The following is a 500447-nucleotide window of genomic DNA, read 5'->3' as shown; positions in this document are numbered from 1 at the left end:
AATGGGGTACTGATATATGCCACAACATGGATGAACCTTGAAAATGTTATGCTAAGTGAAAGGAGCTAGTCACAAAAGACTACATATTGTATGACTCCATTTATATGAAATATTTAGAACAGGTAAATCTACAAAGGCAGAAAGATTAGCAGTTGCCAAGGGCTGCTGGGCTGGGGGAAATGAGGAATTACTGCTAATGGGCATGGGGTTTCTTTTTGGGGTGATGAAAATATCCTAAAATTAGATTGTAATCAACATTGCCCATCTTTGTGAATGGTATACTTTAAATGAGCTAGCTAGATGGTATATGAATTATATCTCAATAAAAGTGGTGAAAAAAAGCTTTTGCTTATTTCTATCAGTCTCATTTCTAATGACAAAAATCTGAATTGATGGTAAGCATGTAGCTCATGCCTGAGCCTCAAAGATACAGTATTCATGCCATTCACAAGCTCCCTTGTCATTACATCCTTCCCCTTGCAGACTTGGCAGAACCAGCAATGCAGGGAGTACCAGTAGTGTCAATTCTGTCTCATCACTTCACCTACAGGACCAGTTGGGGAAGAGGGCCATCTTTCTAGGCCAGAAATATGGTAGAGTTATTGTGGACTTCAGCTCTTTAGGCAAATAAATCAGGTTTTAGATTCCGACTCCACCAACTTATTATATCACCTATATAAGTTACCTGACTCCTCTGGAGCTTCACCTCTAAAAAAGAGGCTAATAAAAATACCACCTCAAAGTTTTATAAAGATTAAATGAGATAATCCACATGAAGCACCTAAAATAATGCCTGCCATATAGTAAGTGTTCAATAAATGTTAGCTACTAGATTTATCATTTTTATTGAGGTGAGATTGAAGCAAAACAATATAAGGAAAAATAAAGCACCATTGGCTTTTTTTTTTTTTTGGTCTTTTTGCTATTTCTTGGGCCGCTCCCATGGCATATGGAGGTTCCCAGGCTAGGGGTCTAATCGAAGCTGTAGCTGCCGGCCTACGCCAGAGCCACAGCAACGCGGAATCCGAGCCGCATCTGCAACCTACACCACAGCTCACGGCAACGCCGGATCGTTAACCCACTGAGCAAGGGCAGGGATCCAACCCTCAACCTCATGGTTCCTAGTCGGATTCGTTAACCGCTGCGCCACGACGGGAACTCCATCATTGGCTCTATTAATGTGACCTTGGAAAGTCATTTCATTCATGGAGCCTTAGTAATAATGAGGATAATAATCCTTCTCCAGGGAGGGAGTTAAAGCCTGGACACTGAAACTCAAACCACCTGGTTTTGAATACTGTCTCCCCCACTTAGAAGTTGTATGACATTGAACATATTTAACTTCTTTGTGTCTCGGTGTCCTCTTCTGTCCATTGGAGGTAACAAAAATACTTACACCTCCTTAGGTTGGTATGAGGAATTAGTGAGTTAACGCATGTAAAGTGCTTAAAACAGTGCCTAGCATAGAGTGAGTACTGGATGAATGCTAACGGTTCTTATAAGCTAAAGTAGGAAATGAATGAGATCCTTGGTAAAGCTAGGCATGTAGTAAGTCCTCAATAAAAAATGTTTCCCTTCCTCACCCATCCTGATCTGTGCACCAGGTCACGATTTCACTGGACTTGTAGAGAAAATGTTTCAGACTAAGAAACTCCATATGGTGAGTAGAATTTTCTGGCAGGCTCAATACTACCATCTGATGGGAACAATGTCATCTATTAAGTGCCTGCAAGATGACCACCTATATTCCCAAGAACACACCCTATTCAGAGCAGTAGGGAAAGAACTGTTCTGCCTGTGGACTACTTGGGCTCCAGTTTGAGGATGGCTTAGGGAAATCCTCTACTTCTCAAACTTCCTTTTTAGATTTGCAGTCAACTTAAATGTCATTGAGTTCCCTACCCTAGGTTAGGCAATTTTACATGTCTTCCACTATTCTTTCTATCTAAATATACAATTTTTAAACAAAAGTTCTCATTTAATCTTTATAACATCTCTGGGACTTTCAAACACTTTATTAAATATAAATTTAGAATCTCATGGCAGCATTTTGTTGTTTACAAATTAAACCAAAGTGGTATAAAGGTGTAATGTCATTCATTCATTCATTCATTCATTAAACTAATATGTCAAGGTGTTTTTTTTGCTCAGGGGACTCTGAAGTGAACAAAATAGTCAGCGTCTACCTTCATGAGGTTTCCATCCTAATGAAAGAGACAATTTCATACTTTATATATAGAAACACACATAATCATTTTTTACCCTAGTAGAGCAAGGCAAAACAGATTTTTTCCTTGATTCCACAGCTATTAGAAATAGGCTAGATTCATGGCTCTCTTTACTACTGTAATAACTAAAATATTTTACATTAATTTTTAGCAGAGATGTTCTTATTTTTTCCCTGCATGGAATCTGTAATGGGATTTTTTAATGCCTAGAAAAAAGATGGCAAACCCATCACTGAAGAAGTTGGATTTAAAGATGGTTTAGACAAAAAGGCTGAATTCCACTGTTAATAAAGAAAACTAACTTATATCACATGGAAATAGTGCCCATCTTATGCACAGTTCAAACACAGCCACAGGCTAAAGGGCTCTAGCAAAAGCTTCTCTCCTACTGGGCAGTATAAATCTTAAAAGCCTATGCTCTATTTGTAAACTGTTTCTTAAATATGTCCCTTCAGCCTGGATTTGTGCACTGCTGCTAACTGAGTAAAATGACATGGTTTGAATTCCCATTTTCCTCTCAGGTACTGATTTTCCATCTAAAAAGGGTAATTAATGGAACTCACTTCCTCAAGTGCTGAGTTGATCATATTTTTTGCAGAGGAAATAATTTGGGAAAAGGCCATGAGTAAAAAATCTTTCCAACTTGAAAATGCATTAGGTTAAATGTGAATGAGTCAAAGTGCTGGGGAAAATATAAATAATCTGTACCCTGATTTGTCCACATTTTTTAGTTTGAGAAAGGTAAAATAGCAGAACAAACCCATTAGTAGGTACAACAAATGATAACTTCTAATTGAGAGAAATCCATTATTTGGGCTAAGAAATCCATTATTTGGGCTAAGAAATCCATTATTTGGGCTAAGCTTAAATAGCTACTGTCTCATAAATGACTATATATGTAAACACCTTTTACAAGTAGGAAAACTTCATTTTTCTTTAAGAAAATTAGTTAACAGTAAGAGTGAGGAGAGGCTGTTAGAATCATTAGACTGTGCATAAATTGTATAATGCAATGCACTTAGGACAAATTTTGGTCACTTTCACACAAACTGGTAGCTATTAAGTATGCCTGTTGTAAGAACCAGACAAATCCAGTTTTGCCAAAGCATAACCTAAACCATGTCTGTTACTGAAACAATCTGAAAATGAGGAAAACCACGTGTCTTCTAGACCTTGCTATAATGGTACTCAGACACTTTAGACCTAGAACCATCTCTGCCCTCTCTCTGAGATCCAGTGTTCCCATGTCAGGTCTGTGAAGGGGATAGTTTTGTGGCTAAATAAAGAAGAAGGGAGTTCCTGTTGTGGCTCAGGGGGTTAGAAACCTGCCTAGTATCCATGAAGATGTGAGTTCAATACCTGGCCCCACTCAGTGGGTTAAGGGTCTGGTGTTGCCATGAACTGTGGGGTACATTGCAGACGCAGCTCAGATCCTATGTTGCTGTGGCAGCTGCAACTCCAATTCTACCCCTAGCCTGGAAAGTTCCACTTGCTGCATGTACAGCCCTAAAAAGCAAAAAAAAAAAAAAAAAAAAAGAAGAAGTAATACCCTGCCTGGCTCCAGGCTCTCATTATAGGGTGCACATAACACTACTCTCTGTACCTGACCCCCAAGTGGCATACTAGGCCAGGTCCTTCTAATTGGCCTCACCGCCCACTGCCCATAGGATAAATCCCTGACTACTTGCATACAAGGAGCTTTGTGATCGATCTCCTTTGTATCTATCTCTTCTCCAGCTAGGACTTCTAACACATCCTCACACTCATCATTAGTTCTAGACAATTCTCCAAACATGTCATGCAGTCTCATTCCTCCATGCTTTCAGAGAGGCAGGTTCCTCTGCCTGAAAATCCCTCCCCTGACCTCCTGCATTTAACCAATTCCAGATTGACCTTTAGTGTCAACTCAGATTACACCTCTTTTGGAAATTTTATTATATTAATAAATAAGAGTGTATGGTATTTGGGTAAGATAATTATTTATGCTTTCTGTCTCTCCCTTTAGGCTATGGGCTTCTTGAGGGGAAAAAAAGTAATTTATACCATTAGGACTTATCACAATGGCCCTAGCTCATTGTAAACACTTCAGAAATACAGAGTAGTAATATTTTATGAAGGATGGATTCATGAAACCTTTATTGTGAGCTTCATATTTTGGAGATATTTTATGTTGGCTTCCCCTTCCCAACATAGTGATTAAATATAGGAGTATCTTAAAACCAAGCCTTTCTTGTCTTCTCACTGTATTATCTCTAGACCCTCTTCTGTATTCACTGCCTTTCTCTTCCATCAGAAAATTCATCCATACCATGGTTACAGTTCACCTCACATATAAACCTGCCTCCCAAATGTGTATCTCTAGTTCAGATCCTCTCTTAGTTCCAAAACTTTATGTATTTTTGATGACTCAATGACATTTTAACCCCATGTCTGAAATTGAACATGTGATTTTTCCCTCTCAAAACTTGTTGCCTCCAGTGTTCTTTATATTTCAGTGACTAATACCCCTATCCAACCAACTAGGAATGCCAAACATCTTAGAGTGATCCTGGATAGCCTCCTTTCTCTCACTCTTCCTACATAAAAATCCCTCACCACGTCCTATCAATTCTATTTCCTAAATATGTGTCAAATCTATTCACTTCTATTACCATAACTATTACCTTCTAAACTACAGCATTAGCCTGATAGGTGTTCTCCCCATATTTTCTCTTGCCCTCTATAGTCTATTCTTCAGGCTGTATACAGAGTGATATTGCCAAAATCAAAATATGATTATGTCACCCCTTCTCCTGCTTAAGTCATTTTAATGGATTCCAAATCCAGTTCCATTGCCAATGAGGTTCTCTGCATGCTCCAATGTCTAAGGTTGCATCACTTCAGCTTCAGCCTCATTATCTGGTTAAGTCTGCTTTAGCAGTTCATCTATGCCTTTGGCTTTTTCCCTCAGGTTATTGAGATATAATTGTCATAAAATACTGTGTAAGTTTAAGGTATACAAGGTGATTATTTGATATACATATGAATTGTGAAATATTTACCACAATAAGGTTAGTTAGTACATACTTCACCTCATATAATTACTATTTTGTTGTTGCTGTTGTCATTGTTATGGTGAAAACATACCCTCATAGCAACTTTCAAGTATATGATGCAGTGTTATTAACTATAGTCATTGTGCTGTGCTTAAGATCTCCAGAACTTATTCATATTACAACTGAAAGTTTATACCCTTTGACCAACATCTCCTCATTTCCCCAATTCCTCATCCCCTGGAAACTAACATTCTACTCTGTATTTCTGTTAGTTTGATGTTTTTAGATTCTATATATGTGAGATCATATAGTATTTGTCTTTCTCTGATTGACTTTTGCACATAGCATAATGCTCTCAATAAGTTAAAAGATATATGTAGAACATTCCATCCAAAAGCAGCAGAATACACATTCTTTTCAGGTACACGTGAAACATTCTCCAGGGTAGGTCACATGCTAGGCCACAAGCCTCAGTAAATTTAAGAAAAATGAAATCATATCAAGCATCTTTTCCAACCACAATGCTATGAGATTAGAAATCAACTACAAGAAAAAAAAACCTGTAAAAACACAAACACATGGAGACTAAACAATATGTTAGTGAAAAACCAATAGATCACCAAAAAATCAAAGAGGAAAACAAAATGTACCTAAAGACAAATGACAATGAAAACACAATGATCCAAAACCTATGGGACATAGAAAAAGCACTTCCAAGAGGGAAGTTTATAGCAATACAAGCCTACCTCTGGAAATAAGAAAAATCTTAAATAACAGAAACTTATACCTAAAGCAACTAGAGGAAGAAGAACAAACCAAACCCAACGTCAGTAGAAGGAAATAAATCATAAAAATTCGAGCAGAAATAAATGAAATGAAGATGAAGAAAATGATAGAAAAGATTACTAAAACTAAAAGCTGGTACTTTGAAAAGATAAAATTGATAAGCCCTTAACCAGACACATTAACAAAAAGGGAAAAGGCTCAAATCAACAAAATTAGAAATGAAAAAGGAGAAGTTACAACTAATGCCACAGAAACACAAAGGATCATAAGAGACTATTACAAGCAACTATATGCAAATAAAATGGACAACCTAGAAGAAATGGACAACTTCTCAGAAAGGTATAATCTTCCAAGAGTGAAACAGGAATAAATAGAAAATACTAATGGACCAATCACAAACACTGAAATTAAAACTGTGATTTAAAAACTTCCAACAAACAAAAGTCCATGACCAGATGGCTTCACAGGCAAATTCCATCAAACATTTAAAGAAGAGTTAACACCTATCTTCTGAAACTCTTTGAAAACATTGCAATTTTTCACCCTTGAGTGTAATGTTAGCTGTGAGTTTGTTATATATGGATTTTATTGTTTTAATGTCCCTCGTATACACAATTTGTTGAAAGTTTTTATTATAAAAGGATGTTTAAATTTTTCAAATGCTTGTTCTGCATCTGTTGCGATAATCACATGATTTTGTCTTTTATTCTATTAATGTGGTGTCATATTTATTAATTTGTGTATGTTGAGCCATCCTTGTATCCCAGGGATAAATATCACCTGATCATGATGTATGATCCCTTCAAAATACTATTGAATTCATTTTGCTAGTATTTTTTTTTTTGAGAATTTTTGCATCTATATTCATTAGAGATACTGGTCTGTAGTTTGCTTTTCTTGTAGTATCTTTATCTGGCTTGGGTATCAGGGAATGCTGGCCTTGTGAAATGAGTTTGAGAGTGTTACCACCACTTAATTATTTGAAGTTTGAGCAGAGTTGGCATTGATTCTTTTTTTAAATGTTTAGTAGATTTCACCCACTGAAGCCATCTGGTGCTGGGCTTTCTTTTATTGGATTACTAATTCAATCTTCTTCCTTGTTATTAGTCTGTTCATATTTTCTATTTCTTTGGTACATTGTCTGTTTCTAGGAATTTTTCCATTTCTTCTTCATTGTTCAATTTGTTGGCATATAATTATTCATAGTAGTCTCATTATATTTTGTAATATCATTTATAATTTTTGTCTTCTTTTTTTCTTAGTAAGTATAGCTAAAGTTTGTCAGCTTTGTTTATCTTTTCAAAAAAAAACCCAACTCAATTTTATTGATCTTTTCTACTGTTTTTCTATTTTTGATTTATTTTTTCTGTAATATTTGTTTTCTCCATAATTCTGACAAATTTGTGCTGAGTTTTTTTTCCTAGTTCCATGAGGTTGTTTATTTGAGAACTTTCTTTTTTCTTAATGTAGGCTTTATAACTATCAACCTCCCTTTTAGTACTGCTCTTGCTTCATCCTATAAGTTTTGTTATGCTATGTTTAAATTTTCATTTAAAAGTTATTTGATTTCCCTTTTGATTGCATCTTTGACTCATTGATTGTTCAGGAGTATGTTAATTTCCACATATTTGTGAATCTTCCAGTTCTCCTTCTTTTATTGATTTCTAGTTTCATGTCATTGTGGTCAGAAAAAGATAGTTGATATGTTTTCAATCTTTTTAAATTTGCTAAGACTTCTTTTGTGACATAACATATAATGTGTCATGGAGAATGTTCCATGTGCACTTGAGAAGAATTTGTATTATGCTGGTGTTGGATGGAATGTTTTTTACATGTCTGTTAGGTTCATTTGGTCTAAAGTATAGTTCAAGGGAGTGCCCTGGTGGCCTAGCAGCTAAGGATTTGACATTGTCACTGCTGTGACTTGGGTTCGATCCCTAGGCTGGGAACTTCCACATGCCACCAGTAAAGCCAAAATAAATAAATAAAATACAGTTCAAGTCCAATGTTTCCAGATCGATTTGCTATCTGGGTGACCTATCCATTGTTGAAACTAGGGTATTGAAGTCCCTACTGTTATCATGTTGTCTATTACTCCCTTCAGGTCTGTTAGTGTTTGCTTAATATGTTTAGATGTGCTGATAGTGGGTGCATATATATTTACAATTGTTGTCCTCCTGATGAAACAAGCCCTTTATCATAGCCTTCTTTGTCTCTTGTTAACAATTTTTGACTTTAAGTCCGTTATGTCTAAAGAATGAAATTTTGCCCATTGGAGCAACATGGATAGACCTGGAGGACATTATGCTAAGTGAAATAAATAATACAAAGAAAGCAAACACTGTATGATATCACTTATATGTATAACCTAAAGATAAATATAGAGAACAAACAAGTGGTTACCAGTGAGGAGAGGAAAGAGGGAGGGGCAATATAAGGGTAGAGGAAAAAAGGGGTTATTATGGGATTATATGAAATCCTGTGTGAGAAACTTTTGAAAATTGTAAAGCACTATAGAATTTAAAGAATGTTTCATTCAATAAAAATTAAAGTCTGTTTTGTCTGATAGAAGAATGGTACTCCATTCTTTTTTGGTTTTCATTTCTGTGGAATATCTTTTTCATCCCTTTACTTTGAGGCTATGTGTATTCTTGAAGCTAAAGTGAGTCTCTTAGAGGCAACATATACCTGGGTCTTGGTTTTATTCCATCATTAAGTCATTTTTATCTTTTGATTGGATAATTTAACCTATTTATATTCAAAGTAATTAATATATAAGGACTTACTATTGACATCTTATTGTTTTGTGGTTGTTTCAAAGTTCCTTTGTTCCTTTTTTCTTCCTTACTGTCTTCCTTTGCGAATCAATGATTTTCCATAGTAGCATACTTTGATTCCCTTCTCTTTATCTTGTGTTCATCTGTTATAGGTTTTTATTTTGTGGTTACCCTGAGGCTTACTTGAAACATTTTATTGATATAAGTCTATTCAAGCTAGTAGCAGCTTAACATTGATTGCACACAAAAACTCTGCCCTTTTATTCTCATTTTGTTTTTGATGTCACAATTTACATATTTTATATTGTGTAGCCATTAACAAATCATTGTAGCTATTTTTAATGCTTTTGTCCTTTAACTTTTATACTAGAGCCATGTGGTCAACACACCAAATTACAGTATTAGTATTCTAAATCTGACTCTCTACTTAATATTATCAGTTTGTTGTATGTTTTCTTATGTTTTCATATTAGTAATTAGCATCTTTTCATTTCAGCTTGAAGAACTCCTTTTAGCATTTACTGTAAGGCAAGTCTTGTGATAAACTCCCTCACTTTTGTTTTTTTTTTTTTTGTGGAGGCTTTATCTCATCTTCATTTCTGAAGGACATTGTTAGGTAAAGTCATCTTGGTTGGGAGTTTTTTCCTTTCAGCGCTTTGAATATGTATATCTCACTCTCTCTTCATCTGTAAGGTTTTTCCTTAGAAATCCACTGATAGCCTTATGGTATCCCCTTTATGAGAGATTTTTTTCTCTTGCTACTTTTAAACTCTCTCCTCCATTTGATTTTAGACAGTTTTATTATAATGTTTCTTTTTTTTTTTCTTTTTAGGGCCTCACCCATGGCATATGTAAGTTCCCAGGCTAGGAGTCAAATCGGGGCTGTAGCTGCCAGCCTATGCCACAGCCACAGCAATGTGGGCTCCAAGCTGCATCTGCGACCTACACTACAGCTCACTGTGATGCCAGATCTCTGACCCACTGAGCAAGGCCAGGGATTGAACCCACATCATGGATACTAGTCAGATTTGTTTCCAATGTGCCACAATGGGAAGTCATACGATGTTTCTTAGAGAAGATTGTTTTGGATTGAAATTATGGGGAGGCCTCCTACCTTCATGAACTTGGGTGTCCAAATCTCTTCCCAGGTTTGGGAAGTTCTCGGCCATTATTTAAACTTTATCATCTTCTCCTTCTGGGACTCCAATGATGCATAGACTCTTTCTTTTATTGGTGTCCTGTGAGTCCTATAGGCTTTTTTTTTTTTTTATTCTTTTTGCTTCTGTGACTCAATGATTCCAAATGATCTGATTTTTTCCTTTTCTGTTTGGTCCAATCTGATGATGAAAGCTCTCTATTGAATTCCTCAGTTCAGTCATTGCATCTTCAGCTCCACAATTTCTGTTTGGTTCTTCTTTATGTTTCCTATCTCTTTGTTGGACTTTATATTTTGCTTTTGTATTATATCTTGATTTTGTTAAATTGTTCATCTGTGTTCTTTTGTAGTTCTCTCAGCATCTTTAGAAAAATTATTTTGAATTCTTTGGCAATTCACATAACTCCATTTATTTGAGGTCAGTTACTGGAAGTTTACTATGTTCCTTTGGTGGTGTCATATTTCCCTGCTTGTTTTGATCCCTCTAATATTGCATAGGTTTCTCCACATTTGAAGAAGCAGTCATCTCTTCCAAACTTTATGGACTGATGTGGTAAGGAAAGGCCTTCACTTGCAAGTGGGGCATGCTGGAGCATGATGTGACCTTGGATCTAGTCGTGCAGGGCACAAGTGCAGAGGCATGTGGTAGCTCCAGGTCTGCGGGGGGTCTTGATGTCTTGTCAATTCAAGCTGCTGGGGCCCACAGCATCAATAAATGTGTGGTAAGCACTGTGGAGGATTTGCAGGCTACAGGGGCTGTTGTGTTCATCAGGTGCACCTCCAGGTCTAGCAGCCAGGGACCAGGGCAGGTAGTGGTGGTAATTAGAGTGGCATGCATATGCTTGGCAATAGGGGTTAGCTGCAGGTGCCTGTATAGTGTGTGTTGGGGAGGTGCGACTTGAAGACACACACACACAGTGATGGGGGCCAGGGCAGCAGTAAAGGTCTGGGCCAACTGTGGGTTTACTAGCACTATGGAGACCCTAGATATTGGCATGCACTCCTGTGGCTGTACAATATCCCCATGAGTACTCACACAGCAGTAGAGGCCAGGGAAGAAAGATAGGTGGAGTTATGGAGCTAAGAAGCTGGAAGGGCTAACTGTAGGTGGAACCAGTGGTTCAAGCTAAATGCAGGAGACAGGACCAGAGCCAGATCCACAGTAGTTTCAGAGGCCTTGTTTGTTGGCATGTACTCTAGTGGCTGCAGGATCTCCACATGGATGTGTGCACAACAGTGGATGTGGGTGATGTGGGTCAGGCCAGGGGTGTGAAGGTATATAGCTGGGAGAAAGGGGAGGCTAGCTGCAAGTGAGCCCATTGGTATTGGCCATTGACTAGATATAAGGCCAAATCTAAGCCCACAAGCAGCCATGAGAGCCTTGACTATAGAGTCTTGCCATGGGCACAGACATAGCAGTAGAGGTCAGTGATGAGAGGCAGGAGGGTGGTGGTCAATAGCACAGCTAGATGGACTGGCTGCAAGCACTCAGGATCAGCCACAGGGATATAGGCTAGTATCTTGCATTTACATGTCTGCAGAGGCCTGGGATGGCTGCCAATGCAGGTATCAGGCTTCACCAGCAGCAGAGGATAGAGGGAGCATGGAGGGTCTTGGGTAGCTGGCATTTGTCAATGAAAATGCCTTTGGGGCAAAAACTGGTGAAATCTGTAGGAAAGCCACACAGGCTCTGCTGGTCATTGGTTTCTTTAGTGGCAAATTTGCTGGGGTCCTCTGCAGAGCAGGCCACTGGGAACCACAGATTCTCCTGATACATAGCTAATGCTGGTAGCCTTGCTTTCTTCCTTGTTTATTGCCACTTCTATATGTCTCAGCTTTGCTGGTGTCTGGGTGAGATAAAACTGAAATGGGTCCTCCTGTGGTGCCCTGAAAGCCTGGGGAAGCTGGTCACACCCCATTCTCCCTTTCCTGGAAATGGAACTCTTTCAGCTGGGGAGTTACTTCTTGGCACTGAGTAATGTCAGCTTAGGGATGGGATGATGCAGACAAAATGAAGCTGTTCTTCCTTCTCTTTTTGTGTTGTTATTCTTAAGTTTTTTGTTCCACTGTGTGGCTGAAGTTTCTTAAGTGGACACCGGTGGTCTCTAAGAGCTGCTTCTGTTTGTGGATAGCTGTGTAATTATTGATCTTTGTGGAAGGACAGAGGCTTGGCCTCCTACTTCACCATTTTGATGACATAACTCCTTAGCTTTGACTTTGATTTTTTTTTGTCTTTTTAGGACCACACCCATGGCATATGGAGGTTCCCAGGCTAGGGGCCGAATCGGAGCTGTAGCTATTGGCCTACGCCACAGCCACAGCAATGCAGGATCCGAACTATGTCTGTGACCTACACCACAGCTCACAGCAATACTGGATCCTTAACCCAATGAGCAAGGCCAGGGATCAAACCCACATCCTCATGGATATTAGTTGGGTTTGTTATCCACTGAGCCATGACAGGAACTCCTGGCTTTGATATTTAAAAACTGAATATATTGATATTTAAATTTGATATTTGATATTTAAACACAGAGCCAATATATTTTTCAGCTTTGAACTAATTACCTTTTTTTTTTTGCAGCGACAAACAATTCCTAAATTTCAGTGGCTTACAACAATAAACATTACCTGTGATTCTTACATGAGGGCTAATGGTTAGTTACACCTTTGCTGTTTGGCTGGGTTCAGGTGGCTTCATGAATTTTCTCATTCAATGATCCAAGCTAAAGGAACTTCCACTCCCTTTGGCACACTCATCTTTTGTTGGAAGGCTAAAGCTTGAGGGAGACAGAGCCAAACCATAAAAGGGTATTTAAACCTTCCCTCATGTAGAGTATACCATGTCCAGTATATTAATCATCTATTATTGCTGTATAATAAATTACAAAAGACTTAGTGGCTTACAACTCATTTATTATCTCACATTCCCCATGAGTCAGGAGTCTGGACATTGCTTAATTGAGTTCACTGCTTAAAAATTTCACCGGCTAATTGCTGGCTGTCAGCTAAAGGCTACCCTCATCTCCTAAATGCTTCCCTCAGCTCCTAGAGGCTTCCCACAGTTCCTAGAGGCCTCTCCACAGTTCCCTGCAATGTGAAAACAGAGACGATGACTTCGTGAAGCCAGCAAGAAAAGTCTCTAAGGCGAATCTTCTAGCAAGACCAGATCTTACATCATGTAATATAATCATGGAAGCATCATTTCATCACCTTTGCCATATTCTATCAATTAGAGACATGTTACATGTCCCATCCACACTCAAGGGGAATGGATTACACAAGGTCAGGAACAGCATGAGGTGAGGATCATGGAGACCATTCTAGAGTCTGTACACCATATCTACTTATATTCTATTGATTAGAGTGAGGCACATGACTGGCTAATCCCAAAGACAATGGGGCAGTAAGGTGTACTCTGCCTACAGAGTAGGAAAGGAATAAATAATTTTGAACATATAATACAATCTACCAAAAACTTAATTTCTGGCATTCTTAAGCTTGTGTGTAATCAATAATCATATGATCACCTGTCGTATTCATTAGCATAAAAATGATAGTAATATGAATAAGGGAAGTCAGTAGGACTTATTGTTAATATCTTAATACTCACTGTTAAACATAGAAAAACATTCTAGATGGAACTCAAAGAGACTATATTGTCATATATTCTATATGTTTTACTTGTATCAGTCAGTTGAAAAATAAATGTATATCTATTTATGGCAAAAGCAAAATACAACAAAAATTAGTGCTGATTGTGACAACTGTTGGTTTTACCTCTATAAAACTTAAAACTTTCATATCACTAAATGGAGAGATATACTGTTAATATATACAAATTTTGAGAGAGTGCATTCACCAGATAGCCTTAGGAACGCTATTATATCAATTTCAAACTAAAAAGTCTTTAAAATTTTTAAGTAACAGAGATCCAAATATAATTCTAAAATGTAGACTTGTTTGAGGTATTAGCATTCATAACAATAAGCAAAATATCCTTTAAGAACATACTTAATTTTTAGTTATTGATTTAATTATTCTTTCAAGAAAAAAATCTCTTATTTGGGAATTGTTTACATCTTATAAGGATGGCTTAAAACCAGTATGTCAACTTTCCCACCTAAAATTTTTCAAGGAAGGAAAATCCAAAAACAAAATTAAAGAAATCTTTCCAAAGGAAATGACAATGAAACTAAAACCTGAAAGAGTTAGCCAGGCAAAAGTAGAGTGAATACAGTGGAGGAAGATTCCCAATACAAGGAAGTGGAATATAAAGGAATTAGAAGGCTAAGTACATGTGAGAAGGGCTGAAGTCCTATGGGGAAGGTGTATTAGTTTACTAGGCTACCACAAGTTAATTACCTAAAACAACATACATTTATTATTTCACAGTTTCTATGAGTCAAGAAAGCAGGCAAAGTTTAGCTTGGTTCTCTGCAACTCTGCAAGGCTGCAATCAAAGGCTTAGCCAAGTCTGGGCCCTAATCTAGAGGCTCGACTAGGGAAGGGGCCACTTCCAAGCTTACTCCAGCTGTTGGCAGAATTCTCTTTCTTGTGGCTTTAGGAATCATGGTAGGTTGTCTCTTCCAAGTCAACAATGGAGAAAGGGAGGGAGGGAGAGAGAGAGACTCTATAACAAGTTAGCTGGTGATATGGCCAGGATGGCAGGGTAGGAAGACCCTGAGCTCAGCTTCTTCCAAGGACACACAAAAATACAACTATTTACATAGTAACTATATATGATAATTAACTGAAGACTAGCAGAGAATATTTTCCACAACTAAAAATATAAAGAAGGAATCACAATGAGAAGGGTAGGAAGGAAAGATACACAGTATAATCAAGACCCACACTCTCAGGTAGGCAACCCACAAATGGGAGGATAATTATAACTGCAAAGGTTCTACACAAGGAGTGAAGGGTCTGAGGCCTACATCAGTTTCCCAGCCTAGGGGTTCTTAGCACTGGGAAGACAAGCCCCTAAAACTTCTGGCTTTGGATGCCAGTTGGACTTGCATATGGGAGAGCTGGAGAACTATAGGAAACAGAGACTCTTTCATGTGAAAGGCACATAAAAACTCTCACATGCTACAAGTTCCAGCACAGGGGAAATAATTTGAAAAGAACAGAGGCCAGATGCACTTGCTGGTCTCAGAGAGCCTTGTGGAGAAACAGATGGCAACTGGGATGCCCTGTGGGAACACAGGTGCTGGCACCACCCACTTTGGGGAACTCATTCTACCATGAAGACACTGGTAGTAGAAGTACCATTTTGGATTCCTCTCTCTAACCTATGAACACCACCAGGGACTTACCCACTCACTATCAGGTTGGCACCAAACTTGGGACACCCAGGCCCCACAGCCAATAACATTGGGTTCCCTGCCCTGCCCACCAGAAATTGAGCACCAGCACCAGGACCCACTGGGCCACAGAGCCAGCCATGCTGGGACCAAGCTTTGCCCACCAGTGGATTGGGAGACCCCATGTAAGACAGGACCTAGTAGCCAACCAGGCTAGGTGTCAGTCCCATCTACCAATCTACCCACAGTAGTCAGGTCTGCCACAAGAGAGCTTCCCACCCAGCCCACATAGGGGAAAATCCCTAGAGCACATAGTTCCAGTCACCAGAGGGGAGTGCACAGCTGGGCCCATAGGATGTCTCCAATATGAGTCCATTTCTCCAAGATCAGGAAATGTGACCAACCTACCCAATACCTAGAAATAAACACAGAGAATTAAGAAAAATGAGGAGACAATGGAATATGTTCCGAATGAAGGAACAGGACAAAACCTTAAAAATAAACAAAAGGAAATAATCTATCTAATAAAGGGTTCAAGGCTATGATCATAAAGAGGCTTAATGAACTTGGCAGAAGGATTAGTGAATACAATGAGAAATTTAACAAAGATTTAGAAAATATACGGAAAAACCAGGAGTTCCTGCCATGGTTCAGTGGGTTAAAAATCTGACTGCAGTGGCTCAAGTTGCTGAGGAGACACAGGATTGATTCCCAGCCTGGTGCAGTGGGTTAAAGGATACAGCACTGCTGCAGCTGTGGCTCAGATTCAATCCATGGCCCAGGAACTTCCATATGGTTCAGATGCGGCCATAAAAAATAGAGCTGAAAAATACAACCTCTGAAATTAAAAATACACTAGAAGGAATCAGCAGTAGATTTTATGATACAGATGAATGTATCAGTGAGCTGGAAGAAAGAGCAGTGGAAATCACCCAAGCTGAACAGAAAATACAATTTTTTAAAATAAGGATAGTTTAAGAGACCTCTGGGACAACATCAAGCATACTAACTTTCACATTATAGGGGTCTCAGAAGAAAATAGAGAGAAAGAGACAGAAAACATAGGTCTTAATTAAATAATACATTAGACCAGATGGACTTAATAGATATATGGAGAACATTCCATCCAAAATCAGCAGAATACACACTCTTTTCAAGGACACATGAAACATTTTCTAGGATAGATCACATGCTAGGCCATAAAACAAGTCTCAATAAATTTAAAGAGAATGACATTTCCATCATCTTTTCTTCATAAATCAACTACAAGAAAAAAACTGCAAAAACTCAAACATGGGGAGGCTAAACAATATGCTACTAAACAATGTGTGACTGAAGAAATAAAATAGCAAATAATATCTTGAATCAGCTGAAAATAGAAACACATTGATCTCCAAATCTATGGGATGATAGAAAAGCAGTTCTAAGCCTACCTTAGGAAACAGGAGAAATCTCAAATAAAACAATCCAACTTTACACCTAAAGGAACTAGAAAAGAAGTACCAAAAAAAGTTAGAAGAAGGAAAGAAATAACAAATATAAGACCAAAAATAAATAAAATAGAAACCAAAAAAATAGAAAAGATCAATACAACTAAGAGGTAGCTCTTTCAAAAGAATCAAAATTGATAAATCTTTAGTCAGACTTATCAAGAAAAAAGAGAAAGAAGAGGTCAAAATAAATAAAATTAGAAATGAAAGAGGAGAAATTACAATTGACACCACAGAAATACAAGAGATCATAAGATATTCCCACTAAAAATTATATACTGATAAAATGGACAACCTAGAAGAAATGGACAAATGCCTCAAAATGTACAATTTCTCAAGACTGAATTGGGAAGATATGGAGAATATGAACAGATTGGTTATCAGTAATGAAACTGAATCAATAATAATAATAAACAACTCCCAAAAAACAAAAGACCAAGAGCAGATAGCTTCACAGGAGGATTCTACCAAACCTTTAAAGAACTAACACCTATCCTTATATAACTATTTAAAAACATTAAAGAGGAAGGAACACTTTCGAACTTATTCTATGAGGATAATATTACCTTGACACCAACATCCATTTATGATAAAAACTCTCCACAAAGTGGGTATAGAAGGAGCATACCTCAACATAATAAACCTATAGCTAAATCATACTCAATAGTGAAAATCTGAAAGCATTTCTTCTAAGATTGGGAACAAGAAAAAGATATCCACACTCACCAATTTTTTTAACATAGTATTGGAAATCCTCACCATAGCAATCAAACAAGAAAAATAAATAAAAAGAATGCCAAATTGGAAAGGAATAAGTAATAGTCTCACTGTTTGCAGATGACATGATGCTATATATAGAAAAACCCCAAACATTCCACCAAAAAGAATTAGACTAATAAATGAATTCAGTAAAGTTGTAGGACACAAATTAACATACAGAAATCTGTTGTTTTTCTAGACTAACAACAAACTAACAGAAAGTAAAATTAAGAAAACAATACCATTTATGATTGCATCAAAAGAAGAAAATACCTAGGAATAAATTTAATCAATGAGGCAAAAGACCTGTATTCAGACAAATATAAGACATTGACAAAAGAAATTGAAGATGACATAAATGAGAAGATATATTGTGCTCATGGAGTAGAAAAATTAATATTATTAAAACGATCATACTACCCCAGGCAATCTACAGATTCAATACAAACCCTATCAAAATAACAATGGGATTTTTTACAGAACTAGAAAAAATAATTCTAAAATTTGTATGGAAACACAAAAGGCCCTAAATAGCCAAAATAATCTTGACAAAGAACAAAGCTGCATGAGGTTGCAGGTCCTATCCCTGCCCTTGCTCAGTGAGCTAACAATCCGGCATTGCCGTGAGCTGTGGTGTAGGTCGCAGATGTGGCTTGGATCCCACATTGCTGTGGCTCTGGCGTAGGCCGGTGGCTATAGCTCTGATTAGACCCCTAGCCTGGGAACCTTAGGCAAAAAAAAAGAACAAAGCTGGAGGCATAATACCCCCCTGATTTCAAACTATACTGTAAAGCTACAGTAATAAAAACAATATGGTACTGGCACAAAACCAGACACATAGATCAATGGAACAGAATAGAGAGCCCAGAAATAAACTCACACTTATAAGGTCAATTTATGGCAAAAGAAGCAGGAATATACAATGGGGAAAACACAGCTTCTTCAATAAATGGTGTTTGGAAAACTGGACAGCTACATGCAAAAGAATCAAACTGGTCTTCTTTCTCACATCATATATAAAAGTGAACTAAATGAATTAAAGACTTAAATGTAAGACCTGAAACCATAAAACTCCTGGAAGAACATAAGCAGTATGCACTTTGACATTGGTTTTGGTAATTTTTTTTAATTTATCTCCTCAGACAAGGAAAACAAAAGCAAAAATAAACTAAAAAGACTTTTGCAAAGTGAGGGACACTATCCACAAAATGAAAAGGCAGCCTACTGAATAGAAGGTATTTGCAAATGATGTATCTGATGAGAGATTAATATCCAAAATATACAAAGAACTCATATCATTCAAAATCAAAAACAACAGAAACAAAAATTAAAATTTTGCAGAGGACTTAAATGGACCTTTTACCAAAGAGGACATATAAATGGCCAAAAACATGGAAAATGCACAATATCACTAACCATCATGGAAATTCAAATCAAAACTACAATGCAATATCACCTCACTTTTGTCAGAATGGCTATTATCAAAGAGACAACAAATAACAAGTGTTGGCAAAGATGTGGAAAAAATGGTACCCTTATGCACTGTTGGTGGGAATGTAAATTGGTGCAGCCACTACAGAAAATAGTATGGATAGTTAAAAATAGATCTTTCATACAATCCAGCAATTCCACTTCTTGGTATTTTCCCAAAGGGGGGAAAAACTTATTTGTAAAGATATATACACATATATTTCAATGTTCATTATTTGCAATAGCCAAGATATGGAGGCAAACTAAGTGCCCATCAATACATTAAATGGAATATTACCTAACCATAACGAAGAATGAAATCTTGCCATTTGCCATAACATGGATGTATCTAGCAGGTATTTTACCAAGTGAAATAAATCAGATAAAGATGAATACTGTATGATTTCACTTACATGAGAAATATAAAAAATAAAACAAACAAAACCAACATAACAAAGCAGAAACAGACTCAGAGATAGAGAAAACAAACTGGTGGCTGCCAGAGGGAAATGGCGGGATGACTGAAACAAGTGAGATTAATAAGTATAAATTTCCAGTTATAAAATAAATGTCATGGGAATGTAATGTACAGTGTAGGGAATATAGTCAATAATATTGTATTAGCTTTGCATGCTGACAGCTGATAACTAAACATATCGTGGTGATAATTTTGTAATGTATAAAAATATCAAAACACTATGTTGTATACCTGAAACTAATATAATAAGTCAATTATATTTCAATTCAAAAAATAAAACAAGTTGCCTAGCAAGATAGAGTCATATGTAATATAATGTATTCACAGGAATGACATCCTATCATTTTCTTTTGGTTAAAAGCAAGCCACTGGTCCTGCCCACATTCACTGGGAGGGGATTACACAGAAGTGTGAATTCCAAGTGATGGGAAAGGGCTACCTCAAAACCCGTCCATCACAGAGAAGTATGGTGGTGCCAGGTAGGTTCATCTAATTCACAGTTTGGGCAAATGCAGCTTGGCCAAGTATCAAGAACAATATTCAGCCAAAGCTAAGGCCAACACCCAAATCCTCATTATATGTTGAAACTTTTGTATATAAGAGTAAATTTGAAATTACATAAAAATATTAATCATAAATTTATTATTTAAATGTTAGTAGTCGATTTTTTAAAGTTTGTTCATAATCTGGGAAGAAAATTTCTAAGCACTGTCACACTGCCTACGATACTGTTGACCTTTCCTTCATAACATTTTTACAGCCACAACTTTACATTTATTTGTATGACTAGTTGATTAGTATTTGAACATTATGCTAAACTAATCTCCAGGAGAACAGGAGCTTGTGCCCAGTTTTGCTTATAGAAGTACTTTTGATGGAATAAGGTTTTTGGCTCCCCCACATCCTCTTTGCTCCTACCTATCCCTACCCTTTATGGGAAGGGAGACTGTTAGCATCATATAAGTGCATTAAATTTATTCCATCATATTCGATCAATAAATAGCAATAGAGGGGTTTATGTACAAGAAAGTTCACTTTAAATTTTTTAACAACTATGAAAATTTGGAAGCAAACTAAATGTCCAACAGTAGGGGAATTATTAGTTATAACATGGTACATCTAATCTATGCAGAAAGAATGGATACTATTATTTTTTTAATTAGGTGGTTACCCTTTCCAGAGATACAGAATACAAACGAGACTGCTGCCCAAGCAATACAACCTGCATTTCCTAATAATAATGTAGCAAAAAAAAAATAATGTACTTTGGAGTCAAGTAGCTCTAGGTTCAAACTCTTATTCTACCAATCTTGGAGGGCCAAATGGAGGTCTGCCAATCTTGAATGAGGTTTGTCTAAAGCAGTGGTTTCCAACAGTAGCATCTGAAGCGGCAACAGTAGCATCAGCTGGGAATACTTTAGCAATGAAAGTTTTCTCGTCTCAACTCAGACCTACTGAATCAGAATCTATTGGGGTGGGGCCAAGCACTCTGTTTTAACAAGCCCTCCAGGTAATTCTGATGGATGCTCAAATGTGAGACCCCAAATTCAATTCCCATTTGTTTTAGCATCCCATCTTGGTTATACTGGTCTCCAGCCACAAGGTGGCAACCTATGTCTAAAGTCCTATGGGTTGACCAATGGTTACAGTATGAGTATATCTGGCCTAGTCACCTATCTGTTCAAGAGAGAGTAGGTAGTAATGTGTGTGATACAGGGATGTGAAGAAGTGCGAGATGAGAGAAGAAGCAAAGAGATGGAATGAAGAATAGGTCTGAAGGGGGCTTTATCTTTGCTTTTAACATAGCAAGTGAAAAGGATGAGGAAGTATCAGTAGTGGTACTAGGGATGCTGGTATCAGGTTGTTTTTCCTCCTAACAATTCAGCCAATTCTGGGTACAAAACAATGTGCACAAATGTTGGAGCATTTGTGGGCAACCAATTTCATCTATGCTTTTCATCTTTTAACACACACACATGACTCAAAGGCAAGCATCTCCCCTACACCATCATCTACCCTCTTCCTACCTTTGTACTGTAATCATAAATTCCTTATTCACTCCTTTTCCCATTATTGATTTTCTTCTTTTAGTATCTTTCCAGGAGTTCTCGTCGTAGCTCAGTGGTAATGAACCCAACTAGTATCCATGAGAATGCAGGTTCAGTCCCTAGCCTCACTTAAGGATCTGGCATTGCTGTGAGCTGCGGGTGTAGGTCGCAGACAAGGCTCAGATCCCGCATTGCTGTTGCTGTGGTGTAGGCCACCAGATACAGCTTTGACTCAACCCCTAACTTGGGAAATTTCATATGCTGCAGGCACAGCCCTACAAAGACAATAAATAAATAAATAAATAAATAAATAAATAAATAAATAAATAATCTTTCCATAGTTCTCTTTAGAACTCCATGGCACAGTAAAGTAAGCTCAGCCCACAAAAATGTACTTTATCACCTTTCTTTATTGATCCCTTCTTAACTGAGACTTGGTACTCCCTCGAAGGTTACCTTTCTATACAGCCTTCTCTGGCGAAATCTGTTAAGTTTCTTACTCCCCATAAATTACATGGCTTGCTAAAGAGGATAGAGAATGAGAAATCCCAGTAACACAAGTCTCAAAGGAGGATCCAATTTCTCATCTCTGGCAATGGAATCCATGCAGACATGTCACCTAACACCTTAGATTCTAAGTTCTGTTGAATATCTCAATTCCATTTCATTTCAGCCACTGCACCCATGACCACACAGTGGATCTCTTCAACACCACACAGTAGATCTTTTCAAGATCTCCAGTGTAGGAAATCTGCACTGGAAGTCTTTTTTGACTCATTTATCTTTTTCTTCTTTCCCACTTTCTATAGATACATGGAATTTTCTTTTCTTCATTTAAAAGTTATACATCTTATTTTTGTTCTTATTGGGGTTTCCCTTAACATTCATGTTTATTTACCCCTGTTAATTTGTCAATATCTATATTTTACTCTTAAAAATACAAGTATTTGAAAAAGCTCTTATGTCATTTGGAGCCCGCCACACTTTCCTGTCGTTCTGATAATTTTAAAACTTTAGTTTTGGGGGATATTTTTTTTCTTCTTCCTGCTCAGTATTTTAATTTTATTGTAATATAGTTGACTTACAAAGTCGTATTAATTTCAGGTGTACAGCAAACTAAATCAGGTTAGTTTTCCCATATAGGTTACCACACAGTATTGAGTAAATTTTCCTGCGCTATACTGTAGGTCCCTGTTACCCATCTATTCTATATATAATAAGCAGTATGTATATATCAATCCCAACCTTAATTTATCCCTCCCCCCACATTTCCCCTTTGGTAAATATATATTTGGTTTTGAAATCTCTGAGTCTGTTTCTGTTTTTTAAGTTCTATTTTATCATTTCTATTAGATTCCACATATTATTAATCTCATATGATATTTGTCTTTCTCTGTCTTACTTCACTGGGTATGATCATTTCTAGGTCCATCCATGCTGCTGCAAATGGCATTATTTCATGCTTTTTTATGGCTGAGAAACATTCCATTGTATATATGCACCACATTTTCTTTATCCAAGCCACTGTTGATGGACATTTAGGTTGCCTTCATGTCTTGGCTACAGTAAATAGTGCTGCAACGAACATTGGGGTGCATGTATATTTTCAAACTAAGGTTTACTCCAGATAGATGCCCAGGAGTGGGATTGCTAGCTCATATGATAGTTCTATATTTAGTTTTTAAAGGAAACTTCATACTGTTCTCCATAATGGGTGCACCAGCTTACATTCCCACCAACAGTGTAGGAGGGGTCCCTTTTCTCCACACCCTCTCCAGAATTTTTTGTTTGTAGATTTTTTGATGATGGCCATTCTGACTGGTGTGAGGTGATACCTCATTGTAGTTTTGATTTGCATTTCTGTAATAATTAGTGATGTTGAGCATTTTTTCATGTTTTTTGGCCGCCTGTATGCCTTCTTTGGAGAAATGTCTGTTTAGATCTTCTGACCATTTTTGAGTTGCTTGTTTTTTTATATAAAGCTGTATGAGATGTTTATATATTTTGGAGATTAATCCCTTGTCAGTCGCTTCATTTACAAAGATTTTTTTCCCATTCTGTGGGCTATCCTTTTGTTTTGTTAATGATTTCCTTTGCTGTGCAAAAGATTTTAAGTCTAATTAGGTCCCATTTGTTTATTTTTGGTTTTATTTTCATTACTCTAGGAGGTGGATCAAAAAAAGTATTGCTGCAATTTATGTCAAAGAGTCTTCTGCTTATCTTTTCCTCTAGAAGTTTTATAGTATCTGGTCTAAAATTTAAGTCCTTAATCCATTTTGGTTTTATTTTTGTGTGTGGTGTTACAGAGTGTTCTAATTTCATCCTTTTACGTGTAGCTGTCCAGTTTTTCCAGCACCACTTATTGAAGAGACTGTCTTTTCTCTATTGTATATTCTTGCTTCTTTTGTCATAGATTAATTGACCATATGTGTGTGGGTTTATTTCTGTCTTCCCAGTATTTTTAATTTTTCACATCAGCAATAAACTATACCATGATATTCAATCACCCTTACTTTCCATATCCCTTGCAACATCTCTTTTTTTCTCTTCTTTTGAAGACTTCCTCCAAACTTGCCTTCAACAAGGATCTTTGTGTGGTGAAACTTCTGAGATACTGTATGCCCCCAGATACTTTTTATTGCTGTATTACACATAAATGAAAAATAACTGGATATAAAATTATAGATTAAAAGTCTTTTTAAACATGATATGTCCAATTCCTTAAAAATATTATTCAATTGTCTTCTTGTACTTAAATAAGTCTGTTATCAGTTTAATTATTTCTTTCGTAGAGAATTTTATTTTTTTCTGGAAGCTTTGAGAAGGCTTTGCTATTTTTAAATTCCATTATAATGTGTGTATTTGTACATGTGTACATATGCATACATATATGTATACATATACATATAAAGAATTTACTTTACCTCTCCTCATCTGTGTCAGCCACAATGTGTTTGAGGAGTGGGGAAGAGAGAGCCACAGAACCTGTTCATCACTTCCATTTGCTGCCAGCATTCCCATTTGCTGCTATTATCAAGGAGTCATCTTGGTACTCTTTGAAATAAGGAGCACTGTTGGGAAGTCATTGTCCCAGGCTGTTATTTACTAGCTTTGGAGACTTTAAAGGGATGGAAGAGTGAATGGCCAATGACGTAGTCCCCACCTTTCAACCTCCCACTCAGCCAAGCGGGGCTTTTTTGCTGAGTAATACACTCTGATATATTTACAAATGCTGTTAACTGTGATTTGGGATGTTTCTGCTGATTTCTGTAGTGAAGGGGTAGATATGTAGGGATCATGGCAATTAGAGGAAATACAGGAGTGAAACATCAAGAGCTTTTTTCTTTCCTTTTATAGAGGTACCCGAGGCATATGCAAGTTCCCAGCCAGAGGTAAAATTGGAACTGCAACTGAGGCCCACAGCCACACTGAATCCCTAACCTACTGAGCCAGGCCAGGAATTGAACCCACATATCCACAGAGACAACACTGGGTCCTTTCCCTGGTGAGCCACAATGGGAGCTCCAAAAGTTGTCATTAAACTTATCCTCTTACTGCTGCCTTCAAACTAACCTCTATTCCTGACTATTAAAAACAAAAACAAAAACAAAAACACACTAAAAACACAGCTATGCAGCTTGAAGTCACCACAACAAATGGCTTCTTTTCTTAGCTGGGCCCTCGCTACCAATCAGCTATCTCTTTATTTGTCAGCTTCTTCTCCCATTTGTTCAGTGCCTATTCAAATCTGTACCACACTCATCAAGCCCTTCCAATCCCTCTTTTTTTTCAGCAATGGGCTGAGGAACCACATTTTACACAATTCCAGAAGTACTCTTTCATATGTGAATAGCAATTTTAGAACACAGTGAAAATTATACCTCTGGTTGTATTAGACTTTAGCACTGCAACGACCTTGAATTCTATGTTAAAGGAAAATGAAGAGAATGAAATGACAAGAATCCAGTAATGAAGCAGAAATCAAGATATTCTGAGATTAAGAAAAACAGAAAATTTTTCATTGGTAGGCCTAAACTGTGCCTAAAGGAAGTTCTTGAAACAAAAGAAAAATTAAAAAAAAAAAAGGAAAATTGGAACATCATTAAAGGAAGAAAGAACAATAGAAGAAAAATGTATGGGTAAATGTAAGAAACTTTCCTTCTCTTGATTTTTCTAAATTATGTTTGATGATTGAAATAAAAATATAATATTGTCTGATGTGATTCTCAATGTATATAGAGGAAATAGTTCATAAAATTATATTATTAATGCAAGAAAGTGCAGAAATTTAAAAGGAAATACCTCTTTGGAACTAATAAAATGTCTACACAACCTGTGGAGTTTGATAAGTTATGTATGAGTTATGTAATGTCCACAGCAACGACTAAGAAATTCTATATAAAGACATGCACTCAAAAACACTAGCTTATTCAAAATGGAATTCTAAAAAATCTTGAAGTAGCCAACAGGAAAGCAGGAAAAAAACAGAAATGAAAAACAAAGGAACACATGCACACACAAAATGAAGGACTTAAGCCCTAATAGATCAATAGTAAAATTAAATGTAAATTGTCTAGGGACTTTGATCCAGACCAGATGGCATAGACTCATTTCTCCCTGCTAAGTACAGCTATAACATGACGCAGGAGACAACCACAGGGGGACTCTCAGTGGTACAGAGAGGAAAGTAGACTGTCTAGAGACCCCAGTACTGGAGGAAAAATACAGCAGATGGGTATCTTACAATCCCTCATCCAGGAACATAAGGTGACCCAGGGCATTTCCTGACCCTAACATATTGGTCAGTGTCTCAGGTAGGTTCATACCTTCTCCAGAATAAATGAGAGTTATGCTGACAACTCCAGTCAGGCCCAGTGGCACTTGATAATAATAAAAGGTGGCCAGGGAAAATACTCTTTATTTCTGTGGGTCAGAGAGTTTTTTTCTCTCACATAGAGATGCCCAGTGGCACCAGCAGGGTGATCCCCCCACAACAAGTGGCCCCACCTGAAAAGCATTCTTTGTATTCTGTAGCTGAAGACTCCCTTTGCCCACCTAGAGATATGATAGGCTTGGAAGGATTGGGAGGGCAGAAATCTCACCACCACAAGGGGCCAAATTCAGGCATTACAAGCAGTATTTTCCTTATATAAAATATTCTGAAAAAAGCAAATTATTAGAGAAGAAGGTAGTTTTGCCTGGGATTTGGGGTGGGAACAGAATTTGACAAATGGATTCAAGAACTTGGGGGTGGGGAGTGGTTGTAAATACTCTAAAACTGGATTTGGTGATGGCTGAATAATCATAAATTCATTAAAAGTTATTAAAATGCACATTTACAATGGGTGAATTTTATGGCATGTAAATTATATCTCAGTAAAACTTTTAAAAAATTCACACAGTTAACTAAAACTAGAAAGAACTTCTTCAACTTAGTAACATGCATTCACAGCTAAAATCGTACTTAATATAAAAGATTGAATATTTTACCTTAAGACCACAAAAAAGAGACAAGGACCCTTATTTTCATCACTCCTATTTGATATCATATTTGAAGTCTTAACTGGTACAATAATACAAGAATAAAAAGGCATACAGAATATAAAGGAAGATATAAAACTATCTCTATTCACAGATAACATGATTGTCTATGTAGAAAATTTCATGGAATTTACAAAAAAAATGTTCTAGAACTAATAAGTGAGTTTAACAAGGTCTCTAAATAGTCAATGTACAAAAATTAATTGCATTTCTATATATTAGCAATGAACAATCAGAAGTAAAGAGTTTTAGGAGTTCCCATCGTGGCGCAGTGGTTAACGAATCCGACTAGGAACCATGAGGTTGCGGGTTCGGTCCCTGCCCTTGCTCAGTGGGTTAACCATCCGGCGTTGCCGTGAGCTGTGGTGTAGGTTGCAGACGCGGCTCGGATCCCGCGTTGCTGTGGCTCTGGCGTAGGCCGGTGGCTGCAGCTCCGATTCAACCCCTAGCCTGGGAACTTCCATATGCCGCGGGAGCGACCCAAGAAATAGCAACAACAAAAACAACAACGACAAAAAAAAAAAAAATAAGAGTTTTGTTTTTAAAAAAAAAAACCGTGTAGTTTACAACTCCACCAGAAAAATGAAATATTTATTTTAAAAAAAATAACAAAATATGTTCAGGATATGTACACTGAAAACTACAGAACATTTAAGAAATATAACAAACAGAGGCTAAATAAGTGGATATATGAATCATATTCATGGATGGGGAAACTCAATTGTGTTAAGAGATTAATTCTTGATCTATAGATTCAATGGAAACCCGAATAAAATCCCAACAGGATTTTTTCTATAAAAGGCAAGGAAACAATAGTAGCCAAAACAGCTTTGAAAATGAACAAAGTTGAAGGACTTTCAATGTCTCATTTCAAGGCAGTATGGTCTTTGGAGGAATAAGTCCATCCAAGATTAAGTCTACCTATATTGCCATAAAATCAAGGTAATTATTAAACTGGCAGAGAAATAGACACACAGATAAATGAAACAAAATAGAGACCCGGAAATAGTCCAACATAAATAGAGTCAACTGATGTTTTACAAAGATGTGAAGGCAATTTAATGAGAAAAAGTCTTTTTAACAAATGGGGCTGGAACATTTGGATATCCACATATTAAAAAATGTGCCTTGACCTGTACCTCACACCTTATATAAATATGAACTCAAATGAACCAGAAGCCTAGAATTTAAATGCAAAATTATAACTCTTAAAAGAAAAAAAAGAATTTTTGTGACCTTTGATTAGACCAAAGGTTCTTAGATGTCTTATATATCACACCGAAAGCACATACTTTTAAAGAAAAAATTGGTAAGTTGGAACTTACCAAAATTAAAAACTTCTGCTCTATAAAGAACACTGTTAAGGGAATGAAAAGCCACATAAAATATTTGCAAAACTGATATCTGATAAAAGACTTGTATCCGTAATATAACAAGAACTCTTAAAACTCATCAAGAAGAAAACAACCCAAACAATGGACAAAAGAGTAAATACCTCGCAGAATACATACAGATGGCTAATGAGCATATGAAAAGATGCTCAGAATGATATGTTATTGAGTAATTACAAATTAAAAAACATTGAGATATCACTACATGCTAATTAGAACAAAATCCGTGACAATATCAGTTGCTAGTGAGGTTGAGGAACAACAGGCCCTCTCATTCATTGCTAATATTCATTGGGAATATTAAAATGATATAGCCATTTTGGATGACAGTTTGGCAGTTTCTTACAATGCTAAACTTAGTCTTATCTTATAGTCTGGAAATCCTTTTCCTAAATTTTTAGTCAACTGATTTGAAAATTTATGTCCACACAAAATCCTGCATGCAAATGTTTATAGCAGTTGTATTCATAGCTTCAAATATTGTTAGCAACCAAGATGTCTTTCAACATAAACGGATAAACAAACTGCAGTACATCCACACTGTAGAACACTACGCAACAATTAAAAGGATTGAGGTATTAATTCACATAATGACATGGATGAATCTTAAAATCCTATGGCTATGTGAAAAAAAACAGAAAGCTACATACTGTATTATTCCATTTATATGACATTCTGGAAAAGTGAAAACTATAGAGACTGAAAACAGATGGGTGGTTGCTAAGGGTTTAGGGAGGAGCAAAGGTTGACTAGGCGAATCGCAAGGGCTGTTTATTAGGGTCGTGAACCTATTCTCTATAACATTGTAATGGTGGATACACTGCCCATTTGACAAAATCTATACATTACACCATAAAGAGTAAATCTTACTGTATTCAAATATAAAAAGTCAACTAGGAAGTTGCAACTCTCAGATGGAATGTAGACTGTAACATAATAATTCAACTGTGTTACAAAAGTATGACACAGCCATACTGAGCGGGTGGGAAACAGATGTGCTGACCCAAGAAACTTTGAAAATTACTAGAAGCTGTAAGACTAATTATAAAAGTAATTGTACATAAGCACTTTGCCACAGTTTTTTTTTAAACAGGAGTGCAGGTCAACAATTCCAAAACCACATGTATACCTGAATTTTAACAAATAAAGAGATAGTTGACAGTGGGAGCCAGGTTTCTCACTCTTGGAGTAGGAAGTTACAGAGAAGCAAGAGAGAAAGACAAGAATGAACCAGTTAGTTCTGTGTAATGTCACAGACAACAGTATAAACTCATGTTTAGCTTAACATAGATACTTATATAGAAATCATTATAGATATACATATATTCTACTACATATGTTCTACAGACGTATATTCCCTAGCTCTACCCACTGAAAGGGCCTAGAAACAATGATACCTTGGTAGCAACAAGTACACCTAGAACCGAGATCTTGGATTTTAATATCATTCTTCAATAAAATAAACCATGGGAGTTCCCATCGTGGCACAGTGGTTAACGAATCCGACTAGGAACCATGAGGTTGCGGGTTCGGTCCCTGCCCTTGCTCAGTAGGTTAACCATCTGGTGTTGCCGTGAGCTGTGGTGTAGGTTGCAGACGCGGCTCGGATCCCGCGTTGCTGTGGCTCTGGCGTAGGCTGATGGCTACAGCTCCGATTCGACCCCTAGCCTGGGAACCTCCATATGCCGTGGGAGCAGCCCAAAGAAATAGCAAAAAGACAAAATAAATAAATAAATAAAATAAAATAAACCAAGGATCCATGCAGAAATGAATGATTCCAGGACTGAGTCATCTTGGAGCACCAGAAAGTAAGAAAGTGCTCAAAAAAGCCAGAATCATGGAGATATATCAAAGGGACTTGGGCACAGCCTCCAGTGGCCAAAGCTGGAACAATCTGAACAACAAAGTGAAATAGCTGTGGATTATAAGCCAAAGTAAAATACAAATATCCATAAATCCATACTGATATAAAAGACTGAATAAACAAATGGGAGGAAGACAAGTCTTTCATGCATAATAATTCAAAATAATTTCTGTAGATACTCTGCCCTTAAGGAAGAGGTATATAACACCTCTCTCTAAGTATGGACTGTGTGTAGTGATGTCCTTTCAAAGAATACAATACAAAAACCAGAAAATAATATCAACTTTACGTGGAGAAACCTGATAAACACTATGTTGAAGTGTTAATACCAGATAATCAAGGTTAATATCAAATGTAATATGTCATGTTGACAGTATGTACCCTTGATATGATGTTATGAGAATGACACTTTACCTCTGCAGTCTTCCTCCAAAAATAAATAACTCTGATATAACCATTAGAAAAACATCAGATGAATCTCAATTAAGGGATATTCTATAAAATATCTGACCAGTACTCCTCAAAACTTTCAAGATTATAAAATAATATAGGCATAAAAGGGACTATTGATGCATAAAAGGAACCAGATTTAAAAGGCTACATACTACATATTATATATATAAAATCCTACGGTATATATGGAATAATAATGTTCTGAAAAAGGTACAACTATTAGAATGGAGAATATATCTGTTAATGACGTTAAGGGTTGGGGAGGCAGTTTTGATTACAAGGAAGAGGTTCCAGGATATTTTTGGGGGGTGATGGAATTGTTCTCTATGTTCATTGTGATGGTGGTTAGACAACACTATGTGTTTGACAAAACCCAGAGAACTGTATACCAAAACTTTAACCATACCTACATTAAAAATAAAACCTAAAAATCAATTACAGTTGGCTCTCTAAATCCACGGTTCCCCATCCACAGATTCAGCCAACCATAGATTACGTATTATGTTTTATTTTTGTTTGTTTTTATTGAAGTATAGTGATTTACAATATTATATTAGTTCAGTACTTTTGCAGACTATATTATAGGTTATTATAAGATAATGTCGATTATTCCCTGTGCTATACAGTACATCCTTGTTACTTACCTATTTTATACATAGTGTTTTGTATCTATTATACCCCTAATTTGAGTTTTTTTGGCATATATATTCATTTGCATTATTTTTAGATTGTGCATATAAGTGAAATACAGTATTTATCTTTCTCTGTCTTATTTCACTGAACATAATATTACCTAGGTATATTCATAGTGCTACAAATGGTAGAATTTCATTCTTTTCTATAGCTGAGTAATATTCATCTCAAGCCATTCATCTGTTGATGGGCACTTGGGTCACTTCCATGTCTTGGCTATTTTTAGCAGCACTGCTATAGACTTTGGGATGGGTGTATCTTTTTGGATTAGTGTTTTCGTTTTTTCTGGATACATACCCAGGAGTGGAATTGTTGGATCACATGGGAGTTTTATTTTTAGTTTTTTGAGGAACCTCCATACTGTTTTCCAAAGTGGCAGCACCAATTTACATTCCTAACAACAGTGTACAAGGGTCCCCTTTTCTCCACATCCTCTCCAACATGGTTATTTGTGGTCTTTTTGATAATAGCCATTCTTACAAGTGTGAGATAATACCTCATTGTTTTAATTTGCATTTCCCTGATGATTAGAGATGTTGAACATCTTTTCATGTTCCTGTTGGCCATCTGCATGTCTTCTTTGGTAAAATGTCTGTTTACATCGTCTGCCAATTTTTTTGATTGCTTTTTTTTGATATTGAGTTTTATGTGCTGTTTGTACATTTTGGATATTAACCCCTTGTTGATCACATCACTTGCAAATATTTTCTTCCATTTCTGTAGCTTGCCTTTTCATTTTGTCAATGATTTCAAATAACAATTAAAAAATAAATAAATAAAAAATTTCAGGCAAAAGCTTTTAAGTTAATTAGGTTCCATTTGTTTATTTTTGCTTTTATTTCTTTTGCCTTAGGAAACTGATCCAAAAAATATATATTTCTGTGATTTATGTCAGTGCCTATGTTACGGTTTTAATTCTTACATTTAGTTCTTTAAACAATTTTAACTTTGTTTTTGTATATGGTGTGAGAGACTGTTCTAATCTCATTGTTTTACATGTGGCTGTCCAGTGTTCCCAATACCACTTTTTAAAGAGACTGTCTTTTTTCCATTGTATATTTCTGTCTTTTTTGTCTTAGATTATTTGACCATAGCTGTGTGGGTTTATTTCTGGGCTCTCTATTTTGTTCCATTGATCTATGTGTCTGTTTTTGTATCATTAATGTGCTGTTTTGATTACTATAACTTTGTAGTATAATCTGAACTCTGGGAGGGTTATACCTACAGCTTTGTTATTTTGCCTCAAGGTGGCTTTGACAATTCAGGGTCTTTTGTGGTTCCATATTATATTTAGGATTATTTATTCTAGTTATGTGAAAAATGTCATGGATATTTTGATAGGGATTGATTAAATCTGCATACTGTTCTGGGTAGTATGTTCATTTTAACAATATTAATTCTTCCAATCCAAAAGCATGGGGTATCTTTCCATTTCTTTGGATCATCTTCAATTTCCTTCAGCAATGTTTTATAGTTTTCTGAGTGTAGGTCTTTAACTCCCTTGGTTAAGTTTATTCCTAGGTATTTTATTCTTTTTGATGAAATTCTATTTTTTTTCTTTTTACAGCCACATCTGTGGCATACAGAAGTTCTCAGGATAGGGGTCAAATTGGAGCTGAATCTGCAGGTCTATGCCACAGGTCTATGCCACAGCTCCAGCAACACTAGATCCAAACTACATATGCAACCTACACCACAGCTTGCAGCAATGCCAGATCCTTAACCCACTGAGCAAGGCCAGGAATTGAACTCATTGATGAAATTTTAAATGGAATTTGTTTTTTTACTTTTTCTTTGTGATATTTCATTATTAGCATATAGAAACACAACAGATTTCTTTACATACTTTGATGAAGGTTTTTATCATGAATGGATGTTATATTTTGTCAAATGCTTTTTCTATGTATATTGAGATAATCATGTGATTTTTATCCTTTTGTTAATGTAGTTTATTGCATTAATTGATTTGGGAATGTTGAATCCTCCTTGTGACTCTAGAATGAACCCAACTTGATCATGGTGTACAATCCTTTTTATATATTGTTGGATTCAGTTTTCCAGCATTTTGTTGAGGATTTTTGCATCTATATTCTACCTGTAATTTTCTTTTTGTAATTTTTTTTCTGGCTCTGATGTAATGATGACCTAATAGAATGGACTTGGGAATATTCCCTTCTCTTTAATTTTTTGGAATAGTTTGATAAGGATAGGTATTATTTCTTCTTTATATATTTGGTAGAATTCCCCTGTGAAGCCTGGATTTTGTTTGCTGGGAGTTTTTTAAATTACAAATTCAACTTAATTCTAGAGATTAGTCTGCTCAAATTGTCTGTTGCTTCTTGATTCAGTCTTGTCAGGCTGTATGTTTCCAAAAATTTGTCCATTTCTTATAGATTGTCCAACTTGTTGGCATATAACTCTTCATTGTATTCTCTTGTGATATTTTGTATCTCTGCAGTATTAGTTTTTAATTCTCCTTTTTCATTTCTTATTTTGTTCATTCAGGTTCTCTTTTTTCTTTTTGATGAGCCTGGCTAAATGTTTATTAATTTTGTTTATCTTTTCAAAAATCAGCTATTTGTTTTATCTTTTTCATTGTTTTTTAATCTGTTGTTTATTTTCTCTCTGATCTTTATTATTTCCCTCCTGTTAACTTTGGGCCTTGTTATTCTTTTTCTAATTCTTTTATGTGGTAAGTTGTTTATTTTAGATTTTTCCTGTTTCTTGAGGAAGCTTACTGCTATAAATTTCCCTCTTAGAACTGCTTTTGCCACATCATAGATTTTGGAAAGTTGTTTTTCCACTTTCATTTGTCTCAAGGTATTGTCTGCTTTCCTCTTTGATTTTTTTTCCTTTTTTCTTTTTTGGCTGCACTTGTGGCTTCTGGAAGTTCCCAGGCCAGAGAACAAACCTGAACCACAGCAGTGTCTTGAGCCACTGAAGTGACAACATCTGGATCCTTATCCCACTGCACAACAAGAGAACTCCTCCTCTTTGATTTCTCCATTGACCCATTGTTCTTAAGTAACACATTGTTTAGTCTCTCTGTGTTTATTCTTTTCCAATTTTCTTTCTGTTGTTGATTTCTAGTTTCACAATGTTGGGTTGGAAAATATGCTCAATATAATTTCTATCCTCTTAAATTTGTTGAGGCTTGTTTTGTGGCCTAGTGTGTGATCTATCCCATAGACCATTCCAAGTGCACTTGGAAAAAACGTGTATTCTGCTGTTTGGGGATGCAATGTCCTGAAGATGTCTATTAAGTCCAACCTACACCATTTAACACCACTGTTGCCTTATTGGCCTTAATTCTGGATAATCTGTCCATTCATGTAAGTGGGGTATTAAATTCCCTTACTATTATTGTATTATTGTCAAATTCTCCCTTTATATCAGTTAGTATTTGCTTTATATAATTAGGTGCTCCTGTATTTTTGTGCATACATGTTAATAACATCCTCTTCTTATATTTATCCCTTTGTTATTATATAATACCTTAATTTGTCTTTTGTTAAAGCCTTTGTTTTAAAGTCCATTGTGTTTGATACAAGCATTTCTACCATGTTTTCTTGTTGTTTCTGTTTGCAGGAAATATCTTTTCCATCCCTTCACTTTCAGTCTGGATGTGTCTTTAGCTCTGAAGTAAATCTCTTGTAAGCAGCATATTGAAAGATCTTATTTTTTAATCCAATCAGCCACCATAGTTGGAAAATTTGGTCCAGGAGTTCCTGTAGTGGTGCAGTGGAAACAAATCCAGCTAGGAACCATGAGGTTGTGTGTTCGATCCCTGGCCTTGCTCAGTGGGTTAGGGATCCAGCATTGCTGTGAGCCATGGTGTAGGTCACAGATGCAGCTTGGATCTGGCATTGCTGTGGCTCTGGCATAGGCTGGCAGAAGCAGCTCTGATTAGACCCCTAGCCTGGGAACCTCCAAACGCTGCAGGTGTGGTCCTAAAAAGACAAAAGAAAAAAAAAAGGAAAGAAAATTTGGTCCATTGACATTTAAAATCATTATTGATATGTATGTACTTATTGCCATTTAATTATTTGTTTTCCAGGTTTTTTAAGGTATTTTCTGTTCATTCCTTCTTTTCCTTCTTTTTGTTCCTTCCATTGTGGTTTGATGATTTTCTTTAGTAGTATGCTTGCATTTCTTTCTTTTAGATTTTTTTGAATCAGTTATAGTTTTTGGTTTGTGGTCACTGTCAGCATTCAAATATGTTGACCCCTAATTATTTTGCTTGATTTAAACTGTTAATCATTTAAATTCAAGCACATTCTAATACATTTTTACTCCCCTTCCCCACAATTTGTGCTTTTTATGTCATATTTTACATCTTCATGCTTATCCATTTACTGTTTATTGCAGTTATAGTTGTTTTTACAATTTTTGTTTTTTAATCTATGTACTGCCTTATTTAGCTAACCTTCGATCTTTACTATATATTGCTTTTCTAATTGGGATTTCCCCTTTTCCATAGAATCTTCTTTTTTATTTAGAAAAGACTATTCAACATTTCTTTTAGGGTAGGTTTAGTATGACTGAATTCTTTTAGTTTTTGCTTATCTGAGAATTTCTTTATTTCTCCTTCTACTCTGATAATCTTGCTGAGTAGAGTATCCTAGGTTGCAGGGTTTTTTTTTTTTTCCTTTCAGCACTTTGAATATATCATGCCATTCCTTTCTAGCCTGCCAAGTGTCTGCAGAAAAATCAGCAAATAGCCTTATGGAGATTCCTTTGGATGACTTTTTGTTTTTCTCTTATTGCCTTTAGAATCCTCTCTTTATCTTTTATCTTGCCATTTTAATTCTGATATGTCTTGATGTGGGTCTGTTTGGATCATCTTGTTTGGGACCCTATGTTCTTACTCTACCTGGATATTTATTTCCTTCTTTAGGTGTGATAAGTTTTCAGCCACAATTTCTTCAAATATATTTTTTTATATCCTTCTCTCTCTGTTCTCCTTCTGGAGCCCCTATAATGTGAATGTTGGTATGTTTACTGTTATCCCAGAGATCTTCTATGTTACTTTCATTTGTTTTCCTGTCTGCTATTCTGATTGGGTGATTTCCATTATTCTATCTTCCAGATCACTCATGCATTCTTCTGTCAGTCTGCTATTCATTTTTTCCGAAGGTGTTTTTTTCTTTTGGCTGCACTTGTGGCATGTTTTGGCCAGGGATCAAACCCATATCAGAGCTATAACTAGAGCCACAGCATGTGACAATGCTGGGTCCTTAATCTGCTGTACCACAAGAAAACTCCTCTAGAGTGTTTTTTGATTGGGTCTTTTTATATTTTCTGGTTCCTTGTTAAAATGATCTGTGTTCAGATAAATTCTCTTCTCAATTAGCATTTTTTAAAAAAATGTTTTGAATTCTTTATCTGGTAAATTGTTTATTTCTGTTTTATTTTTTTTTTCAGGGGTTTTCTTTCTCCTTTAATTAAAAGTAGCTCCTCTGCCTTTTCATTTTATTTAACATTCTCTGTTCCTATGAATTTAGGTGAAACATTTATCTATTGTGTTCTAAAGAGGTGTCCTCATCTGAGAGGGTCCCTACGCAGAATGCATATGCCCAATGCCTTTCATGGGAGGGCTGGATTTGATGTGGATGCCAGTCACGTCTTTCCTCAGGGTCTTCTGGCAGCTATCACCTTGGTAGGGAGTGGGACCTATGATGAAGGACCTAGAGCCTGCAAAGAGTGTGAGGCAGGACTTCCTCTTTGCTTAGTGGCCATCTCAACCTTTTCAGGGGTGGAGGTGGGGTCTGCTCCCAAGCTGGTGAAGCAGAATCACTGAGGGCTTGGCTAAAGCTGGCTCTGTTCTTTTTAAATGTGTACTTTCCCTTCTCCTTGCACTGGGACCTTTACCACAAAGGAGGGGAGTGCTGAAGAAAGTGGGGTCATATGTTTACAGAGGTTTGATGCTGAGCCTCTCTCTGTAGGTGTCTACAGCTATGCTCAGATGTAGCCTACAGTTGCATCTTTTTCATAGTTGTGGCCAATCTGGTTTTGCTCTGTGGCATGGAGTGAGCTTGGCTTGAGTTGGGGTGCACTGAGATGCTTGTGGGAAATCCAGTCAGCACAAAGCCATCAGAAGTCTGGCTGGTTCTGAGGTACCACTTGAATAAACACCAATAGTGACTGCCACCCCACCTGGGCTAAACCTTGGGCCCTCCAGGTCACCTCTGATTACCTATGTAGAGTCTTTCCCCAGGTTCTGGCCACCCTAGTTCCAGTGCCAAGCTGTGGTGTGGAGTGAGTGGGTCAGAGCGTTTACTCAGCTCAAGCTGGGGTGTGTAGCAAGATGGCAGCTACTAGAGTAGAACTCTCTCTGCCCTGTTTGAGGGTAAGCAAGCACCTGCACACTTTTCACAAGTGGAGTCTAGGTTTCTCCAGCCTTGCTATCTATTCCAGCAATTCTCCAAGCAGCCAAGAGGGATTATCTCCCATGTGAAGGACTCCAGGACTGGGACACCCAGTCTGTGACTTGACCTGCTCATTCCCCAAGGCGAGTATCAGCCTGTGTGATATCTCTTTCCCTCTGAGCCCCTTTTCAGGGGCACAGGTCCCAACCCAATGATTTCCTTCCTATCCTACTCAATAACTTGTGAATTCTTCTTACCTCCTTGGTTGTACAGGAGTCTTTCTGCTACTTTCCAGTTGGTTTTCTGCAAGAATTATTCCATATGTAAGATGTATTTTTGAAGTGTTAGTGGGAGAAGGTAAGCCATACATCCTCTTACTCTGCCATCTTGATCTCCTTCCAGATTGTGTACTGTTTAAAATCCATGATTAATTGAATCCACAGATGTGGAATCCGTGGATGTGGAGAGCTGACTGTGGAACTTGAGCATCTGTGGATTTTAATGTCCACATGGATCCTGGACACAGTCAGATCATAGATACTAAAAGAGTATTGTACATTTCTACATCATTGGCATATATTCAACTGCCTACTGGACACCTCCATCTCTGTGTCCAAATATGCACTCATACCCTCCCTATCTCAACCTTTCTAATATTCTATTTGATATTCTATCTTTAGTTGATGGTAACATCCAGTTACCCAACCCAGAAGCATGAAAACCATCCTTTATTTCTCCTTGTCACTCTTTCTCTACTTCAATCCTGCCAAGACCTACTACCTTAACTTTCTACTTTTTCCTTGAATTATCTTTTCCTTTCCATTACTGCCGTCCTAGTTCAGATACTCATCTTTTGTCTGGAGTATTGCAATAGTCCTCTTTAAAAGGTTGTCCTGCTTCTAGTCCTACCCCTTTCAAACCCATCTTTCATGATGCTATCAAGCAAGGTTGCCACATTGCATAACTCCTGGTAATATCATTCACAGTATGTAATGTAGTAGCATTAAGATTTTTCTTAAATGCAAATATGGTTATATTAATATTCTACCTAAACTCTGTAATGGCACCAAATCAACTACTGGATAAATTCCAAAATCCTTAGCATTCCACTCAAGCATTCCGTGATATAGGTCCCAACAATGTTCTCATGTCATCTCATGTTCTATCAATAAAGATCTATACTTAGAATTCCAGGTTCACACCATGCTGGAATGTCCTCTCCCCAGTCTTCTATTCCTTAATTCTTTTTCATATGGGTAATTTCTATTTCTGCTTCAGAACTCAGTTCAAATAATCTCATTCAAGAAGCTTAGTCTGAAACTTGACCCTCAACCCCAGGCTGGTCTAGGAATTCCTCTCTCTATCACAGCACTTATAACACTCTATGATCATTGCTTCTTTATTATGTCAGTCTCCTCCTGAGTATAAATTCCTTGAAAGCTGATATTCAGTGTCCCCAGTACCTGCCAAAGTGCCAATCCAGGCTGAATTGACCCAAGCAAAAGACAAATTCTATTCTAACCTCAGGATAGGAAATTTTTTTCAGAAATCCTCTTATGACTGTTCATACTGGCATAGTATGCAAGTAGAGAGGAGGAAGAAAATGATACATATATCCAGGTCTTCTATGAAGTTGGTTTGCAGTATTTTAGTCATATTGATTGTTAAAAAAACACTTAATTTTTTTTTTACTAGCCAGTGAATAGCCATTTAATAGTGAAGCTCTCCAACAGCTTCTACCGCTGTTCTGGACCCTCCCCTAAAAACTCAGCCAGACTGCTTCACCATCTGGCCCTGTAGGAACTTCTAGAACCCTGCTCTAGCACTAATGTATTTTCTGATTGATTACTGCCCATGCTAAGCCAGTTGTTAAATATTTTGAAGATTACATCTAAATGTACTCTTCCCCAATTGTGCAGCACTTCCTCCAACAACATTTTCAGCTTATTTTTTATAATTCAAGGTCATACAGCTGACCAAAAAAAAACATACATGTAAAGATGTCCAACATCACTAATCATTAGAGAAATGCAAATCAAAACCGCTATGAGGTACCACCTTTCGCCAGCCAGAATGGCCGTCATCAAAAAGTCTACAAACAATAAATGCTGTAGAGGGTATGGAGAAAAAGAAACCCTATTACACTGTTGGTGGGAATGTACATTGGTGCAACCACTGTGGAAAACAGTATGGAGAATCCCTAGAAAACTAAAAATAGAATTACCATTTGATCCAGAAATCTCACTCCTGGACATCTATCCAGAGAAAACCATGACTCAGAAAGATACATGTAGTCCAATGTTCATTGCAGCACTATATACAATAGCCAAGGCATGGAAACAACCTAAATGTCCATTGACAGAGGAATGGATAAAGAAGATGTGGTACATATACACAATGGAATATTACTTATCCATTAAAAGAAAAGAAATAATGGCATTTGCAGCAACATGGATGGACCTAGAAATTATCATGCTAAGTGAAGTTAGACAGTGAGACACTAACATCATATGCTATCACTTACATGTGGAAACTGAAAAAAGGACAGAATGAACTTCTTTGCAGAACAGACACTGATTCACAGATTTTGAAATATGTATGATTTCCAAATGAGACAGGTTAAGGGGTGGGGAGATGGGCTGGGGGTTTGAGATGGAAATGCTATAAAATTGGTTTGTGAAGATCATTGTACAACTATAAATGTAGTAAAATTCATTGAGTTAAAAAATAACAATGCAAGGTCCTGGGGACCCTGGTTGCTGGGCTTAGAAAGAGTAAACTACAATCAAAATGGCTGCCAAGGGGGAGGAGGAGGGAATGGATGGATTGGGAGCTTGGAGTTAATAGATGCAGACTATTTCCTTTGGAATGGATTAGCAATGAGATCCTGCTGTGTAGCACGGGGGACTTTGTCTAGTCACTTATGATGGAGTGTGATAATGTGAAAAAAAAAAAAGAATGTATACATGTATGTGTAACTGGGTCACCATGCTGTATAGTAGAAAAAAAATGTATTGGGGAAATAACAATTGATTACAATAAAATAATAAAATATGAAAAAAACAGATATTTAACATTATTAAGACTGATGTTTTTCAAGCATTCTCTGGCATTGCATCACTCCCATATGGAAGTTCCCAGGCCAGGGGTCAAATCAGAGCTACAGCTGCCGGCCTACACCACAGCCACAGCAACACAGGATCCAACCTATACCATAGCTCACAGCCAAAATGCTGGATCCTCAACCCCACTGAGCAAGGCCAGGGATCAAACCAGCATAATCAGGGATACTGGTCGGGTTCATTACCACCGAGCCCCCTTTTTTTTTCAAATACATTTTTTTACTTACATGGCAGGGTGGTATACTACTAATGTCTAAATACCTTGTCACTCTTTACAGTGGACTGGATTAATAAACAAAACATGGAACCAGGAGGTTCGGAGCAGATCCAAGGTTGTAGCATATTTAACAAGTTCCCAGATGATTCTAATACACCTTGAACTTTCATCTAAACTCATCATGGAGAGACAGATAAGGAGCACACTGGCCTGAAAGAGGAACAATGAGATCTCTGTTGCCAGAGCCTGATTATCAAGGCCCTCCTGGACTGCCAAAACCCCAAGATTCTGATATAATTGAAGGGAGGTGTAAGGATCACATAAAGAAATAGATATTGGACTTCTGGCCAACACTGCTAAGTGGGAAATCATATAGGATGTATCAATTTTTCTAACTTAACCTTCAAAGATTTTTATCGTACTTTCAAAAATGGATATATATATATTATATTGTACTTTTATATATATTATTGATATTTCACTTTAAAAATGAATATATATTATACTGTACTTTAAATATATATATATTACATATATTATATATATGGCAGTTAATTTCTCATAAACCTAGTACATGAATTAAAAAACAATATTAGCTGCTAAATATAATACTAACTCTAAAGCTACACTAAGTTCTGCAACAAATCATCAGATTTGTGTACCATAAAGTTGCCCCCAAATGAAACTTTCAAAATTGTACTTATATTAAAAAGCTTCTGTATTCAAAGTTTACCCCAACACTAGCAGTAATATAAAATGAAGCAAAACCACAGGTACAATAACATTCTATTTTCTGTATTTCACAGATCACAGAAGCAAATTTATTTAAGCATTTAAAACATGTTATCTTATTTTTCATAAAGAGTTTTAATTTGAGGTAATTATAGATTCACATGGAGTTGTAAGAAATAGTCCAGAGAAATCTTATGAACTTTTCATTCACTTTCCCCCAATGATAACTATAGTACAATGCCACAACCATGATATTGACATTGATATGATTCACTGATCTCTTCAAATTTTTTACTTATACTCATTTAAGTGTGTATTTAGTTCTAACAGTTTATCACTTGTGTAGGTTTGTGTATCCAGCACCATAGTCAAGATACAGAACAATTCCATCACAAGAATCTCCTGTTTTGCCCTTTGATAACCATACCCACTTCCCTCCCACAGCCCTTTTCAGAATCAAAATTCTTAAGTCTTGACAACCACTCAACTGTTCCCAATTTCTATGATTTTTGTCATTTCAAAACTTTTACTTAAATGGAATCATACTGTACATAACTTTTTGGGATTGGCTTTTTTATTAGCATAATTACCCAGAGATATTTTTTTCTACTAATATATTTTTCAGTTTGCATTTTGTTCTTTTTTATAACTTCTATTTCCTTGCTGAGATTTTCTATTTTTTCATTTGTTTCTAGCCTGTTCATAATCGCTCATTGAAGCATCTTTATAATGGCTTCTTTAAAATCTTTGTCAGATAATTCCAACGTATGATTCATCTCCGTGTTGGCGTCATTCGATTGTCTTTTCCTTTTAAAGTTATTTTCCTGGTCTCAGTATGACAGGTGATTTTTTTAATGCATCCTAGTTATTTTGGCTATTGTGTTAGGAAACTCTAGTCCTATATAAATCCTCCATTTTAGCAGGCAGTCTCTTTGTTTAGGTTTAGCACGTAGGTCTGGATCTAATTTTGTTTGCTGTGGTTCCAATAACAATTTAATCTTCAGAGCCTTCACTGTGCTTTGATTGGCTTGGATTACATGGTATCACTTGGGCACCCACTGGTCTGTGCTGGTTCTGCCTGTGGAGGCAGAAGGAGTTTCCCCAGGCTAAGTTGTGTGGCACCTCAAAGTGGGGGAAAGCAGTCTCCATGAAGGACACTTTCTACTTGTAGTGGCTGGATCCCTCCACCCAGATCAGCTTGGCCAGGCTGTGAGGGGAGAAGATTCTCAGGTCTATGTACACAAAGAGGCATCCAAGCTGGGTCACTTGTTCTGGAGGGATCCCACTTGCTGGAAACTACCCGGCCATCCAGTACCTCTCAGCAGGGAAGGGAGTCTCAAGGACCACGGAACAAAGGGGTTATTTTCAAGGATTTATAGTTGTATCTAGTGGGGAGGAGCAGAAAGTAATGTCTCCACCATCTTCTCTGGACCAGATCTCTGAATTCTTTTTCATGCTAGTTAAGATGTCTTAGTATTAAACTAATCTCTTCGTTCTTCTAAATTGTATACAGCATTAAAAATTGGAGTTCCCGTGGTGGCTCAGTGGTTAATGAATCTGACTAGGAACCATGAGGTTGTGGGTTCAATCCCTGGCCTTGCTCAGTGGGTTAATGATCCGGCGTTGCCATGAGCTGTGGTGTAGGTCACAGACGCAGCTCGGATCCTGCGTTGCTGTGGCTCTGGCGTAGGCCAGCAGCTACAGCTCCGATTAGACCCCTAGCCTGGGAACATCTATATGCGGCGGAAGCGGCCCTAGAAAAGGCAAAAAGACAAGAAAATAATATTCTTTTTGCTATACATTTATAAAACTTGACATCATCTCTCACTTGTATAGCCAACTGGGTTATTCACCAATAAATTAACAGACAGACGCTGGTGTTTTACTCAATGTTATCACTTAAAAAAAGAAAAAAATTTCTTGAAGTGTAACATAAATACAGAAAAGTGAACAAATGTTTAAACACCAGCAAATTGCCATCAAATCAACACATCAATATATTATTTTTGATTTAAAAAAATCTGGCTATTTCACAAAAATATGAACATGCTTAACACTACTGAACTATACACTTAAATGGTTAAAGTGGTACATTTTATATGCTTTTTACCAAATTAAAAAAGAAAAAGAATATGGGGAGACAAAACAGCTAAATTCTGAAAAATACCAACAATGTCTCCAGACTCACAAGCCTAGCAGAGTTCACTGGAGCAAATTCCTAGTATATAGACCCTTTGTCTTTAGCAACTATTCCTCTTACATATTTGGGAAAACAGTTCTTGATGGTTTTTCATCTATGAAAGAAAATAAAGAAATGTGGTATCTGGTGCACCTTAAGTGTTGTAGGGAAAGCAAAGCTTAGCTGCTCTAGCTAAAGTCAGGGTGGTGTAGCAGCCCTGCCCTTTTCACTTGACTTTTCACTGCACAGTCATCCTGTCATCAGGACAGTTGTGCACATTAAGTGAAATAAAATAGGTGAAAGGTCTTCTAAATGGCAGGTGTTCTTTAAAGGTTTGTTGAATATGGAGACAAATGAGAGGGTGATATGGATTCATATTATAAACTCATGTTTCCACGTCTTGGCTATTATGAATAGTGCTGCAGTGAACATGCAGGTGCATGTGTCTTTTTTAAGGAAAGTTTTGTCTGGATATATGCCCAAGAGTGGGATTGCTGGGTTATATGGTAGTTCTATGTATAGTTTTCTAAGGTACCTCCATACTGTTCTCCATAGTGGTTGCACCAGCTTACATTCCCACCAACAGCGCAGGAAGTGAGAAAAAAGAATGTATACATGTGTGTGTAATTGGGTCAACAGCTGTACAGTAGAAAAAAAATGTATTGGGGAAATAACAATTTACTACAATTAAAAAATAAAAAAATTAAAAAGAAAAAAATTTTTAAAATAAAAATTAAAAAAATAAAAATTAAAAAAAAAATGCATGCTGTTGACATCACTAAAGAGGAAAACCAGGGAAAAACATTTAAGGAGTAGGACTTTGCATGCAAAGCATCATGAAAATTGATTTATCAATGATATCCCATTAAACTCTCCACAATTAATGCTAGTATACTATTCATTTTCCCATTTAACACATGAAAAAACTGAAGTTCAGAAAGATCAGGGCAACTTTCTCATGGACACAGTAAAAAGAGAAAAAAACAAAACAAAACAGCAGAACCAGGAGTTGAATATCTACTCTCTAGCCTGGATACAAAGCCAAGCCTGTCTAAAGAGTTGCTGTACAACAGAAATTGAAGCAACATTGTAAATTGACTATAATGAAAAAAAAATTTTTCCTGGAGTGCAATAATCCAGTCTCAGAAGATCTTCACAGCCTTCTCTCTCCACCTCTCCACTTAGTATTTTCCACTCTAGTAACTGAATAATCCCTCCCTCATCCTTTCACCCCTTAACCAACCATTACACATTTACATGCTGCTGTTTCTCACTTCTAGGCTTTGTTCCTAATGCCCTCAACTTGGCATCTTCTCCCTGTCCTATTCACATAGCTAAGGCACCTCTTTTGGAAATCTTCCCAAATTTCATTGTCCCTGTCTCCTTAACCGGCCCACTCTCACATACACCCCCTCTGCTCTTTGCATATTTATATTGAATTGCCCTTATATATTTACTCTTATGTGAGCTCTTTGAAGGAAAGAACCATTTCTTATTCACCTGCATTATGTTTAACAGGATTCCTGGCACATACTTGTTATCCAATAAGTATTTGTTGAATGAATAAACGATTGAGTGAACTGATGTATGACTCTAAACAGTGTTTTCTCCTCTTCAGCTATTCATCTATCTTGTTCTGAATTTTGGAACCATATTCTTGTGCCAACCACCCCATGGTTATTAATTACATAATATTTGCCTTTAATATTACTTTTCAACATTCTAAATCAACTTAGCCTTGTTATAAGCACTATTTGTGAAATCATGTGCTGTATATATATAGATATACACATATATACATATAAATCCAATACAAATTTCAATTACATTAAGATGACTATTGAAATTTTAAAAATGCTTATCCATTTACCTCCTAAGTCACCTTGTGACCCTCCAGTGGTATACATGCCATGCTAAGGAAATAATCACCTAATGTCACTGCTGCTATTGCATGCAGCCTGGATCTGATGGGCAGAGGAAGCTAGGGAAGTAAATGGGAGCTGGATAACCTTTGTGCTAACATCACTGGGGCAGATGACTGAGTCAATACTGAGACTATCTTGACTGAGGCAGAATTCCCTAAACAGTAGCAGTTGTCTATGTTCTGCTTGACCAGTCTCTGGAATATGGCATCCCAGACTTGACCCTGGGATTCCTATATGGTGCAAGGGGTTCAGCCCAAGCTATACTTGACCCCATCATGATGCACCTGTTCTATTGAGTTCTGGCCCCAAGTTCTGAGTTCAAGCCTTCCCCAGGTGGTACACAGCGTGTAGTACTAAACATCAGACAGTATAGCCTAGTGTTCATTCTTAACCGGATGACCCGAAGCAAATTTTCTGAACTTAATTTTTCTCACCTGTAAAATATATATGTTATATCTATACCTCGTGCAGTAGCTCTCAATCCTTACTGTACATTATAATTATCTGGAGTGATTTTTTAAAAATATTTTTGACAGAAATTTTTTCCAATTTTAATTTTTTTATTGTTATTTCCCCAATGCAAATTTTTTTCTACTGTACAGCATGGTGACCCAGTTACACGTACATGTATACATTCTTTTTTCTCCCATTATCATGCTCCATCATAAGTGACTAGACACAGTTCTCAGAGCAACACAGCAGGATCTCATTGCTAATCCATTCCAAAAGCAATAGTTTGCATCTATTAACCCCAAGCTCCCAATCCATAACACATGGCGCAAATGAACCTTTCCACAGAAAAGAAAATTACGGACTTGGAGAAATTTTTATTTAATTGGTACACTGGGGCTTGGGCCCTGATAATGGTTTTCAAGTTTTCCAATGTGCAGCTAAGACTGAGAATGACTGAGTACATTAGAGAATTAAATGAAAGCATTTATAAAGCACCTGGCACACAATAAATACACAAGAAATGTAAGATATTATTGATGTTATCATAACCACTAATAGGCTTATTCATTGGTTATCCCTTCTAGTTTCCAATCTGGTAGTCTATCCACAACCTTCCTTATTCTGGCAAGCCAGTACATCTCCTGCCCTAAAGACCAGGCCAGCTGTACGAACCATGTTTTCTGAAGATGGCTTTGAATGTCATCCTTTGCTCTCCTAGCAGAACTTCTGTGACTAGGACAACATGTATTCCGCACACCCTGGATGAAGTCACCCATGACCAGGTTTGTGGGTGATTGTGAAAAAGCCCCCATGCCCTGTTTCTCTGTGGAATCTGAGCTAGAGCGGGTGGCCATAGCAATCACATGTTGCCTCTCTCCCCCTCCCTCTTATCCAGGGACATCAGGTTACAAGAGAACAAGCTGTTCTATCTTAGTAATGGGGTGGGGGAAGAGGATGAGGCCAGCTGTACACCTATGAGTCGCATATGAGCTGCATGTGAAACAGGTGAGTTTTTTTTTTTTTTTTGTTACGGAGGGCATTTTTCTTTTTTTTTCCCATACCATCAGCGACTGAAGCTGGTTTCAAGCCTAAGGAAGGCTGCTCATGTGGCTACTTGCTAACAATCACCTTAAAAACAATAGTTAATGTTTATTGAATGCCATGCTCTGTGTTAAAGTACTTATGTAAGGACGATCTTATTTAATCTTCACAGCAACCCTCAGAGACAGGGTCTGTTTTTATCATCTTCATCTTTCAAATAAGAAAACTAAGAGGCCCAGAGAGGTCAAGTAACTTGTCACAAGGTGGCAGGTGAAGTATCCCAAGAGATCTGGTTCTAGAAACTGCTTTTACCTAGATTTCCGAACTTAAGTCCTGCAGATGGAAAAGACCTGAGATCTCCCAATCCAGCCCCCTTATGTTATCAATGGAGGGAACTGAAAAACAGCTAGGGAAAGGAACATTTTCCTGAACCATGGGCATATTTTAAGAATATTCATTTAACAAATATTTTTGAGCACATAATGCCAGGCCCTGTGCTGGATGCTAGAGATATATAGTTTAAACAAGGCAAAAATCCTTGCTCTAATAAAGCTTACATTGCAGAGAAGAGACAGTAAATTAGAAGCTGACACACAAAAAATTAAATAAAAAAAGGGAGTTCCCGTCATGGCGCAGTGGTTAACGAATCTGACTAGGAACCATGAGGTTGCGGGTTTGATCCCTGCCCTTGCTCAGTGGGTTAAGGATCCAGTGTTGCCGTGAGCTGTGGTGTGGGTCGCAGACGTGGCTCAGATCCCTTATTGCTGTGGCTCTGGCGTAGGCTGGCAGCTGCAGCTCCGATTCGACCCCTAGCCTGGGAACCTCCATATGCCGCGGGAGCGGCCCAAGAAATGGCAGAAAGACCAAAAAATAAAATAAAATAAAATAAAATTGGGGAGGGCTATAAAAAAAAAAAAAAAGGAGTTCCCATCGTAGCTCGGCGGTTAATACATCTGACTAGGAACCATGAGGTTGCGGGTTCAATCCCTGGCCTCACTCATGGGTTAAGGATCTGGCATTGCCGTGAGCTGTAGTGTGGGTCACAGATACGGCTCGGATCCTGCATTGCTGTGGCTGTGGTGTAGGCCGGCAGCTATAATTCCGATTAGACCCCTAGCCTGGGAACCTCCATATGCCAGGGGTGCGGCCCTAAAAGGACAAAAAAAAAAAAAAAAAGACAAAAAAAATAAAAGCTGATAAATACTATATGAAAAATAAAACAGAAATGAGGCAAAAGGAGTATAGGGGTGGCTGCAACTTTAAATAGAGCCATCATGGAAGATCTCCCTGAAAAGTTGCATTATTTTAATTAAGATCTGAAGGAGGTAGGGGAGTGAATTGATTGAGTATTTGAGGGAAGGTTTTTCCAGGTGGAGAAAACAGCTAGTGCAAAGCCCCTGTAGCAGGGGTGTGCTTGGAGCAGAGTGAGCATGAGGCAAAGGAGTGGGACCTGATATTATAGAGCTGAAGAGGGGACAAATAGCACAGGGATTTATAGGCCATTAGAAAGCCTTTGATTTTTACTTTAAATAATATAATACGTCATTGGAAGATTTGGAACAGAGGAGTGGCATGATGCGACTTGAGAAATGAAAGTATCATTCTGGCTGCTATAAAGAAAACAAGGGGGCAAGTACAGAGGCTACAGTGAGTAAATGGTGGCTTAGAACAAAGTGGTAGTGGTGAAAAGGGTGAAAACATAGTCCATTTCTGAAAAAATATGAAGGTAGACCCAGCTGTAAGGGAAGAGTAGTTGTGAAGTATGAGAGAAATAGGTCAAGAATGTCTGATTCAGACTCCATCACCCTCTCTGTAGGGCCTAAGAATTCCCTTGGCCAAGCAACTGCTGTTAATTCTCATCCTTTCTTCCCATCTCAGTTTTTTTTTTTAATTTTATGATTTTTATTTTTTCCATTATAGTTGATTTACAGTGTTCTGTCAATTTCTACTGTACAGCATGGTGACCCAGTTACACATACATGTATACATTCTTATTTTTTTGGCCATACCTGTGACATATGGAGGTTCCCAGGCCAGGGGTCTAATTGGAGCTGTAGCTGCCAGCCTACACCAGAACCACAGCAACGCAGGATCCAAGTCGTGCTGTGACCTACACCACAGCTCACGGCAATGCCGGATCCTTAACCCACTGAATGAGGCCAGGGATCGAACCTGCTACCTCATGGTTCCTAGTTGGATTTGTTAACCACTGAGCCACAATGGGAATGCCCATGTATACATTCTTTTTTTCTCACACTATCATGCTCCATCATAAGTGACTAGACATAGTTCCCAGTGCTACGCAGCAGGATCTCATTGCTAATTCAGCAAAGTAGCAGGATATAAGATTAACATTCAGAAATCAGTCACATTTCTGTATACTAACAATGAAATATTAGAAAAGGAATACAAAAATACAATACTTTTTAAAATTGCACCCCCAAAAATCAAATACCTGGGAATACACCTGTCCATCTCAGTTTTAATCCAACTTCTAGGATACCCTGGAGAGTCTGCTGCCCTCTTGGGGGATCATGGGAAGGAGGTGAATCCAGCAGAATCATTCAGCCACTGTAGTGGAGGTGTGGCAACTTGGCCTGAGGAGCCCCATCCCAACTGGAATGACCTGCCCCCAGACCACAACAGGAAAACAGAATATTCTGAAAGTTGAGACTATTTGTGTTCATTTGCCTATTGGATGAGGCAGCCATTGTGGCCTAAACAGGAAATAGTGTGATTCCCCTGATCCCTCCTGCTGTTGGTCAGCAGAGCCCTCCTTGACAGCCTGCAGACAGAACCACAGAGGGAGGAGTCACTCCACTCCAGTTAGAGGTCATCTTTAAAAAGTGCCTCAGATCCTGTAGCAGATGTTTGGGACCCAAAAGAGGGATAACTCTTCCTTGGTTTTCTATTCTGGGTGACAGCTGTATATTAAGATATTCGCAGACATATGAGAAGTAAAAGGTTTTGCTCCTTCTCCTCTCCTTGATTTTTGAATCCTGACTACCAGGACTTACAGTTTCAAGGTTCTTGACAATAGCAGCTAATCCTAGTCATGCTTTCAATTATGTACCTCTAACAACAGCATTTCCAGGAAGAGATCAGGCAAGTTAAAAGTTTCCTTAGCAGATGCAAAAAATAAAAGGACACTTCATTAGAGAGGAAAGAGGGTGTACTAGGAAGTACAGAGAAGTCAGGGTCCCAGCAGGTCCCTGGACCATGTGTTTCCACAATTACTTATTCGCTGCTGACTTCCCAGAAGTGGACTAGGGTAGAAGAAGTGGGCAGGGCAATGCAGACATCTCCAGAGTCTAGCAGTGACATATGGATCAATAAAGAGTAGAAATTGAGGAGTTCCCATCATGGCTCAGTGGTTAAGGATCTGGCATTTCTGTGAGCTGTGGTGTAGATTGCAGACGCAGCTTGGATCCTGCATTGGTGTGGCTGTGGTGTAGGCCAGCAGCTACAGCTCCAATTTGACCCCTAGCCTGGGAACCTCCATATGCTGTGGGTGAAGCCCCCAAAAAACAAAACAAAACAAAAAGAGTAGAAATTGAGCTATAGCCTCCTTCCTTTCTAGCTGTCCCCACCCCAATGGTAATACCCCGGAAGGACTCTCAGAATGGTGGATACACATGTGGGGCAATTTCCCTAACCCAAGCCAGTCTTTGGTCATATTTGGCAACTGGAAGGCACCAGCAACCCAAGGCTGTAGGGTTTTCAGCCACAAACTACCAGGAGAAGAAATGATTTTTTTAAGTGAATGTTTTCTCCAGAAATTCCGCATAGATGGGGCTTTGAGGAATCACTGACTAAAAAACTTTTAAAATGATTATTCTGAAAGCTCTGCTGTGTACTGTACAAGTCATAAAGTAATAGTCATATCCTCCATTAATGGTGACCTACTCTGTGCTGGACACATTACAAACTTTTATTCATTTAATCCTCACAGCATCCTAACAAAATTGGCATTGACATACCCATTTGAAAGGTGAGGACATGGAGGCCATCGCAGCCATCAATGACTTTGTCCTATGGCACATAACTAATCAATGGTATATTCAGGATTCAAAGCTAGGTCTGCCATGCTTGTTCTACAATTGTTGTGAATGTCTCTAAAATACAAAACCCTTTGAGGTTGGCCCCCTTCTTACCTGTCAAACTCTCCTGTCTCATGGCTGCCCCATTTGGGCTTCTATCAGCACATACCCTCAAGAAAACACATTGCACTCTCTAGGAGGTAGGTAGGGTATTAGTGAAGACTGTAGACTCTAGATCCAGACTGTCTGGGTTCACAATGCCATTTTTGCCACCTCCCTGTGCTGTGGCCTCTGTTTCCCTATCTGTAAAGTTGGAACAATAATAGTCGCTACCTTATAGGGTTGTTTTGAGGATTAAATGAGATAGTGCACATAAAGCTCTTAGAATGGCATTTGGCATAGAGTAAGAATTCTTTAAGTGTTAAGTAGTATTATTCATGGCTCTGGGCCTTTCCTATTTCTGTTACATTTTATTTGAAGAACAATCTCCTGCCCTTAGCTAAGATTCAAAGCCCAGCTCAAATCCCCATCCTCCAAGATTTCTCTGACCATCACAACTTTTCAGTTCTTCATGTATGGATATATTACCCACTCTGTGCTCACAGTCCCTAGCCTATGCTTTGAAGCTAGAAGGTACCGAGTAAGTCCTTGTGGAGATGCATAAATGTGTGAATAAAGGAGTCCTGTTGCTAGCTGTTTTTCATACATGAAGACTCTTCCCATCTGCCCTCCTGCCCAATTAGGCAATGCAGGGATTCCTGTTCTTTTACAGCTTAGATTAACAAAACTTGGATTTCGGGGTGGGATTTTTTTTCCCCCAGGCAATTTGCTCATTTCTTCCTTTCTGACTGGTCTCCAGGAGACAGATTAACCTAATTTGCTAACACTTTGCCTTCCTGAGTAGGTGCCTTATAGTGAAAAAAGTGTTAAGTTTCCTTTTTTTTTTTTTACTGGTTTGAGAATTTGAGGCGATTCAGATTTGAGGTTTTAAAGTTTCTCTTCCTAGTCCAATTCATGTCACTCTACCTGGGTGATCACATCCATTCACATAATTTTAATTACCACCTCTATGCTAATGGCTCCCATGCAGTGTTGTGCTTGTAAATATTTAACTATTGGCTCTCTGAGGGAAAAAAAAGCTTGATTTGTATGTAGTGTTTGCTAATTTCCCTTGTGTAAATACTTCCACCATGGTAGATTTCAAGTTACCAACAGATCATCACTGGACACAGAGTTAGGAAGATATATAAAATAGCATGGCATCATATAACACTTCCACTATACAAATCCAATAATGCAAATAACCTTGGGAGCACAGAAAATAATAAATAAGGAGTGATGGGTTTTGAGTATTTATCTTCATCTTTAATAAATTATTTAATTATAAGTTTATATAATTTATTTTTAATAAATTATGTTTAACAACCAGCTCACTAAATCCCTGAAAATCTAGCAGTCTTTCATGAGTCATTACAGGCAGGCTCCAGCACACCACTGCCCCCATATGACCATCTCCCAAACATATGCCTGCATCCCAGATCACTCTCCTAAATTCTGGATCTATGTACACAATCGACAATTCAACTCTGCTTTGATGTTCAACAGGCACTTTTAACTCATTTTGACAATTATATTCTCCATCGAGTCCCACTGTCCAAAGTCTACTTCATACTTTGTGTTCCCTCTCTTAGTAACTGGAGCCACTAGTCACCAATCACCCAAGCCAGAAACCTAGAAATCGTCTTTGGCTTCTAAGCTACCCAATAGCCCTGAGCCTTGTCAGTCCTAACTTCTTTTATTGCCTCAGTTTAGGCTTCTTCATCTCATGCCTAGACTAGGACCACAGTCTCCCAACTGGTCTCCCTGAATGTGTACCCTATCTCCCTGCTAATCTATTCTGCAAACAATGCCTAGAATGAAATTCAAAGCTCACCATGTCATTATCAAGCTTAAAACTCCTAAGTGGAGACTGACTTCTAGCACAACAATGTGAGGACCTTCACCAACCATTCCCCAGTGAAACTGGTGAAAACTACCTTAAAAACATTAATTTAAATATCTGGAAATGGTCCTAATGGCAAACAACAAATGAAGAGACATCTATTCAAGAAAAGTTGCACAAATTCAGTAAAAAAAAAAAAAAGTGAGAATCCGTGGTATTTTAAACCAAGAACACACCCTCCATCCCCCTCCCAGCTCAGCAAAGAGGGGTAACTGCACTGCAGACTTCTGCAGCTAATAACACAGAGTTCTGTCTCCCTCAGCTCCCAATCAGAGGGATTATTTCCCACAAGGAGCAAAACTTCAGCATTTCTCATCCTTCCCTCAGCTACTTGTTGCTAAGGGCTAAATTCTGGGTAACCCTGGTCAAGAGGTGGTGTCTCACGTCTTCCACCCAGTCTTCACTCATGGCATGGAGGCTCTGCCTTGATGAGGTATGTGAAGAATGCTGGGGCCTTGATCATCCTTTCCTTGCCTCATGAGGTGGTAATTACATGGCAGGAGATGAAAGCTGAGAGGACAGGTTACTAACTGCCCCCCACACACACACCACCAAGAGATCAGCTCCTAGAGTGGGATTGTTACTCAGAGAAGCTTGACATTTCCTGATACTTACCTCCAGAGCAATTGCTCACAGGTTTTGCCTGGGGGGGGAGAGGGGAGAAGCAAACGATAAAACAAATAGATCTTAATCTCTTACCAAACAAACTGAACTAATTGCAATGGAGCTTGAAGATGTACAAGCCTAAGGAAGCTCTCAAGAACAGTGGAGGTTGCAGTGAAAAGTGGCTGGGAGGACTGGGAGGTGGGTCAAAGATTTAATACAGTCTAGGCTATGGGCAGGCGAGTTTGCAGGAGAGAACTGAGGTATAAGCCAGCTCCAAGAAGCCCTCTTAGGGTCAGAACAAGTATCAAACATTGAACTCAGAAACTATTGCTTCTGAGAAAATGGAAATTCTGGAGTTTAATAACTGGACTTCCTGCTTCCAGTTCCTCATCAGGAGCTGAGAAGTTGCCACTCCACTGTAACAAGCAAAAAGTTTAACAGACTGAAACATCAACAAACAGACCAAAACATCAACAAATCTTCTTGGATCCAAAAGAGAAATGAAGACACAAGGAAAACTACTAGATTTTTAAGATTAGAAAGACAGACAGGCAAATAAAGATTATCACAGATTACTGCAGCAGTGACTTACCAGCAGAAAGCACCAGGGAAACCAGTGCCAGGGTAGGAAGTTCTGAACTGTAATTGATGAATTGCTGGAGTCCGAGTGCAGAAAACTCTGAAAGTTAAAAACTTCATGGGAACTCAGTTGTGGTAGGGTCCCTCAATATCATAGGATTTACCTCCAGAAGCTCAACCAGTTTCCTGTAGTATCAGAGAAAATTCCCTCAGGCTTCCAGCAGCGGGAAGAGAAAAGGAACCATTTTGAAATACACCAGAGCACTGTTCCTAACAAGGCCTGCCCTCAGCAGAAACTAATAAACCAGAGCCTAACCTGCAGGAGTATTATCAGAATGTTTCAGGGGAAGCAAAATATATAAATCTAGCTATCTCTAGCTATCATCTCCCACCTAAGGATGGAAAAAAATACTGAGAAACACTCATGAAGTTCAATCCAGAGGTATAGGCACATTAAAAGACTTGAACCTAATCATCAAACTATAGAATGCTCCCCGCCCCCAACTTCACCACCACATTAGTAAAGGCTGTGACTAATCACAGAATTATAGAATGCTTCCCCTCCCCCCCCTCACTTCAACACCACATTACTAAAGGCCTATTTACAACAGTTGAGTCAATTTCCGCTGTGGAGCATAATGACCCAGTCATACATATATACATACATTCTTTTTCTCATTATCTTCCATCCTGGTCTATCCCAAGAGACTGGATATAGTTCCCTGTAATAGTTTGCATCTACCAACCCCAAACTCCCTATCCATCCCACTTATTCTCCCCTCCCCCTTGGCAACCACGAGCCTGTTCTCTATGTCCGTGAGTCTATAGAACTACTATACAATCCAGCAGTCCCACTCCTAGGCATATATCCAGAAAAAAACTTTCATTCAAAAAGATACATGGAGTTCCTGTTGTGGCACAGTGGAAACGAATCCTACTAGTATCCATGAGGATGTGATTTCGATCCTTAGAATTGCTTAGTGAGTTGGGGATCTGGCATTGCCATGAGCTGTGGTGTAGGTTGTGGACACAGCTCAGATCCTGCATTGCCATGGAGGTGGATCTGTTGCTCCAATTTTACCCATAGCCTGGGAACTTCTGTATGCCGCAGGTGTGGCCCTAATAAAAAAGAAAAAATGAAAAAAAAGATACATGCACCCCCTGTGTTCACTGCAGCACTATTCACAATAGCCAAGATATGGAAATAACCAAATGTCCATCAAAAGATGAATGGATTAAGAAGATGTGGTACATATATACAATGGAATACTATTCAGCCATAAAAAAGAACAAAATAATGCCATTTACAGCAACATGGATACAACTAGAGGTTATCATACTAAGTGAAGGCAGAAAGGGAAAGATAAATAGCATATGATATCACTTATAAATGGAATCTAAAATATTGCACAAATGATCCTATCTATAAAACATTATATTAAATTATTTCAATCCATGAGCACAGTATATCTTTTCATTTGTGTCATTTTCAACTTCTTCCATCAATGTCTTATAGGTTTCTGAATACAAGTCCTCTTTGGATAGATTTTATTATTTTTGAGACAATTGCAAATGAGATTTTTTTTTAATTTCTCTTTCTGATAATTTATTGTTAGTCTAGAGAAACACCAGGTTTCTGTATATTAAATTTTATCCTACAATATTACTGAATTCATTTGTTAGTTCTAAGAATGTTTTGATGGCATCTTTAGAATTTTCTATGTGTAGTACCATGTTATTTGTAAACAGTGAGCTTTACTTCATTAATACTTGGATTCGTTTTTCTAATTTCTCTTATTACTCAATGAATTTATTACATTTATAGTTGTACAATGATCATCACAACCCAGTTTTACAGCATTTCCATCACAAAACCCAGTGCACCCCTCAACTCCCCAAACTGTCTCCTTTGGAAACCATAAGTATTTCAAAGTCTGTGAGTCAGTATCTGTTCTGTAAAGAAGTTCATTCTGTCCTTTTTTCAAATTCCACATGTCAGTGAAAGCATTTGATGTTGGTGTCTCATTGTATGACTGACTTCACTTAGCATGATCATTTCTAGGTCCATCCATGTTGCTAAAAATGCTGGTATTTCGTTCCTTTTAATGGCTGAGTAATATTCCATTGTGTATATGTACCACATCTTCTTGATCCACTCCTCTGTCGATGGACATTTAAGTTGTTTCCATGTCTTGGCTATTGCAAATAGTGCTGCAATGAGCAATGGAGTACATCTGTCTTTGCGAGTCATGGTTTTCCTGGATAGATGCCCAGGAGTGGGATTCCTGGATCAAATGGTAATTCCATTTTTAGTTTTCTGAGGAATCTCCATACGGTTTTCCACAGTGGTTGTACCAATTTACAATCCCACCAACAGTGTACTGGGGTTCCTTTTTCTCCACACCCTCTCCAGCACTTATTGTTTGTAGACTTTTTGATGATGGCCATTCTGGCTGGTGTGAGGTGGTACCTCAGAGTGGTTTTGATTTGCATTTCTCTAATAATGAGTGATGTTGAACATCTTTTCATGATTTTTTTTGGCCAGCCATATGTCTTCTTTGGAGAACTGTCTGTTTAGATTTTCTGCCCATTTTTTGATGGGGTTGTTTGTTTTTTCAGTATTGAGCTGCAGAAGGTATTTATAAATTTTGGAGATTAATCCCTTGTCAGTTGATTCATTTTCAAGGATGTTCTCCCATTCTGTGGGTTGTCTTTTCATTTTGTTTAGGGTTTCCCTTGCTGTGCAGAAACTTTTAAGTTTACTTAGGTCCCATTTGTTTATTTTTGTTTTTACTGTCATTACTCTAAGAGGTGGATCTGAGAAGATGTTGCTGTAATTTATGTCAGAGAGTGTTTGGTCTATGTTTTCCTCTAAGAGTTTTATAGTGTCTGGTCTTATATCTAGGTCTTTAATCCATTTGGAGTTTATTTTTGTGGATGGTGTTAGGGAGTGTTCTAATTTCATTCTTTTCCATGTGGCTGTCCAGTTTTCACAGCACCACTTATTGAACAAACTGTCTTTTCTCCATTGTATATTCTTGCCTCCTTTGTCATAGACTAGTTGGCTGTAGGTGCATGGCTTTAATTCTGGGCTTTCTATCCTGTTCCACTGATCTATATGTTTGTCTTTGTGCCAGTACCATACAGTTTTGATGATTTTTGCTTTGTAGTATAGTTTGAAGTCAGGGAGCCTGATTTCTTCAGCTCCATTTTTCTTTTTCAGGATATCTTTGGCTATTCTGGGTCTTTTGTGCTTCCAAACAAACTTTAAAATATTTCATTCGAGTTCTGTGAAACATGTCCTTGGTAATTTGACAGGGATTGCATTGAATCTGTAGATTGCCTTGGGTAGTATCATCATTTTGATAATACTGACTCTTCCATTCCAAGAGCATGGTATGTCTTTCCATCTATTTGTGTCCTCTTTGATTTCTTTCATCAGTGTCTTATAGTTTTCAGGGTACAGACCTTTTATCTCTTTAGGAAGGTTTCCTCCTAGGTATTTTATTCTTTTGGATGCAATGGTAAATGGGATTGCTTCCCTAATTTCTCTTTCTGATCTTTTGTTGTTAGTATATAGAAATGCCATTGATTTATATGTATTAATTTTATCTCCTGTGACTCTGCCAAATTCATGGATAAGCCCTAACAGTTTTCTGGTAGAGTCTTTAGGATTCTCTAGGTATAATTCATGTCATCTGCAAATAGCAATAGTTTGACTTCTTCCTTTTCTAATTTTGATTCCTTTTATCTCTTTTACTTCTCTGATGGCTGTGGCTAGGACTTCCAACATGATGTTGAATAGTAGTGGCAAGAGCAGACATCCTTGTCTTGTTCCTGATCTCAGTGGGAATTCCTTCAGTTTTTCACCATTGAGCATGATGTTAGCTGTGGGTTTGTCCTATATGGCCTTTATTGTGTTAAGGTAGTTTCCCTCTATGCACACTTTCTGAAGGATTTTTATCAGAAATGGCTGTTGGATTTTGTCAAAGGCTTTTTTGGCATCTATTGAGAGGATCATATGGTTTTTATTCTTCAGTTTGTTACTGTGGTATACCACACTGATTGATTTGTGGATATTGAAGAACCCTTGCATCCCTGGGATAAATCCCACTTGATCATGATGTACAATCCTTTTAATGGATTGTTGGATGCGGTTTGCTAGTATTTTGTTGAGGATTTTCGCATCTATATTCATCAGTGAAATTGGCCTGTAATTTTCTTTTTTTGTGGTATCTTTGTCTTGTTTTGGTATCAGGGTGATGGTGGCCTCATAAAATGAGTTTCAGAGTATCCCTTTGTCTGCAATTTTTTGAAATAGTTTCAGAAGGATAAGTATTAGCTCTTCTCTAAATGTTTGATAGAATTTGCCTGTGAAGCCATATGGTCCTAGAAGTTTTTTAATCACAGTTTCAACTTTAGTACTTGTGATTGGCCCATTCATCTTTTCTATTTCATCTTGGTTTAGTTTTGGAAGATTGTACCTTTCTAAGAATTTGTCCATTTCTTCTAGGTTCTACATTTTATTGGTGTATAGTTGTATATAATAGTCTCCTATGATCCTTTGTATTTCTGTGATGTCCACTGTTACTTCTCCTTTTTCATTTCTAATTTTATTGATTTGAGTCCTCTCTTTTTTTCTTGATAAGTCTGGCTAAGCGTTTATCAATTTTTTTGATCTTTTCAAAGAACCAGCTTTTCATTTCATTGATCTTTTCTCTGCTTTTCTTCATTTCTATTTCATTGATTTCTGCTCTGGTATTTATGATTTCTTTCCTTCTACTAAATTTAGGTCTTGTCTGTTCTTCTCTCTCTAGCTGCTTTAGCTGTAATGTTAGCTTGTTTATTTGAGCTTTTTCTTGTTTCCTGAGGTGGGCTTGTATTGCTATGAACTTTCCTCTTAGAATGGCTTTTGCTGCATCCCATAGGTTTTGGAGTGTCCTATCTTTGTTGTCATTTGTTTCTAGGTATTTTTTAATTTCCTCTTGATTTCTTCAGTGATCCATTGGTTGTTTAGTATCCATGTGTCTGTGGTTTTTGCAGGTTTTTTTGTTGTTGTTGATTTCCAGCCATATAGCATTGTGGCCGGAAAAGATGCTTTATATGATTTCAGTTTTCTTAAAGTTACCAAGGTTTGATTTGTAGCCCAGGGTATGATCTTAAAGAATGTTCCATGTGTATTCTCTACTTTTGGATGGAATGTCCTATAAATATCTATTAAGTCCATCTGGTCTAATGCTTCATTCAGGGCCTGTGTTTTCTTACTGATTTTCTGTCTGGATGATCTGTCCATTGCTGGAAGTGGGGTGTGAATGTCCCCCACTAATATTGTGTTATTGTCGATTTGTCCTTTTAAGATTGTTAGCAGTTGCCTTATATATTGTGGTAAACCTATGTTGGGTGCAAAGATATTTAAAATTGTTATATCTTCTTTTTGGATTGATGCTTTGATCATTATGTAGTGACCTTCCTTGTCCCTTAAAATGTTCTTCATTTTAAAGTCTATTTTGTCTGTTATGAGTATTGCTACTCCAACTTTCTTTTGATCCCCGTTTGCATGGAATATTTTCTCCCATCCTTTCACTTTTAATTTGTATGTGTCCCTAAGTGAAGTGGGTCTCTTAAAGACAGCATATATATGGATTTTGTTTTTGTATCCATTCAGCCAGTCTATGTCTTTTGGTTGGGGTGTTTAGTCCATTAACATTGAAGGTAATTATTGATATGTATGTTCTTTTTTTTTTTTTTGTCTTTTGTTGTTGTTGTTGTTGTTGCTATTTCTTGGGCTGCTCCCGCGGCATATGGAGGTTCCCAGGCTAGGGGTTGAATCGGAGCTATAGCCACCGGCCTATGCCAGAGCCACAGCAACACAGGATCCAAGCCATGTTTGCAACCTACACCACAGCTCACAGCAACGCGGGATTGTTAACCCACTGAGCAAGGGCAGGGACCGAACCCGCAACCTCATGGTTCCTAGTCGGATTCGTTAACCACTGCGCCACGACAGGAACTCCAATATGTATGTTCTTATTGCCATTTTATTAATTGCTTTGGATTTGTTTTTGTCACTTTTTTTTCTTCCCTTCTTCTCTTGTGTTTTGATGACTATATTTAGTGTTGTATTTGAGTTGATTTTTCTTATTTGTTTGTGTATCAATTATAGATTTTTGGTTTACAGTTATTCTGAAGTTTCGATATAAGAGTCTATATATATATATGAGGTTGTCTTCAGTTGTTGGTCTCTTAATTGCAACTGCATCTCCAGTGTCCTTCATTTGTACCCACCTCTTCTCATGATTTATGATTATGGTGGCATAATTGTGCATGGATAATTTCATATCTTTACTGTATAAATACCTTTACTGATGAGCCTTGTCATTTGTGGAATTTTTGTTTCTGGTTGTGGCCTTTTCTTTTCTGCCTAGAGAATTTTCTTTAGTATTTGTCGTAAAGGTGGTTTAGTGTTGCTGAATTCTCTTAGCTTAGCTTTTGCTTTTTGATTTCTCCTTCAACTCTGAATGAGAACCTTGCTGGGTAAAGCAATATTGGTTGGAGGTTTTTTCCTTTCATCATGTTAAGTATATCATGCCACTCCCTTCTGGCCTGCAGAGTTTCTGTTGAAAAATCTGCTGATAACCTTATCAGGGTTCCCTTGTATGTTTTTTGTTTCTTTTCCCTAGCTGCTTTCAATATTTTCTCTTTGTCTTTAATTTTGGTCAGTTTGATTAATATGTGTCTCGGTGTATTCCTCCTTGGGGTTATTTTATATGTTACTCATTGCGCTTCCTGGATTTGAGTGAATGGTTCCTTTCAGATATTATCTCTTGGAATATTTTTTCTGTCCCTTTCTCTCTCTCTTCTCCTTCTGGCACCCCTATAATACGGATGTTGGTGCGTTTAACGTTGTCCCAGAATTCTCTGAGACTCTCTTCGTTTGTTTTCAATCTTTTTTCTCTTTTCTGTTCCACATCTGTGATTTCCACTCATCTGTCCTCCACCTCACTTATTCGTTCTTCTGCCTCCTGTATTCTGCTGTTAGCTGCTTCTAGTGAATTTTTTATTTCAGTTATTGTATTTTGCATCTCTTCTTCTTTAAGTTTTATATCTTGTATCTCTTTGCTTGGTGTTTCCTGTAAGTTATCCATCTTTGCCTCCAGTTTATTTCCAATGTCTTGCATCATCTTCAGCATCAACAGGCTAAAGTCTTTTTTCTGGAGGCTGAGAATCTCCTGATCACTTAGCTGATTTTCTGGGGTTTTTTCTTTCTCCCTCATCTGAGTTATAGTCCTCTGTCTTTTCCTGAGAGCTTTGCTTCCAATGTCCTTCCCCCACAACAATTCACCTCTGTTTTCCCAGGAGGTCCTCCAAGAACTGCAGTCAGGTTTGACCCAGATTCCTATGGAGACTTTGCTTTGCCCCAGGACCCAGTGCACGTGAAAGTCTGTGTGCAGCTTTTAAGAATGGGGTCTCTGTTTCCCCCAGTCCTGTGGAGCTCCTGTGCACAAGCCCTACTGGCCTTCAATGCCAGATGCTCTGGGGTCACTTTCTCCCAGTGCCAGATCCCCACATGTGGGAGTTTGATGTGGGGCTCAGAACGCTCACTCCTGTAGGTGAGTCTCTGTGAACCAGTTGCTTTCCAGTCTGTGGGGCTTCCCACCCGGGAGGTGTGGGGTTGCTTATATCGTGTAATCACCCCTCCTACCTCTTGATGTGGCCTCCTCTTTGTCTTCTGGAGTAGGATATCTTTTTGAAAGCTTCTGGTCCATTTGGTTGAAGATAGCTCAGCTTTTTGTTGTAAATTTTGTTGTTTTTAGGAGAGAAGTTGAGCTCCAGTCCTTCTATTCTGCCATCTTAATCCCATCTCAGTTAAGATGTACATGGTAATCCCTAGAGAAACTGGTAAGGGTTTAACTAAGAATATAAAGTTAAAAAAAATCCCTAATATTATTAAATGTTTCACTAAGGATATTCATTTTGTGAAAAAAAGGCATTAAAGCCAGAACAGAGGAACAGAAAAAAACATGAGACATTTATAAAATAGAAAGTACAATGATAGTCACAAATCCAACCTCTCAGTAATAATATTCAATGTTAATGGATTTAAAAATTCCATCAAGAAAGAGAGATTATCAAAGTGGATAAAAATACAAGCCCAGGAGTTCCCATTGTGGCGCAGTGGTTGACGAATCCGACTAGGAACCATGAGGTTGCAGGTTCGGTCCCTGCCCTTGCTCAGTGGGTTAACGATCTGGCGTTGCCGTGAGCTGTGGTGTAGGTTGCAGACGTGGCTCGGATCCTGCATTGCTGTGGCTCTGGCGTAGGCCGGTGGCTACAGCTCCGATTCGACCCCTAGCCTGGGAACCTCCATATGCCGTGGGAGCAGCCCAAAGAAATAGCAAAAAGACAAAAAAAAATACAAGCCCATTAAAAGAATGACATATAATCATAGTATTATAAAATATTTTCCTTCCACTCACACCTAACCACATCAACAGTGCTCCTTTATGATAACAGTGGATTAAAGCTGAAAAAACAGTGGACTCTATCTAGGAAGGAGCCTCTAGGTAAAGTCAAATACAACAGGGGAGACAAAAATGAAGACACAGCAGGAAACTGAAGCTTTCTACCAAAAACATTAAACACAGCTTTACTCCTAGCCAAATAAACATAAAATCTCACACTAAAGGCATAATTACATCAGTTCCTATTACCTGATACATCATGCCCAGTTTTCAACAACAACAGTAAAAAAGAAAAGGAGTGTAAAAGGCAAAACATAACAAAACTAAAACAATATGAGGAGAAAAAGCAAGCCTTAGAACAAGATTCAGATATGGTAGAATTTGTGTCAATAGAAACTTCCAAAACTGAAATACAAAGAGAAAAATGAATGTAAAAGACACAGCAGTATATCTAAGAACTAGGAACAGGTAGATAATGTGTAACAGGAATACCAGAAGGAAAAGAAAGGAGAAGAAATTTTTAGATCACTAATGACTGAGAATTTTCCAAAGTTAATGACAGACACCAAACCACAGATCCCAGAACCTCAGAGAACACTGTGCTGGATAAATATGCTGGATAATATGCTGCATCTAGGCATATCATATTCAAACTTCAGAAAATCAAAGAGAAAGAGATAATTTTGAACGAAACCAGAGGGGGAGAAAACACTTCGCCTGTAGAGGAGCAAGTAGAAGAATCACATCAATTTTCTCTTCAGAAACCATACAAGCACAAAGAAAGTAGAGTTAAATATTTAAAGTTTTGAAGGAAAACTCCCACCCACCTAGAGTTCTGCAATCTTCAAAAGTGAAGGAGAAATAAAAGTTGATTCTTTGGACCAACTGAATGTGTAGCAATTTGTCACTAATAAAGCTTCCTTGCAAGAGATGTTAAAAAGAAGTTTTTAAGACAGAAAGAAAATGAACTCAGATTTAGATAAAAGAGGACTGTTAGAAAATGAATAAAGATAAAATATTTACTTTTTCTCATTCCTAGTTGATTTAACAGATAACATCTTGTTCAAAATAATAATAGTAACAATGTATTTGGTGTTGTGGCTTATGGATATGTGAAATGACAGCAACATTACGAGGAATGAGAAAGAGGAATTGGAATACTTTTTTTAAAAGTATCTATACTTCTAGTGAATCAATATTATTTTATTTTATAATATTTTGAACTGGGAGTAGATTAATTATAAATGCATATTGCAAACTCAAGGGAAACTACTAAAAATTTAAAAAGAAGTATAATTGATATGCCACGAAAATAAGGAAAATGGAATCATACAAAATGCTCATTTAAAATCAGAGAAGGCAAAAAAACAGTAGATAAAATAAGAAATAATGAACAAGTTCAATAAATGCCAAAGGGTTAGAGACATGGTAAAGGTGAATCTAACTATACCAACAATCACTTTAAATGTACATAATATAACTATATCAATTAAAAGACAGGCACTGTCAGGGGAGATAAAAAATAATACCCAACTATATGTTGTCTAAAAGTAATATAAATATAAAGAAATGAATATGTTAAAAGTAATATAAATATCAAGAAATAAATATATTAAAAATAAAGGAATGGAGAAAGATATACCAATATTCTAATCAAAAGAAAGCTAGATTAGCTATTTAATTTCAGACAAAATAGACTTCAGAGCAAGGAAATTTATCAAGGACGAAGAAGGGCATTACATAATGATAAAGGAGTCAATTCTCTAAGAGGATATAACAATTCTGAAAATGTATGCACATACAGACAGAGTATCAAAATATGTGAGTCAAAAAGTGATAGGCCCACAAGGAGAAATAGGTAAATTCATTATTATAGTTTGAGACTTCAACACCCTTCTATCAGTAATTGACAGATCCAGCTGGCAGAAAATCAGTAAGGATATAGCTGAACTCAACAGCAATATCAATCAACTAGACCTAATTGATATTTATAGAATATTTCATCCAACGACAGAAGAATACACATTATTCTCAAACTTACATGGACCAGCACCAAGATAGACCACATTCTGGGCCATAAACTACATCTTACAAATTTAAAAGAATATAAATCATACAAAGTGTGCTTTCAGACTAAAACAGAATCAAACTAGAAGTCAGATTTAGATAGATAAAAAATCCCAAATATTTAGAGATTAAATAACACACTTCTAAATAATAAACGAGTCAAAGAAGAAATTCCATAAGAAATCTTAAAATATTCTGAACTAAGTTAACATGAAAATACAGCTTATCAAAATGTGTGCAATGCAGCAAAACCAGTATTTAGAGGGAAAGTTATAGCATCAAATGAATATTTTAGAAAAGAAGATAACCAATACTCTTAGCTTCCACTTTAGGAAACTGGAGAAAGAAAAGCAATATAAACCTAAGGCAAACAGAAAAAAAAGAAATAGTAAAAATAGATTAGGACCTTATTGTTTATTTTATATACAGTAATGTTTCTGTTAGTGCTGGCTGCTGTTTAAAGGTTCGATTATAGGAGTCAAGTATAGAAGTAGGGAGAACAACTGGGAAGCTTCTAAAATAGCCTAGTCTAAAAATGTTGGTAAGTTGCACTAGGGCAGTAGCAGTGGAGGGCTAAGTAAAATTTGCTTGGATTTGAGATATATTTTGGAGGTGGAACCAATAGAACAGGATGATGGATTGGACGGAGTTGTGAGGGGAAAAAAAGTGAATTTCCTTTTATTACCATCCTTGGAACTGCATTACAGAGATTGAGTGACTTCATTATTTTATTCAGCATTTATCCATTAGGCAAACTTTCATTATCAAGCTCTGTCCAGGGTATTGAAGGCCCAGAAATTACCAATATAGAGATCATTCAGATAAAGTTCTTGTTTTCAAGGATCTCACAGTTAAGTAAGAGACAGACACACAAAGGGAGATTTATAGTCTAGTGTGAAAAGGTTTCTATGATGGACTTAATTCCTTAGGGCTGTGTGGAAGCACTGAGTGGGGGCACTTATTCCATACCTGACTCATTTGGGGCCTCTCAAAGAGGACTTCCTGTTTACTTAGCAGGTGAAGACAATAGCATCAGCTGTACAGTATTTTTTATTTAATAAACTTTAATATAGACATACATATATCATTCAATATCAGCTACAACCCTTACATATTAGGCAATGCAAAACATCCAAATGGAATAAGACAGGATTCCTTTATTCAGGAAGTTTGAAACCTAGTAGAGATAATGGTATAGCTATATGAATAACTGTAATGCAGGGCAGAAAATGAAAAACACTGTAAAAGAAATAAGTGGAAATCCCAGTTTCCTTACTTCTTATTTCTTTGACTTTGGATCAGTCACTTAACCTCATAGAATCATAGTTTATTCAACTTTAAAATGGGGATAACACTGCTTACCATGCAGGATCTTTGAAATGATTGAATGTGATGATGCCTATCATAGTGCCTGCACTGCCATAATGCTGAGATTGGCACTCAGCAAATTCCATGGAGATTATTGACATAATTAGGTTAATATTACCATATTTGTTACTCTTTCATGTTTGTTGCACTTGTTCTCTCTTTCTCTCTTTTTTTAGTTGAGGTGTTTTTTCATTTTATTGACCACGGGATAGAGTTAAGAATCCCTGACCCAATACCTAAGGCCTTTGATCTTCTGACCCTAGTACTAATTTTTAGAAAGTTGTCATTTAAAACAAAGTCACAGAGTTCCCATTGTGGCTTAGTGGAAAAGAATCTGACTAGTATCCATGAGGATGCAGGTTCGATCCCTGGCCTTGCTCAGTGGGTTAAGGATCTGGCATTGCTGTGAGTTGTGGTGTAGGTCACAGACATGGCTCGTATCTGGCATTGCTATGGCTGTGGTGTAGGCTGTGGTATAGGCCATCAGCTACAGCTCTGATTCGACCCCTAGCCTGGGAACCTCCATATGCCATGGGGCAGCCCTAAAAAAGCAATCGATCGATCAATCAATTAATCAATAAAACAAAGTAGCATATTTAACCAGCCTTTTTACTATGAATTTATTTTTCGACACCCATGCCATCTTTTCATGCTCTCTTTACAGACCCTCTTTCACTGCAACATATACAATATACCACGTCTCATTTTTCCATTTATTTAAACAATAACTAATCTTGAAAGTATTGCCTAGCATATATTAATGTGTATTTATAGGTCTTAATAATAGCAGCTACCATGTAATAAGAGTTTCTTACATGCCGGATATTATACTTAATACTTGCATGTATTATATAATCCTTAGCCTATGCTCCTAAACGCTAATTCTATTCTTGCATTTCAAAAATAGTCTCTGAGTGCTTAAAAGGTTATGGTTAAATAAGTCAAGGCATCCTAAAGTCAAAGCGGGAATGATAGAAAAAAGAAGCGTCAGGATAAGTGTTAGCACATAAAAATTATCAATACATATTTGTTGAATGAATGAATGAGGCTCTGTCAAGTGTTATCTCCTTCATGAGGATTTCTAAGATTGCTCCAGGTCACAGGGCTCTATTCCTTGTGAAACTTTTCATAGAATTATGTCTGAGCTCACTTGTTCAGTAGCTAGCTATTTCTTCTTGGGAAAGCCCTTGTCTCATTTCTATGATTTTCATTTAGTTTTAATATATTTGTTTCTCCCTTTCCCCTTTTACTTGAAATCAGAGAATGTATCATATAAACAGCAAGTATTCATATTTGTTGAAATTCTTTTTGTTCATTGGGATTGATATTATTATACATGAAATGAAGTTTCTGTTTGTTTCTACATTGCCTCCCGGGAAACCAGCTGGATGTATTGTCACTACATTTTAGAAGTATGTGTTTCAAATTTATTCTAAGTGTGATATATTGAGAGTAGGGTAGTGACATAATCTGATTTACATTTCAAAATTTTTCCTCAAGGAGTTCTGATTTCAGGTAGGATGGAGTAAATATATACCAGGCTTTCCAATTGAGTATAACTATAAAACCTTGAAAGAATTCATATGAAGTTATTTGAGAATTATGAAAAGTAAATATCAGCAGAAGGAGAATGCAGAAATCAAAATCCCACTGAACTAGTTGCAAATTTACCACTTTCTCCTCTGGAATCTTCTAGCCTAAAATCAATGCAACTCAAAACCTGAAAGTTGAGCACTGCAGTACAGACAGAGAAAGATACAGGAAAAAACACTCTACTTCTGGATGAATGAAAGAAAATGGGACATGTTAGAACCCAGAGAGAAGAAGAAATTCCCTGGATCTTTTTTCCTCCATTTTCTCATGCTCCAGTCCACAAGTGGCTCCTCAGTGGCAGAGAAGGTAGCAGTGAATGTAAATGTCAACAGGAAACTGTAGGCATCGAATCTGTGAGAACAAGGAACTTTCTGCTCTGTTCAGTGGAGCTGTGGTGCTAAGAAAGCCAGGCCTAACTCTGTTGATTATTCTCCATGCTCTTAATCCTCCAGTTGGTTGGACTGTGGGTGCAGCACAATCACAGAAGTGGGCAGTTTGGGTATGGAAGACAGAAAAGGGGAGGCCCAGGGAACCAGAAAGCACTAGGGAGATAGCAGAGAAGGAGCATGTGAAAATGATCCCATAAAAAGATTTTTGAATTCCTGGGCTCAATCCTGACTTGTTCATGCGTGAGTTTGATCATTATTAGCATAACACAAATTTTGAAAACTGAGATAATGAACAGACCACAGTTCAGGTTCTACACTGACCATTGGGTGGTACACACACAGGACAGATCCAAATAACACTGAAAAGACTATGAAAACTAAACTGACAGTGGAACCACGGCTTACAGAAAGTGTGTTGGAAATTGTGGCTTGACCTAAACAATATCAAGTGTCCGCTTAAACAAAATATCAATCTTTTTTCATTGGATGTAAACACTATCCAGAGTTCCACAAGAGAGATTTCAAAATATTCATATTGTAATCCAAAATTGCTAACATAAGAAGAACCATTAAAATCTCATCTCACATGGGAAAAGAAGCAAGCAAGATGGCACAGATATTGGGGTTATGCGACAAAGCATATGTTGTAACAATGCTTGAACAGAGGACTTCTGGTTTCAGTTCCAACATGTAAAGAGCTTAGAAATGGTCACTCTCATCCTCACAATAAGAAAAGAGTTGAACAAAATTAAAATCAATGATTTTCTTAGAGCTATCTGAGAGTTGAGATGACAGAATTAACTGCTATCCCAAAAGCTGGAGAGATAGAGACAGACAGAGGATCACAGCTTACCAGGAGCAGAAATTGCTGGAGCAACGAAATGGGAAGAACACTTAAAAGATAACATCAATGAATTACTAGAGGATCAGTGTGGACTATCTTGAGAGTTATAAACTCCTGAGGGATATCCAAAACAAACAAAGAATTCTTAAAACACACCAATAAGAAGACAAACAACTTGATTAAAGTATGGGGCAAAGAGCTTAGCAGATACCTCTCAAAAGAAGATAAACAGATGGCAAACAAATATGTAAAAATGTACTTCACATCATATGTCATCAGGGAAACGCAAATTAAAACACCAATGAGAAAGCACTATACACCTATTATAATGGCCACATCGAGAACACTGACAACACCAAATGCTGGAGATGTGGAGCAACAGGAATTCTCATTCATTGCTGGTGGGAATGCAAAATAGTATAGCCAATTTAGAAGATAACTTGGTGGTTTCTTACAAAACTGAATGTACTCTTACTGTATGATCATCAATCTTCCTCAGTATTCATCCAAAGGAGTTGAAAATTTATATCCCCACCAAAACTTGCATCTCAATATTTATAGCAGCTTTATTTATAACTTCCAAAGCTTGGAAGCAACCAAGATATCTTTCAGTAGTTTAATGAAAAAATGAACTGTGTATACCCAAACAATGGAATATTATTCAAGGTGGATATTATTATCCCCAATTTACAGATGAGAAACTGAGGATTGGTAAAATGACATGTCCAAGGATGTACACAATTTACTGGAAAAAGTGGTATTCTAAATCAGGCCTATCAGATGCCAGAAGCCTATTCTCGTTCTATTGTACCTAGCTCAGAAAAGGAGTGATAAATCAGATACAGTTAAAGACTTGCTGACCCCAGAATTTTACTATTTTCTAAATACTTTTATTAAATTATAGTGTGCATACAGAAAAGCACATGGGTAATAAGGTAATAAATAGTCACATACTGAAACTACCCATGTAACCAAAACTCATGTCAAGAAGCAGAACATTATCTCCCCCCCGAATCACCAGCTCCAGAAGGCCTCCTATGCCCCTTCCAGCCACTATACTGATCAAGGAAAACCACTATCCTACTTTGATCACCATATATTAGTTGTGCCCATTACTGAACTTTATATAAGCGGAATTTTATAACATACTATTTTTTGTCTTGTAGCTTTTGATCAACATTTTTTTTTTTTGCCATCCAACTATTTGTTGCTTGTTGGTATGGGTCATTCATTTTCATAAGCAGTACAGTATTACATAGCATGGCTATAGAACAGTATATGTATCCATACTACTATTGATAGGTTGTATGGAGTTTGGAGCTATTACAAATTCACCATTCTTGCACATGTCATTTGGCAAATGTGATTACATTTCTGTTTGGTAATCTTCATTGGGTAGTTAGAACTGGTGACAAGACAGAGAGGGATGGAGATAGAGAGAGCGGCTGGGAGACTGTCACAAAAGATCAAGCATCAAGATCAGCTACTCTAGGTAAAGAAAAGTATGATAATGGCGGGACTAGAGAGAAAGAAATAGAAAAGAAATAAAAATGCTTAGCTATAGAGATCAATTGGTGTTAGGGAATAAAAGTGACAGAAAACTCAATGATGACAAAGTTTTTTTAAACCACTTAAAGAGAAAATAAAGTTGGGTGGGAATGTTCATTGGCAGAGGGAGTTTACGTATTTTTTCAGTTTTATTGAGATATAGTTGACTTATAGCACTGTATAACTTTAAGATATACAGTGTAATAATTTGATTTACATATGTAGTAGTCCCCCTTATCTGCAGATTTGCTTTCTGTAGTTTCAGTTGCCTATGGTCAACCATGGCCAGAAAATATTAAATGGAAAATTTCAGAAATAAATAATTCACAAGTTTTAAATTGCACACCTTTTTTTGAGTAGTGTGATGAATTTTTAAAATTCAAGTACTGTTGACTTATAATGTTATATTAGTTTCAGGTATACAGCATAATGATTCAGCATTTTTTGTTGTTGTTGTTGCTATTTCTTGGGCCGCTCCCGCAGCATATGGAGGTCCCAGGCTAGGGGTTGAATCGGAGCTGTAGCCACCAGCCTACGCCAGAGCCACAGCAACGTGGGATCCGAGCCACGTCTGCAACCTACACCACAGCTCACGGCAACGCCAGATCCTTAACCCACTGAGCAAGGGCAGGGACCGAACCTGCAACCTCATGGTTCCTAGTCAGATTCGTTAACCACTGCGCCACGACGGGAACTCCTGATTCAGCATTTTTATAGGTTATATGCTATTAAAAGTTATTACAAGATAATGGCTATAATTTCCTGTGCTTTACAAATACCCTTGTTGCCTGTCTATTTTATACATAGTAGTTTGTACCTCTTAATCCTATATCCCTATCTTGCCACTTCTCCCTTCCCTCTCCCTGTTGGGACCCATTACTTTGTCTTCTATATCTCTGAATCTGTTTTTGTTTCACTGTATACATTTATTTGTTTTATTTTTTAGATTCCGCATATAAATGAAAACGTACAGTATTTGTTTTTCTCTGTCTGACTTATTTCACTAAGCATAAGAGAAGGTCCCGCTTCATTGCTCCCGCCTCACTAGGTCCCGCCGCATTGCTGCAAATGGCAGAATTTCATATTTTATGGCCGAGTAATATTCCATTGTGTGTATCTCAAATCATCTTTATCTGTTTTTCTTTATCCACGTGCCATCCACCTTCCTCCTGCCTGAGTCATGAATCATTATTTTGTCCAGTGTATTCTACCTGTTGGTCACTTAGTAGTCATCTTTGTTATCAGATTCCCTGTTGAGGTAATCAGAGTGCTTGCATTCAGGTGAGCCTAATTAACTTTACAATGGCCCCAAAGCGCAAGAATAGGGATGCTGTGCAATTTGAAACTGGCAAAAAGAAACCGTAAAGTGCTTTCTTTAAGTGAAAAGGTTAAAGTTCTTGGCTTAATAAGGAAAGAAAAAAATCATATACTAAGGTTACTAAGATCTACCACAAGAACAAATCTATCCATTAAATTGTGATGATAACTTTTAGGATTTACACTTTTAGCAAATTTCATATATGCCAGACAACAGCATTATACATTGTACATCATGTGGTACATTATATCCCTAGTACCTATTTCTCTTATAGCTAGAAGTTTGTACCTTTTAACTATCTTCCACCAATTCCCCCACCCTGCCCCCTGCCTATGGCAGCAACAAGTTTGATCTCTTTTTCTATAAGGTTATTTTTTATTTTGGTCCCACATAAAAGTAAGATCATACAGTATTTGTCTTCTCTGTGTGACTTAGCACAATGCCCTCAAAGTCCATCCATGTTGTCACAAATGGTAGGATGTCCCCCTTTCTGTGGATAAATGACTCATTGTGTGTGTGTGTGTGTGTGTGTGTGTGTGTGTGTGTATAACAACATCTTTATCCATTCATGTGTCAATGGACACTTAGGGTGTTTCCATATCTTGGCTATTGTAAATAATGCAGCTATGAACATTAGAATGCATGTATCTCTTAGATACAGTGTTTTCATTTTCTTTGGCTATATACCCAGAAGTAGAATTACCAGATCATGTGGTGTTCTATTTTAAAATTTTTAAGAAACCTCAGTATTCTTTTCCAAAGTACCTGTAACATTACAATCGTACCAACAGTGCATGGGGGCTTCCTTTTTCCACATCCTTACCATATTTCATAACTCTGGTCTTTTTGAAGCTAGCTATTCTATCAGGCATGAAATGGTATCTCATCATAGTTTTGATTTGTGCTTCCCAGTGATTAGTGATGCTGAGCAGCTTTTCATGTACTTGTTGGTCATTCATATGCCTTCTTTGGAAAAATGTCTTTTCAGGTCTTTTGCCCATTTTTAATTTGATTATTAGTTTTTACTGCTATTGAATTGTATGAGTTCTTTATGTATTTTGAATATTAACTCCTTACCAAATATATGGTTTACAAATAATTTTTTCCTATTTTATAGGTTATCTTTTCATTTTCTTCATCATTTCTTTTGCTGTGCAAAAATGCTAATTAGTTAGTGTTAGTGTATGTTTCTGCATCCATTTATTTTTAATCTTCATGTACCATTATATTTCAAATGGGTCTCTTGTAGACTACATACAGTTGGGTTGTGTTCTTTAATCCCCTCTGGTAATCTCTGTCCTTTAACTGGTGAATTTACATCACTGATATTCAAAGTGATTATTGAGAGGTGTGACCAAAATGTTGGAGTAAGAAGACCCTGAGCTTACCTTCTCCCAATGGGCACACCAAAATTACAACTATTTACAGAGCAACTATCTGTGAGAACAAACCGAAGACTAGTAGAAAAGATCTTCTGCAATTAAAGATATAAAGAAGGAACCACAACAAGATGGAAAGGAAGGTTAGAGGCGCAGTATAGTCAAGACCTACACACCTGGGCAGGAGACCTACAAAAAGGAAGGATAATCACAATTGCAGAAGTTCTACCCAAGGTGCAAGGGATCCAAGCCCCACATCAAGCTACCCAGACTGGGCATCCTGCACCAGGAAGACAAGCCCCCAGAATGTTTGGCCAATATCACTGAAGAATATAGGTGAAAAAATCCTCAACAAAATATTAGCAATACAAATTCAATAGTACATTAGAAAGACCATACAACATGATCCAGTGGGATTTATGCCAATGATGCAATCATGGTTCAATATCTGCAACACAACATTTACTGATAGCTGAAAATTTTTATTATCAGCTCAATAGATGAAAAAGCTTTTGACAATATTCAAAATCCATATATAATAACTTTCAACAAAGTGGTTATAGAGGGAAAACACCTCAGCATAATTAAAGCCACATATGACAAACTCATAGCCAACAACATACTCAATGATGAAAAACTGGAGGCATTTCCTCTAGGATCAGAAACAAGACACTGTTGTCTATTCTAGCCACTTTTTTTCAACATACTATTAGAAGTCCTACTGATAGCAATCAGACAGGAAAAAGAAATAAAAATAATCCAAGTAAGGAGATGGGATTAAGATGGCAGAATAGAAGGACTGGAGCTCAACTTCTCTCCTAAAAACAACAAAATTTACAACAAAAAGCTGAGCTATCTTCAACCAAATGGACCAGAAGCTTTCAAAAAGATATCCTACTCCAGAAGACAAAGAGGAGGCCACATCAAGAGGTAGGAGGGGTGATTACACGATATAAGCAACCCCACACCTCCCGGGTGGGAAGCCCCACAGACTGGAAAGCAACTGGTTCACAGAGACTCACCTACAGGAGTGAGCGTTCTGAGCCCCACATCAAACTCCCACATGTGGGGATCTGGCACTGGGAGAAAGTGACCCCAGAGCATCTGGCATTGAAGGCCAGTAGGGCTTGTGCACAGGAGCTCCACAGGACTGGGGGAAACAGAGACCCCATTCTTAAAAGCTGCACACAGACTTTCACGTGCACTGGGTCCTGGGGCAAAGCAAAGTCTCCATAGGAATCTGGGTCAAACCTGACTGCAGTTCTTGGAGGACCTCCTGGGAAAACAGAGGTGAATTGTTGTGGGGGAAGGACATTGGAAGCAAAGCTCTCAGGAAAAGACAGAGGACTATAACTCAGATGAGGGAGAAAGAAAAAACCCCAGAAAATCAGCTAAGTGATCAGGAGATTCTCAGCCTCCAGAAAAAAGACTTTAGCCTGTTGATGCTGAAGATGATGCAAGACATTGGAAATAAACTGGAGGCAAAGATGGATAACTTACAGGAAACACCAAGCAAAGAGATACAAGATATAAAACTTAAAGAAGAAGAGATGCAAAATACAATAACTGAAATAAAAAATTCACTAGAAGCAGCTAACAGCAGAATACAGGAGGCAGAAGAACGAATAAGTGAGGTGGAGGACAGATGAGTGGAAATCACAGATGTGGAACAGAAAAGAGAAAAAAGATTGAAAACAAACGAAGAGAGTCTCAGAGAATTCTGGGACAACGTTAAACGCACCAACATCCGTATTATAGGGGTGCCAGAAGGAGAAGAGAGAGAGAAAGGGACAGAAAAAATATTCCAAGAGATAATAGCCGAAAACTTCCCTAACATGGGAAAGGAACCATTCACTCAAATCCAGGAAGCACAACAAGTACCATATAAAATAAACCATGTACATCTTAACTTATAAGAATCTACTTCAGAATTATAGTAACTTAATTCCAGTATGATATAGAAACTATTCCTATAAAGCTCTATCTTCCCCTGTTTTGTGCTATTATTGTTTTATATATTACATCTATATGTGATTTTATAAACCAGTATTGGGGAGTTCTCATTATGGCTCAGTGGTTAATGAACCTGACTAGTATCCATGAGTATGCGGGTTTGATTCCTGGCCCTGCTCAGTGAGTTAAGAATCCAGTGTTGCCATGAGCTGTAATGTAGGTTGCAGAAGTGGCTTGGATCCTGCATTGCTGTGGCTGTGGTGCAGGCCAGCAGCTGCTGTTCGATTGGGCCCCTAGCCTGGAAATTTCCATATGCTGTCAGTGTAGCCCTAAAAAAAATAAAAATACTAGATTGTTAGATTCCACATATAAGTGATATCATATGGTATTTGTATTTCTCTGTCCAACTTACTTCACTTAGTATGACAATTTCTGGGTCCATCCATGTTGCTGCAAATGGCATTTTTTCATTCTTTTTATGGCTGAATAATATTCCATTGTATATAAATACCATATATCTTATATGTGGAATCTAACAAAAATGATACAAAAGAACATATTTAAAAAAAGCAGAAACAAGCCCACAGATTTCAAAACCAATCTTATGGTTACTATGGGTGAAACAATTGGGGAGGGAAGAATTGGGAGGGTGGGAATAACACATACATACTACTTTAGAATATAAATGATTAACAAGAATCTGCTTGTTAGATTTTTATAGCACAGAAAAATATACTCAATAAATTGCAATAACCTATATGGGAAAAGAAAATAGATATATTTATATGTATCACTGACTCACTTTGCTGTATACCTGAAACTAATACATTGTAAATTAACAATACTCCAATAAAATTAAATTTAAAAAAACAATACTAGATTGTTTTAATTATTGTATTATATAAATTTATATACTTGAAAGAAGCTGAGAAAAGAGAGAACAGCAAGTATATTTTATACAGTTTACTATAGTAGCCTTCTTAATAACCATGTTTGGTTCTCTTTGTTTCTTCCTGTGTATTCAAGTTACCATCTGGTATCATTTTCTTACTCTAAATCAGCTTTTCTCCTACCTGATCCTTTGTTCTTTTATTATCATGTGTATCATATTCTATATGCCATAGGCCCCAAATATGATATATTATTGCTTTTTTTTTTGGTCTTTTGTTGTTGTTATTGTTGTTGTTGTTGTTGTTGCTATTTCTTGGGCCGCTCCCGCGGCATATGGAGGTTCCCAGGCTAGGGGTTGAATCGGAGCTGTAGCCACCGGCCTACGCCAGAGCCACAGCAACGTGGGATCCGAGCCGCGTCTGCAACCTACACCACAGCTCACGGCAACGCCGGATGGTTAACCCACTGAGCAAGGGCAGGGACCGAACCTGCAACCTCATGGTTCCTAGTCGGATTCGTTAACCACTGCGCCACGACGGGAACTCCTATTATTGCTTTTTTATATCAACTAACCAACACATAAGCTTTATTGGATAATACCTGTGTACTAGGTAGTGATGGGATTAAAAAATTCCATCACCTTATGTCTTATGTCTTACAACCAAAAAGCAGCATATCCACAAGAGGGATTTCAGGGAAGATTCTAAGCCTGTGTGTGCATAAATATTAGATGGCAATGGGGATTAATGAGGACCAGTATCCATAAGGAACAAAAGACTTACTGTCTACTTCACTACAAAAGACTGTTCAATAAGAAAGAGCTTTGTGGTGAGCAAAGTACAAATTTAAGCAAAGTAAATAATCTCAAGAATCCTACAGGAGTATGGGCTCAGCAGTTTCTTGTTCCTGAGGTTATTTGGCTTCCCTCTCCATGCAGTTCTTTCACAACTCATAAAAAAACTTCAACCTGTCATGGATGCCATAGAGTTTACTACGCTCTTCTCTAGGGTAAAGATGGAGAATATCTGCTTATTTTCATCATCATTAGTGCCAATTGTGTTTACAGAGGACTCAAACGTCCCTATTTGGGAGGGACCCCTTTGATGGGATTGTGACTTGCTGTCCTCAGGTGTCTTCAGCACATGTGGGGCTGACTTACAGTGAGGAGCATATATCTCAAGAACACTCCAGCACACTTTATTAACTGTAGGAGGATCAGGAAGAGTTGTTAGCATCAGGCTTTATTGCTGCAAGGCAATTCTTCTTCTGAATTTGCTTTAGGTAACATCATTTCCTCAGGTAGAACAGACATATTGGAACAGTCTATCACCTTGGTCTGGCAGTCTTGATTCCTGCTGAAAAGGAGCTTAGGATGGAAAGGAGAGTCTTTGACATTCAATAATCTAATAGTGGAAGAAAATCGCTAGAGTACTACCTGGAAATCTCATGGGCTTGTGACAATTTCATATGTTCAGTGTCCCACAGCTCCCTTGAATGAAGGCTGTATGTTTCTCATGTCGCTGAGAGGGCTTTAGGACATTTTAGACTTGTTCCCTGTAATTTATATAGTCCTTGATTTGCCACTAGATTTGTGTATAATCTTGCCAGAACTCTGGGTTTGGGGTGGTTGCAAGCTGTTTAAGACTTTGCATACCTGCTGGAAATTTTACTTTTTAAATCAGCTGTACTGCTATAATTTCTTTAATTACCTTTATCAGTGCTCATTTTTCTTGTGGATTTTAATCTGGTGTCACTTGCTTTTAACCCGAAGAACTGTCTTTAGTATTTCTTTTTTTTTTTTTTTTTGTCTTTTTGCTATTTCTTTGGGCCGCTCCTGCGGCATATGGAGGTTCCCAGGCTAGGGGTCTAATCAGAGCTGTAGCTGCTAGCCTACACCACAGCCACAGCAACGCGGGATCCGAGCCGCGTCTGCAACCTACACCACAGCTCACGGCAATGCCGGATCGTTAACCCACTGAGCAAGGGCAGGGACCGAACCCGCAACCTCATGGTTCCTAGTCGGATTTGTTAACCACTGCACCACGACGGGAACTCCATGTCTTTAGTATTTCTTGCAAATGCTAACAAATTCTCTCAGGTTTTGTTGATTTTGCTTTTTGAAAGTTAGTTTTAGAGTATAGTTGACCTTTGAACGATGCAGGAGTTAGGGGCAGCAACCTTCTGTGCAGTAGAAAATCTGCTTATAACTTAAAGTCAGCCTTCTGTATATGCAATTCTTCTGAATCTGCAGATACGGAGGAACTTCGGATACAGAGGAACCACATATTCAGATCCTTGGATTCAACCAGCCACAGATTGTGTAGTACTGCTGTATCTGCTACTGAAAAAAAGTGCATATCAATGCATCATGCAGTTCAAACTTGTTCTGTTGAAGGGTCAACTGTATAAGATTCTTGCTTAACAGGTTTGTTTTTGCCTCTTTAAAAATATCATGTCACTGTTTCCTGGCCTTCATTGTTTCTGATGAGAAGCCATTTGTTCATCTTATTTTGTCACCCTTGCACATAATGAGTGATTTTTCTCACACTAATTTCAGAATTTTCTTTGTCTTTCAACATTTTTTTTTGTCTTTTTGCTATTTCTTGGGCCGCTTCTGCGGCATATGGAGGTTCCCAGGCTAGAGGTCGAATTGGAGCTGTAGCCACCAGCCTACGCCAGAGCCACAGCAACGTGGGATCCGAGCCGCGTCTGCAACCTACACCACAGCTCACGGCAACGCCGGATCCTTAACCCACTGAGCAAGGGCAGGGACCAAACCTGCAACCTCATGGTTCCTAGTCGGATTCGTTAACCACTGCGCCACGATGGGAACTCCGTCTTTCAACATTTTGATTTTCATATGTCTGTATGTCACTTTCTTTGAAATTATTCTTCTTGGATTTCATTGATCTTCTTGCATATGTAGATTAATATTTTCCATCAATTTGGGAAAATTTCAGCCAATATTTCTAAAAATACTTTCCTGCTCATTTCTCTCTCCCCTCTCCTTCTGGTATTCCCTTTATGCATATTTGATATACTTAATGAGGTCTGATATTTATCTGAATCTTTGTTCAATTGCTTTCCACTCTTTTTCTTCTCTGATCAGATTGCTTTTTGGTTTTTTTTTTTTTTTTTGCTTTTTAGGGCCGCAACTGTGGTATATAGAGGTTCTCAGGCTAGGTGTCGAATCAGAGCTACAGCTGTTGGCCTACACCAGCCACAGCAATGCCAGATGTGAGCCGCATCTGCGACCTACACCATAGCTCATGGTAATGCCAGATCCTTAACCCACTGAGAAAGGCCAGAGGTTGAACCCGCAACCTCATGGTTCCTAGCCAGATTCATTTCTGCTGCACCATGACAGGAACTCCTCAGATCGCCTAATATTTTTAACCTATCTCCAAGTTCACTGATTTTTTTTTTTTTTTGCCAGCTCAGATCATTGTTGAGCCCTTTTAATGTTTGTTTGTTTGTTTTCATTTGGGTTATTGTGATGAGTTATTGTCATCACACCTTATTTTGACTATTTAAGCAAGTTTTCCATTAGCTGTTTGAACATATTTATAATAACTGCTTTGGAGTCTTTGCCTACTAAGTCAATGTTTGGGCACCCTCAAAGACAGTTTCTAATATATGCTTTTTCCTGTATATGAATCATAATTTCCTGTTTCCTGCTCAATTTTTTGTTAAAGTAGACATTTTAGATAATATACTGCAACAACTGTGGATACAGATTCCCTCTCCTCATCTAGATTTTTATTGCTTGACAGTTTATCTGTTTGTTTGTTTTGTGATTTGGCTGCACAATTTCAGTGAAGTCTATTTTGCCTTTGATGCAGAGCTTCTGTTGCTCCTAAGAGAGTACAGCCTTAGGCATGCACACAGTTTTCCTGTCCACCACGCATGACCATGGTTTTAGTCTGTCTCTCTTTGTCTCTTTCCCTAATATTCTTGTTAAGCTGCTGCCTGGTCTACTTCCATTAGTATTATACCCAGCTGTTTGCCTCTATTAATTGCTAGTTAATTGCTCTATTGTTTTCAACAATGCTCTGCAGCATAAATTGCTCCACAGTCTAATCTAACTGTAGTTGGCTTCCTTGGCAGGGAAACAGTGTTGACAGTCTTTTAGGCTTGCTCGAACTTGACTCCTGGAAGAAATTCTGCAGTATAGATCAGGAGCTAGGGGTGTGGAGGGGGTAAGGAATAGGAAACCCATTATTCACTAAATGTCCTACCTAAGCCCTCCCTCTGGAGCAGGTGATTATGTATGTGTGTGCATGTACATGAGCATGCAGGAGGCACTGGTGTTACCCTCAGTTGCTGACAGGATATAGTATGGGTCTTTTGCAGTTCAGAGCTGGGGAGATTTGCAGTGTTCACCGGCCACTGATTCTACCTGGAATAGTTCTTCCACCCTGGAAACTTTGGCATGATGGGGGCTACCACTAGACTGCTAAGTGCATTGGAACAGCTCTCTCACAACACAAAGCTCTGCAGGAAAGAGGGACGATTTCTTCATCAAGTGCCCTGCCTGGATTCTCCCTAAATAGTGGGAGTCGGGGGTGGGGAACAGGTGCCTCCTGGCTACGCCACCCATGCTGTATAGATCTCCCACATAACTGTAGAAAATGGGATCTGATGATGTTTACCAACTTCTAAAATCATGTAAAATAGCTTTTACACCCCAGGAGTCTGGGGAGATGAGAAGCACCACTTGGCAGCAGAGCTTGCTGAAATAGTTCTTCTGCATGGCAGAGCTGTCAGGAATGGCTGCAGTCTCTAGCTCAAATGCCATGGCCTCCCACTGTTCTTATCGAGTTTCTATATATTTTTAAAATAAATGTTTCTCAACTTTTTGTAAGCCCTTTGGTCAATCTCCAGAGACTTTGATAATTTTGACCAGCTTAAAAAATATTTTTCTGGGGGAAAGATTTCCTTTAGATCCTTACATACTCATTCTGGGAGCTGGAAAATCCCCTTTTTTCCTTTTATACACACTCTTGAGAATAAATTGTTTACACTTGGTCTATCCACTTCCCTTTTTCAGTCCCTCTTCAACCTGTTGAAGTCTAGCTCCCACCCCTACTATTCCCATGTGATAAGTTTCCTAATGATCTCCTATCTGTCAACTCAATGGACACTTTTCAGTTCTAATTTCACCCCAAACTCTTAACAAAATGATTTTGTGGATCAATCTTCTTTTGAAGCTCTCTCCTCTCTTGGTTTATGTGATGTCCTTCTGGCCTAAGTCTTCTACTTTTCAAACTATGCTTTGATATTCTGTCATTTAGATTCTTCTTTGTCTACCTTCCCCTGAAATAATAGGTTTTCCCAGACTTACCTCCATGTTATTCTTCCTCTATAAACTCTCCCTAGGTAATCAAATCCTCCCTCTTGTTTTCAAGTAATACTGATATGGAAGTGCCTCCCAAATCTACATCTATATTACTTTACTTGGAACTCAATAGTGGTATATCCAGAAGTCTGCTGAAAATCCTCACACAGCTGTTTCTTGGGCTCTTCAAATGCAACATCTACAAAACAGGCCTTATCACCTACCTCCTCTCAAACCTGTTCCTTCTTCTGCATTTTCAGTTTCAATAAATTGCACCAATATCCGCCTAGCCCTTCAGGACAGAATCCAGTAAATCATCCTCAATTGCTTTCCCTTATTCCTTATCAATCTAATTAAGTCACCAAGTCACATTCATTTTATCCCCCAAACATCTCTCAAATTTATTTGTCTCTAGTCTTATTGCCCCTGCCTTAATTCAGCGATCATCACATCCAGCCTTGACCTAATGGTCTCCATGTTCTAGTCTAGCCCCAACACTGCCCCATCCTTCACACAACAGCCAAAATGATGTATCTATACCACACAAACAATACTGTCATTATCTTTGTAAAAACTCTATAACAGATCCTCATCACCAACAGGATAATGTTCAAATTTCTTATATTTTATAAGGCCCTTCGTGACCTGGCCCCTGACCACTTATCTGGTTGCGTCTCTTGCTAATTTCTTCCATCCTCCATCACTTCCCATCATGTATCCAAAGCTACCAAATACCCTTTTAACAAACATCTTTTCTGCTTTAGATTAGGTCCCTGTTTGCTTACAATAACAATTCTAACTGACTCATGATCACTTTGTGTTACTCAGCAAGTAAACCAAGGCTTTTTATTTCTTCCTCATCTTTTCAGAAGCTCTTAAAAGTTAGAGTACACCACTTACATATCTTGACCGCCTGACAATATTTACAAATTCTTCAAGATTCATTTTCCAATAACAACTCCTCCATAAGGCCATCTTTGACACTTCTATACTAAATTAGTTCCTCCTTCACTATACCTGTGAAGTTTTTCATTTCTGTATCCATGAGCCCTTGCACAGTGCCTAGTATATAACAGGTGTTCTCTAAATGTTTACTAGGTATATGAGTGATAGCTACCACTTTCTGATTTTTCATGGTGTGCCGGGTGCTATACCATCGCCTTTTTACATATGTTAGTGCAACTCTGTCAATAACACTACACAATTTGTATTATTCATCTTTCTCTTTTATACATAAGGAAACTGAGGCACAGAGAAGAAAAGCCCCTTGCCTAAGGTCATTTGGCTGGTCAGTGGCAATGTGTCTGAACTGGAGCTCAGTTCTTTAAAACTCTGAAGCCTATAGTTTATAAACTTCTGAAATGAACCTCAGGTTAGGGGTATAGTGAATCACATAAACAAAGGTACAGAATTGAGAAGACAGAATACATATATGGGAAAGAGTAAAGAGTTCAGCTGGTTTGTAGATTTGCAGAAATTGGCACAGTAGGAAAAGATCTGAATGTGGATGGTCTGAAATGCCAAACAGAGAAGCATGGACTTTATTTAGCAGACATATATGAAAGTGACATGATGAATGTGTCCTTTTGAGAATATTAATCAAGTGCCACTGTGCGAGATAGATTTGAAGCCAAGAGACTGAAGGATGGGAAATAAGTCAAGGCCCTTGATGCTGCTCAGCAAGCTTCTTCCCCAGCACTTCCCATTCTCCTTCCCTTTAGCAGGTTATAAGCTCTTTAACATTTTTATTCGGTCCCTTGACCACCCCCTTGCTTGTGCTTTCAGCAACTGACCTTAACTGAGAGAAATTTAAAGGACTCAGGAAGGATTTCCTTCCATTCTTGACTCTCTATTGCCAAATTTATCTCTAGCTTGTCCTTATCCTATTCTTCTTAGTAATAATAGGTACCACTTTGAGTACTTACTGTCTCAGGTAATCCTTACAACTACACTGTGAGGAAGGTTGAAAGAAATGTTTATCCTCAATTCATAACCGAGAAAATTGAGGTCTGGAATGGTTCAGTGCTTGTCAAGTTCACCCAGATAGCAAATGATAGATTTGGGATTTGAACCTAGAGCTATTTGATCCCAAGATCACCTTATAATTACTACAGCCTGAATAGTGATCCACACCACTCTCATCTTGGGCTCCATTTTATCCATCTCCTTCCACCCTTGGGGTCCTTTTCTAGCAACTATCCCCTCCTTCTCTGGTAAAGTCAATGTCTCTATTTCTTTGGAATTTTTCTCTCAGTGAGTATATACCCTAAAGTCTTACGTCCTCGAAAACAACATCAAGCCAACAGAAGGGTCAGTTTTACCCATAAACACCATCCTAATTCATACTCTTTATTTTATATGCCTGTAGATATTTGTCTACCCTGTCTCTACTTCCTCACCTCCCAGACTGGAATCTGGTTTCGTTTTATATCCCTGCATGATATCACTTTTGCTAAAGCCACTAAATTGACAAATCTTAGTTCGGTCTTTATATTACCTAGTCTCTCTGTTCCATTCTTTTCTTCCTTGTCCCTCTTTCCACTGTGTCCTCTATTCTCAGCTTCTGTACTACTACTCTACTTCAGATCCTTCAGAACCCCAACACTGCTTGTCTGGATAAATCTCCTTTCTCCACTCTTACCATCTCTAACCCATTCTCCACACTGGCTGTAAGAGTGAACTTTCTAAAACAGAAATCTAACCACGTTATTGCCTTGCTTAAAATCCTTTGATTCAAATACAAAACTACATAGTTTGTTGTACATGGCTCTTATAAGGAATTACAGCCCTTTGACTTTCAGCTTCATCTCCTTCCTCTCCTTTCTACATACTCTGTGTTCCTGGCATATTTAAAGTCTTGTTTTTTCATGCCCTCATGACTTTACATGTGCTTTTCTCCCTCTTTTTCACATGCTTCTTTTCCATGGTCACTAGTTGAATTTCTCTTCCTCAAGACTCAGTTCAAATGTGGTTTATTTTTTTATATATCACAATTTTATATTTTACATTCTAATTTTATCAACAGTACCTCGTTAAAGCTCTTGATGTGGCTTCCTCTTTTTCTTCTGGAGTAGGGTATCTTTTTTAAGGTTTCCGGTCCATTTTGGTGAAGAGTACTCAGTCTTTAGTTGTGAATTTTGTTGTTTTTAGGAGAGAAGTTGCGCTCCAGTCCTTCTATTCTGCCATCTTAATCCCATCCCCCAAATGTAGTTTATTTTGTTCTATCTGACTGCCCTTCCCTCAACCTCTCCACTCCTGCCTTTTCCAAACATCCCAATCTCCTAGACACAGTTTGTTACTGCTTCCTCTATTGCAAAACACTATCTCTAAGAGCACTAACAGGTTCCAGTAACAATCATTATATGCCCCAGTGAGATTGTTAATTCCTCAAAGACGGAAACTGAATCATAAACACTGTTGTATCTTCAGTGTCTGGCACATAGTAGATCCTAAATGAATATTTGTTGAACTTGAATGAATGAATGAATGAATGAGGTTGTCAGCTTGTATATATATATATATAAAACAGAGACTGAACCCATGATAGCAGCCATAGGAATATAGAAAAGAAGAGAGAATAGGCCTTGACTGGGTATGGAAAAGGGAAGATGAACAAAGCAGCACAGATAATTGGAGCTATTGGTATCAATGGCAGAGAATGGAAAACTAGTAGGATTAAAGCAAAAATCCTGAAATAGGACTGGTTATATTGACTGTAAACATGACACATCCAGGTAGCAATTTGGAGCCATTGGAAATAGAGGAACAAACCTTGGCAATATAATTGATGTTTCCAATATATACTTGGAAATGGCCTTCTCTTATAGAAAACAAATGTCACAACAGGATTTAGTTTGATTGAAATCTCCCTGTATCACTTTTCTTATTGCCCACAGATTTGAGGAAGATAGTTATTAAGAACTTTCTATTTATAAACCAGGACCACGTTAATGTGATTGCATGTGTGTGAGTGAATGAGTGATGAGGACAGACGTCCAAGTTCCCTTTTAGTCACCCATTCATTCAACAAATACAGAACATAAGCACCTAGACTCTGTGCTAGGTGTTTATCTGCACAAGACAAAGTCCCTGCCTTCATGTGATACATGGGATTGTGAACAAAACACCACAAAACAAATAATTGCAAGGATATATATAAAAGAAATATAAATTGGAAATTATAAAAACCACGATGACATAAAAGTAGAAAATAACTGAGGAAATTCCTCAAGAATTCTTTGAGAATGTGATATTTACACTGAGATCTTAATTTTCATCAAACTCTTAAATGGTCAGCTATACAGAAATAGGGCAAAAAAACCCCGTAAATTAGGAATCATTCCATGTTGGGTAGCTCATCTTCTCCAGCTAATCCTCTCAACACCACCACCATCATCCCCATTCCCACAAATCTGCCCATTTTTCGGCTGCAGAGAAGCATAGATTTCTGGGGATTAAAGAATAGGAAGTGCTCTGTGGTAGCTAGTCTCCAAAGATGACCCCAAATGAACCATACTTTCCAGTGTTCAAGCCCTTGTACAGTCCCCTCCACATTGATTCAGGGCTGGCACTGTGACTCATTTTCACTAATCGTGGCAGAAATTATGCTTTATAACTTCTGACGTTGGGTCTTAAGGGGTCTGAAGTTTCTATTTTCACCACTTAGTACTCTTCTTCTTGAACCCAGATGTCTTGCTCTGCAGAAGCCCAAGCAGTCTTGTGAAGAGGCCTGAGTGAAGGAAAACCCACCCCTCAGCCAGCAGTCTGAATTCCCAGCCAACCATTAGCACCGTTAGCACCAACCAACTGGCATTGTGAATGAAACCATTTTGGATCTTCTAGCCATCCCAGGGTCTCAACAGATAGCCCATGAAACTGCCAAGCCAAGGCAACACACAGAATAATGAAATTTAGTAAGCCATTGTTGTTTTAAGCTACTAAGTTTTGCAACAGGAACTGAACTAAGTCCCAACATCCATGATCACCAAAAGTAAGGTGATGTGTTAAGCCAAAGCTGCATAAATTATCATCTTTGTGATTTTTGGGTTTTGTTTATTTTGCATTTTCCCACCCTTTTTCTTTTATAAAGATCAGTAATTACCTTTGTAATTAGAAAAAAATAGACATTTTAAGACTTTTAAAGTAAAAGCATTCTAATGAGTTCCTGTTGTGGCTCAGTGGTAATGAGCCCAACTAGTATCTATGAGGACATGAGTTCAATCCCTGGCCTCTCTCAGTGGGTTAAGGATCTGGCATTGCTGTGAGCTGTGGCTTAGGCTGCAGATACAGCTCTGATCTGGTGTTCCTGTGGTTGTGGTGTAGGCCATCAGCTGTAGCTCCCATTGGACACCTAGCCTGGGAACTTCCATATGCTGTAGGTGTAGCCCTAAAAAGACAAAAAAAAAAAAAGGAGTTTCTGTCATGGTGCAATGGAAACGAATCCAACTGGGAACCATGAGGTTGCAGGTTCCATCCCTGGCCTCGCTCTGTGGGTTGGGGATCTGGCGTTGCCATGAGCTGTGATGTAGGTCGGATCTGGTGGCTTGGATCTGGCATTGATGTGGCTGTGGTGTAGCTGGCAGCTATAGCTCCAATTAGACCCCTAGCTTGGGAACCTCCATATGCCATGGGTGTGGCCCTAAAAAAAAAAAAAAAAAAAAAAAAAAAAGAACATTCTGGAGTGATTTGGGTATAACCTTGGTCAGAGGCTTAAGTGGTCAACTTGATAGATTCCTGCCCATGGAATCCCTTTGCTGACTCTCTGTTGACTGCACAAGTGAGAACTGCATGTTTTTTACTTAGTCAGTGCAGTACTGGTAAAGTATCTTCCTGACGCTTTTGAGTCCAGTCCACTGTTAGAGGCGGAATAAAAGGCACTCCCAATTATTTGGAGATTTGGAATAGAATGGAGTAAAGCAAAGAAATAAAATCAATCAATCATATAAAGGAGTCCCCATCGTGACTCAGTGGTAAGGAAACTGACTAGGATCCATGAAGATGCAGGTTCAATATCTGGCCTCACTCAGCAGGTTAAGATCTAGCATTGCCCTGAGCTGTGGTGTAGGTCACAGACATGGCTTGGATCTGGTGCTGCTGTAGCTGTGGTGTAGGCCAGCGGCTGCAGCTCCAATTTGACCCCTAGCCTGGGAATCTCCATATGCCTTGGGTGAAACCCTACAAAAAAAATTGCAAAAAAAAAAATCGATCATATATAAAAAACACATCCTATAGCTAAAAGAGGCTGGAAAGTTTGGGGTTTGGGGCAGAGAGTGGCTAGACATTTCTGGAAAGAGTTGAAACCCTGCTATTGGGAGAAAAGTCTGGGACAGACTTTTAAGTATCTTAATAGGACTTTTGTCTCTCTCAATCCTCACTTTCCTTTGGCTGAATTTTTTTGTTTGGCAAAAGATATCCAGATAACACAGGTAAACTTCAACTTTTCAAATAACCAGATCAAAATGATGGTTGCCCAACTGATATTCTCTATCAGGCAAGAACCCTTTCTTCCCTTGGCAAGACGACATCCCATTTGGCACCCAGAAGCTTTATGGCAGCAAAACAATATAGAGGAATTGGACACAAAAATGCATTTTCATGTCACTTGCCACAAAAGCAATGAGTTGAAAATTGCTTTTTCAGCCTAAAAAAGACATTTTTAAAAAGCTTTCTTCAGATTTACCCTTTTGGCAAAAGGGAGGTAAGTTTTAAATCTTTCCTCCTTTGTTGTTCCATTCAATTAGCAGGTGACAATCCATTTCCATCCAATCTGTTGATTAAATGTGCATCAACTTATTCAGATTCAGTCAACCAGCAACTTTGGTGACAGTCTTTTCGTCAGTGTGTATAAATGTAACATAAACAGATATTCACAGCTTGATTATAAATATTTCTGCTTCAACAACACACAAATGCTATTTATTGCTTACCTCCAAATTAGAAATAAACTAAATCAAAGCTGAGTTCAACATTCAAAATAAGACTGAGGTTGTTATGAAAGAGCAGAATAAGAGAAGAAATGCTTTAATAATTTCAAGTCAAATCATCAGCCCCAAATTTGTGGTTTTGGAAAAAGCTTTGCTAAATCCTACTTGTTGAAAGAAACAGCCAAAGAAATGCACAAAGGGATGTAATAAGTTCCCATCTCATGTCTTGATAGTGTGGGTGTTGGACTGTGCATGAATTGATGGTGCAAGAAAATGGACTCGACAGCCAAAAGTGCTGTATTTCTTATTCAATCAACTATGATTTGAAAATAGGCTCCTTTTTATCTTATACTAGAATTACAAAATGAAATTAATATGCAAATGTGTTCTGGTTCAGGAAAATACTGTTTGTGAAAACAAAGGTCTGAAGAAGTAAGAAAGTTTGCCTCAGTGACATCTAGAAAGGTTGGTAAGGAGGAGACTGAAAAATGAAAGCTGTTGGAGAAAATGTGGGTTTTAAAATTAATGATGAAAACTTTAAAACATGACCAGTTACTTCAGGGGAGTGGGTATATAGGAAAGGGGCTTTGTTCTAAATGATTCTGTAGACAGCATCTGAGGAACCTACAATATTTAGAATTGCACAGAAGGGGCTTCATTTATTGAGTCATCAGAAAAGCTGTAAGGAAAAGATCTGGTTTTCAATGAAAAGTGGTATTCATATTCATTGATTTATTCAAAACATATTTATTGGGTTACTACTCCATGCTATGTCTTGTTCAAAGTTCTGGGGATATAGCAATGAAAAAAAAATAAGGTCTCTGCCATCACAGAACCTAAGTTTTAGCAACTAAATTGAAAATGGTGGTAAACAAAATTTTTAAATGGTTTTAAGAGCGTGATCCATTTGTGAGTGATGTCTGTAATTTCACTTGTACAAGTTGTGTCTGACTCCTGAACTGATTTAAATTCCCTTATGGGCATCTATACATCAACATCGGCGAGCCACTCCCACCCCCGAGATTCTTCCCTTTCTGCTTTAGCTTCTGACTTCCCATCCCTCAACTGCCTGAAGCTGACTCTTAAGGGGATCAAGGTGCATTAAGAAAGAATGTTAACATGAGGATGCTGGTTCAATCCCTGACCCCTCTCAGTATGTTAAGGATCTGGTGTTGCCCTGAGTTGGTGTATAGGTCGCAGTCCCAGCTCGGATCTGGGGTTGCTGTGGCTGTGGTGAGGCCAGCAGCTGTAGCTCCAATTCGACCCCCATCCTGGAATCGTCCATATGCCACACCTGCAGGCCTAAAAAAGAAGAAAATGAAAGGATGTTAAATCCACGCTATGGAATAAACCCTTCAGCTTGTTCTAGCCTGAAAGAAGGTCCTAGATGTCCCAGTCTGTTTAAGATCATACTAGATGAGAGAAGTTAGTGAGTGTGAGGGCAGGCCGGAAGGTGGTGGATGGATCTGAATTCTGACTCTAGTTGGTTAATTATTTCTAAGAGGCACCTTGCTGTGGCACCGTAAAACCAAGAGTACATGATACTTACTGCCCAAGAGTAGTCAGAAAGAGATAAACACAGAGAAGGACAATGAGCAAATAGAAATAATCTCAGAAGACAAATAATTGTACTTTCTAAGTTAAAGAAATTTTATAACCTCTTGAATAAAAAACTGTATGCGTTTGCTGCCTTTGTGAGCCAAGAAAAAATTCAAACTGAAAAATAAAGCAACCCTAATCATAGGCGATACACATAAGTGTAGTGTTAAAACACACCTGCACCAGGATAACTTTTGAATAAGTTTTGAAGTGAAATTAAACATAATAAATAGCTAGCATCATCAGGCTCTAATGCCCTTGAAAGTTTCCAGAAGTCCTCTTGAGAATTTTCACAAAACTCTCAATCTACCTCTTCATCCTTCTCTAATTAAACCTGATTTTCCTTAAGCACTAGCATTCCAAATACATAAAATAATTTCATATTCAATTTTACTGTTTTCTCATTTGCTCATTTAAAGAGTATCACTTTCAAAAAAAGAGAGTATCACCTTCTTTTCTTTTGCATCACAAATGTTTCCATATTTCAACTACATTATAAACTAAATTAGTTTGATGGGCTAGCCTTGGAACCTAACAATCATCTATAAAAGATTTTTTTTCTTTTTTTTACACAGACATACTTATTACTATGTAATTCAAGCAATATTTTGGGCTATTCTTTCTGATAATGGGTTTTGAATTTCAGTACTTTTAGTCGTTCCCCTTCAGCTTTATTTAGGTACAATTGACAAAATTATAAGATATTTAAAGTGTAGATTTTATATACATTTACACTCTAAAGGGATTCCTTTCATCACTTCACATATTGACCTTTTTTATGAGAACATTTAAGTTTTACTCTCTTAGCAAGTTTCAGTTATACAATAGTGCTGTCAACTATAGTCACCATGTTATACATTAGATCTTCAGACCTTATTTACCTTATAACTAACACTTATACCCTTTTACCAACCTCTCTCTATTTTCCCCACCCCTGCCTCCCAACTCTGAGGACCAGCATTCTACTTTCTGATTCTATGAATTCAACTTTTTTTCTTTGATTCCACATATAAGTGATACCATGTGGTATTTGTCTTTCTCTGTCTGACTTATTTCACTTAGCATAATCCCCTCAAGGTCCACCCATGTTGTCACAAATGGCAGGGTTTCTTTCTTTCTCATGCCTGAATAAAATTCCATTGTATGTATATATACATTTTCCTTATCCATTCATCCTTTGATATTTAAGTTGTTGTCATACCTTGGCTATTGTGAATAATGCTGCTATGAACATGCGAGTACAGATTTATCTTCAAGGTAACGTTTATAAAAGATCTTCTACAGGAAAATGAATTCTGTATTTCAGACAACTGACATACAAATGAACTTTGCATTTCAGACTATTTGTAAATGAGCTATGGCGTGTTTCTGATTGATGAATGTCAGGTGAGTGTTGCAGACAATAGATGCTATCAGAATTCAGATGGAAAGAGCCCTTTGTATTAAAGATTCTGGGAAGGGTTTTACAGATAAGACAAGATAGCGTCCTATGCAGGTGAAACAGTAGGAGCTGGGGCATTAAAGCAAGAATTTTCCAGGGTGTATTTAAGGGTCATTGTTGGAGTGAATGGCTTTGATGGGGCTAGATTGTAGACATGTGTGAGAGTCTATTACAGCAAGTAATAGAAGTAGTATACAGAATTTATATGACCTCCTCTTTTAGTACTCTTTAACCAAATCGAACACAAGGCAATACACAGTTCTGCATATGTATGATTACCTTCCTCTCCAAATTATGGTCTATCCTTTTCCTGTTCTCCTGAACTTAATGAATAATATCACCCCCTACCCATCTGCACCAAGTAAAAACCTGGGAAATTTTCCTTCATACATCCTACCTCTTCATTTCTACATACAATCCATTGGCAAATCCTGGAAGCTCAATCCCACAAACATATTCTGAATTCACCCACTTCTCTCCTGCCATTCAAGCCTCCACTGCTGCCTCCAATAGTCCAAGCCACCAACATCTCTCAGCTGACTACCTCAATATCATTCCACATCCATACTTGCTGTCTTCAACCAATCCATTCCACACTGCAGTCAGAGTGCTCTACAGAAAGCCAATCTGATTGTGATCTATGTGTTTTAAACTACTGAGTGGTTTCCCACCGCTTTTAGAAAAAGCATTCTTAACGTGGCCTTTCATGGTTTGTCCCTTACCATATCTCCAACCACACATCAAAAAATACACACCCTACTCTCTACACTCAGTCACACTAGGCTTCTTTCAGTCCTTCCTCCTTCCCCTGTCTCTATTGCCATGGGGAATTTGTACACAATGTTTACCTCAGCCTAAACTGTTCTTCCCTTTCTTCACTCTTCGCATACTCAGCTCCTACTCAGTCTTCAGTTCTCTACTACGGCAATTCCCCTAAGAAGCCTTACTTGATGTGCCAGTCTCAGTTAGGCCCTCATAATTATTCTCTCACAGCACGTGGAAGTTTTCCTTCCCAGCACTTTTCAAAGTGGGACCTTTATATTTGCCTGAGTGATTATTTAATTGATGTCTGTCTCCCTCATTAGACCATGAGCTCCCAAGGGGGAAGGGATTGGATTTGTTTTGCTTTTCATTGTATCACTGACGTTTAGCACAGTGAGGAACATACAGTGGGTGCTCGATCGGAATTTGAATTCAATTTCCTTGATCCTTTGGATGGCAGCCACACTAGCCTCCTTTTCTATTCCACTAACCTGTTCTTTGAACACTCCCATGCAAAAGATATGGTACTTGCTGTTCTCAGGCCTGTAAAATTCTTTCCGTAACTCACACTCTCACATTATCCAGGTCAATACTCAAATGACTCTTCTTCGAGCAAATACCCCTGGTGTGAACGCTTGCATAAAGTGCTTCTGCAGGTGATGGTGAGGATTATTAACACAACCACAATGGAATAAGCTTCATGAAAGCAGAGATTTTGCCCTGCTTTTTTCACTGCTCTGACCCCAACTCCTGAAAGAGCATCTGAAATACAGTTGGTCCTCAACAAATATTTCTTGAAAAAAATGAGTTATTTCAGGCATCAAGCACAACTGTCTATATTATGCGATAAGACAATTTGAAAGACCATTGAAAATGAAGATCATTGAAAAATTTGTGGGAAGCCATATGAAACAATTTGAATGAGGAGGAAATGTTGGATGATTGACCAGTTCTTGGAGATTCTCTTGAACTTAGCCTCAAATAATGAGGAACACATCTTAAGCCCTCTCAGATAGTCAAGTTTGGATATGAAGAATTTCTCAGCTTTTATTCTCATCCCTTCCAGAATTACCTAAGATTGACCTACAAGTTGTTCTCAAAGGGGTTAGTCTGATTTTTCCTAACTAGTATACCATGTAAACTCCTTGAGGCAAGTGACTATATTTCCCTCTTGTCTACAGGAGAGGCTCAGTGGTTGTCAAAACACATGAACGAGCCCCATTTAGGGAGATGCTTCTGAAGCATCCTCTTTGCTTCTGCTTGTGACAAGTGCTCTCTTGCCCTTTTTTCTCCCCTTTTCCTAGAAATACTGGAGGTCATGGGGAAAGAGAAATGGAGCTGTAATTATTACTAGAGAAATAATCTCTGAGCGTTCTCAGTTGAAGAACATTATTTTTTTCGTATATGGTCAAATTAGTATCTTAGAGAAATTGAATACAAATACATTTCTCAATATAATTAAAAGAATATAGCTTCTTCTCAATGGATCCAAAGCATAATGGACTTCATAACTAAAATCATTTGCTAGAAACAAATGATGGAACCAACATGCAACTCTATAGCAAGTTTCATAATTGATATCATTGAGAGAGGGGACTGTAGGATTCATCTAATCAATGTCAAGGGGCCCTGAAATGGGTTCACACATCAGAGAGAAAATACAAAGTGGACTAAATGAAGATTTTTAGCTTTCCTGAGGTTACTTGTTAACAAGCTAGGATATTCTTTGTTTATTTTCTCTTCCATGAGTTATGTGTCCTTTCAAGTTTCTTAAACAGAATATAACAGAATAATAACTATGGAATGCAAATAGCCAGACTTTGAGGTTCTTGGGTGGATATGACCTCAAACTACCCCCAACTATTCTTCCTAATTATTTCAACAAGAGTAAAAGCAGTAGATGTCTTTTCCTTTATTTGTTTAAATATAAGACATCAACTGAGCATTGCCAGGCTATCTTTGTAGAACTGACACGCAGTTACACTAAGGAAAGAAAAAGGTATGAAAAAAAAAAGCGCTGGTCAGGGGCATGTCTTGGCACTGTGAATTGATTCTTGTAGTTTCCAATCTCTTGTAGAGATGACCCCTTCCCACCTGCTAGTCACCTATAATCCTGTTCTGCCACATGAGGCACATATTGAAATGCCCCATATGTATGGACAAGGGAATGTCAGATGTGTAATCAGGAAAGGAAAATGGACTCAAACCAGAAAAATCATATAGAACAAGAAACCAACTTCATCATCTTTCATAATTGTTTTTGTTTTGTTTTGTTTTTTCAAAGGTGTCACCAAAGCTCAACTCCTCTGTTATTAAATATCCAGCCTTATGGCTCAGTTAGCAATATCTGCAACCAGTCTGCTTCAATTCAAATCTGAGTTCCGCCACATGAACCTTGGGCAAATGAATTTACTGTGTCTCTGTTTCCTCCTCTGTAAAATGGGGAGACTAAGAGTACCTACCTGCAAGGTTTCTGTGACAAGAAAGTATGTTTAAGAAGGACTTAATACAGTGCTTAGTTCACAGGACTCTGATGTTCAATAAAGGGTAGCTATAATTATTATTTAACTGAGGAGTAGGGTAATTAATCAGTTGTATTAGCCAAGACAGACGATGCCTGGCCTTAACATCAGACAGTCATGATTTGTAAGCTTCTTTCTTTAAATACACTGGCATTTTGCTTGCTTTCACCTTAGCTCTCAAAAAATATTTCAAAAGTCCTGAGTTCAACTTGTGTCTCTACCACTTACTATCTGTGTGATATTCATGAAGTTACTTAATCTATCTGTCCTCATTACAAAAAGAGTATAATAAGAACACCTTCATGATAAGGTCATTGTAAAGATTAAATGGATCATTTCAAATAAAATACTTAAAACAATGCCTTCTAGAAAGATTGAGGTGGGCAGGGGAAAGATTGAAGAAAGCCAGGGAAAGTGAATTTTAAAGATAAGTTTAAGTAACTTGTCTAAAATCTTCAGCTAGAAGTGATGAATCCAGGATTTGAGCATAGTCTGAATATACTTTTTCCTAGAGTTTTTTCCCCTTCCCTTATTGGCCAATTCTCTCTTGTATAAACTGCCTTCTTCAGAGCAATATATCCACTGATCCTCAAATGTACCTTTTCCCAACACACTTTTTCACACACAATATCCCTTGCTTGAAATGTCTTTTCCCCTTTTTAACACTTTTTTGTAGTTATTTATCTATTTTACTTTTAATTTAATTTTATTGGAGTATAGGTGACTTATAATGTGTTAATTTCAAGTGTAGAGCAAAGCGAATTACCCATACATATACATATACATCTATTTTTCTTCAGGCTCCTTCCTAGTATAGGCCATCACAGAGAATTGAATAGATTCCCTCAAGCTGTATTTTAAGTCCTTGATACCAAGTGATTTTGTTTATAGTAGTATGTATAATGCCAAACTCAACCTCCCAACCCACATCTCCCCCCAGCGTTTTCCCATTGGTAACCATAAATTTGTTTTCAAAATCTTTGAGTCTGGAGTTCCCATCATGGCTCAGGGGTTAATGAACCCGACTAGGATCCATGAGGATGCAGGTTCAATCCCTGGCCTCACTCAGTGGGTTAAGGATCTGGCATTACCATGAGATGTGGTGTAGGTCGCAGATGTGGCTCAGATCCCTAGTTGCTGTGACTGTGGCGTAGGCTGACAGCTACAGCTCTGATTTAACCCCTAGCCTGGTAACCTCCATATCCTGCGGGTGCGCCACCCCCCCAAAAAAAAAGACAAAATCTTTGAGTCTGTTTCTGTCTTAATACCTCTCCTAATAAGGGTCTAAATGAAATTGTACCTTGCAAAATGGAGCCGCAATGACTTGGTCTCCAGCCCACACTGTTCTCTTTACCTCTCTACTCTGGAATTCTCAGTGTCTTGATCAAACTGCTGACATTATTACCAGTGACCAACACTTAGTGCCTAGTGTGTGCCCAGGTATCAAGCTAAGCAGTTAAATGCATGATCTCATTTAATCCTCCCAGGAAACCCAGAGCTAAGTACTTGGATTAGCAGCCTCATTTTATAAATGAGGAAATTGAGGCTCAGCGAGGCTGAAGTTATTTGTTAATGAGTAATAAGTGGAGGAGACAGTGTTCCCATCCAGGCTATGTGATCTCTAAGACCACATGGTTCCCCACAACATTCCACTAGCTGGTATCCTTAGGCTTCTCTTCACATGTTTCTCTCAGCTCCCTAGCTTGATCCTGAGCTAAATGAGGGGAACAACCATGTCTTACTTATCTTTATAGTTCCATTGTGCCTAGTGGCATAGTGCTTGGCAAGGAAGAGGTATCATAAATATCTATTTAATAAGAATAAGCTTCCAACTTAATCCACAATTTCACCTTGAAAATCAAACAGAAACAAACATGAATCATGTTTATGGATGAAATTAGGCAAGGGAGTGTGGCTTGATCATCAATTCCATTAGTCATTAGTGGCAGAGTGATGTTCGCATATTCTGGAACCTGAGATAAGCTTATTTTTGTCTTTCTGTCTTTCTTTCAACACTCACTCATTCAACAAACTTTAATAGAGGTGAAAGCATGCATAGGGTGCTGTGGGAGCAGAGAGAAAAGAACTAACCTGGGGTAGGGGGTGGGATGGGGTGGGCAAGGGGAGGGTGTTGGGAAAGGTTTCTCAGAGATGGTGGCATAGCCCATTCAGCAGCCACTGCAGTGCCATTTCAATAAGTGGATGCATAATAAATGGCAGTAATAATACCATTACCTAAATAAATAATGGAAATGGAATAGAGTTGGCAGAGATCACTTGATTTTAGAATTCTTAGTGAAGGCAAGTTAGGGAAAGGATCTTGAGGCTTAAGGGCATGGGATTTGCCAGGGCTTAAAGCATTTGTTCTTTGTAAGAAATAAAAGATGGGGAGAATAAAAAAAGAATCCCCAGGTACTGAGTGCCTCTTAGGTGCCATCTATTTGATATATATTATTTCATTTAGTCCCCAAAAGAAACATAAGAGATGAGTTTTGCTTCCCATTTTATAGTAATAGCATGAAGACAGGAAAGTGAAGTGATTTATAAATGGTGAAGATGGGTTTAACTTCAGTTTTACTGCTTTTTCATGAACACTAGCAGCAAACTCTCATATAGATCTTATTAATTACAAATCATGTTTCTCAGGGTGTTACATTCATTAAGTTATTTAATCCTCTCAACACCCCTCAATCAGGTAGGTACTATTACCATGTTATTTTACAGATAATAAAATTGTAACACAAGGAAATTAAGCAATTTGTTTCATATAGCAAAAAATGATGGAGCCAGAATTCAAACACAACTCATTTGTCTTTTTTTTTTGTCTTTTTGCATTTTTTCTAGGGCCGCTCCTGCGGGAGGTTCCCGGGCTAGGGGTCTAATCGGAGCTGTAGCCACCGGCCTACGCCAGAGCCACAGCAACTCGGGATCCAAGCCGAGTTTTCAACCTACACCACAGCTCACGGCAATGCTGGATCCTTAACCCACTGAGCGAGGCCAGGGATGGAACCCCAAACCTCATGGTTCCTAGTCAGATTCATTAACCACTGTGCCACGATGGGAACTCCAATTCATCTGTCTCTTAAACCATATATTGTTTCCACAACATTAGGTCTGGTTAACTAGAAGGGGGCATTTGCCTTCCCATTCTACCAGGCCATTAGCACAAATGCTTCCTGTAAAAGTGAGTGACTGGAGTAGGTATGGTAGAGAATAGAAAAGGAGATCTGGAGTCAGCAGGGCAAATCAGCGTATTTTTTTTAGGGCCACTCGAGCAGCATATGGAAATTCCCAGGCTAGGGGTCAAATCTGAGCTACAGCTGCTGGCCTATGCCACAGCTGCAGCAATGCCAGATCTGAGCCGTGTCTGCGACCTACACCACAGCTCATGGCAATATCGGACCCTTAACCCACTGAGTGAGGCCAGGGATTGAACCCTCATCCTCGTGGATACTAGTCGGATTGGTTTCTGCTGCACCACAATGGGAACTTCCAGCACTTATTACAACCTCTTTTCTTTCTCTACTTTAACCTAAGGTCAGATAAGTGGTGGATGGATGGCAGCTGAAAGGCACAGACGTCAGAAATCTCCTCCTCATCCTTGTTGCTGAATCTAACAAGGGCATAGTCTATCTTTTTTAGAGATACTCCATGACTGACCCCCCTCAACCTCTCCCTAGAGAAATGCAAAATGATTGGTTCTGGAGCCTTAAATTTCTCCTCAGTTTGCCCTACTTTCTGACAAAGAGAAATGTCATGAGAGAGTTAACTCATGATGGGAGTATACCCTTTAAGGGAATTTGAAGGAAAGCGTGACATTTTCTAGTTCTGAACTGCAGGGACCCAAGGTAAGGAGTGAAAAAAATCCTAGACCAAAGCAAGCCCCATGAGAACTCACTGCTGTCCTTCCCACAAGAAGCCTGTTAATTTGTCCTGATATGAGTTGTCAAAATTAATGTCTCCCCTTACACCCTCACTATCCAACTTTTCACTTCTGTTGCCTTGTTTTTTGACAAAGTAGCTGACTATATGTCATCAACATTTGTCATGTCACTTTGGTGAATGAGTTTCAGTAATGTTTGTTAGTTGGCTTTGATAGCCAAGTAGAGCAGACAGGACGCTGGTCCAGACTGCCTCCTAAAGGCACTTCCATCTGATACACCAATCCCTCGCTGCATGCCACTCAGTGACATTCAACTCAGGTTCTCCCACACATTCAGAATTAAGTTCATCATGCTGGTGCCGACTAAGCTGACTGGGACACCCTTGCTTACAGAAAGGCATATGCTAATTGAAGTGGGCACTCCCCAATCCTATCATGAATAAGAAAGGAAGCATATAGTTGATGCCTACCCCCTCCATGTTTCCAGTCTGCAAGGCAGTACAGAGAGTGGTTTGTAACAAGCCAGAGAATTATCATTCTAAATGTTTTCTGCAGCTCGTCTTTATTACACCTTTAATTAAATCAATGATGTGGCACCCACCCCCACTAGAGGTGATGAATGGAGGTTAGCTTGGAGGATTTCTGAGGAAATAAAGAGCTTCTCCAACATGTAGGCAGAGAAAAGCGTTGTGTGAAAGCAAGCCTGTAGCAACTGTTGCAGGAAAGGAAAGAGGGAGAGTAATTGAGAGGGGAAGGGAGATAAGAGATGTAGGGAAGGGTGAGAGTGAGTGGAATACTGGATAGCCAAGACCAGAGGGAAGGTGAAAGATGCAACAGCTGATGATCAAGCCCCATAGGACAGAGCCAAGACACCTGAAAGGGTTTTTTTTCCCCTCTGGGAAATAACCAGATCAGTGAGCATATTAAGAACTTCATTGAGCAGAACTGTGGCTACAGCTGCTGGAGCTATGGATCAGGGAAGGCAAAAGACAAGCTCGTTGATGTGAGAATGACTTGAGGGGGTCGGGGGTGGCGGAGGATGGAGAATACAAGAAAAATGCAACAATCCGTAAAAGAATAGGAAAAAAAAAACATTAAAGGTGGGATTCAGATGCTGACATTCTCTCTGCTGTTCAGTGTCAGAATCTCGCGGGGGAAGAAAGAATTGCACAATCCTCAAGGTGAAAGAAAGACACGTGCAGAATCACTGAGGGGGAGAGAAAACATCAGTAAACCATTCAAATGATGATTTGTTGTCAGGATTAGATACCCAGTGATATAAGTAAATATTCACACAGAGACTGTGTGGTGGGAGAATTAATAATTCATACATTGGGATACTTCCCAGGGATCTATTTGCTACGATTCAAATCTGAGGCGTGACAGAATTTGATGTAAGTTGGAAGCCCCAGGGACAGCTGCCTATTGTGGGATTAGAAATAAAGCTACAAAGGAGAGAATCGGATAAATTTTAGAACTAAGAAATCAGCTAATTGAATCCTCCCCTTGACAGATAAAGACACTGTGGTTCAGAAAGGAAAAGCATTTACCTAGTGAATTACTGTGGGATTTGGGCTTTTAGGCCAGGGTCCAGTGCTCATCCCCATACAATTGGTCACTGGTGCCATCTGTATGGGTCAAGGACTGAGGAGAATTGCGACAAAGAGACACTAGAGCCAAATGTGATCTCCCACCCTCACTCTCATCTCTAGGACTCAGGAAGTGGATAGACCTTAAAATGAGTGTAAACAGAAGAGAAAAATGCCTGTGAGAAAGGTTGGGCCATCATTGCAAGGGAGAAATGGGCTTTTCATCTCATTATCTCAATTAATTAAATGGAAACAGCATCAAATGACATGCAGTCAAAATGACACTTTAACATCATTGATAAATCAAGAAGTATTTTTTGAGGTGCTTCTACGTATTCCATACTGTGTAAGGCTGTGATAGATGTACATGAGGCATGATACTTAATTTGCTCTCACAAAGGAAATCTCCATGTGGGTGGATTAAAGAGCTCCAGCAAGTGAATATGGATACCAGAGGTCTGGGTTGATGTGGTTGGTTTCCAGATCAGTCCTCATTTAAAATAATCCATTCCAGGAGTTCCCATCGTGGCTCAGCAGTAACAAACCCAACTAGCATCCGTGAGGATGCAGGTTCCATCCCTGGCCTCACTTAGTGGGTTAAGGATCCAGTGTTGCCCTGAGCTGTGGTGTAGATCACAGACACAGCTCAGATCTGGCATTGCTGTGGCTGTGGTATAGGCCGGCAGCTGTAGCTCTGATTTGACCCCTAGCTTGGGAACTTCCATTGCCGCGGGTGTGGCCCTAAAAAGTAAAAATAAAATAAAATAAAATAATCCATTCCATAATCCCCTTTGTATATTCATAGTTACAAAACAACATCTTAAATGACTTGGTTTAGAAATTTTGGTCACTCAGTCATTCAACATATATTTATTGGGTGTCCACTAAGTGGCAAGCACTGAACAAGGTACTGGGGATATGATGATGAGCAAGACAAAGTCTCCGGTTTCATGTTGCTCATAATCTAATGAGAGACACACACAAGTAAAACACACAATTACAGTCATGGGTTAAGTGTTATCAGGAGTGGAGTTCCTGTTGTGGCTCAGTGGTTAACAAATCCGACTAGGAACCATGAGGTTGCAGGTTCGGTCCCTGCCCTTGCTCAGTGGGTTAACGATCCGGCATTGCCGTGAGCTGTGGTGTAAGTTGCAGACACGGCTCGGATCCCACGTTGCTGTGGCTCTGGCGCCGGCCAGCGGCTACAGCTCCAATTGGACCCTTAGCCTGGGAACCTCCATATGCTGCGGGAGTGGCCCAAGAAATGGCAAAAAAAAAAAAAAAAGGTTATCAGGAGTGAAACATTGCTACAGGAACATGAAGGGAGGACACACTTTTACGCTTCCTGGAGGCTGAAAAGACTTCTGAGAGGCGGTGATGCCTAAGGTAAAGACTGAAGAACAAGCAGGAGTTAACAAGGAGAGTGATGAATGGAACAGAAGGATATACCTAGCAAAGGAAATAGCATGTGCAAAGTCCCCAAGGCCAGAAAGCAAAATATGGAAATTATTTGAGATCAACTAAGTGTCAAATGTTGGATTTCAAACATTAAGTATATCACAAGGTCAGAAAGGAGGGAAACGAAAGGTTTTTTGCAGGGGAGGGGACAGTGAGTAGAAACGAAGTCTGGGAGAAATTCCAAAATACTGGATATTGGCAAATATAATTTTGACTTTAAAAAAATATATAGAGGAGTTCCCACTGTGACACAGTAGGCTAAGAATCTGACTACAATGGCTCAGCTCACTGCAGAGGTACAGGTTCAGTCCCCAGCCCAGCACAGTGGGTTAAGGATCTGGCGTTGCTGTAGCTGTGGCATGTAGGTCACAGCTGCAACTCAGACCCAATCCCTAACTTGGGAACTTCCATATCCCATGGGTATGGCTACTTTAAAAAAAAAATGAGAAAGAAGGATTCTGGAAACTATTGACCAGTGTGTTTGATGTTAACCCAGGTCCATATTTCTAAATGTAGTTCATGCACTAGTTTAAAAACATTTTTTTTTTGGCCACACCTGCAGCATGTGGAAGTTACTGGGCCAGGGATCAAACCCATGCCACAGCTGCAGCCTGTGCCACAGCTGCAGCAAGGCTGAATTTTTAACCTGCTGCAACACAAGGGAGCTCCCCAAAAAAACATATTGGGAGTTCCCGTCGTGACTCAGCAGAAAAGAATCTGACTAGAATCCTTGAGGACACAGGTTCAATCCCTGGCCTGGCCAAGTGGGTTAAGGATTCAGCGTTGTGGTGAGCTGTGGTGTAGGTTGCAGACATGGCTCGGATCTGGCGTTGCTGTGGCTGTGGTTAAGGCCAGAGGCTGCAGCTCCAATTGGACCCCTAGCCTGAGAACCTCCCTATGCCACGGGTGCGGCCCTAAAAAGACAAAAAAATATATTAAAAACAAAAACAAAGCAGAGCTCAGCGAGTGTTAACCATGGCAGACTAACTTCATTTTCCCTATTTATGGGACTATTAACTCAGGGAAATGTTACAGGCAGGGCATATCTGTGTGCCAGACAGTCTCTCCTGATATTTTTTTTCCAACAATTGGATAAATAAGGCTGGATGATAGTAGAATTTGATGATTCCCAACAGGGTAAATGAGCATCCGCAACATGCAAATGACAGGATATCAGATATGATGGGAAACAGAATAAGGAGGCATAAAGATCTTTCTTTTCAATCAGGCCAAAAGTACTCTGTAACTAGAATGCCCATATAATTTATCATCCATACTGGAACATTTTGAGAGTGACAGGGGTAATTTTAAACAATTATTTCAGTGAAATATGCATAAACCAGGACTGTCCCCAGGCAGACCAGGGTATACACTCCCTGATCTGTAATAATTTATCAAATGAATGAATGAATGAATAAATCTGTGAATGAGTCTCATCTAAGAACATCACTACTCCTTAAGTACTTTTGAAGTATGCCAGTCAGGAGACAATATCAAGTATCCTTCTACTTCTCCACTGCTATTTCCAAGGAATTACTCCTCATGGAAAAAAATCCTCTTTTTTTTTTTTTTTTTGGTCTTTTTGTCTTTTTAGGGCCGCACCCATGGCATAGGGAGGTTCCCAGGCTAGGGGTCCAATCGGACCTGTAGCCACCAGCCTATGCCACAGCAATGCCAGGTCTGAGCCACATCTGCGACCTACACCACAGCTCACAGCAATGCTGGATCCCCAACCCACTGAGCGAGGCCAGTGATTGAACCCACAACCTCATGGTTCCTAGTCAGATTCATTTCCGCTGTGCCATGATGCGAACTCCAAATCCTCCTTTTTTGAGGTTTATATATTCAGCAAGTGGTCGGTGCCATGTAAAATTCTCCTGGTCACCGTCCACATTTACTGAAGACTTTGGAACCTACCCCTAGTCTCTTCCTCTCTCATACAAGGCTCACTGTCATCCTCAGGGGACTTCAAAGGTAATTAACCCATTCAACTGTGTGGTCTCACAGTTCTTTTTTCTCTTTAATTCTGGCAACATTCTCCCTTTTGCTTCCAGTGTAACGATGTCCTAGACCTTGTTGGCCCTTGGAACCACTCCATTTCTGAACTCTGAACTTGAATATCCTATTATCTGACCACGGCTTCCTATCCTTCCAACTCTCTTACTTCCTTACCTATAGGACATCGATTCCTCAGTCTCATTGAGACTTTAGTTTACTCTCTCTAACCAACATAGAACCCATGAGCAATAACTTCACCCCTTTACTGTCCTCTTTCTGCTACTCCCATCTTGTCCCTTCACTACACCCTAATAACCAAATGCTTACAGGGTCATCTGCCCTATCTTCACCTCTCCTAGGCTAAGTATGACTAGAGAAAAATCACACACGCCTGTAGATTGCTACCACTATGAAATGTTGATCTCCAACCTTTGCTTGATCTTCAAATGACCAGAAAATCTTCCTATGTGACCCTAATCAGATTCCTCTTACAATACCCTTACTGCCTATTTGAAACTTTCACCAAGCCCTTCAAGTTCTTTATCCACCATATCTCTGAATATATTCAGTAGATGATCTTGCCTCCTATGTCACTAAGAAAGCAGAGGTCATCAGGCCAGAAACTCTCCCAATTTTATTCCTCTACCTAGACACTTATCTTTACCTGCAACTACCCTAACTTCTTCCTCATGCCTCAGAGGAAAACAGGTGTCTCCTTTTAACCAGGGTTTATTTCTCCATCTATGCTCTTGTTCTGTTCCCTCAAGAACATTGCACCATTATCTATTCTCTTTTCTCTACCTTCAACATCTCCCTTTCTACTGAAATGGCCCTTTTCGATGTCTCCAATGACTACTTAGCCATGTTTTTCAAAATTTGTTTATTTTTAGGTAATTACAGACTCACAGAAAATTGCAAAGATAGTACAGAATGGTCCCATCTTCACCCAGTTTCCCCCCATTGATAGGGACGGAGTAGGATAGTTACACAGTTAGTTGTAGAAGTCCCAGTAGGGGACCATAGATAGAGAGGGAAATCTGGGAAGCTTTAGGAGATCAGGGTAAGTTAATAATCACTCAAGAAAGCCATCAGAATGAAGCAGGCTTGCTTCATGAGATATGCCTCAGGTCATTAAGTGAAAGATAAAATGAGGCCTGCATTCAAGTTCGGCAAGATAGTGATCATTAGGACCAAGGACAGGAATTTAAGGGAAAGATGACATTCCAAAGTAGGAGACCCTCATTGTATGGAAACCTGAGCTGATTCAACATATTTTAGCATATGTTACCACCCTTCTGCTGATTTGAATAAGCACCATGAAAGTCCTGGTTTGACCTCATTAGGGTCAAATACTCTCTTACCAGATATGAAGGAGGAGCTAATGATGTAAACCTGAGGTCTACTCAAAGAAAGAGGAAGAGGTGGTCTTTCTCCTCTCCCCACTTCCCTTGGATTATAAAAATGTAGCCCACCTAATCCTCAGGGCACTGTTTCTTTGCCTGCCCATTTGTATCTCTCACAAGCGTCCTATCTTAATAAATCTATTTGCTGCCTATCACTTTCTCTCTCACTGAATTCCTTCTGCGCTGAGATACAAGGAACCTGAACTTCAGGAAGTCCAGACACAAGGTGAGTGATTCTAATTTTAAAAACGGTGGGTTCAAGTCCCAGTCTGACTTCTGGCTGGGTTTGAGTCTTGGCATGTGTGTTCAAGTCCCAATCTGGGTTCTGGCTAGGTTCAAGTCATAAATGTTGTCAGTTTCACAATGATTACATCTTAATTGTACATTTTATGTAATATCAAAATAGGAAATTGACATTGGTACAGTGTATGTGGATAGCTTGCCATTTTATCGTATTGTGGATTCCTGCAATAACCACTGCCATCAAGACATAGGACTATACCATCACCATCTTGGTACTCATTTACAGTCCAGTCACCCCCTTACCCTTGTTATCCTTAATTCCTATTAACCACTGAGCTGTTTTCCATCTCTATAACTTTGTGATTTTAAGAATGTCGTAAAAATGGAATTATGCAGTGCGTGACTTTTTGATATTGGCTTTTTTCACTCGTCGTAATTCCTTCAGGTCCATCCAAGTTATTACATGTACCAATTGTTCATTCATTTTCATTGCTGAAAGTATTCCATGATATAAATATACCATAGTTTGCCCATTCACCTGTGTAAGACCTTGTGGTTGTTTCCAGTTCAGGCCTATTAAAAACAAAGATTTTCTAAAATAGTCTAGAACCTGTTCACTTCCATATAAATTTTATAACACATTTGGCTTCTGTCTACAAACAAGCTTGCTGGGATTTTGATAGAGACTGCGTTAAAATTATGCAATACTTCAGGAGGAAAAGTCATCCTTACTCTATTGAATCTTCCAATCCATGAACACAGTATATATTTCCATTTATTTAAATGTTTTCATTACCTTGTTCATCATCATTTTGTAATTTCAACACACAAATCTTATACATGTTTTGTTAGATTTACACCTAAGTGTTTAATTTTCATTTTTTGAGTGATATTGTAAATGGTGTTATGTTTTAGATGTGGTTTCTACAGGTTCATTGCTAGTGTATAGAAATAAAATTGACTTTTGTACTTGATCTAATATCCTGTGACTTTGCTGAACTTACTCATTAGTTTCAGGAGTTTTATTATAGCTTCCTTGGGATTTGCTACATAAACAATCATGTCCTATGCAAATAGAAACCGTTTGATTTCTTCCTTTCCTATCTGTATGCCTTTTATTTCCTTACTGGACTGGTTAGAACTTCCAGTACTGAGTTGGATAGCAATGGTAAGAACACAAATCCTTGCCTTGTTTTAGATCTTAGAAGAGGGTTCAGTATTTAACTGCGAGTATGATGTTACTTGTGAGTTTTTTGTATATGATTTTTATCAACCTTAGGATGTCTCCTTCTTAGTTTGCTCAAAGTTTTTATTATGGACATGTGATGAATTTTGTCAACTGTATTTCTGCATCAATTGATGTGATCATGTGATTTTTGTTCTTTAGCCTCAATGCGGTGGATGACATTGATTTTCAAATACTGAAGCAGCCTTGAGTCCCTGAAATAAACACTTGTCTTTATGTTAGTTTGTTTCTATTGCAGCCATAAAACAAGTATGATTTCACTTCTTTTAAATATGGTGAGGTTTGCTTTATTACCCAGGGCATGGGCTCTCTTGATATATGTTCTTTGAACACTTGGAGAGAATGTGTATGCTAATGTTTTTGAGTAAAGTGCTTTAAAAACATCAATTAGATCCTGTTGGCTGATGATGTCCAGTTCTTCTATATCCTTGCTAATGTTCTGACAAGTTGTTCTATTGATCACTAAGAGAGAAGTGTTGAAGTTTCCAACTATAATGCTGGATCTGTCTATTTCTCTGAAAGTTCTATCAATTTTTGCTTCACGTATTATGTAGCTCATTGGTTTGTTTATATAAATTTAGGATTCTTATATCTTCTTGGTGAATTGACTCATCATTATGTAATATTTCTCTTTATTCTTGGTGATTTTCTTTGTTCTGAAGTCTATTTTATATAAAATTAATTTAGCCACTCCTACTTTCTTTTTTTTTCTCCTCTGTTGCATTTACTTAACAATCTGGGTTGTTTTTTTTGGGGGGGGGGTTGTTTATTTATTTATTTATTATTTTCCAAATACATTATTTTTTTCTACTGTACAGCATGGTGACCCCGTTACACATACGTGTATACATTTATCTTCTTGCATTATACTGCTCCATCATAAGTGACTAGACATAGTTCCCAGTGCTACACAGCAGGATCTCATTGCTAATCCATTCCAAAGGCAATAGTCTGCATCTATTAACCCCAAGCTCCCAACCCATCCCACTCCCTCCCCCTGATTAATGTTTGCATGGTATAACTTTTTCATACTTTTACTTTCATCCTATGTACATCATTATATTCGAAGTGAGTTTCTCATAGATAGCATTTCATTAGATCATGCTTTTTTTTTCAGTTTACTCTGTCAATCTCTGTCTTTCAATTAATGTAGATTAGTTGCCTTTAATGTAATTATTGATGTTCAGTCTTAAAAGCCTACAATTTTATTTTTAACAATTTTTTTCTGTTATTTGATTTTTCAGTTCTCTATTTTTTCCTTACCTTTCTGTAGGTTACTTGAAAATTTTAAGTTTAGTTTTAAATTTATCTCTTTGTATAGCATTTTAGTGATTAATCTTAGTTCTCCACTATACATGCATCATCACATTCTACTGGTGTCAATTTTTTTCTTGTTACCATTAAGTTAAGAGATCTTTCTTTCATGTTCCTTTACTCTCTTCCATTTATAACATAATTGTCTTAAATATTTCCTCCATATACACTGAGAACAACATCACTGTTATCATTTTTTTTCAACCATTAAACATAATTTATAAACTGATGAGAAGGAAAGTATATTAGTTTATCAGGTTGCCATAACAAAGTACCACAAACTGGGTGGTTTAAACAATGGAAATTTATTTTCTCACAGTTCCAGAGGCTGGACACCCAGAATCAAGGCATTTTTCAGGTTTGGTTTCTTCTGAAACCTCTCTGCTTGGCTTACAGATGACCATCATCTTGCCGTGTACTCACTTCCTTCATGTGTATGCCCTAATCTTCTCTTCTTATAAGGACACCAGTTATATTGGATCCATATGGTCCATATGGCCTTATTTTACCTTAATCATCTCTTTAAAGGCTCCATCTCCAATACAGTCACATTCTCAGCTCCTGAGGGTTACAACATCAACATAGGAATTTATGGGGGAGACACAATTCAGTCCATAAAGAAAGCTTGTTGTATTTACCTATATTTTGGCTTTTTTTTTTCTTTTTAGGGCCTGAGGTACAGGTTGAATCAGAGCTACAGCTGCACCACCACAACAACCTACAGTAACATAGCTACAGCTACGTTGCACCTACACCACAACCACAGCAATGTAGTATCCACGTCTGCAACCTACACCACAGCTCACCACACAGCTCAGGGCAGTGCCGGATCCTTAACCCACTGAGCAAGGTCAGGGATCAAACCCAAATCCTCATGGATCCTAGTCTGGTTTGTTACCACTGAGCCATGATGGGAACTCCCTATTTTGGCTCTTTTGGCTATTCTTTTCTGATGTTCCAAGAGCTCTTATTTTATAATTTCCTTTCTGTTTTGAGAACTTTCTTTGCCTTTCTTTTAAGGTAAATAGGTCTGCTATTCACAAATTCCCTTAGTTTCTTTCCTCTGAGAGTATCTTTATTTGTCCATCATATCTAAAGGATATTTTACTAAGAATTCTGATTCAGAAGTTATTTTCCTTTGGTGCTTAAAAAAATCTTGTGCTATTTCCTCCCAACCTCCATTTTTTTTATGAGAAATTCACTATCATTCTATTTTTTCTATAGGAAACATCATTTTTGTATGGCTGCTTTCAGGATTGTTTTGTTGTTGTTGTTGTTGTTGTTGTTGTTGCCATTTCTTGGGCCGCTCCCGCGGCATATGGAGGTTCCCAGGCTAGGGGTTGAATTGGAGCTGTAGCCACTGGCCTACGCCAGAGCCACAGCAACGCGGGATCCGAGCCACGTCTGCAACCTACACCACAGCTCACAGCAACGCCGGATGGTTAACCCACTGAGCAAGGGCAGGGACCGAACCTGCAATCTCATGGTTCCTAGTCGGATTCGTTAACCACTGCGCCACGACGGGAACTCCAGGATTGTTTTTATTTGTCTTTAGTTGTCAGAAGTTTGACTGTGATGTGTCTTGGCATTGATTTCCTGGCATGGATGATTTAAGTTCACTTAGCATCTTGAATCTATGTGTTTGTTCTATGTGTTTGTATATTTTGCCAAATTAGGGGAAATTTTTTTTCTCCAAATACTTTCTCAGCCCTACCTTTTTTTTTGTCTTCTTTTGGAACTCCAACAACATGGAAGTTCATGAGGCTTTCTTTTTTTTTTCAGCTATTATTCACATTGAGTATCTTTTATTGCTCTATTTTCAACTGCACAGTCTTTTCTCTGCCTTTTCCATTCTGATATTGAGTCATCCACTATTTTTGAATTTGGATATTGTATTTTTCAAGTTCTAAAATCTCCATTTGCTTCTCTTTATATCTTCCATTTCTTTGCTGAGAATTTCTATTTCTTTGCTGAAACTTTCTCTTTTTTATTTGTTTTAAGCTTGTTTGTAGTTGCTCATTGAAGCACTGTTATGATAGCTTTTTAAAAAATTTAGACTCGCGGTTGCCAAGGGGGAGGGATGGATTGCAAACTTGAGGTTAGTAGATGCAAACTATTGCCTTTGGAATGGATAAGCAATGAGATCCTGCTGTGTAGCACTGGGAACTGTATCTAGTCACTTATGGTGGAGCATGATAATGTGAGAAAAAAGAATGTATACATGTATGTGTAACGGGGTCACCATGCTGTACAGTAGAAAATTGACAGAACACTGTAAATCAGCTATAATGAAAAAAATCATTATATAGTAAAAAAAAATTCGATAACTCTAACATCTCTGTCATCTCGTTGTTGGTGTCTGTTGATAGTCTTCTGTCATTCAAGGGGAGATCATTTTGGTTCTTGGTATGATAAGTCATTATTTTTATTGAAACCTGGATATTCAGGATATTTTGTTATGGGACTTGGGATCTTATTTAAAAGCTTCATTTTATAGGCCTTCTCTGATAACCATTATGGTGTGGAAATGGTGGGTGTTGCCTCATTACTCCCATGTTGCAATTAAAGTCCAAGTTCTCCATAGGCCTCCACTGATATTCAGGGAGAGCTTTGTTGAAAGTCTCAACTCTCCACAACGCTCTCTTTGACATCATTCCCCTGTGCCTACTACTGTTGCTGGTTTCTTGAGCACTCAATCTTGGATATATGAAACACAATGTAAATCCAAAAGACTCACTTCTGTGTCATTCCTTAGGGTACAAGCTCTCTAGCTGGTCTGCCTTCTTTTCTCTGTCTTATAGGCTTATTTTTATTCTACAGAAAATTACCAGGCTTTGACCTCCCTGTGGGCTTCAATTCTGTCAACCTCATCTTCCTTCTTGAAAGTCGCTTTATTTTTTCTCTTGATGGCCACACCCATGTCATATAGAAGTCTCAGGCAAGGAATGAGTCTGAACCACAGCTGCAACCACAGCTGTGGCAATGCCAGATCCTTAACTCACTGCACTGGGGTGGGGATCAAACCCGCACTGCCACAGAGACAATGCTGGATCATTAACACACTGTGCCACAGTGGGAACTCCAAAATTCTCTTTATTTCAATTGTCATCCTAATCTCTGCTTTTCTTCCTAATCATCTTGCAGCTCAGTCTTAGTCAACATTATGGGCTTCTTTTCCCCACTCAGATTCTAATTTTTCACTCTATACCTTATTAAGATTGACTTTTATATCTAACTATCAGTCTGTTTTTTGGTCAAACTCCCCATCCATATACCTAATTGCCTACAGGACATAAACACTTGAATATCTCACAAGTACTGGAAACTTAATATGTCAAAAATTAAGCATATCATTTTTCACCCAAAACTTGATTTTTTTTTTTTTGCCTGTATTCTTGGAGAAGTGGTTAAGCATATAGTGGTGTAAGCATATACACACTGTAATGCAGATTCCCAAGTTCAATTTATTGCTAGCTATGTAGTTATGGGCAAGTAATTTAATTTTTCAGCACACTAATTTCATTATCTGTAAAGTGGGGTAGCAATTATCTCATAGGTTGAAGGATTAATCATTATGACTTAAAATTCTTCAGTCTTTCTCACTCCTTCAGGATCCAATTCAAATCCATTACCATAGCAAACAAGGATCAGTTCTGTGTTTTGACACCCTCCATGTCACTCCCTCCCCAGTCATTGCTAATACAGTCTATACTCTGCTCTACTAAATTTGCAGTTTTCAAATAGTACCATGTTCTTCCTATCCCTACTGCCTGAAAGGTTTTGTCCTACCCTTTCAAAATAACTCTTCTCATCTTTTAAGAAACTGCTCAAATGCTCAATCTCAAACTTCCAAAGAGCTTTTCTTGATTTGGTTAACACTTAACATAATCCTTACCAGGGCCAGGACGTTTTCTAAAAACTCCGTATGGGGAGTTCCATGGTGGCTCAGTGGGTTAAGGATCCAGCGTGGTCACTTCCGTGGCTCAAGTTGCTGCTGTGGTGCAGGTTCGATCCCTGACCTGGGAACTTCCACAGGGGGGAGTTCTCTAGCAAATTTGGTCTCAAGCAGAGTCAAAAAAAAAAAGCTCCACATCTATTAGCTCATTTTATTCCTACAATTCCATGAATGGGTGATATAATTATCCCCATTTTATTGATAAAGAGAATGAGGCACAGAGGGATCACACAACTAGTAAAAGGCTACATGAATGTCACTCTAGGCTTATCCTTCCCAAACCCAAGCTTAGACTGGGTACCCCTTTAATGTGCCTCTATGTAACACTAAACGCACTTTAGTGTTTACAGCATTTACCTATCAGTCTTTTTATTGTCCATTCCTCCCACAATACATGGACGTTACGTGGCTGTTTTTTTTTTTTTTTTTTTTAATCTCAGCCTCAGCACAGGACCTGGCCCACTGAATGAATGAGATGATGAGTTGGATGAAACAAAATTAAAGTTAACAGAAATGAATGTAAGAAACTGCCCTGAGTAGCATTGAGAACTATGTCTAGATACTCATATTGCAACAGAACAAAGGGTGGGGGGAAAAATGTATACATGTAAGGATAACTTCATCCCCTTGCTGTACAGTGGGAAAAAAATAAATAAATAATATAAAATTAAAAAAAAAAGAAACTGCCCTTGAGTCCCAAGAGCCAGTTATACAATTTAGGATGGGCAGTGTGTCTTCATGTCAGCCTTTGTAAGAACCATACAGATGTGCAGTTTGACAGTGACCCACCATTCCAGCCAACATTAGCATGTAGCAGTCAAAAAATCTAAAGAAATAAATAGCAACCCTCATTAGCTCAACCCCTCACAGCTGGAATCACTAAACCTCAGCCCTGTCCTCATCATGAGCCTTCCTGAGTTAGCCAAGGCACATAGTACATTTCAAGTATAAGATGGCATCAAGTGGAAGCTACATCCAAATTTCAAAAACAACAAAAGGAAAAAATGGCCTGAGGGCCATTGTAAGATGCCACTGACTTTAAGACCCATTCTATCCAACCTAAATGTCCATCAACGGATGAATGGATAAAGAAGATGTGCTACATATATGCAATGGAATATCACTCAGCCATAAAAAAGAAGGAAATAATGCCATTTGCAGCAACATGGATGGACCCGGAGATTATTATATTAAGTGAAGTAAGTCACACAGAGAAATACTATATGATATCACTTATATGTGGAATCTAAAAAAGGATACAAATGAATTTATTTACAATAGACTTCATGGACTCAAAAACTGAGACTTCAAAAACAAATTTATGGTTGCCAAAGGGGAAATGTTGGGGAGGGATAATTTAGGAGTTTGGGATTAACATATACACATTACTGTATATAAAATAGAGAATCAACAAGGATATACTGTATAGCACAGGGAACTATACTCAATTTTCTATATTAACCTATATGGGAAAAGTATCTGAAAAAGAATGGCTGTATGTATATGTATAACTGAATCAGTTTTGCTGTACACCTGAAACTAAAACAACATTATAAAGCAACTACACTCCAATAATTTTTTTAAATACCCATTCTGTCTTCAAAGGAAAGAAAAGCATGCACTTTATGATTAAAACATGAATATTTGCAGTCTTAGTTCCACCATTTTGTGGGACCTATGATAGCCTCATTAGCAATCCATTTGCAATGCTGAGGCTAAACACAATACTTGTGTACAACCTCTGAGTTACAGCACTTCCTTAAAACTTACTCATTCTCCTTTCCCACTTCCTCCCACTTTTAGATATTAGTCCAGGTAGTATAACAAGGTGTCTGTCCATCTCCATATCTTAAGACTCTAGTCCTCTGGTCCTAAGGCCCTATTCCAAACCCTAGGCTATGTCGATGAAACTAAACCCATATCTCTGATCCTCCCTGTCCCCAAATGCAATCTACACTTAATATGATAATTTTCAGAAGCCACTGATTTTGAGGACCCCTGCACACTTTGGGCTTCAGACTAAAAATTAGCTTTTTGTAGTGGCCTGAAGATTGCCCCATCCTTTGAGCACAATGCATTAGACCCACTGGTGGCCCCTCAAAGGCTGGCTTCTGCAGCCCAGTTAGTGCCCGCAGTACCGCTCTGCTCAGTTATGAAAAGCAGCCTCACAGCTGCGACAAGAGCAGCTCCAAAAAACACTTCATCATGGCTTGAAGCCTGCCGCAGTGTTTAAAGCATATTCACTGTTTGATTATCAGCCTGTGGATCATTTATTTTGTGAATTATCTGTGGTCATTTAGAGCCCTTGTTTGCCCCTCCTCTCAATTGCAGAGGCTGCATCCAGGCGCCTTGACTCCCAACCACCAGGCTCCCCCCTCCCTTTGCCAACAATTCATGTGTGCTCAGGAAATGCAAACTCATTCTAATATTGGCCCAAGAAAAACAGAATTAGGAACAGAGGTGGCTATAAAAGAAATTCTTAAAGCCATCTCTAAGCCAAAAGGAGAAGATTCAGAGCTTATCAGTACTAATGATAACCTCGAGTAGTGCATATAATTAAGAGTGAGCTTGATTCTCTGAAGGCACACTGAGGTACATGCAAACATGTAATCAGATGAAATTCATGCAGCGAAAATAGGCACCGCATATATTGTAGCTGTCCAGACGTAGATCACATTTGATATTTGGCTGAGAATAGACTAGAAATCAGAGAACTAGATAAAACCCCAGAGAAAAAGAATGGAATGGTCTGAAAGCTCATTGCTACTGAAAAATAAAAGATTTATTGGTGCTAAAGAGATGGGGGTGGGGAGATGAAGAACTAGCAGATAGGGTGGAGGAAAGGAGGAGAAGAAGAAAAAGGGATGGGAGAGAGACTTGTAGACACCCTAGGGATGTTTGATGGTAACAATGATGAAGACGGAGAAGAAAATCAGCAAGTGCTGACTTTCTGTCTGCTGCAGACTGTGGTAATAAAGGGGATTCCGGGGTAGTACACAGTCTGGGGTGACTGCAGCCAGCAAGGGGCGGCTCAGGACTGTCTACAGGAATGAACTATAGGTATTTGCATCCATTTTTCAACAGGCTCAAAATTAAAAGGACAAGCAAGAGATGAGGGGTGGGGATTGGTAAAAAAAGAAGTGCTGAGGAAAAGGCAAATCAGAAAATGGAGCCCTAAGGAGGCTGGGACCAGAACAAAGAGAAGCATGAGAGGAAGATTCAAGCTTAAAAGTACCTGAGGTCCAGCTATTTTAAGAGGTGCCTAATGTGGAGAGCCAAATGAGACACAACCTTCATCATCATTTTGCCCTCAATGCCTGGTTCAGTGCTGGCACATTATGAGTGTTCATAGGGTTTTGTATGATTCGGAATCAGTATGTGTGGGCATGTGCACACACATACACATGCACACTCCTGTAGCAAGTCAAGTGTGAGCTGAAAAATAAAACCGCCTTCAGAGACGTGACAAACCTAGCAGAGTTTATTCCTGTCTCTGTGTCCACCAATGCTTGGTCCTGCAGATCACATTAAGCCTCAATGATGCCCTCCTTCTCAGGACCGCAGCTGCCCTGTTGATGATACCCATCTTGCTCCGGGAGTGATTATAATGGATTGTTGCCTTTTCTGTGCAATCATTGAGCAGAGAGAGCCATCATCCACAGCACTTCCCAGAACAAAGCTAAACACACCGTAGGTGCTCAAAAGTATACATAGAGAGGAGTTTCCATTGTGACTCAGCAGTAACGAATCCAACTAGTATCCATGAGGACAGAGGTTCAATACCTGGCCCTGTTCAGTGGGTTAAGGATCCAGCATTGCCATGAGCTGCAAAGAAGTCCACAGATGTGGCTCAGATCCCACGTTGCTGTGGCTGTGGCGTAGGCCAGCAGCCATAGCTCTGATTTGAGCCCTAGCCTAGGAACTGCCATATGCCACAGGTGCAGCCTTAAAAAGACTATATGTGTATATATATGTATACATAGAGAAAGTGAGTGAATTAAATTAGTGGAAAAGTCTAGTATTCTTCAGATAAATAGCAGATTGTTCTTATTCTCCAAGAAATTGCCTTAACATACAAAGGAACAGCAACTTCCCAGCAATGGTGGCTGAAGGCTGCTTATTGTTTCGGAGAACATGACGGATAGGGCCTCTTGCTCACTCCCTCTACCTTCTCCTCCCACAGCATCTTGACCCCAAAGGTCATATTGAGAATCAAAATACTCTTCTTAGTCAACATATCTTCCTGGAAGAACCCTTTGATATACTCCTATTGCATGAAGACATCTCTGCTGCATATGAATTATGACTTCACATTTTAGGACCAATTTTAAGGCATTCTTATTTTTTTTTTTAAAAAAGTAAGTAAATCTATGCATATTATGTTAAAGAGTATCTACACTATTTTCAGGTATGAATCTCATCTTGTACATGATCAAAAGGGTCCTTAGAAATGCCTCAACAAAAATAGGAATAGAAGATAATAATGACATCTAACATTTGTGTGCACAATCTAGTTTGCAAAGGTTCCTCATATCAATTGTTACATGTAATCCTCAGAGCAATTGTGTGAGATACAGTTTACCATTTTACAGATTAAAAAAAATGAAGTTTGGAGAATTGAAGTCACTTGCTCGTAAGTGGTAGATGCAGGATCTGAACCTGCATATATTGTAAGAATCAACCTAGAAACTTTTGCTGCCCGATGCCACTTATAACAAAAGCAGCTTGTCATGCCCTTCTGATAGTTATGATTTAGAGCTCCTTCCTCTAGGAACTGTTCTACCCTTCCATAAGAAATCTGAGCCACAGCCTGGCTTATCCCCCTCAGCCACTAACCTTCTTTTAGAAGGCTCAGTCCTTCTCTCATAAGCAGGCAAGTGGTCTATGAAAGGTCTGGCTGGATGAACACGAACAAGTCACTTAACCACTGACCCTCATTTCATGTCCATAGGGAAGTTAAGAGGACAAAATGTGACAGTGCATGCCAATCTTCCAGCGCAGTACCAATAGCAATGGCAACAATCATTGTGAGACTACGCGATCAGCCATGTTTCATTTAAGAAAATATGACACTGGGGTGCATTGAACATTATGTTCACTGCAGCACTATTTACAATAACCAAGACATGGAAGCAGCCTAAATATCCATCGACAGAGGCATGGATAAAGAAGATGTGGTATATATATCAGCATAGTAAACAATGAAATGATGCCATTTGCAGCAACATAAATGGACCTAGAGATTATCATATTAAGTGAGGTAAATCATACAAAGAAAAATATCATATGGTGTCACTTATATGTGGAATCTAAAACAGTGATACAAATGAGCTTATTTACAAAACAGAAACAGACTCACAGACCTCAAAAGCAAAGTTATAGTAACCAAAGGGGAAAGGTTGGGGGAAGGATAAATTAGGATTTGGGGCTTAACATATACACACTACTCTATATAAAATAGATAAATAATAAGGACCTACTGTTATAGCACAAGGAACTATTCTCAATATTTTGTAATAAACTATAAGGGAAAAGAATTTGAAAAGGAATGTGTGTACATATATATATATATATATATATATATATATACACTGTATACCCGAAACTAATGCATTATAAATCAACTATACCTTCATAAAAAATAAAAGAAACTATACATAGAAACGCATGCTTACACATATGCACACACTCATGTACACACACACATGCACCCATATTCCATATCCGTATTTCCAAAACTTTACTGGGTGAGGGTTATCCAGTTGTTTACTTTAGAATAACATTAAGTTGTATATTTATGTTTTATGCATTTTTCTGTATGTGTGCTATATTTCTCACACACAAAAAAGTTTTTTAAAAGTTCTATTGTTTCAAAATATCACCATCACCTGGGAAATTAAAAAATACAAGTTTAGGGCTCTATCCCAGATCTGCTGAATCAGAAACTCTAGGGTAAAATGTAGGTGAAATCTTTGTTATAAAACTTCTCTAGGCCATTCTCACATGCTAGACTTCAAATAGTGCTGCACTAAATACATTTTCCAAAATTTACTAAATATTTCAGTCATTATCAATTATTTAAAATAACTCCATATTGGAAATTTTGGTTCAATAAATTGTATTATATTTTTATTTTTTCTAAGTGTTATAGGATATTTTCTAGACAATTATATTGAAGAGTGAAAATAATTTCCAATTGTTTTCAAGAAAATTTGTTCCAATTCTGCTATCAAAAATATGTTATTTTTTACATTATACATTGATAGTGTTGGTCCTTTTTTGCAATTTCAATTTTTTAAAATTCCATTTGGAATGTATGCATTTATATGAAAATAAAAATGCTTCATGGGATAAATGGGGAGTTTGGAGTTGGTAGATGCAAAATATTGCATTTAGAACGGATAAGCAATAAAGCCCTACTGTATGGAATAGGGAACTACATATAATCTCTTGGGAATAGAGCATGATGGAAGATAGTATGAGAAAAAGAATCTCTCTATATATATATGTGACTGGGTCACTATACTATACAGCAGAAATTAACGCAACACTGTAAATCAATTATACTCTAATGAAAATAATTTTTTTAAAAAAGCACCAAGTTTTAGGCAAAAAAAATTACTGTTTATCATATTTCTACTATTTCCAGTATTTGGGATGACTATAAGTGTATTCTTTTCTTGTTTTAAGAATTCTAACCAAATAAATATATGATTTCTTATTTTAAAAATACATGAGTTCCCATTGTGGCTCAGCCGTAATGAACCCAACTAGTATCCATGAGGATGCAGGTTCAACCCCTGGCCTCACTCAGTGGGTTAAGTATCCATCATTGCCATGAGCTGTGGTGTAGGTTGCAGATGCAGCTTGGATCCTGCATTGCTGGGGCTGTGGTGAAGGCCAGAAGCTGCAGCTCAGATTTGACCCCTAGCCTGGGAACCTCCATATGCTGCAGGTGTGGCCCTAAAAAGCAAAAAATAAAATAAAATAACAAATAAATTGATTGTTTAAATACTTTTAAAAAAATTCTATTGTTTCCAATTGACAAACTGAAGTATGGACTTGTGGAGATTGCATGAAGTATTAAAATGTAATAAATGATTATAACATAGTACTTCCGAAATATGTAAAAGTAACTGGCTGTCTTTATTACCTCTGGAACATGTCACGAATGCTAAGACCTCCATTAACTCTGAAAATCCCATGAAAAGGCCTACTTTGCCCCCTACTAAATGGGGGAAATCACCTCTAGCATATCAACAAGAATTAGCTTGGATACAAATCTCTGAAAAAAAAATGTGTGTGTGTGTGTGTTGCTGTCCTCTAGGATCCTCTTGACATTATCTGAAGCCAAATGAATAATTCCATACAGTGCTGCCATGAAAAAAGCGAACACCCAAGAATGGTCGTCTCACCCCTCTTTCCCAGCCTATCCAGGACTAGTTGGGAATGTAAGTATGGTGGTGGCCTACTGAACTATTTGTTATTGGATAGTTCTTTGTCTTAACCAAAGACAACTCATTAAGAGCAGCTAGTGGGAAAGAACTTGATGGCTAAGGAGCCACTGTACCTAATCTCCTGCTGCAGATACAAGCTATGGCTAACATAATGAAATATCAGGAAATGATTATCTTCAGTTATCATATCCTCTCTCTCTCTCTCTTCCCCTCCCTGAACATACCTCCAAGCCTTATCTCATGCTGCTTCCTCTGCCTAGAACACTGCACTGTATTCCCACCCCAGCTCTTACTTGCCTAACCTGTACTCATCTTCTGTCTTGGCTTATATGACAGCTCCACAAAGCCTATCCACTAAACTTTTTTTTTTTAGGCCCGCACCTGCAGCATATGGAAGTTTCCTGCTAGGGGTTGAATTGGAGCTACAGCTGCTGGCCTACACCACAGCCACAGCAACACCAGATCCAAGCCATGTCTGTGACCTACACCACAGCCACAGCAACCCCAGATCCAAGCCATGTCTGTGACCTACACCACAGCTCACGGCAATGCCAGATCTTCAACCCACTGAGTGAGGCCAGGGATCAAACCTGAGACCTCATGGATACTAGTGGGGTTCATTTCCGCTGAGCCATGATGGCAATTCCCTATCTACTAGACTTAATGTCATTCCTCTATAGTCCCATAGCACCCTATACTATCCCTCTCAGAGTCCCAGTCACATTAGATTGTAATGGCTTGTTTATGGTCTCATTCGCCATGGTACTCCAAGCATCTATCACAATTTGTGGCATATGGTAGGCACTCAATGAAGGCTGTTGAATGAATAGATGAAAGAAATTCATTTCTCTGAAGCCTTCCCCACCTCTTCCAGTCAGACCGAATTGCTCTTTCCATGTTTCACAGCACTTTTCTTTTTACAGATCTCTGCTCTAGACTGTCTCATGTTATAACTAGCTGTGTACTAGATGTCTTCCCACACAATGTTTCATGCTTCCAGGGGGCAAGAAATTAACCTTATTTATCCTTGTATTTTCCCTAGGACCTACCCTCTTCCTTATTTGTACAAGGTAGACCTCAATAAATGTTTGTTGAATTGAATTGAATTTCTCTGCCCTCTAGCCCCACTGTCACACAGTTAATGATTAATAATGACTGGTTCATGATCTATAAACAAAAACTTAACCGTACTAGAGACATTGCTATTTAAAAGAACTGGTTAGCAAATGTTTTAGGATAGCTAAAAAAGAAAAGAAGAATGTTGTGTAATGTGAATGATTATCTCTTAGTTTATCCGGTTTGTAAATCCAAGATTTCATAAATAGGGTTTTCTTCCTGCAGGCAGAAATATACTACTGTGATTACTTTAAATTTTGCAATTTTACTATTTTACTGTTTTTGCTTCTTAGAAAAATATAGGTGTGAGAGTGGCAATAATTAATACATATATATTAATACATATATATGTATATAATAATTATACATATATATTAATACATATATATAAATTAATTTTAGAGACCTAAATGAGAAGACACGGAGATGTCATAGCACAAACACACACACACGAACACACACACACACACACGAAAAGGGCTATAAAAAAGAAAGATCTTTTTGGTCTAAGCTTTAACCTGAGAGCATCCCAGTTAACTGAGATGAGAGGCAGCATAAAGAGCATAGCCACTTTTGCAAGCCACTAATTTAAACTCAAGGCGTGCATATTCAGTCTTTTTAATTTGTTGCTTATATTGCATACTTATGTGGTCACAACTTTGAAAAATTAAATGGAATATTGCCATCTTTAATCCACTGGTCTCCCAGTACAAACTCTTTCCCTTGCACAGTCTTTTTCCACACAGCTTGCCAGAGTGTTCTCATTAAAACATAAATCATACCATGTATGTATATTGCTCAATACTTTCTAATGGCGTCACATAACATGAAAACAAGAATCCAAACTCCCTATCTGAGCCTAGCAGACCTTGGAAGACTCAGCCTCTAGATACCTTTCTTAACTATTTTCCACCTTGCTCCGATTTTTGTTCAATTCCTTAAACAAGCCAAGCTAGTCCCAGCTTAGAGAGTCTTCAAATACTATTCCCTTGTCTGGAATGCTCTTCCCTTAGATTTTCCCAGGGCCAGTTCCTTTTCATCTTCCTGGTTTCCAGTCAAATATCGTTCCCCATCCACTCTATTTAGAGAAACCCCCCACCCTGTCCCAACATTGGTCACTATCTAAGTTGTTACCTTCATAGCACTTATCACCATCTAATATCATTATCTTATTTATCTACTTGCTCACTATGTGTCTTCTTCTTTAAGAAAGTAAGTTCTATTAAAGCAGAGACCTTGTACACTGCTGTATTCTCTGCAGCTAAAATAGTGCCTTGTACAGAGTAAGTGCTTAATAAATATTCATGAAATAAATTATCGTGAAAATCAGTTGGGATTCTTTTCAGTACTGAGTTAGTTCAGTCTCTTGCCAAGGGCTGAGAAATTCAATCTTATTCGATTTAATTTAGTTTAGCAAGCTTTTATTTGTTTTATTCACCTCTGCTTCTCCAGAACCTAGGAACAGGGCCTGACACATTGTAGATGCTCAACTAACAATGGTTAAGTAAAGGAATGAACTGTGCACCTATTGTGTGCAGCGCTGAGATAGGGGCAGCCACTAGGGAAGGGGGCCATAATAATGAGGAATGCAGCCCTGGAGCTATTTGTTGACTGCCAATAGGCCAAAGGCAGAGGCTGGCCCTGGTTTCCATGGCAACCTTTCAATAGAAAGCATAGGAAGGAATTTATCTTATACCTTTTCCCCAGGCCAAATAGGAGCTATAAGGAAGATGAAAAAAAGGAGAGGCTTTTTTTTTTTTTTCCCCCGAGACTCCACATCACCTTTTCTTTGCGCTAACAGGGTGTGGATCTTCAAACTGGTTGCAGGGTAAGTTTGGGGAGGGACCTCTCCATCAATCTTGTTCCCACCGGAGCTCACTGATGGAGGAGTACAGCACAGCACTAGTTTCCTAGTAAGGTGATCCCTAGAGGCCTACCTGAATCACTGCGGAGGAGGAGTTTCCATGGAGAGGGCTGCTTCCCTTAGCTCCATTAGGCCTAGGTGAAAGGTGGGGATGGCAAGGGGGAAGGGGCCTAGCCTAGATTAAAGCTGCAACTTGGAAAGCAGGAGAAGGGCTCTTTGCCACCTCTGGGGCTCTTCCTACAGCTTCATCTCTCTCCTGCTGCCCTAGCTACACTATTGGTGATATCTTTTGGGAAAGCACCATGTATACTATAGATTCTACAGAAAGGTTCCAGTTCAGCAGGACTGAGCTGGACTACCTCTGAAGCATGGTCCCAAGATCTATTATTTCTATTTCTCCAAACCCTCCAAAGTAGGTAGAATAATACTAGCCCCATTTTACAAATGAGAAAACTGATACTCAAATTACATAGATGTTTAAAAGCTCAGACTCTGAAGCCAGACTACCTGAGCTCCATCACTTAACCCTTCAAAGCCTCAGCTTCCTCATCTCTAAAGTCAGAGTAAAAATAATATATAACTCCATAAAGGTTTCACACTCACACACACACACACACACACACACACACACACACACACATATCCCTTGATTGTGCTCAGCACATTATCTAGTATAAAGTACACATTATTCAATAAATATTAGCTGTTGTCATTAGCCAAGTTTACCTAAGTAGTGTAGAGACCAGATTTAAACCCAGGTCTGTCAGGCTCCAAAGCCCAAATTCCTTTCTTTATACCAAGGGTCTCCAACCTTAGCATGCATGAGAATGACTTGTGTGTGTAAAGCCCAAATTACTGGGCTTCACCCCCTAGAGTTTTAGGTCTGGGTGGAGCCTGAGAATATACATTTCTAACAAGCTCCCTGCAGCTGCTGCTGCTACTGCTGCTGCTGCTGCTACTGGTCTGGGGACCATGCTAGGGACCACTGCACAAAACCTCTGAACCAGAGCTTTGCTCTCAAAGAACATCTAAAAGCAGCTCAAGAGATTTTAGAAGATAATATGTGAATGCTTCCAGAGCAACTTCATTTTAAATAGGGGATTATGGAAGCTGAGAGACTGTAGGCTCTGTCTCCAGAGAAGTACAAAGTAGGGTTGCTTTTTTAGAGCCAGGAACTTGCCCCTCCAATCACAGAGAGCTGTAAGCCAGCTCTTCATCCAGAGACTATGCAGCTACTGTGTGCAACACAAGAAGGCCCTAGGGGAGAATCTCCTCTTGACTCCTCACCAGAGCCACAATGGCAAACAGCCAACCCTGGAAGGGAGGTGTTTGGGGCTTTTCTAGCTGGTCCAAACCACATTGTTGGCACTGGTTCAGACCCAAGCTCACACCTTGGGGATTTGGGAGCTAATGGGAGATATGGAGCCTGTAGGTCTCTTTGAACAGTGAATTCAGTTGGCTGGGATGGACTTTTCATTTCAGTGGAACAGCTCTAAAACCCTGCCTCACCAACAGTTCACTTCAAAAAGGATAGAAATTGGATACATGGACCTTCTCCATTGTCCCACTAACTAAAGTCCATGCTTAGGAATTCTGCACCCTGGAACATCCATGCTGACCTTCCTAAATGTCAATATCTAGTCCAGCTACCATTGGAAGAATGCATCACATAGGGTTTATGCAAAGTCTCTCTCCCCACTACTTCTTAAGGCCCTCTGTCCTATGCTTAATGCCCATAGCAGAGCAGCTATTCACTTTCACTGTAGACTCTCAGTTATTGAGTTCCCCTCATACAAGCACCATCATAGTCATCAAGAAACCAAATTCTAATCTTCTGATAGACAACATTTCCCCAAAATTTCCCATAAACATTGGTTCAAAGTGGAGTTCTTTGGCATAGGCTCCTCAAAGTGCAAATATCCCTGACAAAATAACATTTCAAAAGATAATGTCTCCTTTTTTATTAAAGTATCGTTGATTTACAATGTTTTGCCAGTTTCTGCTGGGCAGCAAAGAGACCCAGGCACACATACATACACATTTTTTTCTCATGTCATCCTCCATCATGTTCTATCCCAAGAGACTGGACACCGTTCCCTGTGCTATACAGTAAAACTTCATTTCCCATCCATCCACAGTAGGTCTTTTTTATTTTTATTTTTATTTTTTGTCTTTTTGCCATTTCTCAGGCCGCTGCTCTGCATATGGAGGTTCCCAGGCCAGAGGTCCAATCAGAGCTGTAGCCACCGGCCTATACCATAGCCACAGCAACACAGGATCCAAGCCACATCTGCGACCCACACCACAGCTCACGGCAACGCCAGATCCTTAACACATTGAGCAAGGCCAGGGATCGAACCCACAACCTCATGGTTCCTAGTTGGATTCATTAACCACTGAGCCACAATGGGAACTCCCACAGTAGGTCTTAATACCTGAATGTCAATCGATGATTCTTGGAATCCTTTTCAAGTGTCATCAAGTTAGGAAAAGATGGGGCATAATCCTCAACCTTCTGGAGAGCTGGACCTATGACACATCTCCATATTCCTACTCCCAGGAAGGCCCTGATTTTATTCTTCCCTGTTCCTTGTCATATTTTGTTATTTCTCTGGGAAAGGAAATAGAGCATTTGCATGCATTAGCTACTAAGTCTTTCAGAACATATCTGTACATTGAAAAAATAGAAATTTTACATTATAGTCCCAGGACCCCAATTTTGAATTTTGTGAACAATAGGAGCTTGCTTGCTTTCCAGAGAAAGAAAGCCCTCTTTCTCTCCCTCTCTCTCTCTCTCTCTCACACATGCATGTGCACACACACCCCTCCTCATGTAATGTTACAGCTAAAAATCCTTTAACAATAATCTATTGCCAATGTTTCTCAATTGGAGGTATATATTTGAATCAGCTAGGTCACTTTTTAAAACCTAGCCCCCCCCACAAAAAAAAAGGAGTTCCTGTTGTGGCCCAGTGGAAATGAATCTGACTAGTATCCACAAGGACACAGGTTCAATCCCTGGCCTCGTTTAGTGGGTTAAGGAGCCGGCGTTGCCATGAGCTGTGGTATAGGTTGCAGACACAGCTTGGATCCCAAGTTGCTGTGGCTGTGGTGTAGGCCAGCGGCTACAGCTCTGATTCGACCCCTAGCTTGGGAATCTCCATATGCTATGGGTGCGGCCCTAAAAAGACAAAAACTAAAAATAAAATAAAACCTAGGCTCTACTCCATATCTACTGAGGCTCCAACAAGGGGACAACCAGATTTCGTAAAAACATACCTCCTGTTGCTTTGAATGCACAGGCTTTGCTGATCTAGCTCAGGCTCTTCATTTTAAAATGTAGAACCTGAAATCCATGATGGGAAAGCAGTTGTCCAAGGTTACACAATTAGTTAGTGGCAGAACTGACACCTTAGTCCAATCTTGAATTGCCTTGACTCACAACTTTGTCCAGAGCTGTTCTTTCTTTTGGTGGCTTACAAACTTAAGTGTGCACAGCAACAGTATGAAAGAACATGAAAAGAAGGGATAAACGAAAAACAAGGAGAAGGAAAAAGAAAGCATAGTGGATTTAAAATGATTCAAGGACTTAGATGGGGACAAGGACCTGTGAAGCCTGAAATTTCCAATACTTATTAACTAGACTGAATTTGCACAGAAATTATTTGAGAGTCACACTGCAAACACTAGTGGGAATTGAATGATCCCTGAGCCCAGTCGCTGTCATCTTTCTATTGCTATTAGTCAGCTTGGCTTGGTCTTCCAGTTCCCAGTATAATCTCTTTAAATTGTCCTTACCCCCAGGCTGTGCTATGTGACACTTCCACCCCACACCGAATCCTAACCAATCTCCTGTCTCTTTGTTGGTCAGACAGGCTCTCATCTATCCTTTCTGTGTTAAAACCACTTATGGATGGGCAGAAACAATGTCCCCATGGACCTGCTCAGAGGAGTTAGTTTTCTTTTCAGATTTATTTGGGGGGAAGGGGGAGCTAGAAACCTGCAAAGCTCTTTCTACTAACACATCAGTGACATTCAATGCAAGAGGAGGGTTTAGCTGTCACAATTGTCTGTCTGAAAAGGAACCTGAAAGAAATCATACTATTATAAATTTAAGATTAAGAAAAAGTGGCTGGGGGCTGGTAGTATCGATTACTCAACCACCTTAATCTTCTGCCAATACACAAGTAACCTCTATTGTGTGCATTTGTGATTTCTGCCTTTCTGAGCCTCGATAGAAGAGGTCATAAAATTATGCTGAAACTATTTTATACATAGCATTTGGCTCCCCCATTACATTCCCCATAGTGTCTGTCACATACCTTCTCTGCTCAGTCAAGCCCTGCTGTACTAAATCTTGTCTCCCACCTTACTGAAAACAGTCAATCTTAGTGCTGTAGAATTCTCTTCTCCTTACATTTCTACCCACCATTCTGCTCCCTTCTTTGTATCACCTACCTTCTCTGCAATGACTGCCTATATCCATCTACTTGCCCTCTCCTTAACCTCTAGCACTCTGGCTTCTAGGCCCACCGCACTCCCACACTCTTCTATTTTCATCAATAAATCCTTGAAATGAAATAATGCTTGTAGAGCCTATAGCAAAGTTCATGACATAGAATACATGTTTGATAAGTGTAGGTTTTCTCAAACATGAGTGAGTATATGTACACACCCATGCATGGGCACGTGAACACACACACACACACACACACACACACACACACACACACAGAGTCAACTCCAATGTCTTTCCCTCTCTCATTCTTTGTGGCATTTGACACTGTTGACCACCTTCCTTCCATGCCTGAAAGTTTCTTTTACTTGACTCCAGGGACACTATCTTATTACTTCTTTCTCTTTTCCTCCTATCCCTTCAAAATACAGTCACAGCCCAAGGTTCACCACAGAAATCCCCTCTTTCTCTAGATTATCTCTTCCATAGAGCACTGCTACTCAAACCATAGTCCATGTGCCAGTGCCAGTCCTCAAACTATTAGTTACTAGTTCACAATGAGATAAGAAGCATGTCTAGAATGTAAATCACTCACATCACTAAGCACATAGATTAGTTCAGCCAAGAGTTTTTGGTAACAAAGCTTTCTCCTTGAAGGAAGCATTGATTTATATTCTGCCACAACTGTCTCCTCTTATCATGCTCTGGTGCTTTGAGGAGCTTTACCTTTGAGGTCCTTTACATTGTTATGGTTTCAGTACTCACCTCTATGCAACATCTCTAATTCCAGCTTCTTCCCAGAGCTCCAAACCTGCATATCTAGCTGAATGTTAGACCCCAACCACCAACAGCAACCTGGATATTACATTAGCTCTTTAAACTCAACAAGTCAAAATCTAAATTCATAGCTGAAACCCTTTTTTGAAAGAAATAAACAAAATTACATATCTCCAAATATAATTTCAATATAAATTTTAATCATATGCATAATACATGAATTCACTTTCCTTATAATTTTTAAGTTACAACTAAAGCATATTTTGCATGCCATCAATAGTCAAGGTCCACTCTTCTCCTCTTCAGAAATAACCATTGTTGACAGTTTGGGTTTTGATAGACTTCTAGATCTTTTTCTATACATTTGTAGATATATTTACAGAATATGTACTTATGTAAAACATTGGACCTTTGGGTTTTTTAAAATCTCAGTGTTATATTTTAATGTATCATTCTCAAATTATTCTCTTTAATCAACAAAATGTTCTGTAGATCTTTCCATTTAAGTCTACCTAGATATATCTCATTCTCTTATTTAAGTGCTGAATAGTATTCCATAGAAAAGACATCCATAGCTTATTTGGATAAATGGCCCTTGCCCTTGTGTAAGAGACACTGCTATGTGTTCCGTGACCCACTCTACTTTCCTCCTGGGCACATATATAGTTACAGGTGGGCAATATGACCAGTTCTGGTCAATGGGATGTGGATGGAAGTGATATGTTCTACTTCTAGTCCTTGCTGCTAAAATAGACAAGTTCCTCTGCTCTCTCTCTCTCTCTCCCTTCTATAGTGACCATGGAAGCATTGTGCAGAAGATGGTGGTATTATAAGATGTGAGAAACTGGATCTCGGAGAGACTGTGAGGAGTATATGATCCCTCACTGACTTCATTGGACCACATGACTGAACAATATATCTTTATGGTGTCAATTCACTGAGATTCAAGGGTTGTTTATTATAATATATATCATTTATTATCCTGAAAAATACAGACCTTTAGGTTGTTTTTAAGTTTTTTCTGCTTCAAACAATGCCACAATGAACAACTTTTGCACATGTGCAGTTGTTTTCCTATGATAAATTCCTTTCTTACAATTTATCCTTTGCTTTGGCTCAAACCTCATAGTCATTATTAACTATTCTTATTTTTTGCCCTCATCCCTATCCAATCAGTTACAAAGTTTTCATAATTTTTACTTGGCAATGTCTCTTGCACTTCTCCTTTTCCCATCCCCTCTAATATCAACCCAGGCCCTCAACCTCCTATCTGATCTCACCGCCTCAGTCGTTTACCTGCTATAATCAATCCTCACAACCATAGCTGGTCAAAGTTTCATAAACTTCCACTTTGATCAAGAAATGACCATTAGCTCCTCATTCCATGTAAGATAAAATATAAACTCCTTGCCCTGACCCTTAAGGTCACAATCTAGCCCCTTTCCAACTCTAACATCAGTTACTTCCTCAAAGAAATTCCATTTCAATCAGAAATACTTTTTCTTAAATCTGAATTTGCTGCCTATATTTACAATAGTTCTTTTGTTTAGTCCCCTTCTCTGCTTATCTGAGTCCTCTATTTTTTAGGACCAAGATTGTAGCTTCTCTCTTCTGAGAAACCATTTTTTTTTTCATTTTGTCTCTTTCTTTCTTTCTTTCTTCCTTTCTTCCTTCCTTCCTTCCTTCCTTCCTTCCTTCCTTCCTTCCTTCCTTCCTTCCTTCCTTTCTTTCTTTCTTTCTTTCTTTCTTTCTTTCTTTCTTTCTTTCTTTCTTTCTTTCTTTCTTTTCCTCTTTCCTTTCTTCCTTTCTCTCTCTTTCTCTCTCACTCTCTCTCTCTTTCTTTTTGTCTTTTTAGTGCCACATCCATGTCATATGGAGGTTCCCAGGCTAGGGGTCGAATCAAAGCTGCAGCTGCTGGCCTACACCATAGCCACAGCAATGCCAGATCTGAGCCATGTCTGTGACCTACACCACAGCTCATGGCAACACCAGATCCTTAACCCAACCAGTGAGGCTAGGGATCGAACCCGCATCCTCATGGATACTAGTTGGGTTCGTTTCCACTGAACACAGTGGGAACTTGGGAACTGGGTAGAAGTCACTAAATGAGTTCCAGATGAAAGGAATGGATTAAGCAGTCTGGGGCAGGGAAAAACTAAGGCAGAGAAATTGAAGCAGCTATATGACTAGGTTCTTGTATTGAGAAAACAGGCTGGATGGAAAGTAAGGGCCAAGAATTTAGGGGGTGAAAAGGTTACCACTCCTAGCTAGGTAGCCAAAAATCTATAATGGCCTTAGCATTTTCTTCTTTGTTCCATTCGTAATTCAACCAAAAGCTTTAATTACATTTGATGAGTGTAAAAGCAGAGTTGATGCAACCAAATTAAAGAACTGAAGGTCATGTGCTTTAAAGTGAAATCAAACATGATAAAAAAAAAACCTGTGCAGCATCTCTAAAGTCTTTGAAAGTGCCAAAAGTCCTATTCAGAGTCTCTACTGAAGCCTTCATCTTATTTTACCCCACTAGTAATTAAACCACCTTTTCTTCAAGTACCAGCATTAAAACCCACGCCTTATTCAAATTTATAGTTCATTTTATTTAATTATTATTATGACATTATTTCTCATACTAATTGTTATGAAAAATAAACAGCATTTTAGCTATATCACAAGGCAAATTTAATTTATGGATATACTTATAAAAGTACCCATCATTAGTGCAGTTCCCATGGTGGCTCAGTGGTGGCAAAACTGACTAGCATCCATGAGGATGTAGGTTTGATCCCTTGCCTTGCTCAGTGAATTAAGGATATGGCTTTGCCATGAGCTGTGATGTGGGTTGCAGACACAGCTTGGATCTAGCATTGCTGTGGTGTGGCGTAGGCCAGCAACTACAACTCCAATTTGATCCCTAGCCTGGGAACTTCCATATGCTGTAGGTGTGGCCCTAAAAAGACAAAGAAATAAAAAATAAATAAAAGTGCCCAGCATTAGCAAGTTCCTGATATAAAATACACTCCAAGTTCCAAGCAACTGCCTTACAACCTAGCTTTAAAAGCACCACCTAGTCTTTGCTTTTCTATATTTCTGTTTCTTGCCTCATCAAATTGTCCATTTGTACCTCAAAGTTAGGGAACCTACCATTTTCATCTCTAATTCCTTCACCATGTTTCCCCAACACTGGGCCAAGCAGACAGCCTACATTAAAGAAAAGGACAGGGTTCAGATAAAAATTCAGTTAAATGGCAAAAGAAATTTGCTTTCTCTGTAACTGTTCCTTTCATGTTCTCTCTTACTTCACCACCACATTTCTTTTTTTTTTTTTTTTTTTTTTTTTTTTTTTGCTGTTTCTTGGGCCGCTCCTGTGGCATATGGAGGTTCCCAGGCTAGGGGTCTAATCGGAGCTGTAGCCACCGGCCTACGCCACACCCACAGCAACACTAGATCCGAGCCACGTCTGCAACCTACACCACAGCTCACGGCAACGCCGGATCGTTAACCCACTGAGCAAGGGCAGGGACCGAACCTGCAACCTCATGGTTCCTAGTCGGATTCGTTAACCACTGCGCCACGATGGGAACTCTTTTTTTTTTTTTTTTTTTTTTGCTATCACCACATTTCTTAAAGGAGGAGTCTATCAGGATAAGTCACCCAATCTCTCTGATTTAGTTTCCATACCTATATCCTGGAGATGCAGTAATTTACTTAATTGATATAAAATGTTGAGTACAATATCTGGCTATTTAATAGAAGTGGTCCATCATTATTATCTCCCTTCTTGGCTATCAGTGATTTACTATTACTGACAGTACAAGTTAGACCACCCCCCACCCCCACCCCCAGTGTGCTAGAGAAAAGGATTAAGTGCCATTGTCTAAGATGGTGCCTCCATGGATTTCAGAGTTTAGTCTTCATAACTGCCTTGCGGATCTCTGAGGGATTCAAAAGTGCTCCCTAACCTTGAGTTGCAGAGAAGACTTTATGCCCAGGAAAGGCACACAGAAAGGAGTATTCTCAGCATGCACAAATTCAGTTGCTTCCAGGAATAATTCATACCCTACAAGACATGCCCTCTAGGCTGGGGCTGGGGCTGTTTTAAGGCAGATAGGAGATTTTCCAAAACCAAAGGATACAGTAGGTCTGTGGGCCTTACTTTCTAGATGGGAGCTCCTAAGCTGTAATTGATTGCTTACACTATCAGATACAAAAGACACCCTCATATATGTATCTTTATTTATATGTATATTAGATAAACCATAGCACAATATACAAAAAGAAACACTAAATATTAGATACAGATAAAAATCATCTGTTGCTAATCATTGTACCTCAGTGTACAACAAACCCTCAGGGCAAGGTTTGTTGTTATCGGAATGTTTATAAATTCATATTTCAAAATAAAAGCAAAAGGATAAACTCTGCCTCCACTTCCTTCCCTCTCATTTGTGTCTCAGCCCACTTGGCCTGAGCTGTTTCTGTCGAAGTTCCTCTGAATATGCAAACTTTAAGGTTGCCTATAACCTAAGCACTGAATCAAGTGGGCCTGGCTCCTATCATCATCTTTCTTGACCTCTATGTAGTATTTGACACTGGGGACCAGACCTTTCATCTCTCCAGGTTTTTCTTCTATCTCTCTGATTATTCATTCTCTTCCTTCAACAACTTCCCTTCCTGTGCCTATTCCTTAAAGGTTGCTATTTCTAGAGGTCCTATTCTCAATGCCCTTTTCATATGTCTGAAACTTTCCCAGGGAAATCATATCCACTACAACTACCACATTTACATACATCTTTATCTCCAACCTACTCATCTCTCCTCTACTCTAGACCCATATGTTCAAGTATCTACTGGATCTCTTCAACTGATCTCTATTAATGGCGTTGCCATCTATCAAGCCACCTAGATTGGAAATCTAGCAGTCACACCAAACTTCTTCTCCTCTCTGGTAACCACATTCAATTGGCCACAAAATACTATTGTAATCATCTTTAGAATTGTCTTTTAATCATATTCCCTCCCCTGTTTCCACTGTCACTGACTTTGCTCAAACCCTTATCACCTCTCACTTGGATTTTTGGGACAGCCTCCTAATCAGTCTCTCATTTCCTTCCAAAAGGTCCTCCATATAGTTGTTGGAGTGAACTTTTTTTTTTTTTCCTAAACAATTGAAATTTATTTTCTCACAGTTCTGGAGACTAGAAGTTCAAGACCAAGGTGTCAGCATACTGGTTGTTGGAGCAAACTTTGTCCATTGTCAATAATGTTATGTCAAGCTTCTGCCCTAAAACATTCAATGCCAAATCCAAGTTCTTTAGGGAGGTCCTTCATAATCAGTCTAATTTCCCTTTCTAGCAAGATCACCTGATATTTCTTCAGTCAAACTGAACATCTTGCATATTCTTGAACACTCTATGCCCCTTTACATTTTTGTGCCTTTGCAAATACTGTTGCTTATGCCTGGAATGACTTTTCGTCTTTCCTCCTTCTTTGAAACATAACTCAAATGTCACCTCCTTTGTGAACACTTCCCTGGTTCCCTTTGAGCAAAGATAGACTATTCCTCTTCTGAGTTAGCATTTTGTCCAGGCATCTAATCATCACAATTATCCCTCTATATTTCAGTGATTTGTGCATGGCTTTATTTATTTATTTATTTATTTATTTATTTATTTATTTATTGCTTTTTAGGGCCGCACCCATGTCATATGGAAGTTCCAGCTAGGTGTCAAATCAGAGCTACAGCTGCTGGCCCATACCTCAGCCACAGCAATGCGGGATCTGAGCCACATCTGCAACCTACTCCACAATTCACAGCCATGCTGGATCCTTAATCCACTGAGCAAGGCCAGAGATCAAACCTGTGTCCGTCGGGTTTGTTTCTGCTGCGCCACAATGGAACTCCCCGTTCATTGCTTTATCTTAAAGAGAGATCTGTCTGTAGAGCTGTAGGTGCATCAAAGGCAGAAAATTGTATCTTATGTGCCTTTACACCTTCAGTATCTGTTACACTCTCTGGCACATAGTAGATGCTCAATAGATGTTTGGTAAAAGGGTAAATATGGTTGGCTGCATAGAAAGGCACTAAACCAAAAAAAGGACCATAATAAAGCAACCCTCCAGATTTGCATGCATGCATTGAGACCCATGAATTAGTTGGAACACAAGCATCTGGGTTCAGAGTCAATGGCTATACAATCTCTATTCTAAAGGTGCCTGGGGCAATAATGGAAAATTTTATAACAGCAAAAATAACCAAGCAGAACTACAACAACCAGAAAACTAAGTTACTTAGTTACTTATGGCACTGTTGATATTCCTTTCTATTCTTTAGTACATTCTTTCTCAGCCCTGAAGAAGAAAAATACTAACCCTTAAGGCTAGTGGTGGAGGTGGAAGTGGAGGGGGGGAGTGAGGATTAGCTGACTTCTTCAGTCTCATTCACACGTTTTGGTTTCCATGGAGGAGAGAGAGCACACGTGTGATGTCGTCAAGACTACAAAATCTTTCCTCGTCATTCTTGTCTCCAAAGAAGTCAAATCTCTTTTAAGAACTCTATCCTCTGACTTACACTCACCCACCTTCACTAGTCACACAAAAAAGAACCTTTATCAAGGGAGGAAAGTCTATGATATTTCAGTATGTACTCAGTCAATCTAGTCGCCTCTTTTATCATCGTCATACCAGAAGTATGTCTTGATGAAGCTTAATATAGCACAGAAGAAAGAGATTTACAGAGAAGGAGTAAAAACCCACCCGGAACTCAGCAGAAAGAAAATGGTTAAAGGCAAATAGTGAGTCATCCCTACAAGCACTGCCGTAGCTAATGGTACCTAGAAAAAAAAATGGTCTTCCGTGCAAATTTCACCTATTTTTGCTGAATGACTTTGTTGTCAGTGTTCTATGTTCTCACTGTATTGATTAATACTAGGGGGAAGGTTCAGTGAGGATCCTGGCTGAGTTCGATCCTCTGCCATGGACTGAATGTGTCTCAGCAAAATTCATAGGCTGAAGCCCTAACCCCTAATGTGATGGTATTTGGAAATGAGGGTCTCTGGGAGGTAATCGGGTTTAGAAGAGGTCATGAGGGTGGAGAAATTAATGCCCTTCAAAGAAGAGACGCCAGAGAGCTTGCTCTCTTCTTCTCATCACCATATGAGAACACAGTAAGAAAGTAGCTATCCACAAGCCAGGAAGAGAACTCTCACCAGAGTCCAACCATCTTATCCAGACTTTTAGCCTACAGAACTGCGAGAAATAAATTTCTATTGATTAAGCCACCCAGTCTATGGCATTTTGCTATGGCAAGTCAAGCTAAGACATCCTCCTAGGCTTCCCTCAAGGGTTACAACCCCACGTAGTTGGTGATGAGTTAATTTAGTGCATACTGTCTGCTCCCAGTTTCCCCAGTTCTATTCCTCAGAAAGCTCAGGGAAAGTTTCAGGTTGCATTAAAATCATTTCTCACTGATCCCCTTGTTTGTCTTCCTCTAGGCTATGTTCATGTGAACAATTTAAGACATTTCCATTCTTATGCATTTTATTCCCAAAATTTTAACTGAAGTTTGCAGATTGAACAAAGTTATTCTCATCTCCACTTCAAGCCACTAATCTATGAAGAAGAAATTATGGAGTAGAATAAGGTTGCAGTTAGAATAATGCATAAGAGAGGATTTTAAAAGGAAAGAAAGGTTCGGCCCCAGAAAAGACAAAAAAAAATAAGTAAATAAATAAATAAAGGGGCAGATCCTTTCAAAAAAAAAAGGAAAGAACAGGAGGAAGTGGTTAATGGGAGGGGTAGGCAATATGGATAAAGAGCAGATGTCTCCTACTCCAGGTTTGGAGTGTATAGCAAATGAGTAGGAATGATGTAGGCTAGTGCAATGCTCTTCTAACACTTCCAGAGACCCTGACACAATTTGTAATGAAAATTATTCTCTCCAGAACTGAATTGATTTAGAAAGTATCCACCTGAAGGATTCAATGGTAATGAACTGTAGTTGGTATCTACCTCACAGGGCTGTTGGGGAAATTAAACAAAATAATATATGGAAAGGGCTTAGCATGACTTATAGTAATCGCTCCATAAATGGGAGCTGTTTTTGTAGTTGTTTTTGCTGCTGGTGGTATTGTTTAAATTAAGGTTTTCCTTATCATGGTAACTGTGTTCCTGGCAATGTTAGGTTTGCTCTGAGTCAGTTTTATGATGACATCAATTGTGGTAGTGAGGGAAGACAAGTGAGTTGATAGCAGTCCTGGAAAATAACCTGACAGTGAACAGTGAATCAAGAAATAGATGAAACGCACCATCCATCCTGCTACACGAGCTTCAGAGTCATGAGTGACCTCTCTCTTTCCCACTCTTTCTCTCTCTCTCTCTATTTATTTTTCTCTCTCAACCTCTATTTATTTTTCCTCTTAAATATGTCTTGATTGCCTACCTAATTATTATCCTAACTTCTCTTATTCCTCTCTCACAGATTATTTTTCACAAAAAGATCAGTGCAATCTTAACATGTAAATTATGACATCCCATTGACCATAAAAAATTGAACACGTGCATTTACTTCCACTCCTTTGGAAAATGCACTAAAATGACAGTAATTTAGGGAGACATGATAAAAACAATACAATTTTTAAAGCTAGAAAGTAGAAGTACAGTAAAACTGACTTAGCAGACCTGAGGAAATTGAATCCAAAACTTGCAGTGGGGAAAGTTGATAAGCTAACACAATTGAAAACAAAGAACCTCCAAAGGCTCAGCAAGTGGTGGTACCAGTACTTCTGTAAGTGAGGGTGAAAGTGAGGCTGAAAAGGAGACTATTGCTTGAAATTTATACTAAGCAGTTAGAACCCAAGATCCATCTCTACAATTTTCAACGGTTGGGTGATTGTCTCTGCCCTTCTCCCCACAAGAAGATGTGAAGTTTATTCTCGGGAGAGAGTGAAATGGGGCAGCAGGGACGTCTTTGGACTGAGAAAACATTGAACAAACACAGTTGAGGCAGAGGTACTTTATGGAAAAGAGAAAAATTAAGATGTTTACATATTGATTTTCCAGCATGGCCAGCTCCCATCCTGAAACTAGGGGCACACCATCACTCACCTCATTAGCATAAATTCAGGCACAGTCTCTAAGGTCTACCATGAATAACAAAGACACTCCTATCACTCAAGAAATTCCAAGGGTTTGGAAGCTCCACCCCCTAGATAGTTTCAGGCTGGGAGCTAGCCATGCTGGAAAGACCAACCAAGTGATTAGAGAGATAGGGCTTTGAGGCAGCTTATATAAGTCCAACTTGATATCGGGGATGGAGGGAGGAGCTAGAGATTGAGTTCAATAATTCAATCAAAAGTGTCTACATAATGAAACCACAATAAAACCTCCAGACACCAAAGTTCAGGTGAGCTTCCTAGTTGGAAATACAGTGATGTGCCAGGAAAGTGATACATTCTGATCCCATGGGGTTGGGGGCAGGTGTTAGAGTACGGAAGCCCCACTTTGGGGTTCCCTCCCAGACCTCATCCTATGGATCCCCTCATTTGACTAGTCCTGATCTGCATCCTTTATAATAAAAATAGAATTGTAAGCATAGCACCTTCTTGAATTCTATGAGTGGTTCTAGAGAATTACCAAATCTGAGGGAGTTCTGGGAAACCCTATGTTTGTAGTCAGTTTGACAGAAATGTGAGTCACCTGGGTACCCCTGCATTTGTGGCTGGCATATGAAAGGAGGGCAATCTTGTTGAGAACTGTATATCTAACCAGTGAATTCTGTGCTAACTCCAGGAACTTAGTGTCAGAATTGCATTGTAGTATTGTAGAAAAGTTGGAAGATAAAACTGAGGAAATATCCTAGAGGTAGAGCAAATTGACAAAGAGAAGCAGAATAGAAAATAAAATATAAGCAAATTACAGGATGAGTCCTGACAGTCCAACATAAGAATGATATGACTTCCAGGAAAAAAAAGTCAGAAAAACTGGAAAGAAAAACATGAAATAAATAATTCAAGAAAATTTATCAGAACATGGATGGATCTAGAGATTTTCATAATAATCGAAGTAAGTCAGAAAGACAAATATCATATGATATCACTAATATGTGTAATCTAATAAAAATTATACAAAGGAACTTATTTATAAAACAGAAACTAACTCAAAGATTTGGAAACCAAACTTACGATTACCAAAGGGGAAACACTGAGGGGGAGGATAAATTAGGAGTTTAGGTTTAACATATACACACTGCTATATATGAAATAGATAAATAATAAGGAACTACTCTATAGCACAGGGAACTCTACTCAATACTTTGCAATAACCTACATGGGAAAAGGATCTGAAAAAGAATGGATATATGTATAACTGCTTCACTTTGCTGTACACCTGAAACTAACACAACATTGTAAGTCAACTATATTCCAATACAATTTTTTAATTTAAAAAAATAAAGAAAATTTATCAGATTTAAAAGACAGTTTTAAGATTTAAAGGGCCCACAAAATGCCCAGCATAGGAGTTCCCATAGTGGTGCAGCAGAAATGAATCCTACTAGGAACCATGAGGTTTGATCCTGGCCTCGCTCAGTGGATTAAGGATCTGGCATTGCCACGAGCTGTGGTGTAGGTCGCAGATCCTGCGCTGCTGTGGCTGTGATGTAGGCTGGCAGCTCCAACTTCAAATCAGTCCTTAGCCTGTGAACTTCCATATGCCACAGGCAGTCCTAAAAAGCAAAAAAAAAAAAAAAAACAAATTAAAAATAAAAACATTTTTAAAAAAATGCCCAGCATAATGGAAGAAAATAGACAGGCACTAGGGTGTATCAGTGTGACGTTGCACAACAAAGGCAAAACAAAGAATTTAACAACTTCCACAGAAGAAAAAATTAAAGTAACTTACAATAGATCAGACATAAGAATGACTTCAGGTTTTTCAAAAGTTAGGAACTAGAAGACAATGCAGCAATGTCTTTAAAGCTATTAGAGATATCACAGGACAAGTGCAGTGCCACAGATCTAGAGAAAAATTAGGTCGTGTTGGAGAAATTCAAAAGGACGTCTTCCAGAAGATGAAATTGACAGAAAAGCCAATGTTCTCAATGCTTTCAATCTTCACATATTAGGAGATTTAGTCAATTAGAGAACAGGTTATAGATGAAGTAATGTTAAGTATAGGGAAAATTAAGAAATTGAATAAACAAGACAATTACCAGCTCCATTAAAAACAAACAGATGTGCAAGAAAGGAAAGGTAATCATAGCATGCTACATAACTCTGCTGTGAATATGATTTCCATAGTAATGATAATGTAAACACTGAATATGGATATAATCAAACTGAGACATAACCATACCAGGAGAGTGGTGAAATGGGAAATTCATGTTTGTGTGTGCACGAGGGCTGTTGGTGATGATGAGCTAAACTGTCCTTTTCCAAAGAATGCTTTAATCTGGAAATTATGTATTAGCTTTGTACGTTATTTGGCTAAAGGAGTTCAAAGTAGTTGCCTCTAAGGAGTAGATAATTGGGGGAGGGCACACTGACAGCTGTGCCAAATAACTTTGTTTCTTTCAAATACATATAAAAGTTGTAGAAAATAAAAACTACTTTTAAAAGAAAATTCAAATCAGATCATGTCACCAAATTGCTTAAAACTCCTAGCGGTTTACCATTGCAATTGGAATAAAATCCTAATTCTTTCCCATGACACACATGGCTCATCATGATCTGAGTCATGCCTATCTTGCTTCAACTCATACCACTTCCCTGCCCCCCAATACCTTCACTCCAGCCTCTCTGGTCTGCTTTCTTTTCCTCAAACACAACAAGCTTGACCCCATCTCAAAGCCTTTGTGCTTGTTGTTCCCTCTGCCTAGTCCACACAGATCTTTGCTTGGCTGGATCCTATTTTCATTCAGGACTCACCTGAAAGTTGCATCTTTAGAGATGCCTTCCACAATCAGACAAACCCCAATTGAGGGATAGTCTAAAAGTCCACTGACCTGGAGTCTTCAAAAATATCAGTGTTGGAATGCCTGCTGTGGCTGAGTGGGTCAAGAATCTGACTGCAGCAGCTCAGGTCGCTGCAGAGGTACAGATTTGATCCCAGCTTTGCACAGTGAGTTAAAAGATCTGGTGTTGCCACTGCTGCTGTGTAGGTCGCAGCTACAGCTCGGATTCAATCCCTGGCCTAGGAACTTTCATATGCCATGAGTGCAGCCATTAAAAAAAAATCAGTGTCATGAAAGACAAATAAAAACAGGGATTAAATAGTCTATATTAAAGAAGACTAAAGAGACAACAACTACATGCAATTTATGACTTTGCTCTCTATTTTTAAAAGCTATACAGAGCATTATTGGGACGATTGGAAAAATTTTAATATATTTTGTATATTAGATAATATTGTCATTAAAATTTACTGAATGTGGTAATTATATTGTGTATTACAAGGGTTTCTTATTTTATTTAAAAATTTTTATTAAAGCATAGTTGATTTACAATGTTATGCCAACTTCTGCTGTACAGCAAACTGACCCAGTCATATATAATACACACACATACACATTCTTTTCCTCGTGCTGTCTTCCATCATGTTCTAACCCAAGAGACTGGATATAATTCCTTGTACTATACAGTAGGACTTCATTGCTTATCATCCTAAATGTAATAGTTTGCATGTACTAACCCCAAATTCCCAGCCCAGCCCAATCCCTCTCCCTTCCCCTTGGCAACCACAAGTCTGTTCTCTGTTTCTATTTTGTATATAGGTTCATTTGTGCCATATTTTAGATTCCACATATAAGTGATATCACATGGTATTTGAATCTCTCTTTCTGACTTCCTTCACTTAGTATGAGAATCTCTAGTTTTATCCATGTTGCTCCAAATGGCATTATTTCATTTTTATGGCTGAGTAGTATTCCATTATATATATGTACCACATCTTAATCCATTCATCTGTCGATGAACATTTAGATTGTCTCCATGTCTTAGATACTGTGAATAATGCTGCAATGAACTTGAGGGTGCATGTATCTTTTTTGAATCTTTTTGAATTATAGTTTTGTCTGGATATAGGCCCAGGAGTAGGATTGCTGGATTGTATGGTAGTTCTATGTTTAGTTTTCTAAGGAACCCTCCATACTGTTTTCCATAGTGGTTGTACCAACTTACATTCCCACCAACAGTATAAGAAGGTTCCCTTTCTCCACACACTCTCTGGCATTTGTTATTTGCAGATTTATTAATGATGGCCATTCTGACTGGTGTGAGGCGGTACCTCGTTGTAGTTTTGATTTGCATCTCTACTAATTAGTGATGAGCATCTTTTCATGTGCCTATGGGTGGAATGTGATAATGTCTGCAACTAACTTTTGTATGATTCAAAGCAGGGGTGGGGGTAGTTTATAGATATCAAGTAAATGTGGAAAAAATGTTAACAACTATATAATGAAAAATGTATGGTTTCGTGGTTTTATTCTTGCAACTTTTCTGTAGAATTGATAACTTTCCAATTCAAAAGTTGGTGGAAAAAATCTTGAATTTTATTTAGTATGTTTGTTGATAGTCATATTGGTGATGTAATCCCAAACTATTTTGCATACATTATAGGATTAAACAAATGAGTAAAAATATTGACCAAAGTAACCCTCTAGAAACTTTCTACCACATCTTGTTTTGTTTTCTTCAAGGCATTTATCATTTCTAAAACATTCATTTTATGTTTTTGCTTGTCTGTTTAATGTCTCTACTTCCCCAGCCTCTACCCCATAAATGCTATTTGAGCAGAGATGATATCTGTCTTATTTACTTGTGAATCCCCAGCATTCAAGTAAGTGCCTACCTAACACATAGTAGATGTTCAATAATTACTTGTAGAATGAATGAATGAAGCAATCCCAAAAAACCTGGTTAGGAACAATTGTCAGGCAGCTGAAATTTTGGTCTAGGGCCAAATTAAGACTCTAAGACCCAGCTGGGAAAGGGCCTTGTTATTGCAGGGAGAAAAAGGAGAGGTAACTCAGCCTCATTCTGGCATTTGGAATGTGGTTAAAGGGAATAAAACCTACCAGAAATGCCAATGACCCGAAATGTTACAACTAGAGGATAGGGACTTAAAACTAAAAGGTGACAGGGGGTTTCTGGAAATGTCTTTTTTAATGCTTTAATCTCCATCCAAGACAACCAAGTTAAGTGACACCTTGTCCTTGCAAGTCACTTCAATTGTATAAAGACACTTCCCTGAAATTCCCTCTTCCCACAGAGCCAGTGAATTGTGCATTATGAGCTAACTCTCAGTAATGGAAGAGAAAAAGAGGCACCTAAGAACATGGTAGGTAATTCTTTGGAAGAAAGGAAAGCTCCCTTACTCACCAGCTCTTTTCATCACAGCAATTCTACCTATCCATCTCTCTTTTTCTTAATTTCCTTTCCCTATCTGTTTCTCCCTCCTCCACCACCCCTCATCACCAGGTTGGTGTTTGTGGAGGGTGGTAGGGTACTAAAGTAATTTTGTGCAAGAACAATCCTTACTGAAAGAATCTTTTTTTGGGGTTGGGTTCCCAATGTGGCTCAGCAGGTTATGAACTCAACTAGTACCCACGAGGATGCAGGTTCGATCCCTGACCTCATGCAGTGTGTTAAGGATCTGGCTTTGCAGAGAGCTGGGGTGTAGGTCACAGATGCAGCTCGGATCTGGCATTGCTATGACTGTGATGTAGACTAGCAGCTGCAGCTCTGATTCGACCCTTAGCCTGGGAACATCTATATGCCACAGGTACAGCCCTAAAAAAAAAAAAAAAAGGAAATTTTTTCACTTTTGGATAAAGACACACACACATTCAAATATTGAGAATGAGTAATGCAGTTTTCTGCCTGCCTCTATTATTGCCATTTCTAAGACACAATCTTTTCCACGCTTTCTAAACACTATCACTTTAGGAATACTATGAGCTCAACACTCTCCCCTACCCCCACCCTACACCCCTCACACACCTGTGCACTGTCACACCAAATTCTACCACTACTTTTTTTATGGCATTAGAGCAATCTGTTTTCTCTCATTACTTCAAGCTCAGTCTAGGTCCTTGAAAGTTCTTTACTGGATGGTTGTTTGTCATCAGCTCTCCCCCATATCTAAGCCATAGTAAGTCAAAAATTTTGCAAAGATCCATTTTTTCTTATTCTCCTTCAAATTGTCCTCAATCTCTTAATCTGCTTCAGGTCCACTCCTGCCTGCCTAAGAATACTTTTCTCTCATCTTCTCCATTCTGCCGGTCATATATTATCAATTAGAATTTCAAATTATGAATTTCATTAGCATGTTGAATCCATGGAAGGCAAATAACCCAAAGGTATAGGCAGGTGGTTAAGCAGGTTGGACCAGCAGCCTTGGTAATGCAGATGTGAAACCAGAGGTTGCAACAAAAATCAAGAATCATGATTTCACAAATGACCCTGAAATAACTGGACACCAGCTCAAGGGGAACAAAGTAGATTTGTAAATGCTTCCAGAACACAGTACACAGTGAAGGATCATTTTTCTCCCTAGTTTTACCATTTTACCTGTCACCACCCCATATTCAAACAATCTTCTTTGGCTCCCAGTTACCTTCAAAAGCAAATCTTCAAACCCTTCAGTCTAACATTCAATACCTTTTACATCTTCCCTTCTTCCTACCACTTATTCTGCTCTAACCTCATCTCTCACCAATCCTTGCTATGGTCCTCCTACCTCAACCAGCCTGGAGTATTCTCACCACCAGGTTTACAATTCTTGCTCCTCTCCTTTCCACTTCCTTCTTGCTAATCCATATTAACTGCATCATTAAGACTCACGTCAAGCCTGTGCCCTTCCAAGAAGCTTTCCCTGATTCACTCACAGTGTCACTGATAGTTTGTGCTAGAACAGAATTTAAAGCTAGCTGATCAAGTTCAACTTTACTTCCCCACCCCCATTTTTCAGATGAGAAAACCTGAAGCCCAAAGATATTAAATGATATGTATAAGCTCATGCCGTGAGTTTAGTGAAAGGAACTTAACCTGAAGCCAGAGTTCCTGACTGCCTTTGCAATTTCCTTTCTACACTGACACTTTGTTCTCACTGTCACACCCCCCACAAACAAGTACGAAGTTTGGCGTCATGATCATAAACTGACACCTGTGTTCAGATTGGTTTTCACCTCTATTTGCCTTAACTACCAAGTTCTAAAATTTGTCGAGGAAAGGAATAATGTCTAATATTTCTGCCCCATCTTCTCCTTCCCAATGGCACCTAAAAGGGCTATATATACCTCAGACTGGCAGTAAATGTGTTTTAACTGTGGAGTGCTTCACTTTAAGAAAATATAAGAACGGAACCAATAAAATAAGTATACTCTGGGTGGACTATTATATTACATACATATTCAAAAAGTTCCTCTAAACAGGGACATCCTAGGGGGTGAGCTTTGTTACAGATCATTAACTACCACCCAGAGAAAGAGTGAGTGCTGAGAAACCTCAGGGTAAGAATGGCAGAATGACTGCTCCTCTTACAGGCTTGAGAAATAGAAGGGCATTAAGGCAGGCTTCCCACTTTGCAATGGAGCAGATTTACGCAGCAATCCCCAACTCAGCGCTAAGCTCTGGGAGTTGAGTGACACAAGTTCTAAACTTCTGTTCCACCACTAATTATCTTTGTGACCTAAGACCTATCACTTAATCTCAATGGACTTGTGTTTTCTCATCTGTAAAAGGTTAGGGAATGGGGGTGTGGGACAGAAGTCCAGACTTGCTCTGCTTCACACATTTGTTGTGAGGCTCAAGTGAGATAATACATGTGAACATACTTTAAAAAGCAAAGGCATTATATGAATAGAAGGTATTAACTTTTTAACTCCCAATCCTGTATCAATTAAATCCTAGGAGACAAGAGCAAGGGAAGGCTACAGGTTAGCATATTAAGCCCATCAAAATTAATTGTCTGAATCCTCTACCTTGCCCAGTAAATGTTGTTCTTCACCCCATCTCTTTATTTTATTTGGTAGAGTATTATAAAGGTTGCTATTTTGGCTTTGCACATTGCCAAGGTGGCAGAAGTGGGGGAGGCTGCCAGCTGCTAAGACTCAGGAGAGGCACCTATTTCCTCCCTAAATTGCTCTAAAAGGGAGGGTTTAGGAAAATTGAAGCTATTGGTCGAGGGAAAAAGAGCTTGCACTCTAGCTCTGCAGTGTCACACTCTCATTCAATAATGAAAATAAAATGAGAAGAAAAGAAAGATAAGAGCTTTAATTTTGCCACATTTCTTGGGTTTTCTCTCCTTTGCCTCTCCAGAACTCCTAACATGCCTGAAATCAAAGGATCTCTGTCCTGACTTGGATGGACTTTATTTTAGGTGGATTAGGATAAATACTGGGGGTGGGGGTGAGGTAGCCCATTATATACTCAAAGATATGAGCTCACTGTACTGATCTGTCCTTCATCCAGCCCTATTGAGTAACATATAACATGCCCCAAAGTTCCAGGTTAGGGACCATATCTGCTCTGGGATGTCCAGAACCACGTCCACCCACACCTCTGTGGAGATGGTCATCATTCTTATTCTTATGTAGCTCTTGGTCCTTATGTCAGTATCGTTCAATTAGAAAAGAGCCTCTTAGGAGATCATCAATCATCTGAAATATCAAACACTGTTTAAAAGCAATGCAGAAACAAAAAAGACACCCTAACCAGTAACCTACAATGAATCATCCATTTAGCAAACATTTCCTGAATCCTTACTATGACCTGAGCCCTGGCTTACGTTTTGAGGAAAATACAACAAGCATTTAAGTAAAGCTATTAAGAGACCAGTAGACTGTGGGGGAGAGGAAGGTGCAGGTAAGATACAGCAAAAGTGTCTTCCAAGTCAGACACCCATCAACCATCCTCTCCCTTCTCCCTCCCTCGCCCCACCCCCATGGTCCCACGTAAAGCACTGTATTCAACGCTGGGCTGAGGAGAGACTAAAAGGCAAAACAAAACCTTTTTGTAACTTAGGGCAATAAGGCAGCTTGTGATGTGCTGAGAATTTTTTAATTAATTTAATCATAATACAGGCCAGTCATGTCTCTTTAGTAACCCACCCTAATGGAGCAAAAGCCATGCAAAAACAACTATTTTAACATTCACTGTCAAACTGACCTTGCAGTAAGAGTTTACATCATACATTTTGGATTCCCTGTGATTAAGTATAGAATTATAGACATGAGTATCAATGAACATATATAAAGCAATAGCTCCAAGTTGTCCCCTGGTGGTGTCCTGCTTGATGACACCCTGGTTTATGCCAAACTCCATCCCATGACTTTCTAAACCAAGAGGCCATTCTACTCAGTGATGCTACCATTTTCAGGCCTCCTAACCAAGATGCCAGGGTTTAGTGAAAATAAGCTTTAAATGTGAGGTTATGGTCCCCTCTAAGGACTGAGATTTCCCCAAAATCTGAAAGCCTGAGATGTGAGCTCCAAGCATAGGCTTACTGGCTGGTCAGATCTGGCATCTGTATGTGACAGTCCTAACCCCTTAGGGTTAAAAGAAGCTTGGCTGCTTGCATGTGGGATAAAAAAGAGGAGAAAAACCCCAAGGAGGATGAAGAGGATGGGCCCCCTGTGTGGGTTTACTGGAAGGAGGCCTGCCGTCAGTGAGGGGCTCACCTCCCTCCCCCGACCCCCCCACCCGCCCGTGTTCCCCAGCCCCAGAGGTTAAGGATGGTCTCTGAAAAAGCTTAGTAGCTGCCAAGCAATGTAACCCTTCTCCAGAAGAGTGGGCTTAGGCTGTGACGCTGCAGTGAGGATCTGGGAAATGTAGATCTCATCAGAAATTCTGGTCTTTGGAGGGGGCTAGGTTACACTGTCTTCTGCCCTGTTATTTACTGTTGGGACGTGGCGTAGGGAAGAGAAAAATGCCGCAGGTTCTAGAAAATTCTAGATGGGTCAGTGTCAGTTGGCAAAAGAAGAAGGATTGGTGGAGGATATGGTCTGGGAAGAGAGGGTGAAAGGAGGGGCTGCAGAAGGAGGGCTGCCACCCACAACTGCAGCATTATGTGTGTCGGAGATAAATTCACTTGTCAAATTTCAAATTAGGTTTATAGGTGCTCCTCCCCCATCCCCCCCCACCACACACACACACACACACACACACACACACACACACACAGCAGTGGCTTAACGGGTGGTCTTCTCAATTGCAAAATTGCAATTTTGCAGTACATTGGCGTCTAAAGTCTAGGTCTGACTGAGGTGATGGTCTGTACGTGACTAACAATCAAGAGAGATTTAAAGTCTCCCAATGTGGTGGGAAGGGTGCTGCGACAGAGACCGGCAGTTCTCTTCGCACAAGAGTCTTTAATCCCTAATGTCAGGGTGCTTCCGAGGTATCATGAGGTGAAAAAGGTATGGGTGTTGCAGTGAATTTCCCCCTAGCCCAAGATACACACACACACATTAACAAGTTCGCTAAAAAGTCCTCCTGATGCTTGGGAAGTCCAGCTAAAAGCAAAAGGCAGTCTCCCATGGCAAAGGCGAGGCAGATAGACGCCAGGATCGCTGCGGAGACACCGGCAGCCTCCGCTCCGGAGCGCGCAGCCCAGCCGCCGCTACCCGGGCACTCTTGCCTCGCTCTCGGGGCTACATCTGCAGGCTGCGGAAAGCCAGGGCTCTCGCCCACCCTCGTCACACACCTTTCCCGAAGCACACCCCCAAACCCTGAACCCAACGGCAAACATCTCGGATCTGGCCAAGCTCAGAAATGCAAAAACTGAGAGGGGGAACAAATTTTACTTCAATCTAAAGGATTGAGCGCGCGCGCGCACACACACACACACATTTTACTTCAACCCAAAGGATCGAACACACACAGAGGCATACAGAGATACACACACACCCCAACCCCTTGCCGCTTAATTTCTTTTCCCGGGTTAGAAAAAAGGATTACTTGCCCACAGAGGCTTGGAGATGGGGGGCAAGAGGTTGGTCCGAGGCTAGGTTCACCTGCTGCTGAGGTGAGAGAGAGCAGGCACAGGATGGAAGCTGTTCTGAGCAGCAGCTCACAGCTGAGTGGTTAGGAGGGGGTTGCAAAGACCCTCAAGTTCGCCTCTAGCTTTTTTTTTTTTTTTTTTGTATTCGCGTCACTAAAGGGTTAAACGCGGCCAGGCTCCAACCGCCCCCCCACGCCTCCCCACGCCTCCCCACTCCCCCTCCCCTTTTTGTCTCCCCCCCCCCTTCCCCCCCCCCCCCGCACGTCGCTAGGAGGTCATCAAGCGCTCTGTCCAGTCCGCGTTCGCAAGCCCCTCTGCTTCCCGCCCATCGGACCCGTGGCTGCTTACGAAGAGGTGTGCGCTCACCGAGGGGCGTGTTCCAGCACTGGGAGACGCCGAACGCCCCCGGGTTAGACCTCAGAGCGAAGCCAGCCATGGAACGGGGCGGGGGAAAGTTTGGCACCCTGCAAGGGGTTGTCGAACTGGGGTGGGCGGGGCGCCCGAGGGTACTTTAGCCCTCCGAATTTAGGGGCGCCGGCTGCCGGGACCTGAGGCGGTGTGCGGCCATGGACCGCGGAGCTGCGGCGGCCCAGGGCACTGCCCCGCCTCAGGATGGAGAGCAGCCCGCAGAGTCTCCGGAGCCGCCACCGCCGTGGCCGCCGCCGCAGCCGCCGCCGCCACCGCCGGCGCGGGTTCCTCCGCTGCTCCACGCGCCTTTGCCAGAACCCGCACCGCAGTTCTGTCCAGAGCCTGCTCCAGAACCCGGTCCGGAGGCGACCCCAGAACCAGCTACAGAACTAGACACAGAACCGATCCCAGAACCAGAGACAGAACCGGCCCTAGAGCCAACCCCAGAACCAGCCCCAGAACTAGATGTAGAATCGTTCTCAGAACCAGCCACGGAACCGGCCCCCGAGCCGGCCCCAGAACCAGCCCCAGAACCGGTCCCCGAGCCGGCCCCAGAACCAGCCCCAGATCCGGCCCCAGAGCCGATCCCAGTACCAGCCGTAGAACCGGCCCCCGGGCCGGCCCCAGAACCAGCCACAGAACCAGCCACAGAGTTCTGCCCTGAGCCGGCTCAAGTGTCCCGTCCGGAGCCGAGCCCAGCACCACGTCTATTGCAGTGCCCAGTGGTCGCTCCAGAGAGGGGTCTAAAGACCTCTCCATCGCCCCGAACGCCAGTGCTGCTGTCCAGTATAAAGGTAAGGAAAAAAAACACCCCCGCGGGGCAGGATGGAAAGAAGCCAGTCGAGGCCAGAGGTCTACCCAGCTCTCGGGACTCTGGGCACCCTTCGCATCCCATTTGGCTACCACCGGCTAGCAAAGATGCGGAAAGATGCGGGAATGGGGGAGCCCGGGGGAATGGGAAGCGGTTCGGAGGCGGGAAGCAACATGTGGAAGTGAGATTGGGCTGTTTGGGGCTACAAACAGAGGCGATGGCACTGGTTGGGAGCCCGAGCAGTTTTCCCCCAGAGAAGTGACAGTGCGGTGAGCGCCTGTATCTTGAAAAAGAAGAGGAAGATGGACCAGGGAGCGCAAGAGACCTAGCGAGGTGTTTGGGGCTGGCCCAGGGTACACAGGGATGGGGTTGCGTGAGGGCGGTGGGACACACCTCTTAGCCGCGGTCACTGCCGCAGAGGCCCAAGCTGCGGAGCCGCAACAGTCTGCTTGGCCCCCTCCTTGCCACTGGCGAGGGGGTCTTCAGCTAGGATGCAACTAACTGGCAGCGCTCCGGGGGGTGGGGGGTGGCCAGCGCCTCTGCGGGCTGCTGGGCGCTGGTACTCCGGGTGGAGATGAGGGGTTGGGCGACGCCCACGCGCACTGCAGGGGAAGGGCAGGGTTCGCAGGGGAGGAGGGGGAGAGCATGCGTGTGTCGAAGCCACCATTCCATCTGTCTGCAGGATTTCCTGGCAGGTAGGTGCAAACACAGTGGTACAGTGATGGGCCGCGTCACAAGCGGGTGACTGGCATCCCGCACCAGTGCCAGTTGGATTGGTACAGGAGTCCCGGTTTAGAGACACGAAAATAGGACTTGGTATTTGAGAGCGTGTGAATGGGAACCCCCATCTCTTCCAGTCTTCAGAGATGCCTTCTTAAACGTTGCGCTTAACCAGGAGACCAGCGGAGGATCCTCGGACAGCCGCTCAGGGCGCAGGGGGAGGGGGACTAGGAGAGAAGAAGGTTTTCGTGTTTGCCTTGGACCCTTGAAACCCTGTCTGCCCTTCAGAAGGAATTTGTCTTTCTTGTCTTCTCTGTGCTCCCCCTACTCTTCGTTTTTCCTAAACTTCGTTCCACAAGATTGTGAAAATCGTTATGATGCACGCATACACCTTCATTTAGCTTGCCCCCAAAGAAAAACAAAACACAGAAACAAAGAAATAAAACACCACACCAACAATGCTCATTGATCCTGCTGCCTAGCAGGCATAGGGATAAGGCTCTGGATTCCTTCTGCTCTGGAGTGCACACTTGTAGAATGTAGGGGAAGGGGGCAGAGGTTAGCGTCTCAAAATGGAAATGGAAGCGCTGGTTGCTTCCTGACTTACAAGGCTTGAATTTGCAAAATAACTGCAATGATAAATGACCAAAAAAGAAGAAAGCTAAAGGGTAAAGTTTCACAGGGGGGAAAAAAAAAAGTGCAGAGGCTTCAAAAGAAATAAAATAGGACTCTAGGAGACTAAGACAATTTTTTTTTTAATCCAACAACCCCAGCTCTCACCAGGGGTTGGATCTCCCCCCCTCTCCTGCAGCAGCCCTTCCTGCAGTAACCTCCAGAAGGGATAGGGTGGGGGCAGCTAGACCTGGGAAATCACCCTAATCAGGTGCTTGCTCCTGGCTCTGCAAGTTTGCGTCAAGCTGGTGAGAGGGAGACCAGCAGGGATCACCTGACTTATGGCCTTCTTAAGTGAGATTCTGAGACCTTGACTGAGAACAGACCCCTGGGGGCTTGAGAGGGAGACCAACAGGGATCACCTGACTTTTGGCCTTCTTAAGTGAGATTCTGAGAACTCGATTGAGAACTGACCCCCGGGGGCTTAATTACCAGTATGGTCAGCGAATATATGGCCTCTTTGGCCTCCGGATGACTGACTGAAGGCCAGGAGTTCTAGGGATGAGCCCTGTGACAGTGGGAAAGCATCTCTTACCACCTGGACAACAAAATGTCTGTTACCCAACAACTAAGGAGGGTTAGCTTCTTCTACATAGTATCCATTCAGGCGTGCTGGCCAACTGATCCCCACGCACTTGGCAGCCTTGCCAGGGGGACCACCTCCCCCTGGTTTGATTTTGCCAAATAGAGCTGGTCATTTGTTCACTTAGCATCTTCTTAAGAACCCTGACAATCTGTGAAGACGGCCATGTAAATGAACCCGTCAATGGCTTTAGAGGATTTTTGAAGGATGCAAAGATCTGGGGAAATGCTAAAACTGCTGGGAGCACAACCCTTCTCCACACCCTAGGTGTTGCTATGCAATCGCTCTCTGGTGCAGATGAGACCATCTGATCTTCAGTGATAGGACCAATTTCTGCTGCATTCTCCTCAGGCAAATAGCGCCCATAACCAGCTGACTTGCAACCTAACAGGTTGCCATCTTAGCTAGGGTTGCATTGTTCTCAGACACTGCCTCCTTGAGGCAAGCTTGGGGAATCTCTCTCTCTCTCTCTCTCTCTCTCTCTCTCTCTCTCTCTCTCTCTCTCTCTCTCTCTCTCTCTCTCTCACACACACACACACACACACACACACACACATTCATGTACACACAATCTGAGAGATCAAAACGAGATATAGCTCTCATGGTACAAGGAAATCCTACGTGGTAAATACAGCACAGTCAGTACCAGTAGCATGAAACTAGCCTAAGTCAAAGGAGAAAATGAGCAAAACCGAGGGTTTGAATGTGACTGCAGATTTCCCCCAGATAACTTTGCCAACCCGTACTGCAGTATATCTTCCAGTGTGTGGTCTGCTCTCTTTGGGGGTTTCAGAACCGGCTGGTTGCAAATCTGTGACAAGCATGAGGGTAGGAGCTGAGATAAGGGGCTCCTGTTTTCTTTCTGAATAGCTACCAGGATAACAGTTTATGATCCAAACCTGTCTATTTCTTTCCTTTCTGAAATGGTTTAATTTCCAGGAAATGAGCCGTGGTCTCCCACCTGGTGGCAGCAAGTGTAAGTAAAGACGTGTGAATTGGTTCTTTAACAATAGTATGACTCTCTTGGGGGGAGCGGGGCTTCCACGTGGACCCTATTTGCTTCTCTCCCCTCAGCCGTGGTTGAAGAAAGACAGTTTATATTTTTAGTCATTGGGTTCTGTCCAGCTCTGAAGTTATAATCACACCATACAGGTGATGGATGAAAATCTGAAAAGAAATACACATTTGTGGCTTTTATTTCTGAGGTGGGGAGGGGTCTGTGTATCCTTCCGTCCTAATGACTACACAGCAATTACCCTTATACTCCGAACCATAACAGAACAGTTTCCTGATATTGTTTGCCCACGTTTTCCTGCTAAGTAGCGAGCATTTGCTTATTTGACATCTGGTAATGCTTGCCGGAATGTTGTATTAACTCACCTACGCCTGAGCTTCTCAAAGGTAGATACTGTCTCTCCCCCCCCAGTGCCTAACATGATTCAGCCCTCCCTACGTTTGCTCAATAAACACTTGCTGAGGCTTGAAACCTATCAAGTCCATTTTCTGCAATGACGTAGAGACTGCTGCTGTGAATGAATAAAAGCGCATTCTCACTCGTTTCAGAGTGAGAAGTAAATGCTTATTTAAATAGCCTGGAATATATAGCCCTTAAGGAAATGCAGTCAATCTTTCCATTTTCAGAATGGATGTCGGAACCATAATTAAGAAGCAAATTACTAACAATTAAAAAAAAAAAAGATTTGGAAATTGTCCTTATCCCCTGAAGTCCCGGCAGCAGCCGCCTAATGGTGATGTTGTTGGTTTCAGGGGTAATAAATTTTTTTCCTAAGTGAATGGAATTTCTGCAGTGATTATAAACAGCTTCAGGATTGTAGAGTCAAATGTTTAACCTGTTGAAGGTCAGGATGGAATTACTTTCTTTCCTCTAAGATTCTTTCCCCCCTCCTTGCCAGCTTTTGGTGGTACTCTCTGATTTATTTGGTATATTCTGAGAGCTCCTGAATATTTGCTGCAGGATGTTCTAAAAAAGATAATGAGATTTTTGGCCAGTGGTCTTTCTTTTCTGAGAATACAGTTCTTATATGTTTACTAAAATCTCCAACTGGGACTTCTGCAGATCGACAGCCCCCAAAGCAAGGCTGAGCCATCAGTCATCCAGTGTGCTTCCAAGGAAGGGGATAAATCCACAGAGGCCAGGGAAGCATTCAGGGTGTTATAATAAGGATTATATAATTCCTACTGCCAGTATGGCACTTTACAGTTTGCAGAATGCTTTCCTCTGCCTTATTAACTCTTCTATTCCCCTGAAAAAGGCAGAAGGGTAGGAGAGAACAAAAATAGAACTTGACACCTAATAGGATATACCTATTAATTTATCTATCTCAGCTTTTTAAAAATAGCCAAGATGTGGCTTTCTGTGACACATTGGATCCTCATTTGTCTAAGAACAATCTTTAAGCTGACATGCCATTAGCCTTGATTTTTTTTTTCCAAAGCAGTGAGTGTTGTTCCCTATCTGATGCTCCCAGAGGGGCCATCATAGAACAGGAGCCTGAGAAGGAAGAAGAGGTGCAAGACCCTGAACCTATTACTCCCAAAGAAGCCCTTTTTTTGGAAGGAAAATAAATAGAAATTCTGCTAGGGCTTCGGTTCCCAACCTTTCCAAAGCCCACTGACTGCTAACTGTAATTCTCTCAGTGGAAAAGAAATAACTTAAAGCATTTCAAAAAGAAAGCAACTATTCCTAAAGGGAGATGCCCCCACCCTCACCAAAGCAAATAAACCTTATTCTCAAAATAGAAAAACAAATTCACAAATTTTTTTTAAAAGGAAAGGGAGAGTGACCCCAGATAATGAAACTTATCCTTCCCCTGAAAATTATTTTAAGAAAAAAAAATTCTAGAGGGAGGTGCTCCTTACCCTGGCCAAAGCCCATGGAACTTATATCCCCAAGAGAATTTGTTCAATGAAAAGAATGGGAAGTCATCTCAAGGTAAACAGGATTTTTAACCTTAACATTTTCTTGAAATTTGTAAACTTTATTTGCCAATGCCCAATCTCTCACAAAAATTACGGGAACAAAAATAAATCTTCCAAATGTCCACCAATCTCACCAAAGGTCCCTACAGTTACTTCTTCCAACTATATGAAATGTCCAAAATAGGCAAATTCTTAGAGACAGAAAGTAGATTAGTGGTTGCCAGGAGCAGGAAGGAGCTGGGAGGGCAAGTGTGGGGGATAGCTAAAGGGTACAGGGTTTCTTTGGGGGATGATAAGAATGTTCTGAAATTAGATAGTGGTAATGTTTGCACAACCTTGTGAATACACTAAAACCCACTGACTTGCTTGCTTTAAAATGGTGAATTTTATGGTATGTGAATTATATCTCAATTTAAAAAATAAAAGAAAGAGATCACTCCTCCAACTATATGATAACAAACCTGCTACTTTCCCACAAATAAACAAAGGAAGGAACAGATGAATAAATAAGGGGGAAAAAAAGACATTTTAAGAGAGAGGATCCGCTTAAGGGCCTCCAACATCACCAAGAAAAATAACTTTTATTCACCCCCCCCCATTTTTTTTCTTTTGGGAAAAATAAACAAAAAAGGAAATCTTTTCAAGGGCATATACTTTCAAAATCATCAAAGTCAATGAAACTTACTAATCCCTCCACTCCAGATACACTCAAACATTTTTATTTAACAGAAAGAAGCATTAAAGCGTAGGATCCCTGATCTTACCAAATCTCCTGAATTTTCAATTCTCAGAAAATGAAAAAAAAAAAAGGAAACAAAAAAAGTACCCCCTCCCCCACAAAGGGAGATGCCCCATCCTCACCAAAGCACATAAATGTTATTTCATAATACAATTTCTTTAAGATTTAAAAGAAAATTAAGAATGGTAAGGTGTGTATATTGGTGGAGGAGATAATATTAATTAAATGAAAACCCGATCTTCTAAAAAGAGAATCACTCCAACTTCTCAAAGACACAAGAACTTTTCTGTCAAAATACAACAAAAACAAACGCAAAACAATTTTTAAGAAGAAAGAAATAAAAGGAAATCCTTCTAATCTTAATTCATCCAAACCAATTCATCCAAACCCAAAAGCTGTATTTAATATAGTAAATTTTAAATTTGGAAGGGGAAGGTAGAAGAGAAACAGAAATAAACCCAAGAAAGTCCTCTGACAGAAGGATGTCTCCAATCTCTATAAAGCCCCCTTTTCTCAAAATAAGTAAATACATTTAGAATTAGAGAGGGGAAAGAAGGAAGAAAACGAGTAAGATATCTTTAAAAGGAAACCTCCTTTTTAAGGATTGAAGATGCCTCCAAACTCACCAAAGTCCCTGAACACTTTTTCTCCAAACCAAAAAAGGGGGAGCGGTGTGGGCGAAGGGGAGGGAAAGGAAGGGAGGAACAGAAGGGGGTAGAGGGCAAGGGAGGGAGGGGGGAAACAGGAGGAAGAAGAAAATACATTAAGGGATAATTTTTAAAAGAAAGAAATTCTCCTCAGGGAAGGTGAAACCAATGCCTTACTGAAAATAATGGATATTACTCCTAATAATCAACCCAGTCCACCCCCACAAAAAGGAGGGGGAAAAAAGAACCACAGAATCTCTTTCTAAAGTTTCTTCAAAGGGAGATGCACCCAGTCTCCCTCAAAGTCAGGTACCTTATCTATCTTCCAGTCTTCAAGTGTTTATTTATTTTTTTGATAAAAGGAAAGAACAAGAAATTCTTTCAAAGAGAGATGTTCCCAACCTTATTTCTTCTAACAAATTTATATTAAAGAAAAGGAAAGAAAGAAAAATCCTCCGGAGAAGGGCTCCCCAACCTCATTAAAGCCAGTGGCCCTTATAGCTCCTCGCCACAAAACCTAATTCTTAAAAAATTAAAATCCTCCAGACCTGAAGAGAGATGCTACCCCTAACTCTACAGAAAGCAAGGAGCCCTTTCCCCAGAGATTTTTTTGTGACGAAAAATCCTTCACTCGTAAGACTCTTCAACGTCACTAAAATCAATAGGCTTTATTTTTCGCCACACACAAAAGGGGAAGAAAAAGAATTTTAAGAGGAAAAGAGAAACCCTCCTAAGGCAAATTGGCCATAATCTCACCAACACTGTTGAACTTTATTCCTTTAAAGAGATTTTTTTTTAACTTTTATTGTAGGTGATTTACAACGTTGTGCTAATTTCTGCTGTACCTCAAAGTGACTCAGTTATACACACATCCCTTCCCATATAGGTTATCACAGACTATTGAGTAGATTTCCCTGTGCTATAAGAATTAAAAGTAAGAGGAAAAAAAAGGCCTGTCTTTTAAGAAAAAGTACCCTCTCCACCCACCCCATTCTAAAGACTAGAAAGTATTATACAAAGAAAAGGTAATATCAGTCTAGAGCAGGACCAGTGAACCTTAAATTTAGCACCTGAGGCTAAAGGGTAGTCAATGTTTAATCCCAGGCTGGCTTCCCTCTGCCCCCAGCCCGTTTCTGGTTACCTTTCCCACCAGTCATTCAGGCTGTGCACTCAGGAAAGGCAAACCCTTGTCCATGGAAAACAGAATTAGGAAGACCAACTTTCTGAGGAAAAAAAATCATATACCTCTTTTCCAAACCAAACAGAAATGATTTGGAGATTAGCTGCATCATCCTTCCTCTCTAATATTATAGAAACTCAAGAGTTGATGAACTTTAAAGCAATGACACTTGCTATTAACTTGCAAATTAGACCCACACCCCTACCTAGCATAGAAGGACCTTAGTCAACTCAATAATGCGTTTCTTACAGTGGTTGTCTTAAATCTCTCTTCTCATAGAGTGGCAAAGGGCTCCACTCTCCTAAAGACATAAAGTCTGCAAGTCAGATTTATAAGCAAGCAGAGGCTAAGACTCAATGTTTTCCAGATTTTTAAATTCACTTACTTATTTAAAAAGTAAGTTGACTGCCTGCGCTATGTCCTATATGCTTTGCACTGAAGATTCCACGGTGGGCAAAAATCACATAGATGAGCCTTCCTTTAAATAACACTGGGCAATGAGGGACCCAATTACCAAAACACACGTACAGGGGGGTGATTATTTGTTTTATCAGATGTGTTTTACTGAGGCATTCGCTCAGTCAATTCTCTCAGCATCCCTTTTCCTAAAGAAAAGTGTAATATAATAAAATAAAGGAATATATGCAAATTTCAGAGAATGTGGAAAATCAAGAAAGCATCCTAAAAGTAAATAAAAATTATATAGTATCCCACCATTCATGAGTTAATTACTGTTAATATTTTGATTTTTTGCATTTATTTTCTCTGACTATATGCTTATAGTCTACAATAGTAAGACTTTAGGAAATGTGCATTTGTGTCTCAGGCTTCCCCCTGCCCCAGTCACCACCTCCACTTAATTACTAGATGGTGTGCGTTGTTCCGCATTAGATTTAGGAAACACATGAATTTTATTTATTTTAAAAATTTATTGAAGTATAGTTGATTGACAATGTTATGTTAATTTCTGCTCTACAGCAAATTGACTCAGTTATATATATACAACTGAGGATATTGAATATAGTTCCCTGTGCTATATGGTAGGATCTTGTTTATCCACCCTTTATATATAAGTTTGCATCTACTAATCCCAAACTCCCAATCCTTCCCTCCTCCCACACCCAGCTGGTAACTGCAAGTCTTTTCTCTATAAGTCTGTTTCTGTTCTGTAGGTATGTTCATTTGTGTTGTATTTTATATTCCACATATAAGTAATATACAAAATTTGTTTTTCTCTTTCTTACTTTGCTTAGTATGATAATCTCTGGGTCCATCTCTGTTACTACAAATGGCGTTATTTCATTCTTTTTTATGGCTGAGTAATACTCCATTATATATATAGCATCTTCTACTCTCTCTGTATAGTATCTTCTTTGTCCATTCATCTGTCAATGGACACCTAGGTTGTTTTCATTTCTTGGCTATTGTAAATAGTGCTGCTAGGAAACATTAATTTTAGCTTAAAGTTCATCTAGTCAAACACCTATATGATGCACTTGAAATATAACTGTTCAGGAATGTACTGGCAGTGTAAAGCAATGACAGCATATATTTTATGTAGATGCAATTGTTATAGCTACACAAATGTCCCATATATAAATAGTAGTTTCAGCTCACATTTACAAATTGCATGTTCTTGGTCACCTAGATTTCAATTGTCCAGCTAGCCTTCGTGACTTGGGTTTGGAGAAGGAGACCCAGAACAAAATCCACTTTCTTCCCACTGTTAAATTCCCCAAAGGAAAATCTAAATTTCTGAGACTCTATTGGGTAACTTTTAGCCATATATAAAAAAATGGACTCATGGCTTTGTCCCTTTAACACCAAATTACAGAATCAGGCTCTTCTGGGTGCCTCTTACCCAGAAGGGAAATACCTATGTGTGAGGACATTATCAACAATTATTAGGAGATAGACTATTCAATTCATCCAGCTTTCATTAACCAAATGTGGTAGAAAATTGAGAGAGTTAATAAACTGTATACAATCCAACCGAGGTTGAATTGGTAATTTAAAAGGTGAGCGTAATTCAGTATTAAGATCAGAATCTTCAGCCTTGTCTCTAGCATTTGGAGATTTTCCTCTTCCGAAGCATTACAGGCATTTGCTGTTTAAAGAGCCTGTAAAAGAGATATTGGCCCCAGAGGACAGGGATTCCCATTGCCTTGTTTCCCTCATAGCAGCACAGAGCAAGGCATGTGATACTGTGGGATTCTAAGAGATAGGCCTGATACTCCCACCCAGAGCTTTGCAGAGTTCTTCTGAAGCAAGAGGCAATGGACTTGGGGACTGAGCCCGGCACCCCTGCCTCCAGGAATAGGAGAGGGCCAGAAGCACTGCTTGCAGGGCTCAACTAAGAACATTCAGAATTCTGGATGTTCATTCATTTGCTTTCTCCTGCAGCTAATGTCTCTGTTCTCTTCTGGGATTTTGCAGTTTGAGGCAGGAAATGAAAGATACCTGCTGAGTAAAATTTGTTAATCTCCTTGGCTGCAGGTAGAGACACTTGAAACCGGGAAAATTTTCATTAACCCGAGGCTTTGTCAGTTGAGTCTTCATTCTCCTGAAGTGGCTTCAGCATCATAGCACCATCCTCCAAACCCCAAATCCAACAATGGGCTCTGCATCCCATTTTAGAATTACCTTGATTGTTAACTTTCCCTTAATAAGTGTCATTTCGACCTATTATCTACCTTTAATGTATTATTTCATGGTTTACTTACATCGCTGTACCTCTCCCTGGCAGTTTGAAAGGAAAATGCGATACAGCTTTGTTGAAATAGCTAAGCATAAACAGCAGAGAGGAAAGTAAAGGAGGCTACAAAACAAGATTATTGATTTCAGAAAATTAACAAGTTGGTGCCCTTCTCACTAACCTCAATTAATGCTTACTGTGACAATTTCCCCCCTGCCAGGCTTGAGTAGAACATAACTTTTCTCTTACCCACAATTTGGATATTGTTGTCCCTTTCTCACTCACCTTAATCAGCTCGACGCTTAAGACTAATTAAAATGATAATTTTGACGTTGCCAGGGTGTCCTTTGCTTTAATTTACTCAACTTAGTGACAAGATCTCCAGGACATTTTTGTTTGTTTTTGGCTTCACTTTGGTTTCACATGGAATCAAAGCACCCGTTCAGTGGCTCTCTTCATGGTTTTCCTGTTACATTGCTTCTCAGTAGTGAATCTTCTGTCTGGTTCTTGAAAAAGCCGTTTTTTGCCTTCCCACCATCAGAACTAAACTTTTAAAAGTTTTTGAAAAAAAAAAAAAAGAAAAAGTGTTTTCTTCTAATGGTGAAAAACAAAGGTAGACATCCCCAGTCAGCTTAAAAGCTTCCTTTTCTTTACTTTTTTTTTGTATCCAGTATAATATGGCATCCTTGTGACCCACACATAAATATATCTGCCAATTAGTTCATTAAGTGTTACATAATTAGGTCATTGGTGTTTTAGATACTTTATAATATGATATATATTTGGAAGTCTTTTAGAGTGTTTTAGTGATATTTGAGGAAATTGGTTGGGGGTCTTTGAAGATGGAATGGGAAGGTCTGATCACGTTTCCAATTGAGACGAATGGGATAAAGTTTCCCACTATCCAAAATTCACTATCCAGCCAGCTTTCAGGGATGGATTAGATTCAGATATAAGGGATTAACTGATAGCAAATTCACTTTGATATAAGAAATTTAGGGGAAAGAGGTCAGTAGGAACAATATATCTTTCCTCAAACCTAGAGAAAAGTGGAATTAAATTAAGCAATGACAGTGGAAATATAAGGTAGAAGTGTGGTTATGCTTGAATTGAGCAGGGAAGGCCAGGGCCTATAGACAGGAGAGAGTGAGGCCTTATTTTATGGAGTTAGAGAAAAGGCCAGTTAGATAAAACCCTAGCATACAGATTGAAATCTCGTGGAAAATGAAGCAGGTAGGGAACAGTCCTATTGAAACTTTGAAGGCAACATACAAAATTGTATATATACCATCCTAACTGACAAGTATTACCATTGGAGGGCTTGTTGATTCGTAAAAATAATGGCTGAAGCATAGGGTTGGCTGATGGGGCATATAATTAAACACTAACTTTCCATTTCCTTGTATGCCAAATTCCAAATTAAACTACTAAAGCTAAAAATGGAAGAAAATAACTACATTATTTAGTGTGCCTTTTGTACTGTTTTAGGCCTCCTTTGACCACATTCCACTTTTGTAAGAGTCTGATCTGCTTTCTCTTTGATATGTTTCCAATTTCATATCATAGTTTTCTACAGCAAAGGTAAGAAACCATGATGGGAACCCAGTGAAACCTTTTATCTTCAGTATTATAGACCCATAGACTATCCTGAAAGGGAACTTTAGCGATCAGCCGGTCCAGTGTTTTAAAAACCTTTTTAGCAGTAGAATCTTTTTCTGTTTTTCTCAATGAAATTAAATGCAAGCCTAATATTTAAGGAGAAGTATGTCACTAGTCCTCCCCTCTGCTAATTTCGGTTTGTAACTGACATACCTTCCCAATTCTTTGTTTTATGTTAATAGGAAAGTGAGTTTGCACTTCCTATTTACTACTGGCTTCTCAGCAAGGATGCTGGTGATGTAGCAACACCGAAGCAAGTCAGAGTTTAAAATTGGGCATTAATTATTCCAAAAAGTAGGTAAGACTTTCCTGGAAACACGGTCATTCTAGAGAGTTCCTCCTTCCTCACCCACGCCAGGAATGTATTACAACTATCTTATAAAGTGGATTGTCATAAAGTACACTTATCTTTCCTTGTAGGAACATTTTTATTGTTGGGGATTGTGTTCCTTACCAAGGATACCACGCCAAGTAAGTTTTAGATGTAACTAAAAATATGTAGTAAAGGCCAATATATAGTTGTAAGCTTCTCTAATAATTTAAAACAGCAAAATTGTTCCAAGACCTATAAAATGGGCATAAATATACTATAGGCATTAATTTTGTTAGGGGCCCCAGTGTACTATAAAGTGTACAGGCAGCACATAAAAGAGCCAATTCTACATAAATTTAATCTATTGTTATTATTTATTTAGAATTCTCACTCTGCCTGCATCCAAAAAGGATATAAACTATCCTACAAAATTAATTACATATAAAATAGGACAATTAAGCACACATAAAAAACAGGACAAAACCAACTCAAAGCAGTGGCGAGTGAGACTTTAAACTAATATATGCTAGTTATAATAAACCCTAATTACACATTTAATTACCAGCTTTTGTTTGCTGCCTTTGGTGGTTGAAGAACTTTGGGGAACAATTTGAATGACTCAGGCCTCTTAAAGTTGGTATCCGAGGAAGTTTGAGCTAATGCCTCATTTTTATGCAATACATCTTCCCTGTAGCAAGCTGCAGCAACCACAAAATGAAGAACTAAAGGTTGCCAGGATTGTGGTATAGGTGTTAATTAGCTGTCCTAGAAGGCTGCAGGCTTGGATTATTTTGGTGTGCCTGAATGTTTCTAATATTCTAATGCCTGTATGTGTCTGTGAGGCATAGAAGTATGGAACTTTCCCAAATAAAATCCTATTTCAAATAAAACTTAGTTCTGAAATAAGTCCAAAGGGTACCTTGTAGCCAGCAGTTTAATAGTTTGGACTCCTTCTTAGATTGGGAGTTACCTCACATTGGTTCTAGTCATGATTCCACTTTACATAGCTGTGTGATATGGAGTGAATTGCTTAATCTTTCTGTGGCTTAGCTTTTGTATCTCTTTTGGGGGGCCACGCCCATGGCATGTGGAAGTTCCCGGGCCAGGGATCAAACCCATGCCACAGCAGTGACAAGGACAGATCCTTAAGCAGCTGAGCCATCAGGGAACTCCTTAGCTTTTATGTCTCTTAATCAAAGCCAATAATGTGCATCCGACCCAGCTCAGCTCAGCAGTCTCCTCCAGCAAATGTTCACTGGTATCCCACCTGGGCTAGTTACCCTTCCTCTGGGCTCCTGTGCCAGTCTAGTCACATTTCTGCTTCTCGTTGGTTTCCATATACTGAGATGATCAGCCTGAGTATCCCTTAGGGCGTAACGTGCTATCTACCCCTCAATACATGGCGGCTGAACTACTTTGAAAAATATCATGAAGGGCGAATAAGACACAACTTAGAATAGATTTACAAGGAGATCCTGCTGAGTAGCATTGAGAACTATGTCTAGATACTCATGTTGCAACAGAACAAAGAGTGGGGAAAAAAATATAATTGTAATGTATATATGTAAGGATAACTTGATCCCCTTGCTGTACAGTGGGAAAATAAAAAAAAAAATAAGTAGTTAAAGCAGGCTGTTGTAGTTGATAGAAGGATTCATATATGAAATAAATATAGATTCACTTGGGAAAAAAAGAAATTAGATTTAAAACACATATTTCAGGGGTTCCCATCATGGCACAGTGGAAATGAATCCGACCAGGAACCATGAGGCTGCAGGTTCGATCCCTGGCCTCGCCCAATGGGTTAAGGATCTGGCGTTGCTGTGAGCTGTGGTGTAGGTCGCAGACATGGCTCGGATCTGGTGTTGCTGTGGCTGCATCGCAGGCAGGCAGCTGCAGCTCCAATTCGACCCCTAGCCTGAAAACTTCCATATGCCTCAGATGTGGCCCTAAAAAAGAAAGAAAAAAGAAAACATATTTCAAAAATAAGAAATATGCAAAAGCTATCTTATTTTAGTGTCATGTGTATATGCACCATGATATTTGCTATCATCATTTTCTATTTTTAGGTATGCAGATAAGTTTTAATATATTCACCCCTCAAAAACTGGACTTAGCTTCATTACCAGTAGATGATCATAGGCAGAGCTGCCTCATATCCTCCCAGAGGAATGTAGTTTTTTTCTAATTCACACAGAGGGACACTACACATTAGTAAGAGCTGGGTATTGATCGCGTGGACTCGAATTACTAGTCTTTGGTGATATACGTAGTTAATCTTGATCAAAATGAGAACAACAAGTTATCTAGTCAGTTCTTTTAAAAACATGCAAATTTATTAAAATACTCAACTATAGCATCACTAAAGAACATTATACCTCATTATAATATATAGAGAGCAGGGTTAAACACATAACTAAGTACCACTTGATGCTTTTCACTAATCTTAACTGTTAATCAGAATTTAATCTATTTCTGGTATTCTTTTCACTGTAATTGAAAGGCTCCTGACTCATTATCTTGGTGTCAAATTTCTCCTGTATCTGGCACCTGACTTTGGAGCTAGGTGTCAATATGACTATTCTGAGGTTTTCCCTTTCTAATGAGGAATAATAAGCAACAACTAAGCATTGATATCCTCTTGGAAGTCCAAGTTTTATCCAAAATAGCTTTCTACTAGTTATAGGAAAAGCCTTAACTTGTTTCACCAATGCCTCTGATCAGTTCAGCACCCTGAGCTTGCAAATGGTCTGTTTGGAAAAGAGAATATGAACACTTAGACAGCAGGAAACTCTAATGCCCATCTTATTTCCAAGCAGAAGGAACTTTTTATATTAAATGAGATCGAAAACTTCTACCCTTTCTAGAATAGCTACTTGGCAGGATCACCACATAAAGTTGTGCAGGTTGTACACTATATGAGACTTCCTGGTGTAAGGGGACACCTTTCAAAAAGTAGACATCATAGATATAGACAGATAGATAGACAGACAGACAGATATTCCAACAACTTTCCTGCAGATGGCAGTCAAGTGCCTCATGCTAACAAAATCAGTTGACCCTCCTGAACAACTCTGGTGTTTTTTGTTTTGTGGGTTTTTTTTTTTTTTGTCTTTTTGCCTTTTCTAGGGCCGCTTCCTGCAGCATATGGAGGTTCCCAGGCCGGGGGGCCAATCAGAGCTGTAGCTGCCAGCCTACACCACAGCCACAGCAACACAGGATCCGAGCCGCGTCTGCAACCTACACCACAGCTCATGGCAACACTGGATCCTTAACCCACTGAGCAAGGCCAGGGACCGAACCCACCACCTCATGGTTCCTAGTCGGATTCGTTAACCACTGTTCCATGACAGGAACTCCTGAACAACTCTGGTGTTAAGGGCACCAACTTTCCACACAGTCGAAAATCTACATATAATTTATAGTCACCTCTCCATGTCTGGGCTTCCTCTTTATATGTGCTTCCTCCATAGCCAAGATTCGGCATGCATGGATTCAACTAACCACAAATCATGTGATACTGTAGTATTTACTATTGAAAAAAATCCACATGTAAGCAAACGTGCACAAACTCATGTTGTTCAAGGGTCAAGTGTAATATGACAATTTTCTGATAAATGGAAGTAAAATATCTTTAGCAAATAGTGCCTTTTCCTGATATGCCCAAAGGTGTCTTATGGGCTGATCCTGATACTAATTCCTTATATTTAAATACAAAGGCTTTTGAAATTTGTCAAATATTGTTGTAATATATCACTTAGATGTGGAATCTAAACTATGATACAAATGAAGCTATTTATAAAACAGAAACAGACTCACAGACACAGAGAAAAGACTTGTGGTTGCCAAGGGTCAGGGGGGAGGGAGTGGGATGCACTGGGAGTTTGGGGTTGGTAGGGACACAAACAATTACATTTAGAATGCATAAGCAATAAGGCCCTACTGTACAGCACAGGGAACTATATCCAATCTCTTGGGATAGAACATGATGGACGATAATATAAAAAAAAAGAATAGGGAGTTCCCATTGTGTCTCAGCGGTAACTAACCCAACTAGTATCCACGAGGATGTGGGTTTGATCCCCGGCCTCACTTAGTGGGGTAAGGATCTGGTGTGGCCGTGAGCTATAGTTCAGGTCACAGACACAGCTCAGATCTGGCTTTGCTGTGGCTGTGGTGTAGGCCTGCAGCTGCAGCTCCAATTTGACCCCAAGCCTGGGAACTTCCATATGCCACAGGTATGACCCTAAAAAGCAAAAAAAAAAAAAAAAAAAAGGAAGAAGAATGTGGTGTGTATATATATATATATATATATATATATATATGACTGGGTCACTTTGCTGGGTCACTTTGCTGTACAGCAGAAATTGACTTAACACTGTAAATCAAATATACCCTAATAACAAAATTAATTTAATTTAAAATAAATAAATAAATACAGTGGCTCCCTTAGCAAGTCCCTAGAAGCCTGTAAACCATATGCTCAGAACTGATTTCTAAAAGTTCCTAGTTCCTATTTTTTTTCATATCACATTTAACCTAAGTATCATTTTATGGGCCCAGCACGCTTCCACTCCACCACTCTGCTAGCCGTGAGCATCATTTTAAAACAGAAAACTGTGACAGGGGTTTGAACCAGGAATTCATAGGGGCCACAATCATGGGCAGGCAACATCCATGGGTACACATTACTCCATCCACTCCTAGGAATATACCCAAGCATATATACTTCAATAGCTGAATAGCATTGTAGGTAGGCACACACACATACTGATAGAGACTTAGCTGGACATTGAAGCATATAAAGGAGGAGACTCTTGCCCAGCTCTCCTATTTAACCTATTTTCAGCCTGTTCACTCTGCAAGGCAATAAATTCTCTAAAGTTTACATGCTCTTAGATGAGTTCAATTCAACAAACCTTTCTTAAGGCATACTAGTGACCAAGAGCTGTGCTAGGTAGTTACTGGAAGCCACTCACTCTTGGAAGGTTATTTGAGGATGGTGAGATCTGAACTGTGCCTGAAGATTAAGTAGAACTTTGATAGGCAAACATGGGACAAGACAGAAGGCAGAAGGAATATCTTAAGCATAGATGAGGAAGAAGTAGAAAGGGCGATGCTGTGAGAGTCCCACAAAACCTGGATAGGTTTGCAACATTTAGTGCATCAGGAAGAAAGGTGGGAAAAGTTAGTTGGGAGCTAAATTGCTGAGGGCCTTGAATGCTAGGTGAGGAAACACGTGTTCTATTCCATAAGCAGTGGAGAATCATAGAAGGTTTTTGATTGAAAGGAACATGACTAGGTTTAGGTTTAAGAAAACTGTCAATATGATGAGTTAGACAGGAAGACTTTAGAGAAAGGGGCATGAGTCTAGGCAAGAGATATTGAGGACCTGAGGCAATCAGTATGAGAAGTAGTGGACAGAAGAGATGCTGATGGGATTTGGTTTATAACTGATTGTATGTGGATGGTGGGGAAAGAGAAGAATGGAATGTGACCCTGAACTTTCTAGCCTGGAGTTGTTAAAATGATAACACAGGAGCAAGATCAGGCTCAGGTAATAGCCAGAGGAAGATCATGAGTACAGTTTTGGAAATTTTGGTTTGAGGGTGTTGGTGAGGCCTAAGCTTAAGACAGTGATAAAGAAAGGTGATAACTTAAAGAGTTAAAGGACCAAAGTATGTATGTTTTTGTTTAGGCAGGGTGGAAAAAGTTTGTTGTCCTCCCCACATACTAGTCTAATTGAAAGCAATGAACAAAATCAATAGAATCGGATAATGGAAGAGAGATGTACATGGACAAATAATGTTCGAGAAAATAGGCAGAGAAAAAATATTGATTTCAAAGTTGAGGTATTGAACAAGAAGGGAGAAAGAATAGAATGTGTAATTTTTCTAAGGGACATTTTCTTTGAAAGTGTTGAGCCCGAGTAATTTTTTCAACAACTTTTCTGTCCTCTCCTTTAGATGTTTTCTCATCGTTGCGAAAAACATCCTCTGAATGGTCTTGAAAAGAGAAGAGATATTGTTAATGTGTGTTGCCCTGGGATAGAATGCAAGTAGCTTTTCTCTTATTACCCAAATCTCTATTTTTAAGCCTAGGAATATACTGTGTTTGGGAAAACTAGTAAGTGAGGCTAATAGTTATCTAGTTATTGATAGGAGGAGAATGAGAACATTTCTCTTGTGTTAAAGAATATATTGTTCTCTATATCAAATATTCTATTTTAAAGCTCTTTACACATAGCAGGCACTTAAGAACTGTTGAATTTATAAGAAATAACAGAACAGTCATATAACATATAATATATTGATATTATATTAATTGCATATTAATAATATATATTAATGATATAAATATATTGTATATATTATATATATTACATAATATATATTATAGAAAGGTAGTTTTACATATATGTATATAAATATAAAATATATAAAGATATCTCCAAAGGCAGCAAGCTAAGATATGCTTAGGGTAGTGTAATATTTGCTCTGAAAATGTTGAGTTTTCTTAAAGAAAACTATTCTTACTAGGTAAATTGTGTCTTTTACATATGAACTAAATAATAAACCCCTTAAATGAGTAGGAGACGGTGGAGGAAACAAAGGGAAGGCCTGACAGTATAATCAGGGAATATGTGGACAAATGTTTGAAAGCGTAAACTGAAGGCCTGGTAGAACCCCAGCCCTTGGCTCGTTGGTGTGGAAAGAACAAGAGTGGATGCAGAGGAGTTCCCATCATGATTCAGTGGTAATGAACCTGATAGGGACTAGAATCCATGAGGACTCGATTCAATCCCTGGCCTCGCTCAGCAGGTTCAGGATCTGGCATTGCCAAGAGCTGTAGTGTAGACCAGCAGCTGCAGCTCTCATTCGACCCCTAGCCTGGGAACTTCCATACGCCGCAGGTGTGGCCCTAAAAAGTCAAAAAAAAAAAAGTAGATTGCAGTGAAGTCTGCAAAGTCTGCCATCTCACTTGGAAAACAAAACATGTACACCAGAGATAGGTACGTAACAATACCAGAAAAAATATATGATTAGGCTATAGCATGTGTAGGTCAGAGAGTAATGCTACAGAATTATGAAAGAGGAGCAATAAGGAATAGAATAGTTAGGGAGGGTTTCCCTATGGAGGTGAGATCAATTGAACTCAGATCTGGGAGCAACATACACAAAGACTTGAGGCAGCAAGGACTCTATTCAACTGCTATCAGAGTTTGGAGAGAAGGAAGGAGTTGGACTTTATTCCGTACAGTAGGATATTATTTAAGGTTCTTGAGTAGGAGAGTAACATAACGAAAGTAATTATTATGAGATATATATTGTGACAGTGAGAGAGATAGATTGGAGGAGGACAAGATGGGAGGCAGGGAGATTACTTAAGCTGTTGCAAAAATCCAGGTGAGGCATAATGGTGGCCTGCTTATTGAAAGCAATAATGATCATTCATTCATTCATTCATTCATGCATCTAAAATCATTTCTTGAACACCTGCTCTGTGTCAGGCACTGTGCCCATAACTGTAAATTACCTGAAGGAAATTATAGCCAAGTAAAGAAAACAAGAGCAAGTAGACCAATAACTACAACCCCAAGTAGAAAATGGTAACGGCTGCGAGAGGAACTCTGAGTTCAAAGGAGATACTGATTGGCGCCTAGCAGGATGGGGTAGACTTGGGCTCAGAGATGAGTAAAAGGGCATTCCGGAATTTTTCTTATTTTAGTGGAGATTCTGGGAGGAGTGATAAGAAGGGAATTCTAGGCGAACAAAACAGTATGAGCAAAGAAACCAAAGTGAGAAAACACTAGGTATCTTTTGGAGACCAGAGGATGTGAAGTTTGGGGGGTATAGACAGAAATGAAATAGAAAATCGTGGTAAGATGAGTGAATGGGGTCAGATGGGTGAGGAGAAAAGGAAATGGTCAGGGAATATAGCATAAGTCATTAATAATTTCTCACTTTTTTTCTGCTTTGCAACTCACCCTCTGCTCAGACTCTGTCTGGAATCTTTCCTGGTGCCCTCTGAGGGTCTAGGAGGCTTTTGTTTCATTCCTGGCCTGCCCACTTCTATGCATCTTTCTCTGACATGAGAGCTTCAGGTCATGACGGACAGTGCCCTTGTCTAAGAAGGAAACTGATTCCCCCACATATCTCATACAGGTCCAGTTTCAGCACCAAGCATCATCTATATTTAATCGTCGGTGTCCAAGAACATTTTTAAGCCTCACTTTTGCTGCCTGTATGTACCTGTTTGGCATACCTTTGGAATGCCTTGTCATGCATGTAAGGAACACTGTTCCTAATTAGTTTCTCAGTATGCTTATAATATTGAAGTTTCAAACTGAGCCTTCAGAGCCCCTTCTCAATCAGGTATGTTACAGCCATAAAATGTAGTGGTCCCTCTAGACTACTGCTTGATGTGTGTATCATACTCTACAGCCTTCTAAAATGCTCCTGTATGTCCCGTTTCCTGTGTCCTTGAATTCTTAGCCCAATGCTGTACGTGGTATTGGTTTCATCCCATTGTGCAGATGAGAAAAATCAGGCTAAAGGACAGTCAGAGTCAAGATTCAAGCCCAAGGCTCCTGACTCCAAAACCGATCCCCAATCCATGTCAGTCTAGTTTAGTACGAGATTTTCAAAGCAGCCTTCTTGAGTCCAGAAATGACGTACGTTCCTCTAAATAAAGTAGAATAACCTGCCTTTATTTCAGGACTAATTACCTTCTTTAAAATTAACCAAATCCATAGGCTTAGGATGAGACATAGTTTTAAGGTGGTTGTAATGCTTGTTTTCTTTAAAAAAAAAAAAAGGTTTTTTTTTGGATGCTTATAATTATGATTCATTGTCTAAGTAGTTTGGGACTTGAGATCAGAATTCTCAAAAGGGTCTACAATTATTAAGAGATCAAAAACACACCTGTCTAGAGGCTTGGGCCCAGAATTAAGATTTAAGAGACTGATTCTATTCCTAGCTGTGCCTTTGTGATTTGAGGTAAATCCTTTAACCTCTCACTTTTTATTTATCCATTGATAAATAAGCATACTTCCTACCATGTAATATCTGGAAAGCACTTTAAAATTCTAGGCTCAAAGGTATTTTAAAGCCTTACAAATTCTGTAAAGCACTTTGCACAGCTTCAAAAATGACTGTGACATCAATACACAGTGGAATTAGTTCATTAAAAACAAGTAAAGTATGGAGATAGGGTTAAAGCAAGGATTTCTGCCTGCCTACTACTGTTTTTTAATAGGCACAGCTCAGGTCTGTGTTCCCCTTTCATCTCTGCCACAATGTGGTGTTGCCACAGCAAGTTGGCTCATCTTGCATGCCACCTCCTGCGGGGTTGTATGTCACTACAATTGATATCCCTGGATGGAGATTTTTCTAAGGTAGAGGAAGGCTCATTCTCTATTCCCTTTCTCCCCTTCGAAGGCTGGATTGTGTGGAAGGGAAAATGTTTTAGACTCTCTGGAATAATATTTCTCTGTCCTGTCCTATGCCTTCACGTCCCTGGGTATAAAATGGAGTTATTAAGATCGGCTTCTACCTGCAGAGGCAATATGTGAGGCTAACCATGGGAGCTGCAGTGTACCATAGTGGGCTTCACAGTCAGACACATTTGGGTTGAAATTGCAGCTCAATCATTTCCTAGCTCTGTGACCTTGAGCAAAGACCCTCACTCATCTCTCTTAGTCTCCTTTTCCTCATTTATCATATGAGATGAATAATTCCTACTTTGTGTGGTTACTCCAAGGATCAATGGCATATCAGTTGTCTAGTCCAGTGCCTGGTACCTGGTTGGTTCTTTAAAAAATGGTAGCTGCTATGATATGAAAGACACTGGTTTCATGTCAAGAAAGTACTATACTTGCTCACTGTCTCTGCCCCCCTTCCCTTTAAAAAAGGGTAAGTGCTCCACAGAGAATAAGGGAAATGTGGGAACAATAAGGATGGCTATCATTGCTTCTTAACAATGCATCTTAACATCAGAGTCATGGATCCCCTTTTCTTACTGCTGTTTTCTTATGGTTAAAGGGACATGTCAAGAGAGAGGCTTGCAATTCAATGCAACAAGTATTTTTGAACACTTAGTAATTGCATCTCTGACTCCTTTCATAATAGGTTCTCTCTTCTTGCCATAATTTATTGGTAGGGAGCAGGTACTTCATTCATATTAATTAATTGTAGAATTCTAAGTTTTTAGTTAATAATTATTTCAATCCTTCCTGACATCTGAGCTACCAATATTTCTCATGACTTTTTTCCCAGAAAAGCAGCAATTTTAATATGAAAGCAATTTTATGTGAGAGTGAAGGAACCCCTGAAGAGCTACAGGAGAAAAATTATGCAGCTGCACACCCTATCTCTGCAGGCTGGCTGCAGAGAGAGCGATTAGATAGAGATAGATAGATGGTATAGATAGATATAAATATAGATAGCTATATTAGATAGATGACTAGATATAGCTATAGCTAGATTAGAAAAAGATGGATAAGTGTTCCTATTGTGGCTCAGCAGACACGAATCTAATATCCATGAGGACACTGGTTCAATCCCTGGCCTCGCTCAGTGGGTGAAGGATCCAGCGTTGCCGTGAGCTGTGGTGTAGGTGGCAGATGCAGCTCAGATCTGTCATTGCTGTGGTGTTGGCCAATGGCTACAGCTCTGATTTGACCCCTAGCCTGGGAACCTCCAAATGCCACAGGTGTGGCTTTAAAAAAAAGAGAAAGAGATGGATAGATATAAATAGCTAGATTAGATATAGATAGATTATATATAAACATAGCTGGATTAGATAGATAAAATAGAGATGGATTAGATAGGTATATAGAGATAGCTAGATTAGAAAGAGGTGATAGGTAGATAGATATTAGATAGGTAGATAGAGACCAAGATAACTAAATTAGATATGGATTAGATTAGATAGATAGATAGTTATATTAGAGATAGATAGATAGATAGATAGATAGATAGATAGATAGATAGATAGATAGATAGATGATAGGTAGATCGATCCCCAGGGTTCATAGCGTTGACACCAATTTAATTTGTTCTGGCCTCCAGCAAGAATGTCAGTAACACTTGTTTGATTGTCCTTCAAACATCAAAGATGATGAAGAACTTCCTCATCAAAGATGATGAACTTTCATGACCAAGGAATGAAAATTTACAAAGTCTAGTGTTAACTTTATTCCAACTGTGGAAGAAGTTACTACAGAAACCTAAGTCCTAAAAGAGGCTTTTTTTTCTCTTGGAGACTCTTGTCTTTTTAGGGCCACACCTGCAGCATATGGAGCTTCCCAGACTAGGGGTTGAATCAGAGCTACAGCTGCCAGCCTATGCCACAGCCACAGCAATGCAGGATCTGAACTGCCTCTGTGACCTACACCACAGCTCAAGACAATGCCGGGTCCTTAACCCACTGAGCAAGGCCAGGGATCGAACCTGTGTCCTCATGGATGCTAGTCAGATTTGTTTCCATTGAAGCACAATGGGAACTCCTAGGGATATTTTTAAGGGAGTTAAGAGAGGTACTCATTCAATGTCTAAATGACATTTCCCATTTAGATAGAGGACTAGATAAATGCCATTAGATTTCAAAGCTCTCTTTATCATTTTTCACCTAGAAAAAGAAGAAAATTATTTTGTGTTGCCATTACCCCAGCCCTTTTGATAAGAGTTGTTCTGGAGCTGCACCAAAGAATACTAACAACTACATTTTCCTTGTATTGCTTTGTAATTTGAGGTTGTACCATAGCAAACATGGCATACATAATCTCTGATGCATGGATTTATATCTATGAAAAGAAGTGGAAGGAACAAATATATTTATGCACTGATATTACAACATTTTCTATTGAGAGACCTGAGCTCTACTATCAAGTTTGGCTGCTTTGACAAGGTCTCCAAGATCCTAAGGCCCTTCAAAGTGAATGATATGAATAACCAACTCTCCATCTCGAGGTGAAATAAGAAAGATTTAAGTATTTAATCCATGGTGCCAAGTAGCCTTGAGATTTTAAGGAGGAGGCTCATGGCAGAGCACATCTCTTATCTTCTGGGAAATTCTTAGACTCAGAAGTTTGAAAAAATTTTTGAATTCCAAGGATAGTCATTTAGATACTGCTGTGGTTAAATAGTTGTGTTTACTAAGCACACACCTCAGAAGATGGGCAAATGATTATAAATGACGGTACAGATGCAGCACTGCACTTCTGGGAAGCATGAAGCAAACCCGGCTTCTGTGTCATCCTGCAACAGGATCAAGTTCTATCCATAGATGACACTCAGTGGAAAGCTACTACTTAAGTCCCACCAATGGAACAAGGAGGGCAGTATCAAAAAGTTAGAGCAGCAACATCTGACTTCCCATTACACCTCAACTCCCCTGAGTTGGCACTCTGTGGATTATGAATGGAAGCTGGAAATTCAACAACCAGTGTGTGATGAGGTGAGTTAATTAGAAGTCTAGAGGACAAAGAGAAGCTTCCAAGACACACTGAAACATAGCATAACTTGACCTTGGACTCCTAGCAAATGAGAGTATATCTACAAGCCATTCTAGTCAAGAATTCTCAGAATATCCTTTTACATATTGGTATTTTCCATTACAAATCTGAATCCTAGTTGCAAACATATGAAAAACACCTGGCATGAGTAGTGGATATGGCTGGCCTCAAGGATAGGGTTTGTGTGTAGAATGCGGAGGATATTGCCCCCACACTAATTATTTACAGCCATGCATATACATGATTAGTCATTATTCTCACCTGTGTGCCACTTCCCAGCAGGAAAAACAACTGTATATGCCTTGTTTTTCAAACCCACATCTCAGAAGGCTGATTATATAAATTTTCTATGATTTAGGGGAGGCAGTGAGCGGGAGAAAAAGAAAAAAACACCGCACAAACCTAGTCATTCTTTCTAGGCTAAAGTCGATCCTAGAAACTGACTCTTGGTTGCCAGGGGATATTTTATGGAAAAAGTTAAAGTAGTGTAGCTGGGAGTTCTGTGGTGAAATGGTAGCACCGGGATAGTTGTAAGCCAGCTCAGCTGGTATGGCCAAAGTGCTTTATTGGTGTTTTTCTCTTTAGAGAGCCTGGTAACTGAGGTATATGCATGGCCCACTGAATTCTTTGCTCAGAGGCAGCTTAGAATATCTGTTCTCTGGCATGTGGCTTCTTTCTAATTCTTGGGTGAGGGGAGGAAAAGCAAATAATTCAAGTAGTAGTTAGCCTTCTCTTTCCTCAGTGTCTTCTAGTCCTACTGGTGTTGAACTTCATCTTAGCTGTTTTAATCAAGGCTTCCACCACAACAGACACTTACTTCATGGGATTGCTATTGGTGGGGCATTTGGGTAGGTTGTCACCTTTGGGCAGGTCTTTCCCAGCTTCTGCTTGAGGAGGGGAAACATGGAAGAGTTAGGGCATAGAGGAGGCTCAAGCGGGTAATAGCTCAGATGCTGTTATTTCCCCCTTCTGACCACTCCCTGGGCTGCCATCCTAAGGAGCATGTGGTTCCTGGGTTTTAATGTCCCCATGTGGTCTAGCATGTTACTCATGCTCCAGAGCATGGACTTCCTGCCCAGCAGCAGCAGTGCAGTGGTGACCTCAACAAAGAAGGAAGTTGATATTCTTTATGAGAAACAAAGCTAGTGCAGGCAGGCTGCTGATGCTGTGGGCTGACAACAGTGACCTCTGCCTTACCCTGCCCCTGCTCCAGGAAGACGGGCCCAAAAATCATTTTAGGTAAAGGTACTGATCAGTTCATTCTAATATCCTGGTAACTGTTAGGGTGGACACAGAGGCATCTCCCTATCCCTCCCATTTTCACAGGTCCCTGCCATCCAATGGGGCAGTGAAGACCATTATTTGTAACAAATCCTGCAGGGGGAGTTGCATGTCAAGGGGCAGGATGAAGCCCTTGGCTTTTGTGGAATACAGTTTGGTTTACTGTTGGGGCATCTTCCACAGTGACTCATAGTAGGCGCCTGATCTTCTGAGTCACCACTATTAAGGGAGCATGATCATCCAGTGCTCATTATGAGCCCTTGATAGCTATACAGACTTTACAGACCCTAAGAAGTACAGGAGAATCTATTTTGAAGTTCACCACCTCCTACTGTACCTCCTCTATGCATTATTGAGTCCATTTGTGGCTTGCTGTATACTTATGCGCATTCATATGGATTTGCCCCTGCTGATGTATGTGTGCTTCTCTTCCTACCAGTGTGAGTTAGTGTTTTGTGTAGGAGTCTAGCATTGTATTTTTAAGGCAAATCCTGTGAGGGGCATTCTCAGGAGACTTAATGGAGCAATTTGTTTAGAAAGAACTTCCCACCTCCAGATGTCCCTAAGCAGACCAGGCTGATTACTAAAAGGACCAATTCCAATCAGAACTCTGAGGAGTTCCCAGAAGCTCAAACAGCCCAATATCAGATCAGCCATTTGTTATCTAGGGAAAGATATTGGGACTAGATCCTACAAAATGGAGGTACTGGGGATAGGATGGAAAGAGAGAAAGGAGGTTTGGTAAAATGTTAAAAAGGACAACACCAAAAAAGATATAGCCCTGTCAGATGCCTAATGTCTCTTTCAATATTTGGAAATCCCACACAAATAGCTCTTGCATTTGAGTTATCCAGGTGGCTGGAGATCTATTTATTTTGCATTTAACCAAGGGTCAAAAGATCTTTGCTGATGTTTTTGCTTAAGGGTTCCAAATTTTCTACTTTGTTTACCTGGGAGTAGACCTGAACCTGACAGCACGTATGACTTGAACCTAGCCAGAACCCAGATTGGGAATTGAACCCATGTGCCAGGACTCGAACCCAGCCTAAACATAGACTGGGACTTGCACCCACAGTTTCATTCGCTTGGTACCTGGACTTACTGAGATTCAGGTTCTTTGTGCCTCAGCACAGAAGGAATTCAGTGAGAGACAAAGTGATAGAAAAGAAATAGATTTATTAAGATGCTTGTGAGAGATGCAAGCGGGCAGGCAAGGAGGTTCTGCCTCAAGGATTAGGTGAGCTATACTTTTATCACCCAGGGGGAGTGGGGGTGGGAAAAGACCGCCTCTTTCTCTTTCTTTGAGTATCCCGTAAGAGAGTATTTGACCCTATAAGGTCAAACTAAGACTGTCATAGTGCTTATTCAAATCAGCAGAAGGGTGGTCCCTAAATTCTTCCTGCCCTTGGTCTGAACCTGAAAGCAGACCTCACCCCACCCCCCACCCAATGACCTGAGGCATATTTGCGCCTCCACTAGTTAAGCAAGCCTGCCTTGTTTTGATGGCTTTCTTGAGCAATTATTAACTTACAGTGATCTCCCAAAGTTCCCCTGGTTTCCCTCTGTACCTATGGTCCCTTACTGGGGCTTCTACAACTACTTGTGTAACTATCCTACTCCATCCCTATCAGACGGAGGTAGAGGTGGTTTATTCAGTACTTGTTATTTTTAGATCACATTTAAGTCACTCTTGTGGAAGAAAACAGCATTTATGTCCTGAAGGATTTCCAAAAAGAATATAGAAAAGCTGGGTTACTGCCCCCTCATTCTTGACTCTGAAAGAATTTCCCACTGGTAGTCTAAGTCACTTGGACTCTCTGTTTGCCCTGATCTCAAAGGGTTATTGCGCAAATAACTGGAAGTGGTCAAATAGTGGTACAAACTAAAGCAAGATATCAGAAATCTAGCCCTACCTTACACCAAGTTGAGTTTCAGCAGCTGATAATGACTAGTCATTGCTTGGTGATATAAACTCATGGAACCCGACTGTCCTTATATGTAACCAGTGTCCTGCTCTGAGTTCCAGTTTACTAAATTTTGATTCATGTTGGCGTCTTACTGTCTAGAATTTGTTGTACAGTAGCCCTCAGCTCTCAATTTCTGTAAAAGTATATACTGCTTCTCCTAGAAGCTAAAGAATTTTATTTTTTTAATAAGGAACCATTTATTCATCTGTTCAGCAACTAGCATGTTCATCTGAGGTTCTATAGGAAGCAGAGGAAAAAGATGAATATGGGAAACTTATTGGGACCTGCCCTTGGGATCAACATTTGTGAGGAAGTAAAGGGTAGGATTGGGCAGACAAAGGAATTGAACAAGACACTTTTGCAACGAAGTCCTCTGGAGAGCCTGTGGGATACTCAGGAGCTAAAATATTCCTAGAGGCCAGGGGGCCAGACTTTCAAACCCTCAAGTTGACCAGTTACCTTATTGCCCCAGGTAGGGGAGGAGGGAATGCATGATCATGGGTGAGACATTCTCTTCAGCTGAGGGCAATTTCAGGAGAGGGTCTTAGCTCAGCCCACACAGCCAGCAGCTGGGGAAATGAGCACCTCTGTTGAGGAGAGGATTCGAGGTGGTGAACCACAGCATCCTCTGCAGTTCACCCTTCTACCGGTCAGATATACCTGCTTCAGAGAAGTCACCCTGCAGATAGCTTCAGACTCTGGTTGGTCTCTTCTTGAAAGAAGGTTAGTGGATAAACCATAGACTCTGCCTTCACAGGGGGTTTCTAGGCCACAGCTGCTATCCTTTTTTTCTCCTCCCCACTCTAGAGTTCCCTCACTACCAACTGCACTTCTGCTGGTCTAGATGACTTCAACTAGGTCTAATCTCCAAGAGGGTCTGAGCCCTGAGCCCTACAACTGGTAGCTCCATTTGTTGATTTCCTGTCAAAACTGGGCAATAAGTACCAAGCGATGCCCCCACGGATTACCTGGTTACAGACATATTTTTCCCTGGCCTATCTCCTGATGACTAAAGTCAAGTACCTCTGCCACATAACTTTTCTTTACCTGCTGATCTCTTGGCAAGGTGACCCCAAGATAACTTTAAGCTATGAAGTTTAATGGGTATCTTCCTTTGTCACTCATGGATGTATCCTTCTTTTGAGAGGAAGAACCCCTAAATCCCCAGGGCCTGGAGGGATGAGAAGCTCATTTCCCAAGTGGGTTCCTGGAAATGATGGAAGCTTTTCAATTCTATCCTTGGTTCCTAGAAGGGCAATCTACCCATTTTAGTTATCTAATGCTACATAACAAAGCTCCAATGACAAATATCATCTCAGTTCCTGTGGGTCAGGAATATAGGTGTAGTTTAGCTAGGTACCTCTGACTCAAGATCTTTTATGAGTGCTGTCAAGCTGTTGACAGAGGCAAACAGCCTCACTTTAAGGCTCAAATGGGGAAAATCCTCTTCCAAGCTCACTCTCTCAGTTGTTGGTATGCCTCAGTCTCTCAGCACCTGGGCCTCTCCACAGAGCTGCCCCACATTATGGCAGCTGGCTTCAGAGCAATCAATCCAAGAGACAGTGAGGAAAGCACAAAACACAAGTCAAAGTCGGATTTTTTTTTTTTTTTTTTTTTGCTTTTTAGGGCCACACCCTCGGCATATGGAAGTTCCCAGGCTAGAGGCCGAATCAGAGCAGTGGCTGCTGGCCTACACCACAGCCACAGCCACAGCAGTGTGGGATCTGAGCCACATCTGCGACCTACACCACAGCTCTTGGCAACGCTGGATCCCCTACTCACCAAGCGAGGCCAGGGATGGAACCCTCATCCTTATGGATACTAGTCAGATTCATTTCCGCTGAGCCACCACGGGAACTCCCAGAAGTCACAGTCTTTTTATAACTTAATCTTGGAAATGACATCCCGTAATCTATTCCTTAGAAGCCAGTCAAGGCCGCACTCGAGGGGGAAAATCACACAAAGGTATGAACGACACGAGGCAGGGATCATTGAGGATCACCTTGGAGGCTGCCTGCTGTGCCATCTTTGCAGGTTTTAATCTCCAAGCCAGTGCCTCAATTGTATCTTCAAAAGGCCATTCCATTGCACTGTCAGGCTAGCAGCTTCTAGATGGTACAGTATGTAATAGGACCAGTGGCCTCTATGGTGATGTGCCCACTGTCACATCTCCTTTGACATAAAATGGGTTCCTTTGCCCAAAGAGAGGTAGGAACCCTTGAGGGGAGAACAAACACTGTAAACTCTCTGATGGTGCCACCTTAAGTCCATCAGTGATAGGGTTCTGTTTGCCAGGTAATGTACTGCCAAAATCTTTTTAGAGTCTTCTTCCTCAAACCACTGCTGGAACCTGGTGTGTTAGGTTGAGTTCCCTGAGAAGCACACTGAAATGAAGATTCATGTGCAGGAAGTTCACCGGGGGAGTGCCCTCTGCTTTGGTATGTATGGGAGAGAGAAGTTAAATTGCAGTGTAGTTACCACAAAGGCCTCAGTTGATTCTGTGGGAAGTTCTGGAGGTAGGATGGGTCTAGGCATTCATACCCCTGCACTGTATGAAGAATTTTAGATCTTAGATTTTTTGCCTAAGTCTGACCACATAATTTTCAAGGTAGAAATTTCACAGATTTATACCACATTGTCTATATTCTAGTCACGCTTCTCTATTTTTTCTAAATGGAAGACAGTGTGATTCAAAGAGGAATTCTAATTTTATGAGCTATTTATCACCTACTCATATTAAGCTTGGTAAATAAGCTCTCACTAGGTAACATATTTTGTAGCATTATATTCAGCTCCAGGAGCCTCATAGTAGTACATATGCATTAGAAATTATGAACAAGGAGTTCCGACTGTGGCGGAGTGGGTTAAGAATCCAACTGCAGCAGCTTGGGTCCCTGTGGAGGCATGGTTTGCTCCCCAACCAGGTGCAATGGGTTAAAGGATCCAGCGTTGCCACAGCTAAGGCTCAGGTTCAATCCCTGGCCTGGGAATTTTCATATGCCTGTGGGTATAGCCATTTTAAAAAAAAAGGAATTATGAACAAGTAATAAGTTCCAATTCTCCTGGTCAGGCCAGTCAGCATGTATACACAAACACACACACACAAGAAAGCTTCCAAAGGCATGAAAGACAGAAGAAAGTCATGAGGAATATTTTTCCAAAAGTGTTATATAATAGACACATGATATGATACCAAAAGCATGATCCATGAAAGTGAAAACCGATAAACTGAACACCATCAAAATGTAAAACTTTTGCTCTGTGAAAGACCTTGTTAAGAGGATGAAAAGGCACGTTATAGAATGAGAAAATATTTTCAAGTCATTTATCTAATGGAGGACTTTTTACGATGTATAAATAACTCTAAAAAGTCAACATTTTAAAACCAAAAAATCCAGTTAGAAAGTGGACAAAAGACACACACAGACACTTCATCCAACAGAATATACAGATGGCAAATAAGTATATGAAAAGATGTTCACTATCATTAGCCATTAGGGAAATGCAAATTAAGGCCATAGTAAGATATCACTACACACCCATAAAGTAAAATAGTAGTGACACCACCAAGTGCAAGAGAGGATGCAGAGAAACTGGATCATTCACATACATTGCTGGTAGGAATGTAAAATGGTACAGGAACTCTGAAAAATAGTTTGGCAGTTTCTTTTTAAACTAAAAATAGATTTACCACATGGCCCAGGGATTGCACACTTGGGCATATATTCCAGAGAAATGAAAACTTATTTTCACACAAAAATGTGTACACATATGTTCATAGCAGCTTTATTCAGAATAGCCAAGTATTGGGAACAACCTAGATGTCTTTCAGTGGATGAATGAAACAAATTGTGGTACATGCATACCACAGAATACTACTCAGTAATACAACTTTGATGAAGCTCAAGGGAACTAACCTGCATAAAAAAAGCCAGTCTTAAGAGCATATATACTGAATGATTCCATGTATGAATAACAAATTATACAGATGGAGAACAGATTTGTGGACACCATGGGTTAAAGACAGGAAGGAGCAGAGGTAGTAGGAAGTAAATGTGGCTATATAGGCATAACATGAGGGGGTATTGTGGTGATAGTACATACAGTTCTACATCTTGATCGGCATGATGTTTACTCAAAGCTACACGTGTGATAAAATTGCATAGAGGTACACACGCACACATACATACACATACAAAATGGGTTCTGGTATAACAGGTAAAACCCCAATAAGTTCTATGGATTGTACCAATGTTAGTCTCCTGCTTTTGATATTGTACTATGGTTATCCAAGATGTTAATATTGGGGAAGGATGGGTAAAGGGTATACAGGACCATCCTGTACATTTCTTTGCACCTTCCTGTGAATCTGTATTTATTTCAATTTTTTTTTTTTTTTTTTTTTTTTTAGGGCTGCACCTGCAGCACATGGAGGTCCTCAGGCTAGGGGTTTAATTGGAGCTACATCTGCCGGCCACAGCAATGCGGGATCCAAGCCACATCTTTGACCTACTCCACAGCTCACGGCAACGCCACATCCTTAACCCACTGAGTGAGGTCAGGGCTTGAACCCCCAACCTCATGGTTTCTAGTCGGATTGGTTTCCACTTCACCACGATGGGAACTCCTATTTCAACATTTTTTAACATGTAAAAAAAACAAGAGTAACATTTTAGTGCTGTATAAGGCACAATTAACTCCTGTGTGTTAACATAATTTTGTCTTTTTGTGCCAAAATAGAGCATAATATATTTTTAAAAGCACAGCTTCTAATGTAAAAATATGTTAATTCTCGGGTGTAGGGATGTGGTGGTGGAAATGGGAGATACCCAACACAGCCAAACCCAGAATTTGACAGCCCATTGTTAAACTGTAATTGACAAATTTGAAAGGATTGTTTGTTTCGGATTTTGCAGTAATCAGTCCTCTGTTGTGGTATAGCTAATTAAAATACATTTATATTTGGCTTTTAGAAAAGGTTTTATACTTTTGCTTAAATAGGCTTACATAAGCCTGAGTGACTTCATATTCCACTCAGAAAATAGATGGCAATAGATTGTATCTTAGGTTCATGCAGAGTACAGAATACCTTCTTGAGACTTGAAAAATGTGTATTTTCTTATTTCTTAGCTCTTAGTTGCTCTTGGCTGTTTACGATGTGGAGAAATGGCCTAGTGACAATTACTTTGAGGAAACTAATTAAACATTTTGATTCAAGAAGCCTCTTTGGGGGCTGTAGGTTACATTAGAATTCAGAACTCAAGAAGAGAATAAAGAGTGTTATCAGTAAAGTTTCTCAAGATGGTTTGTTAAATTGTCAGTGAGACCCCGAAAGCATTTGGGCCCAGGAGAATGCTATCATTTTTACTTATATTTATCAGTTTACTAAAAGGTTTATACCCAAACTAATATATATCTACACACATATTCTGAATAAAGCATGCAAGTGGTGATAATACAAAATGAACATGGTCTATAACACAATTTTGCATTCTTAGAAATAGATGGTATTGAGAAGATATGACATTTTACTCCACTTTAAACTTGGAGAAGGAAAAGCACTAAGTGTACCTATTGATGCAATGAATTATGAAGATGATAACTTACTTCCTCATTGCCTTTGTGAGATGTAAGGATAAATTGGGCAGAGCGTATAAAATATTTTAAGCTTCCTGTAAAATGTATGCTTGAAACATTTTTCCATACAGCAAAAGCTTTTACACACTTAATTCTGCCTTCCTAAAATCCCTCCACTGACACCTTTTCCTGTAATTACCATCTTCTCTCTTTGATTCTCCTATCCACTCCAGAACTAACCTTCTTTCATCCACATATCCATATACCCATCCTAGCTTCAAGCCATCAATCAATATGTCCTCTTGCCTTTGAATATGCTAGTGGGAGGACATTTATATGTGGGACTAAACCAGGAAACTGAGATAGACCATAGGGCATCCCAAGGCCTCTCTAAGTCCTTCAATGAGGGGAAGATGATATGTGTGTTCTTTATACATCAGGGAGAAATATTGTCTCCTTTCACACTTACTCAATGTTTATTAGATTTTTAGTTCACATTTGCCTTGTTATTTTCCATTTCATAAGTTGCTACTCCTGGCTAAAAAATGTTCAGTGAATCATGAGCCTGGAAAAGAGTCTTTGCATGTATTCAAGTGAGAAAGACCTAGAGAAATCAAAATGCCCATCAGTTGGGAACACCAAAGTGGAAGCTCTGCCCGTCAGGAAGGCCACAGGGAGAGCTCATCTCTCTGTGATAACCGGAGAGAGTTCATTGGCATGGGGAATCTCCACATACTCTACACTCACTTCTGTGTGTGAAAATGCTCTTGGTTTTCCACTGGTCTCATGTTAGTAGAGCAAATCTTCAACTCTTCCTGCAGAATTGAGAGCTAAGAAGAATGAGCATCTCCTTTCTCTACATCAAGGGTAAAAGGGAGAAGAACAAACTTTTAAGAAAAGTAGGAATAGCTATTTGGAGGGGATAGCTTGAATATATAGTAATCACATAGCCATGGGCAAGGAGATGGATTTGTTGACCATGAAGTCCACTCTAACCATCTTAAGCTTTTGAAAGGAACACAGATAAAATGCAGAGATACATTTGCCAGTTTGCATTGTATAGCTGTACATTTAGACTTCCCATGGAAGCCCAAGACACATGAAATGGCAAAGTAGAATAAGAAGGGGTTGGAATTTTTGCTTTAGGGTAAGTACATGGTACATGGCAAAAGCTGTTTTGTGGATAGTTGCAGACTTCTGGGTTCTACCCAGTAAAGTTGTAAAAGATCTAGTCAGTTGGTATGATAAAATCCTGATTTTAGTTATTTATGTGGGGAAAATGGCCTTGTGCTATTTACCTTTATTTCATTTAACTAGTTTTAAGTTTGCAAGATTAGGCCTCTAAAAGCCAATGATTTCCTCCTAGACAATTGGCCTAGAACTAGGAATACTATCGGTAGAATAAAATGCCACCAGGTAAGAGGTGGTACTTTAGATATAGCAGATTATAGCAGCTCTTGGAACTGTTTTTCCCATAGTGTGGCTAATGGAATATAACAAAAGAGGATGTTTTCAGCTCAGCTAAGCTTTTTGTCCTTCAAAAATTGCCTCGCTGTTTTAACGTGTAAACGTTAGAGAGGATTAGATTTGAAATGTCTGTGCTAAGTTTAAAGAGATACAAACTCCCAGGTTCACTAATCCTAACTGTTCTAATCACCACTTGTTCTTACACTAGTTTCTCTTCTAGCCTTGAACAGAACATTTCTTTTACCTTAAATATTCACACCTACAATCAGAAGCTCTTCTGATGTTCTAGGTTTTTTTTTTTTTTCGGGGGGGGGGTAAGTCCCAAGCATTATGAGTATCTTTATGGGGACAGCAAGCACAGATTCTTCTCTAGACTTAAATTTGTTTTTTCTATTTATAGTCTTTGTTTCCTTTCTCAGCAATCCCTGTTCTGTTGCTCATGGGAAGGAGAGAGTCTGTGCTTGCATGGACTAATCCACAAAAATCAAGATCACATTAACTGCTGGTATTACAAGACCCACTGATCTTAAATTATTAGTATGTAAATTGTGCTCCAAATTTGGGGACAAATACTGATTTCAAATTAATCCTCCAAAAGCCCATTGCAGCCACATGTACACTTAAACTTGATAAGTCTTATGGTCCAATTTAGGGGTCAAAAAACATTGCTACCATATCCACAGAAGGAAAGAAGAAATATGTATTGAATTTCTACTTGGTACTAAGCACTTTCGTATATTCCCTTGATCTTTATTAGGAGTGAGTATCAGAGTTCCCATTGTGGCTCAGCAGATTAAGAACCTGACTAGTGTCCATGAGGATGCAGGTCCACTCCCTGGCCTCACTCAGTGGGTTAAGGATCTGGCATTACCATGGGCTATGGTGTAGGTTGCTGATATGTTTCCAATTCTGCATTGCTGTGGCTGTGGTGTAGGCCGGCAGCTGCAGCTCCCATTTGACCCCTAGTCTGGGAACCTCCATATGCCACAGGTATGGCCCTAAAAAGCAAAAGAAAGAAGAGTTGAGTATCATTATATGTGTTTTTGCAGATAAAAATGCTGAGTTACTTTCCCAAGGAAACACATCTCAGTTTTGGAACCGAGTTTTATTTATTTATTTATTTATTTATTTGGTGAAGGAAAGTGCAGCCTTTATTTCAGGGTGCCAAGCAAGGAGTGCAGGACAGCTGGTGCTGAAGAACCCCGAACTCCCAAATGGGTTTCTTTATTATTATTATTATCCAATGAATTTATCACATTTATAGTTGTACAATGATCATCACAATCCAATTTTATAGGATTTCCATCCCACACCCCCAGCGCATCCCCCCACCCCCAAACTGTCTCCTTTGGAAACCATAAGTTTTTCAAAGTCTGTGAGTATCTGTTCTGCAAAGAAGTTCTTCACTCTATCCTTTTTTCAGATTCCACATGTCAGTGAAAGCATTTGATGTTGATGTCTCATTGTATGACTGACTTCACTTAGCATGATAATTTCTAGGTCCATCCATGTTGCTAAAAATACCAGTATTTTGTTCCTTTTAATGGCTGAGAAATATTCCATTGTGTGTATGTACCACATTGGAGCTGAGTTTTAAATCTAGGTTTATCTGATTCCAAAATCTACACTCCTTTTGCTGTACCAGATTGGCTTTTGCCTAAACATATGTGCTTGGAAATATAAGGAATTTCATGTGTTCCCTACAACAGCAAGTGGCTTTTATGAACCAACTGATAGGATACGGATCTCTGAACATTTGAGAACATGCTTTTTCATTGTCCTCCCTAGGTATATTTTACCCCACCCAACTTCATTTTATAAACACTTATCAAGTACCCACTATGGCTAAGTTGTGGCACTCTGGGCATTGTCCCTGTCAGACATAACTCAGCTGTGACCCATATTTGTGATTTACCAAGAGAACTTTATACTGAAGTTTGCCTTCCTGACCTGCTCAGTTTTGAAATAATTTCCATTCCTTGGCCCAGAGCCTATTCTTTTCTGCCATCTTTAATTTTGTGGGAGGCCTACTGTATGGCAATAGACCTAAGCAACTTTAATAGTTTTGTTCTGTTACGTCTTGGTCTTCCCTTGATGAATCACATGCCAAATTTTAGCACCTTTATCTGCAGTTTTTAGCAAGGAAATGGCAGCTTGGGGAAGTGGCATGACTTGCTTATGTAGCAGTTTAGTGCAGGAGCCCAAACTCATAATCCATTAAGCCCAATGTCTTTCTCTGGTGCCATATTGCTGCCCATACTACACCCATGTACAAATGTTTCTGTGAAAACTCACAAGTTGGATCATTTAGATTTCCTGTGGTTTTGCAAATATCCACCCTCTCTCTCACCCCAAACCAACACTCACTTTCCATGACAGATGGAGACTAGGTGTGTGGTATAATGAATAGAAATATGTGTAGGCCTTAGAATCAGAGAGATTTGAGTTCAAAATCACTCCTCTTTGTCATTGTGTGTGATCTTGGAAAAGTTAGTGGACCATTCTGAACTTCCAAGCCTTATCTGTAATATGCAGCTAATAATTATTACCTTGCATTATTATTGTGGGTATTAGCACTCAGGGAAACAACTTGCTTAGCAGGATGACTAACCATAGTGGACATTTCAGAAAAGGTGTGAATAGTAGACTTATGCCTGTGAGTACTTTTTAACCACGTTATGAGGAGCAAAAGGGGTTAGCTGTGTCTCCATATTTTTCTGGGGATCAATTTTGGTGTATGTATATTGCTATTAGTGAGTCTGCCACCTCCTCTGCTCCTTCCTTTTTTTTTTTTAATGGCCACACCCACAGCATATGGAAGTTCACAGGCCAGGGATTGAATCTGAGCTGCAGCTGCAACCTATACGGCAACTATGGCAATGCCAGATTCTTTTTTTCTTTTTCTTTAAAGATATTTTAATTAAACATTTCAAGTATAACAGATACCCATGGACATTGCACCCAGATTTATGAAATCATATTATATGATACTTGCTTCAGCTAGATTTTTTTTAAAGAAATAAAATAGGAGGTCCCACTGTGGCACAGTGTGTTAATGATCTGGCTTGTCTGTGGCATTGCTGGTTTGATCTCCGGCTCAGCACGGTGGGTTAAGGACCCGGCATTGCTGCAGCTGTGCCATAAGTCAGATTCAATCCCTGGGGAACTTCCATATGCTGTGGGAAAGGCCGAAAAAGGGGGGGGGAAAAAGAAAGGAAATGTAGATAGCTAAGGACTCTCTACTTCTCTCTGTTCCCTTCTCTCCATCCCTCCCGAGAGGTAATTCTTTAACCCACTGCACTGAGCTGGGGTTGAACACAGTCTCTCCACAGAGGGAACACCCTCCTTCTCTTTCATAGGTAATCCTAGATTTTAGGCCCTGTTTCCAATTAAAGGACAGTCCCCCCCTCCCCCCACAGAGGACAATTTTGCCTACTGATTATTTTGTGTGATTCAGGTCTAGCTGTCCCCCAAATCTCAGTTGGTAACCCTCTTCCCATTTTAGTCAGCACTTCCTTCTCCCCAGCAACTTAGAACAGAGAGTTGTACATATTGATTAGAGCACAACCTCAGAGCCCCAGGATGGTTGAGGGATGGTTCCAGGACCAGTGAGAATCCTATTCATCACTGGTGGGGAAATGAGCATCTTCTGTCATCTACAAGTCTGTGGGTGTTTACCACCACCCCTCCGTGCTCAGCCTAATCTTATTCCTTTTATACTCAACCTCTCTGGACTTATAATACCACCAATCTCTTTCTTCTCCTCTCTTTCTCTCTCCCTTAGTGCCTTTATACCTTTCTGGTGTCCCTTTCTGGATAAGCTTTCCAGAGTTGAGCAACACAGGGTTCCCATTGTGGCTCAGTGGTAACCAACCCAATCAGCATCCATGAGGATATGGGTTCAATCCCTGATCCTGCTCAGTGGGTTAAGGACCTGGTGTTGCCATGAGCTGTGGTGTAGGTTGTAGACACAGCTCGAATGTGGCATGGCTGTGGCTGTGGCATAGGCTGGCAGCTGTGGCTCCAGTTCGACCCCTAGCCTGGGAACTTCCATATGTTGTGAGTGCAGCCCTGAGTTGAGCAGCACAAAATATAGAAAGTAAAATTCAGCCTTGCTCTAAGTCCTGGCCAGTGGGTGTTAGAATTTGATTACTGTAGTTAGTAGCCATTTAGGAGTTGAGCAATCTTAAACTCTTAAACATAGCCTGGTGGAGAGTGGGGTGTAGTTTTACCAGGCGTTTGCCTGCAGGGAGAAGTTGGAAAAGGAGGCAGATCTGGGTGGTGTTTCAATGGGGAAATAAATGAAGGTCCAAAGCTATGAAAAGAGTAGCAGTAGGTCTTGTGGTAAAGCATCTGAACAAGCTGTGGGAAGTAGCCCCTGGGAAGGGAGGGGAACAGTAACAGCAGTGTTCTCAGTCTTTCCTGGTAAGATCCTACTGCTTTTTGTGCAGTAGTTGCACAGCGAAGTTAATTTTTCATTATGGCAATTTCTCATTATGGCTACTAGGAAGTATCCAGATCAGAGAAGAATTTCCCTTTGGATCCAGCATGATGTTACCTTCATTAACCACAAGGATGCCTGCCAGTGGCACACTTGACTGTGACCATACTTCTTTACCAGCAGTGATGGCAGAGAATTATATTGCTGGATGGCAGAAAAGGGAAAGTGGGCTTTGAAAATGCAGAGTATTAATTAAAATATCAAACCACACAGGAAACATAAAGTGCAGAGATACAATGAAAAGAACCTGGTGCCAGAGGTCATGAAGCCAGAGAAGGTTTACCACGTAGTGACCATAGACCTCTTCTTTGAGCCGTAGTGTTCTTCTTCTTCTTCTTCTTTTTTTTTTTTTTGTCTTTTTAGGGCTGCACCCATGGCATATGTAGGTTCCCAGGCTAGGGTCTCCAATCGGAGCTACAGCTGCTGGCCACAGCCACATCCACAGCCACGTGGATCTGAGCTGTGTGTGTGACCTACACCACAACTCACGGAAATGCCAGATCCCTAACCCACTGAGCAAGGCCAGGGATTGAACCCGAATCCTCATGGATACTAGTTGGGTTCGTTAACTGCTGAGCTATGATGAGATGGGATGGGGGGCGGAAGCTTGTCCCTTTTACCAACTGGCATAGCTTTTTTTATTTGGAAAAAAAAAAGTCCATAGTATTATGGACTACTTCGCTGACTCCTCACAGTTTCTTTTCCAGAGTTAAGTGAGAATCCTCAAGATCTTTATCTAGCTGATAATGTGCTGTATAAATCAAACAATTGCTATTATCTTAATTACTCTGGCATTTAATATTAAAAACAAAACTGAATCAAATAGCCGTGATTCATACCAACAATCTCCCTTCACCATCCTCCCTCCTTCTATCAGTTGACAAAAGATAGGATATATTGATTTAAACCTACTTTTTTTCTTTCGGTGAAGGAATAACTGGTCTTCTATGTCCTGTAAAACTCCAAGAGAGATCTTAGCTCTGCCATTTATTAACTCTTAGGGAAGATACCTAATCTCCCTAAGCCTCAGTTTCTCAATCTATAAAATGAGGCTTGTTATGACACCTAATTCTTAGCATTGTTATTGAGCTTAAATGAGATCATGAGATACCCCATGTAACATGATTTAACAGTGCTTCCCACATAGTAAAGACTCACCAACTCTTAGTAATTCATACTATTACTCCCCCTCCTGCTCTTGCTTCTACTCCTTTTCCTCCTCCTCCAGGAAACTTGTCCCTTTTACCAACTGGCATAGCTTTTCAACTTTGTTACTTGGCCAGTAATTTCTCTGTAACCAAGACCCACAACAGTCGCTTCCTTGACTTATACTGCAACCAGAGTTCTTTCCTCCATTTTCCCTCCATGTTTGGTGGGGTATCAAACCACCATACCTCCTGCTTCCACGTGAGGCAATTTTACGCAGCCAGGGACAGTCCTCTGCTCAGAAGCAGCAAGCCTAGCTACAGCTTTAAGGGTTGGGTGGAATCTCTCATGGGTCTGTCTCTCACCTTACCCCCAAGCCAATTCCACCCCTGAGCTGCTCTTACCCAAGATTTTGCTCCTGCTCTCCCCTAACACTGATAGGGCTAAGTGGGCAAGCACACATGTGCATGAAGGTGCCCTCCATCCCCTCAACATACAACCACCAGTGAGTGAGTGAATTTCATTTTCCCTAGACTACTATTTCTGCAAGAAGCAAACAGAACCAACTGATTCTAGCATCTGCTTCTGACAACCTTATGATTCTTGTCAATGCCACTTCACAAAGCTGAGGAAAAAAATAAAATGAAAACTCACACATCCCCTCTGTATGATTTAACCACTCCATCCCCAGAGGATCTGTTAGTGAATGTATCTGGAGGTCCTGTGCACGTCTTCAGATGGCTGTCTGCATGGGGCCAGTTTGGCAATCAGGCAATCTCCCCAACTCTTCAAGTACAAGTGGTTAGTTGATATGGGCTCACTGCTCCCATGTTATTAGAGGCATTTGAAACCATAATTGGAAAGAGGTGTTTTTAAAGGCCAATGCACAAGAAGCAACAATTGAATCTTCATCGCTTTGCTCTTTGAGTGAGTTGTAGCCAGATGAGCTACATATTTGCCTATTTGCAAGGTTCCTTTGGCTTTAGGTTGCAAGCACTTAAAAATATCCCTAAAGGCTGAAATCCCCGGGCTTTGGAGCTCTGAGACATGGTCCAGCATACTGTTACAAAGGATCAAAATATGCAAAATATGGGACTATGACATTTCAGGCACTTCTCAAAAAAAAAAAAAACATTTTTCTTTCCTTTCACATTTGTGAAATCATTTGCAGTACATGGTCTCCTTCAGGTAAACTAGTGGGAAATCTTCAGGCACTACTGGCAGGTCTTTTCCTGCTAGGTGAAGAAATGAGTGTACTGAAATAATCCCTAAATTGGATCTGACACCCAGGCCAGATCATGATGACCATTATCCTAGAGATGCTCAGGATTTGGGGGGGACAGGCAGTAGAATCAAACAGACCTGGTTTTAAACCCCGGCTCTGCCAGTCACTGTGACTTGGAACTACTCCTTTAACCCCTCTAATCCTCAATTTCTCCACCCCCTTCACAGGACTCTTTATGTGGGTAGAACATGAGATAAGGCATGGAAATAAGGGCAAATAGCAGACATTTGTCAGCCAGAAACAACTTTCTTCCTCTGGACAGGGATGATTGAAGAGAAACTTAGAAGATGCTGCCCTCACTCCTTCTATTGAGGACATCACCAGAGTCAGAAGAGAAGCCACTTGGTCTCATAGAAGGTGGTTAGGATAAAGAAGGCATGTGGCTTGGTGATGGGACCCAAGAGCTAGAAGCAGTGGGGGGAGTGTCCCCGAGAGAGGAAACATCCACAGCATGCTAAAGGAACCCATCTGTCTCTAGCTGCTGCTGATCAGATGAAAAGGTGGGGAAGAAAGCATTTGGAAGCAGGAGTGCCGTGTCATTCTTTGTAAGTCTGTGGTACTAGGTAAGATAATTGGTGTCCTGGCCTCTGTTGAGTTTGGTTAAGTTGAAGACCAAGAGTCCAAAATTCCCTGGTATCTTTCCTTTGGGGACTTTGTGTGACCACAGAACTTCTGTTTCTAGGTAGCAGCAAGTGCTGCTGTAGCAATAGGGGTCTTTCAATAGGCTTCTGCTTATACCACTCCTTTCACTGGATTTCCTGCTAACAAGCTTCTTGTTCTCCCAAGCCTCAAAAACAGTCCTCCTTCTGGAGTTCCCAGATGGCTCGGCAGGTTAAGGATCTGGCGTTGTCACTCTAGTGGCTCTGGTTACTGGTTTGAGCCCTGGCAGGTGAGGCAAAAGAAAACAAAATCCTCCTTCCCCTAGTTGACACCCTTTGTCCTCCCCGTATTTGCAGAGCAAAACCAACCTTTTGCAGGAAGCCTTCCCATAAGCCACTCGTCTAAACTTCCAAAGCTCTGACCCCGTCTGTCCTCTTGGAGCCAGGCCATGTTCCTGCTGGTCTCCTCCCACACCTTTCCATACTCTTCCACTGAAGCCCCCCAAAACTCTGCACATGTTCCTGGAGGTGCTGCCAATATAGAGCAAACTCAATGGCTATAGTTATAGGGCACCTCCACTCACATTCAGGAGGTCAGCAAGGATTCCCTACACTACTGAAATCGAGTGGCCAGAAGCCCAGTCCCAGTTTGGACACTAATTTGCTGTTTGACTTGGGTAAGTATAGCCCCTCTTGGGGCCTTATTTTCATTATCTTTAACAGGAGTGGGGAGGGAGATTACTCATTGCTAAGGTCAGGTTAGGTCTGAAAGTTGAAAGGTAGTTTTGTGGCAAGAGCGCAAACCAAAGCTCGGATCCCCAACCCTGAGCCAAGTTACAAGTGGTCTCTCCTAACAGTTACATGGCTTTTTCAAGCAAAACCAGCATTTGAACCTGTGTGTAGATCTGGAAGGACTCAGCCAAGCTCTTTCCCCCTTTGTGGCTGCTGCTATTCCCAGGGCAGTTACCAAGAGCCAGGTTACTGCTCTCTGCACTTTGTCAGCCTTGGTCTAAATTGCTCACCTCCTCCCCAGTCCACAATCAATTAATGGTCCTTACCATTCCTAGGAAATTCCAATAATAGAGAAAGAAAAATGAGGGATTTGAGAAGACAAAGGTTTTTAGGCTTTGTGGTCCCAGTGGACTAGTTTTAAAGTCACCAACCCTTGATATTTTTCTTATCAATGTACTCATACCAAAGCAAAATGACATGTGTATACATACAGAGAGTCATTGCAGTATTGTCTGTAATAGAATAAGATTTTAAACCACTGTCTATCAATAGGGAACTGCTTAAATAAATCATATTACATCCATACCATGGAATGCTATGCAATTGTAAAAAGAAACGAGGCAGCTCAGTATGTACCAATATTGAAAGGGCTCCATGATATATTAAGTGTAGAAAGCAAGAAACAAAATATTGTTAGAATGTTACAATTTATGTGAAGAAGAAAGCATATATGTGTGTATTTATTTGTGCATGTGTATAAAATACCTTTTGAATGGTATGGAAGAACTCGGTTAGTTTTTCCCTTTTCAGAGAAAAATGCATCATTTTCAACTGCCTTTTATTTCACTAATAGAGAGCAGGGACGTGGCTGAGCCTCAACAGTTCCTGCTTAGCACAGGAAGCAGTGAGAGAGATTTACAGCTATGGTCCTTGCAGATTTGAGCAGTAGGAAGATCTGGCTCCTGAGCACTATGGTGACCAATGAGTCTCAGTTTGCCTATGACTCTCATGGACGTCGCACTAAAAGTCCTGGGAAAACTGGGCCAATTAGTCACTCTGTTTCTCATTCTTCTGCTTCGGCCCTTATCCAGCCGGGCTTGCTAGTACTAGGGAGGGAGCTCACAGTAGATGGATGGGTGTAGCACCTGCCTCCACAATCCACAAGGGGCTCACACTCAGAGTGGCTGGCAGGCCACATGCTCAGCAAGGTATTCTCATCTGACAGGACAAGGAAATCGAGGCTCAGAGAGGTTAAGCGATTTGCCCAAGGTCACACAGCTAGTAAGTGCTGGAGCCAGCCTGTCTGACTCCTGCTATGTCAATAGGCCCCTGGGGAATGTAAAGCTTTCAGTGTGAAGGAGCGGGCCTGGCCTTTCTTAAAGCCTAAAGCGCCCCCGGAGTTGCATTTTAACCAAATCAAACATTGTTGCTCTGAATCGACTTTGGCAGGCCAGTGTTAGGAAATGGCTTTCTTCCCATTACCCCCTCCCCCAAAGCAAAGAGGATAAATGTTCCAGGTTTTGGACTGAAGGAGTCGTAGACGCAGAGCTGGCTTCCCCAGCCGTGCTCCTAGTGGAAGTCCAGTTTTCACTGCAGGAGTGATAAACGTGCTCATCCCAACTTGATCCAGCCTCCCTCCTGAGAGCAGCATGAGAAAGTCAAACAGAAGAGCAGCCAGCTAATACCAGGTAGTGGTGTGTGTCATGATGCTCGCCTACTTTTTGATTGGGTGGGGGTGGAATTCAGTTTGGCCGTGTAATCACGGCTCCTTTTGCTAAGACAGGGTGAAAGAATCCTCCAAAGCCTCATCCATCAGAAACCTGCTGAGCCACAGAAAAACAGACACAGCAGATAGTAGAAGCTTCAGGGATTTGGGAGGCGCACAGGAAAAGGTCATAGAAGCGGCTATACTTGCCCTTTCCCAAATAAGCAGCAGGCAGGTGTTAATTATATGTAGGCAATTGGGCTGTTTTTACAGACCCTACTGAGATATTTTATAAATATGGAGCAAGGGAAATGCTTACCATCACTGTTGGCAATTAATTTGTACCGGCTGAGTTGTAAAGCATTGAGGGAAAGAGATCATCAGTGCCAGAGTGCGGGAGTTTCTGGGAATAATGAATTTGGGGATCGGCTCATTAAAGAGAACTCAAAAGGGAACTGAAGCAGAGATTTCCAAAGTCTAGCTGTCTAGGCAAGGGCTACCACACTTTAGGCAAAGACATTTTGTGGGAACGCTATACTCAGCACCCTAGTTACCTATGCCTCAATAAATCCTGTGCTCTTGGATTTGAATGAAACCACCTGATGTCTGTGGTGATTGAACTCAGCACCACCACGCTCACTCCCACTGCAAAACATTCAGCCTTGAGAGTTTAAAAGTAGAGGTGTCAGGGGAGTTCCCTGGTAGTCTAGTGGTTAGGACTCGGCACTTTCACTGCTGTGGCTCAGGTTCAGTCACTGGTCTGGGAACTGAGATTCCGTGTCAAGCCACTGCATGCTGCAGCCAAAAAAAAAAAAAAGAAAAAAAGTGTAGAGACATCAGTGCTATTTGGATTTTAATGTCAAGTAGAACCTTCGGGAAAGACTAGGAGGCCTGCCTGCAACATATTATGGTTTAAGGGGCATTGGGTGGGTCACATGGCATTTCAGTGTGTACAAGGGTCCAATAACTCTTCCTAACTTCTTCCTACCTGCAGCATTACACATATTGCCACAGGAATGTGGTAGCTTGGACTGAGGATTATAGTTGTGCCCCATTTTATGAAATCACTGTGTGCCTATAAATGTGGCCACAAAAAAAAAAAAAAAAAAAAAAAAAAATCCCGGAATTCCCATCATGGCTCAGCAGAAACGAATCTGACTAGCATCCATGAGGATGCGGGTTTGATCCCTGGCCTCACTCAGTGGGTTAAGGACCCAGCGTTGCCGTAAGCTGTGGTGTAGGTCACAGACGTGGCTCAGATCTGGTATGGCTGTGGCATAGGCCAGCAGCTATAGGTCTGATTTGACCCCTAGGCTGGGAACTTCTATATGCCACGGTGCAGCCCTAAAAAGACAAAAAATAAAAATAAATTGTAAAAAAAATTCCCATATAGAATCCCGTTCTTCATTGCCTTCCATAATAACGTTGGAGATGCAGTCTTCTGACAAATATTGGAGCCCCAAGATGCTGCAAAATCTTAAAAATATTGACCATCGATGGTCTTACTTGAGAAGGAAAATTCCAAACATCTTGATAAAGTCTTAAAAATAAAGATACATGGGCAAGCTACTTGGAACCGAAGTTCAGAGTGTCTTTCATAGGACAGAATTGAGTTAGATGCCTTTCACTACGTACTTCAGAAAATTCAATAACAAAAATCACTTTATCCATTGTAAAGTGCTATATATATGTGAATCTTCCTACCCTTCTAGTTATTCTTAGACAGTCACTTTAAAAAAAAAAAAAAAAAAACTCCCCATCTGGAAATTGGAAGTTACGCTCCACATGGTTGTGGCAAGGGGTCAATGAAATGATGTTACCTGCAAGAAACCAGAAACTGCAAAGCACAGTGAAAATCCTCTTGAAGGATAGGCAAGGGCTCTTGTACCAATGCCTCGCTTTGCAGAATGTATTTCTTGACCTGTTTGTTTCCTCCAATTTTTGTCTCATGTCCTTGTTAAGTTTAGTGGCTCTATGTAGGTAAAGGTTCGTTTGCATCCACATACTTAATATTGACTTGAAGTAACCCATTGATTGATTTTTTTTTTTTTTAGCTTCTGCTTGTTCAAACTGGCTTCCAGGGGCTGCTTACTGGTTTTTTGGGGGTTTGGTTTTTGTTTTTTAGTTAAACCATGGTTTATTTAGAAACATCTCCCAAAGGGGGACAGAGTTTAAAGTGATAGAAACCATAGGAACTTTACCTTCTCCAAACCAGGTTTGGAGATTTGTAGATGTTCGGAGTTGCCAATACAGAACCTATGTTCAAAACTTAAGAAACTCTTGCATGGTCTTCTAAATTTTCTTCCTACTATACGTAAGTCATATAAACGTTTATCTGTTCCCAACTTGGAAATATATATCTCATATGTACAGGATCCTCACACATAAACTCCAAACTCATATACTGTAACCGCCTCTGATACCAGGAATACCAACCACTCATTCACTTTGTCCTCTAGAGAAAGTGACAGTAGTTATAGTTCAGAAATTGCAAACCTGTTGACTGTGGCTGATTTTGCCCTTATACATGTTTCATTTGGCCCTCACAAGTTTTTTGTTTGTTTTAATTAGTAGCTAATATTTCCATATTATAAAACTTCACACAAACTTTCTCCTAGATTGCCAGCTTGTCTTGAAGAATGGGATGAACTAGTAACACCAGTCACATTCAATCATAATCACCTAGAACCTAGCAGCATCTGGGCTTGGGCTCGCTAGTTCCCCTGCTAGGTTACTGACTCTTCTGTTACCATCTAGTCTTTTATGAGCATTGAGTAGATAGCCATACACTTAAAGCTAGTGCATTCAGACTGACCAGTTTAATATCATGGGGCAGAGAGGAGATAATTGTGATTTGGCTAGTGTACCCAATGACAAGATGTGTGAGTAGATAGTCACTATCTTTGTGGAACCTCTCATTTGAACTAGAAGGTAAACATTTGGGGCAATGAACATGAAGCTCCCAAGACTCTTTCAAATGGTTCTCTCATCTCAGATAATTTCATGTTTTTTCCTCCCCCTTTCTTCCCACCATCCATATCTTTGAGACAGGGAGTGTCCCTGCAAAGGGCCTAGCAAAAGATGGAGGAGCCCAGAAGATACAAATGAAGCAGCCCATCCAATGATAGATGGATGCACCATGAGGTCTTTCTTTTCTTTTTTGGCTGTGATTAATGTTGTGTTCATGGAATGAGAACTGAAGGTTTTGATGATTTGCTGTGTCCTCAGATTAATGGATTAACTAATTAATTAATTAGGTTTTGATGATTTGCTGTGTCCTTAGATGGATAACAGGATATCATTAATTATCAGGGCACAAGTAAGGAAAGGAAAGAGAACATTTCTTAAGTACCAGGAAGGGGAATTAAATAGTGACCATTACTAAGGGTTGATGAAAGGAAGTAGCTGGGGAGAAGAAGCTGAATTCTACTTATTTTAGTGTGTCAAATTACCAGGGTATGGGAATTTCTTGGAGGAACCAGAAGGCCCATGGTTCTGGGAATCTTCTGGAGAAGCAAATTCCTCTCCTTGTTTCATCATTGCAAGCCCATCATCCCACCTCTGAAAGGAACAAGAGGAGAAGAGAGCTGGGTATGACAGCAGGGGTAATAAAAAGCAGTCGAAGTTAAGGTTTTAAACTGAAAAATGGAGGGAAGGGGAAAGTATCCAGCCAAAAACTGTAAATGAGCTATTACAAGGGACATGATATATGATAAAAACAACAGAAGCACTGAGTAATTGACAAAGAATAACTTGGGAAAGGGGCAGAAGTAATGGGTGTGGCTTCAATTATAGAAAGTTGGAGCAATTAACATTTTCAACTTAAGTCTTTAGCAGAAAGGGATAAATATGACTGCCTAGGTATCGTGAATACTTATTGTGGAAGAATATATGGCATAAAGGTGAGACGGTTAGGATGAAGACAAAATTGAGAGACCATCTGAGTAGAGAAAGGAAAGGATGATGTAATCACAGTGCTTACACAAGAGTTGTTTTCTCATAGATGGCTCAATTTCAGCAATTTGTGTGATTTCTCACTCTCCATGCCAACTTCCCCCCCTTCCCACAAGATCTTATTGATCTCTCTTGCTTGATTCCTTGGCACCATTCTTTTGTAAACATCTCAAAGGTGGTACAATAACCTTGAAACTCCCATAAGTTATCAAGACGATTCAGGTAAATTTTGATTGCTGCAAACTGACTTTTCCATTGACATACAGAGGTTCTGTCCATTAGTACTAACTTATTGGTTAGAGAATTGAACAGATAGTGTAATAGATATGTGTATATTTGAGAGAATGAGGGTAGCAAAGGAATATTTAGATGGGGTCCCAATCTTAAATAGCCTGCTGGAGTCAAGTGCCCCATCTGAAGGAAGCATCTACTACTCTGTACCAGCAGATTGTTGCCATGTGAGAAGACAGGCCCACTGTTACCAGATGTTCTGAATTTTTTTTCTTTTTTTTTTGGTGGAGCAGTGGGCCACACCCATAGCATATGGAAGTTCTCAGGCTTGGGGTCAAATCAGAGCTACAGCTGTAGGCCTACACCACAGCCACAGCAACGCAGGATCTGAGTCACGCCTGCAACCTACACCACAGCTCACAGCAATGTGGGATCCTTAACCCAGTGAGCGAGGCCAGGGATTGAACCTGCATCCTCAAGGATACTATTTGGGTTTGTTACCACTGAGCCACGATGGGAACTCCCTGATGTTTAAAACACAAACAAACAGGAAACTTGGATTTTTATTTGAAATATTCTCCCTTTTAAATATTATCAAGTGATTAAAACCCTTGAAATACACTAGGCAGGCCAAACAAAACACCTCTACAACCACCAAATGGTGATTTTGTAACTTAGATGATAGATAAATTCATAGTAAAGCTTTGATTTGATGACTTAAACTAAGTCTGTCTCTTCATCCATTCAGCATGTGTTTGGTTCCAGCTTGGTGGGTGTGAGGACTTCTCCCAGATGGTATAGTCTTGCATGTTGATTTGTAGCCTATAAATGTAACTGAGGATGTCCTCAATGGTAACAATGGTAAGTAGACTCTATGCTTGGTTAGAGACAGTCTGTTTGACTAGCCACTGAAAAATCAGTTTGGTCAGACTGTGAAAGAGGTAAAGAAAGTGATCAGAAGGCAATTCCTTTTTGGTGCCCTTTTTGCTTTCACTAAATCATGAATCCCTTAAAGGCTATGGTAAAGACTTTGGATTTGGTTCTTAAAGTGTTAGAAAGCTATTGCAGGCTTGTGAGCAGGGAAGGGATGTGATCCAATTTAATATTCTAAAAAGAACAGGCTAGGAGTTGCTGTCATGGCGCAGTGGAAATGAATCTTACTAGTATCCATGAGGACGCAGGTTCGATCCCTAGCCTTGCTCAGTGGGTTAAGGATCTGGTGTTGCTGTGAGCTGTGGTGTAGGTCACAGACATGGCTCCAATCTGGTGTTACTGTGGCTGTGGAGCAGGTTGGCAGCTACAGCTCCAATTCGACCCCTAGCCTGGTAACTTCCATATGCTGTGGGTACAGCCCTTAAATAAATGAATGAATGAATGAATGAATGAATAAATAAACAAACAAACAAAAAGAACATGCTAAAATAGCAAATAGAAAGGGCTTGTTGAAGACCCACAACCTGGAGATATCCAGAAAATCTGTCTTTACTGAACTCAGCCTCTTCCCCTACCATTTGTTCTTTTCTAGGAATATATTCTTGTCCTTCCCTCCTCCTCACTTCCCACCACCAATGGAGATGTTCTGCATGGTTCTTGGGCCATGTACCCTAAGAAACTTAGTGTCTACATCATCCTGACTGTGTTATCCTAGGCTAACCCATGCCTTTTCCGATTGAACTAACTTCCTTGTGTTCTTGCCTGACCCTCAGGCCTTTTCTCAGATATGTGACAGAGATAGAGCTTTCCAGATATTTGATCTTCTCAACTGAATGGACAAATGGTATGGTCTTGCAAACTGACCTAATTACTCAACGCTCTGCTTCTATCTTTCAGAAAATATTGAAGGAAGGACCTCTGCTGAAGAACTGTAACTCCTTCAAGAGATGGAAGCTTAGATATTTTCTGGTTCGAGGACAAAGGCTCTGCTTTGCACATCATCCTGCGGTAAGAGAATATACATAAGATTATATGTATATAGCTTATATATATCATATATATCATATATATATTGGGATTCAATTGGGTTAATGGATTAAGGGGTGGATACTAGGAAATGTTTTGTGGGGAGATGGGCCAACAAGTAACATGTTGGCAAGCATTAAGTTGGATAACCCTTATCTGCTCCACTAGGCCACTATCCGGACCATATCCCATTATCTTCTCCAGCATAAACCTCTAATTTTGGATAATCCTGAACTTTCTAGGCCTTCCTATAAATCCACATAAAAATGTTGGGAAGAGTTGTGTTTTGGTTTAGTTTGTTTGATTTTTGTCTGTCACATGATATATCAATAAAAACCACGATGTTGATAAATCCCAGCACTCAAGCCAAAGAAATAATGGGATCATGACTGCTGAAAATGCCTGTTAGTGTGCCTGTGTATGTGTGTTTACCTTTAGTGTCTCTTTGTCTCATTAACCAGATGGTTCCTTTTCCCTCTCCCTCTTATACCTTTCCAGTTTGCACGTTTTGAAACTATTGATCTGTCTCAAGTTGCCTTGGCAGAAAGCAGTTGCAGAAACCTTTGCCACAGTTTTTGCGTAAGTAAGATTAGGAGTGACTGAATAGGCAGGGGCGGGAGCTATCTGGGAAGAGGGGTTGCCATACCCATGTGTAGCCTCTTTGGGGTTCAGATTTCCCAAGTCTCATTTGATCCCAAAATGTGTATGGAAATCCATTTGAAGTAGCATTGCAAATGGGTGCTAATGATCATTCATGGGAATATTTTCTACAGGCTAAAAAAGTGATGGCCTTGTTCCCTGTTAGTAGCCTGATACAGATCTGAGCTGATTTTGAGGTGTCGCAGAGTGACTATTACAAAAATCAGTTCTCCTAGTGAAGATAATTTAAAAGAGTATCATCGGGAGGGTTTCAAGAGACTGCTAATATGTTGTAGAATATATTAGGATAATCGAGCTACATGACATTCCCTCCTTTGATGAAGTAGATAAGAATCTAAATCCAAAGTGAAAGCTACCCTATGCTAAGATTACTGATGAGTGTACCTCAAAGAGGGCAGAGAATTTCCTAGGGAAGTATTCAAGGGCTTGTCACTGCTGAAATGTCATAAGGCTTTGGTCATTCAAGTAAATCCAAGTGTTTCAAGTAAATCTAAGAGCAAGTGTTTTGGAACCAAAGAATCTGGATTTGAATTCTGCCTTAGCATTTTACCTGCTAGGTAGCCCTGGGCAAGTCTTTAACTTCCTTTGCCATGGAAAAATGTCCTGACTATGAAGTGGGAAAAATAGTAAGTCCATTGGCCCAGGAATTCTCTTACCCACCTCCTCCTAGAAATGTCTTTTCCCAGGCGCAGGGGTGGGTTATAAAGACTAGGGTTCCTCTTCAGGGAGGTGGTGGGTGGTACTTAGCAGACAACTGAGCTGTGGACCCAATATTGATTCCATGGCTGGTCCATAATCCTTTGAAAGGAGAGCAGTTGTATATAAGAGGAAGACCCTACTCTCTTCCTCTCACACATCATACCACCCAGGATAAAGCTGAGGGTTCTGTTGACCCAGGCCCAAAAAAGCTGAGTCTTTGGGTGATGAGCACACAAGCTAATGTTTTAGGTCTCCATCCTACAAAGAAATTCCAAGGGCCAGGTTGCCCCTTAGATTAAAACACAGAGGCACTGTTCATCAACAAGAATAATTTTGGACCAAAGGAGTGGCTGTTGTCACAATTGCCCCTGTTCCTATTGTCATTTAGCACAGAATCATGAACAAGAAGAAAGAACTTATTGGTTGGTGTGGAGAGCGCAAGCCCCAAGATTTGGGGATGGGAATGGGGCTGGTAGTGAAAGCAAGTAGGGTCAGTGAAATAAGCAATGACTGCTTCTGTAGCTATCCATGCTCCCTCCTGCCCTTTGGGAAAAGATGAAGTTCTGACCGTGGTCTCCCTCTGCTAGACCATCAGCATTGCTTTCTCATTGTTCCTGCAAGGTTCTTGCACCAAGCAGGATTAAGAGAGCGTTCTCTTCAGATTGTTTCTGACCATAAGAAAGAAAAAAAAAAAACCTGGACGTTTTGTTTCCTCACTCCATTCTCACTGTCCTCTAAATCAGAAAGAGGGACACCCTAATGAAAACTATGCCCTTTACCATTTTCAAGTAGTAGGGCAGCAGTAAGCAAGTAGGATTTTCAGATAACCTCATCTGAGTAGCAGATGGGTACATGATGTAGTGTCTAAGAGCAAGTGTTTTGGAACCAAAGAATCTGGATTTGAATTCTGCCTTAGCATTTTACCTGTTAGGTGGCCCTGGGCAAGTCTTTAACTTCCTTTGCCATGGAAAAATATCCTAACTATGAAGTGAGAAAAATAATAATGCCCATATCATGGAGCTGTAGTGAAGATTGAAATAAATAACATAGGTACAGTACAATAGATCAACGCTTGGCACATAGTAAGTGCTATTAAAGTGTTTATCATTATCATTATTTGGGGTGGTTATCTAAGGGACTGTGAGTGGCTCTGGGAATTTCTGTCTTATATTCAAGAAGTGGTTTGGGTTGTGCTTGGTAGACCTGTCTAGTTTCTTGGAGAGTTCAAAGGATCTGTTTGGGGCAAAGTTTTGGAGTGGGAACCGGCTAACGATGTGACTTTTTGTGTAGGTGATCACACCACAGCGAAAAGTTACGCTAGCTGCACCCAACCGAAAAGACATGGAAGAATGGATTAACGTAATAAAAACTGTGCAACAGGGAGAAATTCGTAAGGTAAGGGAAATAGCACAGAACTCACACAACTCTCATGGGTAAACAACTGATTGCATTAGTTAAGCTGCCTTTCAAACAGGGAAATAATAAAATGGAAGTAGATACCATCTGGTGAGGAACAATGGATGCATATCATTAGGAAGCCTGTTTATAAATAGGAGTAATTCACTCACTTGGACTCAAACCTTGGTGAGTATGTGGCTTGGATACCTCTGTACACATCCACTTGATATGCAGATGTCACTGTATGCTCAATGGATGAGGCACCCAAAGTGAACAGCTAACTTAGATGTTCCTATGTTATCATAGCTGCAGTCAGCAGTCTTGACTTGGGTGATTACAGTAACAGCAGCTAAGAAAATTGAGGCTCACAAAGGAGAAAGAACTACATCAAAATGAAATAACTACTTAGTAGCAAAGCCAAGATTTGGACCTAAGCTGTGTGACTCCTGAGCTTATGTCCTTAACCATCATGCCATTCTGCCTCTCTGTTTACTGTCCACAACAAAGGAAATGTTGAGGGAAGAACAAAGAGCAGGGCTCTCCAAAGCTTGGCAGGGTTCCTTTCCTCCTTAGCAATACCAAACCCCTGGTCACTGCTCCTTGCAACAAGTGGTGCCACCATTCAAACTCTTGGCTATTCCCTCACCTCAATCTTCTACAGACATACCACACTTAGAAGTTATATAAATTTCAAGAGGGGAGGGATTTTGTCATTTATTTATTTAGAGCAGTGTCTGGCACATAGTAGAAGCTCACTAAATATTTGTTGAATGGACAAATGAATCTGAAGGTAATCTTGGAGCCAGAGTTTAGAAAGGGAATGATACATGGTTCATCCTAAAGCAAAGTTCTGCTGTGAAGGTCTTGGAGATAAAGGGGAAGATGAATCAACTCCTAAATAGAACCTGATGTCTTTAGAGAACAGACTTGTGGTTGCCAAGGGGGAGGGGGGAAGGAGTGGGATGGACTGGGAGTTTGGGGTTAGTAGATGCAAACTATTACATTTAGATCGGATGGGCAATAGGGTCCTGCTGTATAGCACAGACAACTATATCCAGTCTCTTGGGTTAGAACGTTATGGGAAATTATACGAGAAAAAGTATATATATATACATATATGTAAAAGTGACTCGGTCACTTTGCCATACAGCAGAAATTGGCACAACATTGCAAATCAACTATACTTTAATTTAAAAAAAAAGAATCTGATTTCTTAAATAACTAGCAAAGGGTAGAGGATTGTTATAGGCATTTAGGGTGGAGCAGTGTAAAATAATGAGTAATAATGGGTTTTAGAAGTAAAGACAATGCCATGGAGAAAAACCATCTGTCCTCACTCCCCTAGAACTTCTCAGCCTTTTGACCACTTACTCTCATAACTATACATTCTGCTATGCATGGCTATAAGTACATGACAAGTTGACTGAACTGGGGACTAGGTACCTTTCCACATATCATTAAGACCTCTCCCAAGCCCACATTGTAAATGCTCAATTGAGACAGTCTCTGCTTAGAATCTAATGGTGGTGTTTACATGAAGTAGCACTCGGCGTTTCACTCCTTCGTTATTTTCTTCTTCTTTTTTCTAATGGAGAAGCATATCCCATCCCTCCTACTCACCCCAATTAGGTCACTATGGCTCAGCATTAGAAGTTGCCACAAAAAATTGTTAGTTCCATGCTCCCCTCCTATCTTCACCTCTGTGAACCAATCCCTTTCCTTCCTTTGGCTTATCACTATCCAAACTGGAGGCATTTTCAATTTCAATTTGGCATAAAAGGCCACATAGAATATTTTGAATTTTAATTATTAGTCCAGGAATGCAAGAACTCCTAAAGACGCTATCAGAGTATTTTTGCGCCATTCCTGACTCAACTGAATTGAACGCCTTCATGTTGACTACCCAGCACAAACTAAAAAGGGAAAAAAAATCTACCTATTAACTCTCTTGAGAGAGTTGTGCATTTCAGATTATAATTACAATCTCTGTGGAGCTGCTCCAAGGACCCCAAATCTATTAAGGAGCAGTTTTAGCCAATAGTAAAATATCTTACCACCCACATCTTAGCAATTTTTCTTGCTTGAGGCTTAAAGAGTCAAAAATGCCTTCTCTTATATGCACCTTATCTCTAATTGTCACCTGAGCTGGGGTAAAAGAAGATTAATCATGGACTTATCTGTCTATTAAAGTCACTAATAAGTAATGGGGTAACCTATTGAAAACCAGTCAGTACATATTAAGGAGTGAGCCCCTACTGGGCCCCCAGTTTTGTTCCATAGAGAGTTGAAAAGAAAGTATAGCCTTGGCTCCTGGCCTCGATGAGCTTTCTAGGTAGTTGGGGGAATAAAATATATACAAATGAAATAGTTAAATGACAGTATTTAAGACAAGTTTTCAGAGATGTTACAAGGCAGTGCATGATTGATTGCCAGATAAATGAAACAGACAGTAGGAAACTTCAGGGGAGGAAGATATAAGTATGGGCTAGAGTCCCCTGGGTAGAGTTAATAGAGAAGAGATATGAGACTGACCTTGGAAGATGAATAGGATTTTATTGGTGGCAGGGGATTAGGGGAAGGAGGAAGTCCGGAGCAGGGTAATTTGTATAAGCAAAGGCTGAGTAACAGAAAACAGAACCTTTCTGGAATAGAGTGAAAGGGGGAGGACTCCATTTGACAAGAAGAGTTTGGGAAAGTTGAAGCATGTCTGAAGAGGTGGGTTGGGCCTAATTGTGGAGGATTATCAATGCCAGGATAAAGAGTGGAGAAGAATTTCATTGATCTGTATATGTCGATATATTTACCTTTACCCATGAGATTTATGCTTTCATATAATTTCATGTTGCTGTTTAGCATGTTTTTCTTTCAATTTGAAGAACTCCCTTAAGGGTTTCTTGTAAGGCAAGTCTAGTGGTGACAAACTCCCTTAGTTTTTGTTTGCCTTGGAAAGACTTTATCTGTCTTTCATTTTAAAGGATAACTTTGCCAGGTATAGTATTCTCAGATGTAATGTTTTTCCTTTCAGTACTTGGATCACATCATCTCACTCTTTCCTGGCCTGTAAGGTTTCTGTTGAGAAAACTGCTTATAGTCTCCTGGGGGTTCACTTATATATGATGAGCTGATTTTCTTCTTTGTTGTTTTTATAATTAAAAAATTTTTTTTTGGTCTTTTTTTTGCCTTTTCGAGGGCTGCTCCCACGGCATATGGAGGTTCCCAGGCTAGGGGTCTAATCAGAGCTGTAGCCGCCAGCCTACGCCAGAGCCACAGCAACTTGGGATCCGAGCCACATCTGCGACCTACACCACGGCTCACGGCAATGCTGGATCCTTAACCCACTGAGCAAGGCCAGAGATCAAACCTGCAACCTCATGGTTCCCAGTCAGATTCGTTAACCACTGCACCACAATGGGAACTCCAATTTTTTTTAAAAGTGTAGTTGATTTACAATGTTGTACCAATTTCTGCTGTATAGCAAAGTGACCCAGTCATTTATTTATACACACACACACACATACACACACACACACACACACACACACATTCCCTTTCTTATATTATCTCCCATCATATTCTAACCCAAGAGACTGGATATAGTTCTCTGTGCTATACAGCAGGACCCCATTGCCCATCCATTCTAAATGTAATAGTTTGTATCTACTAACTGCAAACTCCCAGTCCATCCCACTCCCTTCCCCCTCCCCCCTTGGCAATCATAAGTCTGTTCTCCATGTCTATGGTTCTGTTTCTCTTTTGTAAATAAGCTCATTTGTGCCATATTTTAGATTCTGCATATAAGTGATATATTTGTCTTTCTCTTTCTGACTTCCTTTACTTAGGATGAGAATCTCTATTTGCATCCATGTTGCTGCAAATGGCATTATTTAGTTCTTTTTCTGGCTTAGTAGTATTCCGTTGTACATAAGTACCACATCTTAATCCATTCATCTGTTGATGGATATTTAGGTTGTCTCCATGTCTTGGATATTGTGAATAGTGCTGCTATGAACATATGGGGGCATGTATCTTTTTGAATGATTTTCTCTTGATGCTTTCAAAATTCTCTCTTTGGCCTTGACTTTTAACAATCTGATTATAGTGTGTCTCCATATAATCTTCTTTGGGTTGATATTGTTTCAAGATTTTTTTTTCCCACTGTACAGCTACAGCATAGGGATCAAGTTACTCTTACATGTACACATTTTTCCCCACCCTTTGTTCTGTTGCAATATGAGTATCTAGACATAGTTCTCAATGCTACTCAGCAGGATCTCCTTGTAAATCTATTCTAAGTTGTATCTGATAACCCCAAGCTCCCGATCCCTCCCACTGTTTTGAGATTTTTGAGCTCCATGAATCTGTATGACCATTTCCCTCTCAAGATTTGGGAAGTTTTTAACCATTATTTCTTTAAATAGCTTTCTGCCCCCTTTTTTCTCTCTCTCTCCTCCCTCTGGGTCTCCTATAATGTGTATATAGGTTTGCTTTCCTTCACACTTTTTTGTTTTTTTTCTTCTCTGACTAGACAATTTCAAGTGACCTGTTTACAGTTTCTTTCTTCAGCTTGATCAAGTCTGCTGTTGAAATTCCCTTTTGTATTTTTCATTTCATTTATTGTCTTCAGCTCCAGATTTCTCTTTTGTTCTTCTTTATGAATTCTGTCTTTTTATTGAAACTTGTCATTTTATTCATGTATTTTTTTCCTGTTTTCATTGAGTTGTCCACCTGTGTTCTCTTGCAGCTTACTGAGCTTCCTTAAAACAATTATTTTGAATTCATTTCCAGGAAATTCATAAATCTCTATTTCTTTGAGGCCAGTTACTAGAAAATTACTATAATCTTTGGTGGTGTCATGTTTCCTTGATTTTTTTGTGTGTGTTTGTGATAGCCTTGTGTTGATGTCTGCATATTTGAGGGAGCAGTAATCTCTTCAAGCCTTTATAAACTGTCTTTAGGGGTAAAGATTTTTAGCTATAGGTAGGTGTAAGAGCACCAGCTCCCAAGCATGCAGCACCTTCAGAGACATAGTCTTTGTAGAGCTCTATCAGCTGAGGTCAGCATTGGCATAGGCTGCAGGGGACCTCAGTGACCAGAGCTGTGGATTTCCACAGTGAAGGTAAGGGCTATTGAGTTCCTTGGCAGTGAAGATTGCTTGGTCCTACTGTTCTCCTTTTCCTCCACAAGAGGAAGTCATTGCTAAGAGGATCCTTTTCAGCTGGGTCCAGCACACAGACACACATGTAGTAGCAATGGTGCCAGGATCAGGGGTACAGATGCATTTGTGGTGGCAATGGTGTTGGTACCTGGGGTGTGGGCACCTGCAGAATGGCCATGATACCAGAGTTGGAGCTCAGGGGCATCTAGAACAACTTTGGTACCTGGAACTGGTGGGCAGGTCTATTTATCATGATGGTAGCCTTAGTGCATGAGGCCTGAGTATGTGCTGAGAAGCCATGGAGTGGGGATGCAGGGTATGTACATAGTTGCAGGAGAGGGGGGTTGTGGCTCTGGCGGGGGGTGTGCAGGATTCAGTGATGCTAGCTTTGGGGAATGGAGGCATGAGGCAGCACTTCCCTGCTATTGTGCACTAGTGATAACTTCTTTGGGATTGAGGTGGAGAGACAGTGCTGTAGTAGCTCTTTCTTGGGGTGGGCACAGCAGCATGGGCTCCAGGTAGCTCCATCAGCTGGATTCAACATCAATAAAGAATTCAAGGAACCTCTATGGTGAAAGCTGCTTGTGTCCACAGCCTTGATGAGGAGTGCTAGAGTCCTTATGCTCCCCCTTTCCCTTTTGGGGGTCAGGCCAAGGGGATTCTTCTTGGCCCCAAGTTCTTCCAGATTGGGGCATGGGGCATTAAAGTTAAACTGCTTACTGTACTTTTCTATGTGACTATCATGTCTCTGTGCTCCATAGAGTTTCTGCAGCTTCTTTGTTGTATTCTGGAACTATCTCAGAGCTATTCTAGTTGGAATGTATTTGTTTATTTGTTCTTTTTGTGAGGGAGGGGAAAAGCATTGGGAACTTCTAGTCTGCTATCTTGCTGATATCACTATGAAAAATTGATTTTCTATACAACATTTTCAGAAACAATTGTTTAAATAATTTGCTTTAATTACTTCCAGTGATAGGGAGCTTTCTACCTCAAGAGACAGCTGATGACATTCTTAAGGCTCGTATTGAATGTTAGAAAGTTCTTCTAGTATGCCAAAGACTTGGGGGGAGCTTTCTATAATTTAGAGCTTTAGGACCTTTGAATGTACTCTTTTGCAATAAATTTAGTTCTCCACCATTGAAAGCATTTAAATAAGGGCTACTTGACTTGATCTAATGATGCTTTAGAATCTAGAATCTGGAGTCTAGATGAATTTTAAGGTTGATTCCCATTCTCTCTCTCTCTCTCTTTTGTCTTTTTAGAGATGCACCTGCAGCATATGGAGGGTCCCAGGCTAGGGGTCTAATCAGAGCTTTAGCTGCCAGCCTACACCAGAGCCACAGCAACACCAGATCCAAGCCACGTCTGCAACCTACACCACAGCTCACAGCAACACCAGATCCTTACCCCACTGAGCAAGACCAGGGATCGAACCCACAACTTCCTGGTTCCTAGTTGGATTCATTTCCACTGTACCACAACAGGAACTCCTGGTTCCTGTTCTCATAGTCATTGGTACCATTAAAATTCATTAGAAAGAGCCAACCTTATAATCTAGTCTTCTAAGCAGCTCCTTATTTCCAATTTTCTCCTTTTTGTTCTTACTTTAAGACTCCCAGGCTCAAACCTTTCATCTGCCTAAAGTGTTCCATTAATGATAATAGTGCATGAATTACTTTTATCTCTAATATAAAAGTTAGTAGATAGAACTTCATTAATGGATACTATATATATATATATATATATATATATATATATATATATATATATATGTATATATATATATATATATATGTATATAGTATAAACTCTGACCACAAGAACATAAAGTATAAGTGGTGGTGGGAGGAGTAGAAGTATTTTTATATGCTATAGAATTTAAGTTGTTGAGAACTTAAAATAGAAGGTTATAACTACAAGATATTTTATGCAGGCCTCGAGAAAACCACACACATGCATACACACACACACCAAAACATCTATAATAGGTACATGAATGATATAGGAAAGAAAACCAAAGCAGATCACTACAAAAAAAAATCACATAACAAAAAAAGACAGCAACAGAGGAAGAGAGGATCAAAATAATGGCAAGACATACAGAAAGCATTGATCAAAATGGCAATACTAAACCCTCACTTATCAATAATTACCTTAAATGTAAATGATTAAACTCATCAATCAAAATGCATAGAGTGGCTGTATTGCTAAAAACAGATCAGAAATACTCTTTCTACAAAACACTCACTTTAGAATTAAAGACATCATAGTCTGAAAGTGAAGGGATAGAAAAAGATATTGGATGCAAAAGGTAACCAAAAAAAAAAAAAACGGGAGTGACTATGCTTACATCAGAAAAACATTGAGGATTTTTGCATCTATGTTCATTAAGGATACTAGTCTGTAGCTTTCTTTCTTTTAGTTATCTTTGCCTGGTTTTGGTAGCAGAGTGATACTGGCTTCATAAAATGAGTTTGGAAGTGTTCCCTTGACTTCTATTTTTTGGAAGAGTTTAAAAAGGGACTAGTATTATTTCTTCATTGAATATTTGGTAGAATTCACTCATAAAACCATCAGATCCTGGGCTTTTCTAGGTCTAAAACTTCCTCCAGAGACAGGAGACATTATACAGTGATAATAGGGTCAATTCAACAGGAAAATATAACAATTATAAATATATATGCACCCAACATCAGAGTACCTAACTATATGAAACAAACAATGGCAGATTTGAAGGCAGAAATTGACAGCAATAGGGGTTTCAGTACCCCACTTAAAATAATGGATAGAGCATGCAGGCAGAAAATCAATACAGAAACAATTGACTTGAAGAACAATATTGACCTGACATATACAGAAATTTCCATCCAACAGCAGAAGACATATTCTTCTCAAAGGCACATAGAACATCCTCCAGGAAAGATAACATGTTAGGTCACAAAACAAGTTATAATAAATTTAAGAAAATGGAAATCATTCCAAATATCTCTTCTGACAGAATGAAATATAAATCAATAACAGCAAGAAAATAAAAATATTCACAAATATGTGGAAACTAAATAGTACACTCTGAACAACCATTAGGTCAAAGAGGAAATACAAAGGGAATTTTAAAAGTATCTTAAGGAGTTCCCATTGTGGCTCAACAATAACGAACCCAACTAGTATTCATGAGGGCTCAGGTTCAATCCCTGGCCTCACTCAGTGGGTTGAGGATCCGGTGTTGCTATGAGCCCTGGCATAGGTCACAGACTCGGCTCTCAGATCCAACATTGCTGTGGCTGTGGTGTAGGCTGGCAGCTACAGCTCTGGTTCAACCCCTAGTCTGGGGACATCCATATGCCACGGGCATGGCCCTAAGAAGCATCTTGAAAAAAACAAGAATGAAAACACAACCTAACAAAACATAGAAATGCAGCAAAAGCAGTTATAACAGATGCGGCTTGGATCTCATGTTGCTGTGGCTGTGGTGTGGTCCAGCAGCTGCAGCTCTGATTCAGCTCCTAGCCTGAAAACCTTCATATGCCACAGGTATGGCCCTTAAAAACAAAAAAGATATTAAACAACTTAACTTACTTAACTTTACACATCAAGAAACTGAAAAAACAACAAAATAAGCCCAAAAGTTAGCAGAAAAAGGAAATGATGAAGATCAGAGCAGAACCAAATAAAATAGGGGAAAAATTTTAAAAGTCAACACAACTAAAGATAATTATATAAAATATGAACAAGATTGACAAACTCTTAGAAAAGATTCAAATAAAATCAGAAGTGAAAGAGAAGACATTGTACAATATGCCTCAGAAACAAAGAGGGTCATAAGGGAATTATTATAAATAAACTAAATAACCTAGAAACAGATAAATCCCTAGAAACATACATACATACTACTAAAACTCAGAAAAAAATAGAAAACCACAATAGACCAATAACAACTAGGGAGGTTGAATCAGCAATGAAAAAATCTTCCAACAAAGAAGAGCCCAGGATCTTATGGTTTTAGAGTGAATTCTACCAAATATTCAATGAAGAAATAATACTAGTCCCTTTTTAAACTCTTCCAAAAAATAGAAGTCAAGGGAACACTTCCAAACTCATTTTATGAAGCCAGTATCACTCTGCTACCAAAACCAGGCAAAGATAACTAAAAGAAAGAAAGCTACAGACTAGTATCCTAATGAACATAGATGCAAAAATCCTTAATGAAATACTAGCAAACTGAATTCAATAGTATATTAAAAGGATTATACACCATAACCAAGAGGGATTTATCCCAGAGGAAGCAACAATGTTTCAATATACATAAATCAAACAATATCTTAACAAAATGAAAGAAATAAAAACACATGATAATCTCAATAGATGCAAAAAAAGCATTTGACAAAGTTCAATCCCCATTCATTATCGAGCCTTTCAACAAAATAGGTATAGAAGGACCTTACCTCAACATAATAAAGGCCATATATGAAAATCTCATAGATAACATTATAATCAATGGGGGAAAACTGAAAACTTGCCCTCTAAGATTTAGTACAAGGCAAGAATGTCTACTCTCACCACTCTTTTCAAATCTCTATTTTATTGATTTCCTCTCTGATCTTTATGATTTCCTTCCGTCTGCTGACTTTAGGTTTTGTTTTTCTAATTCCTCGAGGTGGTGTGTTAAGCTGTTGATTTGAGATTTTTCTCCTTTTTTTGAGGAAGGCCTGTATCTCTATGAATTTCCCTCTAAACACTGCTTTTGCAGGATCCCAGAGATTTTGAATGGTTGTGTTTTCATTATCATTTGTCTCAAGATTTTTTTTTTTTTGTCTTTTTAGGGCCACACCCGCAGCATATGGAGGTTTCCCGGCTAGGGGTCAAATCGGAGCTGTAGCCACTGGCCTACAGCACAGCCACAGCAACGCAGGATCCAAACCTCATCTGCAACCTACACCACAGCTCATAGCAATCCCAGATCCTTAACGCACTGAGTGAAACCAGGGATTGAACCTGAGTCCTCATGGATGCTAGTCAGACTTGTTTCCACTGAGCCATGACGGGAACACCAAGGTATTTTTTTAATTTCCCTTCTGATTTCCTCATTGACCCACTGGTTTTTAGTAGCATGTTGTTTAGTCTCCATGTAGTCAGTTTTTTCTCATTTCCTTTCCTGTGGTTGATTTCTAGTTTCATGCCATTGTGGTCAGAGAAGATACTTGAAATAATTTCTATACTCTTAAATTTGTTGAGGTTAGTTTTGTTCCCCAATATGTGGTCAATCATTGAGAATGTTCCATGTGTACTTGAAAAGAATGTATATTCTGATCTCTTGGATGTAATGTCCTGAAAATGTCAATGAAGTCTAACTTTTCTATTGTGTCATTTAGGATTTCTGTTGCCTTATTGATTTCCTGTCTAGAGGATCTGTCCATTGATGTAACTGGGGTGTTAAAGTTTCCTACTATTATTGTATTCCCACTAATTTCTCCTTTTATGTCTCTTAGTATTTGCTGTATGTATCTGGGTGCTCCTATATTCAGGGCTTATATATTGACGGTTGTAATATCCTCTTCTTGAATGGATCTTTTTATCATTAAATACTGTCCTTCTTTGTCTTTCTTTTTGGCCTTTGTTTTAAAGTCTATTTTGTCTGATTTCAGGATTGCAGCTCCTGCTTTCCTGTCTTTTCCATTCACATGAAATATCTTTTTTCATCCCCTCACTTTCAATCTATATGTGTCCTTTGCCCTAAGGTGAGTCTCTTGTAGACAGCAGATTGTAGGTTTTTGCTTTTTTATGCAGTCTGCCACTCTATGTCTTTTGATTGGAGCATTTAGTCCATTGACATTTAAGGTAATTATTGATAGATATGTATTTATTGCCATTTTTTCTGGTTGTAATGTTTTGGTTTTTTATGTATAATTATTTTTATTTTTTCCATTATAGCTGGTTTACAGTGTTCTGTCAATTTTATTGCCATTTTAAACCTTGTTTTCCAGTTGATTCTATGTTTCTCCTTTGTTCCTTTCTTTTTTTGGTTGGATGATTCATTTTATGCTGTTGTCCTCTTCTTTTTAGTTTTTGTGAATGGTAATATTTGGTTTTGATTTGTGGTTGCCCTATTTTTCAAGTATGTTAACCCTTTCCTGTATCTGCTTGTTTTAGCCTTATAGGAATATAGGCTCAAACACATTCTTAAAGAGTCTAGATTTTCTTACTTTCCTTCCCCACATTTTATGATTTTGAAGTGCCTTTTTTAACATCTTCGTGTTTGTCCTTTTGCTGTTTCTTGTGTTTATTGTAACTTTTACAATAGTTTTTTTTTTCCTTTTAGATCTGTATACTGGCTTATTTAAGTGATTGCTTTCGAATCATAATTTCCTCCATCCTATTTCTTCTTACTTATTTTTTATTTAGAGGAGCCCTTTCAGCATTTCTTTTAGAATGAGCTTAGTATTGATGTAATCTTTTAGTTTTTGTTTGTTGAAGAAAATCTTTATTTCTCCTTCTAATTTAAATGATATTCTTGCTAGGTAGAGTATTCCAGTCTGCACATTTTTCCCTTTTAGAACTTTGAATATATCTTGCTACTCTCTTCTGGCTTGTAGTGTTTCTGATAGCCTTGTGGGGGGTCCCTTATAATTAAGTCTGTGTTTCTCTTGCTGCCTTTAGAATCCTCTCTTTATCTTTAACTTTTGTCATTTTTATTATAATATGTCTTGGTGTGGGCCTGTTTGGGTTCAACTTGTTGAGGGCTCTCTGTGCTTCCTGTATCTTGATATCTATTTCCTTTAGATTTGGAAGGTGGTGCAGGCTGCCCTTAGTTGCATGGCCCTAGGAAGTAACAGTGATCATGAAGGTGTAGGTGGTGCCCAGAGCGTTTGGCAGCAGGGTGGGTGCATTCCCAGGGGAGTGAGAGCAACAAAAGGTGGTGTTTGGTTGCAGCACCCTCTTCTTTGCAGACCTCTGAGGTGCCTGGGGCTGCCAGTTCACCACTTGTTTTCAACACAGTACTAGAAACCCTAACTAGAGCATTTGGGCAAGAAAAAGAACTTAAAGTCCCCCAAATTAGAAATTAAGTATGGAAAATAATCTGAAAAAAATATATATATAACCGAGTCACTTTGCTATATACCTGAAATTAACACAATATCATAAGTCAACTATATATCAGTTTTAAAAAAGAAAAAATATAACGAGTGCTGGCAAGAATGTAGAGAAATGAGAAAGTTTGTGCACTTCTGGTGGTAGTATAAATTGGCACAGCCATTATAGAAATTAGTATTGAGGTTTCTCAAAATATTAAAAATGTAACTGCCTTATGTTCCAGCATCTTGCTTCTGAGTATATATAGAAAGGAAATGATATCAGGATATCAAAGTAATATCTTCACTCCCATGTTTGTTTCAGCACTATTCACAATAGACAAGATATGGAAACAACCTAAGGGTCCCTCAGTGGATTAATGAATAAAGAAAATGTAATATATATATATATGAATATTAGTCAGCCTTAAAAAAGTAGGAAGTCTTGCCAGTTGCAACAATGTGAATGGACCTCAAGGACATTTTACTGAATTAAATAAGCCAGACATGGAAAGACAATACTGAATGTTCTCATTTATATGTGGAATCTAAAATAGTTGAACTCATAGTAGCAGAGAATAGAATGCTGGTTACCAAGTGCTGAGGAAATGGGGAAATGAGGAGATATTAGTTAAGAGATACAAAGTTTCAGTTATGCAGGAGGAATATGTTCTGGAGATCTAATGTACAATAATGTGACCATAAGTAACAATCATTTTGTATTGTTTTGTTAACTTTATTGGAGTATAGTTGACTTACATTGTTGTGTCAGTTTCAAGTGTATAGCAAATTGAATTAGCTATACATAGATGTATATCCATTCCTTTTCAGATTATTTTCCCATATAGGTCACCACAGAGTATGGGTAGATTTCCCTGTGCTATACAGTAGGTTCTTGTTACTCATCCATTCCATATACAGTAGTATGGATATGTCAATTATCCCATTTTATCCCTCCCCCCAACATTTCCCATTTTGGTAAATGCAAGTTTGGTTTGGAAATCTTTGAATCTGTTTTGTGAATAAGTTACTTGGTATAATTTTTATCAGATTCCACATATATGTGATCTCATATATGTCTTTGACTTATTTCACTTAGTATGGTAATTTCTATGTCTATGCATGTTGCTGCAAATGGCATTATTTCATTATTTTTATGGCCGAGCAGTATTCCATTGTATGCATGCATCACATCTTCTTTATCCATTCTTCTGTTGATGAACACTTAGGTTGCTTTCATGTCTTGGCTATTGTAAATAGTGCTGCAATGAACTTTGGGGTGCATGTATCTTTTCGAATTATGGTTTTTTCCAGATAGATGCCCAGGAGTGGGATTGCTGGATCATCTGATAGTTCTATATATAGCTTTTTAAGGAACCTTCATATTGTTATCCATAATGATTGCACCAGCTTACATTCCCACCAACAATGTAGGAGGGTTCCCTTTTCTCACACTCTCTCCAACATTTATTGTTTGTAGATTTTTTGATGATGGTCATTCTGACCTGTGTGAGGTGATACCTCAATGTAGTTTTGATTTGCATTTCTGTAATAATTAGTGATGTTGAGCATCTTTTCATGTGTTTTTTGTCCATCTGACTGTCTGGAGAAATATCTATTCAGATCTTCTGACCATTTTTTAAACAATCATTTATTTTATACTAGAATTTGCTAGGAGGGAAGATCTTAAGTATGCTTAACACACACACATACACACAAAGAAGGAAAAAAGTGGTAACTCTCTGAGGTGATAGATATGTGAATTAGTTTGAATGTGGTGATTATTTTACAATATATATGTATATCAAATCATTAAATTAAATACATACCATTTTTAATTCTCAAATATACCTCAATTTATTAAATTTACTTTTAAAAAAGGCAAGTTAGTTTTCTGCTGGGTAGGCTATGTGAATTTCAGCATTCCTTTTAAGTTGAAAAGCTTATAATTCCAAGATTTCATTAAGTAGGTGAGAAAATTGAACCTCAGAGGAGTTCAGTTGCCTTACCTGCAATCGCATAATTTATTGTGGCAGAATTGGGATCTTAGATCACCTAACTCCTAATCCATGCTTTTGGAAGGAAATCTTAAATTCTGCCTAATTTATTATCTTTTTTCCCCTCCTCTATTCTCTACCCCTTGTTTTTATGGAGTAGTTTGATAGGCAACTAAGTAGTACTAAGCCAGACAACTAGGCTATATAGATCAACCAATAGATTCAAGTTGGCTAAAAGACTCTCTAGCTCATGCATAGCATCTCCACGGCTAGTGCTTTGCTCAAGAAGAACAGAGCTTACATTTATTGTCCAAGCATAATTATGTACTAATAGTTCCCCTTTCACTGTTCATAGTGTCCTGATTTGGATAATGTGGTCACCCTACCAATAGCCAACCTGGGAGGCCCTAACATTATGTAGTAACCAAAACCATGATATAAAAAGAAGTTGAGTTCAAGCTATAGCTCAAACCATTAATTTTGTTTTATCTGAACACAGCTTTTCATCACATAAACCATCCCAAACAAGATTCTTTTTAAAATTTTTTTTATTTCTCAAATGAATTTATCACATCTGTAGTTGTATAATGATCATAACAATCTGATTTCACAGTATTTCCATCTCACAGCCCAAGCACATCCCCCCACCCCCCAAACTGTCTCCTCTGGAGACCATAAGTTTTCCAAACAAGATTCTTTTAAGGAAATGTATCTTTAGAAGATTTTGTGCTTTATGGGATGTTTCATCTGAGGCTTTTACACACTTCGCAAATTCTTAATATTAAATCCTCACATTTGGATAGTACTTTAGAGTTTACAAAACACCTGAACTGACAGAATCTCCTTTAATGAATAGATAAAGAATTAATGCACCTGTCTGTGTTCTGGATTATGCTGAAAGGGATCCAGGATGTGAAGAAAACAGCCTTAGCTGCCCTAGAATAGTTAAAGAATCCTATTGGAGCAATGGTCTCTGCATGAATGTATTAACCTAAGTGTTGTAGAGAACATAAAAAAAATCAAACACAGACCCCAACAGCCATCACTGAAAGCCTTAGGTCAGACTGCCTTCCTTAGCTTTCAGAGATCAATGTTTGTATATACCACAGTTCTTCATCTGTCTTCAAAGTTGATTTTTAATCTGTGTCAACTACTAGAAAGGACTGTAAAGACATACTGTGTTAGTTTCTCAGGACTACCATAGCAAACCTACAAACTGGGTGAATTAAGAAGCTTATTCCCTCACAGTTCTGAGGTCTAGAAGTTCAAAATCAATGTATCAGCAGGACCACGAAGGCTGTAGAAGAAAATCCTTTGCCTCTACTTGGCTTCTGGTGATTTCAGGCACTCGTTGGCATTCCTTGTTTTATAGACACACCATTCCAATCTCTGCCTCTATCATCACATGATGTTCTTTCTTGTGTCTGTGTCCAAATTTCCCTTTTCTTATAAGGACACCAGTCACTGGATTAGTTAGGGCCTACTCTAATCCATTATAACCACATCTTAAATTGATTACATCTATAAAGATCCTATTTTCACACAACAGTACATTCACAGGTACCAAATACTTGAACATATTTTGACAGGGAAACAATTCAGCAGGCAACACATACTCATCCAGGGTTGTATGCATCAAAGTTTCCTTATACAATAGGATGCACATCTCCACTGCTGAACCAAAACAATGTCCATTTTATATATTTTTACATTCTGTAGGTAATTGGACCATGAAATTCAATATTCTACCCAGGCAGAGTTCTTCATTTCTTCCATTTGTCCCATAGAATCTTGAACATTGTGGAAGAGCTCACTTGTCACTCTATACTAGAATCATCTTTTAGGAAGTTGTCTCCTACAGTAGACTATGAGCTCCTTGATGGCAAGAACTATGGATCATTCATCTCTGTATCTAGTGCCTTTGTAAATGACACAGAGTAGCTCTTAGCAATTATTAGAAGAGAGAAGGAGGTTGGAAGGAAGGTACTTGTAGAGTTATAATCTAGTAGCTTGAGAAGTAAAAAAAGTGCTGTTTGCTCAGTGTGCCAAAGCCAAGACTATGTCACTTCTTTGGAATCTCCAGTCTACTCTGATCTTGGAACTTTTCCAAGGTTTCAGTATGCAAAAAAATAATGCAATCACAAAGTGATCTCATCCCAGGTGAGCCTTTAGCTCATCAAAATAGCTTTTCTTCCAGAAGCTTTCTGGTCAATCCAACAGGAGCTTAGCACATAAATGGCATGCCATAGTGGGAAGGAAGGACTAGAGAGTACCATGTACAGGCTATGTTTTATATGACTAATTCCTATAAACTGATCAAGGTTGAATACTAAATTTGCCACATCTCTCAATAGTATTTTCTCACTCTCTCCTTTCTAATGGACCATGATCATCTAGTGTCAGGGAGAATATACATTTCATTTTAAATTCTTATGCCTTTACACACCCAACCAATTATAATATCAAGAATAAAAGGCTGAATTTGTACACCCATGTCTATATTCTAGAGAAAGGCAAAGAAGGAAGAGATCAGACATTCACAGGAATTATAGAAAAGGTGCAAGTGTCCTGTGGAATGCACAACCAGAACAAATTTGGGAGGTTTTGGTGCCCACCCTTCCCCTTCTCCTCTTAAGCCCCAAACTAGTTGCTGGTATATGTTGTGCCTGCCCTACAATCATTAGAGTTAGGCTGTGATAAACCAATGCAGCAATTACAGGCAGAGTAATAGTAAATGTCAAATTCAATATCATGAAAGAGAACCCCAAACAGAATGCCATTCCATGAGGGCAGCGACCTTGTCTTGTTCTTCACTATACCCCCAGTGCCTTGAAAAGTTCCAGTCACATAGTAGTTATTCAGTAAATATTTAATAAACTTTGAATGAATTAAATGAACTAACCAGGAAACTGCTGTAGGCATAGCATGATATTCTGAAAAGAATGATTGGGCCAGAAGCCTCTGAAATGCAACTGTTGTCCTAGCAATGCAATGCTCTTCTCACCTGGCAGCAGTAAGCCTAAGAAGGGTAATGTGTATCTCCAGGAGATATCTAAAGACTGACAAGCATTCCTTATCCCAGAATCAGAGCCCTGCCTCCTCCATTTTTGCCTGGCCAGAGGACTTGGATATCACTGAACTTCCTACTCATCACCTCCTTTTGCTGACTTCTCAAAGAGAGCCAAGGCCAAGACTGACAGAACTAATTTTTCTTAAGCTAAACCAATGCAGTGGTTTAGCCAAGTAGTATAAAGATCCTCAATCCTGCCTTCAGTTTCTATTCTGGGATTTACCATCCCCATTATTTTTTCCCTTTCTAAAACCACTGGAGAAAAAAAAAAAAAACAAAGGTGGGAGATTTGTTAGGCATTGGCTCCAAATTTGATTCTTCTTCACATGTTCTGACACCTTATATAGCTGGCCATTTCAGCTTTAGCAGCAGATTTTCTGGCCTTCCCTAATCCACCTCTGTGCTTAACTTTCTATTCTTTCTTCTTTTTGATTTATTTTAGATACCTGCAGCAGAAAACAATCCTTTTCTTGTTGGAATGCACTACTGGTACTCCAGCCACAGTTCCAGAACCCAGCACTGCAATGTTTGTCGGGGAAGCATTCCTGCCTTATCTCGAAATGTTATCATCTGTGAAGGTACCTCTCTGATTTCTTTAGGAAGTGAAGCTCAGTGGGTGAAGATAGGGAAGAAGGAGCTTACGTAGCTTTAGTATCACTGACTCAAACTAGGTCACCAACTCTAGTGTAAAGTTAACCCTGGCACTTCACAGACTGAGGAAAGGAAATGAGCAGAGACTGGTGTGAGGGGGAATTCTCATGAATCAAAAGGGAGGGTTGGGCCTAGGAGAATGAGACAATAATTAAGTCACAGAGTTGGGAAAATGAAAATCACCTCATTCTTATGATCAATTTCCATTTAGGTTGGATAGTAGAAAATTTAACCAGGAAGAATTTTAAAAAGCTGAATTATACGGAAACAAGCCTTTAGAATTAGAATCAGAAGTGGTTAAAAGCTGGCAGGGGAAGGAAAGATTAGAGAATACTAACTTTAAGAGCAGCTTAGGGAAGGAAGTAGAATCTTCACTGTCACCAGATTCACATCCATCTTTTTTTCCCCTCTTTTCACAGTGTGCAAAGTCAAGTCTCACAGACTATGTGCTTTAAGAGCAGGCAAAGATTGCAAATGGAATACTTTATCCATTACTGATGACCTCCTCATGCCCGCAGATGAAGTAGTGAGTACCAGCCACGCTTTCTCATAATCACACTTTTCCATCTCCCCTTTAGCCAGGACATACAGGGGAGGGAAGACTTCTTCCTGTTTCCAGACATCCCAAGAAGGTTTCTTGATCCAGGCTCACGATCCAACAAATCTAGAGGAATGGAAGCCCTCCCCTACTCCCATCTGTCATTGGTCACTAACATTGGAGTAGGGAGGGCAGAATGGTAGAAAGCTTCCTTGGGGTTACCTAGTGTCCTCCATGGGGTGGTATGGTTATTTCAGCTGGCCTTTCCTCTCTTCAAATCTCTAACTTCTACCTCTTGTCTCTTTTTACCCTTCAGAAAACTATGCCTCATCAGTGGGTAGAAGGAAACATATCTTCCAGTTCTCAATGCGCAGTATGTCATGAGAACTGTGGCAGTTACCAGAGACTTCAAGATTTCCGGTGTCTCTGGTGTAATTCTACGGTAAGACTCTTCTCATCTCCTTGATATTTAGAGAAGTAGATTTCTTAGAGAAGGGGTGGGTTGGAGCTTAATTGTGCCTACACACAGATAGACGTCTCAGAGACCCTTACCCCCAAATAGATTATACAGATTGCATAGTATAGAGCTCAGTATCCTGCCTTTCCAGAATTGGCTATGGAGTCTTTGAGAGAAAGATTTAATAAGATTTAATACTCCCTCTTATCTTTGATAGGCTTAAACAGTGAGGTCTACTAGCAAATGGGAAGAGCTGAAATTTCTTGTGACAATATGGGAAATTTAAAAATTAGTTCTGAGTCTACATTTAAGAAATCTTCTCCTTTCCTAATTCACAATTTCCTGGGATATTGTAATTATTGTTAATTAATAGTGATTAATAATATTATCATGTTATTATTGCCACTATATATTGAGTGGTTTATATACATGATCTCATTTAATCTTTACAACAACCCTAAACCGGGCCTCATTGTCCCCATTTACAGAAGAGGAAAGTGAAATTTAGAAAAGTTAAGTGATTTGCTCAAGGTAATGCTGCCAATAAACAAAAGAGTCTTGATTCATACATAATTCTAAAAAACTGTGCTCTTAATTACAATATTACCATCCCTTTAAACCAGTGGTTCTCAACTGGAAGTATTTTTCTCCCCCCAGGAGAGACATTTGACAATGTCTGGAGTTTTTTTTAATCCAATGGTATTCTGATGGAATTTTTATTTATTGAGATGTAGTTGATTTATCATATGTATATTTCAGGTGTACAACACAGTGATTAACAATTTTTAAAGATTATACTATATTTATATATATTATAAAATATTGTCTATATTTTCTGTGCTGTATAATATATCCTTGTGGCTTATTTATTTTATACATTACAGTTTGTATCTCTTAACCCCTTCCCCCTATGTTATCCATGATCCTTTCCTTCTTCCTGCTGGTAAACACTAGTTTGTTCTATATCTGTTTCTTTTTTGTTTCTAGTTTCTTTTATTTTTTAGATTCTACATATAAGTGATAGCATACAGTATTTGTGTTTTTCTATATGACCTATTGAACTAATCAAAATACCCTCCAGGTCCATCCATGTTGTTTCAGATGCCATTTTTTCATTTTTTCTTATGGCTGAGTAGTAGTCCATTGTGTAGTAGCAGTAGTAGTATTCCTACTACTTCTATAGGTTGCTTCTATAGCTTCACTATTGCTTGCTTCTATATCTTTACTAAGGGTTAGGGTTAGTGTTAGGCTTAGGGTTATAGATATAGAAGCTTGCTTCTATATCTTCACTATCACAAAGAATGCTACTATGAATATTGGGGTGCATTTATCTTTTTGAATTAGCATTTTTGTTTTCTTCTGATACATACTCAGGAGTAGAATTGCTGGATCATTTGGTAGCTCTATTTTTAGTCTTTTTAAGAACTTCCATACTGTTTTTCATAGTGACTGCACCAAGTTACATTCTCACCAGCAACGTAAGAGGTTCCCTTTTCTCCACATCCTTACCAACATTTATTGTTTGTGGTCTTTTATGATAATGATTCTGACAGGTATGACGTGATATGGTTGTGATTTTGATATACATTTCCATGATAGTTAGTGATATTGAGCATCTTTCCATGTGCCTATTGGCTATCTGTATGTCTTCTGTGGAAAAAATTCTATTTAGGTCTTTTGCCCATTTTTATTTTATTTTTTTTTTGGTCTTTTTTTTTGTTGTTGTTGTTGTTGTTGTTGCTATTTCTTGGGCCGCTCCTGCGGCACATGGAGGTTCCCAGGCTAGGGGTTGAATCGGAGCTGTAGCCACCGGCCTACCCCAGAGCCACAGCAACGCGGGATCCGAGCCGCGTCTGCAACCTACACCACAGCTCACGGCAACACTGGATCGTTAACCCACTGAGCAAGGGCAGGGACCGAACCCACAACCTCATGGTTCCTAGTCGGATTCGTTAACCACTGCGCCACGACGGGAACTCCTTGCCCATTTTTAAATTGGATTGTTTGTGGATTTTTTTGATACTGAGTTATATGAGCTGTTTATGTATTTTGAATATTAGCACTTTATCTTTTATACTATTTGCAAATATTTTCTCCCATTTCTTAGGTTGTCTTTTTATTTTGTTGACAGTTTCCTTTGTTGTGCAAAAGCATTTTAGTTTAACTGGTTCCTATTTGTTCATCTTTGCTTTTATTTCTTTTCCTGAGGAGGTAGATCCAAAAATATTGCTACAACAAATGGCAAAGAGTGTTCTGCATATATTTTCTTCTAGGAGTTTTATGGTTTTAGGTCTTAAATTTAGGTCTTTAAACCATTTTGCATTTATTTTTATATGGTGTGAAAAAATGTTCTAATTTAATTCTTCTACATGTAGCTGTCCAACTATCCCAGCACCATTTATTGAAGAGACTGTCTTTTCTCCATTGTATATTCTTGCCTCTTTTTATAGATTAATTGACCATACGTGTGTGGATTTATTTCTGGGCTCTTCTATTCCATTGATCTAGGTGTCTATTTTAGTGCCAATACCATATTGTTTTGATTACAGCTGCTTTGTAGTAAGATCTAAAGATAGAGAGTGTGATACCTCCAGCTCCGTTCTTCTTTCTCAAGTTTGTTTTGGCTAATCAAGTTCTTTTGCATTTCCATACAAATTTTAGAATTATTTATTCTAGTCCTGGAAAAATGCCATTAGTGTTTTGATAGAGATCACATTGAATCTATAGATTGACTAGGGTAGTATGCTCATTTTAACAATATTAAGCCTTCCAGTCCATGAAAAAGGTACATCTTTCCATCTGTTTGTGCTGCCTTTCATCAGTATCATTTTCTGAGTATAATTCATTTACTTCATTAAGTAGGTTTACTCCTAGATATTTGATTCTTTTTGATGTGGTTATAAATGGGATTGTTTCCTTAATTTTTTTCCCAATAGTTCATTGTTAGTGGATAGAAATGCAGCAGATTTATGTATATTAACTTTGTGTCCTATAACTTTACCAAATTCATTGATGAGCTCTAGTAGTTTTTTGGTGGCATCTTAAGTTTTCTATGTATTTGCAAACAGTGACATAGTACTATAAATCTTCCTTTCCAATTTAGAGTTCTTCTATTTCTTTTTCTTGTCTAATTGCTGTGGCCAGGATTTCCAATACTATATTGAATAAAATTGGGGAGAGTGAGCTTTATTGTCTGTATTGTCTGTTCATAGAGAAAATGCTTTCAGCTTTTCACCACTGTTAAGTATGATGTTAGCTGTGGGATTGTTATATAGGTCTTCATTATGTTGAGATATATTCCCTCTATACACACTTTCTGGAGAGTTTTTATCACAAATAGATGTAGAATTTTGTCAAAAGCTTTTTCTGCATCTATTGGGATGATCATATTGTTTTTTATTCTTCAATTTGTTACTGTGATATACCACATTTATTGATTTGTGGACATTGAAAAATCCTTGCATCCTTGAGATAAATATCACTTGATCATGGTATATGATCCTTTTAATGTATTGTTGGATTCAATTTGCTAGTATTTTCTTGAGGTTTTTTTGTGTCTATGTTCATTAATGATATTGGCCTACAATTTTTTTTTTTGTCTTTTTGCTATTTCTTGGGCTGCTCCCACGGCATGTGGAGGTTCCCAGGCTAGGGGTCAAATTGGAGCTGTAGCCTCCAGCCTATGCCAGAGCCACAGCAATGCGGGATCCGAGCCGCGTCTGTGACCTACACCACAGCTCACGGCAATGCTGGATTGTCAACCCACTGAGCAAGGGCAGGGACCGAACCCGCAACCTCATGGTTCCTAGTTGGATTCGTTAACCACTGCACCATGACAGGAACTCCCACAATTTTCTTTTTTTGTGATATCTTGGTCTGGTTGTAGTATCAGGGTGAATCTGGCCTTATAGGATGAATTCAGAAGTGTTTCTTACTCTACAGTTTTTTGGAAGAGTTCGAGATAAGTGTTAACTCTTTTTTAAATGTTTGGCAGAATTCACCTGTGAAGCCATCTGGTCCTAGACTTTTGTTTGTTGGGAGTTTTTAAATCACAGATTCAGTGTTAGTAGTTGTAATTTATCTGTTCATATTTTCCAGTTGTTCCTTGTTCAGTATTGGGAGATGGGACAAACTCCTACATTTCTAGGAGTTTGTCCATTTCTTCTATGTTGTCCATTTTACTGGCATATAAATTGGCAAAATCTGTTATGATCCCTTGCATTTTGTGGTATCAGTTGTAATTTCTCCTTTTTCATTTTTGATTTTGTATGTTTTTGTCTTGTCTCTTTTTTTCCTGATAAGTCTGGCTAAGGGTTATCAATTTTTGTTTATCTTTTGAAAGAACTAACCCTTAGTTTCATCAATTGTTTCTATTGCATTTTAGTCTCTATTTCCTTTATTTTGGCTGATCTTTATGAATTTTGTTCTACTAACTTTAGGGCTGTTTATTCTTTTCTTACTTCCTTTACTTGTAAGGTTAGGTTCTTTATTTGAGATTTTTCTTTCTTTTTTGCTTTTTAGGGCCACACTCATGGCATATGGAGGACCCCAGGCTAGGGGTCAAATCAGAGCCGCAGCCACCAGCCACAGCAATACCCGATCTGAACCGCATCTGTGACCTACACTACATCTCATGGCAATGCTGGATCCTTAACCCACTGAGCAAGGCCAAGGATGGAACCTGCATTCTCATGGATATTAGTCAGATTCATTTCCCCTGAGCCATGATGGGAACTCCAGGATTTTTCTTGTTTCAAGAGGTAATTTGTATCATTATAAACTTCCTTTTTAGAACTGCTTTTGCTGTGTCCCTTAGATTTTGGATTGTTGTGTTTTCATTTTCATTTGTCTCCAGGTATTTTTTGATTTCCTCTTTTATATTTTTTTCATTGATTGACTGTTTAGTAGCATATTGTTTAGCTGCCACCTGTTTCTGTTTTTCCAGTTTTTTTTGGTGAATTAACATTTTATTTTTTTTTTTATTTTCCCACTGTACAGCAAGGGGATCAAGTTATCCTTACATGTATACATTACATTTTTCCCCCACCCTTTGTTCTGTTGCAACATGAGTATCTAGACAAAGTTCTCAATGCTACTCAGCAGGATCTCCTTGTAAATCTATTCTAAATTGTGTCTGATAAGCCCAAGCTCCCGATCCCTCCCACTCCCTCCCCCTCCCATCAGGCAGCCACAAGTCTTTTCTCCAAGTCCATGATTTTCTTTTCTGAGGAGCTGTTCATTTGTGCTGGATATTAGATTCCAGTTATAAGTGATATCATATGGTATTTGTCTTTGTCTTTCTGGCTCATTTCACTCAGTATGAGATTCTCCAGTTCCATCCATGTTGCTGCAAATGGCACTGTGTCATTCTTTTTTATGGCTGAGTAGTATCCCATTGTGTATATATACCACCTCTTCCGAATCTCTGTGGATGGACATTTGGGTTGTTTCCATGTCCTGGCTATTGTGAATAGTGCTGCAATGAACATGCGGGTGCATGCGTCTCTTTTAAGTAGAGTTTTGTCCGGATAGATGCCCAAGAGTGGGATTGCGGGGTCATATGGAAGTTCTATGGATAGATTTCTAAGGTATCTCCAAACTGTTCTCCATAGTGGCTGTACCAGTTGACATTCCCACCAACAGTGCAGGAGGGTTCCCTTTTCTCCACCCTGCCCCCAGGATCTGTTATTTGTGGATTTATTAATGATGGCCATTCTGACTGGTGTGAGGTGATATCTCATGGTAGTTTTGATTTGCATTTCTCTTATAATAATCAACGATGCTGAGTATTTTTTCATGTGTTTGCTGGCCATCTGTATCTCTTCTTTGGAGAAATGTCTCTTCAGGTCTTTTGCCCATTTTTCCATGGGTTGATTGGCTTTTTTGCTGTTGGGTTGTACAAGTTGTTTATATATTCTAGAGATTAAGCCCTTGTCGGTTGCATCATTTGAAACGATTTTCTCCCATTCTGAAAGTTGTCTTTTTGTTTTCTTTTGGGTTTCCTTTGCTGTGCAAAAGCTTTTCAGTTTGATGAGGTCCCATGGGTTTATTTTTGCTCTAATTTCTATTGCTTTGGGAGACTGACCTGAGAACATATTCATGATGTTGATGTCAGAGAGTGTTTTGCCTATGTTTGCTTCTAGGAGTTTGATGGTGTCCTGTCATATATTTAAGTCTTTCAGCCATTTTGAGTTTATTTTTGTGCATGGTGTGAGGGTGTGTTCTAGTTTCATTGCTTTGCATGCGGCTGTCCAGGTTTCCCAGCAATGCTTGCTGAATAGACTTTCTTTTTCCCATTTGATGTTCTTGCCTCCCTTGTCAAAGATTAATTGACCATAGGTGTCAGGGTTTATTTCTGGGTTCTCTATTCGGTTCCATTGGTCTGTCTGTTTTGATACCAGTACCACACTGTTTTGATGACTGTGGCTTTGTAGTATTTCTTGAAGTCTGGGAGAGTTATGCCTCCTGCTTGGTTTTTGTTTCTCAGGATTGGTTTGGCGATTCTGGGTCTTTTGTGGTTCCATATAAATTTTTGGATGGTTTGTTCTAGTTCTGTGAAAAATGTCCTGGGTAATTTGATAGGGATTGCATTGAATCTGTAGATTGCTTTGGGTAGTATGGCCATTTTTACAATGCCCCAATCAAAATACACAGAGTGGCTGATTGGATAAAAAGGCAAAAACCTTCAATATGCTGCCTACAAGAAACTCACCTTAGGACAAAAGATACATATAGATTGAAAGTGAAAAGGTGGGGAAAAATATTTCACGCCAATAGACATGACAGAAAAGCAGGAGTCACAACACTCATATCAGACAAAATAGACTTTAAAACAAAAGACATAAAGGTTTTTTTTTTGGTAGTTGATTTCTAGTTTCATAGCTTTGTGGTCAGAAAAGACTCCTGATATGATTTTAATTTTCTTACATTTACTGAAGCATGCTTTGTGGCCTAGCATGTGATCTATCCTGGAGAATATTCCATGCACATTCTAAAATATGTGTATCCTGCTGCTTTTGGATGGAATATCATACACACACACACACATGTTTATGTATTCATATGCATGTGTGTATATATAATGTATTCCATTTTGTCTAACATGTCACTTAAGGTTAGTGTTTACTCTTTATTGATGTACGTGGGGTATTAAAGTCCCCTCCTATTTATTGTGTCATTGTCAATTTCTCCCTTTATGCCTTTTAATATTTGCTTTAAGCACTTATGTGCTCCTGTGTTAGGTGCATATAAATACATATTTGTAATCATTATAAATGATTGGATTGATCCCATTATCATTATATAATTTCCTTCTTTCTCTCTTGTAATAGTTTTTGCTTCAAAGTCTTTTTGTCTGACATAACTATTCCTACCCTGCTTTCTTTTTGTTTCCATTTACATGGAGTAACTTTTCCTATACCCTAAATTTCAAGTATGTGTGTGTCTTTAGATTGGAAGTGAGTCTCTTATAGGCAATATATATGTGGGTATCTTTTTTGTATCCATTCAGCCATTCAATATCTATTGATTGGAGCATTGAGTCCTTTTACACTGAAAGTAAATATTGATGGATATATACTTATTTTCCCATTTTCTTAATTGTTTCTGGTTGTTTTTATGGTACTTTTGTGTTCTTCCCTTGCTCTCCTCCCTTGTGGTTTGATGACTATCTTAAGTGTCATGTTTGGATTCCTTTCTCTTTTTTGTATATGTATCTATTATAGATTTTTTTGTTTGTGGTTTCCATGAGGTTTAAATATAGCAAACAATATGTATAATTGATTGTTTTAAGTTACTGATCTATTAATTTCAAATGCATTTTAACAACTCTGCATTTGTACTCTCCTCCCCTCACAATTACTGTTTTTGACATCATATTTTACATCTAATTATTTTGTGTAATCCTCAACTGTTTATTGTGGATATAGATGGTTTAATTTCTTTCATCTTTTAACCTCCCTACTAATTTTGTGCATGGTTGATTTTATACCTTTACTATATATTTACCTTCATCAATGAGCTTTTTCTTTTTGTAATTTTCATGTTTCTAGCTGTGGACTTTTATTTTTAACTTACATAAGTCCCTTAAACATTTCTTGTAAGACATGTTTGGTGGTGCTGAATTCTTTTAGCTTTTGCTTGTCTGTATAGATTTTGATCTCTTCATCAATTTTAAACAAGTGCTTTGTCTTGGTTGTACGTTTTTCACTTTAATAGCTTTAAGTATATCACTTCCTTCTGGCCTGTGAAGTTTCTGCTCAAAAATTAGCTGACAGCCTTATGGGATTTCCCTTCTGTGTAATTTTTTGCTTTTATTCTCTCTCTCTTTCTTTCTTTCTTGTCTTTTTAGGGCTGCACTTGCAGCATATGGATGTTCCCAGACTAGGTGTCAAATCAGAGGTGTAGCTGCTGGCCTATGCCACAGCCACAGCAATGCCAGATCTGAGTCATGTCTGTGAACTACACCACAGCTCACAGCAATGCCAGATCCTTAACCCACTGAGTGAGGCCAGGAATCAAACCTGCATCCTCATGGATGCTAGTCAGATTCATTCCCACTGATCCATGATGGGAACTCCACTTTTCCCTTGCTACTTTTAATAGTCTCTCTTTATCTCCATTTTTTCCATTTTAATTACAATGTGTCTTGGTGCATTCCTCTTTGGTTTAATCTTGTATGGGACTCTGCATTTCCTGGATTTGGATGTCTGCTTACTTTCCCATGTTAGGGAAGTTTTCAGCTATTATGTCTTCAATTATGTTCTCAGCCCCTCTCTCTCTTGTCCTTCTGGAACCCCTATAAGGTGAATATTCATACTCTTGATGTCCCAAAGGTCTCTTAAACTGTCCTCACTTTTTTTTTTCTTTTTTGTTCAACGTCAGTGATTTCCACTACTCTGTCTTCCAGCTCACTGGTCCATTCCTCTGTATCATTTAGTCTATAGTTGATTCCTTCTAGTGTATTTTTTATTTCAGTTATTGTATTCTTCATCTCTCTTTGTAGTTCTTTGTGTTTTCCAGCTCTTTGTCAAAAACTTCTAACTTCTCACTCTATGCATCCATTCTTTTCCTGAGTTCTTTGATCACCTTCATGATCACTATCCTAAACTCTTTCTTGGGTAGATTGCCCATCTCCACTTCACTTAGTTCTTCTGCTGGGGTTTTATCTTGTTCCTTTATTTGGAACATGTCCCTCTGTCACTTCATTTTGCCTAAGTTTCTGTTTGTATTTTTATGTATCTGGTAAGTTGTTTATGTTTCCCAACCTTGGAGAAGTGACCTTTTGTAAGAGACATTCTATGTGTTCCAACAGTGTGCTTCCCTCTTGTCACCAGAGCTCTAGAGTTTCCCCCTATGTGGGATGCATGGATCCTTCTGTTATGGTCGGATGACTACTATGGGTGGTCCGGTAGGCATGGCTGGCCCTGGTCTGGTTGGTTTTCAGGTCTTGCAATGTACTGATGCTGCAAGCTGTGGGTTGGTGAGCCCAAGTCACTAGGCAGCTGGCTGCAGAACACCAGGGAACCCTGGGGCAAGTGCTGGCTCACTGGTGGTCAGTGTTGGGTTCCAAGAGATCCTGAAGCTTGTGCCTTCCCACTGGTGATTGATGCCAGGTCTTCTGGCTAGTGGAATCAAACTAGTGGGAAAAGCCAAGTCCTGAAAACTGGCTACAGGGCCTATGATGTCCTGAGGCTTGTGTTGGCCTGCTGGTGGCTGAGCCATGGCCTCTCTAGTCCCAGGGATTGTGATACCCTACTGTTGGGTGAGCTGAATCTGCAGGCTGTGGCTGTTGTCCTCCCATTGGTGAGTGATGCTATTCCTGAGACTGGAACAGGCTCACTGGTGGGTGGGGCCAGGCATTCAGGAGCAGGTGCTTGCAAACTAGTGGGTGGAGCAGGGTCTTGGGTCTCTTGCTATAGGGCTTTGAGGGTCCCAGGTCCATTACCTTCATGCTTGAATGTGGGAAGAGGTACTGGACACTCTGGTGGATAGGGCTATGTCAAGTAGTGGCTGTGGGCTCAACAGATCTTAAGGCAACATGTTTGCTGGTGTATAGGGCTCCAGTACTTATGGGTGGGGGTGGGGCTGCATCCTAAGGCTAGAAAGATGGAGGGATGATTCCAAAATGGTGCTTGCTAGCTCATGTCCACATGGTAGAGTAAGCTCCCCAAAATGGCTGCCACCATTGTCTATATCTCCAGAATGAGCTCCAGTTGCCTCCTGCCTCTCCATGAGACTCTCTAAAATCAGCAGTTAGGTCTGACCCAGGCTCCTTTCAAATTACTATTTCTGCCTCAGGTCCTGGAACATGTGAGATTTTGTGTGTGCGTTTTAAGAGTGGAGCCTCTATTTCCCACAGCCCTCAGGCACTATCAAAAGTAAGCCCTGCTGACCTTCAAAGACAAACATTCTGGGGACTTGTATTCCCAGAAGAGGGCCCCCAGGCTGGGGAGCCTCATGTGGGGCTCAGACCCCTTTCTTCTATGGAAGGAACTCTGCAATTGTAATTTCTGTTTGTTGGTTGGCTACTCAGGGGTGTCGGATTTGACTTCCCTCCTACCCATCTCGTTGTTGTTCCTTCTTTATATCTTTAGTTGTAGATCTTTTCTGGTAAATTCTGGTCCTTTTTCATGGATGGTTGTTCTGTAAATAGTTGTAATTTTGGTGTTCCAGTGAGAGGAAGTGAGCTCAGGGTCTTTTTACTTCACCATCTTGGCTGATATCCTTGCTTGGAGACATTTTTTTATTGTCTCAGGGGAAAGAGTGTGCTACAGACTCTAGTGAGTAGAGGCCTGGGATTCTACTAAACTTTGTACAACACATAGGACAGCTCAAAGAACTAGTTAGCCCAAAAATATCAATGGTGAAAATGTTGAGAAACCCTGATCTAGACTTTCTAGTGTTTTAGATACTTCCTTAAAACTGATCATTCTAGACAATATGAAACTAAAGCATGAGCTCGTTCTTAGAAGATTCTGGTTCTCTCTTCCTAGCTTCAGCCAGTCAGCATCATCTTTGTGCTGTCCTTCTACTTTGCTCCAGTTCACCATTACCTCCTGGAAAGGGTCTTGTACCCCGTCAGGTGCCCTGATTTTTGCACCAGCCCCCAGGGTACACCTCTAGAGACCAACTGGATCTGATGGCCAGAAGGGCTTATGCTCACAGGTCCCTAAGAATTGTAACAAATGAAGAAAGGGTTCCTATAGCTATCACCCGCAGGGCACAGCAAGAGGCAACAGTCCAAGGAGCCCAATCTTTCTGAAAAAGAGGCCAATTAGCTTATCTTCCTCATTGCAGCCTGAGGAATAGGCTTTTAATTAAGCATACATCTAAGAGCCAACTCTAATCCTTTCCAGAGATCTCAGAAGGCAGGTACTATTTTATGTTCTTCTGTCATGATCCAGCATGCCAGTATCTCCTGGAGGAGAACTATTACCCACATCTTATGCTCTGCTCTTTTGTGGCTGCTTTCTAGGGGATGTCCCTTGATCTCATGGCTCTTGTGTCTAGCAGAGCTTGCATTTTTGGGTCCTATGGGAATATAACAGAGAGTTCTTGACCAACAACCACCCACCCCAAGGGCACAGCACAGACAGTAGATTGAAACACAATCCCAGTCTTTCTGTGAAAGAGGCCTATTTGTTTGTCCTGGAGCTTTGGCCTTAAGGGCATGCCTCTGATTTCACACACATCTAAGGGCCTACTGAGATGCTTTCAGAGGATGGTGTATGACAGCATTGTGCTCTCCCTCTGATGTACAACAGGTCATGCATATCTACTGGAAAGGAGTCTGAACACTCATCTGACACCCCAGTTTTTGCAACTGTCACACAGAGGACACTTCTAGGTCATCCAATTCTGGTGGCCAGTAGAACTTACACATTCAGCCTCACAGATTTTATATATACTTGCATACTCTAAAAGGTTTAGCTACCAATTAACCTGAATCTAGCTACTGATTGAGATCCTCCCCTTTGGGACACTGATGTTGGGACACCTTCAACTACTGGGAGCCACTAAAATAAAATAGGCTGCATGGACAATCACAAAAGCTTGAAAAACAACCAAGAGCTAGGGGAGGGTTGAATGGTAAGATTCATCCCTTTTAAGGCCACTCCCTCAAGAGATAGCTGTTTTATCTAATGCTAAAAACCAACACATAAAGTCAAGGAAAATGAAGAAATAGGAATATGTTCCAAATGAAAGAAAAAGATAATAACCTCAGAAAAAGTCCTAATGAAACAGAGACAAGTTATTTACCTGATAGAGTTCAAAATAGCAGCTGTGAAGATGCTCACCATGCCAAAGAGAAGAATGTATTAACAGAGTGAGAATTTGAACAGAGGTAGAAATTATAAGAAAGTACCAAACAGGAGTTCCCATCGTGGCGCAGTGGTTAACGAATCTGACTAGGAACCATGAGGTTGTGGGTTCGGTCCCTGCCCTTGCTCAGTGAGTTAACGATCCAGCGTTGCCCTGAGCTGTGGTGTAGGTTGCAGACGTGGCTTGGATCCAGCGTTGCTGTGGCTCTGGCATAGGCCTGTGGCTACAGCTCCGATTCGACCCCTAGCCTGGGAACCTCCATATGCCGCAGGAGCAGCCCAAGAAATAGCAAAAAGACAAAAAAAAAGTCATAGAGCTGAAGACTACAATAACTGAAGTGAAAAATACACTAGAGTGTTTCAGCAGCAGAACAGATGAAACAATAGAAAAGATAAGAGAACTCAGGGCAATGGAACTCATCCAATCAGAAGCAAAAAGAAAAAAGACTGATAAAAGGTGAAGATAACTTAAGGTATTTATGAGACAACATCAAATAGACTAACATTCATATTATAGGGGTCACAGGAGAACAGAAAGATAACGTGGCAGAAAATTTATTTGAAGAAATGATAGCTGAAAACTTTCCTAACTGGAGGAAGGAAGCACACACCTAGATCCATTGGCCCAGAGAGTTCCAGATAAGCGGATCCCGGAGACCCACATCAAGATACACTGTAATTAGTGAATGGATTAAGAAGATGTGGTATATATACACAATGAAATACTACTCAGCCATAAAAAAGTACAAAATAATGCCATTTGCAGCAACATGGATAAAACCGGAGACTCTCACACTACATGAAGTAAGTCAGAAAGAGAAGGACAGGAGTTCCCATCGTGGCGCAGTGGTTAACGAATCCGACTAGGAACCATGAGGTTGTGGGTTCGGTCCCTGCCCTTGCTCAGTGGGTTAACGATCCGGCGTTGCTGTGAGCTGTGGTGTAGGTCACAGACGCGGCTCGGATCCCGTGTTGCTGTGGCTCTGGCGTAGGCCGGTGGCTACAGCTCCGATTGGACCCCTAGCCTGGGAACCTCCATATGCCATGGGAGCAGCCCAAGAAATAGCAAAAAAAAGACAAAAAAAAAGGACAAATACCATATGATATCCCTTATATCTGGAATCTAATATATGGCACAAATGAACCTTTCCCCAGAAAAGAAAATCATGGACTTGGAAAACAGATTTGTCATTGCCAAAGGGGAGGGAGAGGGAGTGGGATGGACTGGGAATTTGGGGTTAATAGATGCAAAATATTGCCTTTGGAATGGATAAGCAATGAGATCCTGCTGTATAGCACTGGAAACTATATCTAGTCACTAATGATGGACCATGATAATGTGAGAAAAAAAATGTATATATGTATGCGTGACTGGGTCACCTCGCTATACAGTAGAAAATTGACAGAACACGGTAAACCAGCTATGATGGAAAAAATGAAAATCATTTTTAAAAAGATACACTGTAATTAAAATGTCAAAAGTTAAAGACAAGGAGAGAATTATAAATGTAACAAGAGAGAAGCAATTTGTTATGTACAAGGGAACATCCATAAGACTATCAGCAGATATTTCAGTACAGAGTTTACAGGCCAGGATGGAATAGCACAATATATTCAAAGTGCTGAAAGAAATAAAATTCCAACCAAGTATGCTCTACCAGACAAGCTATACTTTAGAATTGAAAAAAGATAATTTTCTAGACAAGCAAAAGTTAGAGTTCATCACCACTATACTGGCGTTACAAGAAATATTAAAGGGACTTATTTAAGCTGAAATGAAAGGGCACCAACATGAAAATAAAGTATAAAACTCATTGGTTAAGGTAAATATATAGCAAAATTCAGAATAATCTAATGTTATAAAGGTAGTACATTAATCACATAAGACTAGTATGCGGTTGAAAGAAAAAAGTAATAAAAATAGCATTAACAACACTGACTTGTTAAGTGATACACAAAATAAAAAGGTAAATTGTAGAATCAAAAACAAAAAGTTGTAGGGGGAGAGTAAAAATGTGTAGCTTTTAGAAATCATTTAAATTTAAGTAATTTTCAACATAAAATAGACTTATAAATACGTTCTTAAGCATAAATTTCATGGTAACTATAAAGCAAAAATCTATTGTAGATACATAAAAGATAAAGGAATCTAAGCACACCACTACAGAAAGTTATCAAATTACGAAGGAATAGAGTAAGGGAAGAAGAGTGGAAATACAAAAACAGCCAGCAAATAATTAACAGATTGGAAATAACCACATGCCTATCAATAATTACTTTAAGTGTAAGTGGTCTAAACTCTCCAATCAAGAGACAAAGTGGCTGAATGGATAGAATAACAAGTCTGATCTATATACTCCCTACAAGAGACTCGCCTTAGATATAAGGAAACAGATACTGAACATGAAAGGATGAAAGGATCTATTTTGCACAAATTTAAAAGAAAGCAGGGGCATTTGTACTTAGACAAAGACTTTAGAACAATGATTATAATATGAGACAAAAATGGTCATCATAGAATAATAGGACAATTTCATAAAAGGATGTAATATTTGTAAGTATTCATGTACTCAACATAGCAGCACCTAAATTATAAAATAAATTATAAAGTAAACATTAACAGACCTAAAGGAAGAAATAGCAATATATTAAGAGTAGGGGACTTTCAGAGTTCTCATCGTGGCGCAGCAGTTAACAAATCCGACTAGGAACCATGAGGTTGTGGACTCGATCCCTGGCCTTGCTCAGTGGGTTAAGGATCTGGCATTGCCGTGAGCTATGGTGTGGGTTGCAGACGCAGCTCAGATCCCGTGTTGCTGTGGCTCTGGCGTAGGCCAGCGGCTATAGCTCCGATTAGACCCCTAGCCTTGGAACCTCCATATGCCGCAGGAGCTGCTCAAGAAAAAGGCAAAAAGACAAAAAAAAAAGAGTAGGGGACTTTAATATCCCATTTTCATTAATGGATCAATCATCTAGAAAGAAAGTCAATAAGGAAACATTGGCTTTAAATGACATGTTATAGCAAATGAACTTAACAGATATATACAAAACATTTCATCCAAAAGCAGTGGAATTCATATTCTCATGTACACATGGAACATTCTCCAAGGCCACAAATAAGTCCTGATGAATTTTAAAAAACTGAAATTACATCATCCTTTCTGATCACAATAGCATGAAACTACAAATCAATTAAAGGAAGAAAACCGGAAAATTCACAAATATATGGAGATTAAACAGCATGCTACTGAATGACCAATGGGTCAAAAATCAAAAAGATAAAAACACTATAGCTCAAGACAAATGAAAATGGAAAAACAACATACTAAAACATATGGCATGCAACAGAATCAGTTTTAAGAGGGAACTTCATCATGATAAATGCCTACATCAATAAAGAAGAAATTTTTCAAACAAACAACCTAATTTTACACCTCAAGGAACTAGGAAAAAGAAAATATGGAGCTCAAAGTTAGTAGAAGGGAGGACATAACAAATATCAGAATTGAAATAAATACAATAGGAGTTCCCATCGTGGCTCAGCAGTTAACAAACCTGGCTAGTACCCATGAAGATGCAGGTTCAATCCCTGGCCTTGCTCAGTGGGTTAAGGATACAGCATTGCCATGAGTTGTGCTATAGGTCCCAGACACAGCTGAGATCCTGTGTTGCTGTGGCGAAGGCTGGAAACTGCAGCTCAGATTCAACCCCTAGCTTGGGAACTTCCATATGCCATGGATTTGGCCCTCAAAAGACAAAATCAATTAATTAATGCAATAGAGACTAAAGAGAAAACAGAAAAGATCAGTGAAACTAAAATAAACAAAACTGACAAATATTAGCTAGACATACCATGGAAATAAGAAAGGATTCAAATAAATAAAAACAGAATGGCAAGAGGTGACTTTGCCACCAATATCAAAGAAATAAAAGATCATAAAAGAATACTGGGAACTACTCAACTAACTATGAACTACTCAACTAACTAGAAACCTAAAAGGTAGACAAATTCTAAAAACATACAACCTACCAAGACTGAATCATGAAGAAACAGAAAATCTTCACAGACTGATTACAAGCAGGACTAGATCAGTAACAAAAAATTTCCCCAACAAACAGAAGTCCAGGAACAGGTGGCTTGGCTGTTGAATTCTACCAAACATTCAAAGAAGAACATATACCAATGTTTCCCAGAAACTCTTCCAAAAAATTAAAGAGGAAGGAGCACTTCTAAACCCATTTTACCAGGTCAGATTTACCCAAACACCAAAACTAGACAAGGATGCTACAAGAAAAGAAAATTACAGACCAATGCCCCAGATGAATAAGGATCCAAACATACTTAACAAAATATTAACAAACTGAATTCAACAATACATGGAAAGGATCATATACCATGTTCAATTAAGATTTTTTTCCAAGGATGTAAGGATGGTTCAACACCCGCACATAAAACAATGTGATGCAATACATTAGTACAATGAAAGATAAAAATCATATGATTGTCTCAATAGATGTAGAAAAAGCATTTGACAACATTAATTTATGATAAAAACTCTCAACAAAGTGAGTACAGAGGAAACGTACCTCAGTATAATAAAGGCAATGTATGACAAGCCCACAACTATTATCACACTTGATGGTGAAAAGCTGAAAACTTTCCCTCTCAGATCAGGAACAAGACAAGCATGCCCATTCTCACCACTTTTATTCAGCATAGTATTGGAAGTCCTAGCCACAATTAGGCAAGAAAAAGAAACAAAATGCACCAAAATCCGAAAATGATTTTTGCAGGTGACATGATATATTTTTTTCTTCCTGGTTTATTGAGATATAATCGACATACAGCACAGTATAAGATTAAGGTGTACATTGTAATGATTAGACTTACATACATCATGAAATGATTATCAAAATCAATTTAGGGAGCATCCATCATCTCACATAGATACAAAATTAAATAAAAAACATTTTCCTCATAATGAGATAATTTTTTATTTTTTTAATTTATTTTTTATTGTTATTTCCCCCAACACACTTTTTTTTGCCCCACTGTACAGCATGGGGACCCAGTTACACATACATGTATACACAATTTTTTCTCCCATTGTTGTGCTGCGTTGTAAGTATCTAGACATAGTTCTCAGTGCTACACAGCAAGATCTCATTGTAAATCCATCCCACAACAATAGTTTGCATCTGTTGACCCCAAGCTCCCAATCCTTCCCACTCCCTCCTCCTCCCCCCAGGCAGCCACAAGTCTATTCTCCAAGTCTGTGATTTTCTTTTCTGTGGAAAGGTTCATTTGTGCTGTGTATTAGATACCAGATATGAATGATATCAAATGGTATTTCTTTGTCTCTTTCTGTCTTATTTCACTCAGTATGAGAGTCTCTAGTCCCATCCATGTTGCTGCAGATGGCAATATTTCATTCTTTTTTAAAGCTGAGTAATATTCCCTTGTATGTATACCACATCTTCCTAATCCAACTGTCTGTTGATGGACATTTGGATTGTTTCCAGCTCTTGGCTATTGTGAATAGAGCTGCAATGGACATGCGGGTGCATGTGTCTTTTTTAAGGAAAGTTTTGTCTGGATATATGCCCAAGAGTGGGATTGCTGGATCATATGATAGTTCTATGTATAGATTTCTAAGGTACCTCCATACTTTTCTCCATAGTGGCTGTACCAGCTTACATTCCCACCAACTGTGCAGGAGGGTTCTCTTTTTTCCACAACCCCTCCAGCACTTGTTATTTGTGGACTTATTAATGATGGCCATTCTAACTGGTGTGAGGTGGTATCTCATGGTAGTTTTCATTTGCATTTCTCTAATAATCAGGGATTTTGAGCATTTTTTCATGTGCTTGTTGGCCATCTGTATAAAGGAATACAGAAATACAATACCCTTTAAAATTGCACCACAAAAAAATCAAATACCTGGGAATATACCTGACCAAGGAGGTAAAGGACTTATATGCCAAGAACTATAAAACATTAATCAAGGAAATTAAAGATGATTCAAAGAAATGGAAAGATATTTCATGTTCCTGAGTTGGAAAAATTAATATGGTAAAAATGGCCATACTACCCAAAGCAATATTCAGATTCAATGCAATCCCTATCAAATTACCCAGGACATTTTTCACAGAACTAGAACAAACCATCCAAAAATTTATATGGAACCACAAAAGACCCAGAATCGCCAAACCAATCCTGAGAAACAAAAACCAAGCAGGAGGCATAACTCTCCCAGACTTCAAGAAATACTACAAAGCCACAGTCATCAAAACAGTGTGGTACTGGTATCAAAACAGACAGACCAATGGAACCGAATAGAGAACCCAGAAATAAACCCTGACACCTATGGTCAATTAATCTTTGACAAGGGAGGCAAGAACATCAAATGGGAAAAAGAAAGTCTATTCAGCAAGCATTGCTGGGAAACCTGGACAGCTGCATGCAAATCAATGAAACTAGAACACACCCTCACACCATGTACCAAAATAAACTCAAAATGGCTGAAAGACTTAAATATATGACAGGACACCATCAAACTCCTGGAAGAGAACATAGGCAAAACATTCTCTGACATCAACCTTACAAATGTTTTCTCAGGTCAGTCTCCCAAAGCAACAGAAATAAAAGCAAAAATAAACCCATGGGACCTCATCAAACTGAAAAGCTTTTGCACAGCAAAGGAAACCCAAAAGAAAACAAAAAGACAACTTTCAGAATGGGAGACAATAGTGTCAAATGATGCAACTGACAAGGGCTTAATCTCTAGAACATACAAGCAATTTATACAACTGAACAGCAAAAAAGCCAACAACCCAATGGAAAAATGGGCAAAGGACCTGATTTCTCCAAGGAAGATAATGAGATAATTTAGATTTACCCTCTTAAGAATTTTCATATATAACATAGAGCAGTGTTAATTATATTTATTATGTGTATATTACATCCCTAGTACTTTTTATATTATAATGAGAAGTTTGTACCTTTTGACTTCCTTTATCCAATTCCCCCTCATCCACTCTCTACCTCTGGTAACTACAGTTCTGAATACTTTTCTATGAGTTTGTGGATTGTTTGTTTTTGAAGTATAATGACCTATAACACTGTTATTTCCTCTTACCTAACATAGTGATTCAATACTTATATTTCAAAATGATCACCACAATAAGTATAGTTACAATATGTCACTATGCAAAGATATGACATAGTTTTTTACTATATTCCCTACACTATACATTTCATACCCATGACTCATTTATTTTGCAACTTGAAGTTTGTTAATCTCCCTCACCTGTTTCTTTCCGCCACCCACCACCCCTATCTGGCATCCTGTCTGTTCCCTGTATCTATAATTCTATTTTTTTTTGTTAGGTTTGTTCATTTGTTTTCTTTTTTAGATTCTCCATATAATTGCAATCATATAGTATTGTCTTTCACTGTTTGGCTTACTTCATTTAGCATAATCATCTCCAGATCCATCCATGATATCACAAATGACAAGATTTCATTCTTTTCAATGGCTGAGTAATAATCCCCTGTGTATCTATATCACATATTCTATATCGACTCATCTATGGATGGGCAACTTAGGTGGCTTTCACATCTTGGATATTGAAAATAATGCTGCAATGAACATTGTGGTGCATATGGCTTTTCTTTTTTTAAATGATTTTTATTTTTTCCTTTATGGTTGGTTTACAGTCAATTTTCTACTGTACAGCAAAGTGACCCAGTCGCACGTACATACATACATTCATTTTCTCAGATTAACCTCAATCATATTCCATCATAAGTGACTAGATATAGTTCCCAGTGCTATACAGCAGGATCTCATTACTTATCCATTCCAAAGGCAATAGTTCTGATTAGTGCTTTTGTTTTCATCAGATAAATACCCAGGAGTGGTATTGCTTGATCATATTGGAGTTCTATTTTTACTATTTTTAGGCATCTCCATACTGTTTTCCATAGTAGCTGCACCAATGTACATTCCTACCTACAGTGCCCTTTTCTCAACGTCCTCATAAACACCTGTTATATATTGTATTTTTTTAAAAGCCATGACAGTTTTGAGGCAATGTCTCATTATGGTTTTTATTTGAATTTCCGTGATGATTAGTGATGCTGAGCATCTCTTCATGTTCCTGTTGTTCATCTGTATGTCTTCTTTGAAAAAAAGTCCATTTGAATCCTCTGCCCACTTTTTAATCACTTTTTTTATGATGTTGAGTTGTATGAGTTATTTGTATAGTTTGAGTATTAAACCCTTATTGGATATATTGTTTGCAAGTATTCTCTACCATTCAGCAGGTGGTAATTTTGTTTTGTTGATAGTAGCCCTCATAGTGCAGAAGCTTTTTAGTTTAATTAAGTCCCATTTGTTTACTGTTGCTTTTGATTTCCTTGCCTGAGCAGACATATGCAAAAAAAATTTTGCTAAGACCAACATCAAAGAACTTACAGCCTATGTTTACTTCTAGAAGTTTTGAGGTTTCAGGTCCTACATCCAAGGCTTTAATCCATTTTTAATTTATTTTTGAGCATGGTATAATAGAGTAGTCTAATTTGCTTCTTTTACATGTAGCTGCCAAGGCTACCCAACACTGCTTATTGAAGAGGCTGTCTTTTCTTCATTGTATATTCTTGCCTACTTTGTCATAGATCAAACGCCAAAAAAAATGTGCATTCATTTCATATATTTTCGATTCCATTGATCTATGGGTTTTTGTAACAGTACCAATCTGTTTTGATTACTGTAGCTTTGTAGTATGATTTGAAATCATGGAAGGTGATACCTCTAGCTTTGTTCTTCTTTTTCAAGATTTTTGTGGCTATTTCAGGTCTTTCGTGTTTCCACACAGATTTTAGAATTATTTGTTCTATTTTTGTGTTAAATGGCATTGATATTTTGATAAAGGTTGCATAGAATCTATAGATTGCCTTGGGTTATGTGGTCATTTTAACATTATTAATTTTTCCGGTCTGTGAACATGGTATATCTTTCTGTTTGTGTCATCTTCAATTTCTTTCATCACTGTCTTATAGTTTTCCAAGTAAAGGTCTTTACTCATTAGATTTATTCTTAGGTATTTTATTCTTTTGTGCTATTATAAATAGGATTGTTTTCTTAGTGTCTCTTTCTCATAGTTTGCTGCAATTATATAGAAATGCAACAGATTTCTGTATCTTAATTTTGTATCCTGCAACTTTGCTAAGTTCATTGATGAGTTCTAGTAGTGTTTTCAAGGCATCTTTAGGGCTTTCTATGTATAGTATCATGTCATACTATACATAGAAACAGTGACAGTTTTACATCTTCCTTTCCAATTTGGATTCCTTTTCTTTCTTTTTCTTTGATTGCTGTGGCTAGGACTTCCAATATCATGTTGAATAAAAGAGGCGAGAGTGGAATTCCTTGTCTTGTTCTTGATCTCAGAGAAAGTGCTGTCAGATTTTCACATTGAATATGATGCTAGCAGCTGTGGACTTGTAATATATGTCCTTTATTGTGCTAAGGTATGTTCCCTCTATGCCCACTTTCTGAAGAGTTTTTATCATAAATTGCTGTTAAATTTTGTCAAAAGCTTTTAAAACAGCTATCAAGATGATTATATAATTTTTATTGTTCAGTTTGTTAATATGATGTATCACATTGATTGATTTGCAGATATTGAATCATCCTTACATCCCTGGGATAAACCCCACTTGATGTTGATGTATGATCCTTTTAACAATGCATTGTTGAATTTGGCTTGCTAATATTTTGTTGAGGATTTTTTAAATTTTAACATCTTTATTGAAATATAACTCACATGCCACACAATTGACCCATTTAAAGTGTACATTCAGTTTTTTTTAATATATCACAGTGTTGTGCAATCATCACCACAATCAAATTTAGAGCATTTTCATCACTGCCAAAAGAAACCATGTACCCGTTGGCAGTTAGTTCCCAAGACCCCTCCTTGTAAGCTCTGACTAGTCTACATTTTGTCTCAAGATCTGCATGTTTTGGACATTTCATATAAATGAAATCATACAATAGTGGCCTTTCGTGACTGCTGCTTTCATTTAACTTAATGATTTCAATGTCTATCCATGTTATAAGAATGAATGTAGTACTTTATTCCATTTTATGGATAATAATATTCCATTCTAAAGGTTTTGATTTCTTCACATCCTCATCTGCACATTTTTTAGTCTTTTTCTTTATTTTTTAATTGAAGTATAGTTGATTTACAACATTGTATTAGTTTCAGGTGTATATCATAATGATTCTATTTTTGGTAGATTATATTCCATTATATGTTTTTATAAGATATCATATATAATTCATTGTGCTATAAAGTAAATTATTACCTCTATTATGTATAGTACTTTTTATGTGTTAATCCTATATTCCTAATTTGTCCCTCCCCTAATTCCTCACCCCTTTGAAAACCATAAGTTTGTTTTCTATATCTGTGAATCAGTTTCTGTTTTAAATATAGATATATTTGTATTATTTTTTAGATTCCACATAAGAGTGATATCATATGGTATTTGTTTTTCTCTGATTTATTTCACTAAGCATAATATTCTCTAGGTTCATCCACACTGCTGCAAATTGAAATATTTTATTTTTTACGGATGAGTAATATTTCATTGTGTATATATATCACATCTTCTTAAGCCAGTCATTTGTTGATGGGCACTTGGTTTTCTTCTATATCTTTGCTATTGTAAATAGTGTTGCTATTAACATTGGGGTGCATGTATCTTTGCAAATTAGATTTTTTGTTTTTTCCAGATATATACCCAAGAATATAAATGCTGGATCATATGGTACTTCTAGTTTTAGGGTTTTTAAAACAGAACTTCCATATTGTTTTCCATAGTGACTATACCAGCTTACATTCCCATCAATAGCTTGGGAAGTTCTCTACATCCTCTCCATGTCTAATATTTGTAGACCATTTGATGATAGCCATTCTTACTGGTGTGAAGAGATACCTCATTATAGTTTTAATTTGTATTTCCCTAATAATTAGTGATATTGAGCATCTTTTCATGTGCCTGCTAGCCATCCGTATTTCTTCTTTGGAAAAATATCTTTCTATATCTTCCTCCCATCTTTGATTGTGTTGTTTGTTTTTTTTTAATATTCAGTTGTATAAGCTGTTTGTATGTGTTGGATATTAACCCCTTCTCAGTCACATCATTTGCAAATATTTTCACCCATGCCATAGGTTGTCTTTTCATTTTTCTGATGATTTCCTTTGCTGTGCAAAAGTTTTTAAGTTTGATTAGGTCCTGTTTATTTTTTCTATTATTTCTTTTGCCTTGGGAGAATGATCTAAGAAAATATGTTATGATTTATGTCAAAGAATATTTTCTCTATGTTCTCTTCTAAGAGTTTTATGGTGTCATGTCTTACATTTAGGTCTTTAAACCTTTTGAGTGTATTTTTTCTATGATTTGAGGGAATGTTCTAATTTCATTATTTTCCATGTAGCTTTCCAGTTTGCTCAGCATCACTTAAGAGACACTCTTTTCTCCATTTTATATTCTTGACTCCTTTATCATAGATTAATTGACTATGTGTGGGGGGGATTATTAATGGGCTCTCTATTCTGTTCCATTGATCTATAGTGTTTTTGTATCACTACCACACATTATTATTATTATTATATAGCCTTGTAGTACAGTCTGAAGGCTGAAAGGGTTATACCTCCAGCTTTGGTCTTTTTTCTCAGAGTTGCTTTGGTAATTCTGAATCTTTTGTGTTTCCATATAAATTTTAGGATTATTTGTTCTAGTTCCATAAAATATCATGGATATTTTGATACAGATTGCATTAAATCTGTAGATTGCTTTGGCTAGTAAGGCCATTTTTGCAGTAATGGTTCTTCAATTCCAAGAGCAAGTGATAGCTTTCCACTTCTTTGACTCATCCTCAATTTCCTTTATCATAATTTTATAGTTTTCAGACTATGTTTAACCTCCCTGGTAAACTCTATTCCTAAGTATTTTTATGTGACTTTAAATGAGTTTTTTTTTTACTTTCTCTTTCTGCTTTTTCATTATGAATGTACAGATATGCAACAGATTTCTATGTATTAATTCCGTATACTGGCACCTTGTGAAATCATTTATTCTAATTGTTTTTGTACAGATACTTTAATGTTCTCTGTATAGTGTATCTTGTCATCTACAAATAATGACATTGACATTCCAGTTTGGATAACTTTCATTTCTTTTTCTTGTCTCATTGCTGTGTCCAGGACTTCTAATACTATGTTAAATAGAAGCTGTGAGAATGGGTATCCCCATCTTATTCCTGCATTTAACAGGAAGGTTTTCATATTTTCTCTGTTGCATATTATGTTGGTTGTAGGGTTGTTGTAAATGGCATTTATTATGTTGATATGTTCCCTCTATAACCACCTAGATGAGATTTTTTATGTTGAATTTATCAAATATTTTTATACATCTATTGAGACAGTCATATGGTTTTTGTCTTTCTTTTTGTTGATATGATAATAACATTGATTGATTTGTGTATGTTGAACCACCCTTGTGACCCTGGAATGAATCCAACTTTATCATGACATATGATCCTTTTATATATTGTTAGATTTTGTTTGCTAATATTTTGTTGAGGGTTTTTGCATCAAATATATTGGTCTGTCATTTTCTTTTTGTAATGTTTATGATGGGTTTTGTTATCAGGGTAACAGTGGCCTCATAGAATGAATTTGGGAGTGTTCCTCCTCTCTTCAATTTTTAAAGAATAGTTTGAAAAAAGTATAGGTTTATCTCTTCTCTAAATGTTTGGTAGAATTCACCCATGAATCTCTGTGGTCCTGGACTTTTATTTGTTGAAAGTTGTTTCATTAATTACTTTCATTACTCATAATTTGTCTGTTCATATTTTCTATTTCTTCCTCGTTCAGCCTTTGTAGATTGTACATTTCTAGGAATTCGTATATCTCTTCTACATTGTCTATGTTATTATCATATAGCTGTTCATAGGGATCTCTTATGATCCTCTGTATTTCTGTGGTATAATTCATAAATTCTTTTTCATTTCTGATTTTACCTATTTGGGTCCTCTCTTTTTTTCATTTTTTAAATTTTATTTTTATTAGAGTACAGTTGATTTATAATGCATCAATTTCTATTGTACAGCATAGTGACCCAGTCATACATATATATACATTCTTTTTCTCATAACTATTTAAAAGAACTATTTAAAAGAATAATAAGAAATGAGGAGAGTTTAAGAAACCTCTGAAACAACATCAAGCATAATAACATTAAAATTATTGGTATCTCAGAAGAAAGGGAGAGAGAGAAAGGGGCAGAGAACATATTTGAAGATATAATAGCTGAAACTTCTAGTTTGGGAAAGGAAACAAACATCTAATCTAGTATTCAGAAGAGAGCGCCAAGAGAAATTAACAAAAAGAAGATCACAACAATATACATTGTAATCAAAATGGAAAAGTTAAGCAGCAAGGGAGAAGCAACAACTTATGTACAAGAGAACTCCCATAAGGCTATCAACTGACTTTTTAGCAGAAACTCTGCAGGCCAGAAGGGAGTGGCACAATATGTTTAAAGTGATGAAAGTGGGAAACCTAAAACCAAGAATATTCTACCTGCCAAGATTTTATTCAGATTTTATGGAATGACCAAAAGGGCTGCAAATAAGCAAAAGTTAAAAGAGTTCAGCCTCACCAAAACATCTTTATGAGAAATGTTGAAAGAACTTCTATAAGCAGAAAAGAAATGGCCACAACTAGAGATACAAAAATCATAAAAGGAAAAATCTCATTGGTAAAGGCAATATATAGTAAAGATAGTAAATCAATGCATATAAAGGTAATAGGAAGGTTAAAAGACAAAAGTGGGAAAGTCATCTATATGCACAATAAGCATTTAAGGGATACACAAAACAAAAGATGTAAAATATGATGTCAAAAACAGTAAAGTTGAAGGAAAATTCAGCATTGCTAAAATGCATTTGAGCCTGAGAGATCAGAAACTTAAAATAATCATATATATACTGCTAGATCTAAACCTCATGATGCGCTAAAAATCTATAAGAGATATACACACAAAAAAGAGAAAAGAATCCAAATATAACACCAAAGATAGTCTTCAAATTACAAGGGATGGGAGCAAAAGAAGAAAAAAGGAACAAAAAGAACTACAAAAACAACCCTAAAACAATTAACAAAATATCAATAAGCACATACCAATCAATAATCACCTTAAATATAAATGGACTAAATGCTCCAAATAGAATACATAGAGTGGTTGAAGGGATACAAATACAAGGCCCATATATGTGCTGCCCACAAGAAACTAACTTTAGATCTAAAGACATACACAGACTGAAAGTAAGATAATAGAAAAGGATATTCAAGGCAAATGAAATTGAAAGAAAGGCAGGGTAGCAATACTTATATCAATTGACAAAATGGTTTACAACAGTCTGTGACAAGAGACAAAGAAGGACATCACATAATGATATAGGGATCAATCCAAGAAGAAGATATAACAATTGTAAATATATATATATACACCCAATAGGAGCAATAAATACATAAAGCAAATATTAATAGACATAAGGGGAGAAATTTACAGTAACACAATAATAGGAGGGGAATTTAACAACCCACTTACATCAATGGACAGATCATCCATATAGAAAATCAATAAAGAAACACCGTCCTTAACACATCAGATGAAACGGACTTAATATATATAGAAAATTCCATCTAAGAGCAGGAGAATATAAATTATTTTCAGGCATACATGGAAAATTCTCCAGAACAGATCGCATCCTAGGCCACAAAAGAAGTCTTGGTAAATTTTAAAAAACTGGAATCATATCAAATATCTTTACCAACCACAATGCTATGAGACTAGAAATCAACTAAAAGAAAAACCTGCATATTATATAGACATGTGGAAGCTAAACATCATGCCACTAAACAGCCAGTGGATCAAAGAAGAAATCAACAGTGTAGGAGAGTTCCTTCTATAGGATTCCTACAACGTTGAGGAAATAAAAATACCTGGAGACAAATGAAGATGAAAAAACAAAAAAACAATGATCCAGTATTTATGTTAAACTCTTTTTTTTTGTTTGTTTTTAGGGCTGCACTTGTTTTTTTGTTTGTTTTTAGGGCTGCACTTGTGGCATATGGAGGTTTCCAGGCCAAGGGTCTAATTGGAGCTACAGCTGCCAGCCTACATCACAGCCATAGCAACACCAGATCTGAGCCATGTCTGCAACCTACACCACAGCTCACGGCAACGCCAGATCTTTAACCCACAGAGCGAGGCCAGGGATTGAACTCGCACCCTCATGGTTTGTTTCCACTGCACCACGACGGGAACTCCAGGTCCAGTATTTTTGAAGATAAAAACACAGTGATCCAAAATCTATGGTATGCAGCAAAGAGGGAAGTTTATAGCAGTACAAGGCTACCCCAGGAAACAGGAAAAACTTCGTATAAACAATCTAACATCACAATTAAAGTAACTAAAAAGAGAAAAAAAACACACCCCAAAATTTGAAGAAGGAAATGATAAATATCAGGGAAGAAATAAATGAAATAGAGACAAAATGGAAAAGATCAATGAATCTAAGAGCTGTTTCTTTGGAAAGATGAAACTGATAAGCCTTGGAGTTCCTGGCTCAGTGGTTAACAAACCTAACCAGCATCCATGAGGACATGGGTTTTATTCCTGGCCTTACTCAGTGGGTTAAGGATCTGGCGTTGCCATGGGCTATGGTGTAGGTCACAGATATGGCTCAGATCCCATGTTGCTGTGGCTCTGGCATAGGCTGGTGGCTACAGCTGTGATTTGATTCCTAGCCTGGGAACCTCCATATGCCACTGGTGCAGCCCTAAAAGACAAAAACAAACAAACAAACAAACCAACAACAGAAGGCCTTGAACTAGGACATTTAAAAAAAAATTGATAAGCCTTTAGCCAGAATCATCAAGAAAAAAAGAGCATTTTTTTGCAAAGATTTTCTCCTATTCTGTGGTTTGTATTTTCATTTTTTAATGGTTTCCTTTGCTGTGCAAAAGCTTTTGAGTTCAATTAGATACAACTGGTTTATTTTTGTTTTTATTTATATTATTCTAGGAGGAGGAGCAAGTTAGATGTTGCTGTGATTTATGTCAAAGAGCATTCTGCCTAGGTTTTCCTCTAGGAGTTTTATAGTTTCTGGCCCTACATTCAAGCATTCAATCCGTTTTGAGTTTATTTTTGTGTATGGTGTTAGAGAATGTTCTAATTTCATTCTTTTATATTTAAGTATCCAGTTTTCCCAGCACCACTTATTGAAGAGACTATCTTTTCTCCACTGTATGTTCTTGCCTCTTTTGTCATAGGTTACTTTTCTATAGGTGCTTGGGTTTATTTGTGGGCTTTCTATCCTGTTCCATTGATCTATGTGTTTGTTTTTGTGCCAGTACCATACTGTTGCCATGACTTTAGCTTTGTAGTATAGTCTGAAGTCAGGGAGCATGATTCCTTTAGTTCCGTTTCACTTTTCCAATATTGCTTTGGCTATTTGTGGTCTTTTGTGATTCCATACAAATTTTAAATGATTTTGTTCTAGTTCTGTGAATAATGTCATTGGTAATTTGATAGGGCTTACATCAAATCTGTAGATTGTCTTGGGTAGTATAGTCATTTTGATAATTTTGATTCTTCCAATCTAAGAGTATGGTATATATTTCCATCTTTGATTTCTTTCATCAGTGTCTTATTGTTTTCAGAGTACAAGTTTTTTGTCTCTTTAGATAGGTTGATTCCTAGGTATTTTATTCTTTTTGATGTGATGGTAAGTGGGATGGTTCCCCTAACTTCTCTTTCTGATCTTTCATTGTTACTATATAGAAATGCAATTGATTTCTGGGCCTAATCTTCAAAATATACAAACAACTCATACAACTCAACAGCAAGAGAACAACTCAATCGAAAAAATGGGCAGAAGACCAAAATAGACATTTCTCCAAAGAAGACATACAGATGGCCAGTAAGCACATGAAAAAAATGCTCATCATCACTAATTATTAGAGAAATTCAAATAAAAGCTATAATTAGGACCACTTTACACTGGTCAGAATGGCCATGATTAATAAGTCTACAAATAACAAATGCTAGAGAGGGTTTGGAGAAAAGGGAACCTTCCTACACTGTTGGTGGGAATGTAAATTGGCACAACCACTATGGAAAACAATATGGAGGTACTTCAGAAAAGTAAATATAGAACTACCATATGATCTAGCAATTCCACTCCTGGGCACAGAGCTGGACAAAATTATTACTAAAAAAGGAACATGTACTTCTATGTTCATTGCAGCACTATTCACTATAGCAAAGACATGAAAACAACCCAAATGTCCATGTACAGATGAATGGATTAATAAGATGTGGCACATATATACAAGGGAATATTACTCAGCCTTAAAAAAGAACAAAATAGGATAATAAGAATAGTTATGAGAAATCTCTTATCTTAAATTTTATTTTTATTAGAGTACAGTTGATTTATAATGCATCAATTTCTATTGTACAGCATAGTGACCCAGTCATACATATATATACATTCTTTTTCTCATAACTATTTTTAGCAGGTTTTATCCCAAGAGACTGTATATAGTTCTCTGTGCTGTACAGTAGAACCTCATTGCTTATCCATTCTAAATGTAATAGTTTGCATCTGCCAACCCCAAACTCCCAATCCATCCTACTCTACACCCCTCCCCCTTGACAACCACAAGTCTGTTCTCTATGTCCATGAGTCTGTTTCTGTTTTGAGGATAGGTTCATTTGTGCCATATTTGAAGACTCCACATATAAGTGTTACCATATGATATTTGTCTTTCCCTTTCTGAATTCCATCACTTAGTATGAGAATCTCCAGTTGCATCAATGTTGTTGCAAATGGCATTATTTTGTTCTTTTTTTTTTTTGTCTTTTTGCCATTTCTTGGGCCGCTTCCATGGCATACGGAGGTTCCCAGGCTAGGGGTCTAATCAGAGCCGTAGCCACCGGCCTATGCCAGAGCCACAGCAATGCGGGATCTGAGCCGCGTCTGCGACCTACACCCCAGCTCATGGCAACGCCGGATCCTTAACCCACTGAGCAAGGGAAGGGACTGAACCCACAACCTCATGATTCCTAGTCAGATTCGTTAACCACTGCACCACGACGGGAACTCCTATTTTGTTCTTTTTTAAGGCTGAGTAATATTCCCTTGTATATATGTGCCACATCTTATTAATCCATTCATCTGTACATGGACATTTGGGTTGTTTTCATGTCTTTGCTATAGTGAATAGTGCTGCAATGAACATAGAAGTACATGTTCCTTTTTTAGTAATAATTTTGTCCAGCTCTGTGCCCAGGAGTGGAATTGCTAGATCATATGGTAGTTCTATATTTACTTTTCTGAAGTACCTCCATATTGTTTTCCATAGTGGTTGTGCCAATTTACATTCCCACCAACAGTGTAGGAAGGTTCCCTTTTCTCCAAACCCTCTCTAGCATTTGTTATTTGTAGACTTATTAATCATGGCCATTCTGACCAGTGTAAAGTGGTCCTAATTATAGCTTTTATTTGAATTTCTCTAATAATTAGTGATGATGAGCATTTTTTTCATGTGCTTACTGGCCATCTGTATGTCTTCTTTGGAGAAATGTCTATTTTGGTCTTCTGCCCATTTTTTCGATTGAGTTGTTCTCTTGCTGTTGAGTTGTATGAGTTGTTTGTATATTTTGAAGATTAGGCCCAGAAATCAATTGCATTTCTATATAGTAACAATGAAAGATCAGAAAGAGAAGTTAGGGGAACCATCCCACTTACCATCACATCAAAAAGAATAAAATACCTAGGAATCAACCTATCTAAAGAGACAAAAAACTTGTACTCTGAAAACAATAAGACACTGATGAAAGAAATCAAAGATGGAAATATATACCATACTCTTAGATTGGAAGAATCAAAATTATCAAAATGACTATACTACCCAAGACAATCTACAGATTTGATGTAAGCCCTATCAAATTACCAATGACATTATTCACAGAACTAGAACAAAATCATTTAAAATTTGTATGGAATCACAAAAGACCACAAATAGCCAAAGCAATATTGGAAAAGTGAAACGGAACTAAAGGAATCATGCTCCCTGACTTCAGACTATACTACAAAGCTAAAGTCATGGCAACAGTATGGTACTGGCACAAAAACAAACACATAGATCAATGGAACAGGATAGAAAGCCCACAAATAAACCCAAGCACCTATAGAAAAGTAACCTATGACAAAAGAGGCAAGAACATACAGTGGAGAAAAGATAGTCTCTTCAATAAGTGGTGCTGGGAAAACTGGATACTTAAATATAAAAGAATGAAATTAGAACATTCTCTAACACCATACACAAAAATAAACTCAAAACGGATTGAATGCTTGAATGTAGGGCCAGAAACTATAAAACTCCTAGAGGAAAACCTAGGCAGAATGCTCTTTGACATAAATCACAGCAACATCTAACTTGCTCCTCCTCCTAGAATAATATAAATAAAAACAAAAATAAACCAGTTGTATCTAATTGAACTCAAAAGCTTTTGCACAGCAAAGGAAACCATTAAAAAATGAAAATACAAACCACAGAATAGGAGAAAATCTTTGCAAAAAAATGCTCTTTTTTTCTTGATGATTCTGGCTAAAGGCTTATCAATTTTTTTTTAAATGTCCTAGTTCAAGGCCTTCTGTTGTTGGTTTGTTTGTTTGTTTGTTTTTGTCTTTTAGGGCTGCACCAGTGGCATATGGAGGTTCCCAGGCTAGGAATCAAATCACAGCTGTAGCCACCAGCCTATGCCAGAGCCACAGCAACATGGGATCTGAGCCATATCTGTGACCTACACCATAGCCCATGGCAACGCCAGATCCTTAACCCACTGAGTAAGGCCAGGAATAAAACCCATGTCCTCATGGATGCTGGTTAGGTTTGTTAACCACTGAGCCAGGAACTCCAAGGCTTATCAGTTTCATCTTTCCAAAGAAACAGCTCTTAGATTCATTGATCTTTTCCATTTTGTCTCTATTTCATTTATTTCTTCCCTGATATTTATCATTTCCTTCTTCAAATTTTGGGGTGTGTTTTTTTTCTCTTTTTAGTTACTTTAATTGTGATGTTAGATTGTTTATACGAAGTTTTTCCTGTTTCCTGGGGTAGCCTTGTACTGCTATAAACTTCCCTCTTTGCTGCATACCATAGATTTTGGATCACTGTGTTTTTATCTTCAAAAATACTGGACCTGGAGTTCCCGTCGTGGTGCAGTGGAAACAAACCATGAGGGTGCGAGTTCAATCCCTGGCCTCGCTCTGTGGGTTAAAGATCTGGCGTTGCCGTGAGCTGTGGTGTAGGTTGCAGACATGGCTCAGATCTGGTGTTGCTATGGCTGTGATGTAGGCTGGCAGCTGTAGCTCCAATTAGACCCTTGGCCTGGAAACCTCCATATGCCACAAGTGCAGCCCTAAAAACAAACAAAAAAACAAGTGCAGCCCTAAAAACAAACAAAAAAAAAGAGTTTAACATAAATACTGGATCATTGTTTTTTTGTTTTTTCATCTTCATTTGTCTCCAGGTATTTTTATTTCCTCAACGTTGTAGGAATCCTATAGAAGGAACTCTCCTACACTGTTGATTTCTTCTTTGATCCACTGGCTGTTTAGTGGCATGATGTTTAGCTTCCACATGTCTATATAATATGCAGGTTTTTCTTTTAGTTGATTTCTAGTCTCATAGCATTGTGGTTGGTAAAGATATTTGATATGATTCCAGTTTTTTAAAATTTACCAAGACTTCTTTTGTGGCCTAGGATGCGATCTGTTCTGGAGAATTTTCCATGTATGCCTGAAAATAATTTATATTCTCCTGCTCTTAGATGGAATTTTCTATATATATTAAGTCCGTTTCATCTGATGTGTTAAGGACGGTGTTTCTTTATTGATTTTCTATATGGATGATCTGTCCATTGATGTAAGTGGGTTGTTAAATTCCCCTCCTATTATTGTGTTACTGTAAATTTCTCCCCTTATGTCTATTAATATTTGCTTTATGTATTTATTGCTCCTATTGGGTGTATATATATATATTTACAATTGTTATATCTTCTTCTTGGATTGATCCCTATATCATTATGTGATGTCCTTCTTTGTCTCTTGTCACAGACTGTTGTAAACCATTTTGTCAATTGATATAAGTATTGCTACCCTGCCTTTCTTTCAATTTCATTTGCCTTGAATATCCTTTTCTATTATCTTACTTTCAGTCTGTGTATGTCTTTAGATCTAAAGTTAGTTTCTTGTGGGCAGCACATATATGGGCCTTGTATTTGTATCCCTTCAACCACTCTATGTATTCTATTTGGAGCATTTAGTCCATTTATATTTAAGGTGATTATTGATTGGTATGTGCTTATTGATATTTTGTTAATTGTTTTAGGGTTGTTTTTGTAGTTCTTTTTGTTCCTTTTTTCTTCTTTTGCTCCCATCCCTTGTAATTTGAAGACTATCTTTGGTGTTATATTTGGATTCTTTTCTCTTTTTTGTGTGTATATCTCTTATAGATTTTTAGCGCATCATGAGGTTTAGATCTAGCAGTATATATATGATTATTTTAAGTTTCTGATCTCTCAGGCTCAAATGCATTTTAGCAATGCTGAATTTTCCTTCAACTTTACTGTTTTTGACATCATATTTTACATCTTTTGTTTTGTGTATCCCTTAAATGCTTATTGTGCATATAGATGACTTTCCCACTTTTGTCTTTTAACCTTCCTATTACCTTTATATGCATTGATTTACTATCTTTACTATATATTGCCTTTACCAATGAGATTTTTCCTTTTATGATTTTTGTATCTCTAGTTGTGGCCATTTCTTTTCTGCTTATAGAAGTTCTTTCAACATTTCTCATAAAGATGTTTTGGTGAGGCTGAACTCTTTTAACTTTTGCTTATTTGCAGCCCTTTTGGTCATTCCATAAAATCTGAATAAAATCTTGGCAGGTAGAATATTCTTGGTTTTAGGTTTCCCACTTTCATCACTTTAAACATATTGTGCCACTCCCTTCTGGCCTGCAGAGTTTCTGCTAAAAAGTCAGTTGATAGCCTTATGGGAGTTCTCTTGTACATAAGTTGTTGCTTCTCCCTTGCTGCTTAACTTTTCCATTTTGATTACAATGTATATTGTTGTGATCTTCTTTTTGTTAATTTCTCTTGGCGCTCTCTTCTGAATACTAGATTAGATGTTTGTTTCCTTTCCCAAACTAGAAGTTTCAGCTATTATATCTTCAAATATGTTCTCTGCCCCTTTCTCTCTCTCCCTTTCTTCTGAGATACCAATAATTTTAATGTTATTATGCTTGATGTTGTTTCAGAGGTTTCTTAAACTCTCCTCATTTCTTATTATTCTTTTTTCTTTATTCTGTTCAGCTTCAGTAATTTCCACTACTCAGACTCCAGCTTACTGATCTATTCCTCTATATCACTTAATCTACTACTGGTTCCTTCTAGTGTGTTATCATTTTTTTGTCTTTTGAGGGCCACACCCATGGAGTATGGAAGTTCCCATGCTAGGGGTCGAATTGGAGCTGAAGCCACCTGCCTATGCCACAGCAATGTCAGATCTGAGCCACGTCTGCAACCTACACCACAGCTCATAGCAATGGAGGATCCTTAACCCACTGAGCAAGACCAGGGATCAAACCTGTGTCCTCATGGTTACTAGTCAGTTTCATTTCTGCTGAGCCATGAAGGGAACTCCCCTTCTAGTGTATTTCTTAATTTCAGTTATTGTAGTCTTCTTCATCTCTGCTTGATTCTTCTCTATATTGTGTAACTCTTTGTTGAATACTTCTAACTTCTCACTCTGTTCATCTAATCTTTTCCTGAGTTCTTTGAGCATCTTTATAATCATTACCTTGAACTCTTTATTGGGTAGATTGCTTACCTCCACTTAGATCTTCTTCCTGGATTTTATCTTATCCTTCATTTGGAACATGTTCCTCTTTCACCTCATTTTGCTGAAGTTACTATTTTTATTTCTATGTATTTATAACTTGGTTATATTTCCTGACCTTAGAGAAGTGGTCTTTTATAGGAGACATCCCATGTGTTCCAGCAGTGCACTCTGCTATGGTCACCAGAGCCATATGTTCTAGGGATGTCCCCTTTGTGAGCTGCATGGGTCCTTCTGTTGTGGTGGGATGACTACTGTGGGTAATCTGGCAAGCTTGTTGGGCCCCAGTCTGGTTGGTTGCCAGGCCCCACTTTGTGTGGAGGCTGCCACCTACAGGTGGGTGGGGCCAGGTCATGAAGCAGCTGGCTATCAATCCATGGGGGAATGGGGTGTTGGGGCTGGTGCTATCTCACTAGTTGGAAGAGCTTGGTTCTTTGGACGTTGGTTGAGGGGTCAATGGTCCATGGTCCAGTGTTGGCTTGCTAGTGGGAAGGGCTCCTTCCAGACACAGCTAGTTGCAAATTTGCAGCATTCCAAAGCTGATATCAGTGAGCTGATGAGTGGGCCTGGATCCCAGAGTGACTGTCTGAAGGGTCTAGGGTGTCTTAGACCTGGTGTTGGTATGCTGGTGGGCAGGGCTGAGACCCAAGGGATTCTGGGGCTAGTGTCAGTTCATTGTTGGATAGATTCATGTCCTGTGTCCCAAGGTCTCTGGCTGCAGGATATTGGGGGTCCCAGAGTTGGTGTGTTGACCTGATGTTGGGCAGGGCCAGGGCAGGGTGTCCTGGGGCTGGTGTGTACCCACTGATGGGTAGGTCAGTTCTGAGGTCTCAGGATGCAAGACCCTGGTGTTCCTGGAGTTGGTACTGATCCACTTGCGGGTGGAACTGGGTCCCTGGCTGGCTGTGGGGGCTCCCAGGGGGCCCTGTGTACAGGTACAGTGCAGTAGTGTATGGGGCTGGGTCCTTGGCCCTTTGATGAAATGCCTAGGTCACAGAGTGGCTGTGGGCTCAGGGAATCTTAATGAGGCCCTTCTGCTTTTGGGTGGGGTTGTGTCCATGCCTAGCTAGCTACTTCTTCTGAGGTGCCTCAGTACTGGTGCCAAGAGGCTGGCAGTTGGGGCTGGGTCCCTGTGCTAATAAGCTGGAGGGAAAATTCTAGAATGGCCCTTACCAACACCAATGTCCATGTGGTAGAATGAGCTCTCAAAACTGGGTGCTGCTAGTGTCTCTGTCCCCAGCATGAGCTTCAGTTGCCCCTTTCTGGCTGCTCTCTAAGATGAGGAGGTGGGTTTGACCCAGTATGCTTCCAAATTACTGCTCTGACTTGGTTCCCAGAGCATGTATGATTTTGTGTTCCACCCGTTAATAGTGGAGTCTCTTTTCCCCACATTCCTCTGGCCCTCCCGAATGTAACCCCTGCTGGACATCAAAGCCAGACTTTCTTGGGGCTTGTCTTCCTGGTACAGTATCCCTGGGCTTGGGAGCCCACTGAGGGGCTTGGACCTCTCAGTCCTTGGGAAGAACCTCTGCTGTTGTAATTAGCCTCCCATTTGTGGGTCACCCACACAGGAATATGGGTCTTGACTATACTGTGTCTCCACTCCCCTATCCATCTTGTTGTGGTTCCTTCATTATATCTTTAATTGTAAAACTTTCATGCTAGTCTTACAGTCTTTCTCATCAATAATTGCTCCATAAACAGTTGTAATTTTTGGTGTGCCTGTTCAAAGAGTTGAGCTCAGGGTCTTGATCACTCTGCCATCTTGATCACTTCTGACTGTTGATGACATATTATATATAAAAAACCATACATACTCCAACAAAAAAGTGTTAGCATTAATTTAAAAAATCATTAAAGTTGTTGTATTCAAAATCAACATACAAAAAAATCTGTATTTCTCTACACCAATAGTAAACTATCAGAACATCAAATTTAGAAAACAGTTCCATTTACAATCACATCAAAAAGGATAAAATACCTAGGAATAAATATAACCAAAGAAGTGGAAACCGGTACTATAGACATTGATGAAAGAAATTAAGTGGAAAAATATTTCATTCTCATGAATTGGAGAATATTGCGAAAATGGACCTTATACACAAAGTAATCTATAGATTTAATGTAATCCCTATCAAAATTCCAAGGACAATTTTTTACCAAAATAAAACAAACATTCCTAAAAATTTTATGGTACTATTAAAGTTCACAAGTACCCAAAGCAGGAGTTCCTGTGGTGGCTCAGTGGAAACAAACCTGATTAATATCCATGAGGATGTGTGTTTGATGCCCAGCCTCATTCAGCGGGTTAAGGATCCAGCAGTTGCCATGAGCTGTGGTGTAGGTCACAGATTCGGCTCAGATCCTGCATTGCTGTGGAGGTGGTGTAGGCTGACACCTGTAGCTCCTATTTGATCCCTAGCTGGGAACTTCCATATACTGCATGTGTGGCCCTAAAAAGAAAAAAAAATAGCCAAAGGAATCTTGAGAAAGAAGAACTAAACTTGAGGCATCATGGGCCCCAATTTCAAACTATATGTCAAGGCCGTATTAATCAATACAGTATGGTATTTGTATAAAAACAGATATATAGATCACTTGAAGAGAATGGAGAGCCCAGAAATAAACCCATGCATATATGGCCAAGTTATTGAATATAAAGGAGCCAAGAATATACATTGGGGAAAGGACACTTTCTTAAATGGTTCTGGGAATACCAGATGGCCACATGTAAAAGAATGAAACTGTACTGCTATTGTATGACATAAACATAAATTAATTCAAGGAGTTCCTATCATGGCTAAGTGGAAATAAATCTGGATAGCATCCATGAGGACACAGGTTTGATCCCTGGCTTTGCTCAGTGGGTTAAGGATCTGGCATTGCCACGAGCCGTGGTATAGATCACAGATGTGGCTTGGATCTGGCATTGCTGTGGCTGTGGCATGGGCTGGTAGCTACAGCTCCAATTCAACCCCTAGCCTGGGAACCTCCATATGCCATGGGTGCCACCCCAAAAAGACAAAAAAAATAATTAATTGAATATACATTAAAGAATTGAATATAAGACCTGAAACCATAAAACTGCTAGAAGAAAACATGGACAGTAAACTCCTTGACATTAATGTTAGTGATGATTTTTTAAAATTTGACACCAAAACAAAGGGAACAGGAGCAAAAATAAATAAGTAGGACTGTAATGAATGAAGAGGTTCTGCAGAGTAAAGAACCATCAAGAAAATGAAAAAGGCAACCTACTGTTTGGTAGAAGATATTTGCAAATCATATATCTGATAAGAGGTTAATATTTAAAATATATTAAAAATCCATCCAACTTGTAGTTCCTGTTGTGACTCAGTGGTAGCAAACCTGACTAGTATCCATAAGGATGCAGGTTTGATCCCTGGCCTCACTCAGTGGGTTAAGGATCCAGTGTTGCTGTGGTGTATACTGCAGATGCATCTTGGATCCTGTGTTGCTGTGGCTCTGGTGTAGGCCAACGACTACAGCTCTGATTCAACCCCTAGCCTGGGAGCTTCCATAGGCCCCAAGTGTGGCCCATAAAGACCCCCCAAAAAAGAGGAAATCCATACAACTCCATAGCAAAAAAACAAATGATCCAATTAACATGGGCAGAGGATTTGAATAGATATTTTTCCAATGAAGACATACAGATGGCTAACGGGTACATGAAGACATGCTTCACAGCACTAATCATCAGAGACATGCAAACCAAAGCCAGAATGAGCTATCACCTGATACCTGTTAGAATGATTATTATCTAAAAAAGAAGTTACAATTTTTAACAAGGATATGAAGAAAAGGGAACCCTTGTGAACTGTTGGTAATAACATAAATTCGTATAACACTATGGAAAAAAGTATGAAGTTTCTTCAAAAAATTGAAAACAGGAGTTCCCACTGTGGTTCAGTGGTAACAAATCCAACCAGTATCCATGAAGATGAGGGTTTTATCCCTTGCCTCACTCAGTGCGTTAAGGATCTGGTGTTGCCATGAGCTCTGCCGCAGGTCACAGATATAGCTCTGATCCTGTGTTGCTGTGGCCATGGCATAGGCTGGTAGCTGCAGTTACAATTCAACCCCTAGCCTGGGAGCCTCATTATGCTACAGGTATGGCCCTAAAAAAAGACAAAAAAAACCCCACAGAACTACCATATAATCCAGCAGTCCCATTTCTGGGTATGTATCTGCAGAAAACAAAAACACTAACTCAAAAAGATATATGTACTTCCATGTTTGCTGCAGAAATATTTCTAATAGGCAAGATAGGCAAACAGCATAAATTTCCACTGATGGATGAATCTATGAAGAAGATATGGTCTATATAAAAAATGTAATATTATTCAGCCATAAAAAAATAAAATCTTGCCATTTTTGGCAACATGGAGAACTTTGAGGATAGTAGGCTAAGTGAAGTAAGTCAGAAGAGGCAAATTACTATATTATCTCACTTATATGTGGAATCTAAAAAGAGAAAACCAAAATCAAGCTCCTAAATAGAGATTAACAGTTTGGTGGTTGTAACACATGGGAGCAGGGTAGACAAAATGGGTGAAGAGAGTCAGAAGGTACAGACTTCCAGCTGTAAAATAAACAAGTTCTGGGAATGTAATGTAGAGCATAATGACTGTAATTAATAATGCTGTATTGCGTATTTGAAAGTTGCCAAGTGAGTAGTTTTTGTATTCCTTTGGTACATAAAAAAATTCACTTTAATAATTCACATACAGTACTATATTAGTTTCATGTGTGCAACATAGGTACTAAATATTTTTATAAATTATGAAATGATTATTATAATAAGAGCAGTTACCACAATCACCATAAAAAGCTGTTATAGTATTATTGACTGACTATATATTCCCTATGTGTGTTACATTCCTGTAATTTATTTTACAGCTAGAAGTTTATACCTCTTAATCCCCTTCATCTATTTCACTCATCCCCCCAACGCTTTCTGCTCTGGCAACCACCAGTTTGTACATATGAGTCCGTTTCTCTTTTATGTTTGTGATTTTTTGGTTTTTCAGATTCCACATATAAGTGAAATAATACAGTATTTTTTTTTTCTCTGCCTTATTTTCACTTTGTGTAATACCCTCCAGGTCCATCTATGTTGCCACAAATGACAATATTTCATTCTTTTTTATGGCTGAGTATTACTGCATTGTTTATATACACTGAATCTTCTTTATCCATTAATCTATGGATGGATGCTTGAGTGCTTCCATATCTTTGCTATTATATTGCATTGAACATAGGAAAACATGTATCTTTTTGAATTAGTGTTTTCCTTTTCTTTGGACAAATACCCAGTAATGGAAATGCCAAATTATATGGTAGTTCTATTTTTAGTTTTTTGAAGAACTTCCGTACTGTTTTCCATGTTGGCTACACCAATTTACATTCCTACCAGTAAGTGCACAAGGGTTCCCTTCTCTCCACATCCTCACAGCACTTATTACTTCTTGTCTTTTTGACAACAGTCATCTTCCAGATGTGTGGTGATATCCCATTGTGGTTTTGATTTGCATTTCACTGATGATTAGTGATGTTGAACACTTTTCCAAGTGCCTATGGGCCATCTGTATGTCTTCATTGGAAAATGTCTATTCAGGTCCTCTGCCCAAATTTAACCGGGTTTTTAAAAAAATACCGAGTTGTATGAGTTCTTTATATATTTTCATATCAACTGTTTATTGGATATTTCATTTGCAGATATCTTCACCCATTCAGTAGGTTGTCTTTTTGTTTAGTTGGTGTTTTCCTTGTGCAAAAGCCTTTTTGTTATGTAGTCCACTTGCTTATTTTTGCTTTTTTTGCACTTGCCTGAGGAAATATATACAAAAAATATATCAAAGAGCTTACTGTTTATGTTTCCTTTTATTTTTGTCTATGTGTTTCTTCCTTTTTGGTTACCCCTGCAGCATGTGGAAGTTCCCAGGCCAGGGATCAAACCAGCACCACAGCAGCGACTGGCAGTGAAAATTCCATATCCTTAACCTGCTGAGCCACAAGGGAACTCCCTGTGTGTGTTTTATTTTTTTATTTGAAATATAGTTGATTTACAATGTCATGTTAGTTTCATATATATAGAACAGTGAATTTTATATATATATATATCTGATTTTAGATACTTTTCCACTATAGGTGATTACAAAATATTTTTTATTGTTATTTCCCCAATACAATTTTTTTCTACTGTACATCATGATGACCCAGTTACACATACAGGTATATATTCTTTTTTCTCACATTATTATGCTCCATCATAAGTGACTAGACATTGTTCTCAGTGCTGCACAGCAGGATCTCATTGCTAATCCATTCCAAAAGCAATAGTTTGCATCTATTAACCCCAAGCTCCCAATCCATCCTACTCCTTCCCCCTCCCCTCCCCCTAGAAAACCACAAGTCTATTCTCCAAGTCCATGTGATTACAAAATATTGAGTAGAGTTCCCTGTGCTATACAGTAGGTCCTCATTGGTTATCTATTTTATATATAATAGTGTGTATGTTAATCTAAAACTTCTAATTCATTGCTCACACTCCCTTTTCCTCTTTGGTAACCATGAGTTTGTCTTCTATGCCTGGGAAAATTTTCTGTTTTGGAAATAAGTTCATTTGTATTTTCTTTAGATTCCACATATAAGTGCTATCATATGATATTTGTATTTCTCTGTCTGTCTTACTTCACTTAGTATGGTAATCTCCAGGTCCATCTATTTTGCTGCAAATGGCATTATTTCATATTTTGTGTGTGTATGTATGTGAATATGATTGTATACCACATCTTCTTTATCCATTACTCTGCTGATGAACATTTAAGTTACTTCCATGTCTTGGCTGTTATAAATAGTGCCACAGTAAACATTGAGGTGCATATATCTTTTTGAATTATGGTTTTCTCTGGATATATGCCCAGAAGTGGGATTGAATGATCATACAGTAGCTATATTTTTAGTTTTTTGACAACCTCCATACTGTTCTTCATAGTGACTGTGCCAATTTACATTCCCACTAACAGTGTAGAGGGTTCCATTTTTCTCCAAACCCTCTCCAGCATTTATTATTTGTAGACTTTCCAATGATGGCCATTCTGACTGGTGAAGTTTTCATTTGCATTTCTCTAATAATTAGTGATATTTAGTATCTTTTCATGTGGCTCTTGGTCGTCTGTTTGCCTTCTTTAGAGAAATATATAGATCTTCTGCCCATTTTTTAATTGGATTGTTATTTTCTTGATATTGATTTGCATGAGCTATTTGTATATTTTGGAAATTAATCCTTTGTCAGTTTCAGGGTGATTCCAGTACCTCTATTTTTCTTTCTCAAGATTCAGGGTCTTTTGTGTTCTTACTAAAATTTAAAAATGCTTTTGCTCTAGTTCTGTGAAAAATTCCATTGGTAATTTTTAAAAATTTTTATTATGATTGATTTACAATGTTCTGTCAATTTCTGCTGTACAGCAAAGTGACCCAGTCATACATATATGTACATTCTTTTTCTCACATTATCCTCCATCATGTTTCATCACAAGTGCTTAGGTATATAGAACTCTGTGCTATATAGCAGCATCCCATTGCCCATCCACTCCAAATGCAACAGTTTTCATCTACTAACCCCAGACTCCCAATTCATCCCACTCCCTCCCCCTACCATATGGCAAACAGAAGTCTGTCCTACATGTCCATGATCTTTTCTGTTTTGAAAATAGATTGTTCTGCCATATTTTAGAGTCCTCATATAAGTGATATCATATGGTATCTGTCTTTCTCTTTCTGATTTACTTCACTGAGTATGAGAGTCTGGTTTCATCCATGTTGCTGCAAATGGCATTAATTTGTCCTTTTTATATCTAAGTAGTATTACATTCTATATATGTACTACATCTTTCTAATCCATTTGTCTGTTGATGGACATTTAGGTTGTTTCCATGTCTTGGCTATTGTGAATAGTACAGCAGTGAACATGCAGGTGCATGTATCTTTTTCAATAAAAGTTTGTCTGTATATAGGCCCAAGAGTGGGATTGCTGGGTTGTACAGTAGTTCTATATTTAGTTTTCTGATGTATTTCCATACTGTTTTCCATAGTGGTTGTACCAATTTACATTCCCACCAAGAGTGAAGGAAGGTTCCCTTTTCTCCACATCCTCTCTAGCATTTGTTGTTTGTTGACCTGTTAATGATGGCCACTCTGACTGGTGTGAGGTAGTACCTAATTGTTGTTTTGATTTGCATTTCTCTGATAATTAGTGATGTTGAGCATTTTTGTTCATGTGCTTTCTGGCCATCTGTATGTCTTCTTTGGAGAAATATCTATTTAGGTCTTCTGCCCATTTTTAACTTGAGTTGTTTGTGGGGTTTTGTTTGTTTTTGTCTTTTTAGGGCTGCACCTGAAGCATATGGAGGTTTCCAGGTTGGGGTCAGATCGTAATCAGAGCTGTAGCCACTGGTCTATGCCACAGCCACAGCAGTGCCAGGTCCGAGCCACATCTGCAACCTACACCTCAACACACGGCAACACCAGATCTTTAACCCACTGAGTGAGCCCAAGGATCAAACCTGTGTCCTCATGGATATTAGTCAGATTCATTTCCACTGAGCCACAATGGAAACTCCATTTGTGTTTTTGTTGTTATTGTTAGTTGTATGAGTTGTTTGTATATTTTGGAGATTAAACCTTTGTCAGTTGAGTCACTTGCAAAAATTTTCTCCCATTCTCTAGGTTGTCTTTTCATTTTTTAAATGATTTTCTTTGCTGTGTATAAGCTTTTGAGTTGAATTTGGTCCCACTGGTTTATTTGCATCTTTATTGTCTTTATTCTAAGAAGTGGGTCAAACAAGATGTTGTGTGATTTATTGCCAAAGAGCATTCTGCCTAGGTTTTCCTCTAGGAGTTTTATAGCATCTGGCCTTACATTTAGGTCTTTAATCCATTTTGAGTTTATTTTTGTATATGGTGTTAGAGAATGTTCTAATTTCATTATTTTACATGTAACTATCCAGTTTTCCCAGCACCACTTATTGAAAAGACTATCTTTTCTCCACTGTATATTCTTGCCTCCTTTGTCATAGGTTAGTTTTCCATAGGTGCTTGGGTTTATTTCTGAGCTTTCTATCCTGTTCCATTATCTATATTTCTGTTTTTGTATTAGTACCATACTGTTTTATGACTGTAGCTTTGTAGTAGTCTGAAGTCAGGGAGCCTGATTCTTCCAGTTCATTTTTTCTTTTCAACATTGCTTTGGCTATTTGAGGTCTTTTGTATTTCCATACAAATTTTAAAATATTTTGTTCCAGTTCCATAAAGAATGTTATTGGTAATTTGATAGGAATTGCATTGAATCAGTAGATTGCCTTGGGTAGTATTGTCGTTTTGACTATATTGATTCTTCCAATCCAGAATCATGGTATATTTTTCCATCTATTTGTGCTGTTTGATTTCTTTCATAAGTGTCCTATAGTTTTCAGACTACAAATCTTGTCTCTTTAGATAGGTTGATTCCTAGGTATTTTTCTCTTTTTGATACAGTGGTAAATGGGGTGGTTTCCCTAATTTCTCTTTCTATTCTTTCATTGTTAGTATATAGAAATGCAATTTGATAGGGATTGCATTGAATCTGTAGATTGCCTTGGGTATTATAGTCATTTTAACAATATTGATTCTTCCAATCCAAGAACACAGTGTATTTTTGCATCTGTTTTTTGTCATCTTTGATTTCATTCATCAGCATCTTACAATTTTCAGAGTACAGGTGTTTTGCCTCCTTAGGTTTATTCCTAGGTATTTTATTATTTTTAATGTGATGGTAAATAGGATTGTTTCCTTAACTTCTCTTTCTCATCTTTTGTTGTTAGTGTACAGAAATGCAGCAGATTTCTGTGTATTAATTTCGTATCCTGAGAGTTTACCAAATTCATTGATAAACTCTAGTGGTGTTCTTCTAACATCTGTAGGATTTTCTATGTATAGTGTCATGTCATCTGCAAACAGTCACAGTTTTACTTCTTCTCTAATATAGATCCCTTTTATTTCTTTCTCTTCTCTGATTGTTATGGCTAGGACTTGCAAAACTTTGGTAAGTAAAAGTGGGGAGCAGAGCTCCCTGAGGCTCAGCAGAATAAGTATCTGGCATTGTCACTACTGTAGCTTGGTTCACCACTGTGGCACAGGTTTGATCCCTGGCCCCAGAATTTCCACATGCCACAAGAGTGATAAGTTAATTAATTAATTAATTTTAAAAAGTGGATAGAGTGGACATCCTTATCTTGTTCCTGACCTTAGAGGAAATGCTTTCAGCTTTTCACCATTTATATGATGTTAGCTATGGGTCTGTCATATATGGTCTTCATTATGTTGTAATAGGTTATCTCTATGCTCACTTTCTGGAGTTGTTTTTTTTTATCATAAATGGATGTTGAATTTTATCCAAAGCTTTTTCTGCATCTGTTAAGATGATCATATGATTTTTATTCTTCAATTTGTTACTGTGATATATACCACACTGATTGATTTGTAGATTTGAAAAATCCTTGCATTCATCCCTGGGATAAGTCCCACTTTATCATGTCATATGATCCTTTTAATATATTATTGGAGTCAGTTTGCTAGTATTTTATGGAAAATTTTTGCCTCTAGTTTCATCAGTGATATAGCCTTAAATTTTCTCTCTGTTTTTTTTTTTTTTTGAGGCATCTTTATTTTTGCTGTCACAGTCATAGTAACCTCATAGAATAGGTTGGATTTGTTCTTTCCTGTGCAATTTTTTTTGAATAGTTTCAGAAGAATAGGTGTTATCTCTTCTTTAAATGTTGGATACAATTGGCCTTTGAAAACCTCTGGTCCTGGACTTTTCTTTGTTCGTTTTTTAGTCACAGATTCTACTTTGGTAGCTGTAACGGGCCTATTCATATTTCTTCCCAATTCAGTCTTGGGAGATTGTGCCTTTGTAAGAATTTGTCTATTTCTTCTAGGTTGTCCATTTTATTGGCATGCAATTGCTTATAGTAGTCTCGTGTGTTCCTTTGTATTTCTGTGGTGTTGGTTATAACTTCTCCCTTTTCATTTCTAATGTTATTGATTTGGGCCCTCTCCCTTTTTTTTTCTTGATGAGTCTGACTAAAGGTTTATCAATTTTGTTTATCTTTGCAAAGAACCAGCTTTTAGTTTTATTGATCTTTTCTATTGTTTTCTTCATCTCCATTTCATTTATTTCTACTCTGATCTTTATGATTTCTTTCCTTCTATGAATTTTGGGTTTTGTTTGTTCTTCTTTCTCTAGTTGCTTTAGGCATAAGGTTAGGTCGTTTGAGTTTTTGTTTCCTGAGGTAAGCTTGTATTGCTATAAATGTCCCTTTCAGAACTGATTTTGCTGCATCCTATAGGTTTTGGATCATTGTGGTTTTTGTTGTCATTTGTCTCTAGATTTTTTATTTCCTCTTTGATTTCTTCAGTAGCATATTGTTTAGCCTCCACGTATTTGTGTCTTTTGCAGTTTTTTCTTGTAATTGATTTCTATTTTCACAGTGTTGTGGTTGGAAAAGATGGTTGATATAATTTCAGTTTTCTTAAATTTACTGAGGCTTTCTTTGTGGCCCAGCATGTGATCTATCCTTGAGAATGTTCCATGTGTACTTGAAAAGAATGTGTATTCTGCTGATTTCATATGGAATGCTCTATAAATATCAATTAAGTCCATTTGCGCTAATGTGTTATTTAAGGCCTGTGTTTCCTTGTCAATTTTATGTCTGGATGACATTGATGTCCATTGGTGTAAGTGGGGTGTTAAAGTCCCTCCCCATTACTGTGTTACTGCTAATTTCTCCTTTTATGCTTGTTTGCATTTGCCTTATATATTGTGATGCTCCTATGTTAGGTGCATATATATTTATAATTTTTATATCTTCTTGGATTGATCTCTTGATCAAGTAGTGTTATTCTTTGCCTCTTGTAACATTATTAATTTTAAAGTCTGTTTTGTCTGATATGAGTATTGCTACTCCAGCTTTCTTTTAATTTCCATTTGCAGGAAATACTTTTTTCCACCCCTCACTTTCAGTCTCCATGTGTCTCTAGATCTGAAATGGGTCTCTTGTAGACAGCAAATATATGGATGTTTTTCTTGTATCCATTTGGCCAATCTATGCCTTTATTATAGGATTTAATTTGTTTACATTTAAGGTAATTATCAATATGTATGTTCTTATTGCCATTTTGTCATTTGCTTTGGAATAGTTTTTATAGGTCTTTTTCTTCCTTTCCTCTTTTGTTTTCTTCTTTTGTGATTTGATGACTGTCTTTAGTGTTGGGTTTGGATTCCTTTTTCTTTTTTTGTGTGTGAATATATTATATATTTTTGGTTCACAGTTTCCATGAGGTTTTGAGGATTCCCTTGTTTGTTATTTGTTGCTTTCACCTTGTTGCTTTTAATATTTTCTCTTTGTCTTTAACTTTCATCAGTTTGATTACTGTGTGTCTTGGCTTATTCCTCCTTGGGTTATCCTATTGGGACACTCTGCACTTCCTAGACTTGGGTAACTGTTTTCTTTCCCATATTAGGGAACTTTACATACAACTATTATCTCTTCAAATATTTTCTCAGGCCCTTTCTCTCCCTCTTCTCCTTCTGGGACCCCTATAATGAGAATGGTGTTGTATTCGTTGTTATCCTAGAGGTCTCAAACTGTCATCTTTCCATTATTTTTTATTTATTCTGTTCTGCAGCAATGATTTTCATTACTCTTCCAGCTCACCGGACTCATTCTTCTCCCTCATTTATCCTGCTACTTATCCCTTCTAGTGTATTTTTCATTTGTAATTGTATTCTTCAACTCTGGTTGTTCTTTATATTTCTTAACTCTTTGCTTAAAAACTTGTAACTTCTCATTCTGTGCATCTGTATCTTTCCCAAATTCTTGGATCATCTTTTTGATTGTTACTCTGAATTCATTCTCTGGTAGTTTGCCCATCCCAAATTCACTTAGTTGTTCTTCTGGGGTTTTATCTTGTTCCTTCATCTGAAATATATTCCTTTCCCATCTCAATTTTTTTTTAAATTTCCATTTGTATTTTTTTTGATCTTTTTTTTTGCCATTTCTTGGGCCACTCTCACGACATATGGATGTTCCCATGCTAGGGGTCCAATCGGAGCTGTAGCCACCGGCCTACACCAGAGCCACAGCAACATGGGATCCAAGCCGTGTCTGTGACCTACACCACAGCTCATGGCAATGCCAGATCCTTAACCCACTGAGCAAGGCCAGGGATCAAACCCGCAGCCTCATGGTTCCTAATCGGATTCGCTAACCACTGTGCCACGATGGGAACTCCCTCCATTTGTATTTTTATATATGTGGTAGCTTAGTTACATTTCTTGACCTCCTAGAAGTGCCCTTCTATAGGGGATATCCTATGTGTACCAGAAGTGGTCTACCTTCTCATCACCCATGGGCCAGGCAGCATCTTGTCCCAGGGTAGGTTCTGACCTACGTTTGCAGACTCATTTCTGCAGGCTGCAGGATAGTAGTTTTCATGCTTCTGGTGTCTTCCCCCTGGTTGGTGAGGATTGTCTAAAGGTTGTGTAGGCTTCCTGATGGGAGGGGCCAGTGCCTGCCTACTGGTGGGTAGAGCTGAGTCTTGACCCCCTGGTGGGCATGGCTATGTCAAGAGGCATGTCTAGAGGTGGCTATGAGCTCAAGAATTCTTTAGATATCCTGTCTGCTGACAGGTGGGGCTGTTCCTGCCCTGTTGGTGGTTTGGCCTGAGGCCTCCCAGCACTGGAGCCTACAAGCTGTTGGGCTGGGCCAGGTCTCAGAACCTAGGATCCAAGATGTCTGTCTCCAGCCAGAGTTCACATAGGTCCCAACTATGTTTGCCACCAGCTTTTATGAGCACAGAGACAGGCATGGCCACCCCCACCTCCCCAGGAGACCTTCAAAGACCAGTATGTAGCTCTGGATCAGGCTCATATGGAGTCACTGCTTTTGCCCTGGGACCTAGTATGTTCAAGACCTTGTGTGCACCCTCCAAGAGTGGAGTCTGTTTACCCCAGTCCTATGGAGATTCTGTAATCCAGTCCTGCTGTCCTTCAAATACAAAAGCTCTGGGGGCCCCTCTTCTTGATGCTGGACCCCTAGGCTGGGGAGCCTGGCTTGGACTCAAAGCTCTCATTCCTATTGGAGAACTTCTGTGATATAATTATTCTCTTGTTTGTGGGCCACCTACCTGGGTTGTATGGGATTGATTATATAGTGAGTACACCACTCCTACTGTCTTGTGGTTTCTTCTATATGTCTTTGGATGCAGAATATCTTTTTTTTTGGTAGATTCTAATCTTTTTTATTAATAGTCATTCAGAAGTTAATTGTGATTTCAGTATTCTTGTGAGAGGAGGTAAGGTCAAGGTCCTTCTACTCTGCCATCTTTTCTGCAATTTCTTTATCTTCACTTTAGTCTGAAGTGAACAGCAATATGCAAAGAACATTGAAGTAAATAAGGAGCATATAGACCCATATTCAGCTTCTCAGCACAGCTAAAGCCCTCCCCATATAATCCTAGGCATGTGCCCTTCTTATGTTTTTTGCTAGTTTTATGGTTTCAGGCCTTATATTTAAATTTCTAACCCATTTTTAGTTTATTTTTATACAAGTATATGGAAGGGGCCCAGTTTCATTCTTTTGTGTATAGCTGTCAAGTTTTATTGAAGGGGCTATCTTTCCCATTGTATATTCTTGTCTCCTTTATCATTCATTAATTGAATATATGATTGTGGATTTAGTTCTGGACTTCCTGTTCTGATCCATTGATCTATAAGCCTTGTTTTTGTGCCAGTATCACACTGTTTTGAATTCTGTAAGTTTGTGGTATAGTTTCAAGTATGGGAGTATGACACCTCTAGTTTTGTTCTTCTGTCTCTAGATTGCTTTTGCTATTAGGACTCTTTTGTGTTTTCATCAAAAATTATATTTATTTTTTCCTAGTTCTGTGAATAACACCATTGGTATATTGATAGAAATTGCATTGAACCTGTTGATTGCTTTGTGTAATATGGACATTTTAGCCATGTTGAATCTTCCAGTCCATGAGCATGGCATATTCCATTTTTTTAGTGTGTTGTCTTCAATTTCTTTAATAAGTTTCTTATCATTTTGAGGCTACAGGTCTTTTACCTCCTTATTTAAATTAATGTCCAGGTATTTTATTGTTTTGACACAAATATAAATGGGATTGTTTTCTTCATTTCTCTTTCTGATAATTCATCATTAGTGTACAAAAATGTAACAGGTTTCTGTGTATTCTGTATCTGCAAATTTCTGAAATCATTAATTAGCTCAAATAGATTTTTGGTGGAGTCTTTGGTGTTTTATATATATAGCACTATGTCATCAGAAAATTGTGATTGCTTTACTTCTTCCTTTCTGATCTTTATGCTTCTTATTTCTCTTTCATGCCTCATTGCTGTGGCTAGGACTTTCAATACCATGTTGAATAAAAGTGGCGTAAGAGGGCATCCTTGTCTCATTCCTAATATTTAAAAAAAAAAGCTTTCAGGTTTTCACCATTGAGTATGATGTTAGCTGTGATTTTGTCATATGTGGCTTTTTGTTATGTTGAGGTATATTCTCTCTAAACATACTTTGTTAAGTTTTTCTCCTTTTTCTCATAAAATGCTTGAATTTTGTAAAATGCTTTTTCTGCATCTGTTGAGATGATCATGTGATTTTTATCCTTCCTTTTGTTAATTTTGTACATGACCTTGGTTGGTTTCTGGATGTTAAAACATCTTTGCATCTCTAAAATGAATCTTACTTGTATGTGGTATATGATTCTTTTAATGTGTTGTTGAATTTGGTTGGCTAATATTTTGTTGAGCATTTTTTCATCTATATTTATCAAAGTTATTGGCCTGTAATTTTTTTTTATTAGTATTTTTGTCTGGTTTTGGTATAAGGGTAATGATGGCCTTGGTAGAATGACTTTGGAAGTATTTCTTTGTCCTCATTTTTGGAATAATTGGAAAATGATAGGTGTTAACTCTTCTTTAAATATTTGGTCGAATTCACTGGTGAATCCACCCGGACCTTGACTTTTGTTTGGGGGGCTTTTTGATTACTGATTCAATTTTCATTACTAGTAATCAGTCTACTCAGATTTTCTATTTCTTCATGATTCAGTATTGGAAGATTACATGATCTATAAAATTATTCATTTCTTAGTCATTTAATTTGTTGGCATATAATTTTTATAGTATTTTCTTATGATCCTTTGTATTTCTATTATATCAGTTGTAAATTTTGCTCTTTCATTTCTGATTCTATTTATTTTTCTTGATGAAATCGGCTAAACTATTATTGATTTTGTTCATCCTTTCAAAGAACCAACTGTTACTTTCATTGAAATTTTGTAATTTTTAGTCTTTATTTCATTTATTTCCTGTGTGATCTATTACTTTATCCTTCTACTAACTTTGGGCTTTGCTTATTCTTCTTTTTATAGTTCCTTTAAATGTACATTTGGATTCTTTAATTGAGATTTTTGTTCCTTGAGGTAGGCCTGTATCAGTATGAATTTTCCTCTTAAGTCCGCTTTTGCTGTGTCCCATAGAATTTGAACAGTTGTGTTTCCATTTTCATTTGTCTCAAGGTATATTTCAGTTTCTTCATTCACTCATTGGTTGTTTCACAGCATGTTGTTTAGTCTCCACGTGTTAATATTTTTTCCCCAGTTTTCTTCTTGTAGTTAATTTCTAGTTTCATAGTGTTGTTGTCATAAAAAAATACTTAATATGATTTCAGTCTTCTTATATTTAATGAGACTTCTTTTGTGGCTTAACGTGTGATGTATCTGGAGAATGTTCCATGTGCCCTTGGAAAGAATATATATTCTACTGAATTTTGATAGAATGTTCTATATATACCTATTAAAGTAATCTTTTCTAATGTGTTTTTAAGGCCAGTGTTTCCTCATTGATTTTTTTTTGGGGGGGGGGGTCTGGATGACCTATTCATTAATTTAAGAGGGATATAAAGTTCCCTACAAATATTTTATTTCTGCCTATTCAATTATTTTTGTTAATATTTACTTTATATATTTAGTTACTCCTCTGTTCAGTGCATAAATGTTTACAAGTGTTATGTCCTATTATTGACTCTTTTATCATGATTTAATGTCCTTCCTTTTTTTTAACAATCTTTGTTTTAAAGTCTATCTGTCTGATATAAGGTATTGCTACCACAGCTTTCTTTTAATTTCCATTTGTATCAAATACTCTTTTTTATCCTCTCACTTTCAGTCTGCATGTGTCTTTAGATCTGAAGTGAGTTTCTTGTAGGCAGCATATATAGGGACCATGTTTTTGTACCCACTCATCCACTCTATGTCTTCTTATTGGAGCATTAGACCATTTAAATTTAAAGTGATTATTGATAGGTATTTGCCTATTGCTATCTTGTTAATTTTTTCTGGTTGTTTTTGTAGTTCTTCTCTGTTCTTCTCTTGGTTTCTTTCCTTGTGTTTTGATGTATTCCTTTAGCATTATGTTTGGGTCCTTTAAGAAAGTAAATCTTAAAAGTTCTCGTCATGAGAAAAAAAAATGTAACTGTATAGCGATGAATGTTAACTAGATTTTTTTGTGGCAGTCATACATAATATATACAAATACCAAATCATTATGTTGTACACCTGAAACTAATATAATGTGTATCTCAAGTATATCACAATAAGAAGACAATGCTGGCTGTCCTCTGGATCTCTTTTAAATGCTTTCATATAATTAGGCCAGGTTCATGTCCTCTAGGAACTCTGTAATTTTCCAGGAATTGGTGCTTGAAGATATCATAAATCTGGGAAGTATGGCATTAATGCAGAAGGCAGCAGAGTCTCAGCTTTTTCACTTCCCAGTTGTTTGACCTTGAGCAATATCCTTTACATCTCCAAACTTTGGTTTCCTCATTTCGAAAATGAACTTAATGATGTCTTCCCTACCACACACAGTTGTTGTAAGGATTGAAGTATAATAATATATTATCAGGATTAACACTCTTATACTGCAAGTAAACTTCCCATTCTGTAGGCCACTAAAATCATTCCCTAGGATTGGCATCTACTCAGTGCCTGTGATGAGTATATTCTGAAAACCACCTTTGAAAGGAACAGAGTTCAGAGGGTACATTTCAGGGATGGTGCAGACTTGAGATGGAGAGAGGCTGAGTCAGGGGTATGTGTATGGCACCCAGGGAGTTTTGAATACTGAGTACTTAAATTTTAGAATTGGAAAAAATACTGATCTATGTTATCCGCTTCCTGTCCCACTCATGTTTTTTCTTTCTTCTCGTGTCGTTCCAGGTGCATGATGACTGCAGGAGACGGTTTTCCAAGGAATGCTGGTTCGGAAGTCATCGATCATCAGTCATTCCTCCCACTGCCCTCAGCGACCCCAAAGGTGATGGTGAGTAGCTAAACTTTAACCTCAAAAATACATTAGGGAGGGAGGGAATGTGCAAAGCCTGGGGAAAAGGACTGCAATTAAATTAATATGGTCAACCAGTTAAACATTTATGGGAGTACAAATGTGCATATGTTTAGAGAGAGCTCATGTTTTTCTTTGGACCTTTGGAATGGTGGATATTGATGTTTATGGTGTATATGTATGTGGGCATGTTCTCTGTAGCCTCTGTCACAATTGTTTCCAAATGATCAGGATTGATTTCAGCTTTTTCATGATTTTTGGACACTAGCTAATCCATGAAATAATTCTCATTGCTTGCTGCCTACTTCTTTGCCAAGGAAAAGCCAGAATTATCTGGGAACAAAGAAAGGAACATAAAGAAGAGTATACAGTTTTCTTAGTCAGAGAATAGAATGAGACGAGGATTCCTATAGCCATTACAACTGTTTTAGAACTAGACATAGAACATGTGTACATGTGTGCACATACATGTACATCCACTCTAAGCCAATCTAAGCTTTCACAGTTCATTTCCCAACACCAACACAGATACAGACAGACATTGGTGCATGGAATGTACCACTCACAGTTTTCTGCAGGCAAGCATACTCATATGTCCCCATAATGACATGCACAGACATATCCCTCACTCAGAGATGCATGCATATATTATTCTCAGATCTACTCAAATATTTATCCATGTAGAGTCACCTACCACATAGTTGACTAAGGAGGTGATGAGAGAGATGACTTGGTAAATAAGAGATACCTGGTTGGCCAGGAGAAATAAGGGACTGTGGGAAGATAGAGTTGACAGTAGAGGAAAAGTAGCAAACTAGTCAGCCAAGCATACTCAGGCAGCTAATAAAAGTCAACAAATCTTGAATCTGAGACTTTGCTCATCCCACAGTGACCTAGGGAAGATGTCTTTGGGCAAACTGAAGGATGACCTCAGCATCTCACAAATCACCCCAAATACCTGTTGAGGAGCTGTAACTTCTTTGCAATTGGCCCAACAAGTTCTGTGCTTCCTGTCCTTATGAAAGTGGGGGTTTTAAATTTATTTTTCCCATCCTATGTAATTTCTTATTCTTGTTATAGATGGCCAACTAATAGCATTACTACTTTCTTTTGCTTTCCACCACTGACATATTATAGATTAGAAGCACCTGTGTTAAGCAATTCTTTTGAGTAGTGTCTCTTACAGTGCCCCACAAGTTAGCTTTTAGCCTTTCATCCTAGTCATCACTAGCCTTTCATCCTAGTCATCAGCAATCTTGATCCAACCGAACCTTACTCTTTAGAGCCCTTCTTTCTATCATGATTTACTTGGCCTGTCATGTCTTAGGAATGTCTTTTAAAACCTCCATATCTTCTTGACACTTTCTAGCTTTTTGGTATAGGAAAATATGCTCTTTAATGGATAGATTCCCTTTGGGGAAGTCCCATCAATCTCAGAGATGATGTCATTAAAGATGATCTGGTCCAACCCCTCTGGCCAAGCTAGGAAATCCCTTCTTTAGCATCCACGGTGGAAGCATCCATCTGATGACTTTCTGAGGAATCAGATTCCATTGTGGAGTAGCACTCATCCATTCATTTATTATATGTTCAGTCAAAAAACTAATTTCTGAGAATGTCTTCTAATTACCCTTTTTCTTACCCAGTCTGTTTGGTAAGTTTCTTTTCTCATCCTATAGGATGAAAACAAAGTCAAACATTATCTCTGGTTTGGAAATTTCTGTAGTTACCTGTCCCCAATTCTTCAGACAAATAAATTATTTCCTTTGCTATAAACTCAGAACACATATCTCAGAGGACTTAACACACTATATTATAGTTCATCACATGTATGTCTCCCACTCCAGACTGAGCTCTCTGTATCTCCAGCACTTAACTCAAACCTGGATACATGGTATATGCAAGTCAAGATTGTTATGTGAATTCATTAAAACATTTACTGAATGCTGCCTATATTTAAGTCTCAGTGATGAGCAATGTAGAAAATAAGATATGACTAAGACAGCAACCCTGATTCATATGGAAGAAAAACAGTATAATGAAGTATTTGTCAAATCTGAGAATGCATCGTATTCATTTAGAAGAATGTTAAAACACAGGATTCTAGGCCCTACCCCTCCTCCTGAGTTTTTGAGTCAGTAGATCTGGGTAGAGTACAAGAATTTGCATTTCTAACAAGTCCCCAGATGATACTGATGCTATTAGTCCTATGAGCATTATTTACTAACTCTGTGACCTTGGGCAAGTTACTTAATTCTCTGTGCCTCATGTATCATTTGTTTTCTGCCAACAGAGAGTAAAAGTTGTACTTTGGTGCATTGTGATGGTTAAATGAGTTAACATTTGTAAAAGAAGATTTTAAAATACAACCTTATGCTAATTCAACATCCTTCTGTGGTATGAACCCAACAATTTGAGAGGGACTGCTGGCTCCTTGGTTTTGGGCACTGTGATTATATTAATATAGCTCAAAGAAGAATGAGCTTCTTTTTTGAAAGGCTCTTTTGGGCTTTTGACTCATCTGGAGCTTAAAGTCAAGTAAATCCCCTAAGCCCTTTTCACACTTGATGCTGCCAAAGCAAGTTCCTACTGTCCTGTTCTGCTGCAATTTATGTCTTTGAGCCTAAAGGCCAAGATTCACATTTATCCCTTTTTCAGTTTGTTGACTTTGACCCAGCTGCTTGTTAAGGTCATTTTTCAATCTTGATTCTGTCATTCAGTGGCTTTTCCTCCAGCTTCAAAGTTGACAAGCTGGCCTTCTCTGTTTTTGTTTGAATTGCTTAGCAATTTAAGCAACAATTTGAATAGTACAGGACATTCCCTTACAATTAACATCAGCCCATTCAAAAGCAATGCTATGGGCAGAATCACTTACCTGGTTAGGAATCTGCCTAACATTGCTATATTCCAGCAAGGATGATCCCTTTAGTAAGGAAGGGAAACACAAGCAGAATCAGGTTCTAAGACAAAGGAGAGGTAAAACTGTCCAGGCCATGACTTGAGGCCTATGCTGCTGGTTGGTAGGGGAACAAGCACATAAAAAGATACCATCTTTTGACTAATTTCTTCATGTATTTGAAGACCTAACCCCTAATGTTTCAATTCCATACTGAACAGTTTTGAACTGCTTCCTCTAACATCTTATTTTATCTGGTCCATGTCACCTCTCTGATCTCATGTCCTATCACTCTCTCCCTCTCTCACTCCACAGCTGCCATGCTCTTCTCTTCACTGTCCCCAGACATCCCATGTAGTCCACTTTGTCTAGGTGACTTCTTATTCTCCCTCCTGCTCCTCCCAGAAAACCTTTCCCCCAGATATCTGCATTGCTCACTTCATTCCCATCTCATCTCAAATATCTCCCCCAGAGAAGCCATCCCTGAATACCCTATCTAAAATAACACCCCCTTCAGTCTCCATCCCCCTTTCCTGCATTATCTTTCTTCATAGCACATTATTTTCTATGTTTATTTGCTATGGTATGTATCACTCCATTAGAATATAAGTTCCATAAGAGTAAATATTGTTTCTATCTTGTCAGTGACAGATAGAACATAACAAGGACAGAAAAAGGCACAGAGAATGCCCTCAATACATATTTGTTGAGTGAATGAATGAATGTCTTAACTACCATTGTGTTAATAGGTTACCTTTTGTAAAAAAAGAAAAAGAAAGAAAAAGAAAATGTTAGAACAGGATAACATGATCAGGGAGAGTAACTACTTCCAAGCTATGCTACTGAAAGGACAGAGCAGACTCTGCTTGTAGCACTGAACCCTGGCAAGCCCTGAGAGTTTGGTGCATGACAGGCTAGCTGGCTCAGGATACCTTCAAGCTCTACTGGCCAATGAGTAGAAATTGGCCCACAGAGGAAGCCTGCTTTAGATTTTTCCAGGCAAAACAGCCACAAAATCTGCTTAAGTCAGCAGTCTTCCTTGAGGCTCCCTTTCACCCAGGCTACAATAAATGGGACATTTTTACCCACCTCCCCCCCACCCCCATCCCACACCACTCAGGAGCTAGCCATATGCTTTTTCTCCTTTGAATTTATTTTTGCTGGGGCATCTCTGGCAAGCCACAAGCTCAGAGGTTTGGGGGGCTTATAATTTGCCTAGCATCTCCTATGAGACCATTGCTCACTGCCTGTCTCCCTGCCAACAGGCCCTACAACTCAGCATGAGCTGGCACGCTTTGGCAATTTAGACTGCTGTAACTCCACTTCTCTATGGGGAACTTCAGTGTTGGGGATTATTAAAAGCTTCTCTCCTGTCCAGACAATCTCCCTGTAGACTTGTTTCCTCTGGAAGTTGGTGTGATGACTTAGATTGCTCTGCCAGAGCCTTAGAGGAGTGATTAAAGCTCCAAACTTTACCCTACGTTGATATGTTCTGTCATTAGCTCCTGGCTGAAAGACAGTCTTTCCTCCTCATCTCTCCAGACCTGATATCTTCTCAGTGTGAGAACCGAGCTATCTCTGGCAGAGAAAGGACTAGTTGGCACGCTGATCCTCCTCCTAGGCTCTCAGCCTTCTCCTTCCTCAGTTTCCCCTTGAGATTTTATTGATCTCTGGTTATGGTGGCAATTTTCTTGTTCTTGTGTTCCAATATACTCTTGTGTATGAGTCTGTCTCCCCAGCTTGAGGGCAAGAGCTAGACACCTAGCAGTATCTCACATGATGGCATGTAGTAGTTGCTCAGCAAATATTGGTTGCCTGGCAGCAGCTGGGCAAAGACCAGCTTTTGTTGGCTTTTTTTAAAATAAAAGTTCCTTGGGGCTGCATCCCAACTTCCCCTCTCTTCCTGTATCAGAGGCACAAGGGAGCTGTGGGAAGTGTTGGATTTCTATTACTTTGTGGTGTGATATCATGGGTATTTGACTATGTCTAAACTCATTAAATTGTACACGTTAAATATGTGCAGTTCTTTGGATATCAGTGATGCCTCAATAAAGCTGCTTTTTACAAAGTCTGCAAAATTTGATGTTAAGGTGTATTTTGCTTCCATCTCAACGGCCCTTTGCTTTTTTTCCCTTTTTTCTCTGTTGTGTGCATATATTAGGCCAATTAGTAGTATCTTCAGACTTCTGGAATCTTGATTGGTCTTCAGCCTGTTCATGCCCCCTTCTCATCTTCATCAACTCAAAAAGCGGCGATCACCAGGGGATCGTCTTCCTCCGGAAATTCAAGCAATACCTCAACCCGTCTCAAGTGTTTGACCTGTCGAAGGGTGGACCAGAAGCCGGGTAAGCCTTGGTTAAGGGATATAATGTAGTTGAGTATATAGAAGGGACCCCCGGCTCCATATATATTCTAGACTAGAATAGGCTTCCTAGAATTAGTTGTTGTACCTAGGCAGGAAAGATCTATGATCTCAGGTTAGGACACAAATACAAATCCAGAGCATTTTGAGTTGGCTGGTTAGAGGACTTTTAGCCCTCTCCCAGAAATTCTTCCAAGCCTATGTCCTGCCCTCAGATTGGTTTCACCTTTTCTGATTAGAAGAAGTAAAAACTGTGTCTCCTGACTTCAGAGGAGGAGGCAAGTGGATATTGCCATCTACCTTTCCTGTCACTCAATTTTTCCTGAGGCCAAATAGATATGTTTCTACTACAGGCCTGTTTTCTTTGGGGCCCATCTGGCTGTTCAGCCGTGGCAACTGTGCAAAGCATTCTTCTGGGCCTCAACAAATAGATTTGACTGACTAGTAGCTTTCAGAATATGGTTGGGCAAAGAAGAGTGTGGGTTGAGGGAAGGCCTGATCTCCAGATTGCCTGTGATCTTAGGTACACAGAGAGCTCCGGTTAAGAGAAAGACGCCAGGTAGCCTGATAGTAGGGTGCAGAAGCAGCGGTCCTTAGCTCCTGGCATATTGTAGGGAAGTTATAAAATTCATCAGTTCATGAAATAACTCCCTTTCCACCTCTTCCTTTCCAGGCTCTGCATGTTCAAGAACTTTGCTCGTTTTCGCATCGTGGTTTGTGGTGGCGATGGCAGCGTGAGCTGGGTCCTGTCTCTGATTGATGCCTTTGAATTAAATGAACGGGTGAGTCTCTAGCTGACTTAGTTTACCCATTGCTAGAGAGACTGGGGGTGTGGAGCTACTTATCCCAAGAGGTCCCTGGGCTTTAATCTCCTTTGGAAAATATCCATTTCCCACTGGTTTCATAGTCAACCTGACTGGTAGATTCCCGATCTAAGCCTGCTCACCTATACCATTTTCTGGTGTTCTATCTGTGGAAAGAAGTGAGGAAGTTAGCAGGAAAAGATGAGCAGTGCTCTATCCCCCAAGCCCCAAAGTGAATATTTAAAGGGGAGGAAAGCAAGCCAAAAAAAAAAGTGGCATCAGGCAGCATTCAGCCCCCAATTTCCTAGCCCTCCTGAGGCCACTGGTTTTCTTCCCTGAGTCTCAAGAGTAGCAAAAATGTTTTTTTACCTTACCCCCTATGCAAGGAGCCTCCTGCTCTTCTGGCTGCAGTAGCTTTGTCTACTTGAGGCACCTCACCTCCTGGGCCCAGCTTAGATAGAAATGTGTGGCTGTATTTCTCCTTTATAAGCATGGCTATACATGTTGACATATCCCAGCAACTTTTCCCCTTACTGAGTTGATTCTGTATTGCCAAGAGTGGGACCCAACTCCTTAGAGAAAAATTTCACTCAGTTTCAAACATCTTCCTATTATGCTTCCTAAAATCATGAGTCCCTTATTGCCACTGGCTTTGAGACCTTATTCTTTCCCAAAAAGCGCCCCCTTGTTTCTTTTATGGGTGCATCTTGGTAGGATTGTCTGAAAAGGATGTTCTTTTGTTCTTGCAGTGTCAGCTGGCAGTCATCCCGCTTGGAACCGGTAATGATCTGGCCCGTGTCCTAGGCTGGGGTGCATTCTGGAACAGAAACAAGTCACCTCTGAACATCCTCAACAGAGTGGAGCAAGCTAGCGTGAGGATTCTAGACAGGTGAGTGGCTGAAAGATCAGGTTGTTGTGGCTTTCCAGTCCCATGCCAGTTACTCCCACTTATGTCATCTCAATCAGGAATGTTCTAAACTCCCTCACAGAGCCTCACTGCCTTTCTGGCTTCAGTGCAGGGATATTTGGGGGACCTTGTCTATTAAGAAGCCAGGGTCTGCAATGTAGCCTATAAACATCACCGAAGCCCCTCCTCAAACTTAAAAGATCCTAGAGCAGGAGCCCCCACTGGTAAATTTCAAGTGTTCCATAAAGCTCCTTCAAATTGCATAGCTAATTATCTATGTCTGCATATTTTTTCCTTGGGAAAGTTTCCATCTTTCTGTTCTAGGATAGTAGAGAAATTATTCTACAGTTTCATTGGGTTCTCAAAGAAACTCCAAAAGGGGGAGGGGGGGCTCTTAAACAATTGGCCTAGATTATCTGTGCCCCAGGGAAGAGAGATTATTGCCCTCCAATCTTCTGAGAAGAAAGACTTTCTATGTGGGGGCATAGTATTTGATTTGTGGCTGCTCATAAGGATATCCCGGGGAGCTTTTTCAAGGTACCAAGCTGGGCCTTACCACAAATGCTTTTATTTAGTAGGTCTTGGGTATGGCCTTGGTATATGCATTTTACAAAAGCACCTCAGGTGATCTTGCTAGTTACCACTCCTTGAGAAGCACTGCTCTCTGAGAACCCCATGGTGGAATTCCTCCCATCACATTACCTTGAAAAGTCATGAGGCAGAGGACCCTCTTGGGGAATACCTTGCAGTCAGGTGACCTGAGATAACTTGGGCATCCCCTATAACTCATCACTACTCACCACATAAACATTTTGACCTCTTTCATGACATATGAATCATTGATGCCAGCCACTGAAGAAACAGAGCCCTAAATATCTGTCTTTAAACTTTATTTCAGATGGAGTGTAATGATCCGTGAGACTCCCAGACAAACCCCATTGCTAAGAGGACAAGTTGAAATGGATATACCCCGATTTGAGGTAACTACTACTTAGCTACAATTCAGACCAACATCTTTATTTTTTGGCCATGCCCATAGCATCTGGAAGCTCCCTGGCCAGGGGTTGAACCCACGCCACAGCAGCAACCCAAGCCGCTGCAGGGATACCAGATCCTTAAACCTCTAAGCCACAAAGGTATTCCCCGACATCTTTATTACACATTGAAATAATAGGCAAAACCCAGAGAGAAACTTTTGTATTTTCCATAGGCTTGATGAGGATGAGATCACTGAGGAATGAGGACATTTCAATCAGCAGTTATTTACCAAAAAATGTGTTAGGTATTGGGGAGGTAATTCAGTCAGCCATTTACTTGTTCATTCACTCATAATATATATATGGAAACTATAGATTAACTGTAATGCATGAGATACTGTTTGAGGAGCCATTCTTATGCTAATTTGATAAAGAAGAATGACACAGTCCATACTGTCATAGAGCCCATAGTCAACTTGCAGTGCTAGAAAAATAGTTTACTAAAGTAGTATGAGTGTTAGCACATAAGGAAATAGAGGAGAATAGGAAGACCCAGCAGGTATACCTAACTCAGTCTGGGGGAGATCATGGAAAACTTCTCAGAAGAGTCATTTCAAAAGAGATTCCAGGACCAGAGGGAGTTAATCAGGATAAGTAAGAAGAAGCCTGTTCTAGATGGAACAGTATGTGTTGTTACAAAGGAAAAGGAGAGCATGGAATAGTCATAGAACATAAATGCATTCATAATGCCTGAGGCATAGGGGCCAGGGAGTGTGTATATAGGGGAAGTGACCAAAGATGAGGTTGGAAAAGTAATCAGGGGCCAGGCCAGAAAGGGCTTGGTAAACTATAGCAGGAAGTTTAAACTTTTTTAAGAAAATTTAAGTGTAGTTGATTTACGGTGTTACTCTTAGGTATACAACATAGTGATTCAATATTTTTTGTTATTTAAACTTTAAGTAATTACAAAATAATAGCTACATTTCCCTGTGCTATACAACATATCGTTATGGCTTTTTTATTTTATACAGAGTAATTTATATCTCTTAATCCCACACCCCTAATGTGCCTTTCTCACATTCCCTCTCCCCACTGGTAAGTACCAGTGTGTTCTCTATATCTCTGAATCCATTTCTGTTTTTATAATATTCATCCTTTTTAAATTTTTTATCTTTTTTATTTTTTAAATACTACACATAAGTGATAACGTAGAGTATTTGTCTTTTTATTTTAGACTTATTTGGACTTCCCATGTGGTTCACAACATAATTTTAGATTTATTTCACTAAGCATAATACCCTCTAGATCCATCCACATTGTTGCAAATAGCAGAATTTCTTTCTTTCTATGGCTGAATAATATCCCACTATGTGTATACACACACAAATACATGCACTACATCTTTATCCATTCATCTATTGACATATATATAGGTTGCTTCCATATTTTGGTCATTGTAAATAATGTTGCTAATAACACTGGGGTACATGTATCTTTCCCATAAGTGCTTTCATTTCTTCAGATACATTCCTAGGAGTGGAATTTCTGAATCATATGGTAGTTCCAATTTTGGTTTTTTGAGAAACGTTCATACTGTTTCATACTGTTTCTATAGTGCCTAAACCAATTTACATTCTCAGCAACAGTCTATTATGAGTTCCCTTTTCTCAAAATCCTCACAAATACTTGTTATATAGCTCTTTTTGATGATAGCTATTCTCACAGGTGTGAAGTAGTATCTCACTGTGGTTTTGATTTGCATTTATCTAATGATTAGTGATGATGAGCATCTTTTCATGTGCCTGTTGTCCATCTGTATATCTTTTTTGGAAAAACATCTATTCAGACCTTCTGCCCATTTTTAATCAGTATTTAATTTTCATAGGGATTTCATTTTCATGTTTGGGTTTTTTGTTTGTTTTTTTTTTTGCTTTTTAGGGAGGTTCCCAGGCCAGGGGTTGAATCTGAGCCATAGTTGCCGTCCTATGCCACAGCCATAGCAACACAGGATCTGAGCTGCATCTGTGACCTGCACCACTCATGGCAACACCAGATTCTTAACCCACTGAGCAAGGCCAGGGATCAAACCTGCGTCCTCATGGATGCTAGTCAGATTCATTAACCACTAAGCCATGGCAGGAACTCCCTGCATGTCCTTTTTTGATATTGAGTTGTATGGGCTGTTTATATATTTTGGGTATTAACCCCTTATTGGTCATACCATATGTGAATATTTTCTCTCATTCAGTAGGTTCTATCTTTTCATTTTGTCAAGTTTCCTTTGCTGTGCAAAAATCTTTAAATTACACCCCATTTGTTAATTTTGTTTCTTTTGACTTAAGAGGCAGATCCAAAAAAATAATGCTACAATTTATGAAAAGATTATACAGCCTATGTTCTCTTCTAAGATTTTTATGGTTTCAGGTCTCACATTTAAGTCTTTATTCCATTTTGAATTTATTCTTTTACATGTGGCTGTCCAGTATTCCCAATACCATTTATGGAAGAGACAATCTTCTCTCCATTGTATATTCTTGCTTCCTTTGTTGTGTATTAACTGGCCACAAGAGTGGGAGTTTATTTCTGAACTCCCTGTTCTATTCCATTGATTTCTGTTTCTATTTTGTGCCAGTACCATGCTGTTTGATGACTGTAGCTTCGTAGTATAGTCTTAAGTCAAGGAGTGTGATACTTTCCACTCTATTCTTTTCCCTCAAGATGGCTTTGGCAATTCTGGTTCTTTTGTGGTTCCATATAAATTTTAGCATTATTTTTTCTAGTTCTGTGAAAGACATCCTGGGTATTTTCATAGAGATTTCATTAAGTCTATAGATTACTTCAAGTACTAGGGATGTTTTAAACAGTATTAATTATTCCAATCCATAAACATGGGATATCCTTCCATTTCATTGTATCATCCTCAATTTCCTTCAATAAGGTTTTATCATTTTCTTTCACCTCCTTTGGTTAAGTTTATTCCTAGGTATTTTATTCTTTTTTATGTGATTTTTAAGCAGGATTGTTTTCTTGCTGTCTTTTTCTGATAGTTCATTATTAGTGTATAGGAAAGCAACAGATTTCTGTATACTAATCTTGTACCCTACAACTTTACTGAATTACTTTATTAATTCTAATAGCTTTTTGGTAGACAATTTAGAGTTCTCTATATATAGTATCATGTCATCTGCAAATTGTGAGTTTTACTCCTTCCTTTCCAATTTGGATGCCTTTTATTTCTTTTTCTTCTCTGATTCCCATAGCCAGGAATTCCAATAATATGTTAAATAGAAGTATCAAGAGTGGGTATCCATGTCTTGTTCCTTATTTTATTATATTATTTATTTATTTATTTATTATTAATGGCTGCAACTGTAGCATATGGAAGTTCCCAGGCCAGAGACTGAATCCAAGCTGCAGCTGTGACTTACGCCACAGCTGTGGCAACTCCAAATCCTTTAATCTACTGCACTGGGTTGGGGATTGAACCCAAGCTGCTGCAGTCGGATATTTAACCCACTGCACTGGGTTGGGGATTGAACCCAAGCTGCTGCAGTCGGATTTTTAACCCACTGCACCACAGCAAGAACTCCTCTTGTTCCTAATTTTAGAGAAAAGGTTTTCAGCTTTTCACCACTGAGTATGATGTTGTCTGTGGGTTTGTCATAATGGCCTTAATTTATGTTGAGATATATTCCCTCTATACCCACTTTGATGGGAGTTTTTATCATAAATGGGTATTTAATTTTGTCACATGATTTTTTTGCATCCATAGAGAGGGTCATGTGATTTTTTTCCCTTCCTTTTTTTAATATGGTGTATCAGATTGATTGATTTATAACTACTAAACCATCTTTTCATCCCTAGAATAAATCCAACTTGATCATGGTATATGATTATATATTATTGGATTCAGTTTGCTAATATTTTTGAGGATTTTTGCATATATATTCATCAAAGATTGGTGTGTAATTTTCTTTCTTCATGGTGTCTTTGTCTAGTTTTGTTATCAGTATAATAGTGTCCTCATAGAATGAATTTGGAGGTGTTCCTTCCTCTTCAATTTTTGGGACTAGTTTGAATATATATATTAGCTCTTTATATGTTTGGTATAACTCCCCTGTGAAGCCACCCAGTCATGGACCTTGGTCTACTGGGAGTATTTTTTTATTACAAATTCAACTTCACTACTATCAGTGAAGTTGAATTTGTCATCTGTCTGTTCAGACTGTCTATTTTTTCCTGATTCAGTCTTGAAAGATTATGTTTCTAGAAATTTGTCTATTTCTTTTAGGTTTTCCAATTCATTGGCATATAACTGTTCATTGTATATTTTATGATTTTTTGTATCTTTTTGGTATTGGTTGTTATGTCTCCTCTTTCATTTCTTATTTCATTTGGGTCCTCTTTCTTTTCTTCTCGGTGAGCCTGGCTAAAGGTTTGTCAATTTTATTTATCTTTTCCAAGAACCAGCTCTTGGTTTCATTGATCTTTTCTATTGTTTTTTGGATCTCTTATTTATTTCCACTTTAATATTATTGTTTCCTTCCTTCTGTTGACTTTAGGCTTTGTTCTTTTTCTAACTCTTTTGAGTTGTAGGATAAGTTCTTTACTCAAGATTTTTCTTATTTCTTGAGGAAGGCCTTTATTGGTATGAATTCCTCTTAGAACTTCTTTTGCTGCATCCCATAGATCTTATAAAATTGTATTTCCATTTTCATTTGTCTTGGTACAGTGCCTTACATCTGAGCACTCTCTTCAGCCACATCAGCTCTAACCCTAGTGTAGAACAGCTATTGTGAAGTAGGTAGGGTAGAATGGGCACTTGGCTCAGGCTCGGCCTGTGCCAGAGTGGTTGCAGGACATCCTTCAGAGTCTCATTCAGTTTCAATCTGCTTTTTTCTGCCTTGTCTCAAGAATAAGCAAGTGTATATGTGCTCTGCACTAGAGGAGTCTCTGCTTATTTGTTTGCTGTACAATATATCCAACTTTCTTATTTATTTTATACATAGTGCTTTGTATCTTTGAGTCCAATACCCCTATCTTGCCCCTCCTCATCCTTCTACACTGCTAGTCACTAGTTTGTTCTCTACATCTGTGAGTGTGTTTCTGTTTTTTAAATATAAATTAATTTTTTCACAATTCACATATAAGTGATAAAATAGAGTCTTTGTCTTATTCTGACTTATTTCACTAAGCATAATACCCTCAGGGTCCATCCACATTGTTGCAAATGGCAGAATTTTATTCTTTTGGGGAGCTGAGTAGTATTCCATTGTGTATGTGTGTGTACTCATACACCACATCTTTATCCACTCATCTATTGATGAACACTTAGGTTGCTTCCATATCTTAGCTATTGTAAATTGTTCTGCTATGATCATTGGGGTGCACTTACCTTTTCAAATTAGTGTTTTCATTTTCTTTGAATATATACCCAGCAGTGAAATTGAAGACTGTTTTGGGGGATTGTCATTCTTTTTTATTCCTTTATATTTTTTCTTCCCTTTGATTTGATGACTATCTATAGTGTTATTTTTTATTCCTTTCTCTTTTTTGTGTGTAAATCTATTATAGAGTTTTGATTTTTGGTTACCATGGGGTTCATATATGTTCACCTATAATGATAACTATTTGTTTTAAACGGATAGCCCTTTAAATTCAAACACATTCTAAAAGAGCTGCATTTTTACTCTCTTCTCCCATACTTTGTATTTTGATGTCACATTTTACATCTTCATGTTTATCCCTTTACTGACTATGGTATTTATAGTTGATTTTACAATTTTTCTTCTTTTACTCTTTGTACTAGCTTATTTAAGTGGTTATTCCTTAGCATTTACCATGTATTTGCCTGGACTAGTAGGATTTTTCCTTTCCTTTAGATACCCACTTCTTTAAGAAAAAAAATTATATAATTGGTTTACAATATTATATTAGTTTCAGGTGTATGGCATAGTGATTCAGTATTATTGCAATTATACTCCATTATAGGCATTACAAGATAATGTGTGTAATTCCATGTACTATACAGTATATCCTTGTTGCTTGTCTATTTTATATATAGTATTTTCTACCTGTTAATCCCGTATCTCTAATTTCTCCCTCCCCACTTCCCTCTCTCCTTTGGTAAGCACAAGTTTGCTTCCTATTATCTGTAAGTCTGTTTCCATTCATATATATGTATATATATATCCATTTATATATTTTTAGATTCTAAATATAAGTGATATCATACAGTATTTTTTCTTTGTCTGATATATTTAACTAAGCATAATATTCTCTAGGTCCATCCACATTGCTCCAAATGGGAAGATTTCATTCTTTTTAATAGCTAATATTCCCGTGTGTGTGTGTATATCTTAATCCAATCATATGTTGATAGGTACTTAGGTTGCTTCCATGTCTTGGCTATTTTAAATAATGCTGCTATGAAAACTAGGATGTATATATCTTTTTGAATTAGTGTTTCCATTTTTTTTCTGGATATATAACCAGGAGTAGAATTGCTAGATCATATGGTAGTTCTATTTTAGTTTTTTGAGGAAATGCTGTTTTCCATAGTGGCCACACAAATTTACATTCCCACCAACAGTTTACTAGGGTTCCTTTTCTCCATATTCTCACCACCATTTCTTATTTATAGACTTTTTGGTGATATCCATTCTGACAGATGTGAGGTGATCTCTCATTGTTGTATTGATTTGCATTTCTTTAATAATTATCAATGTTGAGCATCTTTTCCTGTTCCTGTTAACCATATTTATGTCTTCCTCAGGACAATGTCTATTTAACTCTTCTCAGTTTTTGATTGGGTTGTTTCTTTTTTTGATATTGAGTGGTATGACCTGCTTGTATATTTTGTATATTAACCCTTTGTCAGCCACATGATTTACAAATATTTTCTCCACTTTCATAGTTTTTTAATCCTATTAATGGATTCCTTTGCTATGCAAAGGCTTTTAAGTTTAATTAGGTCCTATCTATTTTTGTTTTTATTTCCTTTTCCTTAGGAGACTGACCCAAAAATATGATTTTTGTCAAAGAGTTGTCTGATTATGTCCTTTTCTAGGAGTTTTATGGTGTTATGTCTTACATTTAGGTCTTTGAACCACTTTTTTGGCTTTGTTGTTGTTGTTGTTGTCTTTTCTAGGGCCACATCCATGGCATATGGAGGTTCTCAGGCTAGGGGTCTAATCAGAGCTGTAGTTGCTGGCCTATGCCAGAGCCACAGCAATGTGGGATCTGAGCCACATCTGCAACCTACACCACAGCTCATGGCAATACCAGATCCTTAACCCACTGAGCAAGGCCAGGGATCGAACCTGCAACCTCATGGTTCCTAGTCGGATTCATTATCCACTGAGCCATGACGGGAACTCCTGAACCACTTTTTGAATTTATTTTTGTATATGGTCTGTGGGAATGTTCTAATCACATTGTTTTACATGTAGCCATCCAGTTTTCCCAGTACCACTTGATGAAGAGACTGTATTTTCTCCATTGTATTCTTGCCTCCTTTGTCATAAATTAATTGACCATAGGTGCATAGGTTTATTTCCAGTTCCGTTTCTGCTCCATTGATCTATGTGTCTGTTTTTCTGCCAATACCATGATGTTTTGATTACTATTGCTTTGTAGTATATTCTGAAGTCTCAGGAGGGTTATACCTCTAGTTTTGTTCTTTTTCTCAAGATGGCTTTGGCAATTTCAGTCTTTTGTGGTTATATATGGGTTTTTTTTTTCTAGTTCTATGAAAAATATCGTAGGTATTTTGATAGGGAGTGTATTAAATCTGTAGATTACTTTGGGTAGTATGGCCATTTTTAACAATATTAATTCTTCCAATCTAAGAGCATGGGATATCTTTCCATTTCTTTGAGTCATCATCAGTTTCTTTCATCAATGTTTTATGGTGTTCAGATTATAGGTCTTTCACCTCCTTAGTTAAGTCTATTCCTAGGTATTTTTTTATGTGATTTTAAACAGGATTGCTTTCTTGCTGTCTTTTTCTGATAGCTCATTATGAGTGTATAGATATGCAACAGATTTTGGCATATTAATCTTGTATCCTTCAACCTTGGTGAATTCATTTATTAGCCCTAATATTTGAGGATGGAGACTTTGGAGTTCTCTATATAAAGATCATTTCATCTGCAAATAGTGACAGTTTTACCTCTTCCAAAATGGATGCCTTTTATTTCTTTTACTTCTCTGAAAGCTGTGGCTAGAACTTTCTGAGAGTTAGCATCTTTGTCTTGTTCTTAAATTTAGTGAGAAGACTTTCAGCTTTTCACTGTTGGTATGATATTGGCTATAGGTTTATCATAATGGCCTTAATTATGTTGAGATATATTCCCTCTATTATACCCACTTTGGGTGAGAATTTTTATTATGGATGTTGAAATTTGTCAAATGCTTTTTATGCATCTATTGAGATGATCACATGATTTTTATCCTTCCTTTCATTAAAGTCATGTATCATATTAATTGATTTGCAAATGCTGATCTACCCTCATGACCCTGGAATAAATCCAAGTTGATCATAGTGTATATCCTTTTTACATATTGTTGGATTCAGTTTGTTAATATTTTGTTGAGGATTTTTGCATTTATATTCATCAAAGATATTGGGCTATAAATTTTCAGTAGCTTCTTTGTCTGGTTTTGGTATCATGGTAATGGTGATTTTTTAGAATAAATTTGGGAGTGTTCTTTCCTCTTTGATTTTTGAGAATAGTTTAAGAAGGATCAGTATTAGCTCTTCTTTACATGTTTGTTAGAATTCCTCTCTGAAGCTGTCTGGTCCTGGACTGTTGTTTGCTGGAAGTTTTTTTATTACAAATTCAACTTTAGTAGTAGTGATGAGTCTGTTCAAATTGTCTGGGGTTTTTGTTGTTGTTGTTTTTCATTTGTTTTGGTTATTTGTACCCATAGCATGCAGAAGTTCCCAGGCCAGGATCAAACCTGAGTGACAGCAGTGACCACACTCAATTCTTAACTGCTAGGCCACCAGAGAACTCCTGTTTCTTCTTGACTGAGTCTGAATTTTTCTAGAAATGTGTTCATTTATTCTAGGTTTTCCAATACATTGGCATATAACTGCTCATAATCTGATTTTCTTTTTGTATCTCTGTAGTATTGGTTTTTATTTCTCCTCTTTCATCTCTTACTTTTTTTATTTGGGTCATCTCTCATTTCTCCTTGGTAAGCCTGGCTTAAGTTTTGTCAATTTTATTTATCTTTTCAAAGAACTAGCTCTCGGTTTCACTGATCTTTTCTATTGCTTTTTCTGTCTCTATTTTATTTATTTTCTCTCTGATATTATCATTTCCTTCCTTCTGCTGACTGTGGGCTTTATTTGTTCTTTTCTAACTCTTTTAGGTGGTAGGTTCTTCTTTTTCTAACTCTTGTTTTTTTAAGATTTTTCTTGTTTCTTGAGGAAGGCCTGTATTGGTATGAACTCCCCTCTTAGAACTGCTTTTGCTGCATCCCATAGATTTTGGAAAGTTGTATTTGTATTTTCATTTTTCTTGAGGTATTTTCTGATTTCCTCTTTGATTTCATCATTGTCCCATTAGTTTTATGTAACATGTTGTTTAGCCTCCACGTGTTTATGTTTTTCCTATTTTTCTTTCTGTAGTTGATTTTTAGTTTCATACTGTTTTGGTCACACACATGCAAAAATACTTGATATAATTTCTATCCTCTTAAATTTGTTGAGGCTTTTTTACTGCCTAGCATGTGAGCATGTGATCTATCCTGGAAAATGTTCCATATGCACTTGAAAAGAATGTGTATCCTGTTGTTTGGGGATGGAATGTTCTGTAGATATCTATTATGTCCAACTAGTCTATTGTGTCATTTAAGTCCACTATTTTCTTATCATCTGTCTCGATGATATATCCATTGATGTCAGAGGAGTGTTACAATCCTCTACTATTATTGTATTATTGTCAAATTCTCCCTTTATGTCTGTTAGTATTTGCTTTATATATTTAGGTGCTCCTATATCGGGTGTATATTTTTTAATTAAAGTATAGTTGATTTACAGTGTTCTGCCAATTTATGCTTTATAGCAAGTGACTCTCATACATAAATACATTCTTATGATATTATTTTCCATCATGTTCTGTCCCAGGAGATTTGATATAGTTCCATGCTATATAGTAGGACCTTATTGTTTGGGGTGCATATATGTTAACAAGTGTAATATTTTCTTCTTGTATTGATCCCTTTATCATTATATAATACCCTTCTCTGTCTTTGTCTTTTATTATAGCCTTCATTTTAAAGTCTATATTGTCCTATATGAATATCGCTAACCCCTACTTTGTCATTTTTGTTTTCATTAAATATCTTTTTCTATCCCCTCACCTTTATTCCATGTGTGTTTAGCTCTGAATAGATTCCCTTTTAGGCAGCATATTGAAGGGTCTGATTTTTTTAATCTGGTCAGCCCACTGTCTTCTGATTGGAACATTTAGTCTACTGACATTTAAAGTAATTATTGATAGGTATGTACTTAACTGCCATTTTATTACTTGCTTTCCAGTTGTTTTTGTAGTTCTTCTCTGTTTATTCTTTTTTGTTTTTCCTGTTGTAGTTTAACAATTTTCTTTAGTAATATGCTTGATTTCCTTTCTTTTTGGTTTTTGTTTATCTTTTGAAGGTTTTTGATCTGTGGTTTCCATGGAGTTCAAATATGTTGACCCATAATTATATCTACTTTATTTAATCTGATAGTCATTTAAATTTAAACACATTCTAAAAGATCTACATTTTTACTCCCCCCAACATTTTATTTTTTAAGTCATATTTTATATCTTCATGCTTATCCCTTTACTGTTGTCTTTATAATTGATTTTACATTTTTTCTTCTTTTAATCTATGTGCTTGTTTATTTAAATGATCATAAATCCTTATTGTATATTTGCCTTTACTATTTGGGAATTTTCCTTTTCTATGGATTCTTCTTTTTTATTTAGAGAAGACCTTTTAATATTTCTTTTAGAGTAGGTTTAGTGTTGCTCATTTATTTTAGTTTCTGCTTGTCTAAGAAGTACTTTCTCTCTCCTCTTCTAAATGATAATCTTGCTGGGTGGAGTATCCTACATTACAGGTTTTTCCCTTTCAAGATTTTGAACATATCTTGCCACTCCCTTTTGGCCTGCAATGTTTCTATAGAGAAATCAACTGATGGTCTTACAGGGGTCCCCTTGTAACTGACTATTTTTCTTTGCTACATTTAGAATCCTCTCTTTAACTTTTGACACTTTAATTATGATGGGTCTTGGTATGGGTCCGTTTGGGTTCATCTTATTTGGGACCTTCTGTACTTCCTATATCTGGATATCTGTTTCTTTCTTAGGTATGGGAACTTTTCAGCTATAATTTCATTTAAAACATTTTCAACCACCTTCTCTCTCTCTTCTTCTGGGACCAATATTATATGAAAAATATATATAGATTTTGCTATTCTGATTGTGTGATTTCCATTTTCTATCTTCCAGATCTCTTATGTGTTTTTCTGTATCACCTAGTCCACTGTTAATTCCGTCCAGTGTGTTTTTTCAGTTATTGTATTTTTCAGCTCTGACTGGTTCTCTTTTATATTTGCTAGTTCCTTGTTAAATTTCTCACTGCGTTCATCTATTTTTCCCCTAATTCAGTTATCTTTCTTATTACTAATGCTTTAAAATTTTTATCTAGTAAATTATTTCCGTTTCATTCATTGTTTTTCCAGGGCTTTTTGCTCTCTTTCAATTGAGACAAATGCCCCTGTCTTTTCATTTTGCTTATCTTTCTCTGTCTCTATGAAATTAGGTCAATACCTATGCTGGTCTTGAAGGGATGTCCTTATGTGGGAGTGTTCCTATGCAGTCTGCTTGTACCCAGTGGCTTTGTGGTAGATCTAGATGTGATATGAGTAAAAATCACCTTTCTTCAGGTGTGCTGGTAGGTAAAACCTTGGTAGGAGGTGAGGCTGGAGATAGAGGTGCTAGGGCAGAGCCAAGTGTGATTCAGGGCTTCCCCTCTGCTCAGTGGACATCACTGCCCTATTGGGAGTAGGATCAAGTCCTGAGTTGCTGGATCAAAAGCCCTAAAGCTCAGGTCAGATCTGCTTGACCCATTTAAGTGTATGCTCTTCCCTCTCCCAGCACTGGTACCCTTACCTGAGCAGAGCAGTACTGGAGCAAAAGAGGCTGGGGTGGGTGTTCATGGGGGGGGGGGGGGTCAAGGCATGAGCTGTGGTGGTCTGGCTGCCATCAGAGATCTGGTCTGCCTCTGATATGTGCAATTGCCAGTAATGGCCACCCCTTCCCTGCTTGGATGCCACTTAGGATTTGATCCACTGTAGCATCTTTTTAAAAATTTAAGTACAGCTGATTTATAGTGTTTCAGGTGTACAGCAAAGTGATTCAGATATATGGAGAAATATTCTATATATATTCAGAATATATAAAAACAAATATATTATTTATATATATTCAGATATATACATATATTCTTTTTCAGATTTTTTCCACTATAGATTATATCATAGCATCTTACAGCCAAGCTTCTTCCTTGCTTGTGGCAGACCTCAGTCCAATGTGGAGCTCTATGTGAAGCAACTGGTGCTGGAGCATTTGTTTGGCTCAGACTGGGGCACACACCAGAGTCATCACAGGAGAACAGTCATCCAGCTGGGTATTTTAATCCACGCTTTCTGCCCTGCTTCGGAGGCTAGCTAACATTCACAGGTTCTCCATGAGCATAGTCAGGCTTCTCAGCCTTCCTGAATCCCACTGGCTCTCTAACCAGCCAAGAGGGCTTATATTCCCTGCGTTGGACCCCAGGGCTGGGGTGCTCAATATGTGGCTCAAGCTATTCACTCCCCAGGGTAGGTGTTTGCCTTTTCCTCTGAGTCCCCTCCTAGGGGAACATGTCCAACCTCATTGGTTCTCTTCCCTTCTTATCTGATTCCAAGCGTATCTTTCTTACAGTCTTGGTTGTACAGGAGTCTTTCTGCCAGTTCCCTATTAGTATTCAAAGAGAACTGTTGCACATATTGATGTATTTTTGATGTGTTCGTGGGGAAAGTGAGTTTCATATTCTCATACTCTACCATCTTGATTTGAGTCTCTCTGAGTCTAGGTTTCTTACAGCCCTCCTATTAGTCCCACTGGTTATCTAACCAGCTAAGGGGACTTGTCTTTTGGTGTCAGATCCAAGGGCTGTGGTGCCCGTTACGTGGCTTGAACTGCTCATTCCCCAAAAAGGTTTTCTGCCTTTTTAATCCCATCCCTCTTCTGTGTCTCCTCCCAGGGACACAGGTTCCAAACTGATTGCTTCTCTTCCCTTCCTACTCAATTCTGTGTGCATCTTTCTTACAGTCTTGGTTTTTGAAAATTCTTTGTCAGTATCCACTTAGTTTTCTGTGATAATTTCTCCACATTTAGATGTACTTTTGATGTGTCCATGGGGGGAAATGAGTTCTATGTCCTCCTAATCCACCACCTTGATCTCTTCCCCCAAAAAGTTTGAACTTTTGTCCTAAGAGCAATGAGAAATACATAAGGATTTTTCTTATTCCATTATGAAATGTTTAAACAGTAGGAAATTTTAACTGGTAGTTTCTACCATTAATATTTTACTATACTTTCTTAATCACATTTCTATCCATCTATCTAGTTTTCTAGCTAATATAAATGTTTTAAGCAGAATATCCCCATGGTATGTGGAGAAACAATTGAAGGAACAAAGACTAGAGACAAGGAAAAAAAGATAGGCAGTTCTGTAATTGTATAGACAAAAGATGATGGTGATCTGGACTAGCAAAGTGGTAATAGAGATAAGGAGAAGTGGGTGGACATATTTAAAACCTATTGAAGAGATAGGATCATCAGGAATTGGTAGATGTTTGAATATAGGGGGGGATGGAGAGGGATGCATATAAGTTGTGGTTAGGAGAGCAGACTTAAGAGCCAGACTAGGAGTTCCCCTTATAGCTCAATGGGATAAGAACCCAACTAGTATCCATGAGGATGTGGGTTCGATCTCTGGACTTGCTCAGTGGGTGAAGGATCTGGTGTTACTGTGAGCTGTGGCATAGTTTGCAGATACAGATTGGATCTGGCATTGCCATGGCTGTGGTGTGGGCTGGCAGCTGCAGCTTCCATTCAACCCCTAGCCTGGGAACTTCCATATGCTGCAGGGGCGGCCCTAAAAAGAAAAGAAAGATCCACACTACCTGAAATCAAATCCTAGTTCTGCCACTCATCAGCTCTCCCTTTCCTATGCCTCAGTTTTCATTTCTGTGAAGTGGGGATAATAGTTCTTATTTCATAGAATTGTTAAAAGGATTACTTAAAAAAATACACACACACACACACACACATACATATATCTGAGAAAAGAGCCTGACACATAGTAAGTGCTATATAAGTGGATCCTATTATTATTTTTAATTTTATATATAAGAGGTGACACTTTGGTTGGAAAGATGTGGGTTTGAATCCCAGATCTATTATTTACTAGCTATATAATATGAATTTGTTTGTTCATTTGAAACATGGAACAAACAGTTCCTCCTTCATATGAATTTTTGAGTGTTTAGTTTCATAGAGGAAACAATATGCACCTCTTATTTTTAGAATGACCACAGATCTAAGAGTATCTGTGGAGTTCTTCAACAATAATTCTTTAATTGTGGTTATTTTCAGAGAGGTAGTTGAGTTGCAGGTAGAGCATCAGTAGGAGATGAAAGGGTGAGGATGGGTAGCACCCTATCAAAGCGCTAAGATTCTAGGTCTCAATACTCTTTTTCCCCCTAGGCTGCTGCCATCCAACACTTAGAATCTGCAACCACTGAGTTGAACAAAATCCTGAAGGCCAAGTATCCGACAGAGATGATCATCGCAACCAGGTCAGTATTCTTTTGGCTCTCAATCTTTGGGGTGTTTTTGCCCCTCATGAGCCATTTCTTAGGCAGATATGGGGCTCATTTTAATATGTTGGGGGTTATGGCCAAGGAAAGCATGTTTACCTCTCCAAGTAGAGTTTCTCCCAACTAAAACTTCTTGAATGGAAAGTTTAGGGGGAAAAAAGATGAGATTGGGGTGAAGGTTTCAAAGATAGATTTCCATCTGATTCCTAGATAACTCTCTGTAGTACCTAGTACAGCTGCTTTCTCATAGCCTGAGCAACACAATCTCCCCCTCTAAACATGTGGGTCACTCATTCCTCCTGGGACTCTAGTGGGTTCTCACCAAGTATATCACATTCTCTTTTGAGAAACACTCCCTACAGTTCCAAAGTCATTTGTCTCTACTAAATTAGCTCGATCTTTGAACCATAGCTGATTTGACCTAGGATGAAATCTTGACCCAAGCTGAACCAACTGAATTGTTTTCTAGAAATTCAGAATTTGGGCTAAGAAATGCTATTTAAACTCTCTTTAATATTAGCATATTTCACCATATGCACATGAAGAATCAGAATAAACAAGGAGGGGAGAGGGAGTAGGGGGAGAAGGAAAGGGAGAGAGGAGAGATCAAGAAAGAGAGAGGGAAAAGGAAGAGGAGGAATATAGAAACTAACATAATGAGAGAAGGGCTCTGGACCTCATGGTCCATGTTACATTGTGCCATCTATCTTATCTTTCCAGATTCCTGTGCTCAGCAGTGGAAGATTTTGTGGTTGATATCGTAAAGGCCTGGAGCCGGATAAAACAGAACAATACAGCAATAGAGTCTGTGATTTTGAAAGTAAGTTTCCATTCTTTTCTCTTGTACTCTTTGTGGTGCAAAACTTTTTACCCTTCACCAAATGAAGGGTGGCACTATACATACTTATCCATGTACCATGTACCAAAGCATATGCCAAGCATCTGTCCACATCTAGATGGTGTGCACCAAGCATGCATGAACATGGCTGTATACCAGAACATGCTCCAAAATATATACAACTACATGCTAGAAATACACCCACATTCGCCTCTATAACAACAATAGTAACAGTAATAGCTAATACTTAACATGACACTTACTCTGTGCCAGGCACTGTTCTAAGCACTTAAAATGTATTGACTTATTTAATCTTCACAATTACCCTAGAATATAAAAATGCAAAGAGATTAAGGTACTTGCCTCCACTCACAAACTAGTAAGTGATGGAGCTGGGAATCAAGCCATAATCACACACTACACCCCCGCAAACATCCACACAGACAAAGGCGGACACCAGGCACACATCCAGAACCATATCCACATCCATAGGAGCAAGCCCATGAAACCACCAATCCAGAAATGTTTATCTTTCCTCAATTTTGCCATATTACACATCATCTTACAGGCCACTGTGACATGAAAAAGACTAGGCAACATGCATTGATGCCTGCAGCTGCTCAGAAACAAATGTCTCTTTGAACCCTTAACACCCTTTGGTTATCTTATTACATCTACCCAAGTAGTTCTTACCCTAAACTTTCATCTCCCCACATACAGGTTTCTATGGTCAATGTTCCCAGCCAACTATTAACTCCTCCCCACATCTCTCCATACCATCTGACTCCTCATTCTGTCCTTTCGAGCATGAATCCCTCATAACAATGCCCTGTCTCCTTCCCCACATAGAGTGACTTAATGTATGACAAGCTCAGTGTCCTGATTGATATCCTTGCTGAAGATGCAGCAGTTGAGAAGAGTACTACAGCATATGCAGACAGTGCCACGGCAGATGGAAAGCCCTTCGTCCCACAAATTGACCACATAGCCAAGTGCAAGATGGAGCTGGCCACAAAGGCCCAGAATCTCCAGAAGTCCTTGAAACTCATCATATTCCAAGTTGAACAAGGTAAGGGTCCCAGGGTTGTGGCGATTGAGGTAGAGGAAAGAGAAGGTTCCTGTGGATGGTATACTCCTCTCCCTCACTCTGGGTCTGCTATTTGACACTACTACCAAAATTTAACTAGATTCTGCATTCATAAAGCATCCAAAATCAGTCTTCTGACTTTGCTGATTTGAAAAGCCTCAGCCCGATAAGCTGCCCCTTTGACTTCTTCTGCCTCCCAGGCACTCAACTCTTGCTACCTATTTATTTTTGGAACTAACACTCATCCTAAATAATTACAGCTGCTAAGTGGCTTAGCTCAAAGCTCCATCAACTTCCACCTCCAGACATGGAACTTTTTTCCACCTGCTCCTGTTCCCTTCCAACCACTAAGCCTATGATGATTTTAGAAAGAAAATAGTGTTTATCTCTGCATGTCTTACACAGTATTAATCAGTTACAAGGGCCCTGAAAATGGTCCTGTCAGCTCTGGCATTGATTGCCATTTCCCATAACTTATGACAATCTGCAAGCTTCCAACTCAGTATGAAAACTCTTTCAACTCCTCCAGCTTCTTATGTTAACATTTTGGCTCCCACTTCTTTTCCACAATGCTTCTTTGAAAAACAGATCAGAAAATGGTGTAACAGCAAGTGTGTTCTACCTGAGCTATTGGAATTGAGCAAAAGTTCACGTAGCAAGGAAGTCCCTTTGGCTGGCCTTTGATTTTAAGCTATGGTACCTTCTCCTGCCTTGCTACCTTTAGGTAAAACCTCAGCCAAGTTTCTAAGAAAGAAAGGAAGTATCCCTTCTGCATTGCGAAATCATTAAATAGCCAGTTTGCCTTTATTTGTGCAGGTAGTTTCCAAGTAGAAGGGATCACACCAATCTAACATGGCCATAAACCTGTTAAAACTAACCCTGTCTGCTCCATCAGTACATAAGTCAGAAGTGCAGCTTGTGTGGAGTTCCCATCATGGCGCAGCAGAAACGAATCCAACTAGGAACCATGAGGTTGTGGGTTCTATCCCTGGTCTCGTTCAGTGGGTCGAGGAAACAGCATTGCCATGGGCTGTGGTATGGGTCAAAAACTCGGCTCAGCTCAGATCCTGCATTGCTGTGGCTATTGCATAGGCCAGCGGCTGTAGCTCCAACTGGACCCCTAGCCTGGGAACCTCCATATGCCAAGGGTATGGCCCTATAAAAAGCAAAAAAAAAAAAGTGCAGCTTGTGGCCTTGGGACAAAGAAAGGTACACCCCAGGTAGAATAGGGATTGAACCTGTGAGCTTTAGCATAGGCTGAGCATCTGAGCTATTCAATATATAAGCTGGTGAAAGGAAGGCAACTCCTCAAATATTCTGGGTATTTATCAGACATTTGAGTGGAGGAATGGCATGGTCCTAGAGGGTTAAGTTTAGAACAAAGGTCATGTGAGTAAATGAATTAACAAGTAGGTGAGAATGGAGGTAAAAGAGCAGATTTCCCACCCTATTCCCCCTACCCCTGGCCCAGAGCTTCTACTCATAGCCACATTTACTGGATAACAGGAAAAGAATATCAAGTAAAATTGAGAAAGCTTGGGCATGGATATGAGGAGTGGGCAATATGGAGAGGTGATGATCAAATGAGAGTTTCTGTTGTCTCCCCACACACTGACTGAAATTAACTAAACAAAAGAATTGCTCAAGAAATGTGACCAATTCTCCCTCCCTCCTTTCCTCCCTCTCTTCCTTCCTCCCTTTTCTTCCCGTCCCTATCCTTTCCTCCCTTCTACTTTTTCTCTATAGTTCTTGATGAACAAAGCCGACAGACAATATCAGTTAAGAACTTTAGTTCAACTTTCTTCCTGGAAGATGACTCAGAAGATATTAACCAGATGAGCCCAAGACACCGTAAGGATCCTTTTCTTCTCCTCTTAGTCTAAGCTTCACCTCTGCTCTGTCTTCTAGTTCCCAGAGAATAAATGTGTATTTTTATCCATCTTCCTTGAGCCATAGTCCTGCTCTGCAGAAGATATCACTCCTTCTCCAGAAACCTCACACTATAGGATCCCATGCCCATGTCCAGAAGTAATGACCCCACTAGGTACTTTGAAAAGGCTGGCATGATGAAACCCAAGATGTGAAGCTGTTTCACTGCCAGCAAGCAAGTAGCCCAGCCTAACTAGTCTCTCAGTGGAAGTTCCTGTCCATCCAAAATGATCCCTCTTTGGAACGAGAACCATAAATATTATCTAGGAGAAAGTCACTGAGGTTGACTCTGCTCCAATGGAGAAAGTAGGGTGAAATGCAAGTGGGAGGAAGGGCTTTTTGTTTGTATCTGACACCAAGGTGATATCTTTTGTGTCTAGGTTCTCGTCTTGGTACTTTGTCTTCTATATCTTCTCTCAAAAGTGAAGACCTAGAAAACCTCAATTTGGAACACTTATATTTTACACCTGAAATGATGTAAGTATTCAGGCCTATCACCTCTTCATGGCTTCTTCCTTTCTCTAGTTGAGAGAATATTCTAAGGATACCCAGAACCAACTGTTGACTCTACTTACTAGTTGTATAACCTTACGCAAGTAATTCAACCAAAACTGCAGTGTCCTCTTGTATAAATGGAGGTCATTGTAGAACTTGCCACATAGGTTTACTGCATTTATTGAGTTAATATATGCAAAGTATTTGCATTGAGAAGTGTTTGGCACCCATAGTTACATACTATGTGTTATAACTATTTATTTTTAGTTATTATAAATGTTATTGTCATTTCAAAGGACCTGTTTTTCACTGTTTCCTTTACCAGTAAATGATTGGAGTTGCTAAGAAGTAAGTGGACATTTAGGGAACTAGGTAGCAAATCTAAAGACATCCATCTCAGTAGCCTTACCTCTTTAGAATATCCCCAGTAGCCAAGTTCCACCCCATTGATTCATTTTGAGTTCCATGAAGATCAGTTACATCAGTTAGAGAAACCCCAATTTCTAGACTATGATCAAGGGAGGCAAATCTCATGTGAGAGATGTAGGGTCAGTTTAGTAAGGAATTTTTTAAAAATCTGGGATTAAGTAGCTAAACTGTACCTATTTTCAGTTTCTCAAAAGAAAAACATAGCTAGCAAGTATTTAAGTTTCCTGTACTTCCCATTTATTCTTATCCCAACCCCCACTCCCCTCTACTTTACCATTGATTTTAAGTTCATGTCTGAGGCCTCAATAGACCTACCTAATGAGCTTTGATCAATGGTATGCTGAAAAATGTTTAACAACCGGCTCTCCTGGCGGGAGGAAGCCCTGATTTGTTCCTGGTATAAACCCTCCCATCATGGCCTATTTCAAGTTACTGATATAATGTGTGCAGAGTTGGGAAGTGATGGGCATAATCAGCTTACATAAGCTGGTATGAACTGGCTTTAGCACAATGCTGGTTTTGATGTTGACACCCGAGATGGACGCAGAAGAATCAAAAAACTGCTTGGCTTTTTTCGTTGTATAAATATCTACCCTCATTTATCAGTTTTATTGTTCCATTAGATGTATGGTTACTTTGTCCTTTGATGTGAAAATACTACAGAGGAGTTCATAATCTCTGAAAATAGTAGTGCAGACTTTACTCTCATCATATATATATATATATATTATTACTCAGTGAATTTATTACATTTATAGTTGTACAATGATTGTCACAATCCAATCTCATCATATATTTTTATCTGAGATATTAAATGTTATTTATGGGAATAAGTCAATGACTCTTATTTCCCTTTATTGTGGGGAAAATATTGGCCACTCATATCTGAGAGTCTCCAAAGGTGACTTCTTTATTATGAGTCCCAATCCCACTGAATACTCCCAAAGATGGGGGGGGGGGGTATCCTCTCTTACAGCTAATAAGCTAGTTGTTAACATAAATAGGACTTCTACGTTTGCCTCTCAAGAACATTTAGCCGTGTGCCTAACGTAGAGGCCTTTCCTCAGTGGTTTTTGATCATGCAGATAAAGTCTGCAGCCCAGTGATAACAGTACTTCTTTCCTGCACCAATGCCTATTCTCTTCTTCCCTTTGGCTACTTTCAGACGCTTCAAAGAAAGGTGTGTCATGAACAACTACTTTGGAATTGGACTAGATGCTAAAATTTCTCTGGAATTCAACACCAGAAGAGATGAACATCCAGGACAATACAAGTAAGGAGAAGAAACTCCCCTCCCTACATGCTGACACACACTTGCAATACACGCATATATCCCTACATCCCTTACCTCAAAAACAAGCAACAGAAAGAGGTTCATCTTTTGGAAGTAAAAAACATTGGTCCAAGGTTAGCCTAGTGGGATAGTTGGCCCCAAATGTTGACTGGATCTGTGATGACTCTGCACTAGCATCCTGAACTTGGAGCTGCCTTCCTAGTCTTGACCTGTGAACTGCTATGTAAACATAACTGTTTTGTTAACAGTAACACAGTTTGTTCTGTCTCTGAGAACCTGACAAGGTCCCAGTGGTGGTTTCAGGTCTGTTTTTGCTTGGCAAGGTTGTAAAATATCAAAGATTGCCCTACTGGTTCTTAGTATTCCTAACCTGGTTCCCCTCACCTACTGATTTCATTCTATCTAGTGTTGGCCTACAAATAAAAAGAGGCACACCTTCTACCCACCACTACCACCACCCCCCTGCCACATGCCACCAGAACTCCTCTCTCAGAGCAGGCCTGGACTGAGTAGCAAGTACTTTATCAGATATGTGTTTTGCAAAGAGTTTCCCAGTTGCTTGTCTTTTCATTTTTTAATGGTAAAATAGAAAAATTTTGAATTTCAGTCCATTTTTTTAATGGACCACGTTTTTGATGCCACATCTAAGAAATATTTGCCTACTCCAAGGTCTTAAAATTTTGCTTTATTTTCTTCTAAAATGTTTGTTGTTTTTGCTCTTGCATTTAAGTCTGTGATCTGCTTTGAGTTAATTTTTTATGTATAGAAGTAGGTAAGAATCTAAGTTCGTCTTTTTGCACATAGATATCCATTTACTACAGTGCCATTTTTAAAAACTATCCTTTCCTCCAATGAATTGTGTTGGCACCTTTGTTGACAATCAATTGGCTATAAATGTAAGGTTTTTTTCCCAGACTCTCACTTCTGTTGCATTGGTCTGTGGGTCTATCCTATGCATGTACCACACTGCCTTGATAACTGTAGCTTTATAGTTTTGAAATTGGGAGATGAAAGTTTTCCAACTCTGTTCTTACTTCATAATGGTCTTGGTTGTTCTAGGTATTTTGCATTTCCATATAACTAAACTAGTTTCATAGATAAGGAAACTAATGTGTCCCAAAAACTTACAGTTTAAAGCAGAGTCCAAATAATTTTGTGCTAGCCTTCTTACATTTCAAAACTCATGTCCTGTGGTGGCTCATTTCTGTGGCTCTACTTTAAAAGCTCATAGTTGAGAGGGATGGACTTGGAATTTGGGGTTAAAAGATGCAAACTACTACATTTAGAATGGATAAGCAACAAGGTCCTGCTGTGTAGTACAGGGAACTATATCCAACCTCCTGGAATAGACCATGATGGAAAAGAATATAAAACATAATGTATATAAATGTATGGCTGAGTCACTTTTCTGTACAGCAGAAATTGGCACAACATGATAAATCAACTAGACTTTTAAAAAATTACAAAAAAAAATAAAAGCTCACAGTTAACTATCTAGCCTTTCTAGTGATTTTAAGTATTTTAGCCTATTTTTATCAGACTGCACAGTAACCAGGACCTTGTCCTTCCCACCTCCACCACAAGTCTCCTGACATCTTTGTCTGTCCCATATTCTTTCCACTGGTGGCTCCTCCTCCTGTACAATCTGCCCAGTAAGCTTAGCTCTTTTCTATAGCACTGAATTTTGTCTGACATATAGGTCATGGAAAATCCCTCCGCCATGCCAGAAAAGTTATGCTTCAAAGAAATTACAGTCTAAGAGTCACATGTTTCAAATGAAATGGATTCCAAGCAGCTGAAATCTTGAGCTCCTAGAGTGGCACTTGCCAGGGTTGCTGGTGTGTACCAGCCAGTTATGCTCACAGCTTTTTATGAGTCTTACTTTCTATGTATAGCCTGTCTCTTCCAAGCCTAAACCAATATCAGCAGCAAGTAAAAGTGACAAATCAATGGGATGCTGAGGCCTCAGGGAGACCCAGGAACCCATTGTAGCTGGTGTTTTTATGAGAATGCCAGTTACAATATCCTACATTCCCTCTTGCGTCCAGTTACCATTGAACATGATTCCTCCCTATAAGACCCTTGATGTCTCCTCTTACTTTTCTTCATCCATGTATCTTTATACTACTCGCCCACTGACTACTTTTCTCTACCCTTATCTCCTCCCTGTAGCAGCCGCCTTAAGAACAAGATGTGGTATGGCCTTCTGGGAAGCAAGGAACTCTTCCAGCGCTCTTACAGGAAACTGGAAGAACGAGTGCACCTGGAGGTGAGTGGAAAAGAGAGCGATCCTTCCTGGGCATGAAGAAAGGAAATATCATGACCTTAGGAATCAACTTTCCTCTATATCCTTGGTTCTTCCCAAGCTTTAACTCTGATCCTCACACCCAGTTCATGGGAGGAAGGCATAAAGATAAATTTCCATTTTATGGAGAAGATAATGATAGTATAAAGAGAGGACAGAGCCCTGCCCCCATCTCTGTAAATGTCTCTTCACTTTGGTATCTAAAGCACCAGCCAATAAGGGTTACTCTTTTCTTTCAGTGTGATGGAGAAGCCATCTCCTTGCCAAACCTGCAAGGCATTGTAGTGCTCAACATTACCAGCTATGCCGGAGGCGTCAACTTTTGGGGAAGCAGCACAGCAACAACAGTGAGTATGGAACAAGGAACAGAGAGGGAGACAGGCTTGACCCCTCTAAAGTCTATTAGAAAAGAGAGCTGAACTGATTAGAGTATAGAATAAGAGGAGGTGGGCTGGGAACCTTTATTAGCAGAAGCTATATGATCAGGATTTTTAAAAAACGCAATTACCACCCCAGAGCACAAGAATCAATCCCGAAACTCAGGATCAGATCAATTCTTAGATGTTACCTGGGCCTTGGATCTTCTTTCCTCAGGCCTAACAGATCCTTGAAAGGTTTCCTAGACCATGCTCTTTTCTCTAAGGAGGTCTGTCAATAAAATCTCCTGGGACATTGGCTGTGACTCCTTTCCTCTGAGCTCACCCAAGAAGGAAGGCCATATGAGACCAGTGGGACTGGCCTTGGGGATCTACGATGTTAGATTGGACAGAGAGGGAACCAGTTGAGAGCTGTGATCTCAAAAGGGGCTGAGTTTTGATCTCAGTGCCTTTTTCCCAAATTGGCTTCCTAACTTCATCCTTTCCCCTCTGAATATGTAGTATTTTCTCCACTCTTCATGAGCTAGAAAAATTCTCACCAGGAGCTTTCAAAGCATACCTGTTTGCAATAGACAAGGTGTGGTTTCTCAAGAGTGAGATATGTAACCCAGTTCTTCCTCCTCAGGAATATGAGGCTCCTGCAATAGATGATGGGAAGCTGGAGGTAGTGGCAATCTTTGGTTCCGTACAGATGGCAATGTCCCGTATCATCAACCTGCATCATCATCGCATTGCCCAGGTAGGCACAGGCCAGGTGGGCACCAGATAAGGTTTGACCTCTGTGACTACAACCCAGGATGTGGGCTAGCCCCAAGAATTGACCAGATATAAGAATGGCAGGGTGGGAGTTCCTGTAGTGGCTCAGCAGTAATGAACCCAACTTTTATCCATGAGGACGCGGGTTCGATCCCTGGCCTCGCTCAGTGGGTTAAGGATCTGGCATTGCTGTGCACTGTGATATTGGTAGCAGATGCTGCTCGGATCCCGCATTGCTGTGGCTGTGGGCTATGGGCTGGGTTGTAGACTGGCAGCTGCAGCTCCAATTCGACCCCTACCCTGAAATCTTCCATAGGCTACAGCCCTAAAAAGACAAAAATAATAATAATAATAATGGCAGGATGGAGGAGAACAGATAATCTGGTGGGCAGCAAGGTGTTGGCCGAGGTTAGAAACAGAGATGGTAGGGACCAAAGGAGCAAAAAGCCCACAGGAAACATGGGTTTCCTCCCTGGGATAACCTAATTCACATTTTTGCCAGTCCTTTTCAGATATTCATTTCGACCATGACTGTGAGGCCATCAGAGTGGTCTATACATTGCCTCATTCTTTCTCCCCCATTCTCCCTCCTCTTCTTCTCTGGCAGTGCCGCGAGGTGATGATAACCATCGATGGTGAAGAAGGTATCCCAGTGCAGGTGGACGGAGAGGCCTGGGTTCAGAGGCCAGGCCTTATCAAGATTAGATACAAGAATGCTGCCCAGATGCTAACAAGAGATCGGGTGAGAAGGGAAAGGCTTGACTTGGGTTCCTCTACCATCTTATCTGTATCTATCACCTGAGTACTAAATACTTCCAGTCAAGCAAAAGTCCTCAAAGGGAGGTCTGCATGACGTTTGTATCAGAGGCACCTTGGATGCCTTTTAGAAATGCACATTCCCAGGACCCACACTGACCCACTGAATCCAAGTGGGGATGGGCAGTTCCTGGGAACTTGCGTTTGCAGACACGTGCCCCACATGCTGATATATAGAGTCACTTGCAAGCTACTGTCCAAGAGAGTGAGACAAGGCACCCTCTCCTGTGGTTTTTGACAGAGTTGTCCTCCTCCCTCCACTGCACTGAGAGCTAAAGGCCTCAGGTGGTTATGGAGAAATCTGCTCCCTTAATAAGAGATGTTTCATTGACTATGGGCTTTAGGTTCCTCTAAGGTATCTTAAAAATATTCCATTCCCAAATGTCACCCACCTCAGCTAAACCTTTAACCTAAAGCCAGCAAGGAGCCATTATCAATCAGATGCTCAGTGCTTAGAGGCTTCCTTCCACTCTAGCCTGTGCACAGTCCATAGAAACAGCAATAGGGAAGGGATGGGATGGCTGGTTTATAAACTACCTACATTGTGTCGGGCACATTACATGTATGCTTCCAAGTAGGTCCTCTCAACAATCCTATGAGGTAGATATACTTATTCCCATTTTACAGGTGAGGAAAATGAGGACCAGAGGGGTTAGATCCTTTACTAAAGGTCACACAACTAGTACAGGACAGAAGCATGATTCCAAAATTAAACTAAATATGTCTCTCCTGGGGTTGTGGGTTGGAAATCCTATAAAATTGGATTATGATGATCATTGTGCAACTGAAAAAAAATTAAGCTAAATATGTCTCTAAATATGGCTCTAATGATGTGTCTAAATATGGATCTAAAATCCATGAGAACATATTGCCTAGATTTGGCAAAGAGGGGAGCATGAAAGGTACTCCACTGTTTTAACTGATCATAATGCCTTCATATGGGAGCTTCTGGAAGGCAGACATCTGTCTGATTCAAGTTTGTTGTCCCAAGACTTAGCATGATAACAGCAATAGCAAAAACTACAAGTGCTTAGGATGAAAGAGGCATTGAATAAAATGTTGGACAGATGTATTGGTGTGGAGATGGGTGTATGGAGGAATGGATGGGGCCCTCTTTCACCTTTTCCCACTGTACCCACAAATAGCAGTCTCAGATCTGTCACGTGCCCTCTTGGCTACGGCAGTCATTAAGATCTGCCACTGTCTTCATCTCCAGGACTTTGAGAACTCAATGAAAATGTGGGAGTGCAAGCACTCTGAAATCCAAGCTGCCTCTCAACCCCAGCTGGACTCCCAGGAATCTCAAGATAGCCTCTCTGATGAGGAGTATGCCCAGATGCAGCGCTTAGTTCAGCTTGCAGAAAACCTCATCAGCAGGTAAGTGGACTGACCCAGATACGGATGGGGAAATCCCAAGAAGGGATAGGGAGAAGAAGCCAATTTGTGTCTGTTGGCTACTGGAGAGCCTGGCCTCAGAAAGGTGGAGATGGACAGGGACCCTGAAAATCCAGATAGAGAATAGTCTTTGTGGTCACCACTAACCCAGCTTGGACCTCTCCCATTAGGCCCAGAGATGAATTGTGATCTCCTCCTGCTGCCCCAGACCCAACAGGATTAAAAATGTTCATCCTAGGAGTTCCCATGGTGGCACAGCAGATTAGGGATCCATGTTGTCTCTGCAGTGGCACAGGTTCTACCCCTGGCCCAGCGCAGTGAGTTAAGGATCCAGTGTGGCCGCAACTGTGGCATAGGTTGGAGCTCCAACTCAGATTCAATCTCTGGCCCAGAAGTTTCCATGTGCCACAGGTGTGGCCAAAAAAAAAAAATGTTTATCCTTTCCCTCAAATGTCCAGAAGGCCTTAGAGTTCCTGGAGACAGCTGCCCTCCTCTATTCTAGCCTCCCTCTCTCCCAAAGCACCCAGGATCGAATTGAAGTGAGACAAGGATAGACAAAAGTGGATACCTAGAGAAGAGCAGAAACATATTCTGGCACAAGTGGCTCCCTAGAGGAGAGTAGAAATAACAGGAGAAAATAAAGTATCCAATTTGGGGACCGAGGGCTTTCATTTTTACCCTTAATCCCAACCTTCCCCAGCACCTCAGACCAGAAGTCCTTCAGAACACTAGGCTCAATTATCTGTCCTTACTTTATTACAGACTTACTGACCTAAGCAAGGTCCACCAGCATGTGCCTGTCCTCATGGATTCTGTGAATGCCAGTGCTAACATCTTGAACAACATATTTTACAGCCAAGACAGCACCAATGAGGCAGGTGCAGCTTCCTGCACTCCCATTGAGGTAAGGGAGGGAGGGGCAGATGAGGGAAAGAAGTCAAACCAAATAGGAAAGGGGATAGAAGGGAAGGGAGGGGAGCCAGAGGTTGGATAGAGAAACTGGGCAAATGATATGGCAGGAAACTGATGGATAGAGTTAGACAGGGAGGCAGGTATTCCTTGACCTGTTACAGGTCCAGAGTGGGTACTGGGAGAATCCCCCAGCAGATGTCATCAGCCTGACAGCTATCTACAACACTGGCTCTAGGAGCAATAGCCTGTGAATGGAGAGGAGCTTGGCTTTGGCCCTTCCTCATCCCAGGTAGATCCCTGTATAACCTGTCAAGGTGACACTTGTCATTGAAACCTCAGCTCCAGGCTGCCTTGGTTTCCCTCTTGAGGGAAAGGTCCAGATGTGGATACTTGCTGTTTAAATGGGCCATCTCATGACTTTACCCACTGGCAGAAGATTGAAGTGATGCTTTTAAAAAGTAAGCAATGAGATCCTGCTGTATAGCACTGGGAACTATATCTAGTCACTTATGATGGAGCCCGATGGAGGATAATGTGAGAAAAAAGAATGTATATACGTATGTGTGATGGGGTCACTTTGCTGTATGGTAGAAAATTGACAGAACACTGTAAACCAGCTATAATGGAAAAAATTAAAATCATTTAAAAAATTTAAAAAGTAAAAGTAACTTTAGTGCTAGGCAAACAATACCAAAGGGCCACATACAGGGTCAGGGCCTCCTAAAACGTAGGTTACCTATTTATCTGGGGCCAGATCTGGGTTGGAGAAGGACTGGAGCTCAAGGCCCGGAGTTTCAAGAGGAGAGATGGTTAGGCCTAACTCCACCTACCATGGGAAAGGTGGCTTTGGCCTAGTGGCCATAGGTGGCCTCTGTGGTTTGCATAGTTCTTATTTCCCTGTACCCCCAGCACTCAGCAATGATGCCAAATGCCAGGTTGTACTGTGCCGCTACATAGAACACACCAAGACAGTTGCATTGGTAGTTCGCAGCTGGCATCAGTTCTGACTGGTCGGCATCCATGCTGTACTACTAGTTGTGCTATCTTGCGAATATTACTTTTTCACCTACAGCCACGTCCTGCTAGCCTGCTCCCACCTCCCCAGAGAAGCCAGCTGCATGCTTACTAACCAACAACTCCTGTCTTGGCCCTCTCCCTTCCTTTTTTTCCCTCTCTTCTCCTCTCAGACGCTAACCAGAAATGACGCAGTCGATGTTACACTTAGTCTTAAAGGGCTCTACGATGACACCAAAGCTTTCTTGGATGAAAACTTGGTGAGTGGAGGGGGTGGGAACGAGGGATGGCAAAGTGTCTCATCTGAAGGTGGTCACGGGCTGTGCCGGGTTCCAGGGCATTGGGAGACATGTAGGAGCATTTTGGCCAGATGCTTACCTGGCGGTCCATGCTGTGTCATCCTCACCCAGAATTGTCATTGGTTGTGTCATGTCCTAGGTTATGCTAATCCATAGGGACTACCGTTATCATTGAAGAAAAGTCTCTCCTTCTCCTTTGACAAATGTCTCCTGGGTCCAGACCAGGCCAAACAAAAGCAGGGTGTTGTCATCATACCTCATACAGTTTCAGAAGAAAAGGGTGAGCTTTTTTGAGCAGCTCTCCATCTCCCAAGTTTCCACATACATCTCTTGCCATGTTGGCAGACAGACAGTATGGAAGAGTGGGGAAGGTCAGGGGGGCTCCAGGTTCGAATCCCAAATCTGTCGCTTACCAACTATATTCGTTTCCTAAGGCTGCTGTCACAAAATGCTAACATCTGGGTAACTTCAAACAACTGAAATTTCTTGTCTCACAATTCTGCAGACTAGAAGCCTGAAATCAAGGTGTCAGTAGGGCCGCGTTCCTCTGGAAACCTGTAGGGAAATCCTTCCTTGCCTCCTCCTAGCTTCTGGTGACTTGTGGGCAATCTTTGATGTGTTCCTTGGCTTGTAGATGCATTACTCCAGTCCTCCGTATTCACACACTGCTCTCCTTGTGTCTTTCCAGTCTTGATATGGCCAGCTCCTTAAAGGATACCAGTCATACTGCATCAGGGCCTGCCCTACTCCAGGGTCCAGACCAGGCCAGTGGTCTCATCTGAGTAACTGATTACATCTGCAGTGACCCTATTTTCAAATAATTGTGGTACTGAGGGTACTGACCCTATTTCAAGACACCTTTTTGGAGGGGACACAAATGAATCCACAACGCTAGCAACTACACCTCTCTGGGTCTCAGTTTCCCTACCTACAAAATAAGGACAGTAATCTCTACCTCGCCAGGTCATTGTGACGATTAAACAAACTACTGCATGTTAAGGGCCTCACTCTGCCTAGCAGCCTGAATGGTGGTAGATTGTATTAGTGTTAGGGAAAATGGACTGAGGCTCAGTTTTTGAGCCACAGGAAGAGTTGCTATCTCTCATATTGCAAAGCCCATCGGCTCACCTGGTGAGTGTGCTCTAATGAGTCAACTGATCGTGACCACCCCACTTTGAGATTCGCCACTAAGGCCCCGAGGAAGGTGCTGTTCTTGCCTCTCGTCTAATTAAGGCTTATTTGAAGAGGGGCCTCTGAGTTGATTTTGTAAGAAGTGCATCCACTTCCCCTTTTCCATTTGCACATCTAATTGGCACACTGCACAGGTGGCAGAGTGGCTAAAGCAATCAGGCCAGGCTGTCCCAGCATCTGAGCCCCAGGTTAGAGTCTTTCAAGCCTTTGGTGGCTGTGACAGAAGTACCTTCTATATATAGGCAGAGCTCTGTGGCCTCGCCAATTTGGGCAGCAGGAAATATGGGAGCTTGGCCTCTCATTGCCACTCAGGCTTTCTTGAGGCTCATGGGATCATGAAAATTGGTTTGTACCAGCCAATATCCCCAAATGAACACATAGCACACTTAATATAGAACCCGGTAAGGATCCCCTGACGCACACATGCATGCACACACACATCTAAATGAGACCTGGGTGCACATGGCAGCTAAGAATGACCATGTGTCCCCAGAAAGGCCATATCATAGAGGTGTCCTGGACATAAGGCTTATTTCATCTGAATGTTGTTGTTCTTCCCCTTAAAGAAGGAAGACAGTAGGGAGCTCAGTGTTGGGAGTGGGATGCAGCCTTCTGATGAAGAAACTACCATCCAGTACCTCCCGCTGCCCTTATTTGGCAAACTGGCTTAGTGATATATTATAACAGGAACCAAGAAGTGAACAACAAAGGCCTCTGAGTTAGTTTGCACACTTATCTCAGAGAAGAGTCCTGGACAAAGTCTCCACTGGAGCCAGAAGGACAAGAGAATAGAGCATGAGACTCAGGCCCACCCACATACTATTTCTCAGAGCCTAAGTCTTTAGCTGCCAAATAGGAAGTCATTAGAAAGCCATTTTATCCCTTTCCTGTTATCATTAGGAATCATTCTCTAAGGCCCTCAATTCTTTCTTCTCTGTGTCTTTGGATTTGACTACCAAATCCCTTTTGAGCTCCGCTGGTTGGTGTGCCCCTAAGGACTCCCTGCCCCCTTCCCCCTTCTCTTGAATAGATGGCCATTTCTACCTGACACCACTGTTCCCCATCCCACCACCATGGGCACACACATGTTCTATGCATCTGAGCTACTCTGTACTATCCTAAATCATTACTTGTAAAGCAAAAGCAAGAGATTACTTCTCCTGTGTGACTCGTTCCCCTCTCATATCCCATCCTGATTGATCATAACCTCTGATCCCATCCCCTGCTCATTCCACCTGCTGCCCATTTGTGACAGTTGGCAAGGTTCCACTTACAGCTGGCCCATGCACAGGGAGGAGGCACAAAAGTACCAGACTGAAAGTAGGGTGCGTGCCAGGGGGGAGAGAGGAAGCCAAGTTAGGTGGGCTGGAAAGCACGTCAGGGCTGACAATAGCAGCACACGTCTGTTCTTCCAGCTTTCTGTTCAGTGGAACATGAACTATCTCATCTATGCTATTGGTCTAGAACTTGGTTCTTCTGAGTTGGAGATAGAATTAGTACTGAATTCTTCCCTTTGATTTTTGCTATAACAATGTTGCCTGCATAATACATATTTTTAATTAAAAAAAAACTATCAAGGGAAATGGCCCCAGAAAAATATATTTTAACACTCCATGGACCATATAGGGTTCATCCTGCGGGTCTGGGGGTTACCAGGAAATGATTAAACTTTGTTTCCTGAACCCATGGGACAAGCCATCTAGAACTATTTCTCTATTACTCAAAGTGAATAGCAAGGGGATAAAAGCACAGCCTTCAGAGGCAGACCCCCTTTGCAAGTAAGGGAAAATTTGAGCCAATCTCTCTCTCTTTCCTTTAACTTACAGTAACTGTGTCATAAAGATGCCCACCCCCAGTATCCAGCCAGCACACACTGCCTTCCTGGGACAGTGTGATATAGAGGGTAGGCTATAGAGTTAAATAGTCTGGGTTTCTGTCTAGCCATATGGTCTTGAGCTTCTTTGAGTCTGTCTTCTCGCCTATAAAATGACAACAGTAATACTTTGTAAGGTATTCTAAAGCTATTGGAAAGATGGAATGAAATCATGTATGCACAGTGCCTGACAAATAGTATATGTTCAGGAATTGGTAGCTATTACTGGTGGTGGGGGGTACTTAGATGTCTCCAGGGACTTGAGGGTCAAGGGTAGGACCCTTATCCTGGACCCTAAGTTGTAGGGGTACAACTCAGTGTTAAGTTGTACAAACTTAATGCTTGCCAAACTATGAGCATTCCCAGTGCCAAGGAAAGTATCACTATCTAGTTGTCTCCTGGGTCTCCCTATTGACAAGGTAAAGAGCTGGCTATACTTTCCAGTGACCCCGTTGGCCAAAAGAGATATAGGTTGGCACCCTGTGGTCTCATGGCCACTAGCAGGGACTAGGAGTTGGGGAGACAGCAAGAGTCTTTGAAGGCAGGGTGGTCGGCCTTGGATACTCACTCTTTTTCCTGTCTTCACCAGCTGAGAAATGCTGAATATGAGGCCACACTGCAAACTTCCCTGGATGCCATGAGTAAGGAGTTCGAAAAGCTATCCAAGATTGACTGGATGAATTCCATCCTCGTTCCGGAGGTATGTGACCTGTGGACTGGGAAATAAAGGGGGAGGGAGTTCCCGATGTTGCTTAGTGGACTCAGAACCTGACATAGTCTCTGTGAGGATGCGGGTTTGATCCCTGGCCTTGCTCAGTGGGTTAAGGATCCAGCATTCCCATGAGCTGCAGTGTAGGTCACAGATGCAGCTCAGATCCAGTGTTGCTGTGGCTGTGATGTAGGCCGGCAGCTGCAGCTCCATTTTGACCCCTCGCCCAGGAACTCCCATGTGCCCAGGTGTGGCCCTAAAAGGGCAGCAGGGCAGTGGGGGGGGGCAGGCATTTAGCAGAGCATCTGGCCCTGTATAGGATCTTGGTATAAAGATCAGATGCCTTCTGGGGCCTGGGACTAGTGATTAGGAGTAACTCCCACAGCAGGATAGATAACAGATCTGCCTGCTTCCACAGCTGTCCTTGTTCACCACCTTGCCAGGCCTCTAGGACTTGTTTCTGAATACTAGGCAGTTAACATTTTGACCTTCCTCTTGTTGTGGTTCGCCAGGAAAAATCTTCAGACACTGACAGTAGAAGCCTCAGATTGAAAGTTAAGTTCCCCAAATTGGGGAAGAAGAAGCCAGAAGAGGAAGACAGGCCTAAATCAGGCCAAGGCATCCAGGGTTTTATTGGTAAGTTTCCCTGACAGACACAGAGATCGTGAAGACGTCCCCCGAGCAGCCTGGGTACCTCCCAAGGGCCTGCAGCTCCCATTAGAAATGCGCACGGGGATGGAGGTGATGGAGGAGGTGGCCAGCTGGGAGCCAACCTTAGGTGATCCCAAGTAGTCTCTTGGACAAGGTGTGTGTTAGAAAGTGATAGGGACACTGACAGGAAGAGAACCTTCGAGGCAACTTTGCTGTGTGGTCTTTGTGATAGAAACAGCCGAAGAGAAAAATGAGAACAGGTAGCAGGTAGTTACCTTTCTGCTTGACCCATTCCTTTCCTTGGTTGATAAAGTATGGCAAAGCAGTCCAACTTAGATCTCTCTCCCAGTCTAATACAGCTACAAGCTTTTGGTCCTGCTCCAAAAGGCAGCACTATTTGAGATGGGTTGGGGTTGTCCGTGCTGGGGACCCTACAGGGTTCCATGACCTGTCTAAACATTCTTAAGCCTTATGTGTTATAGATCCCTGGAAATGCAAATTTTCTGTTTCATTATTTAAATTTTGGTTCCACCCCTTCTTCAGAATTGGACTTAAATGTTATTGAGATGTCAGTGGATCTCAAAAGAAGGTTCCCTTAGAGTTTTCCATTCGGCCAATTCTAATGGCAGTGGTCTCTCCTAAAATCTGAGCCTAGATGATGACCTGGAAGCTTGAGAGAGAGAACAGTAGTGGACATGGCGGGGGCGGGGGAGGGATGGAAGGCAACAGTTTTGTTTTTGAGGAACTGAGAGTTTGCACAGGTGCCAAGAGAGAATCTCCAGGACCAAACTATGTTTTCTCAGGTTTGGTCCAATGGGTCTGAGTCCCTAAGAATCTGCCAGGTGGGAGACCATGGTGCATGAGAGTCTTTCTGAAGACGCTGAAGCAGTTTCATGGATTATCAGCTTCTGAGAACTCATGCCATTGGTGTTTGGCTCGCATGATGGCAGGTGGTTTCCTAAGATGGTTCAGAGATGGCATAATAGGAACAAACCAGTCTGTCTCCTAAAGGACTCTGTCTGCTCTCTTTAGGATCCATACATTTGGACATCTGGCAATGTGCTAACCTCAACACTATTTCTAACCTTGCTTTTTTCTCTTAAGGTAATTTGTGGCATCGCAGACATCGCAGAGATGAAGCAAAAGATGATGATCTTCCAACATCATCAGAATCTCAACTATAGTCCTTGAAGGCTAGATGGAAGGAGAACTCACAACGTTTAGGATTCTGCTAAAAACTCTTGAAACCTCAATACAGGCAAGACTAAATTATTTCAGAACAAACATGAGCACCACCAAGAAAGATCCTCCAATTCTTTACACTAATATTTTTTCCTGGACTCAATCAGGTCTCCTTAGAGGTTTACATTTTCTCATTGGCCAAAGATTCTTGCTCCGAGTTGTCTTGTTCAGTTCTCCTTCTCTTTGCTCATCTTAAGCAACTACAATATTTAATTGAGATAAGCTTTTCGTGAATGGCCTGGGATCTACAAAGGATTCAAGGGAGTTCACCTTTTCAGGGAATTTTGGAATGTTTTTCTCTGACTGATAGAGAAACTATTGATGTTAGAGAATGAATGAAAGATATACTCTCAGGGAGATTAGGAGAGGGGTCAGGACAGCCAGGCTTAGTGGTGTTTCTCCCCCAATCCTTGCCAATTTGCAACTTTTGACTTCAGGAGGTCTTTTCTAGTTGGCTTATTAAGGTGAGAACTAGGTCCTGGGGGCTTGTCCACTTGCCTGTGACCATGTAAAATCTTTTCTTGTGACCACTCTCTCTCTGCAAACCCTTTATATTTTTCCATGTGCGCATGTACGTCTTTGCACACGTCCAGGTGGTGCTCTGGTGGCTGGGTGGGCCCATTGATTGGAACTCACCCCTATGGCAACCATACAAGCTCCCCTCCTACTGCCTTGATCCTAGCCTGCATGCCTCCATGGAGAGTTTGCCTGCATTCTTGCTGGATTTTTTAACTAAATGTTTTGCCGCTGTGCTGCAATATAGCTATGTATAGAGACATATAAAGATATGTATATATATCTATATATATATATATAGATATCTATATATATATATCTATATATTTTTAAGAACTGAAAATACAACTCGACCTCTAAGTGACCCTATAATTTATTGTGCTAACCCAGGAATCCCTCCCCACCCTGATCCCACCCCCTACCCCGCCATTACCCCCACACACATAGGCCTCTACCAACTGCCCTAGTTCTTGGTGGAGCTTCAAATCTTTTGGTGCATTTTCAGCGTCTTAGAAGTGGCTGGGGTCTACCTATGGCCCAGCTGATTCTGACGCCCCCTTAAAATTCTGAGCCAGGCTACAGAAAAGGGAACAAAAACACCAATGCCCTAGAGAAGGGGGCTAAGCTGGCATGCTGCCTTTTTTGCTCTGTCCTGGACTCTACATCAGCAACTGCCCCAAACTGTGCTGTCCCCTTCCCCAATAAAGACTATATGGAGCAACCAGGCCTTGAGCTCTGTGACTTAGATGCCTGAGCTAGGGGCTGCCTGACCATCAAGTCGCAGCCTAGGCCCTTCCCCACAAGCTCCATCTTGGCCTGTGTCTTCTGGGTTAAGTCCCCCCAAATCACCTTTGAATCCCCTTTCTTGCTCCTTTCCCTTGAGTACAGGGGGACATCCAGAGTGACAAGAACATGGGCCTGGGAAGAGGGAGGCCAAAAGCTTCTGCTTCTCCCATGGTTCTTCCAAATTTCTCACAAAAATAAACTAGGCCAAAATTGCTCCAAACCCCAATTCACTTTTTTTTTGAATGCCTGTGCCCAAGTCAGGCAAATCCAATTGAACTCCAGTATTTCTCCAGTGGTTCTCTCTAGTCTGCCTTCTGTCCCCACCCATCCTCAACTGATACCTTTGGGTAAGTGTCCCATCCCACTTAGCAAGAGCAAGCCAGAAAACTGGCCTCTCCCCACTTCTCAGACAAACTTAGCGTGCTCAATTACCTGACTCAGTCCAATGGCTGGTTCATTGAGGTGCACAATCCAGACTCTAAGCACTGGTTCTCAACTCTGGAACTCCACCAGCCTAGCCCACTTCAACCAGCCACCTGTGTTCCACCTCTGCAGGGGTGAGGAGAAAAATACGAACAAGGGGATAGTCCCCAGACGTCTGATTGCTGTGCCAAACAAACAAAAAAAGTCCTAGCTCTACAACTAGAGAAGAAGGCTCATGGAAAAAAAAAAAAAACATTGAGAGAAAAAATATTTAAAACTTATTTAAGCATCAGAATATGTTAACTTACTGTACGTATTTCAATGGGGAATGTGCCGTTGCTGTGTCTTTGGCTTTCTCTACATTACTCTTTCTTCCCAGGAAGAGCTATTAGATCAAATCAGTGAGGTCACCATGGCAGCCCAGCTTGGCTCCTCCGTGGCTACACACGTTAACAGCTGCGCACACGCTCCCTCACAGAGTTGGGAACCAAGTTGCATTTTTCTCAGAAGAGCCTTTTTTCAAAATGACAAATTTCCAAATGAGCAAATTTAAGGAAACAAAAGGAAGTCCTGGGAGAGGGTAGCTTTTTCTTGGCAATGCCTAAGCAGAGCTGTCTTGTAATTACTTTCATCACTGATGACAGTAAACTATACTCCATCTCTTGTGCTTGCTTTGCTGACTTGCTATACATCTTTGTACGTTGTAATGCTATTGCTCTGTGGTACCATCGGGATTGCCCTTCACCTACCCTGTCCCCCCACCCTGAGTCAGAATAATAGTACATGAAACCACTGGGATTTGGGGGGCTGGAGTCAACTCACGGAGCAGACCTACTAGGGGATAAGGCCCAGGAGCAAGTGTGGGCTTGCCAAATCACTTGGTTACCTCCTAACCTGCTTGGTTAGCAGTTGCTTCCCCATAAGGAAGACAGCGCTCACTGAGTGCCCGTTCTTGCACGTACTAGCTTGGAAACAAAGCAGGAAGTGGTGATCTCTTTCTCAAGGGAGTTGGCTCAGCCTCTGGAAGCATGAGTTCCTTTCAGGACTTCATGGTGAACTACCTGCCGGAATACAATTTAATTATTCGGGTGGTGGGACCAGACGCACACTGTCCATCTCAATTATGTACAGAGACGCCATCAGGAGCCAACGTTCCGGGGTTTGGTTGCATCTCTGGAGCACTTCCTGAGGGATGGATTGAGTGGGCAATTCCTAGCCAGAAGAACACTGGGGAAGGAGAACACCAGTGGATTTGGAGTGTCATCAACTGCTTTTGGTGTCAGTACCACAGGGGGTCAGCAGCTATCGGTCCCCTCACCAAAAAGGGCCGATGTTGTATCCAAAGGGGCAAGGAGGAAAAAAAAAGGAAGCATTGTCAACTTAACAAATCAGGTTAAAGGTTCATCAGGAGACACAGTTGGGATCAACATCAACTTCCCTCAGGAAACAAATAGAAGAATTTTAGTTTCATAAGAAGTAGAAACTGATACCAAAGCAACCAAACCCATTAGCACCTTTCCATACTGTAAAGGACCTTGATTGGCTTTATGGTTTGTGGAATTGCCTTCGTCTGTTTGCTAATCTTTAATCTATGTTATTTTCTCTGTTTTTTTTTTTGTTTGTTTGTTTCCTCAGAGGCCCCTGCAAATAAGCAGCAGGGCCAAGGGCTGGTTGGGGGAGGAAACTGTGGTATTGATGGTGTAACAGAAAAAAAAAAGCAGAAAGAAAAGGTCCACAAAGTGTGCCTATTCCTCCTCCCCATGAAATGGAACACCAGTCCTCAAAGTTACTAAGTTTTGCTTCCTAAAGTATTTTAATAAATGGAGAAATGTAATCCACACGGGTGTCTCATCATTGACATTCGCACAGGAGGAGTTGAATGGTGATGGAAATGGAGAGTAGGCGTGGGTGATTATCCAAGGTCCAAACAAGCCACGTGCATTTAGGGATGGCAGGTTGGGGAGGGCAGCAGGTGCACAAACCACGACTCTCCATCAGGGTAAGCATAACACTAAAAGGGCTGCCACAAAAACATTCTAAAACCTTAAAACCACTCAGGACAATGCTGTGGGGAAATACTTGCCACTGTACTTGTTCTAGAAGCTGGTTCTCTTGCAGGATCCAGATTCCAATGAAATGAATTAGTTCCAAGAGAGATGAAGTGAGGTAGAAGAGTACAGCCCAGATTACTGAATAGATGCATAAATGCAAAAAGTACCTTGAAAAGCTTTCAACAATACAATCTGCTCCCCTAAACCATACATCACATACTCCTCTCCCAGCCAGAAGGGTTCAAATGGGAAGGAGGGTTCTGGCTAGACCTGGGAGTTCCCTTGTGGCCCAGCAGGTTAAGGATCCAGCATTATCACTGCAGCAGCTCAGGTAGCTGATATAGCCTAGCTTTGATCCCTAGCCTGAGAACTTCCACATGCCATGGATATGGCCAAGAAAAAAAAAGAAAAAAAAAAAGACACGTATTTTGGAGTTTCCTGGTGGCTCAGTGGATTAAGGAGCCAGCATTGTCACTGAAGTGGCACGAATTCAATATGTGGCCCCAGAACGTCTGCATGCTGCTTGTGTGGCCAAAGGGGGGCAAGAAAGAATTTAGTTAAAAACAACAGTCAAACAATTAAAGACTTGGACTAGTCACTCATGTCGGAGCATGGTCATGTGAGAAAAAAGAACATATACATGTATGTGTAACTGGGTCACCATGCTGTACAGTAGAAAATGGACAGAACACTGTAAACCAGCTAGAATGAAAAAAATAAAAATCATTATAAAACAGAAAAAAATTAAAAAATTTTTAAAAAAATAAAGAAAACCCTTGGTTAGGCCTGGGATCAAAGTGGTTCAATTTCTGCCCTACTAAAAGTGACCCTAGGGGAGACAGTTATTAGTCACATTTAATGGGGAGGCCACTGAGGTTGTACTCAACCAGAATTCCACAAAAGGCTACACCAGCATGAGAACTTGGGTATTCTAAATCCTTGACTTTCTCGTACTTAAAAACTGCCTCTTTCTTAAGAGACAAAACAGTTGTGACCTTCATGGCCACACTTAAGTCTATTCCTGTAAAAACTACATCCTTAGGCTTTATGAGGGAAACAGCCCTGTTGCTGAGGAGCTACCACCAGGGTGGGCCCTGTAATGCCTGTTAAGAAGTTTGGACTACATCCTGTAAGCTAATAAAGTACCATCAGAATTGAATTTGTCTCTTTTTTCAATTATCATACGATGAAATCGCTTTTTTGGAGTTCCATCATGGCTCAGCAGAAACGAATCTGACTAGTATCCATGAGAATGTAGGTTCCATCCCTGCCCTCGCTCAGTGGGTTAAGGATCCAGTGTTGCCATAAGCTGTGGTGTAGGTTGCAGACACGGCTTGGATCCGACATTGTGTCTGTGGTGTAGGCCAGCGGCTACAGCGCCGATTGGACCCCTAGCCTGGGAACCTCAGTATGCCGCGGGTGCAGTCCTAAAAAGACAAAAAAAAATCACTTTTTTTTTCTTTTGGTATATAATTTAGTGAATTTTCATACACATAGGTAGTCATGTAACCACCACCACCATAGGATACAGAAGTTTCCACTATCCCATAAATCTCCTTTGTATCATTCCTTTATAGCCACATCTTAACCCTACTTCTAACCACTGATCTGTTTTCCAGCCCTATAGTTTAGGAAAGAAAGTCATAGACTATGTAATCTTTTGAGACAAGCTTCTTTAACTCAGCATAATGCCTTTCAAATTCTTTCAAGTTGTTATGTGAGTCAACAGTTTGTTCCTTCTTATTGCTAAATAATATTCCATTGTACTGATCTACCAGTTCGTTCACCCACTGAAGGAATTTTTGGTTGTTTCCAGTTTGGGGCAATTATGAATAAAGCTGCTATAAACATTTATCTACAGGTTACTCTATCCACTTCTCTAGGATAAATGCCCAGGAGTGTGACTGATGGATTGTATGGTAAATGCACATTTAACTTGACAATAAACTTCCAAATATTTTCCAGAGTGGCTGTACCATTTTGCATCCAAACCAGCCATGCTTGCAAGTTCCACTTGCTCCATATCTTTGCAAGCTCTTGGAACTCAGTTTTCATTTTAGCCATTCTAATGGGTGTTTAGTGGCATCTCACCATAGCATTTCTCTAATGGCTAATGATATTAAACGTCTTTCATGTGCTTATTTGTCATTCTTAAAACCTCTTGGGTGAGGTGGCTGCTCAAATTCTTTTCTCTTGTAATTGTTTTTCATTTACTCCTTATTGAGTTCTCAGAATTCTTTATAAATCCTGGATTCAAGCTCTTTGTCAGATACATGATTTAAAAATATCTTCTGCTAGTCCACAGTTTGGCTTTTCATTCTCTCAACAATATCTTTCAGAGGAACAGTTTTACATTTTTTTTGTCTTTTGTCTTTTGTAGGGCTACACCCGCAGCATATGGAGGTTCCTAGGCTAGGGGTCAAATCGGAGCTACAGCCGCCGGCCTATGCCACAGTCACAATGACTCGGGATCCAAGCTGTGTCTGCAACCTACACCACAGCTCATGGCAATGCCAGATCCTTAACCAGTGGAGCAAGGCCAGGGATCAAACCCATGTCCTCATGGATACTAGTCGGGTTCGTTAACTGCGGAGCCACAACAGGAACTCCTACATTTTTATCAAAAGAACAATTCATCATTTCTTTCTTCTATGAATTATGCTTTTTTTGTGTGTTATATCTAAAACTCTTTCTCCAACTCAGCAGTTCTTGACTAGGGATGACTTTGTCCCCGGGATACAGCTCTGGTTGTCACAACCTGAGGGGCATGGTGCTACTGGTTTCTCACAGTAAAGGCTGGGGATGCTGCTAAATGTCTTACAATGCACAGCAAAGTTTCCACAACAAAGAATTATCAGGTCTAAAAGGTCAATGGTGCTGCTCAGAAAGCCCAATAACCCACGTCACAAAGATTTTTTGTTGACTTCTCAAGGTTGTATAGTTATGTTTTTAGATCAGTTACTCAGGTTGAATTAATTTTTGTACAATGAATGAGGTTAGGTGAAGGTTCATTCTTTAGCATATGGATGTCCAATTGTTCCAACACCATGAAGTAAAAAAAAAAAAAAGACTGCTTTTATCATTGAATTATTTCTGCACCTTCTGTAAAAATCAAATAGCCATAACTGTGTGGGTCTAAGTTTGGACTCCGTTGCATTGTTCTCTTCCTCAATAACCATGCCATATTCATATTTATAGCTTTATAGCAAATCTTCAAATTAGAGTGATTCTTCCAACTTTATTCTTTTTCAAAACTGCCTTAGCTATTCTAGTTCATTTGCCCATGAAATTTTAAAATCATTTTGTCTACATCTACCAAAAAAATCCTACTGGGATTTTGAGTGGTATGGAGGTAAAATTACAGATCAATGGAGAAGTGACATCTTTACTCAGTTGACACCTCCATTCCATGAACACCACATTTCTCAGTTTACATGATTTCTTTCATCAGCATTTTCTAGTTTCCACCACAAAGATTTTGTATTACTAGACTTAAACCTAAGCATTTCATTTTGAGGACCTACTATAAATGGCTTTTTAAAGTTTTAATTTCCTTTTACATTGTCCAAGTACAGAAATGTGATTGATTTTGATGTATTGATTTTGTGTTCTATTACCTTGTTAAACAAACATGTTAGTTCTAGGAGGGTTGTTTTTTTTTTCCTTCTTTTTTTAGTAGATTCCATGATTTCCATCAAAACTCAAAGAGTTCCTGTCATGGCTCAGGGGTTAACAAACCCAACTAGGATCCTTGAGAATGCAGGTTCAATCCCTGGCCTCACTTAGTGGGTTAAGGATCCAGCGTTGCCATGAGCTGTGATATAGGTCTTGGATCTGGCATTGCTGTGGCTATGGCGTATGCTGGCAGCTATAGCTCCGACTTGACCCCTTGCCTGGGAACCTCCATATGCTGTGGGTGCGGCCCTAAAAAGACAAAAGACAAAACCAAACAAACAAACAAAAAAACACCTCAAGAGAAGAAAAACAGTCCATTAAATTTACCCAAGTTTTTACCACTCCTGTATTCTTCCTTCATTTGTAATGTTCCACTTTCCCTTCTGGTATCATTTCACTTCTATATGAAGAAATTTCTTTAGCAATTCCTTTTCAGTAGGTCTGCTTACTATGAATTCTCTTAGTTGTCCTTCACCCAAAATTGTGTTTTAAATCTTCCTTCATTCCTGAAGGATATTTTTTGGTGGATTCTCTGAGTTAAGAAATCTCTCAACAGTTGAAAAATTGTTGCTTCTTTCTGATTTAGAGTTTCTACTGAGAAATCGCCATTCAAATTGATATTCCCCTGTACATAATGCATCATTTCTCTCTGAATGCTTTCAAGATTTTTTTCTTAATCTTTATTTTTCAGAGGTGTTCTTATGATGCTGGGTTTCTTATGATCTAATGGGATTCTTTTGGCTTATCTTGGTTGGGACTTTCTCGTTGTCTTGAATCTATAGGTTGGCGTCCTTTACCAAACTTGGGAATTTTTCAAGCCATTATTGTGTCAGATTTTTTTTTCAGTGCGGCTGTCTTTCTCCTCTCCTCCTGGGCCTCCAAGGGCATGACTGATAGGCCTTTTATCATTGTCCCATGTGCCCCTAAGTCACTGTTCATTTGTTTCTAATATTTTTTTCTCGGTGGTTCATATTACATAATTTCCATTTATCTACATTAAAGTTTATTAACTCTTTCCTCTAACATCTCAATTCTGCTATTAAGCCCATCCAGTAAGTTTTTTTTTTTTAATTTCAGTTATTGTATTGTTCAATTCGGAAGTATCCACTTCGTTGCTACTTCTTTATAACTTCAACTTATCTGATTAGACTTTGCATTTTAACATTTGTTCCAAGAGTGTTGGTGCTATTCACTTGAGTTTTTAATAGTAGCTGACTTAAAGTCTTTGTCAGATAATCACAACATCCGCATCCTCTTGTTGTTGATTCTTATTCACTGTCTTTTACCATGCAAGTTGAGATATTTGTGGTTCTTTGTACGCCTGGTAATCTTGGAGTGTGTCCTGCACATTTTCAATATAGCATTATAAAACTCTAAGTCTTGCTTGAATTACATGGGAAACATATATATTTTTGTTCTAGCAGTCAGTGTGATTAGACTTAGGCGACATGTTCCCACCAGCCTTCTGTTGGTCCAATGTCAGTTCAGTTTTCAAAGCTTTTGCAGTATTATTCAGATCTGTCTGGTGTGTATGTGTGTGTGTGTGTGAGAGAGAGAGAGAGAGAGTGGGAGAGTGGGAGAGAGAGAGAGGGAGGGAGACCAAGTGGTCAGAATGGAATCTAGATGGATGTTTGATGTTTGTCATTTCATTCTTTGGTATGCTAACTGGGATATGATCAAAATAGGCACAGGTTACTAATGGGTATCCAGGAGCTCATTATTAAAAAAAAAAAAAAAAATCACGAGGTCATTTTCCTGAACTCCTTACCTCTCCGCATTTACCTCAGTGCTACCCAATTCTTGGGACTTCCAGTCCTCCAGTTGGAGACTGTTCACTTCTGCAACTGGACCACATCTGGGAAACAAGCAGTAGGAAGACAGAGACAAAAAAGCAACAGTGTGTGGCTCTGCTCTCTTGTGGCCCACAGCTCCACCAGACAATTACTAAGGTTTCCCCTCTCCAAGAGTATTGGTTCCCGAAGGCTCTTATGTTGCCACTGTTGCTGCCACTGCATGATTGCCTGGGGGTTGGGATGTGAGAGAAGAGAAATTTCTTAAAATGTTGGATCTCTGCCCCCCTCACTTCTCAAGCAAGAACTAGAGGGCTTCTCCTGGAGTTCTCTGCCTGTACTACACTACTCACTTCCAGATGTCCAAATACACTAAGTGCAGGTTGGGAAATGAGGTAGGGGGAGTGGGAAACTCACCACTGGTTTGCCAGTTCCTCAAATTCTGGTGTTCATCCATCTCCAGGCAGCTATTTTCTTTTCAGAATCCTCAAAGAGCTGTGCCATGCATTCTGTCCAGGTTTTAGATTGTATTCAGGGACAGACAAAGAGTAGCAAGTACTTAACCATCTTACCTAGCACTGTAACCTAGAATTTTAAATAAATCATTCTGGAGGTTATATGGAAGGTGAATTTTTTTTTTTTTAGGGCCACACTCGAGGCATATGGAGGTTCCCAGGCTAGGGGTCGAATCCAAGCTGTAGCCACTGGCCTGCACCACAGCAATGCCAGATCTGAGCCATGTCTATGACCTATACCATAGCTCACAGCAACACCAGGTCCTTAACCCACTGAGTGAGGCTAGGGATCAAACTTGTATCCTCATGGTTCCTAGTCGGATTCATTTCCGCTGTGCCACAAGAGGAACTCCCTGGAAGGTGAATTTGATGGAAACAAGATTGAAGATAGGTAAACCAGTTAGGAAAGTACTAGAGTAATCTAGGCAATAGAGGAGACCTCAAACCTGGGCCGTGGTAGAAGAGATTATGATAAGAATGCCAACTCAAGAAATATCTGAGATGTAAAATTCACAAGACTTAATAAGTCACCTTCTTACAAGGCCATAATTGAAAGTTATAAGAAAGGAATTGAAAGTGATCAAGACTGATGGCTCCATTAAAAAAATAAACAAAATACTTAGGAATAATAAGTATTATTATAATACTTATAAATAGGTAGTTATGATAGTTATACATACAACATGTATAAGTTATATAAGTATTATAAGTATGTTATATAAATATTATTACCATACTTATAATAAGTATTATTACAATACTTATAACAATATACTTGTAACAATAGAAATATAAAACTTATACTCTAATAACTGTAACACATTGTTGAAAAGACTTAAATAAATGGAAAGACATACCATGTTGTAGGGTAAGACATTCCAGTTGGATTCTCTTTTTTGTAATGCGAGGATCTGACTTAAGCCTTGATTGCCCAGATAACCACTTTAAAGAGGCACCAGTTCAAAGGTGGCTGTCTCAAAAGTCACACTGCTAGCCACCCCCACCCCAGTTCCTACTCCTTTGTTTTAGTGATCTTGATAGACTTTGCTAACTGACCATTTGGGCTGCTTGTTTTTTCTCCTCTCTAGCTTCAAATTCCACTCTTGTATTTTAAATTCACCAATAATGAGTGGGCCCCAGAAACCCTAGGTTCCCACCCTCAGCTTCAATAAAAGGAGAACCCCAGGCTTGCTCATTTGCTCACTCTCTCCTGCCCCTTGATCCTGCCCCAGGTATGCTGTGTATTTTCCAGGACCTGTAAACAAAAAACTTTGTCTCTTTCAAATACTGATGGTTATTGCTGAGGGCATCTTGCAATCATAAAAATAACCACAGGGCAGGTCCAGTGAAAACACTTGTTATGAACAGGCTGAAACCAGCACAAAACACATATTCATAGACTAGAAGTTTTAATATGGTTAAGATGGCAATTTTCCCCAAATTAACCAACGAATTCAATGCAATCCCAATTAAAATCTCAACTTTCTTTTCAGAAATCAACTAATGCCGTAATTCAGATAGAAATGCAAAGGACCCAGAATATAGTCAAAACAATGTTTTAAGGAGTTCCTATCGTGGCTTGGTGATTAACAGATCCAACTAGGAACCATGAGGATTCGGGTTCGATCCCTGGCCTTGCCCAGAGGGTTAAGGATCCAGCATTTCCAGGAGCTGTGGTGTAGGTCACAGACGCGGCTTGGATCCCAAGTTGCTGTGGCTGTGGTATAGGCTGGAGGTTACAGCTCCAATTAGACCCCTAGCCTGGGAACCTCCATATGCCAAGGGAATGGCCCTAGAAAAGGCAAGAAGACAGAAAAAGAAATGAAAAGAAAACAATATTTTAAAAAGAGAAACAAAGTTGGAGAACTCCCATTTCCTGATTTCAAAACTTACTAAAAAGCTAGAATCATCAAAATATGATATTGGCATAAGGACAGACATACAGGTAAATGGAAGATAACTGAGAGTCCAGAAATAAACTCTCACATTTACAGTCAATTAATCTCCAACGAGGATGCCAAGGTAATTAAGTGGAGAAAGTATAGTTATTTTTAACAAATGGTACTGGGGCAACTGGATATCTGTTACCAAGGTAGATGCCCCAGAATTATATACCCTTGCCCCTTCCTCGAAGGAAACCAAGTGTTCCTATCTAAGTTTCAGGAGGAAGCTGCAAAGAGAAAAACAAGAACTAGGCCCAAGGTGGTGGAAGATCTGACTTCCAGTAGACCTTGAGCTTCACTACACACTCATTGTAATATATTAGCATGCTTAAATGACACAGCCACCAGCACCTCAGGACAGTCAGCAACTGCCAGGACAAGAATCAGAAAAGTCAATACTGGGAGTTCCTGTCGTGGCGCAGTGGTTAACAAATCCAACTAGGAACCATGAGGTTTCAGGTTCAATCACTGGCCTTGCTCAGTGGGTTAAGAGCTGTGGGGTAGGTCACAGATGCGGCACGGATCCTAAGCCGCTGTGGCTCTGGCATAGGCTGGCAACTACAGCTCCAATTAGACCCCTAGCCTGGGAACCTCCATATGCCGTGAGTGCGGCCCTAGAAAAGACCAAAAAAGAAAAGAAAAGAAAAGTCAATACTGGGCTAAAAAGGAGTGTTGCCTCAGTTCCAGTCCAAACCTGTTCTCAGATAAGGCATGAATATTCCTCCCTCTTTCTAATTCTCTCACTTTTCCCTCAATCTTATATATATGGTGTCTCTGCCCAAATTGTGTTAAGAAGTTGATTTGCAAACTAAGTTCTCACTTCTCCATTCTCTGGCCATTGAATAAAGCTTGTGCTGTTCCAGTCTGAGCATCAGTTTCCTTATTGGCTATGCAAATCTGATTGGAAAGGAACCTCCCTGGCTGAGACAAGGGGCCTTGGCCCAAGCTAAGGTCCCAGCACGGGTCCAGTGGATTCATTCAGTAACATATCCACATACAAGAAAATGAAGTTGAACCCTTACAGCACACCATTTATAAGAATTAATTCAAAAAAGATTTAACACCTAAATGTAAGAGCTAAAACTATAAAACTCCAAGAAGAAATAATGGTCATAAATCTTGATGACCCTGAATTTGGCAACAGTTTCTTAGATAAATTATACTTCATCAAAATTTAAAAATTTTATGCTTCAATTAACACAATTAAGAATGTGAAGACAATCCACAGAATCGGGGAAAATATTTGCAAATCATATATATGATGCAGATTATATAAATAATTCTTACCTCTCAATAACAAAGAAATAAATAACCCAGTTAAGAATGGGAAAAGGAGTTCCCGCTGTGGTGCAACAGGATCAGCAGCATCTCTGGAGTGGTAGGACATAGGTTTGATCCCCAACTGTTCACAGTGGGTTAAGGATCTGGCATTGCTGCAGCTGCGGTGTAGGTTACAACTGTGGCTCAGATCTGATCCCTGGCCTGGGAACTCCATATGCTGCAGGGAGGCCAAAAAAGAACAACAACAACAAAAAGAATGGGAAAAGAATTTGAATAGACATTTCTCCAGAGAGGATACACAAATGGTGAATAAGCACAAGAAAAAAATGTTCAACGTCATTAGCCATCAAGGAAATATGAATCAAAACCACTATAAGATACCATTTCAGGAGTTCCCATCATGGCACAGCAGAAATGAATCCAACTAGGAACCATGAGGTTGCAGGTTCCATCCCTGTCCTTGCTCAGTGGGTTGGAGATCTGGCATTACCATGAGCTGTGGTGTAGGTCACAGACACGGCTTGGATCTGGCATTGCTGTGGTGTAGGCCAGCAGCTGTGGCTCCAGTTCAACCCCTAGCCTGGGAACCTCCATGGGCTATAGGTGCAGCCCTAAAAAGACAAAAAAAAAAAAGATACCATTTCAATGCCCATTAGAATGGCTAAAATAAAGACAGATAATAAAAAGTGTTAGAGAGGATGTGGAGAAATTGGAACTCTCATATACTGCTGGTGGTAATGTAAAGTAGCTCATGGTCCAGCAATTCCCCTCCTAAGGATATGCCCAAGAGAAATGAAAACATACGTCCACACAAAAACTTGTACATGAAGGCCCAAAGCAGAATTATAATTCACAATAAAAAAATAATAATTCATAATAAAAAAAAGTGGAAACAATCCAAATTTCCATCAACTGATGACTGGATAACCAGAATGTGATATATCCACACAATGGAATATTTTTCAGAAATACAAGGAAATGAAATACTGATATACGTGACAATATAGATGACCCTTGAAAACATTATGGTAAGTGAAAGAAGCTAAACACAAAAGGCTACATAGTGCAAGATTTAATTTATGTGAAATGTCCAGAACTGGTAAATCTATAGAGACAGAAAGTAAATTGGTGGCTGCCTAGGGTAGGGAGGTGTGAGGATGGGGTGGGATGGGGACTGACTGCAAATGGATATGGGGTTTCTTTTGGGGGTGATGAAAATGTTCCAAAACTAGATGTGGAGACAGATGTACAACTTTAACTTTGTGAATATAATAAAAACTATGGAACTGTAGACTAAAGTGGGTGAATTGTGGGTTATATGAACTATATCTCAGTAAAACTTAAAAATACGTAAGGTTACAAAGAAAACCAGTCATATTCAATGAGAGTAATCAAAATATAAACACAAATTCTTGACAAAGAAATAGATGTACTTCTTTAATAAGGCAGGAAATCTAATCTTAATTTTCAAGTAGTGATGAGTGTAAAATAAATTTTGAGACACGTACAACAACTATAACAAAAATGATTGATGGTTCCATTAGCACCTCCAAAGAACAGAGTTGGAAAAAAGGAAGGGAAATAAACCAGTTAATTGTCTCCCCTGATGACGCTCCAGGATTAAAAAGCAAGTACAAACATGACGTGTCCTTTCAGTGAGGTTGGAAAGTTGCAAGACAGCTTTCCAGCCTAGTGCTTTTAGCATATTTATACAAACTTGGCTGCACCAGCTAAGTCACTGCCCAGCAGCTCAGACTTCTCTGGCCATACCCTTTAGTCATCCTGCAAGGTAGTGGGATGGCACAGGAGGAAACCTAACAATACCTGGTCACCAAGGCAAAGCAAGTTGGGAGGGATAATGGAAAATGGATACAATGGGTAACAAAGCACTAAGGGCATGGCATGCTTTCCCTCCTGTGTTCAACCCAGCAGGAAAGTAGATATGACCAGACTAGCATGGGAATTCTTGGGTCAGAATTGAAGAGTCTTTAATGACTGTCCCTCTACCAGATATCAACCTCCAAGACTAATTTTCAAAATATTTGATAAGTGGTAACAATGGGCTACCGAGCGATCACAATAGTTGCCAGCCACAGCACTAGAATAGTCTTGGAGGGCCCCTGCTATGACAGACATTACTTGATTCAGTTGCTAGATTCCAGGGAGGTCCCAGAGGCAGTGACTTCATCAACTGGTTCAGGTCCTCTGTTAACGATTGAAGGAACTCTACCAGTACACATCACCCCAAAGACAGGACAGAGTGAGAGAGAGTAGAGCCTCCTTAAAGCTTTATGAATGAAGGACTGAGCAAGTGGCTGATGCTTGCATTCATGGGATACCTCGCTGATTTCACAGGTCAAAATTTCTCCTCTTGACAGAGGGTAAGGACCAAAAGAGATTTCAGTGCACCACTCCAAGGTGTTGGGTTTTTTTCAAATTTAGACTCTACGAAGTCATCCAACATGAAAGTGGGGGTACATTGCAGTGAAAATCCTAAGCCCTACCTTTTCATCATCGAACAAGAAGCAACTAGCAGGCAACCAGAAATGGGGACCAAAGAGTATTGGCCCACACTTCCAGCCGCCCCGGATCTGAACACTGAGACCTGTCTGTTGGGTAGGGGGGAATCTGTCTCTTTTGGACCTCCCTGGGGTCCTCCTTCTACAGATGGGGTAGAGGGGTCTCTCTCTTCAGACTGCCCCTGTCCTTCCCAGAGTCCTCCTTCTACAGACTTATCCATCAATTCCCTCCAAGCTCAAGTCCTCTTCCTGTGAAGAAAAAGCCTCCAAAAAGAGAGGGAAATTGGATAAGCCAGACCTTGAGGCACAGTCTTTACTAGGCAAGGAAAAACACACCCTTGGGTTACGCATGGGGCTCCTAAGCAATAAGAGGGGAAGGGAGCCATTTTACCAACCATTAATTTTTATTAAATTTCTAATCAAATACTACAATAATTTCTTCTCTTTTATAAAAAAAACTTAAATATTTATAACAACATCAGTTGGGGAAAAGACAAACAAAGAGAATAAAAATGAAGAAAAGTGATGACAAGACAAATTCAAGGACAGAATAAATACAGCCTATTTTACATGCCTGGCTGGCCCTGGTGGCTGCTGCCAGAGTGCCAGACCCTCAGCCTTAGAATTAGCAGCTGTTCAAAATCTCCTCCAGTTTCAACATGTCCAAGGGGGGGATTTTGGCGACTTCAAAGAAGACCCTGCAAAAGGAAGAGGGGTCTGCTCAGTGTAAAACAGGCCAAAGCAAGTAGGCTCCACGGAATAAGTGGGATACAGGCCCTTGGGTCCCTATCTTGCTTTAACCCTGGAGCAGAAAGTAAGGTAAAAAGTACCTGAATCTTTCTTTTCCCTTCAAAGAGATTAGTCTGCACCCCGACTCATGACTAAGCACAAACCCAACCTCGACGGGAGTTTGGTACTTACTGGTGGGAGTACTTGGACTGCACAGTCTTGAGCCTATTGCAAGAACGCAAAGTCAGCAGGATGTTCAGCTGCTTGACCAAGGGGTAAAGATCAGAGGTCTTGTAGCCAGTGTAATACTCCAGGGTAGGAGCCTAGAAGAAGCAACATGAACAGTGACTTTTCCAACAGGAAGCTGACCCTTCCTGTCTCCAATACCCCCAACTTCCTATCCATAGTACAGACAGGAAAGATGGTTAAACATTTCAAAGACCCATACAGCATGGACACCGACTGTTCATTATAGGGTACTAGCTAGAAGAATATATTCCAGCTGCACACGGATGGTATGGCTATATCCATGTGCACCACCTGGATATTAGCCCTGGCCATAGGTATTCATGTAAGTAGACACCCACTAAAGAACTTAAGGACCAGGGCTGACTTTGTAACTTACTCTCAGGTTAAGAGCCAATGGCCAGGCAAACCTCAGAGCAAACTTGAGCTCCCACCTAAACAGTCAACAGGAACATAAGGCTGGTCCTCCTCTCTGGCTCGAACAGCTATCATTTCATGCATTCGTTTTCTTGTTCGACTTTAAGGACGCCTATCATGTAGCGAAAGGGATATAGCAGAGTGTTTAAGAGCAAAGGTGCTAGAGGCGAACTACGTGGGTTCAAATTCCAGCACAGCCTTCAACCAGTTACTTAACCTCTCGGTGCCTCAGTTTCCGAATCTGCCACATGGGGATCATTATACTAATTAAATGAGTTAATATACAGAAATCACATCGAACAGGGTCTAGCATATACCCGAAGAATTAATATTACCCAAAGGACTAACATTACCAAACTCCATATAGGATGCTGTGAATACAAAGATGAGTAAGAGATGACAAAGCACCTGCCTTCGAGGAGTCTATACTCTAGCGGGGGAGACAGACGTGTACACAGAGAATTGCGAAATGTGTGGAAAGTGTTATGCTGGAGGGCAGCATGGGACACTAGAGGAAAAGAAGCACAGGGCCCAGGCATTTTGGCTGGGAGAGTCACAGAAAGCTTTGTAGATGGGGGTACGTCTGCAACAGGTGTTGAGAGTCTAGTGGGAGCTCCAGAGGTAGAAAAAGGAAGATTTATTATTCTGTGAGGTAGTGGTTTTCTTAAAATGTCTTAAAACTATTTTCTCTGAACTCTAGTTTGTTTTTTGTTTTGCTTTTTGTTTGTTTGTTTGTTGCCCAAATATCTTACCCGAAAGCTCAAATATCTTAGCCAGAATTGGGGGTGAGGGGCCAAGATGCCTACCAATTTGGATCCCTTTACATCTTACATGACCCCTGAGATACTTCTGTAGGAATCCCAGGGCTCCACTGAACCCCGTTTGCAAACCACTGCCACAGGCAGTCATTGGTATGCTGAGCAAGGGAGTAAGGCATCCTACTGAGTGTGTTAATTAAGATTAAGGGCCCTATTGTCATGGCCCCAATTGTTCAGGCCCCAGTGCCTCACAGGGACCCTTACAAAAGCCTGCTCACTGGTGTTGACACTTTCACACACTCTCTCACCTAACATACCTTCTACACTACTATACACTAGTACTGTTTCCAAAACACACAAATAGGCATATGTCTGTCACTTCGCTGTCTAAAAAACGTGCAATGCCTTAGTTTAACAGGGGTCTATCAGTATGGTAGCAAAGGCCTGTCACCATCTGACCACCCTCTATCATGCTGGTCTCACCCCTCACCATTCCCTGTTAATACATCCTCTGCTTCATCCACAGGAAATGTCTCATTCTGCCCCCCCCCCCCATACCTCACACTGTTTCCTTATTGCCTTCACATCTCTTCAAGTATTGTTCCCTCTACCTAGAATGTCTGGTCTCACAGGTTCCTACTCATCTTTCAAGACCCAGCTCAAACGTCCCCTTCTCTGGGAAGCAGTGTACACAGTACAGAGGACTATGGAGCCGGACTTCCTGGGTTCAGATCAGGGCTGACATTTAGCTGACACTCCCTGGTCCAGCCACACCAAGTGTTAAAAACACTGACATTTTTCTGTCCTAGTTGGCAAAGCAGTTTGCTGCCCTGAGCCTCTCAACTGTCCCCCCTTCAGGACCAATCAGACGTCCTCAAGATCCAAAGGTCAAAGCCTGGGTCCGCATAGGGCCTCCAGGATCATGGTTCTGGACCTATGGCCACATTCATTCTTTTTTTTTTTTTTTTTTGTCTTTTTGCCATTTCTTGGGCCGCACACACAGCACATGGAGGTTCCCAGGCTAGGGGTCCAATCGGAGCTGTAGCCACCAGCCTGCGCCAGAGCCACAGCAACACGGGATCCGAGCCGCGTCTGCAACCTACACCATAGCTCACGGCAACGCCAGATCCTTCACCCACGGAGCAAGGGCAGGGATCGAACCCGCAACCTCACGGTTCCTAGTCGGATTCGTTCACCACTGCGCCACAATGGGAATTCCGCCACATTCATTCTGATCACAGAGTAGGTATATGCTTTGACTAGCACTCCTAGTTCCCAAAGCCTAGGCCTGCCTCTCATTAGCAAAACATGGGAAGTTATTTCTTATCTGTAAAACACGGATAAGAGAGCTGATTTCATAGGGTTGTTGTGAAGATTAAGTGAGTTAACACAACAAGTGTTTAGATCACTGTCTAGTCACTCCATTAAAGGCCAGTCATTGTTATTATCACATTCTTTTTCATCATCCTCATTGTCATCATTGCCATTTACCAAATGCTTTCTCTGTCCCAAGAAATTTCAGGGCCCTGTCCAAGTTCTCTCCACTATTTAGAGGGTTCTTCCTCAGCACACAGAGGTTTTCCCATCAGTGGTTGGGAAGAGGATGCTCATTGGCAAACATATTCTTTCTATATGGAGGGCATGTTACACATCAGTAAAAACTCATAGTTTTCTAATGTTGCTTTCATTCACAATTTTTGATACAATTGAGAAAGCATCAAATATACATTCTGGTTGTATTGGGGAAGGAGGCTGGGTGGTGGGGACGGCAGGGGGCTCCTTCCTCGGAGAAGAGCACTATAGTAAACCTCTGAGTCCCCTATTATATACATGGACAGTTGCTACTCTGTTCTCTGGGTCAGTGCCTTCCAAATTCTGTTCCAAAGAGCTCCCTTGTGGGGGCGACCTTGCTGAGGAGACTGCCAGGAGCAGAGGTGGGATGGGGGTCACGTAAGAAGTGGGTCCAGGGTGTTCCCACCGTGGCACAGTGGAAATAAATCTGACTAGGATCCATGAGGACGCAGGTTCGATCCCTGGCCTTGCTCGGTGGATTAAGGATCCAGTGTTGCTGTAAGCTGTGCTGTAGGTCGCAGACATGGCTCAGACCCTGTGTGGCTGTGGCCATGGTGTAGGCTGGTGGCTACAGCTCCGATTCGACCCCTAGCCTGGGAACCTCCATATGCCACAGGTGCAGCCCTAGGAAAAAAAAAAAGTGGGTCCACCCCATCCCTCACTGCAACCGGAATAATTTCTCATTAGTCTGTTTTGTGATATTGGGCTTTCAGGGAAGCTTGGAACAAAGAGTACCGTGACTAAGAAAAATGAAAAAAAAAAAAAAAAGACTTCAAAACCATGGTTCTAGAAACCCTTTAGGCAGCTAGGCCCCCAAGATGTCCAGATGTTAAAGAATCATTATGGCAGGTATGTGGCAGTTCTGTAGAATTTCCCACGGCCCTAATTTACACCTTCCTCCTGAGCGGACCCTCTGCCTTTAAATCCCTACCCTTTCTTCTCCACCGCCCACAAGTGTTTACCCAGTGTCCCAGGTTCTTCATGTAAAGCGCCAGGAGGAAGGAGCCAGCAGCCAGCTTGGAAGCCCTCTCCTGGATGTAGTCGTATTCCTGCAGGGTCATCTCACAGATGAAGCGGGACAAGGTCAGTGTCTCCATGCTGGCACGAACACACTAAAGGCAGGAAGAAGACTGGCTCAGCCATCAATTCAGAACACTGGTGCCAAGCCAAAGACGCCCTGGGCCAACGCTTACCAGTCAGCCCCCCTTGAGCCTAAACAACTTTTCTGTCTGAATGATATATTTCTTCTGCACCCCGACGCACACGAAGGACCCAGCCCCCAAAGCACAGCATCTTTAGGAGGGAGGGGATTCTGCCATTGGCAAGAGTCTTTGCCACCCTTGGGGTTTTCAAGCAAATTATCCAGTATGCTTGGGGTCCCCTCCCACCTCTGCTTTCCGTTGGTGCCATCCTCTCAAGAGCCAAAGCCCTCCAGCTGTAATGGTGCACCTGCTCCTAGGCTGGACGTATTCCATGCTCCAGAAGAATTCCTTCCCTTTTCTTGTTTGAATCATATATATATGATTCAATATAATGATAAATATAGAGTGACTTCCACGGAAACCAATACTCAGGTAAAGGAAGAGGATTTTGCCAGCATCTCCCCCAAACTTCCCATGTGTGCCTCCCTGATTAAAGAATCTCCTTCCCCTCCCCTCCTCTGCCCTGACCTCAAAACTTTACAGGTACACCATGGCAATCTGTCATTTTCTCCCTCCCCCTCCTTCCACTCCACAAAGATTGCAATCTAGGAGGATGGACCAAAGAACCTACCCCCAGGTGTCCGCTTTCCCTTTTCCCACCACTCAGGCAGCCACTCTGGGAATGGAGGGGACGAACCCAGAAGCGGGGCAAGGAAGACTTAGGCCTCCTCCCTCTTACCCTAGCATATCTGCGCAGAAAATGATAGGCAATAGGAATGTTGATGTCAAATTCTAGGGTATGCAGGATTCGGATTTCCATGGCAAGCATCTCATCGCGCTTGTAAATATCATCGCAGATGTACAGGAAGTCATCCACACAAGGTGGGCAGGGCTCCTACGGATGGAAAAGAGAGGCAGTGACAACCAGGTGAAGACCGCCCCCTCCTCTCTGCTTGGAGGTGAAAGGCAGACGAGGAGAGGGGGGGAAGGATAGGAGGTAATAGCATTTCCTAGCATACATCTTCAGGGGAGCTCCGAGAGCCAACTTCTGGTTGATTTGAGGGGCCCGTCTGGAAAACAAAATTGGAAGATGGGGGAGGCAGATGGGGCTTCTTAGGGTAGATTCTTGTAGCACTGGAAGTGGCAAAATATGGCACAGGGACTGGGAGTGATGAGCTCTCTCCTAATGCGTGACAACTCCCCCCTGAATCTTTTCTCTAGCTGCATCTCACTGCCCGTCCCAGCGTTCTTCTCGCATCTGTATTTTCAAATCACAAACTGGACCAGTCCTCCGGGTTCGTGTAGGAGAAATCTAAGGCCTGCTCTGGAGGGAACAGAGGGAAGGAGACCACGGAAAGGGGAGTTAGAGATGGAAAATAAGCCTGCACTTTGTCTCCCAGACAGAGGAATGAATAAGGAGGATTGGGAGGGGGCAATGCTGGAGTAACGGGCAGTGAGAGGGAGGCAGATAGGCACAGAGAGAGCCTAAGCAGAAACTGAAGACTGCAAGGGGTGGGAGGATGCGCAAGGGGGCTAGACTGGGAGGATCCCCGTCAGGTCAAGGGCTAGAAGACCCGCTGCCTCCCCCCACCCACCCCACCCAATCAAGGAGTACCTTGCCATTCCCAAGTCACACCCTCTGCAGGCTGAACCTTGGTCTTAGGGAGAGAACTAGGAGGCAGGAAGACCCTTCGAATCTTTGTCTGTTTGTTTTAGTGTTTTAGGGCCACACCCGCAGCATATGGAGGTTCCCAGGCTAGGGGTCAAATCAGAGCTGTAGCTACCAGCCTACGCCACAGCCACAGCAATGCAGGATCCGAGCCGCATCTGCAATCTATACCAGAGCCCACAGCAACATTGGATCTTTAACCCACTGAGCGAGGCCAGGGATTCCTCGTGGATACTATTTGCATTCAAGGCGGCTGAGCCCCAACAGGAACTCCCCCCCCGAATCTTTTCTCTAGCTGCATCTCACTGCCCGTCCCCGCGTTATTCTCGCATCTGTATTTTCAAATCACAAACTGGACCAGTCCTCTGGGTTTGCAGAGAAGAAAACTGAGGCCCAGAGAGAGGAAGCCACTGGTTCAAGTTCACCCAGCAACCTAGTGACAACCCTAGGACAGGAAACTCTCCCTTCCACTGCTCTACTCACCAGTGGCTCCTTCCTTTCTTCTCTTTTTGTACCATCCCCAGATCTCCCCTTGTAAAAGTCTTTCTGTGCTTCTCAATCCTGTGAGGGGAAGACACCCCTTCTCCAAAATACTTAGTCTTTTGTCCTGACAACCTGAAGAGGGGACCCTTCAGCTTCCAAAATTTGCTAGGAGAGAGCATGCCCTTCATCCACTTTTCCTCCCTCCTGCTCTCTGTTGGCACCCCCGCCCCCCAGGCCCAGCTGCTTGTTCAAAACCCCCTTGAGGCTGAGACAAGGAATACTTGATGGAGCCCCAAAGACATCCCTAGGTAGGGAGAGGGAGGAGGAGGGAAAGGGGGGTGGAGGGAGAGGGGGGAAAAGAGAGAGGGAGGTGAGCAATGGGATGACTCAGGAAGCCAGTGCACGGGGGAAGGAAATGAGCCAGAAAGAGGAGGAAGGGAAAAGAGGAAGCAAAAGAAGGAGAAGGCTAGGGGGCAAGGGCAGGAAGGAGGGAGGGAGGATGAAAGGAGGGAGAGAAGGAGCCAAGGAGGAAAAGAGGGTGCAAGGGAGCAGCCGAGGAAGGGAGTGAGAGGGAGCGGGAAGTGCGGGGGATCCAGGGAACCAGGGAGCAAGATGGTAGGAGAGGAAGTGAGCCGGAGAGGGCAACAGGGAGGGAGGGAGGAGAGAGAGAAGGAGCCCAAAGGAAGGAGACAGGGAAGGAGGGTGGGAGGGAGTTAAGTGGGGAAGAATCACAGTGCTTAGGTACCTTGGAGCAAGGATGGGAGATGAGGAGGGAAGGAGGGAGCAGGGAGGGGACAGAAGGAGGGAGCAGACAAGGAAGGGGGGGGGGGAAGGAGACAGCTACGGAGAGGGGAGGGGAGCAGATACTAGAGGAACCAAAGGGAGGATGGGGGGGGAGGTCAAGAGGGGAGAGAGTCAGCTAGAGAAGGAGAGAAGAGAGTGAACAAGGGGTAGGGAGAGAAAGGGAGGAAGGGAGGGAGGGCTGAAGGGGGGAGGAGGAGGGAGGGAGGGAGGGAGGCACTGGAGGAAGGAGGCAGGGAGGGAACCCGGGTGGAAGGGAGGTGGGGCATGGAAGGAGGGAGCAACTGAGGAGGGGAGGGAGGCAGGGAGAGAGGGGTCCAGAAAGGGAGGGTTGGAAAGAGCAACAGGGAGTGGGTGGGTGCCAGGGAGGGAGGAACCCACTAGAGAGTGAGCTCAGGTACAAAGCAGGGATTCGGGGATCAATCCAGGGAGGCACTGAAAGGGATGGGTGGAGTTAAGGAGGTTCTGGTCAGTGTGGGAACTGATGAGTGAAGGAGAAAGCAAAGGAGGGAAGCAGAGCAGGGATACAGCTGAGGAGGGAACAGTTGGCATCTAAGAGGAAAAAATCAAATGAAGTAGTTAGATGGATTATGGTTATGAAGGAAAGGCCAGCTACTTGCTTTTATACTGCTCCTTCAAAAATCATGGAGTTCCCGTCGTGGTGCAGTGGTTAACGAATCCGACTAGGAACCATGAGGTTGCGGGTTCAGTCCCTGCCCTTGCTCAGTGGGTTAACAATCCCGCGTTGCCGTGAGCTGTGGTGTAGGTTGCAGACGCGGCTTGGATCCCGCTTTGCTGTGGCTCTGGTGTAGGCCGGTGGCTACAGCTCCGATTCAACCCCTAGCCTGGGAACCTCCATATGCCTAGGAGCAGCCCAAGAAATAGCAACAACAACAATAACAACAACAACAACAAAAAAGACAAAAAAAAATCATTAATGTATTTAGGAGCTCCCCGTCGTGGCTCAGTGGTTAATTAACGTGACTAGGAACCATGAGGTTGCAGGTTCGATCCCTGGCCTCGCTCAGGAGCAGACGTGACTTGGATCCCGCATTGCTGTGGCTGTGGTGTGGGCCGGCAGCTGTAGCTCCGACTCAACCCCTAGCCTGGGAACCTCCATATGCTGTGGGTGCAGCCCTAAAAAAAGACAAAAAGACAAAAAAAAAAACAACAGTTAATGTATTTGGACTCACTGCTGTCTACACCAGGCCATTTTCGCTTCAATGTCTCCAGCACCTGGATATGGAACTACTTTCTTATATATGCAGTTTGAGATTCCACTAGATGGAAATGGTGTTGCTAGAAGAAGAAAAGGGGAATGGGGACTAGTCCGGAAGGAAGCTTTAAGAAGAACAACCCATGTAATTAGGAACATGCCCACACACACACACACACACATCTTCAAAGAAGAAACAGAACTTTGTTGATGCCAGGAAACAAACATGCCACCATTTGCACCGAACACCAGCTTTCCTGCTAAGGAAGACAGACAAAAAAATTGGGAGGAAAACTGATGTATGTGCATGTATGTAATTGCATACACACACAAATATACACATATGCACATGTGCATATGTGTGTACATACATATATTATACATATATACATACATTCACATGCATGCATATAAATACACATCCATACGTAAATACATATATATCTGGTATGGAGAGAAACCAATAGATTCGTTTTTTCCAGGTCCTATGAACTCAGGCTCACCTCAAATTTTGCTGCAATCAGAAAAGCAGTGGAACCAAGGAGCTGTAGCTTGTCTCTCTTGCATATTACCTCCATAAGGTAATGATCTACCAGCTTTACTGCCAAGTACAGGGTCTCGTGACTCATCTCAAAGGTCATCTAGAGGAACACACAAACAGGGCAGGAATTCACATATTGTCCAACTCCAAAGCCATATCCAGATAGATCGAACTACCCGGTCTGTGGCATGGAGGAGAGTAGAGCTACCGGACCTGGCCAGCTGAAACTCTGCTCTGAATGCAGGAACCACCTTAGCTAGGTACCTGGCTATATCTCCTGTGCCTTTGAGGACCCTGGACTTATCTATTCCTACCCATTTGGGTAAGTGACCAATCTCAATGTCAGAGAGAGATGCTCTGCCTTCTCTCTGAGCACCTGAGTGAACATACCTTCTCTTTGATCTCCAAAACTGAGATGCTGGCTTTCCCCATGTGCTACTTGTAGTGTAAACCCAAAAAGTTGGCTTCTCCTTTGGACATAAGTTTTGATTGCCAAGGTATCTACTTCAAAGAGGTATCCACTTCAAGGATGGCCATCTCCAATGAACGCACTGCCAGCCCCAAGACTAGATAAGGAACCAGGCCACCTCCCCCACTGAGGCTTCTTTGTCAGCTACCATTGGATTTAGTAACTGACCATTTGAACTGATTTTTTTTTTCCTCTCCCCAAGCCTTAAATTCCTGCACTTATGTTTTAAATTAACTGACAAAGAATGACCTCCGGAAACGCTAGGCCCCCAACCTCAACCCATTAAGAGCAGAACCCTCTGGCCTGCATGCTCAACTGCTCACGCTCTCTCACTCTCTCTCCCCTCTCCTCCAACCTCAACCTCCCATGTGGCTCCAGGGGTGCTGTGTAAGTCTGAGGTCCTTTAGATAATAAACTTTTCATTTTTCAAAGTTTCCAGATGGTTACTGCTGAAGGGCATCTTGCTGTCATAATAAGAACTTCAAGGTCTAGTCCAGCCACAACATTAGTTATTGATGGACTGAGACCAGCACTAAACATTACTACCTTATACAGTGAACTCCCCAAAGAGATGTTTATTTAGCTCTGAAATACAGAGACGTGTTTATTAGTTTATTCATTCACTTCTCTTTCCAACTAGATATGTTATCAAAATATACGGATTGGGAGCAAGTACCAAGAGCACCATTTGGAAGTGAGAAGCCAAAATGAGATTAAAGCATCAGCAGTATAACCCTCCTTTCCTTCTTTCTCTCATTTGTCTTTGTTCTTGCTTTTACAAACTTCAAGAAACCATGTCTTATAGCCCCAGTCCCAGAGTTAGTGCTGGCCCATATGGCATCTTTGTGCAAATTAGAAAAGAAAAAAAAAAAGGCATCTCTCTGGGTGAATGCAGCCCTTCTGGCATACATCTTATCATGTAGACAATACTTTTATATAAATTAACAAAAGGTACCCCTGCCTCAGTGTATAGCAGGCTCACAGCCAGAATGCACAGCATGGCAAACAGGGTATGAGCTGGATTCCATTGCCTGCTTTTGCCTTGCAGGAAGCTATGTGTCAGCACTATTTGCACTGTACACAGTGGTTCCACACAATCCTCAGTGATGTTTCTTCCGCACAACTCCTTAGGCTCTTAGGATTCAAAAACAATAAAATCTAGGGCGTTCCCCATGTGGCTCCATGCTAACAATTGTGCATTGCTGTGGCTGTGGCATAGGCTGGCAGCTGAAGGTCCAATTCGACCCCTAGCCTGGGAACTTCCATATGCTGCAGGTACAGCCCTTAAAAAACAAAACATTATTCTATCTTCCAGGTCTATAATGGAAAAAATAAAAATAATTATATAAAAAACAACAACAAAAAAACCCCTCTATACTAGCTCTGTAACAGGGAATAACAAGTCTGACTCCATATTAGATCTGTTTCTTTTACCTTTTAACCTTTGTATGACATTGCTTCTGCTAAAAGTTAATCACTAAAGAGATGTGGCCTATAGCTTGAAGTATACATAATGGTCCACTCCCTGGAATCCTGCCCCCAGGCCTGAATGTTAGACTAAAATACCTTTACTTAATTCACAGGAAGCATCCTGAACTAGCTCACCTGTGAATGGCTGCAGGAAAGAAATTAATACATTCTCTCTTGGAGTCTGGCCAAAACCTGGAGATATTTGCAAAACTTATGGCCTTTTTACTTTACCTCCTCCCCTCCTCTTCGTTCAATAAAAGAAACCATCAGCCAGACCCTGGATGTCAGTCTGCCATCTTAGACTCCCAGCCTTCCAAATAAAGGTTGCTATTTCTGGCCCCAACACCTCATCTCTTGATTTATTGGCCTGTTGTGTGGCAAGCAGAATGACCTTGGACTTGGTAACAGTCCAACACTTTAATTAATGCATGAATCCCCTCTTTCATGTCTCTACCAAATAGTTGCTCAGTTCCTGCCATAGAAATTCCAAATATAGCACAATTTCTCACTCAATGGTTTTAACAGAAAATTCTTCCTTTTACTGAGTAGGAATCACCCTCACTGTAAATTTCACTTACTTTATTGGTCCTCCTTTGCTATCAGCTACTCTTACTGACTGGACCCTAATGACCAAAGAGTAGGTCCATAAGAAGCACTGAAGAAATGGATGTCTATTTGGATGGTAAAATTATTATCAGAATATGATTAAATACATTGGTTCAGCAATAGACATATTACATTTCTGAATAACAAAGAAGCTATTCTTACTGTTCTGGGGATATGCCCTTGGATCTTCTCAGAAATATGTCTTTATTAATTTCCTTTTACTTCTATAATAAATTGCCACGCACTTAGTGGCTTAAAATGACACAGATTCAATATCTTACAGATCTGGAGGTCATAAGTCCATGGGACTCACTGGGCTGAAAAAAAATCAAAGTGTTAGCAGGATTGTGTTTCTTTCTGAAGGTTCTAGAAGGGAATCCTTTTTTTTAGCCTCTAGAAGCTGCCCACATTCCTTGGTTTGGGATCACTTCCATCTTCATAGCCAGCAGTGGCCATCACATTGCATCATGCTCTGCCTCCCTCTTCCACATTTAAGGTCCCTTGTGATTATAACTGGGCCTATTTGGATAATCCAGGATAATCACTGTATCTTTTTTTTTTTTTGTCTTTTTGCCATTTCTTTGGGCCACACCTGCGGCATATGGAAGTTCCCAGGCTAGGGGTCAAATCGGAGCTGTAGCTGCCGGCATAAGCCAGAGCCACAGCAATGTGGGATCCGAGCCACGTCTGCAACCTACACCACAGCTCCCAGCAACAATGGATCCTTAACCCACTGAGCAAGGCCAGGGATCAAACCCACAACCTCATGGTTCCTAGTTGGATTTGTTAACCACTGAGCCACAACTGGAGCTCCCTAATCACTCTGCCTTAAATTCAGTGGACTATAATCTTAATTCCATAGTCTAATTTCCTTTTGCCATATGAGGTAACATAGTCACAGATTCTGGGGATTAGGGTGCAAGACATTTTATTCTGCCTACTACATATTCCAAAAGAATGTCATGAGAAATGGAAAAGGAGAGTTTGTGCAAATGAAAAGTAATGACTATTACATCTAAGCATCAAGAAATTGAGTTTATACATGGGGAGTTCCATGTATGGTGTAGGTCAGCAGCTACAGCTCCAATTGGACCCCTAGCCTGGGAACCTCCATATGCCATGGGTGTGGCTCTAAAACGACAAAAAGACCAAAAAAGAAAAAAGAAAAGAAAGAAATTGAGTTCATACAAAACCAAATCCAAAACAGTTAACAAAATTGTAGTAAGAACATACATATCAATAATTACTTTAAATGTAAATGGATTAAATGCTTCAACCAAAAGACATAGACTGGCTGAATGGATACAAAAACAAGGGCCATATATATGCTGTCTACAAGAGACCCACTTCATGATCAAGGGACACATACAGACTGAAACTGAGGGGATGAAAAAAGGTATTCCATGCAAATGGAAATCAAAAGAAAACTGGAGTAGCAATACTCATATCAGATAAAATAGACTTTAAAATACAGACAAGAGATAAAGAAGGACAATACATAAGGACCAAGGGATCAATCCAAGAAGATATAACAATTGTAAATATATGTGCATCCAATGTAGGAGCACCATAATATATAAGGCAAATACCAACATCCATAAAAGGAGAAATTGACAGTAACACAAAAACAATGGGGGGCTTTAACACCCCGCTTATACCAATGGACAGATCATCCAGAGAGAATATCAATAAGGAAACACAGGCTTTAAATGACGTATTAGACCAGATGGATTTAATTGATATTTATAGAGCATTCCATCCAAAAGCAGAATACACATTCTTTTCAAATGCACATAGAACATTTTCCAGGACAGATCACATGCTGGGCCATAAAGAAAACCTCAGTAAATTTAAGAAAACTGAAATCATATCAAGCATTTTTTCCAATAACAATGCTATAAAATTAGAAGTCAATCATAAGAAAAAACTTCAAGAGACACAAACTCATGGAGGCTAAACAGTATGATACTAAACAACCAATGGATTACTGAAAAAAATCAAAGGGGACATGAAAAAATATCTAGAGACAAATGAAAATGAAAACAACAAAAATCCAAAACCTATGGGATGCAGTAAAAACAGTTCTAAGAATTTATAGTAATACAAGCTTGCCTTGGCAAATAAGAAAAATCTCAAACAACCTAACTTTACACCTAAAGCAACTAGAGAAAGAAGAGCAAAACCCAAATGTAGAAGAAGGAAAGAAATCATAAAGATCAGAATAGAGATAAATGAAATAGAGACTAAGAAAATAATAGAAAAGATCAATGAAACTAAAAGCTGGTTCTCTGAAAAGATAAACAAAGTTGATAAACCTTTAGCCAGACTCATCAAGAAAAAAAAAAAAGAGGGCCTAAATCAATAAAATTAGAAATGAAAAGGAAAAAGTTACACTGACCCCACAGAAATACAAAGGATCATAAGAGACTACTACAAGCAGCTATATGCCAAGAAAACGGACAACCTAGAAGTAATGGACAAAGTCTTAGAAAGATACATCGCCTAAGGCTGACTCAGGAAGAAGAGAATATATAAACAGACCAATTATAAGTATTGAAATTGAATCTGTGATGTAAAAACTCAAAAAAAAAAAAAAAAAAAAACCTCCCAACAAACAAAATCCAGGACCAGATGGCTTCACAGGCAAATTCTACCAAACATTTAGAGACTTAACACCTATCCTTCTGAAACTATTCCAAAAAATTGCAAAGGAAGAAACACTCCTGAACTCATTCTAAGAGACCCCCATCACCCTGATACCAAAACCAGAAAAAGACACCACAAAAAAAGAAAATTGCAGGCCAATATCACTGATGAACTCAGACACAAAAATCCTCAACAAAATACTAGCAAACCAAAGCCAACAATATATTAAAAAGATCACACACGTGACCAAGTGGGATTTATCCTAGGGATACAAGGTTTTTTCAAATATGCACAATCAGTGCTATATACTACATTAACAAATTGAAGAATAAAAACGATCTGATGATCTCAACAGATGCAGAAAAACTTTTAATAAAATTCAGCATCCATTTTTGATAAAAACTCTCCAGAAAGTGGGTATAGAGGAAACATACCTTGACACAACAAAGGACGTATATGACAAACCCACAGCTAACATCCTATTAAACAATGAAAAGCTGAAAGCATTTCCTTCCTCTAAGATCAAGGATGTCCACACTCACCACTTTTATTCAGCAACAGTTCTGGGAGTTCTAGCCATAGCAATCAAAGAAGAAAAAGAAATAAAAGGGATGCAAATTGGAAAAGCAGATATAAAATTGTCAATGTTTGCAGATGACATGATATTATACATAGGAAATTCTACCAGAAAACTACTAGAGCTCATCAATGAATTTGGTAAAGTTGCAGGGTACAAAATTAAAACAAAGAAATTTGCTGCATTTCTATACACTAACAATAAAAGATCAGAAAGAGAAATTAAGGAAATAATCCCATTTACCACTGTATCAAAAAGAATAAAATACCGGAGTTCCCGTCGTGGCGCAGTGGTTAACAAATCCGACTAGGAACCATGAGGTTGCGGGTTCGGTCCCTGCCCTTGCTCAGTGGGTTAACGATCTGGCATTGCCATGAGCTGTGGTGTAGGTTGCAGACGCGGCTCGGATCCTGCGTTGCTGTGGCTCTGGCGTAGGCCAGTGGCTACAGCTCCGATTAGACCCCTAGTCTGGGAACCTCCATATGCCGTGGGAGCGGCCCTAGAAAAGGCCAAAAGACAAAAAAAAAAAAAAGAATAAAATACCTAGGAATAAGTGTACCTAAGGAGGTAAAAGATCTGCACTCCAAAGCTATAAAACACTGATGAAATAAATCGTATGGTATTTGTCTTTCTCTATAATATCACTTATATCTGGAATCTAATATATGGCACAAATGAACCTTTCCATAGAAAGGAAAATCATGGACTTGGAGAACAGACTTGTGGTTGCCAAGGAGGAGGGGGAGGGAGTGGGATGGATGGGGTGCTTGGGGTTAATAGATGCAGACTATCACCTTTGGAATGGATTACCAATGAGATCCTGCTGTGTAGCACTGGAAACTATGTCTGGTCATTTATGATAGAGCATGATAACATGAGGAAAAGAATGTATACATGCATGTGCAACTGGGTCACCATGCTGTACAGTAGAAAACTGACAAAACACTATAAACCAGCTATAATGGAAAAAAATAAAAATCATTAAAAAAAAGAAATCGAACATGACATAAACAAAGAGAAAGATACACTGTGTGCTTGGACTGGAAGAATCAATGTTAAAATGACTATACTACCAAGGCAATCTACAAAGCCTATGCAATCCCTATCAAATTACCAATGGCATTTTTCACAGAACTAGAACAAAAAATAAAAAATGTATACGGAAACACAAAAGACCCTGAATAGCCAAAGTAATCTTGAGAAAGAAAAACAGAGCTGGAAGATGGTCCCTATCTTCAGACTATACTGCAAAGCCATAGTCATCAAAATAGTATGGTACTGGCATAAAAACAGACACACAGATAAGTGAAACAGCATAGAAAGCCCAGAAATAAACCTATACACCTTTGGTCAATTAATCTTTAACAAAGGAGGCAAAAATATACAATGGAGAAAAGATAGCCTCTTTAATAAGTGATGCTGGGCAAACTGGACAGCCATGTGTAAAAGAATGAAATTAGAACATTCTCTAACACCACACACACAAATAAAACTCAAAACGGATTAAAACATAAATGTAATACTGCATACTATAAAACTCTTAGAGGAAAACATAGGCAGAACACTTTTTGACATAAATCATAGCAATATCTTTTTTGATCTACCTCCTAGAATAATGAAAATAAAAATAAAAATAAGCAAATCAGACCTAATTAAACTTAAAAACTTTTGCACAGCAAAGGAAACCATAAACAAAATGAAAAGATAATCCAAAGAATGGGAGAAAATATTTCCAAACAAAGCAACCAACAAGGGATTAATCCCCAGAATATATAAATAGCTCATACATCTCATTACCAAAAAAAAAAAAAACTCGATAAAAAAAATAGGCAAAAGATACAAATAGACATTTTTTTCCTAAGAGACATAGAGATGGCCAAAAAGCACATGAAAAAATGCTCAAAATTGTTAATTATTAGAGAAATGCAAATCAAAACTATAATGAGGTCATGACCATCACCAACAAGTCTATGAATTATAAATGCCAGAGAGGGTGTGGAGAAAAAGGAAGTCTCATACACTGCTGGTGGGAATGTAAACTGGCACGGCCACTATGGAGAACAGTATGGAGGTTCCTTAAAAAACTAAAAATAGAAGTACCATATGATCCAGCAATCCTATTCCTAAGCATAAATCTGGGGAAACCCATAATTTGAAAAAATACATGGACCCCCATTGTTCATTGCCGCACTATTTACAATAGCCAAGACATGGATGGAACCTAAATGTCCATCAATGGATGCATGGATAAAGAAGATGTGACATATTTAGACAATGGAATATGAATATTGCTTGGCCAGAGAAAAGAATGAAATAATGCCATTTGCAGCAACATGGAGGGACCTAGGGATTATCATACTAAGTGAACTAAACCAGAGAAGGACAAATATCATAGGACATTGCTTATATTTGGAATTTTAAAAAAAAAGATACAAATGAACTTATATATAAAACAGAAATATACCCACAGACATAGAATAGAAACTTATGGTTACCAAAGGGGAAACATGGAGTAGGGGTAAGGATAAATCAGGAGTTTTTGATTAACATACACACATTACTATATATATATAGATAACTGACAAGACCTACTGTATAACACAGGGAACTGTACTCAATATTTTATCATAATCTATAAGGGAAAAGAATCTGTAAAAAATAATATATATGTATGTATAAGAGAATCACTTTGCTGTACACCTGAAACTAACACAAAACTGTAAAATCAACTATACTTTAATTTTTAAAAAAGAAACAAATCGTGGTCAAATAATTATCAAAAAAGAATGGAAAGCGGCAGTTCTTTGTGAGGAAATGACAAAACCAGTGCTTATATAGCCTCCTTGCAGTACCTCACACAGGCACCTGGCCACCCATGCAGCACACTGTTAGCCAACGGTAACATCAAAAAGTGTAGGTAATAATATCGGAATGAATGGTTGAAAACTGGAGTCAATAAATATTTAAATCAGCAGCTGTGTCAGTTACAGCAATCCTACTTCCTTGAACGTGAGACAGACAACACTCTTCTAACATAATTCTCCTATTGGGACTACATGGAACAAGTCTAATCCTTGTGACAACCCCTTGACTACTGAAGATGGTTGTATTCTAAACCAAATCCATTTGCATTCTAAACCAAACAACTTAACTTCCTCTACCTATTCTTCAGACGATAGGATTTTTCTGACCCCTCAGCATCAGGGTCCAAATGAGTAGCCTAACATTATGCCAGTTGGAGAGGTTTGGCAGTGCTCTGGGTAATTCCAAGCAGCTACACCAAATGAGGACAAGAAGCCTTTCAGCACAGTAGCAAGGTTCTTCCCCTACAACTGCCTTTGACCAGTGCACCCTTCCAATTCTTCCTAAACAATTCTTCTCTTTATCTGGAAATGGAAAAGAAGCAGCAAAAGGGAAGTGATAAACAAAACTCTAGAAAATGTAAAGATTACTCTTAGTCTTGAACTAGGAGGCCAATATGACAACTTCATGTTAAATTCCAAAACTCAAAGAGCATCTTCTACAAAGATGAATAAACAGAGAAAAGCTACCAGATATATGAAAAAAACAAGTACTTTTTCAAGGAAAAATGCTCTGAGGACAAGTATCTACATATGAAACCTTTTTAGTCCAAAAACCGAAGCAAACTTTTAAAAAGCATACTCTCAACAAGACCTGAGAGGACACTGAATCTATGAAAAGAGAACACTCCAGGATCTAGAATGACTGGTTTCTAACTAAAAAGCAACCACTTAAATAAGATGTAACAGAGGCAGTGAACAGTATATTAGATTGACAAAACCAAATCAATGATTCAAAGGCCCAGAGCTGAGAGATAAAAGAAAGTTGAAGATAATGAAAACTTGATGCCCAAGGAGAATAGATTCTGGAGACACACACACATACAGACATGACCAAAATAAGGAAAAAGGCAGAAGAGAAATAATAAATAATAGATAAAAAATTTCTCTGAACTAAAGAAAGACTGAACCTTTAGGTTGAAAGGACACACAATATACTAGATAAGGAAAACAGATCTACATCTAGACTTTTAAAAAATATTTATAGGGAAGGTAATGTATTAAACAATAATAATCTGAATCTAAAAGTCTAGATTACTTTGACTAAAAATAGAAGAAATAAACTAAAAGTAAACAAACTATCTCATCTTCTTTGAGGGGCGATTAATAGATAAGGTCTACTAAAGGGGTCGATGAACTAAAAAACAACTATATCCATATGGTAGAATATCATGTAGCAGTTTAGACGAACAAGGTAGATCTATACTTACATTGGAAGATTACCAGGACTTAAAGGAAAGAGCAAGTTGTAGAGCAATGTACACAGCATGACCTTGAATAGGTCATACAGCAAAAATATCGAAAAACCCAGCCCACTCAGTAAAAAGCTGTATTTTTATGTGTGCATGTATGCACATATGTATGTATGCACATTCATGTATTATTCATATAATTTAAGATTTTTTAAGAAAGGATAGTCAAAAACTTAATAAGACACACAAAAAAGATCTAGAAAGGTATGCTTTACACTATTTATGGTTATCTCTGAGAAGTAGGGATAGAGGAAAAGGGTGTTGATTTTGTACATACATATACACAAATATATATGGATACACACATATTATAAACATGTATTAATTGTGTTAAAAGATTGTATGGGACAGAATGGTTAAGGTGAAATAGAGAGGGTGAAGAAATGCCACGACAAATTAACTAAACAACAATTACAGGTTGTTATCGCCCATCTCTAAGACCTTGATAAGCAGAAACAAATAAATTAGCATATAAATTAGACAATAATTATTAAGCCAAAATTAATTGATACAACGATCTTGGACCCTATAGAGACTATGTATTTTATTCAAACATCAATGAATTATTTATAAAAACCCATTATATCTGAAGCCGTGAAGAAAATCTCATTAACTTAAGCAGAAATTATCATTCAGGTCACATTCTCAATACACAATACAATAAATCTAGAAATTGGCAGTAAAAGGATAAACCAAAAGAACTAAAGAAAGGCAAGGCATCTGAAAAAAAAAATAGTAAGCATTATTTTAAAATAAAAAAACAAAACCTGGGTCAAGGGAAAAATAAAAATTGCAATTGCAGATTATTGAGGAAAAACAAGATAGCTACAACACTCTCTTTCAAAGCTAATGAGATGTAGTTGGAACCATTACTTAGAAGAAAATGCATAGTGTTGGAGCTTTTATTATGAAGTCAGAAATAATTAAAATAGACTAAGCTTTCATTTCAAGAAGCTATGGAAAAACAACAAAATAAACCTTAACAAAACAAGAATAAAATAAAGAGATGAAAGCAGGTGTTAATTTTTTTTAAAAGAAAAAGTTATATATTTATCCATGAGCTGGCTCTTTGACCATAGGAATGAACAAAACTTTTGTGAGGAAAATTGAGGAAAAGAGTGTATACATACATGCAAACAATGGGAGCAAGACAACACATCACACACAACATTTTGAATGAGAAAAGAAATAATTACAAAGAATTATAAAAGAATACCATGTACAATCCATAATAACAATTGCAAATAACCAAGAAATGGATGTTTTTTAAGGAAAATATAAACTACAAAAATGACTGAAGAAGAGTAATAAAATCTTGATAACTATCAATGTTACTAGAAAAAGTTACCAAAGAATGACACACACAAATGGCATCATGCACCAGTGGGTTCATGGGCAAGTTCTTCAAGGAAAATATAATTCCTGTGTTAAACTTAATACTGTAGGAAATTTTCCCTAATTATACTAATAAGCTAGAGTAATCCTGGTACCACAACTTAATAAAGACAGCATCTTCACCAAAAACCTACAAAGGACTCTTACTTATGAATACAGAAGCAAAAATTCTAAGTATAAGCACACCAAATCTAAGAGTAAATTAAATAAATCATGACTAAATTCAGCAAAGTAGATGAATACAAAAAAAAATACAGGAAAAATATCAATTGCTTTCCTAACATACTAGCAATAAATTTTAAAATCAAAGGAAAAAGAATAACATTCATAAAATGAAAAAAAAAATTCTTCAAGGCGTTCCTGTTGTGGCTCAGCAGAAACGAATCCAACTAATATCCATGAGGATACAGATTCAATCCCCGGCCTCGCTCAAGTGGGTTAAGGATCTGGCATTGCTGTGAGCTGTGGTGTGGGTCACAGACACGGCTTGGATCCCACGATGCTGTGGCTATGGCGTAGACTGGCAGCTGCAGCTCTAATTCGACCCCTAGCCTGGGAACTTCCATATGCAGCAGGTGCGGGCCTAAAAAGACAAAAAAAAAAAAAATTCTTCAATACCCAAGAAAAATATTTCTAAGTCAGTGAGACCAATATAAAGAGGAGCTTTTAAAACTTAAACTTGCAAAAGAAAACCTGGTCCCTAAATAGACACAACGTAACTGGTTTAGAAAGTTCAATACTATGAAACCTGTCAATTCTCCCTGAATTAATCCCAACAAGCTATTTTTGAAAACTTGACAAAGTTATTCTACATCTTGGAGTTCCTGTTGTGGCACAGTGGAAACGAATCCGACTAGGAACCATGAGGTTGCAGGTTCGATCCCTGGCCTTGCCCAGTGGGTTAAGGATCCGGTGTTGCCGTGAGCTGTGGTGTAGGTCACAGACACGGCTCAGATTTGGGGTTGCTGTGGCTCTGGCGTAGGCCGGAGGTAATAGCTCCGATTAGACCCCTAGCCTGGGAACCTCCATATGCCACGGGTGCATCCCTCAAAAGACAAAAAAAAAAAAATTATTCTATATCTCACCTGCAAGAATTAACGTGAAAAACAACCATGACTATTTTTTAAAAGATTAGTAAAGAGGCAATAAACGTATTACAAAGCTTTAATAATAAAAAACAGCATACTACTCATGTTAGAATAGACAAACATACCAAAGAATAGAATTGAAAAGACTATAAACAAACCCAAATATATGTAATCAAGGATGTCATTTCAAACCAGTTGATAATGAAAAATAAGTGATATTAGAATAACTAGGCAATCATTGGGGAAGATGTACAAATGCTGACACCAAAACCAAAACAAATTCCAAATAAAGATTTAAATGTAAACATGAAACTATAGGAGTTACCTGGTGGCCTAGTGGTTAAGGATTCAGCATTGTCACTGCTATAGCTTGGGTTCAATCCCTGGCCTGGGGTGTGGCCAAAAAAAAAATAGTAAAGAAACTATAAATGTTCTAGAAAAAATTCTGAGAAATATTTATATAATTATGACTGAAGAAGACTTTTCTAAGCAATAAATCTTAAAATCATAATAACTGACTCCTTAAAATATCAATGCTCCTGTACATGATTAAAATAATGCATTTAAAAATTTCACTTCTCAGAATGGAAAAAATATAACATCTTATGCTGGCAAGATTATGAGAAAATAATCGCTTTCATTCAGTACTGGCTAATATACAAATGGGCATGACACTTCAGAAGGATAGTTGTCTAGACACAAAAGAAATTTAAATATATATTGTTTTGATCTAACACTTCAAATTCCTAGTAATTTATTCCATAAAAACAACAGTACAATTATGACCAATGCAAGTACATGCATGTTCACTACAGGGTTATTTGCTCCAAAGAGCAAAATTTGGAGGGTTGGGTAAATAATGACAGTTGAAGAACAGAATACAGTTGACGATGAAGAAATATGTCAATTTAACTGTAAAGATGTTTGCAATTACATGAGCATTGTTACATGAGAAAAAAAGCAAGTCACAAACACTATAAAGAGGATAAAACAATCCTAAATGTACACGTTCCTAACAACAGATTTTCAAAATACACAAAGCAAAAAATGACAAAGCTGAAAAGAGAAATAGACTAATTCACAATTACAGTTGAAAACTTCAGTACCCTTCTCTCAGTAACAGAATTAGAGAGCAGAACATCAGCAAAAATTATACAGAAATTAACAACTTGAACCAACTGAATCTGACATTTTATACAACACTCATCCATCCAACAGCAGAATACATTCTTCTCTAGTGCTCATGTAATATTCACCAAGACAGACTTTATCCTGGGTGATAAGCCTTCAAAAATTTTAAAGAATTAAAATCATACAAAGTACCTTCTTTGACCACAATGGAATTGAACTAGAAATCAATAACAGAAAAATAAGAGCAAAATATCCAAACAGTTGGAAATTAAACAACAAACTTCTAAATAGTCCAAGCATCAAAGAGGAAGTCTCCCAAAATTTGTGACATGCAGTTAAAGCAGTACTTAGGGAGATATTTATAACATTAAATGCTTATATTAGAAAAGAAGAAAGGTCTGAAATCAAGGACTTCCTCTTCTACTTTAAGAAACTAGGAAAAGAAGAGCAAATTAAACCCAAAGCAAGAGAAAGGAAACTATAAAAATGAGAGCAGATATCAGTAAAACTGAAAACAGAAAAATGGAGAAAAACAGATGAAACCAAAACCTAGTTCTCTGAAAAGATCAATAAAAATGATAAACTCCTAGCAAGACTCATAAACTAAAAAGAGAGAAGATACAAATTGCCAAATATTAAGAATGAAAGAGTCAATAATCAGGAATGCTCTGAACATAAATTCAACAACTTAAACAAAAAGAACAATTCCTTAAAAACCACAAACTTCCAAAGTCATCGGACATGAACAGATAACTTCAATAATTTCATAATATTAAAGAAATTATATTCTTAGGTAAAATTCTTCACAGAAAAGATGGCCCAGTAGTTTTACTCATGAATTCTACCAAACAGTAAAAAATAAATAATATCAATTCTACACATCTCTTCTAGAAAACAGAAGCGAAGGGAATATTTCCCAAATTACTTCATTTCCTTAAATAACAGCTGATAGTATTAGAAATAAATTTATTTATTTGGCCATGCCATGCAGTGGCTTGATGTGGGTGGGATCTCAGTTCCCAACCCAGGGATTGAACCTGGGCTTCAGGGGTGAACTGCTAGGCCACCAGGGAACTCCCCTCAAATTATTTTATAAAGCCAGTTCATTCTCATACCAAAACCAAAGACAGAACAAAATGAAAAAAGATCACTACAGACCATCAACCATCATCAATATAGATGTAATAATCCTTAACAAAATATTAGCAAATAAAACTCATCAATATATAAAAATAGTATGCCAGAACCAAGGGGGGTTTATCCCAGGAATATGAAGCTGCTTCAATATTTAAAAATCACTGGAGGAGTTCCCATCATGGCTCAGTGGTTAACGACCTCGACTAGCATCCATGAGGACTCAGGTCGATCCCTGGCCTTACTAAGTGGGTTAAGGATCAGGCGTTGCCCTGAGCTATTGTGTAGGTTGCAGGCGCGGCTCAGATCCCACGTGGCTGTGGGGTAGGCTGGCAGCTGCAGCTCTGATTGGACTCCTATCCTGGGAACCTCCACATGCAGCGGGTGTGACCCCCAAAAAACAAAAAGACAAAAAAAAATCAATGGAGGAGTTCCCATCATGGCCCAATGGAAACAAATTTGACTAGTATCCATGAGGACGCAGGTTCAATCCCTAGCCTGGATCAGTGGGTTAAGGATCCGGTGTTGCCATGGGCTGTGGTGTATGTAGGTCACAGACATGGTTTGGATCTGGTGTTGCTGTGGCGTAGGCTGGCGGCCACAGCTCTAATTTGACCCCTAGCCTGGGAACCTCCATATGCCACAGGTGTAGCCCCAAAAAGACAAAAAAAAAATTGATGGGATCTACCATATCAATAATCTAAAGCAAAAAAGAAAACTTATCAATAGATGCAGGAAAAAAAACATTTGACAAATTTAACATTAACTTTCTCGACCTGATCAAAGGTGACTTCAAAAACTCTACAGTTGGAGTTCCCATCATGGCTCAGCAGTTAACGAACTGGACTAGCAACCATGAGGATGAGGGTTTGATCCCTGGCCTCACTCAATGGGTTAAGGATCCAGCGTTGCTGTGAGCTGTGGCATAAGCCAGCAGCTACAGCTTTGATTGGACCCCTCGCCTGGGAACCTCCATATGTGATGGGTGTGGCCCTAAAAAGCAAAACAAACAAACAAAAACACACAGAGGAAAAAACCTCAGGAGAAGAAAAACAGTCTATTATATTTAACCAGGTTTTAAGTTTTTTATGCACAAGATGTAATTCAATTCCAAACTCTCAGCAGGATTTTTATAGATATAGACAAACCGATTCTAAAATTTACCTAGAAAGGCAAAGACACTAAAATAGCTAAAACAATTTTGGAACAAAAGGACAGAGTAGAGTTGGAAGAATCATGTTACCTAGTTTTAAGACTCATTATAAAACTACAGAAATAAAGACTGTGATATTGGCAAAGGGATAGACAGAGAGAGCAATGAAACAGAATATAGAAATAAGTATAGAAATAGACCCAGACAAATAAGGCAAATTGATTTTTGGCAAAGGTGCAAAAGCAATTTAGTAGAGAAAATGTATTTTTCCACAAGTGGTGTTAGAACAATCAGACATCCATATGCAAAACAATGAGCCTTGACTTCAAAATCTTCATACCTTATACAAAAACTAATTCAAAATGGATTATAGATTTAATGTTAAAGCTCTAAAACTTTTAGGAGTTCCCTGGCAGCCTAGTGATTAAAGATTCAGTGTTGTCACTGCTCTGGCTTGGGTTCCATCCCTGGCCCTGGAACTTCTGCATGCCACAGGCGCAGCCAAAAAAAAGCTATACAACTTTTAGGTAAAATATAGAAGAAAATATCCATGACCCAGGTTTAAGCAGAGTTCTTAGACATGACACAAACAAAAACTGCAGTCCATAAAGAAAACATTGAAAAACTAGACTTTATCAAAATGTAAACCTTCTGCTCTGTGAAAGACACAAATAAGGGAATAAAAAGGCTACAGACTGGTAGACCATGTCTGTAAATCACATATCCAACAAAGGATTTGTATCCAGAACATGTAAAGAACTCCCATAACTTGACATAAAAAAATAAACTAGCGAATTTGAAATGAGGCGAAAGATGTAGACACTTTACCAAGGAGGATGTACAGATAACAAGTAGGCATGATGTTCAATATTATTAGCCCTGGAGGAAATGCATATTAGAACTATGGTGAGATTCCTCCATACATCTATATGGCTAAGATTAAAAACAAAAACAAAAACCTAACCATAGCAAGTACTGATGAGATGTAGAGTAACTGAAACTCTCATACATTGTAGGTGAGATTGCAAGATGATAGAGTCATTCTGTAGCAGTTTCTCATTACGTTAGACATATATTTATCATATGACCTAGGTATAGATATTGGAAATAAAAACTAATAATCACATAAAGCCCTGTACATGAATGTTTATAGTGCTCTTTTCAGTCTCAGAAACTGGAAAGAACCTAAATGTCCTACAAGGGGTGAATGGTTAAACAAACCTTGGTACACCCATAGCACGGAATACTACTGAGCAATAAAAAGAAATGAACTATTGATACACACAACATGGCTAGATCTCAAGGAAATTATGGTGAATGATGAAAGCCAATCCCAAAAGGTTACCTGGTGTGCAAGTCCACTTATATAACATTCCTAAAATCGCAAAATTACGGAGGTGGAAAACAAGTTTCCAAGGACAGGAAGGAGAGGGAAGGGAGATGGCTGTGGCTATAAAAGGGTAGTGATGGAACAGTTCTGTATCTTTTTTTTTTTTTTGTCTTTTGTCTTTTTGGTTGTTGCTGTTGCTATTTCTTGGGCCGCTCCCGCGGCATATGGAGGTTCCCAGGCCAGGGGCCGAATTGGAGCTTCAGCTGCCAGCCTTCGCCACAGCCACAACAACACAGGATCCCAGCTATGTCTGCGACCAACACCACAGTTCACGGCAACGCTGGATCCTTAACCCACTGAGCAAGGCCAGGGATTGAACCAGTGTCCTCATGGATTCTGCCGGGTTAGTTAACCACTGAACCACAACGGGAACCCAGAATCTATTATTTAAAAATACTATTAAAGTTCCATAGAACCGTATGCCAAAAGTCAATTGTACCAATTATTTTAAAATATAAAAATTAACGTTATGAAAATAGTATCTATATCATTCCCTACAACTGTGTTTCTCTACCAAAAGGTGTACATCAGCATCACTTATGGAGCTTTAAAAATATATGTGGGTCTGGGCCATACCTCCACAATTCTGATCTGATAAGTCTGGGATGGGACCTGGGCATCTGTGATTCTGTGATCCATGCACCACTTTAAAAGTAGGGGATAATAGGGAGTTCCCATCACGGCTCAGTGGTTAATGAATCCGACTAGGAACCATGAGGTTGCGGGTTCGGTCCCTGGCCTTGCTCAGTGGGTGAAGGATCTGGCGTCACCGTGAGCTGTGGTGTAGGTTGCAGATGTGGCTCGGATCCCATGTTGCTGTGGCTGTGGTGTAGGCCGGTGGCTACGGCTCTGAGTCGACCCCTAGCCTGGGAACCTCCATATGCCACGGGAGTGGCCAAGAAATGGCAAAGAGACAAAAAAAAAAAAAAAAAGTAGGGGATAATATACACACAAGAATGTAGGTGTTATAGGTTGTGGGATCACAATTATCATTTCTTTCTTGGCTATAATAAATGTGAATTTTTGTGCAATAAAAATAACACAAACTTTTTTTAAAAAAGTTGAGTGCAGGGAGTTCCCATCGTGGCACAGTGGTTAACGAATCCGACTAGGAACCATGAGGTGGTGGGTTCAATCCCTGGCCTTGCTCAGTGGGTTAAGGATCCAGCGTTTCCGTGAGCTGTGGTGTAGGTTGCAGACGTGGCTCAGATCCCATGTTGCTGTGGCTGTGGTGTAGGCTGGCGGCTACAGCTCCGATTGGACCCCTAGCCTGGGAACCTGCACATGCTGCAGGTGTGACCCTAGAAAAGGCAAAAAGACCAAAATAATAATAATAATAATAATAAATAAATAAAAAGTTGAGTCCAGGTGTTCCCATTGTGGCTCAGCGGTAACAAACCTGATTAGTATCCATGAGGATTCAGGTTCAATCCCAGCCTCACTCAGTGGGTTAAGTATCTGGCATTGCCCTGGGCTGTGGTGTAGCTCACAGAGGCAGCTCAGATCCTACGTTGCTGTGGCTGTGGTGTAGGCTGGCAGCTGCAGCTCCAATTGGACCCCTAGCCTGGGAACTTCCATGTGGTGAACACTCAGCCCTTAAGAGGAGAAGGAAGGAAGGAAGGAAGGAAGGAAGGAAGGAAGGAAGGAAGGAAGAAAGAGAGAGAAAAAAAGGGAGAAAGAAAGGAAGAAAGGAAGGAAGGAAGAGAGAAAGAGAGAAAGAAAGGAAGGAAGGAAGGAAGGAAGGAAGGAAGGAAGGAAGGAAAACATTGAGTTCATCGTTCCAGCTGGTAGAGAGATTTTATCTGTTATCCATTTATTTCCTATTCCTACGCCCAGTTTCATGCCATTTGAGAATGGGATGAGACGGTCTTCTCCTTTCTCATCTATATCACTCATAAAAAAAAAATGTTTTGCCTTTTTAGGGCTGCACCCATGACATATGGAAGTTCCAAGGCTAGGGGTCAAATCAGAGCTGCAGCTGCCATCTAGCACCACAGCCACAGCAACTCAGGATCCAAGACACGTCTTTGATTTATACCACAGCAAACAGCAACACTGGAACCCCAACCCACTAAGCAATGCCAGGGATTGAACCCAAGTCCTCATGGATACTAGTCAGGTTTGTTGCTGCTGAGCCATGACTGGAACTCCCTAAAAATGGTGGTCAGAACAAAGTCCACTGGCAGTCTACTAGATATCTCTTGCTTGGCTATGATCAGCAGTCTTTGCGGTCAATTTTACTTATTGAAGATCTACCCAAATTCTACTCTTATCAAATTTACTATTCTTCGTTTCCATAAGATGAGAGACATTTTCATGCCTTACTGATGTTCAAATATACCATGTCTATGACATTTCCCTAGTCTGTCACTCCAAAGTGAGCCTGAACCACTCCTTTGGTATTTAAAGGATACTAAACTATATGACCTTTTCTTCCTAATTTTATATAACACTGTGCTGGGCTTAGACCACGCCTTATATTTCCTTGCGAACTCCATAGCAATCCATTCATTCAACAAATATTTATTGACCTCTACTACATCCAGGTACTATTCTGGGCTAGGCTTCCTTCATGTAAAGCAATAATTATGTATTTATAGCAGTATTTGGAGTCCCTGTTGTGGTGCAGCAGAAACGAATCCGACTCGTATCCATGAGGATGTGGGTTCGATCCCTGGCCTCTCTCAGTGGGTCAGGGATCCAGCATTGCTATGAGCTGTGGTGTAGGTCCCAGATGCAGCTTGGATCCTGGGTTGCTATGGCTGTGGTGTAGGCCAGCAGCTGTAGCTCCAATTCGATCCCTAGCCTGGGAACTTCCATACGCCACAGGTGCGCCTCTAAAAGGCCAAAAAAAAAAAAGGAATATATATATAGCAATATTCCCTCAAATGTCCAACCCTCAACAAAAAACCACCTGCCATGTTGGGTGCTACACTGTCCGTCCTATTACCCATCCCATCCAAAGCTTCAAAGACTTTATCACTAGATATACCTTGAAAGGATTTTGAGAATGATTAAACTACCTTTTACATCATTGCCTTTTCTAAAAATATCTTTCTTTCCACTGAGTACCCACGGTGCCTTATTAATAACATCCTTTTCTTTCCCTTTTTTATTTATTTATTTATTTATTTATTTGGCCTCACCCGCAACATGAGGAAGTTCCCAGGGCCAGAGATCAAACTTGTGCCACAGCAGCAACCCAAGCCACAGCAGTGACAATGCCAGATCCTTAACTGCTGGGCTACCAGGGAACTCCAATAACATCCTTAGAGTACTTAGTATATTTTACTTTGTATTGTCTTACCTGTCTGCATGTCTTATCTTGCCCCATAGGTCATAAGCTCCCTGAAGGCAGGAAGTCATGGCTTATTCAGTAGTTCTGTAGATCCAGTAAATTTTTACTGTGTTTGGCCCCTGCAAAGCTTAATGAATAATTGATAAAGAGAAAGAGCAGCCCCTTAAGGCAGCAGTTGTCAAGCTTACCTGCACCTCCACCAACCAATCCACGAGAATGGCCCTCATGTCACTGTTGATATCAGTCTGCCTGGCCATGTATTTTTTAAGTATAAACTTTTCCTGGCAGCAAGAAGAAAGAAATGTTAACAAATAAACTCTTCCTGGAGTTTAAACACTGTAACTTAGGAAACAAATACTTGCAACTAATATCTCAGGAAAAAACTGTAACTTAAGTAACTTCTTCACAGTTTTTTGTTTTTGTTTTTTTTTTTGTTTGTTTGTTTGTTTTTACTATTTCTTGGGCCGCTCCTGTGGCATATGGAGGTTTCCAGGCTAGGGGTCCAATCGGAGCTGTAGCCGCCAGCCTACACCAGAGCCACAGCAACACAGGATCCGAGCCGTGTCTGCAACCTACACCACAGCTCATGGCAATGCCGGATCATTAACCCACTGAGCAAGGGCCAGGGATCAAACCCGCAACCTCATGGTTCCTAGTCGGATTCGTTAACCACTGTGCCACGACAGGAACTCCTTCTTCACAGTTTTAACTCATTATTTTTCAGCTGGTATCAGATAGGAAGCAAAGAATCCTTTACCAGACAAGGTTCCGTTATCCTTGGGAAAAGGACACACATGTTATTTGTGCGCGGATATTGAGGTGTCAGGGTGTTTATTGAGGAGTCCAGGAGACTATGGAATAAGGGCAGGTGCACACCTGGGAACAGAGGTTCACACGTATGACCACCGTTGGGATACCACTGAGATTCTGCCCCTTCTTTGCAATTCAATCTAAAGCATGATGCCATGCTGTGTAGAGGAGTTCTTCTCAAACTTTAACAGGCATACGTGAAAGATACTTGGGGATCTTGAAATTTCATATTCTAATTTAGAAGGTCTTGGATGAGGCTAGGTTTCTTCCTTTCAAACAAGATCTCAAGTGGAACTGATACTGCTGAGCTAAGGCCTGCAGTGTTAGTAGAGCAAAAGTATCTCTTGCTTCCTCTGAAGTATACTAGAAAATTTAGAGGCTCTGGAGTCAGTTAATCTATCTCTATGTCTCTAGAGAGGAGATAAGATAGTCACCCTTCCTCTTACCCATGGCCTGCTATAATTCTAGTTAGTAGATTATCTAGTTATGTAGTAGATTACCTAGTTATATAGTTAGATTACCTAGTTAGTAGATTACCTAGTTAGTAGGTTATCTAGTTAGTAGATATGGATATAGATAACTATGGAACTATGTTCCACTGAGAGAAAGAAGAAAATTTGCAATTGATGAACACTAGTAGCACAGGAGACCGGCAGATATCAAAGGAGAAACACGATTTCACCAGGTTGGAGAGCTGGGACAAAGGGTATGGTGTACACATGACGGCAGAAACTTGCACAGAGAAGGGAAAACATCGCTAAGACCAGCCACTTGGAAAGAGATCGTGACCATTTTCGTGTCTGAGATTATCTCCTCAGCAATTAAGAGATGCAGGCTTATGGTCTTCAAGGTAATCAGACTTTAGTTCATATCCCAGATCTCCTACCACAAATTAGTTGTGACTGAGCAGTTTCCCCCAACTAGAAAAAGGAGAGACTAATACCTACCATCAGGAAATTATTGGAAGAATTAAACAGGATCGTGTTTATAAATCCCTTAGCACAACTTTTTTTTTTTTTCTTTTTTGGCTGCCCTGCAGTATATGGAATTCCCAGGCCAGGGATCAGATCCTAGCTGCAGTTGCAACCTAAGCCACAGCTGTGACAGCGGATCCTTAATCCACTGGGCCAGATCAGGGATCGAACGTGTGTTCCAGCTCTCTCAAGACACTGCCAGTCCCATTGCGTCACAGCGGGAACTCCCACGATGTTTAACTCACAGTAAGCTACCAGTGGATGTCAGTTGCTGCTATTATTATTGTCATTATCATTATTACCTCCTCCTTTAAACTTGCATTTGAGGGAAATATGATGAGGAAATAAGAACTAGAAATCATTGCCCCTCTCCCCCACCACCTACACACCTCTCTCTCCTTCATGTAACTGAAGATATCCTTGGCATATATTGAGTTGAAAAATGGATCACTGTGGTCCTTGTCAATATCCTCCAGTAGGGTCAACTGCTTGGAAAGCACCAAAAAGACATATTAGGGGAAAGATTCCAAGAGAAGCTTAGGACATTTACATAAAAAATTATTCATTCGCCCCTCTGTCATCTTCTGCTAAGGTTCCTCAAATCTTATACATCCTGGGCCATAACAGAGCACCCCTTGGCCCTATAATTTTTTTTTTTTTTGGTCTTTTTAGGGCCACACCCGTGGCATATGGAGGAGGTTCCCAGGCTAGGGGTCGAATCGGAGCTGCTGCCACCGGCCTACGCCACAGCCACAGCAACAGCAACGCCAGATCCGAGCCGCGTCTGTGACTTACACCATAGCTCACAGCAACGCCGGATCCTTGACCCACTGAGCGAGGCCAGGGATCGAACCCACAACCTCATGGTTCCTAGTTGGATTCATTAACCACTGAGCCACGACGGGAACTCCCAGCCCTATAATCTTCATACTGTTGAGAAATGCTTAGTCCTCCTCCTCATACACACCTGCTCTGCCTTAAGAACCGAGCACTATTTTTAGAGGCAAGCTCAAGATTCTCCAAGAAAGAGATTCTTAATTTACTCTTTCAGCTTATGTCACCTGCCTTCTTAGGCCCCTTGTTAGGTCTCAGTGCTTTGATCTGGCCTGATTCTTATTATTATTTTCCTCCCTTATACACCTTTATCCAGATTGTTTTGCCTACAAGAGGGGTTGCGCTCTCTCTCTCTCTCTCCCCCCCCCCCCCCGCCCCCTCCCTCTCTCTCTCTCTCTTTCTCTCTCTCACACACACACACACACACACACACACACACACACACAGTATTCTAGACCCTTGAGGGTATTCCTGGAATAAATACTTTCTTTTTTCTTTTTTTTGTCTTTTTGCCATTTTGGGGGGCCGCTCCCGTGGCATATGGAGGTTCCCAGGCTAGGAGTCCAATCAGAGCTGTAGCTGCCAGTCTACACCACAGCCACAGCAACTCGGGATCCAAGCCACATCTGCACCCTACACCACACCTCATGGCAACGCCGGATCCTTCACCCACTAAGCAAGGCCAGGGATTGAACCCACAACCTCATGGTTCCTAGTTGGATTTGTTAACCACTGAGCCCCGATGGGAACTCCTGGAATAAATACTTTCTAACTGCTCAAGTATATCACTATGCCAACCAGGAAGTCAAGGGATTCTACAAGGCCAATTTGATTTACTGTAGCTTACTATACGCAACCCAATTGCTTAGGAAGGAAAAAAAAAAAAATCTCGTTGCTAGCAGCCGCTTCCAGGACAACAAAGAATACTTCATCTAATTTAAGAAGAAAGAAAGCAGAATACCTCCTCCTGTGATCTCTTGCCCCGAGATGAGGAAGGTTTATTGGAACTGGATTCACAAGCACTGGACTTGCTTGTGGCACTGAATTTGCCCACACTGGACATGACAACAGTGCTGCACATGCCTGTTCTAGATTTAGGAGCAGTGGTGGTGGACACATGTGGGCTGCTTTCAACTTGGAGGACCAAGAAATCTTTAAGAAAGGTATCTTCCTTGTGAGTGAGATTCTCTGGCAAGGTCCCTGACTCCTTGCAGGGCAAGTCCTTCTCACTGCTGGGCTTTTCCTGCAAGGCCAAGGGCTCCTTCAACATAGGCTTCTCCTCCATTGGGAGATTCTCCTGCAAAGCCCAGGGCTCCTTGATGGGGGTCTCCTTTTCACTCCTGGGATTCTCCCGTGTGGCCAAGGACTCCCTCAGGATGGTCTCTTTTTCAGTGCTGGGCTTCTCCTGCAAGGCCTGCAGCTGCTTCATAAGGGACTCCTCCTCCTCACTGATCATGTTCTTTTGCAAGGCCAACTGTTCTTTCAAGAGGAACACCTCCCCCTGAGCAGTGGGCTTCTTCTTTAAAGATAATTGCCCCACTACGGTCGTTGCTGCCTCAGCAGAGAGTTCTTCATCCAGAACTAATGGTTTCTTGAAAAGGAATTCCTCTTCAGTGGTGCTATTCTCCTGGAAAGCCAACATCTTCAAGGAATCCTCTTCAGCATCAGTCTTTTGCAAGGCCAAAGACTTACAGAAGAGGGATGCATCTTTGTGGGTAGGTTTAACATGCCATGACAATGGCTCCTGAAAAGGGAATTCCTCCTCGGCAGTAGGCTTCTCGTCCAAGGTCACTGGTTCCTTAATATATGATTCTTCTTCAGTGATGATATTCTCCTGCAAGGCCAATGGCTTCTTTGAGAGGGACACCTCTTGCAGAGTGGTGGGCTTCTCTTTCAAGACAGACGGATCCTGGAAGAGGAACTCCTCTTCAGGTGTAGCCTTTTTTTTAAAGGGCAATAGCTTCTTAAAGAGTGACTCCTCTTCGGAGGTGGTCTTCTCTATGATCAATGGCGTCTTCAAGAGGGGTGTCTTCCCCTGACTGATTCGCCTCGTTTTTAAAGATAATGGTGCTGTGGTAAGAACTGCCTCATCAGTTGAAGACTTCTTCCTAAATGACACTGGCTCTGTAATGCAGGAATCTTTACCCTTGCCAATCATATTCTGCAAGTCTGACAGTTCTTGGCAGATGGACATGACCATTTGAGTGGTGCATGTCTTCTTCTTTAAAGATAATGGCTCCTTGGTAGAGACTGCCACTTTTGTGGTATGTTTCTTCCCAAAGGATACTGGCTCCATATGAAGTCCATCTTTATTGTAAATATCCTCTTGGAATTCCAATGGCTTCTTCACCAGGGCTACATCCCCCTGAGTGGTGTGCTTCTCTTGCAGTGCAGATGGCTCCTTGAAGAGGGACTCCTCCTCAGTGGTGGGTTTCTTTTTAAAGGATAATGACTCCTTAATGAGTGACTTCTCTCCAGAAGTAGTCTGCAATCCTAGTGACTTGGTCAAGCAGGACACCTTACCCTGAGTGGTACACTTCTTCTTAAAAGGTAACAGCTTCTTGGTGGAGGTTGCCCCTTTCTTCTCAAAAGCCAGAGGCTCCTTTAAAGGTGACTCCTCCTCAGCTGGAGTCTTTTGCAAGATCAAGGGCTTCTTCAAGATGGATACCTCCTCCTGAGTAGTGTGATTCTCCTGCAATGCAGAGGGCTCTTGAAAAAGGGACTCCTTGGTGGTAGGCTTCTGCTTAAAGGACAATGGCCCTTTAATGAGTGATTTCTCTTCAGAGGTGATCTTCTGCAATGGTAGTGGCTTCTTCAAGTGGTACATCTTCCTCTGAGTGGTACGCTTCTTCTTTAAAGGTAATGTCTTCTTGGAGAGGGCTGCCTCCGTAGTAGTATGCTTCTTCCTAAGGGAAATGGTCTCCATAAGAAATTCATCTTTGCCATCTTTTTTCTTCTGAAATGCCCATGGCTTCTTAAAGAAGGTAACTTCCCCATCTTGCAACACAGATTGCTCCTGGAAGTGGGACTCATCCTTATTGGTTGGCCTCTTTTTAAAGGACAAGGACTCCTTAATTAGTGTCTTCTCTCCTGAGGTGGTCTTCTGCAGTTCTAATGGCTTCTTCAAGTGGGTCATCTTCCCCTGAGAAGTACACTTTTTCTTTAAAGATAATGATCTCATGGTGAGGGTTGTCTCCTCAGTGGTAGGTTGCTTCTTAAAAGCCAGTGGCTCCTTAAAGAGGGAATCCTCTTCAATGCTGATCTTCTCCTGCAAGGCCAGTGATTTCTTCAAAATGGATACCTGTGGCTCAGTGGTGTGCTTCTCTTGCAATGCAGGTGGCTCCAGGACATGGCATTCCTTTTCAGTGGTAGGCTTTCCCTTAAAAGGCAATAGCTCTTTAATGAGTGACTTCTCTTCAGAGGTTGTCTTCTGTAATACTAGTGGATTCTTCAAACAGGACAACTTCCTCTGAGTGGCACACTTTTTCTTTAAAGATAACAGCTTCTGGGTAGGGGTTTCCTCCTCAGTTTTAGGCTTCTTCCAAAAAGTCACTGGCTCTACAACATCACTGTCAGTCTCTTCCTGCAAGGATAGAGGCTTCTCCAAGAAGGATCCCTCTCCTTGATTTGCACATTTCTTTAAAGATAATGACCTCTTGATGAGGGCTGTATCCTCAGTAGTGGGTTCCTCTTTTAAAATAGATGGCTTTTTGAAAAGAAATGCCTCGTCACTGGTGGGTGTTTTGGAGCTGGTAGATATCTCCAGAATGAGTGATTTATCTACATTTGGTACCATGGTGGTTGAGACTACTGCTGGTGAAGGTTCCACCTTATACCTGTAAAGGAAACAATGTCTGAGTATAAGACAAATGTAGTTCCTAGAATCCTCACCTACCATCTCATTTTGTCATTTCACTTACTAAATGTATGGAAAGGAAAGGGCTCCAACCCCAGGAGACAAACTTGAGGGTAAAAATCAATGGGTACCATAGTGAATCAACTAAGTAGTACACTGGATAGTTTCTATGACCTAGGTCCCCACACTTTTCTAAAAATTTTCCCCTGAAATAATGCTATGGTTTCTCATGTGATTCATTACCTTTATTTATATACAAAAGCTTTTATTATAATACTTACCACATTGTATGAGTGATTTGCTAATATATCAGTCTCCTTCACTAGCTGCATTTATTTGTCTTTGTCTGTCAATACCAGGCATCTGGTAAGATTCAGGTTGAAATTAATATTGTTTGAAGGCTTATGAGAGAGGATTATAAGAAAGAGACTTATAAAAGGCTTAGGAAGACTTATAAGAGAAAGATAGGCTGGTACTTAATGCTCGTGGTATCTAACCATATTCCCTTCACTCTAGGCTATTCACAAGATGCTGTCCTAGTGGAGGTAATAAAAAGACCAAAATATGCATTTGTTCACATGTGTCAGATGTAAACTTTTGTTTTGAATGGGACTGTATGCCCAATTACAGTGACTAACCTTGTGTGACCAAATCACTGTATGACTAGAAATCAAAATAAGAAAATGGAGAAGATTAAGGGTAAATACATTCATCAGTCTGAACAAGAGTAAGTATTTCTAAAAGACTAAATATGGTATGGTTCCATATATATGAAACATCTAGAAGAGACATATCCATAGAGGTATATCCATAACAGCAAAGGGCTAGACTGGTAGTTGCCTGGAGCTGGGGAGGGGTGGAGAGGAGAGTAGAAAGAGGGACTGAGAAAGATAAGGTATTCTGAGTATGAGTTTCTTTGAGGGGGGTTGCTGAAAAAGTGCTAAAATTAAATAGTGGTGATGGCTATACAATTCTATAAATCTTAAAAACCCCTGAGGGATTAAGATGATGGAACAGAAGGACTGGAGCTCAACTTCTCTCATAAAAACAACAAAATTACAACCAGATGCTGAGCAACCTTCAACCAAATGGACTGGAAACTTTCAAAAAGATATCCTACTCCAGAAGACAAAGAGGAGGCCACATCAAGAGGCAGGAGGGCTGATTATACAATACAAGAAACCCCATACCTCCCAGGTAGGAAGCCCCACAGACTGGAAAGTAACTGGTCCACAGAGACTCACCTACAGGAGTGAGAGTTCTGAGCCCCACATAAAATCCATACATCTGGGGATCTGGCACTGTGAGAAAGAACCCCTGCATCTGGAACTGAAGGCCAGTGGGACTTATGTGCAGGAGTTCCATGGAAATGGGCGAAATGGAGACCCCATTCTTGAAAGGCACACACAGACTTAAATGTGCACTGGGTCCCAGGGCAAAGTAAAGGCACCATAGGAATTTGGTCAGACCTGAATGCAGTTCTTGGAGGATCTCCTAGGAAAACAGAGGGTGACTGTGGCTTGTGGCAGAAGGGCATTGGAGGCAAAGCTCTTGGGAACATTCACCTGCATGCCTTTCTCTGGAGGTGGCCATTTTGAGAAAATCTGGCCCCACCCATCAGTGCTGAGAAGCCCCAGGACAAACAATAATTCAGGTGGGATCACAGCCCGACCCATCAGTAAACCCACCAGGCACACAGCCACCTCTAATCTCACCCAGAGACAAAGCCCCCCACCCACCAGAGAGATAGGACTCAGCCCCACCTACCAGTGGGCAGGCACCAGTCCCTCCCATCAGCAAGCCCCTGTACCAACTTCAGCCACAAGGGGGGCAGACACCAGAAGGAAGAGAGGCTACAACTCTACTGTCTGCAAAAAGGTCACCACACCAAAAACCTATAAAAATGAAAAGACAGAGAACTATAACTAGGATAAGGGAGAAAGAAAAAAACACAGAAAATCAACTAAGTGATCTGAAAATTCTCAGCCTCCAGGAAAAAGACTTTAGACTGATGATGTTGAAGATGATGCAAGACATTGGAAATAAACTGGAGGCAAAGATGGATAATTTATAGGAAACACTGAGCAAAGAAATACAAGATATAAAACTTAAGCAAGCAGAGACAGAAAATACAATAACTGAAATAAAAAATTCATTAGAAGCAGCCAACAGCAGAATACAGGAAGCAGAAGAACGAATAAGTAAGGTGGAAGACAGATAAGTGGAAATTATGGATGTGGAACAGAAAAGAGAAAAAAGATTGAAAACAAATGAAGAGAGGCTCAGAGAACTCTGGGACAACATTAAATGCAACAACATCTGTATTATAAGGGTGCCAGAAGGAGAAGAGACAGAGAAAGGGACAGAAAAAATATTCAAAGAGATGATACCTGAAAAATTCCCTAACATGGGAAAGGAACCACTCACTCAAATCCAGGAAACTCAACAAGTACCATATAAAATAAGCCCAAGGAGGAACACCCTGAGACACATATTAATCAAACTGACCAAAATTAAAGACAAAGAGAAAATCTTGAAAGCAGCTAGGGAAAAGAAACAAATAACATACAAGGGAACCCCAATAAGGTTATTAGCAGATTTTTCAGCAGAAACTCTGCAGGTCAGCAGGGAGTGGCATGATACACTTAATGTGATGAAAGGAAAAAACCTCCAACCAAGTTTACTTTACCCAGCAAGGCGCTCATTCATATTTGAAGGAGAAATCAAAAGCTTTACAGATAAGCAAAAGCTAAGAGAATTCAGCAACACTAAACCAGCTTTACAACAAATACTAAAGGAACTTCTCTAGGCAGAAAAGAAAAGGCCACAATCAGAAACAAAAATAGCACAAATGACAAGGCTCAACAGTAAAGGCATATATACAGTAAATACATGAAATCATCCATGCACAATTATGCTACCAAAATCAGAAATCATGACAAGAGGAGGGTACAAACCAGGACACTGGAGATGCACTTGCAAGTAAGAGACCAACAACTTAAAACAATCATACATATATATATATATATATATATATATATATATATATATACACACACACACACACACACACACACACACACACACACTCCTATGTCAAAACTTCATGGCAACTGCAAACCAAAAATCTACAACTAATAAACAAACAAGAAAAAGCAACTCAAATACAACACTAAAGATCGTCATCAAACCACAAGAGGAGAGAATAAGAGAAGAAGGGAAGAAAAAAGAGCAACAAAAATAAATCCAAAAACAGTTAATAAAATGGCAATAAGAACATATATATCAATGATTACCTTAAATATTAATGGAACAAATGCCCCAACCAAAAGACACAGACTGGCTGAATGGATATAAAAACAAGATCCATATATATGCTGTCTTCAGGAGACCAACTTCACTTCTAGGGACACATACAAACTGAGAGGATGGAAGAAAATATTCCATGCAAATGGGAATCAAAAGAAAGCTGGAGTAGCAATACTCATAACAGACAAAATAGACCTTAAAATGAAGAATATTTTAAGGGACAAGGAAGGACACTACATAATGATCAAAGGATTAATCCAAGAAGAAAATATAACTATTTTAAATATCTATGCACCCAACATAGGTTCACCACAATATATAAGGCAACTGCTAACAACCTTAAAAGGATAAATAAACAATAACACAATAGTAGTGGGGGATTTTAACACCCCACTTACAGCAATGCAACAGGTCATCCAGACAGAAAATCAATAAGGAAACCCAGGCCCTGAATGAAGCATTAGACCCAATGCACTTAATAGATATTTATACAACATTCCATCCAAAAGCAACAGAATACACATTCTTCTCAAGTGCACACAGACATTCTCTATGATTGATCACATTCTGGGCTACAAATCAAGCCTTGGTAACTTTGAGAAAATTGAAATCATATCAAGCATCTTTTCCAACCACAACTCTATACAACTGGAAATCAACGACAAGAAAAAAACTGCAAAAAACACAAACACATAGAGACTCAACAACATGCTACTAAATAAACAATGCAACACTGAAGAAATTAAAGAGGAAATTTAAAAATACCTAGAAGCAAATCACAACAAAGATACAACACTCCAAAACCTATGGGATGCAGCAAAAACACATCTAAGAGGAAAGTATATAACAATACAAGCCTACCTCAGGAAACAAGAAAAAGCTCAAATAAACAAGCTAACTTTACATCTAAAGCAGCTCAAGAGAGAAGAACAGACAAGACCTAAAGTTAGTAGAAGGAAAGAAATCATAAAGATCAGAGCAGAAATCGAAGAAATAGAAACAAAGAAAACCATAGAAATGATCAATGAAACGAAAACCTGGTTCTTTAAAAAGATCAACAAAATTGATAAACCCTTAACCAGACTTATCAAAAAAAAAAGAGAGAGGACTCAAATCAATAAAATTAGAAATGAAAAAGGAGAAGTAACAACGGACATCACAGAAATACAAAGGACCATAATACCACTATAAGAAAATATGCGCCAATAAAATGGAAAACCTAGAAGAAATGCACAAATTCTTAGAAAAGTACAATCTTCCAAGACTAAACCAAGATGAAATAGAAAAGATGAATGGACCAATCACAAGAACTGAAATTGAAACTGTGATTTTCAAACTTCCAACAAACCGAAGTCCAGGACCAGACAGCATCACCGGCGAATTTTATGATTTAGAAAAAGAAGAGCGAACACCTATCCTTCTGAAACTATTCCAAAAAATTACAGAGGAAGGAACACTCCCAAACTCATTCTATGAGGCCACCATCACCCTGATACCAAAACCAGACAAAGATACCACAAAAAAAGAAAACTACAGGCCAATGCAAAAATCCTCAACAAAATACCAGCAAACCGCATCCAACAATACATTAAAAGGATTGTACATCAGGATCAAGTGGGATTTATCCCAGGGATGCAAGGGTTCATCAATATCCGCAAATCCATCAGTGTGATACACCACATTAACAAACTGAAGAATAAAAACCATATGATCCTCTCAATAGATGCAGAAAAAGCCTTTGACAAAATCCAACACCCATTTCTGAGAAAAACCCTTCAGAAAGTGGGCATAGTGGGAACCTACCTCAACATAATAAAGGCCATATATGACAAACCCACAGCTAACATAATTCTCAATGGTGAAAAGCTGAAAGAATTCCTGGGGAGATCAGGAACAAGACAAGGATGTCCACTCTCGCCACTACTATTCAACATAGTTCTGGAAGTCCTAGCCTCAGCCATCAGAGAAGTAAAAGAGATAAAAGGAATCCAAATTAGAAAGGAAGAAGTCAAACTATCGCTATTTGCAGATGACATGATACTACACCTAGAAAATCCTAAAGACTCTACCAGAAAGCTGTTACAGTTCATCCATGAATTTGGCAAAGTCACAGGATACAAAATTAATACACAGAAATTGATGGCATTTCTATATACTAACAACAAAAGATCAGAAAGAGAAATTAGGGAAGCAATCCCATTTTCCACTGCATCCAAAAGAATAAAATACCTAGGAGGAAAACTACCTAAAGAGACAAAAGACCTGTATGTATTCTGAAAACTATTTGACACTGATGAAAGAAATCAAAGATGACACTAATAGATGGAAAGACATACCATGCTTGTGGATTGAAGAATTATTATCAAAATGACTATACTACCCAAGGCAATCTACAGATTCAATGCAATCCCTATCAAATCACCAAGGACATTTTTCACAGAACTCAAACGAAATATTTTAAAGTTTGTTTGGAAACACAAAAGACCCAGAATAACCAAAGATATCCTGAAAAAGAAAAATGGAGCTGGAGGAATCAGGCTCCTGGACTTCAGACTAAACTACAAAGCAACAATCATCAAAACCATATGGTACTAGCACAAAGACAGAAATATAGATCGGTGGAATAGGATAGAAAGCCCAGAATTAAAGCCACGCACCTATAGCCAACTAATTTATGACAAAGGAGGCAAGAATATACAATGGAGAAAGGACAGCTTGTTCAATAAGTGGTGCTAGAAAAACTGGACAGCCACATGGAAAAGAATGAAATTAGAACACTCCCTAACACCACACACAAAAAGAAACTCGAAATGGATTAAAGACCTAGATATAAGACCAGATACTCTAAAACTCCTAGAGGAAAACATAGGCCAAACACTCTCTGACATAAACGACAGCAACATCTTCTCAGATCTACCTCTTAGAGTAATGACAGTAAAAACAAAAATAAACAAAGGGACTTAATTAAACTTAAAAGTTTCTGCACAGCAAAGAAAACCCTAAACAAAATGAAAAGACAACCCACAGAATGGGAGAAAATCTTTGCAAATGAATCAACTGACAAGGGATTAATCTCCAAAATTTATAAACACCTTGTGCAGCTCTATACCAAAAAAACAAACAACCTCATCAAAAAATGGACAGAAGATCTAAATAGACAATTCTCCAAAGAAGACATATGGATGGTCAAAAAACACATGAAAAGACATTCAACATCACTCATTATTAGAGAAATGCAATCAAAACCACTCTGAGGTACCACCTCACACCAGCCAGAATGGCCATCATCCAAAAGTCTACACACAATAAGTGCTGGAGAGGGTGTGGAGAAAAAGGAACCCTATTACACTGTTGGTGGGATTGTAAATTGGCGCAACCACTGTGGAAAACCATATGGAGATTCCTCAGAAAACTAAAAACAGAACTACCATTTGATCCAGGAATCCCACTCCTGGGTATCTATCCAGAGAAAACCATGACTCACAAAGACAGATGTACTTCAGTGTTCATTGCAGCACTATTTTCAATAGCCAAGACATGGAAACAACAACCTAAATGACCATCAACAGAGGACTGGATAAAGAAAATGTGGTATATATACATGATGGAATATTACTCAGCCATTAAAAAGAACGAAATACTGGCGTTTTTAGCAATATGGATGGACCTAGAAATGATCATGCTAAGTGAAGTCAGTCAGACAATGAGACACCAACATCAAATGCTATCACTTACATGTGGAATCTAATACAAGGACACAACAAACTTCTTTGCAAGAACGGACACTGACTCACAGACTTTGAAAAATTTATGTTTTCCAAATGAGACAGGCTGGGGTATAGGGGGATGCACTGAAGGTTTGGGATGGAAATGTTGTAAAATTTGGTTGTGATGACTGTTGTGCACCTATGAATGTAATAAAATTCATTAATTAAATAAATAAATAAATCCCAATGTTACTATAAGTAAAAATCAAAATATCAGTTATTTTACTGATTTCTTTTTTGGGCTAATATAAGTTTATATATATGAAAACTTTTGTAGAATATTTCACTTATGTCTCTTCAGATTCCTATTTAATACTAGGAACTTTTTTGTGGATGTAATTGAACTTTTGGAATGCAGAAATTAGAGAAAAACACTGTGTTGTCTTTAAAGGATGTGGTTTAATTAGACCTTTTGAAATGAATGAATTTTAAAAAAAAACACTGAATTGTTGGAGTTTCCTGGTGGTTTAGTGGGTTAAGGACCCAGCATTGTCACTGCTATGACGTAGGTTGGATCCCTGGCCCCAGAACTTCTGCATGCCATGGGCATAGACTACATAAATAAACAAATAAAATGAAGTGCCTCAAAAAATTCCATCTGACCAGATGGGTTCCATGTCCCTCCTAATGAGAACTAGAATTAGTCTTTAGATAGTCTAGTTATGATAAAGATCAGGCATTCTGGATCTAGACTGCCTGGATCCAAACCCTGGCTCTTCCACTTATTGGCTGGATGACCTTGGGCAAGTTAATGTTCTATGTTTCACTTTTTTTTTCACCTGTAAATAATAATATTACCTCCTATAGAGGCTACTGTAAATATTTGATTAATATGCATAAAAACACTTAAAACAAATAATTGTTAGAAACAATTGCATACCAATAAATCAGATAATTTAGATAAAGTGGACAAATTCCTATGAATATACAAATGACCTAAAGACTCAAAAAGGAAATAGAAAAAAAATAGAAAAGAAAATAGGAAATCTGGACAGACCTATAAACAAGTAAAGACACTGAATTAATAATCAAAAACTATCCACAAAGAAAAATCTAGGCACAGATGTCTTCACTACTGAATTCTACTAAAAATTTAAACAAGAATTAATACCAATACTTCATGAACTCAGGAAGAGGTAAGAATATGTCCAAAGTTATAATGTGAGACCAATATTTTTCTGATGCCAAAAACAAAGATATCACAAGAAAATCCTAGTCTAATATATATTACAAATATGGATGCAAAAATCCTCCACAAACCCAGAAATAAACCCTGACACCTATGGTCAATTAATCTTTGACAAGGGAGGCAAGAACATAAAATGGGAAAAAGAAAGTCTATTCAGCAAGCATTGCTGGGAAACCTGGACAGCTGCATGCAAAGCAAAGAAACTAGAACACACCCTTACACCATGCACAAAAATAAACTCCAAATGGCTGAAAGACTTAAATATACGACAGGACACCATCATACTCCTAGAAGAAAACATAGGCAAAACACTCTCTGACATCAACATCATGAATATGTTCTCAGGTCAGTCTCCCAAAGCAATAGAAATTAGAGCAAAAATAAACCCATGGGACCTCATCAAACTGAAAAGCTTTTGCACAGCAAAGGAAACCCAAAAGAAAACAAAAAGACAACTTTCAGAATGGGAGAAAATCGTTTCAAATGATGCAACTGACAAGGGCTTAATCTCTAGAATATATAAACAACTTATACAACCCAACAGCAAAAAAGCCAATCAACCCATGGAAAAATGGGCAAAAGACCTGAATAGACATTTCTCCAAAGAAGAGATACAGATGGCCAGCAAACACATGAAAAAATGCTCAACATCGTTGATTATTATAAGAGAAATGCAAATCAAAACTACCATGAGATATCACCTCACACCAGTCAGAATGGCCATCATTAATAAATCCACAAATAACAGATCCTGGGGGCAGGGTGGAGAAAAGGGAACCCTCCTGCACTGTTGGTGGGAATGTCAACTGGTACAGCCACTATGGAGAACAGTTTGGAGATACCTTAGAAATCTATACACAGAACTTCCATATGACCCCGCAATCCCACTCTTGGGCATCTATCCAGACAAAACTCTACTTAAAAGAGACACATGCACCCCATGTTCATTGCAGCACTATTCACAATAGCCAGGACATGGAAACAACCCAAATGTCCATCCACAGAGATTCGGAAGAGGTGGTATATATACACAATGGAATACTACTCAGCCATAAAAAAGAATGACACAGTGCCATTTGCAGCAACATGGATGGAACTGGAGAATCTCATACTGAGTGAAATGAGCCAGAAAGACAAAGACAAATACCATATGATATCACTTATAACTGGAATCTAATATCCAGCACAAATGAACATCTCCTCAGAAAAGAAAATCATGGACTTGGAGAAAAGACTTGTGGCTGCCTGATGGGAGGGGGAGGGAGTGGGAGGGATCAGGAGCTTGGGCTTATCAGACACAACTTAGAATAGATTTACAAGGAGATCCTCCTGAGTAGCATTGAGAATTTGTCTAGCTACTCATGTTGCAACAGAACAAAGGGTGGGGAAAAAAATGTAACTGTAATGTATACATGTAAGGATAACTTGATCCCCTTGCTGTACAGTGGGAAAATAAAAAAAAAAAATCCTCCACGAAATAGTAGCAAACCAAATCCAGAAGCATATAAAAGGATTATAAACCATGACCAAGTAGGATTTATCCAAGGAATGTAAAATTAGTTTAAAATCTGAAAATCAATTCATATATCATACATTAATGAAATAATAAACAAAAGCTAACTGATCATCTTAATAGATCCAGAAATGTCATTTGACAAAATCCAATACCCTTTCATGATAAAAGCACTCAGCAAAGTAGGACTAGAAAGGAGATACCTCAACTCTGAAAGAGCATCTATGAAAAACCCAAAGCTAACATCATAGCTAAAAGTAAAAGACTAATGCTTTCTCCTAAGATCAGGGAGAACAAAAGGACGTCCAACTCTTTTTTTGGGGGGGGAGTGGAACATTTGTCATATGGTAGTGAATAACTGATTGCTGATGCTTTATTAAAAGAACAGAGAGGTTCAGTTCTAAAATCCAAACTCTTTGCTATGGTCCCTAAGACCCTGGTGATCTTGCTCCTGCCTGCCTCTCCAAATCCATCTCTTAAGAAATATTAGTTCAGGAAATAGGTATGTAGTGTCTATGATTTCCAAAGATTGGGTAATCAGAGTAGGCTTCCTCAATAGAGTGATCAACTTTCCTTGTTTGTCTAGGACTGAAAGAGTTCCTGAGATGCAAAACTTTCATTGTTACATCTGGGCAAGTCCTAGGAAAACCAGAATAAGTTGGTCATCCAATCCTTGGAGGGTAAGGATGACCAACTCTTAGTACTTTTATTCAAAATAGAACTAGAGGTTCTTGCCAGAACAATTAGTTAAGAAAATAAAGGCATCCAGATTGAAAAAGAACAAGTAAAACTATCTGTGTCAGCAGATGACATAATCTTACATATAGAAAATCCTAAGGAAGCCACATGAACACTATTAGAACTAATAAATAAATTCAGCAAAATTCCATGATTCAAGACCAATATACAAAATCACATGTATTTCTACATCCTTGCAATGAACAATATGAAAATGAAATTATGAAAACGATTCCATTTACAACAGCAACAAGAATAAAATGCTTACAAAAAATTTAACAAAAGAAATGAAAAATTTACACTCTGAAAACTATTGAAAATGTCAAAAGAAATTACACATCTAAATAAATGGAAAGCCATCCCATAATTATGGATTGGAAGACTTAGTATTATTAAGATGGTAATACTCCCCAAATTGATTTACAGGTTCAACGCAACTTCTATAAGAATGCCAACTGGTTTATTAATAGAAATTAACAAGCTCATTCTAAAATTTATGTGGAATCGCAAGGAACCCAGAAGAGCCAAATCAATCTTGAAAAAGAGGAACAAAGATGGAGGAATCACACTTCCCAATTTCAAAACACACCACAGAGAAACAATAATCAAGATAGTATGGTACTGGCATAATGAAAGACATGTAGATCAATGGAATAAAATTGAGAGTTCAGAAATAAACTTGAATTTACAGTCAATTGATTTTCAACAAGGGTGCAAGATTAGTCTCTTCAAAAAAATGGTGCTGGAAAATCTGGATATTTACAATGCAAAACAATGAAGTTAGACCCCTAACACACACCAACAACAAAAATTAATTCAAAACAAATCAACAGGAATTCCTGTTGTGGCTCAGTGGTAACAAAATCAACTAGTATCCATGAGGACACAGGTTTGGTCCCTGGCCTCACTCAGTGGGTTAAGGATTCGGAGTTGCCATGAGCTGGAGTGTAGGTCGAAAATGTGGCTCAGATCCTGTGTTGCTATGGCTGTGGTGTAGGCCGGCAGCTGCAGCTCTGATTTGACCCTTATCCTGGGAATTTCCATATAGGGCACGTGTGGCCTTAAAAAAACACAAACAAAACAAATCAACAATCTAAGAGCTAAAACTTTAAAACTAGAAAGTCTTAAAAGTAAATGTTCATTGGAGTTCCCATTGTGGCACAGCAGAAACGAATCCAACTAGGAACCATGAGGTTGCAGGTTTGATCCTTGGCCTCACTCAGTGGGTTAAGGATCTGGCATTACTGTGAGCTGTGGTATAGGTTGCAGACACGGCTCAGATCTGGCATTGCTGTGGCAGTGGCATAGGCCGGCAGCTACAGCTCAGATTGGACCCCTAGCCTGGGAACCTCCATATGCCATGGATGCAGCACCAAAAAAGGACAAAAAGGCAAAAGACAAAAAAAAAAAAAAAAGTAAATGTTCATAACCCTGGATTGGTAATGGTTTCTTAGATATGACACCAAAAGTATAAACAACAAATGAAAAAATAAATTGGATGTCATTAAAATTAAAAATGTTTGTGCTTCAAGGGACATCAAGAATAAAATGAAAAGACAACCCACAGAATGCCTGAAAATATTTGCTAATCATATATCTGATTAGGGACTTGTAACCAGACTATACAACGAACTCCACCAACTCAATAATGAAGAGATCAATAACCAACTATTTCAAATGAGCACAGGATCTGAATAGACATTCCTCCAAAGAAGATATGCAAGTGGCTGATAAGCACACGAAAGATGCCCAAATCATTAGTCATCAGAGAACTACAAAACTAAACCACAATGAGATACCATCTCACACTCACTAGAATGGCCACTAAGAAGGAAAGAGAAAGAAAGAAAGAAAAGAAAGAAAAGAAAGAAAAGAAAGAAAAGAAAGAAAAGAAAGGAAAGAAAGAAAGAAAGAAAGAAAGAAAGAAAGAAAGAAAGAAAGAAAGAAAGAAAGCAAGCAAGCAAGCAAGCAAGCAAGCAAGCAGGATGTGAAAAATTTGACCTCCTCATCCATTGCTAGCAGGAATGTAAGATAGTGCAAACTCTGTAGAATACAGTTTGGCAGTTCCTCAATGAGTCCAACATAGAATCACTGTATGAACAAGCAATTACATTCCTAGTTACACATGAAGAAGAATTAAACACAGGCATTCAAGCAAAAAGTTTTACACTAATGTTCATGGCAGCACTATTCACAATAACCAAAAGGTAGAAATAATTCAAATGTTCATCAACTGATGAATGGATAAATAAATTATGGTACATCCATACAATGGAATATTATTTGGCAATAAAAAGGAATGAAGAACTGATACCTGCTAAAACATGGGTGAACCTTGAAAACATTAGCTAAGTGACAGAAACCAGACACATAAGACCACACATTGTATAACTCCACTTCTATGAAATGTCCAGAATAGGTAAATCTATAGAGATAGAAACAGGTCTATCTCTGGTTGCCTGGAAGTATGGAAGATGTGAGAATTGAGAGGTGACAGCTAAAGGTACAGGGTTTCTTCTGTGGTTGATGAAAAATGTTCTAAAATTCATTGTGGTAATGGCTGCATAACTCTGACTATACTAAAAACCATTGAACTCTACATTTTAAATGGATGAATTGTATGGGATGTGAATTACATCTCAATAAAATTGTTACCAAAAAAAAAACCCCACTTAAAATAATGTGTGATTATGGTGAGCTCTCAATAGATACTATCTATTAGTTCTAACACTATTATTGGAACTGTGAACTCTGAACGTTTACACATTTTGTGAGGATTTCCTTGCTAAAGTCAGAATGAAGAAAGACACTCAAAAGAAAATAATGCAGGGAATTAAGATCAAAATATACATGCAAATCCAAGGAATTTCATTTCAGCAAGAAACTGAGTAGGGCTGAATGCTAATCTCTGGGTTTGATTTCTTTCTGCTAGGTAATTAGCAAAGTGTCCTGTGGATCTGGCATGTTGATTTTTTGGAGTTCCCTAACCTTCTTCCTTTACCATTTGGAAGCCATGCTTAGCCCTACTATAGTTATCTAGCTAATCTTTTCTATTCTTCCCTAAAGAAGTAATTCTCACTGGAATGAGGAGAGGGTGTAGAAAGATCTCACTCCACTTTCTAACTCTTCTGCCAGTAAAAGTTTTCCTAGGAGTAAATCCTTTTTCCAATCCTAGATGAAAATACTCATATCTAACCTGCAAAACCTGTGATCGATTCTCTTTAACCACTGGAAAACACCCATTTCTGGCATAAGGAGACAGTAATTTCTCTACAGCAACCAGGAGCAAACCTCCCGGTAAGGCTTCTCATGAGATAAGCAGACTGGCAAGGTATCAGCCAGCTTCTGAGAATCCCCTGAAAAGTTAAGTTGCCTCCACACTCTCAAGCACAGACTAACTCAATCAGGGACTGAATTACTGAAAGGGAAAAGATGACCACAAGATCTTTTGACAAGTTCCCCAGTGACAACAGCTCTTTCAATATGCACATCATGGAGGTAGGGGTTGGGGGAGGTGGAGGGAGAAAGAGATACGAAGCCTAGAATTCTTCAGCAGCTCTGCCCAAGAGGGTCAAAAGGATGTCACACCCTGTCCTTTACATCTAAGACCATGCCATCTGAGTACCCTCTGACCTTTTAATATTCATCTCATTGTTTCCACGGGCAGGTGTGTTCCTGTTTATCTTCTTGGAAACATCTTTAACGAACTCATTATTGGCCTCCTTCTTGGTCGGGGCAGGTTGACTTTGAGAAGCCTGCAAAAAACAAAAAAGGAGGGATTCACGAGAGGGAAGCGAGAAAATGGAGAGACCCTCAAATTACATAATACGTGGCTCTTATAGGAAAGTCCTGACCCACATCCCCACCCTGGACACCTTGTTTGGGTGTTACCAGGAACACCAATCAAATTACCTCTCACCATCAGTATGATACTGGTCTTTATCTTGATGCCAGCTAGCAGTATAGCAGTACTTGGTACCTAGGGGCTAAAGAGCAGCCCTAAGTGATTTCAAGATACATTGGATGTGGTTCTGATCTCCAGGTCAGGCAAACTGGCTGGCAGATTCCCAAAAGATGTTTCGTAAGCACCACATTCCATTTTGCCCCGGTAAGATGTTCAGAGGGGAAAAACGACTATGTGACTGGCTTTGCTGCCTGGGTACACCAAGATGAACTAGGTTTTGGGGGTAGACCTCTAATACAACACTACCCATGATACATCTATCCCATCTCACCAAGGGGATAGTTATTTAACATGGGGCTCTGTGGAGCACCACCGCAAACTCGAACCATGACTAATCCTATTTAACAGTAGAAGAGATCATAGGCCTGGGAAGAATGTCAGGAAAAAAAAATCACTTTTAAAGTTATGCTTTCAAAAATGAAACAAATTGGGAAACCCATTGTGGCTCAGGGGGTTAAGAACGCGACATAGCAGAGGATGCAGGTTCAATCCCTGGCTTTGCTCAGTGGGTTAACTATCTCACGTTGCCACGAGCTGCCGTGTGGGTTACAGAGGCAGCTCAGACCTGGCATGGCTGTGGCTATGGTATAGGCCGACAGCTACAGCTCTGAGGCGCCCCCTAGCCTGGGAATTTCCATATGTTGTCGGTGTGGCCCTAAAAAGAAAAAAAATAATAAATAAATGAAATGAAACAAACTGATTCTAATTATATTCCAAATAAATACCATAACCACACTCAAGGGTAAAAGAAAGAAACAGAAGTAAATACAAGAAACAACTAAGCCACATAAACACAGAGTATATACATATACCCTCAACACATACATTCTCAGTCAGGATGGGTGTGGGAAGTGCTGAAGAATATGGCAAAGAAATCTGGAACTCTTTTTAGTAGGTTTGTTTCTTATGGTGATGTGGAAGAAGTAATTTTAAAACCCTTTTAGATGTAGTACCAAGGAAATGTATTGATGATCATGGGAACTGTGGTTTTCATTGTAGAAGAAACAAGAATACAAGAAAGAATCCTGTGTGCTGAAATGGGAGCTGTATGGACTCATGACTTCTTAAATAGGTATATGTTTATCTACATCTGAGACTATAGGCACGCATGTACTTGTACACATATGCACAGATATGTGTGTATGCATACGTGTAAATATATGCGGACCTTTCAGAATTCAGCCTAGAGAAAGGGCAGAAAAAGCAGACACCCCAATAGCACAGCTAGCACTGAGCTCTTGGTCTCTAATGCCATTCGCCACTTAAAGAAACAGGAATTCTTCAGATAAATGATTGACTCCATGGCTGAGATAAAATAGGTACCAGATGAACCTGGAACATCCTGTTATGCTGGAAAGAAAATACTCAAAAAAAATTAAAAGATTATGTCACGAAGTAGTCAGATTACAGGGGACCCTAGAGGCCAAATCTGGGACAATTTGAGCCTGAAAATAATTCAAGACAATAATGAACATGAACCACTGAAAAAATAAGAATTCATAGGTCTCTACCAATGATAAACAAACAGGTAAGGGAGTTCCCTGGAGGCCTAGTGGTTGGGGACGCAGTATTTTCACTGCTGTGACTTGGGTTTGATCCCTGGCCTAGGAACTTCCACATGCCAAGGGCATGGCCAAAAATAAATAGATAAACAAGAAAGAAGGGAAGGCTCTGCTTGTGGTAGAATGCCAGGGTCAGAACGGTAAATGGGAAGCAAGGGCTAAAGTTGGAAAAATCTCTATAAAGACTGGGTTAGGCAAAAATCCTCAATGGATGCTAAATCTAGGGGACATTTTGAAGAGCAGGTTGTCCCATAGACCATCTATTAGTCGCAAGAGGAAAAAATAAATAAACAGTTATTACATAGTGGAGAAACCAGACAACATCTTGACTGAGGGATCAAAATTAACCTCACCAATGAGGGGCAGAGGGACATCATGTGCCTCCAGATGTGATACTCTAAGAAGGACAGAACACCACCTGCACAGTATTGCAGCCAAGTGTGTATAACATCAATCTAATCACATGGAAACATCAGACAAACTCTGGATCCTTAACCTAAAAGGGGGGGGGGCAGGGCTGTATTCTTCAAAAAACATAATTAAAAAAAAAAAAAAGAAGTTCCCGTCGTGGCTCAGTGGTTAACGAATCCAAATAGGAACCATGAGGTTGTGGGTTCGATCCCTGGCCTCACTCAGTAGGTTAAGGATCCAGCGTTGCCCTGAGCTGTGGTGTAGGTCGCAGATGCGGCTCGGATCTGGCGTGCTGTGGCTCTGGCGTAGGCCAGAGGCTACAGCTCTGATTAGACCCCTAGCCTGGGAACCTCCACATGCCACAGGTGCGGCCCTAGAAAAGACAGAAAGACAAAAAAAAAAAAAAAAAAAGAAAAGAAAAAACAAAAAACAAAGGCAGGCTTTGGAAATGATCCAGATGAAAAAAAGCTAGAGACATGACAAGTAAACAACCTTAGACTGGATCCTTTACTGGAGGGGAAAAAATGCTTATAACATTGATTTTACAAGGAAAACTGAAAAAAAAATTGGCATATGGACAATAGATTACATAAAAACACTGTATCAGTGCAAATGTATGGAGTTGTTGACTGCACTGTGGTTATATAAGACAATTTCTCTGAGGAAATGTACACTGATGTAGTTATGGGTAAAGGGCCATAATGTATACAAGCAAATGGAATAAAATGTTAATAATGGGTGAATCTAGGTAAAAGGTATATGTGTGTTCTTTGTACTCTTTTTTTGCTATGTTTTGTTTTTTTAGGGCTGCACCCACAGCATATGGAGGTTCCCGGGCTAGGGGTCCAATCGGAGCTACAGCGGCCAGCCTACACCAGAGCCACAGCAACATCAGATCTGAGCCGTGTCTGTGACCTACACCACAGCTCACGGCAACGCTGGATCCCCAACCCACTGAGCGAGGCCAGGGATCAAATCCACAACCTCACGGTTCCTAGTCGGATTCGTTTCTGCTGAGCCATGATGGGAACACCTGTACTACTTTTTATTTTTGCAGCTTTCTGTAAATTTGAAATCATTTCCAAATGAAATATAAAAAAAATATGCCTTTGTAGCATATCATAATAAGCAACTACAATCCAAAAGGGAATCCTTTCTGAGGCCCTTGAGTTGTTGTCTACCCTTCAAAGAGCTTGACACAGTTTTCATTTTAACTTCACCTAAAGTTTTACAAACTCCCTAGGTGTCCAGCTGAGATTCAGAATTAGAAAAGATGTGCATTCTTGGCAGGAGGAAGGTAGGGACCCTAATTCCAAGGGTGAAACTTTCTACTCGCCATATACGAAGGTTCAAAGCACTAATATTTTCAGATCTAAGTTCAAGGGGACCTTTATCATTATCTCCCCATAACTCTTTCACCAAGAAATAGGAAACCAGAGATGTAAATTCTGACAAAAATAATTTAGGTCGGGGAGTTCCCGTCGTGGCGCAGTGGTTAGCAAATCCGACTAGGAACCAGGAGGTTGCGGGTTCGGTCCCTGGCCTTGCTCAGTGGGTTAAGGATCCGGCATTGCTGTGAGCTGTGGTGTAGGCCAGCAGCTACAGCTCCAATTCGACCCCTAGCCTGGGACCCTCCATATGCCGCAGGAGCAGCCCAAGAAGTGGCAAAAATAATAATAATAATAATAATTTAGGTAAATGTGGATATAGATCTTATCTCCTGACCCACTGGCTTAGGACCAACTCAAACAAAGCAAAAGCCCCTCCTATGATGGGACGATAAAGGAGAGGGAGGGAAAAAAAAGAACACTCACAGCAGACTAACTACCTAGAACAGATCAACTCTTTTGGCAGGCCAGGCCCTCCCTGTAGTGAACGTTGAGAACACAGCTATGGGGACCTGGAGACCTAGTAACACGGACAGAACGAAGCACATCATAATAAAGGGAATCCCCAAAATTCAGAGAGAAAGGAATCCTCACCCCTCAAAGAGATGAGCTGAGACATCTGAGGAGATGCCCAACCCTGGAATGGCTTAGGTACATGGTCATGATGGAACTTTCTGGAAAGCACCAAAGGCCATGCAAGGGGACTGGAACCCGAACCCAAAAGGGAAATGGGCTTTTGGAGCTTCTGAAAAGCGAGAGGCCAAAATACTGCTCAGGGATGCCTTGCTTCCCACCCCTCCCCCGACCCTGGATAAGTATATGCCCTAACAGCGGTTGAATTCAGTTGGAGAACCAGAAGGATCCTAGCACATATTTCCGATTGATTTATTTGTTTGTGCTCTTGACTTATTTGTTTGTTCTTTATGAATGAGGATATACACGATAAACCTCACGGGGAACAAAGGGACTGAGAGAGAGCAGGAAAGTTTCTCACATGCTGTTAGGCCTTCGTCCACACAATGTCGCTGCACTCCCAACTGGAGGCCAAGGAAAGCTACACTAAGACAGGCTGCACCTGCTCCTGATTTGTGTCGCTACCTTATCTCAGCCAAGTTTCTAGATCCATGGTTACATAAGACAGGAAATGAATCCAACCTTACAGGTCTGTGTGGGAGGTCTCTCTCTCTCTCAACCAATCTATAGTAAATCTGATTGCACAGGAAGCTGTGACATAATCATCTATGTTGTAAGCTGCATGAGGAAGAGACCACAAAAGCATCTAAAGAGCAGAGATACAAAGGCGAAAACTTGGAAAGGATGGAGAAATATTTATTTTTGTGTCTGATATATGTATGAGTCACTCTGCCATACAGCAAAAATCAACACAACATTGTAAATCAACTATACTTCAATAAAAAAAATTTAAGAAGAAATTAGACGAGACTTATTTCACTTAGCATAATACCCACCAAATCAGAAGACAAATACTGTATGGTAGCACTTATACGTGGAATCTTAAGGAAAAAAAAATGGATGTGTGTATGTGTAAAACAAAATAGAAACAGATTCACCAATAGAGGACAAACTACTGGTGACCAGTGGGGAGATGGAGTGGGGGAGAGGCAAAAGTAAAAGAGGGAAAGAACTGCCTTGCTTTTCCAATCCTGCCCAAAGAGGTAGAATATTATCTAGTAGATATAAGAATTCTAGTAGCCATAAAAGAAAACCCTATCTTAGAGATCAGGACTATTTCACCATGGTTCTCTGTATCCTAGATGAAACAGACTCCAAAACCAACACTGGGCAAGACTTTTTCTACAAAGTGGAGATAATTATAATATCTGCCTCATAGGATTGTATGAGACTTTTGTGGATACAGGGAAAACATGCTTAGAATAGTGCCTGGTGCATGGTAGGCACTCCGTAGGCATCGGCTATTATCATTTTCAAATCCTAAGATTACTTTTGGCCCAATTCTACATTCAATGCGTAGCATTCTAAATACTAAGTTCAATTTTTTGCTGGTACCTTAGTAATACCAGAAGGGAAGTAACTTGGAAGCAAACTCAAGAATTCTAGTCAAAACTGAGTTTCTAGATCTCCACAGTTGAAAACCAGACCATGGAACTGTGGTCTTCAATGGTTCCGAACATCAGGGTGCATTTTTTTTTCCCCTTTATTTACTGCACCCGCAGCATGAGGAAATTCCCAGGCCAGGAATAGAATCCGAGCCACAGCTGTGATCTATGTCACAGGTGGGACAATGCCAGACCCTTAACCCACTGTGCTGGGCCAGGGACTGAACCTGTGCTGCTGCAGACAGGGAGTTCCTATCTTGGCTCAGCGGAAATGAATCTGACTAGCATCCATGTGGACACAGGTTCGATCCCAGGCCTCGCTCAGTGGGTTAACTCCAGGTCCTTAAAGCACTGTACCACAGTGGGAACTCCCAGAGGGCATTTTTTTTTCTTTTTTTTTAATTTAATTTTATTGAGTAGAGTTGATTTACAATGGTGCATTAGTTTCAGGTGTACAGCAAAGTGAATCGGTTGTACATACAAATATATCCATTCTTTTTTGTCCCCTATAGGTTATTACAAACTACTGAGTAGATTTTCCTGTGCTAAACAGCAGGTTCTCATTAATCTTCTATTATATACAGTAGTGTGTATGTGTTATTCCCATCTTCCCAACTCTTCCCTCCTGCCAATGGTTTCACCTATAAGATTGGTTTCAAAATCTGTATGTTTATTACCAGAGGGTATTTTTGATTATTGCTATGCCTGGAATGTTGCGGGAACTTAATGCAGGGGTGGAGGGGGCAAGAATGCTGGCTGAGGTCAGTCCTACACAAGAGAAAAAAAAAATGGGGAGTTCCTGTCTTGGCTCAGCGGAAATGAATCTGACTAGCATCCATGTGGACACAGGTTCGATCCCAGGCCTCGCTCAGTGGGTTAAGACTCCAGCATTACCTTGAGATGTGGTGTAGGTCACAGACATGGCTAGGATCTGGCGTGGCTGCGGCTGTGGCATAGGCCAGCGCCTACAGCTCCTATTCGACCCCTAACCTGGGAAGCTCCATATGCCGAGGGTGTGGCCCTAAAAAGAAAAAAAAAAAAAAAAAAAGTCTTGTCTGAAACGCCCATAGTGCCTGAATTGATCAACACTGCCCCAGACTACAATGAATCCACCAAAAGTACTTGCCTCTAAGGCCCAGGCAGCCAGCTGAGCCATCTCTGGACTTGATCTAAAATGCAAGATACATAGTTCTCATATTTGTCTGCAATTCCGTATCTGATAATCGCTCTGCAGCTTCCAGAGCGCTCTAGTGATTCACCCAGATGGTATGTACCAGCAGAAGAACCCCTGCAGTTTCTGAAACTGGGTCATTGACTCCAAGTAAAAGTGGCTCTCAACATTCTAGAGAGGGTCAGGGTCTGGTAAACTGGAAAGATCCCTCAGGGAGGGGGCTGTCTAACTTTTATGCAACACCGCGCCCAGAGGCCTGGACTAGCATACTCACGTTGGTGAGATCTTCAAAAGCTGATCTCTTTTTCAGTGGCCCCTGAGGTGAAGATGGAGATCTCTTTGCTTGGGAATTCTCCCCTCTCTAAAAAAGGAAAAGAGGTACATGAGTATACGCAATGGTGAACAGTCTTTTCAGGGTCTTGGGGTCATCTTGGGGGGGGGGGGGGCTCTAAGGGAAACACCGGAACCTCCAAGCAACTGGGAAGGCCTATGATAAACCCCAATAAACCACAAGAAAAGGAAATTTCAGTACTCACTGCTGCTTAGAGAGTCCCTAAAAGGGAGGCAGTCATTGATGACAGGGACAAGGCTGTGAGGAGACAAGATGACCTTCCGTCTAACTCTCAGAATGAGCAAAAGAGCTTAGCGAAGCGAATTTTCTCTCTTACGCCTATGTATGGCTATTCTGGCCAAGATTAACCATCACCACCACCACCACCCCCCTTGCAATTCCCAGTCATTCTTTTAAGATGGATGGCCCCAGGTAAGTTAGTTCAATAACTTAACAAAATGTCCCTTATGTTAAGTAGTTGATTTAAGACATTTCCAATAAAGACAATAACACACATCCTCAGATACTGATCGAGGATCAGCTAGCTCTCTACTAGCTGGTGACCTTGGACAAGTCACTTAATTTCGGAGCCTCTGTTTGCTCGTTGGCAAAATGGGAAAGATAACCTACCTTATTTGAGGATCAAATAAGAGAACGCATGTTTGTTAAAAGTCTTTATACACTTTAAATGGGAAGGAATTGTATTTTTTAAGTATATATATTTCAAGATGGTTTTCAACCTCATAGGGAAAAAGCTATGTTTTAAGAGTTTGGGGAGTTCCCGTCGTGATGCAGTGGTTAACGAATCCGACTAGGAACCACAAGGCTGCGGGTTCGGTCCCTGGCCTTGCTCAGTGGGTGAAGGATCCGGCGTTGCCGTGAGCTGTGGCGTAGGTTGCAGACGCGGCTCGGATCCCGCACTGCTGTGGCTCTGGCATAGGCTAGAGGCTACAGCTGCGATTGGACCCCTAGCCTGGGAAACTCCATATGCCACGGGAGCGGCACAAGAAATGGAAAAAAGACAAAAAAAAAAAAAAGGAGTTCCCGTCGTGGCGCAGTGGTTAACGAATCCGACTAGGAACCATGAGGTTGCGGGTTCGGTCCCTGCCCTTGCTCAGGGGGTTAACAATCCGGCGTTGCCGTGAGCTGTGGTGTAGGTTGCAGACGCGGCTCGGATCCCACGTTGCTGTGGCTCTGGCATAGACCGGTGGCTGCAGCTCCGATTTGACCCCTAGCCTGGGAACCTCCATATGCTGTGGGAGCGACCCAAGAAATAGCAACAACAACAACAACAAAAAAAAGACAAAAGACCAAAAAAAAAAAAAGAGTTTGGTACTCCATATTAATTCCTAATTTTTAGTGTATATGAGCGGGGGGGGGGGGGGGGGGGGGGGGGGAGGAGGAAGGGTGAATATTTTGGAGCAAAGGGAGCTTTCTCTCTAGGTAGTACTTACCTGTGCATAGCTTACCTCACTCCCAAATGAGCAAGACTATCTCTATGAGGTCAGAGGTTAAGGTAAATCACACTGTAGGGCTCTTCTATCCCCTAACAGGTTTTATTTGGTGACAGTCTCCTAAGTATCAGATTTCCTTTATGAAATGAGAGCCCCGCCCTACCTATGTCACAGGGTTGTTATAATGTGAGACAGAACACTGAGGTCAGACCATTTATCTGCCCTGTTCTCTAGTTACATCATAAACAGTGAGTGATTAGAAATTTAGAGAACTGGAGTTCCCATGGTGGCACAGTGGTTAACGAATCTGACTAGGAACCATGAGGTTGCGGGTTCAATCCCTGGCCTTGCTCAGTGGGTGAAGGATCCGGCATTGCCATGAGCTGTGGTGTGAGCTGAAGATACGGCTCGGATTCCACATGGCTGTGGCTCTGGTGTAGGCCGGTGGCTACAGCTCCGATTGGACCCCTAGCCTGGGAACCTCCATATGCCATGGGAAGTGGCCCTAGAAATGGCAAAAAGACAAAAAAAAAGAAAAAAGAAAAAAAAGAAAAAAGAAAGAAATTTAGAGAATTGGATTCATATTACAATAGACCAATCCAAGCACAATAGAATAATCCTGAAAGAGCTGAGAATTACTTCTGGTTTTTTTTTCATTGATTAAGCTAAGAAATAAGTGAACTCTTAGTCTTTTATCTGGTTCATAATAAATAATCCTGGAGGAAATAATTAGCAAAAAATAAATTATTATTTTCTCACAAATTAGCTAAGCAATGAACTGTCGGTCTGCTAGCCAATTCCTACTTAATATTACTGGGAGAAATAACCAGCCCCAAATAAAATTAATGGGCGAAACTGAACTCAATAAAATTTATATTTGCAAAATAAGCCCTGAGAGAGTCAGATGTGGGAAAATAACCACCACAAAAGAAAACATAATAGTGGCAGAACTCTAATCAGAACATGTATATGGACAAGAATCTGATCAATGTATCAAATCTTTCTTGTCAAATTTGCATAAGAAAAACCCATTTGGCCCCCTGCAAGAAGATCATTTTAGCAAGACAAAAACGAAAATGATTAGAAAATGTTTATCTGTCCTGAGAGAAAACCAATCAAGGAAATTAAATCGGTCTAATGATGTTTGCTCCAGGAAGCACTCCCCTAACAATTCATCAGTGTTCGTAAAATTCTGACTAAAATATGAATAATGACAAACATAGAATATCGCAGGGTCGGAATGACAATGTCGAACTATCCACAAAGTCAAGACAGCAGAATCAAAATGGACCTATTCTTCAAATTTAATAGCTGTAAAAAGCCTTATAATACATTTGTGGACCTAATCTTCGTACTTGCCCCAGTATGTACCAGGCAGCCCCTTGGCAAGGTGCTTTGAGCATCGCAGAGAAAGTAAGTGTATACACGTGATCATTAATGAGAACTGAGTATTGTTTGCTTTTGAGGGTTATGAAGGATGCCATGCATGTGCAGGAAAGAAGAGTTCACACTTTCTTCCCAAGTTCTAATCTGCTGGTCTTCTCCAACTACAAGGTCTGCCACCCTTTCCCACTTTCTCTGATTAAACCAAGCAAATTCCAAAAGATGTAGGTATGAGCATAGGGACTGAGCCAACACAGGAAGAGGCTACCTGAGACACTGTTGGGAGAGACAGCTTGCTCTAACCTTTTCAGATGGGCCATGATCCCTGGGCACAATTTTGCTGGTCTGAGATTTCTTTGTCTCACGTTTGGAGCGTCGGGGTGGTAGTGGCAGTGGCATTTCTCACAGATTCAGCAGCATCTATCCAAGACAGGGTTGCAATCAGAAAAGGACTCTTTAAAAAACACCATTCACCAGAAAAATCACAGAATTCTCTGGTGATCCTTGAGAAAACCCAGTCTCTCTATAGCATTTCTAGGAGAAAACAGACTTTGATGGAAGCAGATCTGGGTTCAAATATTGGTGCTCTTACACTTAACCATGGGCAAGTGGCTTTAACTCCCGGGACTTCAGTTATCTCATCTGTAAAATGGAGATAAGCATACCTACCTCTGCAGAGCACTGTTCAAATTAAATGAGATACTCTATGTACAAAAAAAAAAAAAAAAAAAACCAGTACAGTGCCTGCCATCATCTGTTGGCACCAGGACTCTGGCCTAGCCCCTAGTTTAGGCCTAGGAACACTGGGAATGAATTAAGAGAGTTGCACTGAAAATAATCAAAAACATTTAATAGATGCAAACTATAGCCTTTGGAATGGATAAGTAATGGGAATGGATAAGTAATGGGAATGGATAAGGATAATGGGAATGGAATGGATAAGCAATGGGAATTTGGAATGGATAAGCAATGGGATCCTGCTGGTCACTTGTGACATAGAGCATGATAATGTGGGGAAAAAAGAATGTATACATGTATGTGTGACTGGGTCACCTTGCTGTGCAGTAGAAAATTGACAGAACACTGTAAACCAGCTATAATGGAAAAAATAAAAATCATTATATAAGAAAAAGAAAAGAAGAAACTAAAAATCATTATATAAAAAAAGAAAAGATCATATAGTATGGAGGCTCACTGGTAGGGTTAATGTTCTTTAAAAGGTATGAGGTTCCTGGAGTTCCTGTCATGGCTCAGTGGTTAACAAATCCGACTAGGAACCACGAGGTTGCGGGTTCAATCCCTGGCCTTGCTCAGTGGGTTGAGAATCCGGCGTTGCCGTGAGCTGTGGTGTAGGTTGCAGACGCGGCTCGGATCCTGCGTTGCTGTGGCTCTGGCGTAGGCTGGCGGCTACAGCTCCAATTCACCCCCTAGCCTGGGAACCTCCATATGCCGCAGGAGCGGCCCAAGAAATGGCTAAAAGATAAAAAAAAAAAAAAAAAAATTTAATTAAAAAATAAAAAGTATGAGGTCCTGGCCATAGCAATGATAATGATGCCACAGAGAAGGCAAAAGAATGGACCGCACATACACAGGTATGCACAATAGGCCAGAGGGTATCTGAAGGCTGCATTCAATTAAGAAACTGTAATCCAGTTCCAGACACCTGGTAAGAAAAACAAAACCAAAAGATAACTGCAGAAGAAACTAACTTGTTGAAAATCACTAGACATAAAAAGTTAATAGTCATTACAAACCTTCACCCCCTCGCATTCCTACATTCCTTAATGTTCTTTTAGTTTGTCACTTCTCAATAGCTGATACACTTATGTGTCTTACAAACAAATACATTACTAAGAGGAATCAGTTTTTGGATATACAAGAGACCTTTCCCACTCAGATACTACTGCCCTTCCAACCCACCCACATTCAGTCTCCAAGTTCAACTGCATTTGACAAAGAACAGGCCTCTGTAAGAGAGACCCTTAAGGCATTGCAACAAATTTACCACTATGTACCAGATACTTCAGGCAACGAAGCTACAAACAGAAATAAATTATGTATCTTATCCTGGCAGTAGTCACTGCACAGTTGTAACAGTTACATAAAAATGTGACAAATTATTTAATAATGGTAGAAAAAAAGTACTTTAGAAACATAAGGGAAAATCAGTAATCTTGTTTCGGGGGGGGGGGGGGGGGTAGAGGAAGGCTTCCTAGAGAGGGTCTAGATTTGATCTGGACTTAAACCACCAAGAGGTTTCCAAGTAGACAGGGAAGCTTTCCAGGCACCCAGGCAGAGGTTTGAACACGAAGAGCACAGCAGGTCTGGGAACATCCAAGTTGTCTGGGAGTGTGGAATATAAAAAAATGTGCTTGGGGAGGAGTTAGAAAGAGGCAGCAAGCTAGGCTGGGGCCACATTGTTAAGAGTGCAGAGAAGACTGCAGTTTGAGGGGAGAAGGGGAGGTTTAAGAAAGGAGAAAGGCTGACTTGGGTTTTGCTTTGGATGGAGAATATTAAGCATTCCCTTGGCGAGGAGAAGTCAGTACAAATATGCGCCTTTCACATCTATTACATCAGTTAAGCCTCCCGAATCTGACTAGGAACCATGAGGTTTCGGGTTCAGTCCCTGCACTTGCTCAGTGGGTTAAGGATCCGGCATTGCCGTGAGCTGTGGTGTAGGCTGGTGGCTACAGCTCTGATTCTACCCCTAGCCTGGGAACCCCCATATGCCCCGGGAGCAGCCCTAGAAAAGGCAAAAAGATTTAAAAAAAAAAAAAAAAAAGCATCCCAACAAAACCATGAGGGTAAGCAGGGCAAGTACAATTCTGTCTTATGGTCCCAAGGGAGCTAAGTGACTTACTACACAGGACAGACTATTAAGCAGCATAGATCACCCAGCTCTTTCCAGGGCTCTTTTCTAAAATATTGTGAAGTCTCTCTGATGGTACAAAAAAGATTCCAAAACAGTCCACAGGCCAAAGCGAAAGGCCATAGTGTGATAGCAATGAAGAGTGAGAAGGCTCATAGGCTGTTTTTTAAAGAAGCAATCGGGCTTCCAAAGTCAGCCAATTTAGCATTTTTGAGCCTCAGTTTCCTCATTTGCAAAAGAGCTATAGCAACTCTTACTTGCAGAGGTACCATGTGATGCAAATGTAAATTTGCATGTGCAAAGCTTTAACGGATGATTGGTCCAAATCCAAACCTATTTTCCATCTCATCCCTCAAAACTCAGCCAAGCAGCAATAAAGATAAACTGGGTGAACCCACCCTTAACGGCACTGTATGAAAACCACTTCCTCCACTCTTATTAGTCACACCTCATACATTTTTTATGGATGACCAAAGTGTTCTGAAATCTTTATCTTTTCAAGCGGAAAGAAAATAAACGGGAGTCAACACATCAGAAAACTTTCAGCTGATGATGTCACAGGTTGACTAAAACCTCAGAGGAAATAAGGTTTTCCAGATGATGTTCATATATCACCTTCATTTTCCTGAACAATAATCATTTCTTTGGGGGCTGCACACACTGAGCTAAGTAACTAATTTCCTTGCCACTAGGAGGGGAGAGGGGATTGACAGCACCAAAGATATGCTTTCATAAAAGGGCATCTGCAGAACACTCTAAACTTCTACCACCTACAGAACCCTTAGCCTTACTTGGACAAGAAAATGACAATCCTTTCCACTTTCCAGACTTTCTATCTCCCCTACATACACATGATAAATGTTGGAGATGCCACTGGGCATCCAGGGGCTGGTGCTGAAACTCACACAGAGGCAAGTTGGCTTATTCAGCAGCCCAGTGGCTCAGACTCCAAAACCGTAGACAAAGGCAGTCTCAGGAAATAATAGCAACTTCTTTTTATAAAGGCAGGTTACAGACAGCAAGACCCTGGGCAGAGAAAGCAGCATGGGGTCAATGAAAGCAGCGCTGGGTGGGGAAGGATGCCAAGGGTCTAGTTCTGATCCTGCCCCTAGCTGGCTGCCTGATGCTGGACAGGTCCCTTTTCCCTCTCCAGACCTCCTTCCCCCACCTGATAAAATGAGATAGTGGGGCCAGAGTCTCCTTGACATTTAAACCACGCTCAATGGGCCAGCAATATCGGCATCACCTGGGAGCTTGTTAGCACTTGAAGATCTCAGGCCCCAAGCTACATCTTATCAAATCAGAAGGTGCAAGTTAACAGTATCCCCAGGTGATCTGTATGCTCTTTAAAGTTTAAGAAGCATTGTTCTAGGGTCGCGTCAAACTGGCATCCTAGGATTCCAAGAAGGGTAGCAGAGAGCAGTGGGAATGACACAGGGATGGGGTTGGAGATGGTGATATGAGAGAGCCAGGAGAGATGACAAGGGAGAAAAGACACGTTTCCATCGGCCTTCATATCCTTCAACCTGTAAAGACATCCCTCAAGTAGCATTCTCTGGCGTAAACCTGTCTTCTGGGTGAAACTGATCCTGCAGAGTTTCACTTGTGAAAAGATATTATGTAAATTACTCTGATTCAGGAATGCGTACCGGGTAGCTCCATTTAAAAGCCAGGACCCGGGCGGGGGAAGGGGGTGTTTTGGGGGGGGGGGGTCGACGTTGCCATCTCACCCCCTAATACACACTCCCTGCCCAACCTCGTACTGGGCTCTCTCCACAAACTACTGACAGAAAACCAAGCTTGGTTTCCTGGCAGGGATGCCATGCATCTAGGCAAAAGAAGACAGTGAGTTACAAGGGACTGAAGGGAAGACTCAAGGACCCACCCCCGTGCGACAGAGCCGGACATCGGAGCGGGCGGTTCAAGTTCAAAGGCGCCTACCTCATATCGAGAATTAAGGGCAGAACAGAAGAGCCCACGGATGCACTCCTAGCCCCGGGAGAGACCCAGGAAAAGAACGGAGCTCCGGATCGCAGCAACTCGTGTGCGTCTCAACTTACCCTGTGCTCTCTCGGATCAGCCCAGTAGCGAATTTTGAAAATTACAGCCTCAGAAGGAAGAGCAGTGGTGATTGGCCAGCAGGGGCCAATCAACGTGCAGTTGAGACTTGCGCTCGCCCAGCAGGGAGGGGCGGGGCTGGGTATTTTTAAACTGAACTCTGGGCTAATAGACTTCACAACTGGGTGTGGTTTCGAGTACCATTGGTTGGACCCGGCTGCGCTGACAAGCCGGAGTACTGAGTCTCTTTAAAGACGAGTTTTCATTTAAATAATCGTGCTAGAGGGCGGCGAGAGTGGATGCTTTACGTAGGAAAGTTCAAAGCAATTAAAACATTAATATTGATAAGCTTTTGTAGAGTTACTCGTTAACTCCTGATGGCTTCACAAATGGCCTTGTGAGGGAAGCCGAGCAGAAATTATTGCCCCTATTTTATGAATAAGCACCCGAAGCGCAGAAAGCTAATAGCAGCTAACATTAATTGAGTGCTAGCTCTGTGCTAATTGCTATAAATGTTTTATGGTTTTAAACTCTGTCCCAAAAGGTAGGTACTTTTATTACTGTTATTTTACAGATAGCAAAAGTGTAGCTTGCTAACTGCTCAAGTGTCAATGTGCTTTGTGGCAAAGGAGGTACTACAACCGATATTCTCATTCATTTCATTCCTACATGAATCCATTCATTCAACAAATATTTACTGAGTACCTGCTTTGTTCCAGGAGCTAGAAAATATATATATATGAGTAAGTGACAGAAGGCTTGAAGAGTTTATAGGCCTGCCCTTGTCCTCTGAGGAGGCAAAGAAAAAATGGAAATGCCAGGACTAAAATCTAAGAATTCCTGCATATATAGCAGACACTCTACCATTAAAAATTACATCCTTACTTTTATTATTAGTCCATTCTCCTTTTAATATCTCATAGCTTCTACATTAAAGGTAAAATAGGTCACATGATCCCAGGCTCTCTTCTCTTTTTAATCTTCCTAGGTTATCACATCTGGATCCATCGCTTTAAATATCATCTAAAAGCTGGCCCTGAATTCCAGAGTCATAAATACAATTGACTATTCCACATCTCCGCTTGGATGTCTAATAAATGCCTCGCATTCAAGATATTCACAACCCTCACCAAAACTGATCCTTCCTCTATTATCACAATTGGTACCACATCAAGACTAGGTATGATTCTTTTATTTTTTTTATTTATTTATTTATTATTATTTTTTTTTTTTTTGCTTTTTAGGACTGCACCCTCGGCATATGGAGATTCCCAGGCTAGAGGTCGAATTGGAGCTATAGCTGCCAGCCTACGCCACAGCACAACAACGCCAGATCTGAGTCTCATCTGTGACCTACACCACAACTCACAGCAATGGCAGATCCTTAACCCACTGAGCAAGGCCAGGGATAGAACCCACAACCTCATGGTTCCTAGTCAGATTCGTTTCTGCTGCACTATGACAGGAACTCCCTGGGTATTATTCTTTTTTTTTTTTTTTTTTGTTACTTGCCCAACGCAATTTCTTTTCTACTGTACAGCATGGTGACCCAGTTACACATGCATGTATACATTCTTTTTTTTCACATTATCATGCTCCATCATAAGTGACTAGACATAGTTCCCAGTGCTACACAGCAGGATCTCATTATTCCAATTCTTTTCCACCACCTTACCCTCCCTTCCATATCCAATCCTTCAGCAAGTCCTGTTGATTCGACCTCAAAAATATGTTTTATATCCATCCACTTCTCTCCATCTCCACTATCACTATAGTCTCTCATTGGACCCCTGTCAAATGTCTCCAAGTTGCTCTCCCCCCTTTCTGATCTGGCTCTTCTCTAAGGCAAATACAACACAATGATAAGATCAGTCTTAAAAAAAAAAAAAAACTTCACCTGCTTTAGTGGTTTCCCACAGAACCTAATATAAAATCCAGATTCCTCACTCTGAACTACAAGTCCCACCTATCTCATCAACCTCATCTTATACCACTCTCATTCTCATTTACTTTTACTCCATTCCAGCCATAATGATCTTCTTTCCAAACTTTAAATATACCAAAATCACTCTCCTCAGGACCTTTGCACATGACGTTCCTACTGTCAGAAACATTCCTCTCTCCTTTAAATTACTTGATTATCCTCATGTTTAAATGTCCCCTCTTGGAGTTCCCATCGTGGCGCAGTGGTTAACGAATCTAACTAGGAGCCATGAGGTTGCGGGTTCGATCCCTGGCCTTGTTCAGTGGGTCTAGGATCCAGCATTGCCCTGAGCTGTGGTGTAGGTCACAGATGCAGCTCGGTTCCGGTCTTGCTGTGGCTCTGGTGTAGGCCGGTGGCTACAGCTCCAATTAGACCCCTAGCCTGGGAACCTCCATATGCCGTGGGATTGGCCCTAGAAAAGACAAAAAAAAAAAAAATTCCCCTCTTCAGAGAGGCCTTCCTTGACCACCTTATCTAGAGTAGGATTCTTCTCCCATCCCCTTATACTTTGTCTCAGCCCCTTACATTTCTTTTAGAGAAATCATCCCTATCTGTGATTTTTTAACCTAACTACTCGTTCAAGAATGCCAGGTTCATAACTGCAAGGACCACACTCTATCTCCAGTGATTATCATTAAGAATAGTTTACATTTATGAAATACTATACAGGTGACACCGTTCTGACACACACAATAATATAGCGAGTTGCTTCATGTCCCTCTTTTGCAGAGGAAGAACTTGAAGTACAGAGAAGTTTAGTAATTTGCCCAAGATCACACAGCTAGTGAACTACTGGATTTGGATTTAAACCCGAGCAGTCTGACTCCAGAGACCAAATACATAGCTATTATCCCATAACTGCTTCCTTGACAAATAATTGAAAATATTTGTTGACCAAGTCAATGAGTATCTTCTGCTGTAAACAAGTGTCCCACTGGGACACATTATAAAGAAAATACAGTATTAACATGAGTCACTAGAAATCTCCCCTAGTCGAAAGAGGAAAAGATCCATCCACCAAAACAACAGCAACACAAAAATCACAAACAAGCAACTTCATTTTTCCTATTTCTTTTCTTTTCTTTTTTGTCTTTTTGCTATTTCTTTGGGCCGCTCCCGAGGCATATGGAGGTTCCCAGGCTAGGGGTTGAATCGGAGCTGTAGCCACCAGCCTACGCCAGAGCCAAGCAAGGCCAGATCCGAGCCACGTCTGGGACCTACACCACAGCTCACGGCAACGCTGGATCGTTAACCCACTGAGCAAGGCCAGGGACCGAACCCGCAACCTCATGGCTCCTAGTCGGATTCGTTAACCACTGTGCCATGACGGGAACTCCATTTTTCCTATTTCTTCCCAGTCTTTCACAAAAACAAAAAAGTTACTGAGTAAAAATTATAAATTTTCCCAAAATTTCAAAATCTGTTTTTCTCTCAACTTCAGTTAGCTTAACCTTTCCTTTAGGTAGCACTCAGAGAGAACATTAAGAAATAAGGAGTTCCCGTCGTGGCTCAGCAGAAACGAATCTGACTAGCATCCGTGAGGATGTTGGTTCCATCCCTGGCTTCGCTCAGTGGGTTAAAGATCCGGCATTGCCGTGAGCTGTGGTGTAGGTCGCAGACACGGCTCAGATCCCACGTTGCTGTGGCTGTGGCAGTGCTGCATCTCCAATTTGACCCCTAGCCTGGGAACCCCTACATGCCACAGGTGCAGCCCTAAAAAGACAAAAAGAAAAAAGGATACAGCCCTTTAACTTTACCATTTTCCAATATTTCCCTCTGCCTAGGTGTACAACACTTTCATAAACTCTCCTTTCTCCTCGCCTCTACATTCCTATATTAAAACCTGATAGAAAAGATCTGCTATTATCTACCTCACTTTTACGCCATAATATATTTCACGTGGATCCAAGATTTAATCATGAAAATGAAACAGTGGAAATACTAGACAAAATATTTTTATAATCTTGCAGAAAGGAAAACCTTCCTAAATAGGTCCAGAAAAATCTAGAGATAGCAAAAGGTTCAATAAATTTTAGTAGCTAAATTTTGAAATTTCTGTTCGGCAAAACAAGTAAACAAAAACAACAACAGGGTTAAAAATCCTAAGAGCAAATTGGCCAAAAACATTGTCAACACAAGTGGCAATGGAATAACTTCTAAAACGTACAAAGAGAACTGCATGGTCAACAAGAAAAGGATGATGCCCATCAAAAAAAAAAAAAAATGGCAAGGAGGGAGCTCCCTTGTGGCACAGCAGGTTAAGGACCTGGCATTGTCACTGCAGCAGCTTGGATGGCTGCTGTGGCGCAGGTTCAATCCCTGACCTAGGAACTTCCACATGCTGCTGGTGCAGCCAAAAAAAGAAAATTTGGCAAGAAAATGAACAATTAGAAAAGAAATACAAGGAGTTCCCACTGTGGTTCAGTAGGTTAAGAACCTGACTAGTATCTATGAGGATGCAGGTTCAATCCCTGGCCTCACTCAGTGGGTTAAAAGATCCCGTTGCCACAACTTGCATAGGCATAGGTCGCAGATGTGGTTCAGATCTGGTGTTGCTGTGGCTGTGGCGTAGGCCAGCAGCTGCAGCTCTGATTTGACCCCTAGCCTGGGAACTTCCATGTGCCACAGACGTGACCCTAAAAAGAAAAAAAGGAGAAATGCAAGTGGCCAATAAACATAAAAATATGCTCAACTTCACGAAAAATAAATGCAGATTAAATGAACAATGCATTATTTTTGTTTAGGACATTGGCAATGGTTTAGTAGAGTATTGATAAGTTTTATTGGTAAAGGGCTGGGTAAACAGGCACTTTTATTCCCTGTCAGCAGGAGTTAAAAACTGCAGTAAACTTTGGAAAGTTTGTTTGAAAATACCTATTGAGTTTTAAATGTTTGAAATTTTTACCCAGAGATTCTACTTCTGGTAATCTTTCCTACAAAAATATTTATCCCAAGAAATAAGGCTGAAATCTTTTCCAAATTTGAGAGATAGAAACCTATAGATTCAAGAAGCTAAGTTAACCCCAAATCAGATAAACTCAAATTCAAACACACACACATAATCAAACTTCTGAAAACTGAAGACAAAGAAAAAAAACCTTGAAAGCAGCAAGAGAGAAAGACAACCTTTCTAATAAGGCAAAATTTTGTTGAATGACAATAGACTTCTTATCAGAAGCCTTGCAGGCCAGAACTAGGTGACAATATTTTCCAAGTCCTAAAAGAAAAGACTTGTCAACTCAGAATTCTATATCCCCAAAAAAATATCCTTCAGAAGAGAAGGAGAAATCAAGTCATTCTTGGATGCCCCCCTTAAATGAATAGAAAATTTATAAAGTAGAAAAAATAGTAACGGGGGAATCTTGTAACATCAGAGGGAAGGAACAGTGGAGAGAGCAAAAATATAGGTAGATACAACAGACACTCATTCTGATGCTCCTTTCTCAATTATCTCTAACAGTTAAAGCAAAATGTAAAACAATGTCTGATGTAGTTCCCAATGTATGTAGAGGGAATGTTTAAAACAATAATATAGATAGAAGAGGGCAAAGTGAGGAAAATTTTCTACACCCCCTCAAACTGTTAAAATGTTAACTCCGGTAAACTGTGATTAAGTTGTGTATATATAATACAATACCTAGAACATGCATTTTTATTATTTATTATTTATTTATTTATTTGCCTTTTCTAGGGCTGCTCCTGCGGCATATGGAGGTTCCCAGGCTAGGGGTCCAATTGGAGCTGTAGCCACCGGCCTACGCCAGGGCCACAGCAACACGGGATCCGAGCCCCGTCTGCAACCTACACCACAGCTCACGGCAATGCCAGATCCTTAACCCATGGAGCAAGGCCAGGGATCGAACCCACAACCTCATGGTTCCTAGTCAGATTCGTTAACCACTGAGCCACAACAGGAACTCCTAGAACATGCATTTTTAAAAGCCATACAAAGAGATACACTCAAAAACACTATAGATACATCAAAATGGAATTCAAAAGAATGTTTAAGTAACTGACTGGAAGACAGGAAAAAGAAAACATATCCCTCTGATAAATAGAAGGAATAATCAGAAAGCAAAAAACAAAATGGTGGACATAAGCCCTAACAGATCAATAATCACATTAAATGGGAAACGCTAAACAGTAGTGTTTAAATAGAGGAATTAAAAGACAGAGATTGGCTCTAGAATATATAAAAAACTTATATAACCCAACAGCAAAAAAAGCCAATCAATCCATGGGAAAATGGGCAAAAGACCTGAATAGACATTTCTCCAAGGAAGAGATACAGATGGCCAGCAAACACATGAAAAAATGCTCAACATCGTTGATTATTATGAGAGAAATGCAAATCAAAACTACCATGAGATATCACCTCACACCAGTCAGAATGGCCATCATTAATAAATCCACAAATAACAAGTACTAGAGGGGCTGTGGAGAAAAGGGAACCCTCCTGCACTGTTGGTGGGAATGTAGACTGGTACAGCCACTATGGAGAACAGTTTGGAGATACCTTAGAAATCTATACATAGAACTTCCATATGACCCCGCAATCCCACTCTTGGGCATCTATCCGGACAAAACTCTACTTAAAAGAGACACATGCACCCGCATGTTCATTGCAGCACTATTCACAATAGCCAGGACATGGAAACAACCCAAATGTCCATCCACAGAGGATTGGATTTAGAAGAGGTGGTATATATACACAATGGAATACTATTCAGCCATAAAAAGAATGACACAATGCCATTTGCAGCAACATGGATGGAACTAGACACTCTCATCCTGAGTGAAATGAGTCAGAAAGACAAAGACAAATACCATATGATATCACTTATAACTGGAATCTAATATCCAGCACAAATGAACATCTCCTCAGAAAAGAAAATCATGGACTTGGAGAAAAGACTTGTGGCTGCCTGATGGGAGGGGGAGGGAGTGGGAGGGATCGGGAGCTTGGGCTTATCAGATACAACTTAGAATAGATTTACAAGGAGAGCCTGCTGAATAGCATTGAGAACTTTGTCTAGATACCATGTTGCAACAGAAGAAAGGGTGGGGGAAAAAATGTAACTGTAATGTATACATGTAAGGATAACTTGATCCCCTTGCTGTACAGTGGGAAAATAAAATAAAATAAAGAAAAAAAAGAAAAAATATGATTATATATTGTATAATTACAAAACATCACTACTCATGTACAACAAAAAGTGGCACTTCATAAAATAAAAGTAACATTTAAAATACATAAAAAAAGAAGAAGACAGATTGGCAAAGTGGCTTAAAAAAGCGTGATCCAACAATATGCTGTCAACAAGTAGCCCACTTCAATATAATGTAAAATTATATTGAAAATGTTTAAGCAGAAAAAGATATACCATACATACATTAATTTTTAAAACAAAATTATCTGTATTAATATCAGATAATGTAAACTTCATAGCAAATAAATTACCAGGGACAGAGGGGAATATTGCATAATGATAAAGATCAGTCTACCAAAGAGACACATCAACCCTAACTGTGTACACGCCAACCAATAGAGCTATAAAATACACAAAGTAAAATCTGATAGAACCAAAAAGAGAAATATCAACATCACTAATTATTTGGTAACTGCAAATCAGGACCACAATAATGTATCACCTTACACCAGTCAGAATGGCCATCATGAAAAAAATCTACAAATAATAAATGCTGGAGACAGTGTGGAGTAAAGCGAACTCTCCTACACTGCTGGGGAGAATGCAAATTGGTTCAGCCACTATGAAGAACAGCCTGGAGTTTCTATTAAAAATGAAAATAGGAGTTCCCATCATGGTTCAGTGGTCACAAACCTGACTAGTATCCATGAGGATGCAGGTTCAATCCCTGGCCTCGCTCAGTGGGTTAAAGGATGCAGCATTGCCATGAACTGTGGTATAGGTCACAGATGGGGCTCGGATATGGTTTTGCTGTGGCTGTGGTGTAGGCCGGCAGCTAAGGCTCTGATTTTGACCCCTAGCCTAGGAACTTCCATGTACCATGAGTGACCCTAAATATATATATATATATATATGTAATAAAGGTGTTCCTGTTGTGGCTCAGTGGGTTAAGGACCTGATATTGTCTCTGTGAGGATGTGGGTTTGATCCCTGGCCTGGCTCAGTGGGTTAGGGATCTGGCATTACTGAAAGCTGCGGCATACATCTCAAATGTGGCTCAAGTTCAGAGTTGCTGTGGCTGTGTCATAGGCCCCAGCTGCAGCTCTGATTGGACCTCTGGCCCAGGAACTTCCAAATGCTACAGATGCAGCTGTAAAAAGAAAATAAAAGTGAAAATAGAGTTACCATATGATCCAGAAATCCCACTCCTGGGCACATATCTAGAAAAGACAAAAACTCTAATTTGAAAAGATACATGTACTCCAATGTTCACTGAAGCACTATTTACAACAACCAGGACATGGAAGCAACCTAAGCGTCCATTGACAGATGAACGGATAAAGAAGGTGTGGTACACACACAAACATACACACACACACACACACACACACACACTGGAATATTACTCAGCCATAAAAAGAAGGAAATAATGGGTTAACCTAGAGATTATCATACTAAATGAATTAAGTCAGACAAAGACAAATACCACATGATATTACTTACATGAGGAATCTAAAACAATAATACAAATGAACTTATTTCCGAAATATAAATAGACTCACAGACATAGAAAATGAACTTATGGGAAGTGGGGGGAGGACTAACTTAGGAATTCAGGATTAACGGATACACACTACTATATATAAAGCAGATAGGAGTTCCCGTCCTGGCTCAGTAGCTAACGAATCTGACTAGGAACCATGAGGTTATGGGTTCGATCCCTGGCCTTGCTCAGTGGGTTAAGGATCTGGTGTTGCCATGAGCTGTGGTGTAGTTTGCAGACATGGCTTGGATCCTGTGTTGCTGTGGCTCTGGTGAAGGCCAGTGGCTACAGCTCTGATTAGACCCCTAGCCTGGGAACCTCCATGTGCTGCAGGTGTGGCCCTAGAAAAAGGCAAAAAGACCAAAAAAAGGAAAGAAAAATAAAGCAGATAAACAACAAAGACCTGCTGTATAGCACAGGGAACTATATTCAACAACTTAATAACCTACAATGGAAAAGAATATATGAAAAATTCATATATATTCATGTATACATACATATATATATATATATATATATATATATATATATATATATATATATAAAACTCAATCACTTTGTGGTACGCCTGAAATACTGTAAGTCAACTATACTTCAATTAAAAATTAAAATTAAAGAGAAACATTGAGCTGAATTAGCATCAAAATTTGTGGGACACAGCTAATGCAGTGCTGAAAGGGAAATTTATAGCACTAACTGCTTACATTAAAAAAGAGGGAAAGTCTAAAAGTCAATAATGTAAGTTACGCCTCTTCTAGAAAAAGACGAACAAAATAAATCCAATGCAAGGATAAGGTAAGAAATAAAAATAAGAGCAGAAATTGATAAAATTGAAAACAGAAAAACCAATAGTAAAAATCAATGAAACAAAGAACTGATTCTTTGAAAAGATCAGTAACATTTATAAACTTCTGCAAGAAAGACAAAAAAGACAGATTAGCAACATCAGAAATGAAACAAATTATATCAGTACAAACTCTACTGACATCAAAAGGAAAATAAGGGAATACTATGAGCTCTACACATGGAAATTTTACAATTTAATTGAAATGGACAATTTTCTGGAAATCACAAACTACCACAATGCACCAAATGTGAAATATATCACTTGAATAGGTCCATACTTTTAAGAAATTCAATTTTTTTTTCTTTTTGTCTTTTTAGGGCCACACCCACAGCATATGGAGGTTTCCAGGCTAGGGGTCTAATCGGAGCTATAGCTGCCGGCCTACACCACAGCCACAACAATGCCAGATCCAAGCCGCATCTGCAACCTATGCCACAGCTCACAGCAATGCTGGATCCTTAACCCACTGAGCGAGGCCAGGGATCGAACCTGCGTCCTCATGGATACTCATCGGGTTTGTTAACCACTGAGCCACGACAGGAACTCCAGAAATTCAATTTTTACTTTAAAAAATTCCCCCCGAAAGAAGTCTCCAGGCCCAGATGATTTCAAGGGAGAATTTAACCAAATGTTTAAAGAATAATTAACACCAATTCTACATCATCTCTTCCAGAAAATAAAAGGGGAAGGAACACTTCCCCAACTCATAAGAGAACACTTTCACCATGATACAAAAACCAAAGACAGTACCAAAAAAAAAAAAAAGAAAACTATAGACAAATATCCTGCATGAAAACAGATGTGAAATATTCAGAAAGATATTAGCAAGCAGAATTTAGCAATATTTAAAAGTATTGTATACTATGACCAAGTGGGGTTTGTTTATTTCAGGGATGCAAAGCTGGTTCAAAAAAATCAATCCATGGGGAAATAGTATGGCAGTCTCTCAAAAAGCTAGAAACATAACTACCACATGGCCTGGCAATTCCACTCCTGAGTATATATCTGAAAAACAAAACAAAACCACTAATTTGAAAAGATACCACAATGTTCGTAGCAGCATTATTTACAACTGCCAAGATTTAGAAGTAACCTAATCGCCCATCAATAGATGAATGGATAAATACATATATATATATATATATAAAATCTTTATATATATACAACGGAATATCACTCAGCCATAAAAAAGAATGGATTTCTGCCATTCGCAGCTACATAGATGGACCCGAAGGGCATTATGATAAGTGAAATAAGTCAGATAGAGAAAGACAAATACTGTATGATATTATTTACATGTGGAATCTAAAAAATATGACAAACTAGTGAATATAACAAAAATGAAGCAGACACAGATACAGAGAACAGAATAATGATTGCTTCTAACGATTACTTGTGGGAAGGGGGAAGGGGCAATATGGGGTAGAGGATTAAGAGGTACAAGCTATTATGTATAAAATAAGCTTCAAGGATATATTGTACAACATGGGGAAGGTAGCCAATATTTTATGATAACTGTAAATGGAGTTTACATTAATAATCTTTAAAAATGGTGAGTTGCTGGAGTTCCTGTCATGGCTCAGAGGAAACAAATCTGACTAGTATCCATAGGACACAGGTTCGATCCCTGGCCTCGCTCAGTGGGTTAAGGATCCAGCATTGCTCTGAGCTGTAGTATAGGCTGCAGACGCAGCTAGGATCTGGTGCTTCTGTGGCTGTGGCCTGGGCAGGCGGCTACAGCTCCACGTGAGTGTGGCCCTAAAAAGACAAAAAAAAAAAAAAAAAGGTGAATCACTATATCAAGCACCTATAACATATAATACTGTATATCATCTATACTTCAATAAAAAAATCAATCCACGCAATCCACCATATTAATAGGCTAAGGAATCCACACACACAAAAGAAAACTAACTATGTGAGCTAATAAATGAGCTCAAGATTATAGGATACCAGATCAATAAAACTTGATTGCATGTCTATACACTTGCAAGGAACAATCTGAAGATGAAATTAAGAAAGCAATTCCACTCACATGGCATCAAAAAGGATTAAATACTTAGAAATAAATGTAACAGAAGTAGTACAAGACTTGCATGCTAAAAACCACAAAACATCATTGAGAGACATTAAAGACCTAAATAAATGTGATGATATCCCATTTTCACTGATTTGAATAATTAATATTGTTAATATGGCAATTCTCTTCAAATTGATCTACAAAATCAATGCAATTCCTATTGAAATTTGGATAGAAAAAAGAGGCTAGGAGGCCTGAGAACGCTATCATTTGAAAACACTGCTGGCAAGGTTGGCCCTTGGCTAGGATCTGGGAACTTGGATTTGGCAAGGGTTCCTCCCACCCTAACTGATAAGAATAGTTCACTGTATTCTAACTGTGTAAACTACATAGTTTGTGGTGAATAGCAGCTTTCCTCCCGGGACTCTGGAGATTTGGTATGTACTAGGCAGAGGACGCCTGCATGAAAGGCCCCAACAAAAACCCTGTCACACATGTCACAACTCTTTCCTGGGCTATGTAATGCTAGGTGGAAGAAGTCAGTGACAAAAGATCACACATTATATGATTCCATCTATATTAAATGTTCAGAATGGGCAAATCTATAGAGACAGAAAGTAGAATAGTGGCTCCCTAAGGCTGGGGAGGCATAGGGTTGGGGGAGCTGAGATGTGATAGCTAAAGTGTAGGAGGTTTCTTTGTACAGTGATGAAAATATCCTAAAATCTATTATGGTGATGGTTGCACAGCTCTTGAATGTACTAAAAATCATTGAATTGTATACTTCTTTAAAAAGGTGAATTACACAGTATTGGAATTATATTTCAATAAAGCTGTTATAAAAAATAACAGTAGTTTGGAGTTTCCATTTGTGGCTCAGTGGTTAATGAACCTGACTAGGAACCATAAAGTTGCGGGTTCGATCCCTGGCCTTGCTCAGTGGGTTGGGGATCGGGCATTGCCTTGAGCTGGTGGTGTAGATTGCAGACGCGGCTCAGATCCCACATTGCTGTGGCTCTGGTGTAGGCCGGCGGCAGCAGCTCCGATTGGACCCCTAGCCTGGGAACCTCCATATGCCGCAGGAGCAGCCCAAGAAATGGCAAAAAGACAAAAAGACAAAAAAAAAAGTGAATTACACAGTATTGCAATTATATTACAATAAAGCTGTTATAAAAAAAATAACAGTAGTTTGGAGTTTCCATTCGTGGCTCAGTGGTTAAGGAACCTGACTAGTAACCATGAGGTTTCGGGTTCCATCCCTGGCCTTGCTCAGTGGGTTAAGGATCCAGCGTTGCGGTGAGCTGTGGTGTGGGTCACAGATGCGGCTCCGACCCCACGTTGCTGTGGCTGTGGTGTAGGCCGGCGGCTATGGCTCCGATTGGACCCCTAGCCTGGGAATCTCCATATGCCACAGGTGTGGCCCTAAAAAGAAAAACAAAAACCAAAAAACAGTAGTTAACAAAATATTGGTTCTTTTAAAAATATTCGGTTGAAGAGTGGCTAGGAAAAACTCAGTGGAACCAGTAAGGAAGTTAGTGAAATAAGCCAATCAGTTTAGACCAACATGGTCCAGTATTCTTGGCCTTGATCAAGCCCTTCTATATGGTTCTGGGCACAGCAATTCTTGCACAGCCATTACCAATAGCTGTCTTTCTTCTCTTCTTGAGACAGAATTGACATATAACATTATACTGGTTTCAGATGTACACACACTAATTTTTAGTTATGTACATATCCTTAAACACACCCTCATATAGATGAACCTAGAGGTATCCCTTGCAGGATAAATGAAAATGAGTAAAATGCAGTCCTTCTCCTCAAGCATTTCTGTATTTGGGAAGATAAAGCTCATGATGAAATAACTACAACACAAGGCAGAGGATGATAAGCACTAAAGCAAGGTGAATATAAAACTGAGAACTTCAGAGGACACATGTTGAGGAAATATTACCAACACAATCGCTGTTCTCATCATCACCCCTGACATCACCAAGAGGAATTACTGAGTAGCTAAGTACCCGAGGCACTGTTAGGGTCCGAATCGGACTGTCACTGCTTTCCTTGAACCTGTTACCTGTCTTTAGGATGGGGCTATTAAGAACACGGATCAATAAATATACACAAACTTGCAGGTTTTAGGATGGGGAGTGATTCTAGCAGGGAGGACGCAGCAGTTTCCCTTTGACCTGGAAAACTGCCTCCTCAAAAAAAAAAAAAACAAAAAAAAAAACTGGCTTGGGGCTGGGGGTGGAGCGTATGCTGTGTGCAAACACGTTTTTCCAAGCAGCTGCGACCTCCTAGTGGCCACATGGACTCATTACCCCCATGGTCATCTTGATTTGAAAGTGACAGGCACAGAAGGTCTAAGCCTGATATCCCCAAGGGGGCCCTGACACCACAAAGCTGAAGACTAGTCTTTATCCTATTTCCAGGATAGTCTTCATCCTATTTAAGGGTAGTCTTTATCCTATTTGAGGGTAGGCTGCATCTTATCTTAATGATCTTTAAATCTGTGTGTTGGGGGAGGTGGGAACTGCCCACAAGGGCTGTGAGGGAACCGGAGAGGTTTCGTGCTTCCAGATCTCCTTCCTCTCCTCCACGGTCTTTGCTGAAAACCGTCATTCGCGGATAAGGATGCTATTTGGAAAGGAGTTCCCGCTGGTTGTGTCACAGCGGAAACGAATCCGACTAGGAACCCTGACGTCGAGGGTTCGATCCCTGGCCTCGCTCGGTGGGTGGAGGCTCCGGCGTTACCATGAGCTGTGGTGTAGGTCGCAGACGTAGCTCGGATCCCATGTTGCTGTGGCTGTGGCGTCGGCTGGCAGCTGTAGCTCCGATTGGACCCCTAGCCTGGGAACCTCCAAATGCCGTGGGTGGCCCTAAAAAGACAAAAAAAAAAAAAAAGATACTATCTGGAGGGAGGAATCAAAACTCGGTCACCAGTGCGTACCATAATAAGTACTTTCTGTGACGTAGGAAACCAACTTGTTGGTTTGACGGGGTGGGGGGTGGAAACCCAGTTAACAGCTGAGTTCCCTCAGCCACATCTCCAGCTCTGACACAGGATATACTGATATATTTATATACATAGGTCTGAGGCAAAAAGCTCTTTTACTACCTAGAAAAAATAAGTTGTACCTTTGACAAGCTACAGAAGGATTGGAACAAATGCTGTATGTTGGAGAGGCGCTCCCCACCAATCGGAAAAGAAAAAAACAAAAAAGAAAAGAAAACAAAGCAAAATCCGGAAAAGGGGAAGAGAAGGGCTTGGGGCGCGGAGGTCGGGGGCGGGGGGGAACTAACCGCCTCAGAATAATCGCCTCAGCCTTAAAACATCTCAGCAAAACCGCCTTGAGAAACAAACAGGCTCAGGAAACCGATCTCCCGGCCACCGGCGGACCCCACCAGTCTCACCAGCAGGGGGAGGTAATGGATCAGCACTTTGTTCAGTCAGACCCCAAACCACCAGATGGGGCCAAAAGATCAGAGTAGGTACCCTTTGCCCTGCTCAGGGAGTTTCTCTTCCGCCTCTTCGGACCCGAGAAGAAAGGAAAAACGCTCACTCACCTCTGCGCGCTCCCCACACAGACACCCACCCCCCAAGAGGATGGTAGCGACGAGTGCCTGATCGAGCCAGACCTCCCGCCAAATGGCCTCTGCTCCAGCCACCCATTCATAAAATCCGGATGGAAATAATACCCATTTCAGAAGGTTGCGTGAAACTGAAACGAGGATGCATGTAAAATACAATACAGAGCAAATTTTCAGGCCCCATGACAGACCTGCAGAATTAAAAACTCTGGGATGGGGTCCAACTAGCTGTTGTGTGGTTTGTTTAAGACTTTATTTGCATGTATTGGTTTATAACTCAGGAAAAGCCAAAAAAGAAGAGCTATACAGGACAAGGTATGCGGTGGGGGTAGATGTGTGCAGATCTTTCATGCCTTTTTCAGGTACATTACCCTCTTGATCCTGGAAGCTCCACCACTGTTTGGACAAGTCCCCCCTCCACCCCCCTCTAACACCTCCCCCCCATGATTCTGATGCATGCTAGTGTGAGCATTATTGTTCTAAGAAGAAGGCTGCCCACTCAAATAGCTAACCAAGTTTTTTGTCATTATTACAGATTCCAAGACTTATGTGGCTGCTGACTTGCTTCCTGCCTGAAATTCCAAAACCATCATTTGATTCTTGAGCCCGCGCTGTGTGCCCACCATTGTGGCAGATACAATGAGAAAGAATCAGAGACCCTGCCCTCCAGGCTTTCATTGTAGGTGATCCAGAAATAGGGAAAGTTAATTAACTCTACAAGGCCAGATCTAGTAAATGTCAGATGAATTATACAGACAATAAACAAATGTTCTAGAAAATCAGAGAGGGGGAAATTCACAATTATAAGAGGAAGGAGACTGACCAGAAATGGCCACTGTCAAGCCAAGCCCACCCTTCAAAAATAGCTGTAAGTCATTTTCTATAAGGCAATAGAACAGATCTTAGCTGCCTAATTAAGCCCCTACCTAAAAAGGAAACTCCAACATAAGAGTCTGCTTTCCTTTAACAGCTGCCCTCTGAAATTTAAAAATGAGAATGTTTATAGCTTTTCAAAAGTCTTTTATTTTCTCCCTCCACGGCTTCAGTCACTCAAAGGAAAAGACAGACATAAATACTTGACAGAAGTAATTATGCAACACCATTGCTGAGATGTTCAGAATAGCTATCCAATTTTTCACTGTAGTATGGTTACATGAAGTTGCTCTAAATGACATTGTGCATTCTCATGGCTGGAAAACAGTTCAGGAGAAAAAGAAGTAGAGTTTTCATTTGTACGGGTCCACAGTAAATAATGTCTGATAATCATTAGCATCACAGCCCATTTTCCAAATGGTCACAGTGTCATCACATAAATGAAATTAGGTAGGCTAAATCTGAGTCTAGGAGATCCTTAGTGGAACTAACAGGCAGATAGTGATTTCATGAAGGGTGATCATTCGGCTCATTTAAATTTAATTTTGCCATTGTTCATAATAATTACATTACAGACACAGGCCTCATTTTTACTATCTTAATAGCTCTTTCAAACCAAACGCAACCTGGAGTTCCCATTGGGGCGCAGTGGTTAACGAATCCGACTAGGAACCATGAGGTTGCAGGTTCGATCCCCGGCCTAGCTCGGTGGGTTAAGGATCTGGCATTGCTGTGAGCTCTGGTGTAGGTCGCAGACACAGCTTGGATCCTGCATTGCTGTGGCTCTGGCGTGGGCTGGCGGCTACAGCTCCGATTTGACCCCTAGCCTGGGAACCTCCATATGCCATGGGAAGCTGCCCTAGAAAAGGCAAAAAGACAAAACAAAAACAAAAAAACAAATGCAAACTGAAGACATATTTAAAGTGTTGACGTATAATTATTCACAAGTTTATGTGGAAGAGACGATGCTTAGGTGGAATCAACAAGGTTAGAAAACAGAAAATATTGGTTGTAGGGGAGGAATAATGACCAAAGTTTCTGTTTAATATTTCTATATTTGGCTCTCAAAGACTAACCTAAGCGCATACTACTTCACACATATTCATGCACTAACATGGAATATTCCTTCTTTTGACTCTCTGAATATCCCTTTCTCCCCCTTCTGTCCCCACCTCTAGTCAGTATAGGTCAGTCTGAGACCCTCAGCAACTTGAGAGAAAGAAGAGGCAGCGGATACATGGTAACCTATGACAAACCCTGCTTACATTTCATTATTGGTTTCCCAACCCACCCAAATGCTGCTCTTGTTTGCTCCTGGTTAGCCTCCAAGATGACAGGATTGGGGTGCAAAGGGACAAACCTCTAATCATCCATAATAGTTCCCTCTTTGTCAGTTAGGAGAAGTGGTAAGACATTTTCCAGGCCAGAGCCATATTTGTTCCCTTCCGGGCTGGGAGATATAGATGGGTTTTGGTTTTTTGGTGGTTGTTGCTATGTGTTTGCTTTTATCTTAGGGATATACATTCTTGTGATTGAAGAATAAATAAACATTTTCTTTCTTTGCTTCTTATTCCACAGACATGGGCCAGACACAGGAGCTCCAACTTTGTCTTTAATCATCAAAATTCCCCTTGACAAAAGAGCGGTATAGGAAAAACAGGTCCTATGTTATACATTCTAACTCATCGTCATTGACAAAGACTCTCTCCCTGACCAAAACTTATTTTTTAATAAAACTTGTATATATTTAAGCTGTACCACATGATGATTTGATATAGTCAGGCTCCTCTGAGTCGTCTTCTCAACTAGTCCTCAACCTTGGCCTTTTAAGAACTATAGCTTTCAGCACAAACAACTTCAGTCACTCCCTACATTAAGGGACTTGAACAAACACCAGCATAGTTTCTATCACTTCAAGGCCATGTCCCTAGAATGATGACCCCAGCCTCTGTAATGCCTGCTTGAGAAAGTTCAAAATAGCCAAAAAAAAATTTACTTTTTATTCTCGCCAAAACCCGACGATAGACCTCTGGCCTCCCCTTTCTCAGAACATTTATTTCAGAAAACTTGTGGCTGTAAATACTTTCCCTGTCCTTTTGAGTTGTATATTCTAAAATCCGGAAATATCTTTCTCAAGGACCTGGGAGTCATCCCTTTGAAATGTAATCATCAAGAAAGATAGGGTCCCTGTCTCCCAGTCCCTTTAGAGGATTTTGATAAGTCCCATTTGACAAACACAGATGCTGGATCACATTGATCAACTTCCTATCCCACAAATTTCCCTCAGCACTTTCCCTTTAGCACTCTCCAGCATTTAAAAACCCTTCTGAAATGGACAACTTTCTAGAGACGTACAGCCCGCCAAAACTGAATCAAGAAGAAATAGATCAGCTGAACAGACCAATCACTAGAAATGAAATTGAATATGTAATAAAAGCATTGCCTACATACAAAAGTCCAGGATCAGATGGCTTCACAGGCAAATTCTACCAAACACACAAAGAGGAACTTATACCCATCCTCCTTAAATTTTCCAAAATGTTGAAGAAGAAGGAACACTCCCAAAGACATTCTATGAAGCCACCATCACTGTAATACCAAAACCAAAGATACTAGCAAAAAAGAAAATTATAGGCCAATGTCTTTGATGAATATAGAAGCAAAAATTCTCAACAAAATTTTAGCCAACCAAATCCAACAATAAATAAAAAAGATCATACACCATGACCAAGTGGGATTCATCCCAGGTTCACAAGGATGGTTCAACATATGCAAATCAATCAATGTCATACACTACATTAACAAAAGAAAAGTCAAAAACCATATGATTATCTCAATAGATGCAGAAAAAGCATTTGACAAAGTCCAACAGCCATTCATGATAAAAACTCTTACCAAAGTGGGTAGAGAAGGAACATACCTTAACATAATAAAAGCCATTTATGACAAACCCACAGCCAATTTAATACTCAATGGAGAAAAACTGAAAGCCTTCCCACTAAAATCTGGAACAAGACAAGGATGCCCACTCTCACCACTGTTATTCAGCATAGTACTAGAAGTCCTAGCCACAGCAATCAGACAAACCAAAGAAATAAAAGACATCCAAACTGGAAGAAAAGACATAAAATTGTCACTGCATGGAGATGACATGGCACTACATATAGAAAACCCTAAGGACTCCACACAAAAACTTCTCAAACTGATCAATGAATTCAGCAAAGTAGCAGGATACAAGATTAACATTCAGAAATCAGTCACATTTCTGTATACGAACAATGAAATATTAGAAAAGGAATACAAAAATATAATACCTTTTGAAATCACACCCCCCAAAATTAAATACATAGGAAAAAACCTGACCAAGGAGGTGAAAGACTTGTATGCTGAGAACTATAAAACATTAATTAAGGAAATTAAAGATGATTCAAAGAAATGGAAAGATATTCCATATTCCTGGGCTGGAAAAATTAATATTGTAAAAATGGCCATACTCCCCAAAGCAATCTACAGATTCAATGCAAACCCCATCAAATTACCCAGGACATTTTTCACAGAACTAGAACAAACAATCCAAAAATTTATATGGAACCACAAAAGACTCAGAATTGCCAGGCAATCCTGAGGATCAAAAACCAAGCGGGAGGCATAACTATCCCAGACTTCAGGCAATATTATAAAGCCACAGTCATCAAGACAGTGTAGTATTGCTACCAAAACAGACATACAGACCAATGGAACAGAAGAGAGAACCCAGAAATAAACACAGACACCTACGGTCAATTAATGTTTGACAAAGGAGGCGAGAACATAAAATGGGAAAAAGACAGTCTTTTCAGCAAGAATTGCTGGGAAACCTGGACAGCTGCACGCAAATCAATGAAACTAGAACCCACCCTCACACCATGCACGAAAATATACTCAAAATGGCTTAAAGACATAAACGTAAGACAAGATACCATCCAACTCCTAGAAGAGAACATAGGCAAAACTTTCTCTGACATCAACCTTACAAATGTTTTCTCAGGTCAGACTCCCAAGGCAACAGAAATAAAAGCAAAAATAAACCAATGGACCTAATCAAACTGACAAGCTTTTGCACAGCAAAGGAAACCATAAAAAAAAAAAGACAACCCACAGAATGGGAGAAAATAGTTTCAAATGATGCAATTGATAAGGGCTTAATCCCTAAAATATACAAACAACTTATACATACAACTCAACAGCAAAAAAAAGCAACAACCCAATTGAAAAATGGGCAGGAGACCTGAATAGACATTTCTATGAAGAAGATATACGGATGGCCAACAGGCACATGAAAAAATGCTCAACAGTACTGATTATTAGGGAAATGCAAATCAAAACTACCATGAGATACCACCTCACACCAGTCAGAATGGCCATCATTAATAAGTCCACAAATAACACATGCTGTAGGACGTGTGGAGAAAAGGGAACCTTCCTACACTGTTGGTAGGAATGTAAACTGGTACAACCACTGTGGAAAATAGTATGGAGGTACCTTAGAAATCTATACATAGAACTACCATATGACCCAGCAATCCCACTCTTGGGCATATATCCAGATAAAACTTTCCTTGAAAAAGACACATGTACCCATATGTTCATTGTAGCACTATTCACAATAGCCAAGACATGGAAACAACCTAAATGTCCATTGACAGATGAATGGATTAAGAATATATGGTAAAAAAAAAAAAAAAAAAAAAAAAAAAAAACCACAATGGAATACTACTCAGCCATAAAAAAAGAACAAAATAATGCCATTTGCAGCAACATGGATGAAACTAGGGACTCTCATACTAAGTGAAGTAAGTCAGCAAGAGAAAGACAAATACCATATGATATCATTTATATCTGGAATCTAATATATGGCACAAATAAATCTTTCCACAGAAAAGAAACTCATGGACTTGGAGAACAGACTTGTGGTTGCCAAGGGGAGGGGGAAGGAGTGGGATGGACTGGGAATCTGGGGTTAATAGATGCAAACTATTGCCTTTGGAATGGATAAGCAATGAGATCCTGCTGTATAGCACTGGGAACTACATCTAGACACTTATGATGGAGTATGATGGAGGATAATGTGAGAAAAAGAATGTATATATGTTGGAGTTCCTATCACAGTGCAGTGGAAACGAATCGGACTAGGAACCATGTGGTTGTGGGTTCGATCTCTGTCCTCACTCAGTGGGTTAAGGATCCGGCGTTGTGGTGAGCTGTGGTGTAGATCACAGACACGGTTCGGATCTGGAGTTGCTGTGGCTGTGGCTGTGGCGTAGGCTGGCGGCTACAGCTCTGATTCGACCCCTAGCCTGGGAACCTCCATATGCCATGGGAGCGGCTCTAGAAAAGGCAAAAAGACAAAAAAAAAAAAAAAAGAAAAGAATGTATATATGTACATGTGACTGGGTCAGTTTGCTCTACGGTAGAAAATTGATAGAACACTGTAAACCAAATATAATGGAAAAAATAAAAATCATTTAAAAAAGTAAAAACCCTTCCACCTTTTGATTCAGTGGAGTTGAGCTCTGTTCATCTCTCACCCTTGCTACAGTAGCCTGAATAAAATTGGTCTGACAACCTTTAAAGAAGGTCCAGTTCTGTTTCTCTTTGATGCCATGAATTGACAAGATCAAAACTGTATAACAGGGTTAAGATATACAATTTGGGGGTAACAGATAAAAGAAGAAATGGAGGTAGAACCAAGGATATGAAACTCTTATTATTTAGGGGGTCATCTCAACTGATTTTTAATTCAGATCCATTTATTGACAGGAGATTAATGTGGAGGCATGTGGAGAAAGGACAAGTGGAAACCAAGATGAGACTTGGGCACAGTGAGAGCATTTGGTTATGGGATAAAGTTTCCAAAGTAGGGCTAAACTGAAGGCATTTCCAAGTGTAATGGATAATGCTTTAAGGAATACCGTAGCCAGCAATCCTGCACTGGCTGACCATAACGGAAAAGAATAAGTGGGGCTCAGGGCTTCTCATGGCTTGGGGAGTCTGTGAAAGGCTAACCCTGACCCAAATGCATTGGCCAGGGGTGGGGGGTGGGGCACACTAATGTCTCATGACAAAGCTTAAATCTTGAGGGACCACTTAGATACCCAGAATTCCAAGGAAAGAGTCCCTGACTTTGTGTTGTCACTGTTCTCTATGGAAACAGTGATGTCATGAGGTAGAAGTTCTGGTACCAGCTGGCAGTCAAGTCTTCAGGAGAGTATGGAGAGTTGAGGAGAGTGACAACATCTGGAGTCAGACTGGAAGGGTCATCACAGCATCCAAATTGACAAGAACAAATGATGCCAGGGTCCCACAAAATAGCCTATTCTGCTACTACAAAGGTAGGGGCATCTTCTGGCTTCTTTTTGACTAGCTGAGGGGGTGTCTTGATGGTGAGGTGAAACTGCAGAAGCTGCTAAGGCAGCCTCCAACTTTCTTTCATCCTTAGATATTAAGGATACCCAGAAAGGACTCTGATTAACATTTCTCTGTTTTGACATAAATCCAAAGATCTTTTGCCACGTAACTCTGAATCTCTAGAGGGAAACCCAAGGAGCTAAGTAAGATGTGAAAATTAATACTGTTTGGTTCATAGAGGCTGGTGGTATTTCTGTATGTGAAAAATATAAATCTCCACCAACCTGGTAAGTGACATGACTAGACTGTTCTAGAAGTCTAGCCTGAAGAGGGAAGAGAAAGAAAGGGGGTGTTAACGAGTGGTGAGCTGGATGAAATGTAAAATATGTGTACCCTCTTAGACATAAGAGCAAAACTTTGTTGTACAGCACACAGCCATATGTGCTTTTGATGTGAGGGGCATAGCTTTTGATGTGAGGGGCTACTGAGTTTGCCAGCCTGCCCCACCTTTGCTGAGGTTGCTACAGTTTAGGGCATTATGACCCAACAAACTGTTGTCATGCCCCAGGGTCAGAAACAGCAGGGGGAAAGCCTTGCCCTTCAGTCTCATCCAACAGCTGACAGGGGTGGCAGCCAGCTGCAGGTGCCCAAGAACTTGGCACTGCCCGCTTCCATCTCAAGGGGCACCTCTCCCTTCTGGGTGGCACATTTTCAGCCAAAGTCTAAAATAACTTCATTATCAAGGTAAGAAGTTCATTAATACTATTTTTAACAGGTTTTTTTTAAGGTTTTGGAATGAGGCTATAGCCAAATCACAGGAGGGACCTCTATGCCTCCCCCTCTTTTTTTTTTTTTTTTTTTAACCAAAGCAAAGGATCTCTAGCTCTTGAAAAAAAGAAACTCCCTCTTTTGAGGGTGTGGAAAGCCTCTTCTAAAACTTTTTCACGGATTTCTAGAGAGTCTTGAAGGGAGAGCCCAAAAAGATGGGGGCGATGGGATGGAGGGAGGAGGGTGGGTAAAGGGCAGAAGTGTAGTAGCAACTTGTGAAAGGCTACCCATCAGAGGACAGTAAGTGTAAAAATGTAGAGGGTGAGAGAAGAAGAGAGGCAGAGGGAGGGAAAGGAGGGAAGGGTGGTGGGAGAGAGGGAGGAAGGAAGAGACAGAAGGGAGGAGAAGGAGGGAAGAGGGAGGGAAAGGAAGGGGAGGTGGACTGGAGGGAAAGAAATGAGGAAGAAGCGGGGGAGAGAGAGGGTGGGAAGGGCTGAGGGAGGGAGAGAGGGGAAGGAAGGGGGAGGGGAGGGGAGGGGAGGGAGCTAGAGGTTAAAGAGTTCTAAATGTTGAAGCAAGTTGGGGGAAAGGACTTCAACCGCCCTCTCATACCTGGCCAAAAAGTTTCTCTTGTTAAATTTTAAAGATAAATCAAATTCAACCCCTTAACTGTGTCTTCCCAAATGTAGATCTGAGGTCTTTCCTTTTCACTTTTGGTTCCAGGCTGGGGTGAGAGGTGTTGAAGGAAGGTGGCAGAGATTATTTTCTCTTTCAAAAGTAAAATTAAACTTGGTCCTTCTGGGATCAGGGTCTGGTCTTCCCTCAGACCTTTTGGTCTCCTCATTAGACTTAAGGCTATTAGACCAAGTGTTCTTAGTTTTCAGAAATGTGTTCTATATGATGAAATCTTATGTGTTGTTTTAATACAAAGGATTATTCATTCTACTGGTATTGACCTTAGTATTTTCCAGTGGCCCTATGTGGTAAGTATTATAGCTATTTACCTAATTTCCCTTTCTTTAATGTAATGAGAAAGACTCTGGTTCAATTAGGTGTAGCTAAAACTCAGTGAAAGGGGATGCAGAGAGCTTGGTTCACTGAGGGTACCCAAGAATGGGTAAAGAAAAGTGGAGATGGGTGAGGTTTAGTGAGTGGCGCTAGGAAGAAATAAATCACTAACTTTAATCCCCACAGTCTCCAGGCCTCCTTTTAAGATTTCCTCCCAGCCTGCCATTTTTCCCAACCAGGAGTCAGGATGATAAATTCCATGGTTCCAAATCCTTGGTGTGGGGAATCTAAATTAAAGGGGACTGTGGATTGAGCTGAAAGATAATGATCTTGATCATCAGCTTCAAACATCTCAGGGTGTCCTTCTTCCATGGCTCACCCCACCAGTCCCTAGCCTAAATCTCTGTGCAACACAGAGAAGATGGGTTTTAGGAAGAGCCTTACTTAAACTGACTCAGTTTCTCAAAAACTACATGAGCCTTTGAGATTCATTTTCTGTCTCTTTCCAGATGTCTGATGGTATTGACTGGTTACACAGCCACAGGGGCATGTGCAAGGTAGATCTCTACAGCCCAACAGGACAGCAAGATCAGGATAGGAAAGTGGTAAGAGACAAAATGACTCCTACCAAGGAGTGGAAAGGATTGGCATTTGGGTATGGATATCCCAGAGCCCAAGATAGACTAATGGAGAGTCATTCTGTGACTTCCCCAAGCCATCAAGACCAACGAGGTCTGTGGGGGACTAGTGTTCTCATACACCACACACAGGGACAATTCAAGGGGGGGGCAAGATGAGGAGTGAAATAAAGGGGCTGGGGAGGGAAGGTTGGGGGGGGGGGGAGCCTGAGGGGAGGAGGGGTGGTGGTTGCCTAGTTACCAGCCTCTATCACTTTACATCTCTGAAGCATAACAATGTCACCTAGCTACAGGTAAGTTATCCTAAAGCAGGATGCCTAGGATACTTCACGCTCTGTTTCCCAAACTTGAATTGCATAGTACTTCACATTGTTTTATCGTGTTCAAGCACCACTCACACTATTATTTACCTACACATAGTAAGTAAAAGTATTTCTGCCATGTTTTAAAAATTGACTTACATTTAAAAGTTACCATCACCCTAAGCGACGTTATCTGTAATAGCACCGGTTTGATGTAATGGTACATGTTTTTCCTAATGAACCATCCAGAAAAGCACCTATTACACACAGAAATGTTTGTGACACCTAAAATCTTCTATATCACCATAGTAAAACAAACAAAAAACACATTGTGGCAACATTAGTGTAGTAGCATGTGCTCCAAAACTGGGAGCCAGGGAAATGGAATTCTCACATGAGTTCCACCTTTTGAGTTTGTGTTTGTTGGGCAAGGCACCTCTATTAGTTTTCTCAATAAATACGGATAAGGTATTTTCAGCCTCTCTCTCTCACAGGTAGGTGTCGTTAAGATTCTGTCTGCCTAATACTAATCCTAGCATTAATATTTATTGAGTACTTAACAATGTACAGACCTTTTGCCAATCAATCAATCAGTCTTCACAAGAACTCGATAAGGTAGGTGTTCTTCTCACCTCCTGGAAAGAGAGATGAAGGCCTTTTCTCTAGAATTTTTCTAAGTTCACCCTCCTAATTTGATGCAGATATGCTTTGTTGATGTGTCCACCCTGAATGTGGAAGATAAAGATTCCAAGGTGAGTACTCTCTGCTCCTCTCAGAGTTGGAATGGGTGGAACACTGCTGAGAGAGGGTTATTAGCGGCAGCAGGAGGAAAGGGAAAGGTGGTGGCAGAGGGGGGAAAGGTGGAAGGGACTCAGATGGAAAGCCATCATTCTCATGCGCTCATGATCCCTGGTTCAGAACTCACCGTCACTCTTGATAACCAAATCTCTTCTTATAAGCCACTTAAGTTGCTGGTAGGGCCAAAAGAAAGAAAGCATGGAAGGTAGCATATCAGAAACACGGGGACAAGAAAGAAAATGGGGGGGGGAACCCCCTGTCCAAAAGATTGATATTTAATGCAATATGGTTCCTGAGACTGATGGCTTTGTAAATACCTTCAGCGGAGTAGGGGAAGAGGGAGGGGAGTAGCAATTTGTAGAGGGAACTTCATCTCATTCTTCAAAGACTAGGTAACATTACAAGCCTACCGTTCCTTCGGAAAGAAAAGGGGTAATAGGAAGCGAGCTTGGAAAAGTCTCGAAACACACCTGTTCATGAGAATCTTGCCCCTTAATTCCATAGGATGCTGCTGGTTCCGATTCAGAAGGTGACTTACACCTGGAGAATCTGGAAGAAAAAGAGATTATTGTGATCAAGGATACTGAGAAGCAAGACCAGTCTAAGGTATACTTAGTCTCTGAGTCTACCCTATCTTATTCCCAGAGCCCAGTGCTGAACTGGAGGACTCTGGTTCAGAGAGAAAAAGAGAACTATGGTCAAACAGGCCCCCAAATTTGAATAATATGACATGCTAGAGAACACAGGCCTAAGTTCAGAGTCAGGGTAAGTTCAATGCCCAGGTATCTCACCACAGCACTAATCACAGAGGCTCAGAATGCTCTCTTCTCATATGAAGTACCTACTGCAAAGAGAATCTTTCAATGCCTAGCCTAACAAAGATAGGGGCGTATAAGCAAGGTCCTTTGCAGTGTTCTTTGCTGGCTTGCAATGGAGTTATGCACCCCCATGTTGCCCAGAATCCAATAATGAAAAAAAGAAGATATGGAGAAGAATCCACAACAAACAAAAACTGTAGTTGCCTGGTCCCCACCCTGTTGTCTTAAGAGATTATACGGGTTGTCTGGAAGCATACAGTTAGAAGCAATTACACTGGCATGACACTGTCACATATAGAATCCTTTTGTTTTTGTGCCAACATCCTAGGCTACGTCCGTTAGGATGGTCTGAGGTGGGCATCAGAGTAAATAAGTCACTCTTAGAGTCCCCAAGCCTGGAGTAGCTGATATTGGAATAAGATATTTGGTTTCAGTGCCGAGGAGTCAAATATTTCTTGTTCTGTGATGCCAGGCTCATATTATAGCCAGCAGCATCATTTCTGGCCCCAGATGCATTTGGAGTGATAAGAATGGCCCCTGAGGAAGGGAAAACCAGTTACAAATTCTCCAAAGAGTTTTGGGTTCAGTTGAGGGTGGCCAGCTCCATCCTGGTGTCTTAATAAACAGATAAATTACATCTGGTGTTGGTTTTTAAAAAAGCAAGCCCATATTTACTACACACAATGCAGGTCTCCTTCATTGTAGTTTAAGCTTATTTGCAAAAAGTGGACCTTATCATGACCTCGTGTTTCCAGGAACGTGACACTGATAGACACACACAAGCATTGGCATAACAAACTTATATACAGTGACTTATTCACAACGATGACTTTCACACATATACAAAGATATACAGAGTCAGACGCATTGATGTGCCCGCATGTGACACACATAAACATTCATATATACATCCAAGCACGCCATGCATAAACACACGCAAGCCTTGATCAAAACACAGAAACCATGCAGACTCAGATACAGGCATACACACTTTTTTGGGTGGGGGGGCCATGCCCGCAGCAGATGGAGGTTCCCAGGCTAGCGGTCCAATCCGAGCTGTAGCCCCCGGCCTACACCAGAGCCACAGCAATGGCAGATCCAAGTCGCGTCTGTGACCACACCACAGCTCAAGGCAACGCCGGATCCTTAACCTACTGAGCGAGGCCAGGGATGGAACCTGCATCCTCATGGATGCTAGTCAGATTCATTTCTGAATCTGAGTTGAGATTCAGTTCCCGCTGAGCCACAACGGGAACTCCAGGCATACACACTTATAACTCATGTTGATACACACACACACCCAAACTTAAAGTAACACATATTCATTTAGGCACATGTTTGTGTGCATAGAGACACACATTGATACAGATGCAACTCATGAACTCACAGACATACTCAAATGCCAAAGTGTATGCAATGCTGACACACATTGTCAATCACTGACATAATATAAAACATGACATAAACTGATGCCTACTCTATTGATAGACACAGACATTATATAATCACCTATTTATATATAATCATATTTTAACATACATATTAGTATACATTAATCATATGTTAATATTAATCAGTATTATGTTAATAGATGAATGTATGCCTCAACATCTGTAAATAACATTTTTAGCTGCATGATACATGCTACTGGCTTTATATCATAAACAAATAGGCAGACCACTCAGATTGACTCTTGCTTATTTACATATTCAGAGACACGCGGATATATACACTCATATTTTTACATTCACACATGTACAAAATACACATACTAACATGCACATGCTGCCCTATACCACAGACATAAACAATGTGTAGTGATATCAACACATTATTACACATGCTTACACATAGTGACATATGTGCACTGGCATATGCATATGCACATACATACACGCAGACACATTTTCACGCACTAATAGTATAGACTGACAATATTCACACTCATGAATTGATATATCAGTGTGCATATACACACACCACAGACACACCGGCACTTTTTTTTTTTGGCTTTTTTTTAGGGACGCACTTGCAGCATATGGAGGTTCCCAGGCTAGGGGGTCTAATCAGAGTTGTTGCTGCCGGCCTACACCACAGCTCACAGCAATGCCAGATCCTTAACCCACTGAGCAAGGCCAGGGATCGAACCCCCAACCTCATGGTTTCTAGTCAGATTCATTTCCTCTGCGCCACAAGAGGAACTCCTTTTTTTTATTTATTTTTTTTTTGGACCACATTTTTAATACGTGGAGATAAGCGCACTTATGCAGATGAAATTGACAAACATATTGATGAGACTTGTGTAGAGTTAAGGGTACAAATGTATATACTCTGAGATTTTGTTGCTGCTGCTGGTGTTCAAACGTGTCTGGATGGATATGATTGCGTGTTATACACCCATGAAAATTCTCAAGGTCAAATCCCTAATCTGTGCAGCTTAGAGGATGTATCTTCTAAATAAAATAGGGGAAAGAAGTAACCTACCCAGACTCTTATGGATAGGTGTTCTTCTTTTTTTAGACAGAGGGATCTGTGTGCCTTTTCAAACAAACTCCCTCTGATCCCATAAGTGTCCTCAACTGGCTTCTCAATGATCTTCAAAAGTACGCCTTAGGTTTCCAACATGCACTGAGTCCCTCAGCCTCTAGCTGTAAACATAAAGTAGGAGATACAGAGGGCGAATGTCACCAATTACACCCTGGGAACTGCTACAGTGTCTATGCTGATCAACTGAACATGGATTATATGGCCAACGGACCTCAAAACCTACGTCTTGAAATGACGGCATCCAAGAACACCAACAATAACCAGAGTCCTTCCACCCCGCCAGCCAAATCTCCTAGTAATCAGAGGGCAGTTATCTCCCCTGATGGAGAATGTTCTATGGATGACCTTTCCTTCTATGTCAACCGGCTATCTTCTCTGGTGATCCAGATGGCCCGCAAGGAAATCAAGGAGAAGCTAGAAGGTGGAAGCAAATGTCTTCATCATTCCATCTATCCACCCTCTGGGGACAAAGGGAAAGACAGCCCTCGCAGTGCTGTGAGCAAGATCGCTTCTGAAATGGCCCATGATGCTGTGGAAATGACCTCTGCAGAAATGCGGGGCACTGGGGAAGAGTGTAGGGAAGGTGGCCGAAAGACCTTTCTGTACAGCGAACTATCCAACAAGAACAAAGGTGGAGACAAACAGGTGTGCCAAAGAGATAGCAAAGAATTTGCAGATTCAATCAGCAAAGGGCTCATGGTTTATGCAAATCAAGTGGCATCTGACATGATGGTCTCTGTTATGAAGACCTTGAAAGTTCATAGCTCTGGGAAGCCAATTCCAGCCTGTATGGTCCTGAAGAGGGTATTGTTAAAACACACCAAGGAAATTGTGTCCGATTTGATTGACTCCTGCATGAAGAACCTACATAACATCACCGGGGTCCTGATGACTGACTCGGACTTTGTCTCAGCAGTCAAGAGGAATCTGTTCAACCACGGGAAACAAAACGCTGCTGACATCATGGAAGCCATGCTGAAGCGCCTGGTCAGTGCTCTTCTTGGGGAGAAAAGGGAAACTAAATCTCAGAGTCTGTCATATGCATCCTTGAAAGCTGGGTCCCATGATTCCAAATGCAAGAACCAAAGTCTTGAATTCTCAGCCATGAAGGCTGAGACAAAGGGGAAGGACAAAGGCAAAATGAAACCAGAGGAATGCAAGCCATTGACCAGTGCTGAGAAAGTCGGTGAACATATTCTCAAGGAGAGCCTGACCATGTGGAACCAAAAGCAAGGGAATCCAGGCAAGATGGCCAGCAAACCATGCATCAGTAACAAGGAGGAGAAGAGGGAGAAGATCAGCCCCTCCACAGATTCACTGGCAAAGGACTTGATTGTCTCTGCCCTTATGCTGATCCGGTACCACCTGACCCAGCAAGCCAAGGGCAAAGATGCATTTGAAGATGACTGTCCTGGTTCTACCATGGGCTATATGACTCAGAGTACTCAATACGAGAAGTGTGGAGGTAACCAAAATGCCAAGGCGCTTTCAATGAAACATCTAGAATCTCATGGAGCACCTGGACCATCCACCTCTTTAAAGGAGAATCAACACATGGACTCCCAGAAGCTGGATATGTCAAACATTGTCCTGTCACTGATCCAAAAACTGCTTGGTGAGAGCCCCTTCCACTGTGAAGATCTATGTGAAGGTGAGAACAAACGTTCAGAGCCCAGGACAAACAAGGCATCTTCCATGTCCAAGAGGCCTGACAGAGGGGAAGACCAATGCCAGGACAATCAAGAACTTGACTTTATCAGTGGAATGAAGCAGGTGAATCGACAATTTATAGATCAACTGGTAGAGTCTGTGATGAAGCTCTGCCTTATCATGGCTAAGTACAGCAACAACAGGGCAGCCCTTGCCGAACTGGAAGAACAAGCAGCCTTGGCCAACAACGCCAATTACCAGGTCGGCGGCCCCAAACGTAGTCATGATGGTGGGATGTCACAGAACTATCAAGACTCTCCTGGACCTGAAGTCATTGTCAATAACCAGTGCTCAACAAGCAGCTTGCAAAAGCAGCTCCAGGCTGTCCTGCAGTGGATTGCAGCCTCCCAATTTAACGTGCCCATGCTCTACTTCATGGGAGATGATGATGGACAACTGGAAAAGGTAAGCAATGCAACAAAGAACAGGCAGAAAGAGGGTTGGAAGGGGTAGGGGCAGGGAGGCAGTATGGTACCTTAGAGCCCAAGAGCAGTCCATTTTTTAAAAGTCTTTACTTTATCATGTGACTCATGAATGACCCTTAGCTCATAAAGACACAAATGTGAGGAGCCATTAACTAAGCAGAGCTCTGGACACCTCAAGGCCTGTGCATTTCTAAGAGCAGGAGAGTGAGATTAGTTCCTCTTTATCAGTGAGCCTTTCAACAAACTCTTTGTTAAAACATCAGGGAGCTGTTTTGGAGTCTTCTGTTTTGCGAGCTCACACACACTCCACAGCCTGCTTCCTATATTAGATGCATTCCAAAGAAATAAAATATTCAACCCAATTATTTTCAGGCCAGGACCTGAGCCCAGGCTAGCCTCCCTACTTCCAATCTCATATACCTTGTTTTTAGGGAGGCAGGGCAATGGGTAACCCCTAGCCTTGACCTAGAAGTCAGTACAGATTAACAGAAGGCTCCAGGGCCTGATGAGAAGTATTTAGTGAACACAATTGATTCCAGAGTTTGTTTGTTGAAGCTTGAAAAGAAAAGACCTTTGACATTTTGAGCTAGGCCATTAGAGGAGGGTCCAGGAAAAAGGAAAATCATGTCAGCAGCCTCCAGCCCTGGATCTGTGGCAGCCTTTAATCCCAGAATCAAGGACAGGAAAGGTGGCGGGTGGGTGTAGTTCACTTTATCCATCTGGGTCCTAGCTCCAAAGGCATCAGGGGACTCCAGCTATCTCTGCCCTCTCCACAGCTTCCGGAAGTTTCAGCTAAGGCCGCAGAGAAGGGGTACAGCGTAGGAGATCTTCTTCAAGAGGTCATGAAGTTCGCCAAGGAACGGCAACTGGATGAAGCTGTGGGAAACATGGCTAGAAAACAACTGCTAGACTGGCTGCTCACTAACCTGTGAGCTAAAAACTCCTTCGACTCCTCTCCATTTGCTCCCCCCACCCTAGCAGCATTCCATCCCAGCTGGAGCACCCCCACCATCAGGCCAGCGAACTGCATGCCACACGATTGTAATTCCTAATACATCTGAGCAGTTGGACTGTGCCAATACAGGGCGTCCAACAAGCTGGGAAAGTACATGAATAAAAAAAAAAAATTAAAATTTGTGTCATTGTTTTCTTGGTCAGATATATCTGGACTAAGGGAGGGGGAATGGGTCCAATTTCAAGGACTGGCGAGACAACATTGGACTTGTGTCCAGATCTCACTCAGTCATGTTCTGAGCACCCAAGACACAGGTATAACCCATGTCCACGTTCCTAAGTCATCTGGCTTATCCAAATTGTGGTTCACAAACTCTTTGGAGTTTTGCCACCTGCGGCCTCACTGGGTCTCCCAGATTTGCATGCATAACTTGATCATCTCCCTCTAGTCCCCAGGGTATAGCTTTCTTGGTCACTTTTAAGAGTTTGCAGGTGGGGAGTTCCCATTGTGGCACAGTGGTTAATGAATCCGACTAGGAACCATGAGGTTGTGGGTTCGATCCCTGGCCTTGCTCAGTGGGTGAAGGACCTGGCGTTGCCATGAGCTGCGGTGTAGGTTGCAGACACAGCTTGGATCCTACATTGCTGTGGCTCTGGTGTAGGCCGGTGGCTAAAGCTCCGATTCAACCCCTAGCCTGGGAACCTCCTCCATATGCCCCAGGAGCAGCTCAAACAAAAGGCAAAAAGACAAAAAAAAAAAAAAGAGTTTGCAGATGGGCTAGCTGAGTTGAAAAAACGAGGAAAGGGAGTTCCTGTCACGGCACATCGGAAACGAATCCGACTAGGAACCATGAGGTTGTGGGTTCAATCCCTGGCCTCGATCCGTGGGTTGAGAATCCGGTGTTGCTGTGAGCTGTGGTGTAGGTTGCAGATGCGGCTCGGATCCCGCGTTGCTGTGGCTGTGGTGTAGGCCACCACGTACAGCTCCGATTGGACCCCTCGCCTGGGAACCTCCATATGCTGTGGGTGCAGGCCTGAAAAGCAAAAAAAAAGAAAAAAAAGAAAAAAACGAAGACAGTCTATTATCCGCAGACACACACACACACCCAGGAATCACCGCACACAGTTAAATACTGCAGAGAACTACAAGGGGACTTGATCCCCAACCCATCCCACCCCACCCATGTAAATAAAGCTTCCTTATAAGTCATTTCCTTCCAGTGATGAGATTCCCTTGTTTTCCAGTAGTCTGAGAGAAAAGCATTCTTCGAGAACAAAGCTACAGAAGGGAAATTTCCGCACAGCCACCCTATGTGAATCCCAATGTCTCCTTTGAGATGAGCACTAAATTCCTAGATTTGTTGGCTGCTTCTCAGATGGCCATCGCATGGCTGGATCTCAGTGCAAATCAGATCAAGACCGTGGTTTCAGCCCTGTGGTTCTCTGTGAGCTAGTTTGCTGTGGCATATACCTCGGCATCTTTGAGGTGCCTGTGGCTTAGAACAGGCATAGGATGTGATATCCTTCTAGACTCAAAAGGTAAAGCTTTTTTTTACTCTCTTTTAAGAGCTGCACCCAGGGCATATGGAAGGTCCCAGGCCAGGGGTCGAATCAGAGCTGTAGCTGCCAGCCTATGCCACAGTCATAGCAACACCAGATTCAAGCTGCCTCTGCCACCTAACGCTGCAGTCTGCAGCAATGCCAGATCCTTAACCCACTGAGGAAGGCCAGGCATCAAACCTGCATCCTCATGGATGCTAGTCGGGTTCTTAACCCCCTGAGCCACAACCAGAACTCCGAAAGGCAAAGCTTTGCTTCTTACTAGTTGCTTGGCCTTTGAGTCACCTAAGTAGACTCCGAGCCTTTTTCTTTACCTGGAAAATGCAGACCAAAAGCACCCTCACAGTTTAGAGGTTAAACAAGAAGAATGGATTCTCCTTGCAAGGAGGATGCTGTTACAACTCAGATATGGAAAGGAAGCTGGACCTCTCAAAGCCCATCCTAGCGCAGTTGCAAGTGCTCTTGCCCCATCTCCAAACTGAAAGAAAGATTCTGTGAGGGTGGGACCCAGAGGGGCACGCTTTGGGGGGGTTGGGGGGTGAGCTGCACCGAGGCAAACTTTGCCAACTCCTCCACCCTGCCTGGGCCGGTCAGATGGAAGTCAGCAGGCCCCCTTCCAAGCAGGACCTTAAAACACACCCCCCCCCAGCCCCAGCCCTGAGGAAAGCCAGTCAAACCTTTTCCACCCGCAGCCCCGACCCCATGAAAATCTTTGGAGTTGAGCCACCATAGATCCTTCTCTCTGTCCTTGAAGAAAATCCTTAATAAACAAATCCCGGGGCCGGGGCTGTATTTCTGATGATTCAATCCTCCCTGAGCACAGCTGGGTCCCATAGTCGTTTACTTCCTTGATTAACTTGGCTCTGGACGGGCTCCCGACTTCTATTAGGAGGTGGCCTTGGGGAGTCCTTGGAACGTGGAAATAGAGCAAAGGAAGTTATATGTTCTGTTAACTGAGGGGGGTTGAGGCAAAAGGGTCTCCAAGGGCCCCTCCAGCTCTGACCTTTGAGGATTCTAAGAGTTTCTCTTGCATCATTTCTCAGGGAAACTTGCAGCGATGAGGTAAGCTCAGGGTGAGGAAACTTGATTTGTGCCAGAACTGACTGACAGACTCCAGCCGAGAGAGGAATGCTTTGGGCCTCACAGGGCCCTGACAAGGGTCTGGAAGAGCTCAACAATCCTTGGGCTTTATTCCTGGAGGGGGAGACCCTGGCCTTTCACCTCTCTAAATGGAGAAGTGAGCTGGCCAGGCTCAGGGCCCGCAGCTGGAAATGCCCAGAGGCTTCTCCTGTGCTGGAAGCCCCACATCTCATAGGAAAGGGGTGACAGGCACAGAAGGAGAAGGAACGTAGGATCTTCTCCTGGAAGGCCGTGTCCCTAGGTTGCTGTCTCTGGTGGTTGGAACCTTTCTGAGCATCAGGCCTCCACTTGCAAAGACAGTTGTGAGCAGAACGCCTGTGCAGGGGGGAAATCACAGGGCCAAGCCTAGGTCCAGGTAAGATAACAGAGGCATTTGCCTCAGGGGCAAAATTTAAGGGGCCACAGAAACAAAACTCCGTGGTCAAAATAAGTAATTTGTTCGTTTGTTTTTGCTTTCTAGGGCCGCCCCCGAGGCATACGGAGGTTCCCGGGCTACGGGTCCAGTTGGAGCTGTAGCCCCTGACCTACGCCACAGCCACTGCAATGCCAGATCCGAGCCACGTCCGCGCCCTACACCACAGCCTGTGGCAACGCTGGATCCTTAACCCACTGAGTGAGACCAGGGATCGAACCTGCATCCTCATGGATCCTGGTCAGATGCGTTTCCGCTGAGCCACAACCAGAACTCCCAGAATAGGTAGTTTTAATGCACCATGTTAAAAAATCAAAATGAATGCAGAATATCAAAATATCAAAAATTGTAATACAGAGGATTATAAATGGTGCCAGGCCAAAATATAATGGAGCATAGGGCAAAAGGGAAAATTGTAAGACTAATTTTCTGAGAGATTGCCAAGGCAATACTTAGGGACTGTATTGCCTTGAAGCCTGCCTCAGTACAAAAAAGCAATAATGGGAGTTCCCTGATGTCCTAGTGGTTAAGGATATGGCATTGTCACTGCAGTGACTCAGGTTCGATCCCTGGCCCAGGAACGTCTGCCTGCCACGGGTGTGGCCAACAAAAAAGCAACAGTGCATTAAACCCCTGCCTAAAGAACTTAGAAAGAAAACAAATAACAGATCCAACAAGTTTAGAAAAAGGGAAATAAAATTGGGAGCAAGGAAAAAAAAGACAGAGAAACCAAACTTTCACTTAAACCTTAAAAAACAAAAATAACCAGAGGTGAGGAGAGGGCTATTTTCGTGTCCTCTCTCTTGCTCGATTAAGTATATTTAAGAGTATATCTTTCTGGAGTTCCTGTTGTGGCTCAGAGGGTTAAGAACCTGACTGGTATCCATGAGGATGTGGGTTCAATCCCTGGCCTTGATCAGTGTGTTAAGGACCCAGTGTTGCCCACAAGCTGAGATGTAGGTCACAGATGCAGCTCGGATCTGGTGTTGCTGTGGTTGTGATGTAGGCCGGCAGTTGCAGCTCTGATTCGACCCCTAGCGCCGGGAGCTTCATATGCTGCGGGTGCATTCCCCCCCAAAAAAGTTCACATTAATTCTAGTTAAAACCAGGAATCACACAAGATTGCCCCTTTAAAATTCTACTTTTAAATAGTTCTAATGATGAAAGAAGAAAAATAAAAAGTAGAAATAGAGGAGGGGTAAAAGTAAAAATGCCACCTTTGCAAAGGTATATTTGTACATCCATGAAAATCAAATCCCCAAATACTAGAGGTAAGGAATTTTATTGCAAAGGTATAGGATAGAATATACTTGTGAGCTAGCTGTAAGAACTTGCCATCAACTATAAAACAATTCCAGGGAGTTCCCTTCATGGTGCAGCAGAGACGAATCCATGAGGGTGCAGGTTCGATCCCTGGCCTCGCTCAGCGGGTTAAGGATCTGGCATTGCTGTGGCCGTGGTGTAGGCTAGCAGCTACAGCTCCGATTGGACCCCTAGTCTGGGAACCTCCATATGCTGCAGGTGCAGCCCTAAAAGGACAAAAGACAAAAAAAAAAAAAAATTCAGCTGCTGCTTTCTCCCTGCTGACTCAGACTCGTGTAAAACCTTCAGCAATTCCACTGCACTAAGGTCTCTGTGGTATCAGAACATGAAAAAAAATTCTGAAAGAATCTATTGAATTTCTATATCCTAAAGCCACCCTAAAAGAAGAGAATCTAATTACCACAGTGTCAATAATATTAAACACTTGGGTATGAAGGGAGGCAAGAAGTGGCATTTACAGAGCACTTACTGAGTGCCAGATGCTACTAGGTGCTTTCGTTCTTTTAAAAACCTTGTGAAATGGTTTGTTATTAGCTGATTTTTATAGCAGAGAAATTAGAGGGTCAGAGATTTAAAGGCCTTTTTTTTTTTTCCTTTTTAAGGCCACACGTGAGGCATATGGAAGTTCCCAGGCTAAGAGTCGAACCAGAGCTGCAGCTGTGGGTCTACACCACAGCCACAGCAATGTGGGATCCGAGTCACGTCTGACACCTACACCACAGCTCACAGCAATGCCAGATCCTTAACCCACTGCCCAAGGCCAGGAATGGAACCCAAATTCTTATGAATACTAGTCAGGTTCCTTACCGCTGAGCCACAGCAGGAACTCCTAAAGGCCTTTTTCAAGGTCATACAGCCAGTAAGGGTGAGAGTTGGGATTCAAGTCCAGGTTTGCCTCATGTCAAATACTACACTTTTTTCATTCTCCCAAACTGTCTTCCCATTAATTCAGAATCCATGTTTATTTTTTTTTTTAAATCTGTAAAACATGGATGAGAAATACAAAGGAAAACAGATACATAGAAAAATAGACTGTGCTCCGGACAAGTAAAACTAAATAAAACCCTCTCTAATTCAACATATAGCATATAAAGCCAATTTAAATCTTTATGGGATAGTCTCAAAGTATCTCCCTCAAGGCATGTATTAATTGTAAAGGCGAAAAGAGTCACTTTGCAATGGATGAAGCTGCCAATAATACCTTAATTATGTGTTCAAGATCAACGTCATTAGTAAAGACATATTGCTGTCAGGGCCCCTCTGATAAAATGTCAACAGAAGGACACGTCACCTCTGTGTCATTCTTTTTTTTTTTTTTTTTTGGCTTTTTAGGGCTGCTCCCGCGGCATATGGAGGTTCCTAGGCTAGGGGTCGAATCGGAGCCACAGCTACTGGCCTACACCGCAGCCACAGCAACACAGATCCGAGCCACTTCTGCAACCCACACCACAGCTCCAAGAAACTCCCGATCCTTAATCCACTGAGCGAGGCCAGGGATGGAACCCACATTCTCACGGCTACAAGTCAAGCTCTTAACCCACTGAGCCACAACAGGAACCCCTGGGAGCTCCCTTTGTATGAGAACTTCCCTCCCAGATCCCAGCTACGTACCCAAAGGGGAGAGGTTTTCAGTTCAACTCCTTCTTGTCATAAAAGTCTCCTTCTCAGAAAAGCCTTCCTTCACCACTCTGTCTCTTATTGTCACCACCCTATGTTTTCTTTTCATCACACTAGCTGATACATTCTTTTTATCATTATTTACTTACCTCGCACTGTCTCCTCCCACTAGAATGGTACCTCCAGGAGCAGAGGGACCTGCCTGTCTTGTTCACTACTGGATCCTCAGTGCCCAGCACGGTGCCTGGTACCTAATAGCCATTCAATAAACATTTGCTGAAATGAGTAATGATCTACCTATTTCAGTGTGCCCTGGTGGAGAAAAATAACATCAAATGGGGAGTCGGAAATTTTGAGGGCGTTCCCATCATGGCTCAGTGGGTAACGAACCCGACTAGGATCCACGAGGATGTGGGTTTAATCCCTGGCCTTGCTCAGTGGGTTAAGGATCCAGCATTGCCATGAGCTGTGGTGTAGGTTGCAGATGCGGCTTGGATCCTGCGTTGCTGTGGCTGTGGTGTAGGCTGGCAGCCGGAGCTCTGATTCAACCCCTCGCCTGGGCATTTCCATATGCCGAGATTGTGGCCATAAAAAGACCAAAAAAAAAAAAAGGAAATTTTGTCATTAACCATGGCCATTTAATATCATTTAATCACTTAATATAGCCAAGTATCTGTTGCCTTACCTCAGCTCTCAGGATGCTAACCAATACCTTTCCCTATCTGCCTCTCTGGAACTGTTGGAGATAAGCAAGGTGATAATGTTTAAAAATATACCTAGGAGTTCCTGTTGTGACTCAGTGGGTTAAGAACCTGACATAGTCTCTGTGAGGATGCGGGTTCGATCCCTGGCCTTGCTCAGTGGGTTAAGGATCTGGTGTTGCCACAAGCTGCAGTGTAGGTCACAGATAAGGCTTGGACCCAGTGCTGCCATGGCTGTGGTGTAGGCCTCAGCTGCAGCTCTGATTCAGTTCCCAGCCTGGAAACTTCCATATGCTGTAGGTGCAGCCATAAAACGAAAAAAATAATAATTATAATTAGAAAATAAAAATATGCCTGGCGTTCCCATCATAGCTCAGCCGAAACGAATCTGACTAGTATTCATGAGAATGCAGGTTCCATCCCTGGCCTGGCTCAGTGGGTTCAGGATCCAGGGTTGCCGTGAGCTGTGGTGTAGGTCGTAGACACGGTTTGGATCTGGCGTGGCTGTGGCTATGGTGTAGGCCAGCAGCTACAGCTCCAATTTGACCCCTAGCCTGGGAGCCTCCATATGCCATGGGTGTGGCCCTAAAAAGACAATAAATAAATAAATAAATAAATAAAAGTAAAGTAATACATAATAAAAATATGCCTAAATGTGCTCGTTAAATGTTCAATGCAAAATAATAATAATGTCTAACATTTACCAAAATTTGACTATGCGCCGGGCCATTATCTAAGGGACTGAGGTAGGGACTTTTGTTCTCCCACTTTGCAGACGAGGTAAGTGAGGCCCAGAGAAGCTGAAGAACTTACTCAGGTTTACACAGTTAGGAGCTGGTGGTCAAACACAGATAATCCTGGCTCCAAAGCTCCCACTCTGTACTGCTTCATAGAATGCCAGGACCTTGTCCCTGATGTCACTAGTCAGGATAAGTCCGGGCGGAGGGCAGAGGTGACAGGAATGTCTAAAGTGAGGCGGATGGTTGGCTGGAAGGAATCCAGGCTGGTGGATGGGCAGAGGTTTCCAAAGGGAATCACAGGCCTAAGCCAGGTCCTGGAAGAAGACCAAAAGCTACCCCAAAGCAGCATGCATCTCAACAAACAAGAAGATGCAGCTACTGGCACTATCCCCAAGTTCAAGCAGACGTGATGCTCAAAATGCATCCTCACGGAGCCAACTGGTAATTCACATTTGCTCACAGTCCCCGGGGCCACTGCCATTGGGGAGGATGGGTCCCGAGGGTGAGGCTGGGGGAAACCAGAGTGAAAAAAAAACAACTCCAGACAAGCAGGCACACATGTGCCTGCAGGGACACCACAAGGGCAGTCCCTAATGGTGTCCATTTCGTGTCTCTGAGAGCCAGGCCACCCAAGGTGGAGTGGGAAGAAGCTTTATGGAACACTTCGGGTCCTGGGGGCATTTACCAATGAGTACAAATTTATGGCAATATTTTAACTGCCAATAGGGTCGTACCAGTGTCTAAAATCTGAATGCTGGCCCTACGTTGGAAATTCTTTCCGATCTCCCTCAAGTCTCTGGGCCTAGCTAAAAAACAATTCAATTTGAGGTATCATTGGAGATTAGTCCAGCGGAGGAAAGGGAGGAAGGGAGGGAACCCATGAGTTGCTCCTTCTGGCTCGCACAGCTCCATCTGTGCTTTGTTCACACCGTCTTATAATGTCCTGTTTCACACATCTGCCTTCCCTCCAGACTGGAAGTAGCCTGTGATAAATGAATGCAAAAGGCCTCCCACCTACTGGGCAACCCACCAACTGGTGTTTGTTGACTCACAGCTACCACGCATCTTGTGCTGACTTTGCCAGGTCGCTCATCTGATCCTCAGGGCACCCCTCTTGGTAGCCCCGTTTTGCCCCCCAAGAGATGATGGCAGAGAGGATCAGAAACTTACCCACAACCGGGATGAAGCCCAGGCAGCCTGATTCTGGAGTCTGTACTTTTTTAACTACTGTGCTCAATTGAAGTGGCTGGTGGGTAGCCACACGCAAGCAAAGTTCAAAGACAAATAAAGCGTGGCTCGTTCAGGAACTAGAGAGGCATCCCTAGCAGGAATGCAGCGTGTGTGAGGGGGAGGCGATGAGTGACAAAGCTAGCAAAGTCAACTGGCATCCGATTGCAAAGGGCCCTGTATATCATGTTTAAAATTTTGGACTCGCTTCTAAGGTCAATGGAAAACCATTTGAAAGGTTTGAGCCTGGCAGTTTCAGGGCGAGATTTACGTTCTGGAATGCTCGCTCGGTCTGCTGTGCGACGGATGGATTGGAAGAGTGTGGCTCCAACCGTTATTTACTTCCTTTGTTTATATCTGCTTCTTTTCCCTCCCTTTCATTTTTCATTCTTAAAAGGCCAACCTCCCTGGATTTTACAGAAGATTGAAAGGATTTATCCACGTCTGAGCCAACACATCTCTTGGGGGGGCAGGGGGGAAGGGTGCTCCTTATAACTCGCAGGAAAACCCCCAAAGCCCAGCTATGATGGAGCCGATTGGCAAAGGGGAGCAGGGTAGGCTTTCACTTGCCTCCCCTAAGGCTGCACACCCTCACTCCCACCCAGATGCTAAGCACAGTAGCCTCCAGGCTCCATGCTTCCTCCACCCCCAAATGACTAACAGGCGTAATTTTTTTTTTTCCTGACTCTGCAGTGGTTTCACACAACATCTCCCGGAAACCATAAATCCTGTCCCAGAGCTCAGCAGGAGGGAGAAGCAATGCCAAACACCCTGACCTGCTCACCACCTTCCTCTCTGGGATTTGATAGCATCTGTCTCCCAGACACCTGGCTTTTTTTTTATTATTTTATTTTATTTTTTTTCCCACTGTACAGCATGGGGACCACGTTACACATACACATATGCATACTTTATCCTCCCATTGTTGTGTTGCGATGTAAGTATCTAGACATAGTTCTCAGGGCTACACAGCAGGATCTCAAATTTCTCCTGTGCGAGATTTCAGGTGCCTGTCAGCCCAGCCCCGTGGCACAGACTGTCTGCTGGAGGGAAGAAGGGGCTTGCCAGAAAAACCTCCTCTGGCAGCGAATGGTCCACTCTCATTCTAATGTAGCTTCTACAGTCATTCTACGTGTGAGAATGCTCTTGAGATTGCCATCCTACTGCCCCGGCCCTTCCTTCTCATTCTCTCATGGAATCCTCTCTCTCTGCCCATCTGATAGATGTTGGAGTAACCCCCGGATCTATCCTCCGCTCACTGTTCTCACCACCCCCACCCACTAGCTGCAGCTGCTTTGCAAAGGGTTGGAGGAAGGCCCAGTTTGGCAGCCTTGCCAAAGAGAACTAGGGCCAAGGGTTGGGTCCTGAAGGAAACCAAGAACCAGAGGAGGCAGAGGTGGGTCTCAGATGAAGGTTTTTTTTGTTTGTTTTGTTTTGTTTTTGTCTTTTTTGCCATTTCCTAGGCCGCTCCCACGGCATATGGAGGTGCCCAGGCTAGGGGTCGAATTGGAGCTGTAGCCGCCGGCCTACGCCAGAGCCACAGCAATGGGGGATCCGAGCCGCGTCTGCAACCTACTCCACAGCTCACAGCAACGCCAGATCCTTAACCCACTGAGCAAGGCCAGGGGTCGAACCCGCAACCTCATGGTTCCTAGTCAGATTCGTTAACCACTGCGCCACGACGGGAACTCCCTCAGATGAAGTTTCACAGTGGAGCTTCTTCACTGGGCAGGTTGTCCTAGATCCTTTCAAATGCAAAGAATCTGCATTTGAAAGGATCATCTTCATTCTTCACACCCAAGGAACATCTTCATTCTTCAGTTTGGGGTTGTAGCACAGGCATGTGTATTTTTTTTTCCCTTTTTTTTTAGGGCGACACCCAGGGCATATGGAAGTTCCCAGGCTAGGGGTCCAATCAGAGCTGTAGCCACTGGTCTATCCAACAGCCACAGCAACACAGGATCCGAACTTCATCTGTGACCTACACCACAGCTCACGGCAATGCCGGATCCTTAACCCACTGAGCGAGGCCAGGGATCGAACCGGCAACCTCATGGTTCCTAGTCAGATTCGTTAACCACTGAGCCACGACAGGAACTCCCTGTACATGTTTTATCATCAAGTTCAGTGGGGGATAAAGAGAGAGAGAGGTATGTGTTTACTCCATGAGATCCAGAATCAAAAATCAGCCCCACTTTTAAACTCCATGCCACACTGCCTCTTCACATAAATGTCCCATACACACTCTGAGCTCATCATGTGCCAATCAGATCTCATTACCTATTTATTCACCTGGTCTTAGGTCTTCCAATGATCCCTGTCTCATCCAATCCCATCATCATTTACCCAGTTGTCCAAGCCCAAATTCTGGGCATTGTCCTGGACTCCGCCCCTCTATACTGTCCACCCCCATTCATTCATTGTTCCTTACTCTCCCACTTTATTTCCATGATCTTAAATTATTCAGGCCTTTATTCTTTACCACCTGGATTATTGCTATAGTCAGCCAATGGGTGTGACAGGCAGGTATTTTTTTAAGTCAACTTTCTACTTTTGATTCAATCTATACATGAAAATACACAAATGATAAGCCCAATATATTATTATTTTATGCATTTTAAAATTGAGGTATAGCTAATTTACAATGTTGTGTTAGTTTCACATGTACAGCAAAGTGATTCATATTCTTTTTCAGATTCTTTTCCATTCTAAGTTATCGTAGGTATTGAATATAATTCCCGATGGTATACAGTAGGCCTTTGTTTATTTATTTTATATATGGTAGTGTGTATCTGTCTGTTAATCCCAAATTCTTAATTTATCTCTCCCCCAACTCCTCCTGCTATCCCCTTTGGTAACCATAAATTTGTTTTCTGTGTATGTACGTCTATTTCTGTTTTGTGAATAAGTTCATTTGTATCATTTTTTTTTTTAGATTCCACAAATATCATAGGATATTTGTCTTTCTGTCTGACTTACTTCACTTAGTATGGGAATCTCTAGGTCCATCCATGTTGCTGAAAATGGTATTATTTCATTCTTTCTATGGCTGAGTAATAGTCCATTATGAGATATATATATGGCACATCTTTATCCATTCCTTTATTGATAGACATTTAAGTTGCCTCTATGTCTTAAGCCCAATATATTATTGATAAATTATCACCAGTTGAACTTATCCTGGTCAAGAAATAGAATATTAACAGCATCCAAAAGCCTTTATTTTGTGCTTCCTCTCAAACACTCTCCCTTCCCTTCACTATACTGACTCAAAACCACAGCTTCGCTCTGCCATTTTGAAAACTTTATGTATAAATAGAATCGTACTGTATGATTTTCTTGTGCCTGATTTCCTTACCTCAACACTGTGTTTGTGAGATTCAATCACGTTGTTGTTCTGGTGTTGTTTTATTCTCACTGCTGTATAATATTCCCTTGTATGTTAAATCTTCCCTTTTCTGGTTGACAGACATTTGAGTTGTTTCCAATTTGGGCCTATTAAGAACAGTGCTGCTCAAGACATGGAAACAGCCTAAATGTCCATTGCCAGATGAATGGACTAAGAAGATGTGGTACATATATACAATGGAATACTACTCAGCCAGAAAAAAAGAATGAAATAATGCCATATGCAGCAACATGGATGCAAAAATAGAGGTTCTCATACTAAGCAAAGGAAGTCAGAGAGAAAGACAAATACCATATGATATTACTTATATGTGGAATCTAAAATCTGGCACAAATGAACATATCTGCAAAACGGGAACAGACTCACAGACAAAGAGAACAGATTTGTGGTTGCCAAGTGGGGGGAGGGACTGGGATGGACTTGGGGTTTGTTTGGGGTTAGTAGATATAAACTATTACATTTAGAATAGATAATCAATCAGTTCCAACTGTATAGCACAGGGAACTATATCCAGTCTCTTGGGATAGACCATGATGGAAGATAATATAAGAAAGGAAATGTGTATATATGGATGACTAGGTCACTTTGCTGTACAGCCGGAATTGGCACATTGTAAATCAACTATACTTTAAATGTAAAAATAGAAGTATGCAGCATAGATAATCTAACAGTCAGTTATATTTGCAATCAACGTGAGAGGTAATAATATATCCTCTGTACTAGTGGCCCAAGGTGTGCCACACTCTGTTCCAATTGCTTTCTTTTTTTTTTTTTTGTCTTTTTTGCCATTTCTTGGGCCACACACGCGGCATATGGAGGTTCCCAGGCTAGGCATCCAGTCGGAGCTGTAGCTGCCAGCCTCCGCCAGAGCCACAGCAACGCGGGATCCGAGCCGTGTCTGCAACCTACACCACAGATCACGGCAAAGCCCGATCCTTGACCCACTGAGCAAGACCAGGGATCGAACCTGCAACCTCATGGTTCCTAGTCGGATTCGTTAACCACTGTGCCACGACGGGAACTCCTAAAGTTTTGATCCAAGGTTGTGGCCTTCCTGAGGACAAAGGACTCTACTCTTTCATCCTCCAGATCCTCCATCCCAAGCAAAGGACTCAGTAAGTATTTGAGGAATGAATGGAGGAGTGAACTTTCTCTTTTGCCTTGAACACTAGTTGATTCACCTCCCACAGAGAGGGAGTCATCTTGGGAGAGACCCAAGAGCAGCGTCTGCCCTTGAGGTGCTTATGATCTGAAGAAGGAGAGAAAGACGTGCATAAGACAGCATATTCTCCAGGCCAAATGGAGGTACCAACTAGCATTGTTGGAACTCAGAGGAAAGACTGCCTTGGAGACCCGGGAGCTGAGGTAGGACGTAAGTTGGATGTTAAAGAAAGGAAGGTTCTTAAATAATCAGTTGGCGAGGAGAGCATTGGAAGAGGAAAGCAACCCAAGTGAATCTATGGGGGAAGGAATATAAACACTTCCCTGGGCACACCAGTGTCTATTACGTTTCTTCCTGAACATACTGTCATCTACCAGTAGCTTCCAGTCTGCATCTGGGGTCCCCAAAGCAGCCTGTTACTCTTTTATTTTATTTTATTATTTCATTTTTGCTTTTTAGGGCCGCATCTGTGGCATATGGAGGTTCCCAGGCGAGGAGTCCAATCGGAGCTACAGCTGCCGGCCTACGCCACAGCCACAGCAACATCAGATCCGACCCTCGTCTGCGACTACACCACAGCTCACAGCCATGCCAGATCCTTCACCCACTGAGCAAGGCCACGGATCGAACCCACAACCTCGTGGTTCCTAGTTGGATTCATTTCCACTGAGCCACGACAGGAACTCCCGCAGCTCCTCTGGTCACCTTTTGAGGAATTGTGAATGCTATTTCACAGGTTACTAATCTCATAAACAGCCCTAAAATGGATTCTGGATATATCATATGATGGGCTGCTATCATAGGTAGATCCTGTGTGGAAGGTTTTGCAAGTATTACTTTATCTTGTATTTAACAAACATGTATATAGCATTTACTAGTGCTAGACATTGTTCTAAGCACTTTAAAATATTAATCCATTAACAGATACCAGCCTCAGATTTCTCTTTTCACCCATCCGCAATACATCCATTCTTAGATATAAACTATATTCCTTAATTCAACAACTGTTTATTGAGTACCTAACCTATTCTGCGCACCATAGGTGAGTTGGAAGGGTATTGTTGGGGGGGGGGAGTGAAGAAAGTTTATTGCTCTCCTTTTTTTTTTTTTTTTTGTCTTCTGTCTTTTTAGGGCTGCAGCCGTGGCATGTGGAGGCTCCCAGGCTAGGGGTCAAATTGGAGCTGTAGCCGCCGGCCTACATCACAGCCACAGCAATGCCAGATCCAAGCCACATCTGCAACCTACACCACAGCTCACGGCAATGCCAGATCCTTAACCCACTGAGCAAGACCAGGGATCGAACCCACAATCTCATGGTTCCTAGTCGGATTGCTAACCACTGAGCCACAATGGGAATTCCTATTGCTTACTTTTATTGGGATTAAATCAAGCATTTTTCATTCCTTAGCCAAAGCAATCCTGAGAAAGAAAAATGGAGCTGGAGGAATCAGGCTCCCTGACTTCAGGCTACACTACAAATCTATGGTCATCAAAACAACATGGTACTGGTACAAAAACAGAAATAGAGATCAGTGGAAGAGGATAGAAAGCCCAGAGATAAAAACCATACACCTATGGCCAACTAATCAATGATAAAGGAGGGAAGAATATACAATGGAGAAGACAGTGTCTTCAGTAAGTGGTGCTGGGAAAACTGGACAGCCGCATGTAAAAGAATGAAATTAGAATATTTTCTAACACCACACACAAAAATAAACTCAAAGTGGATTAAAGACCTAAATGTAAGGACAGATACCATAAAACTCCCTGAGGAAAACATAGGCAGAATGCTCTTCGACATAAATCACAGCAATATCTTATTTGATGTATTGCCTAAAATAATGACGATAAAAACAAAAATAAACCAATGGGACCTAATTAAACTTAAAAGCTTTGCACAGCAAAGGAAATCCTAAACAGAATGAAAAGACGACCCACAGAATGGGAGAAAATATTTGAAAATGAAGTGACTGACGAGGGATTAATCCCCCAAATTTATAAACACCTTCTGCGGCTCCATACCAAAAAAACAAACAACCCCATCAAAAAATGGGCAGAAGATCTAAACAGACCAGTTCTCCAAAGAATACATACAAATGGCCAAAAACCACATGAAAAGATGCTCAATATCACTAATTATGAGAGAAATGCAAATCAAACTACTATGAGGCATCACCTTACACCAGCCAGAATGGCCATCATCAAAAAGTCTACAAACAGTAAATGCTGGAGAAGATATGGAGAAAAGGGAACCCTCCTTCACTGTTGGTAGGAATGTAAATTGGTGCAACCATTATGGAAAACAGTATGGAATTTCCTCAAAAAACTAAAAATAGCAATACCACTCTTGGGCATCTACCTGGAGAAAACCATGACTCGAAAATATACATGTACCCCAATGTTCATTGCGGTACCATATACATTAGCCAAGACATAGAAGAAACCCAAATGTCCATCAACAAAGGAATGGATAAAGAAAAGGTGGTACACCTATACAATGGAATATTACTCAGCCATAAAAAGTAATGGAATAATGCCATTTGTAGCAACATGGATGGACCTAGAAATTATTATACTAAGTAAAGTTAGTCAGACAGTGAGAGACCAACATCATATAATATCACTTATATGTGAAATCTAAAAAAAAAAAAGAATACAAATGAACTTATTTGCAAAACAGAAACAGACTTACAGACTTTGAAAAACTTATGGTTAACAAAGGGGACTGGTGGTGGGGAGGAAGGGATGGATTGGGGTTTTGGACGGAAATGTTCTAAAATTAGGTTGTGATGATGGTTATACAACTATAAATATAATAAAATTCATTGAGTTATTACAAGTATTTTTCATTACTTTTATCCCTTATTTCTTTCTTTTAATGAAATCATTATACTTTAATAAAAATAGATAACATTTAAAAAATTAGTAGAAAAAGAAAAACTCTTTGAGATACAATTCATATACCATGCACCAATTTATAGTATATGTACGGTTCAACGGTTTTTAGTATATTACCAGATGTGTATAAACATCACATTTAATTTCAGAACATTTCGTCACATCAAGAAAAAACTACTTAGTAAAAGCTGAAAGATTTATACAATATGAAATGAACCTTTCCATGGAAAATAAAATCATGGACTTGGAGAAGAGACTTGTGGTTGCCAAGGGGGAAGGAGAGGGAGTGGGATGGATTAGGAGCTTGGGGTTAAAAGACGCAAACTGTTGCCTTTGGAATGGATTAGCAATGAGATCCTGCTGTGTAGCACTGGGAACTATGTCTAGTCTCTTATGAAGGAGCCTGATAATGTGAGAAAAAAGAATGAATACATGTATGTGTAACTGGGTCACCATGCTGTACAGTAGAAAAATAATAAGAATGTATTGGGGAAAGATTAATTAATTAATTAATTTAATTAAAAAAGAAACTATTTAGCTATCATCCCTCTATTTCCTCAGTCCCTCCTTGCAGCCCTAAGAATCTACTAATCTATTTTCTGTCTCTATATAGTTCCTTTTGCTCAACTTTCTTTTTTCCCTTTTTTTTTTTTTTGCTTTTTAGGGCCTCCCCTGTAGCATATGGAAGGTCCCAGGCTAGGGGGTCAAACGAGAGGGGCAGCCTATGCCACAGCCACAACAACACAGGATCTGAGCCACATCTGAGACCTACACCACAGCTCACAGCAATGCCAGATCCCTGACCCACTGAGTGAGGCCAGGGAGGGAACCCACATCCTCATGGACACTAGTCATATTCATTTCTGCTGTGCCACAGTGGGAACTTCCCTTTTTCATTTTTTTTAAGTATAGTTGATATACAACATTGTGATAATTTCTGCTATACCACAAAGCGATTCAGTCATCCACATATACACATCCATTCTCGTTCAGATTCTTTTCCCACAGTATTATCACAGAATACCGGTTATGCTGAGCTTTCATATATGAGTGGCATAGTCCAGTGTATAGCCTTTTGTGATTGGCTTCCTATACTGGGCATAATGTTTTCAAGGTTCATCCATGTTGTACCATATGTATCAGTATTTTATTTCCTTGTTGTAGCTGAATAATATTCCATTATACAGGTACCATCTTTTGTTTGTCCATTTGTCTGTTGGTGGACATTTGGGTTGTTTCCACTTTTTTGGTTCTTGTGAATCGTGCTGTTATAAATATGCATGTGCCAGTTTCTGTGTGAGCCTATATTTTCTTTCCTCTTGGGTCTATACCTAGGAGTGGAATTGCCGGGTCATATGGTAATTCTATGTTTACTCCTTTAAGGAATCATCAGACTATTTTTCAAAGTGGCTGTACCACTTTATGTTCCCACCAGCGGTGTATGAGGGTTTCTATTTCTCCATATCCCTTGCACATCAACACTTAGCATCTGACTTTTTTTGTTCTAGCCATGCTAGTAGATGTGAAATAGTATCTCATTGGGAATTTGATCTGCAGCATTTCCTTGATGACTAATGACGTCTGAGCATCTTTTAATCTGTTTTTCGGCCATACACCTATCTCATTTAGAGAATTATATATTCAAATTCTTTGCCCAGGAGCTCCCATCATGGCTCAGTGGTTAACAAATCCGACTAGGAACCATGAGGTCGCAGGTTCGATCCCTGGCCTCGATCAGTGAGTTAAGGATCTGGCATTGCCGTGAGCTGGGGTGTAGGTCACAGACATGGCTAGGATCCCACATTTCTGTGGTCCTGGCATAGGCCAGAGGCCACAGCTCCGATTAGACCCCTAGCCTGGGAACCTCCATATGCCGCAGGTCCGGCCCTAGAAAAGACAAAAAAAAAATTCTTTGCCCATGTTTTAATTGGGTTATTTACCTTTTTATTGTTGAGTTGTAAGTGTTCTTTATTCTAGACACAAATCCCTTGTTCTTTTTTCCTTCGCTTGGCTGAGATCCATGTCTGGTAGGAAAGGGCCCATGGTAGACCTTGTAGTTAAGATGATGGTGTAATAAAGCAGGAAAGAGCCTCAAACAGAAGGAGCTGTACATGTGGAGAAATGACCCCACCTGCTTCTGAATTTCCTAGAAGTCTGGTGGCCATGGAAGGGATTCCACCGAGGGGAGCTTGTCACATCTAGCTAGCAGGCGAGCAATGCTACAGCAGGTGGTTGTTAAAAATTATTTGACCACATGTACAAACTTTACCCAATGTTGCTCTTTCTGAGGAAAGCCTCACTCTGTGCTTGGTAATTTCAGCTCCTTATCTTGGAACGATCATGGGGGTGTTCATGAAAAAAAGTATTCATGACACATCTTAAGGACAGTAAGACTTTATTTGGGGGACTACTACAATGGGGTTTAAAGTGGGGGGGGAGAAAGATTGGTCTTCGCTTGGACTACAAGGAAAAGTAAGGATTTGGAATCAAGGAACAGGGTAAGGGCAGGTCTACCAGTGGATGAAAAAAAATGACTAAAAGGAAACATAGGGGAGATTCTGGCTAAACTGACCCAACAGGATTCTAACTGAAGGCAGTCAGGGTGATCAGAGGTCACCTGGGGGATGGTGGCGGTTAAGGAATTTGATCCAATATTGAGGATGACCAGATTAGCATGGGCATTCTGGTCAAACAGACTTGGCAGCATTCTTGCTAAAATTAGGTAATGCGGAGAGGAACACAGAAGTTCAAAAGCCAGGGCGATGGTTGGAGCCTGACTAAAGTTTGGTCAAGGAGACACTCTTTGATGGCAGTCCCCCACCCCAACTCCCCTGTGTTTTCCCTGTCCACTTCCCTGGGAGGAGAGGGTCCGAGGAGAGGACAAACACTCCTCAAGGCTATTGTGTGGGCTGATGGTTGCTAGGCAACCACCAAGTCTCCTTTTAAACTGTAGCTTCCCTTTCCCATCCCCTTCTAGCTCCCATCCCCTTCTAGCTCCAGTGCTTCTGCCAGCAGGCTACACGGCCAAGGGCCAGGAAGAGGCAGCTTAGGCCTGGTGAGGGAGGTGGGCAAAGTCACATAATGCCTTGGGATTCACCAGAGTAAGCAAAGCCCTATTTGATACTAAAGATTCCTCCACCACTCATCTCCTTGCCTATCTTGCAGTGCCCATTTCCAAGGTGAGAGGAGCTGGGAGCCCTAAAGAGTGGACCATTGACACCCCCAGGAAGGATTTGGTACCAGCTGGGGTTAATCTTCACATTCTTAGGGATCATTAGCCCCAGCCATAACCTCACTCCCTCTGTACTTTATTTATTAATTTTTTTTGTCTTTTTGCCTTTTTCTAGGGCCACTTTGCAGCATATGGAGATTCCAAGGCTAGGGGTCGAATTGGAGCTGTAGCTGCCAGCCTATACCACAGCCACAGCAACGCAGGATCCGAGCCGCGTCTGCGACCTACACCACAGCTCACAGCAATGCCGGATCCTTAACCCACTGAGCAAGGCCAGGGATCGAACTCGCAACGTCATGGTTCCTAGTCGGATTCGTTAACCACTGAGCCACAATGGGAACTCCCCTCTGTACTTTATTTCTGAAGAACCTGATTTTCTGAGGTTCCTTCCCCATGACCCGAATTTGGGCAGGTCTGAGATCCAAATCTTGGCTTATCTATGGTCTCCTGAGGAGACAGAGGTAAGGGTGGGGCTAAGCTTGTTTGTTTTGCTCAGAAAGGACCCTGCAGGCCAAGTGGGGCCTCTGGGCACTCTGTAGCTCCCTCCCCCCGAAGTGGGAACATCATGTACTCTCACAGCCTGGAAATGAACTCTGCAGATATGGGCAAGCGCCGAAAGTGCATTCAGCCTGGGAACCTCCCAGGGAATAGACACTGCAGCCGGAAACCTGGGTCCAAATAGTGACTCTATCACTTACTAATTGGGTGGCTCTAGGAAAGTTACCTCTCTGTGTCTCGAGCTCCATACCATGGATTCTCCATATATGGGGATAAAAGTTCCGAAATCTAAAGGATGTTGGGGGGACTGAAATATACGTTTGTAATATGTAACATTTTATGTTAATATATGTCAGTGGTGAATATTTACTATTATGTTCATTGCGGATGGAAAGGAGGGAAAAGGGTTTTCAAGGGTTGAGGCCAGGCAGCTCCTGATTCAGAACCAATGGGCACTGAGAGTCTGGGGCTTGGGTACTTCACTTAGAATTGCAGTTAATCCTCTCAACAGCCCAGGCCGGCATCATCAGCCCCATTTTGCAGCTAGATCTCTTAGCAAGGCAGGGAAAAGGGTAGAGTTAGGGGGTAAGGGGCAGGGAGTGAGTTGATGCATGAACAATTCCGTCTCCTGACTTCCTCTCCGGTGCTCCACTTCACTTCACAGTCTGTAGCAGAGAGCTGAGGAAAGAACAGTTCCTGGACCTCAGGATAGCAAAGCTGTTCAATGGAGTCCAAGTACAAAGGCTTGAAGGGAAGGGCTTCCTGCCTGGACCCGAAGCCAGGTTTTGACTCCTGGCTCTGGGCAGGGGTGGGGGGGGAGTTGTGGGTTTCCTCCAAAGATGGGATGTAGTTCCCTCCTGAAGGCAGAACCCAGGAAATGAACCTATTTTCGTATAAGCTAACCTATGTATTCTCTCCCAAGAAAAAGACTAGGTCCTCATTAATCACCAACTCCAGCTACCTCATCCCTCCCACTCCTTAAAGACCAGCATATACAAACCCTTGGCCCCCTGCCCAATGACAATTTTAATTTATAAAGAGTGAAAAATCTCTCACTCCACTCCGATGTTGTTTGGCTTGGTTTAGGTTTTGTTTACTTTTTTTTAATTATAGTTGATTTACTTCCATGATGGTCTCTCCCAAGAGACTGGCTATAGTTTCCTGTGCTATATAGTAGGACCTCATTGCTTATCCATTCTAAATGTAATCGTTTGCATCTATTAACTCCAAACTCCCAGTCCATCCCACTCCCTCCCCCTTCCCCCTTGGCAAACATAAGTCTCTTCTCTATGTCTGTGAGTCTGTTCCTGTTCTATAAATAGGTTCATTTGTGCCAGATTTTAGATGCCACAATATAAATGGTATTATATGGTATTTGTCTTTCTCTTTCTGACTTACTTCACTTAGTATGAGAGTCTCTAGTTCCATCCATGTTGCTGCAAATGACATTATTTTGTTCTTTTTATGGCTGTATAGTATTCCATTGTATATGTATACCACATCTTAATCCATTCATCTGTCGATGGACATTTAGGTTGTTTCCATGTCTTGGCTATTGTGAATAGTGCTCCAATGAACATGGGGGTGCATGTATCTTTTTGAATTATAGTTTTGTCCAGTTATATGCCCAGGAGTGATATTGCTGGATTATATGGTAGTACTTTCATTTTCTTGAGTAGGTTTATAGACTGAATGGAATTTTCACAATTTACATGTGTACTGTTTGCTGAATATACAAATAGATGTGTAATGTCTAGTTTGTATTGTTCAGCCTTCTGTGGTTTCATGAACATCCTCATAGATATCAAAAAGACAAAATAAGAAGTTCCTAGTGGCTCATCAGGTTAAGGATCTGACTTTGTCACTACTGTGGCACAGGTTTGATCCCTGGCCTGGGAACTTTTGCATGGCATGGGCACAGCCAAAAAAAAAAAGGCAATATGAAACTCCAGTTTTATTTTATGTTTTTGTCTTTTGTCTTTTCAGGGCCACACTGGTGGCATATGGAAATTCCAAGCCTACACCACAGCCACAGCAACACAGGATCCGAGCCGCGTCTGCAACCATCTGATGGCAATGACAGATTCTTAACCCACTGAGCAAGGCCAGGGATCAAACCCATGTCCTCAGGGATACTAGCCGGGTTCATTACCCACTGAGCCATGACGGGTACTCCCAAAACTCCATTTTTTAAAAAAAATTGAAATACCTGAAAACTAAATGGATGAGTTTTCCCTAACCCTAAAAACCAATGGATGAATTTTTCTTGCCGAGATCAGACTCATCCTTTGAAACACTGTGAAAAGCCTGATCGTTGATAAGAATCTGACAGAATCAGATCTATGCTATAAGGGACTAAATCTGTTATCAAAATGTCTCCCTTTTATTTGCCTATAGTTGCAGCCTCTGAATCAGGATATGTAACTTTAGTCAGTTTCATACAGTAATCAAAGGAATAATAATGCATGTTCATTGATGTGATATGCTCAAGCTAATTCAGTGGCTGTTACTGTCAACTGAGCAGCAGTATTTTTAAGGGAGATTTTTAAATGAATTTCAAAGCACTCTCCAATCTCATCCAGGACTTCGGCTTCCATATGTGCATTCACACACCCTTCTGTGTACCATGCCCAAACCCAAATTCTTTATATTGTATAATAGGTCTTGTTTGGGTTATTTACCTTACTAATCCAGTTGTGTGTGGTCTTCATCTGCCTAAAATAACACAGTAGTTGAGCCTTCTTTTTCAGACTTGCTAGCATTGGTATTGTAATGGTTCTCATTTTCATGATCTGCATTCTCACAGAACTTGATGTCTTGGGCTGAACTGTCTCTCTCTCAAATTCATATGTTGAGTCCCCCAGTGCCTAGTATCTAAGAATTCCGCTCTAGTTGAAGATAGGGCCTTTAAAGAGGTGAATATGGCTGTTTGTTAGGGTGGGCCCTGATCCAATCTGACAATGTCCTCATCAGAAAAGGAAATTCAGACACTTGGAGAAACACCAGGAGTGCATGCTATATGCATTGCTAAGAATGATGCCGTGTTCACTTCCACCTCTTCAGTGCTTTGTGGTTGGCAGTTGGTTACATTTGTAGAGTGAATGATGGGCTTTATTAGAGCCAGTTATCAAAGTCATCCCTCTCTCATGGTCTTTTTCTACAACAGCATTATAAGCCTGGCTATGTTGGCTAAATCTCAAGACTGGCTCTGTCCAACTGATACTATTTACTTTCTGAGCAGCCCCGTCACCCTAATGTAGAGCTGGTATAAAACAGATTTATTTAAGATACACTTATTGACTATCCACTAGGTACCCTGACCTGGTACAAAGAGGAAAAATCTCAATTGAAAGCATACATATAAAATAAAATAAAATAAAATAAAAAATAAATTGAAAGCATAATCAAATGCTGAATTTCTGGCAGGGAAAATTGGTCTAAGGGAACCATTTACTAAGCCTTCTACATTGATGGCTCTTGGAAATAAGTGTTTGGCATTTTCTTCTAGAGTCCCTAGGGATTGTTTTTTGATCATTTTTCCAGGTTTTATTATTGGATTTTTGGGGGGAGAGTGTCTTCCAAGCTCTTCACTCAGCCATTCTGAGAATCCCCACATTTATTAATTGTTTTACAAGATTCTCGACCCATGAAAATAAAGGCTGTTGGAGTTCCCGTTGTGGCGCAGTGGTTAACGAATCCGACTGGGAACCATGAGGTTGTGGGTTCGGTCCCTGCCCTTGCTCAGTGGGTTAAGGATCCGGCGTTGCCGTGAGCTGTGGTGTAGGTTGCAGACGCGGCTCGGATCCCGTGTTGCTGTGGCTCTGGCGTAGGCCGGTGGCTACAGCTCCGATTCAACCCCTAGCCTGGGAACCTCCCTATGCCGCGGGAGCGGCCCAAGAAATAGCAACAACAACAACAACAACAAAAAGACAAAAATAAATAAATAAATAAATAAATAAATAAATAAATAAATAAAAATAAATAAATAAAGGCTGTAATTTTCAAACAGCTCCCAATAAAGAGGCATTACTGTCTTGAAACATAAAACAAAGATTGTTTCTTCATTGCCCTAAAGCACAAAACAAAACCTGTCAAAATAATTTTTCATATTCAATTCATAAAATAAAAAATTTCGGTAATCTGATGGTACTGACCATTATGAGGTACTTTTGTCTTCATGTTTTTGTCTTAGAGATGTTTTATGTTTTTGATTCAATCAGATTAATTCACCTGTCTTTATGTTTTATGACTACGCTATTTTATGCTCCCCTATATTTCTTTTTTATAACTTTATATTTTATGTTCAGGCCTTTAATTGATCTGAAATTTACTTTTCTGAAAGTTGTGAGGTAACTTCTAACTTAATTTTTTTCCTAAATGGATAACCAGTTTTCCTAAGACCATTTATTAATATTTTATCCTTTCTCCTTTGTTAAAAACTAAATTCCCAGAGTTCCCATTGCAGCACAGCAGAAATGAATCTGACTAGTATCCATAAGGATGTGGGTTTGATCCCTGGCCTCCCTCAGTGGGTCAGGGATCCGGCGTTGCTGTGGCTGTTGTGTAGGCCAGCAGCTGTAGCTCTGATTCAACCCTTAGCCAAGGAACTTCCATGTGCCGCAGGTGCAGCCCTAAAAGGCAAAAACAAAAACAAACCCTGAATTCCCATATATATATTTAGATCTATTTTGGACTCTTTATTCTGATCCAATGATCCATTTGTCAATGTTATTTCCATTAACACATCATTTTAATTACTACACCTCTATGGTACATTTTCATATCTGATAGGGCAAGTCTCCTCCCACTGTTCTTTTCCAAAATTGTCTCAGCTATTCTTGAACATTTGCTCTTCCAAGCGAGATTTTAGAATCAATTTGGTGAGTTTTGTAAAAGCTACCATTAAGATTTTGATTGGGATTAAATTTATAGACTTTTAAAGTCATTGACACCTTTACAATATTGAGCTTTACCATAGTGAAATATAACATACTATCGCTTCATTCAGATATTCTTCTATTTTTGTCAGTAAATTTTTCAATTTTTCTTCTTTTCCTCTTTTCTTTGTGCATTTATTATTAGATTTTCCCCAGGCAATTTATAGCTCTGGGAGTTGTTGTGACTGTGGTCTTTTTAAAACCTATTACATTGCCCAGTAGATTATTGTTGGCATATAAAAGCATTAATGCTTTTTGTATGTTGCTATTATATTTTGCCAACTTGCTGAATTATTTTCATGGGTTCTAATGGTTTCTCAATTGATTGCCTTGGATTATCTATCTAGATAATCATATTGTTTATAAATCATGATGGTCATATTTGCCTTCTGAGAATTTACATCTCTTTTGCCAAAGTTCATTCATTCATTCAATTAATATTTGGCAGCTGCCATGTGCCAGGCCTTGTTCTACACATGGGGGATACAGTAATGAACAAAACAGACAAGGTTTATGCCCTTTGGAGCTTATATTCTATTCAGGAGAGATTGAGAATCTAGGAAAGGCATAACAAGGTCAGTCTATCAGCCACATGTAAATCAGTAAAGTCAGACCGTTCCCTCACACCATACACAAAAATAAACTCAAAATGGCTTAAAGACTTAAACATAAGACATGACACCATAGAACTCCTAGAAGAGAATACAGGCAAAACATTCTCTGACATAAATTGTAACAATGTTTTCTTAGATCGGTCTCTCAAGGCAATTGGGAGTAAAACCCAAAATGAACAAATGGGACCTAATCAAACTTAGAAGCTTTTGCACAGCAAAGGAAACCATCAATAAAATGAAAAGACAACCTACTGAATGGGAGAAGATATTCACAAATTTGATGCTGCCGACAAGGGCTTAATTTACAAAATACACAAACAGCTCATACAACTCAATATTTTAAAAAACAAAGAACCTAATCAAAAAATGGGCAGAAGACCTCAATAGACATTTCTCCAAAGACCTACAGATGGCCAAAAAGCACATGCAAACGATGTTCAACATCACTGATTATTAGAGAAGTGCGAATCAAAACCATAATGCGGTATCACCTCATACCAGCCTGACCAGTCTTCATGAAAATGTCCACAAATAATAAATGCCAGAGAGGGTAGAGAGAAAAGGGAACCCTCCTACACTGTTGGTGGGAATGTAAATTTGTTCATCCACTGTGGAGAACAGTCTGGAGAATTCCTTAAAAAACTAAAAATAGAATTACTAGGAGTTCCCGTTGTGGTGCAGCAGAAACAAATCTGACTAGTATCCATGAGGATGCTGGTTCAGTTCCTGGCTTTGCTCAGTAGATCAGGGATCTGGTGTTGCTGTGGGCTGTGGTGTAAGTCACAGACATGGCTGGGATCCCCCGTGGCTGTGGCTGTGGCGTAGGCCAGCAGCTGTAGCTCCAGTTCAACCCCTAGCCTGGGAATCTCCATACACCACGAGTGTGGCCCTAAAAACAAACAAAGAATTCCCATATGATTCAGCAATCCCACTCCTGGGCATATATCCAGAAAATATGGAAAAAAGGAAAGCTCTAATTCAAAAAGTTACATGCTACCATATGATATCACTTATATGTGGAATTTTTTAAATGATACAAATAAACTTATTTACAAAACAGAGACAGACTCACAGACTTTGAAAACAAATGTACGGTCACCAAAGGGGAAGGAGAGGAGGGGCAGGGGGGATGGACTAGGGTTTGGGAATGGCAAAGGAAGACTTTTGCATATGGAATGGATAATCTAGAGGACCTGCTGTATAGCATAGGAAAACCTATTCAATGTTCTGTGACAACCTATATGGGAATGGATATGAATATATATATATATGGCTGAATCACTTTGCGGTACAGCAGAAATTAACACAGCATTGTAAATCAACTATACTTCAATAAAGTTAAATTTAAAAAAAAAGGTAATGCACTGTTCATAGCAGTACTACTTACAACAGCCAAGAAATGGAAACAACCTAAGTATCCATCAATAGATGACTGGATAAAGAAGATGTGTATATAAGCAGTGGAATACTACTTAGCCATAAAAAAGAATGAAATAATGCCATTCGCAGCAACATGGATGGAACTGGAGACTCATCCTGAGTGAAGTAAGTCAGAAAGAGAAAGACAAATACCATATGACATCACTTATAGCTAGAATTTAATATATGGCACGAAGAAATCTTTCCACAGAAAAGAAAATCATGGACTTGGAGAAGAGACTTGTAGTTGCCAAGGGGGAAGGGAAGGGAGTGGGAGGGACTGGGAGCTTGGGGTAAAGAGATGCAGAATGTTGCCTTTGGGATGGATTAGCAATGGGATCCTGCTGTGTAGCACTGGGAACTCTGTCTAGTCACTTATGATGGAGCATGATAATGGGAGAAAAAAGAATGTATACATGTAAGTGTAACTGGGTCACCATGCTGTACAGCAGAAAAATATATATATATACACATAAATGATTTAAAAAAGGATAATGAACTTATATATAAAACAGAAATAGACTCACAGAAATAGAAAACAATCCTATGGTTACCAAAGGAGAAGGTGAGAGGAGGGATAAATTAGGACTTTTGGATTAATATACTATAGTATACACACTACTATATACAAAATATATAAACAAGGACCTATCGTGTAGCACATAGAACTATATTCAATAACGTGTGACAACCTTTAATGGAAAAGAATATGAAAAAGAATATATATATACTATATATACTCAACATTGAAAATCAACTATACCTCAATTAAAAAAATAAGGTCTGGAGTTCCCACTGTGGCTCAGCAGAAAGAAACCTGACTAGTATCCATGAGGTTGCAGGTTCGATCCCTGGCCTCGCTCAGTGCGTTAAGGATCTGGCATTGCCAAGACCTATGGGTTGGTTGCAGACACAGCTTGGATCCCACGTGGCTGTCGCTGTGGCATAGGCTCTGATTGGACCCCTAGCCTGGAAACTTCCATATGCCGCAGGTACAGCGCCACCCCCACCCCCCCCCCAACAAAAAGGTCAGTCCTCCCTGGCAAAATATCCCCAAACTTCGTAGCTTAAAATAACAAGAAATATTTCTCTCATACAGTTGATACAGGTCGCGAATCTGGAATAGTTTAACTAGGAAATGAAGACACGAGGTCCTTCACGAGATTGTAGTCAAGAAAATCAGCTATGCTTGCCATCATCTGAAGCCTTGGCTAAGGCTGGAGGATTCATTACCAAGGGAGCTTACTTACAGGCTGTCAAGGTTCTTGTTGCTGGCAGGATGCCTCAGTTGCTCACCTCCATAGGGGTGCTTATGTGTCCTCATCACAGGGCAGCAGGCTTCAAGTGATCTGAGAGAGAGAGAGAATCTGTAGAGGCATTTATGACCCACCCTTAAAAGTACTCCATCGTTTTCACAATATCCTATTGGTTATACAGGTTAATCTCATTTAATGTGGGAGGAGCCTATACAAAGGTATGAATGCCAGCAGCCAGGGGTCATTGGGGGTCATCTTTTTTCTTTTTTTTTTTTGGTCTTTTTAGGGCCACACCCGTGGCATATGGAAGTCCCCAGGCTAGGGGTCGAATTGGAGCTGCAGCGGCCGGCCTACGCCACAGCCACAAAAAACGCCAGATCCGAGCCACCTCTGTGACCTACACTGCAGCTCACGGCAACTCCGAATCCTTAACCCACTGAGTGGGGCCAGGGATCAAACCCACATTCTCATGGATACTAGTCTGGTTCACTACCACTGAGCCACAGTGGGAACTCCTATAATGACTTTAACGACTTAATAATACAAATATTTTGTAACACTCTTTTATTACCCTGAAATGGAATTTGTGGGTAAATAACTTACATATGCACATAATTTGAAAAGATGAGTGCAATGTCCGAACTGCAATATCAAGGGCATAAGAACTATACTTTTTAAGAAAATAAAGTACATTTCAATATACGCTGAGTCATGATTATCCTGGAAGACAAATGACCTCAATTGCCTCTACCTGAAAATGCCAACTGATACAGGTGTGTTGTATCAGCCCCTCAAATACCACAATGGTATGTTACCATAGAGGTGTGATTTTCCAAGTCATGAATAACTCTGGATAAAATTCGAGGCAAAATATAGTCTTCTCTTGATTAACACGATAGTTGCATTCCGGATAACTTCAGTTTTCATGTAAACTGTACAAAATGATTTGGTGTTTTTATATAATATGGAGTTAGGGTATAAACTCAGATCATTTTTTTTTTCTTTTTACAGCCGCACCTGCAGCATATGGACGTTCCCAGACGAGGGACCAAATCAGAGCTGCAGCTGCCGGCCTACGCCACAGCTTGTGGCAAACAGAATCTTTAACCCACTGAGCGAGGTCAGGGATCCAACCCACATCCTCACAGGCACTATGTCGGTTCTTAACCTGCTGATCCACAATGGGAATTCCACTTTCACAGTTCTTGATCATTTTAAGTAGTCTGTTCACCTCCATGAGTGTCTAGCAGGACATTCAAAAGATAGGACTGTCATGGAGTTCCCGTCGTGGCACAGTGGTTAACGAATCCGACTAGGAACCATGAGGTTGTGGGTTCGGTCCCTGGCCACGCTCAGTGGGTTGTGGATCCGGCGTTGCTGTGAGCTGTGATGTAGATCACAGACGAGGCTCGGATCCTGTGTTGCTGTGGCTCTGGTGTAGGCCGGTGGCTCCAGCTCCGTTTAGACCCCTAGCCTGGGAACCTCCATATGCCGCAGGTGTGGCCCAAGAAATGGCAAAAAGACACACACACACAAAATGGGACTGTCATGAGCTCTGCAGGAATTAGCAACCCCAAACCCTGTCTGCCCGTCGTACCCACCCCTCAATTATTGTGACAATCAAAAATACCACCACATAGTTCACAAAATGTCCTGTAGGACTCCACCCTCACTCCCACTCCCAGGGAGAATCACTTACCTAAGAGAGGGCGGGTAAGTGTAGGTAGTGGAAGGAAATGAGAAATGCAGGAGTGTGATTGTGAAGGGTATGTGAGAATAGGAAATGAGAAAATCTGAATCTGGGGACTTTGATGAATGCCTTCCATCAGCATATTTATTGATGGATGGAATCAAAGTCTCAGAACCAAATACAACCTGACACCAGGGATGGGAGGGAAGACAGAGAAGGGGGAGAAGACAGAGGCCGGGATTTGTGGACCCGAAGTCAGTGAGATGCAGGAGTGCCCTTGCACTTCTGCTGAAGTCATCTTAGTATTTTCAAAACTACCTCTCGCCTGTCTGTCACTACCTTGGAGCACCAACTCTTGGAGCTTCTAACAGGCTGGTTACTGCTAAGAGACTTATCTATTTTACATATGAGAAGACTGAGACCCAGAGAGATGGGATGCCTTGCAGGAGGTCCCCACGGCAGGTTAATGGCTGAGCTGGGGCTAGAGTGAGGATATTTCCACTAGGGTGCTTTTGTGTGTGTGGATACAAGCAATTGATTTTCTTTCTTTCTTTCTTTCTTTTTCTTTTTTGTCTTTTTGCCTTTTCTAGGGCTGCTCTCACGGCATATGGAGGTTCCCAGGCTAGGTGTCTAATCGGAGCCGTAGCCACCGTCCTACGTCAGAGCCACAGCAACTCGGGATCTGATCCGCGTCTGCAACCTACACCGCAGCTCACCGCAACGCCGGATCCTTAACCCATGGAGCAAGGCCAGGGATGGAACCGGCAACCTCATGGTTCCTAGTCGGATTTGTTAACCACTGCGCCACGACGGGAATTCCAAGGAATTGATTTTCTTAAGAGACAGCTGGTCAGTTTCTAGTATTAGACCAAGGACTCTAGACCTGGACCTACTTCAAATTGATCTTGTTTAAAGGGATCACACTCTACCTTCTGTTTTACAACTGCCATTTGATGAGTAGACGTAAGGTTCGCCTTAAAGCTAACCAGGAAATGTAAAAGTATATTTATCAGTGATAAATAAACATTACACATAGAACTTTTCTCAGGTTAAATCTTTTTTCTGTCTTTTTTTTTTTTTTTTTTTTTGCCATTTCTTGGCCCGCTCCTGCGGCATATGGAGGTTCCCAGCCTAGGTTCTAATCGGAGCTGTAGCCGCCGGCCTACGCCAGAGCCACAGCAACACAGGATTTGAGCTGGGTCTGCGACCTACACCACAGCTCACAGCAACGCCGGATCCCTAACCCACTGATCAAGGCCAGGGTTCGAACCCGCAACCTCATGGTTCCTAGTTGGATTCGTTAACCACTGAGCCACGACGGGAACTCCTCGGGTTAAATCTTGAAGTGCACTCAAGGATGTTAGGCGTCTGGATTTTTCTCTATTTTTTTTTTTTTTATTGAAGTATAATTGACCCACACCACCACGTGAGTAACAGGTGCACAACATGGCGATTCAATATTTCTGTATATTACAAAATAATCATCATGATGAATCTTCTCCTAGAGCACTTTGAAATGTGAATGAGACCCGGCTAGAAAGTGCCACTAGTGAACGAGCCTCTCCTTCCTCTTTAGGTTCCTTTGGAACAAGGTCAGGGACAGATAACACTGTTGTAATTCAGGCTCAGCTTCCTACCATCGGGAAGGTTAAGTCATGTTTGTTACGTTTTTCTTTAAGAGTCAACCACTTGGAAGTCCTTAAGAGTTGAAATGGGAAGTTCCCTTTGTGGTGCAGTAGAAATAAATCCAACTGGTATCCATGAGGATGTGGGTTCCATCCTTGACCTCGCTCCGTGGGTTAAGGATCCGGCATTGCCGTGAGCTGCGGGGTAGGTTGCAGATGTGGCTTGGATCTGGCATGGCTGTGGCTATGGCGTGGGTTGGCAGCTGCAGCTCCGATTCAACCCCTAGGCTGGGAACTTCCATATGCAGCCCTTTAAAAACAAAAAAATAGGAAAGAGTTGACATGCTTATAGTTGCTCAAGGGCCTGCCAGAGTCCTCTGACTCCTGACCTCAAACTGGCTGTCAGCATTACGAAATCTGTGTCCTCAGTGAGCGAGTGACCCGAGAAGGCTGGCAGACTCTCCAGTGACGACAGCCTTCCTCTATCCCACAACCTCTGCCCCTGATGTGGGGATGGAGGGGCTAGCCAGAAGTCGGTTTTCTCAGAGTTGTCTAGCTTTCCTTCAAGGGACGGATAATATTCTCTAACAGAGTATTCAGAGAGGTGAGTTGCTTCTCCAGGCACCCAGGCAGGGCTTTGGAGAAATACGGATTGCTCTTTCTGGGGGTTCTAATTATCTATGACTGTGTAACAAGCTGCCAAAGAACTCAGTGGCTTCAAACAACTGTTTTATCATATCTCACAATTTTGAGAGTTAAGAATTCTGCCAGGGTTGGAGTTCCCGTCGTGGCGCAGTGGTTAACGAATCCGACTAAGAACCATGAGGTGGCAGGTTCGATCTCTGGCCTTGCTCCGTGGGTTAAGGACCCGGCGTTGCCGTGAGCTATGATGTAGGTCGCAGGCACAGCTCAGATCCCGCGTTGCTGTGGCTCTGGTGTAGGCCGGAGTCTACAGCTCTGATTGGACCCCTAGCCTGGGAACCTCCACATGCTGTGGAAGCGGCCCAAGAAATGGCAAAAAAAGACAAAAACAACAAAAAAAGAATTCTGCCAGGGTTTGGCTGGATGATTCTTCAGTTCCACATGATTGAGGCTGTGCTCAGCCGGTGGATGAGGCTGGACTGGAGGGTCCGAGATGGCTTCCACTCACATGTCTGACACCTTAGTAGGGACGACTGGAAGGCTGGGCTCAGATGAGACTGTTGGGCAAGGGAACTCTGAGGCATGGCAGTCTCAGGGTAGCTGGAGCTTTTACCTGGCAGCCGAAGGCTCAGAGAGTGAGGGACCTGGGTGAAAACTACAAGTCTTATGACCTAACCTCAGAAGTTCCAGAAGGTCTTTTTTTTTTTTTTTTTTTTTTTTTTGCTTTTTAGAGCCACCCCCGCAGCACATGGCAGTCCCCAGGCTAGGGGCTGAATCAGAGCTACAGCCGCCAGCCTACACCACAGCCACAGCAACACCAGATCCGAGCCGCGTCTGGGACCTGCACCACAGCTCATGGCAACGCCAGATCCTTAACCCACTGAGAGAGGCCAGGGACTGAACCCACATCCTTATGGATACTAGTTGGGGTCGTTAACAAGAACCCTCAGAAGGTCACTTTTCCTACATTCTTTTGGCCAAGTAAATCACTAAATCTCTCCAGATTCAAGGAAAGGGGAATTAGACTACCTCTCAGTGAGAAGGGTAGCAAAAGATTTGCTGCCACCTTAATATGCCACACCGGTCTTACAGAAACATTCACTCAATAAATATTTATCAAATGCCTTCTATATGCATATTCTAGTCATTAATGACAGTAATGGGCAATAAGGCAGACAAAATCTCTGCACTTGTGGAGCTTACATCTTTTTTTTTTTTTTTGTCTTTTTGCTATTTCTTGGGCCGCTCCCGCGGCATATGGAGGTTCCCAGGCTAGGGGTCCAATCAGAGCCATAGCCACCAGCCTACGCCAGAGCCACAGCAACGCGGGATCCGAGCCGCGTCTGCAACCTACACCACAGCTCACAGCAACACCGGATTGTTAACCCACTGAGCAAGGGCAGGGATCGAACCTGCCACCTCATGGTTCCTAGTCGGATTCGTTAACCACTGCGCCACGACGGGAACTCCCTGGAGCTTACATCTTCTTAGAGGGGATAACCACCACCACCACCACCACCACCAAAACGATTAGGAGTTCCCATCGTGGCTCAGCGGTTAATGAACCTGACCAGCATCCATGAGGATGCAGATTCAATCCCTGGCCTCACTCAATGGGTTAAGGATCTGGCGTTGCCGTGAGCTGTGGTGTAGGTGGCAGACGGGGCTTGGATCCCTCATTGCTGTGGCTGTGGTGTAGGTGGGCAGCTATAGCTCCAATTAGACCCCTAGCCTGGGAACCTCCATATGCTGCAGGCGTGGCCCTAAAAAGACAAAACATTCTGGGCAAAGTAAAACACAAGTGTGAAGGGCCTGAGAAGGAAGGCTGCCTGGTTCCAGGAATACCTGGGGAACAGTGAGGAGGCCGATGTGGCCAGAGGAGAGAGCATGAGGGGAAAGAGTATTAATGGATAAAGTAAGACTAACTATGGGATGGGTGGGTGAGCAGAGCACAAGATCAGCCAGGTTTTGGGCGGTATGGTTAGCACTTTGGCTTTTCCTCTAAATGAGACAGGAAGCCACTGGAGGTTTTCAAGCAAAAAAAGTAACATGATCGGGTTTACATGACATATGTTTTCTTTCTATTTGTTGATTTCTTTTTTGGCTGCACCCACAGCATGTGGAAGTTCCAGGGCCAGGGATCAAACCTGCACCACGGCAGCGACCCAAGCTGCAGCAGTGACAATGCTGGATCCTTAACCCACTGCGCCACATGGATCTCCTGCATGTGCCATCTTTTAGTGGTAGGATTCCGGTGACAAATGCTACAGTAAGCCTTGGAACATTGGACCAGTTGGAAATCCTAAGCCTAGAGGCATCATTCCACAGGAAATATGCAACTGGACTAGCTAAATTCTTTTTTTTTTCTTTGTCTTTTTGCCTTTTCTGGGGCTGCTCCTGCGGTATATGGAGGTTCCCGGGCTAGGGGTCGAATCGGAGCTGTAGCTGCCCACCTACACCACAGCTCATGGCAACGCCAGATCCTTAACCCACTGAGCAAAGGCAGGGATCAAACTTGCCACCTCATGGTTCCCAGTCAGGTTCATTAACCACTGAGCCACGACGGGAACTCCTGGACTAGCTAAATTCTTGCAGCCTATACGTACAAAGGTGGGAGTCCTTGTGTATTTCTAGCCAGTCTCCATATCTTATGTTCATCTCACCCACACAAAAAAATCTCTTCTAATTTGTATTATGCTGTTTCATAGTCACCGATGTCAACTGGAGAAACCTTAAGTATTTGTGACAGCCCTCTGGCGTATGGGTTTCTTCAGATGATAACTAACACATGGAGGGTACCTTTCTAATTAAGATACTTCAGATGTTAACCAAAAGCTCCTCAAATGTTGAACAACACTAACCAGATACACGTGCGGGTATCCCGCTCTCTTTGTTAAAGCATTGACAGGTAAATTTCCAGAAACTGTAACTCTAATTAGTCTCTCAGCTCTGAGGCCCCGAAGCACTTGGTCTGTGGACCTTAAGCATTGAGCTTCTTGTTGGGAGGGCTCATTAACGGGAGTGGCCTGCAATCCTTTTCCTCTTTGTTGTCAATTTAAGGTCACCGAGGTCTCAGGAAGCAATTCCAAATGGTATTTTTCTGCACCGCCGTCCCATTTTGGTCCCCTGGCCCTCCCAGCAAGGCTTGTTTTTCCTCTTTGCCCACAAGAGCCAGGATGGACACCGCTAGTGCATCTGAGGGGCAGCTGCCACCTCGTCCTCACACACCTCTGCTCACCTCGCTCTAAGACCCTGGAGCCCTGCCTCCTGGATGAGGGGGGGATGTGAAGGATGGGCTGGACTTGCTTAGGCAGAGAGGACAGGGATGGCAGGCTGAGCTGGGGGAGAACGTGATCAAAGGCACGAAAGTGGAACCATGCAGGGGCAGGGCGAGAAAATGGGAATTTATCCCACATGATTGGCGCTGAAAGCCGCAAGAGAGAAGCAGCCGGAGATGGAGGCTGAAACACAGATAGGATCATGTAATAGAGGGGCTTGAAAATTTAGCTGATTTCATTTGGTCTGTCTTCCTTTCAGTAAGAATAGTAATAACTTTTGCTTTTTTTTGCTTTTTTTTTTTTTTTTTTCTGCTTTTTAGGGCTGCACCCGTGGCATATGGAGGTTCCCAGGCCGGGGGTCCAATCGGAGCTGCAGCTGCCGGCCTACATCACAGCCACAGCCACATCAACACAGGATCCAAGCTGCATCTGCGACCTACACCACAGCTCATGGCAACACCAGATCCTTAACACACTGAGGGAGGCCAGGGATCGAACCCACAACCTCATGGTTCCTAAGTTGGATTCGTTTCTGCTGAGCCATGACGGGAACTCCAGAATGGTAATAATTTCTATTTGTTGAATGTCCCCTAGGTGCCAAACTGTCCCAGGCACTTTTTGCATATCATCTCATGTCATCTCCACATTAAAGCAGAAACTGGATTTGCCGCTGTGGTGCAACAGGATTGATGGTGCCGCTGGAGCACAAGGACACAGGTTCGATTTCCAGCCCAGCACAGTGGGTTAAAGAATCCAGCATTGCTGCAGCTGTGGCACAGGTGGCAACTGCAGCTGAGATCTGATCCCTGGCCCGGGAACTCCATATGCCGTAGGGTGGCAAACAAACAAACAAACAAAAAATTAAAGTAGAAATCATTTTTCCCTGTCTTATATTTTGAGGAAATGGAGGCTTAGACAAGTTAAAATTCATTGCTCAAAGTTATCTAGCTAGTGAGTGGTACAGCCCCGACACATACCTAGGTCTGTGGTTCTTGTGACACAAGTCACCCTCCTGTTTAAAAACCTTTAGAGCCTTTAGAAGACTGGGATAGAGGTAAGTCGGAAGTTGTCATGGAATTCTAGGCTGATGGTCTCCCTCGTACTTAACAGCCACCTGCTCCTCCTCTTTTCCTTCCAGAAACTTCGATCCATCCTGAGGAGCTGCCCTAGTCATCACTCCTACACAACTGGGAGCCCTGAGATGTTCCGGGGTCTTCCTGGCACAACCTCATCTACCAGGCAGAGGCACATTGGGTCAGCTATAGGGTGGCAGGTACTGTGTGTAGCTCTACCTTCACGTTAGTAGCAGGGCTAAAGACAAGGAGCCCTTCCGGATGAGCCAAGAGCTGATAGAAGGTATCAACCACTGCACAGATTAGTACCATCCCATTTTGCTTCTCAAGGGTATGGACACCAAGTGCCAGTCACCCAAGATCAAGTGTGGCCTCCATGCTCCATAATAGCTGGGTATCTTTGGAGTTCCCGCTGTGGCGCAGTGGAAACGAAGCCGACTAGGAACCATGAGGTTGCGGGTTTGATCCCTGGCCTTGCTCAGTGGGTGAAGGATCCGGCACTGCCGTGAGCTGTGGTGTAGGTCGTAGATGCAGCTCGGATCTGGCATAGCTGTGGCTGTGGCATAGGCTGGCAGCAACAGCTCTGATTAGACCTCTAGCCTGGGAACCTCCATATACCGTGGGTGTGGCCCTTAAAAGAAAAAGATGAAAGACAAAAAAAAAAAAAATAGCTGAGTATCTTTGAGATGAGGAGTAGGGAGAGCTTTTGGTGTCAGTGTCACCCGTCTCTGCAGAATATGCAGACAGGACATCTGATTACTGGGGGGCGTTCCGTCTGGTCACGTGACAAGGCCCATGGCCTGGAGTTGGGGAGTGGCCAGACTGGATCACACACATTTCCTGAGTCATCAGCACTCAGCATGAGAACTAAAAGATACTCAGAGGCCAGTACCCTGGCCAAGCAACTAGGGCTGGTCTTTTGGACTCTTCTCCCTCTCTTTCTCAAGAACCTAGTCCATGAGATGCCTGAAGGCCTGACATCACCCCATCTGCCTATTTAGAGCCTGACTGCCAAAGGGAACAAGCCTGAGGAGACAGCTGAAGATTAAGAGAGGCAGGAAAGGAGTTCCCACTGTGGCTCAGTAGGTTAAGAACCCAACTAGTATCCATGATGATGCAAGTTTGATCCCTGACCTCACTCAGCGGGTTAAGGATCTGGCATCGCTACAAGCTGTGGCATACGTCTTAGATGCGGCTCGGAACTAGTGTTGCCATGGCTGTGGTGTAGGCCAGCAGCTATAGCTCCGATTTGACCCCTAGCCTGGGAACTTCCATATGCTGCAGGTATGGCCGTAAAAAGAAAAAGAAAAAAAAAAGAGAGAGAGAGAGAGAGAGAGGCAGCAGAAGAGTTGTTCCAGAGGAAGACAACAGTGCTCCCCTCTGTGACAGGACCCCCCTGGGGCTGGCAGAGTGTAGCCAGGGGCCGAGAGCTACGTTCTCTGGGAGAAGGTTTTGAGACAGTGGCCCCACTGAGCACTTTCGGTTGACTCATGTTAGGACAAGCAGCATAAAAGAAATGGAGAAGCCTAACCTGTTGGATAAAAACACAATTGCTGAAGGAAGGAGAGAAGTAAGTTGTTGCTGCCTCAGAGCTTGAAAATTGTACAGTCCCTTGAGTTTATATCTGTTTCTACCCATCATTTATATTAAATAATTATGTAATGGGGTAGGAGCGTGATGAAGTGGGAGGCTGGGTTTAGCAAATACAAACTATTACATGTAGGATGGATAGACCACAAGGTCCTACTATATAGCACAGGGAATTTGTTCAATATCTTGAGATAAACCATAATGGGTAAGAATTTGGGGGGGGGGGAGGGTGGCAGGGGGAGGCATGACTGCACCATGTGGAAGTTCCAGGGCCAGGGATCGAACCCACGCCACAGCAGTTACCGGAGCCTCGGCAGTAACCACATCAGATCCTCAACCTGCTGAGCCCCGCAGGAACTCTGATGGAAAGGAATATTTTTAAAAACAGTGTGTCCAAAACAAATCTAATAGAAAATTAGATTTGTTTGTTTTTGTTTTTGTTTTTTTTCCAGAGGCAAGGGGTAGGGAAGGGAGAATTGGAGGAAACTGGTCAAAAGATGTAGCAAATTCAGTTATAAGACAAATAAGTACAAGAGATGCAATGTACAACATGATATAATTAACACTGCCCTATGTTATGTATGAAAGTTAAAGAGGAAATTCTAAGAGTTCTTATCACAAGGAAAAAAATTTTTTTTTCTATTTCATGTTTTATCTGCATGAGATGATAGATGTCCTTTGCACTTACTGTGGTAATGATTTCTTGGTGTATATAAGTCAAATCATTTTAAACTTACACAGTGCTGTGTGTCAATTATATCTCAATAAAAATGTAATAAGAAATTTTAAAAAATAAAATTCAATTCAATTAAAAAAATAAAAACAGTGTGTATGTATAACTGAATCACTTTGCTGTACAGCAGAAATTAACACAACATCGTCAATACAACATTAACACAACTGTATGTCCATAAAATTTTTTTAATTTAATGTTTTACGTAAGGCTACTAAAAAGGCTTGATGTCATCCCTCACCTTCTTTTCCTTCCTCTGGTCTTTCCCAGTAGAACTGAGACTGGCCTCCAAATTGTAACCATTCCTACTTCTTTCCTTTTTATCTTTCTTCTGTAATTCTCTCCAGGCCCAAGTTAGCAACTAGTTACAAAGGCCCAGTCTTTTGCCTCAGTTTCTCTGCTCAATACTCTAGCAGTTTGTTGGGACTAGGGCCCTCTTGGACTTTCACTCAGGCCCCTGAGTTTGTCCTTGACCTTCCGCCTGGCTCTGGCCAAATTTTTCGGCAATGAGATGACTCCTACATACACTATCCCAGGAGTTTGATCCCAGAGATCAAACCTGCATCGCCATGGATACTAGTTGGGTTCTCAACCTACTGAGACACAAGAGGAACTTCCCAGATTCGTCTGCAATGGGAAGACTCCTACATGCGTTATCCAGGACTCTCCTGTTAATGGACCCATTATTCAAAACCCCAAGTCCACTACCTGCTTAACCTAGCAAGGAGATGGTTTGATGATCAGGATAGTTGTTTCATGGGATTTTCATATAAGAAAGACATGCTAAGAGGCATCTGAGAGTAGAACGAAAAGATGGGTTGATGACTTGGGCACAACCCAAGGCCATACACAACTTAGGGCCATACTCTAATGATAGGAAGTCTCGCTGACATTTGTAGGGTGGACTCTGGTGGGGATTTTGAGACCATCTTGAAGAGCACAGGGACACCATGAACCATTCTTCCATCTGCTACAGGAAAGGGAATGAAAATCAGAGTAGGGTGCAATGTCCTAGTAAAACATTGTCATGGATCCTAGACCGTATGGTTTGGCAAGTTTCACGTGAAGATTCTCCAATGGGTCCTGGACTGCGGAGTTAAGCAGACCTGTGTTGAAGACCTGCCCCTACTACTTACCAGCTTTGGACCCTTAGACAAGTCACTTGCCCCTCTGTACCTGCCTCTTCATCTTTAAATTAGAATTAATGATAGCACTGTGAGGATTAAATGAGCATTCCAAAAGGGTACCTGTTGTTCTTACCAAGAAGACAAAGCTCAGCTGAATCTGTTGATCAAAGGGGAAAGCATATGGAGTTCCCGTCATGGCTCAGTGGTTAACGAATCTGACTAGGAACCATGAGGTTGCAGGTTCGATGCCTGGCCTTGCTCAGTGGGTTGAGGATCCGGCGTTGCTGTGAGCTGTGGTGTAGGTTGCAGACGAGGCTCGAATCCCGCGTTGCTGTGGCTCTGGCGTAGGCTGGTGACTGCAGCTCCGATTCAACCCCTAGCCTGGGAACCTCCGTATGCCACGGGAGCAGCCCAAGAAAATGGCAAAAAGACAAAAAAAAAAAAAAAAACATGTAAGTTATGCTGCATTTCATGGAAGAGAGAGGGGCCAGAGAGTGAACCCCTCTGACCTGGTTGTCCCCCATTGCTGTTCCCCATTGGTAAGCTAACCATACAATGTGTCATCCAAGCTGGGACACTTTTGAAAGTGAAAAGGGGTTATTCATTATCCCACCATGAATAAAGTACAAAGTGAGACTGACCTAGAGCAAACCAAGGCGTAGAGTCACTCTACCCACAGGGAACATGGTATCAAATAAAATAAAGGCCCCAACATTGTAAAGATAAGGGTTTAAATCCATTAATCCATGCTCTTGTCTCCTGGGACCTTGGAAAAATCATTTTGCCTATCTGAGACTCAATTCATACATCTTTAATTGCAGACAGAAAAACCCACTTCCCAGAATCGTGGCTGAGGATTAAGTTCCTTGAGTTTTTCGTTTTTTGGTTTTTTGTCTTTTTGCCATTTCTTGGGCCACTTCCGTGGCATATGGAGATTCCCAGGCTAGGGGTCGAATCAGAGCTGCAGCTGCAGGCCTACACCACAGCCACAGCAACATGGGATCCGAGCCGCATCTGCAACCTACACCACAGTTCACGGCAATGCCAGATCCTTAACCCACGGAGCAAGGCCAAGGATCGAACCCTCAACCTCATGGTTCCTAGTCGGATTCATTAACCACTGCGCCACAACAGGAACTCCGTTCCTTGAGATTTTATGTCAAGTAACTGACAGTTCCAAGTGGCTAACCAATGCTAGTTCTCTCCCTCTTCTCTTCCCACACCCTCAGGACAGGCGCCCAGTACCATTGTCTCTCTCTAAGCTCTAGTTTCAACTCAAAATGCCCAACTGGCCTCTGGCCTGATATCTCTGAGCCCAAGTCCTGCCTTTTCAGAAAGCACAACTGTTAGTAACCCAGTCTCCTTTTGCCTGGCCCAATTCAAAGAATCTGAGGCTAATTATTATAATCCTATCTGCTCATATGTACAAAATATTTTCTCATCCATCATTACATCACTTTGCCCTCGGAATTCTGGGAGAAACACCAGCCCAGGATTTCTCCTGCTTGAGTGGAATCTAAGAGGTACAGTGACTGCCCACATCCTAGTCACACAGAGCCAGTGGCAGGTGTTCTTTTTGATGGTTTCCTATGCCCCCATTTAAGACCCTTCTTGATTTGCATGGTTATTTGAGAGTAAGAATACTGATTAAATTTTAATGAAATGGGTTACATTCTGCTTGTCAAAGCTATACATGCTTCATTGTAGGATACTTGGAAAATACAGAACAGTATCAGGAACAAAAATTAAAAATCCCCTGAAATCCACCATTTAGACAAAAGCACTCTTTCCTTCCAGACTTTTCTATTAGTGTGAATAATAGCTGAGTAATAACTCATAATAGTTAGTGAGTGCTTACTACATGCAAGCACTATACTAAGGGTTTTTTATGTATTATCTCCTTTCACAACAATCCTATGATAAACTGAGGCACAGAGACTTTAGTTACTAGGCCAAAGTTACCACAACTATTAGCTATTGACACAGGAGTTTGAAAGCAGGAAATATGCTTCTGGAGCCCGGCTCCTATCCCTATGCTCTGTGGCCTCGTATGTTAGATATTTCCTACATAATGCTGCACTGCAAGACAGACAGAGCATGCAAAAATGTGGCTTAGAACTAGTCACTTACCCCTCGTCGCCATGTGTGTTCCTTTTCATCGGAGCGGTTCTCCTTCCAGGAAACAGGCTAGCAGTCACCAACTATTCCAATACCATGCAAAAGGAGGAGAACAAGGGGAAGAGAAGGAAGGTCTGGATGAAGTGGCCTGCAAGTTGGAAGAAGCCAGGATCAGAGAGAGTAAATCCCAGGAAGTCTGGCCTCTGTGAGCTCATGCTCTGCGGCAGACAATTTTGGCAGGCATGCTCTTATCTTCTTGCTAACAGACCCTCAACATTCAACAGATCGCCAACAGAGATGTCTTGATCTCAGGGAGGGTGGGTCAGCCCTAGGAGATGAGCCAGGACTGGTTTCTGACAATTCTGGCAACACTCTTTCCCTTGACCAATGATGGGCAACCAGTTCTGGCCAGTGAAGTCTAAAGGGAGGTCAGCTAAGGGACTTTGGGAAAGGCTTACATCCCTTTCCGAGGGGCCCAGATGCCTCCCCAAAGACTTTCCTGTGTATAGCATTAGGGACATCAGACCCAAAGTCAGCAGAAAATATGAAATCCGTGCAATTCTGCAGGATAGAATACAAACACTACTAAAGCCCAAGGTGAACTCTAAAAGGATGGGGGTGGTTGAATGGCCAGATCATAGAGGGGAGAAAGATTCCAGAAAGATGCTAAATGGCAGGACTGAGCACAGGGATCCTGGCCATGATCCATTCACCTTGGGTCATAGGTCCGCCATCCTTATGGTCCAAGGAATGGAATCTATTACCAGAAAAAAAAAAAAAAGAGAGAAATTAAAGGTAGTAGACAGAAACAATTGATGGCCATTATTAGGATCATCCACTATTTCTATTTTTTCAATGATTTCTCATACATTATCTGCTTTGAGCGCTCTGCCAAACCCACCATACCCTTTCTCTAACAATACAGATCCTTCCCATTCATAAAGGTAAACTCTTGGCAGCATGTTGTAATCCTGACTCCCGAGCCAAACTGATTGAACCATATAGGATTCCCGATCCAAGATGGGGCAACCAGATTCCATTGTGAGAATCTGGAATTGGAATACAGAAATGCTAGGCAGTCTCTGTTGTTCACTTAAACTTAGGACTTGTAAACCCAATAGGGGAAGCTCTATTTAGTCAAGTTCATGGAAAAACAGAGAAGTCAGGATTGATAGAAAGACAAAGGCCACATAGATGAAGTGGGTGATTAAAAGAAACAGAGGAGTTCCCGACATGGCTCAGTGGTTAATGACTCCGACTAGGAACCATGAGGTTGCAGGTTCGATCCCTGGCCTCACTCAGTGGGTTAAGGACCCGGTGTTGCCGTGAGCTGTGGTGTAGGTCACCGACACAGCTTGGATCCCGCATGGCTGTGGCTGTGGTGTAGGCTAGCGGCTACAGCTCTGATTCGACCCCTAGCCTGGGAACCTCCATATGCAGCAGGTGCAGCCCTAAAAAAGACAAAAAGACAAAAAAAAATTAGAGAAATTAGGAGTTCCTACCATGGCACAGTGGGTTAAGAATCTGACTGCTGAAGCTCAGCTAACTGCAGAGGCATGGGTTCAATCCCCAGCCCAACACAGTGGGTTAAAATATCCGGCATTGCTGCAGCTGCAGTGTAGGTCACAGCTGTGACTCAGATTCAGCCTCTGGCCTGGGAATGTCCATATGCCATGGGTGCAACCATTTTTTAAAAATGGAGAAATTACAGAGTTCCATCGTGGCTCAGTGGTTAACGAATCTGACTAGCATCCAAGAGGATGCAGGTTCAATCCCTGGCCTCGCTCAGTGGGTTAAGGATCCGGCAGTACCGTGAGCTGTGGTGTAGGTTGCAGACGCAGCTCGGATCTGGCATTGCTGTGGCTGTGGTGTAGGCCGGCAGCTACAGCTCCGATTTGACTCCTAGCCTGGGAACCTCCATATGCCACGTGTGTGGCCCTAAAAAGCCAAAAAAAAAAAAATCTGTACATGATCAACTACAATTTTAAAAAACACTAGTTTACTAGATTATGCTGCTTTGTGAACAATAATTCTAGACATTTTGTGGTCCTGCTTACTACTAGAGATAAAATAAATTTTATAAATCCAAAAAAAAACCATACATGCCTATTCATAGCAGCTTTATGCGCCATAATACAAAATTGGAGCTAACAAATGTCCTTCAGTGGGAGAATGAGTAAGCAAACTCATAATACATCCGTACAATGAATTACTGCTCAGTAATAAAAAGAAACAAGCTACAGGCGGCAAAAAGGACGGATCCCCAGGGGCTTATGCTGAGTGAAAGAGAGCTAATCTCTTTGTGATTCCATTCTCTTTTGAGAATACAAAATTCCAAAAATGACAAAATCATATAGAGTGATGGAGACCAGCTAAGAACAGATAGGGAATGAGAGGAAATGAGTGATTATAAAGTGGCAACAACAGGAGTTCCTTTGTCATGTCAGGACACTTCTGCCTCAATTCTGATGACGTTTATATCCCATCTACCCACAGGATGAAATGTAATAGAATTATACACAAAGACATACTCAAAGAACGGGTGCATGGAAAAACTAGTAAAATCTGGAGTTCCTGCTGTGGCACAGTAGGTGATTGATCTGGCTTGTCTCTGTGGAGGCACTGGTTCCTTAACCCGGCACAGCAGGTCAAGGATCTGGTGTTGCTGCAGCAGTGACGTAGATCACTTCCTGGCCTGAGAACTTCCATGTGCCACAGATGCAGCTGGACAGGGAAAAAAAAAAAAAAAAAAAACTAGTACAATCTGAGTAAGAGTTATAGTCTAGATAATTGTATTAAACCAATTAATTTCCCATTTTTGATATATATTTTAATTATGCAAGATGTCACTGTTGGGGAAACTGGGTAACAGGTCACAGGACTTCTGTGCTAATGTTGCAATTTTCTTTTTTTGGTTTTATTCTGTTTTTCGGAAGGAAGGATTTATTACTTGTGATAAGAACACTGTGGATCTTTCATAAAGCAGTGTCTCTTGCAATTTCTTATGAGTGCATAATAATTAAGAAATGAAAAATTAGGGAGTTCCTGTCTTGGCTCAGTGGTTAATGAATGCGACTAGGAACCATGAGGTTGCAGGTTCGATCCCCGGCCTTGCTCCGTGGGTTAAGGATCCGGTGTTGCCATGAACTGGGGTGTAGGTCACAGACGCGGCTCGGAGCCCATGTTGCTGTGGCTCTGGTGTAGGCCAGCGGCTACAGCTCCAATTCGACTCCTAGCCTGGGAACCTCCATATGCTGTAGGTGCAGCCCTAGAAAAGACACACACACACAAAAAGACAAAAAAATAAATAAATAAAAAATAAAAAGAAATGAAAAGTTAGATATATGTGTGACGAGGTCACCTTGCTGTACAGTAGAAAACTGACAGAACACTGTAAACCAGGTATGATGGAAAAAATAAAAATCATTAAAAAAAAAAACAAAAGTTTTTTAAAAAAGAATGAAACTTAGAGTTGGTAGTTAAAGCTATACCCTAATGTTCTAACACTGATATGGCCCTTGTTTACTAAAGACTCTTTGTCCAAGGGTGACTTTTCAGGATATAAACCTTGCCACCAGTGTCTCTGCAGAGCCCTTGATCTTGGGGAACTATGAGGCTGAAGAGATGGAACATTAAATATTTGGGCAGGCTCTTGCCCCTAACACAAAGGTTCTTAACCTGGAGTCCATGGACCAAGCTTTTGAAGTCTGTCAATGCCCTCTTTGATATTTTAAAACAGTCTTTTTGTTTCTTTAGAAGCTCTTCACCCACATGATAAAATATTTAAAGTACAAAGCGTTAAAACTATAGATCAAAAGCGCTCCAGCCCCAGAACTATATAGTTCTTCTATCCGAATGTAATTTTCCTCTGCACAGTTTTATGTATTCTTCCAGACAAAAAAAAAAGAGAAGGATACAAATGGTAGCATGTTATATTTACATTTCCTACTTTTCACACTTAATAACACATCCTTAAGATCATGCCACATCGGCAATACAGCTCCACCTCTTGTTTTTATTTGCATTTTAGTCTTCATTTTTGGCCGCACAATGGCACATGGAGCTCCCAGGCCAGGGATCAGATCAGACAGTCGTGACCCAAGCCACAGCTGCAGCAATGCTGGATCCTTAACCCACGATGCCAGGTAGGGATTGAACCCATGTCCCAGAGCTCCCAAGACGCCACTAACCTCGTGGCACCACAGCGAGAACTCTGCACCTCTTGCTTTGAAATGGCTGTTTAATGTTCTCAGTATTAAGAGATGAACCACAGTTTATTTAACCAAACTCCAATGATATACATTTAGTTTTTTGCCAGTTTGAAAAATTCTGCAGTAAGTATCCTTATATGCTAAACATCATGACATGCTTTTGAGTATATATCTTTTTAAATTTCTTTTTAATAATGATTTTTATTTTTTCCATTAGAGCTGGTTTACAGTGTTCTGTCAATTTTCTGCTGCACAGCAAGGTGACCCAGTCACACATACATGTATACATTCTTTTTTCTCACATCATCATGCTCCATCACAAGTGACCATAGTTCCCAGGGCTATACAGCAGGATCCCATTGCTTATCCATTCCAAAGACTATAGTTTGCATCTATGAGCCCAAATGGTAAATTTTTAGCAGCAGTATTGTTGGGTCAAAGATACATAAATGGTAAATGCTAATGCACACTGCAAAATTGCCTCCAAAGAACCCATGCTAACCACCCGTCAAGCTCTGTCTACTCCTGCTTGCCAGCCATGAGCATCGTGAAACTTTAAAATATTTGGGGGGGAGTTCCCGTTGTGGCACTGGGGAAACGAATCCAACTAGTATCCATGAGGATGCGGGTTCAATCCCTGCTCAGTGGGTTAAGGATCCAGCATTGCCGTGAGCTGTGGTGTAGGCTGGGGGCTACAGCTCCGATTCGATCCCAGGGCTGGGAAAATTTCATATGGTCGAAAGAAAGGAAGGAAGGAAGGAAAGGTCACAAAGTATTACATGTGAGATGAATAGCAATGAGTTCCTGTTGAAGCACTGGGAACTATATCCAGTCTTAGGGTAGACCATGATGGGAGATAATATAAGAAAAGGAATGTGTATATATGTATGACTGGGTCAATTTGATGTACAGCAGAAATTGGCACAACATTGTGAATCAACTATACTTTAATTTTTTGAAAAAATCAAACACTATAGGAGGCATTCCTGTCCTGGCTCGGTGGTTAACGAATCCGACTAGGAACCATGAGGTTGCAGGTTCAATCCCTGGCCTCGCTCAGCAGGTGAAGGATCTGGCGTTGCCGTGAGCTGTGGTGTAGGTTGCAGACGCAGCTCAGATCCTGCGTGGCTGTGGCTCTGGCATAGGCTGGTGGCTACAGCTCCCACTGGACCCCTAGCCTGGGAACCTCCATATGCCGCAGGAGCAGCCCCAGAAAAGGCAAAAAGAAAAACAAAACAAACAAACAAAAAAAACTAACACTATGGAAGTATAGAGAATAAAACGGAAAACCCCTCTTCTCCCCAACCCCATCAGACCCACTCTCCTCAAAGCTGCCAGAGACATTGCTGTGTGCCCAGGAGTTTCATGCTCCTGCCTGTGAAGGCACCAGCACTCATTCTGATTCCTCTCATTTGGGATTGGGATGCTTATTACAGGGGCATGACTGAGGCTCCGCTTTATAACATCCAGAAAGACGGGGTTTACTGAGCACCTCAATAGGAATAAAGCAGAGCAAATGGCTCAACAATTGATATGAACAAAATGGCTTAAAAGTCCTTCAAAAGCTTGAGAGGCACCATGTCCTTAGATATGCAAACTATAAATAATGTGTATATAAAAGAAGGATCCAGAAGCACTTCAAGGAACTAAAGCATAGTTAATGTATTTCCTATATGCTTTGAAAGTAGTGGAGACGGTATTTAAATGGCAATGGGATTAGTAAGAAAAAACAAAGGCATAGTCTACATGTACAGAGGCAGACAGACTCTATTTGACCCTCAGTTTCCTCCCATCAAATGGGAATCACTATAGAATATCTAGCTCATAGGGCTATTGTAATACATCACCTACATAAAGCGCTTAGCACAGAGTAAGTACTCAATAAATGAGAGCTATTCTTAGCTATTCCTAAAACCTTTCCTGGAAGAGGGAAGGTAGTGTGGATGGGAAGCACTGAATGAATCAAAGCCTGGTTTCCGTAATGGGCATAATGTTCTTGAGGCAATGATGAGACCTGACCAGAAGTGGGAGATGTGGGGGAAGGAATGGTTGAGGAGGAAAGCAGTGGAGGAATTGGAGCTATTCTAGGCAAAAATTGCTGTGAGGAGTGGGCAGAAGAGTTTGGGATGGGGAAGTCAGTGGAGGGGACGTGCAGAAGGACATCAGGGATACACAATATTGGAGGAGCCAGATGGCAAAAATGCTGTGAATTAAGATGAGTGGACAAAGAACATTCGGTATATACCTACGACAGAATACCATTTAGCCTTAAGGAATCCTGGAAGTTCCCTGGTAGCCTAGTGTTTAGGAGAAGGAGGAGGAGGAGAAGAAAGGGAAGAAGAGGAAGAGGAGGAGGAAGAGGAAGAAGAAGAAGAAAGAGGAGTTCCCGTCGTGGCGCAGTGGTTAACGAATCCGACTAGGAACCATAAGGTTGCGGGTTCGGTCCCTGCCCTTGCTCAGTGGGTTAACGATCCGGCGTTGCCGTGAGCTGTGGTGTAGGTCCCAGACGCAGCTCGGATCCCGAGTTGCTGTGGCTCTGGTGTAGGCCAGTGGCTAAAGCTCCGATTTGACCCCTAGCCTGGGAACCTCCATATGCCGCAGGAGCGGCCCAAGAAATAGTAAAAAGACAGAAAAAAAAAAAAGAAGAAGAAGAAAGGAAGAGGAAGAAGAAAGGAAAGGAAAGAAAGAAAAGGAAAGGAAAGAAGAAAAAAGAAAAGAAAGAGAGAGAGAAAAGAAAGAGAGAGAGAAAAGAAAGAAGGGAATCTTGTCATTTGATCCAGCCATCCCCCTCCTGGGCATCTATCCAGAGAAAACCACAACTCGCAAAGACACATGTACTCTGATGTTCATTGCAACACTCTTTGCAACAGCCAAGACATGAAAACGACCTCAATGTCCATCGACAGAGGAGTGGATCAAGAGGTGGTACATATACACAATGGAATATTACTCAGCCATTAAAAGGAATGAAATACCAGCATTTTTAGCAACATGGATGGACCTAGAAATTATCATGCTAAGTGAAGTCAGCCATACAATGAGACACCAACATCAAATGCTTTCACTGACATGTGGAATCTGAGAAAAGGACAGACTGAACTTCTTTGCAGAACAGATGCTGACTCACAGACATTGAAAAACTTACAGTCTCTGGAGGAGACAGTTTGGGGGGTGGGGGGATGTGCTTGGGTTGTGGGATGGAATCCTGTGAAATTGGATTGTGATGATCATTATACAACTACAGATGTGATAAATTCATTTGAGTAATAAAAAAAAGATGAGTGGACAAAGAAAATTCAGTATATACTTACGACAGAATACTATTTAGCCTTAAGGAATCTTGGGAGTTCCCTGGTGGCCTAATGTTTAGGAGAAGGAGGAGGAGAAGAAAAGGAAGAAGAGGAAGAGGAGGAGGAAGAAGAAGAAGAAAGGAAGGGGAAGAATAAGCAAGAAAAGGAAAGGAAAGGAAAGGAGAGAAAGCAAAGGAAAGGAAAGAAGAAAAAAGAAAAGAAAGAGGGGAATCTTGTCATTTGCAACAACACAGGTGAACTTTGAGGACATTATGCTAAATGAAAAGAGCTAGTCACAGGAGTTCCCATTGTGGCGCAGTGGAAGCAAACCTGACGAGGAACCATGAGGTTGCAGGTTCAATCCCTGGCCTCGCTTAGTGGGTTGAGGATCCGGTGTTGCTGTGAACTGTGGTGTAGGTCCCAGATGCAGCTGGGATCTGGGCATTGCTGTGGCTCTGGCGTAGGCCGGTGGCTACAGCTCCGATTAGACCCCTAGCCTGGGAACCTCCACATGCTGTGAGTTCAGCCTTAGAAAAGGCAAAAAAAAAAAAAAGAAAAAGAAAGAAAGAAAGAAAGAAAGAAAGAAAGAAAGAAAGAAAGAAAGAAAGAAAGAAAGAAAGAAAGAAAGAAAGAAAGAAAGAAAGAAAGAAAGAAAGAAAGAAAATTAAAAATAAGAATCCCCAGGCCCTGATGCCTGACTATTTAAGGTACAGGGAAAGAAGAGGGACGAGAAAAGTCTACTTGATTGCTGAATGGATAGTTAGTTGAAAGGGCTGGTTTTACTCTAGTTGGAGAACTGAGACCAGCAGTCTCTTCCCTACCTACTGAGTATGTGGGAGGTAACTGCCAAAGACTCCAACTAGCAAAGTTTGACTAGAGGTAAAATCAATAAGGCTAAGGTCTTGGGGTCTCCTTTCCAGAATTTCTGGCATCTAAACAGTTCCAATTCAGAATGGCAGACATGACTCTTATACGTAACCAAAGGTGCTAATTTAAGAACACTTATGGAGTTTCCATCATGGCTCAGTGGTTAGCAAAAATGACTAGCATCCATGAGGTTGCGGGTTCGATCCCTGACCTCACTCAGTGGGTTAAAGATCCGGCGTTGCCGTGAGCTATGGTGTAGGTCACAGACTCGGCTTGGATCCCAAGTTGCTGTGGCTCTGGTGCAGGCCGGAGGCTACAGCTCCAATTGGACCTCTAGCCTGGGACCCTCCATATGCTGTGGGTGTGGCCCAAAAAGACAAGACCAAAAAAAAAAAAAAAAAGAAAGAAAAAGAAAAAGGAACACTCACTATCCACCTACAGATTTCAGTACTGTTCCAAAACCTTGGTCCCAGGCTGGTGGACCAGAAGTTTGCTACATCAAGAAGATTGCTCCACGGGCTTGACTCCAATGTGGCTCCCATTCCAACCTATGGTTTTTCTGGCCTGAGACTTGTTAGTCTAGAGATCTAGACCCTTGCTATTTAGAGTGTGGTCCAAGGACCAGCAGCCCTGGGATTGCCTGGCAGCTCAGGAGAACTGCAGAATCTCAGGCTCTGCCCCAAGACCTACTGAATCAGAATCTGTGTTTTAACAAGGTCCCCACATTAAAGTCTCAGAAGACCTTGCTTAGGGAGTCAGAGAGGTTTAGGGTTATTCTTGAGGGAGAAAGACAAGAAAATGACTCTAAATGCAAACATAAACTCATGGTGTGATGAGTCCCAATTTCAGAAATTTGGGGAAAAATAGCACATCATAGAATAGAGGAAACGTAGTAGTTATGTATTCAATAAATATGTAGTATTAATTTTTTTTGTCTTTTTGCCATTTCCTGGGCCGCTCCTGTGGCATATGGAGGTTCCCAGGCTAGGGGTCGAATTGAATCGGAGCTGTAGCCACCAGCCTGTGCCACAGCCACAGCAACGACAGATCCCTAACCCACGGAGCAAGGCCAGGGACCGAACCCACAACCTGTGGTTCCTAGTCAGATTTGTTAACCACTGTGCCACGACAGGAACTCCAACTTTTATCTTTTAAAAAAAATTATTATAGTTGATTTACAATGTTCTGTCAATTTTTCCTGTACAGCAAGATGACCCAGTTATACATACATATACATTCTTTTTTTTTACATTATCCTCCATCCTGTTTCAACACAAGTAATTAGATATAGTTCCCTGTGCTAGACAGCAGGATCTCATTGCTCATCCACTCCAAATGCAAGAGTTTACATCTACTGACCATTTTTTTTTTCTTTTTACAGCTGTACCTGCAGCATAAGGAAGTTCCCGGGCCAGGGGTCAAATCGGAGCTGCAGCTGCCGGACTAGGCCACAGCCACGGCACCACTGGACCTGAGCCACATCTGCAACCTCTGCTGCAGCCTGAGTGAGGCCAGGGATCAAACCCACATAATCACAGAGACAATGTTGGGTCCTTAACCCACTGAGCCACAACAGGAACTCCCTGGATCATTATTAACCTTGGGTCTTTCTTATTAAGCCAGTGCATTCCCTTGCTCTCAGGCCACAAATCCTAGCCTGTGGCTTTTGTTCTATCACTGGGCTTTAGTAAAAGAGAACTTGAATCTCTGTCCTAAGGGAGTCACAGAGTCTGGTTCGCTCCTACCTGTCCCCAGAACTGCCATTTCCTCTCATCTTCCCCAGCAATGTTGCAGGTGAAAATATAGTTACTCATATGACCTGATGTATGTCCACAGGGGGCAAACCTCTTTTGGGCTTGGAGCTAGGGCCTGACACAGGCCGAAGCTGGCTCAGAATAGGCTGGAGAATAGGAAGTCAAAAACCCAGGAGAGAAATGATTCTGGAGGAAAAGACATCTGTGGAAAGCAATTTACTCTAATAAATATTAAATGAGAGGGGAAAAAAAGAATAAAAGGCACTATGAATTAATGTCACTCCAATCTCTGGGTGAGATTGGTGTACAAACTGCTATGCGTAGAAAAATAATAAATTCACCAAAACCTTTTACTTTCTTCACTATGATTTTCTGTATTTTCCTTTTTTTACAATGATTATTTTATAATCAGAGAAAATGAACATTATAATTTTTTTTGTCTTTTTGCCTTTTCTAGGGCTGCTCCCATGGCATATGGAGGTTCCCAGGGTAGGGGTCCAATCGGAGCTGTAGCCACCAGCCTATGCCAGAGCCACAGCCATGCAGGATCTGAGCCGCAGCTGCGACCTACACCACAGCTCACGGCAACGCCAGATCCTTAACCCACTGAGCAAGGGCAGGGATCGAACCCACAACCTCATGGTTCCTAGTCGGATTTGTTAACCACTGAGCCACAACGGGAACTCCTGAACATTATAGTTTTAAAAAGAAGATTGTTCCTTTCCACATGTCCCAGCATCATCTGTTGAGCAGCTGAGAACTGAGTGGAGTGGGTTCTCATCACTAGATTCCAATAGCTTCACCCAAGGAAGGTGTCTTAGTTCAGGTAACCGTAAAGCACTAGAAGAGATGGAGTTGCCACTGCGGCACAGCAGGTTAAGAATCTGACATCACCCCTGCAGTGGCTCGGGTTGCTGCTGAGGCACAGGTTCAATCCCTGGTCAGGTGCAGTGGGTTAAAGGATCTGATGTTGCCGCAGCTGTGGTGTAGGTCACAGCTGAGGTGCAGATTTGATCCCTGGCCCGGGAACTTCCATATACCACGGGGGTGGCCAAAAAAAAAAAATCATAGAGTGGGTGGCTTAAACAACAGAAGTTTATTCTCTCATAGTTTTAGAGGTTCAAAGTATGAGATCAAGGTCATGGTCAGTTTCTGATGAGAGCTTCCTGGCCTCTAGACAACCGCTTTCTCATTGTGTCCTGGTATGAATGGCCTTTCCTCAGAGGGTACACACACACACACACACACACACACACACACACACACACACACACACACACACACACGGAGAGAGAGAGGGAAAGAGAGCCAGAGAAAGAGCTATCTGGTGTCTCTTCTTAAGGGGACACTAAGCCTAATGGGTTAGGGCTTCCACTTACAACCTCACTTAACCTTAATTATTTCCTCATTCCAACTGCAGCCACACTGTTTAGGGCTTCAATATATGAATTTTATGGGGATGCAAATAATTCAGTCCATAACAGAAGCAAAGGGAAAGATCTACATATCTGCTATAGGCCAGGCAATTTCACACATGATCTTATGAAATTCTGACAACCACCTTACCAGAAGCGAATCCGACTAGTATCTGTGAGGATGCAGGTTTGATCCCTGGCCCCACTTAGTGGGTCAAGGATCCAGTGTTGCTGTGAGCTGCGATGTCGGTCCCAGATGTGGCTCGGATCTGACGTTGCTTCGGCTGTGACTTAGGCTGGCAGTTGCACCTCCAATTCAACCCCTAGAACAGGAACTTCCATATGCTGCGGGTGTGGCCCTAAAAAAAAAAGCAAAAAAAAAAATGTATGCCTTGTGGGAGGCACAGGGCTATGGGGGAATCCCTGTTAATTTATGGGGAAAAGCTTATTGAAATTGTTGCCTGAGGTTATGTGGAAAGTAGAACATGTAGGTGATGAATTTGCTTATTTACTTACCAAGCATCCTCAGGGAAGTGTTGAAGGTATGGCCTTTTCCCCCCCTGCTGCTCATAGTAAAATGTGAGAGGGGAGAAATACATTAAGAGAAAAAGTGCTAAACCTAGAAGGAACTAGCACTCAGCCGCTCCAGATAGCAGAAGATGCTAAAATTAAGAAATAGCTTCCATGGAGTTCCCGTCGTGGCTCAGTGGTTAATGAATCCGACTAGGAACCATGAGGTTGCGGGTTCAGTCCCTGCCCTTGCTCAGTGGGTTAATGATCCAGCGTTGCCGTGAGCTGTGGTGTAGGTTGCAGACGCGGCTCGGATCCTGCGTGGCTGTGGCTGTGGCATAGGCTGGCGGCTACAGCTCCGATTGGACCCCTAGCCTGGGAACCTCCATATGCCATGGGAGCAGCCCAAGAAATGGCAAAAAAAAAAAAAAAGAGAGAGAGAGAGAGAGAGAAAGAAAGAAAGAAAGAAAGAAAGAAAGAAAGAAAGAAAGAAAGAAAGAAAGAAAGAAAGAAAGAAAGAAAGAAAGAAAGAAATAGCTTCCAAGCACTCAGAAAGTGTGGCATTAAAAGAACCTATCTATGAAGCAGAAACTGGAGTTCCCATCGTGGCTCAGCGGTTAGGGAACCCAAATCGTACCCATGCGGATGTGGGTTTGATCCCTGGCCTCACTCAGTGGGTTAAGGATCAGGCATTGCCGTGAGCTGTGGTGTAGGTCGCAGATGATGCTCGGATCCTGTGTTGCTGTGGCTCTGGCGTAGGCCAGCGATTACAGCTCCGAATGGACTCCTAGCTTGGGAACCTCCATATGTCACGGGTGTGGCCCTAAAAAGACACACACACACACACAAGAAAGAAATAAACAGAAATAGACTTGCAGACATAGAAAACACACTTGGGGCTTCCAAGGGGGAGGAGATTTGGGAGGAGGAGAGAGAGGGGATGGGGGAGGGGGAGGTTGGCAATAGCAAATGAAAGCTATGATACATGGAGGGGATAATTAACAAGCTCCTACTTTATGGCACAGAGAACTATATTCAATTTCCTATGATTAACCGTATTAGCAAATAATATTTTCTTTTTTTTTTTTTGTCTTTTTGTCTTTTTGTCTTTTCTAGGGCCGCACCCTAGAGTTCCCAGGCTAGGGATCCAATCGGAGCTGTAGCCGCTGGCCTACACCAGAGCCACAGCCACGTAGGATCCGAGCCACATCTGCGACCTACACCACAACTCATGGCAATGCCAGATCCATAACCCACTGAGCAAGGCCAGGAATCGAACCCACAACCTCATGGTTCCTAGTCAGATTCACTAACCACAGAGCCATGATGGGAACTTCCCCAGCAAATAATATTTTCAAAATAATATATATATATTTTTTTTTCAAAATAATATATATTTATACATAATATATATATTTATACATAATATGTATAAATAAGTCACTTTGCTACACAGAAATTAACACACTATTACAAATCAACAATACTTCAATAATAAATAAATGTTAAAAAAATTTTTTTGAAAGAAAGCATGGCATAGAGAAAAGGCTGAGAGAGTAGCTGTACGATCTTTTGTTAAAGCCTCAGAAAGATCAAAGGATCGGAGTGGTATTCAGTCACACAACAGGCCCTTTGAGGAGATTAAAGGTACGCCTCATGGAACCTCTCAAACAATAGGGCTTCTGGGAAGCTTAAGAGCTGTGTACCTAGCCATCTCAGGAGTCCGAGGTTGGCAAGAGTTTATCTCAAATAGATCTGTGGGCAAGTGTTTTTTCTAATGGAAGGAACCCCGATTGAACCCACTGAAGACTTGTCCAGTTTTTGAGAAAGTTATTTCAGCAGAACCACTGTTAGCTTGGACTGAGACAGAGAGAACAAAATTAAAGAAGGCTGTTGGACCCCCGAAATTCGACTGACAGGAAGCAGGCTGGTAAAACTACTTAGCTGCAAATGTGTACTACCTTCCATGAAAGAGGGAGTTCCTGTCTTGGCGCAGCAGAAACGAATCTGATGAGGAACCATGAGGTTGCCGGTTTGATCCCTGGCCTCGCTCAGTGGGTTAAGGATCCGGTGTTGCCATGCGGCTTGGATCTGGCATTGCCGTGGCTGTGGTGTAGGCCAGCAGCTGTAGCTCCGATTCGACCCCTAGCCTGGGAACCTCCATATGCCACGGGTATGGCCCTAAAAAGACAAAAAAAAAAAAAGAGGGGGGGAGGCTAATTCAGAGGACAGAATCAAGTAATCAGAGAGGGCTTAGGAACTAATCAAGGAACACTTAACACCTATTTGCCCAGTTGGATTTTGGAATTGCCACGAACTCTGATGTCTCCCAAGACCTTCTCCCCCCTTTTTCAAATGGAAATGTCTACAGTGGTTATCCTATGTCTCCCCACCTTTTTATGTTGGTTTTGTAAGAGGGAGATTACTTGTCTGTTTAGTTTTATAGAACATCACATAGGAGTTCCCGTCGTGGCTCAGTGGTTAATGAATCCGACTAGGAACCATGAGGTTGCGGGTTCAGTCCCTGCCCTTGCTCAGTGGGTTAACGATCCGGCGTTGCCAAGATCTGTAGTGTAGGTCGCAGATGTGGCTCGGATCCTGCGTGGCTGTGGCTGTGGTGTAGGCCGGCGGCTAAAGCTCCGATTAGACCCCTAGCCTGGGAACCTCCATATGCCGTGGGAGTGACCCTAGAAAAAGGCAAAAAGACAAAAAAAGACAAAAAAAAAGAACATCATATAGAGAGGAATTAACCTAAAGGACCACATCCATACCTGGACTTGATTTAAATGATGCGGCTGGACTTCAAGCAGATTCTGTAATGGGATGAGACTCTGGGTAATGCTAGGAGGGAATGAATGTATTTTGAATGTGGGAGGGATGGGAATCATTGGCAGTTAAGAGGTGGACTGTGGCAGAAAGACTCCAACATGGCCACCAAGGCCCCAACATCACCAGCCCTTTGAGTGTGGGCAGGACCTGTGACTTTCTTCTTTTTATTTTATTTTATTTTATTTTTTATTTTTGTCTTTTCTAGGGCCGCTCCCATGGCATATGGAGGCTCCCAGGCTAGGGGTCTAATTGGAGTTGTTGCTGGCGGCCTACACCACAGCCACAGCAATGCCAGATCCGAGCCATGTCTGCAACCTATACCACAGCTCACGGTAATGCCGGATCCTTAACCCACTGAGCGGTGCCAGGGATCGAACCCGCAACCTCAGGGTTCCTAGTCGGATTCGTTAACCACTGCGCCATGATGGGAACTCCTTAGTTTTTATTATTATTATTATATTATTCAATGAATTTATTACATACCTGGGACTCTCTTCTAACGAACAGAATATGGCAATTGTAGCAGGATACCACTTCTGTGATTACGTTGCATAATCTTGCAAGGAGCCTCCCACTAAGAAACTCTCTTCCTTGGCTGGCTTTGATGAACCAAGTGGTCATGCTGGGGAGGCCCATGATGGCAAGTATAAGGGTTTAGTTTTAAGGACCAACTTGGCCAGACCGCAGTACCCAGATATTTGATCAAACCTTATTCTGGATGTTTCTGTGAGGGTGTTTTTGTATACGATTTACATTTACTTTTTTTCTTTTTTTGCTTTTTAGGGCTGCACCCATGGCATACGGAGGTTCCCAGGCGAGGAGGCAAATCAGAGCTGTAGCTGCCAGCCTACACCACAACCATAGCGACGCAGGATCCAAGCCGCGTCTGCGACCTACACCACAGCTCACGGCAATGCCGGATCCTCAACCCACTAAGCAAGGCCAGGGATCGAACCCACAACCTCATAGTTCCTAGTCAGATTTGTTTCCGCTGCACCACGATGGGAACTCCAAGATGAACATTTAAATTGATGGCCTTTGAGTCGTGTAGATTACCCTCCATGATGTGGGTGGGCTTCATCCAATCAGCTAAAGGCCTGAATAGAACAAATGACTGAGCTCCCCCTTAGCAAGAGGGAATTCTGCCAGCAGACACAGCCCCCTCAGACCAAAACTATAACACTGGCGCTTCCCTGGGCTTCCAGCCTGCTGGCCCGTCCTGCAGACTTTGGATTCGCCACCTTCATTATCAGCCAATTCCTCATAATCTCTCTCTCCTCTCTCTTTCTCCATATCTGTACCCACACAGACACACACACGTTCTGTTTGTTCTATGTCTATGCACAACCCTAATTAATACAGCAAAGAAACAAGAGTGGCCTCTGGCTGACAGTAAGCTAGGAAATGAAGCCTTCAGTGTTGCAGCCCAGAGGAATTGGATGCCACCAATAATCATGTGAGCTTGGATGTGGATTCTTTCCCAATGGAGCCTCCGATGAAAGCCCATCCCTCGCCAATATGTTGATTGATGCCTTGCAAACAACCCAGCTAAGCTTTGCCAAGACTCTCAACCCATGGAAACTGTGAGATAATAAATGTGTCTTGTTTTCGGCCACTAATTTTGTGATAATAGCATTACATGGCCATAGACCACAGATACAGGAAAGTAGGGGGATTTGGAGATTCCTAGCTATTTCATGACCCTTATTTTTTCTTTCAAGAGCTCTCCTAGCTTTCAATAAGTCAGCCCTGTGTAATGCTTCCCTAGCAAAAATGCCTATGGGGAGTTCCCATTGTGGCACAGTGGTTAAGGAATCTGGCTAGGAACCATGAGGTTTCGGGTTCCATCCCTGGCCTTGCTCAGTGGGTTAACGATCCGGCGTTGCCATGAGCTGTGGTGTAGGTCGCAGATGCAGCTCGGATCTCATGGTGCTGTGGCTGTGGTGTAGGCCGGCGGCCTCAGCTCCAATTAGACCCCTAGCCTGGGAACCTCCATATGCCCCGGGAGCAGCCCTAGAAAAGGCAAAAAGACACACACACAAAAAAACACCTCTGGAAATACTGAAGCATCATGGTATTTTAGAAAGAGGCTTGGCAGTCATGCAGACCTGAAGTCCATTTCTTATCTGTACCATCTAGGATGAGTCACTCCACTCTCCCACCAGCATGAGCATCCCTTTCCTTATCTGACATAAAGTGATTTAATAACAGTATCTGTTTCTCAAGGTAGTTGTGGGGATTCGACAAAATAATAGATGCAAAGCATGGAATCCAGTGCTTGAAACAAAGCAAGTGCTCAATATGTGAAAATTTTTAAGATCTGAATTCCTGGAGTTCCCATCGTGGCGCAGTGGTTAATGAATCCAACTAGGAACCATGAGGTTGCAGGTTCGATCCCTGGCCTCACTCAGTGGGTTAAGGATCCGGCGTTGCCGTGAGCTGTGGTGTATGTTGCAGACACGGATCGGATCCCGCGTGGCTGTGGCTCTGGTGTAGGCCAGTGGCTGCAGCTCCGATTCGACCCCTAGCATGGGAACCTCCATATGCTGTAGGAGCGGCCCTAGAAAAGGCAAAAAGAAAAAAAAAAAAGATGTTAATTCCTGGAGGGTTCTTAAGCCTGCAGAACTCCAAGGATGAACACCATTGCCAATGCCTGCCCCAAGTTCAGGGCCACTTACTTGGTCATTTTGGATAACAGCTGGTAATGAAACGATGTCACCATTTTCTCTAGATAAAGCCTGGGACTGCCAGGCCTAATAAATCTTTGCTGAAAGACTACATGAAAAAACAGGGGATGGGGGGATGTGCTTGGGTTATGGGATAGAAATCCTGTGAAATTGGATTGTGATGATCATTATACAACTACAGATGTGATAAATTCATTTGAGTAATTAAAAAAATAATACAAAAAAATAAAGAGAAAGAAACTGGAAAAAAAAAGAATACATAAAAAAAAAATACAGACAACCCCCTCCAAAACCTCTACTAGACTGTAAGCCCAGTGAAGACAAGGACCATGTGTGGGTCATTGGCTCCTATACTCCCAGCACTCAGTACAGTGCTTGGGACAGAATAGATGCTCAAGAAATAAATGCTGAATGAATGAATGAATGAATGACTACCTCATATGCAGGGCATGAAGGGAAGCAGGTTGGGTGTTTACTTCCAACATGTGTCTCTTCCACCTGAATGGCTCCTCAGAGATCCCTGATAGAAACACTGGGACCACTCAGGGTCTCCCTTTAGGCCAAATTATTTTCTACTGCTATCCTGGGGGATGGTTAATCTCCCCCAAAGGGAGGCAAAGAGCTGTGAGCAGAAGGACCCTGGTGACTTAATCAGAATGAAATAGAAGTGGAATGTCGTTTTTTAGCCTTTGCTGGGTACCAGGCACTGCTGAGCTTTTAATACACATTATCGATTATATTTATTTATTAGCACAACTCTCTCTGGGTTAGGTATTAATATTATCCCCCTTTGGTAGAAGAGACAATTGAGGTACAGAGAGATTAGGTGCCTCGCCCAGGATCACACAGCTAGTAAGCCACAGAGCTAGGATAGGAACTTAGACCTGTCAGATTCCAAAGCCCAGGTTCTTTCTACTATAGGAGTATTGGGATCTGGCTCTTAGAAAGACAATAGGCAGGGATCCTATCTTAGTTGCCTTTGTGCCTCAAGTTCTTACATAATGGCTGTCAAGTAGTAGAGCTTCCATAAATGCTTAATGAATGAACCTATTGATGAACTCTTCCCATCCATTCCTTCAGCCATTCAACAAATTTTTTTTTTGTCTTTTTTGCCTTTTCTAGGGCCGCTCCTACAGCATATGGAGGTTCCCAGGCTAGGGGTCGAATCGGAGCTGTAGCCGCTGGCCTATGCCAGAGCCACAGCAACTCGGAATCCAAGCCGAGTCTGCAACCTACACCACAGCCCACGGCAACGCCGGATCCTTAACCCACTGAGTGAGGCCAGGGATCGAACCTGCAAACTCATGGTTCCTAGTTGGATTCATTAACCACTGCACCACGATGGGAACTCCCATTCAACAAATTTTTAAAAATTACTTTTTGTTGTGCCCATGGCATGTGGAACTTCCTGGGCCAGGGATCAAACCCACTCCACAGCAGTGACCTGAGCTGCTGCAGTGACAACGCCAGATCTTTAACTGTGAGATCACCAGGGGACTCTCTCAACAAATATTTATTGATGTGTCTTTCATGTGCCAGGGACCTCTAGGTAGAAGCTGGGGATATGGTGGTATACAAAATCCCCATGGAATTTACATTCTAATTGGGGGAAATATATTAAAAACATATACATAAGAAAACATCAGGGGAGTTCCCGTTGTGGTGCAGGGGAAACAAATCCAACTAGTAACCATGAGGTTGTGGGTTCGATCCCTGGCCTTGCTCAGTGGGTTCAGGATCCGACGTTGGACGTTGCCGTGAGCTGTGGTGTAGGTTGCAGACGCGGCTCGGATCCCGCATTGCTGTGGCTCTGGCGTAGGCTGGTGGCTACAGCTCCGATTGGACCCCTAACCTGGGAACCTCCATATGCTGCAGGAGCGGCCCTAGAAAAGGCAAAAAAAAAAAGAAAGAAAAGAAATAAGCTGGATGTGTGAGAAACTGAAAAAAAAAAGTAGATAGTGTTTGGGGAGCAAGTGAGAGAGCAGATGAACACTAAGAGATAAGATGTTATTAATTAGGTTGTTGCAGCTGCTGTAACAAAGTATCATAAACCAGGCTTTCTAAACAACAGAAACACATGCTGCCTCAGTTCTGGAGCCTAGAAGTCTGAGATTAAAGTGCTGGAGGACTTGGTTCCTTCTATGGCTGTGAAGGAGAATCTGTGCCTCTCTCCTAGATTCTGGTGGTTTGCTGGCAGTCTTTGATGGTCTTTGGCTTCTGCTGCATCACCCCAATAGCCACGTTCATCTTTACCTGGCAGGGTGTGTGTGTGCTTGTTTCCAAATTTTTCCTTCTTATGAGGACCTGAATCATATTTGATTCAAGCTCACCCTACTCCTGAAAGACCTCATCCTAATTTAACAAATCACATCAGCATGGACTCTATTTCCATGAGGTCACTTGCTGAGGTACCAGGGGTTAGGACCTTAACATATGCATTTTAGGAGGACACAATTCCACGTATCACATGAGGTTAGCAAGATAGACCAGACGAAGGTTGTGGAAGGCCTCAGAGGCCAGGGTAAGCGGTTTGGATTTGCTCTGGATGGATGTAACGTGAAGTCCCCAAAGGGTCTCAGATCAGGCAACTGATATGATGTGATATGTTTTAAAAAGATCATTCTGGGAGTTCCCTTCATGGCTCAGTGGTTAACAAACCCAACTAGGATCCCTGAGGTTTCGGGTTCGATCCCTGGCCTCGCTGAGTGGGTTAAGGCTCTGGCCTTGCCGGGAACTGTGGTGTAGGTCGCAGGTGCAGCTCCAATCTGGTGTTGCTGTGGCTGTGGTGGAGGCCAGCAGCTGTAGCTCTGATGCGACCCCTAGCCTGGGGAGCTTCCATATACCATGGGTGCAGCCCTGAAAAAGCAAAAATAAATAAATAAATAAATAATAGATCTGCTGCATTAGAAGATGAAAGAAAACAGCCCTGTGCCTGCATGAGTCATGCGGCTCCCCCCTGTTAGGGATGGGAATTTTCATCCCATCATTTACTGGACTGGAGGCTTTAGTTTTATTTATCACTAGTTTGCAGGAAAAGCAAATTTAGCTTCCAAGTGATGAGATAAACACATCTTTCTAACCCCATATTAAAAGCATTGTTCACCTTCCTGGATATTTACTTTTTAAAAATTAGAAAAGTGACAGAGGCTCCTGGTAAAAACTTCAAATGATACCAAGGGAAATCAATTAGTAAATACAGGTCCCCACATACTGCTCCCCAACCCCAATCCATCCCCACTTCTCACTTTTCTATATGTCCACATTTTAAAAGAAACCTCTTTGGGGAGTTCCTGTCCAGACTCAGCAGTAACGAACCCTACTCGTATCCATGAGGACGCGGCCTTGCTCAGTGGGTTAAGGATCCGGTGTTGCCATGAGCTGTGGTGTAGGCCGGCAGCTACAGCTCTGATCTGATCCCCTAGCCTGGGAACCTCCATATATCGCGAGTGCAGCCCTAAAAAGATAAACAGGAAAAAGAAAAGAAAAGAACCCTCTTCGAAAATCTCCTTCCAAGGATTGTTTCTGGTCGTCTCTACACACCTCTCTATAGATTCTTATCCATCACAATTTTTTTTTTCCTTTTTTGGCCACCCCACGGCATATGGAGTTCCTGGGCCAGGGATCAGATCCAAGCCGCAGTTGTGGCAACGCTGGATCCTTTAACCCACCATGCCAGGTTGGCGATTGAACCTGCATCCTGGAACTGCAGAGACACTGCCAATCCCATGGGGCCACAGCGGGGACTCCATCCACCATATATTTTTTAACACTAGGCCAACAGTCCAACCAGGTAGGCTCCTGTTACTCTCTGCCCATAAACTGACCAAAACATATGAGCACTGAGCCACAAGATGAGCAGTAGAAAGAGCGCCAGACTTGCGGTCAAAAACATTGAGTTCCAGCTTCTGTTACAACACTTCCTGCCTCTGAGATACTGAGCATATCACAAACAAGTCTTCGTCTGAGAATCCTCATATGTTGCCTATCTCGCAGGGCTGCTGGGAAGCTCAAGGGTGTGGGTGGAATAAAACATGCCTAGTATATTGCTGCTATAGAGCAGACTATAGTGTACCCTCCTGCCCACTCCCTGCATTCACGCAGTCATATCTGTTGGTACCCATCCATGTACGAGGGAGTTTTTGTTTTTTGTAACTGAACTAGAAAGAAAAAGGAACGCTGGAGAATAGGCAAGGAAGCCAAGAGTACCATTGGTCTCAGGCTGGCTGAGATCTGGGGTAAGGAAGGGTTCTCTGAGTGGCTTTGCAGAGGGAACAACGTGGGTACCTCCCTCTTTTTTGGGGGAGGGGGCATTTGGAAGTTCTCAGGCTAGGGGTCAAATCAGAGCTGCAGCTGCCATCCTACACCACAGCCACAGCCACGCCAGACCCTTAAGCCACTGAGCGAGGCCAGGGATCCAACCCACATCCCCATAGACACTATGTCAGGTTCTTAACCTGCTGAGCCGCAACGGGAACTGCCATCCCTCTTGATGACTTTGGCGGACAGATCAGTTTGTGTGTTCCTGGGATGCCCTGATTCCAGAGTATTCAGCAGAGGCAGAAATAATTGGGAAACATTTTGGATGGGGGAGGGCAGGTGTGTACGTCAAGATTCTGCTGACACTTCAGGACAGGCTACTGAGCCCATAGATATTGAACTTGGAAAAAATGTATTTGTTACTAAAAGAGATTGCCAATGGACTGCGTTTTGGAATTGTCATCTAGGGAACAGGTCTTTTTTTTCCTTTCATTGAATCTCCAGTGCCTGGCAGTGCTCAGTAAATATTGGTGGAGGGAATGGACTATTCTCAAACATAACTCCTTTAGCCCTCAGGACCAAATGAAGACCAATGATATTTGCATAGCCAACTTGTAAAACCCAATTTTCTTACCGAGTTTCATTCATGTCTACAGTCCCATGAGACAGGTTTTATCCTCATTACTCCTTTACAGATGAGGTCACTGAGGTTCACAGAGGTCAAACACATGGCGAAGTAGCAGAGCCTGAAACAAACATGCCCTCCATCACTTACGAAGGGTCGTATGAGATACTAAGTATCAGGTTGTGATTTGCAAGTATAAACTCTAAGAGCTGCTTTGGGGTGGCTAAGTGTGTTGTCCCTGGAAGGTGATCTACAACTAGGAAAGAGACACATCTTCAGGCAGGAAACAGGAACCAAGACGCTTTAGTCAGACAGTGAGTTCTGGTTGGCGCCCACCAAGAGGAAGTCTGCAAAAGCTTCAGGGCAGGGTGAAGCCTGTAAACATCTCTGTGTGGTTTTCCAAATAGTCATGCAAAACCTGACACCAAACATCTAGGAATATGTGTGTGTGTGTGTGTGTGTGTGTGTGTGTGTGTGTGTGTGTGTGCTTTTCAGGGCTGCACCTGTGGCATATGGAAGTTCCCAGGCAAGGGGTCGCATCAGAGCTACAGCTGCCGGCCTACACCACAGCCACAGCCACACCAGATCTGAGCTGTGTCTGCGACCTACACCACAGCTCATGGCAACGCCGGATCCTTAACCCACCGAGTGAGCCCAGGGATCGAACCTGGAACCTCATGGTTCCTAGTCAGATTTTTTTCCACTGCACCATGATGGGAACTCCAATAATTTATATATATATATATTTTTTTTTCCCATTATAGCTGGTTTAGAGTGTTCTGTCAATTTTTCTACTGTACAGCATGGTGACCCAGTCACACATACATGTATACATTCTTTTTTGTTCCATTATCATGTTCCCTCATAAGTGACCAGACAGAGTTCCCAGTGCTACACAGCAGCATCTTGTTGCTAATCCATTCCAAAGGCAATAGTCTGCATCTATTAACCCCAAGAAATCTATGTTTTAACACGCATTTCAGATGATTCTGATGCACAGTCAAGGTCAGCCAGATGACCTCACGGCGCATCATGATGGCTTCCTTTTATTTTCCCTGAACTTGTAGATGAAAAGTTCTACGTCCATTTCAGCTACGCTATAGAGGCACACTCAGGCTAGATTATTCAAAAGGAGTAATCTCCACTATACCCCAAGGCCAGTGAGGTAACCAGAAAGATTGTCTCAACAGGAAGGAGAATCTTAGGGAACACACAGCCATACTTATGAGGTCCAGAGGCTGCTTTTCAACAGAGCCTCTTCCTCCAAGGCCAATCGTAGAGATTCTGAGTTTTGTTTGCTGGAGAAAGGAAGAAATTCCTCTCCAAAAAACCAAGTCTCCTGGCTCCAAATTCTATGCTTTTCCCATTCTGTCTTGTGTTTGTTTGTTTGTTTGTTTTGTTTTTTTGCTTTTTCTAGGGCCACACCTGTGGCATATGGAGGTTCCCAGGCTAGGGGTCACATCAGAGCTGTAGCCTCCGGCCTACACCACAGCCACAGCAACGTGGGATCCAAGCCACATCTGCGACCTACACCGCAGCTCATGGCAACGCCAGATCCTTAACCCAATGAGCAAGGCCAGGGATCGAACCCACAATGTCATGGTTCCTAGTCAAATTCGTTAACCACTGAGCCACGACAGGAACTCCTGTCTTGTGTTCCATCTGCAGTCTCCCGAATTAAGATCCAAAAGCATCCATGTAGAGACATTAGTGGTGGGCAATGTATAGACAAAGAATTTCCTCAACCCAGCTTGAGGAGGCCTAAGGGGACCCCAAAGACAAAGGGTAACATTGTCTTATCCTGAATGTTGCTCTCTGCTCGGAGTCCTACTATTATTTTGAGTCAGATTTTTTGGTTTACCTGTGGTTGTCTGAACACCACATCCCGGGGGCAGTTGAGGTGAGAGTGCTTATTATGAAGGAGGGAAGAAGGCCAGGACAGGGGTCTTGGGAAGTCAAGGGGAAGGGCAGAACCTGAGATCCTAGGGCAGGAGCTTAGGAGCCCCGGAGCTGGGACTCGTCTAAAGGACAGGAGCTGGAGACACCCGAGGAAGAGAGGGGCCACACTACTTGGTTATAAACCGCTGTTATAGACGGTATGTTTGTGTCACCCAAAATTCATAGTTGGAAGTCCTAACTCGAAGTGTACTTAAAATTTGGAGGTAGGGCCTTTGGGAGGTGATGACGATAGGAAGGGTGGGACCTGAACACAAACAGGATTCATGCCCTAATAAAGAGACCCCGGAGAGAGCTCTAGCTCCTTCTCCCATGTGAGGACACAACAAAGTCTGTGGTCCCAACCTGGGGGAGAGGGCCCTCACTAGGCTGACACCCTAATCTCAGAATTCTGGTATCCAGAACTGTGAGAAATTTTCATTGGGTTGGTTTGGTTTTTTTTTTTGGCTGTGCCTTTAGCATGCAGAAGTTCCCCGGCCAGTGATCGAACCCACACCACAGCAGTGGCCTGAGCTGCAGCAGGGACAATGCCAGATCCTGAACCACTAGGCCACCAGAGAACTCTGAATTTCTCTTGTTTATAAGCCACTCCATCTATGGGAATTTCTTTTTTCTTTTCTTTTCTTTTCTTTTTTTTTTTTTTTTTTTGTCTTTTCTAGGGCCACTCCTGCAGCATATGGAGGTTCCTAGGCTAGGGGTCAAATCGGAGCTGTAGCCACTGGCCTACACCACAGCACAGACAGCAACGAGGGATCCGAGCCGAGTCTGCGACCTACACCACAGCTCACAGCAACGCCGGATCGTCGGCTCACTGAGCAAAGCCAGGGATCGAACCCGCAACCTCATGGTTCCTAGTCGGATTTGTTAAGCACTGCGCCACAACAGGAACTCCAGGAATTTGTTATAGCAGCCCGAGCTGACTAATACACCCGAGATAGGCCTAGTCTGTGCCTGCTGTCCTGCGGTCAACAGTGTCTTAAAGTGACACCATCCCACCGTCAAAAGTGTCTTCGTCACACGATAAATTAAATGGCCATCCTAATGAGGGAGGAACTGCAGTCCTTCCTTCCTCATTATTTTTATCCGAGGTACTGCTTCAAACAGGTACAGTTCTCAGACACTAGGGCGATAAGCTCCTTAAAGGCAGGGGCTGCCATGTGATAGATTTTTTTTTTTCAATAATAAGAAAAGCTTAGTTTATTATATGCATTAAAATAGAATATCTGAGGAGTTCCCTGGTGGCTCAGTGGGTTAAGCATCAAACGTTGTCACTGCCGTGGGGCAGGTTCGATCCCTGGCCCGGAAACTTCCACATGCCAAGGGTGCGGCCAAAAAAATCAAACAATGAAAAACTTAAATTCACTCATTAAATATCTGATCAATTCAGAAATAGCTTGTGATTGAATTTTGCATTTCCAGCATCTAGCTGTATGTGTAAGTGAATGTTTCTTGCCCTGCCTACCCTCAGACAGTTCTTTTTTTTTTTCTTTTTAGGGCCACACCTGCAACATGTAGAAGTTCCCAAACCATGGGTCAAATCAGAGCTGCAGCTGCCAGCCTATGCCACAGCCACAGCAACGTGTGACCTGACCTACATCTATGATCTACACCACAGCTCATGGCAATGCCGGATCCTTAACCCACTGAGTGAGGCCAGGGATTGAACCTGCATCCTCATGGACTCTATGTCAGGTTCTTAACCCACTGAGCCATAATGGGAACTCCAGAGAGTTCTTTTCTGACCAAACCAGAGCTACACCAGTTATTTTAATGACTGCACTGACATCTGGTGGTCATTTCCAGGTCCCCCACCCCCCAACCCGGCAGCTGCTGCACTAAATGACGGATTAATCTGTCCTTCATACTCCATCAAAGCCACTTTTATCTGAGCCCTACAGCAACTGGACATGCACTCTAATTCACAGCAAGTTGTGGATAGCAGATGACAGCTAGATGTACTGGGTTTTTTCTCAAAAGGTATTTAGATTAGAGGCAGGGATGG

At 40.4% G+C, this 500447-nt stretch overlaps 3 protein-coding genes across 5 annotated transcripts; 2 read left to right on the top strand and 1 right to left on the bottom strand.

Annotated features, from left to right (window-relative positions):
• The first annotated feature begins 148396 nt into the window (after nt 1-148396).
• Nucleotides 148397-318229, top strand: DGKK (diacylglycerol kinase kappa). 2 transcript variants are annotated; one of them, XM_047765459.1, is made up of 28 exons: nt 148397-149092; nt 200050-200160; nt 200677-200757; nt 202828-202932; nt 220667-220802; nt 221295-221401; nt 221730-221855; nt 275629-275731; nt 280810-280993; nt 281684-281792; nt 282563-282702; nt 283619-283700; nt 298514-298605; nt 299347-299446; nt 300314-300533; nt 302298-302402; nt 302861-302957; nt 304570-304677; nt 306871-306967; nt 307243-307350; nt 308006-308119; nt 308744-308878; nt 310169-310329; nt 311110-311251; nt 312447-312533; nt 316226-316336; nt 316858-316981; nt 318101-318229. In XM_047765459.1, exons 1-28 carry the CDS (start codon nt 148457-148459, stop codon nt 318178-318180), a joined length of 3801 nt encoding a protein of 1266 aa, XP_047621415.1. In that variant the 5' UTR covers nt 148397-148456; the 3' UTR covers nt 318181-318229. The 2 variants fall into 2 exon arrangements, with proteins under 2 accessions (XP_047621415.1, XP_047621416.1); XM_047765460.1 differs by having other exon boundaries at nt 148457-149092; nt 221295-221398; nt 318101-318180.
• A 15986-nt stretch (nt 318230-334215) lies between these two features.
• CCNB3 (cyclin B3) lies at nt 334216-399671 on the bottom strand. Of its 2 annotated transcripts, none has more exons than XM_047765579.1 (12): nt 399544-399671; nt 395037-395153; nt 391840-391926; nt 384625-384746; nt 367581-370455; nt 366175-366273; nt 364190-364282; nt 343274-343411; nt 339341-339496; nt 338422-338571; nt 334659-334789; nt 334216-334435 (listed from the first exon to the last, which is right to left on the bottom strand). In XM_047765579.1, exons 2-12 carry the CDS (start codon nt 395130-395132, stop codon nt 334363-334365), a joined length of 4020 nt encoding a protein of 1339 aa, XP_047621535.1. In that variant the 5' UTR covers nt 395133-395153; nt 399544-399671; the 3' UTR covers nt 334216-334362. The 2 variants fall into 2 exon arrangements, with proteins under 2 accessions (XP_047621535.1, XP_047621538.1); XM_047765582.1 differs by having other exon boundaries at nt 366175-366270.
• Nucleotides 399672-428907: 29236 nt separating this feature from the next.
• AKAP4 (A-kinase anchoring protein 4) lies at nt 428908-432174 on the top strand. Its single transcript, XM_047764923.1, has 2 exons — nt 428908-431049; nt 431846-432174. Exons 1-2 carry the CDS (start codon nt 429124-429126, stop codon nt 431999-432001), a joined length of 2082 nt encoding a protein of 693 aa, XP_047620879.1. The 5' UTR covers nt 428908-429123; the 3' UTR covers nt 432002-432174.
• Nucleotides 432175-500447: the final 68273 nt, after the last annotated feature.

Source organism: Phacochoerus africanus, chromosome X (genome assembly GCF_016906955.1).
Source record: "Phacochoerus africanus isolate WHEZ1 chromosome X, ROS_Pafr_v1, whole genome shotgun sequence".
In the NCBI taxonomy this organism is placed as follows: Eukaryota; Metazoa; Chordata; class Mammalia; order Artiodactyla; family Suidae; genus Phacochoerus; species Phacochoerus africanus.
Note: the sequence above shows the minus strand (reverse complement) of the source record. Positions and strands in the feature narration are given on the sequence as shown.

What these genes read in the sequence shown, in the direction of transcription:
- AKAP4 (XM_047764923.1), top strand. Translation starts at nt 429,124, where the DNA reads ATGGATTATATGGCCAACGGACCTCAAAACCTACGTCTTGAAATGACG. An exon ending in ATGATGGACAACTGGAAAAG is followed by an intron (nt 431,050 to 431,845) that starts GTAAGCAATGCA and finishes CCCTCTCCACAG; the next exon opens with CTTCCGGAAGTTTCAGCTAA.
- CCNB3 (XM_047765579.1), bottom strand. Translation starts at nt 395,132, where the DNA reads ATGCCACTGCCACTACCACCCCGACGCTCCAAACGTGAGACAAAGAAA. An exon ending in CTTTTGAAGATCTCACCAAC is followed by an intron (nt 384,747 to 391,839) that starts GTGAGTATGCTA and finishes TGTTTTTTGCAG; the next exon opens with GCTTCTCAAAGTCAACCTGC. An exon ending in TTCTGCGCAGATATGCTAGG is followed by an intron (nt 338,572 to 339,340) that starts GTAAGAGGGAGG and finishes TCCTGCCTTTAG; the next exon opens with TGTGTTCGTGCCAGCATGGA.
- DGKK (XM_047765459.1), top strand. Translation starts at nt 148,457, where the DNA reads ATGGACCGCGGAGCTGCGGCGGCCCAGGGCACTGCCCCGCCTCAGGAT. An exon ending in AAATGTTATCATCTGTGAAG is followed by an intron (nt 220,803 to 221,294) that starts GTACCTCTCTGA and finishes CTCTTTTCACAG; the next exon opens with TGTGCAAAGTCAAGTCTCAC. An exon ending in GCAGAAAACCTCATCAGCAG is followed by an intron (nt 310,330 to 311,109) that starts GTAAGTGGACTG and finishes ACTTTATTACAG; the next exon opens with ACTTACTGACCTAAGCAAGG.